Source organism: Puma concolor, chromosome A3, assembly GCF_028749965.1.
Source record: "Puma concolor isolate L17-30 chromosome A3, mPumCon1.1.hap2, whole genome shotgun sequence".
Classification (NCBI taxonomy): Eukaryota; Metazoa; Chordata; class Mammalia; order Carnivora; family Felidae; genus Puma; species Puma concolor.
Genome location: NC_141669.1, coordinates 81,865,507 through 82,410,156, shown reverse-complemented (window position 1 = coordinate 82,410,156; position 544,650 = coordinate 81,865,507). Strand labels below are relative to the sequence as shown.

At 43.0% G+C, this 544,650-nt stretch overlaps 3 protein-coding genes, 2 long non-coding RNA genes and 2 pseudogenes across 10 annotated transcripts; 3 read left to right on the top strand and 4 right to left on the bottom strand.

Annotated features, from left to right (window-relative positions):
• Positions 1-61,326: 61,326 nt before the first annotated feature.
• TBC1D8 (TBC1 domain family member 8) lies at positions 61,327-174,142 on the top strand. Of its 5 annotated transcripts, none has more exons than XM_086701349.1 (20): positions 61,327-61,602; positions 103,137-103,247; positions 121,977-122,095; positions 126,450-126,678; positions 129,343-129,583; positions 140,563-140,770; positions 142,391-142,585; positions 143,531-143,707; positions 145,099-145,249; positions 148,037-148,251; positions 149,169-149,286; positions 151,639-151,924; positions 152,672-152,801; positions 152,963-153,061; positions 153,757-153,825; positions 158,740-158,980; positions 159,526-159,591; positions 171,193-171,282; positions 171,673-171,770; positions 173,054-174,142. In XM_086701349.1, exons 1-20 carry the CDS (start codon positions 61,476-61,478, stop codon positions 173,513-173,515), a joined length of 3,432 nt encoding a protein of 1,143 aa, XP_086557475.1. In that variant the 5' UTR covers positions 61,327-61,475; the 3' UTR covers positions 173,516-174,142. The 5 variants fall into 5 exon arrangements, with proteins under 5 accessions (XP_086557475.1, XP_086557474.1, XP_086557473.1 ...); XM_086701348.1 differs by having other exon boundaries at positions 143,528-143,707; XM_086701347.1 differs by having other exon boundaries at positions 103,137-103,292.
• Positions 158,125-165,399, bottom strand: LOC147582566 (chromobox protein homolog 3 pseudogene; annotated as a pseudogene).
• On the top strand, positions 165,641-171,186 carry LOC147582565 (ubiquitin carboxyl-terminal hydrolase 15 pseudogene; annotated as a pseudogene).
• A 1,184-nt stretch (positions 174,143-175,326) lies between the features above and the next one.
• Positions 175,327-184,623, bottom strand: RPL31 (ribosomal protein L31). Its single transcript, XM_086701352.1, has 5 exons — positions 184,514-184,623; positions 183,993-184,099; positions 177,159-177,284; positions 175,716-175,828; positions 175,327-175,391 (listed from the first exon to the last, which is right to left on the bottom strand). The coding sequence occupies exons 2-5, from the start codon at positions 184,097-184,099 to the stop codon at positions 175,360-175,362; spliced, it is 378 nt and encodes a 125-aa protein (XP_086557478.1). The 5' UTR covers positions 184,514-184,623; the 3' UTR covers positions 175,327-175,359.
• Positions 184,624-188,808: 4,185 nt separating this feature from the next.
• NPAS2 (neuronal PAS domain protein 2) lies at positions 188,809-352,011 on the bottom strand. Its single transcript, XM_086701345.1, has 21 exons — positions 351,977-352,011; positions 273,656-273,709; positions 253,179-253,327; positions 246,391-246,482; positions 241,704-241,793; positions 231,493-231,613; positions 230,354-230,467; positions 219,243-219,361; positions 218,468-218,550; positions 217,596-217,702; positions 215,028-215,175; positions 212,714-212,798; positions 209,846-209,987; positions 209,210-209,319; positions 206,926-207,015; positions 203,007-203,153; positions 197,287-197,484; positions 195,102-195,292; positions 194,725-194,817; positions 192,124-192,304; positions 188,809-190,227 (listed from the first exon to the last, which is right to left on the bottom strand). Exons 1-21 carry the CDS (start codon positions 351,994-351,996, stop codon positions 190,057-190,059), a joined length of 2,505 nt encoding a protein of 834 aa, XP_086557471.1. The 5' UTR covers positions 351,997-352,011; the 3' UTR covers positions 188,809-190,056.
• On the top strand, positions 307,384-333,224 carry LOC147582564 (uncharacterized). Its single transcript, XR_015249286.1, has 3 exons — positions 307,384-307,551; positions 323,979-324,130; positions 331,817-333,224. It is a non-coding gene; the product is annotated as an uncharacterized LOC147582564 (long non-coding RNA).
• Positions 352,012-376,618: 24,607 nt separating the features above from the next.
• Positions 376,619-543,360, bottom strand: LOC147582563 (uncharacterized). Of its 2 annotated transcripts, none has more exons than XR_015248746.1 (4): positions 543,130-543,360; positions 384,236-384,435; positions 380,348-380,421; positions 376,619-377,233 (listed from the first exon to the last, which is right to left on the bottom strand). It is a non-coding gene; the product is annotated as an uncharacterized LOC147582563 (long non-coding RNA). The 2 variants fall into 2 exon arrangements; XR_015248747.1 differs by having other exon boundaries at positions 384,236-384,432.
• Between the last annotated feature and the right edge of the window lie 1,290 nt (positions 543,361-544,650).

The following is a 544,650-nucleotide window of genomic DNA, read 5'->3' as shown; positions in this document are numbered from 1 at the left end:
GCCATCAGCTCCAAACCCCACCATCACCCCAAAACCCCATCAGGATCATTTTCAAAATTAAGATGATATCCAGAGTTTCCTACATGTTCCCTGAAAACAGTTCTCAGGTCCTGAATTAGTTTCCTGGCAACAAATAATGACAAACTGGGTGGTTTAACACAATAAAAATTTGTTTCCTCACCGTCCTGGAGGCTAAAAGTTCAAAATAAAAGTGTGGGTTGGCAAGGCTGTGCTCCCTCTGAAGGCTCTAGGGAAGAATCCTTGTCTCCGAGCTTCTGGTGGTTACCGGCATCCTTTGCCTTATAGCTGCCCCATCCCCATCTTTGCCTCTGTAGACACATAGCCTTCTTCCCGGTGCGTCTGTGTGTCACATGGCTTTCTTCTGGGGACACCAGTCATTGGATTTAGGGTCGACCCTAATCCAGTAGGACCTCACCTTCACTGATTATGTTGTCAAAAACAACCTCTCTGCTTCCGGGCCAGAAGACAATGCGAACAGAGTTTGGGGTAAAGAGGAACAATAGCTTTGGGGTGCCTGGATCGCTCAGTTGGTTAAGCGTCCAACTTCGGCTCAGGTCATGATCTCATGGTTCATGGGTTCCAGCCCCGCATCAGGTTCTGTGCTGACAGCTCAGAAAGAGCCTGCTTTCTATTTTGTGTCTCCCTCTCTCTCTTCTCCTCCCCCGCTTGTATTCAGTCTCTCTCTGTCTCAAAAATTAACATTAAAAAACAATTTTTTTTAAGAGAGGAACAATAGCTTTATTGCTTTGCCTGGCAAAGGAGGCTGCAGCAGGCAGCCCTTGAAAAAATGCAAGCCTGACCCATTCCCCCTCCCTGAAGGAAAGGGCGGGGAAGGGAGTTATTGGGAAATAAATACAGGGCCTGGCCAGTTTCAACAGGAATTGTGTAGGTGCTGCCAACCTCCAGAGTAGTTTTCAGGGTGGTACCAAGTTCCTGATACAAAAGGCTAAGAAGGGAGGAGGGGAGGTGTGTGGAAGAGAGGAAAATGGTTGCTTTAAAATCGACCTTTGCTGAAGCATTAGTGCAGCCATTTTGATTTTTGTGCAACTTTATGCTTTTACGCGGTTTCACTTACATCTACAAAGATTCCATTTCCAAATGAAATAACGATCTGAGGTTCCAGGTGGACATGAATTTTAGGGAGACACCATTCAACCTACAAGACGCTGAGGGGAGGATTGCTGGCCCAAAGTTCTTCAAGCTGGACTAATAATTAAATTTACCTGAGACAGGTTAACAGTAGGGAAAAAGCCCCAGAGTTTTATTACATGGGCACGGAGGTCCACTAATGAAATTGAAACCTAAAAAAATGATCAAGGCAGTTTTCATACTTTTTAGACAAAGAGACAATATATCTATGAGGCATTGACAAGACAAGAAAACAACTTTGGGAACTTCAATTGTTGCAGGCTTTTTTTTTTTTTTTTTTAACCTCAATACCTGTAGTTCGTTGTCTTGCTTCTTCAAAGAATGAAGAGGTGATGGGGCGCCTGGGTGCCTCAGTCGGTTGGGCATCCGACTTTGGCTCGGGTCATGATCTTGCGGTCCGTGGGTTCGAGCCCCACATCGGGCTCTGTGCTGACAGCTCAGAGCCTGGAGCCTGTTTCAGATTCTGTGTCTCCCTCTTTCTCTGACCCTCCCCTGTTCATGCTCTCTCTCTCTCTCTCTCTCTCTGTCTCAAAAATAAATGTTAAAAAAAAAATTAAAAAAAAAAAGAATGAACAGGTGAGCACCACAAAGAATGAGCAGCAGGCAAAAATTCATTAGAGTATAAGAAAGTAAGAATAGAATGAAAGCTCTCTTTACAGAGAGAGGGCATTTTGTTTTATAGGGTTTGGGTCGGCCCATTTCCTTCCCTCTTGCGTCTTCTCAGGTTCTACTCTTATTGACTAGGTAACTCTAAATGCCTACTCATTCCTTTTTGATTCGCTTGTTTCTATTGTATGAGGGGTGGCCTATGGCTATACCATTCCCATATATTTTATGATCTACTTATTTAAGTATTTTGATTGTCAGATTCCTGAGGGGAACCTGAGGGGGAGTAGGTGGTGTCTGTTACATTCTTAAGAGGAAACTTACGGCCCAAAGAGGTTTGCTGTGGTCAGCCGCTCCCAGCATTGTTCCAAAATATGTGTTTTTCCCCACCCAGGGAGGGACCTCAGGTCCTAACCTTTCCCTCTCTGCCTATTTTATCCTCTCTTTTCCTATTATACAATTAGTAAGGAATTCCACACAGAATTTGGGCTGGGGTAGTACAGTAGTAAAAAGTAACAAGTGTTGTTGGTACAGCCTTCATCCCTCTAAATTTCCCATCTCTGATGATAAGGGTGGCACAGGAAGGTACTTCTAAGGACGATTTCAGGGGGACAGAGGAGGTCTAAGTGTCCTACACAGGCTGTGTCTAAGTAAATTTTATTTTAAATAATCAATAGGCCAATTTTGAGTGGCCTACCCTTGGCCTCCTCAAGGCCCTAAGTTCTCCTGAGCTTGTGTCTCGATAGTTGCTCTCCTTCACACCCACCTCACCGCTGCCCTTAAACTTGACACCAGCATTTGGGGATTTAACAAACACTGTTTTGAGCTCCTAATATGTGCCAGACAGTAATATTAGGCACTGTTGAAACGTAGTGAATGAGAGATCAAGCCCTGCTCTCATAATGCTTAGGGGAGCTTGGTGACCTCTTGGTTAGCCTCACAGTAACTATCTGTGCAGTCTAGAACCCCCCACTGGAGAATCACCTCATCCTTTATGATAATTGACTTTACCAGATAGTCAAACACCCCACTGAAACTGATTTAAATTCTTTCTAAAATGGATCACATGTTACCCTCTCTTCAAATGGAGTATGTAGACACAATTTAACCCTGCTCCGATCATGCTCTGATACACTAATGACAAGGGCCAATTAGGCATAAAGAACTATTTGCTGTATTCAAAGTGTCCTCCAGTGGCTATACTTTTTTAAATTCTTGGGTCTGTCTTCTATAGTTTTTCTATTTCTCTCATCCCTGTTGGATTGTTGTTATTCTCCCGCAAGAGTGAAATGAGCCTTGCAGTTGGGGTTCAAATATGAGTGATACAGTGAGAGGGTGTGTAGTTGCTGGAAGTTTGATTCTGTGACACTGTTTAGAAACTTTTCAGAACATTCACTGCTTCCTTGCTGTGCTTCAGGTAGCTGAGGTCGATGGACATTTGGCTTTCATATCTGAGCTAAAATCTTGCCAGATGTTTACTTCTGTTTTCATCCTTTTGTAGAAATCCTCATGCTGTTTTTCCACTGCTCCCTATTCTGGGAAAGGCATTTCCCTTTCAAAGGCAGCTGGAAATGTGTAGGAGTTTGCTCAGGCTGCCATAACAAAGTACCACAGACTGGGCGGCTTAAACAACAGAAATTTATTTCTGGCAGTTCAGGAGGCTAGAAGTCCAAGATCAAGGTTGTCAGTAGGGTCAATTTCTTCTCAGACGTCTCTCCTTGGCTTATAGATGGCCATCTTCTCTTTGTATCTTCATATGGTCTTCTGTCTGTGTTCTAATCTCCTTTTCTTATAAAGACACCAATCACAGTGGATTAAGGCCCACCCTAATGACATTTTAATTCAATTACTCTTTAAAGACCCTCTACAAATATAGTCACATTCTAACAGGGGGTTAGAACTCAACAGCACGAATTTGGGAGAGATGGACCCCAACTCAACCCATAACAAAGAGTGAACTTGACTTTGGTATGAGGCAAGGAAATGTTTCATTGTCTCTCAATTGGCTGCAAGAATCCCAGGAAACTCTAAACAAAAGGGAGATGACTGAAGAGCTCATACCAAAGTTATACTCAGGGAGAAGACTTACACATTTGGAGTGCAGAGCATTTTGTGGGTAGCAAGTAAAGGAACAAGTTTTTCCTCACATCAACAATCAATGCTTTCTTGTTTCTTTTCAGCCTTTCCACTGGGTGTCTAGTGTCTAGTGGTTTTGCATTGTGCTCTTAATTTCCACTTTCCTGATGTCTAAAAGAAGTTCACATGTTATTGGACATTTGTGTTCTCTTGTGCAGAATTCCTATTCAATCTTTTGCCCATTTTTGTATTCAGCTGTTTGATGTTTTCGTATTGATTTGTAGAAATTCTTTATGTAGTCTAGATATGAGTCCTCTGTCAGATATAGGTATTGTGGATATATTCTCCCATTCTGCAATTGCTTTTCACTCTATCGGTGGGTTCCTGTGCCTATGTTCCTGATTTCTCACTGCCACTTTTGTTGTACCAACACCTAGAGGACTTTGTAAGATGTTTGTAACATGGTTAAAAACCCAGCCACTTCAGAGGGACTGGGTCCACCTCAGTCCTGAGTGTAGGTACAAACAAAGCTGAGCATATGTGATTGCTGCCTTCTGCAGCTACATACCTTAACATCAGGGGAGATGAGGTCAAGGTATCTGCGTATGTTAGTGGACTCATCTTTCCTGGTTGTAACCTTTGCTCACTGCATGTTGCAGTAGCTTCCATGAGTTAAATCACAAACTGTAACTCCTCAGTTCCAATTTCCCCATTTTAGATCCAACTGGATCTCTTAGGCTTACAAGAAGATGCCCAACTCTGGTGAGAACCACTATCTTCGTCACGCAGTCTGGTTGGGGACAAGGACTTAGTTTGCCAGGTTCTCTGGCAAATTCCACTTCTGAAAGTCTATCTTAAAGAAATAAGAATCAGGAGACCCTTTTTGGACAAGACATTCAACAGCATTTATTTTTATCACTAACACCTAAAAGTCTAACAATAAGGGAAATCCATAGCATCTCTACCAGAGGGAATGTTATGCAGTCATTATAAATGTTGTTTACCAACCATTGAAAATTATATGGTAAATCTATACATGGAATACTACTAAGCAATTAAAAATGAATGAATCTATTGATATATGTAACAACATGGATGTATCTCAAGAGAATTATGCTAGGTAAAAAAAAAAAAAAACAATCTCAAAAGGTCACATACTTATGATTCCATTTATATAACTTTCTTGAGATAATAAAATTCTAGAGCTGAAAAGTAGATCAATGGTTTCCAGAGATTAGGGGTGGTGGTAGAGATGGAGGGGCAGAGAGGTGGATGGGACTCTGAAAAGGCAGCACAAGTAAGTTTTGTGGTGATGGAACAGTTCTGTGTGGTAATTGTGATGGTAGCTACACAGGTGTACATGTGTGATACAATTTCATAACACTCTACACACACATTGCAATTGCTTGTTTCCTAACTGTGATTGTGTTTTATAGTTACACAAGATGTTACCACTAAGGGAAACTGGGTGAAGAGTACACAGGAACTCTCCCTACATGTTTTTTGTGATTTCCTGTGAATCTGCAATTATTTCAAAATCAAAAGTTAAAAAATACATAACAGCATCCTATACTATAATGCTATAATGCCAAAAGCAAAATAAAGGTGATATTTATAGTCGTGTGTATGTATATATATTACATACATACATATTTAAAGTTGTAAACCGTGTTTGTCTTCAGATGGATACTTGTTTTTCTTTTTACATTCATGTGACTTCCAAACAAACATGCATTAATTTTAAGACTGAAAAAAATTTTTTTAAAAATGTTTGTTTATTTTTGAGAGAGAGAGAGAGAGAGAGAGAGAGAGCATGGGCGTGAGTGGGACCGGGGGTGCAGAGAGGTAGGAAGCGAGAGAATCCCAAGCAGGCTCCGTGCTGTCAGCGTAGAGCCTGATGCAGGCAGGGCTCAATCTCCTAACCCTGAGATCATGACCTGAGCTGAAATCAAGAGTCTTTCACTCAACTGACTGAGCCACCCGGGCACCCCAAGATGAGAAAAATGTCACTGAAAGACAGAAAACATCTCTTGTAAGTGTATGATTGGGATTTGTTCTTTTTCACTCAAACACCTGCCTATGTGTTCTTCCTGGAGTCTCCCCCATGTCCCAAACTGAAAGGAGTGCCAGACGTTCCTTCTCCTTTGTTCTGCCTCCTGAAACTCTGACAGCTCCATTCTTGGTGTTGAGAGCAGCTGCAATCCACTCTCCGTGTGGACCACTATGAAACACAAGGCAAAACAGTTTAACTCTCCCTGTGGTGCTGTGTAATAGGTCTTGGGGTTAGTTTTTCTTATCCCTTCCATGTGGTTCCTTCAGAAAAACTGAGCGAGGCAAGAAAGGGTCAGCTTTGGTGGGAACATTTGGTTTTCTGCCCATCAGCTGAATAGTCGCCTCCGGTGAATAGGTGAGCATCAGAAGGCTCTTTCCATTTTTCTGATTCTCCCTCAAAGCCCTTCCTTATTCTGCATGTGGTGATAAATCTGGTTTCTTTTCAAGTCAGGGCATTCAAACCACTTGACCCACAACGTCAGAGTAGTAGGAAGCCAGGGAGGTGAGTGCGAGCTTCACCATCAGGCTCACCAGGCATGCTGCTGGGGTGCAGCTCAGCGGACACCTGTCAGGACCCATTTGCCAAGCCCATTTGCGTGCCTGCTTGGCCCAGGTGGGACAACAGTGTGAGTGACACCCGGTCCCTACCTTGAGGAGACTTCAGGCTAGATGAGGAGAAGCTTAGTCTTTCCTCTACTTTATAACTTTAGGCAGGCTCTTGACCCCTCTGAGCCTCAGTTTCCTCTTCTGGGTAACAAAGAAAATCCACAGGGAAGGAAGCCATTCCCTGGGGCTCCCCGTGCATCCCCTTACCTATCTTGAGAAAGAAGAGAAAAAAGTTGAGTTTATTTTGAAAGAACTAATCTTTCTTTGTAGATTTTTAAGCATAAAACTGGCTTCACTGTTCACCTCCAATAAAACTTTTAATTTAGCCTTTCGTTGACCTCAGCACAACACATCTGACATGAAATTGATTTCGAGCATTTCTAAATCCTTCCAATGAAAAAGACCAAACCTATGAATGTAGATATTTTGGAACACCCCTTTTGTTTATTCAGCGATAAATGATCCTGCTGAAGAGAATTGGCAATGCCATTCATTAATGACAATCATAGAATTGAAAACAGCTACAAATTGTAAATTGTGAGTTAAGAACTCAGAAGAGGGGCACCTGGGAGGCTCAGTCAATTAAGCGTCTGACTCAATTTCAGCTCAGGTCATGATCTCACAGTTTGCGAGTTAGAGTCCCACATCAGGCTTCTCACTGTCACTGCTTGGGATTCTCTCTCTCTCCCTCTCTCTCTCTTCCCCTCCCCTCCCCACCTCAAAGCAAAACAAAACAAAACAAAACAAACCTTAGAAACAAAACTCAGAGGGGAAATGAATGAAAAACTAAGTGGTTATTGTTCTCATTTCCCTGTTGCAGATAATTTCCAATGCTTTGTTTTTGTTTGCATAAAATTGTACATGAACTTATTATGCATGTCCAAAGATAATTTAGTAAGAGCTACAGTGCAGGTCCCTTGGCATTTGGAGGGTGATAGGGAGACAGGATTTTCATGAACCATTTCAGTTTATTGGGAAAGGAACATAAAGAAACAGCCTTGTCCAGAGTAGCATGGAGTCACAGTTAAGAACATGGGACCCAGCTGACCGGGCTTGAGTCCCCACCCCAGTTACCAGCTTTGTGAACTGAAATTTGAGTCTCAGTTTCCTCACTGGTAAGCGACAGGTCAACAGTATGAACTTTCAGAGGGTGCTTGCAAATGACGATAAAGGCTTGGCACAGCACCTAGCACACAAAGCCTGGCTGCCGTGATAGTCAAAATCATATCCATCCAGGGCTTGGACTCTGTAGACTGACCAGCTTTCCATCTCCTGAATGCTGCCTCACCACCCAACGGCATCCAGGTCTCCCTATCACAGATGAGCAGTCCTCGGATTTAAAGGACTCAGAAACCCTTTATTCTTAGGGCACTGTGTGGCTCAGTCAGTTCAGCGTATGACCCTTGATTTAGACTCAGATCATGATCTCGTGGTTTGTGAGATTGAGCCCCTTATTGGTCTTTGCACTGACAGAGTAGAGCCTGCTTGGGCAGGCTGGCAGGTGTCCACAGAGCCTGGGTGGCTCAGTTGGTTAGGTGTCTGACTTTGGCTCAGGTCATGATCTCACAAGTCATGAGTTCAAGACCCATGTTGGGCTCTGGGCTGACAGCTCTTCTTTTTTTAAATAGTTAATCGTGGCTTTATTTTATTTTTTTAATATATGAAATTTATTGTCAAATTGGTTTCCATGCAACACCCAGTGCTCATCCCAAAAGGTGCCCTCCTCAATACCTATCACCTACCCTCTCCTCCCTCCCACCCCCCATCAACCTTCAGTTTGTTCTCAGTTTTTAAGAGTCTCTTATGCTTTGGCTCTCTCCCACTCTAACCTCTTTTTTTTTTCCCTTCCCCTCCCCCATGGGTTTCTGTTAAGTTTCTCAGGATCCACATAAGAGTGAAACCATATGGTATCTGTCTTTCTCTGTATGGCTTATTTCACTTAGCATCACACTCTCCAGTTCCATCCACGTTGCTACAAAGGGCCATATTTCATTCTCTCTCATTGCCACGTAGTACTCCATTGTGTATATAAACCACAATTTCTTTATCCATTCATCAGTTGATGGACATTTAGGCTCTTTCCATAATTTGGCTATTGTTGAGAGTGCTGCTATAAACACTGGGGTACAGGTGCCCCTATGCATCAGTACTCCTGTATCCCTTGGGTAAATTCCTAGCAGTGCTATTGCTGGGTCATAGGGTAGGTCTATTTTTAATTTTTTGAGGAACCTCCACACTGCTTTCCAGAGCGGCTGCACCAATTTGCATTCCCACCAACAGTGCAAGAGGGTTCCCGTTTCTCCACATCCTCTCCAGCATCTATAGTCTCCTGATTTGTTCATTTTGGCCACTCTGACTGGCGTGAGGTGATATCTGAGTGTGGTTTTGATTTGTATTTCCCTGATGAGGAGCGATGGTGAGCATCTTTTCATGTGCCTGTTGGCCATCCAGATATCTTCTTTAGAGAAGTGTCTATTCATGTTTTCTGCCCATTTCTTCACTGGGTTATTGGTTTTTAGGATGTGGAATTTGGTGAGCTCTTTATAGATTCTGGATACTAGCCCTTTGTCCGATATATCATTTGCAAATATCTTTTCCCATTCCGTTGGTTGCCTTTTAGTTTTGTTGGTTGTTTCCTTTGCTGTATAGAAGCTTTTTATCTTCATAAGGTCCCAGTAATTCATTTTTGCTTTTAATTCCCTTGCCTTTGGGGATGTGTTGAGTAAGAGATTGCTACGGCTGAGGTCAGAGAGGTCTTTTCCTGCTTTCTCCTCTAGGGTTTTGATGGTTTCCTGTCTCACATTCAGGTCCTTTATCCATTTTGAGTTTATTTTTGTGAATGGTGTGAGAAAGTGGTCTAGTTTCAATCTTCTGCATGTTGCTGTCCAGTTCTCCCAGCATCATTTGTTAAAGAGACTGTCTTTTTTCCATTGGATGTTCTTTCCTGCTTTGTCAAAGATGAGTTGGCCATACATTTGTGGGTCTAGTTCTGGGGTTTCTATTCTATTCCATTGGTCTATGTGTCTGTTTTTGTGCCAATACCATGCTGTCTTGATGATTACAGCTTTGTAGTAGAGGCTAAAGTCTGGGATTGTGATGCCTCCTGCTTTGGTCTTCTTCAAAATTACTTTGGGGGGCGCCTGGGTGGCGCAGTCGGTTAAGCGTCCGACTTCAGCCAGGTCACGATCTCGCGGTCCGTGAGTTCGAGCCCCGCGTCAGGCTCTGGGCTGATGGCTCAGAGCCTGGAGCCTGTTTCTGATTCTGTGTCTCCCTCTCTCTCTGCCCCTCCCCCGTTCATGCTCTGTCTCTCTCTGTCCCAAAAATAAATAAAAAAAAAAAATAAATAAATAAAACACTGAGGCTCTTTAAAAAAAAAAAATTACTTTGGCTATTCGGGGCCTTTTGTGGTTCCATATCAATTTTAGGATTGATTGTTCTAGCTTCGAGAAGAATGCTGGTGCAATTTTGATTGGGATTGCATTGAATGTGTAGATAGCTTTGGGTAGTATTGACATTTTGACAATATTTATTCTTCCAATCCATGAGCACGGAATGTTTTTCCATTTTTTATGTCTTCTTCAATTTCCTTCATAAGCTTTCTATGGTTTTCAGCAACCAGATCTTTTACATCTTTGGTTAGATTTACCCCTTGGGCTGACAGCTTAGAGCCTGGAGCCTGCTTTGGATTCTGTGCCTCCTTCTCTCTGCCCCTCCACTGCTCACACTCTGTCTCTCTCTCAGAAATAAACATTAAAAAATTAAAAAAAAAAGAACAATGAAAATAAGAAAACACCTATCATGAGAAGAGTCACATTACAATCTTTAATGTCTGACTTAATGGAAAAGTGCTCAATTTTCATATCCGCTTCTATATTTGATCTGTTGGAATATTTTTTGGTTGATGTATATGAAGACAACCCAGCCTCAGATATTTAGTTGAAAAGGGAGCAGCTCAATACGCTTTTTACATAATTCTGGCTATCCTTTGATAAACACCAAAAGTTACAGTTTCTTAAAGGCTCTTTATAAACCATATCAATATCTGAAACCATGTCAATGAATTTTCATAGTCGGTTATGTTAAAGTCTGTTGGTCTAGTTTGCACACTGTGGAGATCTTTCACCATGGATGATTTTTGGATTATCATACATTAGTCATCTGGAAAATACTGTTCATTGCGATACGCAGATCTTCTATATGTTGATGCATTTCATTACACAATATTTAAAACTCACATTTATTGGGCACCTGGGTGGCTCAGTCGGTTGAGTCCTACTTCAGCTCAGGTCATGATCTCACACTCCATGAGTTCAAGCCCCACGTCGGGCTCTGTGCTGACAGCTCAGATCCTGGAGCCTGCTTCAGATTCTGTGTCTCCCTCTCTCTCTACCCCTCCGCTGCTCATGCTCTGTCTCAAAAATAAATAAAAACATTAACATTTAAAAATAAAATAAAACTCACATTTATTAGCATCATCACTGATATCAGAAAAGTATTTTAAGTATTGGGAAGCTCTGAAGCTCACAGTGTGCAGACACAAGTTTTCCAAAACTCTAATTTTCACGCGAATGCTCAAATGTTATCATTGGCAACAAATACTCCCAGTTTTCCCTGATGTGACAGGTTCACTTTGTGCATTTTCAAGAAAACATTTGCCAAGTACCTTGCACTGAATAGCCATCATTTGCTCATCAGGCTTGAGAGTAAAAATGGTGCTCCATGAAAAAAAATGGTTAATTCAGCTCTAAATTCAAGCAAAGTGCCAAAGTGCTTTTCTTTGAAACGAACATGGATGTAGCAGAAATGCTTCATATGTACTTCCTGTTTTGTGAGATAGAATATTAAAAAGGCATGTGCTTAAGGGATGAGATTTAATACAATTAATAATGTTTACTGTTTTATCAAGGACATTTTTTTATCTGAAATATATATTTAAAAAAATTTTAGCATATATTTTTTTATATACGTTTGCCTTTAGAGAGAAAGAGAGCATGAGTGGGGGAGAGGAGAGAGAGAATGTTAAGCAGGCTCCGCAGTCAGCACTGGGGCCTGATGTGGGGCTTGATCCCACAGCCTTAGGTTCATGGCCTGAGCTGACATCAAGAGTCAGATCCTCTACTGACTGAGCCACTCAGGCATCCCTCATCAAGGGTATTCTTAAGTGAAGCTGGCTTTTATTCCTTTTTTACCATGAGCACGTTCACAGCAGTGAACACTACAGTTGCCAGAATGACGTGGTGCTGGGGGCTCGATTGGTGCAGAAGTACCCTGCAATTTTACCCAGCATTGCGACTGCACTGTCAGTGCAAATGTCAGTGCAGTAAAAAAGGCAAATGATGTCTTGTTTTTATTATGAAAATAATTTTGACCTTCCTGACATCCTGAAAAGTTCTCAGGCTTCCATGGACCGCACTCTGAGAACTGCTGCCTTAGACCAGGGATCAGCCAGCTTTTTCTGTGAAGATCCAGATAGTAAATATTTTGGGCTCTGTGAACTGTATCATCTCTTACAACAACTACTCAACTCTGCTGTTATAGTGCAAACACAGGTTTGGGTAGTATGTAAATAAAGGAGCGTGGCTGTGTCCCAATAAAGCTTTATTTACAAAACAGGCAGATTTGACCCAGATGGTAATTTGCTGACTCCTGCTTTAGACAATCTAAACTGTTAATGGACTTCTAAACCACAAGATGATTGCCTATTAATGTCACATCAGGCAATCGAGTCAAAACACAACAAAATTTACTCCACCCTGCCTCTTTCACACAACCTCTTCCCCACCCTGGTAACAAGATACACTGTCCTCAGTGCTAGGCTCTGTGCTTGTCCTGACATTGCACTTGTCAGAGATGCCTGGGTCAAGATCCCAACAGGAAACAGGTGTCATGTTCAAATTATATAACTCTAGGGGAGTTGGAGGAGGAGGGTGTGGGGGGTCACAAGGAATAGGGCAATCACCCAGGGGTGGGGAGTTACCATCTCCAGGCCCAAAGAAACAAGTGGACAGAAGGACTGTCAGAACCTAGAAGGAAAGCGTCTATTAGGATTGGTGAAGTTCCTATGTCCTAGGGAAATAAATACCCTAAATATTCTACTCTTCTGTCCACTCAGATCTGCTGGAGCAAACCCAACCAGAAACCAGAGGCTTAGGGGAGCTGTTGATGTGATCCACAACCTCCTGCACTACATGGCAGGGTATAGACACGTGGACACGGGCTCTAGGAGAGGCAGATGAAGATACGTGGCATGACAATGTCCTATAATTGCCTGTATCTTCAAGTAGACACCCGATGTGAAGTCAGATGCATGCCCTTCTTCACCACTGGATACACAGTTCTCAACACGTGGCCCCCTGTGAGGTTTGCTGACAAAGAATGCGTGAGAGTCCAGCTATTGTGGCCAGGAGGCCCTACGGAGCCATAATAAGCCCTCACTCACCTGTAATCCGACCATTTGAACCAGCCGACCCAGGAGACCACCAGCACCCGAACGTCCAGCACCTGAGCTGCTGCTGCTGCTGGGCCAGTGCTTCTTGAAATCTAGCACTGGCTGTCAAAATAAAGAGCTCAGTGCCTAGAGATGCGCTGAGCTGAGCTGTTTAGGAATTTGAGTCCAGAATCCTTCCTCAGGCACAGGATCACTGCAGAAGTGGACTCCGGTAGTAGCTTTCTGAGTTTTACCAGCAGAGGTCGCCCCTCTCCTAAGAAATCTCATAGAGAACACCACTATGCAAACCAGACTAAAGGAGAGCCCTTCTGGTTGAACTGAGGACTCGCAGGGCCCCACTCACTTTGAGTCCCCTGGACTAACCCTCGAGGTGGCCTGGAGGTGCTGTCATATTCCCACAGGCTCTAGGAAAACAAGTTGAAACCCAGTGCCTTTTGCAAAAAATGAAGGGCCCGATGTTGCACATGAACCTAGGAAAAACCTCACGGGTTTTTCACGTCCATAAAAATAACATTTAAAAATAGCACTCAAATTAAAACAACCCAAGACCTTTTCCATCACATAAATACTACTTGTGGGGCACCTGGGTGGCTCAGTCGGTTAAGTGTCCGACTTTAGCTCAGGTCATGATCTCGCAGTTCGTGGGTTTGAGCCCCACATCAGGCTCTGGGCTCTCTGCTGTCAGCCTGTCAGTGCAGAGCCTACTTTGGACCCTCTGTCCCCCTCTCTCTACCCCTCCCCCACTTGCACTCTCCCAAAAATAAAATAAATATTTAAAAAGAAATACCACTTGGTTTCATTTGTCACTGTTCCCTTCCTAGAACATTTTCAGGGTATCTTGTATCTTCCAAACTTTCTTAAGTTTTCTAAAACGTTAAAAAATAGTTTCCTTTTGCCTTCCTTTTATGATTTTTCAAAACATGACTAAGTTTTCACCACTGTCTTTTTAATTTCTTAACACACAAATTGACTTTTATTTTACCAAATTGATAGTTGCAAACGAGACGGAATAGTTCCAACAGCTCATCATGAAGAAACAGCAGTTTCCTGGCCTTTTCCCCCCGTGTTATTCTTCTTCAAGGAGACAACCTTTTTCAACTCTTTCAGCTGTCTTCTTCTGGAATTTAGTAACCTCATGTCTTACCTACATAACACATTTATAATGCCCTTTTTTGATGAATTACTTTTGATAATAAGAGGTGCCTGGTTGGCAATATAGTGTGTGCTCCCACACGCCGTTACTGGGAGGAACAGGTGGTCCATACACGTGTGACGGGAGAGACAGGTGGAATCTTGCAACTGCTGTCTCCTGGACACGGCCCTGTGAGCCCCTTTCCTCTGCTGACTTTCATCTGTATCGTTTTGTGTGTAACAAACCATAACTGTGAGGATAACCACTTTTCTGAACTCTGTGAGTCCTTCTAGCAAATCATTGAACCTGGGAGTGGTGCTGGAGACCTCTGAATTGCAACTTTAGTTAAAATGTAATAGAATACCCAACTTAAAAAAAAAATTAACATATATCCACCCACTGCTTACAGAAACAATCTTGAATATGATAACCTATAGAGAAATCTGATGAAAAGCCTCAATTTTAAGACATGTGAAAGCAAGTTCTTAGTATTTTAGGCTTACAGCTCATTTACTACTTTGCTGAACAACCCAGTGGCTTTTTGGCGCAGCTGGAATAAAACCCTAATTCCTTTCTCTAATTTGCAAACAGCAAGTCTTTGATCTTATGTGGCAATGCTTGTCCCCCTTCATCTGTGCTTTGTTCACATTGGCCGTCCTTCTGTCCTGTAGACAGGCCAACTCATTGCAACCTCAGGACCTTTGCACTTGCTCTTTTCTCTACCCAAAGAGCTGGCTCCTTCCTGTCTTCTCATCCTCAGCTTCTCCTCAGAGACTTCTCTGATCCTGAGGGAAGTAGTCACCCACAAGTCTCCACACCATCACTCCCCTTCAATCTCTGCAAAGTACTCATTATTGCTTGGTAGTGTTCTTGATGTTATTTATTGATTCATGTCTTTCTTTTCTCAATGGAACACATGTTCCACAAGAACAGGGATCTTTTGTTTGATTTATTTTGTTCTGAGAGAGAGAGCACAAGGTGGGACGGGGACAGGGAAAGAGAGAATCTTAAGCAGGCCCCATGCCCACACTGGAGCCTGATGCTAGGCTCGATCTCACCACCCTGGGATCATGACATGAGCTGAAATCAAGAGTTGGATGCTTAACCGACTGAGCCACTTAGGCACCAGGAGAACAGGGATTTTAAGTGTGTTAGTTACTCTCCTAGGACTTGGAAGAGTGCCTGGCACAAAATATGTGCTCAATAAATATTTGCTGAGCAAATGAAGGAATGAATGAATGATTGGTCATTACTGTACATTAGGAGTAAAACATTTATCTCATTCATCTCAATCTTCGGTTTGCATTTAAAATGACCCGAGTAGCTTTTTAAAAAGCCCTGATACCAGGCTGTACCCAAGACAAATTAAGTCAGAATCTCTGGGTGTTGGGACCAAGATGTTGGTTTTTTTTGTTTTTGTTTTTTTGTTTTAAAGCTCCTGAATATTTCCAAGTCTGAGTCTGAGAAGCTGATCTCAAAGATTGTGTATGTCATTACCACTAAATGGCATTAGAAACTGGTCAGATGTCACCAACCAAAGCCTTAAAGCCCACGCCCTTAGGGAACCATGAAACCAATACTAATCTACCTTTCTTTTCTTTTAAGTGCTTATTTATTTTTGAGAGAGACAGTGCATGTGGGAAAGGGGCAGAAAGAGAGGGAGACAGAGAATCTGAAGCAGGCTTTGCACTGACACCAAAGAGCCTGATGCGGGGCTGGAACCCACAAACCACGAGATCATGACCTGAGCCAAGTCGGATACTTAACTGATTGAGCCACCCAGGAGCCCCACTACCTTTTATTTTAAAATTAAGCAAAAACGGAAGATCGGTTGTAGTTAAAAGTTACATAATTCCAATATAAACACCAACCCAAATCTGATGAAAGAAATACAAATCTACAGAATGTGAAATTATTTTTCTGGATTTTAGTTATTTCTAATCACTTTCCCTTCAAAAACAAAACACGTTAGGCACACAGTACATTACAATAATAAGGACTACTTGCCTGTCACCCAGGCTAAGAAATAAAAAAAATATAAATACAACTGTAATCCCCTGAGTAAGTTTCTCCTCTCCCTACCCCTCCTATTCTGAAAGGTCTGAATCTATGAATATGCTCCTGCCTCCTTAGAATCTTTCTACAGACACCATAGATACACCAAAAACATGTAAGCCTATGTCTGGGTTTTAAAACAGTCTCTCTTCTTTTTTTACTAACCTAAGTTGGTTTGAAATCCTTTTTTAAAAAAGTATTTATTTTTCTTATTTTAGAGAGAGAGAGTGAGAGGTGGGGAGATGGGCAGAGGGAGGGAGAGAGAGAATGCCAAGCAGGCTCCATGCTCAGTGTGGAGCCCAATGCAGGACTTGATCCCATGACCCAGGGATCATGACCCAAGCCGAAATCAAGAGTATTATGCTCAACTGAGTACTTGAGCCACCTAGGTGCCCCCAAATCTTTTTTTTAAATAACTGTTTTATGGAAATATAATTTATATACCATATAATTTACCCATTTCAAGTGTGTAACTCAGTGGTTTTGAGTATGGAATCCTTCTCTTTTACAGTCTACTTTTTTTAATGTTTATTTATTTTTGAGAGAGAGCAAAAGTGGGGAGGGCGGGGGGGGGGTGCACAGAGGATCTGAAGTAGGCTTGGTCCTGACAACAGAGAGCCCGATGAGGGGCTTGAACTCATGAACTGTGAAATCATGACCTGAGCCAAAGTTGGTTATTCAACCAACTGAGCCATTCAGGTGCCTCTACGGTCTACCTTCTAAGATGGGCTCTGGATTCTTCAGAAATGTTCTCTGACCACCCTCTCCCCGCCCCCCCCCCCCAACTGATCATGCATGAAGTTCCCACCTGCTTCCATGGCTTCCCTATGGAGCCATCAATATCATCTCTTATATACATATCTTCCCCATCCCCAGTTTGGCAAAGAAAAAGGCCTGATGGGACACCCAGCAAACCAAGGGGTGCTGGGGAGAATTCAGCAGGTGCATTCGATAAGCCTGTGTGTTGTTTGAAAGTTTAACAGGTGGCATGTCTACTATTTTAATTTAAAAAAACTTTTTTTCAGAGAGAGAGAATGTGAGCAGGGGAGAGGGGAAGAGAGAGGGAGAGATAATCCCAAGCAGGTTCCATGTTCAGTGTAGAGCCTGATGCAGGGTTTGATCCCACAACCCTGGGATCATGACCTGAGATGAAATCAAGAGTCAGATGTTCAACCAGCTGAGCCACCCAGGAGCCCTTCTACTATTTCAATTTTTTTTAAATTTCTTTTCAGTCTTATTTCTCCCCAGCATTTGTCTAGTTCTAACCTTTCTAACTGGAAAACGCCAGAAGGAACCAGAGGAAGGCAGAATATCTCCTTACTTCCCAGAGACCAAGCTCTATGTCTCTTGTTCTCCTGATTTCCATCTCACTGATGATAAATGACCTCCACACACTGATTCATTTGCAAGCAATGACAAGAGACACAGCCTTCAGGTAGAGAACATTCCAAGTCACAGAATTCCTTTTAGTAGAAAAATGTAGCAAATGTAATAGAGACAGTCCACTGGCCTTTGAAATAGAGTAAACTAAAGCATAAGAAGTGTTAACTTCCATTGACATTCCTACTGGCAACTCAGGGTGTGAGCACTGCACTGTCGTGTTGGCTCAGCTCATCACTGACTTCATGCCCAGCCATGACTGTGCTCTGGGATCAGAATAAGGGAAACCTCCAATACACCCTTTCCAAGCTGGAGAGCCTGGCGAATGGTAAACTGTGCTTACTGGAGTTTCCCTGGAAGTTCATCACCCAGGGTGGACAAGGGGAGTCCTGGATCAGAGATGAAGGATGGTTTATTGTTCACATGTTGGCTCACAGTCCTCTTGGAGTTCCCTGGGTGTAATCTGAAATCGGTCCCTATATAGGGAGGGCAGGGAGAGATCAAAGAAAGGCAAGCCACTCTAGGTTGGTAGATGACAGTTTTAGTAAAAAAGGGAACCTCCATATAAGGCTTGTCTTGGGTGATATAGCAAGATGAATGGATCCTCACATCTGCCCACTGAATCTTAAAAGTTTATAGAGGCCTTAACTGGGTTCAGTCACAGATACTATGTGGGTGTTTTCAAAACCACATGACCATCTCAAGGCTGTGTCCTTGGAGCAGGGAAGACAAGCAGAACCCACATTCGAAGGACAGGGGAGGGGGTAAGGAGCCTCCAAGCGCTGGGATCCAGCTCACAGGTCAACTGGTGGGCATGTCTTTTTGACGACCTTTCCCAGCACTCACAGCAATCGCATCAGCCAGACCAGCTGCATTCATGCCAGTTCCCAGAGCCCCAGCTCCCAGGACAACACAGGCACGACCAGGTGACACCTGCACCACAGTGGGTTAGGAGTCAGAGCTTGTAGAACCCACATCTTTTATAATGGACAGCAGACATGTTACAAAGAAGGACACCTTTAGTTGCACCTACCCTTTGCCCAGGCTGTTTGCTATATTCACATCCTTAAAAAGATGATCCAAAACAAAGGCAGTCTATGCCTTGCTGTACAAGATCCAAGGAGTGTCATCTCCCAGCATACTTTAGTTGCTGTACAAAATTACGCACCATTATTAGTTCTGAATTACATGCATTTTAAAATAAATGGAGTCTTTAAGAAAATGTATCTTACATAAAATTCAACTCTGGTATTTCCTTACCAGGCTACTGAGAGTCAAAGCAAAGCAAAAACTAAATTTCACTTTAGACATTCTGAGAGTGTTTCTCCAGGCTGAGAAGTTATGAGAGAGAAGTAGTCAGTTAATTACATTTCCCTAACCAGACAGATTTTCATTTCTTGCTACTTTGCCACTAGAAAGGAGAAAAAAGAAATCTTAGGAAATGTGCATAATATAAAAACTATTAAAGATGAATTTATATTTACCTTGTGACAAGGAAAATATTACTCCTTGATTAATTTCTCCTTTTCTGCCTTCCTATAGGTGGAGCCTGAGGTGGAAGGTTTGTTTTTCTCAGCAGTGCTGTGGATGGGGGTGCAAATGAGTAGAGGTGTAAGGGGGCAGGGAGGGAAGCAAAGCGTGTGCAGAAAGGGAGAGGAAGAGGGGCGCCTGGGTGACTCAGTCAGTTGGGCATCTGACTTTGACTCAGGTCATGATCTCACGGCTTGTGGGTTCGAGCCCCGCAATGGGCTCTGTGCTGACAGCTCAGATCCTGGAACCTGCTTTGGATTCTGTCTCTCTCTCTCTCTCTCTCTCTCTGTGTCTCCCCCACTCATGGTCTCTCTTTGTCTCTCTCAAAAATAAATAAAGCTTAAAAATTAAAAAAAAAAAAAAAAAAAGAAAGGGAGAGGAAGGCTGAAGGGTGGGAGAGGGGAGAGGCACCAAAGGCAGGGCTGGACAAGAAGACATACAGGACCACCTTAGGAAGGCAGCTGAGAGAGGTTATGGTGGATTCTTCCTTCCTTCCTTCTTTCTTTTTCTTTCTTTCTTTCTTTCTTTCTTTCTTTCTTTCTTTCTCTCTCTCTCTCTCTCTTTCTTTCTTTCTTTCTTTCTTTCTCTCTAATTTTATTTAAATCCAAGTTAGTTAACATATAGCGTAATAATGGTTTCAGGACTAGAATTTAGTGATTCATCACTTACATATAACACCAGTGCTCATCCCAACAAAGGCTCATCTCTCTTTAATGCCCATCACCCATTTAGCCCATCTCCCCACCCAACACCCTGCCAGCAACCCTCAGTCTGTTCTCTGTATTTAATGGTCTCATATGGTTTGCCTCCCTCTCTGTTTTTATCTTATTTTTCCTTCCCTTCTTCTATGTTCACTGTTTTGTTCCCTAAATTCCACATATGAGTGAATCATATGATATTTATCTTTCTCTGACTGAATTATTTTGCTTAGCATAATATACTCTGGTTCCATCCACATTATTGTAAATGGCAAGACTTCATCCTTTTTGATCGTTGAGTAATATTCCAGTGTGTGTGTGTGTGTGTGTGTGTGTGTGTGTGTGTGTGTGTGTGTACTACATCTTCTTTATTCATTCATCAGTCAATGGACATTTGGGCTTCCTCCATAATTTGGCTATCGTTGATAGTGCTGCTATAAACATTGGGGTGTGTGTGCCCCTTCAAATCGGCATTTTTGTATCCTTTGGGTAAATACCTAGCAGTACAGTTGCTGGGTCGTAGGGTAGCTCTATTTTTAATTTTTTTGAGGAAACTCCATACTGTTTTCCAGAGTGGCTGCACCAGTTTGCATTCTCACCAGCAGTTATGATGGATTTTTTTAAATGTCTGTGGGTGTGATGTCAGTGGAACCTTTTCCTTCTTCTCTCCCTGAAACTTTATCCACATTATTTAGGGGATGCTTTTCAGTGGGTTTGGGGTTTTTTAAAAGGTATGGCTACATAACCTTGGGCTTGAGGTGTGGGATGACAGCAGAACCAGCCTGGGGAGCCCAGTCAGATTTCAGTTACAATATTACTTTTACCCCCCAAACACATCCTACTGGTTTACCTGTGCAGTGACAGGGAAATGCCAGGTCTCTAGACAGACACTCTGAAAAGGATTACTCAGCTTCAGGCAAGGAACATAATCATCTGCAATGAATGAGGGGCTATTTGGGAAATATTTGTAAGAGAAGAGAGAAGCTTCTGGAAGGCCCATCTTCTTCTCTCCCCACAGCTGCCCTCTGCTGGAGAGAAAGCATGCCACCTGCACTGACCATGTGGTCCGTGTCCGTTCTCAGTGCTCATTTTTCTCTCCTCTGTCACGACATTGAACACACTCAGTACCCATCACCACCCCTTTGAAACTCCCTCGTGTATTAGCTCAGGAACCCGCTCACATCAGTAGTGGAATAACAACCGTGAGTATTCCATGAGTGTCTGCTTGTGTCCAGCAGTGTGTCCATACTTTACACACATTACCATGCTGAATCTTCACAACCGCTCAAGCAGACGGCAGATGACATGTTCCTCACGTTCAGCGGAATGGGCTGAGCCTTAGCAAGCTCCTCAAGAGACTGCTGCAGCCGCTCAGAGGTGGAGCCAGGAGAGAAACAGCGTGGTCTCTGGCTTCAGGCTGGAGTGGTGGGTGCAGGGAACAGCAGAGAGGAATGGGGGTGCTGGGAGAGAAAAAGAAATACGGGCAGACAGATAGCAACAGGGTGGCTGCCATCCTGGGACGCCCACTGTGCGTCAGGGCTTGACGGTACTACTTCCAGGCCTGACTATAATTCTGAGTCTGAGGAGGAAGCAGGCCCTGCAGGGGGGTAAGTGACCTAAACAGGGTCACAGAGGTGGCAGAGCCAGGTTTTGGCTCCAAAGTGGGTGCTCTTTGCCTGTTATCACCCTGTGGCCAAAAGGAGCTTTGCCTCCCATCTGGGTTCTGACAGGTAGCTCTGCCTCGTCCCCTGCCCCCCCACAGCCACCTTTGTCGCGTGGGCCCTGCACTGGTCTTGGCGGTAGCTCAGGGCACTGGGCACTGACCCACCTTGGATGGACTGTGCCAGGCCTCCTCTCCACCGAGGAGACCCTCCCAAGAACCTCACATTCCAGTCACCCACAGCACCTTTCCTAACCCTTTTCATTCCTCACTTTCTTTTTCACTGCCACATGCTCAGTAGCTCTCATTCTCCTTTGCAACACCACTTGATGTTGAAAGGCTTTAAATACACACTAATGGGGCACAATAACATCATCTGCCCTTAGTGAGGAATTATTGATTGTTTTGTGTAAAATATTAACGTGTCTTTCAGACCATTTATGTCAGACTACAGAGCTCACGATGCCTTCCTGATGCACCAACCACACTAAGACCTAGTTTAGTTTCTGGGAAAACATTGAGTATTTACCATGAACATTACCTTTTTTCCCTTCTCTCTTCATTTCTGTGACATGACCAGACACTAAGGAATAATGGCTATGGGTTGGCCATGTTCATGCATTGGCTATTTTTTCAGGATTCTGCCTGGTCTGTTCATATACACAGCCACATTCTCCCATTAGTATCCCACTGGCCTGATTTTCAGTTGAGCAATTTAAATTCACTGACTCAATTGCTCCTGTCAAATTTTGTCTCTGATGAAATAAAAATGTACAAAGTTTTTGGCATGTGATCTTCCAAATGTTCCCGTTTTTTTTGTGGAAATGCGCACAATTGGTGGCAATGTAAGTGCAGGGTCAGAACAGTGTGTTCCCTGGTTCCACACTGAGGGCCGGGCTCTGAGGCAAGATGGAGCCTCACCATTGGGAGGTGGTCCAGGAGCAGAGGCCACAGTGCTTGCTCTCAGGGGCTTCTTCATATGCCATCAATCAGTCAATCAACATGGGTGACCATTCTGAAGCCATGTAAGTAGTTGAGCAGTGCTCCCCAAAGTGTGTGTGGTGCATAGAGTTGATATTATATGTCATTAAGCCTTTTCTTCCTAAGCACACAGAGAGACCACGCTGTATCTTGACAGATGAGACTACTGTGGCCAGGGCAGTATGGGGAACATCTAGGTCCAGCCCATAGAAAACTACCAACCAAGCTCCCCCATTCTCTCTCTCACTCCCCTAGCTATTTTGAAGACCACATGTTCCAGATGGTGAGGCTATAGGAGGGAGGAGGGCACTGGGACTCACGCTGTACCCTGACATGAATGTTAACATTTTCATTGCATTAGGTCACTATTTCCCTAAGATAGCCAATCCTTTCCTGACTGTTCAGTTGTGTGCTATTTCAAACACTTATTAAGTTCCTTGTTTGTAATTGTTTCTTGCTCAAATAATTTGAGAAACTTTAGTTTAGACTTGTCTATTGAAGAACTTCTTAGAGACTTCATTATTCTAACATGGGTTGTGAATCTTCTACAGAGCTTTGACATGTTGACACTCCCTTATTTGACAATAGAGCCTTTTTTCTGCAGGTATCTCATGGGAAAGAACATTCTGAAAAATATACTTGGGGGTAAATACTGCATTATAGAATTGAACATGGTAAAAGTCTTTTAAAATTTAGAACAGAAAGAGGCACCACTCTGCCCCATGATGTGTCTTTGGATATGTCTGAGACAGTGCTCAGGGGTTTGGACTCTGCCATCTAATTACCATCTTTGGGGAGAAAGACAAAGACTGTAATTACAGAAATATACATTTCATAATGTATTTTCCAAAGTTTTCAAGTCCCTAGCTTGGCGCAGATCAAGAGAATGCCAATCAGCTGGTTGCCTTGGGCAGGAATGTCTACGTGGCACTAAATCATCATTAGAAGCACAGACAACGAAAGAAAAAAATAGACAAACTGAACTTCATCAATATTAAAAACTTTAGTACTTAAAGAACACTATCAAGAAAGTGAAAAGTGAAAATGTTTACAAATTAGGTATATTAAGGAACTAGTACCCAGTATACATAAAGAACTTATGTACTTACAACTCAGCAATAAAAAGACAAATGAACTAAGAAATGAGAATTATCTTTCCACAAAGAAGATACACAAATGGCCAACAAACACAGGAAAAGATGTTCAAGTCTTTAGTCATTAGGGAAATCAAAACCACAATGAAATTCCACTTCACACCCAGTAGGATGGCTATACTAAAAAAGATGGACAATAAAAAAGATGGACAATAACAATAACAGTAAAAAATAAAAAAGATGGACAATAACAAGTATCAGCAAGGATGTGGAGAAATTGGAACTCTCATACACTGCTATTGGGAATGTAAAACAGTGGTGTAGCTGCTTTGGAAAACAGTTTGGCAGTTACTCAGAAAGCTAAACATAGTATTACCATATGACTCAGCAATTCTACTCCTAGGTACATATCCCAGAGAAATGAAAACATATCTATGCAATAACTTGTATGGAAATGTTCATAACAGTATTTTATTCATAATAGCTAAAAAGTGGAAACAACCCAAATGTCCATCAACTGACGAATGGATAAACAGAATGTGGTATATTCATACAATGGAATAGGCTTTGGCAATGAAAAGAATTGAAGTACTGCTACATGTTACAACAGGTATAAACCTTGAAACATGCTAAGTGAAATAAACCAAATACACACAAAAAGAAGCCATATTTATATGACTCCGTTTTTATGAAATGTCCAGAATAGGCAAATCTACTGACACAGAAAATAGGTTAATCATTACCAGCAGCTGCGGAGAGAGGCAGCAAGGTGCTAAAAAGGAAACCAGTCCAAAGTGGAGTCATTTGCCCCCTATGATAGCAAACCAAGATTTAATTACAGTTTCAATCTCCCCTAGGAATGTAGTCTTATCTGGTCAGTCAGGAACTTTCTGGCCAGTACCAATGAGGTAATCTATCACATGGGCCCTCTCCACTTCCCCCACCAAGGAAGATGAGGTAATCTGCATGATGAGACCCCATGTTCTTTCCCCCAAGGGAAAGTGACCTCACCTGAAATAATCTTTTCTTTTGCTAATACCTTTTGCCACACCCTCCTTCCTATAAAAACAGTCCATTTTGTACAACTCCTCAGAGCTCCAACCTATTTGGTAGATGGGATGCCACCCAATTCCTGAGTCACTTAATAAAGCCAGTTAGATCCTCAGATTTACTCAGTTCCATTGTTGTTCTTTAACAAGGGAATGGAGAATGGTTACTAATGGGTATGAATGTCTTTTAGAAGTGATAAAAATTATGGAATTAGATGGTAGTGGTGGTTGTACAACCTTCTGAATATACTAAAAACCACTGAATCATCTACTTTAAAAGGGTGAATTTTATGGTTCATGAATTATAGCTCAATAATAATTTTAAAAATCATTAGAATAAATGAGAAGCAGGGTGCCCACATGGGACTCCTCACATAATTGGCAAAATGTAAAATGCCCTTGGGGGGAGAACCCACCCCCCACATTAATCAGTGTACCATTCCTCAGAAGCACCAACACATCACTATGGAGCACTTCTGCACTGTGCATGTGGATAACTGTCTTGTGCAGACCCAGCTCTGAATTTGAGATTAAACATCTGACAAGATAATGCCAGGTAAAACAATGCCCAGATTAGTGCTGATAACTGGAGATGAGTGATTTATTACCTAAATTATAAACTCTTCAATATTTTTACCATTGAAATTGCCAGATTCAGAATATATAACAACAACAAAAACAACTGGAGAACGAGAACTACAGAAAAGCAGGAAAGTGTTTGCCACACACAAGCCAGAAGACAGAGCATGTAAACATAATCTGAACAGAACTGTGTGAGTGGGAATGATTTATGCTCTGCAGTAATGAATAACAGAAAAGCGGGGACATGAAAGACAGTTATTATTTTTTTTTAATTATTTCAGAGAGAGAAAGAGACAGCGTGTGTGAGCACTCACAAGAGAGAGGGGCAGAGGGAGAGACAGAATCTGAAGCAAACTCCATGCTGAGCATGGAGCCCAATACGGGGCTCGATCCCACGACCCTGGGATCATCACCTGAACCGAAATCAAGGGTCGGACTGGTGGCCGACTAAGCCACCCAGGCACCCCAAAAGATAATTATTAAAAAATTCAAATATTGCCAATGAGGGTATGACAATATAGAACTTGACCTGAGTGCTGTCCTCCTGGAAAACACCTATGGTTAAGAAGATTCCCTACCCTTTTGTGTTCTGAGAAACAGCTAACCTTTGATGGGGAGCAAGAATTCCTGTCTCCTTCAAGGTCCTTTTAGCAGGACTAAGAATTGAATTGACATGAAACAGATTCACAGGGGAAGATTTAATTTAACTGTGTATGTACAGGAAATCCACACAGATGTGGAAATTCCAAAAATAGGTATAATGAGGTATAGATGTCATTCTGAATTAAGGGGAAGGGGAGAGGGGTCTGGGACTTCAAAGGGAAGGAGTGCAATTCACAGGACGATGAAACAGAGTAAATGTTTGTTAAACACATGTCTGCTGGGCCACTCAGAAACAAGGGGACACAGAGGACTTTGATCAAAGTGGCCTTGCTAGGTTCCTCCTCCCTGCCTACCACACCTAGTTCATAGTATGATGGAGTTATCTATGGTGATAGCTCCTTTCCTGAAGCAGGTCCTCTATCTAAATTCTTTTTAGGCAATTGAGGGGGAGGTAAAGAGCTTTTCCTGAATTTGCTGGGTTTTGGTTGTTTTTAATTTAAAATAATCTTCAAAGTGGCCCATCTTGGGGTGGCCCGCCCTTGGCTACTACACCCTTATCACAAAGAACTACTCCTTTACATTAGAATTAGATAAGACTTGCTGTCCACTCTTTCTCTTGATGCCATAGGCCTGGTGGGTGATTCCCTGGTCTCCGTGCCTCCATAAAGCCCACGGCTCTCTCCTGTATGCAGAGGCATTCCTCACCAACGAATGTTCTCCCTGTTGCTATAGCCTAAATAAAATCATCTCCTTACTTATCTGGCTCATTTTTGTCCTTCACGAGCATATAATAAATCCTTTATTATCAACATAAAGAAAGAGGTACACAGTTTTTATTAGTAGACAATCTGTTCTTTCTGCCCCCACTAAGAAAATGTTGAAAAAAACATTTAAAGAATGTCAGTTTGAAGGGATGCCAAATTATTCGCCAACCGAGGGTACCCACAGCTAGAGTTTGTCTTCACCAGCCAGCTCTGATAACAAAGACTGTGGAGCAGACTCCTTTGAAAAAAAAATTCACCCCTCTGTGATGACAAATCAAGGGAGCTTTTGTTTTTTTAAAGCAAACCTCTCCAAGCACACCAGCTTAACATTTCTAGAGTAATCATCTACATTCCAGTATCTAGGGATACTTTTTCTCCCATCCCAGAGCTCTCCAAATGCCAAGTATCTAGATTTTCCTAGTTTTTTGGATACAAAGGAAAAAAAATGTATATTTAGAACAAATTTTATGCCAGATGATCAGATTTTTTATCTTATTGCTATATCTTATTTTCTAACTTCTTTTCATACCTTGACTACCATATGTATGTTGTATGCTCAGAGCCTTATAAATTATGGATGACAGATAAAATGGAAATACTCTGAGATAATCACAGTTCAGTAGTACCTTGAACTTTTGCACAGGGGCATTGGTGAACAGGTTCACTCTGGTCCGTAAATGAGGGATATCACTGAATTGTCCTGATATTTTCACCAAGCTCTTCCATTCCTGATTCTTCCCAGGGATCTGCTGGGCAGCCTCAAAGCTGGACACACACCACCATCATGTCTTGGATTTATCTGGATTTTCCCCATGCTAAACCACAGGGGTTTCAGGCAACAACAAAAATGCTGCACTATTGAATATTCATGATCATTTCTTCTGTTACCTGTCAGAAGGGGCTCTGATTTTGTCCTGGGCAAGATCTTGCTAGCTGGGGTAAAGCACTTTTGGAGGTTGATCAATCAAAGAAGCTGTTGACTCTGGAAAATCAGGGCTCAAAAAAAGTGTGACTTATCTTGGAAACTTCCTGGGGTGCCCCCTCTTCTCGGGTACAGGATACAGCTTCAGGCTAGTCCAATAACACCTGTTGTAATGATCAGAATGGGAGGAAAACTGACTGCTACAGTCCTTGGGTCTGTGGCTTTTGTGTTGCTGATGTACGGGGACAGGAAAGCCGAACCCTCTACCATCTCGTTACTGCCTGCCTGCTGTAGCTGTGTTTGTGTAGTCAGGTAGCAGAGGAAAAAGCAGTCCCCGGCCCAGCGTCTCACCCACAGGTACGAAGAATGAGAGGTTGTGTGCTGTAGCAGAAAGATACTGAGCTGGGAGACCCAAGCTCTGGTCCGGGGCTGTTACTTTTGGGCTGTAAGACTTTGGGCAAGTCATTTCTGTTCCTTGGGCCTATTTCCCCTCATCTATAAAAAGAAGGGATCTGATTCAAATAATCGAATGACCCTCTTCTAAATCTAGCTTTTGCTCATCAATCACTTTGGAAGTAATGTAAAAAGTTTAATTGACTTAAGAGGGTTCTTCTTCTTTTTCTTTTTGGAAGATTTTTATTTTTTAAGTAAACTCAACACTCAATGTAGGGGGCTTGAACTCACAACCCCAAGTTCAAGAGTCACATGTTCCAGTGACTGAGCTAGTCCAGCACACCAAGAGGGTTATTTCTTTTTTTTTTTTTTTAATGTTTATTTATTTTTGAGAGAGAAGGGGAGTGGAAGGGCACAGAGAGAGGGAGAGAGAGGATCCCAAGCAGGCTCTGTGCTGACAGTGTGAACACAGTTCGAACTTACAAACCATGAAATCATGACCTGCACTGAAATTAAGCACCAGACATTTAACTGACTGAGCCACCTAGGCGCCTGGGGGTTATTTCTAATAGTAGGAGTATGGTTAGGCCTGGGTATTTCCTTTTTTTTTTAATGTTTATTTATTTATTTTGAGAGAGAGAGAGAGAGAGAGAGAGAGAGCATGTGTGTGAGCAGGGTAGGGGCAGAAAGAGAGGGAGAAAGAGAATCCCAAGCAGGCTCTGCACTGTCAGCATGGAGCCCAACATGGGGCTCGATCCCACGAACCAAGAGATCATGACCTGACCCAAAATCAAGAGTCAGACGCTTAACCAACTGAGCCACCCAGGCCTGGGTATTTCTAGCAGGATTGTGCTTATCATTCTTCCAAGACATATTTATTGAGTACCCATTGGGCACTTGATAAAAAAATGATGAAAACAAAGATTCCCACCTTGCATGAAATTTACATCCTAGCAGAAAGAGACAGATCCTAAATAGTAAACATAGCAAATACAAAGTTATAATTATAAAACAACAACACATTATTTATGTGGATAATTCCAGCAAAAGCACATCCAAGTACACACCCCAAACCAGCCTCCTGTGGAGAAAGCTGGTTTGAAAGCTTTAATAGTTACTGCTTTCTTTAACCAACTCACAATAGATAGTCCCCAACTTACGAAGGTTCAATTTAGGATTTTTTGACTTTATGATGGTGTGAAAAATATATGCATCAGCAGAAACATATTTCAAAATTTTACTTTTGATCTTTTCCACGCTAGCCTTCTGCAGTATATTACTTTCATGATGCTGAGCAGGCAGCCAGCAGCAGCTCCCAGGCAGCCCCACGATCATGAGGGTAAACAACAAATACCCTATGATGTTCAGTAGGTCAAGTGCGTTACATACATTTTCGACTTAGGATATTTTCAACTTTGGATAGGTTTATCTGGATGTCACCCTCTTACAAGTCAAGGAAGATCTGTAGATTGCCCTCCTGTGGAAAGCGGGGAGAGGGGGTGGCCAAGTGGCTCTGGATCCTTGCCCTAAGAGGTTTTTTAAATTTTTATTTATTTTTATTTTTTGACATTTATTTATTATTGAGAGACAGAGAGAGACAGAGCATGAGCATGGGAGGGGCAGAGAGAGGGGAGAATCCGAAGCAGTCTCCAGGCTCTGAGCTGTCAGCACAAAGCCTGATCCGGGGCTGGAACTCAAACTGCGAGATCATGACCTGAGCTGAAGTCAGACGCTTAATCGACTGAGCCACCCAGGCGCCCCCTTAAGAGTTTTGTTTACAAGTAACAAAACCAATTTAAGCTGGATTATGTGAAAAGGGAGAATTTATGCTAAGGATCCAGAGATGTGTCATAGAACCCAAAGCTGGCCCCGGGACAGAGACAAGTTGCCTGGGGTGCACACTTGTAGGAGGTACTCAAGGTGCTTGCAAGGTCAGGGTGACACCTGAGAGAAGGACCTCAGTCAAGTGTTTGCATCCTGGGTTCTTCGCCCGACAGCAGCCCTGGTCACCTCCTGTGGCCTGGGTGTCTTCTTGCTGCCACACCACATTAGACATATTTAGGTAGCTGATATTCCACAATAAATGCATGCTGCTATCAAAAATGTTAAAGATTTTATAATTTGGTGTTAGAAATAAACATTATTTGACTTTGTTATTTTCTTTTCATATTTTGGAGGCTATAACATTTCTTTCCAGGACTGAAACGTTTTTGAGGGGCCTTGAGACCCTGTGCAGGCTCAGGGCCCAGTGCAGCTGCCCCTCTCAGCTCACCTTAAACTCTCAGCCAACCCGTTCTGATTGCTTCTTCTGCCAAAGGGCCCCAAGTGAAATCAATCTGATGGTATCTGATGGCCAGATTTGATAAAGGGGCCAGGTAAGAACCGGAGCCGCCTTGGGGACGGTTGGGAATCTCAAAGCAGACACACATTCTCCATTAGCTGCATCCGAGGAGACTAATTTCAGCAGGATCATTAAATGTTGATGATTCTGCAAATGTCTTTTTGTCTGTGTGTTGTGTGTGGTGGGGGATGTAGGGAAGGCTAGTTTTCCTCTGAAACAGAATTAAGCACTAACCAAAGGAAGGCGGTAAGATAATCCTGCATATAACCTTAAAATGACCATGAAATACAACATTTAAGACTTTTAAAAGAGATTCAGGGGGAAAGGAGAGCTCGGGGGAACCAATGAAATACTTGAAGGTCAGGAGACAGAAAAGAGGTCAAGGAATGATTTCACAATAAATCAGAGAGGCGCAAAGACCAAGGCTTAGCATTATGTCTCCTCCAAAGAATTTAACCATCTCACCATGTGGGCTTTGCCCACTTATGTTAAGACATTGGACAACATCACCAAGTGTCAGGGCATCCTTCTGTATCCAGTCCCCAACCGGGCTTAGTCCTGCATCTCCTGCAACATAGTCTGCAGAATGCACAGGGTCCTGGTTAAACAGAGAAGCAAACACCCTGACGGAGAGGCTATAAGCCCCTTCATTCTTTTTTGCTTGTTTGTTTGTTTATTTTGAGAGAGAGAGAGCATGGGAGCAAGCAGAGGAGGGGAAGAGAGAGGGTAAGAGAGAGAATCCCAGGCTCTGCACTATCAGCGCAGAGCCCGATGCATGGCTTAAACCCACGAACCCATGAGATCATTACCTGAGCCAAAACCAAGAGTCAGAGGCTTAACCGACAGAGCCACCCAGGCTCCCCAAGGCTATAAGCCCCTTGTAATCAGAATGAGTGGCAGACCTGAGCTGAGCTGCAGCCCATGATTCCCAATTGCCAGCCCTGAGCATCACCCTTACCACCCACTATGCAGACATAAGTTGATTCGTTTGGGAAAACTATAGGTCATTTCTACCTTCTGAATAATACTTGGAAATGATCTGCTAACACTATTACTTTAGAACGAAGTATTTCAATTTTGCTATGTTTCTTTTCTATAAATGTAGAGTTTATGTTCAGTGAGTTTTGTTTGTTGAACTACTTCCTTATGCTTTGTCACAGACCCGCAAGTGATCAACAATAACCCCAGATCTGGGGAAAATGGATTATGGGCAGTTTCGTATCATAACAACTTCTTGCTAATACTGAATAGAAAAAAAAAAATGCCCATGAGCTCAAAGAAGGAGGGGGCCCTTGATGAATCGGAGGGGGCGTGTTCTCAGATTTAGGTCAGCCATAGGAAAGGTTCACTGTCTCGATTTCTCTTCATTGCTTTCCTGAGCAGTTCAGACCATGGCATGTCTTATGTCAGAGGAGGCGCTGCTGATCATCCCTGAGAGAAGAGCCTCCAGGGGTCAGGAGTTTCCCAGCTCAATGTGGGGGATGTTATCAGAATAAGGTCGTTCTTGTCCTTCCTCAAGCCTGGAGCAGCCTGTCATCACGGCTTCCTCCCTTGTGGAGTGAAAGTACTGCATGTGCCACAGTGAGGACCCTGCGGGGGACAGGGGTTTCAGTTCCACTGTGCTCACCACAGAACTGCCCCTTAAATACTTTCTGTAGGAGCTGGAGGCAGAGGAAAAGGGTAGGATATAGGAGGGAAGCCTGAAGGTTGACAGCTTCCTGCACAGGGAGGCAACCACCCCTGACAGGAAACCATCCCTGATTGGAAAACCCTATGTTTTGGACCTTCTGTGAAGTCAGACTGCCTTTTCATCCAATCCTATTTCTCTAAGTGAAGAGGAGTGAGGGAAATGAGACCGGAGGGGGAGTAAGGATGACCCTGAAGGGGGAGATGTCAATGGCTTAACGGCTGTGCACATGAAGCTCTCCTAATCTGTTTATCACTTGTACCTTGAATGTTTGTGTACTTGAAGTGGCAGAAGAAACTTACGGCACTGGAGGGAAAACAGGAGCAGGGGCCAAAGCCTGAGGGATAGGCTTTGATGAGACAGCCCCGACTTTTCAGATGGTAGCATCAAATGGGGGAGAGGGGAACTCTAGGGTGCTGAGAAACTGTCACTCACCCACTGATTCATTTATTAAACACCTGAAGTGGGTAGCCACCGGGCTAAGCACTGGGGAGAGAAGTGACGAGAACCCAGACCGGCCTCTAGGAGCTGACAGGACAACAACCACGACATGATAGAGTCATAGGGTATCAGGGAAGGGATCCCATGAAGCTAGGGGTGAGGAGGAGCTTGCCAGATGGAGAGGACATAAAAGGGGGGCGGGGAGAGAGTGGGCATTTCCTGCTGAGGGAACAGTAGTGTGAAGGTAATGAGCTAGAGAGGGCCCAGCCTGCATCTCAATGTTTCCCAGTTAGGGGCTGTTGTCATAGTCCAGATAAGAGGTGATGAGGGCCTCAAAAGGCAGTGGCAGTGGAGGTAGAGAGGGGAGGAGGTTAAGAGATAGTAAGGAGGGTCAACAACCAAAGTTAGTCACGAGTAGGATGTCGTTGACTTGAGGAAAAGTCTAAACTTCTGTGACTAAGAGGCCCTCGCTTACAATGGCTCAAAGCAGAAACATATTTTTCTCGCTAACAACCCACATAGGGGTCAGCTGGAGGTCTGCTCCACAAGGTTACTCAGGGGGCTCGGCTGATGATCACTTTGTCATTCCCCACACCTGCTTTCCAAAGAGGCCCTGATTGGTACCATTCAGCTAGAAGGGGCAAAGGGAGTGGCTTTACAGACCAGGCCTGGAACTGGCCTCCATGACTTCTACTCGCTTCCCCTGGTGCGCACTTCGTCTCATGGCCGCACCAGACCACAAGGGAGTCTGAGAAATGTACTCTAGCCTTGAGTCCAGGGAGAAGAGAAGACTGGGTTTTGGTGGACAGCCAGCAGTCTCTGTCCTGGTCGCTAATGACAGCTTTAATCAGAATGGGGACATCTGAAAAGAAAACTAGGTCCTTGAGTTCAGCTCACCCCACGCACATCCAGGACCCTTCAGAATTCCCAAGCATCTCTAGGGGGCCAGCTTTTCACTCTGCAGACTGCCTCTTCCTCATCTTGCAGGGATAAGAGAGCAGTGAATCAGAAGCCCTGGGACCAAGTTTGAAGTTTATTTCTTTGGATGAAGCGTGGCTCTTTTTAAAGCCATGTACTTCTTCTGTGAGGGAATTGGGATCAATTGTGCTAGGTGTCCAGTTAAAGAGAGTATATTCAAGAAATAGCCTGCCCATTAGTAATATGAAGATGTTGTTTGTGATTTTCAAAGAAGATAAAGCCCAGTATCCCAGTAATAAAAACTACAAGTGTGCTCACTGAAAGAGAGTTCTTAGGAACATCCTGGACAGGACATTGCCTTAGACAACTTTGGTGGACAAAACCTCACATGTATCTCATCTAAGTCAACCCTGGGGAAAAAATCTTGAAGATCATGCCTATAGCAATTTTTTAATTTTTATTTTTTAATGTTTATTTATTTTTGAGAGAGAGAGAGAGGTGGAGGAGGGGCAGAGAGAGAGGGAGATACAGAATCTGAAGCAGGCTCCAGGCTCTGGGATGTCAGCACAGAGCTCAATGCAGGGCTCAAACCCACAAGCTGTGAGATCGTGACCTGAGCCAATGTCAGTTGTTTAACCAACTGAGCTACCCAGGCACCCCAAGCCTACAGCATTTTTTTTCGGGGTTTCTGCTTTTCCCTTTCCCACAAGCTGACCTGGCCTATTCCTGAAGTTGTATTCATGGTTAGAGATGAACTTTGAGTGTTGGAATTTTGGTGAATATAGACGAATGACACCTTGGACTGTTCATGGTGAGATACCTCCTGTGCTCTTTACGTCAGCAGGTCTAGAGTCCTGATCTGAGAGGTAAATACATCCAGCAATAAAACACTTCTAAAGGTTTACTAAATAACCCAGCCCAGAGATAGCAGATTTTTAACTTTAATGTTTCAAGCCAAAGGAATCAACCTCTAATTCCAGAAGTTGGGGTTGATACACAGCAAGCTCTATCAAAGAAAGGGTATAAATTACAGAGCAGGGAGTTCCTTACATCCATGAAAATGGGCTATGTGGATGGAAGCCTTCTCTCCTATGTGCAAAGTTAGCCTCAACCATAATTAATAATCACCAGTACAATCCAGCATTGAGGCAAATCCCAGAAAGTCCTTGACTTCTATAAGCATGTTTCTCCATATGGGCAATTTTGTTCCATGATTTTTTTTTTTCAAGGAAGAAGCTTGGGATATAATATCAGAGATGGTGCCATTTGCGTGAACAATGTTAGGGGGAAAAGCTTCCCTTGACAGCTGTTGAGCAAACAGAAACAGTTGATCTCCTTGCTTCTTTATTCCACTTACCTTTTCTTTTGTTCACCTTAGGGAGGCTAGTTAGAGCTTGTTTGCACATGTCTTAGGTGAATGCATTCAGGCGAAGGAGTGGGAGGAAAGGAAAATGAGAGCAAAGTGACAAAGAGCTAATAGGGAGACTTTGTAGGGAAGTTTTAATGATCGCCACTATCAGGAAACCATTTTTTCTCTCTTAAAACTGTAACTCCATATCCTATAAACATTCAGCAGTATGTTCATGCAAATTCCATTTAGAATGGCATCTAAAGCAATAAAACACTTAGGAATAAGTTTAACAAAAGAAGTGCATAATCTGTTTACTGAAAACTACAAATATTGTTGAAAGAAATTAAAGAGGACTGAAATAAGTGCAAAGACATCTCATGTTTATGGACTTTTAATCTTAATACTATTAAGATGGCAAGAATACCTAAAGTGATCTGCTGATTCAATGCAATTCCTATCAGAAGTCCAGCTGTCTTTTTTTGCAGAGATTGACAAGCTGATCTCAAATGCCTATGGAAATGCAAGAGCCTCAAAGTAGCAAAAACAATCTTGAAGAAGAGAAAAGCAAAATTGGAGAACTCATACTTTCTGATTTCAAGACTTACTACATAGCTACAAAAATCAAGACTGTGTAGAACTGGTATAGGCATAAACATATAAATCAATGAAACAGAACTGAAAGTCCAGAAATAAACTCTTACCTTGATGGTCAACTGATTTTCAACTAGTGTGCCAAGATAGTTTAATAGGGAAAGAAGAGTCTTATCAACCAATGGTTCTGGGACAATTGGATACCTGACGTAAAGAATGAAATCAGACCCTTACCTCACACCATATACAAAAATTAACTCAAAATGGGTCAAAAACATAAACCTAAAGGTTAAAACTATAAAATTCTTAGAACACTGATAGTTATAAATCTTTGTGACCTTCAATTAAATAATGATTTCTTACATATGGCAGCAACAGTATAAGCAACAAAAAAGAAAAAAAATAAACCGGACATCATAAAAATGAAAAACTTTTGTGCTTCAAAGGATATTATCAAAAAAGTGAAAAGATACTCACAATGGGAGACAACTTTTACAAATCATACATCAGATAAGGGACTTTGTTGTGGGCTAATTGTGTTTTCCCCAAATTCATATTTTGAAGCCCTAACTCCCATGTGACTATATTTGAGAAAAGGTCTTTAAAGAGATAATTAAGGTCAAATGAGATCATAAAGGTGGGCCCTAATCCAATATGATTGATGTCCTTATAAGAAGAGGAAGAGAGGGGCGCCTGGGTGGCTTGGTCGGTTAAGCATCTGACTTTGGCTCAGGTCATGATCTCACGGTCCGTGAGTTCAAGCCCCGCATCGGGCTCTATGCTGACCGCTCGGAGCCTGGAGCCTGTTTCGGATTCTGTGTCTCCCTCTCTCTCTGCCCCTCCTCTGTTCATTCTCTGTCTCTCTCGGTCTCAAAAATAAATAAACAGTAAAAAAAATTAAAAAAAAAAAAAAAGAAGAGGAAGAGACACCAGGGATGTGGGCACACAGAGGAAAAAGACCATGTGATGACACTGTCTGCAAGCCAAGGAGAGAGGTCTCACCAGAAACCAACACTGCTGGCACCTTGATCTTGGACTTCCACCCTCCAGAACCATCAGAAAATACATTTCTGTTGTTTAAGCCACCTGTTCTGTGGTATTTTGCTTTGACAGCCCAAGCCAACCAATACAGACTTTATCTTGAATATGCAAAGAACTATTATAAGTCAAAAACAGGAAGGCAGTACAATTTAAAAATAGACAGTGGATCTTAACAGTTTTCTAAAGAAAATATACAAATGACCAATAAGCACGTGAAAAGATGCTCAACATCATTGGCAATTAGGAAAATGCAAATCATGGGGTGCCTGGGTGGTTCAGTTGGTTGAGCGACCAACTCTTGAGTTAGGTTCAGGTCATAATTCCAGAGTCATTGGATCGTGCCCCACGTTGGGTTCCATGCTAAGTATGGAGACTGTTTAAGGTTCTCTCTTTCTTGAATTACAGACCAATTTCCCTGATGAACATGGATGCAAAAATTGTCAAGCTACTAGTAAAGTGAATCTAACAATACATTAAAAGAATTATCCAGCACAATCAAGTAGGATTTATTCCTGGGCTGCAAGGATGGTTCAATATCTGCAAACCAATCAACGTGATGCACCACAGTAATAAAAGAAAGGATAAGAACAACATGATCATCTCAACAGATGCAGAAAAAGCATATGACAAAATACAGCACCCCTTCTTGATAAAAAAAACCCTCAAGAAACTAGGGATAGAAGGAACATACCTCAGGGTGCCTGGGTGGCTGAGTAGTTTTAGCATCTGACTCTTCATTTCAGCCCAGGTCATGATCTCACAGTTCATGGGTTCAAGCCGTGAGTCAGGCTGTGCACAGATAGCATAGAGCCTGCTTGGGATTCTCTGTCTCTCTGTCTCTCCCTGTCTCTCTCTCTTTGACCCTCCCCTGCTCACACACATGCACTATCTCAAAATAAATAAATAAACATTAAAAAAAAAAAGAAGAAACATATGTCAACATCATAAAGGCCATATACAAAAGATCCACAGCTAGTACCATCCTCAATGGGGAAAAACTGGGAGCTTTCCCCCCAAGGTCAGGAACATGACAGGGATGTTCAATCTCACAACTGTTGTTCACATAGTACTGGAAGTCCTAGCCTCAGCAATCAGACAACAACAACAACAAAAACAACAACAACAAAAGTAAAAGGCATACAGATTGGTAAGGAAGAAGTCAAACTTTTACTCTTTGCAGATGATATGATACTCTATGTGGAGAATCCAGAAGTTTCCACCAAAAAATTGCTAGAACTGAGACATGAATTCAGCAAAGTCACAGGATATAAAGTCAACATACAGAAATATGTTGAAAAAAGAGAAATCTGTTGCATTTCCATACACCAATAATGAAGCAGCAGAAAGAGAAATCAAGGAATTGATCCCATTTATAATTAATTGCACTTAAAAAATAAGGTACCTAGGAATAAACCTTATAAAAGATCTGTGTGCTGAAAACTATAGAACACTTACGAAAGAAATTGAAGAAGACACAAAGAAATGGAAGAACCTTCCATGCTCCTGGATAGGAAGAACAAATATTGTTAAAATGTCTATACTACCCAAAGCAATCTACGCATTCAACGCAATCCCTATCAAAATAACACCAGCATTCTTCACAGAGCTAAAACAAATAATTCTAAAACTTATATGAAACCAGAAAAGACCCCAAAGAGCCAAAGCAATGTTGATAAAGAAAGCCAGGGGCACCTGGCTGGCTCAGTTGGTTAAGCATCCAACTCTTGGTTTAGGCTCAAGTTATGACCTCATGGCTTGTGGGGTCAAACTCTGTGTCAAGCTCCATGCTGACAGCACAGAGCATCCTTGGGATTCTCTCTCTCCCTCTCTCTCTCTTTGCCCTTTCCCCACTCTCTCTCTCAAAATAAATAAACTTTAAAAAAAGAAGAAAAAGAAAACCAAATCTAGAGGCATCACAATTTTGGACTTCAAACTATATTATAAAGCTGTAATCATCAAGACAGTATGTTATTAGAACAAAAACAGACACATAGATCAATGGAAAAGAATAGAGAACCCAGAAATGGACCCATAAATGTATGGTCAACTAATCTGAGACAAAGCAGGAAACAGTATCCAACAGAAAAAAAGGCTCCTTAGCAAATGGTGCTAGTTAAACTAGACAGCAACATACAGAAGAATGAAACTGGACCACTGACACCAGACACAAAAATAAACTAAAAATGGATGAAAGACCTAAATGTAAGAAAGGAAACCATCAAAATCCTAGAGAAGAAAACACGTAGCAACCTCTTTGACCTCAGCCACAGCAACTTCTTACTAGCCATATCTCTAGAGGCAAGGGAAACAAAATAGAAAATGAACTACTGAGACCTCATCAAGATAAAAAGATTCTGCACAGTGAAGAAAACAGTCAACAAAACTAAAAGGAAACCGATGAAATGGGAAAGATATTTGCAAATGAAATATCACATAAAGGGTTAGTATCCAAAATCTATAAAGAACTTATCAAACTCAACACCCAAAAAACAAATAATCCAGTGAATAAATGGGCAGAAGACACAAATAGATACTTTTCCAAAGAAGACATCCAGATGGCTAACAGTCATATGAAAAAATGCTCCACATCACTCATCATCAGGGAAATACAAATCAAAACCACAATGAAATACCACCTCACACCTGTCAGAACGTCTAAAATTAACAACTCAGGCAACAACAGATGTTGGGGAGGATGCGGAGAAAGATAATCTCTTTTGCACTGCCGGTGGGAGTGTAAACTGGTGCACCCACTCTGGAAAACAGTATGGAGGTTCCTCAAAAAGTTGAAAATAGAACCACCCTATGACCTAGAAATAGCAATTGCATCGAATAAAAAATGCTGATTCGAAGGGGCACATGCACCTCAATGTTTGCAGGAGTGTTGTCAACAATAGCCAAATATGGAAAGACCCCAAATGTCCACTGACTGATGAATGGATAAGAAAGATGTGGTATATATACAATGGAATATTACTTGGCAATCACAAAGAATGAAATCTTACCACTTGCAACAATGGGATAGAACTAGAGTGTATTATGCTAAGCAAAATAAGTCAGAGATAGACAAGATCATATGATTTCACTTTTATGTGGAATTTAAGAAACAAAACAGATAAACATAGGGGGAGGGAAGGAAAAATAAAACAAGATAAAAACAGAGAGGGAGGCAAACCATAAGAGACTCTTAAATACAGAGAACAGAACTCTTAAATACAACTGAGGGTTGACGGAGGGAAGTTGGGTGGGGGGAAGAGCTAAATGGGTGATGGGCATTAAGGAGGGCACTTGTTCGTGTTACATGTAAGTGATGAATCACTAAATTCTACTCCTGAAACCAATACTATACTATATGTTAACTAATTTAAGTCTAAAAAAAACAAACAAACAAAAAACACAAAACCTCTCTCTCCTCGGCACCTGCTCGCACACATGCTCTCTCTCTCTTTCTCAAATAAAAAAGAAAAAGAAAAATGTAAATCAAAACCATAATGCTGGGGCTCCTGGGTGGCTCAGTCAGTTAAGCATCCGACTTTGGCTCAATTAATGATCACACAATTTGTGAGTTTGAGCCCTGCGTCAGGCTCTGTGCTGATAGCTCAGCACAGATTCTGTATCTCCTTCTCTCTCTGCCCCTCATCTCCCCCTGCTCATGTTCTGTCTCTCTCTTTCTCGAAAACAAATAAACATTAAAAAAAAAAAACATGAGATACCACTTCACATTGACTATCACGCTGCAGTATCACTATCACATTCACATTGGCCATAATCAAAAAAGACAGAGACAAGCGTTAGGAAGGTGTGGAGACATTGGAACCCTCACACGTTGCTGGAAGAGATGCAGCTTTACATGGAAAATAGTTTGGCGGTTCCTCAGAAAGGTAAACAGAGTTGCCATTCGACCCAGCAATTGCACCCCTAGGTATCCAACCTGAAAGAACTGAAAACCTGTGCGGACAAAATACTTGTACGTGAATGTCCACAGCAGCATTATCCATAAGGGCTAAAAGACGGAAACAACCCAAATACCCATCAACTGATGAATGGATGAACAAAATGTGGTGCGTTCACAGGGTGGGATAATATTCATAAAAAGGAATGAAGTATTGATACAGGCTGCAATGTGGATGAGTCTTGAAAACACTATGCTAACTGAAAGAAGCCAGACACATATTGTATTATTTCATTTATATAAACTGACCAGAATAGGCAACTCTATAGATTGGCATTGGCCAGGGGCTGGGAGAAATGGGGAATGGAAATGACTCTAGTGTGCACAGGGATTCTTTTAGAAAATGTGATGAAAATGTTCTGGAATTGGATAGTAGGGATGGTTGTACAACCTTGTGAATGCACTAAAAACCACTGCATTTTGTAATTTAAACAGGTACATTTTATGATATGTGAGTTATATATTTTTGAAAAAATGTTTATTTATTTATTTATTTTTCTAAGTTTATTTTTATTTATTTTGAGAGGGATAGAGAGCAAGTGGTGGAGGGGCAGAGACAGAGGGAAACAGAATCCCAAGCAGGCTCCACACTGTCAGTGCAGAGCTCGATGCGGGGCTTGAACTCATGAATTCTGAGATCATGACCTGAGCTGAAGTCATGAGTCAGACACTTAACCACCTGACCTACCCAGGTGTGCCTATTTATTTATTTTTGAGAAACAAAGAGAAAAGAGAGAGGCATAGACAGAGGGAGAGAGAGAGAAGCCCAAGCAGGGTTCGCACTGTCAGCACAGAGCCCGATGCAGGACTCAGTCCCACTAATCATGAGATCATGACCTGAGTGGAAATCAATAGTTGGTCTCTCGACCAACTGAGCCACCCAGGTGCCTTGTGAATTATATCTTATAAAGTTGTTATCTAAAAAAAACTAAAAAAGTTTATGCACATATACAATTTAAAGGAATTTTCAAAATGTAAGTACAGTAGCCACCATATTATTTTGTGCACTAGGTTAAAATACTTTAGGAAATCTCCAGGCCACTATTTGTTTATCTTTTGCTTCCCTGACCTTTCTCCCCTTTCACTGTATGATATGTTTGATCTGATGATGGTTCCTTCCCATTTTACCTCTCTGTCTAGAGCCACACCCAGAAGGTGAGTTCTCAGCAAATGTAAGGCTCTCCTCTTACCTGTCCCTGTGCATTTGGAGGAGGGCAGAGGTCAGGGCAGTGCTGGCCTGTAAGGTCTGGTGCTCACCACCCTTTGCAGGCCTGAGCAAGTGTCCTACCTCTCCTTTTTGTAAAGATTACACCACATAGTCTCAACCTTCAAAGAACTTTTATTTATTTATTTATTTATTTATTTATTTATTTATTTAGGGAGGAGGGAGGGAGGGAGAGAGAGAGAGAGAGAGAGAGAGAGAGAGAGAGAGAATTCCAGGCAGGCTCCACACTGCCAGCACAGAGTGCAACGTGCAGTTCAAACCCACAAACCATGAGACCATGAGCTGAAGCCAGATGCTTAACTGTCTGAGCCACCCAGGTGCCCCTCAAAGAACTTTTAACAGAGGCATATAAAATGTGGATGATAATGTGTGTTTGAGGACATATGACTGAAGGCAGGGTGGATGAAAGATGGTTTTCAAAGTGCATCATTTTGTACTGTTCGAGTTTTTACCATGGGTTATGGATGGAATTGTGTCCCCTACCCCAAATTCATTATGTTGAAGTCCTCACCCCTAGTACACTTCAGAATGTGATTGTATTTGGAGACAGGACTTTTATTTTTTTTTTTAATTTTTTTTTCAACGTTTTATTTATTTTTGGGACAGAGAGAGACAGAGCATGAACGGGGGAGGGGCAGAGAGAGAGGGAGACACAGAATCGGAAACAGGCTCCAGGCTCTGAGCCATCAGCCCAGAGCCCGACGCGGGGCTCGAACTCACGGACCGCGAGATCGTGACCTGGCTGAAGTCGGACGCTTAACCGACTGTGCCACCCAGGCGCCCCGAGACAGGACTTTTAAAGAGGTATTAAGGTTAAATGATGCCATATGGCTGGGCCCAAACCCAATACGATTGGCATCCTTATCAGAAGAGGAAGAGACACCAGGGAGGTGTGAAGAAAGGTCATGTGAGGACACAGTGGGAAGGTGGCCATCTGCAAATCAGAGAGAAACCTCATCAGAAACCAACCTCCTCAGCACCTTGACCTTGGACTTCTAGCCTCCTGAACTGTGAGAAAAAAATTTCTGTTTAAGATACAAGTCTGTGTTATCTTGTTTTGGCAACCCTAGCACAGTAATATACTACATGAATACGTTTTTTTGTTTTTGTTTTTGTTTTTCTCATAGGTATAATTAAAGCAATGCAAAAGAACTTACAACTAATTTAAAAACACAATGCTATAGATTGAATGTTTTTGTTCCCCTCACCCCTGAAATGCATATGTTAAAACCTAATCCCCAATGTGATGTTGTATTAGGTGGTGGGGCCTTTGGGAGGTGATTAGGTCATGAGCTTCATATAGGATGGGTGCCAGTATAAGAGGCCCAGGAAAACTCCCTCGCCCTTTCTGCCAAGTGAGGACCCAGTGAAAGATTGCTGTCTGTGAACTAAACACCCAATCTTCCAGCACCTTAATCATGGACTTCCCAGCCTACAGACTATGTGAAATAAATCTCTGCTGTTTATAAGCCATTCAGCCTGTGGTAGGTATTCTTGTTACTGCAGGCTAAAAGGACTAAGATACATACAGAGATCATGAATGAATGCAGTGAGGTAATACATTGTTGTCAAATGAACAGGATGGAGAGTGTAGCAGTCTCTTTTTATATATATATATATTTTTATTTATTTTTGAGACAGAGAGAGACAGAGCATGAGCAGGGGAAGGGCAGAAAGGAGGGAGACACAGAATCTGAAGCAGGCTCCAGGCTCTGAGCTGTCAGCACAGAGCCCGATACGGGGCTCGTGAGATCTCACAGACTGTGAGATCATGACCTGAGCTGAAGTCAGACGCTTAACCAACAGAGCCATCCAGGCACCCCAAGAGAGTAGCAGTCTCTTTATTCCTGCTCTCAAGCTGTCCAGCTTCCCACAGGCCTGCCCCAGCTAAACCTCCTAGTCTGTGCTCACTGTGTGCCCTCCTTTTTTTCCCTTGTTCCACCTTTGAAGCCCCAACTCCAGCTGACACCTGCTTGGGAAAGAAGCCTTCCCATTAACCTAGAGCATGATCTTATCTTCTTCTAGACTCTAAGGGGAATCTTCTTCTGCCTCCAAGCTTCATTGTTAAGATTTGGTCTTGTTCCTATTTATTTTGTAATGTCTGTGAGGCCTGGGTCCATCCTATGAGCCTGGAAGATTCTCCCTGAAAACATTTTGCTTGATTGACTAAGTCCAACAGGTACCTCCAACCAGAACAGGAAAGAGAATAAAACCCAGTTTCTTCTACATTACTTTGGTTTAAAAAATGTGTTAATTTCTATAACAATGTGTTTTAAAGGCTAATTCTAGGAATAGGAGTTTTAATTTTTTTGTTTATTTATTTATTTTGATGGGGGGGGAGGGGCAGAGAAAGAGAGAGAGAATCCCAAGCAGGCTCCACACTGTCAATGCAGAGTCCGATGTGGGGCTTGAACTCACAAATCGCAACATCATGACCTAAGCCAAAATCAAGAATTGTATGCTTAACCGACTGAGCCACCCAGGTGCCCCAGAATAGGAGTTTTAAATGTTTATATAGATGTCATTTTAGTCTTTGCTAAAATACAGTCTTTATAAAGGTAACATCATACTGTAATGCAAATATACAATGAAAATGTCAAAGATTTATGCAACTCATTAATTAATGAGGGAACAATTAAGATGCTGTGACTAATAAGATACTATAAGCATTTGCGAAACTTAGGTATACATCACCAATTTAATACATCGCTGGTTATATACAGAACTGGATAATGTCCAACATGGCCATAAGCTCTAACCTTTGAGGTTATCTTTTCCATGGGATGGAAATTAATTTGCATTAAACTCGACAAAAATCTACAAGTTAACCTTTGTCCCTATAGACTTGTAAAACATATGCTGATGTTAAGGAACACCTGGTAATCTCTTTTGCTCATTTCCAAGCAACTAAAACAATGCTCAGTTCCTTAGAGTGGGGATTTATGGGTATACCAAACTGAGAAATGGGAGTTAGTGCTACTAGAGGCCCAAACCTTTCCTTGTAGGTATTAGGTGATGGGGAGGAATCTGTGAATTTTTGTTACTTATCATTCCATGTCCCCAGCAACCAAAATAGATATTTTAAAGTTGGCCATTGGTTTTCTTACAGGTAAAGAGAGGAAATCATAGGCCTCAGCCATCTGGAATTCAATTAATCATTTTAATCTTTAAATGTGAGTTTTCTGGGGCGCCTGGGTGGCGCAGTCGGTTAAGCGTCCGACTTCAGCCAGGTCACGATCTCGCGGTCCGTGAGTTCGAGCCCCGCGTCAGGCTCTGGGCTGATGGCTCAGAGCCTGGAGCCTGTTTCCGATTCTGTGTCTCCCTCTCTCTCTGCCCCTCCCCCGTTCATGCTCTGTCTCTCTCTGTCCCCAAAATAAATAAACGTTGAAAAAAAAAAATTAAAAAAAAAAAAAATAAATGTGAGTTTTCTAAACTCATTCTACTCATTTTTCAAATTCCTGCTCACTCTTCAAAATGAAAAACAAAAGTATACTTATCAATGTACATATTTTTACAAGATACATCTTTCTCAGACCTAAATATGAGACCTGAAACTGTAAAAATCTTAGAAGAAAGCACAGGCAGCAATTTCTCTGACATGCGTCATAGCAACATTTTTCTAGATCTGACTCCTAAGGCAAAGAAAATAAAAGGAAAAATAAGCTATTGGGACTATATCAAAATAGTCCTTCACAATGAAGGAAACAATCAACAAAATTAAAGACAATCTACTGAATGGGAGAAGATATTTGCAAATGAAATATTCAATAAACGGTTAGTATCCAAAATATATAAAGAACTTCTACAACTTAACACCTCCCCCCACTGAGTATTTACCCAAAGAATATAAAAACACTACTGTCCTACACCCCCCTACTGGGTATTTACCCAAAGAATATAAAAACACTAATTTGAAATGATACATGCACCCCTATGTTTATTGCAGGATCATTTATAATAGCCAAATTATGGAAAAAGCCCAAGTATCCATCAATAGATGAATGAATAAAGATGTGGTGTGTATGTATGTGTATATACATGTATATATACACGTAGTGGAATATTACTCAGCCCTAAAAAAGAATGAAATCTTGCCATTTACAACAACATGATAGAGCTAGAAAGTATAATGCTAAGTGAAAATAAGTCAGAGAAACACAAATACCATATGATTTCACTCATATGTGGAATTTAAGAAACAAAACAAATGAACAAAGGAAAAAAAAGAGACAAACCAAGAAATAGATTCTTTTTAAAATTAAAAAAAATTTTTTTTTTAATTTCCATCTAAGTTAGTTAGCATATAGTACAATAATGATTTCAGGAGTAGAATCCAGTGATTCATTCCCTACATTTAACACCCAATGATCATCCCAAGTGTTGGGATTGGGAGGACATCCCAGGTGTTCTCCTTAATGCCCCTTGCCCATTTAGCCCATCCACCTACCCACAACCCCTCCAGCAACCCTGTTTGTTCTCTGTATTTAAGAGTCTCTTCTGTTTTGTCCCCCTCCCTGTTTTTATATTATTTTTGCTTTCTTTCCCTTATATTCATCTGTTTTGTATCTTAAAGTCCTCGTATGAGTGAAGTCATATGATACTCGTCTTTCTCTAATTTTGCTTAGCTAATATTCTATAGTTCCATCCACATAGTTGCAACTGGCAAGATTTCATTCTTTTTGATTGCCAAGTAATATTCCATTGTATATATATACCACATCTTCTTTATCCATTCATCTGTCAATGGACATTTGGGCTCTTTCCATACTTTGGCTATTGTTGATAGTACTGCTATAAACATTGGGGTGCAAGTGTCCCTTTGAAACAGCACACCTGTATCCTTTGGATAAATACCTAGTAGTGCAATTGCCAGGTTGTAGGGTAACTTTATTTTTAATTTTTTGAGGAACCTCCATACTGTTTTCCAGAGTGGCTGCACCAGTTTGCATTTTCAACAGTAATGCAAAAGAGATCCCCTTTCTCCACATCCTTGCCAATATGTGTTGTTGCCTGAGTTGTTAATTTTAGCCATTCTGATAGGTGTGAGGTGGTATCTCATTGTGATTTTGATTTGTATTTCCCTGATGATGAGTGATGTTGAGCATTTTTTCATATTCCTGTTACCCATCTGGATGTCTTTGGAAAATATCTATTCATGTCTTCTGCCCATTTCTTCACTGGATTATTTGTTTTTTGGGGTGTTGTGTTTGATAAGTTCTTTATAGATTTTGAATACTAACCCTTTATCTGATATGTCATTTTCAAATATCTTCTCCCACTCCATTGGTTGCCTTTTAGTTTTGCTGTTTCCTTTGCTGTGCAGAAGCTTTTTATCTTGATGAGGTCCTAATAGTTCATTTTTACTTTTGTTTTCCTTGCCTTCACAGTTATGTTGAGTAAGAGGTTGCTGTGGCCGAGGTCAGAGAGGTTTTTGCCTGCTTTCTCCTCCAGCATTTTGATGGCTTCCTGTCTTACATTTAGGTCTTTCATCCATTTTGAGGGTTTTTTTGTGTATGGTGTAAGAAAGTGGTCCAGATTCATTCTTCTGCATGTTGCTGTCCAGTTTTCCCAACACCATTTGCTAAAAAGAATATCCATTGGATATTCTTTACTGCTTTGTCAAATATTATTTGGCCATATGTTTGTGGGTCCATTTCTGGGTTCTCCATTCTGTTCCATTGATCTATGTGTCTGTTTTTGTGCTAGTACCATACTGTTTTGATTATTACAGCTTTGTAACACATCTTGAAGTCCAGAATTGTGATGCCTCCAGCTTTGGTTTTATTTTTCAGGATTGCTTTGGCTATTTGGGTCTTTTCTGGTTCCATACAAATTTTAGGATTGTTCATTCTAGCTCTGTGAAGAATGCTGGTGTTATCTGAACAGACTCTTAACTACAGAGAACAAACTGGTGGTTGCCAGAGGGGATGTGGAGGTGTGTGTGGGTAAAATAGGTAATAGGGATTAAAGAGTATACTTATCATGATGAGCACTGAGTAATGTATAAAATTGTTGAATCACTAAATTGTACACCTGAAACTAATACAACACTGTATGTTAACTATACTGAATTAAAATAAAAACAGAATAAAATTTTAAAAAGATATATTTCTTTAAACTTAAAACAGCCTCCTGTTCATACCCTTCCTCACCCCTCATGTCCACTCCCTACAAACTTCTTCAACTCTTTTTGCTCTTTCTTCTGCTATTTGCTTCCCTATTTCTAAACCAAATGCTTATACTAATTCTTGATTTTCAACAGAAGATATTATCAATTAATTTCCTTTTACAAATGATGAGAATTTCATTTTTCTACCCTTCACTTTTCCCCAATACATAGCCCATTCTTCCACCATAATTAAAACCCACATTCAGTGGTTATGTTATTTTGATTAAATTAATGCTGTTCAGGGGCTCCTGGGTAGCTCAATCCAGTTAAGTGTAGTTAAGTGTCCAACTTCGGCTCAGGCCATGATCTTTCAATTCATGGGTTTGAGCCCTGTGTCATGCTCTGTGTTGACAGGTCAGAGCCTGGAGCCTACTCCAGATTCTGTGTCTCCCTCTCTCTCTGCCCCTTTCCCCCTTGCACTCTCTCTCTCTCTCTCAAAAATAAACATTAAAAAAATTAATACTGTTCACAGCCAAGTTCTGTTTATGTATGATTACATTTCTCTCCATGTACATCTTCATTCCCCTTGCATTAAACATTTCCTCATTTAAAAAATTTGTTTATTTTTCTGTGTATTCAACACAAATTTGCTCTCAAACTCTCCACCAGAGCTCTCAAGCTCCTCACAACCTACTTGTTCTCAAGCAGGTTAATTCCTCAGGTACCAAACTTTCCACTGCTGTTGGGTTGCTTTCACCACATACGACTGTTGTGTGGGGTCTCACCTTGACCCTTGGAGCGTGAGCTCCCTTTGACTCTCCTGTGTTGAGTCCTCTACTTCCTGGCTCCCATTTCTTCCCCTTTTCCTTGATTTCCTCCCTCTTTTCATATTCTTCAGTATTTCTTGAGAATGTATATTCAGCAAGTAAAGTTTTTGAAGTATCTGAAAATGTCGTCACTTGGTTAACAAATTGTACTTGATTAATAGTTTGGCTGGGTATATAATCCCTAATTTAAAACGATTCTCCCTTAGAATTTTGAAGGTTTTATTCCACTGTCTTCTACTTTCCAGTATTATTGTGGAGAAGTGTCGTATTGTTCTGATTCCTAATCTTTTGTTTGTGATCTGGTTTTTTTTTTCTTTCTTTTCTTTGGAAGATTTTAGGATTTTCTTTCATTGGCACTCTGAAATAGCATGAGGATGTGCCTCAGGATAGGTCCTTTTTTGCTGGGCTATCTCTTTTGAACTGGGTCCTTAGATTTTATCTTTCATTCAAAAGTGAGCCCTTGTTAACGTCAATATATGTGAAAAAGTGAAAAAGGGAGGTTCACAATATATTCTAGTGAGTAAAATTAGAAATCATACCAGGATAAGAGTACTTCACTCTTATTGGTGATGGCTGAATATGCAAAAACAAACAAACAAACAAACAAAAACCATTTTAGGTTAAATCCTGGATCCTCCAAAAAAATAATATAACTTCTCTCTTGGGAAGATTCTAATTTACAAAGATCCTTTTAATTTATCAAAATCTTCTATTTAAGAAGCTTATTATTGAAAGAGAATTCAGATTATGTATCATCTATTGATCAGCAATCTTTCAGCACTAATAGAAAGTGTTTCAAAATTTATCTTTTGATTTAATATTATCATGAGGTAAATTAAAGGATGATCTATTTTGTGGTGGTTATTAATACAGGTTCTCTATCTGGTAAAGAAATGAAACAAATTGGTTGTAAAATAGGGAAAGAATTTGGGACAGGACATGGCTCATTTGTACACTTCCTAATTGTGTAATTTTCCTTGGCACATGTACAGACTCATAAGCATTGCCATTTAATATGATTTCTCAGATTATATCTCTTTTTTGAGATTGAAAAAGAGCTAAGAATAAAAATACAAGAATAATTATTCCTCCCTAGTTCTCCTGTCTCTTTTGGCCTCATTTTTGTGCATTGTTTCTCCAGGGAGAAGAGCCTGATCTGTTTGAGCCTGCACAGACCCTGGGAAGGGGATTTCTAAAGAGCTGAACAATAACTGTATTTTGTTGGACTCTTTCCAAACATGTTAATGTTCTTTATGTAAGTACAGGCATGGGAAAAAATGCAAGCAGAGGTTAGATGAACTGCCCTAGATTACAGAAGGATCGGTGCACTGTCCTTACAAAAGGGAATGCCAAGGACTTTCCTGCTGCACAAATCCTCAAAGAGAGTGCTTATAATGACTGTATTCTAAGCCACAGAGCCACCACGACTCCTGGAGCACAGATGACAGTTGTGGTACTGGCAGGAATTTACTTTAAAATACTTTACATTGGGTTATAAAGTGACATAGATGTATGTATGAGTTGGCTTTAATCCACACTCTGGAGCCAGCATCAGACACTTTAGTTCTAAACGTGAATAGATATTGTAGAGGTAGTTGGGGAGCATATAATCAAATGCCCGCACTCCAGCTGTCTTTCTTTCCAAGCAGCAAACAGAAAATTTGTTAATCAACCCAATGGATATTAGAAAAGTGATTTTAGGCATCTGGGTGGCTCATTTGGTTAAGCGTCTGACTTTGGCTCAGGTCATGATCTCACTGTTTGTGGGTTCAAGCCCCACATCGGGCTCTGTGCTCACAGCTCAAAGCCTGGAGCCTTTTTTGAATTCTGTGTCTCCCTCTCTCCCTTCCCCTCCCCTGCTCATGCTCTGTCTCTCTCTCTCTCTCAAAAATAAATAAACATTAAAAAATTAAAAAAAAAAAAAAGAAGTGATTTTAGGGAGGCAAACCATAAGAGACTCTTAAATACAGAGAACAAATTGAGGGCTGATGGGGGGGGTGGGGGAGAGGGGAAAATGGGTGATGGGCATTGAGGAGGGCACTTGTTGGGATGAGCACTGGGTGTTGTATGTAAGCAACAAATCATGGGAATCTACTCCCAAAGCCAAGAGCACACTGTATACACTGTATGTTAGCTAACTTGACAATAAATTATTTAAAAAAGAAAAGTAAAGTGATTTTATCGGTGAAATTTGTTTTGTTTGATTTCTTTTTTTTTTAATGTTTTTATGTATTTTTGAGAGAAAAAGAGCAGGAGTGACTGGGGGAGGGGCAAAGAGAGAGTGGGACAGAGGATTCGAAGCTATCAGCACAGAGCCTGATGTGAGACTCACAAATGTGAGACTCACAAACTCACAAATGGTGGGATCATGACCTGAGCTGAAGTTGGACGCTTAACCAACTGAGCCACCCAGGTGCCCCAACATTTGTTTTGTTTGAGAAGGTGAGTTGAGTAAAATGTAGTGAGCCCTTCACCTCTCACTCTCTAGAATGGTATGTATGGCTTAAACTAAACATTCCTATGTCCAATTTCCGACACAAGGATTCTGATTGCCTGATATCAACCACAAAATTACTTCTGGGATATGATTGTGATTTTGTCTTGAGTTAACATTTAATGCCAGGTGTAGTCAGAGCTCTGAGACTTCAAGAGCTTATAGAACAGGGTGTAGGACTATATGGACTTTCTTTAATTAAATGAAAATTTAATTTAATTAAAAATTAATTTTTTAAACTTAAATTTAAAAATTTAATTTAATCTAAGTTTTTGTATTTAATTTAAATCCAAGTTAGTTAACATATAGTGTAATAATAATTTCAGCTATAGAATTTTGTGATTCATCACTTACATATAATACCCAGTGCTCATCCCAACAAGGGTCCTCCATATTGCCCCTCACCCCTGAGCTTTATTTCTAATAAATGTTCAATATATGTTTGAATATGCTCCAAAATTTGGTCTGTGACTTGCTTCCATTTTAATAAATTACCTTTCTTTTCTGTTTTTAAGTTTATTTATTTTGACAGAGACAGAAACAGAGTGCATGAGTGGGGGAGGGGCAGAGAGACAGGGAGAGAGAGAATCTCAAGCAGGCTTTCCCCTGTCAGCATGGAGCCAGGGCTGGATCTCACAAACCATGCGATCGTGACCCGAGCCAAAATCAAGATTCAGATGCTTAACCGACTGAGCCACTGGCTCAGGCACCCATGGAAAGAAGAATTTTGAATGGAGGTCTGCCTCCTTAAAGCCCATGTAATTTGGGTGATGACTCTAATCTTCAATGAAAGTAATGTTAAGGGAAAAAAAAGTGATGTTACTCTGCTTCTGTGAACAATACCGAAATCAACTCAGATTGTGCGTTAATGGAAAAAGCATTGCTTTGGGATTCAGAAAAGAATAGCAACAAATCCTGGTTCTGCTACCTATCAGATATGTGATATTGGCAAGTTACTAAAATTTTTGTGGGCCTCAATTTTCTCATCTGTAAAATGGGACTAATTTTATTTTTCTTTTAGCTTTATTGTGAGAAAAGTGAGATACCTTTCAGAAATACAGCAAGCACAGTGCTTAGGACATAAGAGTCTTTTTGCAGTGTTCCTCTTCCTTTGGGGGAATATTCCCTTGCTAAGATCTGAAATCAGATCTGGGATTTACTCCTCTTTTCATCCCTGGAATTTCAAATAGTGCTAGCTAGTTGAACCGGATCAATGGATGTTTTTTGACTTAACTAATCTCCTAAAACTTGTTTTGGGACTGGTTTTGAGCAGGGTTTTGAGCCCATTAGAAAAAAGGTACTGTAACAAGGATGTGTGAGTACAAAGAAGATATTTTCCCGTACATTACATTCAAATGGACTATCATTAATAGACCAAGAAACTATGCCGTAGGTTACAGGTTTACATTCACAGAATTCATGTTATAAGAGGAAACACAAAGTCATGGGTAGGAGAAACCAAGTTGAAAATGTGGGCCAAAAGTCAAGTAGCAGAATCTGTAAGCAGGGCTCAAACGAAAATCAGTAATGTCAAAAACACATATTGCTTCCAGGATTAAAGAAATTAAATCAAAGAAAAACTGAAAATTATTACGTTTAGTAACTAACTGGCAACTAATGGATGCTTATAGAAAACACAAATGACAACTCTATTACGAATTAAAGAACATTAACTGTGAACAGAAATCAAAGAGTTCTCTTACGAATTCTTTCTGGCATCAGGTGTAAGCAGGAGAATATTCAGCTTTCCTTTCCTGTTTAAAAAAATTTTTTTTAAGATTAATTTTATTGTTGAGAGACTGAGCACGGCAGGGGAGGGGCAGAGAGACAGGGAGACACCGAATCTGAAGCAAGCTCCAGGCTCTGACCTGTCAGCACAGAGCCCGACACGGTGCTCAAACCCACAAACCACGACATCATGACCTGAGCTGAAGTTGGACCTACTGAGCCACCTAGGTGCACCTTACATTTCCCGATTTAAATGCCTTTTCATTATTTTGAAATTGCATGTGTGAAAAAAAGCTTATGGGAAGGAACTGATGGCCAGGAGAGGATGCAACTGATAAGGTGGACAGATGTGGACAGAACATAAAAGTCAGGGCACGGAGTACCGGGGCAGGATCCTGGATCACTACCACCCTAAGGTGTAGGCAACTCATGAGGAAAGACTCATATGTGAAGTTTTCCACTTCTAATGTAAAGACTTTTGGTGTTACTAAACCCATGACACTTTGGCCAATTACCTGACAGCTGGTCTCTAATCCTAACCATAAAACTAACCCTGACCCTAACCTAACCCTGTCCTAACCCTATCCTAACTCTAACCATTACCCTGACCACAAGCAAATAGTGTTACTCAAGTTTTGAATTGAAGGTATACTTTCATCTCTGAACACTTACCATCCTAGGGCATGTGTCTGTGCCTGTGTCCCCATGTTCTTTCTCAGACTGCAGTCAGAGTAAAAGCAGATGGCCACTGGGGTTCAAGTGCTCTCAGGGGAGAGACCTGTCCTGGAGACCAGGCCTATTTCTTCAGATGTGCTTTGCCAAAGATTTTAGACTAAGTGGCATCTTTTTGGCATCACAAGGTATATTTAGTGAGGGTATTTGTATTCTCTGTAAGGGAACAAAAGTATCTTTGAAGGTTAACTTCTCTCTCCATTCCCCATCTTTCTACTTTAATGAAATAATTTCAGCATCCTGCTAGGCATCGTCTCCCTTCTTCTTACTGCTAAAGTACAATTTTCAAAAAGTTAAAAGCACGACTCTCATGGCAGCCATAAAATGAACATGAAGTAACAGTTTTATTCAATTCAGTAATTAATGAGGGAACCAGTAAGATGTTAAGACTAGTTCAAAGGAGAATCTTAAGAACAGATAAATAGGTACAGATTAAGATATTGGTCAGAAATATTGAAGTGATTTTGCTAATAGATGTAAAATAGGTTAATATCCAGTGGGGGTATCTCTATGGACCAGAGTTTATTTGTACTGCTTTGGACACCATTTTCTACAAGTTACCTTTCAAAGTGTACAATTCTGGGGTTTTCAGTATGTTCACAATGTTGTGCAAGCATCACTGCGTTTTCCAAAACATGTTTATCACTCCAAAGGAAAACCTGTGCCCATTAAACAGTTACTCTCCATTTCTCCCACTCTTCTCTTTCCCCTAGCCCATGACAAACACTAACCTATTTTCTATCTCTACAGATTTGCCTATGTATTTCATACATATGGAATCATATAATATATGGCTCTTTGTGTCTAGATTCTTCCATTTACCATAGTGGCTTTCAAGATTCAATCAAGTTGTATTGTAGCATGTGCCAATACTTCATTCCTTTTTACGGACGAATAATATTCCACGGTATGGATATACCACATTTGGTTTGCCCATTCATCAGATGATGGACATATGGATGTTTCCACTTTTTAACTATTATGAATAATGCTGTTCCTGAACATTCATGTAAAGTTTTTTTTTGTGTGTGAATACAGATTTTTCAGTTCTCTTGGGTACATACCTAGGAACAGAATGGCTGGGTCATATAGTAACTTTATGTTGAACTTTTTGAGAACATTTCAAACTCTTCTCCAAAGCAACTACACCATTTAAATTCTCATCAGAAAGGTATGGAAGTTCTAATTTCACCAATGCTTATTATTGTCTATTTCTTGTCTTTTAATTGAAGCCATCCTAGAGAGTGCAGTGTGGTATCTCATGGTACGTTTTTTTTTTCCTTTTTTCTTTAATGTTTATTTAGTTTTGAGAGAGAGAGTGCAAGCTGGGAGAGAGTGTGAGTGGGGAAGGGACAGAGAGAGGGAGACACAGAATCCAAAGCAGGCCCCAGGCTCCGAGCCATCAGCACAGAGCCCGATGCAGGGCTCATACCCACGAACCATGAGATCATGACCTGTGCCAAAGTTGGACACCCAACTGACTAAGCCACCCAGGAGCCCCATAGGTTTTTTTTTTTTTTAACTTTAGAGAGAGAGAGAGGCTGAGTGGGGGAGAGGGGCAGAGGGAGAGAGAGAGAATCTCAAGCAGATTCCATGCTCAGTACAGAGCCCAATACAGGGATCGATCCCACGACCCTGGGATCATGACCTGAGCTGAAATCAAGAGTTAGAGAAGCTCAACCGACTGAGCCACCCAGGTGCCTCTCATCATAGTTTTGATGTGCATTTCCCTCATGGCTAATGATGTAGAGTATTTTTTCATGTGCTTATTGACTATCTACATATCTTCTTGGGAGAAATATCTGGCTATTTTAATTAATCCTCTACTTCACTAATGTTCTAATTTTGTGTAGTCTACTTTTATACCCATCTATGGAGTTCTTTCTTAAAAAAAATTTTTTTTTTAACATTTAATCATTTTTGAGAGACAGAGAGAGACAGAGCATGAGCAGGGAAGGGGCAGAGAGAGGGAGACACAGAATCTGACACAGGCTCCAGGCTCTGAGCTGTCAGCACACAGCCCAGTGCGGGGCTCGAACTCACAAACCGTGAGCTCCTGACCTGAGCTGAAGTCACATGCTCAACCGATTGATCCACCCAGGTGCCCCTGGAGTTCTTTCAAAGTTTTTTTTTTTTTTTTTTTTTTTTTAATTTAAGAGAGAGCAGGGGGGAAGGGCAGAGAGAGAGAGAGAGGGAGAGAGAGAGAATCCCAAGTAGGCTCTGCTCTGCCAGTACAGAACCTGATGTGGGGCTTGAGTTCAGGAACCCTGAGCTCATGACCTGAGCCAAAACCAAGAATCAGACACTTAACCAACTGAGCCACCGGGCACCCCCATCTATGGAGTTCTTAATTTCAAGTATTGTGGTTTTTTTCCTAAGATTCCATTAGATCTTTTAAAAAATGTATATTTTTTCTAGTTCTTTGCTAAAATTCTCTATATTTTCATCTCAATCCTTGAACTTATCATTTATATATAATCCCATTCTCTATATTTTCATCTCAATCCTTGAACTTATCATTTATATATAATCCCATTCTGCATCTGGCAATTCCATCCAATATCTGTCTACTTTGTGACTTTCTTACTAATAGATTTTGATTTTTTTCTCTTTTTAGTCATATGGTCTTGTTTCCTATTATGCCTGGTAATATATTGACGCTGATATGGTATATGAAAGATCAAAGAAAAAAACTGAGGCTCTGGATGGTGTTATCATCTGTTGGGAGGATATATTTTTGCTCCTGGAAGGTAATTATGGTTGGGGGAGATCTTATTTTAGTTAGGCATTGAGATGCTTGTGGGCTGGGCAGGTCTAATCTTTGGGAAGTCTTGTCTTTTTCTGGTTCCTGTCTACACTGGGAGTTGTAACACTTTGAGGATCCCAACTCCAATTTTTGTCCCTCTGGGCCTGTAAACTTCTAGAAGATATGCTTGGCTTCTTGGTCTCTGAGCTGCAACTTGGGAATCAGCACATACTTTGAAGGGAAGAACTTGATTATATGTCAGTTTCACCTCTCCCAGGTACATATCCCTTCAAGTCCTTGCTGCCATAGCAGTTCTTTCATGACTTGAAACAGATTTGTTCTTATACTTTATCCAGTTTTTATGATTGTTTTCAGCAGGAAGATTGGTCTTTAACTGCCATTAGTAGAAGAAATTCCCTACATCTTTTAATGTCTTGATGAAGATGCATGATATGGTTGTGGGTTGGTGGCCAAGTAGGTTGCATATAACATATCCACTCAAACATTCCTATCTCCAGAATCTTCAGACTCTTTTCTCAATCTATAATATGCCAGGGAAATTTTGGCATCTCAGCCTCATTGACTATAGGCCATTGTTAAATCTAGGCTTCAATAAACTAAGGAATCAAACCTTTGAGCCACTCACAGGTGCTGAATATGACATATTTTATCAAGAATCCTGAGTACAAAATTTATTCATAAATTCTGCTGAATCCAACCTTATATTTTATACTTCTTGGTTTAACACTTTAATTTTTTTAAGTTTATTTATTAAGAGAGAGACAGCATGGATGGGAGCAGGGAAAGGACAGAGAGAGAGGGAGAGAAAGAGAATCCTAAGCAGGCTCCACACTGTCAGTGTAGAGCCCGATGCAGGGTTCAAACTCATGAACCATGAGATCATGACCTGAGCCTCCCAGGGGCCCATTGGTTTAACACTTCTTTTTTTTTTTTTTTTTTTTTTTTTTTTTTAACTTTTTAATGTTTATTTTTGAGAGAGAGAGAGAGAGACAGAGCATGACCAGGGGAGGGGAAGAGAGAGAAGGAGACACAGAAGCTGAATCAGGTCCAGGCTGTCAGCACAGAGCCCGACTCGGGGCTTGAACCCACAAACTGTGAGATCCTGACCTGAGCTGAAGTCAGATGCTTAACTGACTGAGCCACCCAGGTGCCTCAGTTTAACACTTTATGTTCCATGCCCATATATGACTGTCAGCTTTCTCCCAATACATATTGGCAAGATATTCTAACTCCCTCGGTGTATAAATCTATTTCCATCCCTGCCCCAGGAGACCGTGCAATCATCTTCCTGGGCTATGCTGGGAGTTACTCTTACTATGGGCCCTGGAGCTGGTGAGGTGCCATGTGGGCAGGTTTTGAGGAGAATAGGCAAAGGCCTCAGATGAAGTCTTGAAAGCTCTTCCAATTAGTGAATGATAGTTTTCTCATATAGAGAAATGCTACTTCTGTTGGCAAGGGAAGCTTGGGATTTGGGAACTCAGCTTTTTAAAGTATTATTAATAATACATTAGTATTGTTTGTTCAGTAACTCTAGGATCTGTGATGATTTCTATTTTTTTGCATTATGAAGCTCTATTTTGAATCTTCCCTCTTTTTCTTTCTGTTGATCAATTTTTCTAGAGCCTGTATTAATTTTTCAGTATCTGACTTTTGGATTTACCTATTTTTCTCAGTTACACGTTTGTTTTGATACATCTTTTGATAGCCTTTGGGGATAATTTTGTCAATTTCTATTCTAATTCTGTTATTCTCTGTCTCTTATTTCTTTCAAGTTTCTGCATCCGACTTGCTTTTTAAAAAATTGAGATATAATTGGGGCTCCTGGCTGGCTCAGTCAGGAGCATGCAACTCTCGATCTTGGGTTAAGAGTATGAGCCTCACGTTGGGTGTAGAGGTTACTTAAAAATAAAATCTTAAAAAAAATGAGATACAGTATAATTGACATATAACATTGTGTAAGTTTAAGGTGTAGTCCCCCTTAACCTGCAGACCTCAGTGGATGCCTGAAATCATGAATAGTACTGAACCCTATATATACAATGTTTTTCCTATATAAATACCTATTATTAAGCTTAGTTTATAGATTAGGCGGTAAGAGATTAACAATTATAGCTAATAATAGCTAATAATAATAGCTAATGATAACACCATGCAATAAAAGTTATGTGAATGTAGTCTCTCTCTCAAAGCATTTCATTGTACTGTATCACGCTTCTTCCTCTTGTGATGATGTGAGATAATAAGATGCTCATGTGATGAGATGAAGTGAGGTGAATAATGGTGTTGTGATATAGAATCAGGCTACCCTTGGCCTTCTGTCCATAGATCAGAGGAAGATCATCTATTTCCAGACGGCGGTTAACAGCAGGTAACTGAAATGGAGGATAAAGGAAGACTACTATATAGATTTGACATTTATATTGCAATATGATTACCATTGTAGCTTTAGCTAACACCTTTATTGTGTCACATAATTATTACTTTGTCTGCATCCCTTCAAATATTCCCATCACAAGTCTATGGTTCTACTTCCCAATCACGTGTCCTAATTGCAGGAAGAGAATTTGCTCAAGTTGAACACTTAACCTTTGCAACAATTTGTAACCGGAACTACTGTATTTGAAATCAGAATATGACCCCTGTCTGTTCTATGTCTATACCAGATAAAGGATTCTTTCAATTTCACCATATCTATACCTTGAGATGGGAATTTAATACTTCACGCTTATCTTTAAACAAACAAATAAACTCTCTAGGGCAGTCAGGAACAGCCATCTCGCTCTACGATCTTTGTAGTTATCAGGGTTGCTATAGCAATCAAGTGCAGCAGCAGCAGCAAGAGCCCCAAAAGCCTTGTCCTCCATCAGCCCCTCATACTAACCAACAGTGCTAATTTGAGTATCTTGCTGGCTCTGTGTGCCACAGATTACTACATCTCTTTTGCTCCCTGTGCATGCACAAATAGGTGAGGAGCCAGCCAGAATTCCCTATTGAGGAAACGGGTTTCCTGGGGTCCTGGCAGGGAACAGAATTCAACCCAGAATGGCTAGAGAGACTTGCTACTTAACAGGTATGGACAGGTTTAGGGAGCCAGTTGTATTTGTTTGAATAGCCATAATGAAGTACCACAAACTATGCAGCTTAAAACAACAGAAATCGTCTCACAGTTCTAGAGGCTAGAAGTCTGAGACCCAGGTGTCTGTAGGATTGGTTCCTTCTGAGGGCATTAGGGAAGGATCTGTTCTAGGACTTTCTCCTAGCTTCTGGTAGTTCCTTGGCTTGTGACAGCATAACTCCAAAATTTACAAGGTGCTCTTCCTGTGTGTGTGTGTCCATGTCCAACCTTCCCTCTTAAAAGGACACCAGTCAAAATGCATCGAAGTCCACCCTAACGACCTTACTGTAACTTAACTAACTATATCTGCGATGACTCTATTTCCAAATAAAGTCACATTCTGAGGTACTGGGGATTAGGACTTTAACATATGAATTTTGGGGGACCCAATTCAAACCATAATACCAAAAAGAGGTGAGGAGTACCCAGAGATGAGGAAGAGTAGAAAGTTGTCACCATCGTGTGACATATTCTCCACTGGCCCCTCCAGATCCCCTCTCCAACCTTCTTCACTTTGCTCTGTGCCCAGGAGGCTGACTTCTGTCGGCTGCATCCCCTATGCCCTAAACAACGTCATACATGCTGATCCATTTACCGGACATGACTCTCTACTTGACCGGGTGGCAAACACATATTCACTTCCCAAGCCCCAGTCAAGCAACAGCTGCTCTGTGGGGCTTTCTCAGTCCCCTCCCTGAGGAACCCAACCTTAATTCTGTGCATCCCCACTGTCTCCACCCTGACTCCCACTACCCTTTGTACCTATTTGCTTACCTGTGAGTTCATCAGGGCAGGGCCCATCTCCCATTCTTCTCTGCAATTCCAGGGTCTGGCAGCATGTCTGAGAGGGAGAGGTTCCAGTGAATATTTCTGGAAGGAGTATTTTCTTGCCATCCCTGGCCCCTGCTCCACTGCATCCAAATCTCCCTGATTACAGCGCTCTTCCTCTTCCTCAGTTTTACTCAGAGGATCTTTGTCAGTGGCCTCCCAGTTCTCAACCACAGAGGTCCCTCCTCTCTGGGAGGTCAATTCTGGTTGCTCTTCCCACAGGGCTCTTCTCTTCATGTGGCTTCTAACCTGCCCAGTTAGGTCCAGGCTTCTGAGCTGACCCCTTCTGATCCTCTGCAGATTTCTTGGTTTCCAGTGAGAAATATCACTCAGTTCCCACATGTTCTGTAGGGGATTTACTTCTACTTTTCAGTTCTGTCCTAATTAACAGTCACATTTTGTCAGGGACTACTTTGTCAAAACCTGAGGGTCATTTTGATGGGGGTTTTCCTTTACTTCTCTTTTGGGTGTTGGATTTAACTGCCTCTCTGAGGACATTGCTAGGAGGACCATGAGCTTGTGCAAGGCCAGCTACCATGTGTCTAGTTCTACAACAGCTTTGAGGAAATACAAATTTTAAAAGCCCTACCTCCACATTCTCTATAGCTTTTCTTTAGTATCACGTACTCCGTGTTTCCCAGCCTTTCAATTCTCTTAGAACAAATGTGACTGGGTTGATTGCCGTGTAGGGGACTCGCAGGGGAGCCCTAATATCGCTGTCTTCTATACTCACGAGGACGTCCAGATTGAGTTTGATCTGATGCCTTGACTCAGGGTCGTACAATATCGCTGCTGCCTCTTCAGCAGCTCTGTCGGATCCCTTGTGAGAGCATGGAAAACGTGGGCCAATTTTTTAAAATCGGAAAGTAATTGCTTTTAATTTTTAATGCTATTTTTTGTTATCCGTAAAAGTGTTCCTTGTTGTGTTAAATGCTATGTTATTCCAAACACACCTGGGTTTTCTGGCGTGCACTCTGCTCCCCAACAGACAAATAAATGCCCTCGGTTGGGCAACCTGCAGCTGTGAGAACAAGATGTCTTTTTCCCTCACTCCTCCCCCTCTCAGAGTGAGGGGTGGGGAGTCAAGTCCTGCGGTCCCGAGCTGCCTCCCAGGAGGGGCGGAGGAAGAAGAGTCTAGGCACTCCTCGCAAGCGCAACGGAGAGAGGAGGGGGGAACCTGGCAGCTGGGATGGGACTTCCTCCCTCCACTCCGGAACTGTGCGCTGGAGCGGCCGGGACTCGGAAACCCAGGCGGCGCCGCGGGAGCGGACGGGGTGGCGGTGGGGGCCCGGGGGCGGGCCTGGGGCGGGGCCGCGGGCGGAGCCGGGACGGGGGCGGGGCCTGCGCGGCTGCGCGGGCTGCGAGCCTGGAGCTGCGCCGGCCGCGCTCCCGGGACTCTGAGAGCGCAGGAAGCCGGCTGGCTGCGGTCCTCGCCGCCGCCGCCTCCTCCCGAGCGGGCTCGGCCCGGCGCGGCAGGCGGCCGGGGCGATGTAAGCCGGGGCCCGCGGGCGCGGTCGGACCGCTGCGATGTGGCTCAAGCCCGAGGAGGTGCTGCTGAAGAACGCCCTGAAGCTCTGGGTGACTCAGAAGAGCAGCTGCTACTTCATCCTGCAGCGGCGCCGCGGGCACGGCGAGGGGGGTGGCCGCCTCACGGGTAAGGGGCGCGCCGGGGCGGGCGGGCGCGGCGGGCCGGGCCCCGGACCTCGCTCCCTGCCGGGCCCGCGGCCCCCAGCCCGGGGTGCATCGCAGGTGGCGATTTCGTGGGAGACGCCGGGCCGGGACGGCCCTGCCTCGGGCTTGTTTTCCTTTCTTCTGTATTTCTTTTGCAAGCCCCCGTCGAGGTTGTGGCAGAAGGGACTTGCGGGCTCGTGCGTTCTTGCGGGAGAGGCAGGTGCCTTCGCCTCTTGGCCCAGTGACCGCCTGGAGGCCAGATTCGGCTCAGGAATCGAAAGGGAAGCGCCGGCTGGAGCTGGAGCCGAGGGAGCTAGGGCCGCCCCGGGAGGAGCGCAGGCCGCTGTGCGGGGCCAGGTGACAGCGGGGTGCGGCCCCGACTCGGCCATCTGGATGCGCCCCGACGTTCCAGGTGGTGTCTCGGCTGGGGACACACGGGCGGCCCACCGCCACCGACCCTGGCAATCCCCGGCTGTCGGGCGTGTGGGCAGGGCGGGCTGGGGACCGTTTGCGCGCCCGGAGGAGAAGCCGAGGCAGTGCGAATCCCAAGCTTACGATCTTAGTAGCAAAATTGAGCGGGTCAGTTACCCCCTCCCCCACTTGTTTCTTCCAATCAATGATAGGAGGAAAAAACTCAGGCTTGTAAAATTTATGAAAAAACAAAGCAATTTTTCTAAAAGTTACTATCCAAGGCTCCGTGAAGATCAAGCATTTGGAAAAATTGAGGCCAGCTTGCATAGTTGGGCCACCTGTTTAAATGGGTCAATGGAAGAACAGTTTATTAGACTTTTTCATTTGTGTCTAGGGGATCTATATGGAATTTCCGAATTTTGGAATCTGAAATAAAGGAGACCTCAGATCTTTTTCCCATCACATCCCTCCTTATACTGAGAATCAGACCACGGCTAGAGAGAGAGAGGTCAAGGGACTGAGCTTGGGTCCCTGGCCTCACTGTTGGTGACTCCACTGTCTGCTTATTCTGGGGGAAGCCCTCCTGGAGTAAAGTTTAATGGGGGAATGTGATCAACAGGCCCTGAAACAGAACCAGGTGCAAAGGGAATTACCCTTCCTGTACTTTAAACCCGGAAGGTGAGAAAGCTGGCAGTTGGATTCCTTAAGAGGATGGACTTCACTGAGCCTCAAGGAGTGGGTATGACTTGGTGGCATTCTGGACGAAAGAGTAGTGGGGTAGTTGAAGAATCTGTATGAAAGCGGTAGTGGGGTTACCTATGGTGGTGGTGAGTAGTGAGGACAGGTTGGGCAGCAGGTGGGCCTGCTCTGGGAGCAGTTTTAAGCTCTGAGGGAGGGAGTTAGTATAGGAGGCAGGAGTAAATGGTCTCCTTTAGTAGAAGGTAAGGACAGGGTTTGAAGGTTTGTGAAATGGGAAACATGGAACATCTGCCCAGAAAGTGTTTTCATCACTTAGTTCATGCTGACTGTGTGGGGTACTGTTGAGGCTGCTTTGGGAAAGACTTCGGGTTATTCGCCATCTAGCAAGGGAGACAGGTCCAGAGAAGCTGGACAAAGCCTCAGCTATGATGCTGATGGAGATTCAGGAGATTCCAGAGAGCCTGGCTTTGTTGTCCAGAGTCTATATCTGTGATGAACTCAAAATGATGCAGCCCACCTCCTTTTTGCATTCCAAAATCAAGCAGATCTTTTTTATTATTTTATTTATTTATTTAAAAAAATTTTTTTAACGTTTATTTATTTTTTTGAGACAGAGAGAGACAGAGCATGAACAGGGGAGGAGCAGAGAGAGAGGGAGACACAGAATCTGAAACAGGCTCCAGGCCCTGAGCCGCCAGCACAGAACCCGACACGGGGCTCGAACTCACGGACCGTGAGATCATGACCTGAGCCGAAGTCGGACGCCCAACTGACCAAGCCACCCAGGCGCCCCTATTTATTTATTTTTTAATTTTAGAGTTAGAGTGTCAGCTGGGGAGAGGAGCAGAGAGAATCCCAAGCAGGCTCCAAACTCAACAAGTAGCCCAGTGCTGGGTTTGATCCCATGACCCTGGGATCATGACCTGCGCCAAAATCAAGAGTCAGATGCTCAACCGACTGAGGCACCCAAGTGCACCAAGCAGGTCTCTTTTATCATACCTGTGGCTTTGGCCTTCCTTGGTGTATACTTCGGTTTGGGCTTACAGTGAATATGCACAATATTCTTAAAGGCAGTAACGATCAACCAAAAAAAAAAAAAAAAATACCCCATGAAAAGACAGATGACACTTTATTTCTCAGGGACTCTGAACCTCCTGTTGATTGTGAAAGCCTGACATTTCCTACGCTGCTTTACCTTCAGACATTTAGCTGGGTAGCAACTAACGTAGCTGTGCTGATTGAGCAACCCGGAGTTACCACATCCACCAATGAGCTGGTCCTAACCCAACCACTTATGAATGTTATAAAATCAAGACTGTGTGACACAGAGGGCAGCTTAATGTTGGTGGTGGTTTTCAGAATATGTAGAATTCTGATTTGGCAGATTTTGAGCAATTTAGAGTTTATGAAGATAATGAGAGCTAGCATGATGGGTATTCTGACTGGTTGTAGGCTTTTCTTTGGAGAGAAGCAAGTAGAGGTGGTTAAGAGGGGTTGGAAATAAAATGTAAGGGAGTGGTAACGAAGTCTTTTTTTTTTTTTAATTCTGATGCTGAATTTGTTATTCATAGGAGCTTAAACATATGAGGTCTCCATTGGCATTTAGTCTGACATGTTTAAAAATTGCCTACCCTCAGAAATATAAGGTTTCATTTCATTGAGGAATATAATCACTCTTCTGACTAATACTCACATTCCCTATATATATCTTCAGTTTTATTTTCTCCATAGCCCTTTCTCACTTTCTAATATACAATATCGTTGATCATTTTGTTCATTGTTTCTTCCTACTGATTGTCTGTTCTATGAGGGCAGGTATTTTACCTATGATGGTGCCTAGCACATAGTATGTGCTCATTAAACATTTGTAGGGTGACTACATGGAAGAACATATGCATGAATGATGGATTCTACTTTTCGTTAAAAGTTGGGTGAGAGTGGAGGCCCAGCTTTTCTGACTGAGGCTGAGCTGATCACATGGGATGGGAACATTCTCCTCTCTCCTCGGCTTCCTGTTTACCTGGCAGTCTGACCATTGTGGAAAGCTGGAGGGAATCAATGGGAAACAGAGACCTCCTCCTTCTGTCTTTTTTTTTTTTTTTTTTTTTTTTTTTTTTTTTTAAGTAGCTCCCTTTGAGAGGGAAGGATCATGGCACCAGCTTCTCAGGCGGCCTCTGTTACCACCCCTTGGGACCTGTTTGGAGAAGGAAATCCTGGGCTTGGGGACAGTAGTGGGAGGCAGCGACCTTATCCTCCAGTTAGAACATGGTGTGGCTGAATACAGCATTATAAAATGTTTCCAAAGCTCCTGGGACAGAAGTGATTTTGCTCTGGAAGGGAGGAATCAAGGTATAAAAGTATTCACTTGAATACAATCTCCAACCTGTGGGAATATTTTTTTATTATTTTTTTTTTATTTCAGTGTAGTTGACACACAATGTTACATTAGTTTCAGGTGTGTAGGAATGTTTGTTATGAAAGTTCAGTCAGCTCTGGGAGAACTGAGTGGGAGAAGTTAGCATTTGGGAGGTTCGGACAGAAGAACACATCATTGTTGCCCTCTCCTCCAATGCTCCCTGAAGCACTTAAAATGAGCAGCACAAATGTAGCTTTAAAGACCTAATGTCACCACCTGGATATGCCCCTCTAAAGGATTTTATTTTTCAGAGTTCTATTATGTGCGTTTCTGTATAACCTTGTAGTTCTTTTCCCAAAGAGCCTGGCAGTTAAAAAGTTGTAATTTGAAGAAAATATTGATGGCTTCTACTTTTCAGGATGTTTGCCTTCAGCCCCTGTTGCTGTCATTGCATTTCTAATAGTTAGGGGCTAACAATTTCCTAAGTAGCTAGGGTCACAGGGGGAAGTATGGTGTAGTGGAAAATAGCGACTTTGAGTCAAGATAAGTCTGTTACAAATCTGGACAGAGAGGCCTTGTGCTAGTTTATTTGGTTTATTTGAGTCTTGGTTGTAACAGCCTCAAGATAGGGACAATAAGGAAGCTTACTTTAGAGGGTTAGAAACTTTTCCACTGTGGCTGTACCATTTTACATTCCTACCAGCAATACACAAGGGTTCCAATTCAAACGAGGCTTAGGATTAGAACTATATGAAGGGCTTATCTGGGCTTGCCACCTAGTCTGTTTGGAAAAAAAGAAGGAACACTCAAAAAATTGACTAACAAGAGGGCTTCTTAGAATAAAAGTGTTGTAAAGAAGTTTGCATTAAAGTGAAGGATATAAAAAATACTTATTACTGCAGTATTTAATAAGTATAATTGGAAAGTTAAATATAAATTTTTTTTAGAGAGCATGCATGAGCAAGCAGGGAAGAGGCAGAGAGAGAGAACCTTTATTTTAATGTGTATTTATTTATTTTGAGACAGACAGAATGCATGCGCGAGCAAGCAGGGGGAGGGGCAGAGAGGAGAGAGAATCCCAAGCAGTCTCTGCACGGATAGCCCACGTGGGGCTCAGTCTCATTAACCACAAGATCATTACCTGAGTTGAAATCCAGAGTTGGACGCTTAACCGACTGAGCCACCCAGGTGTTCTGAGAGAGATAATCTTAAGCAGGCTCCAGGCTCATCATGGAGCCCAGTGTGGGGCTTGGTCTCATGACCCTGGGATCATGACCTGAACTGAAACCAAGAGATGGACGTTCAACCAGAATGTGACTGAGCCACCCAGGTGCCCCAGAAAGTTAAATATTAATTTTTATTTTTGTTTTATTTTTATTTTTATTTTTTTTTGAGAGAGAGAGAATGTAGGCAGGGGAGAGGGGCAGAGGGGGAGAGAGAGACAATCTTAAGCAGGCTCCATACTCAGTGCAGACCCGATCCAGTGACCCAGGGATCATGACCTGAGCTGAAATCATGAGTCAAATGCTCAATTGAATGAGCCACCCAGGTATCCCAGAAAGTTAAATATTTGTTTATATCTTAAACTATTTTTAAAAATTTATTTTCTTTGAGAGAGAGTGTGAGAGCAAGTGGGGAAAGGGCAGGGAAAGAGAAACTCCTAAGCAGGCTATATGCTGTCAGTGCAGAGCCTGAAGCAGGGCTTAATCCCACAAACCGTGAGATCATGAACTGAGCTGAGGTCAGGAGTCAGACGCTCAACCTACTGAGCCACCCAGGTGCCCCAGAAAGTTAAATATTTAAATAGCAGTTTGTGCTAGCAGGATTTGTTTTACAGAGCTTCTTTGAAATCCTTTGTTAAATCCTAGTAAATAAAGGGAACTTCACTTCGGTGTTGCAGGCGTTGAGTGACTGTGCTCAGAGTGAATTGTCTACTTTCTTTGGGACAGTGTGCCAAAGACGGGGGGATATGAAACTGACACCAGGGATTTGTGTGTGGTCACTAGCCTTGCTCAGAATGACTCTGTTGAAAAATTGGAAATTGGTGAAGCCCAGCTTGAGTGTTGACTTTCTTGGCTATAGTCTTGCTCAGGTAGCTGAATTTGTGGGTGGATTTTTGCCCTTTTTTTTCTTTGACTTTTTTTTAGTTTGTTTATTTATTTATTTATTTATTTATTTATTTATTTATTTATTTATGAGAGACAGAGAGAGAGAGAGAGAGAGAGAGAGAGAGAGAGAGAGAGAGAGAGAGAGAACAAACAGGGGAGGGGCAGAGAGAGAGGGAAAGAGAGAATCCCAAGCAGGCTCTGTAGTCAGTGCAGAGCCATGTGTAGGGCTTGAACTCAGGAACCATGAGATCATGACCTGAGCCGAAATCAAGAGTCGGACGCTTAACCAGCTGAGCCACCCAGGTGCCCCTTGACTTTATTTTAAGTAGGCTCCACTTGAGCGTGGGGCTTGAACCCAGGACCCTGAGATTAAGAGTTGCATGCTGTACTGATTGTGCCAGCCAGGTGCCCTTGAATTTGTTGGTGGATTTAGTCTTTACTACCAACAAAATTCTTCAGTTCAGTTGGGCAGCCTTTGCATTGTGTAGACTTCTCAGATATTGGCTCCAGAGTCTTACATGCTTTGGTCTTATTTTCCAAAAGCACATTAAAGAAGGTACACAAATAAAGGAAGTACTTTGATTTTAAGAGCATAAACTGGAAGATATCTTACAATACAGATATACAGGTAAAATAACTGATACGTTTTTAAGGGCTGATAAGCCATTAATAAAACGTTGGGGTTTCCAACAGTTGCATTTAATTAAGGCATAATAAGGGCACTGTAATTAGGTAATCAAACAAGGCAGAGACTGTGTCCCTCGAGGAATAATATGAGGTACAAATGTGTGGGTGGTGCAGTAGTGGAGGCTAGCCCTTTCAGCCTAATTGGAACTCTTTAGGAAGAGCTGAAAATGATTGAGAGGCTTGTAGCTTTTAAAGAATTCATTTATTAGCTGTGAAGGGATAGGATTTTATGATCTTGACTCTATATTCTGGCAGCATTGGATAGAGGAGGAATTTATTTTAAATGAAAGTAGTAAATCTGACCAAATTTCCAAGACAGATTTTCCCCCTAACTTAAAAAACTTTAATCATCTGTATTGAAAAGCAGCCCTGAGCATATTTTAACAGCTGTTTGGGTGTTGCAAGAGCTATTATTCCTCACGACCTCTCAGGCTCTTTCTCCTTCACCTTCTCCTGGTAAGGACAGCTTGTCAGGCACTTCCCAAGACCTTCACCTGCTGTCCCCTCGGCCTGGGGGTGCCCTCACCTCCCCGTCTGCCTGGCTAATTCTTCTCTCCGTTTGACACCCTTCAGATGTCAGCCTGAGCTCTGCTACCTGGCGATGGGGCACTGGACCTCTCCCTCCTCTGATCCTCTTACACCTTAGAGCACTCACCACTGTTTCCCATGATGTGGCCCTTTGTGGCTTTATCACTTTCTAGGGAACCAGACCATGATCTCCAGGATGGAGATCCCAGGTCTGTGTCCCTCACCACCATGCCTCCAGCACTGGAACAGTTTCTGTTGCTGCAACACTCAGTAAATATTTAGTGAGTACATGGATGTCCAAGCAGAATTGATGAGTGTGAGCCTCTGAGGCTGGGAAATGTTTTGTATCATCCTGGAAATGGGAATTATGCAAAAGGCAGGAGTAAATAATACAGAGTGTTGTCATTGCTATTTCTCACGCCTGCCCTGCGTGCCTGTAAGGACTAGCGGTAGTTTGTCAGCTGCGCCAGCCCAGCTGTTAGAACTGCCCGTTGGTAACCTTTATGTAAATGATCCTGTACAGACCCAGGAATGATTTCCCCAGTACATCACCAGCCAACTGACACAGCTCTGTGAAGTTGAGTCATTAATATTCTTGAACATTTGGTGGGTCTGTTGTTCCACCAGATTTTATTTTTCTGCTTCCTGCTTTTTACTTTAAAAAAAGGAAGGAAAAATCAGCAGCAAAATAAACAGCCACAAATAAGTTCTCCTTAAGAAAGGGCACTGTATTTTGTGGTTGGTTTTATTCTGAATAAGTAGTTACTGATGGAGAATGGACATTTAAAAATAATAAATAGGATGGTAGTTTGCCTAAAGTTTTAAAATATGAAATCTGTGTGCATAGGAGTACATAATGTAAATATAAAGTATAAGTAATACAATACCTATCACCTGTTACTAAAAAAAATAGAGTATTTCCAATGTTTAAGAAATCTCTTGTGTGTTTTCCTGATTATATTCCCCTCCCTAATCAATACATTGTTGAGTTTTGTGTGCTGTTTAAACTTTATACAAAGGAATAATAATTTACTTTGTTTTTTTCTTAAGCTTGTTTTCCACATCCCAGTTATATTTATGTTTATAGTTTTACATATATATGTGTATATATATATAGTTAATGTTTCCCTAACATTGAACCATGTTGATGCATATAGCCGCATTCATTCATTTTCATTGATGGGAATGACTCATTTATTCGTTCTTTTGTCAGCTCATATTTGGGTTTCTAGTTGTTTTTGTTATTACAAATAATACTGCTATGAACATTCTTGTATAACGTTCATATGTGTGAAAGCTTCTCTGGAGAATACACCTGTGAGTGATCTTGTTGGGTATATCAGCCATAATGGGTTAGGTTATGCTGTGGTAACAAACATCCCAAACATCTCTGTGGATCCACATTAGTTTATTTCTCCCTCATGTTATATATCCAATGTGGGTTCCCAAGGTTCTCTTGTAGGCATCCAAAGATGGGCTGATGGAGGCTCCATTCCTAATGCTTCCATGGTTACATGGTAAGGGGGAAAGGAATTTGGTGACTCTCATGTTGGGTTTTAGAACTTGTAGTTGGAAGTGACACCTATCCCTTCCATTCACTTTATTTAATGTTTATTTTTTTTCAGTCATCTGTACACCCAACATAGGGCTTAAACCCACAACCCTGAGATCAAGATTTGCACACTCTTCCCACTGAGCCAGCCAGGTTCCCCTGTATATTTTTTAAATAAGCTCTACTCCCAGTGTGGGGCTTGAACTCACGACCCTGAGATCAAGAGTCACATCCTCGACTGACTTAGCCAACCTGGAGCTCCTATTCAGTTTATATTGGCAAAAGCAAGTCACATGGCTCAGTAACCTGAAAGACATGAGGAAGTATGATTTTCTTAATTTAGGAGCTGTGTGTGTGTGTGTGTGTGTGTGTGTGTGTGTGTGTGTGTGTTTGTGTGTGTACATGCACATGTGTCTGTGTGTTCTGTATTTTTTAAGTATTAAAAATTTATCACTTTATGACTGGACTTTTTTAATTTTGGGTCTTTTGAAGAACTAACATTCTTAATTTTCATGCAGTCAGGTACAATCTTTTCCCCAAGAGTTTGTGCTTTTTGTTACTTGTTTAAAAACAAGTCCTTATAAGGGAATCTCCAGGATGATGGTGAAGGGAAATCGTAAAATGACAGCTCAGAGACCCCTCAGTCCAGATGAGAGCAGGGCAGAAGGCTGCAAGACAGCTCCTAGGGGAAGAGAGATTGGTAGAGCACCTCCCATCCTTGCACATGTTGAAGGAAGGTCTGTGCACTAGGAGAGGAATTGTGGGTAAATTATTGATAAAGCTAAATCAGCCAAGAATTCTTGGCAGTTGTTAACTGCAGGGAAAATAAAAAGTTGTGTAGGTTAGCCAAGTTTCATAGTTTTACTACAAAGCTCAGCTCTCTGTAAATTCAAGAACTAGTGATAGGGGTGCCTGGGTGCCTCAGTAGGTTGGGCATCCAATTTCGACTCAGGTCGTGATCTCACACTCATGAGTTTGAGCCCCGTGTGGGGCTCTCTGCTGACAGCTCAGAGCCTGGAGTCTTGCTTCGGATTCTGTGTCTCCCTCTCTCTCTCTGGCACCCTGCACTTGTAGTCTGTTTCTCTCTCCTCTCTCTCTCAAAATAAATAAACAATAATAATAAAAAAAAAAAAAGAACTAGTGATACAATCAGAGAAATGAAGGTAAATGCAAAAAGAATCCATTAAGGATCGAAGCTATTTCCTTCAGGGGCTGGGAAGTGAGAGTAGGGAAGGTCATGAGGGAGCTGTTGTGTTTCTCACCGAGCCTGGTAGAATTATTTGTTTTTTTACATGCACATGTAAATTGGATAAAATGTAGACTGAATCTAAAATTTGGGAGAGCTTGGCAGTTTTTCTGGTTACCAGCACCGTATGTGTAATGGGGATAAGGAGAGGCATTGAAGCAATGTTTCATTCTTGCCTCGTGGACCATGATTACTCTTGGATTACCCATGCTTCAGATATTTGTCCTCTCGGTAAACTATATTTAGCCTTCAAAATGTCTACCATGTGTGGGGTGTGTCAATTTCACTGAGGCTTAGGAACTATTTTCAGAAATGCATCTAATCTAGTCAGGTACTTTAATTTGAAATCAAAAGATAGCCTGGATTTTGTTTTCCCCCCTCTGGAGAAGAAATTGGTTTAGAGTTACAAGTTTATGATTTTTATCTCTTACCTAACCTCAGAGATGTGGTTCTGTGACTGACCCATTCCTTCTGGGGCTCAGTTTCTTAACCTGAAAAACAATTATTGTTGGTGTTATTTTAAGAGTTTTATAATAACAGTGGAAGATTTCATACTTCAGATTGTTATGTTTTCTAGATATGTTGTCAAAATCATTTGTTTTTTTTAATTTATTTTTATTTTTTTGAGAGAGAGAGCAAGCACATGCATGAGTGGGAGAGAGGCAGAGAGGGAGGGGAGAGAGAGAGAGAGAGAGAACGAGAATCTTAAACAGGCTCCATGCTCAGCTCAGAGCCCAATGTGGGGCTCGATCTCACAAGTGTGAAATCATGACCTGAGCTAAAATCAAGAGTTGGGCGTTTAACTAACTGAGCCACCCAGGCACCCCTGTTTAATTATTTGTATTTAAAGAAGAAAAAGCCAAAAGAATATTTCTTTCAACAGTGTCAGGCCCTGTGTTCTCATGCAGCTTATCATCTAAAGGGATGGAAAAAGCTAGTGGTAGTGATGGAGTGATTATTAAACCATGAAAGAATTATAAATGGTGGTAAGTTCAGGGAGGCGAGGGTGATGAGAAGGAATAATGGGGAAGCTAATTTAGGCTGGGAGTGTCAGGAAGGATTTCTCTGAGGATCTGTTGTGTCAGCTAAGACCTGCAGGGTGCTTAGAATGGTGTTAGCTGGGTAAAACAGGGAGGAAAGGGCCTTCTGAGCAAAGGAAAGCACATGTGAGAGCTCTGTGGCCTCTGAGAAGCTGTTCTGGACAAGTTCAGTTTGATGTGCTTGTGAGTTGTCTAGAAAGGCTTGTAGAGGAGGAAAACACAGAGGGGACAGAGGAGTGGTCAGGAGAACAGGAGGAAATGAGTAGAGTGTATTTCCCAGAGGCCAAGAGACAAGTATATTCAAGAAAGAGGGAGGGGAGAGGGATGGACTCTGCAGTATGGTATGGAAAAGGCTCCAGGGACATTGGCTGCCTCAGGGAGAGCAGTTCGGGAGTGGATGGGTGGAGAGGAAGTAGGCATGCACGTGAGCAGCTTTATCAAGGTGGGACTTGGTAGGTTTTTGGTTGTTATTATAAATTTATTATTTGTTGGGGCTCCAGGGTCACCCAGTCAGTTAAGTGTCTGACTCTTGGTTTCTGCTGAGGTCCTGAATCTCATGAGGTCCATGAATCTCATGATTCATGAGTTCAAGACCCACATTGGGCTCTGCGTTGACAGTGCGGAGCCTGCTTGGGATTTTCTCTCTCTGAAAATAAAGAAACTTAAAAAAAGAGAGGAAAAACCACAAATTTATTCTTTGTCAGGAAATGGAAGGTCTGTTGAATGCTGCATCTGTGGCTGCTGGGCCTTGAAGTGGTCATGGCTAGGCTTTGAATAGGTCAGTAAAGGAGGTAAGGCATCCAGGTGAGCAGGACCTCAGGAGACAATTCCCAAGGAATTTTGATTTGGGAATAAGGTTAAATACTGAGTACTGGGGACAAAAATTACCTCAAAGAATCTGTAACTGGTCACCAGAAGGATGAACTATTTTAATTTTTTTTTTTTTTCAACGTTTATTTATTTTTGGGACAGAGAGAGACAGAGCATGAACGGGGGAGGGGCAGAGAGAGAGGGAGACACAGAATCGAAAACAGGCAAGGATGAACTACTTTAAATGGATCCCAGGGATGCTGGGTCAGTACTGGACGGTAATTGTTTCACCAGGCAAAAGAAATTATTCGAGGAAACCATAGCAACTTAAAAATTCGTTGTTAATTGCTTGGCATTGGATGCCGCGTTGAGTTTCCTGTGTGTGTGGGTTATCATTTATTTACTATGTAAATAAAAAACTTTTGTTATCAGTAATGTTATTGGGATTCAAACAATAGGATTTATTTCTAGAAGGAAAATACAGATGAAATATCATTTTAGTAAATTACAAAGATTGACCAGAAAGTTTGGCTATCCTGAATTATTATTACTGTCCATTCAACAGAGTTTTATTTATTTTTATTTATTTTTTCAACCTTTATTTATTTTTGGGACAGAGAGAGAGCATGAACGGGGGAGGGGCAGAGATAGAGGGAGACACAGAATCGGAAGCAGGCTCCAGGCTCTGAGCCATCAGCCCAGAGCCTGACGTGGGGCTCGAACTCAGGTATCGCGAGATCGTGACCTGGCTGAAGTCAGATGCTCAACCGACTGCGCCACCCAGGCGCCCCTCAACAGAGTTTTAAATAAATTTGTGCACCAGTGTTTGTGATATAGGGATGTTTTCATAAGGAAATGTGTTAGCCTTCTAAAGTGGGATTGGCCTATGATGAAAGATTTGGAAGGCACTTGTGGAATTTTTCACTTGAGATGCAGTATTTGCATGATAGACACAGTTTTACAAGGGAGAAACAGCATATTTCAACCTCAGGTAGAGATTTGGATATTACACTTACCCTGGGAGCATAGTGAGCAAATTTGGATTTTGAGTTTCTGTTATATTGCTGTTATAATGAAAAGTAAATGTAAAATGTAAGCAAGGCATTAATATTGCTTTAGGAATGTATAGCTCATGATCTTCCATATGTTAAGGATTCAATCACAGCAAGGATTTGGGTGGAGAAATTAGGTTTTAATAAAACTAGTGTCCCAAAACTGTGTGTGTGTGCGCGCGCGCGCACGCGTGTGCGCACACCTGTGTGTTTTTGTTTTAACCTTTAGTTTCCTGTATGTTCTTGAGGTAGAGTTTGGACACTCATTTAGGGCTCAAAGTGGATACTGTTTAATCTCAGTATAATGGAGCTGCCTCTTAATGTGGGTATTAGGTTCCAAAATCAACATGAAGGACAAAAATTGCTTGAAAAATTACCCTTAAAATCAGCAGGGCCCCCTTCTTGGTAATCTGCTCATGTTACAAGGAGTTCCTGGAAAGTCGGGGCCTCTGTGGAGCCCAGAGCTTCTAGCTCCCCAGGGAGCTCACACCAGGGCCTGTGCTCCTTGATGGATGGGCAGTCCGTGTGAGTGGTTGTTTTCCCCTCTGCGTTTTGGCCAGGGCATATTGTTGAATTTGATAAGTTAAATATGAGATGTGTGTCTGCTGTACCGCCACTTGCTAGTTGAAGTAATGTACTTGAGTCAGCGTCATGGCCAGGTGAGGCTAAGAGTGATCACATTACACTTTGGTGTCTTAATTTGGGAATTGCTATTAGGTGAGGTCGATGGTAGCTGGAGCTACATTTCTGATGTCTACTGCTTAGGTGCTTGCAATGCAAAGGTCTGCACGAAGTGGATGTTGTTTTATCTTGCAGCCTTTTGCTTATCTTCATTTATCCAAATAAAACATTTAGGTGTGAATAAATGGGGTTGGAGAGCCTCTTGTGGAACTGGAAATTCTCTTTGATAGGATGTGTATCCCACTGTAAAAGTTGCTTTTCTTGTGTGATTTTTTTAACTTCCTGTACTACCTGGAAAGCTAGATTTGAGTACTCTATATTTCATAGCCAAAAGTTAAGTTAGAACCATGTAATAGTACACTTAGTTATTTCCTCTGAATTAAAATTTGCAGAAACCTTAACTATAGGCAAAGCCAGAAATGTGTTGATGGTGCCTGAAATCTTGGTAAGATTCAAGACCAGAGTTTCCATAGGCAAGCATCCATTTATACCAGAAGGATTATTAGAAAGTCTGTGTATGCATGGGAGGGAGGGTTGGGGGGGAGAGAGTAAAGCAGGGAGAGGGAGGGAAGGAGAATCTCAGAGAGAGAGAATTAAATGGCAGATTTACTCACACCAAAAGAGATCATAATTGCAGAAGCTTTGAGAACACATGCTCTAATATGCTATAGTTATAATATTGTTGTATACATTTCTGAAAAGTTATATTTAGAATCAGAATTGTATAAATTGGATGATTTTCCCATCACAACTTCAGAGAGGTAAATTTTAAGTACAGAGCAAATGATTAAAACTGTGTACAATCTATAAATTTGAATACATATTTCAGATGAAAATAGGGGTGCTTGGGTTCAGTTGGTTAAGCGTGGACTCTTTTTTTTTTTTTTTAATTTTTTTTTTTCAACGTTTATTTATTTTTGGGACAGAGAGAGACAGAGCATGAACGGGGGAGGGGCAGAGAGAGAGGGAGACACAGAATCGGAAACAGGCTCCAGGCTCTGAGCCATCAGCCCAGAGCCCGACGCGGGGCTCGAACTCACGGAGCGCAAGATAGTGACCTGGCTGAAGTCGGACGCTTAACCGACTGCGCCACCCAGGCGCCCCTAAGCGTGGACTCTTGATTTCCTCTCAGGTCACAATCTCACGGTTTGTGGGTTTGAGCCCTGCATTGGGCTCTCTGCTGACAGTGCGGAGCCTGCTTGGGATTCTCTCTGCCCCTCCACTGCTTGTGCTCAATCTCTCCCTCTCTCCCTCTCACAAGAAAAAAAGAAAAGAAAGAAAGAGAATAACTTGATCAAAACTGTCAAAAACAAAAAAAGGGGGATGGGGACCTTTGTCTTCATCAGTTGTAAAGACAAGGAAAGGCTGAGGATTAAAGGCAACTAGAGACATGACTAAATGCAATGCCCAACCCTAGAATGGGTCCTGAACTGGAAGGAGAAACATGCTGCAAAGGGCGTCCCTTGTTGGGTCAGTGACCAAACTGGAATACCAGTGGTAGATAAAAGTACCATGTGTGTTACATTTAGTGAGGTTGATAACGATGCTATTGTTGTGTAAGAAAATACCCCTATCCATGGAAATAGGTCTCCTTTTGAAATGATTCAGAAAAAAAAATATGTGTATGTAATTACGTCCTATCACATCATATCAAGAGAAAAAGAGCAGATAATACAGCAAATGAGGTACGCTGTTAACAGTAGGCAAATCTGATTCTTGGCAAATGGTATATGACTGTTCTTTGTCCTATTTTAATTCCTGAAGCTTTTCTTTAAACTTGAAGTTATTTCCAAATAAAAAGATAAATAAAAAAAGATAATTTTAAGTGTGAACCTGGAAGCACTTGTCCATTTTGATAGAGGTATTTTTAGCCTGTAATAAGAAAATATAAGATACACCTGTAATTTAACAACAAAAAACCCATTAGGAAATTTCTGCAGGAAAAATAACTTTATTGTGAGTCTGAACTAAGCACCTTCTGCTTTTGTCATGGAAACAGCCATTTTGGTAACATGCTTTCTAGAGTTGAGGTTTCTTGGGGGTCCCAGTTACTATGTGCAGCAGGGTGGGTGGCATATATAGATATTCCCCACCTGCCCCAAACTGTAAATGACTATGACATAAGACTTTTTAATATCATGTGAATATGTGACAGTGTTAGGTTAGGCCTTAGTTGTGGCCAATAAATAGCTGAATTTTAAAAGAGTAAAAATCATGGAAAAGATATTCATTCAGTAGGTACTTACTGTGTGCCTAGCTCTTCTCCAGGCAGTGAACAAAACAAAGTCCTGCCCTCAGGGAACTTACTCTACTATAATTAATCTAGAGTGATTTTATTCTTGTAATTGCTAACTCTGGTAATTAACCTAGGACTGGAATTCTCAGTGTGTGCCACAAATCCCCTTGACTATGTTAACCTCATCTTAAACTTCCTTCATTAAAACATTTTGTGGTTTTTTTTTGCCGCCACACTGTAAGAGGTTGGCTTTTGTTGTCCTTGCTTTTAAAAACTGAAATATTTAGTCAAATAAGTTAGGCCTTTGAGCCCTATCTTTTAGGTTCTTGCCAGCCTTAGGGATATTATCTCTTGAAGTCTTTCTGACCCCTCGTCCTCATCAGAGACAGAGGCTCGTGGAATACCTGTAAGCACAGCTTGGCTCTGGGCCCGTCTGTGCTCTGCTTTGGCCCTGGGTTATGGACACTCTCCAAGGGCTCAGCCCTCCTGTGCTCTGGAAGTGTTGGCACAGTGGGCTCCTGCGGCATTTCCCAGCACCCCTGCTCCCTTTCCCTTTTGTAGAAGCACTCTGCAGCCTTCTGTAGGTTACCGAAATGAAGTGGACTCCTTTTCCTATTTAAAAATAGCCTCAGCAGCTGTGGGTTCGAGTCTCCCAGTCATGAGGTTGACCTCCATGCCACTGGGATTCTTAGTTGTTAGGCCTCTGGGGGTCACAGCAGGGTGACTGATGGGGCTTAGATTTTGGAGACCACCAGCCATATTCCTTTGTGTACAGATGAGGAGCCGGACTGATCTGAGGCAGTGATTCTCTTGCTCTGTTTTCACTTGACTGCGCTTAGCCCTTTCCAGAAAGGTGAAGGGACTGCTGAGACAGGAGTCCCCATGCCTGCATCCTCCAGACCTGCTCCTTCTCATCTTGCGCTGGGCTGGCATCTGTTGAGACCCTGTTATATTTTATTAAAATGGCTTAGGTAACAAAGTTTTTAAAAATTGTAGTGAAATATACAGAACAGAAAACTTACCATTTTAACCATTTTTAAGTGTACAGTTCACTGGTATGTACATTCACATTGTCATGTAGCCATCACCACATCCATCTCCAGAACTTTTTCATCTTCCCAAGCTGAAACTCTGTGCCCATTAAGCGTGACCTCCCCATTCCTCCCTCCCTGCAATTCCTGGCAACCCGCATTCTACTTTCTATTCTAGGAGTTTGACTACCCTCATGTAAGTGGTTTCATACAGTATTTATCTTTGTGTCTGGCTTATTTCACTTAACTTAATGTTCTCAGGGTTCATCCATGTTGTAGCTTGTATCAGAATTTTCTTCTTTTTTAAGGCCGAGTAAGATTCCATTGCATGGATATATCACATTTTGCTTGATCAGTCATCTATTGATACACATGGAATTGCTTCTACCTTTTGGCTATTGTGCATAATGCAGCTATGAATGTAGATGTGCAAATATCTATTCGAGTCTCTGATTTCTGTTCTTTTGGATATATTCTCAGAAGTGAGATACTGGGATCACACAGTAATTCTGTATTTAACTGTTAAGGAAACTCTTGATTTTTACATGTGGTTCTCAGTTTCTTCTGGCTTCTGTAGACTTGAATGAATGGCTAGGACTGTACTTGGTTTGCTGGGACTGTAGCCCCTGGTCCTGAGTTCCCAGCTTCCCAAGCACCCTCAGTCTATCTCTTAAAACCCTTGTTTCTCTTCCCATTAGGGCTGAGTGGAGAATTGAAGGGAAGAACTGAAGCTTGTTTAGAGGTGCATTGCAATTCATTAAAAACAAACAAACAAACAAACCAGAATTTGAATTTGATTTAGGCATTTTCAAGTTTATAATTAAATTGTTTGTTTTGGATTTCATATGTATTTGTTTTTCAAAGCTAAGATACGGAGTAGAATGCTTAAGGTGAATTTGGTTTCGGTGGATTTTTCTACCATGATCTCAATCATATCCATATCTAATTTCTTTAAGCATTGTTGGGGCAAAGGATAGGACTATTAGGAGTTAGAAAAGGAGAGAAATCTTGTTCTTCCTGCTTGTATGACCTTTGGCCTTAGTTTCCTCTTCTGTAAAATGGAGCTAATACTACTAATATAAATTGTTGTAATTATGATAGTAAATGGCAAAAAAAAAAAACAAAAAACCAAAAAAACGGATCTGTAGTACTAGGACAGTGCTTGACAGCTGCAGTGCTTAGTTAATGTTAGTCACCTTCCCCCCATTATCCTGGAATAATTGTAAGTTGTAGGTGAGGGCGTGAGGTGGTCCTAACTTCTGAAGGGTGAACACCAAGCAGTAGGGAGAGCTGGGGCAGGACTCAGTCTCACAGGTGTAGTTAATTCCCAGTGCTGTGTGACCCCTGAGACATCTACCCAGCCTCCTGGAGGCTCAGATTCCTCACCTGTCAAATGAGGAGGCTGGTCCCTGTCACCTCTGTATTTCCTTGTAGCTCTAAAAGTTCAGCGATTTCAAAGAATAGTGTGTGTCTAGTCTTTTTTTTTTTTTTTAATTGAGATGGAATTGTTGTATAACATGATCTTAGTTTCAGTTATATAGCATAATGGCTTGATGTAGGTGTATGTTATGAAATGATCACCACAATAAGTCTAGTTAACATTGATCACTGTACATAGTTACAAGTTTATTTTTCTTGTGATGAGAACTTTTAAGAGTTACTCTTTGCAACTTTCAAATATACAATACAGTATTATAAACTATAGGCACTATGCTGTACATCACATCCTTAGGACTTATTTATTTTATAACTGGAAGTTTGTACCTTTCGACCCCCTTCATCCATTTGCCACTCCCCACTCTCCACCTCCTCCCTGCCTAGTCTTCTTCTGACTGCAGAGTTGATTCTTTTCTACATAGGCAAGCCTACTCTTCATAGGTGGTGGACATATCCCCTCCATGGTATGTGAAGTGAACTGAGAATTTCTGGCATTTGAAGATCTGCTTCTTTAGGGCCAGGTTAAGTCCAAGATTTATTTTACTGTTACCAGCTTGGGTGCTAAGTTTGTGGCTCTTGCCCCCAGTTCCAAATACCGGTGTCTCTGGGGCTAGGCACATATAGCAAGTGAATAGGGAGAGTCCTTCTAATCTGAGAGAGGAAAAGAAGTAAAGGGGAGGAGGAGGAAGTAGAAGGGGCTGTGGATATAATTTTGACTTGCTCAGAAATAGAGTAAAGCTGTCTTCAAAGAATTAGACAGGAAAGCTCTCTGACTCTGCCCACCTCAAGACTTGATCAATGTCTACAATTGACCTTGTCTGTCTTTATTATTGACAGTTTTCTGTCTTCGTTTTCGCCAGGAAAGAACAGCCAACTTAAAATGCCTTTTTCTTCCAAACTTCCTATTTTTTATAAATATTATTGCTTATTAGTCTGCAATAATAATACAGCATTTTTGCATATTGTATTGTACTTTTCATAGTGTTTTCATCTACTTTACCTCATTTAACCTACGTATGAAGATTTGTCTAGGCCACTGGGTATCTTCATTTGGCAAGATGAAGTTGGTATGGCCATCTGATTTGTCAAGCTATTGGTAGCAGAATCCTGGCACTTTGTCTTTCTCTAAAGCTGATCAGCCAGGAACATCAACAAGTATTTATGGAAAGTCCATATGTGCACAGCAGAGATGCTTGTGATAGAGAATTGTTATTCTTAAGACATTATAACCTAATAGGGTCTTAAGGGGAGGAGGATGGAGTTCAAGTTTTTTTTACCTGTAATTAATTATTACAATTAATTAATGCCAGGAATTAAAATGTCTGGATGAAGGAAGAGCTGTAAACACAAATGAGGTTTGGGACTGTCTCTGAATTTAATGTGTGCATATTGGTTACTCTGCCTGACTCTAGTGTTAGGGAAAGGTGACAGTTTTTATTTTATTAAAAGAAAAGTTTTTTTTAGGTGATAGTTTTTAAACAATGCGTTTATATATCTCTAAGCCTCTGGGCTCTATATCATAGTGCTACAATGTAAAACTGCTATACCTCATATCTGCAAACTAGTTCACACTATTATTAGGTGTAAAAAGACAGGAAACAGTGCCTAACATAATTTATTTCTGATATTGAGGGCTTGTGGTTTTGGTTGCTTTTTTTCAGAGGATTACTGGAAGTAAATGCAGGACTTTCTTTGAAACAAATAAAGATTTTTTAAAATAAATGAAATTTGAATAGATTAGAATCTGCCTCGCTTTGTGGAAATAAAACTTCTGCAAGGAAGCTTTTTTTTTTTTTTTTTTAATCTCTATATGTCTATTTTCTCAGGTTTCTGACTTTGCAGGAGCTTCATAAATCTGTAAAAATGCTGGTATTCAGGTCTGGATATATAAGACATGGAAATGGGCTATTTTCTACAATTTTTTTTAAACAGTTCATTTTGTCTACTCTTGGGAGGGAGTGGCTGTGAATAGCAGGTTCAGGAATGTGGGATTCTGTTTTCAGAATCTGAACCCTGGCCCCGGGCACCCCGTGGGCTCCAGAGGTGCTGGGTTGGCCAATGTACTTGTTGGCTGTTGGACAAAGGAGTGGCCGGAAGACCACTTGATTATTTGGATGATGAATGCATCTGTCATGGGAGACCACTTGTTTTTTAAGCAGGCATAAAAATACTTGCTCAAAGGAAATTAATCTGCACACAAATGTCATGAATGTATAGCTTGATGATCTGTATTGTTCATTTGTGAGATAGTTTGCATATTGAAGAGCTTAGTTCTAAGGCACTTGACAAGGTGAGGGCTCTGAGTCTCTGCTCACAAGCCCATTTAGGGGAGTACGGGTCCTGTTCTGTTGTGGGGAAGTCCTACAGTGTCTCTAAATGCTTTAATTTTGCCCAGTTGGCTTTTTGTGACTCTGTCGGATTTTTTTTTTTTTTTTTTCCCCACAGCTTCCTAAGTAATGATCTGCAAGTACTATTGGCAGCTGGTAGACCTGGGCTGTGTACCAAAAAAGACCACATCCTCAGGAAGATTGGAAGAAAAGGTTATATTGGGTCTGGTCCTCAAATTCAGTCTTGCTTTCAGTGAATTTCTTGGGGAATAACCCTTGCTCACCTTCTGTCAGCTGAGAGTTTTCTTAAAACCCTTGCCAAATCTGTTCACTCCCCTTCAGCCAACTGAATATATATCAAATTAACGTGAAGTTTTCCCTTAAATTTGTTTTTTTACTGTCAGTGTTTTGGATTGGGGGAATAGAAATATGGTAGGGTTTTTTTCTGTTTTGTTTTTTGTTTTTAATCTTGGTTAGCCTGCAAACAACCCTCATAGAACTCTGTAGCAATTATTTTTAGGAAATTTGAAAGCATTTCTCATAGAACCTTGGAATATCAAATGAACTTTTCTTAGACACACAGTACTTCTATGCTACATTTACATAATGATGAAAATACTTTGTTAAATGTATGTAAAGAAAGGAAAAAGGTTTGGGGCACCTGGTGGCTCAGTCAGCTAAGTGTCTGACTCTTAATTTTAGCTCAGGTCATAATCTCACTGTTTGAGTTTGAACCCTGACAGTGCGGAGCCTGCTTGGGATTCTCTCCCTCTCCGCCCCAACCCCACACCTCAAAATAAATAAACTTAAAAAAAAAAAAAGAGAGGAAAAAGGTTTGAGTTATCCCGTTGTTGGAGATTACAGTGAATCCTCTACCTCCTTCCTCCTGCTGTTTCTGGCAGCCTCTGGCCATATATTTGTAAGGTGCTAGGTGGAGACGTGGCCAGTAGCCGTGGGAGAAATGTGTTCTCTGGCTTGCGGAGAACTCTGTGAGCACCTTGCTGAATCTAAACAGCTAGCTGTCTATTATGGTAATGAATCTTCCTCTCTTTGGTAACATAGACCTGCAGCAGTGACCATGAAACACCACACAGGAAGAGTAAAATGGTCTGTCTTAGGAGTAGTGGTTAGAATCACAGAATGAAAAAAAGGCTCAAAAACACAAAGCTTTCACAGATTGTGAAGGCACAAGTTGAGAATGAGGTGTATACCTTACCCAGCGTTGTGCTCTATTTTGGGAGCATGCTTGAGATGCTTACTACATCTAGGGCAGTGGATCCCAACGTGGTTGGCGATCACATGTACTTTGGATACTGCTGGAATGTAGCTCAGCACCTTAGTAACAGTTACAGCCAGTTAGTGCTGTGGGGTCACACCATCTCTTGGCTCTCATGCCTTTTGCTGGTTTGTGCATTGTGTCTCTGTCCATCGCTGGGTCTCCTGCGCCGTCTTAGGTGTTCGCAAGACGTTGACCTTGTGTGTTCTGGTGAACATAGGTGCTGCCTTGACATTCTCCTGTGCCTCTCACCTTTCATTTGCTGCAGTTTATACACCCATGTTATGTGGCTGCTGGGCCTGATATTTTGTTCAACAGACACCACAGTGCAAGTCTATATTCCTGGCTGTGGCAAAACACATTTTACACTTCGACCAACATTTGGCCCCACTGCAAAGGCTTGCAGCATGCTGATGTGAGCTGTGCACTGGTGAGAACACAGGTGGACCAGTCTTCCAAATTTGGGAGCACTGTTTTGTTTTAAAAAGTTATTTTAAAAACCAGCTGGGATCTTGACTGGTCTGGAAGTACATCTTGGTTCCATGTACAATTTTATGTAATATGCAGCCACAAGAGCTGGCTATCCTTGGCACGTAGACTTAATAAGCAGTCAACGTAGTATAAAAAAGATAACTTCTGGTCATAATTTCATTCTTTAAATTAGAGAACAGAACATTAAAAACATCTTGTAGATTTTGTAGTGGGGCACCGGGGTGGCTCAGTCTGTTGAGTGTTCGACTCTTGGTTTTGGCTCAGGTCATTATCCCACCGTTTGTGGGTTTGAACCCTGGTCAGGCTACATGCTGGCAGCACAGAGAATCCCACTTGGGGTTCTCTCTTTCCTTCTCTCTCTGTCCCTCCCCCACGTGCATGTGCACGCTCCTGCCCAAAATAAATAAACTTAAAAAAAAAAAAACAGAACATTTTGTAGTGATGCTTTCTCCCATGATCTTGTAAATAAATGCTGCTTGTAAAAAATTGGAAAAAATACAGGAAAAAAACCCCCCAAATCCCAGTTAACTTTTTTGAGTTGATTTTCCAGCTTTATCCATTGTCTATATAATCAAGCTCATATGTATATGCACATACACCTTGTTCTTCACCTACCAGAATAATAGCACTGGAAAATGTGTCACAGCATATTTTGTGTGTTTGTATGATTTATGCTCCTCCCAGCAGAGTTGTGCATCGACACCTGCTTCCTGTGCATGCCCCGGACCTGCCATTCCACCCCAGCTGCCTGGGATGTGGACACAGTGGGCTCCCAGCAGCCTCATCGTTTTGAAGCATGTGCTCACCCTTCGTTCTCAGTTCAGGCCTGTCTGTGAATGGGACCCTCGTGTTTTGGAGGAGGAACTTGAGACTGGAGGGGTGACCTGTGTCACTCCTGGTATCTCAACCTCACTTGACACTTAGTACTAGACTGTGCCAAGCTGTTAAAACAATGACTTACTCACGGTCTCATAGTTAGTGAATAAATAACACTCCATTCTTCCATATCACGGCACTCTAACAGGATGGTTAAGAGGCTTGTGTAGAGTCCTCTTCCCAAGAGTCAGTGCTAAAAAAATATGGATGTATTGATGAATTGGGCCCCTTTGTAGTTGGCTGGCTCTCTGCACACATACTACCTGTCTTCCAGGATTGTTTTCTTCATCTTTTAGGATGTCAGTGATGTAGTTTGTAGCTTTTTGTTTTTTTTTTTTTAACTTTTGTGAATGTTTGTTTATTTTTGAGAGACAGAGCGCGAGTGGTGGAGGGGCAGAGAGAGGAGACACAGGATCTGAAGCTGGCTCCAGGCTCTGAGCTGTCAGTACAGAACCCGACTCAGGGCTTGAATTCACAAACCGTGAGATCATGCCTGAGCTGAAACTGACTGAGCCACCCAGGCACCCCTGTCGTTTGTAGCTTTTAATCATTCCCTTTAATCATCCCCTTGATAGTGACAGTCCTGAGTGGTCTTGAGAGCTCACTTTGCTACCAGTGACTGGATTTCATGTGTAGTCCTGCAAGAAGTATTATGCCTTATTAGGACAGAATTCATACTTACCCCATATTTTCTCTCTGTCTCTTGTTGTGAGATATGGAATTCACTCCTGAACAGACAACCCACATTTTGCTTAGTTGAATGAGAGTCAAGTAATTGCAGAATATTCAGCCTGGTTCCTCCTGGCCCAGGAGCATAGGGGACACATTGGTGGTAGGTGCCAGGAATGGACTTCTGTCAGACCCTTTTCTCCCTAGGGACCTGGAGTGTAGGCGAAGGTTGCCCAGGGACTGTCCCTGGGTTCAAGGATCTCTGTGATGGCATGGAGTATGTGTATGGGTGTTTCCTGAGGGAACTTCTTCCCCCTTGGGTGAAGTGACTGCCCCATGGCTGTGCCTGCCCAGCTTCCAAGGATTCCTCATTTAGTGAGTAGCCTGCTGGTGCCAGGGGCCCATGTTGCCACTCTGTTGTCCCTGCTCAGAATACAAGTTAGTTTGCTTAGAATCACAGGCTGCCAGTCTGAGCACGGGAGGTAACAGAGCCTAGTTTGGGGACATCTTCCCTGGATGTGAGTCCTGGCTCCTCCCCCACTCATTTGCTTTGTGACCTTGTACCAGCAACATAATCTCTCTGAGCCTCAGGAGTGAAACCATTTAGCATTGGAAGTCTTAAACCGAGGTAATGAGTGGCCAGAGCTTGTTGTCGTCCCTGGTACATGCTATGTGTGTGATAATGTGTTAGCTGATGACAGTAGTAACGATGTCCACAACATGGGGATGGGGGTGGGGGGACTGAAATGGCTTGTGTTCAGATAAGCTCAGCTGGTAACAGTGTTATAAAGGATAGAATACTGTATTGCTTTGTATTTTTTCAGTAAAGCTCTTTGGAATTGTTTTTCTCTGACTTTATTTTTCTTTCCTCTCAAAAGAGCCCCTTGGTGATTTGAGATGAATTCCATCAGGAGTGAGGGAGATTTGCTCTGTCATAGACTCCGTTAGGTGAGGCTGGTCAATGTTGTCATGTGACTTGTAAGTTCAATATTTCTGGTCTGCTAAATTTCATAAGGGCTAAGAAGTTAAAGAAATAAAATACACCCTTCAAGGGATTGCTGGCGTTTCACTATAATCATAGGGGCCAGCTTCTGAGTTTTAAGCATAACTGACCCTACTCAGAAGTTCTTCCAGGTGTATAAGTAGTATGTGTTCATGCCTTCTGAATGCCTTCTTTCCAAGACCATATGCCCTTAGCCCAGTATTAGGGTCACACATGAATCAGCTGCTCGGTTTGTCCCTGTGTCTGTCCAGAGCTTTCCTGGGATTATGTTTCTTATCCAGTTTCTGCTGCCAGATTGAACCTGAAATTGGCATTTCTTGCATGGGCCTTCTTGTGCTTACTTAGTTTTTTGTTTGTGTGTTTATTTATTGTACTTAGAGTGCGAGTGGGGTAGGGGCAGAAAGAGTGGCAGAGAGCAATTCCCAAGCAGGCTTCTGGATGTCAGCACAGAGCCCGGCGTGGATCCCAGGAACCGTGAGATCATGATTTGAGCTGAAATCAAGAGTCAGATGCTCAACTGACTCAGCCACCCAGGCATTCCCCCTTCTTGTACTTTTGCATTTAGTTATTTTACTATGGAGACTGAGAGGTGGTTTTCTCCTAAATGTGGGTTGATTTTTTCTTTTTTTTATTGAGATATAATTGACATATAACATTGTATAAGATGTATAAAGTGTTGATTTAATACATTTATAAATTACAGTATGATTACCACTGTGGTGTTAGCTAACACCTCTATCCTGTCACATAATTATTGTTTCTTTTTTGTGGTAGGAACTATTAAGATCTAGTCTCTTAGCAACTTTGAAGTTTATAATAGAGTATCGTTGACTATAATCACTACGCTGTGCATTAGCTCTCCAGAAATTATTTATTAGTTGCACGTGTGTACCCTAAAACATCTCCACAGTTTCACCACCCCCCCGCCAGCCCCTGGTAACCACCATTTTACTGTTTTTAGGAGCTTAGCGCTTTTAGCTTCCATATGTAAGTGATATCATACAGTTTTGTCTTTGTCTGTCTTGTTTCTGTTAGCATAATGCCCTCAAGGTCAATCCATACTGCAAATGGTAGGATTTCCTTCTTTCTCCTGGCTGAATAATATTCTAGTGTGTGTGTGTGTGTGTGTGTGTGTGTGTGTGTGTGTGTGTGTGTGTGTGAGATACCATGTCTTTCATCCATTCATCTATTGATGGACACTTAGGTTGTTCCCATGTCTTAGCTATCATGGATTGGTTTATTCTTACCTGTACTTTTTGTTCTCTTTAGCAGCTGTATCAGATAATGAAGGCCCCTGCTTACTGTGCAAATAATAGGCCAGAACCCGTGATTCAGGTTCCTGGAGAGCTTTCAGCAGCCCCCATCCCAGGCCATACCACACATCTCTGGATTTGGATTTGAAATCTCTCCAGGAAGTTCCAGGGCTCAGGCAGGATTCAGAACCTGTGGAGTGACCCATGGCTAATCTTGAGATGTGCGTGATGGGTGGACAGATGCAGATCAGAGCCCAGGAAGGGCGTGTGAGTGATGGTTTGCATTGAGAGCAGTGGCTGAGAAGGGTCAGGATGGCCCTCAGCATGTGTAGGTTTTCATGTCAGCCCTATCTGGTCTGAGGAGCTGGCTTTCAGATGATAGAGCATCACTGATGTTGGCCCCCTGCCCCTCCAATGGCAGGAGTCAGGGGCCCTTCCTGAACAGTGGGCACAAGCCCCCGGACAAAGATCAGGAGCAGCCAGGAGCATAGAGACCAGTATTCTACACCAATCCTTTTACTCACTTGGCTTATTTTGCCTGTTTTGTGGAGAGAGAAATCTTAGTATATGTCACCTTGTTTCATCTAGTCCTTACCATGACAAGTCAGGGTAGTTATCATCCTCATTTTACAGATAAGAAGACTAAGGCTTGAATGAGCCATGTGTCAAAGACACGGTTGTTGTCCTTGCAGGGACTCCTACAGAAGGATGGTCTGGATGGAGGCCAGATGGAATGGATGAAGAAGAAAGGGGGTGGCAAGTGTGTCCTACTTTTCTGCAACTTTCAAGGTGAAAGTAGTGAAACAAAAGAGCAGCTCAAGGGCAAAGTAGCAGGATGCAGAGCCTTAGGGATTCAGGAGAAAGAGATGCTGAGATGGCAGTTCTCTCAGTCTTGCTGCACAGCAAAGTCACAGAGTAACCTGTAAGAGTGCTGGTGCCCAGGCAGCATGCCAGACCAGTTACACCAGACTCTGGGGCAGGGCCCAGGCATCAGTATTTTGGAAGCTCCCCAGGCTACTCTGCGTTGAAGCCAAAGATTGGAGGGAACACCTGTTTTAGAGATTTAAAGGAGTCATTAATGCAACCAGGCCCAGAGGGAAGGTGTCAGGAACATGGATGGACAGGCTTGTGTCTCTTCTGAGACTGGCCGGAAAGGAGCAACATGGCAGGTGGAGGCAGGACATATTAGGGTGTAGAGGACATGTGGGCTCCTCAGTCAGCAGGGAGGTAGGGACCAGGTGACTGGTGTGAAGGAATCTGTGAGTAGAGTGGTTTGTATCCAATCTTTCTTGCTCCCCTGTCCCTTTGGGCCTGCCGGCTAGAGGGGCCTTCATGTGAGGGGGCCCCCAGGTTTGTGTGGAGTGGGAAGGATTTGGACCAGCTGCTGGTCTTCACCCCTCTGCACGGCAGACCCCCTGAGGGCACTTAGGAATGCCAAGTCCAGGCCCGGAGGCCCATAGGACTCGAGTCTCTGGGCAGAGCCTGGGGGCTTGGCCATGTATGTACCAGGAGCAGTGAGAGCCCCCTGCCCCCCACCTTGAAGTGGGCCTGGTCCTCACCTGAACATGATTCTGTGACTGATGGGAACTATGATAACTGTAACTTTGGCTATTTCAGGAAAAAAAATTTTTTTAAATTAATTTTGAGAGAGAGAGAATGAGGGAGCGGGAGAGAGAGGGAGACAGAGAATCCCAAGGCTTCTCACTGTCAGTGCAGAGCCCAACTTAGGGATGGAACTCACAAACTGCAAGATCATGACCTGAGCCAAAACCAAGAGTCGGACCCTCAAGTGAGTGAGCCACCCAGGCGCCCATATTTCAGGAACTTCTGCGAATAAGCTTTGTGTTCGTGTTGATCATGAGGAAGTTATCAAGAGCAGACTCTCCAACTTCCTTGCAGGGGGCTATCCCCACCCCCAACCCCCCTATAGGGAAATTGTAAGGCATTCACTCTTCTAAGGGCTTAAAAAATGTTTTCCCCTGTAAGCAACTGACAATGACTTTGAATGAATGTGTGCCTCTTCCCTGAATTTGTCTTTTTCTGTACTTAGATTATTGGCAAGCCAGGGCAGTAAGTAAAATTAATAATATAAACAATTAGCAAATAGAGCTTGGTTATGAAATCCACTTTGGGTACAGGAAGATGGTTGTACATTGCATGTTGGAAGCTCTCCCACTCTCCGTGTGCATGTACACGGACCAGTAGGAAGTCTTCCTGAGTTGGGCAATGCATTCATTTCCTAGGGCTGTTGTAACAAAGAACCACAAACTGGGTTGCTTAAAATAACAGAACAATAGTTCTGGGGCCGAGAAGTCTCAAATCAAGAAGTTCATGGGCCATGCTCCCCGACACCTGTAGGGGAATCCTTTCTTGCCTCTTCCTTGCTTCTCATGATGGCTGGAAATCTTTGGGATTCCCTGCAGCTGTGCAGCTCCAATCTGTGGCTTCAGTATCACATGGCGTTCTCCCTGTGTGTCTGTCTTCTCATGTGGACACCAGTCATATTAGATTACCCCAGTATGACCTTATTTCAACTAAGGACATCTACAGAGACTCTATTTCTAAGTCATGAGGAGCTGGAGGTTAGGATTTCAGCATCTTTTTTGGGAAGATACAAGTCAGTCTGTAACAGCTGTCTGGTCCAGGTACTCTGTACATGTTTCAAGATCCATGTGGACCTCACTGGACAGACGAGGGAGCAGAGACTGAGGGAGGTGAGGACGCTTATCTAAGCCACACGACTAATAAGGGACAGAGTCAGGATTTGAATCCAGGTCTTTGGCACTCCTGAATATATGACTTCCCTAGTTTAGACCAACTGAAGGGTGAGTAGTGGGCTACTACTTTGCCACTCTCTTCACCTTTCTGCATGAAATCAGTATCATCCTTTTGTTAGAAGGAAGCACAGAAATATGAAGTTGGTTTGATTTGTTGATCCGGTGGGATTCAGTGGGGATTTTTCATATATTTATTTTTATTTCCATTCTTACTGCTCTAACAACTTAAAATCCTCCTAAATGGTATAAAGAGAAGACTTTTAGATCTTGGCTACCCAACAGCCTGCTGAAAGTTGCTTGTCTCTTGGGATCTTCTTATGTCCTCAGCCTTATGTGATAAGGACTTAACCCAGTTTCTACTGGTGGCCAGGTTCTCTGGCACAAAAGTGCTCTGAATGGAAGAGCCAGGTCATGAGATGTCCTGGTTCCATCATTACTACGGGGTGTATGTCCGCAGAATAAATGTCAGAGTGTTTTGCCAACAACTGCTGGCTTGTTGCAAGGATCCAGGGTCTTGAAGGCTGCTGCAGCTTTTCCTAAGTGAGGAAGGCTTTGAACAGTCAGATTTCAAGATCAGAATTCCCGGTAGAAAACTCCTGTAATAAAACGTTGCCCATGAGTCTGAGAGAGTAAATTGCAGCTGCTAAGGCTTCTCTATTCCATCTTATTAAAATTTAATTTTATTTGATTTTTTTCCTAATTACTGGCTCCAACTTTGCTTTTCCCCACAGGTTCTCCGCCCATGGACATTGGTAGATGTGCGTCTTGGGTTCAGAAAGAAACGTTTTTTTAAAAGGGTTAGGTGACCACTGTTACTATGATGTGTGATGGCTGTAGAGACAGGGGCAAGCTGTCATTTTATTCGCTGTCGTTTTCTTCCCTGATTCTTCCTTGGACACTATCTTGACCCGCACTATGGCTAAGCCCTGGTCCAAAGCTTTCTTAGGACCTGAAGATGGCGACAGGTTCTGTGAGATGTGCTAACTGGCAGCTTGTTACAGACTGGGTCTATAGTAGTGTCACCTGATGGGGAAGGCAGGCCATGGGTCATAGGAGTAAATTCACTTCCTTATTTCCATGGGATGGAACACCTGTTCTTGGGGAGATAGGCTATTCTCCTTACTCTCTAGCTTGCCCTGTTGTCCTGTTTTTGTTTTTTTTTTTTCCCAGCCTTTCCTGAATTAATGGTTAAATTCCCATCTGTTTGACCCTATAGAAGGGAGGGCTAAGCAGGGTACATATTTAGTACAGGCTGGGACTTCTGTGCTGTGTGCTTTCTTCTAACAACAAAACACAACACAAAAATAAGAAAATCTACTTAATTCCTGAGATAAATTTAGTTACTGAAACACTTAACTCCTGCCTAGTCTGAGACAAGATTAGTGGAGTTCTGTAACAGAACCATGCAATTGTTGATATGTTGCAAGTCTCTGAAAGAGAATGACAGATGGCAGACTGAGTAATCGGATTTCAAGATCAAAATCCACAGGGAGCAAAACTCCAGCTACTTGTAGCTTATGGAAAACTAATTTCTTTCAAGTGAACTTAAGAACTGTGTTCTTTGGTTTTATTTTATTCAGAGGATTTGTTAAGCAAATATTTATTAAAGGCATACCAGGAGCCAGGTACACCAGGTGTTGGGAAGGGATAAAGGATCCCTGCCTTTCCCCTTGTAACCCTTTATACGTGCATTTAACCCTTGCATGCATTTAACCCTTATACATGCATTTAAAGTAAGAAACTTCTGGAGTGCCTGGGTGGCTCAATCAAGTGTCTGGCTCAGGTCTTGATTTCAGGGTCACGAGTTCAAGCCCTGCGTCGGGCTCTGCAGTTGGGCTCCATGTTGGACTCTGTGCTGATCGTGAAGCCTACTTAAAAAAAATGTGCGTGTTTATTTGTTTATTTATAAAGTGAGAAACTTCTGTAGGTGGTAAACATCTAACATTTAATTATAGCAAATTAGTTGTAATTTGATGCCTAAAAAGACTCTTTTGTTATCAAGGACAGAAATGTTGAAACCAAAGTCAGAAATATGGGCTTTATTGCAAAGGTAGTAAAGAGTATTGTAAACAATTGTGCCAAACACTGGCGTGCCAAGCTTGACCTCTTTTGGTATACCTGCACACTCTCAAGATGAATGGAACCCACTGTGGCTTCACTGGCTGCACTTTATTTTTTTTTTTTAATTTTTTTTTTCAACGTTTATTTATTTTTGGGACAGAGAGAGACAGAGCATGAACGGGGGAGGGGCAGAGAGAGAGGGAGACACAGAATCGGAAACAGGCTCCAGGCTCTGAGCCATCAGCCCAGAGCCCGACGTGGGGCTCAAACTCACGGACCGTGAGATCGTGACCTGGCTGAAGTCGGACGCTTAACCGACTGCGCCACCCAGGCGCCCCACTGGCTGCACTTTAGAAATGATGGCAATACCTCTGGGGAAGGATTAACCAAGCTAAAGTGTGTCGCACACATAGTAGGTGTTCACTAAAAGTGTCTCAACAATTGCACGTGAGTTGCTGTGTTGAAATACATGTAGCTTGGTAAGCTTGATGAAACAGGCAGACTCATCCCTTTTAAGACTGGTTTGCAGTTTTACAGGCTCCCAGGGGGCTCTTTCCATGTGAGGAGCTGGAATCCAGTGAAGTACTGTCTTTCATTTTGAACTTGAGTCTGTGGAAATGTCTTGCTTCACTGACCCTTTACTCTCACATTGATTTCCATTTTGCAAAGGAGGTACTATTGCCTTACCTTATTTATTTATTTTTCTGTGATCCTTGAATGCCTCTAAGCTCCATTTCCTGCCTTTAATTATGTACAGGGCCATTAAACAAAAGTGTGGTTGGCAAGGTGGTTGTAACTGTAACAGTATAAGGTGCTATCAGGCAGCAGGCTGCACTTAATGAAATTTGGCTGGTAAACTGGTTTGTGCACCACACATGAGTCTTGTTGAACAAGTTTAACAGGCTTTCTGCAACTGCCTCTGAGCAGGAAAGGACAATTCTTTGAACTTCATGCTCAGCCTTGTTTTTTACTTCCTTTCTTCAAAATCTTCAATGTGGGAATGGAATAGTCTTTATCTGTGACTAGTTAGAAAAAAGGCCTTAGGGACATGTACCAAGAGTTATTGTGAAGGGGCAAGATGTGAGGTAAATGTTCTTTGTGGTTTTATATATTTCCCAAAATGTCTTACAATAAGAATGTATTTATTTTGTAATCAAGAAAAAAAAAAAAAACCAAACTGCTTTAGAAGGGCAAATTGAGACCAAACTTCATTATTTTAGGAAAGATTTTGGGAAAAGATATTCTTCATAATTGGTTCCCTTAATGTGATTTTGGGAGTACAGGCAATACCCATTGGGCTTGTTAAACACGGGATGTCAAAAGTGATAAATTAGTAAGTCCCAAACAGGAAGTCTGCTGTTAAAGTCTGCAGGTACCCAAGTGCTCTAGGCTGTTTAAGGACTTTGGCCCAAGCAGATAGTTTCTCAACAAAATTGAGAGTTCAGAGATGTTTTGTCAAAGGATTTTGGTTCTTTTGAGGAAGGTGAAACAGGCAAGGGGATATAGTTTGCTTCTGTTACATTTGAATACACCAGGGTCAGTATAACTTAATTTTGTGACTTTTTTCTTTTTTAAGTTTATTTATTTATTTATCAATGCAGGGGGCAGAGAGAGAGGGAGAGAACCTCAAGCAGGCTGCACACTGTCAGTGCAAAGCCTGACTCGGGGTTCGATCTCATGAACTGTGAGATCATGACCTGAGCGAAAATCAAGTCGGATGCCCAACTGACTGAACCACCCAGGAGCTCCTGTGACTTGTTTTTCTAGGCTTCCTGGGTTAGGGGATGGTTCTAGTCTTTATTGGTTAGGGGTTCCTGGAATCTAAGGGAGGAAGTTTCAGGATTAAATGAGTACCTTGAAAGAGAAGGGAATCCTGCCATTTCAACAGTGTGGGTGACTTGAGGACATTTTGCGGAGTGAAATAAGCCAGTCACAGAAGGACAAATTCTACATAATACCACTTCTGTGATGAGTCTAAAATAGTGAAACGTATGGAAGCAGAGAATGGAATGGTGGTGCTAGGGGCTAGAGGGAGGAGAGAATGGGGAGGAACTAGTCAAAGGGTACAGAGTTTCAGTTACACAAGATGAGCATGTCCTAGAGGTCCAGTATATAACATAATGCCTGTACTTAACAATATTTATACTTAAATATTTGCTAAAAGGGTAGATCTTATGCTAAATGTTCTTATCACAATGTTATATATTAATAATTATAAGAGAGTGGGAGGAAGCTTTTGGAGGAGATGGATATGTTTATGGCATAGATTATGGTGATGGTTTCATGGGTGCATACTTCAAACTCATACATTAATTATGTATACCTTTTTGTAGGTAAAAAAAAAAAAAGGTGACAAGTATCTGGAAAGAGCTGAACAGAATGGGAAGGACAGGTTAGCACGGGGCTAGAACCATCAGGATGGTGAGCAGGTGGTCCTAGAGCACTTGAGTCCCATTTCATAGCCATTGGGAGTGGCCAAAAGTGACATATTAGTGTCCAGGGAAGAGCTATGGGCAATCCTGGATTGTGCTGGGCTTGGCAGTAGAGGTGGAACAGGTACCCATCCCCATCCATTCTGGATGCCCCTAGCAGCTGGCGTTTCATTTAGAGATGGTATCAGGCCTTCAGGTCAACTTCTTTGTTACTGTACCCCTTACCTCTTATTTTATAGCCTTGGATCATCCCTGTACTATAAGGATTTAATCCTAATTGCTTTACGTAATCATCATGCCAGAAGACCTGATAAATGGATGGTCAAGTGGATGGAAATGATGGAGAATTTTCAAGACAGTGTTCATTATATCCACGGCAACATGTGTCTGTTAAGGCAGGGAAGTCACTGTGTTTGGAACTGGCTGTCATGATGGTGTTTTGTGTAGGATTCTTGTTGTCAGGCACTTCGAGCATTACATCACCCTGTTTGGAGGTTCACTATGACAGGATCCTTATGTTTGGTCTGAGCCAAAGCAGGCAGCTTGGTTCCCATCCAAGGATTATTTATGGAGCCACTAGAAGAACGTGTCAGAGTTCAGCAGTGTGGACCCGGAGTGCATTTATGTTCACGTGCATTTATGATTTATCACTTGGGGAATGGAGTTAGGAAAATTGTTTTTATATTTACTTTAGGAGCCCCACTGTGGACATTTCTGATCATTAGAATTGTCGTGCTTTTTCTTTAAATTGTGGTAAAATACACGTAACATAAAATTGACCATCTGGACCATTTTTAAGCGTACAGCTCAGTGGTATTAATTGTACAGTTCACATTGTTATGCAACCATCACCACTGTCCATCCCCAGAACTCTCTTCATCTTGGAAAACAAACTCTGTTCCCACTGAAGAATTTTCACAGCTTTGGAGTGAAGGCAAAAAGGATTCTTTAAGAGTCCCTTAATTCCAGTGAGAACAGGACGGAATGGTCTGCACTTGTAACTCCTCTTGGTTGATCAGAGCTACCCACTGAAACAACCATCCTCTCTTGGTTTCCTGGGAAAGCCTAGGTTCGTTGTGTGGCTGTCCTTGTCCCCATGGGACTGGAATGCAGCGTGCAGGTGAGGGCATGGTGGCTGCCTGTCCTGTTCTCGAGAACTGGGACCAGAATCCCTCCCTTGTGGTGCCCTTGAAGCTCTCCTCCGGACCTGCACTTTCTCCGACTTGTGTTGTGGATTTGGCAGGCTCATCCTGTCACCACGATGGGCACGTGGCTGCTGTGTTAGGCACTTCGTTAAAAAGATGAGCTCATCAGGTGGCCGGCTCCCGAGCTTCCCGCGTGATTCAGTTACCCTGTGGCTTTGCCCACCAATTGACTGCACTCTGAAAATAGCACCATCATCTCTCGGTTTCGCGGAGATTTGTGGGAATCATAAGGGACTCACACTGAGAGGTATATTGAATTATATAAAATGCTTTGTAGAAAAAAGTCAGAGTCTGGTAATTTGGATTATGAATTTTACTTTGAATAGGTAGAGCTTTCTCATTGGGAATGCAAATATCCTCAACATTTATCTTCTTTTCAAGCCTAGTAGAAAGGACTTCACGTGATCTTTTACGTTATTTATTACTTTTCACAAATAAAAGTTTTTTTTCCTTTATTCTGGCTCTTTATTTGCCTTTTCCCCTAAGTCTCCAAAACAGCAATACCAGCCAAACCAAACAGCCCTAACGAAGACAGACCTTGAGACCAAATTAGTTTCCCAACTGTGGATTATGGTGTTGAGCTGTGGTGCACTGTGGGTGTGCCATCACATCGATGGCTTAGGTATAATGATGAGAAGCTTTTTACTGGAGTGAAAGAATTTTTTTTTTTTTTGTCATGGGGCTGCTGAGGTCTATTCTAAGCCCAAAGCCATTAGGGAGACCTGCTTTCTTCAGTGCAGGGGGTAAAAAATAGACTGTTTTCTGTTTTTTTGCTTTCCTTAAAATGCTTTCTGTGGGGGTTGGGTGTTGCTGTGTTTTAAATGGGTTTTACTATGCGAGGGTGTTGTTACTGGTGAGAGCAGAGCAGTTTGTCACTGCTGCCTGTGGTTAAGTCCCAGGCCCGACACAGAGGTTGTTATATAAACCAGGAGGCAGTGGGAAGGCTTCTCCAAGTGTCCTTGTTTGTTCCATGTCAGTAGCTGCGATTTCGTCTTAAACTCGGTACCACCCATGTGCATGAAATCCAGCCAGAATGAAAGATTTGCAGCATTATCACTTAGAAGCAAATTATTCTTAGGCCCCTTTTGGGCCCTAATTATAAAACTTGTCACTTGACATCTATCTCCGCCAGAGTTGTTATTCTAATAGCCTAAAAATAGGAGTGTTGCACTCACTGTGCCGCCAGGAGGGTTTTCCTGTAGAGCCAGACAAGCCATATGGAGCTGCCACAGAAGGCAGACCAGAATGCTCCATGCGAGCTGCCCTGCATTTGGGGGGATTTGTTCCTGGAGACAGAGCCAAGACTCAGCCAGTCGGGGCTTGGGAGAGCAAAGTCAGTCTGAATGTAGTTAGAAGTGTAGGTTTGTGGATGGCGGAGCATTTCTGAAAATAATTGTTACCCTGTCTTTAAATTTTTTTTAATGTTTATTTTTGAGAGAGAGAGAGAGAGCATGAGTGGGAGAGGGGCAGAGAAAGATGGGGACAAGAGGATCCCAAGCAGGCTCTGCGCTAACAGCAGAGAGCCAGATGTGGGGCTCAAACTCAGGAACCGCGAGATCATGACCTGAGCTGAAGTCTGACACTTAACCACTGAGCCACCCAGGCACCCCTGTCTTTAAACAGCCCTAGAGCTGGAGCTGGAGCTGGGGAGGGCCCAGTCCTTAGTGCTCAGAGCTTTAGCCACTTCATCCCTCCCTCCAAAGGTGGCCATGAGGATTAATGAGAAAACAGACTTCAGTATTTTTTCTTTTTAATGAGCCTGAGTCTGCCAAATAAATACTGCCTCAGAGCCATCCATGTGAGTTGTTGTCAGCTTCCTTATAAAAAGATAAGTAGGGCTGCATACCCTGTTAGGAGCTATGCGTAAACATTTTGCCATCTATTTACCTTATTGATATGTATGTGTGTATATATTTTTGTCTTTGACCCATTTGAAATTTGTGGACATCATACTCTATTTTCTAATGACTTTGAACGATTTCTTTGCCACGCTAACCATTTTCCTTCACCATTCAGCAGGGATTTAAGGATGCTTTTTTCTTCCAGATGTTTCGTTTCTCCTTTTGGTTTTCCTACTGAGGACTCTCACTGATCTGTCTCCCACTTGTGCATCTTCTCTGCCATATTGGACCCTGGTCTGCTGCTTTTGTGTTCATGCTTTGGTTGGTTCCACCCTGAGTGCTCTGGTTTACCCCAGATTCAGAGCCCCTGCCCGCTCCTGGGGATCCTGCAGGGGCAGTCGAAATTTGCGCAGATGTGGAGTGGAGGGCCCTTGTCTGCAGGCGGACACTGACTCACTCCCCTTGTCACTTTTTAAAAAAAACTAAACTTTATTTTTTAGAACAGTTTTAGATTTACAGAAACACTGTGAAGGTAGTGTAGGGAGTTCTCATATACCCCACACCCAGTTTCTCCTATTGACATATTAGCATGGTGTATTTGTTACAACGAATGAACCGGTACTGATGGATTATGGTGGTAGGCAGAATAATGCTGCAAGCCTGCGAATGTGTTAGGTTCCATGGCAAAGGGGAATTAAAGGATGTAGATAGAATTAATTGGGTTGCTAATCAGTGGACCTGAATATAGGGAGATGAGCTTGGATTATCTAGGGGGGCCCAATGTGATCACAAGGGTTTTTAAAACCGGAAGAGGAACTCATCCTGGTGTTGCTGGCTTTGAAGATGGAGGAGGGGACCGAGAACTAAGTGAGGGAGCTGCGGCCACTCAGAGCTGGAAAAGGCAAGGAAAAGGGTTCTCACCTTGAGGCTCCAGAAAGGAGGCTGTTGACACTTTGACTTTAGCTCAGTGAGATCTGTATCAAACTTCTGACCTACAGAACTATAAGGTAATAAATTTGCTTCTTTTAAGCTATTGTGTTTGTACTAACTTGTCACAGCAGTGGTAGAACATAAAGACAGTGATTGTTAACTAAAGTCGGTGTTTTTAAAAAAAATTTTTTTTAATGTTTATTTTTGAGACAGAGATGGAGCCTGAGTGGGGGAGGGGCAGAGAGAGAGGGACACAGAATCTGAAACAGACTCCAAGGTCAGAGCTGTCAGCACAGAGCCCGACGCGGGGCTCAAACTCACAGACCGTGAGATCATAACCTGAGCCGAACTCGGACGCTTAACTGACTTGGCCACCCAGGCACCCCCTAAAGTCTGTGTTTTATTCAGATTTTGCTGGCCTTTTAATTACCCAGGATCCCTCTCAGGATACACCTCACATTTAGTTGTCATCTTGGCTGTGACCGTTTCTTAGACCTCCCTGGTTTTTAGTGACTTTGATAGTTCTGATAGTACTGGTCAGGTATGTTTTCTGAGTCAGGCATGAGGCTCATTCTGATGTTTGCTTTGTCTCTTCAGACTGTGTTTTCTTGCCTTTCAGCATTCTTTGTCATTGTTTTTGAAAGCCAGGCATAATGTAAGGAGAAACAAGAACTGAAGAAATAGTTCTTTAGTGTGAGTTTTATGTTATTTTGTCTAGGACTTGGGCTGTTGGTTTGCTGTAGCCACAGATGCCCAAGGTTTTCAGATTCCTCAGGTGTCCTTGCCTTGGTCTCTCTCTCTGTCTTTGGGCTTCTTTTAAGAATGAGCTCCGGGGCGCCTGGCTGGCTCAGTTGGTAGAGCATGTGACTCTTGATCTCAGAGTCGTGAGTTCAAGGTGCACATTGGCCTTAGAGCTTGCTTAAAGACATTAAAAAAAATATAGAAACTTGAGCTCCTCACATGGAGTCTGAGAGTCTTCCAGTCCTTCCCAGTGTCATTATGCCAGAACCTGTTGATGTGGTGGTAAAGTATGGGGAGAAGAAGCACCCTGTAAGTCTTATCAAAGAATCTTGGTCTTTCAGTGGGTCTGTGTCCCTGGGATGTGCTCTGGACAGTGTTTCTTGGACGCCTCCCTTACCCTGACCCCTCCCCCTTCACCAGGTGAGACCAGAAGGCTGAAGGGGGCTGGAGTCCCAGAAACGCCCCTCCCCCAGCTGGGATAAGGTTCTGGAGAGTCTCCATCCCTGCCGGAGAGCAGGCCCCTGTTGTGGAGAATGTTCTGGGAGATCAGGAGAGGTTTTTCCTCGCTCTTCATAGCGAGAACCTGGTAGTAAAACCTGTACAGGTAAAACCTAAGACTGTGGCCATCAGGAGTCTCCTACTCTCCTGCTAGTCCACACACTCAGCCTCCCAGCAATTTGTCAAAACCTTATTAAAGTGTTCTATCAGTTGATGGCCCCAGCGGCTTCTGCTTCAGGTGAGTGATCTGGGCTGTGACTTTGGATTGTCCCCTCTCTCCAGATTTCTGGGTTATGATTTTGACCTGTGCCCTTGGGTCTCTGATGGGTCCCAGAAAAGCCGCAGATATTCAGTTTGCTCAGCTTCTTATCATTAGGATGGGAGTGAGGACTTCAAATTCTTTACGCGGGGGAGCTGAAACTAGAAGTCCCCTCTTTGCTTCTTTGTTGTCCTCCCCACCTTCCTACCAGGTTGGTTGTGTTGGTATAAAACATCCTGACCATTGCAAAAGCTCCTGAGTCTTGAAGAGAAAAAAAAAATCACTGTTTCCGATCAGAGAGACTGCTTCTGAGTTATGGTGACACCAAGTCATTGCCTACCCTTCTCACTTCCTCCTTTTGTTGCTCAGGTTTTACTTATTAGCAAACTAGATGGGTCTACAACAGATCTTTTAAATTGGGAAGTACTGGGTCTGCATGTGGGATGGGTGGGGTTTTTTTTTTTTTTAGCACCTTTCTACTTTCTTTCCATCTGCTTCCCTATCACTAACCCCCTCCAAGCTTTGACAGGCAAAAATGTTTTATCAATCTTACACAAATACGGCTTAATCTTTACCCTGTCCTGCCTTCCTGCCCGTGTTTTTTTTTAAGTTTCATTTTTTAATTTACATGTGAGAGAGAGTACAAGTGGGGAAGGGGCAGAGAGAGGGAGATCCAGAATCCCAAGCAGACTCATGCCCCCAGTGCAGAGCCCAATGTGGGACTCGAATTTACAAGCCATGAGATCATGACCTGAGCTGAGATCAAGAGTTGCTTAAGTGACTGAGCCACGCAGGTGCCCCCCACCTGTGCTTTTGATCACAGAGCTCCCCTAAGCAGCTGTGCAAGTTCTGTGTTAAAGTAGCAGCCCCTTTATTTAGCTGACAGCTTTCAGGCCCTCTCAATTACATGTAAGTCAAGAGGAAACCAGTGAGGGGCGCCTGGGTGGCTCAGTCCATTAGAGCATCTGACTCTTAATTTCAGCTCAGGTCATGATACCAGGGTCACAGGATCAAGCCCCACTCCGCACTGAGTGTGGAGGCTGCTTAAGATTCTCTCTCTCCTTCCGTCCCTCTCCCTGGCTCACGCATATGTGTGCTCTCTCTCTGTGCAAACAAACCAGTAAGACAAAAATTCTGAGCAGCCTAAGGAATAATTGCTATAAAAACTCAGGCACCCTTCCTTCTTTCCCTAAAGCTGTTAATAGGGACAGATCAAGGTAATTGTATGGGTGGGGTGGATGGTCAGTTGGAGCCTAGATAAGGTAAAGAGGGCATCTGTCAGAAAGGGGATAGAATTGATCAGATAAGTAAATATATTAAGAATAATGGAAGCCAGGTTCCTCATGTTGGAGAAGAGAGTTGCAAATATGGAAAGAAACTGGAATGACCCTGGTATTTGATCGCAGTGCTGGTATTGGATCATAATTGGAAGTTTTTATGTATAAAATCAGTATAAAAATGAAAATGTCAATGAGTATATGTGTGCATACATACATAAACATGTACCCATACATATGTACATACATGTACAGTCCAAGCTCTGTCCACTGAAAGGTTCCGGGAGCAAGCACCCCCACAGCAGTAAGTGTACTTGGCTCCCAGACCTTGGCTTTTAAATACCATTCTTCACTAAAGGAACCAGGCTTCTTGGAGAAATGGCTGATGCCAGGGCTAGAGCAGGAAGAATAAAGGGTGAACTTGGATTATTTGCCAGAAAGTAGAATAATGAATGGGGACACGTCCAAAGGACACAGAAGCCAGCTTGAAGGGGTACCTACTGGCCAAGTCAGAGACAACGTGAACATCAAAATAATCGTAATACTAGATTGGATAAGGTAGGGAAACATGAAACCATACTGCTAGAAATAAATAAGTTAAATTTAAGGAGGAATGCAGTTTCAAAGAACTTCACAGAATACTTGTTAATTACAAAGGGAAAAAGGAGTAACTCTACAGTGCAGAACCCTGGCAAACGAGTCATGGGACAATACGAAATTGTCTGCCACCTGGTGTGTGGGTGTGTGTGTGTGTTTGCTGTTGATTCATGATGATATTCATTACAACAGAGTGATAGACCTTTACTTTGTGTGCTTTATGGTCTGTGAAGGACTTCAATATTTTATTTGCTTCTCACGGTCCCCTTCTGGAGTGGGCAGGGATTATTTTTCTACCTTTGAGGATATGATATAATAACGGTAGTTTTTACAGCCAGGCAATAGTCTAAGAACTTTGAATGTTGCATACATTAATTCTCACAATTACCCTATAAGGTAGATATACTGTGATAATTCCCTTTTACAAATGAGACCAAGGCACAGAGAGGTTAAGTAACTTGCCCAGTGTCACACAGCTTAAAAGTTGGGAAACTGAGACTTGAGTCAGACATTTTTTTTTTTAATTTTTTTTTTTCAACGTTTATTTATTTTTGGGACAGAGAGAGACAGAGCATGAACAGGGGAGGGGCAGAGAGAGAGGGAGACACAGAATCGGAAACAGGCTCCAGGCTCTGAGCCATCAGCCCAGAGCCCGACGCGGGGCTCGAACTCACGGACCGCGAGATCGTGACCTGGCTGAAGTCGGACGCTTAACCGACTGCGCCACCCAGGCGCCCCTTGAGTCAGACATTTTGACTCCATATTTCCAGCTCTTATTTATAGAGTTGTGTTACCTCTGTAATTGAGATGCTGAGGAAAGGAAACACTTAGCTAGGTTAGGTGACTTGTTCAAGGCCCCTTGTTCCCGTGGTTGTTGGATTCTGCAAATCTGTACTGAGTGCCTGTTAATGTCAGGCCCTATTCCAGATGCTGGGTGAGTGGTACTAGGCAGCCAGAGCCCTGGGCCTCCTGGAGCTCAGGCTTTTGTGAGGTGAGTTGAAGAACTGGACGTGAGCCTGCTGCCTTCTGGTGTCAAGTCTAGACACAAAGCGAACTGCCTTGTTTTGCAGGGAGTGGGCAGCTGGTCAGTCTCTGTGCTCAGTGGTGCACTTTCTTTTTTCTTTTGAAGGTCGCCTGGTAGGTGCTCTGGATGCAGTGCTGGATTCCAATGCACGGGTCGCTCCATTTCGAATTCTGCTTCAAGTGCCTGGGTCCCAGGTTTATTCTCCCATAGCATGTGGTGAGTTACTGAGTGGATCAGACGTTTACTGGGCCATAGCCACTGGTGAGTTTTGTTCCAGTTGGAACATTCCAAACCTTAAGGTCTAAGCATGCTGAGTATCTGCATGTTGGTGAAGCTTGAAGGTAACTCCTTTTAGAAACTCATCTGCTTTTATGAGTTCTTTTTTTTTTTTTCTTTTCTTTTCTTTTTTTTCACCCATCAAAAGCACATAAAGGCTACAAGCTTGGGCACCTTAGCTTGGGCATGCCAGGCTTTTGCGTGGTGTGCTGTTCCAGGGTGCTGTATATTGTTGAGTATGAATGGAACCCTTTTTTCCTGAATCTTGTTTCTGACATAACGAATGCCTTCCTGGGCAAGTGCACCTATCGTAATGGTACAAGGCATGGGGGTGGGGGGGCGACTGAGGGCTGTGTCTGACTTAGGGTAGTCTTCACCCCCTTGTTCCACGTTTGTGCTGCATTACTGGACTGCTGCGCCCCACGGGAATTTTGCAATTTCCCCCCCCCCCCCCCCACCCCGTCCCCGTCCCTGTCCTCTTCTTCTGGGATTTCAGTCCTCCTGCACCGTCTAATGCTCTACTTGCCTCTCCAGCACCTCTGGGGCTGGGAATCAATCATTACATCTGAGAAGCCCCTTCTATTAAAAAACTAAAGCAAGATGTGTCTTTTTAACCACATGAGTCATAAACGTTCACCTTCTAGAAATTAAATTGGTAAGAGAGAAAGAAAAGGAAATCTTCTGTACCCCTTTATCAAAGTGCTGGTCTCTCTTCTGAGTACATGTGCTAATACACACAGAAGCTTCTAGTTTGGGTTTCAAATGGTAAACACGATGCATGTTCATATAATCCATTAACCTTTGACAAGTTCAAAGAAGAAAATGTCTCTTGCCTCACATCCTAGCCACCCAAAGCAACCTCTGGCCACACTGGGTTCACCTCATTGAGACCACTTTATACTGTATTTAGGACAGGTACAACAATAGTTTTGAAGATGGTCAGAAGTACCTTTGTAAAAATGCAATCTATCTGACAATGCTGTTTTATAATAAAAGTGTTATGTTTTTACTTGATTTCAATAAACAAGAAGCTGAAGTAAAACCAGAGAAACTTCAAAAATGTTTCCTTAACGTGAGAGCTTATTGTCTAAAAGGTTCATCTAAGACTAAGGGAAGAGATTTGTGAAAGTGTCACAGGGTTAGGATTGTGGCTTTTTAAAGCAGTGTTGCAACTCTGACCATGTGTGTTGACTCACCAGCCTGGAAGACAAGGATGCCAGCCTTCATATGCTCCAGCCTTCATATGCTCCCCCCTTTCTCTCCAGCCTTTCATTTAAAAACGTGTTACTGTTAACTTGACGTTGTAATTTTCATTCTGTCTGCCACCATACTGTCCACCGTTCTTTGGCTTTGTCCTGTATTTAAATTGATCTAATGCTTTTACTCAGGTAGGGCTTTCCTAATATCGAATCTTTAATTTTGGCTCATCTCTTGATTGGCTAGATTACAGTTTTCTTACCCCAATTATGTCTCACATTTGTAAGTATCTGTCCCTTGGCTTTGGACTTGAATGATACTTCAGCTGGGTATGATAGTCTCCAGCCATCTAGAGTATAGTGGCCATTGCTCCAGAGTCTTCCTGTATTTAAAGAGGCAATGGGAGAAATCTTAGGGTGGCCTTTTTTTTTCCTCTCCTTTTTGTCCCCTTGTGGGTGATGTGCTTTTTTGTGCCTGTAACTGTCTAACCCTTGAAGTTAAGTAGTTTAGTAACTTCCTTGGTTACTGCTTTGAGCACATTGTCAGGAACTTGATGTGCTCCTTTAGTATGTAGATTGAGGGGCACCTGGCTCAGTTGGTTAAGTGTCCAACTTGGCTCAGTTCGTGAGTTTGAGCCCTGTGTTGGGCTCTGTGCTGACAGCTCAGAGCCTAGAGCCTGCTTCAGATTCTGTGTCTCTGTCTCTCTTTTCCCCTCTCCCGCTCAAGCTCTTTCTCTCAAAAGTAAAAATAAAAACATTAAAAAAATATGTAGATTGAGGGGCGCCTGGGTGGCTCAGTCGGTTAAGCATCTGACTTCAGCTCAGGTCATGATCTCACGGTCTGTGAGTTTGAACCCCTCTCTGTGCTGACAGCTCTGTGCTGACAGCTCAGAGTCTGCAGCCTGCTTCAGATTCTGTGTCTCCCTCTCTTTGCCTCTCCCCAACTCATGCTGTCTCTCAAAACTAAATTAAAAACTTGAAAAAAAATTTAAAAAATATGTAGATTGATTTCTTTAATCACTTCAGGAAATTTTCTTCTGTATATGTATTTTTAAAAATGTATTTTATGTTCCATTTATTGGAATCCCTGCCTCAAAGATCCTTTATGTTGGAAAGCTATTGTCTACTTTTCATTCCTGTTTTTCTTGATTTGTCTTTTCAACTTGTATCCTCTGTGCTGTTCATAATCCTTTCCAACAAGTTCATAATTCTGTTTTCAGCCCTGGATCCCACACTTTGCTTAACTTCTTCCTCCTCTTGCTGTGTTTTTATTTATTTTTTATTTTTTTAGTGTTTATTTTTGAGAGAGAGAGAGAGAGAGAGAGAGAGAGAGAGAGAGAGAGAGAGCAAGCATGAATGGGGGAGGAGCAGAGAGAGAGGAAGACAGAATCTAAAGCAGGCTCCAGGCTCTGAGCTGTCCACATACAGCCCGACACAGGGCTCTAACCCACAAACTGTGAGATCATGACCTCAGCTGAAGTCGGATGCTTAGCTGACTAAGCCACTCAGGTGCCCCTTGCTATGTTGTTTTGATCATGATTTTCTTAGGTGTCTGCTAACCCTTTCATGTGTAATTTCATCATCTCATCTTCATGCTCTTGTTTTACTGAAGTCATGTTCTTAACTGTCTTGGACTATGAAGCATTTGTGAGAATTTCCCTTTCTTCTTTGAGGGTTCCGTGTTTTTTTTTTTTTTTTTTTTTTTTTTTTTTTTCCCTAGGGCACAGTCTCTGTCTTTTGAACACTTCCTGTTCATCTGTTGATGCTCTTTTGCTGTCAGATGTTGGCTTGGTTGCTGTGCTGTTCCTCTGCATCCCTGGACATGTTCATGCTTGGACATGGTTAGCTAAGACTGACACTGTTATTTGTACCAATGTTGTATGATTTTCTGACTGGTATTTAGGGGACAGAGCAGAGAGGACAGGTGTGCTGCTGGGCGGGATGTGGGATGTGAGGCCGCAGGATCCTCTGACTTTCTCCAGTTTCTTTTTGGTCTCTCTCTCCTCTCACTCTGCCCCAAGCCAAAGAGTTGGTCTTGCTCTGGATTTAGAGCTCTTGATGGGAACATCTGGAGTTTGGTCTCCTCACTAGGCTGGCTTCTGGGGAGTCTGTGGAGCAGGGACCCTGCTTAGATCCTGCATCTCTGTAGCCTGGGAGGTCTACAGTAGCCATCTGGGGCTCCCGGAGCACTTTCAGACCACAGTGAGTAGATGGTGGCACAGGACTCAGCCTTATGGCTGTGGCCTAATTTACTCATCCAGTCCTTTATTAGATACTTGATTGCTTCTGATGTTTCAGCATTTTCAAAACTTAAATGAACATCCATACACTTAAATATTTCAGGATGCTTCTTCATCCTCAAAGTCCATTCACGTGAAATGTTGGGTGACTGCCACGTACCAGACATGTGCTTGGTGTCAGGGTTCCTTGGTGAGTGTGTGAGGGGAGTTTTCCTCCACCTGGAGTTACAGGGCCCTGGGGGATACAAAGAGCAACCTGGAAGTGGCAGGTCCAGTGGGCCCGAGGATTAGGAAGGTGAGAGGTGGCAAGGCCCTTGACGAGCACATAGTAAGGAAGTTCTGTGTCAGGGCATGTACTTTCTAAGGCCATCTGTACATATATTTGCCAAACTGCATGCTATAAAGGTTGTAGCAGCTTAGCTTGCTTCCCCCACACCCCGTCTACCACCGGCAGTGTAGTTCTGAGCAGGTTGAATTCCTAGAACATTCTTTCTCTTGAGCCAGGATCTCAAGGATCTGCTTTTTTTAGTTTCCACTTGGCTGAGTATTTGCCTTGGACCTGACCCATGGCAGGTCTACAGATGCTTCATGTTCTTGTGCTGTATTGCCCACAGAAGGTCCCCTGTGTAAGCAGCGGTTCTTTCCAGTGCTGCTTTTCTTGGGTTAGGGAAGAGAGAACGGGGAGGGGCTTGGGCTTGTGGTATTGATTTAGATACTTAGGCCTCTTCTGGGAGTTATGTGGGCATCCTGCACTGTGATATTGACTCAACCATATTTAATATTTTATTGTGTCTTGAGCATTGAGAAAGGATCCCTGCCCAGGGTTTTAAGTCTCAGATAAAGCACAAACAAGAACTGTAGGAAGGGCCTGGACGGCACCAGGACGTGGGCAGGGACAGGAAGAGTGGCCTGCAAGAACGATTTATATCTTCATTTGATTTCGGCTGTTTGCACGGCAGGATGGGGAGATATAGGAGAGCTTTTGAGAATAATTTTTTTTTCTATTTGCTTTTAAGCAGAGGTAGAAGAGCTAGGTAGAGAATGCCATGGGTGAGCAATATTATTTGGCAGCAGATCTGTGGATGATTGTGGTTAAAAAAGATAAGCAATAAGTTGTTACTATTTTTTAACTGACATGCCATGAATTTCAAGGCTTTATGGACTTTACTGGCCTCACTGGATAAAAGACACATGATGAGAGTGCGACGAGCACTTGTTTAGAAGAGGGTGAGGAGGACTATGCCCTGTCTTTCAGGTTGGAGCTCAGATGCCCCCTCCAAGAGACCCCACACACACCCCCTGCCAACCGCTCCCCCCACTCTGCTGGTGGAACCCCTCCAGCACTTACCTGTGCTGTCACTCAACTTTCTTTGTTGTCTACCTCTCTAATGAAAATAAAAGTTTTCTTAGAGTCCTGCTCACTCACTGACACCTGCTCACTCACTGACACCCTCCAGTGTCCAGGGTAGATAGAGCCTGGTATTCAGCAAATAGTAGGTGTGCAAATAAGCGAAAGCAGTCAAGTAGGGACTCTGGCTTTAGGGATGAGTAAGTAGTCGGTTACTCAGAAAAGGTGATGGGTTCAGCACGTCAGTGTCCTGTATGTGAGGAGTGAGAGAGGGGGCACGAGGTCACAAACAAGACTTCTCGGCCTTTTCTGAGAAGCCACGGCAGGGAAATTCTATGGCTGGGTGAGGGCCTGGGTCAGGAGCTCTGTAATGAGCCACCAGCACCATTGACAGTAGAAAAACTTGTGAAGGAGGGATCTTGCTTTCTTTAAAAACAGAAGGAAAGAAAGAAAGAAAGAAAGAAAGAAAGAAAGAAAGAAAGAAAGAAAGAAAGAAAGAAAGAAGAGAAGAAAGAAGGCATTTTTCTTTTTTTTACTGTGGTAAAACATATATAACCTAAAATTTGCCATCTTCACCATTTTTAAGTGCACAGTTCAGTGGCATTAAGTACGTTCACATTGTTGTGCAACCATCTCCGCTGTCCATTTCCAGAAATTCTTCATCTTCCCAAGCTGAAACTCTGTCCATTAAGCACGACCTCCCCATTCCTCTCTCCCTGCCAGCCCCCTCCCCAATACACTATACTTTCTGTCTCTGTGAGTTTGACTACTCTAGGTCCCTCATATAAGTGGAATCATACAGTATTTGTGTTTTTGTAACTGGCTTATTTCGCTTAGCATAGTGTCCTCAGGGTTCATCCATGTTGCAGCAGGTGTCAGAATTTCCTTTTTCTTTTCTTTTTTTTTTTTTATGACCGAGTAACCTTCTATTGCATGTCTACTTTCCCTTTGATATTGGATATAATGATTGGTGCATGAGTAGAAAGCAAGGACGTGGTGTGGGGAACCAGGAGAGTCAATTCCCGGAGCCAATTCCCGGACCGGGTTGGCTCACTCACTGGTGAGCCAATTCCCGGACCGGAAGGAGGGAAGAGTAGGGGGAGGAGATGAGAGGTCTAGGGCTCCAGCCTGGGGTGGGCCAGCTTCTGACTGAATTGACACCTAAGCGTGAAGAGCTCATGGGGACCCTGGAAGAGCAAGGAGACTTTGTTGGGGTTTCTCATCTGATGTCTCAGCCTGTGCTTTATACTGCAGTTGAAAAGTCCAGGCCATGCCTGGCTGTGAGTTAGCGATTTATCATTTCGTGTTCCTGTTAGTAGGTGACTCTCTGTACTATTGCTGTGCCAAGTTTTCACCTTTCTAGTAAGGTCTAGGCCCATGGTTTTGAGGGAAAGGGAGAGCAGGAAAATGGGGGAAAGGTAAGCAGGTGGGCATGACGATGCCATGACACATTTCTTACACCAGTAGAGTACAGAGATTTTCAAGCAGACCAGGACGAGGTGCCCACCTGGGTGGGCAGAGGCGTACCTGCCTCTTGAGAGGGAGTAAGTGGGTAGTTTGAAAAAACTTAGTTAATATTTCAATTTGGAAAATGAAAAAAAAAAATACAAGACTTTGAAATTTCCAAGTTCCATTAAAGGAAGCTGTGGTAGTGTTGCTAACAAAATATGTGGCATAGGTTTTTAAAAATTGAGAATCACAGCAGTTAGGCTTTCCAGCTTAAAAAATACTTTCCTTTCACACACTTTCCTTATTTGTTCCTTTTAACAACGTATAGGTATGTATAATTGCTGACTTTGGAGAGGGAGGAAGCAAGGCCTAAGTTGCTTAGTAAGTTGCCAGGGCCACATCTTGCATCGAGTGCCTCACTGGGTAGCTCAGGCACAGGTCCTTCTAGAACGTTCTCTTCAAGTGTTCTTTCTGATGTTTCTTATCTCTGCCCTTGACCGTGGCTGGCGTTTTAGTTTCTTGTATTCTGCATCACTGTTTGCTTTGTCTTTGGAGAGAGAATTTTATTACAGGAGGAAATGTTCCAGGGTGGATCAGATTAGTGTCTTGGTGAACTTGGTGCCAGGGCAGCAAAGGAAGTGCCAGCCAGATCTTTTTTCAAGAACAGAACTCACTGTGCACTTCAAGGAAAAACTGGGAGGCAGCCCTGCAGGAGGAAAGTAAGAACTTTTTTCTGGGTGCACACTCTGAGGTCACTCAGTATGAGTTGTCACATTTGTTTTTAGTTGCTTGGGATTTCCTTCAATAATACTAACTGGCGTTTTCTGTGTAGGATTTACACTTGGAAATGGCTGAGACATGCCATGGCTAATGCTTCTTTTCATTTGAGGAGTTTCTGTCACCAGGCTCCTACTGGTTTAAATAATTTTGCTTATGCTCAAATAATTAAACTCACTGAAGATGTTTGTCCATGAGGGATGTTGCTTATAATTATTTTTAAAAGCAAGAAAATCCTGAGTGTAACTTTTAGACTTAGTAAATTGAAGGTCAAAAGTCCTATTTAAAAAACCCATGCTTTCAACCTGGGTAGACACTTGCAGACCACACTGTCTTGCGTTCTCCAGGTAGCCATGGCCCCCTGCCTCTCTTGCAACAGGCCCTGTTTCTTCCACTTGAAATAATTCTTCCCCATGAAGTCTCTCCTTACCTAAGTCCTGATTTGTTGCTGGACATACTTCAGAATAGATATGACCTGCATTGAATCTTAGAGTTGTGAAGCTGGGAATCAGACTTCTCTCTGGCATCTCACAGATTGTCTGACATCAGCACAGAGCATGACCTGTTGGACAAAAGAAACCACCTGGAGAGGATCTTCGCAGACATCTGGTTTCATCTCTTCCATTTTAGTAGATGTGAGGAGACTGACCGAGGCCGATGGGTTTCAAAATAAGATGACTTTTGTGAATGGCTTTTTATTAAATGATTCCTTAATGGTCAAAAACAAAGGCAGAGCTTGGGAGCAGAAGCCTCCAGACTCCCTGGGGTGCCCAGAGCTCTGCCTCTCCCTCAGGTCTTGCTGGTCTGGGTGTGTTGTCTGATTGGGGTCACCCTGGTCTCCATGCCATCGAAGCTGTTTGCAACCTGAGGGCTCACTTTAGGGCTTGCTGTTGCCCTGGCTTCTTGGACTTAACGCTGTGAACCTGATGTATCTGAGTGGCCTGGGCGTGGGAGTGATCCTGATTGAAAAAATAAGGAAATTCAGGGAGTGTGAAGTCCTCCACCCTGTTTTCTTGCTCTGTTTTCACTTCTGATTTTACAAAATACTCTTCCTCAGGTGTGGAGGTCAGTTTATCCAAGTTGATGACTTGTTTTTGATTTTAAAGTGTTTCTCATTGTGAGGATTTTCAAACATACCCCAGAGGAGTGAGGATATTATAATTACATCCTCCAGGCCCATGCGTGGGGATCAGAACACAGGTGCATTCGGGTCATGGTTTTCCCCACTTTGCTTTATTTCTTATTCTCTGCCTTCTCCTCACCCCTCTGATGTGTATTTTAAAGCAAATCCTAGAAATTGATATTTCACCTCTACATATTTTAGTAGAGATCTTTGAATCTATGGCCATTTTTTTGCCCCTACAATGGCATCGTTAAACTTGTGGAGTTAACTGGGACTCTCTGATGTCATGTGCACTCTCCATCCCAAGTCTGCATGTCTGCTTAAAGAGTCTTTCATAGGTCTGGATGGTTCTAATCCACATTCAAGAAGGACCACACACTTCATTGGGTGGTTGTGTCTCTTGTCTCCTTTAGTCGGGAAACCCTCCCCCACCCTGCTTTTTTCCCCCAAGTCATTGACTTAGTGAAGAAATTGAGTCAGTTTTTACATAGAATGTCATGTATGCTACGCTTCTGTTTGTAGGGCTCACCTCCTTGTATGTCCCCCAGACTGGGGGGTACTTGGAAACGTTCAGTTAAATTCAGGTTTAGTGTCTTTAAATTTTATTTATTATTATTATTTTATTTTGTTTTTTAAAGAGAAAGTGCGAGTGGGGGAGAGGGGCAGAGGGAGGGAGAGAGAGAATCTCAAGCAGGCTCCACACCCAGTTCAGAGCCGATGAGGGTCTCCATGTCACGACCATGAGATCACGACCTGAACTGAAATAGAGTTGGACTGATTAACCAGCTGGGCCATCCAGATGCCCCCAACAGTTTTAAAAAAAAAAGATACCTGATAGGAGGTTCCACATCTTTTATACCATGTCCTCTCAGCAGGCATGTATCCCCTGCGTGTCCTACTCTTAGTGATGCTTAGACCAGCTAATGAGTTCAGGTGCCCCTTTTCCTTGCCTTCTTCCCCTTCAGCCTTTCATCTAGTGGTTTCACCTATTGTAAACACCTGCCCAATTAACTTTTTCTCTACATGTCATAAAGTGGTGATTCCTACCCCCCTAATTCAATTTGTGCTTTCACAGCCCTGAGCTTCAGCTTGACTGTGTAGAAGAACTTTAATTCCTTAACTGGGTTTACTTGTTCACCCTGAGATGTGGTACATTCAGGAAAGAGGGGAGGAGAATGCTGATGTTGGTGCTTTACTTGCCTATTAGCGTGAGGATTGGGTGCCCTGGTGATTTGCAGTGGTGGCAGTGAATTGTTTCAGGTTTTTCCTTCTTCCCACCCTCTCCCTTTTTAGTATTGTTTTAAAGTTTAAAGTGCTCCTCACTCCCAATATTTTATCATGAAAATTTTCAAAGTACAGGAAGTTGGGAGGATTGTACAGTGCACAGTAGACGCCAGGAGTTTTTATACATCCAGTGTGCATCTGTTAATTGTAGTCCTTTGTCATTGTGCTTGTCAGGCTCATCTGCCCCTTGGAGCCCTTTCCTGTGGCTTCCGGCACGTGGTCCTGCTCCCAGTCACCTTTGAGTGCTTCTTTGTTTTCTGACCAGTGAGATGTTAAAGGTTCATCTTGTGCATTTTTCTGCCTCTTGTGTGGATCCGCCATTTTTCCAGTAGCCCTTGGTTCCTTTTAGTGGAGAACGGTATATAGGGGCCACAGTCTGGTGTAGGGTCCTTCATTGTTACTGGGTTGCCACTGCTTCTAAGGCTTTTCCAATAAGCATGAGCTAAGAAGTGTGTGTTATGAAAAAACATAAATCATGAGTTCATATTTTTAAAAAAATTTTTTAGGTTTATTTATTTTATAAGAGAGAAAGAGTGTGAGCAGGGAAGGGGCTGAGGGAGAAAGGGGGAGAGGGAGAATCCCAAACAGGCTCTACACTGTCATTGCAGACCCTGATGTGGGGTTCAAACCTACAAACTTGTGAGATCATGACCTGAGCCAAAATCAAGAGTTGGATGCTTAACCAGCTGAGCCACTCAGGCACCCCAATTATGAGTCCATATAAATTTTCTAATTCAACTGTAAAACTGCATAGTTATAACTTAGCTTTGATTTTATATTTTTCTCTTATACATTGAAAATCTTGATTTCTAACAATACATAATTTTCTGACTATCTCACATCTACATCCACATACATATTATTTCTAAATAATACCAATATTAACAGTAAGAGTGCCGGATGAAATTTAAGCTTTTGCAGCCCTGTTTGGCCTTAGAATATATTTAATTATGGATGTATAGTCAACATTGTTTAAAATACCTATTTTCTCTGTGTAATCATTTCAATAACCTGATAAGTCTATCCATTTACTTAAATTAGGGATTACTTTTTTCCTTTATTGGTTTAACCTTAAAAAAAAAAAGGAAAACTCTTTTTTGATTCCTTAATCAAACCTATAAAATCTGTAAACAAGATATGTGTAAAGGAGCCAGGCTTTCACTGCTGTCCCCTCCCTGCCTCCTTCCCTCTGCTATTAGGAAACCTGTCTTTTTCTGACTTAGGTTTCTACTGTTTTGTTTTACAAATATACGATACATTCTCCCACCCTGTTTTTACAAAGGTCACACATACTATGTTCTGTCCCTTGCCCTTGTTCATTTAGGGACATATCCTGGAAATCATTCCATATCAGAGAGCAGAGATTATCTTCTCCTTTGTTTTGTCTTTCATTTTGTAGGAGTACCATAGTTTATTCAGCCTGTTCCCTAATGAAGGCCATTTGTGGTGTTTTCATCCCTGGCCATGGCAACGTCTCAGTGAGTAACGTGGCAAATAGTTTTGTACCTTTACTGCTGAATCATTGGGCTAGATCACCCTTTCAATCTCGCAATCCCATCTCTAGTAAATGAATATGAAGCTTTGTTTAGATATTACTAAATTCCCCTCCCTCCCTTAGATTTGTGCATTGGAAAACATTACCATCAGCAATGGATGAAAGTACTTGCTTTCCCAGATTTCATCATTGGATCTCTTGTCAAACCTCTGGCTTTCTGTCAGCTTCATAGGTGTTTCTGCATATTTCTCATTTGCTGTCCTTTTATTATGAGGACGTTGAGTGCTTTTCATGTTTAGGGCTGTTTTCAGAAACTCCTTGTTCTTATCCTCTGCTTTTTTCTATTAGGTGGTTCTTTTCTTCCCCTTAATTTTTAGGCATTGTCTCTGTATTAGGAATATTAGTCCTTTACCTGGGAAATGAAATTACAAAAATCTTTTTCCAGTTTGTCATATCCTTTAGTGGCTTTGCATTTGATGTGTTTTACCTCCTAGAGGTTTTTTTAATGTAGTGGGATTTAGAATGCCCTTCTTTTATACTTTGTGATTTTGAGGCATGGTTAGGAAGGTTTTATTATTCCCAAGTTATACATGAATTCACTAATTTTTTTAAAGTACTTGTAAATTAACTTTTTTTTTAAATTAATACTTTTAAAGCTGTTCTTCTATGTCTTCTGGCTTGCGTTGTTTCTGACAAATCTACTGTCATTCTTTGTTGCTCTATAATTATTGTCTTTTTTTCTTCTTTATCACTGGCTTTCAGCAGTTGCAATAGATATGCATTTACGTGATTTTTCTGGATGCTTTTTCTGCTTCGGGTTTGTTGAGATACTTGGATCTATGTGTTTATAGTGTTCATCAAATTGGAAAAGAATTTTAGCTGTTTTTTCCAATATATACATATTTTTCTGTTCTCTGGCCTCTGTTCTCCCCCCCCCCCACCCCCCCTGGGGCTCCAATTAGTAGACTGCTTGCTGCTGTTCCACAGCTCACTGATGCTCTGTTATTTCTCTTGTTAATCCCTTTCCTTCTGCTTTTCATTTTAGTTTTTAATCACTATGTCCTAGTTCCCTACTCTTTTTTTTTTTTCCTGTAATGTGTAGTTTACTTTTAATCCCATTCGTGTATTTCTGATTTTAGACACTGTTTTTCCATCCCTAAAAGTTTGATTTGGTTCTTTCTCTATATCTTTCATGTGGTCTCTCACCATCCTCATGTGTTCCTCTGCTTTTTGAATATTTGGAGTATATTTATAATGGCTGTTTCTGTCCTTGTCTACAGATTATTTTATCTATGTCCTTTCTGGTTCCATTTCTATTGATTTTTTTTTCCTTTGGTTAATGATCAAATTTTCTTACTCCTTTGCTTCTAATTCTGAGAAGTGTTTCTTTTTTTTTTTTTTTTAATTTTTTTTTCAACGTTTTTTATTTATTTTTGGGACAGAGAGAGACAGAGCATGAACGGGGGAGGGGCAGAGAGAGAGGGAGACACAGAATCGGAAACAGGCTCCAGGCTCCGAGCCATCAGCCCAGAGCCCGACGCGGGGCTGGAACTCACGGAGCGCGAGATAGTGACCTGGCTGAAGTCGGACGCTTAACCGACTGCGCCACCCAGGCGCCCCAACTGAGAAGTGTTTCTAATGGCACTAATACAAGGACATTTTAATGACTGTTTCAATTGCAAATTAAAAATATTTTACTTTCAGTTTCAGGGAGGTTGGTCTTTTCACTTATTGCAAATACTTTTAGGGACTTAATATGAAGGCAGAAAAGGTCAAGGAAATTACGTAAAAGTATTTAAAACTTATTTTCTTAAGCCATAGATGTGTATGTGTGAAAATACTGTCAGTCATGATGACGTGATGTTGATATTGGGCTTTCACAGGTTTCTGTAAAGATGCTGCTTCAGGCGTGGATTAGATGTTAGAATATCCACTTGAAGAATGTGAGGTTTCTGTAAATTAAAGGCTTTGGTTCAATCCTCTCCCCTGCTCATTTGTGATTTTTACTCAAATGCTGTTTCTGAGTTACTCTGTATACGATGTGTTAAATGAAATTGAGAAATGGTAGTGTTGCTTTTAATTAGCCCCTTTATGGTCCATATGGCTTTTAGTCCAGGCATTTGACGGTAGACATTTAGTGTTTGGACAATAGAGAAATGTACTATTTCAAAGGAATAGATCTGAGCTATGCACATGGAATGCCCATTCATTGTAAATTAGGATTTAGATGGCCACGAAAGACCCTTAATTCATTTGGGTAGTTATTAAGCAGAGAGAAACAGTTGCGTTTTAAAACTGAAGCTTGGGTCATGTTATTTATGGCTGTGTTTGTGCAGAAGCTGTAGGTATAGACAATGAGATGCTTGTTTTATTTCCTGAAAACCTCCCTGGAGGAAACCTAGGCGAATAAATACTGTGTGTGAGTTTGAAAGTGACTCAGCTCTTGGGAACTGCCCACCTAGCTCCCCAGGCTCCCATCTCCACTGTGTGTTACGATAGTGTGAGGCCTTAGGAGCCCCGAGACGTGCCTTGAGCTTGGCTCTTCTCTGCCCTGAGTTTTCTTACCCAGAAAATAATACCACCTACCTTGTGCTATTTTTATTAAGATAAACAATGTCAAGTGTATGACATATCTACAAAATGCCTGGGAACATGCTAAGAATTCAGAAAATGTCCTGTGTCTACCACCTACGGCTGTTCTGCCTTAGAGTTGGTAATTTATAAATCATCATGGTTGTTTGATCTGTGCCTAATTGGGGCTTCTAATCCTGGATTTTAGTTTTGCATCGGCATTTATAAATCTGATTTGAGTTCTTGTGTGGGTAATGTTTACGATCCTCTGAACTTTAATTTTCTTGGGAAATAGAAGTCTTATTTTGTCTTAATAAAACAGGGTATAATTTTACCATTTGGACTTCTGTTAAAATCCACAGTATTCCTATAAAGTGTGGTTTTAAACAGCTATATTGGCCTCCTAGGGCTGCCACAGACTGGGTGGCTTAAACACCAATATTTATTGGTTCTCAGTGCTGGAGGCTGGAGGTCCATGATCCAGGAGCTGGCGGGATTGGTTGTTCCTGAAGCCCTTCCCCTTGGCTTGCAGATGGCTGCCTTCTCCCTATATCCTCACATGGTCATTCCTGGTGTCTCCTTCTCTTCTTTTTTTTCTTTTTTTTTTTTTAAAGTGGACTTTTTTTTTTAAGTTTGTTTATTTACTTGGCAGGGGGAGGGGCAGAGAGAGGAGATAAAGAATCCCAAAGCAGGCTCCATGCTGACAGCGGGGCTGACAATGCTGGGCTCAAACTCACGAAACCATGAGATCATGACCTGAACCGAAATCAAGAGTTGGACGTTTAACCAACTGAGCCGCCCAGGTGCCCCCCTTCCTCTTCTTAAAAGGTCACTGAGTTCTCTCCAACCCAGGCGCCACCCTTATGACCTCACTTAACCTTAATGACCTCCTTCAAGTCCCTGTCTGCAAATATGGTCATTTTAGGGGGTTAGGGCTTCAGCATATGCATTTGTCTGGGGCAAGGGATACACTTCAATCCAGAACAACTCTCCTCCGTCTTGGTTTTGGAAGACCTGTAGCAGAAGCAGTGGGAATATTGCTATGTTGTTCATTTGTAGACTTTTTATCATTCTGCCTCTTCAGTGGTGACACTTTCTCATGTTCTTATTTTTCTCTTTACACTTCCTGCCACTCGTATGTCTGTGGTGTGGTGGCTTTCCAACTTTTTTTTTTTTTTTTAATGTTTACTTATCCTTGAGGGGGCAGAGGTTCCGAAGCGGGCTCTGCACTGACAGCAGAGAGCCTGATGCCGGGCTCAAACTCACAAACCGTGAAATCGTGACCTGAGCCGTAGTCGGATGCTTATTAGCCACCTAGGTGCCCCTCCAACATTTTTTGAGCATGACTCACAGACAGAAAAATATTTATGTATGTGTGCTTACCTCTAAAAAATACTTTACAATCAGTGGTTGCCCTTATAAAGTGACACGTATTCTCTTTTTCATTTTTTCAAAAGCTATTTTCTGTTGGGTTACTTTGTGTAATTTGGGAAGCCTGGCTACAGCATCGATTCAGAACTTTGGTGTGTGAGCTCTGTTAGTGACTTTCCTTTTTAGTCCTTTGGGGCCGAGGACATGCAGTTGGTTTGCACTGATTTATAGTATTTTGGAAGCCTATCATAAGACTTCTCTGCAGAGGAAATTATAGTTTGGAAAATTTCCCTGCCATTTGGCAACTTTTGTAGGAAATGGAAGACAGTAGGGTGGAAAAGTTTCATCATATTGATTGTCTTGGCCAGGAGAGACATACAGCTATGTCTTCTATTCAACAACAGGGCAGATTGTAATGAAATCTAACTGTGGCTCAGTGATAGATTTTTGTATTTTTATGTGCCTATTTTCTCTTTCAAGGTGTAGGCTTGGTTTTATTTTAGAATTATCTTTCCCTGTCATAAGCTTCTCCCCGTAGGTAGAAGAATCTTTTAAAGAATAGAGGCATACATTTTTGATGACTTTGTCTCAATTCTTAATTCCATGTGCTACACTGTTGGGGCTTGATTATAGTTTTATTCATGGTGTCTGCGGTTATCAGTTGAGGACAACCTCCCTGTTTAGCTGTTAACAATTAACTGTGCTGGACCTGTGAGCTTAATGGGATAAATGAAAACCTGTTTCATGTCATCCAGGAAGGAAGATGCATTCAGGAAATTGGAAAGACTCTTAAGTACAAACACAAAATGTTTTTTTTTTGTTTTGTTTTGTTTTTTTTAAGTGTCAGTCCAGAGGAAGTAATGGACCTAAAGATTATGTAAATGTTACTTTGAAATTGATGGGTTGCTTGGGTGGCTCAGTCAGTTAAGCATTCAACTTCCGCTCAGGTCATGATCTCGTGGTTTGTGCGTTCAAGCCCCGTGTCGGGCTCTGTGCTGACAGCTCAGAGCCTGGAGCCTGCTTTGGATTCTGTGTCTCCCTCTCTCTCTGCCCCTCCCCACTCTTACTTTGTCTCTCTCGCTCTCTCTCTCAAAAATAAACATTAAGAAAATTAAAAAAAAAAAAAGAGATTGAAATGTAGCTTGTTAGGGGAGGGCCCCAGAGTACTTCAGGGTTGTAGAGAATGAGTTCATACCCTGCTCTTGCCTTTCATTCTATATATTTGACCTCGGAGAGGTACTTGAGCCACCATTTCCTCATCCAGTCTTCATTACACAGCAGTGACCTAGTCCCTGGAACAGAAAGGTTGCAAAGGTGAGTCTTCTCCTTTCTCTTGTTCTTCCTCATTCTGCCAAGGTCGGTCTTTTCTTTTCTTTTCTTTTCTTTTCTTTCTTTTCTTTCTTTCTTTTTCCAAGAAAGAAGGTCTCATACTCAAAAGATTGGTGACCAGTAAAGATAATTTTTCTCATTTATTCTTTGCTTTTATTAAAAATACCCTCACCAGGGCGCCTGGGTGGCTCAGTCAGTCAAGCATCCAACTCTTGATTTCAGCTAAGGTCATGAGTTCGAGCCCCACATCAGGCTCTGTGCTGACAGTGCAGAGCCTGCTTGGGATTCTCTCTGACTTCCTTTCTCTCTGTCCCTCCCCTGCTCTCTCTCAAAAATAAATAAGCTTTAAAGAAAAAATATTATGACCAGTTGGTTTTATTATAATAGATAATAAAGGACAAAGACGTAGAAAGAGTAAACCTTAAAGAGAAGGGCAGAGGCCCAGGCATCCCCAAGGCACCTGTGCAAGTTTATTGGCTTCAGTGAAGACCCAAGGACTCTCTCGAAATGGTGTGATGTACTGTCTGCCAGCTAGGAAGATGCCATTGCTGACCCACAGATTTAGGAGATGTTTTTTGTGACTAACACCTACACGGTTGCCATTGGAGGATGCTAAATGACAGATACTGAAGCCAAAGGTGGGCAAAACTGACGTCTGCCTGAGGCGCCTCAGTACTGAATGTGAGGAACCACACAGATAGTGTGGGGCCGGAGTTCAGGTACACAACATTTAGAAGCTTCACGAGAGTCATGCTGTGAAACGTGGGACCGCTTGGTTTGATTTTGTTTTAAAAGGATCTTTCCCCCTTGTAAGAGGAATGGAGAGCCTGAGGGGCCAGGGATTCCTGCCACAAGGGCCCCCTGGATGGGAGGGGGTTGGAGAGTGAGAGGATCCTGACCATGCCTGCCCAGAGCTGGCTCTCCTAAACCCCACCTTAAAGAGCAAGACTGGGTTGGTGGCGGGGGGCTGATGGAAGGCTGGGCAGATCACTGGTTGGTATGCCCTTGATGATGTCTCCCTCCCCCATGTTCATACATTGAAGCCTCAGCCGCCAATGTGATAGTATTTGGAGGTTGGACCTCAGGAGCTAATTAGGTTTAGAGAAGGTCCGCAGGGTGGGGCCCCCATGATGGGATTCCTTATAGGAAGAGGAAGAGAGACCAGAGTGCTCTCTCTTTTCCTTATGAAGAATTCTCTTTGATTGCTCTGATGACTCCTTCCCAAGGAGACATCCTAACACAGATGTTCTTGATACTCACTGACCCCAAGTGCACAAGTCTGGAGTGAGTTCTCTGGCATTCTATGCCTGAGGTTTTCTTAAGATCCCTACATGCATCTATAACTCTACAGCGAGGAAGGCTGCAAACAGCATTCACAAAGTTTGGTGTCAACAAAATGCCTATCTGGCTTTTGTGAAGTGGCATGTGGCTCTTTTGACCACTGTGCCTCACACATCGGCAAGCTTATTCTGCACTGGTGTTTGGTAGCCCTTAACCTTTGAAGTTAGAGTATCTCCTGCTTCCCATTTGGGAAATCTGATCCTCTTTAGCTGGGCGTTGTATCTGTTTCCGTTCTACACACACCTGATGCACATGTGCCTTTTCTTGTCCAGGACCATGCTTGCTTCAAGTCAGGGGACTTTTTGGAGCACGTGCTGTGTGCCAGGTCCTTCACTAGGAGCTGACAAGGTCACCGTACCAAGAGTACTAGGAGGCTCCTTGAGAGGAAATACTAAAATAACTAAGCTTTTTGGTAACAGTGTTGCCTAATGCTTCAGTAATGGAGTGTTTTTTTTTTTTTAATTGGCTTTGTAAGAAATTAACTTGCTATATAGGACTTAACTTTCTGTGTTTTTTAGCATGCATTATAAAACCTCTTTTTATGAATGTTCTTAAGGGATATGGTTGTGAATGATACGAAGTATAGATGGGTAAACCTGGAGATTTCCTAGGTTGTTGCTGTATTTAATGGTGCCTGTTGCAAAGTGGCGACACCCTTGGGCAACCTGCAGCGCTTTCTCAAGAGGCTCTTTCCTCTGTGAACCTGGGCTGAGGTCCCTCTTGAGGGATCCCTGTTCACACAAGGTAAATAAACCATGTGAGACTGTTGAGAATTGGCCAGCTTCCTGGGGCTTGTTTCCCCCAGAATAGCTGCGTAATTATAAATGTTTCCATCCCTTGAGTGGATGTGGTAGGAAGTCCATGCATCAGTGAGGCTGGCAGGAATGTCTGCACAGCAATCCCAAGAGTGACCTGATTGGTCACCTGGCTCATCCATGTGGCAGTGGACAGGTGTTTGCAAATCCCAGTGCTGTGGTGAGGGAGACCGTGTCTCCGAAGGAGGGGGCCTTCCAAGTCTGCTGTGGCCCAGGATGTGAGAAACCAAAGTGTTTTAATAACAAACACAGCATTCATAATATTTGGCAAATGAGTTCATGTGCTAGGAGTTACTTTTAACCTCGGCATCTTTCTCTGTTCTAATCCAGGTGCAACATTAGAGGAAATAAACCAGCACTGGGACTGGCTGGAGCAAAATCTCCTCCATACTTTGTCGGTCTTTGATAATAAAGATGACATTGCCAGCTTTGTCAAAGGGAAGGTAAAGGTAGGTCCTTTGATTGAAATGCTTCTCCTCATTTCCCCGTCTTTCTTACAGACTTCCATATAATGTTTTGGCCATTGCAGCGTTTTTGACCAGGTTTGAAGTTTTCTCCACTGTAACTGAACATCTTAGCTTTTAATATACAGTCAAAGGAGTTAGACTTGTCACCTGTCAAACTTTGCAGACAGTTGGGCAAAATACACCTGAAATTTAAAGATCCACACATCATTCTCAGGCCCAAGTTTTTGTTAACCTTTACAAAAGTGAAGGTCCTCTTTTGTCTCAGGAAAAAGAAATGTTATGATTTATGTATTTGCAGAGCAAAAAATGTTATTTGACTCCTTTTGTTTTAATTAAAAAAAATTTTTTTTAATGTTTATTGTTGAGAGACAGATAGAGTGTGAGCAGGAGAGGGGTGGAGAGAGAGGGAGACACAGAATCTGAAGCAGGCTCCAGGCTCTGAGCTGTCAGCAGAGAGCCTGATGTGGGGCTCAAACCCTCAAACCAAGAGATCATGACCTGAGCTGAAGTCGGATACTTAATTGACTGAGCCACCCAAATGCCCCTGTTATTTGACTCCTTAAATTAGCTGTTCCCTCCTTTTTGCAGTTGTGACAGCTTGTCACTGTATTTTGTTGGACCTGGCACTTTCCTCTTCCTCAAAGTGGCTGTTTGTTTTTGAAATATGTTAATTAAATGGAATTAAAACCAATTATATTTTGAGAAGCAAGAGAGGAATATTTTGGAAGGTATCTGTTAATATCTCCTGTAAGTTATATTTTCTATAACTGTCATTGCAATACCATGATTGGTAACCAATGTTTTAAAAGCCCTATCATGCAGGGTTGCCTGAGTGGCTTAGTGGGTTAATTGTCTAACTTTGGCTTAGATCATGATCTCACAGTTCGTGAGTTCAAGCCCCACATCAGGCTCTGTGCTGACAGCTCAGAGCCTGGAGCCTGCTTCAGATTCTGTGTCTCCCTCTCTCCCTGCCCCTCCCCTCCTCCACTCACACTCTGTCTCTCTCTCAAAAATAAACATTAAAAAATATATAAATAAAAGCCCTCTCAGGCAGGGAGAGACTGTTTCTCATTCTGAGGTTATCTCTTATTAAACATTTTAACATGTTAGCCTGTAATACAGTTTTCCTCCTTGAGGGTAAAATATGATTTTGTTTTGTTTTGTTTTGTTTCCTCTTCAAAAGTTTGTCTTTTTAACACCCTGAGTGCTTCAGCTTTTACTAAAGGGCATCAAAGTGAATTCTTGATTTTAAAGGGACAAAAACAGAAGTATTCTTTTCCTCTGGGCATCAGGAACACTTGTGGGGCCAAGTGGAAACCAAAGGTCTCCTGAATCCAGGCAGGTATCCTCTTAGTGTCACCTTTGGCCTGTGCGGTTGGCAGGTGGACCCAGGCTGTGGTGGGGACATATATAGCCCATGGGTTACCATCTTTGCTTCGTTCAGCTGAGTAGCTTGGTTCCCTGGGTCAGCTCACACTGGGGCTTAGCTACAGAAATGCCCATTTCATGGTTATTTTTTTACACTTATCTCCCTTCTCCTTAGTCTAACGTAGCTTGTGGTGGTTCTTTGATTTAGGGTTTCTCCTTTTAATTTGAAGGAAGGAAATTTCATTTCTGCTACAGTGGCTTTAGGAAAGCTTCTGTAGAGGAGGAAGCAACCTTCCCTCTACTGTCCTAGGTTCTCCTCCCATGGCCTGGAGATTAAACCGACAAAAGTCAAATTAATGAGAAAACCAGTTTATCAACACGTGCAGTATGCATACACAGGGGAAACTCAGTGATGAGTAACTCAAAAGGGTAGTTAGAATGTAGGGCTTATACAGCATCTTAACAAAGAGCCATATGTTTGTAGAGAAGTGACAGGACAAAGAAGAATTTGGCTTCCAGGGGTGGCACACTGTGGGAAGGTAAATTAAATGTGTAGGGGGAAATGAAAGGAAGAGAAGGGCTATTTTTGTGAGGTTTGTTACCCTCTCAGCACTGGTCAGAGTCTAGAGTTACCCTCCTCTTCCTGGCACAGGAGAGGGAGATACCTTCACAAATGGGAATTGATATCCTTGTTTTAGACAAATAGTGGAGGAGGGCAGAGAGCCTTTTTGGTGTCTGCTGTTTCTCAGTTGTTTTCAGAATAATTCTTATGCCAAAGAGGTGTATTTTGGGATGGTGTAGTCTGATCCCCTGCACATCAAAGCTAAAAGTCCTTAAAAAAGCAAAAACCAAACCAAAACATAAACAGTCCGAGGGAGGCTGCTGGTCTGGATCAGGGGCTGGGGATGGAGGGGTTCTTGTGGCCTGAGATGGGGTTATACCTTTAAGGCCACCGCATGTAGTGGTGGTTCTCCATTTCCTCTGGGAAGATCCAAAAGAATTAGAAACTGAGGCTTTCCCACTCCTATCCTGAACAGTTGGCTACTCTCTGAAGCTTTCAAGAAATCCCTGTGGTTTGAGCTGTGCTGGTTACCAGACACTGCAATAATCCACAGAAGTCAGGAGTCTGTACAGCCACCATTGTGGCTGCCTCTGGAGCCAGTGGATCCATGACTCTTTGCTGTAGAGCCTTCCTAAAATCCCCTTCATACCTCACGGTCCAGAGCTTTACATATTAGATACACTTTTAAACAAATGTTTATTTATTTTGAGAGTGGGGGCAGAGAGAATGGGAGAGTGGGACAATCCCAAGCACTCTCCACACTGTCAGCACTGAGCCTGATGTAGGGCTCGATCCCACAAACCAGGAGATCATGACCTGAGCTGAAATCAAGAATCAGATGCTCAACCAACTGAGCCACCCAGGTGCCCCTATATTACATATGCTTCTTTTTTTTTTAACTTTTTTTTTTTAAGTTTATTGATTTTGAGAGAGGGACAGAGAGAGCAAGTGAGTGGGGAAGGGACAGAGAGAGAGAATCCCAAGCAGGCTCCACACTGCCAGCATGGAGCCCAACGTGGGGCTCAAATTCCTCAACAGCAAGATCATGACCTGATCCAAAATGAAGAGTTGGATGATTGACTGAGCCACCCAGGTGCCCCATTCATATGCCTTTAAAATTATTCATAGTTCTTATAACTTTTCTATTTTATAATGTCTGGTTAAATAAAATTTGGGAAAGAAGAAAAACATAATGAAGGAAATGAAAAGCACTTGAAATTTTATCAACCTTCAGATTCATTTTAAAAATAATTCTTACTTTAATAGAAACTCTCAGGTTTTCTAAATAATTTTCTAAAATCTCTTATAAAGTCTAGGGTATGGTAGCTTTGCCCTAAAAGTGGCTTTGTCTTAAGGGACCTAGCCCTTCATGAAATACAAGAACGTGGGGAATCAGAATTCTGATCTTGTCAGCGAGTTGTCACCCCTCAGGAACAGGCCACAAGCTTATGTTCTAGACACTTCTATAGCCTTACCCCAGACTTAGAAAGGATCCTTGCCGTTACTTGTTGTTGGCAAAGCTGTTGTACATTTAGATGTTTTCTTTTCTGTCTTGCCTCTTTGTGCACCTGAGTTCTTTGGAGGTGTTTACAACCTTGGCCAACATAACTTCTTTTCTACCTTAGAAGACTGTAGAATATTTAGTGGTAGTGAAAGGTGTCAGATGTCACACAGATAGGCACCTGTTGGCTTTGTACTAAAATTTTTGAATCTAAGGAGGAAGACATTTATTAGCTATTTTTTTAATGTTTATTTTTGAGAGAGAGAGAGACAGAGACAGAGTATGAGCAGGGAAGGGGCAGAGAGAGAGGGAGACACAGTATCTGAAGCAGGCTCCAGGCTCTGAGCTGGCAGCACAGAGCCCGATGTGGGGCTCAAACTCACACACTGTGAGATCATGACCTGAGCTGAAGTCAGATGTTTAACCGACTGAGCCACCCAGGCGCCCCGACATTCATTAGCCTTTTAAAAACAACTAACTTATAACTCAAACTTGGGTGGTTCGTTAAAGTTGATGCACTGAGTTCATGCTGGAGCCAATAATTTGATCATCCTGTCCCTGTAGGTAGAACAGGGAGGTATAAAGTAGTAATTTGTTAGAAAACTCAGGCTTAGAAGTCAGTGATTTGTCCAAAGCCTCAGGCTGGTAAGTGGCCAAGTGAGAGACTTGTTCTTGGGTTTTCTACCTCCCAGCTCATTCCCCTCCCCCCCACCCCCCTGAGTGTGGCCATGTTTCTGGGTGGTGGACAGACAGTGTGATGAACTTCTCTCCTCCACCCTGCATGTCTGTTGTTGAGCAGTGCAGACTCCTTAGGTGCCTGTGCTCAGCTGTCCCTTCCTGCTTCTGCCTGTCCCTCCCCTCATCCCTTATACTGATGAGGGGACCTGTATCTTTCTGTGTGGCAGGCTCTGATTGCTGAGGAGACAAGTAGCAGGCTTGCTGAGCAGGAAGAAGAGCCGGAGAAGTTCCGAGAGGCCTTGGTAAAGTTCGAAGCCAGGTTCAACTTCCCAGAGGCGGAGAAGCTGGTCACCTATTACTCCTGCTGCTGCTGGAAGGGCAGGGTTCCCCGCCAAGGCTGGCTGTACCTCAGCATCAACCACCTCTGCTTCTACTCCTTCTTCCTGGGCAAGGAACGTAAGTGAGGCATTTGGAGCGATTTGGGTGTTCACAGATGAAGTTGACCCTCGGGATGCTTGTGCTGTCCTGAGACAAGATGAAGAGTTAGAGAACAAAAGATTTAAATGAGTAGTTGAGATGATAATAAGTGATACTTGATTAACTTCCAAATGACTTGTGCAGACAATTATATTGATATATACTGCTACCCTTAAGGGGCTTTGATTTTGTGAGAATTCATTTTTTCTATTGCCTTAAACATTTCTGTGTAGCTCACTTCATATAGCTCCTGAAGGTTTTTTACTTTATCTTATTCTGAAAACACGTTGTTAAAACTGATGGCCCCAGTACTTCTAAAGGAGTGGAACATGTTATTTCTTAAGATGAACGGGGGCTGGTGGGGGGGGTGGGGAGCATGTAAAAAATTCCCAGCCCTGGGGAGACTGGGTGGCTCAGTTGGTTAAGCCTCTGACTTTGGCTCCGGTCATGATCTCATGGTTTGTGAGTTCAAGCCCCACATCGGACTCTGTGCTGACAGCTCAGAGCCTGGAGCTACTTTGGATTCTGTGTCTCCCTCTCTCTCTGCCCCTCACCCACTAGCACTTTGTCTCTCTCTCTCTCTCAAAAATAAATAAAAACATTTAAAAAAAATTAAAAATTCCCAGCCCTGAAGGTTATGACTGCTCCCAGAAGAGTAAGTAGCAGGATATACAGTTGTTCCTTGGAACAGGAAGGAATTCTTCACCTGGGTCCACTTGAGATTCAGGTAGTAATTAACTTTTTGCACATTTATCCACTGACCATTGCCGTGCTAGATGATGGAATTACCAGGTAAGAAAAGAAAAGCCACAAGTGTCAATTGTATATTGAATTTTAAAAAAGTCATTCCCACTGAAACTTCTTTTGGAACCAAATACTGTTTCAAGCACCCATGCAGGATAGAAGCTGTGTGTATATAAACTGAGTGTGTGTGTGTGTGTATGTATATATGTGTGTGTGTGTGTGTGTGTGTGTGTGTGTGTGTGTGTGTGTTTATATACAGAATTTTTTTTTCTTCCTGCATTTAAGTTTACATTTCAAGTTTAACCGGTGGGAAGGGCTCCTCTTGAATTTTGCTGAACCAGCTTCCTGCACAGGATCATCACTTCTCTTTCTCACGCTGCCAGCCTCAGTTCTGATGCTCCAGTACATACACTCTGCGTACATAGCCTTTCCCCACCCTCGTGTACTCTGACCTAATCTTGATGATCCTTATTCTTGTAATTTCTAAAATACTTCTCAAAAAATTTTTTAAATTTTATTTAGAGAGAGAACATGAGAAGGGGAGAGGAACAGAAGGAGAGAGAGAGAGAGAGAGAGAGAGAGAGAGAGAGAGAGGGAGAAAATCTTAAGCAGGCTCCACACACAGTGCAGAGCCCAACTTGGGCCCATGACCCTGGGATCGTGACCTGAGCCAAAATCAAGATTCCAGTGCTCAACCGACAGAGCCACCCAGGCGCCCCTTGAAATGCTTCTCAAAATTAATTTCTTTCTCTTCCCCGTTCTTGTGCCTGTTTGGAAATTCCTGTTCACCCCTCAAAATCAGTTCAGATTTTATCACCTCCAGGGACTTTCCCAAAACCATGTTTGTGTTTCTGTTTGATTTTGTCAAATTAGTGGTTGCTTATTTTACATGTCTGTTTTCTCTATTTGAGCTTTTTTCTAAGTGCAGGGCTTTCACAGAGTAGATGCTTAATGAAGTGAAAGTTGATGATTATAGAGTGTCTATGTGTGTTTGTGTAAGAGACTTATGTAAAAGCAACTAGAAGTAGCTGAAGCAGTTTCTTCTCAAGCCTGAGAAGATCTGTGGCCTTTTAAGTTATTGAAGCACTGAAAACATTATTGCAGAATAAGCAGAAAGAAATGTTAGAAATAGAAACACTTAATGATCCCCTCCTTGATTTGAAAAAGAAAACGAGTTATCTTCTGACGCTGATCGATCATGGTCACTAAGCCAAATTTTGTTAGGGTAAGTTTGGAAAAAAAAAAAGAAATGATTTCTATATTTGATAACATTTATCATTTCAAGTTGTTGCATTGTCCCTTCTCCATTTGCATTAGCAAGCTAGCCTGGCTACCCACTGTATTGGAAACATTTCCCAGAATAGAGTACTTGTTTATAAAATGTACTGTTTGTACTGTATTACTTTAAAAAGAATTCCATAAAAATTTGTACTGTGTCTCCTAAGACTCTGTCATTTGACACAGTCTAAATGTTAAGCCTGTTTCTGTATCCGAGATCATGAATAATCCTCTTTTGCACTTCTTTTTTTTCATAGCTTACGCCATGAATGCTGCCTTTGAAACCAGAAATTATGTAGATTGAGAAACTTTTGCATATTTTTCAAATATTTAAGTTTAAATATTTTTGAAGTTTTCATGTTTTCAGAACAGTGTCCCCTCTATGTGTGCGGTAGCCAGCAACTTAGAAAATTTTACTTAAATCTTTAAGAAAACCATTAAACATGAATTGGGTTCTGACACACAGCTGTCAACCAGTTTTGTGCTTCCTCTTTACTGCTCTGGTTTAAAAGGTGTTTGCATTTCAGATTAAAGAAAGCCTTGGACTCTTGTTTGTTGATACACTTAAGTATGGCTCAAATGTTAGGTTAAAATCTGTATTTGCCTTTTTTTCCCTTCTAGTTAAACTTATAGTCCCTTGGGTTGATATCCAGAAATTAGAAAGAACGTCCAACGTCTTTCTGACGGACACCATCCGAATCACCACACAGAATAAGGAGCGTGATTTCTCCATGTTCCTGAACCTTGATGAGGTGTTCAAGATCATGGAGCAGCTGGCCGATGTGACACTCCGAAGGCTGCTGGACAATGAGGTCTTTGACCTGGACCCAGACCTGCAGGAGCCAAGCCAGATCACCAAGAGGTAAGAGCTTCTGTTTTCAGTTGTTTCTCACCTGGGGGACTGTGGCTTCATTTACATGGGCTTTGTTAGTCTTAGTTGTACTAGATTTAAGTTTCCCTTTGGCAAAATGCAGATTTTCCTATGTTGTTAATCATGATTGTGACATAATAATTGGCTGAGATTGTTAATTTTTTTTTTTTTATGCAGTAGTCTTTGATTTCTGGATCCAATTCTGCTTTTTTTTCCCTGATATTTTGAAACTGATTTTTATAAAAAACTACTTCTAGGCAATGTAATATGAATAGCTTCATGGTAGAATTCCATTCAACACTGTGTTTTATCAGTGAACATTAAGAAATGTTATATTTCCATATGAAATCGCTTTGTAGAAATAAGTGTTCAGGACAATGAGATTTATTTTTGTTACTGGTTTGTCATTAGAAATGTGCGTTAGGGGCGCCTAAGTGGCTCAGTTGGTTGAGCGTCCGACTTCGGCTCAGGTCATGATCTCACAGCTCGTGAGTTCGAGTCCCGGGTCAGGCTTTGTGCTGACAGCTCGGAGCCTGGAGCCTGCTTCAGATTCTGTGCCTCCCTCTCTCTCTGCCCCAACCCACTTTCATTCTGTCTCTGTCTCTCTCAAAAATAAATAAACATTTTAAAAAAAACAAAAAAAAAAACAACAAAGAAATATGCCTTAGTAATACTGTAAGGTAGCATTCTTTATTATTGGTTTGCCCCAAATTGATGCTAGTTATGGAGATGTCTGAGACAGTTGCTTGAATTATTAGTCACTTTATTTATTTATTCATTTATTTATTATTTGTTTATTTATTTATTTACTGAGAGAGAGAGAGAGAGAGAGAGAGAGAGAAGGAGGGCGGGCGGGTGGGCATGCAAGTGGGGGAGAGAGGCAGAGGGAAAGGGAGAGAGAGAATCCCAAGCAGAGTCTATATCCAGCATGGACCCCGACATGGGGCTCAATCTCTCACAACTGTGAGATCATGACTTGAGCTGAAACTGAGAGTCGGACACTCAACTGACTAAGCCACCCAGGTGCCCCTGAATATTAGTCTTTTAAAGAAGTTCAGCTTTATTATCTAAAATTTAAACAGTGGTGTTCGAGCTTGACTGTGATTTCTGACTTGGTGGGTCAGACCAGGTAACTACAGAGTTGATACCAAGATACCCTTTGAGGAATAAGCCTTCTGTCAAATGCTGTCCTGGATGGATATATTTGATATCATTATAGAATCACCACTGCTATTTGAATACTATTAGTCATTAAACAAGTTTTTTTTTTTACATGATACAATACACATAACCTAAAATTTGTTGCCTTAATACCACTGAACCGTATGCTTGAGAAATGGTTAAGTATATTCACATTGTTATGCAGCCATCCCCACCATCCAACCCTGGGACTCTTCATCTTGCAAAACTGAAACTTCGTCCCCATTAAGCAATAACTCCCCATTCCCTCCTCCCCCAACCCCTGGCAGCCACCGTTCTACTTTCTCTCTCTGAGTTTGACTTCTTGTGCTTCCTCATATAAGTAGGCTCCTACAGTATTTGTTTTTTTGTGACTGGCTTTAGGTGTAATTCCTTAAGGTTCATCCATGTTGTAGCCTGTGTCAGAATTATTTTCCTTTCTAAGGCTAGGTAATACTCCATTGTATGTATATACCACATTTTGTTTGTCCATTCACGTATCGATGGACACAAAGTTGTTTCTACCTTTTAGCTATCGTATATGATGCTGCTATGAGCAGGTATGCGCAAATATCTGTTCGAGTTCCTGCTTTCATGACTTTTGGGCATATACCCAGAAGTGGAATTATGAGATCATAGGGTAGTTCTGTGTCATTCTGTGTCCAGTCATTAAAAAAGCCTTTAATGGATAAAGAAATTGTGGTTTATATACACAATGGAGTACTACGTGGCAAGGAGAAAGAATGAAATATGGCCCTTTGTAGCAACATGGATGGAACTGGAGAGTGTTATGCTAAGTGAAATAAGCCATACAGAGAAAGACAGATACCATATGTGTTCTTTCTTATGTGGATCCTGAGAAACTTAACAGGAACCTATGGGGGAGGGGAAGGGAAAAAAAGAAAAAAAAGAGGTTAGAGTGGGAGAGAGCCAAAGCATAAGAGACTCTTAAAAACTGAGAACAAACAGGGTTGATGGGGGGTGGGAGGGAGGGGAGGGTGGGTGATGGGTACTGAGGGGGCATCTTTTGGGATGAGCACTGGCTGTTGTATGGAAACCAACTTGACAATAAATTTCGTATATTAAGAAAAATTAAAAAATGAAACCTTTAAAAAAATTTTTTTAAACTGTTTATTTTTGAGAGAGACAGTATGAGTGGGGGAGGGGCAGAGAGGGGGCGGGGGGTGGGGCGGCGGACCCAGGATCTGAGGCGGGCTCTGTGCTGACAGCAGAGAGTCCGATGTGGGGCTCAAACTCACAAACCGTGAGATCATGACCTGAGCTGAAGTCAGATGCTCAACCAACTGAGCCACCCAAGCGCTCCCCCAAAATCTTTTTTTTAATCCACTGTAACATTCCTGTTACTCTTTAGACACATTTACTGTTTTCTCTGAACATCTGGGAGAACATGGGTCTAATTAGTAGTCTCTAAATGGTGGTGTGTTTGTAGTTTACATGTACTCAGCAAGAATTCAGAGCCCCTGCTATGTGCATATGTTATAAATTGATCATGTATAGTCACAAAATAAGGCAAAAATCAAAAAGTGCAATCAAAAAAAGTTTTTGGTAAAACTCCAATGAATTTAATTTCACTTGGTTTTGTGTCCTCTCTGATAATCTGACACTTCCTTTGCAAGAGGGGATGCTGCTGCTTGTCACTCCCTTACAAAAAGGGAACCTTGGGTTGCTGCCCTTGGGTCTTCTGACTCCTAGCCCTGAGCTCCTCCCTGTGCCTCCTGCGGGTTTCACATTATATCTCTGGCTCTGTTTCTGGTCCAGAGAAGACAGTCCAGCACAGTGGTCACCCCGCTCTCCCATATTTCTTTTTATATTTTTTAATTAAAAAAAAAATTTTTTTTTTAATGTTTATTTTTGAGAGAGAGTGAGAGAGACAGAGCATGAGCGTGGGAGGAGCAGAGAGAGGGAGACACAGAATCTGAAGCAGGCTCCAGGCACTGAACTGTCAGCACAGAGCCTGACGTGGGGCTTGAACGCATGAACCATGAGATCACGACCTGAGCCAAAGTCAGACTTAGCTTAACCAGCTGAACCACTCAGGTGCCCCTATATGGATTTTTTTTTTAATGTTTATTTTTGAGAGAAAGAGCGTGAGCAGGGGAGGGACAGAGAGAGAGGGAGAGAGACACAGAATCCAAAGTAGGCTCCAGGCTCCGAGCTGTCAGCACAGAGCCTGATGTGGGGCCTGGACTCACCAACCGCGAGATCATGACCTGAGCAGAAGTCAGACACTCAACCGACTGAGCCACCTAGGCGTCCCTCCTATATTTCTTTAAGTATCTCTATAGTAGTTTGGTATCTGAGTCTTTTTAGTCCAACAAAGATCAGTTACTACAACTCAGTTGTAGGAGTTGTTAAAGGGCTCCTATAAATCACCCATTAGAACTTAACACCTCCCCTGTGGGTTTTGCACACAGATGTGTACGTGTGTGAATTGCAGCTGGGTTTTAGGAATAGGAGGCCAGCTAATAGCCTTGTGTGTTCTGGTCAGCTCCATGAGCATTGGGATCTCAGGTGACTGCTCACAAATTTCCTGATGTTCCTTCATGGCTCCACTTCTAGATGTAACATTTTGGCTTGGGGCAGAAATAGGGAAAGAAGAGGCAGATGGCAGGTTTGTAGCGCTTCAGACCCTTTGGTATACTCATTCATTTTGGAAGAGAATTCATCAGTACAGACAGTTTTCATTCACATTCCAGAACTCAGGTGCATTATACACAGCTCTCCTTCCTCTACTTTCTGTCCTAGAAACAAGTAGAAAGGAGAAGAGAGAGAAAAGGACAAAAGGGGGCCCTGGCAGTGGCTGGTGGTGGAGCTGCTGGGGACCCATGGGTGCCTAGGGCTGGCCCCAGTGTAGACGGCAGGATTCTGGTCTGTGGTGTGTTTTGCTGGTCACTGCACTTTGAGTGACTTCTTCCAAAAGTGAAAGGCATGTCCTTGCATACCAGTTGCTTGCTGGGTCTCGTGTAGCTTTCTGTCATGGAGACATAGGCCTGTGGACATAAACAGGTAATGACTCAGTCAGCTTGACATCCTGCCAAGAGAGCCCAGGTTTTCAACATTTATTTATTTTTGGGACAGAGAGAGACAGAGCATGAACGGGGGAGGGGCAGAGAGAGAGGGAGACACAGAATCGGAAACAGGCTCCAGGCTCTGAGCCATCAGCCCAGAGCCTGATGCGGGGCTCGAACTCCCGGACCGCGAGATCGTGACCTGGCTGAAGTCGGACGCTTAACCGACTGCGCCACCCAGGCGCCCCGAGCCCAGGTTTTCAAGTTGAGGAAAACAGTCTCTTGATGCTAAGGGCACAATCAGAAGTGCTGGAATGCTCCTCAGGCTCCCTTTTGTTGATGTATTTTCACTTCCCTTCCCAGATAAGGGCTTTAGAAAGGTGCCCTTGGGGTCACGAATGTGGTGAGTCATCTGATTATGGATTAGTCATGTTCACTGCTTGTGCTTACTCCCATGGGACTTGGGGACAGAGCAGAGTGGGGCTGGAACTCCAGTGGGAGCCAGGAGGGTGGGATGGTACATCATACAACAGAACCAGTCAGATAAGTTAGAGCCAGCAGAACTGGAGAGTCCCCTAGCCCAGCCCTCACACTGCACAGAGGAGGGCCTGGATCAGGGATTCTGGTGTATAGTAACAGAATCTGGGGCGGGGGGGGTGACTGAGGCTGGGGAAGGGGCTTTCAGGAGTTGGGCAGAACAAATGCATTGATTGGTCCTGAAATTTACAACATAAAATAACCAGACTGAAGTTGTGAGTGATAGGTTGAGAACAGTATGGCCAGCTATTTTGGGGGTGGGATATTGGTGAGGTGATGGGTTTCAATAAATCAGAATTAGTATCTTCATTAAAATCTGTATTGACTGGCTGGAAAGTACTGGAGGGAAGCTCAGTTAATGCACTGTAGTAAATGGAGATTCATTCTAAGCTATTGTAAGATTTATTGTAAGGTATTTCTGCGATTTCCAGAGGTGAACAGTGGCTGCCAGGGGGCTGATGTCTTCAGTAATAAGCCCTCATCCTCATGGGGTGCCTGGGTGGCTCAGTTGGTTAAGCTCTGGATTTCGGCTCAGGTCATGATCTCACGGTTCATGAGTTGCCCCTCATTGGACTCTGCAGTGTGGAATCTTCTTGGGATTCTCTCCCTCTTTCTGTCCCTCCCCAGTTCCCTCCTCCCCAAGTAAATAATAATAATAATAATAATAATAATAATAATAATAATAATATAATAATAACAACAACAACAATAACAAAAAACCTTAAAAATTAAAAAAAAAAAAAAAAAAAGCCCTCATCCCCTGTTGCCTGGCTGATTCTCAGCTCCCCAGCCTGGCTTGTCAGACCTTTGGCCTTTCCTGCCTAGATTCACTCCCTTTTCTGCTCTTCTCCTGTGTCCCTATTCAGAATTCCCAGGCTCACTCTGTAATTTATTCAACTTTCAGCCCTTGTGATTCTAGTTCAGAGTTGACATCTCTTGGGGCTCATGCAGTCCCAAACAGCTTCCACCTCACCAGAGAAGGCTGCGTCTCCCGACCCTGCAGAGCCCTAGCTGCCCTGAGCTTGTGCAGGTCATTTAGGTGGCTCTCTCTGGGGCGGGACAAAGGCAGGAGCCCTGAGTGTGAAAAAGCCTTCTGGATGCCGGTGTCGTTGAGGCCTTGGTCTGTCGGGGCTCTGTTGGCTGGATTTTCAGAGAAACGGGGCACTGAAGGCACCAGCTGAGTCCACCTCCACACTGCTGGTTGTTGTCTGAGGGCCGATCATGCCGCCACTGTGCCCAGGGGAGCCAGCGTAAGATGTTGCAGGGCAATGTTGTCCTTCTGTTTCCGGAGTGCTCTTGGGGTAAGGCTGAGGAAAGGTGTTTTAAGTAAACACACATTAGAGAAACACAGTGTTTTATGTGCATACTAGGGCTTTGAGGAGACATAGTGTATCTGGCCTTTCTGCCTTGTTTCTACATTATTGGTTCTTGGTATATTCCAGAGTTTCAGAGGAGCTGGGCGTGGGTCTGTGGGCAAGTATGTTAACTAAGAGCCTCCAGAAATCGTTGTATGTGTTTTTCTGGGGCTGACTGGCTGCAGAGGACTGAGATATTCCAGCAGGGCTGGGATGGTGCTTGAGGCCTCCTGTTGAGGACACAGATAGGAAGTCCTCACACCCTGAGCTAGCCCATCTGCCCCAGCCTGACACACAGACTGAGTTTGGGGAAGCATTTGACCTTGAGAAGCTCTGAGCTGCTGACACACAGTAGGTTTGTATATGTGCATGAGTGATAAATGAGGGAGGGAGAGTTTGTGTATAAGGCCTAATACAGGTTTTCCCTAAAGCATTCTAAAAGGTTGATGGGTAAGAGAGAGGGGAAACCTATTTTTGATACCTGTATCTAAACTAGGAGGGGAAAATCTAATTCTAGGTTTGCAGAGAAACAAAAGAACTACCTACCCCTTCATTTCTTGGGTCTGAGGTCTAAGAAATTAAGTCTAGATTTTTTTTTAAGTTTATTTATTTATTTTTAAGCGGGAGTGGAGGAGAAGCAGACAGGAGCAGAGAGAGAATCCCAAGTAGGCTCTGTGCTGTCAGTGCAGAGCCTGATGTGGGGCTCAAGCCTGTGAATCATGAGACCATGACCTGAGCCAAAATCAAGAATCAGATGCTTAACCGACTGAGCCATCCAGGCACCCAAGTCTGGATTTTTAAATTGTCTGCATATAGTCTAGAATTTTCTGCATGGTTGTCATGCAGAATTGCACATATTGATTTCAGCTTTAACAGCAAGCTTGGTGTTGCTCCATATTCTGATGAACCCCTGTTGATTTCCAGGTGATTCCGGGCTCATACAATGACATGTGTTAAGACAGGATGATTTGTGGCACCTTCCCCCTCTCTTCTCCACTGTAGCTTTCTCTTGGAGCAGTTGCTTTGGCCGGCACATACCAGCACCGTGGACAAGAGCTGGTGAATACTGTCAGGGTTGCTGGGCTAGTTTCCATCTTTCTGGGGGCACTTCTGCTGTGGCTTTCAGGCCCGAGCTTAGCTAGTGCTTTCTGAATGGTAGGTTATGACCCATGTCTGTTGGTCATCTCTATGGAGGAAAAGTGGGAACATTTAGTAAGTGCTAGAAGGTCTGAAAGGCAAATTGTGGCCAGCAGGCTTTGTTTTTGGTGCTCTTCAGAAAGACGAGCTGGCATTTTTAGCATCACAACTATCACCTGCTTGGAAACAGACCCAAGGGATGAGGCCGTCTTACTCTGAGCTTCATAAAGGGCTTGTGCTACTCATCTCTCAAGCTGCTGGTCTTCATCTCAGTTATGTCGGAAAGTTAAATACCACATATATACATGTAATGCATATTTAGAAGTAGAATTGGAAGAGAACTTTCTAAGGAAGGAAGATGACTTCAGAAGTCCCTCCTGCTGCTTTCTCTCTTGTAATGCTAGGTCACTGGTCTCTGGCTGCTGAATGTGTGAGAGATGGACCCTTGGAGTGACAGGGAACAGCCCAGAAAGGAGAATGGAGATGGTGTGTAGTATGGAGAAGGGGGCTGAACTGAGCTGCTGGCTGACGCAGCGGGTGTACTGAATAGAAACATCAGATAACTGAGCACCTTAACTCTTAAATTGAAGAGCTGGATGCAAAGTAAATACAAAAAGTCTTTCCATCCCCTCTCTCTGTGCTTCTAGGGAAGAGTAGCCAACAGGTGAATTCAGTGGTGGCTGGAGCCACATCTGTAAGATAAGTACAGACAGGCTGCACTGGCTTCACTTTCACCACAGCCAGCCTGGCCAGCATGCTTTGGGGACAAGGATGTAAGTCTTCCAGCGTAAATGTGTTGAATGTATGTGTCTCCTCCCTGCTTTCAGGGAACTGGGGTGATCTTGAGGGGCCTTGCCTTCCATCCTGTAGTACATGAATTTCTAGAGCATTCATGGTGCTTTCCCATGTTCTCCCGGCTCCTCTGTGGAGCAAGTGTAGGCTCCTTTGGAAACAGCCATCTGTGGAATATCAGCACTGCAGGGTAAGGAACTGTAGCTTTGGCCTGCAGTAACTGGACCCATCTTGATCTTGGAATTTATATAGTTTCTTTCTGTACCTAGAGAACTTTCTGGATATGTAAGTATCTTTTCTTTGTGAGGGTTTGATAATAAATTCCAAGCACTCGCCCATCTCTGGGGTGGGGGGGAGGGGTGTCTCTGGGAAGACAGTTGTGTGATGGTGTGAAAACAAGGACTGGGTTGGGAACGAGAACAGGGGCAGAAAGGGCATCTGTGTGCAAGCATGGCCCTGGTGAGGGGGGCACGTGTCTAAAAGATCACTCAGGCTGCAGAGTTTCATACTTTTCTTTTATGCAATATTTAAAAAATTTCTCTTTTCCTAAAAGAAAATGGAATAATTTTTTAAAAAGCTAACAATACGTGGTCAGGTAGAAAGTTTAAGCAGAATAAAATGAAAAGTGGAAATCCTACAGTGAAGAGTCAACTGCTATTAACATTTTAGGCAAAGTCTTTTTACACATCACTTTCTGCAAATTATATAGAATCTATGTAAATGGGGTCATACTGTAGATGCTGTTTATTTTTTTAATTATTTTTTTTATTTTTATTTTTTGAAAGAGGGAGAGCACAAGCATGAGCAGGGGAGAGGCATAGAGAGAGGGAGAGAGAGGATCCCCAGCAGGCTCCAAGCTGTCAGTGCAGAGCCCAGCACAGGGCTCGATCCCATGAACCATGAGATCATGACCTGAATGGAAACCAAGAGTCTGATGCCCAACCAACTGAGCCACCCAGGCACCCCTGTAGATACTGTTTCTAACCTGCTTTCTCAATATTGTGGACATCATTTTATGTTTGCAGGGGTCCCTTGAAGCAGAAAGGTTAGGTATTGTTTCCATTTTACAGATGTCAGGATGTGATATGGAGGAGTGTGTCTAAGGTCACACAGCTAATAAGCCAAGAGTTCATATTCCTTACTTTGAGCATAGTGCTAATTATATCAGACAAAGTTAAAGAACTCTTATTTAATGTGGCAAGGAAAAAAAATTTTTTTGAGAGAGAAAACATGAGTGGGAGAGGGGCAGAGTGGAGGAGAGAGAGAATCCCAAGCCAGCTCCAAGCTAAGCACAGAACCCAATGTGGGGCTTGATCTCATGACTGTGAGATCATGACCTGAGTCAAAATCGAGTCAGATGCTTAACTGACTGAACCACCCAGGCGCCCCACAAATAAAATTTTTTATCTTTGTACAGTGGAATTTCCCTTCTACTAGAATTTTGGGGTATGACATACATTCATCAGTATTTTTAAACGTTGTGATTTGGCTGCCTTCTTGCTTTACTGGATGTTACAGCCAAGAATCGGGGTTTGGTGGGGGTTCCCTGGGGTAGGATCTCTCCCCTAGCTCACCACCATTCTCTGCTGTCTGTACTGATGTGACACTGATGTGCTTCTCTCTGGCAATACTTTACTTAGATTTTTTTTATTTAGAAGGATTTTTTTTTTTTAATTTAAGAGAGAGAGAGTGTGCATGAGAGGGGGAAGGGCACAGGGAGAGGGAGAGAGCATTCCAAGCAGGTTCCACACTGTCACTGTGAGCCCAATGCAGGGCTTGATCCCATGAACTGTAAGATCATGACTTGAGTTGAAACCAAGAGTTGGACACTTAACTGACTGAGTCACCCAGGTGCCCCTGGATTTGTTTTTTAAAGGTAATAATAGTTAATGATTATTCAGCACTTACTATATGCCCCTACAGATCTAAATTTTTTTAAAGCTTTTTTGAGCTATAATTCATACATTTAATTCATACACATAATTCATACAATTCACCCTGTTAAAGTGTCCATTCAGTGGTTTTTTAGTCTATTCACAGAGCTGTGCAACCATCACCACAATTGATTTAGAACATTTTCTTCACCCCAAGAAGAAACCCTGTACTCCGGAGTAGTCACTCCCCACTTCTCCCTTTATCCCCAGCCCTAAGCAATCACTAATCTATTTTCTGTGGTTATGAGTTTTGCCCATTCTGGAAATTCCATATAAATGCAATCAGGCAGTGTGTAGTCTTTTGTATCTGTAAGGTTTTCAGGGTTCACCCGTGTTGTAGCATGTGTCTGTACTTTGTTGCTCGGCAGTGTGGCCGAGTAATATTCCATGGTGTGGCCCTGTCATGTTGTGTTTATCCGTTTATCAGTTGATGGACATTTGGGTTGTTGCCAGTTCTTGGCTATTATGAATAATGCTGCTGTGAACACGCGTGTACAGGGTTTTCAGCAGATGTACATTTTCAGTTCTCTTGGGTGTATACCTAGGCGGGGAATTGCAGGGTCTTATGGTAACTCCATGTTGAGCCTTTTGAGAAACAGCCAGACTGTTGCCCAAAGTGGCTGCACATTCTCACCAGCAGTGTGCGAAGGTGTCAGTTTCTCCACATCCTTGTCAACCTTGTTGTTATCTGACTTTTGGATACTGGATTCTTCATTGTTTTATGGTAATTCACAATGTTACTCAAACCAGGAAGGAAGGTCTGTGAGTTTGTCATAATACTTTTGCTCAGGGGCAGCCCCTTCTGCCTTGAGTACACGTTCCAAAGATTGGCTGTGAAGTGGGGTGCACGCTAATGACCCACGCAGGACCTGGAGGGGCTCCAGCACCTTTTGGCATCCACTTCAATATCCGGCTATGCCAGTGAGTGGTTTCACAGGGTTTTTCTTTGTACTCCAGTGTGTTCAGTCACCATTCCTGCCTCTTCTTCTCTGTCCCTCCTTCGCCAGGGACCTTGAAGCCAGAGCACAGAATGAGTTCTTCCGGGCTTTCTTCAGGCTGCCGAGGCAAGAGAAGCTGCACGCAGTCGTGGACTGTTCGCTGTGGACGCCGTTCAGTCGCTGTCACACCGTCGGGCGGATGTTCACATCTGACCGTTACATCTGCTTCGCCAGCAAGGAGGACGGCTGCTGTAATGTCATCCTCCCGCTCAGAGAGGTAGCCGCCCTGGCAGGAGCTTCCCAAGCCCACCTTTCATCCTTTAGCCCGTGGTCACTGTGAGACCTGGCACAGGCAGGGGTGCTCAGCCAGCAGGGTTTGGCCAGCTAAACACGGGCCTCTGGAGGGAAGCACGGCCTGAATTTGACCAGTACTGATTTGGTTGTTGTTTTTTCTGTCGTTGCTACAGCACCTGAAATTTGCATAGAAGTGATTGGTGAGAATAAAACACTCTCACCTCAGGATTTTTGATAAAGTTCTCATTAGAAAGTACATGCCTAGCAATTAAAGCTTTTCCAACAGCCCTTAGGAATGAATCCACCCCTTTCACTCACAAAAATGGGGAAAGCAAAAAAACAACTGACAAAAAAGCATCACCTTTTGAAAATGTCAGATTGCTTGGCTTTTATACCCTCCTGGGACTTGAGTTAAACATTTAAAAAATGTTTCCTTTAACATGGATTAGGTCCCTTCCTCCTAGAAAATTGTGCAGTTGTGTTCCCAGAAATGCAAGGCAACCTGCGGCCACTCTGGATCTGATAAGCCCAGTCCTTCGGTTTCAAGGCATGTCTGTTGGGACAGTAACAGCAACTCTTGTTTCACACCAGGACCTCCAAATTCTAAGCACTGCTCTTTGGAAAAACTCAAATTTTTTTCATTTGTGTGATCTCCCTCCATGTCATTTTCTAGCTGTTTTCATTTTGCAAATATTCTTACTTTGGAGTGGAGCAAGAAATCCAAGGGTTGTCTTACGTACATACTTGTTTTATTGTTGTAACATATATATGACATTGCATTTAGCACTTCACCCATTTTTTAAAGAAAAATTTTTAATGTTTATTTTTGAGAGAGAGAGAGAGAGAGAGAGACAAGAGAGACTATGAGCAGGGGAGGGACAGAGAGGGAGGGAGATACAGAATTCGAAGCAGGCTCCAGGCTCTGAGCTGTCAGCACAGAGCCCAACATGGGGCTCAAACCCATGAACCACGAGATCATGACCTGAGCCGAAGTCGGACGCTTAACCAACTGAGCCACCCAGGTGCCCCTCACTTCACCCATGTTTAAGTGTTACGGTGCAGTGGCATTAAATACATCACATTATTGTGTACCCGTTACCAGAACTTCTTCATTTTCCCAAACTGAAACTCTGTCTCCATTATGCACTAACTCCCCATCCTCCCTCCCACAGCCCCAGGCAACCACCACTCTACTTTCTTTTTCTGAATGTGATAGCTCTAGTTCCCTCTTGTAAGTGGAATCATACAACACTTGCCTGTTTGTGTCTGGCTTATTTCACTTAGCATAATGTCCTCAAGGTTCATTCCGTGTTGTAGCAGGTGTCAGAATTTCTCTCCTATTTAAGGCTGAGTAATATTCCTTTGTGTGGATAGAGTACATTTTGTTTCTGCGTTCACCTGCTGATGGATACTTGGGTTATTTTGACCTTTTGGCTCTTGTGAATATGCTTGCTGCCTTACCACTTTTTAACCTTTGTATCAGTTCCTTATTGAAGTCACTTGGTTTTACTTTCTAGCACATGATATTTTCTAAATATGTAACTGAAATGCGTGCCCTCCTTTTTCTCTTGCTGCACCTTTGTGTATAATTTTTTTGCAATAGGTGGTGAGCATTGAGAAGATGGAGGACACAAGTCTGCTACCTAATCCCGTCATTGTCAGCATCAGGAGCAAGATGGCCTTCCAGTTCATTGAGCTAAAGGACAGAGATAGCTTGGTGGGGAGCCTGCTCGTGAGGCTGCAGCGGGTGCACGCCAACCACCCCGTGCATTATGACACCTCCCAAGATGAAGACATGGTATGATCCTTAGAAACAGTGGGATCCTATAAAATGAGGGTCTCTTTCCTCACCACCTCCAGGGCAGTGATCTCTAAAGGGTGTGCACGTGACACTAATCTACTTGAGTATGAGAGAAGTGTGTAAGAGATGACTGGACCTGTGTACCAGACACTGTATCGCTTCTGATACTCGAGGGATCCTGAGTGGGTGCTACACAGGTCCGAGGGTGCCCCATGCAGATGAGCGGTTGGAGGGGCTAACGGGGCCCCCTGTTCACAGGTTACAGGGGTTCATAGGGCACCCCTCAGCAGAGGTGAGTGGATCTGATGGGCACCCCTCCGTATGTTAGGTTGGTGGGAGACACCCATATGGCAAAGGGATTGACAGGGCACCACTCACAGGTTGGAGGGTTTGATTGGGGAATTGACCCGCAGGTTAGTGAACAAACCCCTCACAGGTTGGAAGGGTCAGTGCCCCCCACCTGACTTTGGATGTTATTTGGGGGCGGATGTAACTTGTTAAAAGAGAAGTTACATTGTCCTTAAGGTTGGACAGCTGTAAAACAGACCCGGATCTGCTGGGGCCTTGTCTCCTGTTGTTACACGCCTGTCCCTCTCTTGCTTGACTGCTTCTTACCCACGCAGTGAGAGGGAGGAAAGGAGATAGTCTCTCCGTACCGTAGAGTTGTTTTTTGAAGATTGACATCCTCAGTTCTGGAAGCATACAAGAAGTGGTGCTTGGCTGGCTCCCTGTTGGACCCATGCTGGGTGTGTGTGAACAGCCTTACTGGGAAAGCACAATGAGGATCAAATCTGTTGGGTCTAATGTTAGTCTGTTTCCCTTGAGTCATTAATAGGCATGTTTAAGTATGTTATCTTCATGCCTCCAAAGGCAAAACAAAGACTCTTCCGTAGGTAAAGCGGTGACTTTCTTTTGGCTCCCCTCCTTTTTTCTTTCCAGCAGACTTCACCTATGTTTCATTCAACAAGCATGTGCGGTGACCACAAGTTTGGAGATCTTGAAATGGTGTCCTCTCAAAATAGTGAGGAAAGTGAAAAAGAGAAGAGCCCGCGCCTGCACCCCGAGGCCCTGATATCTGTCTTCCAGCAGTCGGGCAGCCAGAGCCCCGACTTGCGAATGGTGGGTGGCATGGCTCTGCCTTCTTGAGCCCCAACCCCGCAGGCCTCGGGAGAGCAGGTGTGGTGCGGGTGGCCGTGCAGCCCCAGCGGCTAGCGCCCCTCCCTCTTCCTCTTTGGCAGTAGTGGGAGGGGGTCAGCTGATTCCAGTTGCCTGGGCACATCTGGATACATGGAGGATGTGGTCAAATGACCAAGGGCAATGACTTTCCTACCTGCCCTATTAAGTGGCTCTTTGACGAAACTCTTGGCCATGTGACCTGTAGAGCCATCAGTGCTGTCCTCTGTGGGTTCTTGCAGATACAGAACGAGTGTTTCTCTTCTTACCCAGTGGTGTCTGTGTGGGTTCCTTTTACAACGTTTCTTGTTTCTCTCCTGGAACAAAAGGTCTCCTATACTGTAGTTTTACTGGACTGAAGATATTTCTATTACATTTATTTATACTCATCCTCTTTGTAGGGAGAATGTAAGGGCAAGGTTACATACAATAGGGTGAATGGGCTAGAAATTGTACTCTTAAAAGATATGATGGCTAGAAGGAAGCTGCGTTGGGACCCATGTGCCAGGGGTATCTATGGAAGTCTTGCTTAAAAGGCCATCTAGGGATAATTTTTTTTTAAGTTTATTTATTTTGAGAGAGAGTGTGAGTGCGACAGAGCACGTACGTGCAAGCAGGGTTGGGGCAGAGAGAGAGAGGGGGAGAGAGAGAATCCCAAGCAGGCTCCACACTGTCTGCACAGAGCCTGACAAGGGGCTCAAACCACAAAGCATGAGATCATGACCTGAGCTGAAATCAAGAGTCAGATGCTCATCGGATGGAGCTACCCAGACACCCCCATCTACAGATGATTTTAAAGGATTTTTAGTTGCTTAGAGAAATGGTATCTTTCTTGTTTCTGATGAGAACAATGTAATTTTTTTAGGTTTCAGTTTTTCTTCTGGTTGTGGCAGAGTTCAGGGTAAATTAGGATCCCCACCCACCTCTTGCCCTCATTTGCCCTCTGAGCTGACCTGTGTTTCAGCAGCTGGCTTGCTGTCAACATCCTGAGAAGCTTCCCTAACGTCCCCCACTCCCACCCCTCCCTCCTATCTGCTTTGGGCGACTTGAGTGTTTGTACAAACATATTCTTACGATCAACTTTGCCAAGAAAATGGCATTTTATTTGTGTAAACCCTCCTGCTGGGCTCTGAACTCCACAAGGGCTGGTACTCTGTTATTCATCTTTACATCCTCTGTGCCTGGAAGTGTTTCAAAAATATTTGCTGACCCAGTTGCCCATTACTGTTGGTTCCTCTGTTAACAGAGGCAACATCCCTCTGCTATGCATTCTGGATGGGCTGTAGTGGAAGATATGGACGGGCTTCTTTGTACATTAACAAAGTTTCCATTTGCAGTCCAGGGAGCAGATAAAAATAAGCCTGTGGAATGACCACTTTGTGGAATATGGCAGAACCGTGTGTATGTTTCGCACAGAGAAGATCCGGAAGCTTGTAGCCATGGGGATCCCTGAGTCTTTACGTGGCAAACTCTGGCTGCTTTTCTCAGGTAAGTGTTTCTGGTATTTTGAGGCCAAAAGTTCTTTCTGGAGCAGAACAGGAACAGAGGCCCAGATCTGAACAATGTGTGTGTGCAGGCAAGTCATCCATCTTTAGATTCTTTCTGTGATGTTCCCAGCCCAGAACTTCAGCACTCTTACTGTGTTACTTGTGGGACCTGGGTCAAGTTGCCTGAGACCCCTGGGCTGCGATGTTCTCCTTGGTCAATGTGAGATCTGGCTGAAGTGACCTCCTTTCTTTTAAAAGTAATGTTGAGTCTATACCTAGTCCTGAGAATTCTGTAAAGAACCTTCTAGAAGGGAAGTATCTCTCTAGGGCATGCATTCTGAAATACACTAAACAAACAAAAATCTGTGTATGTTGTTCACTTGCAGTGGCATTCAAATAAATCCCCCAGCATACTTTTTTTTTTTTTATTTTTTCTTTAACATTTATTTATTTTTGAGACAGAGAGAGACACAGCATGAACGGGGGAGGGGCAGAGAGAGAGGGAAACACAGAATCGGAAGCAGGCCCCAGGCTCCGAGCCATCAGCCCAGAGCCCGACACGGGGCTCGAACTCACGGACCGTGAGATCGTGACCTGAGGTGAGATCGTGACCTGAGCTGAAGTCGGACGCTTAACCGACTGAGCCACCCAGGCGCGCCCCCCCCCCCCCCCCAACCGCCAGCATACTTTCTATTGGTCCCTTGTCTGTTGAAGACACACAGGGTCCCTAAGAGGTACAATTGTGGACATTTTTTCTTCTGCCCACGTCTTCCTCTTATACCACTTGACCCATTCAGTGATGGCCTTGTCTGGCCTCAGGCCCCAGGTGCTGTTTGGTGACACTCACTGATGGGTGCGCAGAGACAGGGACCAACTTCTCCAGAGACAGGCTGAGCAGGCGTTTGTCTTTCTCTGCATTGAGTGTGGCTGTTTCATCTGGCTCGATAGAGGAGGTGGGGCCCTGCGGGCAGGAAGGGAAGGCCCTATTGTCCAGGGGTGTGACTTAGCTGCTCCTTTCAGGGTGCAGTGGGAGGCATGGTGAGGAGGTCCCCTTTCCTTCAGTGGCCTTGCTGCTCTCAGGTCAGCATGGGCCTCCCAGAGGCCGAGCCTGGGCACCTGTACTTTCCCTGTACACTTTTTTTGTTGTTGTTACAAGTTTATTTTTTTTATTTTGAGAGAGAGAGAGAGAGAGGGAGGGAGGGAGGGAGGGGCAGAGAGAGATTGAGTTGCGGGCGGAGAGAATCCCAAACAGGCCCCGCACTGTCAGTGCAGAGCTTGATGTGGGGCTCAAACTCACAAACTGAGATCATGACCTGAAGTCGGGAGCTTAACCGACTGAGCCACCCTGGAGCCCCTCCCTGCACATTTCTTATATTCTTCCCTCATGTCAGCTTCATGCTGACTCTCACCCCACCTTACTGTCTTCCTTCTTCCCAGTCTCTCCCCCAAATAACCAAGCCCATCCCCTCTCCAGCCCTGGGTGCCCAGATGCACATTTCCTGCTTTCTGACCTACTTGCTGGCATTTATTGATAGGTCTGCTACCACTGCTTACCTTGTCTCACATTCTGAGCCCCCCCACCTGTTGCCTTGTTTCTGCAGCTGCCCACCAAAGACAGGCCTTTTTAAAATTAAAAAATGCCTTCTCTATTTTTGTATCTAATAAAAACAACCCCTACTCAGAGTTGGAAAGAAAATAGAGAGGAACGAGCAAAGAAAGTAACATGACTCATAATCTTACCACCCAATGAGTGACACCTGTTAATGCCACCGGCTTATCGTCTGCCTCTTTAATGAAAATACACACACGTTTTATTAAAAAAAAAAAAAAGGCTAGTTCATAAAGGGCTGTCTTTCCTTTCAAGCAGTAGTGTTGACAAAAAGATTGCTGTGGTGTTTAGGCTGTTGCGTAATGAGTGACAGCTGTTAGTATTAAGCATTGATGACAGGGGAGTGCCGTAATGGTTGTTTATCAGATGTGATGGGAATCACAGCAGATGGGAGAGTTGAGGAGCATAGTATACTAAACCCAGTCAGAAGTAAAAAACCTTACCTAGCATTTAAAGGCAGAACTGGGCCCTTTCTGCTTGCCCTGCTCTCCTGGGACCTCCCTGTGTGGGGCTGGTCTCAGGACTGGAGCCCCACCTGCCGCTAGCGCCCAAGCAGGACCATTGGCTGGAAGCACAGGTGCCCTGGTGCTGGCTGATAAGGGAATGGGATCCTCATGTGTTATGGATGCCTCACCCCTGATGTCATCTGCCTGTCAGAGGCTTGGGTGGGAGCTCAGCAGTAGGTGGGCTATGCTTGGTCGACCTGCACATCATGATCCCGGCCTCAGACTTTCTTGTTGTTGGCTTGTTGGCTCCTTGATAATTGTGTGATTACTTAAGCATAATTGTACATGTTTCACACATACATGCTCAGTAATTTATTGTTGAGTTAACATATGAAAATTGTGTGTACATCTGTATGTATGAATACACCCACATATCCACTCTTCCTGTTACGAGAGAATACAACTTATTAAAAACATATTAATACAGTTATTTCTAGTATGAGCTGTTTCCCTCTATGTAAGGTTATTCTTAGAAAAGCCACATTATTTCATTTTCTTTCTTTCTTTGTTTTTGGCAGAAATGAAGTCCTTTTGGTTGTGTGTGGTCTCAAAATATTTTATGTCCCTCAAGTAATGAGACCCCATTGAGGTCTTCCGGCAGGACAAGCCCCCTCCCCATGTTGATTCTATCCTGGTAATCCACCCCCTTGAAAAATTACTTTTAAATCGTCAGATGCCGTAACTGATCTCGCCTCGCATCCTGGTTACTATGGTAATCTGGTGGAGGAGTCCATGGGAAAATGTTGCCTGGTGACGGAGGAGATAGAACGGGACCTGCACCGTTCCTTACCAGAGCACCCCGCCTTCCAAAATGAAACCGGAATTGCTGCTTTGAGGAGAGTCCTGACGGCTTATGCCCACCGGAACCCTAAAATTGGGTACTGCCAGGTGAGGCGTGCAGTGAGGAGCAGTCTTGTGTTGAGTCCATGTCTTGTGTTGATCTGCTGGGCTTCAGCTCCTGGTGTTCTTGGCTGTCTGGTACTGACTGTTCTGTGAGGGCTCTGTGCTTCGTCCCTTCCCTGAAAGAATGTATCAAATAAGGCTGAAGGAATCATCTTCATATAGTCAAACAGGCTGATTACTTGAAATTAGAAACTTTGCTTGGAGCAAAGAGCAGTGCACATGCTGAGTTGCTGTCCACGGTAGGACAGATTGTCTCCACCACCCCTCCAGGCCTCCGCTGTAGGACGGCACTGATAACCCTTCTGTGGAGCTTTATTTTTCTAGATCTCTACAGAAGTTGTGGGGATTATTTAAAAAAATATCAGTGCCATTTGGGGAGGAAAAAGATGTTTGGGGTCAGTCCCTTTCCTTCAGGAAGCACAAGTGGAGGTAAGACGTCCTCGGAGCAGTTGCTGAGTTTGCTCGGGAAGTTTACTCAGGGATGTGGTAAAGAAGCACAAAATAAAACTCAGTAAATTAAAACACCCTCCCTCCGGCCCCAGCATGAGATGGGGTTAGAGGCGTTTCTGATATTTGAAAATAGAAGACTTTAAACTTTGTTTTCCTGTAAATAAGCAAAATCAGTGTGTGAATGTCTTGTGTGTGTTTGAACATACAGAATGGTTGGATTTGACCTGAGCCTGAGGCTCAGCATTACTAGATGGGGACAGTAACGGGACGATGGCTGGTCACTCAGCCTGGTGTGTCTTGTGGGGACCATGTTGATAATGTGATCATTCCACCTCATGAGTGTCAGTGTGGTTGGGCTGCCCTGGGTCTCTCATCTGCAGTCTGACTTGTGTGGTTTTTAGTATCTGTGTGGCCTGGTCACTAACCGTCCCCTCCTCTGTGAACCCGAGCAGTCCATGAACATCCTGACCTCCGTTTTGCTGCTGTATGCCAAGGAGGAGGAGGCCTTCTGGCTGCTGGTTGCTGTGTGTGAGCGGATGCTCCCCGACTACTTCAACCACCGAGTCATTGGTAATGTGCCTCCTTCCCCTTCCTCCTCGTCCTCTGTGCTTGGGGAGTAGGGACAGAGCCTGGGCCAAGACATGTGTCATCAGTTCTCAGTAAAAAATCCCCTGTGCTGCTCAGCTGGTCTCTGTACAAACCCTGCTTGGCTCTTGAATTTGCACAACTAACCGGTGTAATTCTCTGCACTATTCTAGCAAAATGGTGTAGTGAGGTAACCTGAAAAGAAAATTTCTTAGGCTCAGGAAACAAGTTGAAGAGTGAAAACCAGAGAGGTTTTTCCTTGTGGCCTGGAAGCGGAGGGTGGTCTTCCTCTCAGTATCCAAGGAGCTCATGCAGACAGACGACCCCTTTCGCCCCGAGGAGAGGAGGCACATGGAGCAGTGCTGGCGACCCTCGAGGCTGGACCTGAAGGGCACACTTGGAAACGCCCCCGTACCCCCACCACTTGCATATGCTGATAGTGAGAAGGTCCATTTGTTGCTGCTGGGCTCTGGGCAGACCCGTGACCCCACAGCTCTCAGGCACACACTTGATACCTTCTTTTCTTCTTATGGCTGATTTGAACTTGCATTATTTTGTGGTCCAGCACCTCCTAGTGGACAAGTGACAGAAAAATTGCCTCTGCTTGGTGATACTCTTAGATACCCTTTCTGGAGGTGGCCTAATATTAGGGTGGCAGCTGTGAGAACAGAAACAAAAGAACGAATTTGAGACAGAATTTGGCAAAGGACTGGATGTAGGAGCAAGGCAGGAAGAAGATGCTTTCTGAAGACTGGTATCCAAAGACCTGAGGGAATGTGATGACCACTGAGAGTAAAGGGGGGGGTTAGCTGGGAAGGAGGTGACCACTTGGTGCCTTTTAGTGGTCTTTCGGTACACTTTAGACCGTCTTTCCTGGTTCCCTTCATGTGCCTGAGTGCTCCCCTTTGTACTTTATGTTGTGGGAGGCAGTTTAACCTTGTACATGGTAGTACAGATTCATCAGACCTCAGGGACATCGGGAGGCAAGTTGCCAAAGCGGTCATCTGTTGATGGTGTTGCAATGGCACAGTTCATACTCCTCGGTGACCAGCAGACTGTCAGTGATAATGTGCACACTGTGTGACCACCACCCAGTGCAGGGTGGAGTATTTCCATAACCCACAAAGTTCCCTTCTGCCCCTTCCCCACCTGTGGCAGGATACTGATTTCCATCACCACGGATTAGTTCAACCCATTCTTGAACTTGGTATAAATGTAATGACAGAGAATGTAATCTCTTTTGTGTCTGGCTTCCTTTGTATAACATGAGGTTGTTGGTGCATCAGTAATTTGTTCCTTCCTATTGCCGAGTAGCCCTTCACTGTACATTTATACCATGATTTGTTTATCCAGTCATCTGTTAGTAGAGATTTGAGTTGCTTCCAGGTTTTTTATTGTAAGTAAAGTTGCAATACACATTCCTGTAGAAGTCTCTTTGTGAATAAAGTTTGTCTGTTTTCTGGAGTATTTACCTAGGAGTAGAATTGCTAGGTCCCAGGTTAGATGTATTTTTAATTTTGTAAGAAACTGTTTTTCAAAGCAAGATATTCTGTAGTCACACATCTCACACCAGCAATGTAGAAGTTCTAGCTGCTCCACATCCCTGTTAGTCCTTGGAATTGTCTTTTTAATTTTTGCCATTCTAGTGGGTAAGAAGGGATCTGTCATGGAGGCTTTAATTTGCCTTTCTTTGATTAAGGATCTTCAACATATTTTTCTGTGCTTCCTGGCCATTTGTTTATTGTCTCCTTACATCTTTTGCCTATTTAAAGAAAAATTGGTTATTGATGACTAAGTTGCAAGAGTTGTTGTTTTGAATACAAGACCTTTGTCAGGTATTACAAATATTTACATGTATTACAAATATTTTCTGAGTTCACAGTTTGTATTATTATTTTATTGTTTTTTGAAGAACACCAGTCTTTAATTTTCATGAAGTCCAATTTATAACTTTTTCTGTGGCTAGTGCTTTTTTGTGTCCTAAGAAATTTTGCCTTTTTCCTCTATTTTCCTTGAGAAGCTTTATAGTATTAGCTCTTATATTTAGGTCTGTGACACATTTCAGATGTATTTTCTTGTATGATGTGAAGTAGAACTCGAGGTTCCCACCCCCTTCCTCCCTCCCCCACACAGGTATCCTCTGATTGAGCGTTATTTTGTGAAAATACTATCCCCAATGAATTACCCTAGTCAATGTCAAAAATCAGGTGTGAGTCCTTTTCTGGACTCCAGTTTGGTTTCATTGTTCTGATCATCTCAGATTAGTTTCAGTTTCAGGCTAACTTTAGAAAGTGTGACTCCCTGCCCAACCAAGTCTCCATGGCCTGCCTTTTCCAGGGGCCCAGGTAGACCAGTCAGTCTTTGAGGAGCTCATCAAGGAGCACCTCCCCGAGCTGGCGGAGCACATGAACGACCTCTCAGCCCTAGCGTCCATCTCTCTCTCGTGGTTCCTGACTCTGTTCCTCAGCATTATGCCTCTGGAGAGCGCAGTGAGCGTTGTGGATTGCTTCTTCTACGATGGGATCAAAGCCATTTTCCAGCTGGGGCTGGCCGTGCTGGAAGCCAACGCTGAGGGCCTGTGCAGCAGCAAGGACGATGGCCAGGCCCTCATGGTCCTCAGCAGGTGGGCTCATGGGGGGTGAGGCAGGCAGCCGAGGGCTCTGCCAGACAGATGATGGGTAAAGGCAGCAGCAGGTGCCCAGCAGGGCCGTCATTGTGGAATTTTTCCTTCCACTCTGCCACTTGTCATCCTATCAGGTGGCACTGTTGGCTGTGTGTGGTGAAAAGCGCCATCTTCCCCACTCCTCTCCAGCTAGTGAGAGGGTACAGGAGGAGAGTGGGCTCTCAGCGCTTTTCTCTGAGGAGATACACACTCAGAGTGGCCTTGAATGGGGCAGGTGGGCACTAGGAAATGGTGGTCTCACGCAGCTAGCTGGAGGTTTCAGACATTTGATGTGCAGGGGCTGGTGTGTTACAGTGAAAGAAAAGCCCCATGAGGCTGACGACTGGAATCTGGGTTTCTTGGAGCTGAGGGCAAGGTGAAAGACAGATGAGAGTTTCCCTTTCGGAACGCTGTGGAAGCTTGCAATTGCATGTATGCACAGAACTTTGTATTGACTTCCAGAGAGTTCCCGATCTCTGCAAACCCACCCATGGAGCCCAGATCAACAAGTCTGGCATTAGGGATGTCTCCTTTTCTCTAAAGGAGCACAGTGGTTGCTACCTTGCCCTCCTCCCAGTGTTTGAAGACAAATGAACTCTGTTTGAAAGTGCTCTGAGATGTCTCACGGCCCCTGTGAAGGTAGTGGGTGTGGTGTGGTGCTCAGGTGAGAGGGGAAACCAGTGCTTCAAAGGTGGGTTGTGTGCTCAGGTTTCTAGATCACATTAAGAATGAGGACAGCCCTGGACCCTCAGTCGGCAGCCACCATGCCTTTTTCTCTGATGACCAGGAGCCCTACCCTGTGACTGACATTGCCGACCTGATCCGGGACTCCTATGAGGTAACTGGACCTGGCCCCATCCCCACCCTCGCCCTCTTGGAAACTTGCTCAAGTGGGTTGCTCAGGTGGGTTTTGAGGGAGGTTCCCTGACTACTACTACTTTCCTCTGTTTGTATGCAAAAAGGGATTCTGTGCATGAGTGACTCTCTGTTTCTCTGCAGAAATTTGGAGACCAGTCTGTGGAGCAGATTGAGCACCTGCGCTGTAAGCACAGGATCAGGGTTCTCCAAGGCCATGAAGATACCACAAAGCAGAATGTGGTGAGTCAAGGGTTATCAGAATGGCAGTCAGGCACTAACCTGGGCTCTGGTCTCCTGTTGGTCTCATAAGAATGCCAGCTTTTGGGGTGCCTGCCTGGCTCAGTGAGAAGAGCCTGCAACTCTTGATCTCAGGGTCATGAGTTCAAGCCCCACATTAGGTGTAGAGATTACTAAAAAGAAATACATAAACTTAATGCCAGCTTTGTACCCACCCCCCATTGAATTAGAATGACCTGGTATAGAAACAGCAGAGGTTCTCAAGTCAGACTGTGAGCAGTTTAACCACCGTGAGCCCCAGCTTACCCGGTTGTAAAATGAGGATACTAATACCCAGCATCTGGGATTAAATGAAGTCTGATATATAAAATGCCTAGCACAGAAGGCCTGCAGTGTTTGTTGTTATTCAGGCGGAACTTCCTGCCCAAGCCCCGTCTTTGCTAGAGTTTGACTTCTGTCAGAACCTACACATTTGTCCTGAGGCACTGATGTGTGAATTGGAAAGGTTGAGGGTAAACACCTTGAGAAAGTTACCATATGGTGATCTTTGCGTCAGAGAGGAACAGGCTGCTCTGGTAGACAGGACTGGCGCCTGGCGTCCCCTCGCCCCCCTACGAGCAAGAAGAGCCCCCTGTGCCTCCGATCCTCCTAGGTGCTGGCACAGAACTCACTCCATTGCTGTTCATTCTTCTTTCAAGCTCCGCGTTGTTACCCCAGAAGTCTCCATTCTTCCTGAAGACCTGGAAGAACTCTATGACTTATTCAAGGTAGGAAACTCTGGGCAAATGGGGGAGTGAAAGGCCAAGCCCATGTTGTTGGCCTGCCGGGGTGGGTGGGTGAGCACGTGGAAGCTGCGGAGTCTGCCACGCGCCTGTTCAGTGGCAGCAGAGGCCGGAGCTGCCCCACTTGCTGGCTCCATCTTCTCCTCGCCTGCCTGCGGCTCACACACGAGAGCTGTGCTCTGCCGAGGGCCTTGGGTGCCGGTAACCCATTCTTCACGGTTCTCCATGGAGTTCCCAGGCCTGAGTACGTGGAACAGTGACCATTACTATCATCACCACCTCCTATGCTTTGTAATGACTCCTACTCCCATCCGTAATACATGTTGACATATTTTGATATTTGGCTTTAAGAGCACGTTACTTTATACTTGACTTGCCCTTGATACTCTTACTAGCACTTTTCCATGTTGCCACATAGTCTTACTCATTTTAAAATGACCTTAGAGTCTATCATTGACGATACTAAATATACTAAACCGTATTTCTAATATTTGGATATTGAGGTAGATATCCAGATCTTGCTACTTAAATCACGCAGCAGAGAAAATTTTCCATAACCCTGCTAGAACTGTCCTTGCTTGAAACAGCAGATGAAAATGGGGAAGACAGGCAGGATTTAGGTGACCCACACCTGACACTATGGCAGTGAAGGGGGAGAAAGGACAGTTGGAGGAAGCAAGTCTGGAGTCTGGCTTCCAGAACCCTTCCTGGTGGGGACTCTGAGCTGCTGTCCTTCCTGAACTCAGATTGTCAAACTGATGGAAATAGTACTAAGCTACACGTCAGGTGCTTCTAAGCAGAGCAGTAGAGGTGGTCTGAACCTTGTGCACATCTGTCGTGGCATATTTGCCTGCAGTCACTGAAATGGCTGTTGGCCTAGAGTCCTGGCACCCTCGTTCCTAGTGAGCAGGATGTATAGGGAGGACTTCTCAGATCCGTGTCTTCTATGAACATCCCCTGTCTTCAAGTTTGATAGTTTCCTCTGTTGAGAAGAGAAAATATGAAGTCAAAGGTTACTGGTGTCCCAAGCCCCCACCTCTCTTCGACTTTCGAGGAGGAAAAATAGGGAATACTAGAAACATAAAGACAGGTAGACAAGTGTGTTGTTTAGCGTGAAAGTATTTCGTTTATTTAAGGCTAACTGTTCTCAGTCTAAGACCTGACACAAATCTGAATTTATAGAATTTAAAAGACTGGTTTAAATGAGTAAAAGTCATTAAATACTAGCCATGTTCATCTTTAATACAAAGAGTATTTAAAGAAGGTAGAGCTGTTTTCCTATTTCTGTCTTTCCTGTGAACGATGTGTTTGGTACTTAATGAAATTTTATTTGTAGTTAGCTTTCCAACTCTTAGGACTAACTACAAATAGAAACTTAAGAACTATAAATACAAAATATTTTTTAAGATACACTTCCAAAGGAAATTGCAGGAAAATAGCATGATAATCATGGTGTCTGATTGCGTTGTACAGCACTTTTATGTACTCGCTCCAGTGCTTCTGGGCCCAGAGTCTGCATGTGCCCCACCACATAAGAGCCCTGTCAGACTGTCCTTTCTCTCCATGCTTCTGGCCTTCTCTGAATTCCCTTGGCTTTCATAGCCCGACGTCATGTGTCATAATACTTGCCTAAGTACTGTGTGGGGTATAATGTTCTCTAGTTGGGTTTTACATACACCTCTGGTCTTTTCAGTCAGAATTTCATTTTCTCAGGGAAAGGTTCACCTAGAGATACCCTTCCATTGCTTTATAAATACATGATAGGTTATTAATAAGGAGTCTGTTCCATAACTTCACTGCATCCTTCCCTAAGCCTGGAATGAATGGGCATGATCCTTCTGTGTTAACAAGCAGTAGCTCTGACTGTCTTCATTACATACTCTTTCCTATTCAAGATGAACCATGTGGTTGATACTTAATGAAATCTATTTTTATTGGTAATTTAAAGCAGTTTTTTAAGGTTTGAATGCAGTTTTTTTCTTTTAGTTTTATTGATATGACCAGCATCCAGCACTGTAAGTTTAAAGCATGCAGCATGACGACTTGACTTACGTATATTGTCAGGTGATTACTACAGTAAGCTTAAGAATTATTTTTCCTTATGATGAGAACTTTGGGATCCACTCTCTTAGCAACTTTCAAGTATACTATATAGCCCTTAACTATAGTCGTCACGTCATACATTACATCCCTAGTGCTTCTTATAACTGGAAATTTGTACCTTCTGGCCACTTCACCCAGTTCCCCCACTCCTCACCCCAGCCTCGGAGAACCACAAGTCTGATTTCTTTTTTCGAGTTTGGCATTTTGTTTTTAGATTCCACATAAGATTGAGATCAATACAATATTTTTCTTTTTTTTCCTGCCTGATTTATTTCACTTCGCATCATGCCTTCATGGTCCATCCGTGTTGTAAAGCAGTCTTTCAAATTATATAAATTCAGATTTGTGATGTCTGTCTCCTATTCTCTCAAATTGAGAACAGTATCATTAATCTTACCCCAGTAAGATGTGAACAATATAATACAAACTTGGTGTCACAGAATATTTCTGGAAACACCAAAGACCTGAAAAACAGTTATTTATGTATTCCATAAACCTGCTCTTATTAATGATCTGTTAAATTCATTCACTCTTGAATGAATTATCAGGCTGTTTAATAATATTTGGGAGCCAAAATTTAATTTTGGCTCAGGTCATGATCTCCTGATTTGTGGGTTTGAGCCCCATAGTGGGCTCTGCACTGGCAGCATAGAGTCTGCTTGAGATTCTCCCTCCCTCCCTCTCTCTCTCTCTCTCTCTCTCTCTCTCTCTCTCTCTCTGCCCACCCCCTTGCTCTTGCTCTTTCTTACTCAAAATAAATAAACTTTTAAAAGTTTATTTGGTCTCTTTAATATTTTGCTTGCTCCCATATTCTGGTTAAGACTTATTTTCAACTTTTAATTAAAAATCACAAAACAAAGAAAATAAAATTATACCTATTCTTCCCATAAAAAAAAAAAAAAAAAAGAAGAAACTTTTAAGCAAAAATGAAAGGGTCTCATCCTGTCTCCACCTGCAGTCCTACCCTTGTACAGGTAATTCCTATTAACAAATTGGTGAGTATCTTTCCTGATTTTTTTTCCCTTTTATACTATGTCTCTGTCTCTCTCTCTCTCTCTCTCTCTCTCTCTCTCTCTCTCTCTCTCTCTCACACACACACACACACACACACACACACACATTTTTTCCCACACATAACAGATTATGCTACATGTTAGCCTGCAGTTTTTTTATCATGGATATTTTTATAGATAATATACAGATCTTTTCTCATGTAAAAAATAGCTGTATAGTTGTGGAGCACATGGGTGGCTCAGTTTAGCATCCCACCAGCTCAGGTCATGATCTCACAGTTCGTGAGTGCGAGCCTCACATTGGGCTCTCTGTGCTGACAGCTCAGAGTCTGGAACCTGTTTTGGAGTCTGTGTCTCCCTCTTTCCCCCTCCCCCACTCACACTGTCTCTGTCTCTCTCAAACATAAATAAAAACATTAAAAAATTTTTTAAAATAGCTGTACAGTTTCACCGTAGGGTTGAACCATAATTTACTTAACCATTTACCTATCGAGAGGCATTGAAGTTTCCAGTTTTTTGCTGCTTTATAAACTGCTGCCCTGAGCTCTCTGTGCCTTTATCTGGACACCGGTGCTGCAGTTTCTGTAGGATGAGTTCGTCAGGGATACACAAACCAAACTGTAGCCTGTATTGCTAAAGTGTTTTTGATTTTTTCAAAATTCAGTTCCACTAATGAGGTCCAACAGTGCCAAGTCCTTGGTTTGCTTATTGTAATTGTTTTCTTGGCAGGATTCTGTGGGTGTTTAGCATCACAGGATGCACAAATGTACATGGAATTTCATAGTATGTCTGGGGCTTTTAGGAATGGAAATTCATTAGACCTTTGTTTCACACTGAAAAGTTCCTGTGGCATCTTTCACAATTCTACAAAGACTATTTGAAGAATTCGGCTGCCAACCAACACAACAGTAAAATTAGAAATGGCATTTTGGTTTTCATCCAAGGATATGTGCTTGCGTACTACAGCATCCACACTTGTGTCTGTGCCACTCTTACAGGTGGAGGGCAGTGAAATTGTGAAGAACCCTGCAGTTACTGGGAGCCATTTCTATGAGTCGAGATGCCCCAGGAGGTGATTTCATATGGGTGTAAAAGATGGTCCTAAAGAGGCGAGCCTCAGGGACAGGGCCAGTTTTGATTGCTGTAGTTGTTGGTATAGTCCTAAGACTTTGAGTCCCTTTTTTTTTTTTCTGGTTTTTTTGAATTGTTAATATAGTCATTTGGTTCAAAATTCAAAACCTGTAAGCAAGTATGCAGTAAAAGGACTTGGTTCTACATTGGGGTCCCCACCCGTTTTCCCTCCTGACAGGCAACCCATGCTACTGGTTTCTGCTGTATTCTGTAGACTTGTTTAGTTAGCGCTTTGTCATTTCCAGGTGTGATTTTATGAGACAATAGAATAAAAATTAGGTCTCCTAGAATTAACACTATGGCAGCTAAAGTACACACTGAAAAAATGGTTAAAATGGTTAAAACGGTAAATTTTGTTAGGTGTAGTTTGCCATCATGAAAAAAGTAACCTTAGAAAAAGAGGTCAAAATTACATATTCATGTGGGTAAGAAGTACAAGAAGGTAACAAGGGAAATGTTTTACATGTCTGGTTAGAGTAATGAGATTGCAAGTGCTTTAATTTTTTCACTTGTGTTATAATATTGCTTATTCAATACATATTTTCCAAGGCCAGGTGAGTCCTGAGAGAGGGCTGTGTGGACCGTGGCTTGTAAGCGTGCGGGCTCCTCCAGGGACCACCATCTCTCAAAGATCCCTCTCTCTTGTTTTAAGAGAGAACACATGATGAGCTGCTACTGGGAGCAGCCCAGGCCGGTGGCCCCACGCCATGACCCCAGCAGGCCCTATGCAGAGCAGTACCGCATAGACGTCCGGCAGTTTACACACCTGTTTCAGCTTGTCTCGCCCTGGACCTGTGGGGCCCACACGGAGATCCTCGCTGAAAGGACTTTCAGGCTCCTGGATGACAACATGGATCATCTGATCGAATTCAGAGCATTTGTGAGCTGTCTCGGTAGGACTCTGTGGGTCTTCACCGTGGCAAGTTAATTTGGGACGGGAGTCCATGAACACAAGACAAGGTGGACTGTGGAGCAGGCAGACCCACACGATGAAATGTATTTGGGCACGGGCCTGACATGATTTTGTGATTTTAGAAACCACTCTGCAGGCTCCTCTCATGTCTAATTTTATGCTTCCTTAAGGAGGGTGAGAAGGGCCCACACTGTCAACATACAAGGTCATTGCCCTTGTTCTCCTCCGGTACCCAGGGTGTGGTGGTGGCTTGTTAGGAGCCACGTTCCTAAGCCTTGCACAAAAAATTAAAATCTTTCAGACTGTGTGAGGCCAGAGTTCACGAGGTTATCTTGCCGGTCAATAGTGACCAATTGCTACCTTTTACATTTTCATTTCAAACATAGTGTGTCTGGGGATAGCGGCAACGAGGTATTGGGTCAATAAGTATTGACCTTACTAAGTTCTCTCCCCACAGTGAGTTTGTGTCATGACAAATGTACTTTAACCATTTGCATATACTCAGTCTCTTTTCTGTTTTTGCAGATGTTATGTATAATGGAGAAATGAATGAGAAAATTAAGCTGTTATATAGACTTCATATCCCTCCAGGTAAGAAATACTAAGGAAAAAATTTAGGCTCTGTTCTGCTTTGACACAGAGAAGCTTTGGGCATGACTCTGAAGTTCTCATTTAAAATTTCATTTAGACTTGAGTCCACAGATGTTTCTGGTTTGGGGTTACTGGTAACAGATTTTCAGTACTGTACTGTATGGCCTATGGTAGTGGTTCCCAAACTTCAGCATGCATCAGAATCAGCTGGAGGGCTTGTTAAAACACTGGTTCCTGGGCCCCACTCCAGAGTTTCCGACTCACTAGTTCTGAAGACAACATGCTGGGAACTGCTGGTCTGTGGAATGTGTGGGGCAGCAGACCCTGGTTGCCTTAATAGATGGTTATTTTAGCCTACTCTTTTGAAGGACTGTATCATTTTTCCAGCAGGTAAGACCCCGCTTCTCTCAAGTTTAAGCAGTGGTAACCAGTAACAAAGAAATCAGTTTTGATACCTATGGGGTATTACGTGGCTTTAACCGTAACGTATTCCTTGGATTTTTGAAACTCATAGAGGTGGGTTAGTAATGCCAAGATGGTTTCTGGACCCAGGGCCATATGGTTCTGGTGTTGGATGGGGCTCTGACAGGACATCCCAACGAGGGAGACTAGGAAGGGTGTTTTTAGGGCCATGAGATCCTGGTGCCTTTTACAACTAACACCTCTACAAAAGTTGGAAATGTGGGTGGACATAATTTGTGGGGTTTTTGGGTACACTTCCTGAAGTGAGCCATTACTGAACTGGCATATAATATATGCTCTACAGTATCCCCAGGGAACATTCTGTAGCAGCCACCCAGCTCCTCCTCCACCTCCCCACAGGCTCATTATTATTTTACTGCAAATGGCTTAGCATCAGTGAAGTTTTTTGCCTTTTATGCCAGTATAAGTTAGTGACTTTTGTTCTTGAATTTGCCTTTATTTTTCACAAATGTATTCCTACTAACATAGAAGACATGCATAATTATTCCCTTATTATCATTGCTGTCACTCTTTTCACAATCATCTGTATCTAGTATTGCTAAATAGGACATGTGATTGATTGTATTTCATTATTTCATCTTAATTTTTAAATAAGCATTTTATTTTGGGATAATTTTAAATTTACAGAAAAGTTGCAAAGATAGTCATGATGGAGTTCTCATTTTTTAAATATCTTTTAAGTGTTTTAAAGTTGTTTTATTTTTATTGCAGTATAGTTAACATAGGGTTTTTAGTTTCAGGTGTACAATATAGTGATTCAACACTTCTATACATTACTCAGTGCTCATCACAACAAGTGCACTCCTTAATCCCCATCACAGATTTCACCCATCTCCCTCCCCCACTCCTGGCACCCATGAGTTTGTTCTCTATAGTTAAGAGTCTGTCTATTGGTTTTCTCTTTTTTTCCCCCTTTGCTTGTTTGTTTTGTTTCTTAAATTCCACATATGCGTGAAATCATATGGTACTTGTCTTTCTCTGACAGACTTATTTCACTTAGTATTATACTCTCTAACTCCATCCATGTTGTTGAAATGGCAAGATTTCATTCTTTCTTATAGCTGAGTAATATTCCATTGTGTGTGTGTGTGTGTATATATATATCACATCTTTATCCATTCATCAGTCAGGGGACATTTGGGTTGCTTCCATAATTTGGTTGTTGTCGATAATGCTACTATACCATAGGGGTGCATGTATCCCTTTGAATTAGTGTTGCTGTATTTTCAGGGTACATGCCCAGCAGTGCGATTACTGGATCATACTTCTATTTTTAATTTTTTGACGAACCACCATACTGTTTTCCACAGTGGCTGCACCAGTTTGCATTCCCACCAACAGTGCACAAGGGTTCCTTTTTCTTCACATCCTCATCAACACTTGTTTCTTGTGTTGTCGATTTTAGCCATTCTGACAGATGTGAGGTGGTAGCTCATTATAGGTTTGATTTGTATTTCCCTGATGATGATGATGATGTTGAGCACCTTTTGATGTGCCTGTTTGCCATCTGGATGTCTTCATTGGAGAAATTTCTGTTCATTTATTATGCTCATTTTTAATGGATTATTTGTTTTTTGGGTGTTGTGTAAGTTCTTTATATATTTTGGATACTTACCCTTTATCAGCTACATCATTTGCAAATATCTTCTCCCATTCCAGAAGTTGCCTTTTGTTTTGTTGTTTTTGCTGATTGTTTCTCCTTTGCTGTACAGAAGCTTTTTATTTTGATGTAGTCTAACAGTTTATTTCTGCTTTTGTTTCCCTTGCCTGAGGATACATATCTAGAAAAATGTTTCTATGGCTGACGTCAGAGAAATTATTGCCTGTGCTATCTTCAAGGACTTTTATGGTTTCATGTCTCACTTGTAGGTCTTTAATCCATTTTGAGTTTATTTTTGTGTATGGTGAAAGAAAATACTCCAGTTTTCCCAACACCATTTGTTGAAGAGACTGTCTTTTTCCCATTGGATATTCTTTCCTCGTTTGTTGAAGATTAATCGACCATATAATTGTGGGTTTATTTCTGGGTTTTCTATTCTGTCCATTGACCTATGGGTCTGTTTTTGTGCCAGTACCATACTATTTTGATTACTATAGCTTTGTACTATAACTTGAAATCTGCAATTGGGTACCTCCAGTTTTTCTTTTTCAAGATTGCTTTAGTTGTTCAGGGTCATTTATGGTTCCATACACATTTTAAGATTGTTTGTTCCAGTTCTGTGAAAAACGCTTTGGTATTTTGATAGGGATTGCATTAAATCTGTAGATTGCTTTGGGTAGTATGGACATTTTAACAATATTTGTTCTTCTAGCCTATGAGCATGGAATGTCTTTCCATTTCTTTGTGTTGTCTTAAATTTTTTTCATCAATGTTTTATAGTTTTCAGAGTACCAGTCTTTCACCTCCTTGGTTAAATTTATTCCTAGGTATCTTTTTATTTTTGATGCAATTGTAAATGAGATTGTTTTCCTTTTTTTTTTTTAAGGCATATAAAACTATTGACCACTGTTTACCAGTATTTACAATAAAGTAAACAATATACAGTTGGATAACATTCTGACTACAAAGGTACTGCTTCTCCTGGTTTCTGCTGAACCAGTAACTCAAATACTGAGAAGATTAAGCTTACATGTAAGGAATGAGTTGGGGTAAAGACGAACACAAAGGTCAAGAATTTAGATTACAGACGTTTGTCCCCCCCATTTATTCCAGAAGGTGCTAAATTGCCAACATCTCTAACCATCTGATTATGATTAGGTTTCCATGAACGAAGTGTTAAAGATTCCATGAATCATGACCACTTAGTACAGCACAGGGATTTCAATTTCTTGAAAAGGAAAAGGTCACTAGAAGGAAGCTTTAAATGTCCACTTAACTAAGTTTAGCTTAATTAATTAAAACACACCAGGACTTGTCTAGTTTTCTCATTGGGTGGGGAACTGTTGGTAGTGATAAAATTTTCCTTTCAGGGATCATGCAAATAAACTTGCATTTGTACGAATGTAGATATGAATTCTGATATGGCTTTTCAAATTGTCCCATTTAAATTGCTTACATTTTTTTTAAAACAGCACAGTTAATTACAAAATTTGAAAGGTTAAGGCTTCAGGAAAAATGTCAATTTAAACAATTTATTTCTTAGGTTGCTAAAAATGATGGCATCTCAGAAACATGAGCTTATCCATGGTTATAAAATGCTGTTTTTATTTTGGGGAATGTTAAAAAAAGGAAGGGAAAAAAAACCCATTTACATATGTATTTTAAGTATACACACAAAAAAAACCCAAATAAACAAAAAAAACCCAGAGTGGTACTTAGGCATATAGGAGTTAACAAAAAGTTCTGATTGAGTAACAACTATGAAGATTTCCCCCAACATTTAGAAAATGTGTTGTCTAAAGCAGGGGAATAATATACCATATTCTTAAATATTCCTTTCTGATAAAGGAAGCTTTCATTTGCCCAGAATACCCAGTGGTATAGATGGAAAACCCCCAACAACTCCCCCCAATACTACTTCAAAACAAACATGTGAAACTTGATTTTCATTAGAATGTTATTTCTTCACACTAATAAATCAAAAAACCAAGACCCGGATTTTACATATGTATAAATGTATATAAAAAACAATGCAAACAGTTACTGAGCTTATCTCCTGGACAAGAATGCCAAGTTAGTCTGTCTTCATAAAAAGCAATTACAATCTGAGGACACTTCATATTTGCCTCTTGATTTGCCAGCACCAAGCCTGCCTCATCTGAATCTTTCCATTTCATGAGAAACATGAAATCTCCACTGCCGTCTGTGGCACCAATTATTCATTTGGGATCAAGACCTTTGGCAAAAGCATCTCTTTTCTTCTTTGACTTGCTATCATCAGATTCACTGTCAGATAAAGATTTTCTTTTTGTGCCATCTTTTTCTTTACCAGCTTTTGAGAATTAAGAAATGCTTCAGTTAACTCTGGACAATCTAAATTTTCTGCAGGTTCCCAAGTATTGTCAGCATCTGTAAATCCCTTCCCCTTCAGGAAGTACTCCACTTTCCTGTTCACTACACGTCGGTCCAGTACTATTCTCATCACAAATTCTTCAGGCCCTGCCTCTTCTTTTTTACTCTTTCCGTTCTGTTTCTTTCTCATTTTTTGCAATGTAGTTTTATTGGAGGCCATTTTTTATTGCAGACTTGAAGAGCTATTGTTTACCACCTGTGAGCTGCTCTGGGTCCCGGGTCTGGGGATTGTTTTCTTAATTTCACTTTCTGCTGCTTTATTATCAATGTATAGGAATGCAGATTTCTGTATACTGATTTTGTATCCTGTGACTTTACCGAATTCATTTATCAGTTCTAGTAGTTTTTTGGTGGCCTTTGGGGTTTTCTCTATATAGTATGATATCGTCTAAACATAGTGAAAATTTGTATTCATCCTTACTGATTTGGATGCCTTTTATTTCTTTTTGTTTTTGATTGCTGTGGCTAGAACTTCCAGTACTATGTTGTAAAAGTGGTGAGAGTGGACATCCTTGTTTTTTCCCTGACCTTGGGGGAAAAGCTCTGTGTTTCCCCAGAGTATGATGTTAGCTGTGGGTTTTTCATATTTTCATAAGGCCTTTATTATGTTGAAGTATGTTCCCTCTAGACCTACTTTAGGTCTAGTTGAGAGTTCTTATTATGAATGGATATTGTACTCTGTCAAATGCTTTTTCTGCAACTATTGAAATTATCATATGGTTTTTATACTTTCTCTTTTTGATAGGATGTATCACGTTGATTTGGGAACATTAAGCTGCCCTTGCATCCTGGGAATAAATCCCATTTGATCGTAGTGTAATATATCTTTAAACTTACTGGTTTTTGATATTATCATTTGAGGCTGATATTTGATTCTTGATCTAGCTTCATATTGAAGTTGTTTCAAAATTATAAGTTTATTTCTAAAAGCCATGTTTTAATTATTAGTTCATTAAAAGACATTTGTAGACCTTCATGGCTTTTGAAAATCAATTTTTCAAAAACTTTTTGAATGTATGGGATTGTAACATTTATATTATATGACTCCAAATTTAAAATTTTTAATTAAGTGCAAATTGAGATTTGATGTATGTTATTTCGCTTACCTATATTTAACATTGGAATTTTTGACACAAAGAAAGAAAAGTCTTAATAATGCACACAACCTAAAACCTATTTAGGTATCAATTTGTTAAGGCCATAAAGATCCACAATACATTTAGGTATTTTTAATTTAAATTTAATTTTAACACATAACTCATAACTTTTTGAGTAAAGGTGGAACACACACACTAGGGAGGTAAAAGAAGAGTCTTGTTGGGGCGCCTGGGTGGCGCAGTCGGTTAAGCGTCCGACTTCAGCCAGGTCACGATCTCGCGGTCTGTGAGTTCGAGCCCCGCGTCAGGCTCTGGGCTGATGGCTCGGAGCCTGGAGCCTGTTTCCGATTCTGTGTCTCCCTCTCTCTCTGCCCCTCCCCCGTTCATGCTCTGTCTCTCTCTGTCCCAAAAATAAAAATAAAAACGTTGAAGAAAAAAAAAATTAAAAAAAAAAAGAAGAGTCTTGTTAATTAGGAGGAGGTATACTGAGGATTGCAAGTTTGAATTTGTACCCTCAGAGAGTAAGGCCTCATTTGCCAGATGAGGGAGGCATGGCACCAAACAAACCACAACAGCCCCTGGGCCCAACACACCCACCTTGTGCAGAGCTCTTGCTTGTAACTTTGCAAGGGTATTATGGGAGGCAAAGGGATTTTGTGAGCTCGCTTACAAAGGTATCTGATGCAACTCAGGAAGCAAGAAAGTGCTAAGCCCAGGGTCTCAGTTCCAGAAGAGCTCCCTTTATTGGCTCCATAGTGATTACAACACTGTTTGTTTAGCAGAGGAAATAGAAGAGAAATAGTCCAGATGATTTGATGCCTTATCAGGTGACGTACAGATGAACAGTATTCCAGAAGATTATTAAATTGGGAGTTTTCATTGCAGACTGATAAATCTACAGATATTGGTCATTTTGCTCAGTGAATTATACTAATTGGACTTCCAGAAGACCATTTTCTGGAACATCAGATTCATTAGAAGCATCAAAGCAAGCTACCAAGAATGCTCTATTGGAAATGGTAAATGAGCACAAACAAATGAGACACTGGAGGCTTTCTGTAAAGGAGCAAACTGAGGGGGCAGCTTATGCCCCCAGCTCCTAGAGATGCCAAGATTCAGGGAATACGTTATGTTTGCAGAGCAGCTCTCCCCTGGGGGTCCTGCTGGTCTGGATCCACATTAAATGATCTTAAAGTGTTAAATCCAATAGAATTTGAGCTGCTCCAGTCTTGTGTTCAGCTTTACGTGAAGAAATAGGCTTCTTTTTGAGGCCTTATACACACAAAAGTGAATTTGCTGTCCAAAGAAAGGGTTTTGTAAAGAAGTGGAGTTAAAAGGAAAAATCCTACAGATAATTCCAATTTGCCATTTGGTTAAAGATGGTTATTTTAAAAAGGTTTCAAGTTGAAGACCTGAATGAACTTAATTGAAAATTGAAAGCACACTTGAAAATATATTAACATGTAGCAACAAAGTATGGATCCAAAGCAAAAATTCAACCAAGAATGATGTTAGAAATGCTTCATCAGTGATATTTAGTGTTAGAATTTGAAATCTGAAACCTAACTGTAGACAAATATAGCAGTATCTGTGTACAAAAGAGGAAAAGCTTTGTTATTTTAGAATATTTGATATAAAAAAATGTTAAAAGGGGTCAAAATCCAGTCATATTAGCCAAAAAAATTCAGTAATACATTTGTCAGTAAGGGTGAAGCTGTGTGATGTTTCATGCTTTACATAAAAAACACTTGAACATTCAAATTCTCAGTAATGACACTTGCTTCCACCTTTTGTTCAGTTTTCAGTAATAGTGGCAGCCTGTTTTGAAGAGATCATTATTTAAAAGTCCTAATCAGGAATTGCATGTAACCATTTCAATATAAATAGTGGTATGATAACTAATATTAAGAAGTCCTGGGGCGCCTGAGTGGCTCAGTTGGTTGGGCCTCCGACTTCGGCTCAGGTCATGATCTCGTAGTCTGTGAGTTCGAGCCACGCGTTGGGCTCTGTGCTGACAGCTCAGAGCCTGGAGCCTGCTTCCGATTGTGTCCCCCTGTCTCTGGCCCTCCCACACTCACGCTCTGTCTCTCTGTCTCTCTGTCTCAAAAATAAATAAACGTTAAAAAAAAAAATCCTAAGTATTCTAACATTTCAGTACCATTAGATCCATTTTGTTACTTGACAAAATATTTTATTTCATCACTTATGGTAAAAGAATGTATCTTTGAAGTTTGTTTACTTAGAATGGATCCCCTTTCTAAACCTATGCAGTACAATTAGAAATACACAAGATCTTTGTATGACATTGTCTGCTTTGTCAAGAGTATTGGCAGATCAGATGATAGGAATGGACATATACAATCATAGATTTCATACTGTAGTCACTGTGGATAAAAACCTTAGCAGTATTGTGAAATGGATGTTATGTGTGTGAAATTAACATCAACAGGACCAAAGACAATGGAACAGGTGACGACCATGGTTTGCCTAAGATAAAAGTCTGGCACCCAAGTTACACTCACCATATTGGTTCTCCACTTTTTGCTTAGCCTTTTTTTATGGTTATACTAAGAAACAATACTGATGATAAACTCTATATAAATCTACTGCTTTTGAGAATGTGTTAATATGTCAAAGGATCTATTAAAATCCAAGGAACTGAAAGACACACTGCCTTAAGGACCAAATTATTAATGGAAATGGCTCAAATGGCACACATGAAGAGGATTCACCAAATGAAGTGGAAACAGATGAGCTAATTGATGAATCCAGCTAAGATCAGGAAGTTCTCTCAGAGAATGGATATAGTCTCTTTGAGATGATTCTGATAATGGATGACACACCAAGCAAACTTACAAAGGTCAGCTTTTCACAGGACACACAAAAATGATAAGATTACATTCTAGTTTAACAACTTAAGCAGCATTGATAACATCAGAAATTATACCATGCACATTCATTTTGGTGATAGCTTAAGCTAGACGAAAGATCTGTTCTTTTGACTGGAGTTTAAAATACCAAAAGAGGATTTTGAAAAATATGAAAAATGTAGTGTACACACCTCCGAAAACATCTTTTGTGAAATTGTAATATTGCATTGAACCTTTTAGAAGAGCTGGGTACTGAAGATCCTTGGTATTACCCAAATTGTCAAGCCACTAGGAAAATGGATTTGATCATAGCATCCAGTACTTGTTTACATCATGTGTTTTTCTTTTAATTTCATTAAAAAATTTTTTTTAATGTTTATTAATTTTTGAGAGAGAGAGGATGAGCAGGGGAGGAACAGAGGGAGAGGGGGACAGAGGATCTGAAGTGGGCTGTGTGTTGGCAGCAGAGAGCCTGATGCGGAGCTCAGACTCACGGAACCATATGATGATGATCAGAACCGAAGCCGGCTGCTTAACCGACTGAGCCACCCAGGTGCCCCTTCAGTGATTTTCTTAGGTATCTGAGACCCAAGTTGGATACTTTACTTAGCTTTCCTATCAAAGACTTGGTTGGATATATTGGAATTCCTAATTAATTGCAAGTCCTAGCTGCTATAATTTGCTGTTTTAAACCACTGTGGAGGGCTAGGAAGGCACTATTCTGTTTTTGCAAGAAAAAATATGAGAATGGTATTATTTTGATGACTGTAGTGTCTCAACTGCATCTGAAAACCACACTGTATTGAAAGCAGTGTGTGTACTCTTCCACCAGAGCTAAGATACAATAGAACTAGCTTTTCCCCTCCACAAGAATCCCATTTAGAAAGTGACAAAGATAGCAGTGGTGATGACGATGAAGTCCTTGAAGCCAGAGAACAGACTTTCCTGCTGGTGGCATTTATTGAAGTCATGAAGGTATCTACCACGTTAAGATAAAAGTTTGAGATAGACTGCAAATGTAAATCCTTCAAGATATTTTAACTTGTGCTATACTTGAAGCGAGACACAATGAAAACTTTAATAGAAATGTCTCATTTCATTTATAGTCTTGAATTACAAGTTACACATCAGAATGTAAAAATGTTTATGAAACATTTATGAAAGTTCAGATACCTCATTTAAGAAGGTGGTAAGTACATTTAAAGATTGTAAACAACTTTTACTACTTTCCCTTAATGCATTGTATACTTCGGAGCATAGGTAACAATGAGTTTTTTCATTGATTCTTTACCTGTCTCCTTTCTAGACACTCGCCCTCTTGAATTAACCATTCCTCTCTATGCTCCCATATTTGTGTATTATTCTTCTGTTAGAGCATTTTTTTAGTGACTTGTGTACACATTTCACCTCTTAGAGGCCCAATATCCTCTTGACATCTTCTAGCAGCTATTACCTAAAAAAAATCTTTCCATCATGACTGCCCTAAGTACCATCCAGGGTTTATGATTTTCCTCCTATTCAGTGAGTGGATGCTCGCATGTGCCACTGTGTAGAATTTTTGGGCAAGCCTGGAAAAATAACATCTGTTACAATAAAACCCCCAAACCTAAAACAACCCCAAACAATTCCCACCCCCCCAAACCCCAGAAACATGTCTCCCAAGTAGGAAGGAGAGTACCTTATCAAGGCTTTGGTGCCATCTTGGGGATATTTGTTGGATTACAACTGAATTTTGCCTTTTATTCTCAGTGAGTGGCTTACTAGTAAATATAAGGATCCTGCTGTGTCCATTCATTCTTTATAATTTTTTTATTTATTTTGAGAGAGTGAGTGCACTTAGATGCGGGAGAGGCAGAAAGGAGAGAGAGAGAGAGAGAAAATGAGAATCCCAAGTAGGCTCTGTGCTGTCAGCACAGAGCCGGATGCGGGGCTCAATCTCACAAACTGAGATCATGACCTGGGCTGAAATTAAGTCAGAGGCTTAACCCACGGAGCCACCAGGCGCCCCTAGAATTGTTTTTTATAAGAGCTTTTTGATCTGTGGTTCCCATACCATATAGTGCATTCATTTAAAGTTACAAAACCCATTTTTTAGTATCTTTAAACAACCATCATCACAATTTTAGGAATTTTCATCACCCTAAAAAGGACCATACTCTCGCTGTTGCTCCCAGCCCATCCATTTTGCTTTGCTTTGTCTTTATAGAATCCTGTTTTAGGTATTTCCTATAAATGGGAATAATGCAATTTGCCATTTTGTGTGTGGCTTTTACTCAGTTTTCAAGGTTCATCCATGTTATAGCCTGTCTCTGTGCTTATTCATGACTGAATTTGATACTCCATTTGATAATTATGTCCTAATCCCGTCATTAATTGAACACTTGGGTTTATTGCCACTTCTTGGCTCTTGTGAACAATGCTCCTGTAACTTGTGTACAAGTTTCTAAGTGGGTAGGTTTTCATTTCTCTTTGGTATATACATAAGGGTAGAATTTCTGGGTCAAATGGTAGTTCTGTGTTTACCTTTTTGATGAACTGCCAGGTGGTTTTTCAAAATGGCTGTGCCATTTCCTATTTTCAGTAGTATAATGAAGATTCTGGTAGGAGTATTTTTGTATATTTCAAGAAAACTTGCAATGATAAAATGCTTTGTATTCAGCAATTTTTCAGTTTTTGTTAGAAACTTAGTATATGCTCACTATGAAAACAGATGCCATGAAGTTTAAAACGCTAATCCCACCATCCAGAAATTTGTGTATTTATTTCTAGAATTTCTGTGTATGTATATACGTACATATATTTTGGGTTTTAGAAAATAGGATTTTACTACATACATTTTTCCAGGGCAGTATCAGCAGTGTCCTATGAATTTGTATTTCATTAATTAAAATCTTGTCTACGTAAATCGAGAAAAAGGCTTTATGTGGTCTGTTGTTTTCTTTACTCTGTGTATCCAGACGGTGCTTGGTGTACTAGGGAGTTCAGAGTCCCTGCAAAGACTGCAGCCCACAGGGTGCAGGGGTGGGGAGGGGTTGCTATTGGCTTAGCCTTTAGTTCTTAATTACATAAAAAGCTGAATTACGGCCAGTTTTGCTTAACATGCAGTAATTTGTTCAATGTAATTTTTTTTTGTTTTAAGCACTCACTGAAAATGATCGAGACAGCCAGTCCCCATTAAAGAATCCTCTGTTGTCGACGTCAAGACCACTGGTTTTTGGGAAGTCAAATGGTATGTACTTCTTTTCATTAATTCCCCTGCAGGCACACACTGCAATTGTTAGAAGAAACTTCACAGCTCTTCTTAGAAGTGGACTTATGTAGTCCCTTCATACTGTGAATCAACAGCCCACTGCTTTCAGAAGCCAGAAATCTTTCAAGTGGCAGTGTATTGAGGGACTGCCCCTCAGCCCAACCACCACGTTTATTCCTCTTGCCTAAGGTTTGAGGGGTTATCATGCAGCTACCACACTCCATTCATGGTCAGTTGTAGAACAGACTCTCTAATCTGTTTTCAGTTTGTGTATACTTAGTGGAATTCTGCCCTCACTGCCCCATTCTACATGTTCCTTTTTGCTTTCACTGAGTTTTAAAATATATATTGTATTTTCTGTGTCTCAAGGTGATGCAATTGATTGTCAGAAACAGCTGAAGCAGATGATTAAAGATTTAGCCAAAGAAAAAGATAAAACTGAGAAAGAGTTGCCCAAAATGAGCCAGGTATGAACCTTATTCTATGCAGAGAATTAACCACTTTGCCAGTTCAGAGGTAAGCTTGAAAGTTGAGCTGGGGCCTACTTCCAAAACCATAATCAAAGGATCAGAGCTGAACACTGGTGACTAAAAGGGAAATGTTTAAAGGATTCCTCCCAAAGTTTGGGAAATGTAGGCTCAAGTTGGAAATGTTCCTTTATTATAGGATTATCAGTCTTTTTGGTGCTAATGTGGACTGTGAGCCTTCAAGAAGGAATTCAGCATGCAGTGTTTCTTGGTCTCTTTTGACCACAGAACACATGGCATTCATATATCCTGGAATACTTCAGAAGGGTTGCTCTACTCTGTTGGGGAGTTGCTTTCAAATTTTCATTCTCTCTTGGATATAGTCACATTTCAATGCTGTAGGTCAACTCTACCTCACTTTTTAAAAAGCCAGTTAAATCCCATCACCCAGAGCTACCGGTACTAACATTCTGATATACAGGATGTCAACTTCTAACTATAAACAAAAGTAGGCTGTTTTAATACCTTGCTTCTATTTACTTCAAAATCATGAGTAGCTCTCCCAAATTATTTTTAAAAATTTTGGGAGTGAGCAGGGGAGCAGAGGAGAAAGGATCCCAAGCAGGCTCTGATGTGGGGCTCTATCTCACAAACTATGAAATCAACAGTCGGATGCTTAACTGAGCCACCCAGGTGTCCCTCTCCCAAATTATTAAGTTAGGTCTCAACCATGTTCCTATTCCTAGAGTAAATGTATAGCTAAATCCCACTAGAAGTGCCTTTCATCACATTAGATTCTCCATTTGAGCAGCAATGTGTATATACTTTGAAAAAGCATCAGGCATCACTGTTTTACTTCATTTCACATCTATTAAGTTTATGCCTGGTATCCTATCAGATGAATAAGCCATTATTTTGTTTAGTCATAACATTTAAGCAGTCTCCAACTTTTTCTCTGTTGTAAATCCTAGATTTAAACATCATTATAAACAAATCTCTATAGCTTTTGGATCCATTTCTACAAGTTGATTTGGATTAAAGGGTGCACATGTCCTCTGGAATGCACAGATTTTTTCTTAATAGTTACTGTATAGACAAAGAGCACATTTCTCTGTGGTCAAATTCCCTGGAGTCACTGGTAGTACTTTCTGAGTAGAAAGGCAAACTATCTTATCATTTGCTTCAAAGACTGCTATGTGGTTTTCTCTAAGAACTTTTAAGTTAAAAAATATATACATTATATTTCTATCCTGGTTATGTTGCTGTGTATTTTTTAATTCCAGAGAGAATTTATCCAGTTCTGTAAAACTTTGTACAGTATGTTCCATGAAGATCCAGAAGAAAACGAGTTGTATCAAGCCATTGCCACAGTAACCACTCTGCTGCTGCAGATTGGGGAAGTGGGGCAGAGAAGTAGCAGCTCTGGAAGCTGCTCCCAGGAAGGTGGGGAGGAGCTGCGGGCTTCAGCTCTTTCTCCAGACCAGGACTCGGTTTTTGCAGACAACAACGCTGGGAAGACTCCCCAGGACTCCCGGACATTTACTGAAGAGGTAGAAGGGGACTGGACTGTCTCCCTTGAACATATTTTAGCTTCACTTCTGACTGAACAGTCATTAGTAAACTTTTTTGAAAAGCCACTGGACATTAAATCGAAACTTGAAAACGCCAAGATCAATCAGTACAGTCTCAAAACTTTTGAAATGAGCCGCCAATCACAGCCTGAACTCAAGCTGAATAACGTGTAGCAAGATAGCAGTTTACTGAGAGGAGTCAGCCATACCAAAGCCTTGGACCTGTTTTGTAGGGGTCAGCCCCTCAATCTTCATTTCAGCCTAATTCATTTTGAGTGTATTTTGCAAGCTGGGTATCTGGATGAGCAACCGGACAGCCAAAACTGTGGCCAGGGGAACTGATGCAACCCTCAGGCATTTCTATTTATTAAGAGAATTATGAGTTGGATCCCATCAGTGCTATAGGGAATCCATACATTAGTTCCCTTGATGCTGTAACTTGCTGTTTCACTTTCATCAGATTGGCTGAAATGGGCACTTCTGCTGTGACGCTAGTATGATTTCGTTCTCAGATGCAACAGAAGAGTTGGATGTATCATACTAACCCAGAGACAAAAGCCCAAGCTCTCATTCTTCACTTGGATAATGGGAGAGGTTACAAATCAAGTTCACTTTCAAGATCCAAGAGCCACTATCTGTGCAATTGTATTTGGCTTTCTTTTGCACTAATTTTGTTTCAATGCTGGTAATTGAAACCATTTTAATATATTTGGTTGTACTCTGTCCTTCCAAAAATGTTGTGTACAAACCATGCTTTCAATGTTGGCCTCTAAGTTTTTTAATAAGAAACTTTTGTATTGACTTGGTCCTTGTTTATAACTTATTTGTGTCTAGAGGTATCTCCACCATTATCCCCACCCAGTCTGTGTTCTCAGTAAATAGTGTAGGTGTTCAACTCCCCACAGTGGTTACGTATAGTACCATCACCCCTGGGGCTCAAAAATGAAGCACCTATTTACAATAGCATTCGATAATACCAGGGGTGTAAACACTGATGAAATAGAATTCCTCCAACACAATGCTTTCAGGCTGAATTTAGTGGATTTTATTATTGTAACCATAAACTTTACCTCTGAGCTTTGGTTCCACATAAATGGGGATTAAAAATACTTCAGGGGGCCATTGCAAACAAGTGAGCTGTACATATAACATGATCCGTATATAAAAGCCTTAATCTGGCTTAATCCATCAAAAATCAATTACTATTCTATACCTTTTGAAGGTATACTCAATACAAACAGCTTAATTATATTAAAAAATAGTTTAAGAAGCTATCAAATATATTGTCTTAAGATATTTCCATCATTTAAAGATGTTAAAATATGTAAAGTGGCCAATGGCGATTGAGTTCTACATGGCAGTCTCTAGAAAAATCTTTCCTAGAATTACGTATACCCCCAATGTCCCAGATAACCTAAAAAGGTTTTCCCAGGCCACGATGCACTTCAGAATCACTTTTAAAACCTGCTTAGGCTCTACTCTACCCAGATACTCAGACCCCAGGTGTTGGGGAGAAGGGGCACAGGCATACCCTATAGGAAAAGCTCTCCAAGCAATCCTATGTAATTGGCAACTGCATAAAGATATTTCAGTTGACTCTTGAACAGCATAGGTCCGTTTATATGTGGATTTCTTCTTTTAATGTTTATTTTTGAGAGTTTGAGGGGGGAGGGGCAGAGAGAGAGGGAAACACAGCACAGAGCCCGACGCAGGACTTGAACCCACCAAACCGCGAGATCATGACCTGAGCTGAAGTCAGACACTTAACCTACTAAGCCACCCAGCACCCCTACATGTGGACTTTTTTGACAGAGCACTGTAAATTTATTTTCTCTTGATTTGGTTCAACATTTTTCCTTCTAGCTTACTTCATTGGTAAGTCTATTAAGTTTTGGGTACTTGACTGTGGGAACTGGCACCCCTAACTCCACACTGTTCAAGAGTCAACTGTACATGGCAACTAGAAAGGGAAAACCAAACAGAAAGGCAGTTTTATACCTTTATTTGATAATCAGCAATTAGTTCTCATCCACATTAACAGTCTGTAGATCTGCAAAAGAAGTGAGAGTCAGTCAATTTCCATCCTCACACCTCACACTTTAACATTCCAAAACCTTCTCTTGAAGGGTGGAGGCCAGTATTACATGACCTTTTTACAACCCAGCTATGGACCTGTTTTGTATCTTCCTGCAATTTCCCACACCATGACACAAAGGTTTACAGTGACTATTATGCCTGTTACCCATTTCCCTATAAGAAGGATGCAGGGCACATAGGTGCATAATTAAGTATCTGTTGGGACAGATGAATTCAGGTTCTAAAAGGGCTAAGACTGCTTTTCTAATTCCAGCAGCTTTATGGGATTTCAACTTACTTTTAAAAGTGGTGACAGGTACATAGGTAACCAATGTATAGAGCTTGTTTGGTGAATCCTCATCCTCGTTACGTTTTCTGGACAGCCGCACACGGATACGGTATGGAACATTCCTAATAAAGATATAAACATGCTAAGTCAATGCCTCCTATCAAGAAAATAACTGCCACTGGTACTAACACCTCCTATCCCCTCATCTGTGTTCTATCCTTTATCTGAATCTGATCAGGCACTACAAGTAGACAGTAGTTCCCTGGAAAAGAAATACCCACAAGGTGGACATTAAATGCTATGGTCTCAGGATATACATCTGTCTCAGCAGGCAGCAACCACTGACACTCAACCTACGCTGAAACATGGATCCAAACATGCTAGGTCTTTTCCCTCTTACCAACACCCAAATCTTAATTATTATAGGATTCATCTATGTTCAATGTAAATTTGGAGAAACACCACACACTGATGGACACATTCAACACAGAAGACTAGTGACTGTTCAGTTTCTCTACCTTATGCACACAACCCTCTCCTCTCACCCAACCTTAGCAGCATTACAGCAGACTATCTCCTTTTACTGGTCTGAGGACATGAAACATTCTGAAGCAATCCAAACCTCAGGACTCTTCTTGGCTTTTGTGCTCCCCTCCCCCCATCATCTCAATGAACCTCTTTGGACACTCCCTTTTTTAGACATATCTTCTCTACCAGAATGCTCAATGACAGCAACTGCAGGGCTGAATCTCAGGTCCCTCTGTCATTCCCCTAACACCAGATGCAGACAGCTCCCTCCCCCTGCTCTAGTCTTAATAATCACCTAGATCCACACCAGCACCATTCCCTTTAGCTGGTCTACTCCAGCACCTTATATCATCCTCCACAGCAAAAACCACTGTCCTGCTTATAAGGAGGGCTTGGCACTATTGACAATTGGGCTGGATAATTGTGGGGGTGCTGCCTTGTGCACTGTGGGATATTTAGCAGAGCCCTTGACCTGTGGCAACCTCTAGTAGTGACACCAGAACTGCCTACTGCTGAAAACCACTGTACCATAGGTTTCCCATTATGTCTACTAGAACCAAACTCTTTGCCATGAACAACAAAATGTCACATAGTCTGTTCCCTTCCTAACTCTCCATCTTCACTCACTGTTCAAGTCACTTCACCATCTGTACTCCCATCTTCACCAACCTGTTCCAGCTCACACCAAGCAAGTGTGCTCTTTGTGCAATGCTCTTACTTGACCCCAACACTGCTGGCTCTTTCATCATCTAGGTCTCAGTTCGAATACCACATCAAAGGACTTCCTTGCAGATGCCACCCCACCCTTTGAGTCATCATCAAATTTTAAGGAAATATTTCCACTGAACTTACATAGACTATGCAGAGTTGGTTAACCTAGTGTAATTGTAAAAGTTCATCTTATAACATAGATAACTGTAGCACCTTATTCCTTTGGCCCAGACAGCTTTGTTGAGCCTGGTGTCGATGCGCACATCTGGGGTTCCCATCTCCTTCATAGCAAATTTCCGGATCTCTTTGAGTGCCCGAGGGGCACGCTTCTTGAAACCCCTGAGATTCAAAGAAAATAAGTAGAAAATTAAATGAAATATGTAACATATGATGTCCCGTTTTCACGAAACAAATCTAAACCAAAGCCTTAAGGCAATAATAATCCTTTCCCCCCAGTGTGCAATGCCCAAAAACTAGTGTTATACATGGGAAACAGAAAATGCACAATCTACTTTCAATGATGTGGGATAAGAGCTCTGCATATGATCCTAAGAAATGCTAACACACACACAATTCTTTCCTGATAAAACACCCTATGCTCTAATACCATCTGCCCAGCAAAATCAAAGAACAGGATATACTTGGAACATAAAATACATGGATTATAAAACTAAAAGTGTTCTCAGATCAAAGTATACATTATTTGTCATATCTTAAGACATGGCATGTTTTTGGAAACTAAACATTTCCTCTCAAGAGATATGAAAACCACAGTCAATTCTTGGAGCTCTTAGCATGTGTCAGGCATGGTCATTAACTCATGTCTGTTTCAACGGAGTTAGATATCATTAACCTGTTGTTTATATGAGGACACACAAATTCATCTGAATTTCATGCTTTTAAATAAAAAAGTGTTGAAAAAGCAAAACTTTACTACACACTGAAATGGCCAAGCATTTGGACAAGTGAAGGCCATTTCAAACGGGAGCAGAGACCCAAGTCTAAAAAGGTGCCCCACCACCTACGACTGAAGCTCAGAGAAGGGGCCATGTCAACCATTCACCTCTATAACCCAATGCAGGCCCTGGCGCATTAATAGGCACTTCACTTGTTAGATGGAAGTGAATTTTATGAAATCCAATATAACATACAGAGCATGGTAGATTGACCTAATTCTGCTCTAAAACCTTCAGTGATTTTCCATACTTACAAAAGATGACCCTCGTGCCTCTTACCATCTCCCCTGCTCCCTTTGCTCCACCCTCACTTAGCTTCCTTGCTATTTCTAGAACCCATCAAGCAAGTTCAGTTCATTCATGTAAACACCTGACCATCTAGAAATAAAAGGTGCCTGAAATAACAGCAGTAGGTACAACTGCTATATGTAGGTGAAATATGGAGTAAAAGAGATGGTATCAAGTACCACAGAGAAAAAATTAACCAGGGAAAAAAGAGGGAACATTAGGGAAAGGGAATGCAGGTTTAAATAAGATGGCCAAGAAGATACTAGAGTCTAGATCTGCAGATCATGAGAACAGCAATTTAGGTATCTGTGAGAAAAATATTCAGGCAGAAGGAAAAAAAAGCCACACACACACACACACACACACACCCACCCACCCACCCACCCAGCTACTGGTATGATTAAGAAAGTAAGTGGCCAACTCATGTGGAATCTGAGCAAGGCTAACTGTAACCATTTAAGTGAGAGAAATGGTTGTGGGACGAGGGCAACTGGTCCCAATGTGGCAGGCAGGACCAACAGGACATGCTCACCTGACAATGACTGAAAGGGGGAAAAGCTTCGAGAGGAATGGGAAAGTTAGGCGTGAAGATGAACGCTAGGAGCTTGGTTTGGGACATGTGAATAAATACCCAAGCCAATAGTAATTGGATATATGTGGCCCTGAGACCAGTTACTATTACCCAGCATAGATAGAAGACAGACAGAGTCCTGGGGCTCTTCAACATTAAGAGGATGATGAAAGGAGGATTAAGAGGATGTGAGGAGGTACCACAAGGTTAGCAGCTAGAGGAGAAATAAGAAAAGAACAAGACTGTGGAATCTTTGGATGTAAAAAAATAATAAAGCATTCCCACAGAAGAATGAACAATGTACTGTTAAATGTTACTTATCAAGCAGGCACTGAGAAATGAATAAGGATTCAGGTCTTCACTTGGGGGTTTTAGAACAAAGCATAAATTGCCTGAAGAACTTGTTTCACACCTACACTTTTCAAATGTTCCATCATCTGTGTGGCCTTTAAAACAGCACGCACTTTCACAGATGACTGACTTTTCACCAGGCGCTTTTTACCATTTTGAATCTTAATTTCTTACTAAAGTAAACTAGAAGGACAGGGTCTTTGCTTTCCCAATGAATCTGCAGAGCCCAGGACTGTGCCTAATATAGTCAAGTGCTTGATATTCTCCCAAACAAATGTATGAATGTCCCAAATAAAGGGGTGAGGGGAAGGAAATGCGGTTATTCCCAAGAAGCATCAATACAAAAAGGCACTGGATTTCAGGGCACTTGGGTGGCTCAGTTGGTTAAGTGTCTGACTGGCTCAGGTCATCTCAAGGTTTGAGTTTGAGCCCCACGTCAGGCTCTGTGCTGACAGCTCAAGAGCCTGGAGCCTGCTTCGGATTCTGTGTCTCCCTCTCTCTCTGCCCCTACCCCACTCACACTCTGCTTTCTCAAAAATGAATGTTGGAAAAAAAAAAAATTAAAAAGCAACAAAAAACCCCAGTGCCTTCAACAAATCTCAGAGATTGCCCCAATGGCACTGTGGAATACAGGAGAAATGTAGGTGTGGCAATAATCCCACTTATGCACAATCTTTCTGTGATGGCTCCTGTTATTAATTATGGAATGGTGACTATCCCAGGCATCCAGAGTTACAGTAGATGAAAAAACCAAGTAGTACTATATTCCACTTGTTAAACCAAACATACTTCTCCATCAGGCATTTTTAATATTAATGTGACTACATCACATTACAGTGAAAGAGCCTACTTTAGGCAAACAATAAAGGAATATTCCAAGACAGGTCTGTTGGCCTCAACTAAAGTATAATCATCTCCCTCAATTAAGAACCTTGGAAGGTGTGGTTCAGAATTCCAGCCTAATAAGGAAAAAGAACAAAAATCCTTCAGACTCTTCAAATTCCTTCTCTGGCCTCTACTGACTTGTGTGCCCCCAGTATAGCATTACAGCCGGTATCAGGATGTCCACCATCAGACGATTCGGAGGCTGATCTGCTTTGAATGGAACACCAGCACTGAGAGTTACTTTGGTTCTGATCTGGATGCTCCTCATGAACTGAGAGGGCATCTTCCTGCAACAAAAGTGCTGGTATCCTAAGAGGACAGATTTGTAGTTTTGGTCATTTACTTCTGCACTGCCTGCATTTTCTGAGAAAGACCTTACAGGAGAAAAAAAAAAGATTTCTAAGCATTTCAAAGGAAGACTGAACAAGTACCCCACCCCAACTATTATCTCATCACCTTGCAAGTCCACTGCTATTTCAAGATCTATCCAAAGAACAGTGATATGGTATTCCTTACATGAATGTGTTTACTATTAGTTTGTGTGTTTAAAGTATCTAAGATTAAAGGTGACTTTAAAAAGGGAGACAGAAACACGAACTTTGATGTCTGATCACTGTATTAGGGGAATCTGGCCTCTGTGCTGATCTTCTAAGAACCACACTAAGTCAATTTCTCAAAGAAACCTGTTAAAATGACTTAGTATGACTCTGGCATTAGGTAGTCCTCTGAATTAAGATTCTGGTGCTGATGTTCCTGTGTGCAGGCAAAGGAGGACTGGAAGAATGGTCAAGGAGAATTTTGTAGGTATACCCCAGAGTACCGTGCTTCTCAGTGAATAAAGACGTATATACATACCTACAAAATTAGGACATGGGAAGCAGGGCTATCAATTTGACTAGGACTCACTACTTTTCTCTGGACCAACTACTATTGAATTCTCTAGCCGAAAGAGGCTTTGGGGACAGAATGTCTGTTTCGGACCTCACTTCTATTTACGGATAGTTTGAAGTCGATATTACAACACACACGTTCTGGTCTTGTTTCTGCACACACTTAGGCCTTCCCAAAAGCTCTTCACCAACAATGCAAATCTCCTTACAGCCACCTTTTCTCATGCCCTGGTCCACAACTTTCAGCCAAAATGGCTCCAGGTTTCTGGTTTCTAGGTTGTCAGTCATACTCCACCATTTTAGAGAATGGTTAAGGGGACCAGAATTTGTACGGGTCTTTGCCTTAAACCAGTTAACAAGGTGTTGGTTTTTCCAAAAGGCACAGACTAAAAACCATACAGACAAAAAAAATCCCAAGAACTAGAGCATTCAAAATCATTCTCAATATTCTTGTATGTCACAAGTCCACAACAGCCATGTGTCCTTTGCCCCAAGAATTTAGCTACCACTTTGCTCTATTGCTCTGAGGAGCTTAATACTGAAACTTTAGAATGACCTCAAAGGATCAGGACGTTCAGGAGGCAAAGTAAGGGACTCCAATGTAGAAGTTTATAGGCAGTCCAATTAAAATTTGGTCTTCATTTTGGAACTCTATTTTTAATCTGACCAGGTGTTTAGCTAGACTGCTATAGCTAACATGCCAATCAAAATTAGTGTTTAGGCATTAACAGGCTCCACACACATTAGAATGTTGTTTTATTTTTACTGAGAAATACTGCCAACAGACTACAGAATGGAAAGCAGATAATACTTAAAGCCAAGAAACTTTCCAGCTTGTATCAACGTTATTTCTAAAATACTTTTTTTTTTTAATGTTCATTTGTTTTTGAGAAAGTGTGAGCGGGGGAGGGGGAGGGAGGGAGGGAGGGAGGGAGGGAGGGAGGGAGGGAGAGAGAGAGAGAGAGAGAGAGAGAGAGAGAGAGAGAGAGAGAGAGAGAGAGGCACACAGACAGAGACAGAGACTCGGAAGCAGGCTCCAGGCTCTGAACTGTCAGCAGAGTCCCATTTGGGGCTCGAACTCAAACCATTATAGATTGAGCCACCCAGGTGTCCCATATCAACGTTATTGCTAATTTGTGTGTGTGTGTGTGTGTTTTTGAGAGAGCATAAGCAAAGGAGGGGCAAAGAGAGAGGGAGACAGAATCCAAAGCAGGCTCCAGGCTCTGAGCTGTCAGCAAGGAGCCTGATGCAGGGCTCAAGCTCCCTGAAAGCTCATGAACCACAAGATCATGACCAGAGCTGAAGTCAGATGCTTGACCGACCAAGCCACCCAGGCACGCCTCAGTGTTATCTATATTTAAAGATCAGTGTGAAAATCTCTTCAATGCCTGAACCTAGGATCAATCATCTTCTCATTTCTGTATTTGCTTTTGGTGTCTTTTGCGTATAGAAACATTTTGTGAACTTCAGAATTCAGGAAAGATTATTTACTGTAAGTCCAAGTTGAGCCTTAAGGATCATATCTGGTTAAACCTTGGCAGAACTACTTGAAAAGTTTTTGCAAACTGGGGCTATGGATACTGAACCAAAATAATTTTTTTTCTTCAATTTAAGGTTACTTTGTCTCTCCTTACAAGGATATGATTAAGCCAAATAGAAAATATGCATACATACTAGTGGGGGGGGGGGAATGCGCTTGTTTGTGGATGTTTTAAAATTAACAAATATCGTTTCTTCAAAAAATACTCCAAATAACAGTATTCAATAAGGGGTTGGGTCTCCATTCTTAGCAGTAAACTTAAGAACTTAAAACCATACAGACAAAAAGTCCCAAGAACTACAACATTCAAAATCATTCTCAATATTCTTGTACATCACAAATCCACAACAGCCATGTGTCCTTTGCACACATATTGCCCTAATACTCTATTGACACATTCTTTTCTTGTCTAACAGTCTCATTTCTGGTATTACAACTCAACCAGGATGTTAATACATATTTGTGTCAGGAACTAAAAGAATCCCCTCTAAATGTCCACATCCCAGGAGAAACGGGAACCCTCTTGCACTGTTGGTGGGAATGCAAATTGGTGCAGCCGCTCTGGAAAGCAGTGTGGAGGTTCCTCAGAAAATTAAAAATAGACCTACCCTATGACCCAGCAATAGCACTGCTAGGAATTTATCCAAGGGACACAGGAGTACTGATGCATAGGGGCACTTGTACCCCAATGTTTATAGCAGCACTCTCAACAATAGCCAAATTATGGAAAGAGCCTAAATGTCCATCAACTGATGAATGGATAAAGAAATTGTGGTTTATATACACAATGGAATACTACGTGGCAATGAGAAAAAATGAAATATGGCCTTTTGTAGCAACGTGGATGGAACTGGAGAGTGTGATGCTAAGTGAAATAAGCCATACAGAGAAAGACAGATACCATATGGTTTTGCTCTTATGTGGATCCTGAGAAACTTAACAGGAACCCATGGGGGAGGGGAAGGGAAAAAAAAAAAAGAGGTTAGAGTGGGAAAGAGCCAAAGCATAAGAGACTGTTAAAAACTGAGAACAAACTGAGGGTTGATGGGGGGTGGGAGGGAGGGGAGAGTGGGTGATGGGTATTGAGGAGGGCACCTTTTGGGATGAGCACTGGGTGTTGTATGGAAACCAACTTGACAATAAATTTCATATATTAAAAAAAAATAAAATAAAATAAATGTCCACATCCTGGATTGAATACTCCTTTTCCAGTTAATTGCTTAGCTTTACGGGGGTCTAGAGACATTTAAAAGTTTGCCTTCCTATATGCATCTTTTACCCTTTAGCCTGCCCAAGTTTATTCAGTTACAAAGCACCCAGTGAAATCATTTTATCATCACCAAGTTCCCCCAACTGGTTCTCCCAGAAACTACAATTCAATCTTGTGTTTCCAATCACGAACCTCCGAGGATTACGCTTTAAACCCTATAAACCTTAAACAGGGGACATGGAACAGAGATCCGAATTTTTAGCTTTTAACTAGACAGACCTCAGAGTGACAGCCAGACGCGTGAGTTCAGAAGCCCCCAACCAGCAAGGCATCGGGCCGACTGCAGACATACTCACACTCCATGGATGCGCTTGTGAATGTTGATGGTGTATTCTCTGGTCACTACCTCGTTGATGGCAGAACGGCCCTTCTTCTTCTCGCCACCCTTCTTTGCGGGAGCCATCTAAACCCAAGCGACAAGGAAGTTCAGACCAGAATGGGACCAGCACAAACCAAAGTCCTCCCTCCCTCCCGAGCCCGGCCTCACGCTGCCACCCTCAGGGCGCTGCCGGTGCAAAAGGTCGTGGCAAGCCCGAAACCCCAGGTATTGGCAAAGCCAAGTCGGCTTCCCCGCGGTCAAAGCGCCGTGCCCCTCAGATGCTCCCGGAGCCCCAGAAACCCCTGCAGGCTCGGCTCCCGTAAACCTGGCCACTCTCCTTCCCAGGCTACGGAAACCCACTAAACAGCGCGGGTTCGCGTCCCCGAGAAAAGCGGAGTCCTGGACCGGCTTAGAAGAAATCTCGCGGTCCCGGTCAGCACAATCCCCAGCGAGGATGGAAGCAGATTATCGAAGCCGAGACCCAGCACCCACACTCACCCTGCCAGACCCGGGTTGGAAAGGAAGACCGCGAGGTATTGTGGGAGAGGGAAAGCAGCGTCACACGTACAACTTCCGGGTCGCCTGGAGGTGGGTGGAAGAGGGAGGCGAGGCTGTGACGTAAGCGGCGCGCGTCCGGGGAAAAGCAAGCACACTTTGGGGGCGGAGCCGGGGAGGGCTGAGACTGCGCGTTCCTGCCGCGCGCTCTCGGCGTCTGCCTTCTAGTAGCCTAGTTACCTCCACCGCGCTGTGGAGGTGCGGCAGGGTCTCTCGCCTCTGCCCCTAAATCTTCAGAGGAAATAAAGCCCAGGCCCACAGCTGGATGGGACCTGGGGCGGGAAAAAAAAGACTCTAATTTGTTTTTCCCATTCTCTCATTGATTCGGCCGACGTTTGATGAACCTGAGTGTGGCGCCGCGCCTGGCTGCCCTGGCGGCGCCCTCGTCGAGCAAGGACACTCCTGAATGGGAGTGCTTACTTACTGTCCTGGACTGTGGAGCCACCCGAGGGTCGTGTCCGGCCCGATGCATGGGTGGGCCGGGGGTGCAGAAAGCAGGGAGGCTAGTGCTGCGCTGAAAGGATGGGCAGGAGGTAGACCGGCAGAGAAGTGGAGCGTGGCAGGTGCACCGTCTGAAGCAATAGGGCTTCCTAGACTCTAGGCGGAGAGATGAGGTAGTGTGGGGCCTTACTCAAGAGTTTTACAAGTAATGCATCATTGAAGTTATCAGGAGGGCAGTGCCATGGTCAGATTTGTTTTAGAATTAATTCAGTTACATTGTGAAGAATAGATTGGGAGCAGGTGGGCAAGATCGTAGCAAGAAAACTAGTAGGAACAAGTTATTTACATAAGAGACAAGTAAGGAGTTCTGAACTAAGGCAGTTGCAGTGGGATTGGAAAGAAGCAGACTGATTTTATAGATACAAATAGGTAAAACCAAGAGGATTTGGAGAGAGAAAACCGGTGTAGACTCACTACATTTAAGAGATGGGGGCTGAAGAAATTAGGAACAAGTCATTGGAGCAGTAGGAAAAGATTTAGTTGAACATGTTCTAAGTCAAAAGGAAGCCAAAGTGGTCAACACGTTCTAAATGCTAGAGTTTAAGGAAGGCAAAAACATGTACCCACTAGATTCTCCAAACAGGAGAGTATCAGTGATTTTAGCAAGTTTCACTACTGGAGCAACGGGGAGTGGGAAAGAGCCAGATGAGGACAGAGTAAGGACTGAGTATGGGGCTGGGTTGCTTTCTACCTGTGTTGTCCCTTGGGGCACAAAGGCTAGGAGAGAAGACATACTGAGGAAGGGGGATCAAAAGGCAGGGGAACTGGGGAAGCAGTAAGCAGTCCAGCTGAACAAGTGGATTAGATATGATGTGAGAGACGATAGGGAGCTCTGAGGAGATGCCCAGAGGGATGATTCTAGAGCTTCCCAGAGGCTTAGGAACTGGGTATCACCAATCTGGGGATTCTAAGACAATCAGTTTGATCCATGGATCCGTGCTTTCCTTATTGTAAATGAACTCCCTTTTTTCACAGGAGCACACCATTTAATGGCTTCTTAAGACAGGGAGGATGGGAGCTAAAGTTGTTGAGCCCTCACATACCTGAAGGTTTTTATTCAACCCTCAAATTTATTAATGTTTTGGCTTGTATGGAATTTCAGGTTGAAAATAACTTCTCCCTACTGTTTTGAAGGTATTCTCCATTGTCTTCTTTCAGAGTGGTTGTTGAGAAGTCATGTGGCCTCCTTGGTGATCTGTTTTATTTTCTCTGAAACATTGTAGGATCTTCTTGTATCTCTAAAGTTGTGAAATTTCAAGCAAATAGACCCCACCAGTGGAAATCTACGAAATGGCCCTCTCAGATGTCAACTGTGCTGCTTTAAGTCAAAGTTGAACAGACATAATAAAAACCATTTGGTCTGAAGGACTGATAATCATTAGCCTGGCTGGGGGGGGGGGCTCTCCTGTTTCAGTTTAGCCCTGCAGGCTCTTCCACCTTCTTCTCTCTCAAGCCTCAGGGGTCAGGCCAGTCACTGCTGGCCTCCCAGAGACCAAAACCTTTAAGATGAACGTTTTTAGCTGGGTTTCTCTCCCATGTCTTTTTACTTTTAGTGATTACCAGGGAATCCTTAAAATGAGACAGGATTCGAATGCTTCCCTGTAGGGGCAGCAAGGAAGAAGATGCCAGTCTCGAGGGGGCAACAAACCCGAAAATGCTGAAGGGTCTTTTTGGGTAGATTGTGCTTAGGAAGGTCCAATGGGATTTCCTAAGAAAAGCCACTGAAAGATTGTTAAGATGAAAGGGGTGTGGTGGTGCAGAAGGAAGGCACTAAAGGAAGATCTGTCCAGTAGTAGCATTCCAAAGCTTGCGTATTCCAGAGTTACATTTCAACCGCTTCTTACGAGCCAAGGCTTTACAGTTTTCCGAAGAGAAAGGTCATGATTTTTTCTGGAAACAAGACAGGGTTACAAAGCCACCTTTTAAAGAGCGGAATTAAATGAATCAAAATCTTAGGGATTGAACTTCCACTGATGTTATGTGCGTTTATTTATTTATTTTGCTTTTTTTGATGTTATGTGGGTTTAAAGAAATGTTGCACAATAAGAGTTTTCTGAGTTTATCCAGATTCTGAACATGTATGAAATTTAAGCAATGCTAAACTAAATTAGTAACATGGTTTGTACTCTGCCATCTTTCAATGGCTTCCAGCTTGAAAATCCTAGTACAATAAGTATGCTGCTTCCATTAAAAATCTTGATTTATTTAGGATTCTGACGGCCAATTAAAATACAAATACAGAAAAATCAGATGTATAATAAACCTTCGAATTTACAGAACAGTTCAATTGCCAAATAGTTCATCTAGTTTCACACAGACTTTTTTGTGGTGTCTAAATGTGGTGTCTTTCCTGATTGGATTATGCAGGGCTGGCAGTGTGGGTGGTAAAAGAATTTACCCAAGGCAGAAAGGTGATAGAAGTTTACTGAATACACCACAAGGGAGCTGCAAGCAGGACAGCAAAAGAGAGGCTGTCTGCAACAAGATGGTGGGGGCTGTTTTAAAAGAGGGAAGGTGAGGAGGTATGGTGAGGTATGGAATGACCCCTTTTTTGGTAACTGAGCCTGGTTGTATGTAGCCCTTTGGTTAATTGCAGCCTATGGATATTTTGAGGTGGGTCACTTGATGGGCTTGTCTGTAGTCAGCCATGGGGCCACTGTCTGCCTTTTCTATATATTCCATTGCTCGAGCCTGTTTGCCTTAAAAGCAGCCTCTACATTTTTCTTTTATTATTAAGTAGGCTCCACGCCTAACATGGAGCTCGAACTCATGACCCTGAGATCAAGAGTCACATGCTCCACTGACTGAGCCAGCCAGGCAACCCCTAGACTTCTCATTTTAGAAAGAGGGTTCACTTCTGATTCCTTTAAAGAGTAGTAAATGATCCTAAAGCATGCAGAACATTGAGACTTACCTTTTTTTGGGAATACAGCAATTGTGTGAACAATAGAACTCCTTTTTTGGTGACTTTATTTGCATAGCCTCTTGTGCCAGCCAAAAGTGATCTTTGCCATGGAACAGAGGAGCTACCCCTACTTCACAGGGAGGCAGGTAGAAGCACAGAACTATAGCAATGGAACAAGGAAAGAAAGTTCTCTTGGGCCAATGTTTACGGAAAGGGCTGTGCTGAGCAGTGCCATCTCCGTGATTCTCAATCATGGTGTGCCAGGGCACCCTTATGTCAGCGTGATGAGGCCTCATGGGGGGGGGGAAATCTGTAGTTGGCAGAAGTCTCCTAGATGCTGCTGTTATATCTCCCCCCACCAACAAAACGTGTGTACACACCTCTCACACACAGACACAGAAACCCCATGCACATCACTGATAGATCTAAGTGTTGGCAGTTGGAGCCCATGAAGTCCAGCCCAGGTGAGTTTAATTATGAGTCGTGACTGCTTTGATGCAGATTGTCTCCGTCAGATCCACAGATTCCCTATGTCTAGAAGGCTGAGATGTTTCCAGGGGCTTTTGCTGTTTCTGTTTGTTGTGCTGTCATCTTTATACCGTTGTCGTTTTTTTTTTTTTTTTGGCACAACCTTTAATTATGAAGGTCAGAAGCCTGATGGGCTGGTGCATATGTTGCAGCTCAAAAAACCTGATTTATTCATTGCTTGCTTTCACCTTTTTGATATCTTCGATTATCCTTAGAAATGTCTTGAAATTAAAAAAAAAAATGTTAATGAAGAAAAGATGTATGCATGCATGTATACCAAGGGACAGAAACTGCCTCCAGAGGAAATTGTACAAATTCGTTAATTTATTACAAAATTTCCACTCACAGAAAAACACAGGAAAACTTTTATACTTTTATATTTGGGAAAGGAACTGGCGTCTCAGATACAAAATAATTTACACATAATCCATACAATTTTATTTTATATAGAAATAGGTCATTATTACAACAGCTGTACAGTTCACTACACTTCGTCTTTTAATTACATAAAACCTTTTTCTTTAGAAACATCTCAACATAACAAAACATACAAAAAAAGCAAAGTGCATTTTGAAAAGGAGAATCCAATCCTCGGTCTTATCATGAAAGATCTGTAGAAAGATGCAGCATTCTGACTCAAGGGGCCGGTGCGTGGTGGGGTCTCCTCGGGGACCTGGGGCTCCACAGGCCTGTCTGGCTTGTGGAACCTCTTCCTCCAAAGTCTCATAGTTCCCGACAGAATTCCGGAACATCAGCTGCATGATTGTGCTTTGCTTTGAGTCGGCCTTTGTAGTTGCAATCAACCAAGTAAACAGGAACAGTCCAGTGTTATATTTAGGGGAAACAATAATCACCAGAACGGGCATGGGGTGAAGAACCTCCTTCCATTAGGTTTTAGGCCAGAGGGTGTGGGTCTGCAGCCTGGTGAAGAATGACCAGCTCTGCCATCTGATTGGTGGGCTGGTTTTGTTACTGCGGTCTCCAAATGAAGTCAGGAGACCTTATTATTTTTAAAACCTGAAAGTGCCTAAGTTATCTCCTCTGTGCAGCTGTGCAAATTAAAACAAAAACAACCATTTAAAAATAATGAAAAATAATCTCTTTATTCTCTCTCTTCAACAGATCTCTGACCCAGTGCTTCTCGAATGCAAAGAAAAGAGGGTCAAGAGAGTGAAGGCCAGCTAGCAAGCGTGGACAGACCACAGCCGGCTAGAGGGACCAGTGCGCTCTCTCAGGAGGACGCAGCGAGCCGTGCCACCTGCTAAGTCAACTGAGTAACGACACTTACGCGGGGGCACTCGGTTCCCATCCGAGTATGGCTGTAGAGTGTGCCCGAGAAACACACAGGCAAGGGAAATACGGCCAGTACTCTGATCATGTGTCACATGCCAGCTGCTGTGCTCCGGAGAAGGTTACCATCCAGGAGTTCTGAAATGTATGCAGTGTGCATAAAAGCCAAGGGTTTAAAACTCCTCTCCCCCACTCCTGTGGCCACTCCCATTGTCCGTCCATTGGTTAAAGCTGATTGTGACCCGACTGAGGTGCCAGGGCACTACCGGGGCGGCTGCTGGAGGCCCGAGGACTCAGACAGGCTGCTGACCCTTCGGGGTGGGCGTGGGGGCTGGGGTGGGGGTGGGTAGCCCAGGGTCCCTGGCGGTTGCGAGTAGGTGGAGAGAAGTAGGGAGTCCTGCTGCTCACTGTGCAAAGAGGTCGGTGCCTGTACCTGCGAAGAAGAGACAAAGGGCTCCAGAGGTGCCTCTGTGCTTTGGCAACTCCTCCGCTGAGATGCTGGGGCGGCAATGCCGGTGTGGTCAGACTACAGGCCTCACCTCCATGGCTGGGAGGGGGGCGGGTGGGATCTTGTGGTGGCAGGACCTTGGGGGTAGGGTGGGTGGGGAAGAAAGGAGCCTGAGGCTCCCCCAGGTGGGTGTGAATTCGGAAGCCGAGCACTAGGGGTTCCTTTGGGCCAGTGGGCCAGGGACTAGGCTTTGGGGAATGGTTTCCTGAACATGTGGCCTATATGTTTTGGGATGTTGGAACCTGAGACCACATGCAGATAACTGACAGAGCAGAATCCAAACACACGTGCAGTCGGCATACTTTTCACCACGGTCCCTGATTCGGTAACTACTTCCAAATACTGCCATTCGCCAGCATCTACTGGGCAACATCCTCATTTGAAGCTCAGAAACTTCAACTGGTCAAACCCTAACTTTGGAACCGTCAGCCCCATCTCCCACTATTCTCGTCTATGAAATCTCCCCCATCCAAACAACCCAGGACACCACAGGCACACCTGCCCCTCCACTTTTGCTCAGGCTGTCTCTCTTGTTGGAACACTGTCCCTTCCTGTCTTTTCACTCCATCCACACCTCAGCTCTGCAGCAGGTGCCGCCCTGCCCCCCCCGCCCCCCCCACCCCGGCCTCGAGTACTTCCTCCACGAAGGCCTCCAGGCACAGTGCTCTTACCTGGCACTAACCCAGAATCTGACAGCTCTCTGTGACATCCCCTCTCCCCACAATGCACCCTGAGGCCCCTGAGGGCAGCAAACAGGCCCAAGTGCTCTGTGTATTCTTAGCACCACATCTTGAAGTTACAGGTGTCTGTGAACATGTGTGTTGCCAAGGCTGAAGAAAGACACAGGAGGCCTCTAACTCTGCCCAGACCATCCCTGTCTTCTCACTTCACCTGAACCCATCCAAAAATTGCTTCTGTGTCCTGCAAGATGACAAGACATGCCACACTGAAGTCTAGAGTTGGATCCCACTATGCTTGAGGTCAGAGAACTTTGAAAGGTATATCACAAATGGTTTAGCATCTTTGGAATTAAATTGTATTCAAGACCTTCAAGGGTGACTCCTTTCATCTTTATCCCTCTATCCTTAAAATGTCTCAGTCACCACACTCTCCTGTGGCTTTGAAGGTGCCCAAGCACGGTAGGCAGAGTGACAGAAAAGCTATGCCCTGCCCTGTGGTGGGGGCTGGAGGCCAGGAAGGATGTACACAGGACAGGGTCAGGGCTGGGGCAGGAAGGTGCTCTGGGCATATGTCAGAGGGAAGGCCAGAGCCCAATCAGACACTTCTGTCCCATCTGAACTCCAATTACTGGCTCTCAGGCTCCAGTGATTTGGCACTTGCTTGAAGTAAGTGGTGACCACATGTAAATGTGCCCCACATTTCCCTGGAAAGCCCCAAATTCATGCCACATTATTGTATTTATCAGGCAAGTTTGATGTATCTTTAAACATGGTTTAATTTTATATTTGTATCAGACTTTGTGTATAAACACACTAACAAGTCTGACAAACACAGTAGTCAGTGTCTGATTTTTGCTTTAAAAGTAGAGCAAAAAAAAAAAAATATGGACACTATAATAAAAATACGGATCTATGGGGCATAATGGCTGAGTCTAAGTTCTCATACTAAAGATGCACGGATTTTATAAACTTTAAGTATTATAAACTTCATAGACTGCAAAGATTCAAATGCAAATCTATGTGGGGCTTATTTCGGAACTGAGGACTAGAACCACCCTGAAAGCAAGGGAGGGAAAGCCTGCCAGGCCTCTGCCTTGGAGCCGGGCCCTGTGCCCTCACGCATGAGTGCGGCGGTGCCCACCTGCAGGAAGTGCTGTGCCTGCTGCGGGGCCTGTGCGGGCTGCAGGGGTGACTGCCTGGAGGCGGCGGCGGGGAAGCTGGGCTGAGGCACCGCCTGTCCCATCAGCAGGACGGGGGGCGAGGTGCTGCTGCTGGTGGTGTGCATGTCTGCATTTTGAAACACGGCCTGGCTCTGCGGATACCTGTTGGGTCACACGTGGGAAGGAGAAAACAGACTTTTGAGAAAGAGGTGTTCATGTGACACCAACAGCACAGGCAACGACAAAAGGACACTCAGACTGGACTTCATCAGAATTGAAAACTTTGATGCCTCAAAGGACGTTATCCATGGATTGAGAAGGCCACCAATGAAAAATATTTGCGAATCATATATCTAATGAAGGACTGATGCCCAGGTTATTAAAAAAAATCCTACAACTCAACAACAATAAAACAGCCTGACTAAAAATATAGGCAAAGGGCTTGAACAACATTGCTCTTAAAAAGGATACCAAAAGGATAGCCAATCAGCACAAGAAGAAATGCTTAACATCCTTAGTCATTAGGGAATACAAATCAAAATCGAAATGAGAGACCACTTCACAGCCATCATAATGGCTATTATGGAAAAAAAAACCCCACCAGAATAATAAGTGATGACGAGGACATGGAGAATTTGCAACCTTTGTGCACTGATAGAAATGTAAAATGGTGCAGCCACTCTGGAGAACAAGACGGCAGTTCCTCAAAAAAGCTTAGAATTACCACACAATCCAGCAATGTCACTTCGGGAAATGTACCCAAGAGAAGACGAAAGGCGGAACTCAGGCAGATATTTGTACACTCATGTTTGTAGCAACAATATTCACAATAGCCAAAGAGTAGAAGCAAGCCTAGTAGCCATCGATGGGTGAATGGATAAGCAAAATGTGGTATATAAATATAAGGGAATATTATTCAGCTTCAAAAAGGAAGTAAATTCTCACACATCCAGAGCACATGAAGTAATACTAAAGGAAGTAAGCCAGTTGCGAAAGGACAAATACTGTGTGACTCCACTTAGATGAGATTCCTAGAGGACTCAGATTCATAAGAGACAGAAAGTAGACCAGTAGGGATGGAGGGTACAGGGAGTGGGGAGCTAATGTGTAATGGGGTTCAGAGTTTTAGTTTGGGAAGATGAAGAAGTTCTGGAGATGGATGGTGGTGATGGTGAATGCCACTGAACTGTCCACTTAAAGATAGTAAAAATGGTGAATTTTATGTTGTATATATATTCTACCACAATTTAAAAAATTAGAAAAGGAAAAGGTGTTGATGATAATGGTCCATGAACAAGAGGCAGAAGAAGGCCATTTAGGGAAAGCTCTGGAGGAGCACAGACCAGGAACAGGTGTTTAAAGACACCACAGAGAAGTTCATTTTGTATTATATATTCTGGAAATGTGATTTCTTTCTATGAGGTCATTTGTAACAAGGTGGAGCATTAGGTCATATCTGGAAGAGACGGTAGAGGATATGGGGAGGGTGGCAATCATTGGGTTGACGGAAAATGGCAGAGTTCTGGAGGAAAGAATGCCCATTTTTGCCTAGTTCACTGCATTTTAAGCATCTCTGGAACGCGATGTAACAAGAGTCTTTGTTTTGTCTAATTGAGAGCACCATCAGAGAATTGAAAGGCAGCTCCTGAAGTGCACATTCCCCATCTCTCTCCATCACGGGGTTTTTATCAGGATAAAATGAAACAATACAGGTACCAGCCCCTGCCTCTCAGAAATGTTCAGAAAACATCCACTGTTACTACTATAACTGGCTGAAGGAGGACATGGGAGGAAGGGCTTCTGGGAGCTGGTCTTAGGGGATGGCTCTAAGGATGGCCAGGCCTAATTAGCTAGCCCTGTCCTAGTAAACTTCAGACACACACTCAACCAATGTTTATGCAAAAAAGACGTCTGTGAGATAGTTCTGCCTCGTGTCAAGAGCTAGGAACTGTTTTCCAGTAGCTTTCCGAGTATCCATTCCTAGGTCTCCAGTGACCTTTGTCCCCGGTAATTAATGCAATAGTAGAGCAAAGCTGCTTCTGGACGTGGGGGCTGCAAGTGGTGAAGAGTCTGTGGAAGGAGACACAGAAGGTTGCGTGTCTGGGAAGGAAGGAGAGCCCACATCTGCAGGGTTTCACAGTCCCGTGGCTCAGCACCAGAACCACAGAGCTGGAGAGCTCCAAGTGTCCAAGTATGCCTGTGGAATGTGCCAGCATCTGCTGGTCAGATGGAGCCATGGGAACGCCCTGGGGAAGGGGATCAGGCTGCATTTACCTGGGATGTTACTGAGGGCAAAGGACCCATAAAGATATCTGAAGATGATGACAGACAGGGGATATAATTAATTGTTTTGTTCAGGTCCTGTTTTAAGCATGGAATGCTGACACACAGTTTGATCTTCTTCAATGGGAAATGGAAGAAGAGCTAAGGGGGTCTCCTTGCAAAGGGTGTGGGCACACTTTGACCTTGCCTTTCGTGTGAGACGCACAGGAGCGCTGCTGGTCCAGGCCGATGAGAGCCCTGCCAGCCTGAGACCACTCAGTGCAGTTCTCTGCCTCCTCCCTCCACCCGGGGCCACCTACTTGACTTGCCGTCCAGTCCTGCTGACCTCTGAGGGCTGCCTCGCATCACAGGACCCAGGCATCATGGGCTGGATGGGCTGGCTCAGCAATAGCCTTGGAGCAGAGGAGGAGATAAATGGGAAACTTGAATCAGCACCCAAACTGTAGACCCGCTGGCTGACGGCAGCACCTGCCCAGCCTGGCTGGGCCCTGTCTGGCTGCCCCTGACACCCACTGTGCCCACTCTGCTCTCAGAGGAAGATGAGCGCAGCCATCCGAGACCCCAGCCCTCTCTTGCCACTTTGTTAGCTGAGACTGGGAGGCAGCAGAAGGGAGGCTGAAGTGGTTACTGTAAAGCTGCACCTGAGCTATCTTTTAAACGAGGGCGATCTCAGTACCTGAGCTGCCGATCATGACCAAAGTCTGGGCTGGGCTGGCACTGGCTGCCATCCTGGGAGGCAGAAGCAAGCGTGGTCAGGCTCAGAGCTGGTGGGAGCACAGCCGTGGTGCTGCTGAACTGGGGCGTCAAGCTGCTCACTGAGTGGCCACTTCCCTGCATCATCTGTGAGCTTCTCATTGGCCGTGGACCCTGGAGCCATCATGTTAATGAGAGAGGTAAGACTTAGACTCAACTCAGGTGTCATCTCTCCAGGAATCCTCCCCAGAACCTCTTTCTTCTACCTACCCTGGCCCTTCCTCTTAGGACCCACTACTTTTCTTTGTTGTGGTTTTGTTTGTTTGTTTGTTTTAAGTTTATATATTTTGAGAGAGAGAGACAGACAGACAGACAGAGAGAGAGAGAGAGACAGAGAGAGAGAGAGAGAATATATCCCAAGCAGGCTCCATGCTGTCAGCATGAAGCCAATGCAGGACTCAAACCCAGAAACCATGAGATGATGACCTGAGCTGAAATCAAGAGTTGGATGCTTAACCAACTGAACCCCCTAGGCACCCCTAGGACCCACTAGTTTTTGAAGTATTTTGATCCTGGGACTGTCCTCCCCATTGGATTATAAACACCTCAGGGATTCTTTAAATCCCTTGGGCCTAGAACAGTGTTGGGCACTCAGCAAATAAGGAAACTGTGCATGGAACTACCTTACGCTTCACAAATTCTACTCCAGACACATGGACCTCCTTACTGTTTCTAACTCATCAGGCCTCAAGGCCTTTGCACTGGCTGATTCCCCCATGGAGAACGCTCTTCCTCCTAATACTGGTATGGTTCATTCTCTCATTCCATCAGGTCTCTTTGATTGAATATTTTCTACTCTAAGAAAAGGCTACCTATTGAAAACTCCAGCCCAGTGCCCAACCTTCACCTGTGTTCTTGCCCACACCCCCCAGCCTTCACCTGCGTTCTTGCATAACCATTTGACATGCTGTCATCTTTACTCGTTTGCATCTCTCTCCTGACTTGTGTCAGAGATGCTGTTTCCTTTTTTGTTCACTGCTTTCCCTCAGTGCTTAGCACACAGTGAGCACTTAATAAATACTTGTTGACTGAAATCTTAAATGAATGATGGAATGGGCTTGGATTTGCTTTTTTGTTTTTCGGGTTTTCCAGTTTTGACTGACTGTCCATTCATATGATGGCACCACAGTGTTTTAACTCTTGAGGCATCTTTGAAAATTTTCAATATTGGATAGTGTAGGCCCTTCCTCAGTTTTTCTTTTCCAAATTCTTCTTGGCTATTCTCATTAATTTTTCTGTTGACCTTTAGAACCAGAAGGCTGCATTTTAAAGGAAAACCCTCAAATCTGGGTGAAGATGGGCCAAACTATTAAATGTGGACTTTTCCACATTTTATTGTACATTTATCTGTACGTTATCTGTTTACATTCCCAGAGGCCCCATGGGACTAGAAGCTCCTTGGAGTCAAGATAAGTCTTATTCACCTCTGTTCCCCTGGGAGATGGTGAATAAGAGGAGCTCAGCAGATCTACTGAACAGGTGCCAATATGAGACTTGAGGAGAGACTGTATCTTGCCTTCCAATCTTTGATCTTCCAGAAGCAGGGGCTTAGGTCCTCTCAATTTCATTCAATTTAAGTGCCATTTATTGCTGGCTGACTGTCAGATTGCAAAGTCATTGATGGCTTGTAGTAGGTGGTAATGACAATGAGGGAAGGGCTTGGTGGGGAATCTGGAGGAAGGAGGGGGAGCACGGTGGCCCAGGGGAAAGGGACAATGAACAGAAGTGGATAACCCGTGTTCTCACACTGATAATGGCTATAACCAGACTAGATGAAGAGGACTGAGGACACACACACGGGGACATATGGCTGTCAATGTGAGTGTCTGGGTATCCATATCTACCTCCAACCCAGGTCAGGATCAATGCTGATACCATTGAGGTATTTTAATATATTAATAAAACACAGAAGGAAACTAGTACAACTTGGGGCTTCAGAATGACTTAGAATAAGGAAAACCTCCTCGTGCCCCCCCCCCCAAAACATACTCTAGCCCTGGTCACAGAGGAAAGGTTCAGTAGGTTTCTAGTTCGGGATACTGCAGGAATCAAGCATGCCCTGGTCTGCTTCGGTGGCAAGGACTGAGTATGAAGACAAGCACGTTTACCTGGGTTGATATCACACTTGATTCTCTGAGCAGGTGCTGGTTTGCCACCTGGGCAGAGGCAATCTGCCCTGGGAGTTGAGGGCTGGCCACAAGCTGGGGCTGGGAGGCTGGGGCTGACCTCTGCTGGAGTTGCTGCTGAGACTCAGGCCGCGTTGCGCTGCTGAAGCTCAGGGAAACAGCTGGCTGCTGCAGGAACATCTGGAAGCAGAACAGTGTACCTTTAAGTTTGGGATCACATGTGCCTCCACTTTCAGGGCTCTGCCTCCACACACCAAGGTGTCTGCACCTTCTCTGTATTCCCTATCCATGGCTTTCTTGCTCTCTCTGACTTGCTTGGGAAGGATTCATTCACTCAACGTGGGGACATTGGGTGCTGTGATGCCACAAGCACAGTGCAAGGGTCCTGGAGGTGGAGCAGTGGATCGGAGGGATGCTGACCTTGCCTTATAGAAGGCTATGGTCTAGCGATGGAGGTCTATCAGTGTGAAAGATGCTTAGATCCAGATGGTCTATAAATAACTCGATGTACTTGCATAGAGACTGCATTGGCTTACCAGTTTCTTATTAGAAGAGAGAAATATCTTGTTAATGGGATGAATGGTGGCAGAGGGTAGGCTAACCTGTGCCATAAGGCTGCACCATCCTGGCAGTAGGACCAGGTCCTGTGCCAGGACTTACATCTCTGACCACTGGCCTGGGTGTGTACCCACATTGCGGTCGGGCATCTTACCCAGCAATCCGCTCCCATTAGCTAGGTGACTCCGCATTCCCAGGGAGGCAAATGTGGTACATTGGCCTGGAAGTTTTAATTTGAAAGGTTTAAGAGAATTTGATAAGTTTGTAGAATGTTTAAGTGTTTATGAGAACCTCGATCTACTTCATTTTTGATGTGTTTGATTTAAAAGAATTGCTTAAGGGCTTAGAAAGATTTTACTTCTAAGTTGACAGGTCTGCCTTGTTCAGCACATGAAACGTTTGGAAGATTTAGACATATTGAACTTGTAGACTAATGGCTTTGGCAGAGAATGTTGGTTATTTATGATTTGTTACATTTATAAACTAGCTGAAAAAATAAAAACAAGTAAAAGCATTGCTATTTTTAGACCAAGTTAGATTTGTAAATAAAATATAATCTGTAAATTGACTCTAAAGCCTTAAGAAAAACAACTTTAATACTTTTAATAATAATTTAAACCTAAGACCTGTAACCAGCTCTTTGAATCAAAGGTCCTTGTGGGCATTGAAAACTGGTATTATTGAATATATTGGATTCTTTCTTTCCTTCTTTCTTTTTCTTTCTTTCTTTCTGTCTTTCTCTCTCTCTCTCTCTCTCTCTCTCTCTCTCTCTTTCTTTCTTTCCTTATAAATGTTTATTTATTTTTGAGAAAGAGAGATAGCAAGCAGGGGAGGGGAAGAGAGAGAGGGAGACAGAACCCCAGGCAGGCTCTGCGCCATCACCAAGAACCCGATGCGGGGCTCGAACCCACGAACTGTGAGATCATGACCTGAGCTGAAACCAAGAGTCAGATGCTCAACTGACTGAGCCACCCAGGTGCTCCCAAATATACTGGATTCTTGACAGGCAGTGCTCCCCTCCCTTTAAGGGCTATAGCTTTGAGTTCTTGAGGAGCAAGTCCCTCTTCCTTCTAGCATCTGGAGTTTTAATCCTCCATTCCTGTACTCAGGTCAGTACAACCTCAACCCAGTACAGAACCGACATGCCAACATTTGCTGAGTGACAGAGTGATTATGGAAAGGCAGAGGTAGAACCATGCCAAGTAGATACTAGCAGGAGCAGAGTAGTTATTTCAAGTTTACGCCTCATGGGCAGGGGTTGAGCTGGCTCCCAGAGGCCTGAGGCAGGTGGGTGGCTGAGCTGAGTGGACCAGGTTCCCATCTGGTGCCCTTTCCACCACCCCACCTGATCTCCCTGCTTTCCACTCACATCTCCACCCCACCAGAGAGGTTTTCAATGAGAGCTCTTTGTCACTTAAGAAGTTAAGAAGAATTTTCTGGGTATCAATCATCTCAGATTCAGTTTGGGGATTATTACTTATAGCATTTACGGTGACCTACGCTTCATCACTTTAGCAAAAACACAATACTCAAACTACATAACATACATTTTTCCAGTAGGGAACAATTTACCTTCTGGTTAGATTTCAAAAAAAATGTAACCTTTATTTAGTATATTGTGGCTTAAATCACATACCTAGGTTCAGATTCCAACCCCAACATGTATTACTGGTATGACCTTAGGCAGTTTTCATGACTTTCCAAAGCTTTAGTTTCTTCATTAATAAAACAGTGACATTAACATCATATATCTCATAAAGGATTAAATAAAATTTATGCTTAGACATAGTAAGGGCTCAATCAACGTTAGATAGTAACAACAGTATTTAAAATGAAAAAAGGAACTTTTGTTCCTTTGCCTCTTTGGGCATTCAAAAACTATCTGAAAAATGAGTGATTGAATAAATAAATGAATGAATAAACAAATAAATGAGGCTTTTGCTCAGAGAAGGGCAAACTATTTCTGCTTGTGTTATGTCAGAGACTGCTGGGTCTGCTACTCTGTCCCACTGATGTGTGCCTTCTAAGGGTAAAAACCCTGTCCTGTGTATCTCTGTTTTTGCACAGTGCCTAACCAAGTGCTTGATACATAATGGGTGTCTGCCAGATGGAAGGATAGATGGATGGATAGATGGATCGATAGGTGTATGGAGGGTGGATGGATGGAAGGAATGATGGATGGATGCATAAGTGGATGGAGGGAATGAAGGAAGGGATGATGGATGAATAGATGGATGAATGGGTGGATGGAAGAAAGGAAAGAAAGATAGATGAGTGATTGAAAAGAACCATCAAGGAACATGTTTGCCATTGCTACAGATGCCCTTCCTGGCATTTCTTTGAGTAGCCAGCAGAGGGCGTGCATACTCTCAAAAAGAGAACAAGAGGCATCCTTCTCTGGACTGCAGGGGGTGACACAACCTTTCATGGGAACAGCTCTCCCCAAGTAGCATCCTTCATGGCTCCCATCTAGGTGCAGACACAAACACTTCAGAGGACCTTTCCCTCATAACCCAGTTGTGTGTGTGTGTGTGTGTGTGTGTGTGTGTGTGTGTGTGTGTGGGTTACTGTGTGTGTTTTAATTGTACTCAGTAAGCATCACATGCACACATAGTCTCAATGAAAGCTCAGGGGCACTGAAGTAAAGTAGGAAAGTCCACTGACATTCTGGTAAAGGCTTTTGTAGGGGACAATCCTAATTCACTGTGCACATCCATGCCTCTGTTTTACCCACAAAAAAGAATTTTATGGTTTAGGAGGATGACTTCTTAAAAGGCACAGGGGGTCAACTTTATAGGAAGTATGAGAAAAATAGTTCCTTCATTCAAATAGAAAAAGCTATCAGAGAAAAAAAAGCTTCTAATTTTTAAGAATAAACCAATCGTATGCTCACATGTGGTTTTTCATTATTCTAATCTGCTTCCTTTTACAATACTTATTATTACAGAGCATCTTAGAAATACACAAAATAGAGGTATAATGAAACCCCATGTATCATGTTTAGGCTTCAACAATGATCAACTCTTCATCAATAGTTTGATATATCAATAGTTGATATTCTATCAAATATCAATTATTCTTATTTAATCTCTCTTCCCCACTCTTACCTTTTTAGGGAAGGGGTGGAGTAATTTTTACTTGCTTTTTCTTTATGCTTGAACCACGCAGGTTTTTGGTTTTGTTTTTAAGGAATATCACATTTTGGTTGTACATTTTGGAATGTATTTCTTTAAATCTGTAAACTTGTAAAACTACAAGAAGTCAGGCTGCTTGAGGAAATATTCTCTGGTTGGACAATCTGTGGATTTCCATGTTCTTTGGAAAATTCCACTGCAAAGATAAGGTCACAAGTATGAAAACGGGGAAGGAACACACTGCAGGGCCTGATTTCCACCTCAACCCTCACAAAACTCAGGTGCTCTGTTGGTATGGATACTTTGGGGGGGGGGGTGTGCAACAAAAGTCATTGGTCAGGAGGAAGAAAAATAAGACTTCTTCATAACAAGGAGTGAAAGAGATAACCTTGCGTCGCCTGTTATTTTAGAATTCAGCTTGAATGTGGAAAAGGCAGGAAATAGAAAGGCCCGGGCTCTGAGGAGGATGTTCATACGCCTACCTTGCTTTTAGCAGTTTCTGGCTCAATTTTCCCCTTCCTGTTAGTGTAAAAATTCCATTCAAGTAATTGGAGTCAGGCAAGTTCTGCCAATCGGGCCTTGGATCAGTGAGAAAATATTACAGCTGGGAAGGAATAAGCAAAAAGGGACTTTGACACCTCCATGACTGCATTTCTTTTCCTGTAAACACTGTGGTCTTCTCCCGGGCCCGTTTTGGGGAGTGGTAGAGGAGGCGGGGCAGCTAAAGGGCTTTGGGTGTGGCAGAGCTCTCCGCCCCCGGACCCCCGGGGCGGGAAGTGCGCGTCCCGCTGGGCTCTGTCCTCCGGGTGGTGGGGCAGGGGGAAGGGAGAGCCCAGGCTGAGAGTCTGTGCGGGTGGGGGTGGGGGCAGGGGCAGTTAGGCTCTGGAAAGCAAGCCAGGAGCGCCTCTGAGGAGCCCAGGGAGGCAGGAAGGCCGGCAGCAGGTGTCTCCCGCTACCCAGCATCGCCGATCCTTCACGCGTTATCTCACCGCGCAGGGTTAGGGCGCTGCGCTCGCATAGAACCTGTTGGTCCCCCCGGAAGGGTCTGTGTGGACCGTGACCGGGAAGCGGCAGGGCCAGGGTTCCAACCATTTTCTCCAAGGGTGTCTCCTGCTTCCTTCCGCCTCTTCTAAGGGGCGTGGGGGGAGGAGTGCAAATGCTTAGAGCTCTCAAGGCAGACTCCAAGGTGAGCTAGAATTACGTTCACAATTAGAGGCTGGGTCAAAAGAATGCACTTGGGAAGAAACATAGTCTTCACCTGATACAAGTAAAACTTGGTAAAAATCACTTATCCTTGTAAGAAATCTAATATATACAGCTTTCACTCCAAAAGCAATCTCTCCAAAGGATTTAAAGAAGCGACATCTGGCGGGGGTGGGGGGCAGTGTCATGGTTGAAAGCTGCTGTTGTCAGAACTGCAGCATGCCGCAATGGGCATGCCACAAATGGGGTGGCCTGGAGACGCCAGGGTGCTGACCTCCAGTCCCCAGCTCTCTCTCCCATCCCCCCTCTGTGCAGGGTGCAGATCTCATCATTTCCCAGATCTCCCTTCATGGCCCCTTTGGGTGAGAGGCTACAGTAGAGCTGCCTCCATTTCCCCCACGGGTAGCCAGTAGCCGCCCGGTGCTATGAAAGCAGTTACACAGGTGCCGGGAGTTTACACCCCCACAGGAGGGAGGGAGGCAGGCATCAATGCAGGGCGAACAACCACCACTCATGAATGAAAATGCAGGTGATATACAGACATTATGTGCCCAACAGAGCAAGGGGTCAACAGGGAGGGTGTCATGTGAAATTCGTGTTTGGCCTGGAGTTGGGGATGGAGGAGGGGGGATTTGTTCCTTGTACTTGGTATTGGAGGTTGCAATATGCTTAGTAAGCAGGACTCATTAGGGCAGTACAGAGGCACTTTGGTGGGAGTCCTGCCCACCCCGAAACAGTGGATAAATATGGCAGGGAGGCAGGGAGGACAGAGACCGTGGCGGATGCTGGCCCAGGAAGAGGCCTCACCTGGATATTGGAGTCCTGGACCAGGCAGAGCTGCTCCTGGATCTTGTGGAGCTCCTCCTGCTGCCACCGGATGTTAGCTTGCAGGATCCGTGTCCGCTGCTCCAGCTGGTCTTTGATGGTCTGGAACATGCTGAACTGTGCTGAGAACTTGAAGGTGGAGTCAAAACACAAGACCAGATGAAAGAGTTATTTCAGCCTTGCAGACAGATGTTGCTGCTGTTCTGAGCAGCCCTGCCCACTTTCATTTCCGGTCCCTTATCCACCCTTTTTGGTATCCCTCCTGAGTGACTCACTGCTGGGGCGCTCCGCAGGGCACAGGGTCTTTGGATGAGCACTGGGAGGCCCAGTGGTCCCCACATGAGCTTTTCTCAGGCCTACCAGAACCTGCAGGTCTAATGTATTGCACTGCAGCTTGGGAGGGCCACAGAATTGGGACACAATTTTGTGAGCAGTGCTCACAAACTGACATTCCAAATTTGGTTAGACAGACAAATGGTTTTGGGGATGAATGTCAAAAGCAGTGCATCAGAGAGCGTGTGACAGCTTCACAGGCAATCTGGGGTCCTATCGTTATCCTAAATCTGATCCTGGCATACAGGGCTCTTCTGTAACAATTCACAAATGAGCTTGATAGCTACAATTTGTGGGAGCCCTGCTCTCCAAACCAGCCTGAGGCCATGGGGAGGCCTTACCACCCTCCCTCACTTCCCCCAGGTTCATTTGCTGCTCTGCACTTAGAGATCTGTGCACCAAAAGACTAAGGAAAAGAATAGTACAATCATCTGACATTTATCCTGAGGGTAACACTGGCAGAGAGTGCCCTTATAGGAGGGACACTGATATCTGCTTTGCACATAAGCTCCAAGTTTCCCCTCCGTTCCACCTCTTACTCCTTTTCCTGGGATGGAGGTTGGTTTTAGAAAGATTCTACAGGTGATCTCTGGGACATAGGTCCTACCTTGACATAGGGTGTTTCCTTGCAAGGAAACACGAGGAAAGTAGGGGATCGTGGCAAGGGAGGCTGGCACTCCTGGGGTGGCTACCCTGCTCTGGGCTCTCTGGAGCACTCAATAATTCCTGTTTCTTGAGGAACATGTGTTTGCTGGCCTGGGACTTCCCCTCCCCTCCTCCCTCCCTTCCTCCTCCTTCCCTTCCTCTCCCTTTCTCCTTATCTTTTCCTTCCCTTCCTCCTCTTTTTTTTTTTTTTTTAAAAACAATGACTTAACCTCCATTCCCTCAATCTCTATCCCAACATTCTCCCTAGTCTGATTCTTGCCCATAGTCTTTTGCAAACACCTCCAGAGACTCTTCCTCTGCCCTTTGACCTTTCTTACATGGAAAAGCAAGGAGGCCGGGGAGACTGTAGAACACAGGATACACTGAAGGATTGAATAACTGACTGCAGTTTTTGGAGCAGCAAAATGATTAAAAAAACCCACTATATGCTGCCACTTGCGGAGACCCACACTGGCCGGTCGTTTAATTCTTTACATCATACCCCCATGTCAAGCAGAGGTTGTGGCTTGCTTGAGATCGCACAGCTAGCTGGTGGCCCGGGCCAAAATGTGAATTCTGAGTCTCAGGAGCTGGGTGAGGCCGAGCGGTTTTGCCAGCAACACCTCCCCCGCCTCCCAAATGCACCTCAATCAGAGCGGCTTTGCCTTCAGATTTCATTTAACAGAAAAAGTCTCTTGCTAAACATGAGTTCTCTGTGCTAAACCAGACTGTATCACAAAAATCTTCATCAGAATGTAAGTAATCAAAACACACAGCTGGGAATTTGAAAGAGAATTCTGTTAAGAAAGCGACCTCTACCAGGTAGCAAATTAAACACACACACACACACACACACACACCACACACACACCCACACACCCACAACACAAAAGCTTCCAGGGGTTCTACAAAGTCAGGAAACATTGGGGGCTACGCCTAGCATGTCCAGTGGAGAGGACACTCTGGGTTGCCCAGTTGGCTCCAAAGGGAAATAGGAGGGGGCAGGGCAGTCAGGGAGGGGCCAGCACTGTGCTTCATAAGTGATAGTGACTTCTAATATTATTCTGATTTTCTCAAGGGATTCCAAGACACCCAGGCATTAGTCTCTTGTTATATTCTTGATCATGGCCTCTTTGAGAAAGACATTTATTCTAACTTAGAGACATTTTAGAAACACATCTTGAAGCCAAACCACCAGCTAGTTACCCAGAAAACCCTTTGTCAGACTTTGGGTTTTATTCCCCCCGCCCCTTTCCACGATAGGGTGCTAGAGTGATAGATAGCTTCAGAGAATGGAAAGAGAGAAAACTGTAGAATGCACTGTTTTACATGGAGCTGGTATGCAAAGAACTGTCTGACTTGAAAGGTCAGCATTATGCAAGAATGTCTTAAAGAATATGGTTATTATTAAGTATAACATGCCTAAGAGACTAAGAACTGTTTCTGTTAATTAAAATGACGTTTAATACATGAAACATTAGAATTTGAAGAAGGCCTTAATCACATCATTATGCATAAAAAAGAAATTCCTTTAGGATGCAAGACCCAGAAGTTACAGGAACTCTCATTTCATGTGCCTTTGGATTGAAAAACTTACTAATTTCATACCAAATGTGCCTTGGAAATTCGAAGAGAAAAAAATTTTTTTTTTCCGAATGAGGATGAACACAGACTATTTTAATTAGTTGACTCTGGATGAGTAGCTTTGACATCCTTCCAGCCTCTGTCGAGGGGCATGTGCTAGCAGGTGTCTTTCTGATTCCAGGAAAGCATCTGAGACGGCTGTTAATGGGACATGTGTTGTAAAAGAGTTTTCATCGGTGGTGATGGATTTGCCCCAAGAGAGAAGTCCACACTTTGGCAGGAGTGCGGCCAGGAGTACTTGTCAGTGAACTGTGACCTCGGATCCCCTTGTAGCCAGACAGTGGCACAAAGCTAGATATCCCATAAAGAAACTGAAAGTGGAGCCTGGCCTCAGTGCAGTGTATGCTAATCAGCTCAAAGGCCCTACGCGGCCACAGAATGAATGACCACTATTTCATTCAGCCTCTCGCCAGGCCTCGAGCACATCCTGCCGGGCCCAGCTCAGGGGTCACCTCCTCGGTAGGCTGTTTTCTTACCGGTTGTGTAAACACACACACCCTGCCATGGAGGTTGGTCTGTTGGTATGCCCACCTCTCCCTTCAACTCTGAGTGCTAAAAGCTAGGGCTGTGCCCCTCACACCGGCTCATGGACTGACCCAAATAGTAACTCACTGAATGTTGCTAAAACAAGGAAGGAATTACTCAGCAAAGCCACGGTCCTTAAAAAACAAAACAAAACAAAACAGGGGCGCCTGGGTGGCACAGTCGGTTAAGCGTCCGACTTCAGCCAGGTCACGATCTCGCGGTCCGTGAGTTCGAGCCCCGCGTCAGGCTCTGGGTTGATGGCTCACAGCCTGGAGCCTGTTTCCGATTCTGTGTCTCCCTCTCTCTCTGCCCCTCCCCCATTCATGCTCTGTCTCTCTCTGTCCCAAAAATAAATAAACGTTGAAAAAAAAATTAAAACAAAACAAAACAACCAACAAATGTGGTATTTATAGTACCGGACTCACAGCTTCCTATGACATTTGGCCTAATTCAAACTTTTCCTGAAATAACATAACCAATTTGGAGTCATAAAAAGTAAGAGGAACATGGAGAAGTGGCTGAGGGATGAACAAAGATTAAGAAAAGGATGATGGCCAGAGGGGACAGGGAGAGGACAAAGTTCATAGCTCGAGGTGCCCCACCTGCGCGTCAGGAGAAACATCCCCCGGTTTGGGATCTTGCTTTGGTACCTATACATTGGCACCGATGCATCTACATGCCCAAGAGGATAGCAAGCATTCTGTCCTGGGGAGCGCCACCACCATGCTCCCCTTTCCCTGAGCCCCAGACTCACCTGTGTCATGGGGGCAGGTGGGTTCTGCAAAATGGTCTGAGGCAGGAGCTGCTGTGTGAGGTCACAGGATGACGGGGCAGGCAGGGGAGCCTGGGGAAGAGAGGGGGCCCTTGTTAACAAACACCACTTCTGGGCCATTACAGAGGCACATGGATGCTCTCGCTCTCAGCTGGGTTCTCTGGCCTAGAGGAGGCCCTTCTGCACTGGAGTGAAGAGCTTACATGTAGAAGGTAGGCTGTGCTGCCGTCCTTGCAAGACACAGAGTCAGAGCCGACACATGGCTGATGGAGGGTGCAGGGTGCCCTTGAGCAAGATCCTGGAGTCACTCAGGGTCTGGGATGCCTTCCCACCATGGTGTGCCCTGCAAAGCCGCTATGACGTGCCAGAGCTTGGCAGCTCCTCTCGCTCCCCCTTCCTTGCCTCTGTTCTAGACTCCATTCTTGCTGGATTTGGTTGCTTCTTCTCCCAAATTGATAAATTCTTAGCAGTGTCATCGAGCAATATGAATGGGGTTGTGCTAATAACCAGCGCTGGCTTTGCATGTGGCCCTTATCCTTCCTGCTCAACATGAATGCAGCGGACAGATGTGCCATGTGTTTCTATATCCATTCATTCATCCAGGCAGTGAATACTGGTGCAATTTCACCAGGCTCTGCCTGGAATCTGTTCAAGAGACTCCTGGGCAGTCAGCTGAGTCACAGACCTTGTTTCCTGATCCCTCGGGGCAGGGCAGGAGGACAGTGGGGGCAATACGTAGCAATGTGTAGAAACAAGAAATGAAATCCTCAGCTTTGTGGGCTATTGAGAGTTTTTAAAAGAAAAGTAAAAGGATTCTTCTGAAGTTACTCCCAAACTGTCCCTCAGGCCCTAGAGACCATAAAGAGAAGCCCAAATGGGAAGTGTCACGCATTGGGAGGAAGTGACCACAGGAGACCTTGTTTTGAGTGAGGAATCCCCAGCACAGGGCTGCCTGGGGTTCTCCTCGGATCGCATCCCTCACACAGTGGAGAGGAACCAGAACTGCACCCCCATCAGTGGCAGAAAGTAGTTCTACTGGACTGCCAAGTATCGGAAGAATGGCATTCATGGCTTGGAAGCATTTTTGGAAGGTGGCTGGAGAAAAAGAAAGTGGTCTTTGTCTTGTGCGATTTGAAAATAAAACACGTCACTCCAGCTTTTCAAGGAGGGCCTGCATGATTTTCCTGGAGACCGCAAGCAGGAAGCTGGCACGTTCACTCCCATCTCCAAAATGTCAGCGAGGGTTGGGTAGGGGGTTTCTGGCAACTACCTGGATGTGGCCCCTGACATTCTTGGACACTTCTCCCATCCTGAGGTGGAGTCTATGTCGATCTCTGTGGGTGAGCTGGGGCTGCTCTGATCAAGAAGGATGTCAGAGGTGACACTGTGGGACTTCCAAGGCTAGCTCACAGAAAGCCATGTAGCTTCTGCCTGGCTCTCACAGAAAGCTCCATCTCCAGATATTTCTTCTTGGAACCCAGTTGCCATGCTGGGAGAAGCCTAAGGCAAGTTGGGCCCAGGCAAGAAGGGGCCCAGGCAAGTGGAGGGTGGATGGTCTCAGGGTAGCCTGGCCCACCCCACGTACCAGACATGAGCGCAGACACCCCTGGGGTGTGGATTCCCCAGGTCCAGTCGGTGAGGCCTCTGACACGAGGCAGCAGAGAGGAGTCAGCCCTGCTGTGCCCTTCCTGAATCCCGCGAATGTGAGAAATGACTGTTGCTTTACGTCGCTAAGTTTGGTGTGACCCCTTACGAGGCAGGAGATAACTGGAGTATTGTGTGCATCAGTGATTTTGCATACAGCCAGTGTGCTTTCTAAAAGGCCACTCAATCCCTGACCTTCTGGGGAGGTCTGGTGTGTATCAGGGACACTGCCTGATGTATGCAGAGATAGATTTTTGTTGGCACTGACTTCTTGAACATTTTCCCTGGAGTGAAACGGGACCTCAGATGGAAGGATCCTGTGTACCCTCAGAGACTCTGGGGATGTGACCCCCAGTTTGAGGTTTTTCAGCTTAATCTTTAAAATTCATTTGCATTTTGCATTCCTTGAATACACATCCATGTTAATTTTGGAATAAAAATGTTTCAGATTACTTGCCAATTCAATTACCTAGCTTCCCACCCCTGTCTGCCATGCCATACTCTTAATCTCCAAGTACAACTGCTTCTCTGGGAAGATGCAGTAATGCTGTCCTATGGTGTTGTCAGCCCTGCCACGCTGTGGCACTTCTGGTCGAGAAGGAGTTTAAGGTCACATACATACCGGCATTGTGGCTGCCTGGCTGAGCCCTGGCACGGGGAGCTCTTGGGGCAGGGTGGCTGGTCTCGGCAAAGCCGTGGTGCTGGCCTCTGCCATCAGCTTGCTTGGGGCAGCTGTAAGAAAGCAACCGATCACCTTCCTGATTCATGCATCCTTAACAACTTTCTTATCAAAAGAGGGGAGCAACGACTGTAGTATGCCTGAAACAAGGGCTTGGGTGGAATGTCTGATAAAAAAAAAAGTCCAGCATGAATGGAAGCTGTTGCAAGAGCCACAGCTTCGGGTTCTGCCAGCACCCGACCCCCACTGGGAGCAAAGCATTCCCGAGCTTCATGTCCACCACCTGGTTCAACCATCTGCCTGATCCTACATCTTACCAGGGTCACCAAAACCTGGCCAGACTATCCGGCCTGCGTGTCACCTGCTTTATGTCTGTTCTGGAGTGTGGAGAGGTGGAGGGAAGAAAGCCGGAGGGAAAGGAAGCAAGAAATAGTGTGAACCGGAAGGCGGCTTCCACTTGGCAGGCAGAGACTGCCCTGATTCTGCTCAGGCCTGGGACCCTTTGTGGGACTCTATACTCCCACCACCCTGGCCCCACATGGGCGCCCACCCCCTCACCATCTGTGGCAGCACACTCACAGGCGGGTTCTGACATGGCCGTGTGTGAGGATTTGTGGGAGCTTCTGGAGGACACTGATGGTGAATGACTGGTGTTAAGGCCCAAGGTGCCTGCGTCAAGTGCGTTAAAGTGCTGCTGAGGGTCCAGGCTGGAGCCCTTGTCCTGAAACACACACAGAGTCCACACTGCAGTATCGAGATGACAGGAATGTGACTTTAGTTCTCCTCTAACTATGTGGAAAATTTTGGAGGGTGTAGGGAGAAAGACTGAAACAATTTGGAGATCATTCCAGACACATTCAGGTACAATATTTGTACATGTATTTAATCCAGACATCTTTGAGAGGCTTGTGGCCTTATATAAGCAGTATCTATTACACTTGCTCACCTTGGATTTTGATTTTTTAGATATTCATAGCTGATGTTGCATTTTCTTTTTTTTCTTAAAATTGTCACCTCACTGCCCAGATTCTTGGCTTTCCCAGAAGTGGGGGCAGGGGGAGAGGCAGGTTCTAGAAATGAAGTTGGTGGTGGTACCGGATTGTTAACATGCCATTGAAACAAATGCCTTTGGAGCCTTCAGAATGTGCCCCACACAGTCTCCCCACTGCCTCTCCTCTGCAGTCTCAGGGCCCCGGAGTGAAGAACAGGCAAAAGGCCAAAGGTCTCCTATCCTTTGGCTCCTGGATCCTAACCAGTCCTGGATCCCAGGATGCCCCTGCTTCAAGTGTGATGTGATGAGAAAGCAACTGTGACCTTCCAACCCTCAGGAGCCATCTTTCCATCCTGCACGGCTTCATGTCATAAGCATGAGAAAACAGGGGGTAGGATAATTTTTAAGCTAAAGAAGAAACATAATGCTTACTCTCCTGAGCCATGCTCCTGCCCAGGCAGAGGAGGACAGTGACACTCCTGGCATCCACTAGGCTGTCTGCACAGGCCGTTCTATGTCCTACGGTCTTGGGTCTTAAATCTCTGGGTGCAAGTCTATGTGGCTATTCTGTCTTTTGAGTCATGGCTCCAGTGAGGGTGGATTCTGTGTATGTGCCCAAGAAGGGCTGAAATGACTGATATTGGCCTACAGTCCTTTGTGCAAACTCAAATTACAGGATGTGCCTGGATTTGCTGTGCTAAAATGTCAGCTTTGGGACTCTGCTCCTTAGTCACAGAGTCTCCCCAGATACACCCCTTAGAGAGAGGTCCCTGGCCCGGGGCTGTTGGCAAATCGTGTGGTCCTGGTCAGCAGAGAAATAAGTATAGGAAATGAGAAGAAGCACCAAAAGACTTTTATAGCCATTTGACATATCTGCACATCACATCCAAGCATGGGAATTAGCGTTTTACAAAAGCGGTCAGTGACCGATTTGAAATTAAAAAAACAATAGTTCATTACCACTGATAGTTTGAAAAGCATTGTCCAGGAGCTTTTCCTTGAAAAGAGGCAGCCCGAGATTGTATTGGTGTGCTTATACATACGTGCATGTTTATGAGAAGTTCCACTGGGTTCTAGGAGTCCCAAAGGATCTGAAACTTCAATAATGAATTTCCGAGCGGATGATACATATTATGCCCATTTGTGAGCTGTGATATATGGGGTGTCTAACACCTGCCTATGAGCAGCTTAATTCTGTTCTTGGACATGATACATGATGCATTATATGACAGAGCGGGATAATAAACATTTCCACAAACAATGGCAGGTGTGTTGTATCAGTGTGCTGGTGATGAATCACCATACAATATATCACCATGCAGCGTGCCAGCAGGGGAGGCTCGCTGAAGACACTGACTGCTCTCTGGTCTTTAAAGGTTATTCCTCCTTCCTCCCAACTCAGCTCTCGTGGACCAGAGATGCTTTCATTGTACCATTGCTGCCACAGCAGCTTCTGGCCGAAGTCTCTGGATTCTAGGTCACTGGGCAGCCTGAAACTTGAACCACATTTCACCAATTCTTAAGAGACACTTTCCCCCCTACATTTTGACATTTCTAAAATTGGGATGTGTCTTTCAACTGATGAAAAGAAATCCTTGTTTCACAGATTGACTGGTGGCAGCATTTTCTCTTTCTTAGCGGGAGATAAATAATGGTGGATCTTACAATGGTTAGCTTCTTGGCTTTGATGAAATACAATGCTCCCTCCCTTCCTTGCCTTCTCTCTTTTTTCCCCAACATTTGTGTCTGTTTGAAGGTTGACGTTTGAGGAGCAGGGCTCTGGTCTGCTTGCACATTTCCCTAGTTGTTTGACACAGGGGGAAAGCCTGGTTGGGGGGGGGGGACCTAAAAGCTGAGTGTGGAGCAGGGAAGGAGATAAGACTTTGTGAAGGGAAATACACAAGCAGAGCTCCCTGACATGAAGCTGGCTCCAACATGGCTGTTAACCAAGACCTTCAGATGCAGAAGTAGAAAGTGCACCTTGCCGCCGACGACACGGACAGTATCTGTGAGGGGCACTTGTGGAGGACCCGGCACTTAGGCTGAGGGAAGGACAGGGGCACTTAAATTACTCCATACCTCAATGGGATGATGGAATAAGCCCCCAGCTTTTTATCTGTGGGAGAGATACAAAGTGGACTTATCGTAGCCACTCCTGTAAGGATGGGAAGTCACCAAATCATGCTTTGAGTCCAGAAGGTATGTTTTATACGGCTCTGTGAGTTAGCTAAATTTTGTGTGTTGTGTGTTTCTGGGCCTCATCTGTAGGACGAGGGCAGTAACAGTGCCTGCTTCACAGGAACGTCATGATGGTAAACAAGAGAATACCTGAGAAACGTGTTGGATAGTACTGGGAACATAGCAAATAAAACTATTACTCTTTCTATTATAACATCTCATGGGAATGCTTACTTAGGCAAACTTGGCCTTTAGATATCTGGTGGGGATCAGCATACCTTGAGTGCTGAAGGGTGGATGGCCTCGGGTGGTGGGTCTTCTAAAGCCAGCTCCTGCCTCCTTTCTACCCGGACATCCGCGTAACTGATCAGGAAATCAAGAGACCACAGCAGGAGGTAGGACATTTCAGATGGCAACAGCAGAGAGGGCTTGTGTGGTACATCGAGGCACCCTACATGACACCCACCCCACAATCATCGCCACGAAAGAGGCTGGTCTTGTCACTTGTTTGAGGAAGGAGTTTCATTCTGTGCCTGAATTCCACCAGAGCGACTAATGTGACATTCAAAATATTTTCCTTCCCAGGATGTTTTTACTCCCTTCTCTTTTACTTACCTTCTCCCCATGCCCTGAAACTTCCAAATATCATTGTCTTTAGAAACATATTTTCATCTACAGGATAAGACTTGGCCTTTGAATAATCAGAAGCCTTTCCTAAAAACCTACTCAGTCTGGACTGTGCATACAGAGAAGGGACACATGACTTTTTAAATAATTACAACCTTTGAAAGTTTTCTCTCAAACAAATCTAGATCTAGATGCAGAGCACTGATTAATTAATCTGTGGACCCACTTTTAAAATAGTGTGGGTAAGAGGCGCCTATGTGGCTCAGTTGGCTGAGTGTCAGACTTTGGCTCAGGTCATGATCTCATGGTTCCTGAGTTCAAACCTTGCATCGAGTTTGCTTCTATCACTACAGAGTCTGTTTTGAACCCTCTGTCCCCTTCTCTCTCTGCCCCTCCCCCCCGGTTCATGTTCTCTCTCAAAATAAATAAATAAACTATAAAATAAAATAAAATAAAATAAAATAAAATAAAATAAAATAAAATAATAAAATAAAATAAAATAAAAAAATAAAATAAAATAAAATAAAATAAAATAAAATAAAATAAAATAAAATAAAATATAAAATAAAATAGCGTGGGCTAATCAATTCAATATGGTGAAGGCCAAAGTGACCCAGCCATGGCTTCTGCTTCATGTGTGGAGGTGCAGGCTGGGCAAGGGGACTTGGGCAGTGACAGTGGCTCTTGGGCTTCTGGAATGTTGTTACCTTATTTACTCACTAGTTCACTCCCTACTCTCTGTGAGGGTTACTTTCCAAGATTTGGGAGGTGGAGGATGGAGAGGAAGAGCAGGGTCAAGGGCAGAGTCTGAAGACCAAGATGCTGCTGGTGGGGGCAAAATGGCCCTCTGATGAAGGCCCAGGCTGGGTGGTGGTGGGTGGGACTGGCCTGTAACGGGAAATCACTGGCTGCTGAAGTGCCCAAGGGTGGGCTGGGAAGCCAAGATCAAGTTCCTAAGAGTGGCATGCAGTGTGATGGTCAGGGTCACTGGCAAGAAAGACCAACATTTCTCCTCTTTCCTCACGTGCTAAAAGAAGGGCGATTTACTTGTTAACTGTATATATGCACGTGTGTGCATGTACGTATGCATGGTATCTATCCATTTTATCTATCAATCATTTATCTCTTATGTATATATATAAATGCAGTATGTATGTATCTATATGTATGCGTACATATGTATCTCTCTATATATATCCATTATCTACCTATCGCGTATACGTGCATACAGACATACAATACATATAACCTTTCTTTCTTTGCTCTGCTCAAATGCTCTTCTCCAGACCAGTTTAAAACTGACTTATGTCCTTAAAATTTCTGTAGTCAGGGAAAAAAACCCCACAAATGACATTTCTCCTTCACCTTTGGGAATTATGACCCTACACAGCCTGCGTCTAGGAAATACTGGATATGCTGCCTCCCTTGAAAGCTCTCCTCACCCACACTGGGCCGGGGGTTCCCTGAGGCCACCAGGAACCACCAGGAACCCCCTCCCACCGGCAGCCGGGCTCTATTCCCAACACTGCCTCAGTTGCCAGCAGGGTTTTTTTTTTTTTTTTTTTAAATGCATTAACAATAAAGGGGACTATGTCTGTGAGTTATTTAGAGGCAAAATTTTAATTTTCTTCCCAAAACGGTGACAAGGGAAGGCTGGGGGATGGATGGAGATGAGGGGAAAATATGCAAGTAGGTCAGTGAAGCAGTAAGTCAGTAAGTAACATCCTGGCAGCCTGAACGAGCGTGTGAGGCTTGCGGAGGGGCTTAACTGAACCTTCAGCGTCGAGGGAAAGAGTGGGATGTGTACCTGGAGACTCTTCTGTGAACTGCAGAGCACAGCCTGGCCCCAACTGAGGAATTCAAGCCCGGGGCTTGCTGGCTCTCCAGAAGCTGGGACTTCTGAGGCGGCAGGAGCTCTGTGTGAGCTGTGAGGGGCTCGCCCGCCCTCCCAGCCCCAGCCCTCACCTGACGACCGAGTGCGTGCACACGATGAACTCGGGCTTAGAGTTCCACTGGTGGTAAGTGATGTAGTAATGCGTCTGCAGCCAAATCCACTGCTGGCCTTTGGTGAGGAACCGGTAGCAACAGGACTTCCCTTTACCAAACTGCATCACTGTTAGGAGAAAATGGGGTCTGCGGGTAGCAAACGTTAATACAAAAATGATCTCTTCCCCAGAAGTTACTGTTAAAAATACAAGCTTCCAGAAAGTGCCAAACACGGTTTATTTCCCCAGGTGCGGTGTATTTTAAGTGACTCTCAAGATAATGGTAAGCGATAATGAATTCTTAAATAATGGAAGAACAATCTGCAGGCTTCCCCAGATGCTCAAAGGCTTGAGAGAGCCTCAGATAAGGGCAGATTCCCAAACTGGAGTTTAATTAAAAAGAGGCACAGGTTTTCCTGCTGGAGGTGGAACTGTCTTTGGAGCTGCAGGAGCTGAGTACAGAAGAGACGATCCAGACACGGGGGGATCTGGGCCCCAAACAGACCTGACAGCAACCTCTGGCTGGATTCTGTGGCTGTCAGTCAGCAGTTCACGCTTAGTCTACACGGTCCTAAATTAGAGAGTCAGCTACAGATGACTTCCACCTCAGGCCCCAGTGCTGCAGGGCTGCGTGGATTCCCCTGCGGTCAAGTCTGTTGGTGGGCTTCCCTGGGGGTGTCAAGAACAGAATGGATGCTGTTGGAATATTAGACTGCACAGGGCAGAAGGCTGGACTGTGGGTCTAGGGAAGAAGAACAATCTGGACTTTATTGCCTCAGTGGCTGGAATTTAGCACGTCTTTTGGCAAACAGTTAATAGATATCACAACCAGGAAACCAAAGCTATAAAGGGAGCCACTGCCTTGGAAAATGTGATCTCCAAAGACGTAGGAAGCCCAGCTGAGTAAGGGCATGGGCTGGACAGAGTGAGAACATCTTGCCTGAGCCCTGGGGCAATTCCTTCAGATGATGAAGGTAATCCTACAACCAGGGTGGCCTTGCTCCATTAGAAGAGTCAGAAGCAGCCAAGGCTTGAGGTAACCCTGCTTCTCAAACTTTCACGTGCCCATGAATCACTTGGGGATCTTGTAAAAATGGACGTTCTGATTCCGCAGGCCTGGTGGGGATGCCTGAGAGTCTACAAGGCTAGCCAACTCCGTGTGATGTCCTTGCTGCTGTTTGAGGACCACACTTTGAGGAGCAAAGGGTTAACGTTTTAAAGATTAGCCTTAGGGGCACCTGGGTGGTTCAGTTGTTTTTGGCTCAGGTCACGTCTCAAGGTTCATGAGTTCAAGCCCTGCATCAGGCTCGCTGCTGCCAGCCTGTCAGCTCAGAGCCCATTTTGGATCTGCTGTTCCCCTCTCTCTGCCCCTCCTCCGGCTTGTGCTCTCCCAATAAATAAATAGATATTAAAAAAAAAAGATCAGCCTTAGGTTCTGAGGATCCTGATGGAACTTAAGCCTATTCTTTTGACAAGAACAGCAGAGAAGGGAAAGTTACAATGGATACTACAGACAGGACATCTATCAAAATACAGTGTTGGTGGTCAATTTATGTGTCAGGATCCGTTATGATTAAACATTTTCCTGTTTAAAGCTAGAACTTGGCACTGAAAATATGGCTTTAAATGGTTAATTCTTGACTCCTCTTGCTAAGTGAGAACCCAGATATACTTGTAATTCTCCCTCTATCCCCTGCCCACCCCACAACATGGGGTACCTCCCCTACCTCCCAGCTTGTGGCCCTCTTCTGTGGCAGAGAGCCTTCCCAATCCCCTCCCCTAGCTGGGTGAGGAATCCTTCTCTGAGCACCCCCAGTATCCTCAACACGTTCCATCCAATGCAGTGACAGCATCCTATAAGCATCCATTAGACCTTGCTCCTGCAGAGCAGCAAGGAGATTCTGATCATCCTTATGTGCTTGGTCTAGCTCAGTATCTGGCCTGTAGCTTGTGACCAATATATGTCTGCTTACAATGAGCAGTGATGTGAGTTCAATAGTTTGTCTTTGAAATGTATTGCATAGGGCACCTGGGTGGCTCAGTCTGTTAAGCGTCCGACTTAGGCTCAGGTCATAATCTCACGGTTCGTGGGTTCAAACCCCGTGTCGGTCTCTTTGCTGTGAGCGTAGAGCCTGCTTCGATCCTCTGTCCCCCACCTCTCTCTCTGCCCCTCCCCTACTTGCACTCTCTCTCTGTCTCTCTCAAAATAAATAAATAAACTTAAAATAACGTACTGCATAACTTAGAAAAAATGGCCATCATCACTTACCTTGTTTTCTTAGGTAAGATTCAACAGCTTACCTATCTAAAGGATACTGGGAAGGTGCTGGGGGGTGGGAGGAGGAGGAACAAAGTCAATTCCAGGTAAAAACTCAAACCACAGGGACCTCTGCCACACTGGGACATCATTTTCGAGAAAACAAAGTGTTCCTCCTCAAAAAGAAACCAAGTAATGAGTGGACTTCCAGGGCCCAAGAATCCTGCTGCCGGGGCTCTGTGGAGGGTGCTGGGGGCCATCAGGCGCTGGGGCAGGGTGTGCAATACTCACAGTGCTGATGGCACCTGGCCAGGAGCTCCAGATCGTCAATGTGGTAGTAGTCATAGCCTGAGGTCCCCAAAACTTCAAAAGGCAGGTATCCTATGATCGGAGGGGCTCTGCCAAGCAACGGGGATAATTCGTCAGAAAGCAGGTCCCCCTACCAGACTCACCGCGGTGGCACCTCAACACAGAGGATACAGTCTGCATGTTTCATGATCAACACAGAGACCTCATTTCTCAAGAACGATGGCAGGATAGTAATTTTGCAATGGTTAAAACCAGACAGGCTGTGTTTCCCAAAGCGCTCAACCCTTTTGGCATTTATATATTCAGTCTGCTTAGCGTAACCTGCATTAAATAATAATACATTTTATCATTACCGAATAATTAAAAACAGCTATCAATTGGGGCAGTCCAGTCCCAAAGCTTAACAAAAACTTAAAGGGTGGGGAGGGGAGAGTTCTCATCCTTCAACTGTGAAAAATGTTACAGAAGAAAGAAAGAAGGTGAAGTTAAAGGGACAAAAGGGTGTTGAGAAAATTAAGACGAGGAGGTTCTCTCCCATCTGCCCCTGCCTTCCGGGGAACTGGAGAGGGTCCCGAGTGGGATGGGGGTGAGGGTATCCCAAAGATGTCCCTGGGATGTGGCACCTGTCTCTCCTGAGATGCTCTGGCCCAAACACGGATCATACCCATAGATGGGGCACTTGCAGTTGAAGGGAGGCCGCCTGGCTCTTGGCCGGGAACGATTTTTCCCTGCTGCCAGAAAGCCCTTCTCCTTGAAGGGACAAGGCCCGACTTTTCTCTCCCAAGGAGAGCCTGGCTCATGCAAACAAACACTTGAAAAGGACCCAACCCAAATATGTTTTTCTTTTCACAAACCTGTGATCCAGAAATAAAAATTTCCATTCCAAGCTATGCCTTGAAGTGAATTCCTCTAAAGGTTCGTCAACTATGCACATTTCCTGTATTAGAAGGGAAAAAAATATTGCTTGGGGTGCCAGATGCTCACCCTAGGTTGGTTCAAGAACGCATGGTGGGTAACAGAAGTTAAAATCATTTAGAGCAAGTCTCCAAGTTGTGTTGGGCTGAAACTCATCATCTGTAGCTAATTTCAGTATTAGCTGATACTAAATTTATTTCACAAGCTGGGGAAAAATACCTAAGAGCCAAAATGCCACACCACTCCCTTCCCATTATCTGGAAGGGTGGTAAACATGTGGAAAATGGCTTTTCATCTGAATTTGGATGACTAATTTAACTCCGCATTCATGCCACGGATGTTAAAGCAATCACGGGTGAGAGAATACAGACAAGCCCTGGGTTTTGACACTTGGCCCTCACCTCGGCCTGCCCTGAGTGGTAGTAACGTTGGCATGAAAGGGAGGAGGATCTACAGAGTTGCCAATGAGCATCTCTGCAGGACGAAGGGCAGCTGATGCTGCCTTCCAGCAAAAGAGCTCCTGGGAAACCAGAGTTAGGGCAAGGGGCATGCGGCGCAGTTCACAGGTGCAGAAAGCAGACATTTCAACTTTTCAAAGTCCGTGGCAACTTCACTGCCATCTTATTCTTTCCCATAAAGATGGTTAGTGAGCTGTAACTAAACATGACTCAGTTGTACTAGTTTCACACAACACGAGCTCTCCCAGGTACTTGCCTTTAAGAACTGTGGGGTTGCCAGACGAACTGTGGCGATGAAGCAGACCTCCTTTCCCAGCGGCAGCCGGCAGGGCCTTGAAAGGGTGCCGTCAAAGCCATTACAAGAGGGGCTAGGCACTGGGGCGGGAGGAGACAGGCAGATGGGTTAGCCCTGTGTGGCACAGCAGCCGACCCCGACCTGGCATCACTTCAGTCAGGGCTTCACGTACATTCACTCTCTTCATTCGTACAACAGACACCTCCATGAGGTAGGGGCTACTATTATCCGCCCTGCACAGGAAACAGGAGGCGTGGCCTGTGAGGTAACCTGCTCACAGCCCAATAGAGTTGGAATCCAAGTACCAGCAGACTACCCTGCCTCCTGCTCCCAGTGGTCCTACAGGCACACAGACTGTTGTGCTGGGAAAAACATTTGACAAAAGGAGAAGAGAGCTTCGCTTTGCAGTATGGGCCCGCGTTCTCACTTCGGGGTGTGTTCCCTAGTCAGACATGGTTTCTGATACGATGGGCCCCCAGCATTTGTTGACCCCCCCTTTCTACCCCTGGTTCTGGCACAGCACACCTGGGATCCAAGGGCTTTCCGCCCTGAAACTCCACATCGGGAGCCAGGCTGATGCTGGGTTTGGCCAGTGCTACTGAGGAGATGGCCTCAGGATCCAGGGTGATCCCCAGGGGTACACAGTGTCCCCCACAAACTCACTAGTTCTGTAGCTCTGCACAGGTGACAAACCTATTCATGAGTATCTCATATTCTCACAAGTCTGGGAAGGTGTGACCTTCCTCATTCTACAGATGAGGCAGCTGAGGCCCAGAAAGGTTATATGTATTAACCAAGATGGCTCAGAATCGAAATAACAGAGCAGGGACTCTAACCAGGTCTTCCGTCACCAAGCCTCAAGTTCTTACAGGGCAGACGGGTGATTGCTCAGGGCTTGTGCCCACTACAGGGCTGAGAACAGGCCCCCGCACACCCTCCGGGGAGGTGCCAGCTGGTGCCAGCTGCCATCTTCCCTGGGAGCTACAGAGATGACTTCACAGTGACTGGGGAGAACTGCTTTACCTTTTGGGCCAGGGAACAATTCTGCTATTTCAGGTGGAGTATGCTGGGTGGGAAAAAGAACCCTGTTAAGTACGAGAAAAGTCAATGGACTATGTATATGGAATTCTTGAACTCAGCTACACATCGGATTCCTTGGGACCTTTTACATGGCCTCCCAGATGCCCAGACGCCATTCTCAGATCAGCTGATCCAGGGACTCTGGCTGTGAAGCCCAGGCACTGGAGGTTTTAAAAGCTCCCCACACTTACTACCATGTAGTTAGGGTTTTGGATCATTATGCTAGATAATCTATACTACCTCTCTCTTTTTCAAATGTAGTTGATTATATCCTGAACTAGATCCTGAATTCTAACTACATTTCTGAACTTGTAGACTTAAACATAGTTGTGTTTTCCAATTTGAGAACATATAAAGCAACAGAAAATGAAATGCGTTCTAAAATGAAATCTGCAAGACTTTCTTTGGATTTTAGCTTTCCAATAATTTTTGTTTTATATGTTCGTAGGTTTCTAAGTGATTCTATAATGTGGTCTTCTATCCACTAACATGAATAAATTCATTTTACCAAACATATTCTCTGAATTGATTCACATAAATATTAATATAAATGTTTCCAAACATGAATATAAAGGGGCAAAGTAGAAAACAGTGGTCCCTGAGGAGTTTACAGCTGTCATTAGTTGGCTTAGTCCATTGTAGATTAATGTGGAGGGTGAGCCAAGGGACTCACTGAGGGGAGAGAAAGCAATCCCATAAGGGAAGGGTCTGCAGATGTGAACATCTGCATAATAAAAAAAGACATGAAAAAATCTCCCAGATGTGAAATATCCCCTCTGCTTGAATCTAAGAGACATCGACTGCCAAATAAAGACCTAATAAAATTCTCCCTACTCTTTCAGAAAACCTAGGCCTTCGAAGCAAACTTCCAAAAGGACTTCCTGGAAATTTCTAGAGAAAGTCTCTCTCATTTGTCTCTAAACCATGCGCCTTGCTGGAATGATCCTTCTGGCTACCAAATTAATGTATTCTGTCAGTAAGTGCCTTCCTTGGTGATTTACCATGAGGAAGACAGGGAGACAGAAGGAGCGTGGGGGAGTGAAACACCAGCCCCTAATAATTTCTTCAAGGGGCAGAGACCACGGAAATTATGTGAATGTTCCGCAGAGCTTACTGCTGGCCTGGCTGCCTCCCAATGCAGTTGTGTATCACTCCTTTTATAACTTCTAAGGTTTTAAAGATGAAAATGCACCCCACAGGGGAAATTTCATTATTGCTTATAGCCTGCACTTGATAAGCTAGATACTTTACAGAGGGGCCCAGAACCAAGCAAACTCCTCTTCTAAACGAGCTTTCTCCCCCAAAACCTTAAGCAGCTGAGGGCTTGATCAAAGGTGATGGTGAATCAAGGATGAAAGTTGTAACAGAGGCCAAGGGGATAACCTTGGGGGAAGTCAAGGGGAAGAAGATACTTTAAACATTTTGCCAACCGCGATTCAAATGACTTTTATTCACAGCATGAGCCTCCTCACAGATTCCAGAGTCAACACATGAGCAAACTGCTCCCTGGGACTTCAGAGTAATATTTAGCACTTAGAATAACTTCTCTGGCACTTCTTATCCCAAGGTAGTTAAAAAACATTAATTAAGGATTTAATTAGTTGTTTCAATTTAAGTAATAGAAAAAACATATCTAATTACAACTGGCTTCCTGAGCCTCTCGGAAGAATTAACCAGTTGATGCAGACGCAGCCCTATTTATCAGATCTCTGCCTGCTTTCCCACTTCTTTCTTCCACCACTACAACACGCACACACGCACAGCATTCATGCCACAGATAAAAGCAATGATTTCTTGCTACATTTTTTGCCCTGAGGGTCATCTTACTTGAAATTGATCTTACTCTTGCCCAAAGCTAAAGAGACAGGTTTCCCCGTGGTAGGAACTGGATCTGGTAGTTCCCTGTTTCCCACACTGAGCAGGCGTCTTGTACACAGCAGGCGCTCAACATGTGTTTACTGAATGTGTCTCTGATGAGAGGACCTTCCATCTCACCCCTAAAACTACAGCTTAAGATCTAGCTGGGGAAGAGACCTTCTGATCCCAGCCTGCAACAAACACACAGGCCTCGAGACCCCACCGGGGGCTCCCCTTCTGCAGCCCAGCCTGGTGCTGCTGGGGGCTGGGTTGCTGTGGGAGGGTGCCTACAGAGCATGGTCCAGGGTCCCACCGGCACTTGGGCTGGCTCACTGCCCTACTGGTGCATTTACACTGGTCAGAAGGACCTGGGCAAGGTCTGCTGCAAATCAGTATATTGCAGTTGCCACTCGGTGAAAACAACACAAGTGCCCATATGGGTCTCAAGCTCGGAAACATGCAAGATGGTGCTCTGTGTTTAGCCTTCCTATTAAAACAGTCCATGGGGGTGATCAAGCCCTTCTTTGCTCCTGAACCTTTCATCACAATTTCAAATTTTAGAGACCCTGGAAGAATTCTGCCTTGGGCTTGCACTCTAGGGATTCTGAACACAAGAGAGCCCTGAGGTTCTCCAGAGAATAAGAGTGATTAAAGTCTGTCTCTCCTGGTGTCTGGGGTTGGCTTCCATCTCAAAGGTGACCTCTCAAGTCAGTCATGGAAAGAAGACAAGGATGTCTGAAAGGGCAGGGAAGTCTCCAGTGGCGTGAGACATGTTTGCAAAGGGTTTGGAAAGAATGAGGAAGAAGCAGAGGTGGGGATAGTGAACATTAGCTAATAGCAAAGGAGTAGAAAGAAATGGAAAAAGAGGTACCTATGGTTCCTCAGTACTGGTTCAGTCATCAGGCCTAAACAATTAAGTATTCTGATCAGAGATGGCCTGCTTATGATAAATTAGTTGCAACAGCTGTAGGAAAGCACACTAATAGTCTGCAAGGAGAGTGACAAATAGCTTTCTCAGCACTTCTTGGAACAAACAAAAATCAAAGCCGAAAGGTGTTCAGGAAGACATGAAACAATCAGTGAGGAGGCTTGCTGAGAGAAGAAAAACGTTCTCAAATCTCATTTATGATAACTGTCCAAAACGTCTGGGTTACAGTGTCAGAATGTTAAGGAAAAAGTGATTTCCTGAACATTCACGAGAAATCCTCTCCCTCTAATTAAGCACTATTTTCAGAGGCTTCCTTTTTCTCTTAGCAGTACGGTATGCTTTACCCGATGTGTTCTGAATAGCCAGGTTACTCGGTTCTTAGGACAGCAGCAGCAAAATAATCCTGCCCGGGTTTCTGGCTCAGAGCACCACCTAACTAGCTGGGGTAAGGCGTGGTTCTTTGCTTTCTTTCTGCCAGTTCTGTTTGGCATAAGAATGAACGAGGCTGGAGACAGGCTGAGAGCCACACAAGAAGGCTAAGGGTTTGCAATTTGCGAGATTGAAAAAATTACTCAGATGGGAAAATATACGTCTCAGTTAAATATTTCTTCTTTTCCTTGGTGTTTGCTAATAAAAATGAGTATTTGGGGGGGCAGGAGGTTGTAATGGCATTGATAAGATATCCACCAGACAGTTGTTGTGGACAGGGCCAGCTGATTTTCCCCCTAAGGAAAGTGGACTTCGTACAGGATGTTGCCCCCTGTCCTCCATCTGGATGTCTTGTGCACATTTTTTGTCACAATTCCTGGACAACCTCTACGGAAGTGCCCTGCTCCCAGGCTGGAACAAGCAGGAAGATGTGTTTGTGTGACCATTCCTCACTGCTCCATTTTAACATGGGCTCTAGATGCTCAAGCAAGACAATGACTTTGGGTAACACCTTGTTCTTTATTGCATTCTTATTTCCTCCACAATCTAATCTGGCAGTAACGGCCTCTGCTGGAGAAATATGTGGTACTTCCATGTTGGCGGGGGGGGGGGGGGGGGGGGACACTCTGCTTCTTGCTCTTGGGGGCCTGTGACAGATAGATGAGACATTCCTTCCCCGAGGCTGTCCTTCCTGTGCTAAACTCACATCTCCATTCTCAGTGAGATCTGGTGGGAGTGGATTTGTTCCCCTAACTGAGAAATCTCAATTCAGTTCAGGAAAACAAAAAACAAAACCCCTAAAGCCATAAAATGAGGCAACCTACAGAAATCCCACGGAACATACGGAATCAAGTGTTGTAAGCTAAAAAGCCTCCATTTCTGCCAGTATTTCAAATCTGGTTGTGTGGTTAGAGGCGAATAGGTAAAATGAGGGCAGGGAAACTTTTATACTCTGGTGTGTGGTTTCTGGAAAGCCCAGAGTGGAATGTTTGCTGAGGGTGACCTATTTGGAACCACACCAACAACTTTTGAAATACTGCTTTCTGGATTTCAGTCAGATGCACATTTAAATCCAAGTCTGGGGGAGGAGCAAGGGCTTAAATAGAGGATTGCCTTCTTCCTGGCATGAACTTATCTTTCAGGAACTGGAACCTGTTTACTAGGACCCCTGAAAGCAAAGACTGTTCATTACGTCTTTTAAAATCACGTGGCTGATTCCTCTCCAGTAAGAGTGGTGGGCAGAGCTGTGGGACTTGGGTGGGGGGTTGGGAGAGGCCCCAGGGGCTCCTCTATTTAACTGGACAAGGAAAAAAGATGGAAGGGTGTATTTGTTGGAGGTATTTTTAAACATCTGTTATGGGACAAACATAGCCCCGAATAAAGTAATTTCATTTCACCCCTCTTCTGGAAATGATGTGCAGAGCAGAGGTAGACCAGGGACTGTTGCCATCAGTGGTGATTTCTGGTGCTCCTGGCCACATGGCCAAGATCAGACAGTAGGCTTTTTATGGGAAGAGGAGGAGACATGTGGTTCCGTATTCCAGCTCAGATTCCCTCAGGAAGCTCTTCACAGACTTGGTTAGAAACTGTCCTGAAGTGAAACAGTTCTAGGAAAGCTACTTTCTTGTTCCATTTCCTGACACATACTTCTTCACGTTTATTAAAAATCTAGGTTAAAGATGTGAAGTCCCATCTTCACCTCCTCCCCACCCCAACCCCAGAACATCTGTACCAAACGATGAAGTCCGAAGGAGTGACCGAGATGTGCAAATACTGAAGCAGAGGAAAATTCCATTTGGTGGAAGTATTTAGGCGATGGTTGCTGTGTCTGTGCAGCCATGGTGCATGGAGGGGGGTACAGAGGTAAAGGGGTAAGATGGCACAATCAGCTGCTGAATCCGGAAATGTCCCAATGGAGGGTTTAATCTCATTAACAAGGGCAAAGGGGCTTTTGTGCCTCCCCACACCCCAAATTCCTAACTTGACCTACTTATACTGGTGACAGAGCCAGATAAAGTTATCTGAGTTAGCAGGCAAGCAGATGAGGGTCTTCATCTATGGGATTTAAAGGTCACCAAAAGCCCTCTCTGGATCAATGTCACCTGTCTTCCATGCCCTGAAGCCTACATGTTCCTCTTTGGGCCCTTTGGCTTAAGGCCCAAGGGTACCTACAGATGTGAGTTTTGAGTCACAGCCTGCACCTCTATCAGGCTCAAGGCAAATTGGTTGATCAGATGAACAGGAGGCAGGGAAGAGAGTGTGTCAGAAACACTACTGGCAGGGGTACCTGGGTGAGGGGCCTGGATAAGGACATCAGGGAGCACCCAGGGAGTCCAGGTGGGGAAAGAACTTGATGGGGGTGGGGGACACAGAATGGGGAGAGAATGGAGGCCAAAGATGACCATACACTGACCATGCACTGGTCAGTGACCTTCCAGTGCACACAATTCACAAATCACCATAAGTTATACATGTGCCAGTCTACCCAGCACATACCACAGTGGATTTAATCTTTGCATCAGATTAAAGGCCAAAGAAGTAGTGGGAACCCTCCTGGAAGCCACCCCTCCATCTCTGGGGTGGGCTTTGGGGTCAGTGAAGGAGAGCTCTATTATTAGCTCTCAGTTTTGGAAAAGCCTCATTTCCCTGTGAGTCAAAAGTCAGGTCTGAGCTGGACCTCTGTCCCCTACCACCTGTACATCCAGGGCTAAGATCTCTGAGCCTCAGTCTAGGCCAACGTACTTTTGTTGAGCCTTACTTATATACCAGGCATGGATTGCATAGGCCCAGGAAGGGGTGCAAAGAGCTCACAGATCAGTAAATGTCACCATCCTTTCCACTCCATTATTGATAAAAACGAGAGCCTTGTATTTTCCTGACAGGTATCAAAAGAGAATGTGCCAGGGGTGCCTGGGTGGCGCAGTCGGTTAAGCGTCCGACTTCAGCCAGGTCACGATCTCGCGGTCCGTGGGTTCGAGCCCCACGTCGGGCTCTGGGCTGATGGCTCGGAGCCTGGAGCCTGTTTCCGATTCTGTGTCTCCCTCTCTCTCTGCCCCTCCCCCGTTCATGCTCTGTCTCTCTCTGTCCCAAAAATAAATAAAAAACGTTGAAAAAAAAAAAATTAAAAAAAAAAATTAAAAAAAAAAAAAAGAGAATGTGCCAGGCAATGCTCCATAAACTCAGCAGCCCTACAGAAATGATAGGACTTTTCCTGATAACAGACCAGGGTAGGGTTTCCTACATAGTTCTTTGAAGTGCGCACAGGGATTTTATTAAAATAAAAGCAATGTTCATAGTCATTTTTCTTCTACACATATTGCTTTGAAAGGTGTGCCATGCCTGGGGACTCAGGGAAGTTGCATGGGGTGGCTTGTGTACAAACCACATTTTGTACTCTCTGTATTTGGTGCTTTGACATTTGGGGCCTTGCTGACCTTGGAGAAACTGCTGCTTTCAGGGTTGGTCAATTCCTAGAAATAGGGTACGACTCACCTTCCAGTGCACCTTTCATAGGCAAACCAATCAATCTAGAGCTCACAGCCCAACCATATCCTTTATGGGGCTCTGACACTCTGGGCTACTATCCACTTGCCCTAATCACTCAGGTCCCTGAGAACTAGAGACAAACCCCTCTACCCAAGAGCCTACTAAAATTATTCAAACCCACCAAACTGAAGTCTGTTTATGCTGCCTCACTCAATCTTTTCTACAGAAACCACACTAGGAGGCTCCTGCCCACATCTCCTACTCGCCCTGCCTCTTGACCTACCCTGGTGCTTCCCCGTGTGGCCTCCACAGTGTCTTGTGCCCATTTTTAGAGATCTGTGAGCATAAACCCATTTGTTTTCAAACAAATCTTGGGTATCCTTAAAACAGCGTGGTTCACGGGTGCGGGACATCTGATGTGCATAGGGACGGACATCATGTCCCAACAGCATGCCCAGTGGCAGGGACAGGCCTGTGTGCTGCATCTACATGTTTAATTTCAACATAGATTTGCTTTGCAACATAGCAAAGCACTGGGGTTAAGGGTAGGAGTTCAGGGTTAGAATGTGCACTTCTGATTCTTATGTGCATCAGTTTCCTTCTCTGTTAAGATGCGACGATGCCAATGGTACCACTTATAAGGTTGGCGAGAGGATTCAATGAGATTATCAATGCAAAGACTGGGCCCAGGACCTGGGAGTTAGGAAGCACTCCTAAGGTGAGATATTTTGATTAACCCATTGTCCAATGTTTATTAAGAAGTAAACCTACAAAATCAAATTTGAAGTATTTCTTACAGTATGTTAAACTCTGTTTTATAGGTAAAAAATAATTGAATGTTGGTGATTTCATAGGGTTCCATCTTAGAAATTCATTTCCCTCTGACATTTGTTGTGGTCTATTTTCATCCAAGTGAGAATGATATTTCAGGTTTTCCACAATTACATTTGGAGACTCTTGCCTCAGGAAAGCCCCCCTAACTCTGGTTTGCTCAACAGGCTCTGGAAAGACACTCTGGCACTCTTGGCTTTAAATTTTCCACTTTTCGATACTGTGTGTTTATAGCAGTAACAGTTTCCAAAAAAAAAGAAAAAAAATCACACATAATTTCCACATATTCTTTCAGGCAAACAAACACTGTCTCAACGTGAAGTGAAAATAAAGCTTTGCTGGTTAGGAAAAAAAAACCCAGGTATTCGCAATGAAGTCTGCCTCTTTCCTTGAAACCCTTTAAAATGTGATAAGCGACAGGAAGCTTCAAAGTGATATTCAGCAGCATAGTAAGGGAGAGTTGTGGAAATGTAAATGAACAAAGGATGGGACTGCTGCTCGGCAGCCAATCACAGGTCGGTTCCTTAATTAAGCGGTGCGCCGTTGTCATGGAGACACGCGGGAGCAGCATCCCAGAATTTCCACAGTCTTGGCACTCCGGGGGGCCAGGGTGCCTTCCCCTTGTGTCTGCACGCAGACACATGGGATATTCTGCTATTCCAGCAGCTGGCATGATGGCCACAGCACACATTTTAAGCAAATTGCAAACCAGTGCTTATATTAATTCAAGAATAAAGCTGTAGGAAGGAGCACCATTAACGTGAGGAGTACCATTACGATTCCTATGGAATGGCACTTAGTATCACAATAGGGTAGTGTTTCTCAAAGTCCATGACCCCTTTCATCAGAGCCCCAAGGTTCTTTCCAGTTGTACAATCCCAGCCCCACCCTCAGATCTCCTGAACTAGAACCTTCATTTTAACAAGGTGCCTCACCCAGTGAACTCTGCACCAGGGCTGGCATCATGCTGGGTGTTCTACCAGGCGTCTCATAGGTCAATTTCTTGAGCTAGGCAGCCCAACCAGCTACCATTTACTTGTGTGGTTCATAAAACATTCATCTCTTGAGGTTTAGGAAAGCCTTTCAGATGAGTCGGGTTAGGCATGGTCAGGCTTTGGCTTTATCCTGTTTGACCCAGATTTAGGGCCCCACTTGTGAAAGCTGACCTGTCTTCACTTCCAACCACTTAGGAACCCTGTTTGGGTAGGTTCCCAAAGGGCCCCAAGTTAGCCAAGGAGCCCATCATCCAGGCACGGGCCCTGAACGTTAGGCTTGAAAATCACTTTGGCAGGACCAAAGTGTTTAGCATCTAGTTCAGGCTTTTAGACAAAGTATGTATATTTATGCAAACAACATACAACAGAGGATTGTTTGAGGGGGAAGGAAAGATCCTGGTTAGCTTCAGCATTAGGACTCGGGGCCATTATGTTGGCAGATTCTAACGGAAACTCTGGGTCTAATTTGGTGGGTAAATGGACTCCATCATGGGTCCAGAGGCTGCCCAAGCAGGGGAGCCATCAACTCCCTGGTGTCTCCACCTGCCCACCCATCATTTCTGTGCCTCATCTTCCTGTCTCTTTTCCTTTGGTATTTTTCTCCTTTCCTTCCCTCTCTCTCTCCCATCCCTGTCAACTCTTCCTTCTGTTTTTCCCATCTTTGTGGTTTTATGAAATGTCAGATCATTCAAAGTGGTTTGTTTTGTGTTGAGGTTTGAGGAGTGAAGCAAACAAAAGGCAGGCCTTTTTGTGCTGGGCTCCACAGTGGGGCTGTGGGCTGGGGACTGTACTTCGGAATTTCCACCACCAGGCCTGCCTTCCCATTTTCCCAGGGTCAAAAGGGAAACTGAGGGTGTCAGTCTAGTTTAGAGGTACAACCAGAGCTTGGACCATTAGTTATCTAGATAATTTCAGAGAGTAAGATTTTACACTTGGCTAATCTGCTTCATAATCCATCCAAATGTGGATTTTTCTGGCTCCTCATAAAACGGCCACTTTCCGTGCATTAGGGTCAGAGTGAGCAGAAGACCTATGTGCCAGACCCATGAGAACATGCTCACAGCAGGTTCTGGAAAAAGGAGACTAAAGATGCAAAAACCAAGGTTATGGATCTTCATGTCACAGTGAAGCCCTGTTTGGCTGTGTGTAGGCTGAGCCTGTTCTTTATTAACTAGAAGCTGTTTCCCACAGTACAGAACTATTCCATCAGCCTGAAAATAAATACATGAATAAAGTGCATTTCAGTGGGACTTTGTGCACCGGCATAAACAAGTGTGGGAGTACGTTCTTCTCAAACGGGAGACAGCATTTACGAGCACAAAATGCATCTTGGGAACATGAAAATCCAAATGCAAATATGAAAAGCACGTATTCTCACTCCTCCTCCCTCAGAGATTCTTATGCCCCCGTGTGCACGTTTGCATGATAAAAGACACTGTCGCAATTATATGACAATTAAAGCTTACCATTGTTGTAAGAGCGAAAATTTCCTACAAATTTTATGTATTCATAAGTTGGAAATTCCTTTGGGTTCAAGCTGCCTCTGAGAAGATGGCAATAAAACTCTAAATCGTTGTCAGCTGGGCCGTTAAAGGAAAAAAAGAAAAAGGAACATGAATATGACACAGATTCTAGACTAAACAAGTTTATCTTTGTGTAACTCATGGGCTTTAGTCTACACATGGCCAGGACATTTCTCTCATTATGACTGACTTTTGGACATGGTTTTATAACCTTTGCAGAATAGGGGGTTTTCCTCCATAGTCTATATGGATATTTTTGCATTCCGTACTTCAGCCCAATTAGTCTTAATTTGCTCCCAGATGTCTGTGGTTGCTTATGTCGGCATTGATTAGTTCTGGTTGTTTTCATATGGTGTATTAAAATAAAGCTGCTCATATAGAGCTGCTCTCTTTAATTTAATCTTTTCACAATGCTTTGAAGTAAAATCAGATATACAACAGGACAAATTATTCATGGAAAATGGACTAAGGCTTGAACAAGCACGAGGCACTTGCGTTACCTCCATCAACGTACATGGTTCAGCAGGCACCGAGGCCGCCCTTTCCATCCAGGTTGCCAATTTTGAGAAAAACTTTAAAATTCCATAAAAACTGGAAACGTATAGAAATAACCAGATGACAGCCTCGGGAGAGGAGAATTTGGCGTTTTGACCTAATTATTCAGTTTTCAGTTGGATACTTGGTTATTATATACATCTAGCTTTACAGTGCCCTCTAAAATAAGCAAGTCGACTGTTCCCTGATTTTTTGCAGTGTTGATTACCAAAAGACTCTCATGTTAAAAAAAAAAAAGAACTTGTATTACAGGCAAAATGAATTCTTATTCTTAAGCACCATGCTTTCAAATTTTCCACAGAGAAGCTAAATGTCATATGATTCTACTACATACTACTACTACATAAAACTCTAGTTTTAGCTTTAAATTTCAAATAAAATATACCTCTAAGGACTTTGGAAATACTCTGAGTCACAAGGAAAGCTGTTCTTAAAATTAGTTCTCCCTCTCTTAATTCATGCTAACCTCCTTTCCAAAGTAAAATTCTTATCTTTGTATCTTGTAAAACCAGTAAAGGTAAACTTACATTTTAAGTATTCTGGGGAGGGGGAATCTGTCACAAGCATATGGGAAGAGAGCATTTTATAAACTTCTGAATGTTCTTGTTCTGGAAGAAAATTTAACAAATTCTGATCCATGACATCTGACTGAAAAAGAAAATAAAGAACAAAGGTACACACTCAACGAAGATGAAAAACAAAAGCAAAACCAAAACCTGGACATTCGGGACCATTTAGAACTGATCTCTGAAATGAAAAGTCCAAGATCTGATTTTCCACAAAGACTCTCAGTTCCATCACTCTGTAATCCTGGATTATAATCTAGAACGTGTCACTTGTTCCAATGCAAATGTGCTATGGTATTGCCCAAGGGCCCACGAGAAAAGTAAGAGTTAAATTAGACAAATATGCAGACAGTCCCACTCTTCCTGGAGGAGCCCCACCTACCAGCACTCCTGTGTTCTGGCTGGGGCCCCCGTGTGAGCCCTGTCACTCGTGTGAAGGGTTGTAAAGAATGTGTGGGGTTCCTTTTCTGACCCCCATTTCCGAATGCCTGCTTACTTCTTAAGATCCCTCCAATCGAAGGAACTGCACTTTTTTTCTGAGTGCTTGGGCACTGTGCATACAAAATGAATAAGATGTAGAATCTAGATATAGCATTGTCCAATACAACTGTCTGTGAAGATGGAAATGGTCTATAATGTGCGCTGTCCCTTACAAGAGCCACCAGCTACGTGGCTATGAACACTGAAATGTGGCTGGTAGGACTGAAGACTGAATTTTTAATTGTATTTAATTTTAATGATTTTAATTGGAATTTAAATAGCCACAGGTGGCTAGTGGTTCCCATAGTGGCTAGTGCAGGTGGAAGCTCACAGAGGAGAAAGAGAGAGAAGACAGGCACGTCTCTTGCTGCCTTAGTCTCCCTTGATAAACTCATGCTTTCATACATTTTTGAAACACGACCTGCAAACACTCTTAAATTCGTATATCCAGGCAACTCTCTGTTGTGTGCCCCTGAGAAGCTGAGATTCACATGCATACCTAATGTCCTCATTCTTTTGCACCCATATCTCCTCTTCCCTCGAGCTCAATGTCCCGATGCCCGGTATTGCCAATTGGTCACTTGCCCATCCCAGACACCCTGGTGGCATTCTCAACGTCTCCCCTTCTCACCCTCATCTTCACATCCAAATGATGTTCAAGTGCTGTGAGACGTTCCTCCCTCAAATTCTCTCAGATCTCCTCACTTCTCTTTATTTCCATGGCCTCAACCCCCAGTCTAGATCACCATCATCTCTTATCTGGGGGAATGAACTGACCAAACTGGTCTTCCCACATCAACTTTTGTTCCTGTCCAACTTATTCTCCATCAGCAGCCAGAAGGAGCCTTGTATCATCAGATCAGGTCACCCCCTTGCTTAAATCTATCTAGCGGCAGGGCACCTGGCTGGCTCAAGCCGTACAGCATGTGACTCTTGATCTCAGGGCTGTGAGTTTGAGCCCCATGTTGGGTGCAGAGCTTACTTAAAGACAAAACAAAACAATACAAAACAAATCAAATACTGTCAGTCAGCTTCCAAATGCTCCCATGACAAAGTCTGAACCTCCCCATTCACTTCTGAGGCTGCGTATTACCCACCCTCTAAACTTCCTTCTTTCCAGTCTACCAGGTTTGCTCTTCCCCATGCTGCACCCTGAGGCTGGGACATCGTGCACTGCTCCTTTTGTCTGGCTAACTTTTGTGCATCCTTTAGGTCCCTGCTTTGAAGGCACTGCTTCTGAGAATGCATGCATAAATGCCACCCTGACTGCTGTGGCTCTGGCCTCTGAAGCCCCTTACTGTGCGCCATATTGAAACCGCTGGTGAAGGGCAAGTCTGCCTAGACCACACTGGCCTGTGTCACGACAAGGTGGGGAGAACCCTAGAGGTTGGGACTGAAAGCTGGCCCTACCCCCTCAGGGCTGCGCTTTGCTCAACCAAAAGAGAAGGAAGCCAGGAGCTACTGGTCAAAGGGCACAGAGCAATCACTCAATGGATGCTCAGTGTGATTAAGTGTTTAATAACCCTTTACGAAAGTTCTTGAAGTTTTCTTGTTCATTCACATGCTGATGTGTATCCTCTGCCTGCCCCATCCAACAGGAGCCCCAGGAGAGTAGGGGTCCTGTCTGCCTTCGTCTTGATATGCCTGACATCTAATGGTGCTTGGCCTTAGAAAAAAAAATGCATTAACTAGCTGAAAGAAGTAAAAGGAGTAAAAACAAGACACCCCTAGAACACTGAGCATGGTGTGCTGAATCCAATCACAAGGACCGAGAGGCTTTCAGGGAACAATTCCCACAGGCAGGGATCCTTGAGTGGGATCTGGGGGACAAGATGGCAGCCAGGGTGCTCTAGGCAGGGGGCACAGCATGCCCAGAAACATCACAGGGGAGGGAGGAGAGCAATGGAGGCAGGGGTTGCAAAGGGAAGTGAGGCCAGAGCAAAGAAGGTTGCAGAAGAGAGAGTGCCCTGTCCTGTGTGCCTGGGATGGGGAGATGGAACCCACTGAGGGCCTAGAGGAAGGCACTGTACCAGTGCTTTAAAGAAATCCCTTAAGGTTTCTAGTCTGAGGAGGGAGGGAGCACAGGAAACCAGGCTAGAGATGGTCAGAGTCTGAGTAGGCACAGGGAATGGGGAGATGTAATGCACAGGAGAAGGGAGAGTCCAAACAGGTCATTCAACAGCATAATCCACCCAACACTGAGGGCTACTGTGTGCCTGCCAGCCACTGCCTTTGGCACTGGGAAGAAACACAACAAAGGCAAGCCCCTTCCCTCTTGCAGCCAGCATTCTAGAGGCTGTGAGGAAGGGAGATACCAAGTTGGTGGCTGATGAAGGACAGGAGGAGGAAAGGGACTCCCAGCTCCATTGCACCCTGGCTTGGCTTGATCTCTATTGGCAAAGACTCTGCAAACCCTTCACTAGCCTGTGCTATCATTTTCTCATTCAGGCTTTCTCCAAGTTCCTTCTGATGTTCTTGATTTTATTGTAAGCGCATTCCCTTTAGTTTTTTAGATGCTGACTAATGCTCAAAGACAACAGTATTCTTTCTTCTTAAAGACATTTCAGATACAAGAAAATGATGACGAAGTCACTCCATGGCCTTTTCTTGGAGAGCCAGGTGGAAACCCCTTCCCCTGATGTATGACAGAGAGCAGGGTTACAGGGCTACCTGACCTTGTTGCTCCTGTGGAAGGCAGTTGGCAGGTCACAGGGCTGTGGGGGCACCTCAGGCTACAAGTTCTGCATAGAATAAAGGTGAACCCTGGATGGAGATTGGTGGGAGGGGGGAGGCTGTGAGGATTATGAGTCAGTACACGCACGTAAAGGGCTCAGAGCTGTGCTTGGCACAGAGCAAGCTCTTTCTCTCTTCACTGTTATATTACTATTATGCCATTTCAACATGACAACCAACACAAACAATGATAATTTGAAAATTTAAACCCTAACGCTTACCGGAGAGTAAATTATATATGCAATTGAACTGTCCCTTGAATGAGCTGAGCTCTGCTTATTAAAATGATAGCAATTACAGAGACAAGGGAGGGCATTTGCCATCTGCAGCTATCTTCATAGCTGAATCACAGTGTCTAGAACATCATTTACCTGTTGGAGGTGGAAGGTTCTCATTCTCAACTTACTGGGATGTCCTTGGCTGCTTTATCAAGAATCTTTACCAAGAATACTTTCAATACGAATGCCTATTCCTAAATTCCAAATTGCATATCTCCCATGTTTCTTCTTGGGGCCCCATGGGGGCCTGGGGATGATCTGGAAGCGCTTCGGGAGGCAGTGAGGCATTTTCCTCTCTCCCTACAAACCAGCAGCACCAGATTAGTCCTACCCAGCAAAGTTAAGTGAGAGCCTGCACAGGGAGCACACAGAGGGTGGCCAGCTGAGTTGGAAATGAGCTGGGTGGACACTCTGTCCAGCAATGTCCCAAACGGGCCCTGGCAGTTCTGGCTGGAGACGTGTTGGCCACAATTGCAAAGGGCAATTGTGGGAAGTCCTGGAGAAGCTTCATACTGCGAAGAGGCAGGAATGAGCTCAGGGAAGCAGTCAGGCCCTTGATCTCCCTAAGGGGCCAGGAAGCTGGAAGCATAGTCGATATGCTTTGATGCAATTTAGATTCGGAATCAAACTGATGGCCAAACAGTAATGCTTTCAGAAGACAGCACTGCAAGTGGCTTTGACCTTAGAGTAGTGAAGAATTAATTAGGGTATAAAAAGGTACCAATTATGAAGAATCTCTATTCATGAAAAGAACTGAGAGAGGGAAAGGTAAGCCACAAAATGAGAGAATATGTTTGCAACACACACACCATGGTGTTAAGTCCTAAAATTAAGGTTCAGTGTTAACTGCCGCCTCGTCACCTGGCAAAATCGGGGGGGCCTCGATTTTGCACAACTGAAAGTTCTCCTTCACACTCTGGCTCCATGGATAAGGTCCCCTAGCTAAACAGTGCTCCTTATCAAGGGGGACAGGCACAGTTCCTGCTCATCCCTGACTAGAGGGTTTAGTTCCCTGCCAGCCTGTGGAATTATTCAAACAAGCCAGTCTCACTCCTGTGGGGATCAGGGAGTACCTCACCCCCTTGTTACTATGAAGCCTGCTTCTCACAGCCCCTGCTGGTTCACTGCTCCAGAGCGCGGCCCCGTGTGGCCGTGCGTCCTCGCCCTCCAGGTTGTAAACATATGTGACTTAAACAGCTATTGAGCTCACGTGTCCAGTATTGGGTGTTGTGTGTTCCACCGAACCTGTATCCCTACGGCAGAGTGAGTAGGAGGCAATTCAAATGACCCCTGACACAGGACGAGTATTGAGAACATGGAAAGAATGCTTACAAATCATTACAAGAAACAAACTAGACAATCCAGTAGGAAAATGGCAAAATACCTGAACAAGCACCGTGTTCACAAAAGAGGAAATCCAAACGGCTAACAAACATATGCAAAGATGCTCCATCTCATTAGCAATGGGGGAGAGACACAAATCAAAACTCCATGAGATGCCCTCATGCATTAGGTTGGCAAACAGTAGGAAGCACGACAATCCAAGTTCTGTGGCATGGAGCACTTGGAACTCAACTCTGCGGGTGGAGGGTTGATGGGTGCAACCACTGTTAGCGACCTGGTGTTACCTAGTAGCGGTGAGGGTGTACCTACTCTATAATCCAGCAATTCTACACATAGTCCCTATAGGGTGCTTGCAGATGTCCATCAGGAAACACACGCAGCGTGTTCACAAAAAGCCCTTTCTAAGACTTCCAAGCTGGAACAGATGCAGAAATTTTAGCCCATTCCTCCAGTGGAATACTGGGCAGCAGTGAAAATAAACCCATGACAGCCACTACTAACGGTGTGGGATGGATGGATCTCATAAACCACGTTGAGCAAAAGGAGTACATTTCCTATGGCTCTATTCTACATGAAGTTAAACAAAAGGTAGTACTGAATTACAGTGTTCAGTGACAGAACTGAACTACCACAAGTTGGTAGAACTGCAAAGAAAAACAAGAAAGCAATGATCTCAAAAGCCAGGAAGATGGTCACCTCTGGCTGGAAGGTGGGGGTATGATGGGAAAAGAACAGACAGGAGCTTCCACGGTCCTGGCTATATTCTGTTTCTTCACCTCAGTGACAGCTACCTGTATGTTCCTGTTCACTTTATCGTCAATTTAAAAACTGAATCGGGTATGTTTTATACATACTTTTGCATGTATGCTTTATAAAAATCAAAAGGCACATTAAAATAAAAACAATCTAACTGGTGACCTGGACTCTTTCAACCTGTGACCAACTCTGAGCTGCATGTAGCCACACCTGCCACACCCCTCCTAGACAGAGGGACCCCCAGCTTGGCCCCCACCAAGAGCTACCTTTGACCAGGTGACTGGGATCAGGTAGGTTCTTCCAGCAGGTGAGGGCAGGTGGAGGGGGAAGGGAGGGCAGGGCAGAGCGATGTTTCCTGGAAGGTGTTTCACGGACTTGCTGCTACATTGTGTGGTAACACAGCCCAGAGCTCTGTCTTTCCTATTCGTGACCTCCTCTCCCTGCTGTGACCCTCACCACGGGAATTTGTTCCCTTATTCCACTTTGATCTTGCACTGCTTGCTGGAGCTTAGGAGAACCAGCATTCCACAGAAGTAATTTTTGGTCTGTAGATTTCTCCAACTTTATAATCACTCATGCCCTAGATTATCTCCCACGGGGGAAGTGGTGTTGTCCACGCCCATGTTTCTCACTTCTGAGGCACTTCCCAGAGCTGTTTGCAATTGCTCCTGAGGTAGCAGCCCCATTTAAGACCTCAGCCCATCACCCAGTGAACACTTAGCCACATGGGGTCTGTGCTCAGGGCTGGAGACAGGACTTCTGCTTTATGGGCCTAGCATGATCCCCCCCATTCAGCAAACATTGCAATCATTAACAAATCAAAACAACAACCTGGGAAGATTTTTTAGAAACTCAAACAAAAGTCCAAACAGGAAACACAGATTATGCCTACTTTGAGTCTCTCATTTGGTTCTGCCTCAGCCATATGATTCTTTCCCAAGTCTGTCAGAGGCATGTGACTTAGAGTCCCTTAGATCTTTCCTGGAAAGTTTTCATTTCAGAAGCTCCCTCTAGCCCTTGGTCTTCCATGTGCACACTCATCCGCCATGCCCATGTTTCTTCTTTGACCACCTGTGTTCGTTAATTCTAGATACTGAAATGTACTGGTGTCGCCACCACAGGAAAGTTTTGACTTTGTCTTAACATCATTTTCTTCTTTGAGCTATTTTCTTCTTTTTTTCTCTATCAAGTTGGGAGAGAAAGTTCTAGCATGTTTCAGCAGAAGATTGCTATACAGAAATCTATCACGGGAGTTTTTGCCATGTCTGAGTTTCTGGTAGTAGGAAGGGGACAGAGAGACTATAAACCTGACAGTCTCAAAATAGAAAGGAATTCTTGCTGCTTTTTGTCCCCCAACCTTCCCAATCATGGATGGGCCTCCAATCCCAGGCCACGCAAGCGATAGTGGGACCTAACCCCTGGTGTGCCAGCCTTTGATACCGATGGGGCCCTGCTGCCGGGGCCCACAGCCTCCTGCTCCCTGCCCACACTGCGTCTCTGTTGGACGTGCCCTCCCTCAATGGCCACCTCTCCCACGAAGACTGACCACTACCTTTCAGTTCCCCATCCTCTCTTCTTAACCAGTCTCCCTACCCTGAGAGTACACTGAACTTTACTCTGTCTTATATAGAATTCTGAGTAGTGGTTAAGCAACCAATCCTAGAGTCAAAATGCCTGAGTTCAAATTCCAGCCCCACCACTTACTGGCTATAGAACCTGAACCTCTGTGTGCCTTAGCTTCCTCATCTTTGAACTGGAGTAAGTACCTATCTCACAGAGTCATTGTAAGAATTATAAGGGTAAGGAGAGCGAATGTGATATAGCTCTAGCTCTGTGCCAGGTACTAAGTGCTTTACACATATTCACTCACGGGAGGCACTCTTAGTGGTGCCTGGCACATAGTAAGTGCTCAATACTTGTTGGCTATTTTCCGATTAGTCCCTAATGGTTTTACAGGTGAAATCTCTCAACAAAACTGCAAACCCTTAAGGGAAAATAATCTCATGTGGGCCTTTCGAAAGGCTGCATTGTCTGTGGACAAGCTGTGGACAAGTCCTCGGCTCATGCTGAGTAGTAACAAAGTCAGACTCAAAGTGAATTAAACCAAAAGCAGAATTCCCAAATGACAACTCCAACCCTTGGCATCAGGAATAACACCGGAGCCGAGTAGTGATGAGCTTGGGCTCTGCAGGCAGTCATGTCTGGGTTAGGCCCTGCCCTACACTTCACTGGCCAGGCCACCTTGGGTTTCCTTCTTTGTAAAATAGAGGGGATAGAGGTATTCTTGGATGGGCTCCTCTGCTGAACCAGCCGGTGACTGATTGGCACCTGGGAAGCATCCATCCTTAATCTCCCTTGTCCACCCACGAGAACAAAGATGCAAGCAAAAAAAAAAAAAAGAAGAAGGTGATGCTCTGGATAAAAACTGGATAATGTAAGTTAAATAGAAGTTAAGTTTGGGGATTGCCCATCCTGAGCTCACCTCCCCTGGCGAGATTTTAAGGGCTGACTCTGTGTGTCTGGGTGTGGTCTGTGTATTGACAGATGCTCATGATTCATATGAGTCTCTAGCATTGATAAGCCAGAGACAGGGTCATTTCTGATCCTTCCAGAGTTACAGAATCATTCACATAGGTGGTCCTAAAATGCTCCGTAATTTCAAATCAGAATTCCAGACTTACTTTCTGACTCCCCTCTGTCATGTATAGCAACTGGGTCATTAGATAATTACTAAAGCATAAAGCAGAACAGAACAAATCCTATTTGCCCAAACATCTCTGGGCTCCTGCATCTCATTCCTGGGTCATTAAGGAGGCTCCATGTCATTGCTTTCAATCGGTGCCTGTCATGACCCCAGTCCATCCCTTCAAGACAAAACACAGACTCCTCCGAAGAAGCACCCCATCACTTCTTTTTCCTCAGCCACCTCAGGTCAGCCCAAAGAAGCTGGGCTGATTTGGTGGGATCACTTCTGTGTTCCTCGTATCGGCCTCATCACTATTCTAGCCTCAGATAAAACCAGGGTGAAACTGTGCTTTCGTCTCCTTGGGACTAAATGAGAACCAGCCTCTCTGACAGCTATCAAAAGGAGATAGCCCCACCCCCCCGCCACCCCCACCTAATTCACTTGGAGATGGTGCAGGGAGTGGGCCAAAACACAAAGGTTAGACAGATTATGGGGTAATTCAAAGGCATCTGCCTAGCAAGGTAAAAACTGCTTTTCTGGGCTATGTCACACAATGACCAAGCAAAGGAAAAATGTGGACAGTGGCTTTGATCTCCACACAGTGTCATTTGCAGAAATGATGCAATGGGGAGTGGCTTCCGAGGACAAGTGTAACCCAGGACAGCATGGAATCCTGGGCCAGTAGCAAAGCTGGGTTCATCACCCCAAGGAAGCAGAGCTGCTCACAGAGCAAGGCCACGCTGCTCTCTGTCAGGTGCAGCTAAGGAGAAGCGGCCATGGTCCTCCAGTGTCTTCCTAGCCCAGGATTTCCTTTGTACAGGAACTAGGGGAAGCAGTTACCCTCCTTATCACATCTGCTGGCCACCCACCCACCCATGTGCGGGGAGTGGGAAGTGGTGGGGTTAGGTGGTCTGGCAGGGCTTGTTGGGAGGAGAGAGAAGAGAGGTTTTTATCTCATTTGGGATGCTCCTGGTAGAGCTGTCATTCAAGATCACACTCTGTAGGAATAAATAATGGTGTGGCAGGAAGTGGAAGGCCGGCCAAACGCCTTTGAGAGATCCCCAGAGGTGGACCCTCCACAGGGTAGGTGCCGCTTGGTGAGTGGGGGTTAGCAGGGTGCCAGGAGGACTTATGTAGAGAGGAGGAGGAGACGGAGAAAGGAGGAGAGGCAAAGAGGCAAGAAGGTAGCAAAAGAAGGAGGAAGAAGGGGAGGGAAGAGCATCTAGGATGGTTTTTGTCAAGCAGCACCCACCCCCACTCTGAGCCTCCACCTGGCTCCCCTGGACAGCAGGGCTTGTCCTGCTGTCCACACTCTTCTCATTCCCCAAGGCCTCCCTGGTCCAACTACATCCTCTCAGAATAGTTCAACTCTCCCCCCACCCTCCATCCCCCCATCACAGATCCCTTACTACCATTAAGTGTCACCACCCACTTGTGATCTCAGACATGTCCTCAGTGATCCCCAAACCACGCCCCATCACCATCCATCTGTTGTACATTCCTCCACCAGCTCTGCTTTGACCCAGGAAGTTGGCTTTTCCCTTGGAGGGACACCCATCAGCCTCGGTACAGGCTCTAAGATCTGCTAACTGTGCTGGGACTCTCTCATCGGTTCAGCTGCTGCATGGTTTCTGGGCTACAGAGGGTGAGGACCTGCTCCCATGTCCCCCTGACAGGTCGGGGTTTGCCAAGATCTTGGTGCCTCGCTTGTTCCAGAATGGCACATGCCTGCGTCTGCCCTTCCTCTAGAAGGGAAGTTCCTGCTGAGAACACCATTAGCTTTTCTTAACGCACACACCCCCTCATACCTACGTCACCCCTGATCTGAGATCTGAATGGTTCTCAAGGTAAGATGATAATGTGTACTGGCAAAGGTCAGCAGAGCAGACACTTACCGGTAAATGCCCCAGGAGAGGCGTGATACTGTCTGAAACATAGAGGATGCTGCCATCCGTGGTCACTGCGATGATGAAGCCGTCTAACGCCTGCGGAAAATGCAACAGTGGAAGGCTCCTTAGCCGTGCTTTTATGGAGGAGGATGTCACTGAAGCAAAGGACCCCCTGTCACGACACTGACTTTGTGGTGTAACTCTTAGAATATTTCCACAAATAACCTCGCCGCACTTTTCAGCCTCGCACAGGAGGATTTCGTACGCGGATTCGTCTAGCCTAGGCAAAGTGCTTGCCAAAGCAGTAAAGGACTCCCTGGAATCCTACCTGTTGATATCATGAGACAAAATTTAGCCATGAAAACTACCTAAGTAGTGTTTAATGATAAGCATCCCATTGGGCTAAATCAGAAACACCTCAATTACCATTAAAAGATGTCAGTGATATTGTATGGTTCCCATCCCTCTACCCTCAATATGGCTTTGAGTTCAGCAGGAAACATTTACCGGAAGATACTGGACCTAACAGATGCATTAACAACTGTCAGTCAGGGTCAACCTCTGCCTTCATTCATTGCCATAGGAGGAATACCTCCTGGAGGAACTGTTTGTAAAGAACATTCACATTACTTACTGAGTGTCTACTGTATGTGAGGCATGCTGCTGTAGATGCTTCTGATAGGAAAGAAGGGGTGGAGGCTGCCAATGTTTTTCTTTCTTTCTTTCTTTCTTTGAGAGAAAGCGCAAGTGGCGGAGGGGCAGAGAGAGGGGGACAGAGGATCCAAAGCAGGCTCTGAGCTGACAGCAGTGAGCCCGAAGCAGGGCTTGAACTCACAAACTGTAAGATCATAACCTGAGCCGACGCTGGAGGCTCAACCACCTGAGCCACCCAGGCACCCCAGCCGTCAACATTTTCTTACAGACACCTTTGCGGTTTTGTTTTTAGATTCTTTACTGGATTCTCATGATGCTTTCATAAGATATGCAAGGTGATTTCTAAAATTCAGACTATGTAATTCTGAATGGGGTCCTCTTGGCTACGGGCTATATAGGTGCCCAGAATAGATGGAAAAGATTAAAACAAAGCCCATCTCACCAGAAAACAAATCTCTGAGGGAGTAAAAGGCTCAGGTGGATACTTACTGTAAACCTATCACTGTTGCTTTATTGACAGTATCTTTGAAGTAAAATCTTCTCTGAATGTGAGGATTTTTCTGCTTTAAAGGGGGAAAAAAGCCACACCGAAATATGTGCTTAGAAAGTTTTGGAAACGTTTTGTATGCATTCAGCTAGTTCCTCCCGGGTGTTACTGGAGGTCTGCACTGCCAAAAGGGCATGCATTGTCTGTTAGGTGGGTGCAGCTAAGTGCACTGCAGCAGGAATCAGAAACAGTCCGCTAACTGCACACAAGAGGCACTGTGCCAAAATGGGAGGGAGTTCTCTTCACCAGGAAAATGCACACTAGGGTCATGTGTTATTTTATACTTACATATGGCAGTATATAAGACTGAAAACTAATATAAAGCATGTTTCTTAAGGACCTCATCCTTTTGGATTACATCAGTGTTTTTCCATGAGGGGCAAAGCGACCCCTCCCCCCTGCCCCCATTAGGGACATCTAGCACTGTCAGCAGACATCACTACTGGGGTGGGTGCTGCTGGCATCTAGTGGGTAGAGGCTGAGGATGCTTTGAAACATCCGACGATGCACAGGATGCTCCCCCCCAACAAAGAATGATGAGGTCTGAGATGTCCATAGGGCGGAGATTAAAAAACCCCCAATAAAATTTATGGGTCATGGTGAACACAGAGGTACATCCTGGTACCTTTTGTTTCTTTTCCTAATTGGTTTTTTTTTCCAGTCATATTTTCAGCCCTCCTGGCGGTGAATTTTACAAGGTGGGGCCACTGTTGAGGATGTCAGCTGGACCTTTTAGGAAAAAGTGGGGCAGAGTACTGGGAAAATAGAAACAGTACAAATGATCTTGCACAGTGAGCCCAAGCCCCTCTTGGATTTGTAAAGCATGTGGGTGTTAAAGAGCTGAAGGTATTTATAGATGGAAGATAACTTTCATCAGCTTATTGGCGTTTCCCATCCAATGCGCAAGACGTGCGCTGAGTCACTGCTTGGAAAATGCTTGTTGTGGTGTTAGAAGGTCCCCTCAGTACCATCTGAGTGACTCAACACTCTGTGACTGGGAAGTCATGCGTCCCTCTCAAAGTAAAGTTGACTGTGAGAACAGCTTCGGGGACACCCAAAACGCCATAATGGCCCAAATTTTATACCTGCCACATGCCAGAAAGACATGAAAACACCCCTTTATGTCAATTCCTGTGTCTGATGCTTCTTGTGTTCCCTGGGACAACCTCTGGGCTATGAGAAAAGATCACTATAGCTTTTCTGAATAAAATTCAGAAGAAGTACTACAAATTCCTTAATTGCCAATCAACAAGAGCTTTCCCTTCTTTCCTTCCCTTCCTCCTTTTCTTTCCTTTCTTTCTTTCTTTCTTTCTTTCTTTCTTTCTTTCTTTCTTTCTTTCATTCATTCAGAGTGCAAGTGGGGGAGGGGCAGAAACAGAGAGGAACCTCATGGTCATCAAGACATGGCATCTGAATCCGTCACATTCCCTGAAACGGCTCTGGAAAAGGAGAGGGCTGTGCAGCTAGAAAGAGACACAAACTAGTTAGAAATTGCCTAGTGGCAAATGGTGACAACATCATCCTGTGGGGGCCACTCCAGGGCCCAGGCCATCTGGGAGAATATACTGGAGGTACAGTTACTCATCACCAGGTCTGTGTCTACTGAGGAGCAACAGGTTGGAATAAAAGTCTAAAACAAAGATCAATCAGAAGTACTAGTTGGTGGGTTTCCCAGACTCCTCAAAGCTGCAATGTGTCCGGAAGACCTGCTTGTTGTACAGTCTTAATTTCAGGCTTAATTCACTCACCTAGCATGATTCCTTTAGATCCACTTCAAGAAGTCTATACTGGGAGCAGGGGAAAGTGCATAAAGAATATACATACAGGGGCACCTGGGTGGCTCAGTCGTTTAAGCATCTGACTTCAGTGCAGGTCATGATCTCACAGTTGGTGGGTTTGAGCCCCACATCGAGCTCTCTGCTGTCAGCACAGAGTCTGCTTAGGATCCTCTGCCCCTCTCTTCTCTCTTTGCCCCTCCCCTGCTCGTGTGCTTTCTCTCTCTTTCTCTCTCAAAACAAAATTTTTAAAAATCTTTAAAGAATATACATACAAATCTAAAAATCTTTTTCTAGAAATTCCAGTCTACTGAATCTCAGTCCTGCCTTTCAGCCCAAATATGTATCCATTTTTAACTTTATAAAAGTCTTGTTTCCTCAAACACTTTTGATTTCTTGAAACTCAGTGGGAAAGAGAGAAGGCTGTGCTACACATTCTGAAAAAGAGGCTGGGTACTATAGGGTTATGCGTTTTAACTACTGTTCCCTAAGAATTAAAAGATAAAATGGTTTATGTAAAGTAGCATAATGATACATTAATTCAACATTATATTTCGCAAGCTGGTCTAAATTTAACATACTTAAAATGCATTGCTTCTGGAGAAAGTTCTGTATTTTCTTTAAATATAGTTCACATGCAGATTTAAGTATCTTTCATTTTATGCAAATGTTCATTAATGCGCTTATATTTCATAATATTTGGACATCTTCGTTCTGGCACTTTCTTACTCCAGTACTTTCTGTTTTCTGCATAGTTAATCTATGTAAATTAAAGTTTACATCAGTCTTGTACAGGCACCTAAGAGGAGATACAGAAAGAAGCCACTCTCCAAAAACCCTGCCAGGAACCACGGACATGCAGCCAGTGCCTAACTTCCTTTCGCTGAACTCATTTGTCCTGTTGCCTCTTCTAAGTCAAGGGCCCAGACGTGCCAGGTCTGGAGCCTTCTCTCCCTCCACTATCACGTCCATGCGCTCCCAGACTAACGCCCAGTTTGGAAGTCAGAACACCCAGCCACACGTTTCCGTAGAGACTCATCCTCATCTGTGCAGTTTCACCCAAATGTAGACACAGGACATTGAAGAAGCCCACTGGCCCGGATCAGCCAGATTTCCACAAATACAACCCTGGAGATGGGCGTGGGCACCTAACTTTCTGGAGGAAGACACATGAGCATCTTTCTCAGCCCAGAAAGGGCAGGGAGGCACAGGGTCACTTACAGTTGACACCCACATGCCATGTTGATGTAACAGAACTCAAGTTCAAAGCCTAACTTGAAAAGAATTTTGTTTTCAAAACGTGTTCTACTAAGGGAAACATAATCGCTGCATTCTAAGGAGGAGGCTCTCTGAGCCAAAAGTCAGTGCAGAGACTAATTCTTCCTCCCCCTTCCCCTCTGTCTACCTACCTGCACCCTTGCCCTTCCCAGCTCCAAGATTGGGTGTCCCTCTGACTGGGAGCCCAAGAGTGGGGTTCTCCTTGCAGTCACGGATGCCCCAGCACACACTCACATTCAGTTTGGGAATTCTTGCTTCTACTGCCAAACTCAGTAGCCAAAATATAAGCAATAGCATGCAGAGCTCCAAGGGGTATCTGTTTCAAGACCTCTTTCCAGAGTCAAGAATGGTTGTTCACTTTGGGCACAGGGTCTTATCTGGAACAAGCAGCTACATTTTGATTTGCAACCAATGAAGCTAATTTGAAAGTGCATTTCACCTCCAACATCAGCTGGGTGAATTCTTCATTACTGAGGAATGAAGGCTTCCAGTCTTGCTGAATATCACAGATTTCCGTTTGCGCTGAGACTTCTAAAATAAAACACAAACTTTTATGTTAAAAGTCACCTTGGAATTAGAATTAACAAACAAAGCATGCTTATTTCTGTGTAATTTTTGTGTAAACTTCTGTGTCATGTAAAGAAGCCAGTATAAAGAAATATGTTACCCTGATTTCTAAGGACTAGGGACTTTGGATGTAATAGACTTAAAAAGGTCTCTGGATGTTTTCACACCCTTTTAATGAGGTTCAGGAGAAGAGCGCTCTACTCTCTGCATGGCTGGAGTGCCTGCCAGTAGCAAGCAGCACAAAGCCCTTGAATTTCTACAGGACAAAGCCCACCATCAGCAGTTGGGGGTTAGGTAGTTGTCACCTATGAAGGTAATGGAAACATCGACTGGGATGGTAGGACGAGTTCCTTAGCTGCCTCTTTATGGTCAAGGCAAAGCAAAACACTTTGGAGATCTGGGGTTTTCAAAATTCCAGAAACATCTTAGACTTGTAGTAAATGACCTACTGTGTCTATGCAGGATGTAGTGTAGTTTTCAGCATTTCCAGGTACTGAAGTTCAAAATGTTAGACAAATATATGTTACTTAGTGGCTTTTACAGCCAGAATTTATTCTTGTCAAACTTTTTCTAGATTTATCTATAATTTTCTTGTTATGGTGACTACCTTGTACTGAAGATGTTACTCACATTTGTAAATTTAGTAGTCATTGGAATACACAAAACTCCTTATGTGCCCTAGTTCTCTTGCATTTTTGAAAGTGTATTTTTTATTACTAAAATGTTCCTAATAATATTATTACAGAGAGATCAAATGCCATATCAGATATATTTGTTTTTCCTGCAGTTTATCCTCCATCTTAACCAGCATTTTGCTCCACTTTATGTAGTACGAGGTTTCTTTAGGGATTATTTTCTTGGTGCTCCCAAGATGGTTTCTTCTTTCAAGATTCTAAATGAACAAGCTATTTCTGCCACTGTGGCCAGAGGCTGCACAAGGTGAAATGCATCCTGGGAAGCAGAGGCAGTGTGCTACACGCAATTCTGGGCCAGTGTTCATTCCAGGGTGCCAGCCGAGGCAAGGAAGAGAGGGTGAAACTCTCATTTCCTCAAATGGTTGCCACAGTTTGACCACTTAGGAAAGAAATCTACCAAAGCCATGTTAATAAATAAATGCCATAAAGGTCTCCCCCTTTCCCTAACACATAAACTCATCTGTAAAGTTCTTTTGACCATTAGGATCAAGTTGTAGATTAACTGTCCAGGAGAAGAGTCTTTCCAGGAGTCCAAAGTTGATTTAGACAATGGTTCATTCAACTTAGCAATAAAGGAAAATGAAAGACCCATTTCTTTTCTGTAAGTAACTTTTAGATCATTCAGTATGGCTTAGATACTTTCCAAACACCAGCATAAGAATACTGAGAGCAGCCATTTTATTCACTTTGTATTTCAACAATTTGATTGTAATCCTTAGAAGTTAAGGCTCAATTCACAGCATATTAACTTTTTAAAATGTTTTCTTTTGAGAGAGAGACAGAGACCGAGACAGAGAGAGAATGAGTGGGGGAAGGGCAGAGAGAGAGGGAGACACAGAATCTGATCCAGGCTCTGAGCTGTCAGCACAGAGCCTAATGCAGGGCTCGAACCCACGAACCATGAGATCATGCTCTGAGCCGAAGTCGGATGCTTAACCAACTGAGCCATTCAGGTGCCCCATCAATTCACAGCATATTAAAAATGCGTGTGTGTGTGTGTGTGGGGGGGTGTCTATGTTAGATAAAATGTCTCAAGGCAAATAGAAAAATGTTAAACTGGGAAATAAAGTTCAGTGTTATAATCATGTCTCCATTGGCATTTGAGGTTCCAATATTAGAAGCTATAGGTGACAGGCAGGGTTAGCAAAGAGGTGTGGTCAAAGTAATTTCTAAATAGCAAGGGAAACAAAACCACCTGGGAGCATTTTGTTTTCAGGAAAACATTGCAATGAATATTTAAACCCCAAAATTCTACTATAGTATAAGTTGTAGTTGTGCCCTAGAGTGCTCGCCTTCTAATTGTTCCTGTTATTCATGAAATAGGAGAAGTATGTCTTTGAGATATATGTAGTCAAAGCAAAGTCTTGGAAATGGGGTAAAAACTCTCTACTAAGCTGGGTTAACATTACCCTGTCCAACAAAGATGTTTCTCTTTTTTCTGCAGCTTCTTCACACAACCTCATTCCTTCTCCACTAAGGCAGACAAATTGAAGGGGCATGAATGAGGAACAGGATTTGATGTTGGAAGAAAATCCCTAAATCAGCTTGAGATTCACACAAGAAAAGGAAAGCATGCAGGTCAGTCTGGCCCTGTAGAAGCAACATTTAGATGGGCATGGATAAGGCCGTGTGATACACTGCTATTTACATAATTTAGGGACTTATCTCTTAAAACAGATACTGATGATACAAAATTTATCTACAAAGAAACATGGTCAGGTTCTCAGTTTGATCTGGATTACTTCAAAGAGAATACATATGGATCAAGATTTATCTCCCAAGCTGAGAAAATGGGGATGCTTGAAAGATTATTGAGGAAAGAGTCATTATAAGTAATTATAACGACTACCTGGACCTAATCATCTTTTCTTACTTATCATGTGGTCTTGCTTTATCATGAAAGCAGAAAGCATGTCTAAATCCACGGTTCTTAACTCTGGCTGCACACTGGAATCACCTGAGGAGCTTTAAAAATACACATGCTTGTGCCTTACCCAGTAGTGTGCTAGTAAAAGGCTCTCCATCCCTACAAATTAAAAAAAAAGCCCTCTGCCATATCTGTGGTGTAAATACTCCCATGGTGGCTGATTCTAAGCTGTCAACTAGCTTGTAAAACTCCTGAAAATTTAATAATCATCTTTTGCAAGCCAGGATGAGCCAGCTCTAGCTCACCACTGGGGTTCCACCCTAGATGTTCTGATGTATTGGTCTCTGAGGTGAGACCTGGTTACATGTATTTTAAAAGCTCCTCAGGAGATTCTAATGGGCAGCCAAGGTTGAGAACCAGTAGTCTAAATGGCTGTGCTAATGGACAGCTATAGCACAGCTATGATACAAATATCTGTAAGAGCCCCATGAACTATGCCTTGTTGAAAAACAGTATGGTATAGTATTAAAAACTTGGGCTCTGGAGGCAGACTGCCTCATATAGATTCCCCATTATCATGGCTGGCTGACTCAGGTGACTGACCTAACGTCTCTGTGCCTCAGCTGTCTCATTTGTGAAATGATACTAACTTAGGGGAGCTGCTATGAAGCTCATTTGTATAACTATACAAGAATCCTTACAACAATGCCTGCCTGGCTCATGGTGAGGACTGAGTAAAGGCTGACCATGTTATTCTCTACCCTATTGCAGATGCCTGCGGAGTTCATGTCCATTTGGATTATAAGTGAAGTTATTGTTTGTTTTTGTTTTTGATTTAATCCAAATTTTGGTCCAACCACTGAATTCCTCCATAAAATCTACTATGGATTTTTTGGGGTTTTTTTGGAATATAGTATCACAAAGGATAAGTAAGATCCCAAGGTGATCCTGGTTGCATTTAAGGGGGCTGTACAAACCAGTCTTTAGTCTTATAAAAAAGGTGAGATGGATATGGGTGCTCCTGGTGTTAGGAGGCTGCATTTCTGTTGACTGATCTTTTCCAGATCCCAACTTGACAATTCTGTAATTCTGCAGCAGACAGAGCCCAGCATAAATGTCACACTGATGAACTTGATCCCAGCTGTCCTATTTAACAGCTGTCCTGCTTCTCAGTGGCACTGACCTAGTTTGAGTAATTTGCGCAAAATATCTCAGTAATCAAACCAACCTGCTATTTCACTTAGCTAAATCATTATTTAGGAAACATAACCATTCTGATTAAATTATTGGGGCAATCGAATACTGCTGCAACACTTTATTCCAATCCTGCTTGATTGTTCTTCCCTGGCTTTTAGCAAAAGCAATTAACATACTCTTTACACTCCCCTGGGCAGCTTTGGAAAAAAAAGAAGGAGGATGTATCATTACTGTCATATTTTTAATAGGTATATACAATTATTAAAGAAATAATAAAAGAACAGCAAGTATAATGAAACTTTCTAATGTCCTAGCTGTGCCCTCTTCCATGAAATCATCTTGTCTAGGAAAATGTTCAGTGAAAGAGAAGCATCACTGTAAGCACAGAAGAACTGTAATTATCTCCTCAATAACCTGACATTTCTGACTTTATTATTTTTGGTGTCATGGTTAAGGAAAAAAAGAATTCTGCTCTTTTTGCTTGTTAATATCTACTGAACCCTCTTAACTCCTCCAATTTTTTGGTACCATCCATAGGTGAGCAGCAGGGCAGGGTGGTCAGTACTAAGAGGTAAAATGGTTTAAAGGAAAAAGGTAAAAGGGAGAGAAGGCTATTTGAGAAAGACATAAGGTCAAGGACAGATTCAAGTGGTAACTTCATATAATAGAATAGTATATACCAATGAAAACGAACCAGTCAGAACATTGGAAGAACACAGATTAACCTCATAAACATCATGTTCATAATGTATGATTCCATCTGAATAAGGTCCCAACAGCCAATCTCTAGTATTAGAAGTCAGAACAGAGATTACCTCTGGGGAAAGCAGAGGTAGATAGGAAGGAAGGGCCATCTTTTGGGGAAGCTTGTATTTACTGACCTGGGTTCCTAGTTGTGTTCACTAATAAGCAGTGTGATAAGTAATTCAATTGTACAGTTATGATTTGTATATTTTCTGTGTTAAAATTTTTTTTAAAAAGAAAGGAACGCTGGGATAACTGGATATCTACATGCAAAAGGATGAATTTCAACACCCTATCTTATTCCATATACAAAAAATAACTCAAAATGAATCAAATACTTAAATGCTCACCCTGTAGCTTGTATACTTGAGGCTTTATCTATGGTTTAAAACTATAAACTCTTAGGAGAAAACATTGGTGGTGTAAATGTTCATATCCTTAGACAATGATTTCTTAGGACACCTAAGGCACACAAAACCAACAACAACAAAAAGATAACTAGACTTCAAACTTAGAAACTTTTGTAAAAGGACATCTGTAAGAAAGTGAAAGGCAACCCATGGAATGGGAAAAATGTTTGCAAATTATATACATCTGATGAGGGTCTAGTATCCAAAATATATGAAGAACTCTTACAACCCAACAAAAAAAGATAAATACTCCAATTACAAAAGGTAAGTAGGGGCGCCTGGGTGGCTCAGTTGGTTAAGTGTCTGACTTTGGCTCAGGTCATGATCTCACAGTTCATGAGTTCGAGCCCCACGTTGGGCTCTGTGCTGACAGCTCAGAGCCTGGAGCTGCTTCAGATTCTGTGTCTCCCTCTTTCTCTGCCCCTCCCCTGCTCATGCTCTGCCCCTCACTCTCAAAAATAAATAATAAAACATTAAAAAAAAGATAAGTAATCAACAAAGGATTTGAATAGACATTTCTCTAAAGAAGGATCTATAAATGGCCAATAAGTTCATGAAAAGCTGAACATCATTAATCTTTAGGGAAATGCGAACCAAAACCATAATGAGATATTGCTTCATACTCACTAGGAAGGCTATAATAAACACACCACACCACACCCACACCCACACCCACAACCAGACAATATCGTGTTGGTGAGGATGTGGAGAAACTGACACCCTCACACACTGCTGCTGAGAGTATGAAATTATTGCAGAAAACAGTTTGGCAGTTCCCTGAGTTACCACTGGACCCAACAATTCTAATTCTGGATATATATCCAAGACAACTGAAAACATATATCCACACAAAAATTTGTACACGAAGGTCCACAGATAGCAGCATTGTTCGTAACAGCCAAAGAGTGGAAACAACACAAAACCCTCAACTGATAAATGGATAAGCAAAATGTGGTATATCCATACAATTGGTATTGTTTGGCCATAAAGTGGAGTGAAATTACTGACACTTGCTAAACTATGGATGCTAAGTCAAAGAAGCCAGAAACAAAAGACCACATATTGGAGGATTCCATCTGTACGAAATACCTAGAATATATAGAGACAAAGTAGGTTAGTGGTTGTCAGGACTTGGAGGGAGGGGAGATGGGGAGTGGCTGCTTTATGGGATGACAAAATTAGTGTTAATGGTTGCACAGCCCTTTGAATAGACTAAAGCCAGTGAATTATAAACTTTAAAATGGTGACTTTTATGGCACATGAATTATATTTTTTAAAAAAAGTATTTGACTGTAAGTAAATTACTATTTTTTTCATGGTGTAGCTCAGAAGGCCAAAGAGTTCAGGGCCATGGCAGAGGTTGTTGGAGAAACCAGTACATTCCCGTCCAGTGGAAAATGAATTCTTGGGCATTGCATCTCTTCAGGGCTGAATGAAAAATGCTTGCTGCAGCCATTTTTAAATCAAGACATTCCACTGTTAACACCACTCCACTTGGGCTGGGTGCTACCTGTGAGGCGGCTCTGGGTTCTCTCCTCTGGCTAGTAAAGCAATTTGGGAGGTAAGTGTCCTCTCCCAAACCTGCTGGAGGTGGGATATTAAAGAAGGTGGAGTGCCTTTGCAAGAAGAAGCCTGTGACTGATGAGATCGGGCTTTGCCGGAACCAAGCAGAAGACCAGCTTGATGAAGTCATCGTCAAATGAAAGGACAGGAATGGGATAAAAATGGAGAGAGGCGTAATCTTTACCATTGTGTTTCTGTAAAAATCCAATGACCTTTTCCAGCACGGTGGTTTTGTCCATTTTCCGCGTGTTGCCAGGGAGCATGGAGCTAAGCTCTTTGATGAGAACATTGAACTGGTCCCGACGCTTCTTCTCAGACTTGTTTCGAGAAGCTCTGTAAGCACAGAACACACAGGTTACTAGAACATTCCACATCATAAAGGCTTTATTATGAAATAGAAGTATTTTCTATCAGAGTGTGTTCTGTTGTGATCATCTGATCAGAAACCTTTCAGGGAAAGTAACATTTGCCACATTTTGGCGTTGACTAATGGGGACAGAAAAATGTTTTGCTAGACTCTTGGCCACAAAGACAGACAGTGTTAATAAGTAAGTTCTGACTCAGATGCGAAATCTTACACAGATTAGCTCTGTTGCCAGATGCTGCTCACTCTGACTTCATGGAGCTTTAACCTTCAGAGAGCAAATGACATGCTGTGTACATGGCTGCAGCCCAGAGGGTTTTGCTCTGATAGCCCTTCCTTAGGCTTTAAGTATAGCCCCTCCAACCCAGAGCACCCAGCCCTTGGCACTGAGTTCCAAGGGCAAACCAAATTCCCTGAGTGTCTGGCAGGGAGCCAGTGCCACACAGGGCATATGTCCTGGCCTCTGCCCCAGAACTCGTCATCCTGTTGGGGAGACGAAGCATAACCGTCTGCAAGCCATGCTCGACCCAGGGCCAACGTGTGACAGAGAACGCATATGGCTGTCAAGCTGCTAAGAGCAGATGAACCCTTTTAAAGATGACATAGAGGAGCCTTAAATGAATATCACTAAGTGGAAGAAGCCAATCTGAAAAGGCTACATACTGTATGATTCCAACTATATGACATTCTGGAAAAGGCAAAACTATGGAGACAGTAAAAAGATCAGTGGCTGCCAGGGGTTGAGGTGGGGATGGATGAATAGGTGGAGCACAGAGGACCTTAGGGCAGCAAAACTACTCTGTATGATATTATAATGGTGGATCCTCATCATTATACATTTGTCCAAACCCACAGAACGTACAACACCAAGAGCGCTAATGTAATCTGTGGACTCTGGGTGATAATGATGTGTCGACGTAAGGTTCATCCATTGGAACAAATGTAGCACTCTGGTGGGGGATGCTGATTACAGGGAAGCTGCCCATATGTAGGGACGGGGGATATATGGGAAACCTCTGTATCTTCTGCTCTATTTTTCTCCACTCTTTCTGTGAACAACTACTCCAAAAACAATAAAGTATATTTAAAAAATGACATGCTACACTGCACAATCTATACAGAGAACAAAGTAGAGTCCTTTGGCTTGAGAGGAGGGGACCTCTGAGGAGGCCTGGGAATCTCAGGAACTGGAAGAGGAAAACATGGCTCTAGGGGCCACTCTCCTAGATGGCTAAATAAGGAGCACGTGCCACAGGAAGCCTGCCCTTACCCTGAGGAGGTCTGGGAAGCAGCACTGCTCTAGAAGACTTGATCTTTAATGACATGCCACAGACCCAGGGGCTGGATCTCAGCCCCACGGGACTAGCTCCTCATCAACAGTCACCTTAGTCAAAGGTGAGCCAGAGCTGGGAGAGCTGACCAACCTTCTTCAACTCACCCAGGGTGGGCTTGTTCCACAAAGTCGGCTCCCTGAGAGAGCAGGAGCCACAGTGGCAGGGCCCGTTAAACATGGTCTACTTGCTCTACATACCCTGGGGTCTGGCATCAAGGTGCCCAGGACGGCTGATCACTTATCAGGAGGCTGTTGGCCAGCATGAAGTTAGGACTGGGTGCTGGTAGCTTGTGACAATTCAGCAAGTTCCCATCAGGGGAACTGGCCTCCCTTGGGGTAGGTATCCACATCTACAGGTATCAATGTCAATAATGATTCTGCCTTCCCAAACAGCCCTTGTAAACACAGGGACATGATGAAAATATCCTTTTCTTAGATGCCACGATGGCCATAACCACTCTGCTTGCCTCTGCCTGAGGACACATGACCTGCCTTCAACACACCTGTTTACAAACCATCCTTTGCTGATAATATCTTGGTTTGGGCTCCTTTCTGATAACACCTGAGGCAATTCTTTAAAGCTCACTTCTCAAGTGTGTGGTCACTACCCATATGTAAGGATCTCTTCCTTTTCCTGACTTTTCCTTCATTCCTATCCTTGGATAGGGGTTTCTACAAAGGCCTCATTCCTAACCAAGTAACTGCCCTCACATGTGTTCTCAGAGTTGCAGACTGAATGTAGGTGTCCAAGGAAGACCCTAAGGTGCCTTTTGCTAGTCTAGGGTAAAAAGCCTAATGTTCAAACACATGGGAGAGAAGAAAGGAACCTTTCAACTTTCTGAGTGACTGTCTATGCATTATAAATAATTTTTTGGCCTAGATTTTAAGAGTGACATGCAGCCTCCTTAGCCAAAAAAAGCTCTGTTCCTGTCCTAGTTTGCCCATTATAAATTATTTGTGAGCCGATAACACCCAGCTCATTATTACTCTGTTCTCTTCTTCAATGGGTGTAATGACAACCAACATGGCCTGGCAGAGAATACGATGAAGGCTTATATCATTAGTGACAGAAACACAAGCTTGTTTCCGTCAGCCTCCGCCTGGGACACACTATGGTGCCCACTGGAAATCGGTCAATGTCAGCTGGATCTGCAGCTCTGAGGCAAGAGAAAGAAAATGAGCCTCGAATGACCTTATTTCCAATAAGGAAGTCAGCTTGGCAGGCCCCGAGACACCACACATAAGGCACTGGCGCAACCAGCTGAAAGACACTTAATCAGCCTCTGGGTTTGTTTTTTCTTTTTTACATCATTATTTACATTCAACAAAATTCACCCATTTTAAGTGTCTGGTTTTTTTTTTTTTTTTTCAACGTTTTTTATTTTTTTTTATTTTTGGGACAGAGAGAGACAGAGCATGAATCGGGGAGGGGCAGAGAGAGAGGGAGACACAGAATCGGAAACAGGCTCCAGGCTCTGAGCCATCAGCCCAGAGCCTGACGCGGGGCTCGAACTCACGGACCGTGAGATCGTGACCTGGTTGAAGTCGGACGCTTAACCGACTGCGCCACCCAGGCGCCCCTTAAGTGTCTGGTTTGATGAAGTTTGGTAATTGTGTAACCACCACCGAAACCCAGAGACAGAATGGTTCCCTCATCCTGAAAGGTATTCTCCTCCAACTTGCTGATGTCCTCCTTGATGACAGCCACAGGAAGCCACTGCTGTTGTCAGTTTAGTTTTGCCATGTTTAGAATTTCATACAAATAGAATCAGACAGCATATAGTCTCTAACGTACATGGAGCATTAAGTTTTTGAGATCCATCCATGTTGTTGCATACATTAATATTTCATTCCTTTTGATGGCTGACTAGTATTCCATTGGTTGTTTCCAGTTCGGGGGTATTGAGAAGAATGCTGCTGTGAGCAGTCACATCCATGTCTTTGTGTAGACATAGGCACACATTTCTCTTGGGTAAATACATAGGTGTGAAATTGCTAATTCCTATTGTAAGTATATATATGTTTACCGGTTCACTGTTATAAGATACCGCCATATTGTTATGCCAAGTGGCTGTACTGTGCCTGCATTTCCACCAGCAATTTATGCTTCACATGCCTGTCAACATGTGGTATTGTCTGTCTCTTCTTCCTTTAGGCATTGTAATGTTTCCCCATTGTGGTTTCAGGTTGCATTTTTCTGATGACTAATGATGTTGGACACCCTTTCACATGCTTACTGTTGTTTCATATATTTTCTTTTGTAAAATGTCTGTTCAAATCTTCTGCCCATTTTTCAGTTGGGGTGTTTCTCTTCATATTGGATTTAAGAGAGAGGAGAGGGAGAGAAAGAGAGACAGAGAGAGGGGGAGAGAGAAAGGCTGGAAGGGAAGGGGTGTGTGTGTGTGTGTGTGTGTGTGTGTGTGTGTGTGTGTTAAATATACATTGATACAAACCTGACCCTTTGGTTTGAATGAAGGGCTCAAAAAGCCCCCAAGTTATATTTCCTAGTGTCCCTCAAGGGATATTGGTTACACAGATAACCTTTGCTGGGTACTTACTATGTAACAGGCACTATTTTAAGTGCTTCACATATATTAATCCTCATGATGACCCTTTAAGATAGATACTATTATCCCCATTTCACAGATGAAGCAGCTGAGGCACTGAGAGGTTGTGTGACTCACTGAAGTCACATGAGTAGGCAGTGGTGGAGCAGGCTGGCTTGGATGCCCATGCCGTGAAGCGCTGCACTCTCCTGTTCCCTTCCACAACTCCCTCCAGAACCACCGTGAAGGTATGTGTTATGGAGCTTTGTACCAGTGCTCTGGAAGCACAGGACTAAGAGTGATGAATTCTGGCTTCTTGAGGTTATAGCACAGAAACAAAACACATTCTGCAGAAAAATGGCATTTCATGCTAATAGGATAATGGTATTTGTGTTCAGGGAAGAATGCTGCAGAAAAACAACTAAAAACAGCCAACTAAAAGAAGCTTAGAGTCTAGAGGAAGAGATGGATTTCACACATCAGGTACAACATGATAAGGGCTAGATGACAAGTTTAGACAAATTGCCAAGGGAGTTCACAAAGGAAGGAGATCAGCCATGTGAGGTGGTGAGGGGAGCCCTCAGGGAGGGGGCTGCATGCAAGGTGGCCTTGAGGGGTGGGCAGGCAGGTGGTGGGAGGACAGCACAGGAAGAGCTGACTGGTCAGGTTTAACAGGACAGTTGGGGATATGTGAGAAAGTAAAGTGAGAGAGAGGACAAGAAGAGTGAGGTCAACCATAGTCTCAAATGCCAGTACAGGCAATCTGGTCTTGGCTTTTGGATGAATCCAGGACAGGGTGCTGATGGACAGTCTGGGGGAGGGAAATGGTTAAGAAACCGAGGAAAGGGGGAAAGGGACCCCAGCTCAGGGGGAAGTGAGCAGAGACAGGAAGGAGAGGTGAGGCTGGTCAGCCACAGTACTGTGCCTTACATGGCTAGGGACTCTGCTCCCTGAATTGAGCACTAACCAGACCCACGATGTGGAGCATGGGGGAGAATGTGGGGGTCAGAGGCAAAGGAATTTCACCCGAATTTCATTTGTCTATGAGAAAGTAACACTGATGATGCATATCTTTAAGATTATTACTCTTAAAATGAACATACGGTAAACAACATTTTCTTTTGGGCACAGTTCTATAAATTTTTGCATGTGTATAAATTCATGTAACCATCATCATGACCCAGAGACAGAAGAGTGCCCTCTAAAGCTCCTTCATTCTCTCCATGCCTGTTAACCAATGGCAAGCCTTGTTCTGTGTTCCATCACTATGCTCCCTTGTGGAAAATGTCATAGAGATACAATCATACAGCATGTAACCCCTGAGCCTGGCTTCTTCTACCCACAGAATGCCTTTGAGATTCATTCAAGTCATGGTGCCTATCAGTACCTTGCCCCTTCTTAGTGCTGAGCAGTTTTTTTTTTATTGTATGGATGTCCCACAGCTGGTTTATCCATTTACCTGCAAAGGAAATTCAGGTTGTTTCCCACTTTTGGTGATTATGAAGAGAGCTGTTGTATGCATTTGTGTACAGGTTTTTGTGTGAACACAAGGTTTTAGCCCTCTGAAGTAAGTAACCTGGAACATATGGAAATTGTATGTGCAACTTCATAAACTGCCAAACTGTTTTCCAGAGTGGCCCTACCATCCTACCTTCTCACCAGTCCTATAGGAGTGAACCAGATGTTCTATGTCCTTAAGGGGAGTTAGTATTGTCAGTACTTTAAAATTTACCTAATCTAAGACATGTGCAGTATTATCTCACTGGGGCTTAAATTTGCATTTATCTAATGGCTAATGATGTTCTACATCTTTTCATGTACATTTTTTTTGCCATCTTATATCTTCTTTGGTGAAGCATTTGTTCATGTCTTTTGCCAATTTTTAAAATTTTTTAATGTTTATTTATTTTTGAGAGAGAGAGAGAGAGAGAGAGAGGGCAGGGGAGGGGCAGAGAGTGAGGGAGACAGAAGATCCAAAGAGGGCTCTGCACTGACAGCAGAGAGCCTGATGTGGGGCTTGAACTCATGAACCATGAGATCATGACCTGAGTTGAAGTCAGAAGCTTAACCGACTGACCACCCAGACATTCTGCTCATTTTTAAACTGGGCCTTTTATATCCTTACTGTTGAGTGTTAAGCATCCTTTATATATTCCGACACAAGTCCTTTGTCCGACATATGATTTGTCCGTATTTTCTCACTGCTCACCTTTTTATTTTCTTAATGGTGTCTTTCACAAAGTTTCTCATTTTGATGAAGTCCAAGTTAGCAATTCTTTTCCTTTTGTGGACTGTGCTTTTGTTGTCAGGTCTGGGAACCCTCTGCCCAACCTCAGACCAGAAATTTACTCCTGTGTTTTTTTTTTTTCCAGGAGTTTTACACATTCCACATTTCACAATCCATTTTGAGTTAGTTATTTTTATAACCTATAAGGTTTAGGTTGAAGTTTATTTGTTGTATATGGATGTCCAATAGTTCCAGCACCATTGAAGACAAGACATTCCTACATGGGATTATTGTTGCACCTTTGTAAAAAAAATCAGTTGGTCATATTTATGTAGGTCAATTTCTGGGTTCTCTATACTCTCTATTCTGTCTCACTGACTATGGATCTATTCCTCCACCAATGCCATGCTGTCTCAATTACTGTAGTTTTATAATAAGCCTTAAAATTGGATCATGTGATTCCTCCTTTATTCTTCTTTTTCAAAATTATTTTGACTATTCTAGTTTCTCTGTCTTTCCATTGTAATTTATAATCAACGTGTCTATATCTACAGAGTTCTACCAGGATTTTGATTGAAATTGCTTTCAATTTTTTTAATGTTTACTTATTTTTGAGAGAGACAGACAGAGCACGAATGTGGGAGGGGCAGAGAGGGAGGGAGACACAGAATCTGAAGCAGGCTCCAGGCTCTGAGCTGTCAGCACAGAGCCCGACGCGGGGCTCGAACTCACAAACTGCGAGATCATGACCTGAGCCGAAGTCAGACGCCCAACTGACTGAGCCACACAGGCACCCCTTGATTGAAATTGCCTTAAATCTATGGACCAATTTGTGGAAATTTTGCATTTTTACTCTTTTGAGTCTTCTAGTCATAAACAGAATATATTTTTCTATTTATTTAGGTTTTCCCTGATTTCTATCATGAGCATTTTGCAATTTTCACACATATATCCCATATATAAATTTATACCTAACTATTTCATTCTTTTGGATTGATTACAAGTGGCATGGTATTTTTGATATTAGTTTCTAATAGTTCAGTGCTAGCTGACAGAAAGATGATTTGTGTGCTGACCTTGTGTATCCTGTCACCTTACTAAATTTGTTTATTAATTATAGGAGTTTTATATTTCTTTGTTTTGATAAATCTCTTGGGATGTTCTATATATACAAACATGGTATCTGTGAATAGGTTAGTATTATTTCCTTTTCTCCAATCAACATGACTTTGCTTTCTTTTTCTGTCCTACTGCTCTATGATATTGAATAGGAGTGATGACAGCAGATACCTTTGTCTTATTCCCCACCTTAGGGGGAATATGTTCAGTTTTTTGCCAATAAGTATATTAGCTAATGGTTTTATGCAAATGCCCTTTATCCAGTTTAGGGAAATTCTCTCCTATTCCTAGTTCGCTGAGTTTATATCATAAATAAAAGTTGAATTCTGTCAAACCCCTGTCAAAACCCTGTATTCATGTAATATGATCATGTGGTTTTGGTTTTTCTTCTTTAGCTTGCTAACTTGGTAGACTATAATGACTGGTTTTTGAATACTGAACAGCCTTGCAATCCTTGGATAAAATTCCACTTGATCATGATGTAGTTTATATATATGTGTACATGATGTATATATCACACATACACATATACAACTTGCTAAAGTTTTATTGAGGATTTTTACATCTGTGTTTATGAAGGATATTGGTCTGTAGTTTTCTTTTCTTGTACTGTTTTTTTTCTGGGTAACGCTTGTCTCATAAATAAGTTGGGAAGTATTTCCTTCTCTTAACTTTTTGGAAGGGACTGTGTAGAATTGGTGATATTTTTTCTTTTAATGTTTGGCAGAAGTTATCAGTGGAAGCATCTGGGTCTGAAATTCCTTTTTTCAGAAGACTTTTAACTACACATTCAATTTCTTTATTAATTATAGGACACTTCAAGATTTCTATTTCATCTTGTAGGAGTTTTGATAGCTTCTGGTTTTTGAGTAATTGGTACCTCTCTTCTAATTTGTCAAATTTACATGGATACAGTTGTTTATAGTATTCTCTTATGGTCTTTTAATGACTTTTTAAATGTCTGAAGGGTGTGTAATAATATCTCCTTTTTTAGTCCTGCTATTGGTAATTTGTGGCTTTTTTTTTTTTTTTTTGGTCATATTTGCAAAAGGCTTACCAATTTAATTGATTTTTTTAAAATTACTTTTTGGGTTTTCTCTATTTCTGCTTTCAATCTTATTGATTTCTGCTCTCACATCTATAATTTCCATTCTTCTTTTTGCTTTGAATTTATTTTGCTCTACTGTTTATAGTTTCATAAGGTGGAAGCTTAGTTATTGATTTGAGACTTTTCTCTTTCCTATTATCATTTAATGCTATAGATTTCCCTCTAAGCACTGCTTTCACTGAAACCCACAAGTTTTGGTATGTTGTATTTTTAATTTTTGTTCAGTTCTAAAATTCTTTGAGACTTCCCTTTAACCTTTGAATTACTTAGGAGACAAACTGTTTAACTTCCAAGTTTTAGAGATATTGTTCCCGCCACCTTTCGGTTTGCAATTTACTTTTGGTTCATTTAGACTTGTTTACATTTATTTTATAAAGCAGAATTTGTTAGGGAATGTTCAATGGGTACTTGAAAACAGTGTGTATTCTGCTATTGGTAGGTGGAGTATTCTATAAATGTCAATGGTGTTTTGGTGTTTTTAAATTCTTCTATACCCTTGCTGACTTTCTCTCTACTAGTTCTACTCCTGAGATAAGCATATTAAAGACTCAGTAAACTTCTTTAGGTTGTGCTTCATGTATTTTGAAGCTCAGTTGTTAGGTGTATACACATTTAGAATTGCTATGTGTTCTTGGTAAATTGACTAGTATTATGTACTGTCACTATTCCTGGAAATTTTCTTTGCTTTGCAATCTACTTTATTTTATATTAATATAGTCACTCTGGCTTTCTTGTTATTAATGTTTTGTGGTATATCATTTTCCACAGTTTTACTTTGAACCTACTTATATCATCATATTTGAAGTGAATACCTTGTGGACAGCATATAGTTAAGTCATTAAAAAAATTCATTCTGACAATCTCTCTTAGTTGGCATGTTTAGACCATTTACATTTAATATAATTATAAATTTGGATTTAGGTATATCATTTTGCCATCTGTTTTCTGTTGTTGTTTTTTTTTCATTTTTTGTTGTTGTTGTTCCTATTTCTTCTATCCTGTTTTCTTTTGGGTTGTTTAAACATTTTTAATATTTCATTTTAATTTATTATATTTTTATTTACTATAGTTCCTTGTATAGTGCTCAGTAATTACTCTTTGGATTATAATATAAAAATTATCTTTTCAGAACCTACTTATAATATTTTACCATTTAAAGTGGAATGTAGAAACTTTTTTCCATATAGTTCTCTATATCCTCCCTTCCTTTATGATGTAGTCATCTTGTGCCCTACATCTACATACAGTGAATCAGATCAGATTATGTTATTTTTCCCCAAATGTCAGACTATTTATTCTATGTAGCCAGATATTTACCGTTTCTCTTCTTCCTTTATATCTCATATTCCAAGTTTCTGTCTGGTATCATTTCCTTTCTGTTATAACAACTTCCTTTAGCAATTCTTTCAGAGAAGGTCTGTTGATAAGAAACTTTCTTAGTTTTTTTTGTCTTGTTTTGTTTTGCTGTTTTTAACTTGAGAATGTCTTCACTTACCTTCATCTCTGAAGGATATTTTTATTGGACATAGAATTCTGGGCTAATGGTTCTTCTCTTTCAACTTTTAATTTTTTTTTTTTCAACGTTTTTATTTATTTTTGGGACAGAGAGAGACAGAGCATGAACGGGGGAGGGGCAGAGAGAGAGGGAGACACAGAATCGGAAACAGGCTCCAGGCTCCGAGCCATCAGCCCAGAGCCTGACGCAGGGCTCGAACTCACGGACCGCGAGATCGTGACCTGGCTGAAGTCGGACGCTTAACCGACTGCGCCACCCAGGCGCCCCATCTTTCAACTTTTAAAAAACATTGTGTCACTACTAGATAGATGGCTTCCATAGTTTCTGATAAGAAATTCATGGTGCTATCTAGATTTATCCCATGTGGCTGGTCTTGGATGTCGGGTGGTGGTCTATCCCGCGGTTCAGTCTGAAAGTCTACGGTATACTACTTAAGGTCAGACCCGTGCATATTCAGATTGGTGGGGAGCTCAGGATCTCATAACCTTCTTTATATGTTCACTTTCCTGAGCTCCTTCCTCTCATATCTCTGCCCAGTACTTTTTGGTTCCCAAGGCTCCCTTTTAGTTCCTCTGGCCAAAAAGCTGGTTCTTTGCTTTATTCTGCTTTGCCTCACACTTCCCACATGTGCACCTTCATTTGGGGCCATGCAGTAGGAAAATAGAAAAGAAGAAAAAAACAACAGGGTTTCATCCCACCCTCTTAGAATATAGTTCCTCTGCTCAGAGAGATAGATTCCTTTCCCTCGACATTTTAAATTTCCTATGGGCCCATGTTGTTGTTGCTGCTGCTACTGTTGCTGCTGCTATCACAGGATTGCTAACAGGGTACAAGGATATGGAGAAAAAAACAAAAGAGGGCAGATTTCCCCTCACTCAATCTGAGCTTAGAGACCCTGGATCCTGTCCTGCATGTAGAGGGCTTCTCTGTGTCCTCTCTTTGTCAGCACAGATGCCCACTTCTGGGTTTTGGCTGCATTGAGTCTAGGCTAGGGGGTACTAGAGGGAAGAAAATGCCAGTTCAGTAGTACTTCAAATTTTGATACTTTTCCAATCTGCCTCCTACTACATACTTTCAGGGTCCTCAATTAGCTGTTACATACATTTTGCCAAAGTTTTAGAACTGTATTCAGTGTGGTGGACAGGATGGAGTAGGCTGACTCCATCTTACCCAGTTCAGAATGTCCATATATCTTTTCATACTCTTTAGTGAGTATGTAAAAGATCCATAGAAATCAAAAGGTGGGAACATAGAATCTGAAGTCCTGATGGCAGGATCTGTAAAGAATATTCTTTTGCAGGAAAGTATATAGGGGAGAGCTGGACAATAGTAATAATAGACTCTTAAGGGAACATATTTCTGGGTGGCTTTTGGAAAACAAGGAGGATTACAGATTAATTGGGTAGGTCCTTCCCTTGGCATGAGTGTATCACTTTGATGTGATCTAGAATTTTAAAAATATCAAAAGGAAACTATACTGCATATCAACATGGAGTTTATTAAGCTAATAAAACTACTCTCCCTACTGACTGAGGATAAATTTGGGCACCCATACTGGTCTAGCTAGGGCACATGGGGTGAGAGGCAGAGGTGTAGGCTCCCAGACCTCTGGAATTCCACAGGAGGGTTGTACTTGCATTTCAGGATCTAAGTGAGATTTAACACAGCCACTGGCATTCTTATAAGATGACAGTGCTTATGGTATTGCAGGGGGACTCAAGGAAGGAGAGGCATTATACAAAGGGAGGTGGGATAGGACCATGGTTCCAAGGTCAAGTGTTGTGGAGGGGGGTTGAGCATATATGCACATGTACACACACAAACACACCCCTCTTGTATTTCTCCAATAAGTGGTACCTTGAATGCCCTTTTATTGGGGGATTTCATGAAATAGATGAATATTATATAAACCATACTCAATGCTTCTCTCCTTTTCTTCTTGGTGAGGAGATGATCACAGGGTGTGCACACTGGGTGAGCAAGACTGGGCTTTACACTCAACTACTCAAGAGGCATAGCTATAGCTGAGATGGGGATCAGGTCCTTCTGAGAAACCTGTGGCATAGACCAAGAAGAAAGATGCTCATCTCCCATCCTTCTAGGAGAGGCTCCCATGGCAGGAATGGGGAGTTTGAGCATGTAGGTGAATGTGTCCTCAGTCCTCTCTAAATTCACAAGGGCACATGACAGTGATGCAGGTGCATTTTATATGTCACCAAAAATCCTGTGTTTCCCTAAGGGGAAGAAATTAAAAATCACTGTATCAGAACTCCTGATTGGTGAGCTAGATCAGGAACAAAGATCAAATCAGTGGAAAAGGGGGAAAAAAGTACTATAATGAGGGGACTCTTCCTTTTAATCTACTTCATGTGCAGACAGGTCTGGCTGGTGGCATCTGCTGCTTACACCTCTCCAGCATCCAGTGAGAAACTATCCTTAACACCTGACATACTTCCATACTAGGATCCCTTCCTGATGTTTAATCCCAAGGTATCCATCTTTTAAATTAGCCCCAATAAGTCTAGTTTTATTAACTGAGTAGATAGAACATGCTGATGAGGGAAAATCGAAGATGCTCTTTGAATCACATGCAGTTGGCCACATGAAATAAAAACTGAAAAAATCAAACGCTACCCAATACAGTTGGACAGCAGTGGCCAGAACTGGTGACGGAAGCACCAGTGGGCTTCCCCTGCTGGAACTCCATGAAGTTCCATGAAGTATGCAGTAAGTCTGGAAGTATGTAGTTCCATGAAGAACGGCTTTTTCCCATAGGGGGTCTCCATGGTGAGGAGCTAAAGACATTTTATGAAGCATATTGTTTTCACACTTACAGCTACCCCTGGAAGTTGAAGAGTGGTTGGGGCAGCAGAGAACCGGGATGATACAGCTTAGCCGGAGGAACCTTAGACCAGTTACCAGAAGTTATGAGTCCTCATCCTGGTTCTGCTACCTATGCCATGAGAGAGAGTGGGCAAGGGATTTCCACCTCCATGGACCTTGGCTTCCTCTTACAGAATAGTGAGGACACTGATAAGGTGATTTCAAGCTGGAGAATTAAAAATTGTCTGAAACTCACTCCCCCCATTAAAAGGTGAGTTCTAATTCCCCTCCCGCTGAGTGTGGGCTGGCTGGCCTCAGTGACTTGTGTCTAAGGGAACAGAATGTAGCACAAGGGAACTGCCTGACTTCCAAGGTCAGGGAGTAAGAGGACACACAGCTCCCCACTGACTCTCTTGTCCATGACGCTCACCCTGGAACCCAGTCACGTGTTGTGAGGAAGCCGCTACATCTCCGTACGGAAAGCCACAGTCCCAGCTGACAGCCTACATCAACCACTAGCCATGGGAATGAGTGTGTCTTCAGGTGGTGCCAGCCCATCATCTCAGCTCTAGCTGAGACCACATGGGACAGAGACAAGCATTCCCTTCTAGGCCATACCCATATTGAAGATCCACAGGCAAATAAATGCTGTCGCTTTAATCCTGTACATTTTGGAGCGGTACATTTACACGGTAACAGATACTCAGGAGAGTTAATGCCTAAAGAAAGACTCAGTGATGCCCAAGGTTCCTTCCAGACCAGGAATTCTGGCATATCTACACTGAGCTAACTAGTTCCACATTATAGTATGAGACAGGAACTGACAAGCGTGCAGATGAGCCCTCTCAGACTTGAGTATTATACACAGAGCAAAATGAACCTGTTTGAGAAGGCTATCCTTATTGGAATTAGGTCTTATGCTTCTTTTGAAGTCTCTACAAGTCTTTGGAGTACCTGAAACGAGGGAGTGGTTGAGGAATGAACTCACAGTTTCTTGTAGAATTGAAATAAATCAAGTAGGTGCTCACTGTCAACATCCGGAGAGGCAAATGGAACAATGCAATGCTCACAGGCATGACATAAATTTAAGTATGCTCCACATTAAGACAGTCCTATCCATGAAAGGTCAAGTTTCATGAAGAATAAATTAGAGTCTCATCAGCCACATTAACAAAAACCTTGTAAGAGTATTCCCGTTAAAATTTGATGGACATGTAGGAAAACGAGACAGGAAATATGTCAAAATGTTAACGGTGTCTATCTCTAGGTAGTATGATTATAAATGAGATTTATTTACTTCTTTAAACATTTTACTATTTTTCAAATGTTGTTTTGGTGTATTTTCATATGTAAGAAAATGTGCTAAAATGATGGGAATAAAGTTGATTTAAGACAGTGTTGGGTAAAAGGGCTTCCATGGAAAATCATGAAGAATTATTTTGAGAAAAAGGACTATGGTCAGAGAAGTTTATTTTGTTGTTACCAATTTTTGTTTTTTTCCTCCAGATAATTTTTTAAATTCACAGTTACATAAAATGGAACAGATTTTGGTTTATTTTCTAATTGCAGTCTTAGCACTTTCAATGTGCTAAGGAGCCCTGAAACTCTCCAAAAGGGAGAAAAAGTAAACAGCATGGCCCAAACTTGTTTTGGGGGGGCATTTCCTGAGGTTACTGTTGTTCAGAATACATTCCAGGGAACTCTGACATAAAGCAAGGTCCATTTAAAGCCAGTGCAGTCCCTTCCTGTGCCCAGGCCTGGGTCCTCGGGACAGGTGCACACCTCCTCATGACCATAAGTCAGACAGCCTCCCTGCACGCCCAGACAGTGGGGGCTGGGGACACCACTGAGCTCAGGAGCCTTTAGCAGCTTGGTTCCAGGAAAGAATGTCATCTGGGTGTGTGGAGAGAAAAGTCACCCCATGTGGAGCTAGATGGGTCAGGATGATGCCTCCCTCACCTCATGGAGAATTCTGGAGACTCAATTTGTTTTCTACCGCAGACATTTGGTGAAGTGTTTGTGGGATGACTGTGCTCAGCTTGTGCTATTCTTTCTTCCTGAGATGTAATCGGAACATCTTTACTTTTACCTAGAGGTATCAGGAAATGTTGGGGCCCAAATGAGAAGCTGGCCTAATTTTCCAGTGATTCTTACTTAACAGTCACACAGGGAGAGTTTCACGGGAGCACAATCTTTAGCAACTTGTCACTGAAATTCTCAAAGGAATATTTAGCTTTTTCTGCAGAAAAGAAACATTTTCAAAATGGCGGACTTCTGCCCATCCCTTTTTCAATTTAAAATTTATTGAAATTATTGAAAGAGTTTTTAGTGAATTCTTCTCTACCTCAGATGCTCCCAGAGAATTTCTGGGTGTCCCTGAGCTAAGACTTTCCCAAGTTTTTAAGCCTAACGGGCATACAATTCTCTTTCTGACAATGCTTCTTAGCTGACCAAAGTACCCCACTAGGGTAGAAGCCAAGAGCCCCAAATAGAGGGAGGCCCCTTTTCCATTCTGCTGTTTACTGGGCCACAGTAAGAATTAGCATTCTGCCTGCGAGTACAGTTCTACTTTTTCCCTTTGTTTGGAATACAGAATCACTCATCTGGAAATTACAGGGTAATATAAATGAATCGTGTGTCCTGATACGTCTATATTCTTGCAATGCCTGCTGCTGCCTTAATCACCAAATAAAACAAACAGAAAGGAAGTCTCAAAAATGTTTTTACTATCATTTTTTTCCCTGTGTCGGGGCTTATGATGATATGCGTAACTCCCAGTCAAGAGCCTATGAAAGAAAATCACAGCAAAATTAGCAAGATAGGCTCCAGCTGGAAACATCAACATATACTGCACAGGGTCAGGATTTTCATTCTGCACTGAGCCTGTACACAGGGGCATCAGTGAGTGCGCCCGGAGCTGGAGTCCTCCAAGTGGGCTACAACCTTCATGGATCAGACTAGCCTTTCCTTTCAGACCTACAGAATTTACATCTAGAGAAATGAAACAATAAAATGAGGCCAGTCTTTCCTCTTAACCATATTACTCTCCACGAAAGAGCACTTGGCTGAGAAACAGAGCTTATGAATTGTGACCATCATCCTGGCTTAGCTCAACACAGACCCTGCAAGATATGATTTCTCCTTTATGCTTGTTTTCAAGAATGCCTCCCTAACTTGCCCCAAAATCCTTTGAGGGCAGGGTGATGCTGTGTATCCTCCTCTTTATCTTCCTGCTGCTTAGTACATTTCTTAGTTAACCAACACTGATGGAAGGGTGTCCGAATGGTCTCAGTCATTGGTCCATGTCGACAAACTACCCTGGGGGGAGCCAGGAGGAATGCTAAGGCTAAAGCTTTTCTTTTTGCAACACTTGCTTCTGCAAAAGTGCATGGATGAGTGTCTCGGTTGCAGCGATGTTATCTCCCTCTTGCCTGGCCATTTTATCAGTGTTAAGACTGTAAGGATGAGGGTCAAAGAATAATAAAATTGTTTAGCTTGTGTTTGCAAACCAGCATCCTTTACTGAGAACCCCAAGCTATTTTGCCTGACCTTCTTCATTCTTATTAACAAAAGGCAGCGATAGCTCTCAACTCACCACCCATCTTCCCTCCTGCTACGAAAATGCACACAATTAGGGAAACAAAACTTCCCAGCTGGTAGGAGTTAATGTAACTTTAACGAATAGCTGATGAATTACTCATTCAATATTGGACAGAAGGAAGAGGCCACCATGAAAGAATTTCCTCTCTCAAGAAATGGAGTAAGTTGTACTTTACAATACTGCAAAGTTATAGAAACTGGCTTTCTTTGGAAAGTGAGGATTCATACAACACTTTCTGTCCCTACCCCCTGGGCACATGGTCGACCAAAGGGAGCAGCTTCCACTTACTGTCAGGAGAGGTCGTTAGGAGCCCAGAACTCGAAATCATACCTTGGTTTGAATCCCTGCCTGCCACTTACTGGCTGTGTGATTCCAGGCCCTGGCTTTCTCAACTGTAAAATGAGGCTGGTAAAAGCCTATGTGGAGGGGGGGGTGTTGTGAGGATGAGAGAGCTTACGCATGTCAGCTGCTGCAGGCACACACTGAGTGCTCCATACATCTTAGCATTTCTTATTAGCACTGTGTTCCCTGCAGTGTGTGAGGAGGCACTTACACGCAGCTGCATTTAGTTCCTCAGTAACAGAAGTTGAGTAACTCATCCAAGGACAGAAAGTAAAAGCGTCAGAAGTCAAAGCCAGGCCTGTCTCATTCCTAACTAAGCTGTGCACTTCCTGCCCCACTGCGCCACTTCCTGGATGACTCCCCCCTCCGCCACACACACAGACACACGTCCCGCAAAACTATTAGAAAGGCATGTGCATCACTGGACCACAAAATGGTAAACTGTGCACCTCATTATCTAGGGATTCCAAATGTCTCTCAATCAGACTGTTTCCTTTTTGAGTTCATGGACCCTGTTTTTGGATTGTCCCTAAGGAAAAATAGCAAATAGTTCTGACACACAATAGGCACTCAGTACTCGCTGGTTTTACACGGAAATTCGCAGAAGAAAAGTGGAACTGTATCCCGGTTCAGAATACTTGATCAAACAATCCGAACAAACCATGAATTGCCCAAAGCTTTGGAAACCTTGCCCAACATAGCGTGTCTTTTCTGGAGACAATGAGGGTTTTGATCTGAAGCTAAGCATTTCTAATCTTGTCAAAAAAAACTGTGTGAGTGAAAACTACTCCTCTCAGGCCTCCAGGTGGGATTAGGGGAAGGGCCTCCCGATGCTGCTGCTACAAAACCTGCACAACCAGAGGCTTTGAGACGGATATAATCTTAGGATTATGGTTATTTCCTCATGGGTTCTCCCAAGTGTTATGAGGGATCCTGCATTATTACTGCTATTCTGGCAAACAGATCTGGGTATTGCCAAGCGTTCTAGACCTGTTTCCCCATCCGAGGTCGAGAGGGGGTGAGGGCCAGCCAGCAACCTCACTACCCCAGACGTGTGCCTGGAGACTCCCAAAGGGGCAGTGTGAGAGCATGCGTGCCCACTTCCTCAAAGCCCCGGGGGGTGGGGGGTGGGGTGGTGGGAGTGAATGGAAAGAAACTGCATACGACCTGATTTATTTCTAAGGACTTTTAGCCAAGATTTTCTTGGAATGTCTCCATCGGTGACCCCTGAGAATGGTAGCATTTCATCTCCTCTGCATTTTGAGGTAAGCAGTGCAGTAGAGGGAGGGCTGAGGTGGGGGGGCCTGGGAGGTGACATTAACATGAGGATGGCAGAAGCAAACTCCCACGGACTCCGAAGTTACACCACGACACAGCTCTCAGTGTGGGCCTGCCAGACAGACTGGGTTAGTCCCTACATGAAGGGATTTTCTTGTAGTCAGGGGAATAGGACCAGAATCTGAGGTTAGGAAGCCTGTTTAACTTTAACGTCTGCCATTTGTGAGAGCTTTATGATGTTTGCCACGTTACTGAGCCTTCGTTTCCTCCTCTGTAGAATGGGGATAACAATGAAACACACCTCAGAGAACACTGAGATGACATGAGCTAACGCATAGAAAAGTACTTAGTGTAGAGGATTAGGACACACAAGAAGCACTCGGTGACTGCTGGCCACCCCTACCCATCTTTTCATGCTGCTAACCAAGGAGAATACCTTGTAAATGTATGAGAGTGTCCTGTATTTTCACACGTGTGTAACGATTAACACACATACACACACACGAAAGAGCTTCTTTGGGTATTTTGTGGCTGCCTCCCCAAATAACCCTGTCGCTGCAGGACAGAAATGATTGCCTAGTGTTGCAGGTGAGGAAGTAGAAGCGGGGAGAGGTGAGGGTTTGTTGGAATTCATCATCTGGGACAGCGCTGCTGTCTGCCTCTGCACACAATCCACAGCTACCTCAGAGGAAACCAAGAGGTCAAACACACAGAGGAAAGAACCGGAAGCCAGTCTGTCTGTGAGAGAGGGCAGGAAGATTCTATTCTTGTCTGGTCTGGGTTAGTCTATTCATCCACTTGTTACTTGGGACCACAGGGATTTTGTGACCCTTGAAGGCTGTGGCCTAAGGTTTGAGAAGCACGGCTGTGGGGAGTCCTGTTTCCCAATGCCAAGGGAAGGGCATGTTCCTTCAGAATAAACTGAGGTATTATTTGAATTGTTGTCTATTCAAATTTTTATCAGAGAAAATTTTGAAACATGGAAAAGTATAGAGATAAGAGTATGATGAATCCCCCGTGCTGACCATCCAGTTTCGACAATCCTCACTCCATGCCAACCCCGTTTGGCCTACAACTCTGGCCATTTCCCCTGCTCCCTGATTTTTCTTTAAGGAAATATTTGGGGGAATTGACAACCAATACAGACTCCCTCTGTGTTCTGCAGATTCAGGTCTAGCAGGTCTGGAGTGGCTGGGGATTTGTTGTCTTCATGCCCACCACCCTTTCCGCCCCCAACTGGTGACACGGGAAAGACAGATGCCCCTCTCCCTGGAGATGCCGAACTGGGGGATCTCTGAAGACTGCAACATTTGCAAGTGGAGGATTCTGTAAGTGACAACCAGGCAGTGGGTTCTGTGAGGGGAAGTGGGCAATCCCTTCAGCCATGCAACTGTTCAAGAGCCTGTCACAGGGGACTGAAGGACCCGTCCCCTCTTCCTCCCCCCGCTCCCAGGTACACACACAACTGTGGGAACAGAAGGAGATGAGACTGGAGGGAGAAGGCTTGTCCTCGGGCCTGAGTGAAGACTTTCCCAGGAGAACACACTCCATTGCTGGGCCTGTCACTTGCAGCTTGATCATCTGTAGTCACCTACCAACCACCTCCATTCACCTGTGTCCTCCTCGTATCATCTTTATTTCCCTGAAGCCTGACATAGTAACTGCCCACGGGGGCAAACTGTGCGATGTTGGTAACATTTGACAGGTCTTTACCTTCAAAATATCAGCTTTATGACTCCATTTTACCCACAGTAGGTAGTCAATCAATGCCCAGTGAAGGAATAAGCAAGAATAGGGTTTTAAGAGCTCTGACATGCCAGCAAATGAACTAGGATTTCTGGCCAATACCACAGCGGTGCAAGGTGGCTACGATATCTCCAGGTGCAGGTGAGAAAACTGAGATAGGGTATATGGAAGCACGTAGCACATGAGGATGATTACTACGTGGTCAACATCTGGGAATGATTATTACTATTATTGTCCAAAGCCAGGCAACTCCCCACAGCGGAGCAGGGATTTGAACTCAGGTCTGCCTGGCTCTCCGGTCATGCTGCCTTGCTAAGCAGTGTCTGTGCTGGAAAAGCAAGAGCCAGCAGCCTCTCAAAGGAGACCCAAGTCACCAGGGTTAAGACATGAACATGTGGAAAATATAAACCACCTGGCAAGTCCCAGACAATGAGGAATTTCAGGATAAGGAACAAAATTGGGGGAGCTGGTCTACATTTTTTTAGTAGAGCACTACAATATTTCAAGGAGAGTAGGTACCAAGAACATGTCCCTAGTGGCCTGTCCCGCTGCATAGGACATGCACAGGATAGCTCATCTATGCTGGAAGAGGACAAGCATGTTTGAGCCTCGTAGATGGCACAGAACAGACCAAGGCAGGGAAGATGCTCCTTCTTACCTCTTTGCCCTGTCTTTCTCATCTTCATCCATTAGATTTTCTACGCAGTTTTTCCTGCAAAAAAAGAACAGATGATTACTGTCTGCTTCTAGTCCTTTCTTCTAGGTCTTTCCTGGGGTCGTTGTTTTGCTCTGATCTAACCCACAAGTCTTAGCCCAGAGGTTCACAAACTTTTTGGTTCCAGCAAAACCCTTTACACTCTCAAAAATGACTGAGGATCCAAAGAGCTCTTGTATATGTATGTGGGTTCAAATTGAAAAATCTTAAATCCCCAAGCACTCATTCTAGATGTCAGAGCCATGCAGTCATAGCTTTCAAGGAGCTTCTAGAAAGGTTCACTGTATATTCATGAGCGTCAAAAAGGCAAATAATGTGTTTGTATTAGGAAAGCTGTTTTGACCTCCCGGACCCACCAGGGGTCCCCCAGACTGCACTTTGACAACTGTTGTCTACACCCGGCTCAAGGAAGTATCTGTTTATCTCAAACCTTAAACCTGCAAGGTGCCCATGACATTGTAAAGAACAGCATTTATCTATCTGGTCATTCAAATACACAGAGCCCTCTTACATGCAGCTGGGAAGAAATTGGGGCCCCAAAGGACTATAATCTGTAGTCCTTCCAGGCATTTACACTTCCCTAGACAGTCAAGGCACACAGATGTGAAAAATTAAGTAACAATCCAGGAATGTTCTTGTAGCCCAAAGTCATCAGAGACTAGCTCACCGCCCAGAACCTGTACTCTCCTAGGCAGCCGGCTGGATTTCTTGCTGCCCCACAGATCTGGGTCCCTCTGTCACATGCAGGCATGCTCGGACTCTTTATTTCATTCATATGTTTCCCAGGGTCCTGTTTGGGGAACCCCCTCCAGCCAGCCCTCAGAGCAGAAACACTCTCAGGGTGTCCACGAGGCCACAGCCTGCAGGGAGAACTGTAGGAGAATTATGCGGTAGCATAGAGGGCAGAGTGGCTGAGATACGGGTGTGGACCCCAGGGAAGCTGAATCGCCACTGCCCACACGCTTCTGTTGTAAGAGGGTCTGAAGTCAGAACTCCAAAACCAACACTTTGCAAATGCACTAACACTCTCGAAACTTAAAGTTTTAGATAACCTTTTCCTGGGGCAAATGAATATTTCTAAGATAATTTGGTTTTGTGATCTGGGTCTGACAAGTGCATAGGGATGGGTGTGAGCTGGAAGAGGAGGAGGAATTCTAGCTACAGCCCTTGTTTACACACATGCCCCATTCAGTAAACGGAAAGGCATATTTTGGTGATAGACTTGCAAGACATGCCATTCGGCAGTTAAGGCTTGTATCGTAATTAAAATGGGGTTAACACATCTGCAAACAGGCATGTGCTTAATGTCTCCCAGATGGAATCTGTTCAAAGTTTTAAGATGTGAAAAATGCGGCATCAACTCATTTAGTGATGCACTACCCCAGGTCCCTGCTCTGAAGAAAGTGCTGGCTGCCCATGCGTCCAGGTCACGAGCAAGGACCCAGCCAAGCCAAGCCCTTCACCCAGTGCCCCTGGACAGAGCATGTTCTCAGGAGGGATGTGGGCTTCACACTGCTTTCCTGAGGTTCCGGAATCCTGTTTGGATTACTGGGATTGCTTAGTCATAAATGAAACATTTAGGAGTGACTAATAGCTATTCTTTATTGACCACATCTTCTCTGTTTTATATTTGTTTGTCCTTAAACATTTCCTGAATCCATGAAGCTGTGATGACCTATACCTCCTTCCTCTTCTTCCCCATCCCTCCTGTTGCCTTGACTGATTCCTGTCATCTGTCCCTTGTCTGTGCTACTCTGCTCAACTGTACCTGGTGAGACAGGGCCCCTAAGCCAAATTCCTCAGTAGCACCTGCCACAGGAGCCCCACACTGAAGTCCTCACTGTCTTGTCACTGAGCCCATTGTGTCCCATGCCCTCCCCAGGTTTTTTTTTTTTTAATTAAATACACATGACATAAAATTGATCACTCTTACGTGTATAGTTCAGTGGGATTAAGTGCATTCATACTGCTGTCCAGCCATCACCACCATCTCCAGAAAGTCTTTGCATCTTATAAAATTGCAACTCTGTGTCCATTAAACACTAACTCCCCATTCCCTCTCTCCCCAGACCCTGGCAACCACCATTCCTCCATTCCTTTCTTTTTTTTAAATCAATTTTTTTAATGTTTATTTATTTTTGAGAGAGAGAGCACGTGCGTGCAAGTGGGAGAGGGGCAGAGAGAGAGGGAGACACAGAATCTGAAGCAGGCTCCAGCCTTGAGCTGTCAGCACAGAGCCTGACACGGGGCTTGAACTCACAGACCATGAGATTATGATCTGAGCTGAAGTAGGTTGCTTAACCGACTGAGCCACCCAGGTGCTCCCATTCCTTCCTTTTTAGGGCTGAATAATATTCTATTGTGTGCTTATACCACCTTTTGTTCATCCAGTCATCCATCCATGGACACTGGGTGGCTTCCACCTGTTGACTGTTATGAGTAGTGCTGCTATGAACAGGGCTATGTTCCTCCTGCCTCATGTTTTTGAGCCATTCTTTTACTTCATGATGTGCAGAAGCTAGACAGGGTCCAAAGGCACACAAGAAAAGGGGGAGGGTCAAAGGCAAGTAAAGGAAGAGTAGAGAAGTTTAAGAGGTGATGACTACTCTTCCCAGTTGCATAAAGAGTTTCCAATGAAAAGGATTTTGAGCAGTTTGTTTTGTTTTTTTACGCCCACACAGAGCCAGGGAAGAGAAAATGAGCTTAAGTGAAGGCAGAGGAGAGTCTGTCTGGAGCTGAGAAAATAACTATTGTTGTGATTAACCCCAAGAGTGAACAAGGGAGGGAAGCTATAGAATCTTTACTCTTGATAAATATATATTCTAAGTATGTTAGATGTTTATGAGATTTATTAGCCAGAATCCCAACAGGAAACAGGACTTCATTACCAAGCTGTGGGTGGGGTCTAGGGGAACCAAGAGGGATGGTATGGTTACCTAGGGTTGGTATCAGATGAGCTGTTACCAGCTCTGAGGGTGAAGGGACCAGAGGCAAATAGTTTGCCAAACCTGGAAGGAGGGTGTCATATAGGGGAGGCAGCATTTGGTGGAAGGATACAGCCATCATGAAGAAACCTTTTGAGAGGGGAGTCAAGGGAATAAATACCTCCCTTCACTCTCCACCCATCCCATCGCCTGTTTGTGTCTCTTATTAGCTATACCACCCAGAAGGCTGAGGCAGGGAGGCCATGATATCATCCACGTGGGGAAGCCCCCAGTGCAGAGTGAAGGGTGGAGAGGTGTGAAGGGGAACAGGAAGGACACCCAGCATGCCACTAATGTTCATCTCTGAGGAGCTCTTCCAGTTCTGGATATGTCTGGATTTTTCTGGAACACAAACTATTTGGAGTCTTTTAAAAACCTTTTACAACTGTCCAAATTTGAAGTATAGGCATCTACATGTAGAAATAATAACACTCAAGAAATAATAATACAATAATGATGAGAGGCTGAGGAAGGAGAGCCTGGCAGAGAAGGGTCTTGTAACTATTTAAGCCACAAAATCAGTAACGATAGATTGTAACCCACAGAAGAAACTATTCAGGCGTCTATACTGCTACAAAGAAAGAAAGAAACAGGGGCAGGGGGACAGATCTCCCTTACAGAAGAATTCCAATTAATAAATGTAGAAAGAATATGGAAATAGAAAATCACCATCAGTACCCCATAGTAATAATTGTTGCAGGCAAGATCCACTGATGGATGCTTAAGTTAACAAGCAAAAGTTTGAAAAGACTCAGGATATCTGCATAGTTTAAAGCATCTCCCTCAAGGGTTGTCTGGGTGGCTCAGTCGGTTAAGCATCTGACTCTTAGTTTCAGCTCAGGTCACAATCTCATGGTTTGTGGGTTCAAGCCCCACATCAGGCTCCATGCTGACAGTGAAGGGCCTATTGGGTTCTCTCTCTCCCTTTGCCCCTCCCCCACTTATGCTCTCTCTCTCTCACTCTCTCAAAATAAACTTTAAAAAAAGTATTTCCCTCAATATATTTATTAATTACAAAGGAAAATGGTAACTTTATAAGTGGAGAAGGTTGGCAGATACTGCCTTCCCTACGGGTCACCAGTGTAAGTTACACCCACGTCTTTTGGTGGAAATAAGTGCTCATTCTCTTGGGTGTTTATGCCTAGGAGTGTAAGTGCTGTATCATATGGTAGCCATATGCTTAGTTTATTAAAAACTGCCAACTGTTTTCCATAGTACTGTACAATTTTACATTTGCACCAGGAACATATGAGAGTTCCAGCAGCTCCACATTCTTGCCAACACTTGGTACTGGTTTCTTACATTTGGTCATTCTAGTGGGTGTGTTGTGGGATCTCACTGGGATTTGAATTTGCATTTCCCTCATGATTGATGATACTGAGTATCTTTTCATGTGCTTTTTGACCACCGATAGCTTCTTTTGTGAGGTGTCGGTTCAAGTTTTTTGCCCATTTCCTTTTTCTTTTCTTTCTTCTTAAAAATTGGGCTTCTAGGGGCGCCTGGGTGGCGCAGTCGGTTAAGCGTCCGACTTCAGCCAGGTCACGATCTCGCGGTCCGTGAGTTCGAGCCCCGCGTCAGGCTCTGGGCTGATGGCTCAGAGCCTGGAGCCTGTTTCCGATTCTGTGTCTCCCTCTCTCTGTCCCTCCCCCGTTCATGCTCTGTCTCTCTCTGTCCCAAAAATAAATAAACGTTGAAAAAAAAATTTAAAAAAAATTGGGCTTCTTTTTGTCTTCCCTGTACTGATTTATACGTTTCTCTCTTCTGCATACACTACTTTGTCAGATCTAGAGATCAATTTGTGAACATCTCCCAGTCTGTGGCTGGCCTTTTTTCACTTTCTTGACGGCATCTTTTGGTGAACAGTTTTTAAATTTGATGAAGTCCAATTTATAACTTTTTAATTTCAAGGTTAGTGATTTTTGTGTCCTCAGAAATCTTTGTCACCTCAGTGTCATGAAGAAGTATCCTGTTTTCTTCTAGAAGCTTTATCATTTTAGCTTTCACATTTAGATCTACAGTCCACTGCAAATTAAATTTTATGTGTGGGGTAAAAGCAGTCAAGGATCATCTTTTAATTTTTTCCTCCAATCTGGACATTCAGTTACTCCAGGGTGATTTCTTGAAAAGACATTTCTTTTCCTATTGAATTGCACTGGCATTTTTGTCAAATGTCTTGTGTGATCCTATACATATATTAACAGAATCTCTATTCAGGTCCATTTATATACCAAGTCACTGTAGCAGACACAGGATAAACATTTTTTTTTTAAATAAACTCTGTTTGGGGGCACCTGGGTGACTCAGTCGGTGAGCATCTGACTTCAGCTCAGGTTATGATCTCACGGTTCACGGATTGGAGCCCTGCATCAGGCTCTGTGCTGGCAGCTCAGAGCCTGGAGCTTACTTCCGATTCTGTGTCTCCCTCTCTCTCTTCGCCTCCCCCACTCATGTTCTCCCTCTCCCTCTCTCAAAAAATAAACATTAAAAAAATTAGAAAAATAAAATTTATTTTTTAGAACTATTTTGCATTTACAGAAAATACAAAGGCATTATAGAGAGTTCCTTTATATCCTGTTCCCAGTACCTGCTATTATGAACACCTTATATTAGTATGGTACATTTAGCACAATTAATGAACCATCACTGATGCATTATTATTAAACAAAGTCCATACTTTATTAATATCTTCTTAGTTTTTACCTAATGTCCCTTTTCTGTCCCAAGATCTCATCTGGAACACCACATTACACCTAGTCATCATGCCTCCTTAGTTTCTCAGACTCTGCTTGTTTTGGATGACCTTGACAATTTCGAGGAGTATTTGTAGAATGTCCCTCAATTTGAGTTTGTCCGATGTTTTTTTCTCATGGTCAGACTGGACATGTGGGTTTTTAGGAGGACATTCACAGGGGTAAAGTGCCATTCTTATCACTTCATGTCAAGGGTATTAACAGCATGTATCACTGTGGCTCTGGCCTTAATCACCCAGCTGAGGTAGCGATAAACTTATTTTTAAACTGCATGTTAGTTACATTTACACATAGAATACACAGTGTTTTTCTTCAGCTTTCAGATACCCCTTTTCCAGATGAAGAATCTCTAAATTTAAAGTGGTAGATCCAATTATGAACCTCAAAGAAGTACAACGAATATACTATCTTCTCTGTTTTTAGACTTTGAGACATACTTATTGAACTTTCATCAGATTGACAATTGGACCCATTGCTTTAAACTTAGAGGCACTTCACCTGGAAACATATTGAGCATATTATTTGAAGACAGCGAACCTTCTGTGTAGGGAAACTTCTTCTGTTTCCCGACTCTGTGGCATCCTGTATTTGTCTATCTTTATGCCAGTTCTGCACTAGCTTAACTCCTCTGGTTTTACAGGGACTTCTGGTAGCAATGTAGTGTGAGCTTTCCAATTTTGTTCTTCTTATTTAAGATTCTTGGCTATTCTAAGTCTCTGCATTTCCTTGCAGATTTTAGAATTTACATTGTCAATTTCTATAAAATGCCTGCTGCAACCTTGATTGGGAGTGTGTTGAATCTAGAGAACAATTTGGGAAAAGCTGAATCTTAGCGACCTCGAGGCCTCTGATCCATGTACATGGCATCTCTCTGTGAAGGGGTAACGGAGTGCGTTCACTGAAGCAGGAACATGGTGTTCATGTGTGAGGGTGGGTTATTCCACAGGCATTCCCTGAGTGCCAGGGCACCTTGCGAAGTTCCTGCTCTTGTGGCTCTTAGATGGTGGGGGGCAGGCAGGAGAGTGGGGGCAAGCCACAAGCAAGTAAATAAGTAAATATCGTCACCTGCTTGTAACTGCTGTGGAGAAAAATACTGGAGACTCAGGTGGGGGAGGGGCGGCTAGGGAGCGCTATAGTGAGCTGGAGTCTTGCTCTGGGAGCTTTCAGAAGTCAATGGAAGTCCTTGCTAATAAGACCATATTTGACCATGACTTGAGGGAAGTGGGCCATAGGGATGCACACCAGGGACACTGGACCAAGTTTGGCTTTTGCTCTGAGTGAAAGGGAGGACCCTGGAGGTTCTGATCCGAGGGGTGCGAGAGAACTCCCTCAGAGGACAGCTGTGATTCTGGAAAGAATTAAGTTTACACATGTGACAGTACCCAGCACAAGCCTGGCCCACAGCAGACACTCAAAAAAAATCAGGTTATCTTTTTTTGACAGCAAGGACCAGGCATCACCCATCTTTACACATGCCATGATGTCTGGACTTGCTCCTTACCCACATGGAGTGCTCAATAAGTATCTGAGGAATGAAGGAGAGAAGGAAGGGAGGGCGAGACAGGCAGAGAGGGAGGAAAGGAAGGTCAGAGCCAGAGCCAAACCCTATCTGAATTCTGATGTGATTGCCTAACACTGACTCCCACAAATTTCTCAATGATCATGGGTAATCCAGAATAACAGTACTCACGAAGTACATTTAAAGGTACAGCTATGTCCTAAAGACTAAAAATTAAGACAAAAACTGTCGTGTGTGCAGGAGCTATTAACTAAAGCGCTATCGGACTCTTTGGGAAGGGCCTCTGGCTCCCTGACCAATCTCAGCCACAGCAAACTTCTGAAAAACTATAATCTCATGTTATGTCCATCCAGTTCTATGGATGGAATGAGCTGGCTCTGGTTACCTCCCCTTACAAATCAGGAGGCACCACCCAGAAGGGCTGAGTGACCTGACCATGGACACAAGGACTGCAGGCGGAGCCCCCCCTTGCCCCCCACCCCCACCCCGCGTCTCCTTGGAGCTGACTCAGGCATTTCACCCCCAGCCTACTGAGAATGTGTGGATCTCTAACTTCAGGGTCAGGCTGATTTAAATTTCAATTCCAACCCACTTGCTCTATGACCTTGAGCAAGTCCCTTAAACTTCATGAGTTTCTGTTTCCCTTACTCCTAAAGTGAAGCTGACACCCACCAGGCAGAGAGCTCATGAGCCATAAATGAGAAGTATCTCTGCACGCATGCATACAATAAAGGGCCAGCGTGATGCCTGCAGCACAGGCCTCAAAGTGAGTCCTGTCCATCCCATGCCTGCTTCGCATAACTGTCCTAACCTTTATGTTCCCACTGTGGTGGTCCTGAGCCCCTGCTAAGGCAGGTAACTCCAGTATCATCCTTTCTTCTTATCTTCACTTGAATTTCAATAAACATACTCTGTGCACAGCAGGAAGGTCACTGCAGAGTGAATGGAGTCACACAGACCTAACATTTCCTAGAGATGCTCCTGACCAGAGAAAGGAAGGACTATATTGGCAGCAAGAGGTACCCACAGATGGATGCTCCTGTTCCACCTCCAGAGACCACCTGTGGCTGCCAGCAAGCAGGGTTGTGGAGACCACCCAGCAGGATGGGGTGCATAAAGCAAGTTGGTTCGGGCCCAGGAAGGAAGCAGACCAGTTGGAGAATCTAACCAAGCAAGGCCAGTGAGCACTGGCTGGACTCAGGAAGTCCCCAGGAATTTATCAGAGAGCCACACCCACCGCAATAGGAGGCAGAGCTAGTGGGGCACACTGGGTCTCTGAGCTCCTGGGTCTGGCATCCACCTCTGGGAGGGGGAAAAGGCCCTGGTGGCCCGGAGTTGCCAGAAACCCTGCTTCCTCGGTAGCTCTTTGTGACCTCGGGCAAGTATGTGTGCTTCCAGGGTCCTAGTGCCCTTCTGGTGAGGTGGAGACAACAGCAGGGCCTCCTTGGTTGTGGGGTTGTAAGAAGAAAATGAGAGAATCAGTGAGAAACCCCCAGCACAGTCCCTGGCACATATAAGTCCTCAAAAATTTCTAGCTACTATTAAGCACGATATCGGTAATGATAATAAGTTAAAAGCTAGCAGTAGGAACTGGTACCTCAGTCTATACAATGTCTTTGAGCAGAGTGAGATTATTGTTCCTGTCTCCCAGTCAGTGTTGAAAACTGTGTGTGTAGGGGTGTGTGTGTGTGTGTGTGTGTGTGTGTGTGTGTGTGGAAGCAGGCATGGCAGAAAGACAGACAGACATGCACACAGACTGCCCATGGTGTCCAGTGATAACCCAGCAGAAATCTAGGTCATGAGGCTGGGGGTGGGGGGAGAAGGGAATGGAGCAAACACAGAATGACTGAGGATGTCCTCAAGAAATAGCTATTGCCTTTAATTGACCTGAAGAACACAAGTGAGTTCTGTAAGTGACATTTTCATTACCCAGGTGAAATTTCTACCCTAAGAGTTCTGGAGCATTCTTTCTCACAGCTACTTACTGCTATATAACTGATTGGAACTCTGGCCCCTGGTGAGCAAGGACCAGCAAATGGCAGTGTAACTCTTTTCTCATGGCACATCTGTCCTGGGTCCCATAGTGTGTCAGCAGCGAGATAGGAGACTAATGAATCATACAGGTGACAGGGACATACTTGGGGACTGGCAGCTCATTTCTGGGTCTCCAGAGAAGCCTACATGCAACATAAATGAAAATTATGTTATTCTACTAACGCAGGGGTTGGTTGGCAATCCTTTTCTATAAAGGGCTACCTAGTAAATATTTTAAATGCAGACCTTACGGTCTCGGTCTCTGCTGCAACTACTCAGCTATGCTGTTGTAGTGCAAAAGAAGCCATAGACAGTATGCAAATGAATGAGTGTGGCTGTGTTCCAATAAAACTTTATTTACAAAAGTAGGCTGGGGGCCAGACAGAGTCACTAGAATTACTACTCAGCCTTACTCTTCAGGGTCTTTAATTTCTAACTTTTTGTACAGCCACTATAGGCTCAGTGGGTCATTCCGTATCGCCTTGAATTTTCCTCCAACTGACTATTATAAAGCCTGTTGTGTTAAAAGGTCAATGATTTTTACAAAATAAAAGCATGACATTTCCCAACTGGCTGAGAAATGGTTTGAATTATAGACCCCAAGTTAGCTGGAAAATCCTAATATTCCTCCCCACCATACCAACCAAACCTGGTAAATATAGTTCCTTAAAAAGAAAAAATATTAAACGCAAGAATGGGTTGAAATCAAAAGGGGCAATACCAAGCACATGCATCTCCCCCACTGACTGCAGCTTATTTACTGTGGATAGGGAGGGTGCCTTCTGTCCTCCCAGTCAGCCCCTGATGAGGGGACCTCATGTCGTTTTGGATTAACATCTTTGTCTTCCACGTGGGAACTTGATAATGATTTTTTCTCATTATATTTAAGAAATAAAAATACTTTGAAAAACAGTCACTGATGAACTGCAATGCTCACTCGTCTCCCTTTGTCCTCTGGGGGAGGCTAGAAAATAACTTCCACATTTTAATTCTTCCTCTCCAGGGAATGTTGTTTTGGTTGCAATGATTCATTTTCTGGGGGAAAAAATAGCTTTTCTAAAGGAAATGGGCAGTGGAAACCTGAGCGCTGCCTGCTCCTGCAATCCCAATTCCCCTCCGACTGAGAAATGCTCGCTACACTCTGGCACATCCCTCGACCTGGGAAATGCAAGGTGGACACGTCTATCCTTAACCCCAGCCACTCTGGCAATCCCCCCAGGTAGCGTGCTTCCCGAGCCTTGCCAGCGGCCTCACTGAGCCCAGTTCCCAGAAAAAACCCAGATGAGACCCCACCCCTGCCCCGACCTCAGCGAGCTTCCATGAACACATGAAAATTATACCACAAGCTTCTCCACGGTCAACGCCGAGGTTTTATCTGCCTGGTACCATCATGAGTCCCCCATGCAATGGTCTGATGATTCATTATTCAGGGAAACAGTGACATAGCAATGAAGGAATGGAGAGAGAAAGAAACTTAGTTATTGAATAAATTCACAATGACATCGTGTGGCCAGCAAAGAACTTCCAAAATAAGAATCATCTAGATATCTGGATGTTTAGGGTCACCCTAACATGAAATATTATTCTTGCAACCTTTGGAACTTAGGTTCCAATCACTTAAGACTCCTTTCAGAGGGCCCTTTATAAAGTGTAAACCTGAGTCAACTAGAGATTCCGATGGGTGACAGTGTGTGGTCAGGGTGTGGACAATAGATGTCTATAAAAATCAGCAAAAAGGGGAAAAGGAGATTTATGAGTCATGTTCAGAGCTGAGTCAGTGAAAGCCTTTGTTGGGAACCACTCGTCAGCTGCCACAGACAAACTGAAAGGAGTCCATAAAACCCTGCTCCAGCCAGCAGCTCCCCTCCACATAACCGTGGGTCCTAAAGCTCCTTCTGGCCCAGGAAACACTCATCCAAATTGTGCCCAAGTTTGTAAGAAGAAGAGCAGAAAAAGAAGCCCATGAGAGGGGAAGTCAAGCTTGTTTTGGATACCCAGGCTGTGGACTTTTGGGCTTCCTATCAGAGCTTCAAATAATGTTTAATAAAAATGTGGGATGTTTCAATGTGAACTGCTAACTGTGGGAGGCAACGAAATTACTTTGGGAGCTAACAGGATCTAGGTACGAATGTCCTCCGCCTTCTTCCCGTCACTTAGCGTGGTGGCCTAGACACAGACTCAGGAACAGCTAGCTCACCGCGAATGTGGGATGATGCCCACTTTCCCCCACCCATACGAGACCCAGGAGGGCAGCTCGCCCATGTAGAGCACTTAGCTGGGGAGAGCTGGGCAAGAAAGGTGAATTGCCTCCTTTTTCACAGTGCAGTGGTCAGAAATCATGACTTTGTGATGAGAGCGGGCCGGACCTCCAGAGCTGCACACCAAATGCCTCCCACCTCACTGGTACAAATGGCTTTACTTTGCATGGTCTTCTCTTTCCTCTCGTTGAAAGATTTTTCTTTTCTTTACAGTTTAAATGAAGAATGTTCTCCGTGGAAAGCCAGGGAGCGCGTGCCCACCACTTATGCTAGGACAGCTGGGCCTAGCCAAGCTCATGGGCTGCAAAGAGCCCACGGGAGCACTCTTCATGACGTGAGACCCTATGGTGACTTACTGTATTTAATGTGTTCACTTGCACGGGTATCCATAAAGTTAGATCCTCTGATGCTTCTGCTGTTGGCTCTATGGTACAATTCAGCTGAGATTCATTCCCCCAGGGGAAATGGGTGCTGGCCTGCGGGGCCTTCCTCTGGGGTGGGGAATCCTGACAGGTCATCTGAGCCACCTGGACAGCCCTCCCCTCCTGACATGACTCTGGTTGTATCTGGTGCCTCTGGTTGGGAAATGGGCCTTGATGGCTAACATCCAGACGTGTCTAAGCAAGCAGAGGGTGGTCTTGTGCCTTGGGCAGTGTCTGTCTCTCTGTCTGCTCAAAGTCACTACTCCTCTTGTGGGTGCAACATCTTGCATGTGCCTCTGTGGGCAGTGTGGAGACTGAGCCACAATCACCAATGTCACAAGGGGCCTGGTGAGGGGGCACCCCAAGGAGAGGTCCAGCCCACCAACAGAAAGCAGCCCCTGACTAGGGAGGGCAGAAGGAAAAGGGGTGCCCCACCTCCCCAATGGACAAGTGGCATTCATGAGATGTAAGGTAGCCACGACAGGAATGTTCTGTAGAAACAATCCCATGTCTGGATGCCCCACCAGCTTTGGCTGGAGGACGATTTCCAACACAGACTAATGTCCTTCACTCTCTCGCTGGATGCCTGCCTTCCATTTTCTCTTCCAGAAACACACAGCCCCTTCCACACACGGAGTCTGAAGAAAGTCCTGCCCTATGGACGCAATAATACACATGGGAAGATGAGATGCAAAAACAGACCTAGGAAGCCCCCAGTCCACCCAAGAGAAGGGGCTCGAAGCACTTCCACCAGGAAGACGTTGGCCAACAGTATGGATGATCACTGCCTGAGACAGTCTTGCTCATCAGACAAGCAAAGAGTGTGAGCAGGTCCAAAAAGGCCTGGCTTCTACACCATTTAAAGGCCATTTGGGTTTTTCCCTGGCAGGACTAGAAACCTCCAGTTTTCTCATTTTGTACATTCAGATATTCATGCTATAAATTAAAGGCATTTTTGATCTCTCTCCTTCCATCTGGCCAGATAACAGTGAAGAAACTGCAAGAGAAAGTATGAGAAGTCTATTTTTTATTTTTTTCAAACAGAGTTTGAATCCTCTCCTCTTATAAATGTCTAATGAAGCGACCCCAGGAAATGCACAATGTACCCGATGGTCTGACTCTCCCCTGGGGGCAGTGGCTTCAATGTGTCCAGGAGAGTTCCAGACACAAGCCCCACTGTGAGGACGGTTCAGTCAGACAGGGCTTTGCAATTAGAAAGGGCAGGCCCAGGACATCTTCCATAAGGCATTTTGCGATGCACAATATACAGGAGGAATTAGTGAAAAACCGTAAATCGCTAGCTTCTGGCTTTCTCATATGTCAGCTTATTTAATCATGACTCTCTGATCCTACGATTTTCTTCCCTGAACAACTCTAACAGACACTATCCTACGCCCACAAGCAGCAATGCAGCAATATCTCAGCAAAGAATAAAGGCAGTAAATACATGTGTGTGTTTGGGGGGCATATATACACCTGCTAGTGCATACTCCCCTCTGCTCAGAAGATCTACTCCATGTTCCTGAGCATGGCATCCCCAGCTTTGGATGACAAACTGCCATCCACGGTCAACTGTCCCCTCCTCCGTCCCTGTCCCCTGACACCTACACTGGCAACACCAGCCTCTTCGTCCCTCCAGCCTTATCCATCCAAGGTCAGGGAAGCACCCCTACCCTGCCCCACCTCATTATAATCTCTATTTGTTTCTGCGGTGCCTTGGCCTTACCCAGTCAATCCCTGCACCAGCCACCTCTTGCCACACACACACACACACACACACACACACACACACACACACTCACATGAGAAGGAAGTCCCCTCAAGGGAGGACAAACACAGTTCCCAACTTCTCTGCATCTCAGCAAGCAGAGGTTCCTGGGGCTCAGTATAGGTTCTCGCTACAGAAGATATGGTCGAAGGGCTTCCATTCAGAAATCTGTTTTTAAAGTTTGGAAGGAAGCCTTGGTTCCCAGCAATAATTCACCATAATGCAGGATCTCCAGGAGACAGGCTGAATCAGGATGCAGGATGCCTTGCGCTCAGACCCTGTCCCCACGTCACCTTGGGTGCTGGGGCCTAACCCTTTAGACTAATGGAAAACAGGGCAAACAGATTAAACCACGTTCACCCAGAAGACTGCCATCTGTACGACTCGGAAAGCTCCTTGCTCTGCCCAGCCCCTCTGGACAACGCTAAACAGGCTTAGCCTGCTGTGGGCAAACAGGAAAAGTAGGTCAGCTCAGCAGCACCGTGCACTGTGTTGAACTACTGATGTGCTGCGTCCTCGGGGAGAGGGGTGTGCCGGCTCACAGCCCAGCCTGGGTGGCCCGGGCCGGCCTCCAGGGGGCAGCCAGGGGACCCAGGTAATGGGGAAAATTCAAAGAAAGCTTGAGAGATGGTTCTTTAAAAAAAAAAAAAAGCCAAGACAAACAAAACTGCATAAAAAGAACAGCGTGGACTGACACCCACTACCATTTCCCTGCCTTCAGAGACAAATCGATTCGTGTTTTTCTTCAGTGAAATCAGCTGCTTCACCTGCAGAGGTGCACAGCCCTGACAATTTGCAAGAACACTGAGGCCAATGGTGGTGGTGCTGAGGCCACCCTGCTTGGGGGCGTCCTCCACCTGACGCTTCTCCCCCCAACTCCCCCATGAATCCTGGTGATCACCGGACACTTGCTGGGGGCAAGGACAGACTTGAGCCAGCGGCGCCAGAACCCTATGCTGGAGAGGCGGTCCTGCCGCTGTTCCCATGTTCCCCGTGTTTGGTTCAGCCTGCAGCTGTGCAGACGAAAAACCACCGTCCGGGCTTCTTGGGCTCAGGAGCTAGACAAAGCACCAGACACGCTGGGGGAAATTCCCCTGAGGCCCAGGTGATCTAACCTACTTCCAGGAGCCTGAAATCTGGTTTTCTCAGGAGGGCCCAGCTCAAACCTGGAGACTGATGCTGGGGTCCCCAGAGGGCCAGGTCCTATTCCCCAGGACTCCCAGGAGGGACAGGACCCTAGTTCAACCCTGAAATAGCTCCCTGGTGCCCCCAGAGCAGGAACAAACAAAAGTTAGTCTGGGGGGGGGGGGGTTGTCTCAGAGAAGTTTCTCCACAGAGCAGCGGTCGTGTATCCCAAGCCAGGCTGTGGTGACATAATCTGTAAATGCAGATATATATAATTTTTAGAGGGCCTTCTTCTAAAATGCTAAGCATTGTTTCCTCTTTATTTCATTTCTGTGACAAAGGTATTACAAGGTTTTATCAATAAACCTTTTAGAAACATTCAGATCTCTGGGGTGCCTGGGTGGCTCAGTAGGTTGAGTGTCTGACTTTGGCTCAGGTCATGATCTCACAGTTTGTGGGTTCAAGCCCTACATCAGTCTCTGTGCTGACAGCTCAGGGTCTAGAGCCTGCTTTGGATTCTGTCTCCCTCTCCCCTGCTCACACTCTGTCTCTCTGTCTCTCTCAAAAATAAATAAACATTAAAAAAATTAGAAACATCCCAACCTAAAAACCCACAACTTTGAGAATGTTCGCCCACCCTCTTTCAGAAACAACGTTATGGGAAAACTTCTCTTTCACATTTTCAGAACAAAAGGGCAGAAAGAGTGTCCTTTGGCCTTTGCAAATCATCCCTTCCTTCCTTCTTCCTCCTGGCCCTTGAACATTTGTTCGCTACTTACTCAGCACATAGCTGTGCCCTGGGAGCCCCGCCAAAATCGAAGAGATGAAGATCCGCTGGCAAAGAGGCAACAGGGCAGGAGGATCCTGTGTTCAAAATCCACCTTCACAGAGCAGTTGAGACAAGGACACAATAGCTGTAAACCGCCTAGAATGTGAGCCCGATGAATGTTAGCTCAGGTGGTAGTTCTTGTTACATCAACCCTAGGAGCCATTCAAAAGGTGCTATTCCACATTTAAATAACAGATACTAATCATGGACATCAATTAGTCTTATTTTTCAATTGCAGCTACCAGGAAACCAACACAGCAAGTCCTTTTAAAGGTCCCTCGCAATCCCAAAGGTTCCTGTACTAGGAGACTTCAGCTTGCATAACAGTATTTTCCTGAAGAGCTGGTGATAAACAACATTTCTGCGAACTGAATCATACTCTAAATGTGTGAGTGGCTCAGGGCCCACGCGCTGTAGGAGTGCAGAATCCCACCCTCACTAATGACCCTTCTGCAGGTGCAAGGCTCATCACCACCAATTAGTCTGCTTAACAAAGTATCATACACTTGCTTTCCATTAGGCCACAACTAACTACATTTTTTTTTAACTCTGTAATTCAGGGTAAAGTTGGGGGAAGTTTGGATTCCTTTTATGGTTTTAAATAATTAATTTTACACTTTTAGCCAAATTTAACACAGTTGAAAGTGAAACGCTGTTAAAATACACTGAGTACACATTAGTCGAATCTACTCTTCAATGCATTTATTATTATTTATTCAATGCAGCCGCAGCCTCTCAAAATATGTTTGATTTACTTGCTTAGTTAACTAAGTAATTCAGTATATTTAATGGTGTTACATTCTTATCTTTACCTATATTAAGTCATGTGGTTTTCAACCCCTAGAAGATGCTAAATTCTCGAGTCTATGAAAAAACTATCAGATTCTTTTTTTTAAATAAAGTTTATTTATTTTGAGAGAGGGAGAGAAGGAGAGGGAAAAAGAGAAAGAGAATGAGAGCTGGTGAGGAGCAAAGAGAGAGGGAGAGAATCCCAAGCCGTCTCCACAATGTCAGTGGTTTAACTGGTTCAACACTATTTTTTTTAAGTTCGTTCATTCATTCATTCATTCATTCATTCATTCATTTAGAGAGCATGTGAGCAGGGGAGGGCCAAAGAGACAGGGAGAGAGAGAGAATCCCAAGCAGGCTCCACATTGTCAGTGCAGAGCCAAATGTGGAGCTCGAACTCACAAGCTGTGAGACCATGACCTGAGTTAAAACCAAGAGTTGGATGCTTAACCGACTGAGCCACCCAGGTGCCCCAAAACGATCAGATTCTTTAGAACAACAGAACTGAATAATTATTGCAAGGTCACACTAACATTTTTGGAGATTTTAAATGTAAACAAATAAATTTCATTTTTGTAAGCTTATTTGAAGGAGAAGAAAGTCAACTGACAAAACAAAAGGAGATGTCTGGTTTGAATGAAAACATTTACAAATTTTCCCATTGTTTTCTGAGGGAGAAGCAATGTATATTCATTGCAATTCATCCCTTCTTTCATTAAGAATAAAAAGGTAAAGGATCTTAGACAAGTTTTCATTAAAGTCAAGCTCTCTATTATATGTATATGTGTGTATATACATAAAATTAAATATATTTAATTACAAAAATAAAATGGCAATAAGTATTAAGTCCTTCCTCCTTCTCCTAGAAATATTTCTTCTTCTTAACCTATACTCTCATTTGAGATTCCTTCCTCCTTCACGTGGTTGAAAGTGTTTATTGTGCCTTGCTCCAGAGTAAGAAGCCTAATTCACAGCTATGTCAGAATGATACCAGGCCAGCTCCCTCTGGGGGGGGTGGTCTGTCTCTGGCTATACACTGGCAAACACTTTGAGGTTTTAAAAAAATTATATTAACAACTACATAGCCTTTCTTAGCCATCATCACAAGTGAGGATTTAACAACGTATGGGTGTGTGCGCGCGCGCGCGCGCGCACATGCGGTGTTCCCATATGTTGTTGCATGGCGACACAGTAAGATTTACACCACTGTGAGGCCAAGCATCCCAGGGGTGGGAAGAGCACGTCCACATCAGAGATGGGATTGTGGTGAGTTGTCTGAAGCATATGCTTTCCTCTTTCTGTGGTCTCTTGGTTTGCTTTCTGATAAGTTCCTAAGTGCTGTACAGCCACAAGGAGAAGATTGAGAGTGTGACTTGAGTATAGACAAAGAGGAAAGAAGTGACTTCAGGAAGAACCGCTTCATAGAAACTTTAAAATGATGAAAACTATAGTGGTTTCATGCGTAAGCAAGCAGTGTGAATAATGACCCATGGAGCTGTAGCCACAGATCTGGGTTTGGAAACCAGAATTCAGAACCAGGGTCAAGTTCTGTCAAGCACTTGCTCTGCCCTTGGGGGACTTTTAAGGAGCGGGATGAGGAGAAAGGAGGCCAGAGCTGGGCTCCCCATGGAAGGAGCTGCTCTTCTTTCTGCAAATTCACAAAATGCCTCAGGGCTGCACACCACCCTCTAAGGGGGGACCGGAAGGCTGCTCTGTGTGATGGGGCCTAATCAGTGGGAGGGTATAATCAGAAGATGTGGACTGTGTGGGGTTGGCTCCGTCATTGACCAGCTGGGGGACCTTGAGAATCAGGTGATTCCTTTTTTGGACTGGTTTCTTCCTTTGGTTAAAATAAGAAATAACTTTGTGAACTATGAAATGTCATATAAAAATGAGATCTTCCAACTATTTGAATATTGTCATTTAGCCCATGTTCTATTATGGGGAGGTGTCCATACAGATGACAAAGAGGCAGGGTGAGGAAGGGGGATAAGAACCCATGAGAGTAGACACCCTGGTTACAAGACAGCATTGTCCATCCATGACTGTGCCATGGTGACGAATCAAGGCTATGTATACTCTCTTAACCACGGGTACCTAACTGCTTAATATCGTGAAGCATGTGGCTACCTGAAGTTCAGGTTTATGCTGCTACTGTGTGTGGCTCTGACATGCCTCTCTGCAAATGAATAAGACGTAGGTCAAAGACCCATAACACTGTCAGGTGCCGATGTTCTCAGCTGGGAACGACTAGAGTATGAATCTATTCTGATCCTGTAGGGCCTTGCTTGCACCACCTGTGACCGAGTTTGCTGATGGCTTGGCATAAGCACAATTACTCATGACAACATCCAGCCCCGGTGGATCCCAGCAAGTCCTTTGTTTCTTGGATTAGGGTCAGTTAAAAAAATTAACCTTCTATGGGGCGCCTGGGTGGCGCAGTCGGTTAAGCGTCCGACTTCAGCCAGGTCACGATCTCGCGGTCCGGGAGTTCGAGCCCCGCGTCAGGCTCTGGGCTGATGGCTCAGAGCCTGGAGCCTGTTTCCGATTCTGTGTCTCCCTCTCTCTCTGCCCCTCCCCCGTTCATGCTCTGTCTCTCTCTGTCGCAAAAATAAATAAATGTTGAAAAAAAAATTAAAAAAAAGAAATTAACCTTCTATCTGAAAGTTAGTATTAAAGAAGGAAAATGGCAATACTTGTGGGTTGTCTATGCTGTGGTTTCTGGATGCAAATTCTTCCTCCAGTTGTTTTGATTCCAGTCCACTGTAGACTCGGGTGTCCTGTAGGATGCATATCTATGTTTGCAAGTTTAGGGCACACATGACTCCAAGTGATTTCCCATTGGTTAGGCTGATTTCCTTCTCTTACAGATGAAAGCAACTTCTACTTCCAAGACCGTCTGACTTCACACTGACTTCTCCTCTAAAAAGGAATTCAGATAAACAGAACAGGCTCCTCCCCCTTCCCAGCCCAGGAAGGAATAGGCCACCGGAACAGTCTGCTAAACACTTCCAAGTTTCCACAGAGAAAGAATGAGAGTGCGTGTACATGTGTATATGTGACTTCATACGGGCAAGACAGAGGGTCGCTGTACCACACAGCTCTAGAATATAATGCGAACCATGCCTCCTCCATTTGAGATGCACGGTAGCCCCTTCCTGCTATCAGGATAGCTCCAAGAAATCAGCCTTTACGGAGTTTGTGAGATGCCACAGCTGTTTCTTTAAAAAATCAAGGGAACAGGTGATGGTGGTCACAAAAAGCTACACATGTGGTAAAATGACAGCACGATTCACACACATTATACCGGTATCAGTTTCTTGGAGGTAAGACGTAGCCACTGGAACGGGCTGGGTGATGGGTACATGGAACCCGGACTGTTTGCAACTTCCTTTGAGTCTATGATTATTGCAAAATAAAATTTTTAAAAGGCAAGGGACCAGCAAATGACAGCAAGAGCATTGAGCAGTGAGGAACTACCCAGCATCAAGCCCCAAGGCTGGGGATGGGTCCTCCACTCTCTCCAGGCCCTGCCTCCAGTTAGTTCAGCCTGGGGAAGTGCCCTGCACCAACACCTCCGAGGTGTGGAGAAATGGGACTCCCTAATCTGTCTCTCTGCGTATTTATGCTGGATGCTACCAATACGAGGACAAGAAAGCCATTATTCAGAGATTTCAGATGTTACCTGTTTTGCTTATACTATTTAAAAAAAAAATGTTTGTTTAGTTATTTATTTAGGGAGACAAAGAGGATTCCAAGCAGGCTCCATGCCATTAGTGCAGAGCCTGATGTGGGGCTCGAACTCAAGAACTGTGAGATCATGTCCTGAGCCAGAATCAAAAGTCAGACGCTTAACCGATTGAGCCACCCAGGCGCCCCTATTATTTATTCTATTGTTTGATCTTCCAGCTCCTGGTTTTACCAAGCATTGCAACACCTGGAGCCTGTAGACTTTCAAAGGGTAACTCGGCAATAAGCCTTGCTGCAAATTCATGTGTTTAGGACAAAGCACTTTAAGTGTAAAGAGTTCCCACGAGAAGCATGGTGACCCTGGGTGGCCAGTGTGGCTTTCTCCCGGACCTTCCCTCTAGCAGCCACACTTCCATTTCTCATCACACTGAGGTGTGGCCCTGTAGGGTCACTGAGATTCTTCAGTGTGCCCCTGCAGTAAAGAGAACTGGGGCCTTCAGCTGGCCCGTCACCCAGGCCATGGGACACTTCTTCCCTTCCATCTTGGGCTCCACAGGGCTGCTCCCCACTTCACTAGTGAGGAATCCAGAGCAGAGAAGGGGTAAGAAGTTCATGCAGCCTGCAAGTATCTCACTGATGTTAGCTAGTCGTGCTAGTAACAATACTTCCCAAACCAGGAATATTAGTACTTGGAAGGGGGCTTGCTGGCCCCACCCTTCTGCTCCCCAGCAGAAGGGTGGTGCCTCCACCCTTCCCCACCTCTGGGGGAGGCACAATGTATATTCATCCTTGTCCCCACCCTCACCAGAACCTTCTTCAGCGTGGCCCCCTCATCACAACATAGAATATCACATGAAGTCGTGAACTGAGACTGGGAAACATAAGCGTGCCCGGGGAAGCTCCGGTGCATTTGGCACCTGAGAGTTTGATTCGGCAAAAGGGGCCCTGCGTTTCCTCCATCTTTTGTGTCTTCCTCCTCAGCACATCAAACATTGACTCAGCCTGGGCTGCGGGCAAGGCCTCATGGGCAGCTGGAGGGAGGTGTGCAGGCAGCCAGGGATGAAGGACACAGGCCCTGGGGGGCCTGGTGGAGGGCGCCCTTGATTAGGCACCAGGAGACTAGCACTGCCAGCAACACCTGGAGGGAGTGAAACCTTCTGGGCCTCAACTTCCTCATCCAGCAAACAGCAGTGCGTCACCTGCCCTGGTGGCTACTCTTGATGGTTCAGGAGATAAAATGAAAAAAGCAGTTCAAAGTGTTTTGTAAATCAAGGTCTACAGCAGCTTAGCAAACTCAAATGTACATATGAATCACGCTGGAGTTTGATTAAAGGGCAGATTCTGATCCCGCAGAGGGTCTGGGGAGGGGCTGAAATTCTGCATTCCTAACCAGCACCCTGGAGCTGCTGAAGCTGCCCATGGAGTGTTCACACTGTGCAGTGAGGACCGCCAGGCATGCGAGGCGACAGTGTCCTGAAGACAAAAGTACCTGTTGGGATGGAGGGATGGCGGGAGGGATACCAGTGGTCACCTCTTCCACCTAAGGCAGAAGGACACCCGGGAGCCTCTGTCTGATGCACCCAGGGTGGAGAAGCACTGCCATAGGCTTGCATGCCATCCATAGCACCCGGGGGAGTGCTGGTTAAGTCTTCTTCATGGAGAGGGGGGAGGGGACTTGCTACTGTCTCTAGCAGCCTCTTCTACTTCCTGTTAATTGAACTCATCAGAAATTCTTCCTATTGAGCCAAAATACCACTGCCCCCCATCTCCTCCCCATCCCGGGGCTTCTATTCATTTCTTCTTGCTACATGTCCAGGGGCTACACAGAGAATAGCAGCACTCAGATTAGATCACTATTTTTAAAAATTGAAGTGCAGTTCACTTAGCATGTACTTAACCATTTTCTTTTTCTTTTGTTTAAGTTTGTTTATTTTGAGAGAGAGCGCGTGCATGCACATGTGTGAGCACAAGTGGGGGAGGGGGAGGGAGAGAGAGAGAGAGACGGAGACAGAGAATCCCAAGCAGGTTCCCTACTGCCAGCATGGAGCCAGATGTAGGGCTCGACCCTGGGCTCAAACCCACGAACTGCGAGATCATGACCTGAGCCAAAGTTGGACGCTTAACCGACTGAGCCACCCAGGCGCCCCTGTAATTAACCATTTGAAAGTGTACGATTCAGCGGCACTTACTGCATTCACAAGGTCGTGCAACCACCACTCGTCTCTAGAGTCAAAACCTTTTCATCACCTCAGAGAAACACCCTGGACTCAGTAAGTCACTGCCCTTCGTTCCCCTTCAATCCCTTTTCCGTCAGTTCTGGATATATGGATATAAAAGGAATCATGCAACATGTGACCTTTTGTCTTGGGCTTCTCCCATAAGTGAAATGTTTTCAAGGTTCATTCACGTGGGTGCATGTTTCAGAACTCCCTTCATTTGTAAGGGCTCACACGATCCATTACATGTTGATACCACATTTCATTTCTTCATTCATCTATTCATAGACACTTGGGTTGCTTCCACCTTTTGGCTGTTCTGCATATGCTGCTGTGAACATGGGTGTAAGTTTTTGTGTGGATCACATGTTCTCATCTGCTTGGTCATATGGTAACTCCACGTCTAACTGTCTGAGGAACCACCAAACTTTTCCACAGCAGCTATACTAGTTTACAACAACATACAAGGGTTCCAATCTCTCCATAGCCTCACCAACACTTGTCATTTTCCATTGAAAGTGTTTTCTTTTTATTAAAGCCATCAGCTCTCAAGTATCAGAGAAAGGTAATCTTGTCCCCCCAGAGACCTCTTTTCCAGGCCAAATATCCTCAGGTGCCCCCTCTTCCCTGAAATGCTATCTTTGGAAGTGAGTGGTACGTGCCTTTGGTGGCCAGACTAGATCTGGTGAGCACAGGTAGCCAGCACCTCCCCGACCAAAGCTAGCTCACTCAGGCATAGAATCAGTGGCCTCTCTCCTTAAGCTGCTGTAGCACACACCTTGTTCCATATTTACGATTGTTTTTAACTTAAAAAATGTGAAAGCCTTTTGCAAAGAGCACCCTCTACCACTTTACACATGAAGCACAATATCCCTGTCCTGATTCTCTTGGCCTCTGCATTTCTAGAGACAGGTGCTCACTGTAGCCAGGCCCTACTGAATTTGGGAGAGGGGAGTCAGGGAAAGCTGATTCCAAGGACATAATTATGACCTTGGATTTGCAGTCAACTCCCTTCCAATGGGCCACCTCCAAATCTCAGAGATTTAGAAGAGAAAATGTCTTGAATATTTAAATATTATGTGAAGCAAATTATTCATGTCTACCAATATGTGCTCCAGAGATGTTTTCTACTGCACTTTCACAAAAAGATTTAGAAGGCATTTGGTCCTAAATAATTCACAGACACCTTACAAAAATCAGTGGTAACATTTAAAGCCCAGGTTGTATTATTTGAACTGGGATAAATTTCAAACAAGTAAACATCACTCCCCTATAGTTGGGTATCAATGAGAATCTACAAAATCAACACCAACAAAATCAGCAACCTTTTCTTGCAAACAAAACAGGGAGGTGACCTTGATTTGACTGGCAGATAAACCAGGGTGTATATTCTTATTGAGCCTAATGACTACACAAGGCCATTGCAGATGAGGGCTAAAGCCAGGCATTCATTTTAAAGAACAAACAAAGCAGCCAAATCTTCTTCCTTCAGTGCTATAGGTAGCTGTTTTTCTCTAGCTTGTGGAATTTTCTCATGCTTTCACCCAATGTTGGAAAGATGAAAGGCTGGCTTTCCAGGTTCTCAGCTGTTCCAAAGCATGCCTATTTTGTTAGGGGTGATCCTGTCTCCTCTTGGCCTGCAGCCATCTTGATTAGACACAGATATCAGGGAATGCTGTCTCCCTTGGTTCTCTCTCCTTACTGAGCTCCTGGGACACTCCTCCAGACTCTTCTTCCTCCTGCCTGGCCTTCCCTAGAGGTTGGAGCCAGGTGGCCACTGACCCTTGCCTGGCTACACGCACTGACCAGGTTCCTGGAGGCGGTCAGCTGCCACAGGCAGCCCAGCTAAGCTGCTGCCAAAAAAACCTTCCACAGGCATTGGGTAACTCTGACTTCTCATCACTTTTTGCAATTAATGTAGGAGTCCAGACGGCCCACAAACACAGAGCATTCTTGGTTTGGCTATGGTGCAAGTAATGAACAAATCCCAAAGTCGTCAAACTATATAAGAGTTTTGTTTTTGTTTTTAATAATTGTTTATTTTAGGGAGAGTGCAAGCAGGGGAGGGGCAGAGAGAGGGGGACAGAGGATCCAAAGCGGGCTCTGTGCTGACAGGCTGATGGCAGCAAGCCTGATGTGGGGCTCGAACTCACAAACCACACGATCATGACCTGAGCTGAAGTTGGACATTCGACTGACTGAGCCACCCAGGTGCCCCAGCCTGTAAGTTTTTAACATGTTCCACTTAGTTTCAGCCATGTATATGAATTTCATTTTTCTGGGTCCATGGTATTGTATGGTTCTTACAAGGTAGTTCATGGAATGAAATCAAAAGAGCTCATCAACTGAAGATAAAGCTGCATAATAGCGAAATGAGGGGGCTTCCTAAGAAGAGTCAGGATGAGCTGCTTGACTCAAGATTCGTGTCATATTTAATTTGCCACTGAAGGTTGGAATGATAACTCCAGAATGCGAAAGAATCAGAAATTGTGTGGGGGGGGGCTACATAAAATGGGTGTGACGATATTCATAGTCTCAAATGAAAGAATCCCCATGAAAGCCTGGAGGGCTGCAGAGCCCATCTAAGGAGGAGGAGGCTCGTGAATACCAGCCATGTTGTTGGGCCAGACCTCGAGCAGCTTAGCTCTGTGGGAAAACACATTGTTCTAAGAAACAAACTGTTCCAGAAAGCTTTCTTATTTTATCCACTTTGGATGGAACAATTCCTATATGGATCTCGCACCTCCCTGCTGACCTCAACAGAGTGAAGTGAACGTGACTATCACCTCTTCTGGGTGGCTCAGACTCACTCTGATGAGCATGATCAGTGAGGTTTAGGGAGGACTCCTGATGAGTGGACTGTGTACAAAGTCAAGTGCTCCTGGAACACCAGACCTCTTTGGTTCTTCTACTGGCTTTCTCTCCCTTGTCTGTCCTTTCTCTGGTCACCAGGGCCACCCGCCTCTTCTGGCTGCTGCAGTTTTGCTCTTCACATCACTCCTTCCCTGAGAAGGAGATGGCCACCTCCACCTGTGCATCTGAGGTAAGAGTCAGGGAAGGCAGAGGGACCCAACAGGCTCTCTGCCCTCTTTAGGAGCTCAGCATGCAATGCCCTGTGGCTGCGTTTACCAGGCGGCTGAGATGGCCAAAGAAACAGATTTTAGCGAGGTGCAGCTTTCCTAAGGGACCAGAGCTACTGGTGCCAGGGCACATACTGACAGTCATAGCATATGACTACCACTGACAGTCATAGCAGTTGGCCTCAAGCAACTTCCTTCTCCTCTCACCATGCACCCGGGTCACACTGGAACTTGCTGTCCGCTACCACTGGTGGAAAGTAGCCGGTTAAGGCCACGCTTCTCAAGTCTGGCTGGGCAGCAGAATTACTTGGGAGAGCCACTAAAATACAGACTCCTGGGCCCCTCACAGATTCTGATGCACAGCCTTGCTGGGAAGGCCAGGTCTGGAAGCAAGAGTCTGACACCTGATTTCGAGTTCTTGGGGTGAGGGGGGGGGGGAGCTAGCAGAAGTGAGGGCGGCATGGGAACCGCACTGAATGAGTGGAAGGTGCCCCGCCCCCCCCCGTGGCAGTTTTCATTCCCAGGCCTGGGGGTGGGGGGTGACCCATGGCCGTACCTGCTCCAGGCAACACATTCTGGTCCCACAAAATGGTACCGGCCAAGTGCTTTGGTTGAAAATATTTGGTTGTCCTGTCTACCCTGGAGAAATACTAAAAAGTGCATTTACAATTCCAGTGTGTCACTCAAGTGCCAGGTCCGCGGAAGGTATAACAGAAGCAGGGGGCCCCCCCATTTCCCCCCAGAGGAGGGCTCTCCACTGATGCTGGCTGCCCTGGCAGGCAGGCCTGCTCTGATTTACTCAAACACAACAATTAGCAGTGGTAAATGTGGAGAAAGGCAAATAATTTGATTCGCGGGAATGTAATGGTGTAACAGGACTCACAGCATTTTTGATACTAAAAATAGGGTTAAGAGCCCTCACTTCAGAACTCTCTGCACTTCACCCAGTTTTCACCCAACTCCCATTTCCCTCTGCACTCACAACATGCGGTTTGAGATTTGCTTCCTGTGGTATTTGATTCCATGTGGGAGTTTCCCCCCATCCATCCTCCCTTTTGTTACTCCAGGGGAAAAGCAGCCCCAGGAAGGCTTTTCTGCCATCCTCTATTGTTCTGCATTTAGGTAAAAAAAAAAAAAGTACTTGCTGCTTAATCCGAGCCTTAAGACCAGCCCAACCGGCAAACTTCGTAAGCTTTAATGTTCAAAATACCAAAGTAAACGACCTCCAGTCTGCAAAACCAACAGAACACGGCCCTGTCCCTTTCCTTCAAGTCTCCACAAGCTGTCTGCTTTCAGAACCCACCAGGGTCTGAGCCTATTGGACCTCAGGAAAGGGGCTGTCCTGAGAGCCCGCCCACTGCAGCTTTTCAATCACATCTGCGTGATCCCTTAGTGTCAGGTGTACGCTTAACCTTTTTTTTGTTTGTTTGTTTAACTGTGGTAAAATATATATTACCACCAAAAAGTTTTTACCATCTTAATCATTTTTAGTAGACAGTTCAGTGGCAGTAAGCACGTTTGCAGTGTTCTGCAACCACCACCACCAATCGTTTCCAGAACTTTTTCATCTTCCCAACCTGAAACTCTATGCCCATTAAATACTACCTTCTCATCCGCCCTCCACCCAGCCCCTGGAAACCACTGTTCTACTTTCTGTCTCTGAATATGACCACTTTAGAAACCTCATGTAAGTAGAAATCATGCAATATTTGTCCTTTTGTGTCTGGCTTTTTTACTTAGCATAGTATCTTCAGCGTTCATCCATGGTACAGCCTGTGTCAGAATTTCCTTCCTATTTATGGCTGAGTAATATTCCAATGTATGTAGACAACACAAGTCCTTGAGCTTTTGATTCTAAAAACGATGAAAAAAATTCTCCTCAACCTGCTAAAAGGGCCAGGATTCCATCCCCATTTTCAATAGATGCAAATGTGAAAGACAAATTATCCATCAAGAGGCCCACGACATGGGCCTTAAGGACAGATAATGGCTTCACCATTATCCATCCTTCTTGGGGTTGTGGCTTGGAACCTGGCATCATAGTACCCCAAACTGGAGGACAGGAGAAAGCCAGTGGTGAAGAGCACCAGATTTCCAGACGTTTCCTGCCCTGACCATGGTGCAGGGCTGTGAGAAAGCCTGCAGAAAACCCATGTCTTACTTTTTGTTTTTATCTTTGAAAATCATAATTACTATACAAGAATTCCCAGTTTCTTCCCTGAAGCAGAAATCATACCTCTGGCCCATGTGAGGCATTGGAGGTTGCTCAGTCCATGACAAATTCAAACATAATTAATCTTTGTTAATCCCAACGTGTGGGTCTTATTCACTACTCCTCTCTACTTCCTCATCAATCAAGAGTCGATTACATATTTAAAGCTGTCCTCTGAGGGGAGCCTGGGTGGCTAAGTCAGTTAAGCACTCGACTTATGATTTCGGCTCGGGTCATAATCTCTCAGTCCTGAGATCGAGGTCCACACTAAGCATGGAGCCTGTTTGGGATTTTCTCTCACCCCCCTCCTGCCTCCCCCCCCGCCCCCAGCTCGTGCCCACGTTTGCGTGTTCTCTCCCTCTCAAAATAAACAAATAAACATTAAAAAAAAACTGTCCTCTGAAAAAAAGCCTCTGGAAGCCATTCCTATTTTTCAGGTTCGTTGAAATGTGAAGCCATTATCTGTCCTTAAGGCCTTATTAAGCCCCATAACGCTATAGCTATAGATAGTTTCAGTGATGAGGAACGGAGCAGGTGCAACATATATAAGGGATGCTGGGACGGGGACTGGGGGAGGGTTCTGAGCTCACTTGCAATCCACTGTATAGATCTGGCAGTCCTGCTTATTGTGTAAACCAAGTCCACTCATCAAACACATCCCCACTGAATTATTGCAAAATTAAATATCTTATAATATCATAATTCTAAAATATTTTTAGAGATGGCATTAAAAAGATGGTGTTTGAACAAAATGTAAAGAATAGGAGAAGACAGAGTTCTTAAAGGACACTATAGCTGGGTTGGCATTATTTGCAGGTGTTATTTTGTGCACATATTTTCATTAACTCTGCAATTTGGATACATATTTTAAAGAGAGGGGGTATATATTTGTGCGGTACTCTTATGAGATTTAATATTGTGTTGAGAAAATGAACCATACTGCAAAATTCTTAAGATCGATATCTTCATTGTAGCTCTTGAGGTCTTAACTGACATCTGTTTATTCATTATTTTTATCTCTTAAGTAGGCTCCACACCCAGCGTGGAGCCCAGTGTGGGGCCTGAACTCATGACCCTGAGACCCACAGTTGGACATTTAACCAACCAAGCTACCCAAGTGCCTCTCTTCATTAATTTATTTTATGTACTGAACCAGTAGGTCTTTGGTACCTCCTGGAATGTAGTCTGTCAGTCACAACAGATATGCAGATGAATAACTCCATCCCTTTCCCTATATGGACAGATAAAGTCGTTACATGAATCCACAGAAGCACCAAGGAGATTAGGGATCAGGTAAGGCTTCCTGGAAGTGGTGGCTGAGTACGGGAGTAAGAAGAGTTGGTAGACAAGAGAACACTCACAAATCTCACTGGACTTCTCATCTAGTGTTTAGCAACAGAATGAGCCTAAAGCAGTCATTGAAAGCCCACCATCCTGAGGATGGCCACTAGCTTCTAGATGTTTCCAGCAACCATTTCTTTTAAAAAAGGAATTCATAGAAAACCTCATTGGGGAAAGGGAAATCTGGAACAAATATTAGTAAAACCCCAGAAAATGGCATCTCTCTACCATTTATTTGGCTCCTACAGTGTCCTGTTTTGGTACTTTAAATCCATCGTGGTTACTCCCCAAACAAAATAAAAGTTTGTTGCTTTGATTTCCACTTTACAGATGAGGAAAGAAGAAAGATTAAATAACATGAAGGCTTCTTAGGCTCCAGGCACCGTTCTAGGTACTTTAAAATATTTTATCTCATTGGATCTTGTTGGTAACCCTACGGCCCCTTTATCCACATGAGGAAACTGAGGCATGGAGAAACTAAGTATCTTTCCCATGATCACCACTTAGTTAATGGCAGAGTGGGGAAAGCCACCTAAGCAGTCTGGATCCATAGTCCACACTCCTGATCACAAGACTGTGTTCTTTCAGTCAGAGAAAGCATATTGATGTGCCTCTTCTGAGAGACAGACATGCTTGATTGTGGCTGTTTTCAGTAGAAATTAACTCTTCACTCTTAAAGATACTGCTTTAAAAGGAGAGCTCCTCTGATGCCATTAAGTGCTATTTAACTTCACTAAAATGTTTATTGTTTTATAAACAATGTTTATTGTTTTAACTTCACTAAAATGTTTATTGTTTATTTATTTTCAAGTCTGCCTCTTGAAATGTGTATTTGCCATGAACATGTCAAGATACCTGTCTTTACCCAAAAAGTCTGGCATTGAAGACCTACTCCAGGGTGGAGGAAGGTTCCTAATGGATCAGGGACACTATAAGTGTCTAACTTAATTAACTGAGGGCTTCCTAGGGCAAGTTATTAATTGCCTTTTAACATGCAGAGATGCATTTCTATGCTTCAAAGGTCAAATGCTGACCAGGCTGAGGTAAGGAGAGAGCTGCCAGTGGCACAAGGCTGGAGCTGTCAAGGTTATGAGTGTGGGTAATGAGGAGGAAATGTGTGGATACAGGATGCTGTAGGGAAGAGCTAAAGGAGGGGTGAGCAGCCTAGTATAGGGCCACAGAGCAGAGCTGGCAAACTCTTTCCGTAAAGGGACAGATAGTAAATACTTTCAGTTTTGCTAATGGGTTATTGTGGTATGAAAGCAGTCAAAGAAATACAAATGGGCATGGCTGTGTTCCAATAAAACTTTATTTACAAAATCAGGCATGGGTGAGATGCAACCCACAGGCTGTAGTTTGCTGGTCCCTTCCTTAGGGCATGGGGTTGAAAGAAGGCAACAGGATGCCTGGGGCAGTGGACATCCGGACTCACCAGGGAGAACGCTGCCAAAATAGCAGTGACAAAGAGGTCGAGAGTCATTGATCTCGGGCCTAAATGATACAGGACTTGGTTCTTCCAAAGTCCAAGGTGCCACTAAAGGCCACACAGCTCAACTCAGAGGCAAAAATGGGAAGGGCCAACTCCTCACAAGAATCATCATGTGGAAGGATCTGAAGCATCAGCATTTGCTATAACCACACTTGTTGGTATGTGCATAGCTCCTCTCACTAAAGTGCTAGTTGGGGGTGTTTGTTGAACTAGAAAGGACAAAGAAGAAGAATGGGGCCTATCCAATGCCATCCGTCGTTGAGGAGCTGAACAGAGAGGGTGGCATCGCTAGAACCAAGATGGGGTCTCTTGACCTTCAAATGTTCTAGCCTACGGACTATTTATTAACTAATTAAGCATGTGGTTCTACTTCCAGATACCCTGGACAACCTCCTAATCAAGTCAACTAAAAATGAAAGATAAAAGAATAGAAACCATCTGAATTGTTGCTGAGCTGATAAGTGTGTACAGGCCAAACACAGAGTGGAAGTAGGGGTCCTGGGAGTAAGTGAGCTAAAGTTAGGTTTTCCCAGGAGGCAGACCCTGGTGACCGTAAACTTTGATAGGATGTTGTATGGCAAGAGGCAGAAAGAAGAGATAAACCCTATCCATGGTGGAGAATCACATATGAGACCCTTGCATAAAGCCTGGATCTCAGAGGAGGGTTATGTTCAGCATAAATGGGAATAAGAAGCAAACCTGCTCACACAGAAGAGACAGGAAGGAATTTGACTTTTCAACCTCAAGGAGAAAAATAGTCTCCCTCAAATAGTCAAAACCACAAGATGGTCTTTACACAGGTTTCAGGCCCAAATTCTACCCGTGTGGTTTGAAAATCCATATGAGAGAATTTAAAATGACTTCAGGTTGAAAGTACTCAGGTACATAGCAGAAAAAATGCAAAGCCTCTTTAGAGGAAAATAACCTTAACCTAGGTGTCAAAAATTTTTACAGATCAAGTTCCTAGTTATAGAAATCCAGTCAGAATTCACAAAATGTGCAAAAAGAACACTACGAACAAGATCCTGCAGGAACAATAGAGAGAGAAATCAGGTCCACAGTGATTTTAGATATTGGAAAGATCATAGATAAATCATAAAATAAGTATGTTTTATATGTTTAAAGATATAAACAGGAAGCTTAGAAATAAAAGAAATGAGAAATTGTTTTCTGTTTAAAGACCAAGTAAGTCTGAAATTTTGACAAAGGAAAAAAAAGAATAAGAATAAAATAAAATAAATTAAATCTCAATAGACTTGTTAAAATTAAGGTGAGACATAAGTAAGCAAGAATCAGTAAAGTTTAAGACAGATCTGAAGAAATTGCCAGATTGCAAAATAGAGACAAAAAGATGGAAAATATAAGAGGGAATCTGAGAGACAGAAGACAGAGTGCAATCTAACAGAGATATAATACATATCAAACTGGAGTTCTAGTAAGAGATATTGGAGAGAATGGGGAACAGGAAATATTCAAAAGAAAAATTTCCAAAGTTTATGAGAAACATGACTCTGTAGATTCAGGACACCCAATAACCCTAAGCAGAACAAATATAAATGTATCTACTCCTACGGACAATTGCCATGAAATTGGAGATTACCAAAGACAAAGAGATGATCTTAAATGCAGCCAGACAGAAAAAATATCGACCACCTAAAGAAGGAATAGCAACTGGATTGGCTCCAGACTTTGCAAACATAACATAGAAGCCAGATGACAGGAAAATAATAATTTCAAAGTCCTGAGGGAACTTGATCATCATCCTAGAACCATATACCCCATAAAAATATTTTTTAAGATTTAAGATAAAATAGAGATATTTCAGGTGAAGGAATTTCCATTAGCAAACTCCCACTAAACTAAATTCTAAATGACTTCATTCAGAAAAAAAGTAAATTATTTCAGATGGGAATTCTGAGAGGCAAGAAGAAATGGTAGAAAAGATACTGTGCTTTATCAAACAACTATAATAGTGACTAATTGAGGGTACCAAAAAGATGGAACTAAAATGCTGGATAACAATAGCACTTAAGTAATAAATCAATCTAAGTTTCCTGTGTTTTGTGAGAAGAAGAAAAATATTATTAACATAGAACTCTGTTAAGTATTCATGTTAAAATACTAGGGTAATGAAGGTCATAAATATTATAAATTCCAGGGTGCCTGGCTGCCTCAGCTGGTAGAGTGTGCAATTCTTGATCTTGGGGTTGTTAGTTCAAGTCCCACATTGAGTGTAGAGATTACTTAAAAACAAAATCTTTGAAAAAAAAAGATTGTAAATTCAGATTAGGGGGGAAATGCAATAAACAGAAAAAGAAAAATCAAAAAAAGGCAGGAAAACACAAAAAGCTAGGACAAATGCCAAATATAATATAAAATGGTTTAAAATAGAATATTTTAACATTATATTTATATTATATAAATATCTATTAATTATATTAATATATTTATATTAATCATAATAAATGTATGAACTATATCCCTAATTTAAAAATATGATCATACGTAATTTTAAAGATTGAGCAAATTATGTTTATAAGAAACACATCTAAAAGGTAAGAACAGAAAACTTAAAAGTAAAAGGAGGAAAAACAAATACAAGGTAAATGCTAAAAAAAGAAATCCAGTGTACCTCTATTAATACCAGATGGATAGATTTTAAGGCAATAAGCATAACTAGAAATAAGAAAGGGTCACAAAATGTGTATAAAAGTTATAGTTCACCTGGAAGGAAAAATAATTCTAAACTTGTATGCACCTAACAATACAGTCTCAAAATATATAGAGCAAAACCATAAGGAGAAACTGACAACTCCTCTATCACAGTCAGAAACTTCTGACAAATCTTATTTCATAAATGAAATATTAAGCAACACAACAATGAGTTATGATATATAAAATTGGGCAGCACAGATGTAATGGACATATATGGAATACTGCACCCAATAATGCAAGAATAAGCAGTATTTTCAAGCACACAGCAAATATTGACTATCTAGGAAGTTGTTTTTTTAGGTCAGAGTACACTATTTTTCAGTGCTCCTAACAAAAGATCGGAACAACCATTTCAAATCTGGCAAGTTGTTGAGTGACCAGATATTACATTGGTTACCAAATAAATTAGTTAATCTGTAAATGATTTCCTTTTAGACTAGTATGTCTTATGTCACTGAAAAGAACAAGCACTGTTTTCCTCACTCACCTCAGCTTCTTGGACACCTACCCAACAGCAAACAAGAAACTACATCAACCAATATGACCACTGGGAATCTAGGGAAAAGATTTATTTCATCCAAAATTTTGGACAAATGATGAGTGGTTACTGGCTAGAATGTAAGTACAATGACAGTAAGAATCTTTTGTTTTGTTGTGTTTTGTTTACAGATGTATCAATGTCTGGCACATAACAGCACTCAAAAAATATTTGTAAATGATTGGATGCATAAATGAAAAAGATCATATACTACTATGTCTTCTTGTCTTTACTTGTGGCATTGTAATAATTCTGGATATTTTGTAGTGTGTATTCTATTTGGTAGAGTAACCTAATCGTCCTGCATTCAGATTTCAGCATAATATTTCAGAAAGAAAGCACACAGCATCTGTGTTAACCTTGACATGTCAGGTTAACTCTATCTGAGGCTGCTGACAAAGAGATACCTTGATGGAAATATCTGGGCCTGCTGATAGGGATAAAGCCTGCTGGGAAAAGCAGAAGGGGGCCAGATTAAAGGAAAATTAACTCAGCTCTACTTCCCTCATAGTTTCCTTAAAGGGAGGGGAATGAAATCCCACAGTAAACAAGTGACTCATGAGTAGACTGCTCTTCACAAACTGTGTCAGGAGTGTTCAAGAAGAAAAGCAGAAGATGGACAGGAATCCTTTGTACTGATTGATCATTCTCCTCTCCTCTCTCTGGTCTCAACCCCTTTGTCACACTGCACTGCTTACTCCAGTTCCAATGGTTCAGCCCTAACTGATGGTATAGGTAGGTTCCAGGTGAATTTGTGGTTACACAGCAGGGATCAATGCCAGGCAATGAGGAAGGAAACTGTTCATTCATAAGGGGAAGAGTTTAATATGAACACTGATGAGGGGGTGGAGGGCCATGTGGGGGAGTCAGGCTGGGGGTTGTGTCACAGGCTGGAGTCAGTAAAGAGGCAGGAATAAGCAGGTATCACAGTCAACGTGTAGGCAAGTGCTTAGGATGTTAACAGTTTTAACTAGAGGCAGCTCAAGGTCTCCCTCTGTAGCACTGCTCCAGGTCCGGTCTTCTAGAACTTACATAGTCTTGGTCTAAACAGGAGACTCTTTGTCCCCAAAGTTGGCAGTTGTCCTTCCCAGACAGAGCACCTTCAGTTTGTAAGCCTAGTGGAAACTTGCCCTCGTGCATGTGGGTTGAGGATTCAGTCAACAGCACAAAGCACTTGGAACTTCCCCTTTTCTAAATTCTTCTCTAACGGTCAAAGTATTGGGTCTTCCTAGGGTTCTGTTTGTTCAAGAGCTCACCTTCTTATTTTAGTGCATGGTGGTGAACAGTATACCAGGTTCCCTAGGTTGAGCAAAGGTGTCACACAAAGCAGAATATGTCGGTAGTCACTGGTAAGGGAACTAGGTGAATCATGGGAGCTTTCCAAAACACAGCAATGGGAGGAAAGTATAGAAGAAAGTGTGCGAAGAAGACGAGAGCGGGTAAGTAGAGGCTTTGCACCACCTTAAGCAGACAGGAGGCCAGGTTTTGTCCCTTATACAGAGAGAAGGCTGAAAGTCTGTCCAAAGGATCCCATCAGCTTGGTTAGGCAGAACAAGACACTTTCTCACCACAGACTGCCAACACCTTGGCACAGAGAACAGATTCTTAGTTGGATTCAGCGTTTTTATGTCCAAGAATATCCTGATTCAACTAATTACTTTGTATTCAACTAATTACTCAGTTTTCAAAATGTGGGCAGATGACCCCTAGGTTGCTCATAGGCTTTGCAACAAGGCCCACAGAATCAAAACCATTTTCATAATAATACTAAGACATTATTCATCTTTATGAATCTCATTTTCTCAAGAGTCCACAGTGGAGTTTTCCTAGATGATACTGATATGTTTTATCTGCCTTCTATTAAGGCAGACATTAGAGAGATATGCCAAAAGTCAAACAATGCCACTCTTCTTACTAAATTCTATTGTTTAGGGGAAACATAGTTATTATTTTTAGGTTACAATGCAGTGCATTTATTATTGTTATTTCCAAGTGAACTAATAATGACTTTAAATTTTCCTTGGTTTCAATTTCTAAGATGGCAAATATTCATAAATATAAGCCATGTCAGAAAATATTCTGTGATTCTCCCTGGTTTTTAAGAATGTAAAGGGATCCTGAGATGAGTAAGTTTGAAAACTATTGCTTTGTATTTTCACCATAAATCCATGGTGACAAGCGCTGAAACATGTAGTAGTTAAAAAATAAGGGAGTGTTGTGTTGCAATTTTTGGCTGTACAGATATACAAACAATACAAATGACTTGGCAACCATTTTTCAATGTCATTTTCCTTATGCCTAGAAATGGCTCTATAATTCTAAAGCCAGACAATTCATACACATGTTCTAAAGCTGGCTTCTCCTGGAGTTATTTATTCCTGGGAGTTATTTGGCTGATCAGAGGGCAACTTAAGTCTCAACTCATCACCATTTTATGCTGTAGAGGCCTTATTTATATATTTTTAGGAAGCAGAGAATCTTATTATATCACAATATTTTAGAAGATATCAAGGAAATTTATAAGTTGTTTCGATATACTCCTAATATTTTACCTCAATGGGCTACTGGGTCTAGCATTTTAAGGTAATGTAATAGTTCCTAAAACAATAACCATAAAATGTTGAGCTGACATTCAGATGAGCTCTCTGTCCTCTTTTTCATATTTTATTAAGCACAATAACCACACGCAAATCAACAACCCAGAGAAGATAAAAGGTATCCCCTATGTGCTCTGAATTATTCATAACTTCCAACGGAATATAATGTTAAATCGTAATACTCCAAGTCAACCAAATTCCCACTGAGCATCTAGCTTCCGATATTTCAGGTGCAATACATATCCCTTCTTGACAACATCTCAGCATAGCATTTTCACAAGTAGACCAGTCTTGATGTAGTAGGAATGTTTTTGTTCATTCATTTCAGGCAATTCCTCAGTGCTGAACTGTGTTCAGCTCAGCTTAGGCAGTGTGACAAATTAAGATGTGCTTTAGCTCCCAAGCTGGCCTTCAGGGAGGGTATAGTGTATGAGAGAGAAATGTACAGCAATAATCACACTCCAAAGTGGAATCCAGGGACCTCTATATGAATTATATACATAATAGGAGCTATTAGAGCTCACAGATGGAAGAGCTAAAATAAAAATGGTCAAAATGGCAAAGATATAAAACATGACACAAAAAACCATTTCTTCACCATTGTGCAAAAATAGTCCAGCTGTATTTAAATATGCAACCCTTTGGTGTCCACAATTTCCCATTCCTGTGTTTAGACTAGAAGGAGGAAAGAGAAGCTATTTAAAGTCCTTCACGTGCAATTCTGACCCATGAGATATACTTCCCCCATCCAAAGCTAGTGCTTGGCTTCACATCCCTTGAGGATATTGACAAAGGCAAACAACCCACTGAACATAGGCTATGGATGTGTGGGCCCATGGGCAGCACAGCATTGATACGAGCTTCTGTCTACCTGCCAGAGTCTCTCCCTCTGAGACACAATCAGTAACCCAGGCAGGGGTTGGTGGGTAACCACATGGGGCTCCCATCCAACCACCAACCAACCAACCAACCAACCAACCAACCAACCAACCAAATGTGGAAAAGAGCACAATCTGGCAGCTGGTCCCCTCCCGCTTGTATAAAACTAGTCTGACTGACCAGCAAAGTTGCATTACCTACGTGTGGCACTCAAACACTTGGGATAAATGTTCTCTGTGGTGAGTGTTTATTAGCTACAAGCTGGCCCTTTTCCTCTCTCTCTCTTGTTTTGGGGGGACATTTTTTCAAGGTAGGCTTTCAGAGGCATCGGAATAACTGGACAGAACAGTAGCTGCTATTTTTACTCTGTTCTGTATGAGCTATGGTTCCTGATAGAGAAGTGAATACACATTCTTCTTTATTGGAGATGATGCCATCCCAAAACAAGTTGTTTCATAACAACTCTACAAACAGCTGTTATTAATGCTGCTAAAAGGTAATGTAAGGAGAGCTAAGTGAGTCCCATACAGCTGCCATCTCTAGTATGGTGAGGACACAAAATGGGACCTGTACATGTGTATGCCCTATAAAGGGAGACTCACATTAAGTGTAGTATCAAAAAGACAAGAAACAACGATGGTCAGGAAGGATGTGGAGAAAAGAGAACCCTCATGCGTTGTTGGTGGGGATATAAATTGGTGCAGCCACTGTGGAAAACAGTACGGAGTTTCCTCAAAAACTTAAAAATAGAACTACCATATGATCCAGTAATTCTATTACTGGGTATTTGCCCACGGAAAACAAAAACACTCATTCAAAAAGCTACACACACCACTATGTCTACTGCATTATTTACAAGTAGACAAGATACAGAAGCAGCCCAGTGTCTGTTGATAGATGAATGGATAAAGAAGATGTGGTGTGTGTGTACACACACACACACACACACACACACACACACAAACACACAATGGAATATTACTTTGCCATAAAAAGAATGAGATCCTGACATCTGTGACAACATGGATGGACCTAGAGGGTATTATGCTAAGTGAAGTAAGTCAGACATCTTAAAGATGAGTGCAATATTTCACTTACATAGGGAATCTAAAAAACAAAACAAACAAAAAACAAAGAGAATCATAAATACAGAGAACAAAATAGTGGTTGCCAGAAGGGAGGCGTTAGGGGAATGGACAAAATACATGAAGGGGATTAAGATGTACAAATTTTCAGTTCTAAAATGAATAAGTCATGGAGATGAAAACTAAAAAAGGTAAAGCACAGGGACTATAGTCAATAATATTGTAATAACGTTGTATGGTGACAGATGGTAACTACACTATCATGGTGAACACCAAGTCATGTACAGAATTGTCCAATCACTATGTTGTACACCCCAAACTAATATAACACTGTATGTCAATTCTACCTCAATAAAAACAACAACAGAGCTGAACACTGTCTGTACTTTTCTCCATAGATCTTCCAGCCAAACTGACTATATAGAAACCAGACCCTATATACCCTTATGAAAAAGGAGTAGGGGGTATGCTGACCTGATGAAAAAATATGCCTCTGGGAAATGTAAAAAAAAAATCAGGGCAAAAGGGGACCCAAAGACCTCCTCTTCTAGTCTACCAAGGATCCAAGAAGGTTGCAATAAGGGAGGCAGTAGTTGCTGGGGCGACCACTGCATCACTATGGCCCTCCACCACCACGTGTTCCACACAACGGTACTGCCCGGCATGGCCTTTGCTGTCTGGCTGGCCTCCCACATTGCCAGGTTACTGTCAGTGCCAGTCCTAGATGTAAAACCAAAATTAATGTAAGAGGTATGGAGAGTTCCCGACATAGCTTTTCAGACAAAAGCAAAAGTTAAAAAAGCAGCCCCATGAACATCAGTAAAACCAGCTGTTTCTGATTTAGAGGCAAAAATAACTCCATAAACATTAGCAAAAATGCCAAAACAAATGACATCCATATCTACTAAGAGGACTGAACTTCATGCATGAAAGCCAGATCCCTTGTTTATGGTCCGAGGAGCAAATTTTGGGTGATAAAAGCATTGAGTTATTTGTGAGCAAGCATCTACTTGGAAGCAGTTCTGACTCTGGCTGTCCTTGGTTGGTATGTGTTCTTCTAATCTGCTCCTTTTACCCATCTGATGGGCCGTGGCAATGCCAGGATTATGTTCCCCTTATCATGGATTCTTTTTTTTTTAATGTTTTTAATGTTTATTTATTTTTGAGAGAGAGAGAGAGAGAGAGAGACAGAGCATGAGCAGGGGAGGAGCACAGAGAGAGGGAGACACAGAATCTGAAGCAGGCTCCAGGCTCCAAACTATCAGCACAGAGCCCCACACAGGGCTCAAACCCACAAACTATGAAATCCTGACCTGAGCAGAAGTCAGTCATTTAACTGACTGAGCCACCTGGGTGCCCCTCGTGGATTCTTTATCTATGTTCTGTTTTCAAAAATCCCTTGTCAATCTTAATTTTGTGAAAATGTATTTTTCGAAACCAAACATTTTAATATGTACACACACGTATATGTATATGTAAAGACACACACATATTCTTTCTTCTTTTCTTAACATATTCACAGTTCAGTACAGATCCCTTAACATAAAAAATGTGTGGCAATTACTGTTGACACCGCCTCCAGTCTACTGGGGCTGGGTGGTCATGGGGTACTGCAGAGAGGAAATCTGTTTATACTCCTCCTTCTTGAAAAATGGATCAAGGGCCAGTTCAGAAAACTTGCCCCGAAGCTTTGAAATATGTGTGAAAAATGCCAAGCGCTTGCCAAGAGCTGCAAAAAGAAAACAAGGCAGGGGCGCCTGGGTGGCGCAGTCGGTTAAGCGTCCGACTTCAGCCAGGTCACGATCTCGCGGTCCGTGAGTTCGAGCCCCGCGTCGGGCTCTGGGCTGATGGCTCAGAGCCTGGAGCCTGTTTCCGATTCTGTGTCTCCCTCTCTCTCTGCCCCTCCCCCGTTCATGCTCTGTCTCTCTCTGTCCCAAAAATAAAAAAAGAAAAAAAAAAAAAAAAAAAAGAAAACAAGGCAGAATGCAAGTGAGCAGGACAACTGTGCTGGTCAGTATGACTCGATGCAAAACTTGGAGAAGTGGGGTACCTAGGTGGCTCAGTCTGTTAAGCGTCCGACTCTTGATTTTGGCTCAGGTTATGATTTCACAATTGTGAGACTAAGCCCCCAATCAGGCCCCAAGTTGGGCTTTGTGTTGTGCTCCTTGCTGGGCATGGAGTGTCTCTGTCTCTCTCTGTCTCTGTCTCTCAAAAAAAAAAAAAATTATAGAAGAGGCCCTCAAGAATGTGGTGGAACCTCACAATACTCAGGTATGTGTGTCCAGCCAGGCCTCTGTCCTGAGCTCCGGACTCCTGTGTCTACCTGTGCCCTCCACTTTGGCGCTACTTTAGAGCTCCTGTTCCACAGGCCCAAACTGGAACTTGTGATCTTCCTGCCAAAAGCTGTCATCCCCTTCCTTGCCTTTCTTATTTCAGGAAAGGACACTTCCATTTTTCCCTCTGTCCCCCTCACATCCCACCATTACACTCTGTCAGTTCTAGCTTCAAAATCTACCTTGGATCCACCCCCGTTTCCCATCTGCACGGTCACTACCTAGCCCAAGCTAACAGACCAAGTGATAGCTGGGAGTTCTATGAATGGACTCTCTGATTCGGCTCTTGCCTCTCCCTTCAGTGTCCTCAAGGGCAGCCACATAATATTTTTTAAATGCCAATCAGATCAGGCCACTCTCCAACTCAGAGCCCTTCAATGTACTGCTTATTCCAGGGCTGGAGCAGGGAAAGGACAGGATGAGCCTGGACCATCTTACTGTGCCAGAAGGTACCACATGCTCAAAGAAGGATGAGGACATGTCAAAAGCCAGCTCAAGGGGGCTCTTGCTGACAAAACCTGTGATAGTCTGAGTGCCACAAATGTAATTATAACCCATGGAATAAATCAAGAATCTATGAACTCATACTGATCCAAATGAATGAATGAATGAATGAATGAGAGAGAAAGAAATCTCCTCCTTCAAGTAGATTGCCAACTAATACACGTAGATGGGATGAAGGAGTTCCAAGCTTAGCATTTGCCTACCACCATAGTAAAGATTATTTCAAGTATGAAGCACCTAGCAAGTGAGCATCTACTAGTGAGTGAATGCTTGATGAGAAACAATATATTCATCTAGCCTCAAAATATCTTTTAATACTTATTAACAGGAAAAAATAGTTCAGTGGAGAAAGCTGGTAACACTACCTTAATCATGTGATCAAAGTTAACATCACTTGTGGGGCGCCTGGGTGGCGCAGTCAGTTAAGCGTCCGACTTCAGCCAGGTCACGATCTCGCGGTCCGTGAGTTCGAGCCCTGCGTCGGGCTCTGGGCTGATGGCTCAGAGCCTGGAGCCTGTTTCTGATTCTGTGTCTCCCTCTCTCTCTGCTCCTCCCCCGTTCATGCTCTGTCTCTCTCTGTCCCAAAAATAAAAATAAACGTTGAAAAAAAAAATTAAAAAAAAAAAAAGTTAACATCACTTGTAATGGGACTAGTCAACAATATTGTCTTTTTTCAAATATTTATTTCACTTTTTTTTTTTCAACGTTTATTTATTTTTGGGACAGAGAGAGACAGAGCATGAACGGGGGAGGGGCAGAGAGAGAGGGAGACACAGAATCGGAAACAGGCTCCAGGCTCTGAGCCATCAGCCCAGAGCCCGACGCGGGGCTCGAACTCACGGACCGCGAGATCGTGACCTGGCTGAAGTCGGACGCTTAACCGACTGCGCCACCCAGGCGCCCCATTATTTCACTTTTTAAAAATGTTTATTTATTTTTGAGAGAGAGAAAGAGAGAGATAGAAGGAGGGGAAGAGAGAGAGGGAGACAGAGAATCTCAAGCAGGCTCCATCCACACTGTTAGCGCAGAGTCCGATATGGGGCTCAAACTCACGAACTGTGAAATCACGACCTGAGCTGAAATCAAGAGTCAGACACTTAACTGACTGAGTTACCCAGGCACCTCAAGAGCATGATCTTCTGATATGCTGCATCACAGTGTGTTTCTGCAAAAACACACAATCTAATCATTAGTACACATCAGACAAACCCAAATGGAGGGTTATTCTATAAAGTAAATGACATGTGATCTTCCACAATGTGTAGGTCACAAAAAAAAAGAGTAACTGTCTCAGATGGAAGAGACAACTGGACTCTAGACCCACCAGGCACATTAAAGGGACAATGTGCAGAATTCTAACGGGCCTGAGGATTAGAAAGGCCTGCATCAAGGTTAACTGCCTTATCTTGATGACTGCACTATGGACTTACAGGAAAGGGTCCTTTAGCATTATATCAGCAACTTATCTTTAAATGGTTTAGTAAAAAATAATAATATGTATATAAATACAGTGTGTGATCAGGCAAGTATGATAAAATGTTTACAGGAATTCTTAGTGAAAGGTATAGGAAAGCTGGCTAGTGTACTGTTCTTGCAACTTTTCTCTAAGTTTGAAATTATTCAAAATAAAAAGTTAAACACACCTTTATTGTTTTCTCATTACACTCAGGACAAATGCTAAAAAAGCAACATCAGGTCCTTGGTGACCTGGTCCCAGCATAACTGTCAATTATTTTACTCCAACATCTTATTTCCTTGAGACTTTGATTTTGCCAGCCTTAGTTTTTCCAAACATGTTACCATGTAGGAAAACTGTCCCAAGGGGTGAAGGGGCTGCTATATTTAAATCCACGTATGTAGAGCTGAATGAGTACACTGACACATAAAATAATGACCCGTAATGACTTAAAACTACTGATGTCAGTAATTAGGACTATTTTCATAGTACCAAGAAGGTGATTAAAAAAATTAAATAAGTACTAATTAATTTCACATAATAGTCACCCTGGGACCTTCTGTAAGATCTGCTGTTAATGATGTATTTTTCTGTAATTAATTTTTATGTGTAGTCCTGGGGGCTCCCCACCACCTTCTGAATTGCACCTTGACAGCACACTTGACTCTTCCAGCCTCCCTACAATCCAGCCTTCTCTGTAAAGAAAGGGGAAACACAGAGAACCGGAAATGCAGCAAAACTTTCATTTGGCAATGCTTTCTTGGCTCTGAGAGGGAATTAAAGTAATTAATACAAGCAAGAGAGTATTATGGGAGAATGTGTTTTCTCTCTGCAGTTTTTAAAGGTACAAAGCAGAGAACAAAAAGGAGAAAGACCATATTCAATAAAGAGAAGATCCAAGTTCAAGTCTAACCACTACCACCACTTAATAGCCTGGCAAATCACATTCTTTCTCTAGGTCTCACTTTCCCTGGGTTACAATTTTTAAATGTGGACAGGACCTTGAACCCCAGATGGCAGAGGCCAAGTCAGAAGACCTGTGGCTTTTATGGTGACAAGTAATGTCAGTTGCAGCACAAGTCTTGATAGGAAGAAAGTGGGGGTGACTTAACCCTCATCTCTTTTCTAGGCCCACTATGCCAACATATTGGTTAACACTGAACAAATCACATGTTCTTAAAAATGGCATAATTTTGGAGTACCTGAGTGGCTCAGTCAGTTAAGTGTCCGACTCTTAATATCTATGCTGATAGTGAGGAGCCTGCTTGGGATTCTCTCTCTCTCTCTCTCTCTCTCTCTCTCTCTCTCCCTCTCTGCCCCTCCCCACTTGCTCGCTCTCTCTCTCTCTCTCAAAATGAATAAACATTAAAAAAATAGTATCATTTCCTCCTTTGAGTACCAATTTTTCTTCCAGATTCCTAAAGAATGTTCCAGAACCAGCTTTCCAGCTCACCTGTAACAGATAATGGCTAAATAGACAAGCTTGTTCTTCAGTGCAGACAGGAAGGCAGCTTGAGTTCTCAAAAAAAGATGTAAGGGAGACCACATATTATACATAAGAAGATATGCATGAGTGGTTGTTTCAGTGGTACAAGGCAGAGAACTCTGGAAGACACTGAAGGAAAACCAAACCACGGAGTGAAGAGTGGTCTGCCTGTAGCAGACACCGGGTGTACAGAAACACTCGCGTGGCCTCCAGACCAGGCACTCAAGAGCACATGATCATACTTACTTGGCCAGCTTCCACTGGGGAAGCAGTGGCCCCTCAATATTAGAACTCTCCCTGAAACTAAAGCCCAGTAACCTCTGCCTGCACTTCAGCAACTTCGCACAGTGGCCTGCTCCGGCCTGTCCTGCCTTGACAAACGTGGGCGCCCGAAGCCCAGCAGCCATATCCAAGGGCAGCTGTCACACTGAGTGATGGTCCCCTGGCTGCCTTTCCCATTAGCCAGTTCCTTGAGAAGAGAGACTGGGCTTTTTATCTCTATGTCTCTGCCACTTAGTCCACAGTCAGGCTTCGCAATGTCTCCGGTGAGTGAAAGCTCAAGGGGATTTCAGGGAACAACAGGATCTTAAGCTGGTGCTTGGACACACTGTCCTTTCTACCCCAGGTCATCCTAATTCCAGCAATAATGCACCCCACCACTCTCCAGCACTTGCTCTGCTCATCTCCTCACCACCCACTCCTACACGTTTACATGACACAACCAAAACAAAAAGGGGTAAGTAGGCAGCAGTCCGAATGCTGACCAGAACATCTTCCTCTCCTTATGGCTCTGTTCTCCCCGGACCACATGGATGCTTCTTTTCGACTCATATTAATTATGATTCTGAACATCCCTCCTCACACACACATATATACAAGTTTTCTCTTTGTAGCTTCTAATTTCCTAGTTGTTAAGCAACTAGGAAACACACTGAGTTGTACTCAGAGTGTGCTAAGTGGTTTTAATTCTGCTGAGCGTTATTATTTTCAGTGTTCTCCCCCTTAAAAACAATGAATTTTAAAAAATCAGCTTCAGATGATCTCCTTCAAAGGAGTAGAAAGGGGAAAGGTTTTCTTTTTTTCTCTTACACTTCAAATCTTCACTAATTTAGTTCCACTAAGGTCTAAATGGGATGCATTTAAATACTCATCAAAGAATGTTCCTTCTGGCAGGTAAAATGGGTGCCTTGTAACTGGATCAGCACAGCTCATGAAAAAGAAGGGTAACAGCGACAGCATTGGGAGCTTTTGCTCGGGAAAGTGGGCAATGGCTTAATGAAACAGTTCTCATCACCCAACCAAATGAACTAATTTGCAGTCTTGCCTGATTTTCACTGGGTATTTACATGTCAGGGGGAGAATTACCTGAAATCTAATGCCTGTCCTAGAGAAAACATTCCTAAGGAGCCAGACAGAGCTGGATCCATTTTTTGTTTTCTTTTGGTTTGTTTTTGGATGTATTTCTCTCAATATGTCAATTTCAGGAAAAGCTCCTTAATTTTGCTTGATCAAGTGGGGATCTTAGCTCTAATCCAGCTAATCAAAATGTATTACCGGAGACATAATAACTAAAACATGTTTGGAGAGAGAAAGGTGATTTAAACAAGGGTTTTCAGAGGAGCCCTTTAAGAGGGGAGAGTCACGGGGTCCCCACCTGTGTCCTCATTGGCTCCATTCAAGCTGAACTATCCGGAGTCTCTCCATACTAGGCATTGTACTTTTCCTGCAAGAGTTTTGGGGAAAATTGGTTTAGAGCCACTGATTCACCAGACGTGAAAGCAAGCGAAAGCTGGTGCTACAGACTGCCAGATCCACCAGCTTGGGGAATGGCCTGGCTGGCTCGCTGCTTCATTCCCAGGACCCATACGAGGCCTCACACATACCAGAGGCTGTAACCACTTGTTGAATGAAGGAATGTTAGGATGGATGAATGGAGGGAGGCAACAGTGAGACCTAAAAGTGGGCAGAGAGCTCCCATTTTGATTAAGCTCTGAAACATTTTCTCACATCCGATTGCAGACTAAATGCATGGTGAGTCAACAAAGGAGGCACAAAAATAATTTGCAAGAGCTAAAACAAAGTAGCTCAGAATGCTGGTGGTTTTAACGGAGACGTGCAAACCTTCACTGACAGGATCTAAGAATGAGATTCTATACCTAAACTGTGACATCTGTCAGTCACCGTTATCCCCCTGAATCTGATGTGGTTTTAGCTTGGTAAGTCTGGGCCACAGTCTCTGGGTCTTGGTAAGACAGACTGGGCCTTTCTAGAAAGAATAGACTTCTGTCTCAGAATTATGAGGGGCAACTTACTCACTGAAATCCCCTAACATTCAAACAAGGAATACACACTGAAGTTATAGGAGACAGTTTCAAGGAAAATAAAAGTACATGGCCCAGTGGATAGTAAACTTAAGGATAAACTGGTATTTTGTTACTTGAATACCCCCAAGATAGAAATATGAACTCAGTCTGTCACCGTGCCATCAAGAGAAATAAAATGTGAGCCATATATGTAATTTTAAATGTTTAGTAGCCACAATAAAAAACGTAAGACAATGAAGGTAATTTTGACAATATATGTTGTCGAACCTGATGTATACAAAATACTATCTTTTGACATGTGATACATTTTTCAAAATTATTCATAGGGTAATTTACATTCTCTCTTTCCTATTAAATCTTGAAATCCAGTTTGTAGTTTAGTTACAGCACATCACAGTTTGGGCTTACCATGTTTCAGGTGCTCAACAGCCACAGGTGGCTAACGGCCTCACCATGTCAGCACAGGTCTGGTGCTGACAGTCTGGTAAGACTGATGAATGGACATATTCACAATGAGCATCATCAAAAAAGCAGCAGGTCTGGAGTGTACCTCTTTGTGGGCTCCAGTTATTCCAGCCCACTCTTACTTCCTTTAGGTTCTTGTCACATTGTTTTAACACAGCTGTCACTCATAGAACCTATCACCAGACTCCAAGCGTGAGCACGACCCGGGCCTTTACGGTCATGACTTAGGCCACTGCAGCAGCCCAAGAAGAGAAAATGTGACCAAGCAGAGCCAATCAGAATCTGGCCCTAGGACTGGACTATAGAAGCCAGGGGAAAAGGCTTTCTCTTTCCCCTCTGGGTGTTAGGGTGTGATTTGGGGGCTTTTCCCATCATAGGGAGAGCCTGTCTTAGGATGGGGCCTTGATGCAGCAAAGGAAAACCCTAGTCCATTTGTTGGCCCTGGTATGATCTTCCCTCCATGGATTCTGCACCTACTCTGTATCCTCCCGGCACGTTCTCTCGTTTGCTTAGGCTAATTTGAAGTGTGTTTCATCCACTCTCATTAGACAGAGTCATGATTTGGCCCAAGCCACAGGCCTGGCCAGTTGCCACGATCTCCCACAACATGCCTCGGTGCTGTCTCTGAGACAACATACCAGGCCACAGAGGGCCCACCGGCCACCCTCAAATGGCAGGGCTTACAGCTTTTAAATTTCTTCAGTGCTGTGTTAGTTCTTGTTCCCTCCCCGGGTCACCACTTGCCTTGCAGACCTTGGCCCTTACACCTCCATCTGGTGGACAGATGTGCCAGAAAGGTGAGCTGCTCCACCTTGCTGCTAGAGCCTGTGGTTCCCCCTTGTTCTCCCCACGTGTCTGCTGTCTTATTTTATTTCCCCTTTCATGCATCCTGCCTTGAGAAGCAGAATGGTACCACGAGTTTGTCTTGGCACTACAGGGTCTCACTGGCCTCCTTCTGAAATGTATGAAAGACCTATTCTGAAGCACTGACCTTTTAGAAGCAAGTGAACACAAAAGGACACTGTTCCTGGCCTGAGGTTATAAACGCAAAAATGACAACCACGTCCTCTGCATTTGCATGGGATCCACACTGATATCCCCAGCATGACTGCAAATACGTTCACCCAGGACATAGCTACCAACGGCCCTGGTGAGCAACCCCTTGGAGGACTGTGGAGATAAAACCCAACCTGTCCTACACTCCATCATAGAGGATTGACTGACTGAGAGAGAATTCTGAGAAATGTCCATTTAAATTTACATATTATGCTATTTTTTGAGAAACAAATCGAAGATTCGTCACTAAGTGAAGTAGTTATCACTTCTGCCTCTAGCTTCAGTCTTGGTCTCGCCTGAGCAAGTTCCAGACAGATGCTGACAGCGTTCCCTTCAGGTGCCTGTGATCAATATATTCCCACAACAACACTTTACTGACTGTAGTTCTAATGGAGAGTCTTATGAAATCTGAAGGAGTCCCCTTGAAAGTCTATGGGGAAGTAGACAGGCCTTCTTTACCTCGAAGGAGTTTACAAGATAGGTAATTAAAATTCACAGTTCCAATTATTCTTGCTCCTCTCAGGAAGTTCAGCACGCTAATTAATGCTTCAGTGTGCTTAATGTTTTAAGTGATCTGGAAAAATGATGAGCGAAATTCATATGGAGACTTTAGCAGGCTTTTTTTTTCTTCCCACTGAACTAACTCCCTTGCCAGGGAACTAGTGCGAACCGACCAGGTCTGATGCTTCTGGAGACTGCAGGTCGTAGAGGTTTGCTCTTTTATTTTGCGCATTCTCTTCCTTCAGCTGTGAAGAGTGAGGTGCTCACAAGCAGGGAGCAGCCCCGCCCATCTCTCTGCAGCTACACCAGTTTGGGTGCCTTCCCCAAACTGCCCCATCACACATTCCCTTCTTCCCTACCTCAGCAAGAGGACAGGTTTGTGGGTCTGAACGGGTCACCCTGAGTCTGCTGAAGATGTAAACATCTGTCAAATTAGGACCAGCTCTAAGACTGGTAGGTTGAGTCCCACGGGGAAAATTCTTACCTCAAAATGGCCACAGTATCCATCCCTGGAGTTTCCAAAAACTTTTTTTTCAATGGTTATTTATTTTTAAGAGAGCACAAGTGGGGGAGGGGAAGTGAGAGGGGGGCAGAGGATCTGAAACAGGCTTTGGGCTCCCAGCAGTGAGCCCAACGTGGGGCTTGAACTCACAACTGCAAGATCATGACCTGAGCTGAAGTTGGATGCTCAACCGACTGAGCCATCCAGGCGCCCCTCCAAAAACTCTTACTTACTAAGGAATCCAAGTCAAGTTATCTACCCTACCCAAGCCTCAGTGCCTTATCTTCAAAATGGGAGCACAACAACACCTACCTAGCCAGCACCACCTGAGGTAATGCAGGACTCTCTGAGCCTCCTCCCCCAGAGCCTACCTGTAGCAGGACATCACTTTCTTTTCTTCTCCTTCACTGAAGATCACCTTTGAGTGTATTCCCACCTCCCCTCATGTATTTATTTTATTTATTATTTTATTTTTTAAGAGAGAGAGTGAAAGCACAAGCAAGGGAGAAGGGCAGAGGGAGACACAGAAAGAATACCAAACAGGCTCCACGCTCAGCACAGAGCCTGACATAGGGCTCGATCCCATGACCCTGAGATCATGACCTGAGCCAAAATCAAGAGTCGGACGCTCAACAGACTAAGCCAAGTGGGCACCCCCTTCCCTTCATATACATTAAAATACTTAGTCATTCAAAAACATGGAGGACCCAGAAAAGAAAGAAAGTAAGTAAATAAATAAATAAATAAACAAACAAATAAATAAATGCCTTTAAAATCTTCCATGGACTCATGACCCAAGGCAACCACCACTAACATTTTGCATTTCCTTTCCTAAGTACAGGTGCATTTTATGTAGTTGAGATCATGCTATAGACACAACTTTGATCCTTCTTCCACTTAACATTATACGCATTTTCCTGTGTTACTCTGTATAGTCTCCAGAAATAATACTTTCAATAGTTGTAGACTATTCCAGCCAGTGACTGCTCAAGGTTTATTCAACCACACCAAGCTTTTCAGATATCACTGTGTCCAACTTTTTGCCAATACAAACAGCACTGTGGTTAGCATTCCCTTAGGAGAGGTCCCGAAGGTAGAATTCTGGGGCTCTTGACACATGCTGCAGTTGGCTTTCCTTATACACACCGCCACAAGCAATGCCGTGGAAAGCACGCTTCACATCTCTAGGAATTACCACTTAAGATTTTTTTTAATAACTTGATTGATGAAAAATGATCTTATTTACACTTCCTCAACTTCTCAAGAGACCAACCATTTTCGTGTTAACCATATGTCATTCCTCTTTTGTGCCTTCACAGGAAGGAAGGCTCTCTCTGCCAGAGTGGGGCAATGGATCCCAACCTTCAGCATGCTGAAGAACTGGTGGGAAAGTTCAGCGGAGGATGGGGATCTACCTTTTTAACTAATTCTAATGCAAGTGATTCTTGGGGCAGAATTGGAGAAATTCTGGGTAAGAGTGTTAGTTATAAGACCTGTTTCTAGAGTTTTCCTTACATTGAAGATTTCATTCTTTTCAGCAAATATCCTCTCCAGTGAACAATCCTCACATTTGGATTACCTTTTTTTTCTTTTAATTTTTTTTAACATTTATTTATTTTTGAGACAGAGAGAGACAGAGCATGAACAGGGGAGGGTCAGAGACAGAAGGACACACAGAATCTGAAACAGGCTCCAGGCTCTGAGCTGTCAGCACAGAGCCTGACGCGGGGCTCGAACTCATGGATCGCGAGATCATGACCTGAGCCGAAGTCAGATGTTCAACCGACTGAGCCACCCAGGCGCCCCTGGATTGCCTTTTTATGAAGCACAGGAACTTAAGTCAAATCTGCCAATATTTTCTTTTGCAACTTCTTTTCATTCTTCTACAGAAAATTTTTTACTTAAGGGTAAAGCTTTACAAATGTTGCTTTTTTAATTTTCTCCTTCTTTAAAAACAAAAATCACTGCTAAATCTATCTGGAATTTAAGTTGGCTATCTGGCATAAAGTAAAGATGTAAAATTTTAGATTTTGTTTTTCAAAATGACTAACCACCTTCCACCAACCATTACAATGCAATTTCTCCCTCCGTCACCAACTCTTGCTGCCTCTTTTAGCTTACATCGAATACTTACAGATGGTGGGGCCTCTGATGGACAGAACCTTGCCATGTCCTCTCTCCAGTTTTTCAAAACCTTTTCCTCACAAACTTTAGCCTTGAGAAAACTCCTGGTCCCTGAAACCTTCCACGGTGTGGCTTTAGGCAAAGTTAAGAATTCAACAGTTTTAATTTCTTCCTAAAGATGACTAGGAAAAGCATTATAGCTTTTTGTAAATACGATAAATTCATGTTTATAGGAATTTTACAATAATGTTGTGACTCAAATATCGTCGAGGCAGAAATTTTAAAGCTGAAGAGACTCTAAGGAACAGTTACCTCTAGTTCAGTCCTGTGAAGAAACAAACTGAAACAGAGAGTCCTAAAACCGGGTGCCCAAATTTCTGCAGCTAATGGGCAACAGGGCTAGAATTCATGGTGTGTATCTGCTGGAAACTCCAAAGTGCTTTGGCCACCATCCTCTCTAGGATTTATTGGTGGTCATAATTAAGCAGGGAGGTGACAGTTGACTTAAAGACCCCATTTAGGGTCTGTTAAATACGTTCGTTCTTACACCCAACGACCATCCAAACCAGAGAAAGGAAGCTGACTTTAGGCCGATGTGCCACATAGGCTAAAATAAATACTTCCAGAGGATTGTTTGGAAGAAGTGCATCTTGCTCATGGAACAGCACTTAGGGGAGAAAATGGACTATCTTTCTCTCCCCACTGAGTCTCTAAACTCAGGTTACACCTAGATTCAAACGTAAGGGGAATCCCATACTCCTGAGACTGACATGCGGACGATGTTGTCAGTGACCCGCCACAGCGGGCCCCGGGTACTGACGTGTGCCAGTCACACACTGGCTATACCTCAGTGCAGGAGACTGGGGGCTCCTGGTGAAGCGGCTCAAAGCAGAGAGCAGGTGTCAGGGCAATTCAGGACAAACAACAACAACAAGCCTTTCTCCCAAATAGAATTATTTTTGCCAGTCTGAAGTTAAATAGAAAGCCTTGTTGGACATATGGGAAAGTTTCTTGACAACGTAAATGTCAAATCTAAAATAATTTCCAGCTCTAGATTTATGTATTCTCCGACTAGAGGGAAATGTGCTCTTTAGGTATCTCCAGCCCTAGGTTTTCTGGTCATGCAGGTAATGCTCTTAAACACCCACACATTTAAGCAAAAGATTGTTTTTTCCACCTTGTGATGGCATGTGTCTATTCCCATCATTCAGTGGGATGCTTCTGAGAAAGAGTGTATGCTTTAGGTGTGGAGGTGACCATTTTAAGGTGGCCTGGCTTAGCTCTATGCCAAATTGTGCAGGACATTTGAGGCTCTGTGAATTCTCTCTTGACTATCCATCTCTTCCTTCTTTAAATCCTTTATGAGTGAGCCCAGAGTGGCAAAACTCAAGCTCTGATCCAGATCTTGACCTGCCCCTGTACCTATAAGAACTTTTCAGGGCATCACCCTCCCAAGTATGATGCAGGTATTTCTTCTAGAACATAAGACCCTCAAAAATTGCACCCTATAAATCACAGCTTATGGAAAACAGGGATGGAACAGACCACCAAGAACCCATGGAACTTTGTAATCAAGATTCTCGCAAAACCTGTAACAACCCTCCTAAAATCATGAACATGGCTGAATCTTCCCTGGCCTAGCCACACACCCTGGCATCAGTGCCACACAGCCTCCTTCCCTGGGCTTGTGCTTCCTCCTTGCAGAGAAAAGTCCTTGAAGACATTCACTTCTAAAAGAGACTAGATCCATCAAACTTAAACATATGTGCCAGGGACCCCCTTCTTCATTAATTCTTTGTTTTCTTCTCTCAAGCACAGGAAGGCCTGTCTTCACAGTGTCTTTATCTGCACTTGTCACTCCCCAAACACAGCAGGAACTGAAGTGGTTCTTGAAATCACTAAATCAGCCACTTTTTGCACCAAAAGGAGGCACTTCTACACTATTTTTGGCTTCTTTCTGAAGGTCTTCATATCCTGCTGAGGCTTTCTGGTTCCTTGTGAGATCAATGTTAATATGTCAGGGAAAGGCTCACTCCGTTCCAGCCAATGCAACCCATGCATCCCACAGACATCACACCTTGCTGAAGAGCTGACCGTCAGCTCACTGGATTTTTAAATTTTTGTCTTCTTGTGATTGACTGATTGGTAAAATATGTATAACATCAGGCTGACTGTTTTAACCATCCTTAAGTGGAGAGTTCAGTGGTACTAAATATTTTACTGCAATTAAAAAAAAGGGGGGGGGGTTCTAAAAACCTATTTAACCAAAAGATAAAATAACAAGATCAGAAGATAATCAGAAATTACTTTTACCAGCACCCTCCTCCTTGTTTTTCCACTTGTCTTTTCTTGAGGTATCACTATGGATAGCAAGCCAGCAGTGGCAGCCATATCTGCAACAGCTTAGGCCAAATTCTAGGGAAGAGCATAATGATCATCATTACTTCTTGGACAGCAAAGGTCTGAAGGGTTCTGAGACAAAAGCATGTACAGCAAATGTTTATTTTTCTTTCCAAGTTTATGTTTTGGGAGGAAATAAGAGAGAAACTAAATTCCTCAACAGCATGCACGTGGAACCTTTTAGAGTCAATGCAGACATAAGGTGGATGTCTGATGGCCCACGTCCAAATCGTGCCAATATGTGACCTTGGGCAAATGACTGAACCTTTCTGGGCCTCAATTTGCAAGCTATAAAGCGAGGATAATGTGAAAAGTAGTCGGGTTAATATAATTACAGCATTCCTAACAGGGTAAGGCACATAAAAGTCCTCACTAAATGTTAGTTACTATTATTGAAAGGCCAAGATCACCAACTGAAATATTTCAGGTGGAGGGCCTACTAATAAAGCATTTTTATTTTGTGTGGTTGAACTTCAAAATGGCTTATTCTTAGAATTCATAAAAAATACCTTAAATAACTTAAGGACATGAATAATTGTTCTTTCAGCGACAAAAATACTCTTTTTTAGCTTAAAAAAATGCTCATTGTTATTCTTGGTAGTCAATGGCACAAGGGTTGTTATTAGAATGGAAAAAAAATCTTTTGACAGCTTTGACTTAACTCCTACGCTCAGAGGATGTCATTTAATGTAAAAGCGCAAACACACACAAAGGCAAGAGAAGAAATGCCTGCTTAAAACCATCCCCTCTTCAAAACTTGCAGATGTCTTTCAAAAACCCTACATAATGTTTTTAGAGTTTATTTATAAACTTAGATACTTTAGACACATTTTGTGTAGAACTTACTGTTTTAAACTCTGAAAACTTTTTTTTTTCTTGAATTCTAGAAAAGTGAAGGTTTCCAGTGTCTCCTTTGACTATCAGTGATGTTAAACACACAATAAAAACACAAACAATAAACTAGGGGGCAGGGGGACCGCCTTTAGAAGGACCCCAGGGGCCTGTCAGGACCACAGGGATGGGCACCACGGTCTGGCACAAACACCACCAAGCCATCTGGCTGCGGCCTCCATTGGCCTCAGGCCAGACGCCGTGCCCTGGGTAGGAAGGTCATGACATCGATCTTCCAGGGGTGTTGAGAAACTGACTGAAGAAGGAGATTACCACAGAAATTTCAGAGCCATGTGGAAGACTCCATTCCTGGCCAGAAAATCCTCTGCCATGTCAAGGCTAAGAGCAGAGGTGAGACGAAGAAGGCAGACGAGAATCTTCCACTGTCAAGGAGTCCTCAGATGATGAAGACAGTCAGTCACTACCAAAAATGGACTAAAAACCAGGCTGGGGCTTCCCTGACCAATAAAACAGTATGTCCCTCAGGGAAGTAGTTCACTAACGTGAAGTCCAAGTTGAAGGAAGGCAGTCGGAAGCTCCCTGCACACAAACACTACGGTGTCTATGAGCCTCATGACCAAATGCACAGCTGATCTCAGATGGTCACGGGTGGGCCCTGCCGGTGACCACCAGAGCACTCTCAGTGCCCACTACCTGACTGGGAGCTAAACAGCCTGAGTAGCTCCCAGGCTAATGGGTGCTGGCCCTCTTGTTTACTCTCGGACAGCACTATGTTGGTACTATGGTACTAAGCCTACAAACAAACAACGGCCGGACAGTATGTAAAAGCAGAACTCTGACCCACAACCTGCAGCAACCTGGCCAGGAGACCAAGCATTTATCTACAGCAACCAGCCCGGGTAGCCAGCCTGCTATCTTTACATCATGCTTGTAAACAGTCAGGCCACTGCCTCTAGCAATAATCCAAAATGCCAACCAATAACTTCTGCAGTGATCAGCTACAAATGGCCAGGACTTGATTAAAAATTGAGAACTTCCCTAATTTCCAACACCTCCCACTTACAACTGAGGAACTACTAGAGAAAGCCAAACACGCACCTTTAAACGATCACAGATGCCCACCTTCCTGAGCCCACCTCCAGCTTCCCCACGCCAATGGCCTCCCATCAGGGCACACCAGGAACCTTCTCTGCTCCCACGTACAGCTCTCTCCCTCCTCTGCCTGCCTCTGAGTCTCTGCCGAAATGCAAGAGATGGTGGCTGACTCCCTTGCTATATAGTCAGTTCTGCATAAATAGCCTTTGCTGGTTCTCTTCTGGCTGGTCTCCATTTATTTCCTCAGCCCTGCGTTGCTCAGGCCTCCCTTATCCTTGCCTCTCTCTCTCCTTCCCAAACCAAAGTAGCATGAAGAAAATGAATTTCAATGAGAGAGTCAACCATTGCTCTGGGAAAAGGTAGACCTACATAGGACCAATACGTACAATCATGAAACATTCTTCTTATGTTCAATTGGCATAAGTGACTTATCTGGATAGCATCAAGAGTGAATACTCACTGATCCAGAACTGGAACAACAGAAAGTTCCCCTACACTCATCAAATATAATAAATCAATAGAAAGGCAATATGTTATTAAGGATTTGTTGCAAAATGCACCCTTGGACCTATGCATGTCAGCCTTGTACCCTAAATCTTCTATACCCGTAGAGCCAATGGGAATCATGTGGAAACCAGTTCATAATCATGGGCTCCTCAGCATTGCTTGAGACTGAATAAGCAACGAAAGGTGAATTTTCCAGTAGAGTTTATGTATTATTTCTTCTAATTCTCTGGAAATTGGTGCTCTGAGTACGAAATACATGGTTAAAGAGAATCATCAAAATGCTCATTGATGTGAGCCCCTGGTCTCCAAATATCCTGGGTAAAAGTCTTCAGGGCCCTTTCAAGCACCAAACTCCATCCCCCTCCACTGGCATGGGATCCTTAGCGACAGCCCCGCACACTGGGGCTGGAATTCCTTAGTTCTGGCTTGGGATCTCACACACCATCTTCCCATCTTCCAACCCATCTGAACAATTCATTGATAGGTAAGGTGAAGGAAGTCCTGTGTAGGGTTCCCGTGTGCACGAGTCCTTTACAAGCCTCACCCACTCTCCTTTATAAAGGGATCCTTCAGTCACCTTCAAAAATATCATCTACTTTCTTAAAGGAAATGGAAACTTTTTTTTTAATCAAAAAGAAGTGAAAGTTCATACTGGAGTCTGGAAAGCATTTGAATTTATTTTTCTTCTTTTGCTCAGCAGAAATGTTAAAAAATAACAGAAAACATGGGCCACGGCCCTTTCAACAATTCACATATAGAATTCAGCATACAGAATAAAATATTCCCAACATTCTGGAAACATTAACTTTTACCTGAGATTGCCAAAACATCTGCCCATAATGAAGGTACTGATTGCCTATTTATCTGGATGTGTACTCCCTACCCAACCCCCCCAACCCTCAAAACTAAATCACTGTTTGCCTGTAACCTGATTTGAATGTGTGTGTGTGTGTGTGTGTGTGTGTGTGTGTGTGTGTGTGTGTGAGAGAGAGAGAGAGAGAGAGAGAGAGAGAGAGAGAGAGAGAGACAGAGAGAGAGAGAGAGACAGAGAGAGAGAGAGAGAGAGAAATAGCAGGGAGTCTTTACAGCCAACGATTAAAGCTGGAGCAAAACAGAGACTTTGGACTTTGATCAGAAAATGGATTAAATTCCCAGATGAGGCTGATCAGACACAGAAATGCCAGGAGACGCCAGCATTCTCTACTTCTTTCAGGAACAGCTTGGGACAGAGCCCTTTCATTAGGACTGTACTCTTCTGTAAAAGAATCCAGCAACAATTTGTAAAAATTGGCTGCTTATTCATGTACAGGGTGGCTCTTCTAAAAGAAGGAGTACTGGTGAGGCCACCTGGAGCTTCCTGGTCCTGCCCATGTCCCCAGTGGGCTGTGCTGACCTAGTTCCCTCATTCCTTAAATGTGTCCCAGAGAGAGGACATGAATTTCTCTGGGTCAGTGGTGTGCCCAGTGCCCAGTTATATGGCCTGTTTGTCAAACTGGTGCAGGGTCTGAGATGTTACCCGCTTGCACGGTTATATACTTTATATATGTGAATGTTGCATAAACACAAGACAGCTCTTTCCTGACACTCATGTCTAGACCAATAGCTAGTGATGCTACAGCATCAGCCCCCACACCTTGACCCCAGGCAAGGTGATGAGAGACTATGGGGACATTCTGCATAGGTACAGATTACATGCCAGAGATGAGGGATGGAATACAAAAGGATTTCTCTGCTTACATACGGGAAAGAAGTAACTGCCCCTCTCTCTGTCAAGAAAGGAGGAAGAGAAACCTTTGCTCCTTGGAGATGAGATGGAAAGGGCCCTGGATTCTTACCTTGACCTTTGTGGATATGAAATCACTCGAGGGGTCAGAGAGTCCCATGTGTCTGGGCTTCTATAACCCAGAGATGTCTCCAAGGTCTGGGATTTATCCCTTTGGACAGTAAATACTTAGGGAGACAGCACTCTAGTCTTTCTGGCACCTGGGGCTTAACTGTGTGTGTGTCTTTCTGCAGGATCACTCTGGCTATGGAACGTTCCAACCCTTAGTCAATGGACACAGCAGCCCATCCTGGCCATTCCCCTACCCAGTCCTCCAGCAAGATCCCAGCCACACAGATAGGGATCTGTTTGCTTTCTTTCTCTTAACTTTTAACACTTTCTCCACAATTTTCTTAGGTACAATTGGCATGAACATAAATGTTCACTGAAGAAAACTTAATAGTGACAACTAATAGGTACTGCCTACTTACTGAATATCAGGCGCAATCCTAGATGATATACCATCTCAGGGAATCCTCAGATCAACACCATGAAGCTGGCACTATCACACCCCTATTTGACAGGGGAAGAAATGGAGGTACCATGTTCCAGCAACTTTCCAAAGCTGCAGAGCTGGACGGAGTAGAGCAGGGGCCTGACCCCAAGCCCCTGAATTGTAACAGATAGCTTAGTCCTTCCATTTATCCATTTTTGTAATTAAAATGGAATCAGGCTGTCATTTGTCACGTGTTCTTTTCACTTATCACATGTGACCTTCTTTGATGGACATGGTTGACAGTGTTCTGTGCCCCACCACTATGGGACATGTGCTTTCACAGGCATCCAATGTTCTCTGAGATATCATATCTGGGATGCCAGATTCTAAACCCCAAAGCCTTAGGAACATCAGGCTGTAGCAGCTTAAGATGAGAAGACAGCAAGGTGTGTGGGTTGGTTAAGAGTCTGACTCTTGATTTCGCCTGATGTCATGATCTCACGGTTAGTGAGATCAAGCCCCGTGTAGGGCTCTGCACTGACGGCATAGAGCCTGCTTGCGATTCTCTCTCCCCCTTCCCTGCTTATTCTCTCTCTCTCTCTCTCTCTCTCAAAACAAATAAACATTTTAAAAAAAAAAGGACAAGAAGAGAGGCCATCGAGAGAAGGTTGTCTGGGGTATGAAGCAGCCACCAGCAGGAAGCATTAGAAGGTTTTGAGGACCCAGGGCCTCTGAACACAAGAATTAGCCCTTGGTCGAGAAGAGAACTTTAATACACTGGAATATCTCAAGAACATAAAAGCAACTGAATGATGCAACTTTTTAAAAGTTGGTCTTGGTTCAAATGACAGAGGCTTCCTGTCCTTTGGTTCAGTTCAATGAACGCTGATGGAGGATGTCTCTTATACAGCAGCTCTTAAAAGACAAAACAAACAAGATTTGATCTCCACTCCCGGGAACCTGACAAGTGGGGAGTAAGCCGCAGAAGCTGGTAACTTTGAAACTTTAAGGTGCTGCCGTGAGAACACAAGACATTATATGGGACCCCAGAGGACAGACATCAGGCTCTTAGAAACCAGAGCTGAGTCTTAAAGCGTGAACCAGAGTCAGCAGGTGAGGAGGACAGAGTGTTCCAGACAGAGGTAACAGCATGGGTAAAGAGCCAGGATATACTCCCAGGATATAGATGAAACCAGTTTTCATTAATATACTCTATAGCTACCAAGCATGACTTTTTAATCAATCCTTAATTTGGCCCCAAAGCAAAAAAGTGGTAAGTATATATTCCTTTAACTACTGTTCAAAGATTGTTTACAGTCAAGCACAAACATTCTTTTTTTTTTTTTTTAATTTTTTTTTTCAACGTTTATTCATTTTTGGGACAGAGAGAGACAGAGCATGAACGGGTGAGGGGCAGAGAGAGAGGGAGACACAGAATCGGAAACAGGCTCCAGGCTCTGAGCCATCAGCCCAGAGCCCGACGCGGGGCTCGAACTCACGGACCGCGAGATCGTGACCTGGCTGAAGTCGGACGCTTAACCGACTGCGCCACCCAGGCGCCCCTCAAGCACAAACATTCTTAAAGGATATAAAACAAAAGTTCTAGACACACTTGGTGTCGATCTTGGATAAAAGGAAATGGAAGGAGATCTCTGTTATTGGAAGGACCATAAAAATAATCTGCATTAAACCACAAAAACAAATCTAAAACTTAATTTTTTTTTTTTTGCATATTAAAAAATAACATCTCCAAAGCAGTGGATAGAGGCATCCCTTACATTTCTCAGGCACTAACTATTTTTAGAATGTGTTCACCCTTGGGGTGCCTGGGTGGCTCAGTTGGTTCATGGGTTCATGGTTTCAAGCCCCGCATGGGACTGTGCTGACAGCTCAGAGCCTGGAGCCTGCTTCAGATTCTGTCTCTCTCTCTCTCTGCCCCTCCTCTACTTATGCTCTTTCTCTCTCTCTCTCAAAAATAAATAAATATTAAAAAAAAAAAAGAATGTGTTCACCATCAATTGATTCATTTGATCACCACACAAATGCTTTTTGGAAGATGGGCCTCATATTCTCAACTTCTCAGAAATGAAGTACTCCCCCATGGCTGCAAGGGGCTAGAGCAGGGGTCTCCTGGCCCTGCACTGGTCTGTCCATCTCAACCCACTGACTATGCAAATTCATCTTCAAGGCAAAGAAGTGAAATCAGTGCATACAACCATGAAAAGCAAATTTTAAATGTTTACCATTACAACTTATGGGAATCATAATAATAAGGTAAGCCAATGGTGGCATTCTGGGGACTTGAAATATACTGTATATTTGTCTTTTATTTCACTACAATCCTGTTCCTATTTGTAAAATGGTCAGCACCTGCATGGAAAGACTGGTAAAGTGAGGCATGGGATAGGGTGGATGATGACCTTGTGCCAGGAGGCTGAAGACCTATTTCTGTGCTGGGCTCTGCCATCACCAAACCCCAGCCTCAGTTTCCCCTTCTCTAAAATGATGGTCCTGGTGGCCTGACCTCTGAGCTCTCTTTCAGCTCCACAACCCTGACTCTCCTCTTGGGGAGACTGCCATAAGATTCAAAGCTGGGGATAAGACTGTTCTAGCAGATTAGAAGCTAACCCCACAGATTTCCCAGAAGTTTCCTGATAGTTACGGAAAGAGGAAATTGCAAAAGCAAAATGCAAATTGTTTATATTAAGGCTGGAAACCTGTGGTTAGGTATAATATAGAGAATAGGACATTGGGGTAAATATGGCATTTTACAGCCTAACTTTTAGACAGAATATAAAATAGATCCAGTATGGGCCCCAAGGTATTGGAATCAATTATCTCCTCTGCCTGAATTCAGGTGAATTCATGCTTCTACTTTGGGTGGAAAGAATCTCCTTGGGATACGAGGTTTGCCCTAGAACACTAATAACTTCTGGAAGGATGAGGGGGGCCTAGCCAAATGACTCAGGTGTCTGTGAGCATCATAATTTACTAGAATTAGCAATACAAGTGCTGCCACCAGTTAAGCTATACTAAAATGCTCAAAGGTACTGTTGTTTTTAATTGGAAAATTAAAAATCTGAAAAATCTGCCCCAGAACTAAGAGGAATACCACATTTCAGAATTTACAGACCTCACCTCATATTCTTTCTAAAGTTCTTCCATAGTTCCAACCCCACTCTCCCCCATCTGAGAAAGATGGAAAGAACTATTCCTCCCAAACCCCATACCTCTCTTTCTTCTGACACTGCTCTTGTGGCCTGGGGACGTGACTTCATGTTAGGAGCAAAAGGAAACACCGAAGAACCAGAGAAATGTTGAAACCGAGACACCAAAATTCTGCATATGTGGAATGGATGAAGGAGGAAATTGACCTGTACAACCTACCTGTGTGATCAGAATTCAAGTGCCCCTTCAATAAGAGTTAACTCCCACTCATATAAATTCACGGCCAGACATGAAAAGAAGCAATCCCAACCCCTCCATCCCCGGTCGTCATCATCCAAGGCACAAATTTAACTCTCCATAACTGAAAAACCATCCTAAATCAGTTTGTTTTAGAGCTCTCTGAAATAATACGCAGCCCAGAATAAATCAGATAGATGTTATGAAAGGATTCTGGTGACAAAAGAAACATTTATCACATCAGCATAATAACACTCATTGCGAGAAGGTCCTGGATGGCTAATCCTGCCTCTTTGGTGTGGGTGTGGTACAAACAGGGACTAGAATGAATCTGATTTCGTGTGTGTGCCCACGTATGCCAATCATGGGATAGACTGAATGACCTTACTGATGTTCATTTGGGCTTCTGCTTCTGATTCTATCGGTGGTGGGAGCAGCAAGACAGAGACCCAAGTGATCTGACAGGGCTCCTCGAGGCTCCACCCCCAAGACGAGCCCAACACCTGGGCCCACAGCCACCCAAAGCTGGCAGAGGGAGGGGAGCCGCTTCACAGATGCCCCCGCCAGGAGTTAAACCCTGTTATTCAAAACTCTTCAATACCTTGGGGGTGTCTGGGTGGCTCAGTTAAGCAGCTGACTCTAGATTTGGGCTCAGGTCAGGATCTCACAGTTCAAGAGTTCAAGCCCCAGATTGGGCTCTGTGCTAACAGCGTGGAGCCTGCCTCCGATACTCCCTCTCTCTGCCCCTTCCCCACTCGTTCTCTCTCACTCTCTCTCTCTTTCAAAAATAAATAAATGTTAAAAATTAAAAAAAAAAAAAAAAACTCTTCAATACCTTGCCTGCATGTATTTTCCTTCACATTCACTGAGTGCTGAGGTTCACACTTCCATGTGGAGGGGAAGCATGTGGGAAAACACACTCTGGGTGAACCCTGGGTGATTTGGGGGAGGCTTCTCCACCAACCAGTCAGCTGCTGGTTCTCTAGGCCCCGGGGTTGATGAGACTCAGGTGAAATGATGTTTCACAAAAGTGCTAGCTGGCCCTGACCTTTTCATGCTGACTTCTCTGTTGCTCTCAGCTAAAGAAAGACATACCTGACTCCAGAGAAAATGAGGAAAGACACAAGGAGTGTCCTGATTTAACAGTACTTATTACAGCTAAAGAAATAATTTTGAAAAGCAGGTTAGCTACTAAAAGATGGCAAAGAACAGAATAACGATTTTGCCCTAAAAACGCTTTTCCTGCCAGCTTTCCTTCTTTATGGCCTTTGACACGCAGTCTCCTCTTCCTGAGGGCCGGGTTGAACTCGGACAACAAATCGGAGTTGTTGTCAAACCACAGGGTGAACCCAGCCACCGCACAACAACCTCACGCTCAGGACAGCCGCGTAAGCTACAGAAGTCATGTTCAAGATGCTCGCTTTGTTTTAGACACATCCTATCTTCTTAGAAGTGGCGTTTCAGAAAAAGTAAACAAAAACTGGACGTTCTATTTTTGGTCCTTCTTTAAAGGGCTACATTCAAGTGCTTGCTCTGAATGGCCCCGAGCACATCACTTAACATCTCTGTGCCTTGGTATCATAGTTGTAAAATGGGAATAAAATAGTGCTCCCTCCAGAGACGGTTGTCGAATCAAAGGAGCTAATGTGTGGGACGGTGACAGTTGGGTGTAGCCCCTCCCTAACCCCTAGGCCTAATGATAGTTTATGCTGCCTAATTTATTATGGAAAAAATGACAATGAGATGCCCATGGGGTGGCAGTGACAAAGCTTTGGGATACAAAATGTGCAGGGGGAAGCTCCTACTGTTGACCCTGCGCCCCCATGCATGAGAAGCACTATCAGAAGTTGTTCAAGGGGCATCTCATTCTTCATCACAGACACCAGTGAGCTTTGTGCTTTTATTCTGCTTATCTGGAAGGAAGTTGGATGTCAGTGCCTACAAGAGTGAGTGGGTTCCAGAAGGCAAAGTGGACAGTCTGTGTCCAGCCTTGTGTTTGTTTCTCCCTGTTCCAGGCTGCCCCAGGACGCTGGCTTCCTTATCTTATTGTGCTCATGTCAGAGAGCGGGCTGCACAGCACACAGGGAGAGATAAGACAATGGTTGGGGGGAAGCCGGCTGGTCATTTGGACTACCATGTTCCCTCCCAGGATTTCAGGGCGGTGAGTGCACTGGCTGAGGCCAGGGGGAGCCTCATTCTTGCTGACTGACTGGATTTCAGCCAGAGAGGCATCATGCTCAGGCCTCAGCAGAGAAAGGGAAGCACTGAACCTTCTGGAATGGGTCAGCAGGCCTGCCTGGCTGCAGGACCTGCGAGTTCTGGGAGCAGGGAAAGGACCCTTGGCTTTTGCAACCTCTCATTTTCATCTGGAAAACATGAGGATCGCTGAGGTCCTGTCTTAGTCTATTCTGGCTACTGTAACAAATTACCATATACTGAGTGGCTTAAACAACAGACATTTATTTCCCACAGTTCTGGAGGCTGCAAGTCCAAGATCAGGATGCCAGGACAGTCAGTTCTGGTGAGAATCTTCTTCCTGGTTGCAGATGGGGGCCTTTTCTTGTCTCCTCACACGGCATGGCCAGGGCTAGCTAGCTCTCCAGCCTCTTCTTATAAGGACGTGACTCTCATCCATGAGGACTCCACCCTCATGACCTAATCACCTTCCAAAGGCCCCACCTCCTAATACCGTCACACTGGGACTTGGGGTTCAACATATGAATTTTAGGGGGACACAAACATTCAGTCCATTGTAGGTCCTCTCCTTCCATTGCAAAAGCAGCTTATTAACCAAAATCAGGGTGTGTATGTATCTTTGTGTGTGTCTGTGCGTCCAATCCAAAGAGTAAACTCCCATTTGCATTGAAAATCAGGTGGTTTCTTGCTCCTTAGGGGATTGTGACATAGGAGAAAAGTAACGGGATCCTTCCAGGTGGTCAGAGCTAAGCCCTACGGCTGCAGGCCAACCCTCTTTAGAAAAAACAGGAGGTCAGAAGAAACAGCACATGTCACATTTATCATGGTGAGATGCCCCATACATCCCATAAGATCTTAGAATCCACGGGAATCCACAGAGTCTATTTGACTTAGACCAAATTTTCAGACACAAAAGGTTATCAGGCTACTTTGTTCTTAGAAACGGGAAAAGCTTTTGAAAGCAAAGTGTGCAACCCCAAGCATCTGCCAAGACACTGTGTTTGGCTTCTATAGTTTGAGTATTTCATTTTTTCCCATGACATTAGCTTTTAAGAGAACACTGGGATATACTGTGTCTTTAATTGCTAGCGTGTACCTTGTCTGAAAAAAGCAAGGACTTCGTTCATTAAGAAATTACCTTGAGGCTGGCATTTACTGGGGGCAGTGGTGGTGTGTGGGCAGTCTGAGGGATGAGCTGGTCCCAGCAGGGAGTGATAAAAAGATGACTACTACTTCTCATTGTTATGGACATCTCTCCTCTTGATATCGACTGTTTAGTATGAATACCTCCTTTTTATGGATGAAGAGGCTCTGTTTTGGGGTGTCTGTGACTTGCCAAGTTCACTTGGCCACAGTGACCATGTCAGGCTGCCAAGGCTTCCTGCTACGGGCCACAAGCTGCATTCATCAAACCATTTAAAATGCTGCCCGCCTCCATGGCGATGGCCACTCACATGCTCTGATTTAAAGTCAGGTCATAGGTCAACACTGCCATAGCCAAGGAAAAGGCTGAATGTTTTTATAGGTATCTCCTATAAACAGGCTGCAATACACACAAGAGCTGTCAAACCCAAGCTGCCAGAAAACACAAACACAGCCTCAAGTAGGTTCATCCTAATGATACTACCCCAAGTGGCACAAACTAGGAAATGAGACTCTGGTGCTTAATAGAGCTACATACATACTTAGACACACAGCAAAAAGGAAACAGGAGATTTTGTACACAGGGGTTAAACAGCTGGCCACTGGGAACAGCCAACTCATGCCAACACAGTACAACTTCACAGAAACGGGGAACACAAAAGGAACTATTCTTCTTTTAAAAATTTAAGCAAGGGTGGGGCACCTGGGTGGCTCAGTCGGTTGAGCCTCCGACTTCAGCTCAGGCCATGATCTCGAGGTCATGAGTTCGAGCCCCGCATTGGGCTCACTGCTTTCAGCGCAGGGGCCACTTCAGATCCTCTGTCCCTCTCTCTTTCTGCCCCTCTCCCCAACCCACCCCCACTTAAACTCTCTCAAAAATAAATAGACATTAAAAAAAATCTGAAGCATGATGTCTTTTTCGTTAGGCACCCCCACTATTTTCCAGGTCTTAGCCAGTAAGGGGCCAGTGCAGGTCTCTGGAGCAGGTTAGCTGGAACAGTCTCATCACGTGCTTAGAGAATGCCACTAGCCCAGCCATGGAGAGACAAAAGAGAGAAGAAACCCACCGTACAGTGGGAAGAGTAACAGACTCTTCCCACCTCGTAACTCCACATACACCAAACAGCAGGAATCCAAACAAATGTGGCGCACACTGGGGCCACACTGGCTGCTAAGCATGGCTATTTTCACGGCACAAGGGAGAATGAATGGTGCCCCTGAAGTTGTGTGGCCAGCGCAACAGGCCCTGGCCAAGCAAGAGCAAACAAGTGCCAGGGCAGGAACAGCCAGGAAACTGCCCCGGTGAGTGTGTGGAGCAGGTTTCCAAAGAACTCAGGGGCCAGGGTGACTGAGGAGTTGCCCCCAGGTGGGGAGGCAGACATGGATTGCTCTGAGGCCCCATGGAAGGAGCAGGGCGCTGTCATGTTTCCTTAGACGCTGTTGAGTGGGTCACATCTGTCGTGTGTGGCAGTCAGGAGCCAGTACAGGTTCTTCCCTCACCCTGTCCACAGCACACTTTGCACACCTACCCACCCTCCTCCTATGAGGTGCTAGGCATCCTGGGGGGCTCACGAACCCAGCCTGAGCCCAGGCCCAGGATGACACACACACGTATGGACAGGGGTGGTGATGTTGGTGGCTGTGTCCAAGACCGGACTGACACAGAGTAGCAGCTGGGGGCCCTGCCAGGGAGTACCCCATGGCTCACTAGAGAGTGAGTGAGGGACAAGGGGGGCCAGGAGCTAAGAGTCTGCTTGCTTGGGGAAGGGGGTGGGGCATGGGGAGAGTGGTGAATGACAGCAAAGAAGGTGGAAGTTGAGAATGGGATGTGTAATTCAGGGGAGGGCACTGTTTCCATCGAGGCCGTGTATAACGCTAAATCGAGGGGTACTGGGCTTCTTCAGACACAATCTCAAGCAGTGCCTTTCTTGATCAGATATAAGTACAGAAGACAGTCCAAGGGTAGAGGTCTTTTATGAGCTGTGTCCCCCACCGTCACCCCAGCTCCACTTAGTAAACCCGGTGTGTGCTAAGCGAACCATCAATTCCGGAAGTGCTTCCATAACAAGTGTGGCAAGTGCTCCCATGATCCCAGGACCACATGGTATGAGACCACCCGGCCATCCAGGATAGGGAACTGAGAGACAGAGGCCAAGAGTGGAAGCATTGAGGGAAAGCCCCAGAAGCAGCTCCAACGCAAGAAGCTTCCTTACCTCACATGAAATCAGTTTGTCCTGAGCCAGAAATCCTAGAGATTATTACCAGCCAAGGACTGCATTATGATTGGAAATAGAAACAAGTTCTCTAACTCGAGAGATCATAAAACCTCTTCAAAACTGCCACGCAAATCTGCTGTGAATGCATCTCTCTCTCCAACAACCGCTGTGAAGGGGAAGGGAGGCGAAGCCATAAAAATAAAATCCTCCCCGACCATTAAAGCCTTGGCGAGCTCAGCAACGATCTCTGTTTTGGGTCTTAAGATGAACGGATATTCCAGAGCTATACAGCAATCGTTCTTGGTACCATTCCACCTAACATGCCTGCCCCCACTCCAACCACAAACACACACCAAAACTGGGATTTTAAAGTTTTCCTCAGTTTTATTAGATCACCATCTGCAGAAAATCAGGCATCTCATGTAGTGAGTGATGACTGAACTGCAGGCTGTGTCTTTCATTGACGGCATGAAGGGAAGCGCTGATGCGGCAAACACCCCATTTGGATGGGCTCCTCCCTGCCCCGCAAACCCACATCCTCCAAAACTCTTCTCCCGCTACAAAGCAATGCCCACCCACCTCCCTCACAGCATCAGCAGGCAGGCTGAACACTCACACTGCACTGTGTACATCTATCCTGCTGCCTATTTCCAAATAGGCCTTAATCTTGTGAAACGGAACAGTGGAAAATTGAAGCTATCTAGTTCTGAAATTGAAAAAATACTGGACTTTTCTAAGCACTAAAGACAAATCTGAACTGCTCCCCAAAGCACTGTAGGCCTACAAAGAGGACCAAGACTGGAAATGCAATTGTCCTATCCCCAGGAACTTCCTGGAAACATTAGATTTTCCTCTCTGAATTAAGAAGAGGAAAAAACATGATGAACATCTTTTATGAATTTCATCTATCCCATTTGCTTTCCTGTCTTCCCTGGCAGAAGAGGAAAATTTCAAAGACTACAACAAACTCACATTTCAGCTATGCGTCAGGCACAAAGTATTTGTTTAAGTGACTCCTGTACATTCAGAGAAAGAATGTCGGTCAGGGTGTAAACCCTTTGATCCCAGAAACAGTAAAGCTTCTTAGAAATGCTTGAGGCAGCCTGCTGTCTTATGGAAAGCCATCTCCTCAAGAGTTTTCTTGGAAACAGATCACTGAAGGGGTATGTCTCCTAATACCATTTTCAGGGCTCTTTTGAGATGACTGCAAGGTTGATCAGGTCTCCTTATTTTTTATGGAAAGCCTCAACTTCCACTATTCTCTTTTGTGTCCTCACAAACCACTGGAATACTTCAAAAATGACTATCATGAACTATCATGCAGCCATTAAAATTATATTTGCATGGAATATTTAATGACATGGGGAAATGCCTATGCTCAGATTAAGGCAAGCAACCAGAATAGAAAACCAGCATTACGTCAAGCATGGGAAAATGCATAAAAGAAATTCAAGAGACTGGTAATGTGTGGTGTTGGTTAAGACATGGGTGGGTGGGTGGGAAAGGGCATGGATACAGCTATTTGAGTCATCCACTTGGCAGCATCTATCCATATTTCCAACAGATGCGCCCCTCTACTCAGGAATCCCCTCCTAGTAACCCCTTGACTTAGAAAAACTTGAAATGTACCCAAAGATATACAGATAAGGAAGTTAAGACAACATGGAATGTAATAGTAAAGAGGTGGAAACAAAGCACAGTAAGTGTTTAACAACGAGTTAAATTATGTGTCGGCCGTACTCCTCGGTATGACTATGTAGCCTTTAAAAAGAATGAAGTAGATATAAGAAATGACCCAAAAAATTCTCATGCCAAAAAAAGTCGCTACATAAAAGTCATGGGATAAGTTCTGTTTAAAAAGAAGACATACATATATGGGTATATATGTAAATGCACCGGAAAATGACTAGCAGACTACACCCCCAAGTTCATCTCCTGAGAAGGGTGGAGAGGTATGTGGTGCATCGGTTATGATGCTTCTGGCTACAACTAACAAAAACCTAACTTGACCTGCTTTACGTGGTCAGGACAGTTTCAGGATCTCCCAAACATCGCAAAGCAGAGACTCCTCGTTGGGTAATTCAGAAGGCTAAGGGCACTATGGAGTCCAATTCTTCACCTTTGCATTCTTTGGCAGGTCAGCTGGGACCTGGCCTAGCCTGCTCTGGGGGCTGATGGTTGCCCCACTTACAGGCATTGCATATCCAGAAGAAAAGGGCTGCTTCCCTCCTTGCCTGATTTGAAGGCCCAGTAGCCCACCCTCACGCTTCATTGGCCAGGACAAAGTCCACATGCTTGTGCTGAGCCAATCACTGGCAAGAATGGTAGGCTCACTTGGGTAGCTTTGGCCAATCAGGATTTACTCCTGAGACATATGGACCAGGGAGGGTAGACTCAGGAGCAAAACCAGGTTTCTGCTAGGCAGAAAAAGGGGAATGACACTTACATAGGACACAGACTGTGAAGGTCATCTTTTTACTAGAAATGGTCCTGGATTATTTGAAATTTTTATGAGATTATTCATACATATTTTTAAAATATCTAACTTTAAAAAAATTTAATGTGTAGAAAAAAAAGACTGAAAGGAAATACACCTTGAGGTTGCAGGTAATCTCCATCTTCTTCACTCTTTGCTAGGCTTTCCAAAAATTAAATATACTTTTATGACATAAAAATGATAATTTAAACACATTCTCCTCCATATCTTGATGATCAAGGGGCACAAATATTCTTCATGAAATTGTGCACTACCATTTTTGGTTCAGAAGAGGCTGGAAGAATAATGCTGCTTAGCTCTGTCATTCACCTTCCTTTTCTTTTCTTAAAGTTTCTTTACTTATTTTTAATGTTTATTTTTGAGAGAGAGAGACAGAGAGAGACAAAGACACAGAATCCGAAGCAGGTTCCAGTCTCCAAGTTGTCAGCACACAGCCCTACGTGGGGCTCAAACTCACAAACTGTGAGATCATGACCTGAGCCAAAGTTGGACACTTAACCAACTGAGCCATGCAGGCACCCCTAAAGTTTATTTATTTTGAGAGAGAGAGCAGACATGCAAGGGGCAGAGAAGCAGAGACAGCAAGAGAGAGGATTCCCAAGCAGGCTCAGCACTGTCAGTGCAGAGCCTGATGCAGGACTTGAATCCACAAACTGTGAAATCATGACCTGAGTGGAAATCAGGAGTCCAATGGTTAACCAAATGAGCCACCCAGGCACCCCTTACCTTCCTTTAGATGGGCTTGTGTCTACTGGAAGCCTGGATGATTTTCAAAGACCCAGGGGCATAATCCTCCACAGCTTTCTGCACAGCAGCAGAGTCTACAAAGTTGGGTCCCTGGCTCCTACCTCCCACCCTCTGCCCCTGCCACTGCTCTAACCTCCATTCTGGGTGCTCAGATGCTTGCTGCCCTCCTTTCCCTCCTTGTTACCCCTCTACCCCACCCCCAGGACTGCCTTGGCTCCAGTCATTCCTCTGCTTTTCCTCCCCCCACACATCAAAAGGCCATTGGCATTCTCTTACAACTTGGTTTTCAAGGTTTATTTTAGGTGGGGAGGCACGGAGCTGGAATGATAGCAGTAAAATCTCCTTTGCAAATAATAAATGGAACTCTAATACATATACTACATATATCTTATATATTATATATATCTTACATAGTATATATCTTACATATTATATATATCTTATATATTATATATATATAAAAGTAGAGCAATGTTGAAGTATTTTGAGGGCCACCCAGATTACCCCTCCTAAAATCAGAGTGATAGAGATCACTGCCTTGGAATATCCATCTTCCCTGGATGTCAAGAGGAAACAATCATCTCATAGCCTAAAGTATAAAACATCTGCCTGATGAACTCGGACACACCCTGCACTAATTTCAGCTAACTCAGCTAGATGGGAAAGGTCTCTCCCTCTCCCTCCCTCTCTCTCCCTCTCATTCTCTCCTCTCTCTCCCCCCCCCCACCCCCCGCAAGTCTGCTCATGGCTTAATCCTTCCTTAAAAGTGCTTTGCCAGGGAATGCACCAGTGCCCCTCAAAGAGGGGAGGCACTTGCCCTTCCCTCTGAATCAGATTTTTAAAGGAGTGCCTGACTGTACAAACACCAGTTGGTCTTGATCACTGGAACCTAAAGGCTAGGCTCCAGGAACACCCTCAGGTAAATATATTGCTAGCAGGGTGTCACCAAGGCTAACCAGAAGCCAGGGCACTGCAGGAGAAGAGTGGAGATGTGCGTGCTCCTGATAATTCCGTTTTGCCTCTGATTAACTTCCACAGCTGCCCACCCTCCAGCCCTAGCCTGGTTCTCTACTGCTTGCCTGGGGTTTGCTGGTTGACCAAATCGAATTTCTAATTGGTGAACTACATAGAAAAATATTTTAGGAACCTCTCCTTTCTCTTGCCTACCAGCCCCCCCTTTCCCACTGACAGTAATGAAAGCAATCATTCTGGTAATCCTAGCAACCTGACCAGTGAAGCATTATTCCCACCCTTTTTCTGACCAGGACACTGAGGCTCAAAGAGGTTAAAAAAAGGTTGCTCCAGGTCACACGATAGCTGAGCAGGGAGGCTATCCCAGGTCTGTCTGATTTCAACATTTGCAGGTTATTTTCTGCCAGATCACAAAGCTTTCCATTCCAAGAAGACTAGATAGAGGTCAAGGTCAGCAAAGTAGAAGCCCTATCAGAAAACCCCCTTTTCTGGGCCCATTCTCTGGTCCAGGACCTCATTTTTGGTCTAGAAAGAATCCTTCTCTCTTCCTCATCTAGTCAGCTGCTTGATGAGAGGGGAGAGAGGACCCACGTTCTTTATTTTTCCATTGCCTGGACCTACCATGTAGTAGATGTTCAGTAAACATATGCTGAACTGAATTAAGTATATTCCAGAACTTTGCTGGTGTTTCAACAGCATCAAGAGTGCATGGTAGCTTGTGAGAAATGCAGCATCTTGGGTCCCGACCCAGATGTGCTGGGTTAGCATGTACTAACAAGGTCCCCAGGAAACTGCACGCACTATGAAGTTTGAGGCGTGATCCTTGACACCTCCCACCCTCTTTAATACACTGTTTTTCTCACACCAGTGTAGAAGTTAAGCTCTCTCCTTTCTATTCTGAATCATCAAATGGAAACCACACATTGTTTTAGGACCCGCAGAAGTTCAAGTGATCTTTGGGGGAACTTTACCTAAGAGATTACTTTGTTTGCAATGCCAAGTGGTCCCCATTGCCAGAGAATTCAAAAAAAATTCCCCTTTTAAAACAAGTGTTCACATTTAGCAAGTGTTTATTCAGTGCTCTCAGGTACTACTGATCATCATCAGATTTAAACTAGAGTTACTGCTAGTTAAGTATCCTATTAGCACTCACAAATTTCTAACCTTTGGATAACTCTCATCAGTGGTTCAGCTCATTTCCTACACCTCTTTATTGAGCATCTATTATGAACAAGGCCTCATAGGGATGAGATGCTGCAGGGAATATGAATGAGCAGTCCCTGACCTCCCATCTTTGCTACAAATAGAATGAAGATCAGGAGCATGCTAATTAAACATTTGTGTAAGCAAACAATGCATCAAGTATCATTGCCACTATTTAAATGTGAAACTCAATTAGATGCTTCTCTGATGCAGCCAATTAAACCGTTGGTGTGCAGCAGCCAAGAATACTGAGTCACTGGGCTATTTTCAACACCTTGTAATTTGACCTCTCTTGGGAAAGAGATGTCACCGCTTACATGGGACCAGCATGGGACAATCAGTGTCCAGATCACAATGGAAAAACTGACTTTTCACGTGAAGAACAAGATAGCTACTTGTTTTAAAAAGGAAGAAAAAAGGGGCGCCTGGGTGGCGCAGTCGGTTAAGCGTCCAACTTCAGCCATGTCACGGATCTCGCGGTCTGTGAGTTCGAGCCCCGCGTCAGGCTCTGGGCTGATGGCTCAGAGCCTGGAGCCTGTTTCCGATTCTGTGTCTCCCTCTCTCTCTGACCCTCCCCCGTTCATGCTCTGTCTCTCTCTGTCCCAAAAATAAATAAACGTTGAAAAAAAAATTTAAAAAGGAAGAAAAAGGACTTAGCCCTTTCGGTCCTTCAGGCTCAAGAGCAAGACTTTGAAAAAGTTAACATATACAGATGGCGATATGAAATGTGTATGCAGGCATTATTATTGTCATCTGAACAAATCATTAATTTTGAATTTACAATCTGAAAACAAGTGGCAGGGTTAAGAGCCACCTATAAAGATCACCAAGAATTAAGAAAGATTGTTTAAAAACTGGGATAAATTCAACTTCATAATGATATACATCAGATGATGTAATTTCTTTTTTTTTTTTTTTACCATTTTTGTTATCTTTAGAGTTTTCATTATTAAACATCCAGAAACACTAAAAAGGACCCAAACTCCAAAAAGGACCAAAGAAGCTCAAAAACAATTGTTATTTGCTACATAAAGATGAAGTTTTTAGTCACCATCTGAACACTGTCATCATATCAGGGAATTTTTTTCATCACACTAATTAGTAAAACCTCACTTGGTTCTTTTCTTGGCATGGTTAACTCTTTGGGGGGTAACGTTTTATTAATAACATATTTCCTCTAGAATGTAGTCCCTTCTCTCACCTCCGCAGGAGTCACTCTGGGGAATAGTAGGAATAAAACCAATTCTATGACCATGCACAGTGGGACAGATCAGCAAATAAATAGAGGCATCGATTTCCAAGAAGAATATGGCTAAAAGCAGCACATTTACGATTGTTTTAAGCCACACTCCGCATCTCTCTGGGAGATGGAAGACAATTATTGAATGTCTTTATGTTGCACACTTTATTTTTAACTAAATCTTTAAGTAGACTGCTGAGAAATGCCAATACTTCTATGGGTCCTGGGCTAGCTGTGTAATGAAACAGATTTTTTTTTTCTCTTTTGCAAAATAGTGGCCCTGGTCAGAATAATGCTTTTAAACATTTCATTTATTCGATGGTTATTTTAAAAGACATTTTGGGATTATTTTTGCCAAACACTCCCGTTAAGGAAATCTTTGTGATAGAAAGAGCTAGAACTTGCCCTTGAATTTTGAACCGGCGCCTCCCACCCAAGAAGGGCAGTTGTGCTTTAATGCAAGCCATAATTAGTCAGTCAATTCACTGGTCAGGTACTAAGTTAGTGTTAGAGGTTCGTGGACAGAGTGTACCTTGCCAGGAACTGCTTTAAAGCTAATTATCTGGCAAGTCCAAACGGGGAGAACCCTCCTATTAAGGAAAAGAAGGTTTGGGTTCTAAATGATCATAAATGATGAGTTCATCTTTGCTATTTAAGTTAATAACTACTCAATACCTGTAAAGAATCAAGCCAACAAATTCAACGAATTTGGGGCACGATACCAAAGGAGCATGTACTAAAGACAAACACGCAGAGCTCTCCCCTCTCGGACCCCTTCTGAACACCTGTTGAGTCCCGAGGCTTTTAACTTCCTGAACTAAAGACTCCCGGATACAACCTTGGGAGTTTTTAGACTTTCTGGAAGTGCGTATGTATTTTTAAGGTTTCCATCTTGCTTAATCTACGAAACTGGTTACTAATTATTTATGAATCACAAGGCTGAAAACAAACTTTCTTACCTTGAGCAGTTAAAGAGTGGCAGGCAGAGGAGCGGGTTAGTTTTTAATTTAGCACCTTGGCACCTGTCCCTACCCTCTGGTTAACGACCCTGCGCAGCTCTATAGAAAGGTCAAAGGTGTGCCTTCCTCCTCGGCCCGGGGAGGGGGCACACCTATCAAATCAACTCGACGGCATCTAACCTGGGAAGCAGTGGCAAGGCTACGCTCTCTAAACACGCTGGGTCAGACTAGGTACCCAATCGGGCCCGGAAACAATTCCGACCTAGGGACCCAGAGAGATCGCGAGCCCGGGACGCGCACGCCGCACCCTCCAGGGCTACCCGGCTCCCCACTCTTCGCGAAGGCGCGCAGTGGGGCCCAGAGAGGCCACTGGGCAAGCCTCCAGGCTGCTACCTGGGCACGGCTTCTACCCACCCTGACAGTATCCTCTGAGCTCCCCCAAATCCTGAGGTTCGGGGTGCCTCGTCCTCTGCTTCCTATGGCGAGAGGCACACGGAGCACACCAGCCCGGCCGCCGCTGCAGTCCTGCAAGACGCGGTGTCCCGGGCGGCGGGACCCGGGGTGGGGGTGGGGCCCCAACATTCTACGCCCCTGACCCCCGCGCCGCGCAGCCCCGTGTCGGAGCGCCCCTCCCCGCCCCGCGCGTTCACCGCGCCGACTAGCAGGTGACCGAGTCCCGCGACCCCGCGCTCACGGACTTCCAACCCGGGTTCCCCGCGTCCCCGGGCGCGGCCCCTTACCTCGGAGCTGGCCGGGGCGACCCCGCGGGGCCGGGCGCGGACTGGGCCGGGGAGACGCACCTCCCGCCGCCGCCGCCGCCGCCGCCGCCGCCGCTGGGAGCCGAGGCGGCGAGCGGGCGCGGCGAGCTCCTCCCGGGCGGCGGCGGGAGGCGCTGCTCTCGCTGCCGCCGCCGCCGCCGCCACCGCGGCTGCGGGTCTCCGAGCTACGCGGCCGCTGCTCCCTGGCCGCCGTCGCGCGGGTCCCTCGGCTCCTGCAGGAGGCCGGCTGCTCGCGCGGCAAACTCTTCCGCACGTAGAGCCGGTGGGGAGAGCTGCCGTCGCCTCTTCCTCCTCCCCCTCCCTTCTCCCTCCTCCCTCCTCCTCTCTCCTCCTCCTCCACCCTCGCCTCCTCCTCCTTCCCTCCGCTCCTGCTGCCGGGTCTCTTCTGGCCGCACGCCGGGCCTTGGCCCCGACCCAGCCTGGGATACGCATCCTGCGACCCCCGGACCCCCAGCTCCTCTGGGCGGCCTAGACACCCGCGCGCCCGAGACCGCCCCCGCCCCTTCTGGGCTGCCAGGGACGCGCGGCGAAGTCCGGCCTGGGGCGCGGGGTCGGAACTGAGCGCGCGGTGGGGGTGTGTGTGCTTAGAAGTGAACTGGTCGAGAGGGGAGATAGGCGGACGCGGGGCTGCCAGCTGAAGTCCCGTTAAAGTTGTCGCTGGGGGTGGCAAGCAATCTTCCCTTCCTGCCTAGTGTAGACCCTCGCCAAGCCCGCTGCCACCCCGCTGTCCCGTGCGTTGGGGGGAAAGGGGGACGAGCACACGACTGTCGTCCCCTCCACACCGTCCTTGCGGGGCAGGTCTGAGCGCGGAGCCAGAGCCCGGGCACAGGGCGCGTCTCCGCGAGCGGACCACTGCGATTTCTCAATGAGCGTTGGCGGCGGGGCGGGGAGGGAGGGGGCAGTTGGACACTGGGGTTGGGGGAGAAGCTGGAGAGTGCTGTTCTAGGGAGGACTGCAGCGCCTGCTGGGGAGAAATAATCGGTGTCGCTTCCAAGGCTAACATAGCCGGTCTGGAAAATGGGTCAAGGATGGAAAGGAACGGCTAATTGCAGCACCCCCCCCCCCCCCCCCCGCAGAGGCACGTGGGGTAGGGGGCTGTGGCCAGGAGCGCGCCCTCGGAGCTCCGCTCTGCCTCTCCCTCCCCTCCCTCCCTGCCCTCCTCTCCTTTTGCACCAGTGCAGGAAATGTTCCACTGACCTACATATTTTTCCAAACATACGTGACCTTTTTTTTTTCCCTCTGTGGGAGGAGACAGGCGAGAATCCAAGAAAAGGAGAAGCTGGAGCGGCGCGCGCGCGAGAAAACAGGGAGGCTTTCACCGAGGCTCCCGCAGCAAACGCCCAATAGAGACAGATGCACATAAATAGTCCCCGGAGCCAGGAGCTGTGGTTTGATACGCTGCGGGGCCCCGAGACAGCGTTGGGTGAAAAGGGGAGATCCTGTGCCTCGATGAGGCCTGGAACAGTGACCAGGTTCCTCTGGGCTCGCAGACCTCCCTCCACGGCGTGGTATAGACGCCCCCGGGGGGAGAAACCAAAGGAGGGGAGAGGCCCACTAGCCCCGGGAAGTCACCTCTTCCCCTAACATCACCGAAGTACAGCGCCTGGCGCGGTGCTGTGCACCCAGCAGGCTTTTTCAGATGTCCCTCGGTCCCTCGCATATTCCAGCAAGTAGCCCTTGAAAAGAAAGGCGCCCCCACCGGTCCTTTTCTATCATACTTGGTTTTGTGGCCAGAAGGAATCTCCTAGGGAACTTCCTCTGAACACCAGTCGGTCCAGTGTACTGGGGTTCCCTGCCCACCAGTTCCAGGGCCCTTGTTTTATCCTCTCCTAGGCTCGAGTTTGAGATAGGCCCTCTCCCGCGCAGACTCGACCAACAGCGCCTTATTTGGGCATGCAACCCCACACCGTCAATTAGATCAAAACGCTCACACAGAGCTCCTTTTTCCCCCCTGTAAAGTAGGTCACTCTCTTTATTTCCCACTTGTATTATTTTTGTCTAATTCTCCTCCTGAAAAATAATCAGCTGCAAGGAACTTTGAGCATCCTAAGAGAAGCCGTTTTTCTTAGGCTTGCTTCTAACTTGGAGGGCTTTTCAAGAAGGAGGAGGAGGCATTTGGCACATTACGGTTTTGAAAAAAGAAAACAATTTTTTTGATTGATTGATTGATTGATTGATTTGCTTTTTTTTCTTCTTCACGCAAGTAGGTTTTGCCCTGCCTTTAAAGCATGGGCCTGACTAATATCTACTAAAGGATAAAGTTATGTGCTTTTAAGCTGATTCAATGCAGACTTTAAAGCCACCTCCCTTCCTTTCTTGCTTTGAAAGAGATTCCAACTCCCTCCTCCTCCCTTTTGGGAACTAGTTGAACAATCCTTAAATGATCTTTTAGGAAACAAATGAACTACAGTAATAATGCATCAAATAATTCTGCAGTGCAACAAATGTGTTTGCTATGGTCTGTTTTTACCTGTTGCCCAGTAAGGTATCCTACCAAATGTGTGGTTTCTGCCTTTTAATTGTGGAGATGATGTGTATGTAGTTGTTGCACTCATTCCAGACTCCATCTCATCTCCTAGTATTAATCCGACTGGTTAGGACATCTGTCTGACCATAATGGGAAGTGGAGTCTGCAGCACAGAACCCAATCAGGACTAGAGCACAGTGTCCTCAGAAGAATGTGCCCTTCCCCCAAAACATAGAGAATCAAAGAGGAAAGTTTACCTGCAATTCATTCTATGCATTTGACTGTTCAGTGCCTTTTATCGGCATTTGTTGACAGCTTGCATGAATCAGGCTGGACTTGGCCTGTGAGGGATCAAGGGAAACTTTACAGCAGTTTCTGTACAAGAAGTATTTACAGGGTAGAGGCCAGGATAAAGATGAGGCCAGGGGCGCCTGGGTGCCTCAATCAGTTAGGCATTCGACTTAAGCTTAGGTCATGACCTTGCAGTTAGTGAGTTTGAGCCCTGTGTCAGGGGCTAGAGACTGCTACACATTCTGTGTCTCCCTCCCTCCGCCCCTCCCCCATTTGCACTCTGTCTCTCTCTGTCTCTGTCTCTCTCTCTCAAAAATAAATAAACATTAAAAAAAAAAAAAAAAGATGAGGCCAAATAAGGCTAATGGCAGAAGACAAAATGCCCTGTGTATTCAAAGGAAGGAATCAGGATGGGCTTCTTAGAGGAGATGACACTGATACCAGGACTTTCCATCAACTAGATATCAAGTCAAACTAGATCATAATCTATACATTGTTAAGAGGGGCAGCGTGGAGTAAAAGAACCACTCAAAACTGCATTGCCAATTTGGGGAAATTCTCAAGTCTGATGTAGTTAGTTCTTTAAAAGAACATGGCTTTCTTCATTGAATGTTGCAATAGTGTATCCAGGAACCTCAGATAAGTCTCAAAGAATCAAACTTTATGGGGAGGGGATCAAATTTTTAAATTGCAATTATATCAATCTTTGAAGATCAGCGAAACAATTCAGTTTTTGCAATCTAATTGGATGTTCTTTTCCATCATGGAAGTTGAATCTGGGGCCTACCCTAATTTAAAACATTTATCCAATTAAATTCTCAAAATATGTACACTATAGGTGTCCATATGTGCTGCTACATACAGGCAAGAATGCGTGGGCTATTACAATAATAATAGCACCAGCTCAAGGCTTGGGGCCCACGTTAGGTATGGATAGTCAGTAAATTCAACAGAAACTTTAGGGTAGACAATAAGGCCAGAGTTCTATGCCAGATGACATCACCACAGTTTTTCTGAATAATCATGATAGAGGGCCTTCTTTTTTAAATGGGTGTCCAGAAGTCCCTTTATGGATTCTTATCTCTGAGTAGCAGATTTCACTCTACAATTAAAAAGAAAAAGAAAACACAATACTATGTGGCATTATGTAGAATCACATCATGCTGAGGGAAGGAAACGGAAGCAGCCAAGGCAGAAGGGAAAGTGAGGTCAGTGTAAAGATGAAGAGGCCTCAGAGCCCAATCATCAGAGACTCAATGATGGGCACCCATAGCAGAAAGATTCAAGAATATACACTTTGCAATGGAAATGTCAGGGTTAGAATTCGAACACTTTGGTTTGCAGAAGCTTCACAGCAATAGAAAAGTGCAGAGTGGTGATTCATTCACTGCAGCAGGCTCTCTTGTGGGCCTGAGGATGCTACCAGGAGACAATCAAGGCCTTGTGCAGCCCGCCTGGTAGAGTGAAGACTTGGCACCTGTGCCTATTAGATCATGTGGTTGGCAAACTCAAGAATGAAGTAAGATTTCCTTACAAAACTGGTGTGGAGGACCCAGGGAGGAAATCTGGGCTGGAGGAGTCTGGAGGTGACAAAGCTCCAAAGCTTCAGCCAATTGCCGCCAGTTAATTGCATTGCCTCTGAGGACCACGGGAGGAAATCATACATGTGTATGTGCATGCATGCAAACACGCAAAACACACACACACACACACACACACACACACACACACACACACACATCCCAAGAAGAGATGGTAAGATTACTGGTGATATGGGCACTTGAGCATGATCTTTCCTTATAGTTAAGTCCCTAGAGGAAGTCCCTTCATGTGCATTTTCTCTAATAATAAATTTTGATTTTAGATCCTATTCATTTCTCTTCTAAAGAGAATCTTTAAAAAAATAGTCTTTATTTTTTAGAGAAGTTTTAGGTTCACAACAAAATTCATCAGTAAGTACTAAGTTCCCATATATTCCCTGACTCCCTCTCTCCAGCCTCCCCCACTATCAACATCCCCTATCAGAGTGGGACATTTGTCCCAATTAGTGAACCTACACTGACCTGTCATTATCACCCAAAGTCCATAGTTTACATTAGGGCTCACGCTTGGTGTTGAACCCTCAGTAGGTTTGGACAAATGTATAGTGATATGCATCTTCCATTATGGTATCATACAGCATTTTTCACTGCCCTAAATATCCTCTGCACTCCACCTATTCATCCTTCCATCCCCACTAAACCCTGTCAATCACTGATCTTTTTACTGTCTCCACAGTTTTGCCTTTTGAAGAATGTCATAGACTCACATAGTAGGTGGGCTTTCAGATTGGCTTCTTTCACTTAGTAAAATGCAGTTAAATTTTCTCCATGTCTTTTCATGGTTTAGGAGCTCATTTCCTTTTAGCCCTGGATAATATTCCATTGTCTGGATAAGAGATTGTTGTTTTTTTTTAATGATATTTTAGTAAATCATGTTTGCAAGTACTAAAAGGTAACATTTATCTAATGCTTACGTGCCAGGTATTTGCATTACCTCATTTCATCTTCATAAGGCCCTGTAAAAAAAAAAAAGTGATTTATGATTTCCAGGTAACAGATAAAGAATCTGACCGAGAGAGGCTCAAGGTGCCCTCAGTCACTTGGCAAATACGTGGCAGGCAGGGTCTGATCCTGGCTCGAAGACTGCCAGGCCCCCACTCCCTCCCACCCAATCCAGCACTCAGCTGTGTGGGATGCCAACACAAAGCTTATCAGAGGCATCATTCACTGTCCGTGAGCTCTTGCTGGATAACGATGCTGAAGCAGCATGTGCTGCTAACATCACCGAATACTTCTTGTCTCCATTTTCTCTGGTCCTCTCAGGACATCGGTTATTAATATCTTTATTCCACTCTTGAGGCGGCTATCTTCCAAGTGTTTGAAACAGCACTTCAGGATGCAGGGTTAGAGTTGGCAAAAGAGCAACACTTGGTCCTGATGATTCATAGAAGGAGATAAAGTCAGTGGGTCACTACGTGTGTTATTGGCATATTGGCACCTCTCCCAGGGCTCTGTTTGGACTTTGGTGATAGCGGGACGGGCATGTCCTTTTGTAAACATATGTTATGTTCAGACCAGCTCTAGGCTGCAGGTTGGGAAAGGGAGACAGTTCCTGTGGGGAAAGGAAAGTTTGGGTGCTGGTCAAGCCTCCCTCTCTTGGCCTGTGAGAGTAGGACTGGTGAAGGTTTGCCCAGGGAAGAAGCTCATACCTCTGGTCACCCTTCTGGTTAATGTAGTGGCTGGGGGTATTAGCCTTTCTCACTGGAACCAGATTGTCTTCTTGGGGAAATACTCAGCTCAAATGGTGAGTGTTTCAAAGAGGTATTTAAACCACTTCACCTTAAATAAACAGCCATCTCGGGTGAGCCTGTGCAACATGGAAGAAACACTGGCCCTGAAATAAGTAGAAAATTGGAATGGAAGAGAAGTCTTTTGTGTACAGGGTTCTGGGAGCAGGGGAAGGAAGGTTCCAGGGATGCAAATGTGGGTGAGCTGTAAATGTGCCAGAAGGATGGGAGGGGTTTTTCAGCTCCTGCAATTAGCTGAGAGGATTTCAGAGCAACTGTAGAGTCAGGGCTAAAGCACATACAAGGGTGGAAGAAATCACATCAGCTCTGTAAGGTGTTTGCTCTCAGCCTCATTCATGAAGGCACACAGGCAAGCTGTGGAGACACGCGTTTCTCCAACAAGTGTGAGGAATACACTTTAAGCACAGGGCAGAAACACAGCCGGATTGACACAGAAGTGACCATTGTCTTTGGCTGTTCTCAGCTCATGTCCCATGTAAGAATGAAGAAGAGGCAATTTACTGCGTTTACATGTGTCTGTTTGTAAGAGCACATCAACCTTATGTGGGCATTTTCAGTTTGTTTTCCAGAGTGGTTTCCATTTCTGTCTCATTTTTTTGAAATCTCTGACTTCCTGCTCAGTGCTGTTTGAATAGTTGTTTCTATACTAACAAATACATAACCTACCATGTCCTTTGCCCAGGAAGAACATTTAGTGATATGAAATTTATTACACCTAGTTCACTTGAAGTGAAAAGCTAATTATGGAAAAATGTTCTACAAGGAGCTATTTATAGCCCCTCCCAAGAAGGCAACAGATTATGAATTTCCTCGTATGGGCAAGCATTATTTTATTAGTATGCTTTCCTGTGAGGGTTTGGTGATAAAGAAGCTTTTCTCAGTGACTCCAGCGTAACACTGGCATTGACGGTGAACATGATTCTGTAATACGGACAACCTCACTTGATGTTTTTAGCATGCATGTGCTACTACATATCACTCTAGATTTCTTTGTTTTGAAGCAAGTGAGGGGTTACCTTAAGGTGAAAGATGCTTTCATAATGGTGACTGGGCTGGATTGTATTTTACATTCCAGAAATTTATAATTAAAGTCACTTTTCTTTTTGATGATATTAGTGAGGTTCAAATGGTGCACAGTGTCTATGTTGGGGATGACTGAGTCACAGAGCCTTTATTTGAAGGCTTTTCACTTGAGAATTTAAGATGACAATGGGTGACATTTTGTTTTCTTGACCCTTAAAAATTCGGACAAGTGATTCTCAATATGGGTTCCCCTGACCTACAGAGCCAGGATGGAGACATGAGTCTCTCTGCTGCCCAAACCTACACTTTGGCCACTCTGCACTTATGCTGGCTTATGGGCACACTCAACCAAGTGATTGCTAAGATTTTTAATAAGCTCCCTTCCTCAATTCTTCACCCCATTGTACTTTCCTTTATTCCTTCCCTTTCTCTCAGCACCTTCTAGTCCTTTCTGCTCTCTCCTGTCTCCTTCTCTCCTTTCCCACTTGCCCTGCTCCATGGAAAATGAGCTGCTGTAAAATATTATCCTCCTATCTTTTACCTAGTTCTCATTTAGCTCTTCATGAGTCCAGTTTGGCCAAGTGTAAGTCATAGTGCTGAGCCAAAACCTGGTGACTTCAGTTTGTGGGGAGCCAGTATGCTTAAGTGTGGCCTTCAGATAAGAGGAAGCTGGCAGGGAGGGACATTAAGTTAAAAGGCCACTGTACGAGGTTGGTAGGCATTGTTTGGATGCAGGGTAGCTAGTTGTCTAAGGGAAATGACACTGGCCCGGGTCAACAAGTCAAGAAGAAGACATTTATACTTTAACATAAAAATAAAAATATTAGGGGCACCCAGGTAGCTCAGTTAGTTAAGCATCTGACTCGACTTCAGCTCAGGTCATGGTCTCACATTTCATGAGTTTGAACCCTGAATCGGGCTCCATGCTGACAGTGCAGAGCCTGCTTGGGATTCTCTCTCTCCCTGTCTCTCTGCCCCTCCCCTGCTTGCTTGTGCACATGCTCTATCTCTCTCTCTCTCTCAAAAATAAATAAACTTTAAAAATAAATAAACAAGCATTTAAACAAATAAATACAAATATTTGAATAGTGCATGGATGGCAAGCATTAAGAAAACAGAATTGAGAGCTTATAAATAAACCCTCAAATTTATGGCCAATTGATTTGGAGGAGGATACCCAAGACAATTCAATGGGAAAGAACAGACTTCAGCTGATGGTACTGGGACAATGGGATATCAACACACATGATGGTAAAATTGGACCCCTACCTCACACTATATAAAATATTAATTCAAAATGGATCAAATGCATGAACATAAAAATTAAAACTAAAAAACTCGGGGTGCCTGGGTGGCTCAGTCAGTTAAGTGTCCAACTTTGGCCCAGGTCACGATCTCACGGTTTATGAGTTCGAGCACCATGTCAGGCTCTGTGTTGACAGCTCGGAGCCTGGAGCTTGCTTCGGATTCTATGTCTTCCTCTCTCTCTGCCTCATCCTCTCTCTCTCTCTCTCTCTCTCTCTCTCTCTCAAAAACAAATAAACATTAATTTAAAAAAAACTATAAAATTCTTAGAAGAAAGCATAGGGGTAAATCTTCATGACATTGGATTTGGCAAAGGATTCTTAAATATGACACCAAAAGGGCAAACAATGAAAAGGGAAAAATAGATAAACTGGACTTTATCAAAAGTAAAAACTTGCTATGACACCATCAAGAAAGTGAAAAGACAACCCACAGAATGGGAGAAGATATTTGCAAGTCTTATATTTGGTAAGGGCCTTATATCCGGAATACACAAAGAATTCTTACAACTCAATTAGAAAAGACAAGTAACACAATTTAAAAAACAGTCAAAGGATCTGAATAGATTCTTCTCTGAATAAGATGTATGCATGGCCAATAAATACATGAAAAGATACTCAACATAAGGAGTCATTAAGAAAATGCAAATTAGAGCCACAATGAGATACCTCATCACATTCACTAGGTTGGCTATTATTAAAAAAAAAAAATAAAAGCCAAACCAAAAAAAAAAAAAAAATAACAAGTGTTGGTGAGGATGTGGAAAAATTAGAACCCTCATACACTGGGGGTGGGTGGGAATATAAAATGGTGCAATCATTTTGAAAAACAGACTAGCAGTTCCTTAAAAAAGTTAAAAATAGTGTTACCATTCAATCCAGCAATTTCACTGCTAAGTATATACCCAAGAGAAATGAAAACAAATGTGCACACGAAAACTTGTACATGAATGTTTATAGTAGCATGATTCATAAGAGCCAAAATTGGGAACAACACAAATGTCCATCAACTGATGAATGAACTACACAAAAATGTGGCATATGCATACAATGGAATATTATTTGGCCACAACAAGGCATGAACTATTAGTAAATGCTACAACATGGTTGGACTTTGAAAACATTATGCTAATGCAAGAAGGCAGTTAGAAAAGACCAATAACTGAGATTTCATTTATATGAAAGTCCAGAGGAGGTAAATCTATAGAGACAGAAAGTAGATTATAGTTGCCTACAATAAGGGGCATGGCAGTTTGAGATATGATAGATAAATAGTATAGGGTTTTTTGGAGTGATGAAATGCTCTAAAATTGGTTGTGGTGATGACTATATAACTCTGTCAATATACTAGAAACCATTGAATTGTGTACTACCAATGGGTTAATTATATGTGAGTTACATCTGAATAAATTTTTTTTTTAAGTGGGGAAAAAAGCCCATTACTGTATCTGTCCAGTTCTTCCCTCTTGGTGCCTCATTCATTCATTCATTTCATTTGTTCATTCAGCATCATGCTTCTTTCATGCCAAGGCCCTGACCTACCTTCCCTCCACACCATGCCCTTCCTCCTTCCATCTTCCTTCATTTCTTCCTGCTGCCACCCGGTAAGCAAGCAGGTCCCCAAGTTTCTATCTTGAGCTTCTTGCTCATCTCCTTCTTTCTGCACAATTTCAGTCCTGTGGTTCTCAGTGTAACGTCTTTCAAATCTTTATCTCTGGTTCTGACAGCTCCTCCCGGCTGTCTTCCACATTCCCAACTGCCTGCTGATATTTCCATTTGGAGTCCTCCAACTTAACTTGTTTAAAATGAATTTGATTTTTCCTTTTCCTTTCCCTCCACCCCAGCTCATTCTCCCATCTTTCCTAGTGCTATTAATGCTGCTACTTTTTTTTCCAGTTACCTGAGCTTAATAGCTGAACTCTGCCTTGAAATGCTCTCTCTCTCTCTCTCTCTCTCTCTCTCCCCCCCCCCACTCTCTCTCTCTCACTTCCGTCTTCCCTTGCCATTCAGTAACTGAATCCTATTGGATCCTTGCTTCCTAATGTTGCTTTCACTCATCTCTTCCTTCCCATTCCATGGTCTCTCTCTTCTGTAGTTCAGCCCTAACTAGGAATGGTCACCAGCATTCTAACTGACCATACACAATCCCAGGATATGAACTGTGGAACAAAAAGAAGGCAGTGTTGCAGCCTAAGGAAGGACTTCACAACTCCCTGCTATGAAGTTCATTAAAGAGATTTCACAAAAGAGTTGTACAAAAGAAGATGAAACCCAAGGACCTGGAAATTTCATTCATTAATGAAACAGGTCATCTTGACCATATGAAACATATGCCAAAGGGAGTGGGTTTAGAGAGCCCACTGACAGGCCCAGTATTGAGCCAGCGAACACTGGTACAGCTAGACCAGTGATTGATGTACTAAAATATTTCTATGCTAATTGGTAAACAGCCACTGTCCTCAGCCCCTCAAACGCCCCTCACCTCCTTGCTGCTCCCCCATGACTCCTTGAAAGTGATTAGAAACCCTGCCAGGAGCTGTGCTATCATATGGCTCTGACTCTATAACCACCCTGGTCTCAACATAGGAGTTTTTCCAGTGGTTGCCAAACCAAATCCACACTCCTTGGCATCCTCAGGATCCTTCTTAATCTGACCATAACCTAGCTTTCTGGTCTATTTTCCATTACTCCTACAGTGCATTCCTTGTATGTGACTTATGCTATCCCAACATCAGTTTTTTGCTTTTGCTTTTCTCTTCCTGCTCTGTCTGCTCAAATTCTTCTGGTCCCCCAAGGCCTTGCTCATCTGCTACCACTTCCAAGAAGTTGCCTCTGCACCCTTCTGCCAGAAGTGATCTTTCCATCCTCACTGTTCTTTGTTGTCTATGTCTCTCTTCCTTTCTCTCTCTCCCTTTCCTATCTATCATCTGTCTATCTATCTATCTATCTATCTATCTATCTATCTATCTATCTAATCTAATCTAATCTATCATCTATCATCTATATCTACCCACACATATATGTATCTGTATATGCTTATGTATATTTTATGGACATATTATTTTATACATATAATTGAATATATTCTTATTTCAATTTTTATGGACTAGTATTTTAAAGTTGTTGTATCAACTTAAGATTATTTTGGGAAGTAGGAAAAAAAACCAACTCTGCTTGGACAGCTGGGGTCTCATGTCTCCCCTCTGACTACCACACAGCCTCATGGCTCTGAGTCCCATCCTCCCCATCGACCAATGACTGGCTAGCTCCAGCCTTATATACCCCATTTGCCTACTTGGCAAAGGGAACTTCCTGCATCCTTAACTTAAGCAGTGAGAGAATGGCATCCAACACATGCAAAATTCACAGCCTTTCCCTGCTGCACCTTATACTTAAATGTCTTGCCTTAAATTAAACCTCATGTGCTTTGGGTTGTAAGCTATACTGTGTCCTGGAGTGAAGTATTTTACTTAACAACTTCCTTTAAAAAAATAAGTACTGACTGTTCTAGCTTTCATGAACCAGTTAGCAGAAAGGACATTTTGTGTATAAGTCAATGCCATGTTGGAAGAAGAGTGAAAAAAAAAATCAATGTCCTCTCGGGGGCTTCTGAGTGGACCAGAGCTTACATTTTGTATCCCAGATACCGAGCTGAGGTTTCTGGAGTTTGTTCAGTTTCAACACCCTCTTCTAGCATTCTCAGGGGCAGATGTGTCATGGGCTGTACTCCCTCTGTAGCACAGTAGTCGGTACTCAGCCTTGAATACTACTCACATGATTATTGGTTGTATGAAGGAGACCTGGAGCTCATTTTAAGAACTACAGAGTTCTCACTATGTGCCAGAGTTATATTCTCATGGAATGCTCATTGAACAACCTCCTGAGGCACCTATTGCCCCGTTGTGTTGATGAGGGAAGTGGCTCAGGGAGGCTAAGTGATATTCCCAGTGTATGCAGTCAACCAGAAGGTGTCAAGAGATGTACATGGCTTAGCCTCCCCCCACCATGTTCTGGTCCCCGATTGCCTCAGGGACAACTTCCCACCGTAGACTCCTCATTCCATTCTCCTTCTCTTGCCCCTGTGGTTGGGGGGTTTGGTAGCATCAGCCCACATGATCCTCCCAGCCCATGAACCTCCACAGGCACCTGTCCCCTTTGTCTCCAGGGAAGTTCATTTTTCTTTTAAGAGGAGCTGTGGTCCAGCCATGTCCCCTTCATGTCTGGTTCCATGGAGGTCACCACTAGGATCATTTGGCATCATAGAGGCTGTATACGTGCAGATTTGGTAACGTTAGGACTTTGGGAGAGGCATCCTGTGAACTTTTGGAAATTGTGTTGAAATCAAATGAATGAACTGAGAAATCCCTGAAGCAGCAATTAAATTCTGTATTTATTATTGAGCAAATGAAAAGCAAGTGGAAGGTGCAGGTAGGGCAAAGGGGCCACTCAGGGCATTTCATGTCAAATATAAATGAGGTGTGGATGCCAGGGAGCATTCCATTACTGAACAGCACATCTGTGTAGACACACACAGTGGCATTGCTTGTTTCGGCATCTTCTCAAACCTTCCTCCTGACCTTTGTCACCCAATCCTGTCTGTCATATGTCTTAGCCACTTAAAACAGGACCTGTTTTCTACCAGAGAAGTATCTGCAGTAAAGGAATCCTGTTAATATGTTAGTGAACTATTGTATTACCTTTCTTTAAGTAACATAAAATGTTAACGAGAGCTCTGGCATTCAGCTGTGCAGGTTGTGTACTGCACAATGTGGGGCCTGTAGTCACACAGACTACTGATCCACTTGAACTCAGGAATCCCTTAGGGGGATGATGCAGATGGTGGGGAGTGGATACCTTTTGCAAGAAGATTCAAAAGGGGCTGATATATTTTGCAGGAGGGGACAAGTATAGCTTGTGGCAGGATCAAGAGCTTCAGAAGCAGGCCAACCTGGCCTCAGGTCCTATAGTCACCATATCACTACTTAGTTCCTAGCTCACATGGGCAGGTGACTTAACTTCTCTGAGTCTGTAAAAAGGAGGATGGAGAGGCTCTCTTCCTTTACTCTCTGTGCGGGGGCAGGCGGCGGTCCTTGGACTGGTTGTCAGGCTTCTGGCTTCCTGTATTCTTCCATTCCTCCTGGTCAGTGACCCAGCTAAAGATTTCCTACTGCCCAAATCCAAATGCAAAGGGCTTAAGGCAGTTGCATACATACATATATGTACCATTTAACCATCTTTAAGTATACAGTTCACCATCAGCACCATCCATCTCCAGAACTTTTTCCATCTTCCCAAATTGAACAGCTCCTCATTCATCCCTGCCCCCAGGCCCTGGCACCCTCCAGTCTACTTTCTGTCTCTATGAATCTGACAATTCTAGCTATCTCATATCTCACAGTATTTGTCCTTTTATGACTAGTTTATTTCACTTAATGTAATGTCTTCATGGTTCATCCAAGTTGCAGCACGTGTCAGAAATGCATTATTTTTTAGAGCTGAATAATATTCCAGTGTATGGTTAGACCATATTGTATTTATCCATTCATCCATCGATGGACACGGGTTGCTTTCACCTTTTGGCTGTTGTGAATAATGCTACTATGAACACGGATGTACAAGTCTCTCTTTGTGAATTTGTTTTCACTTCTTTTGAGTATATACCCAGAAATGTAATTGCTGGATCATATGGCAATTCTATGGTTAGTGTTTTGAGGAGCCTCCATACTGTTTTCCATTTTACATTCCCACCAGCAGCGCACAAGGGCTCTAATTTCTCCACATCCTCATCAACATTTATTATTTTCCGTTTTTTTTTTAAATAGCTATCCTAGTGGGTGTTGCACACGCGTTTTTAAAACTCATGCTGAACACCTTCTTTTAGTTTCCTTGAATTTTTTGTGGCAATCTCCTCAGATTGCTGTGGGCAGAAAGATGTGAATTCCTCCATCTGCTCAGAAGTGATGGGACCAGAGGAGTCACTGCTGGTCCACCACTGAGGTGCACAGGTGACTCAGCCTGTGGTAAGGCAGGGGACAGGTGCTGGTGGAGAGGGGGAGCAGGGAGTCGGCTTGGACGTTTCTCCTGAGTAAGGCATCAAGAAGAGCTCTGAGAAGGGCCTGGCTTCTGGCTCCGATCCCAGAAGACAGTGGTTTCATCTGGGGATGTGTGGTTTGTTTGTGTTTTTTTTTTTAAAGTTTATTTTATTCATTTTGACGGGGTTAGGGGGAAGAGCAGAGAGTGAGGGAGAGAGAGAATCCCAAACAGGCTCAGCACGGTCAGTATGGAGCCCGATGCAGGGCTCGAACTCAGAAACCAGGAGATCATGACCTGAGCTGAAATCAAGAGTCAGATACTTAACTGACTGAGCCACCCAGGAACCTGAGGGATGTGTGTTTAATATCCCCATAACAGCAACAAATGTTTTTTCTTCTTTCTTTTTGTTTTTTGTTTTTGTTGTTTTTGTTTTTGATGTAGGCACAGTTTTGATCCCCTGATCTCAAAAAACAAGATTGCTCTTTCATCTGAAGCAATCATGGGCAACCTAGTTCTGGGCATTTTCCTTCCCAACTGTCTCCTTCCTTTGCCTCTCCCTCCCCTTCCTTTTTTTTCATAAAATGGAATCTGAAGCCTCACCAGAAAGAAAGAAAGGGCAAAAAGCAGCCTGTATTCAGCTCAGAGAATCCTCAGTGCACTGTGACTAAGGAATCAATGACCTAGAACATCAGAGTTTTGTGTGGGCTGCAGGGAAGACAGGGGTTCCCGGCCCTGGGAAGAGGTGTTGTTGGTGAACTGCAGCTCAGGCTTTGTTCTGGGCTCCAAGCACAGCAGCCCCCAGCTGGTACCTATGGTTGGGACACTCACTGTTGGGACAGGACTACTTTGCCACCAGATGTCAGTTACCTTCTATCCATTTGGAGCTACCAGCTGGAGAGCTTTTCCACTTGGAACCCCACTATCACACCCTCCTGTCTCTGTCCCCGGATTTGCCCCACAACCCTCTCTCTGAGCCACCACCCTCCCCAGGCCCTGTGGGGTAAAGAACAGGGAAATTTTGCACACTTTCTTTTCAACAACTGAAATGTAGACTCATGCAAGGATCAAGAGGAGCAGAGCAGCTGCTGCTGGCCATCATGGCCACATCCCTGCCGAGAACCCGGAACACCCGCCTGTTCTCTGGGCACTGGATACTGGGTGGATGGTGGAGGTGGGGTGTGGACCTTCCTCACCTGGCCCGTCATCACAGCCAGCATCTGTCTTCTGACTGATGTCCCATGAAGCAATTAGTAACTATCACACCTGGACTCTCAACCTATGATAGTTGCAAAGATCGATGAAAGCAATCTTCAGTGTGCTGTAGTCATAGAAAGAGAAGAAAAGGCCAATTAAAAAAAAAAATAAAGTTTGACTTAAATCCCGACACACACCCCACAACTGCCTGCACCTCTTACTCCCTCACAGTCGGATCAAGGAGGAGGTTGCAGTAATGGCTGGAAAATAAGAGTTATCCAGACCCTTCATGTGTGGGGCCTTGGCTTCCTGCTAGGGCTTCCGGAAGAAAAAAGTACTGCTTCCATCTGAGTGCCTGAACCAAAGGAGCGGGCCCCTGTGAGGGTGTGGGAGCCGTGCCCGGGCTCTTGAGCAGAATTTATGTCCTTCATCTGCAATTAGCCCATTGCTACTTCTGAGAACATGAATAGTTCACTCTGCTGTTAATGGGAATGCTGTTCTCACCCCAAGGGGAGGAAAAATGCCCAGAAACATGTTTAATGGATTTTTTTTGATACTTAAAAACATTGCAGTGATTTTCTGCTTCCTTCCAAAGGACATGTTGATAACTTTTCCATATGGTAATTTTCTGTTATGATTGTTAGTGGTTTGGCAATTTTTAATATTAAAATTCCTAATGGTAAGCAGAATTTCATCCAGTTTTCAATCCATAAGACCAGTTTAAGTTTTCAGAGAGGAAGTCATTATTTCCTTTTTCTTCCTTCATATTGAAAAGACATGTCTCTTTCCCCAACCCCACGGTTTGCCTCATCTTTTGTACATGGCTTCGGGTTCACGAGGAACGTAGGGAATGGGTGCAAAGGCACCCTAATGAGCATGTCGTTCTCGTGGTTCAGACACGCCAGCACTGAGTTTCCCCAAGTTACCTTTTCCAATTCCAATAACATTCTGTGCGTCAGCGTTGCCAGGGTAGACGCAGCCAGGCCCGGGATAGAAACCCTGTTTTCCATGCAGAGATGACTCTCATGCAAACAGGCTCTCTTCCCTGCCCGACAACAGGCTGTCTCACACAACTTAAAAATTCAAAATGTCTTTTCCTAAAAATATCAGAGAAGAATCTTACCAAAAATTATTTAATATCACTTGTTTTTTCCCCCCACTGTGGGTGGTATTCACAGAAGTTATATTTATGAACCTAATAGAAATCATGTAGATGATCCTAAGAATGGTATTAGCTCTGGAAATAACCCAAATGCGGATGATGTTTGACACAAGAGAGTGAAATGATTTGCCACCTCCTCCCCATTAGAACTGTGAGTTTTCGTTCGTAAAAGGCAGTGAATGTATGCGTGCCAAGCCTGAATGACTACCTGAAGTAAGAGGTAAATGAAAACCAGCCTTTTCAGATGCCATTTTTGTGCAACCCTTCCCTTTGTTGATCTTTTTCTTTCCTACCTGCCTCTGTCAATTAAACTATGGAGGGCTTGAGGGCTGAGGCAAAATGATGCTTTCTTTTTTTTTTTTTTGGAGGCTTGGTTATATTTATTTACACTGGGCACTGGACATATCAGAATGTATCAACCTGCTGATGCCAGGTTATAAGAAAACTGCTTCACAGAAACATTCCTAGGGTACCTCTTTAAGCAAGAGCTTCCCTGGCACACCGAAGGGTGTGTTTTTCTCTCGGGGAATGGCAAAATGTAACTGACTGCGTTGGTCCAGGCTCTCAGTTGTAGACAACAGAATCTACTCTGTCTAAGCAGAATGATATTTCCATAGGGATGTAGCTTGCCTTCAGAATTCAGGGACAGACGAAGAAAGGCTATATAATAATCTCAGGAGAACAATGTCCAAAATCATCCCGCAGAGTCAGGCTGCTGAGGAGGCTGATGCCTTTCCCCTGACCAGGAAGATGCCACCTCAGTTAGGGTCATGGCACCTGGGCCTCGTGTGGCACTTTGCAGGTAGGCATACCCTTTCCCTGGGTAACTCCATTCAGAATCAGAGTCGTCAGTATCTCCATCTGATGTGTAGGTACCAAGTCTCACCCTGAAGCCGAGCTGCCAAGAAGTGTGGGACATGTCAACTGTGGTTTTCCAGCTCCTTCCCTGTGGGAAGACGCATCAGAATAGGGAGGACTGGAGGTTGAGGAAGTCAACCCATAATAACTACCACATGTGAAACAGACCAGCACACCATGGGGAGGGTGGGTGGGAAAGGGGGATGAGCCAAATGAAACAACTTTCCGCTGTTTGGCAGCACACAGACCCTGGTTTAGAGAGCTCAGTATGAACTGGTTGGTGGAGAAGGCGGGATCGGCCAGTGGTCATGGCATCCTGAAGGCGTCTAGCTAGCACAGCATCTACCTAGCCACCCAGCGTCCCTCATGAGCAGTGCTGGAGGGAGGTCAGAGGACAGCCTTGCCCGTAGGGTCTTCTGTCTGGAGAGGGCTCTTCTCCCCCTCTCAAGGGATCCAGAGGTTTCTGGAGTGCCTTTCTTTTCATCTTCTCCTCCTCCCCTGTTCCCAGGTCTTCTTCTGGGTGGCCTTGGCCCTGGGGAGGTAGCAGCTACTTCTATTCAAAGCTGGAGGCTCGTCTGAACCTCCTCAAGGTCTGAAGTAGGATGGAAAGACCATCTTGTTTATTTCCATGTGGAGCTTGAGAGAGCCATCTTGTGATGGCATAGCTATTTCTTTCGTAGTTTCTTTACTTACCTTATTTGGCTTTCATAACAATCACCAGGTTTTAAAAAAATCATCAGGTTTGAAGATAATTATAGATATGTTGAAAGAGGAAAATGATAGTGATGATTTATTTTTACTATGCTTCTGCATCTGTGATACATATATAACCATCCTGTGAGCTAGGTCTAATTACCATCAGTGTGTAGATGGACAGTCATAGATTTATAGATGGAATTTACAGGTGGAAACTGAAGTTCAGAGAGGTATAGTGACTTGTTTAAAGTAACACAGGAGCTTAGAGCCCAACTTTGGTCTTGTGACTGTTGAGTAGGAGGTTCTATTTCCACATATTGTATTCTCTTGGCATAAAGATGAACAAGAGTGGATGCAGGTGGGAGGTTTGATACTGAGGTAAGGGATGTGTGTGTGTGTGTGTGTGTGTGTGTGTGTGCGCGCATCTGTGTGTCTGTGTGTGTGTCTGTGTGTGTCTGTGTGTGTCTGTTCTGTGAAGGGATCATGCAGATTTTATTAATTTTTACATGAACATATATGTGTTAATTCAACTACAGTGCGTGTCTGGTAGGATGTTGCAGTTTTCAATTGAGATCTTACAAATCCGCATCGTTATCCCATTGTTCTTCCTTAACAAAGCCAGGGTAGCTGGAAGAATCAGGCCAGGATTGCACACATGCTTTTTATTTGCCACATGGGGCCAATTGGCAAGATGCCTGTAGGGAGTTGACGCTCCAGGGAACTAGAAAACACTGATTGGTCCACGACGAGGTCAGACACTACAAAGCATCTGTCTGGAAGAATGAATATCCCCTGACATTGCCTCCACCAGCCCTCACCCTGGGCTGGCATTTCTGTCTGTCTCTTCATGGAATGGGTGGATAAAATGAAGAAGGTGATGGTGTGGCTTGCCCAAGGTCCTTTAGTGAGCAGGTGGCCCCTGGTGGATCTACATCCCATGTTGCTGTCCTCAGATGGCCAGACTTCAGCCAGGGGCCAAGGTTCCTGAGAAGGGCTAGGTCCTGAGCAGAGGAGCCAAGGGCAGCAAGAGAAGATCCAGTTGGCAGGCATGGTGAGAGGCTGTGCAGTGGGAGTTCAGGAAGTTGATCCTTGAGAAAAATTCATTCATTTGTGCAGCAGCATCTTGTGTATTGAGTGCCAGCAACACGCAGAACACAGCACTGGCCCCTGCACCAAGCCCATTGCAAACTATTCCTGCCTTTGAGGAGCTTCTACTATTTAACGGATGGGCAACAATGATGATAACAGCTCACAACTAACCCTTGTATATCCTCCCACACCTACAAAGCACTTTTCACCTGCAGTGCCTGGTTTTGCCTGCACAGTTTCTGGAGGCACAAAGAGCAAGTCGATGATCATTTTCTAGTGAGAATGTCTAAAGCTCAGAGTAGTTAGACTTAAGCTCATTTTTTCTGCTCTGCATCCCAGCACTCTTTATTTCAATAATGATGGTTTCAGGCCAGAAGTAGATTGTATTAATGGGAGGGAGAGAAAAACAGTGCAAACAGTGTGAGATGCAGAGTCTTCTCCCCTACAATTACCAGGAGTTCACTGTTCCTCGGTCATCAGCCTGACATAGCACACAGCACCCCTTCCTGGCCCACTTCCTGCATGGCCTGCTGCACTCCTACATCCCTGCGTCCAGCGGCACCAGCTTCCCTGTGCCAACCTCCCCACCCCCGACCCTTCTGCAAGGATTCTCCCCTGGCTTCCACTCCACCCTGGTTCTCTGTGGACTTGTGACAAAGCCACTGCATTGTGCCATGGGAGTGAGGGACAATACAACCACAGGCTCTGAGGGCACCAGGGGGAAGCAGGTCAAAAGGAAGGGCCACCGTAAGGCCCCATGCCCTGTGCAAAATGCCACTTTCCTGGCCCTGGGGCATGGTCCCCGCCCCCTGATGGCGGTCAAAAGGAGGGTAAATCTCTCCCCACTGCCAAGAAAAGGCAGCACAAGCTTGAGATCACCATTCTCATCTATGTTTTAGGTATCTAGGGAATGATGCAAGCTGATGAATCCCTGCTTCTCCAGAATACAAGGCCAACTTGGACAACTGTCAGGAAAATGGTAGGTACTGTGCTGAGTCTGGAAAATCAGTCAGGATTTGGAGAGCTGGGGCAAGGTGTGGTCAAGTATTTGAGAACTCTTTGTATTGTACATTAGGTTAGTTTATTACTTAATAATTAGTTTCCTAGAGCTGTTATAGTAAGTTGCCACAAACTGGGGTGTCCTAAAGCCACAGAAATCTATTCTCTCAAAGTTCTGGAAGCACAAGGTCCAATCAAGGCGTCAGCAATGCTCCCTCTGATGGCTCTGGCAGAGAATCCCCCCCACCCTTGCTTCTTCCAGCTTCTGGTGGCAGCCAGCAATCACTGGAGCTTTTTTGTTTGTAGAAGCATCAGTCCAATTTCTGCCTCTGCTGTCGTCTGGCATTCCCCCCAATGTCTCTGTGTCCAAATAACTCTCTTCTCTTATAAAGACACCAGTTGCTGGATTAGGCCCATCCTAATCCAGCATGACCTCATTTTAACTTGATTACAACTGCAAAGACCCTCCTTCCAAATAAGGTCACATTCACAGGTACTGGGGGTTAGGGCTTCCACATATCTTTTTAGGGAAGGCCATCCAGCCCACAACAAAATAGCAGGAAGATTTTTTAAAAATGTTTATTTATTTTTGAGAGAGAGAGAGACAGAGAGCGCAGGAGAGAGGTGAAGAGAGAGGTAGACACAGAATCTAAAGCAGGCTCCAGGCTCTGAGCTGTTAGCAAAGAGCCTGACACGGGGCTTGAACTCACAGACCATGAGATCATGATCTGAGCTGAAGTCGGACGCTTAACTGATTGAGCCACCCAAGTGCCCCATGGAAAATTTTATTAGTGCTCAAGCATAGTGAAGAGAGCAAAGGGGGGGGGGGTGTCAAATGTTGGAAATCATACCAAAGATTTTAGTGAATAAAAGGATACAAGTATTAGCATACTCAAGAAAAAGAAAAATACGCAGGAGGTTTATTTTAAGTTCAGGTATAGGTGAAGAGAAGACAACTTAAAAATTAGTAAATTATCTTTTATGACTTTTTATAGTTATCTAAAGCATGTCTAATGAAACTTTACATCTGTGGCAATATGATTATTGATTCAGGCAGGTAAACATAGGCTCACAAAAAAACAATTTGCTAGTGAGACAGTCCTTATCACTTGACGTCGAATGGAGAGTGTTATGCTAAGTGAAATAAGTCATACAGAGAAAGACAGATACCATATGTTTTCACTCCTATGTGGATCCTGAGAAACTTACCAGAAGACCATGGGGGAGGGAAAGGAAAAAATAAGGTTAGAGAGGAGGGAGCCAAAACATAAGAGACTCTTAAAAACTGAGAACAAACTGGGGGTTGATGGGGGGTGGGTGATAGGTATTGAGGAGGGCACCTTTTGGGATGAGCACTGGGTGTTGTATGGAAACCAATTTGACAATAAATTTCATATTTAAAAAAATACAACAGAGGAAAATCTGTCACTTACAATGGTGACTACAGCATTTAATCTGATTTGAAGTCTTCTGTTTCAAACTACTTTACTTGGCTAAACAAAGCTCTCTAATTCAGTAGGTTGTATAGCCAGCTTCCTTAAAAATAGGGTAAAGAAATTTAAGAGCATAGCATCCAAATAAATAAGGTGCTTTTTGGTTTAAGTGACTTATCTCATAATTTCCTTTTAATTTCCTTCTTCAGTGGAAACTCATATTTCTGACTTCAGATTTTCATTTTTTGAAAGGGGGAGCCTAAATTATTTTGTTTGCTCATGTGGACAGCATTCCTTTGAAAAGAAAAGAATAATCAAAGATGAGGAGGTATATTCTGAAAACAGTGGCTGGATCCCGCAGGACTTGGTGGCTGACTAGTTGTGAGGATCAGGAGGGGGACCAAAGGGAGCTCCTCCCAGGTTTCACAGAACGTATAGATGTTGGGTGAATGAATGAACAGTAATGGAGACAATGTAGGAACCTTACTAGAAATGAAGGTGACAGGAGAAACTGAGTGGAGAAGAAACGGGGTGTAAGATGTGAACTTCATTTTGGAGATACTCATCTTCTGCCTCTAGAAAGATGGCTCCAGGAGGGAGAAAAGAAAAACTGGGGCTTAGCAGTGAGGTTAGAATGGAACACCAGTTTAGGAGACATTCACATGGAAATAATTGTTGAAATAAGGGGATCTGGTGAAATTTTTAGTGGAGACTCTACACAGAGAAAAGAGGTGGGCTTAGTATAGAACAAAACATGGAAACTGTGCACATTTAGGGGATGGCAGAGAAAGGAGGCCTGGAGGAGAAGAACAAGGTGGGGCAGTGTGAAGGTCAGTGTCAGTCAGGACCGAGCTTGGGGATAGACCCAGCTACAGAGATGGCAGGGAGGACAGGGACGGCAGAGCAGAAGATTCCCAATATTCTGCAGTTGTAAAAGAGCAGAGTTAGAGGAGTTGTTGCTACCCCAGGCATAGCTGCTGCTGAGAGGTGTGAACCAGATGTCTTGGGATGATATGGGGAGGTCTCATGCTGGAAAATGGTGAAAGAAATGCATGTTGTCAGTCTTGGGAGAAATTTGAGTCTCATGGCTTTAAGAACCTGGGCTCTAGAATCAGATATATGTTGCCAAACCTGTTCTGCTATGTTTGTGACCTTGGGCAATTTACTTAAGGAAACTGATATTTAGTTTCCACATTGGCAATGTGGTCATAAAATATGAACTGGCATTGATCATGACAATGTGTGAAAGAGCCTATTCCAATATCAAGGGCATAGTAGATGCTCAATGTTAGCTATTAGGAATAGCAGCAGCAATAGCATTGCATGGCTGGGAAGGTAAGAACTCAGGCTTGGAGGTTGTACCAGTCAGGTTAGACAATGATATGCTGCAGTAACAAACAACCCTAAACCTCAGGGCCTTACAATAACAAAGGTCTATTTTTCATCCAAGTGGCATGCCATCATGTGTTGGTGGTGGCTCTACCATGTCATTTTCACTTTGAGACCCAAGCAGAGGAAAAAGCGCACATGGCAAAGAGCTCACATTTCACTGGCCACTCTCACACAGCAGGGCCCAAGTTCAATAGAGCAGAGAAGTATAATCTTCTCCCAGGTAGGGACACTTAATGTTGGTAAACAGTAATTCAGTTGACTGCAGTGGAGCTAGTCAGTGGAACTATGGCATAAACGAGGAGGTTGGCCAGCTGTGTAAATCAGTAATTCAGTTTCAAAGCCTGGCACATAGAATCAAAGCAAGGTGAGGAGGGTTTTTCCTGAGCCTGGGATGGGTTAAGCACAGCATGGGACAGGCATGGGGAGATGTGGACAGCTCTCTTCAGGAATAAAGAAAACCATAATGAAGAAACCAATAATACCAAAACAGGAAGAGAGAGTTGCTAAAAGTTACACAATAACCTGACCTAAACCATGGCAGGCCCAACAATGTGTACACATTCACAGACAGGTGAGCACTGTGTTCCCCTGCAGGCCAGGTTCCAGGTGGAAGAGAACCATGGAAAGAAGTGAGGCTCAGACACCTGCTTCTGTTCTCAGACTCATCCTTGTGTCCTCAGGGAAGTTCCATTCTTTGCTGGCCTGCCTCAAGTCAATACGTTCACATTTTCTACCATAGAGTAATGAGTGAAAAAGAAAGAAATGGAATGAGCGAGACAACATCAACATAAAACACAGGCACACAAAACATACAAAACATGCCTGGCCTTCAGGTGCCCCTGCAAACAAAGTGCACTTATTTTTTTATAAAGATTTTATTATTTCCTGATTCGAAGGGGCACATGCACCCTGATATTTATAGCAGCATTATCAAAAATAACAAAATTATAAAGAGTCCAAATGTCCATTGACTGATGAATGGATAAAGAAGATGTGGTATATATATATGTATGTGTATATATATATGTATGTATATATATATGTATATATATACACACACACACATACACACACATATACATATGTACAATGGAGTACTGCTCAGTGATCATAAAGAATGAAATCTTGTCATTTGCAATGATGTGGGAGGAGCTAGAGTGTGTTATGCTAAGCAAAATAAGTCAGTCAGAGAAAGACAAATACCACATGATTTCACTCATATGTGGAATTTAAGAAACAAAACAGATGAACGTAGGGGAAGGGAAAAAAGAGAAGGAAGTGAACTATAATAGAATCTTAATTATAGAGAACAAACTGAGGGTTGATGGAGGGGAGGTGGGTGGGGAATGGGCTAAATGGGGGATGGGCATTAAGGAAGAAATTCTACTCCTGAACCAATATTAACATTAACATGTTAGTTAACTAACTAGAATTTTTTTTTTAATTTGAAAAAAAAAAAACATTATTTTTAAGTAATCTCTACACCCAACATGGGGCTTGTCACATGTGCCACTGCCTGAACAAGGCAGGTGCTCCACAAAGTGCACACATTTTAAATAGAATGGTCATACAAAGAGGAAGCAAAGGATAGCAGTAGAAAAATGATAAAAGAGAATTAATAAAATAAACAAGAGTGGCACCTGACTCAGGCCAGTGGTGACAATGCTCCATGAGCTGAGGAGTAGAATTAACTCAACCCTTTGCACCCGAACTCTAAAAATGAATGTATGGATGAATGTATGGATGAATGAATGAATGAATGAATGAATGAATATCTTTGTCTCCTACTCATGTCTTCCAAAGTATTTTGTTTCACCAAAAAGATCTTGTTAGAGCTTCAAAAACTTGTTGGGCTACTTTTTGCTTTATTTTGTGACTAGGCTGTGCATAGCTCTCATCCATAGTGTGTGCTTAGATGTTCTCAGGCATTCTCTGTGGGGACTGGACAGAATCTGGAGCAAGGACCCCCTCTAGGTATAGTTCTGGGCCCATCTGACAGTCACTGAGCTCTCCAGTATAACTTCCTGTGATGATGGAAATGTTCTCCAATCTGTGCTGTTCAATATGGTGACTACTGAAAACTTGAAATGTGGTGAGTGCGATTTAGGAACTGAATTTTAAATTTTATTTAAATTTAAATGCAAATAGCCATGTGGCTGCCATTTGGATCAGCAGAGGCTAGATTCTAGGTCCCAGAGTGGATGTGCCATGCAGTACCTACCTTTGGGATGGGGCTGGAACCCTACAGTCTTGTCTGGCTGTTGTTATGTTACACAGCCCACAGCAAGTCCTGGATCCTTCTTAGGAATAGAAGATATTTAATTATGTGGCATGGGCTCACTGCAGGGAGGTAGTAGAGTGTAGGGCATCCTTTTTAACCAAGTTCTACAAGAGAATTAAGCCCTACAGAGCATAAGGGGAATGCCTACTCCTTCAGTGTTCTCAAGAATAACACTTATCTAGGACCATTCTAGATGCATGGGGAGAAGGGAATTATTTATGTTCAATGGATGTCCCAGGACCTTAGGGCTTACTTTTCTTCTGGAAGTGGGATTTAAAAAAACTCGTCTAAAGTGGGGCTCTAAAGGTAAAAATAGTGCAGTAGACATTCCCTCCAAGAACATTTTTCTTGGACCTACAAAAATTCACAAGTATCATAATGCAGTGAGCCTATGGTATGTCCAAGGTCTTGCCTGATGATTCTCTGGTATATAAGCAACAGCCTTGGTTTTGTCATCGAAGGGAGAAGTTCTAGGCAACTTCCAAGCTGTGACCCAACCGCGTTTTCTTCTCCATCATCATCACCATCACCCCTCTCCACCACTGCCTCCAAAACACCAAAAAGGATCCGACTTCCTGGCCAATTGCGCAAGGCACCACATATGTGGATAAGAACAAACATAACCTTTTAAGAGCTTACAAGTACAGACAGATACACAGAATGTATATCATGCTTGGCACATAAAACCCATTCCCAAGAACTTAGGTATAAATCAACTCGCATCTTTAATACAAGAAATAGCTTACATTTCTAATAGAATACAGAAAAGCATAAGAAAGAAGTGTATATATATATAGTGTGTATATATTTATACATGTATATATATATACACACACATATATACACATAAACGCACATAATATATGTATTTATACATACATGAGATTAAAACAACATAGATATAGAAACTCATTAAGGTACAAATGGAAAGTGAAAGTGTCTTTTCCTTCTTCAAATCTCTCTTCAAAAAGGTAACTTGCATGAACTTTTCTTGATTCCTTCCATAAGTTACAAAACCACCTCTATGTAGAACTGTTCATGTCAATGCATACACACTCGTGCACATGCATAATTCAGAGAGGGATCAGAATATACTGACATAAAGATTGGTTTTTTCACAAAACATGCATGGAGATTTTTACTCTCAGAACGTGCAGGCATACCACCTTCTTTGTCCTGGCTGCATAGTATTCCATTGTGTGGACTTGTGGGTTGAATTATGTTCCACCTCAAAAATATGTTGGAGTCCTAACCCCTAACACTTATTGTGATCTTATTTGGAGACAAGGTCTTTATAGAGATAATGAAGTGAAAATGAGGTCATTGGGTTAAAAAAATGACTATTGTCCTGGTAAAAGGGAGAAATTTGAACACAGAGACAGACACATATGGAGGAAGGATGTTAGGAAGAGGTACAGGGAGAAGACCACCATTTACAAACCAAGAACAGAGGTCTGGAAGAGTTCTTTCCCTCATGGCTCTAGGAAAGAACCTGGCAATACCTTCATCTTGAACTTCTAGCCTCCAAAACTGTGAGACAATAAATTTCTATTATTTAAGAATACCTAGTCTATGGTATTTTGATGTTTTTTTAATTTTAATTTTTTTATTTTTGAGAGACAGAGACAGAGTGAGAGAAGGGGAGGTGCAGAGACAGAGGGAGACACAGAATCCGAAGCAGGCTCTAGGCTCTGAATGATCAGCACAGAGCCCGATGCAGGGCTCAAACTCATGAACCGTGAGATCATGACCTGAGCTGAAGTCAGATGCTTAACCGACTGAGCCACCCAGGGGCCCCAATATATCAAACTTTCTTAAAGGAGCCCACCGGTAAAGAAGATGCTGATCTAGGTAGACCGAGTGCAGTTACAGAGATCTCATACCTCACAGTGAGGTCATGAATGAAAGAGAGTCATGTGACATTCTTAGGACTCTTTTGGTTGCAAGTGACAGAAGTCCCACTTGAACTAGCCTAATAGCAAAGGAAATTAATTTTGAGGGTATTCTGGTGTCTTTCAGGATTTAAGGATAGCTGGGTTTCAGAAAAAATTGAGACCAGGGACCCAGATACCAACAGAGTCCTCTCCTTCTGACTTGCATCCTCCTCCTCTCCACAAATTTTATCAGTTCTCCCTGTCTTCTTGAGATGAGTTTCCCTGTTTATGTGGCTCACAAGACAGAAAGCCTGGCTTTGAAAGGTCTCTGATGGGCTCATCCTAGGTCAGGTCAGGTTGTCAGGCCAGGACCTAGCATCTCCCAAGGGCACAGTCACCATGTACTAATCTAACTGCAACCTCGGGAATCATTTGGATGTAGGGAGTAGCTTGGTGGGTGGGGGACTATTGCTGTTAGAAGGATGTTCCCAGAAGACAGCTGCCTGGGGTCTCCTAATTGTTTTGATGCAAGATTCCTGGAAGAGATGGAATGTCGCTGATGTCACCATTTGTAGAAAACCCAAGGCTTTGTAATGCCCACCCCAAGGACCCCAGGCTCTGGGCCACAGAGAAGACCCCCTACCCAAGCAGAGGTGCTTTTGACAGTTTGGAGCCCACCAAGTGCACCCCTCCCTGGATCTCTGCAACTGTGCAATCCTTCTAGGCAGAAGCAGAGAGCAGCATAAATGATTATCAAAACAAGGCCGGGCTCTGCCTGCAGGAAAATCCGGGCTGTGGCAGCAGCTCAGTGCCCGCCAAGCGAAATACCAGTTAGGAGATATCGCTGGCATGCAATTTAAAGAATAACTTGACTAGCACTTGAGGTTATTTAGAAAAATACCTTCGGTCACGTGCTTTGCAGAATGCTATGTACTTGAAATGAATCATCCGTACCCAGCCCAGAGCAGATTTAATTACAATCCCCTCCCGTGTTGCTTCTTTTAAAACTTGACCTTCTTTTCTGGTTTCTATTCAAATTCAGCAAAATATCAACTTGATTCTTTTTTTTTTTTTTTTTTTTTTGAAGCCGAGGAGGAATCTTTCTATAGCTGAACAGTTCCGGATAGGAAGAAGGGACCAAGCTCACAGGCAGGAGCCTTGCAATATAGTGATGACAGCAGATTACCTTTCATTACCAAGAAAATGTTATTTACCTGTGAGGGCCATAAAATAATTTGCCTTAATGACTATACACAGCTTGTAAGCAAAAACCAACATCAAGATGACACAAACAGATGGTTTCTGAGTGACTTGACAAGATTATGCCAGCTGAACACACTAGACCTCTGTATTTCTAAAGGGGTGTGTGTCACTATTCATACTCAACCCTGGGTTTCTGTGGATGTGATTAACCCACGGGCGGTGCATGTGATTTAATAGAGTGGCCTTTATCATGAGGCCAGTAGACAGGAAAGAGCAAGGATAAAAGGCCCTGAAGAAAGAACTCAGGCAGGTTCATAAACCCTTCAGAGCCTCAGTTTCCTCCTCTGTAAAGAAGCTTTGATAATTCTCCTATCACAAGGTTTTGTGCAATGCAGGGAAAACAGATATAAAGTGACTGGCACATGATGGAAGGCTTAGTGACACTGGCTATTACTGTTCTTTTTCAGCCCATTTTTCAGTGTCTGGTAGTCATACCATTTGCACCTCTGAATGTTAAGCAAACATTGCCCGGCTCAATACAAAGTTGGACATTTTCTCGTTTTCGTTGTGTTCCAAATTAGTCATTAGATCTGATGAGAGGCTGACCCCAGAGGACCACACTGGTAGATGTCAGTTGGTGGCTGATCAAAACCTATTGTCCTCAGGGTTAGGTAAGTCAGAGGGTATGGCTGGCCTGACCTTCACAATGAGGGTAAACAGCTTCATGGCAGCACAAGAGAGAATGATAGTGAACAGGTGCCCAGCTCTGCCAGAAATCACATCTCCCCAGAGAGCTGCCATGGGCTTCTTGTGATCCAGACCCTTCCATCCTTTCCTGGGCCTACATCCTGGACCCTTTCTCATCAGGATGCCAGCTTCTCTCCCTCCCTCCCTTCCTTCCTTCCTCCCTTGCTCTCTCCAAGAATGGCGCCTATGAGGGTACACATGCTCACCTGGGGGTATATTTTTGGCTAAAGGACTGAAAGCTATTTAGGAAGTTGAGACAGGCTATGTGGAGAAACCAGATCATGAAGTCAGATGGACAAATCACGAGGGGGTCTGTTGGGTAGTGAGTGATTTTTACAGTCACAACCGAGGCAGGTCAATGACCACCAGCCCCACAGCCTCCCAACCGCTCCCTCTGCCTCTTGTCTCTCAGTTCAAACTTCCTTTCCACCAGCCCACCCCTGGGGGCAGAGGAAGAGCTCCCCAAGATGGTCTTAGCTGTCCTCCACCACCTACCCCTAAACTCCTTGAACACATGTAATTTTATTTCACACAATTCGTTAAAAATGAAGAAAGAGGGGAGGCTGATCAGGGAAGTCCTCTTTGAGGAGGTTATGTCTCTGTAAAGACCAAGTGGTGCGAATAAAGATGTGAGGGGTGCAGCCTCCAGGAAAAGGAGACAGACATGAGAGCGGACTACAGTGGGAGGGGCAGGTGGGACCATGCTTGGCAAAGCAGGCAGACTGCCAACACAGGCCCTCCAGGCTTTGGTTTTGCTCAAGGATTTTATTTCAGTTTTGATGAATGCATTTGGAGAGTTTATAAAATGTACTGTTTTAGTCATTTTTTAAGTATATAGTTCAATGGTATTAAGTGCATTCACATTGTTGGGCAGCCATCACAACATCCATCTCCAGAACCGTCTCATCTTGCAAAACTATAACTGTACTCATTGCACACTGAGTCCCACTCCCCCTCCCCCAGCCTGTGGCAACCACCATTCTGCTGTCTCTATGAATCTGACTACTCTAGCCAGGTTCCTCACACTCTAAGTCCATAAGTAGGTCCTAGAGTATCTGTCCATTTGTGACTGGCTTATTCCACTTAGCCATAATGTCCTCAAGATTCATCCATGTTGTAAGCAGAATATCCTCCCTTTTTAAGGCTGAATGATATTCCATTGTATGTATATACCACCTTTTGTTTATCTACTCATCCACTGATGGGCACTTGGATTGACTCCATCTCTTGGCTATTATGAATAATGCTGGAATGAACATGGGTGTGCAAATGTCTCTTCAAGATACTGCTTCCAGTTCTTTGGGGTGTATACCCAGAAGTGGCATTGCTGGATCATAAGGTAATTCTATATTATAATTTTTTGAGGAAACTCCATGCTGTTTTCCATAGCAGCAACACCATTTAATATTCTTACCAACAATGCACAAGTTTCTCAATTTTTCCACATACTCACCAACACTTATTATTTCCCTTTTTTTTTTTAATAGTAACCACCCTAATGGGTGTGTTTTGGGGGTTCTGAGCAGGGAGGGTGGCATGACCTGTTTGTGTTTTTAAAGGATCCCCCTGGCTGTTATGTGGGAAATGAAGTTTAAATTACCAGGGTAATTTTGAGGATGAAGAGGCTTCTGTGAGTAAGTATTCAGGGCCAGGGTACAAAGTATCATTGTCATAGTCAAACCAGACAGGAGTTTACCCACCTCTGTTTGGGAGGCAAGAGTAAAGCAACTCTGGATGCCAAGAGGAGGCAGAGGTGAGGGTGCATCTCATCCATCTGAAACAGAGAGGTATGAGGGCCCAGATTAATTATACTGGCAAAAAAGGAGAAGAGGCAAACAGGGTGGGGAGGTGGGAAGCCACTACCACTCCCACATGAGGAGGGGAAGTTGATGTCACTGAGTTCAGGGCCCCAGCAGGCCCATTCTCAGGATGCAAGAGGATGAGGGAGATTTGGCTACTGCCACTGACCCCAACTGTGCCCAAGACTTGTCACTGCTATCTCTACCCCATCTTCCACTGGCTGAGCCCATGTGGGAGATGAAGCCTGGAGCCCCCAAGCAGCCTGCAGGGCTCAGCCTCCTTCATTAGCAAGGAAAGTGGGGTGGGACCATGAGAATCTAACAGGCCCAGGCTTGGCTGCAGGGTCTGGGGGAGGGAGCAGAATGAAGAAAGAGGCCAGCATTTTTAGAGTTGTCCTTTCCTGAGGTGGGGAGATGGGAACGAAGCAGGGGGACGGTTGGTTGCAGGGGTTAATCCATTTAGCTGCACATTTGTTTTGTTTGTTTTTTTGTTTTTTGTTTGTTTTTGGTGTAACTCTTAATAATAAAATGGTTTAAGAAAAAGAAGGAAGAAAGAAAACTCTGGATACTTAAGGGGTCAAACGTTACATTTTTCTCCATGCTCCTTAGTGGATAAAAGAGAAATAAAAATCACTCCACTGAAGTTTCCCCTTCTTGGGAAAGGAGGGGCCCTGCCACTTTGACTCCCCTCTTTGTCTGGGACCTGGAGATAGGGGAGAGAGAGAAGACAGGAGCTTCGATACCCTGAGCTGAGGCAGACACAAAAAAGGCAAAAGGAGGCAAAAGAGAAGCCAGAAGCATTAGATTCAGCTAGATTTGGGGAAGAGGGAGACACTGGAGACCTGGCTGCAGGACCCAGTGGGATAAGGTGAGCGGGCTGGGTCAGCCAGGACTGGGGAAGCCGCCATATGGAAACCGCTCTGGTGGAGGTGGTCTGCTGTGGGCACTGCTGGTGGGCAGGGAACTGGCTGGTCCAGAGGGTCCTTGTATGAGGAAGATTTGTTTGTTTGTTTGTTTGTTTGTTTTTAGTAGAATTTATCACTAAGTCCTCACGTAAAGGGCATTGCATCATACACAGGACGCCCATCTAAATAAAGAGGTAAACTGAGGCAAGCTCAAAATTGTCAAAAAGATGAGTTTATTCAGAAATAGCAAAGGAATTGCAGTTTGGGACACACATGCTGTAGCGAGCCACAGGCGAGTCTGATGAAGGCTTAGGGTGGGCTCTGTTTGTTAGCACAAAATGTAAGGAGGGGTCTGTTAAAATAAAAAAACTGGAGATAAGCTTTGAAAACTCTCCAAGCAGACAAAACCATTGCAGACATACAAACAAAGCTCAATTCAGCTTATTTTGTGAGACCAGCCTGACCTGAGATGCTTCTGGGAACCATGCCTCTGAGAACCATAAGTAAAACTTCCCAAAGTTGATATGAGGCAATGCCTGACCAGTTCCTTATCATTTAAGAAAGTTCCAGTGTTATCAGTTTTCTGTATATCAGGCATTTTATGGGGACTATTGGTCTCTTAGTCCTTAAGTTTTGTTTTCCTGAGGGCATGTGCATAAACTTTTTCATTTTATATCCTCCGGTTCCATTTTAGATCAAAATTCTCTTACAAGGCAATCCCTTCCTCCCTCAGCAGTCCCGCAGAGGAACGTAAGGGTATTTAGTTTTATATTGTTTATTGTTTTCTTGTCTCCTCAACTAATAGTTCATATTTCTGTAGTACATAGCCCAGTGCTCAGTTCACCACTGACCTGCTGATGACTTGATTGATTATTTATTTATTTATTTATTTATATCGAAGTACAGTTGACACAGAATGTTGCATTATTAGTTTCAGGTCTACAACATAGTGGACTGACAATTCTATGTATGATGCAATGCTCACCACAGTAAATGTCATCATCTGTCCCCATACAAGGTTATCACGGTATCGATTATATTCCCTACGCTCTACTTTTCATTCCCATGACTTATTTATTTTATAACTGGAAGTTTGTACCTGGAAGTAATTCCCTTCACTTATTTTGCCCATCCCTACACCTTCTTATTTTTTTAAGTTTATTTATTTTGTGAGAGAGAGAGAGAGAGAGAGAGAGAGAGAGAGAGAGAGAGAAAGCACGAGCAGGGGAGGGGCAGAGACAGAGGGAGAGAGAGAATCCCAACCTCACAGCACAGAGCCCAACACGGGGCTCCATCTCACAAACTGTGAGATCATGATCTGAGCCAAAATCAAGAGTCTGATGCTTAACTGACTGAGCCACCCAGGTGCCCCTTCCACCCACCTTTTTAAACTTTTTACTTAGGATAATGACATTGCACTTGAGAAGATTGAAGCTCCCAAGATATGCTTCGTTTGGGGAGCAGGTACTCCCTGTATGGGAAGCTATTTTCTAATCCCCTGAAAGCAATCTATTTATACCCTGAAATCTGAGTTTTTAAGGAAATGTATCATTATTATAGCTTGCATAACTCCAGCTATGTCAAAGAACTATTTCTACTGCCCTAGAATCATTGCAGCTGTGTTCTGAGAGCTCCGTGAGAGGTAGAGTCGGGTACACTGTATTCTCTCCTCATTGCTGTGCACTGGCTTCCCTGTAATTCTGCAAGTGACCTCTTTGTTCTAGGATGGTGCACCTGGATAACAATGGGGAGTGATTACTGCTTGCTTTACCATCAAAAGATTGGGAATACTGCTTTTAAGCCTTGAAGTCATTTCCTCTCCTGGCTTTAACTGAGGGCAAGTCAACAACGACCTGGACAGAGAAGGATGGAGCCAGGACAAAGGTGTCCATGCCGGCCATGTTGCTGTCTGCCCTGCCAGTCCTGGGAGGCCCTGTGCTCACATTGAAGACAATGTAGAGACTGGTCAGTCCCAGCCTGTAGGAGTAGAGGGTTCTGAGCAGGTAGAAATTCAGGACAAGTTAAATTTGCCCAATGGGAGGAATAGGGCATCTGTCAGAGGAAGAAGTTAGGACAGAGAGAATGCTGAGGGCTGAGGCAACCTGGGAAAGAGGGGCTGGTGGGAAGGCCTTGGGAAGCAGGAGCAGAGGGTAGGGGAGTGGGGAGACAGAGCCGGAAGGTAAGGTGGGTGCGGGCAAGGTTGTGGAGAGCCCCATGCAGGGCTGAGTTTGGACATGGCCCCCAGTGGTCACCAGAGACTTTTCTGGATTTCACACACCATTTATTTTTCTTAAAGCATGGAAGATGGGAAGGAATGAAAGCAGGTTACCAACTTTGTCATGGAAGGACACACACACACACACACACACACACACACACAAACACACACAAATTCCTTCCCATCAATTATTCTAGTACTTTCATAAATGAAAAGATACTATAACACCCTTACGAAAAAAAATAGAACAAAGTGTCAAAATAAATACTCCTGAGAAGTGACAGCCAGCAAACTTATATCACAGGTTTGCCAAAGACTGGGAATATCATTGCAGGCTGGCAGGGTACACAGGCCTGCCCTGTCACCCCCAGTGGAAAGCCGTGGGGATTGTCTGGGAAGGGGGACTCAGCATGAGGTCTCAGGCAAGCCGGGAGCTGGACTGGGCTGAGCACTGGGTATCAGGGAGACAGCTAGCAGGCCACTGTCAGAAGCCATTGTCATAAAATGTCCTCTGAGCCCATTTTCTATCCATAGCTACCAGTCACCCTGTCTCACCTGGACCATGAATGGCCTCCCCACTGCTCTCCCTGCTTCCACTTTCATAATCTACTCTCCACATGGCAGCCAGAGTTATCTTTGAAAAAGTGACCTGATCATGTTTCTCACCTGCTACCATCCTTTAATAGTCTGCTAGCAGGCCTAGCATGGAGTCAAGTCTCCCTTGAGCAGTCTTTGTCTGTGGCTCTGACCCACCAGCCCTCCTGGTTTGCAGGGGTGCAGCCACAGTGGACCTTGTTCAATCCTTCCTCCTCTGTCTGGAACACGTTCTTCCTGCCCTTCACCTCCTTAACTCCATCAGGTCTCTGCTGAAAGAGAACATCCACAGGGGGTTTTTCCAACTGGGCTCCTGCTGTCTCCCATGTCACCTGTGTTGTTCTGTCTTCATAGCAGGTGTGTGCATAGTGTGTGTGTTGACTGCTCCTGCATTTGGAGATTTGCTAGAAGAACCCACGGGACCCACCATGTAGTTGTGCCCATGGCTAAGATTTGTAACAGTGACATAGTAAGGATACACACCTAGATCATCAGGGAAAAGACACAAGTGGAATCTGGAAGAATCTGTGTGTAGGCTTCCTCATGCTCTCTCTCTCCAGTGAGGGTCATGCAGAGCACTTCCTCTCCTAACAGCAAAAATGCAGCAATATGTGTGTAATGTTTCTGCCCAGGGAAGCCCGTTACAGACTCAGCACCTAGGATTTGTACTGGGGGCTGACTACATGCACACCCTCTGCCTAGCACATACCAAAATTCTAGACCTCTTGGAGGAAAGCAGGTGCATAAACCGCATCATGTGCACAAACACAGGAAGCACAGGGAGCCACCTTTAGCAGTTAACTATTGATCAGGGACACTTTGGAAGCCAGTTCTCAAAGGTCAGCCAAGGCCCAACACTGCAAGCTGGCTTTCTATGCAAAGGAGCCTCAGGCCTGCTTGGTTAACCCCTTTTCCACACAAGTTGTAGGTAAAACTTTATCTTTGTGTCTTTTTCAATGGGGACAAGACCCTGTCTACCATGTCCCCCACTATACCCAGCACTTGGCGTATCGTAGGCTCTCGGCTGAGTGTTTAAGAGCATAGAAGTGTCTGTTGGAAGCCCTGGTCTACTGCTTCTTAGCTGTGACTTGGACAAGGTCCTTCACTTCTCATGGCCTCAGTTTTCTCATCTATAATAAGGGGGCTCGAACAGTCCTTCCTCACAGAGTGGTTGCAGCGGTGCTATTCTGTGTTCAATGAATGTAACTTGAGGTACAGACCTGGATTTGCAACCAAGTGTGGACACCAGAGATATCTATTCGAGAGACTTGAAAAATAAACGTGATTAGCCTTGGAGGCCCAGGAAGACAGAGACTTGCAGTTGTAAGTCTAATTGGAAGAAAAGATGTAACAGAATGAGGTTGCTGTGTTTGGTGTATGGACTAGTGATAGATCTTCCTCAATAGCCGTGTTCCTAACCCTCTGTCACCCTGTCATCAATAGATCATGTAGTTTCTCAGTCTCCACGTCTTCTTGAGGAGGAGCCTGGATCCAGTAAGTGGGTCCTGATGAGGAATGCTCTGCCCTTCAGGTGTGCTCTAGAGACGCTGATCTTTGCTTGCCCTGCCCACTCTCTCCTTCTGGGGGCATCTGCCCTGCCCCACTGTAGCTGCTTGGGTGGCTCTGTTCTGCTCCACAGGGCCCTGCCTCGGCCTCACTGACTGGACTGGACCAGTTGCCACAAGGGCGATTAGCACTGGCTGGCCAGGGGCTTCTGACCTGTGAGCTTGGCTTGAGAGGATGAGATAAGCCGGACCTAGAAGATTCTTTTCACAGGAATTTGGAATCAGTTCCTGAGATACATGGCTGGCTAGCAATGGGGCTCCAATGATTTTGGGCCAGGGCGGGCTGGATCACTTGTGAAAGTGATGAAGGAGCAGAATTGCTAATGTACAGGGTGAGGACCGGATAGAAATGGAAAGGCCATGAGAAAGACATCCCTTAGCACTGCGTTGGGCCTGGGGAGCTTTCTTGTTCCAGATCCAGGGCACGTGCATCTGATAATTTGAGGCAATTTAACCAAGAGTTTGGGCTCCACACTTGGATCTGCATATAGACACTGCCTCGTGCAAACTGTATGACTAGTCCCTTAACCTCTCTGAACTTCCATCTCCCTAGTTATGTGATAAGGAGAGTAATATTGTCAACTGCATAGTGTCAATGTGAAGCCTACGTGATATCATACGGGGCTTTGCACAGTTTCTGGCATATGGTAAGCACCTAAAAATGTTAGATAGTATTATGATATTTTCATAACTCCTCTATTTCTCAAGGTCCTTCTGATGGCTCTCTGTTTCTGACCATCACAAATAAAAACATGTTATAATAAACGATCTTTTCCTCTTTGGAAGGATTCTTATAGAGAAATCATAGTTCCTAATGCTTTGTCTTCCAGTGTCCTGCAATCTCATCTGGAAAGAAAGAACATAGTTATTTTGCAGTATTTTTTTTTTTTCTGACAGCTGATTGCCTTTTTCAAAGCATTCAGAACTCCACCTCTGGGTTTAACTACAGGTAGAATGCTTCTGTTAATTCCCATAGGGCCCCATCAGTGAATTTACAATTCTCTGGAAGTAGGACTTTAATAAAAGATGACAATGTCTTTTTTATTTTGACCCCAACACTATCTTTTTGACCAATGGAAGTTTATTAATTCTCACGATGCTACTTAATATATATGACAAGTGTCCATGATTGATTTGGCATTTAGAAAATGTTAAAGAAATGAAGCCATTCAATAGGAACAACACAAACCATAGTCTTCTAGAGCCATCGGGCCTGCGGAAATTCATACTCACCCCCTTAATCACAGATACCAAGTCTCCTTCATCCGTTTGTCTAAGCATCTCCCTGCCTCTAAGATGAGCCTTTCCATTAAAGCAGTGATGAAAATGACATTTCTTTCCATCACAGAATTTAAACTTCTTTTAATGATAGAAATTTTAAATGTAACCAATGAAATATGACTCAGGGGATTTGGAGAAGTGCCTTCTCTCTCAGCTCATTATATTCCTATTACAGCTTCCACTCTCAAATCTTTTTATCAGAGGAATGATGCACTCTTTGGGTAACAGAATTGAACACCACCTTTTGACAGCCAGGACCACAGTCTTTTAGATTATACATGGATGCCTGTATTAAAAGAATGAATTTTTTTCTCATGCTGCCTTCTCATTAAGACCGACCAGCCACTTTCTCTCTCCTGGGCTATTACATCTGGCTTCTAGCAAGACTTTCTTAATCCTGTCTCTTCCCTCCTCCTCCACCCTTCCACTTTATCAGCTACTCTGAAGCCCAGATGAGCTTTCAAAAACCAGATCTGATGCTCTTGTTAAGAACTAGTGCTGACTGCTCTGAAACCAGGATAAAACTGAGCCTCCTCAGCACATCTCAGGACAACTCAGGGCTCCTCTCATATATATTACATTTTTATGTATTTTAAGCTCATCAACACAGTTTTGTAATTATTGTTTTATGGAGTTGTTTTTAAGTCAGGTAAGAGGAGAAAAAAGATACAAAATACTTTATTATCTATTATATATTTACCTTGCAGTTACCCTTACCAGTGCTTTTTATTTCTTTGCATAGATTCAAATAACCAATTATTATCCTTTATTTAAGCCTAAAGAACTCCCTTTACTGTTTCTTATAAGGCAGATCTGTCAACAGTGAATTTCTGTTTTTGCTTCTGTTAGAATTTCTTAATTTCTTTTTTATTTTTAAAGGCTAGTTTTGCTAGATACAGATTTCTTGACTCACAGTTCTCCTCCTTCCTTCCCACTGCCAGTATTTTGAATATGTCATCTCACTGCTTTAGGCTTCCATGGGCTCCAATGAGAAGTTGAGTTTTAATCTTATCGAGGAGCTCTTGTTCTCATGATTAAACATTTCTCTCTTGCTATTTTCAAGATTCTCTCTTTGTCTTTCAACAGTATGATTATGATGTGACTAGGCATGGATCTTTTTGAGTTTGTTTTATAGGAGTTCATTGAGTTTCTTGGATGAACAGATTCATGTCTTTCATCATATTTTGGAAGTTTTAGGCCATTATTTCTTTAAATATTCTTTCCATCTCTTTTTCTCTCTCTCTCCTGGGTGTTTCATTATACATATGCAAGAACACTTGGTGGTATCCCATACATTTTTGAGGCTCTGCTCATTTGTCTTTATTCTTTTTTCTTTCTGATTGGGTAATTTCAGTTGAACTTTATTCAAGTTCACTAAATCTTTCTTCCGTCAACTCAAATGTGTTGTTGAGCACCTCTAGTGAATTAACCATTTCCAGTTCTTATACTTTTAAACTCCAAAATTAGGTAGGATAATTTCTATCTCTTTATTGCTATTCTCAATTTGGTAAAACATCATTGTCTTACTTTCCTTTAATGCTTTAGACATGGTTTCATTTAGTTCTTTGGACATATTTATAATAGCTGATTTAAAGACTTTGACTAGTAGGTATAACACTGGGGCCTCCTCAGGGTCCATTTCTATTAACTGCTTCCACCCTCTCCCCACTCCTCACCCCACTTCCCACCCCATTCACGATCCATACTCTCTTATCTCCTGTGTTTTATAATCTTTCATTGAAAACTGTACATTTTAGGAAATATAATGTGGCAACATTGCCATTTCCCTACTTAATGACAATGTTTGAAGGCTAAAATAATTTCTAAATCATAATTTTATCTTCTCTATTTGGTCCAGTATGGGCATATAGCAGGTGTTCAATAAATGCTTGTTAAATAATAGTGGAGAAAATTCTTAAAAAGTACAGGTCCATTCAAAGCCTACATAGAGTTCCTTCACTAAGACCCAGAAGAATGGAGGCAAAATGAAACAGGTAAAGCTGATCTTTGATGTGGTGATAGCAAAAATCCAAGACATCTATTGGAAATTAATTACAAGAATTATAGAGTGCTATCAAATCTTACTTCAGGGTACTACCCACCAGCAGCATGTAAACTTCTTTTTGGCCCAACATAGAATTTTACATGACTAATGACACTTTAAAGATAACATTGTGCAACATATCCTATTTCAAATGAGAACTCAAGGTAACAGGAAATTAATGTGCTCAGAGTAAGACAGTTAATTTGATGGAGGGCCCAACTTTCATATCCTGTAGTTTAGTATTCTTCCCCAACTTCCTACTGTTCTTCAAGGTGGAAGACATGGGAACCCAACATGTGAATCTCCACTGGTGGTGGAATACCAAGAATAGAGGTGAATAAGCATGGGGCTTGGGTTTGGAAGATGAAAGTTCAAATCTGATTCTGCATTAATAATTGTGTGTTTTGTTCAAATACCTTCACTTGTTTGAGACTTGGCTTAGTGCAAAATATTAATGATAACAACTGGGCTATTGGGAGGATTAAGTGAAATGATATAAGTGAATCTTATGCTCTTAAAAGTTACAAGAGTGGGGGGAAAAACTTATAGAAGAAAATGACCCTTCTGGGTTCTCTCTCTTTCTCTCTCTCTCTTCTCTTTCTCCCTTTCTTTCTCCCTCCCTCCTTCCTTCTTTTTTTCCTTCCTTCATTGTTTTCTTTTTTCTTTTCTCTTTTCTTTTCTATTCTTTCCCTTTCCTTTCCTTTCCTTTCTTTTCTTTTCTGTCCGTAAAAACTAACCTCATATGTGGGGTGCCTGGGTGGCTCAGTTGGTTAAGCATCCGACTTTAGCTCAGGTCATGATCTCATGGTCCGTGAGTTCGAGCTCTGGGTGAAGCTCTGTGCTGATAGGTCAGAGCCTGGAGCCTGCTTCAGATTCTGTGTCTCCCTCTCTCTCTACCCCTCTCCCGCTCGCACTCTCTCTCTCAAAAATAAATAAACATTAAAAAAATTTAAAAAGACATTAATGTCATGTAAGAAGAAAATGTCTTTGAATGTACATATGAAAAGAGTAAAATATTCCCTCAAACTAAAAAAAGAGCTAGTATGTTTTAGTTCTGGACAAGTAAGTCACTGCTCATCTTCATAACTGGGGATAAAGTTAGGTGCTGAATTAGAAAATAAATACATGGAATTTTAACCACCTTCCTCTTTTAGTCTTTGAAGGCTGGAACAGACTGATAAAGTGTATTTGTTCTGTGCACTTAATTTCTTTCCCACTTTACTTCTCCTTTTTGTTACCAATTAAGTGTCAAACACTGTGGTGAGATCTGAGTAGCCAAGAGTGACATAAGCAACAGCCTCAGCTCTCAGGTATTCTAGATCTGCAGTTGACATCACTAAAAAGAAATGTATGCCTCTGTTAAAACAAAAACAAACAAACAAACTGACAGGTATAGTAGTATGGTCTCATAGATCCTTGTTAAGGGCTGAATTGTGTCCTCCCCTCAAATTCATATGGTGAATTGCTAATCCCTACTACCTCAGAATGTGACTATTTGGAGATAGGGTCTTTAAAAATGTAGGGGCGCCTGGGGGCGCAGTCGGTTAAGCATCCGACTTCAGCCAGGTCACGATCTCGCGGTCCAGGAGTTCGAGCCCCGCGTCAGGCTCTGGGCTGATGGCTCAGAGCCTGGAGCCTGTTTCTGATTCTGTGTCTCCCTCTCTCTCTGCCCCTCCCCCGTTCATGCTCTGTCTCTCTCTGTCGCAAAAATAAATTAAAAAAAAAGTTGAAAAAAAAAATTTAAAAAAAAATGTAATTAAGTTAATATCATGAGGGTGGACCTTAATCCAATACGACTGCTTTTGTTTTTTTGTTTTTTTAATAAGAAAAGGATATTAGGATACAGACACATCCAGAAGAAAAACCATGTGAAGACACAGAGAAGATGGCCATCTATAAGCCAAAGGGAGAGGCCCCAGGAGCAACCAAACCTACTGACACCTTGATCTTGGACTTCTAGCCTCCAGAACTGTGAGGAAACAAATTTCTGTTGTTTCAAGTCACCCAGTTTGTGGTACTTTGTTATGGTAGTCAGAGCTAATCAATATAATCCTCCACTGGGATTGAAAACTTTGGACATTAGTACTGGCACAGTTGGTTCAAAACAGTGTCAGCATGTATAATTTAACTCATATGTTGAGATGTTAATAAGTGAATTATGGTTCTGAGAACTTTAAGGATAAGATTTTATTAATATAGTTTTATTTTACCTACCCCCACCACCACACACGTATCTGGAGGATGGAGCTGGACTGCCTATTCATCTCTGAAGGAAAGATGAGGTCTTGATGCAGGATAGAACAGACACCACTAACTCCTGAGTTATGAGATAAGATGTGAAGCACAGTACTAACATGGAAAAATGCTTATTCTATAAGGTTAGAAGAAAAGAGGAAGATGATAAATCTTATATTTAACGTAATTCTTATGTAAAAACAATAGAAGTTGTCAATTATAAGAATGGAAAACATATTGGCAGGAAATACATCATAACATTTATAGTAATTGTTTTGGAAATTAGTACAAAAATTTATTTTTTCTTCTTTTCTATTGCCTACTTATCCGAGTTTCCCACATTTTCTGTAGTGGGCCTATTTCCTGTTCTTATGAAAAGAAAATCATTAAGGTATGTATTGTAAAAAGATCCCAAATTTGATGGTGATTTCTGGAGTGTATGGCTGTCCCTTCTCTGCTTCAAAATGTTTTCTCACATACAAACCAGGTAAAATAGGAATCTAACACATTTCTATTATTTAGACCCAGATGATGTGAACTTTTGATAATTCATCATACTTTTTATGAAGGGATAGATTTAATAAAGTAAATTTATACTCAAACCAGTTCAATGAATATTCTATTTTAAAAATAAAGTTGTTTCTAAAACCTTAAAAAAAAAAAAACTACGACTCCAATATAGGACTGTCATGTCTGCATATGAAAAAAGACCTTTCTTTGAGGTCTTCATTAAAAGAGGCTCTCAGAACACCCCTTCTTAGCAAATACCTGGTTATCTTAGGTTCTGTTCCTGTATACATAGAATACTAGCAAATACATACATGGTTTACTGGCAGCATTCTAACAGCTTCACATATATTAACTCAAGAAGTCCCCACAATAATCTTATGAAGGATACCATTACTGTCCTAATTTTTCCAAGGAAGAAACTGAATTACAAAGAGGTGAGTAATTTTCCCAGGGCCATACAGTAAGTGGTGGAGCTGGGATTTGAACCCTGTCAGTCTGGCTCTGGGGCTTCTGCTCTTAACTGCTTTTCTCTGTGGAGGAGATGTGACACAACAGCTCTGGTCTTAAGACATCATTGACAATGTGGCTTGACATCGATTCGGCCAGGACTTTACCTTCTCCTTTTCTCCTTACATGTGAATTAGTGAAGTTGACTGTCTGCCTGGTGGGGTATTATAGTAAGGAGGAATCTGTTTACTAATTGCATGTCCCTGAAGACAAAAACAAACAAACAAACAAACAAACAAAGAAAAACCACTCTGTTGGCAGCAGTATCATCTCATGCTCCATCTCCACTGTTCATTTATTCTTTTTTTTTTTTTTAAATTCTGGTGGACTTTATTATAAGTTTCCAATAATTCAAATGAACTCTGTTCACAGAGTGTGATCACATGCTTCTCTCTTCTATTCATTTTTAACAACTTTCTCAAGTTAGAGATGCCCAATTTAACAGAGAATAAATTAGTAGCCCTGTAATATATCTTGGGAAAGTGTAGAGAAAATACTCCCTTGCTGCATTTGGCAAATCAAATAAGCAAACTAGCGCATGTTCTTAGAAGAGACTCAATTCTTAGAAACTCTCCCCATCACAGAGCTGTGAGGACAATTGCAGATTAATTAATTTAAGTGAATTGGAAGTGATAAATACAAGAGAACATTTTCTGAAGATGGCTTTGTCTGTGTTTTAAATTGAAACTCCACAGATGGAAAAACCTATTTAAGTGACCAGTTCACTGAGCAGACTTCTTATTTGTATGCATGGAAAATCCAAGAGACCCATCCACAGTGCTGGCCAAGAGTCTGCCCATGGGAGACGTTCGTCACTGTTTGCTCTTTCTCTTCTGGCAGATGTCTGCACCACAAAGACAAGGTTCCTTGTTATTTACCTTTGATGAAGCTGGTTTCCATTTTCAGAAAAGTTCCCAGTTTAGTGTGAGGGTCAGTCAATTTTAGCCAAGAAAGATATCCAGGCAGCTGACTCTGGTGTCTCCAACTGTGGGCAGTTGTGGCTGCAGTCAGGTAGGCAGGGTTTCAGGGTCCTCACTGAGCTTTGTGGTGGAGGGTCTTTTGATTTTTCTATGCAGGGAAGTCAGAGGTTGGATTCAGGGACAGCATGTTAAAATGGGATAAGGTAAAAAAGCCAAAGAATGAACCGCCTTTGGAAAGAGAGGGAATAGGAAGCCAGGTTCAGGGTTGTCCTCCTTCCGCCTTGCCTGTGGCTAGTTTTTCTAGGGGAGCTGCCTGAATTGATCCCAGAGCATGGCCTGAAGTAAAAGGCCTCCTCCTGCCCATTGCTCTCTAGCCATAATGTGTTGGGGCCCAAATGTCAGCCTCTTCTGAAGCTCTCTCTCCTAAAGGAACCCAGTGTTGGAGCTTTGGTTGTGACTTAATTGTTTTATTATTTCCTTTTCATTCTCCTCTGTCTTCCAGCATCCACTGACTAGCAATGGAGAAAGGATTTCCTATGGGATCACAAGGTCTTCTTTTGTTTACTTTTTTATGTGTTTCCTTCAAACTTTAAAAGTTAGAAAGTGCTGAATCAATAGCAATCCGGGAGCTGTGGGCCAGAGATATGGACTGCAGCTCCCTGGTCATTGAAGAACTCTGTGGCTCCTTAGAGAACTCAGGGGACAAGGCTGACAGACACAGAGGCAGGAGGTTTACTATTATCCATTTAAACTTCTTGATGGTTAGTTTTGTTAGCTACAAAATGGAGACGAAATACATAGCCCACAGCTTTATTGAGTGGAATACAAAGATATAACAATTTTGTTTTTTTTAAACAATTTTGTTACATTTATTTATTTTTGAGAGAGAGAGAAAGTGGGAGAGGGACAGAGAAACAGGGAGACACAGAATCTGAAGCAGGCTCCAGGCTCCAAGCTGTCAGTACAGAGCCCGATGCAGGGCTCGACTCCACAAACCATGAGATCATGACCTGAGCCGAAGTCAGATGCTTAACCAACTGAACCACCCAGGTGCCCCAAGATATGACATATTTTAAAGCCTCTTTGAAACTATAGCCATTCAAATATAAGCAAGAGCTCACTGGAGCTGAAGACTGCTACCACCATATAACAAAGATGATGTAGTCCCTGTGTGTGGAAATCTGATTATTAAACCCGTTTCTTGAATTGTCATCATTCTCTGACAAGGCTCAGGATTTTACCCAGCCTATATTATACAGACTAAGAAATAATGCATCACGTGCCATATCATAGCACTTAAATGGTCACTTCCTTCCTTCTGTAATTGATGGAAAGTTGTATCCAGGGAATGTCATTCCTACCTTGACTCATTCCATAAATATTATGAATCACTTGCTCCGTGGCCCCATTAAATTTGATTTACAAAGTGAGCAGGTTCATTGAGCTCTCTGTCAGACTTCTAGTGGGGGATATGCAGGGAGGCTCTGTGGTGTCATTCTTTTGGCATATCCAGCACCCAGCACGCCTGTCTGACAAATAGCACATGCCAAGGGATCTGACAGATGAAAGGACAAATCAAACAGCAAGCAACTGTTGCTCTTTGTCTTTGCTAATGCTTACAAAGTCTTTTACATCCTTTTTGCTAAAGAGCCAGCAGAGTTCAAAGAGCTTTTAGAGAGGACTCCCAACACTGCCAAGGATATCTCGGTATGTTCACTTGGTACGTTTGCAGAATTTAATAGGCCAAATAATTTATATTCTGTTCCAATAACTTGAGAAGTGATAAATTGAAAAGGGTATTTTTTAGAGGGGGAGGGTGTAGAAAAAGTGAATTATACAACAGACTTGACTGTGGTATTATTTACATATTGGTTTTTTTATTTTCTTCAGTAATATGTAATTCAGTCTTGCAGCTACTCAAACAGAAGTTAGGAAGGTAGCACTGCACTTAAATGTTGACAAAATGATTGATTGCTCTTTAGGTCAGTGGAGAGAACAGAGTGCCGTGTTTATGGAATTTTGCCTCTCTTATTGTCATGGAGATGGGATGCCATATTAAAGTGAGTATGCCAGCACTATAATTTAGAGCCAGATTTGAAAGGAAGAGGGAACTGAATTCAAGTGTTGTTTTTGTTTTTTGGGTTTTTGTTTTTGCTACTGTCATGCTGATTTTTAAGTATAAAATGAGTTCAATGTCCATAATTGATATTACTAAAACTGAACTTGGGAGACCTTCATAGCTCCATGGCTCTGATTCCATAAATTGGCTGCAAAAGTTCAGTTTTACCACAGGTAGGTCATAGATGAGACTACTGATTGGAACAAGACAAATAAGAGCAGAAATGGGTTTGATGAGGAAGATAGTGTGGACTTGGATAAGAGATGTTAGTGGGGATCCATCCCATGGAAAGGTCCAGCAGTCAACTGAAATATGAGTCTGGAGAGCATGAGTAAAGACCAGTGAGCAAAGTGGATCTGGACATTGTTCAGAGTCTAGAGCATGTGTTGCCAAGGTTTTTCAGTAAAGGACCAGAGAGTAAATATTTTAGGCTTGTGAACCATAGGGTCACTGTAGCAGCTCTGTCATTGTAATGAAGAAGCAGCCTAAACAATATGTAAATGAGTCAGATATGTCTATGTCCCAATAAAACTTTATTTAAAAAACTAGAGTTGGAGTGGGAGTTGAGGGAAGGGCAAGAGAAGATGAAATTTGGCCAGAGGGATGGAGGCTCCTGACCTCTGCTCTAGACTATGAAATGAGTATGGGGGCGGGGGGAGGGGAAGATAAACAATGTCCAAAAGAGAACCTGAGAAATGCCTATGTCCTAGGCAAAAGCAGAGAAGGAGCCAGGGAAGGAGAAAGAAGCATTTCCAGAGGAAGGAGGGGAATCCAGAGAGCCAAGTGCTTCAGAGACAAAGAGCTGGAGCTTTAAGGAGGAGGAGTATTCAATGATGTTAAAATAACACCAGGGGGTTCAGTGGGAAGAGTACTGTGCAGAGATGATTGGAAAAAGTTTGTAGAATATGTCTGATTTTTGAGAATGCAGTCAGGGGAGAGATGGGCACTTAAGGCCATTAAATGCAGGTGGTTGTCAAGGTGATAAGGTGACAGTTTTAAAGATATGGATGTCTTTTGAGGTAGAAGGGGAGGAAGCTGAGAGTCTGTGGCAGAGGGCCTCAATCTTCTCAGGATTAAGGGAATGTTAGGATATTCACAGCCAGGGAGAATACTCACCTGCTGTATGCACAGTTGCTAAAGTAAAAGACCATGTCTGCCTTCAAGGAGTTCAAAGATAGTGCGGGGATTGTGACAGTGTTCAATAATTATAACACTATAAAGACTGCTATAGTAGAGTCTCTAGAATGATAGAACAGCATCCCATCCCCCATTCCCCACGCCACCTTCCAGCCTTTACTTCCCTTTGGAATTGTATTACACCAACAACTGTGACCACAATGCCCTAAGTTAAAACAAACACCACTGTTAGCTGGTTGATTTGGTCAGTGTTGAGACATGAGCTGGCCTGAAGTCAGGTCCAAACTGATGATCTTACTTTGAAATCACACTGAGCAAGTTAATGTGCACTTTACTTTGTAGGGGGCAGACACTACTCAGCACAGTCATTATTTTAACCTAGAGAAGAAAGAGGTGGGTTGTGAAGGGGCTCAGAAGAGGGTAAGATAGGAGACAAGGGGGTTGGACAAGGGGGTTGCTAAGTGCCACACGACCTCTTGAAGGAAGAGTAGTTTTTAAAAGCTTGTTTTTCAAAGAAACGGTATTGCAAGTGGCTGACCTCAAAATGGGTCCCAGTTCTCTGGGTTATGGCCTTTAAGTGCTTGAGTTTTATTCAACATTTATAGGAGAATGAACTTGTAAGTTTTCTGAGAGGTGAGGAGACTCATCTCAGTACGACGTCTCATTTAATAGATTATTGTTGATGGCATATTTAATTTAACCTCCCAGTTCATTTACTCAGCGGCAGGGGTTTGTGGCTATGTCAACATCTTGCTAAACAAATGACTGAAAAATGAAAACATTGAACCAGTGAGCTGAGTCTTGTTAGTGGTGTTTGTTTATATGCATGGCTGAAATAATAGGCTGCTTTTTGAGTCAATGACTCATTGTGTTAGAGGTGGACACAATCTAGGAAAGCTGGGAAGGGCAGTTGGAGCACAGTTACGTTCTCATATTTTGCATATTTTAGAAGGGAATGATGGCAATGTAGAGCCAACAAAGTGGGGAGAAAGCAAAGGTTTCTGGAGACAGGTGAAGATACTTGATACTCAGAGTAAATGATGCAGAAAATTCTCTTGATGGAGTTAAAAGTCTTACCTTTTAACAGTGGCTTTCAGTTCTCCCCCCCCCCCCCACACACACACCCAAACCTACAATAAGATAAACATTTTACAAAACAATCCAATTACAAGACACACACACACGCACACGAACACACAAATAAGGCAAGTTTCATCAAATGGTTACATCACTGTATGCCCTGATGCTTTCCTTCTATTTTCTTCCATTTCACTAAAAGAAATGGTGTAATCACTTACTCATGGGTTGGTACTCATGATTCGAAGACCACAGATTTAAAATCTCAAAATTGTCAATCTGTGCTACCACAGAGGATTCCAAGGGTCGTAGAGAAGGTGTAGCTTGCACATTGCCATTCTCAGTCAGAACCCATGAGACTGAATGAGTGATACTTTTTCTCCAGGCTTTTATCAGTGTTCATCATACAGGTAGAAATCATACAGGTAGAAAGTCATACAGGTAGAAATGGCCATCCAGGAACTGCCTAACCTACAGGGAGAAACTAACAGATACTGTATTTCTCTGAAGGAAGCCTGGAGATAGATTTGCAATGCTTGGAATTTAAATACTTCTGAAATAAATTTAAGAAACAAAATTCAGAATCCATATACAGCTTGGATAAAATTCTTCTCTCTGAACCTTTTCAACATCTTTTCTTCCTTGTGGACTTCAGGAAAAATAGCCAACTGCAGACAAAGGGTCAGATGGAGTTCTATGGTGACACGAACTAGGTTCTAGTAATAAGATGCATATGTTACATCTTTCCTTTCTACTACACAAAGAGATTTATTTTGCAATTAGTCAACAGGGCCACAAAGAATAAGGACTGCCAAGGCAAAATCTTGAAATGCTGACTTCTAGCTGATAAAGTTTATTTTATGGATGCTGCACCGGAGACAGCTAAAGAGCATGGAGTTTGATGACTGAAGACTTGGGTCTGAAGATTAGGGTTCACCTCCTAGCTCTGTAGTTTATGAACATTGTCATAGGTTGGCTTCCCTGGAAAGCAGACACTGAGATCAGGGTTTGAGTGCAATACTTTATGTGGGAAATGAGTGAACTAGGGAAGGCAGCTAATACAAAGTATATTTTTCCCTTGTTTTTTTTTTATTGTAAAATGTACCTAACATAAAATTTACCATTTTAACTCTTTTTGAGTGTACAATTCAGGGGTGGTAAGTGTATTCACATTGTTGTGAATTCATCACCACTATCCACAACATCTTCTATGTCCTGACATGAAACTCCGTACCTAGTTAAACAATATTGTTTAACCTAAACAATAACGCCCCCTCCCACCTCAGCGCCACTATTCTTTTTGTCTCCATGATTTTGATTATTCTAGGTTCCTCATGTAAGTGGAACCATACAGCATCCGTCATTTTGCATTTGATTTATTTCTCTTAGCATAATATCTACAATTCTCATCCAAGTTGTAGCGTGTGTCAGAATTTCTTTCCTTTTTAAGGCTGCATAATACTCCATTGTATGTATACGCCACATTTTGTCCATCCATTTGCCCGGTGAAGGACATTTGGATTGCTTCCATGCCTTAGCTGGAATAATGCTGCTATGAATATGGGTGTATAGGTATCTTTTGGGGCCTTTGCTTTTCACTTCTTTTGGGTACAAACCCAGAAGTGGGACTGCTGAATCACTTGATAACTATATGCTTAACTTATTGAGGAGCTGCCATACTGTGTTCCACCCTGGCTACACAATTTTACATTCCCACCAGCCATGCACAAGTGTCCCAATTTCTCTATACCCTTGCCAACACTTATTTTTTGTGTTTGTTTTTGTTTTTAATCAAGACAAGGTGTTTTGATTAGCAATTCACACTGTGGGGGAACTGGATTTCAGTCTACCTGGAGCCTCTGGGAGGCAGTACAGAGCACACTTTGGAATTGTCCCCATTTGGAAGCTGGGAGTATTCTTTTTTTTTTTTTTTTTTTAATAGTATCTTCACGAAATTATTATGCCATTTCTTTTTTTTAAAAAATATAATTTATTGTTAAATTGGTTTCCATACAATACCCAGTGCTTATCCCAACAAGTGCTCTCCTCAAGCTGGAGGCACTTGCATCAACTCCTATCCTATTGGCTGAGGGAGGCCTGGGGTAGTCCTCAGGCAGACAGCTAGAGACTCTCGCAGTAGAAGGCCTGGCCATGTGTGGGAGAACTTGGCCGGGATGAGGTGAATGTGAGAGGGCACTGACAATGCCTCCTGATGCCTCCTCAGTCCAGGTCAGTAAGCTTGCTTTGACTAGGTTTCCTCATCTGTAGCACAGGGGTGAAAACACCACGTTCATATCATAGGATGGCCATGAAAATACTTGTGGGGGCTTTGTGAACTGGAAAGTTCTAGCCACATGGGAAATAATCTGCTTCTGAGGAGGACTTCTGTGGAATTGATACATTTCCGAGATTGCTAGTAACTACAAGAAACTATAGATAGTCCCTTTAAATCTAAAATGGAAGCAAACCACTGTGGTCTTCACTGGACCAGCAATTCAATGCAGTATTCCTATGCTGGCTCTGTGGCCTGGATGGCTAAAGCTAGTTTTCCCATTAAGTAAGTATAACAACTACAACCTATTATTTATTCCTTATTCATTCAATTCATTGAAAATATTTCTTGTGTATCTATCATGTGACACACACTGTTCTTCCCCCTGGCTCTCATGTGGTTTATCATCTAGTAGAGAAGAAAGGCGTTGTAGTCATAACTATCTATAATTTAGAGTGGCCATATATCTCTGTTTGGGATAGTCCTGGTTTACTGATGTGGCCTGATATGAAGAGATCTTCCTTTCACTCTTGAATAACTACGTTTGAACAGGAAAGTGTATGGCCCCTCCACCCATATATCATCAGCAAGTCATCTTATTAACAAATTCTAGAGAGAGTTTCCACATGTCTCCAAAATACATGTACATGTGAGCAATAAGGAGGCAGTGGCCATGCCAAGATCTGGGGGAGCACGTTCTAAGTGGGGCCATGAAGACTACAAAGGCCCTGAGATGAAAGTGCAGAGAGGTCAGTGTGGCTAGAGCCTAGTGACTGATGAGAACAGTGGCCAGAAATGAGGTCAGAGCATCACCAGAGACCAGATGAACCCAGAAGGTCATCTTGAGATGGCTTGCTTTTTTCAATGCTTGCAATGGAAGTTATTGGAGGACTTCACACAGGACACTTTCTGACTGCTGATGGAGAATCGACTGTAGGAGTGAGGGTGGATGCATTGAGACCTGTTAAGAGCTAATGTGGTTGTTCTGGTGACAGTTGGTGGATGGATCAGGAGAGCAGCAATATTGGTTCTCTTTAGTTTAAATAGCTTTTTGTTAGCCCAAATACTGGCTTTTCATCTTCCCAGCCCAATCCCCAATGTGAAAGCCACAGAAATTAATTTTCTTGTATTAGTCAGAGTCTCTACTTAACCAAGAGTGTCAAGGAGGGTCAGGAAAAATCCAATAGAAGGTTCTTTCTCATAGAATCAAAAGCAGAGTGTCTGAGGCACAAAGAGCAGTGGAATATCATGGGTGACATCAATCTTGGCTTCGGATATTAGACACTGTTTCCTATGGCTCCCTTTGCAATAAAATGGTAAATTGTAGTCTGAATAACAGTACAGGTAAGTGGATTCATTGCTGGTGGACCACTCCACTGGAGAGTGTTGATTTATGGCTCTATGACATCTAGAGGGGCTTGCTGCAGATCTGTCCTAGTCAACGTTCTCCTCAGGGACTTGAGAGAAGGTGTGAAAGTTTGTTTATCCTTTTTGCAAATGCCATAAGCCAGGAAAGATGAGTCATGATTGGAAGACAGACTCACTATTCAAAGAGTCCCAGAAGTTTCAGTCCTCTCTTTGTGCCTCCCTATTCATGCAATATCTTAGTAGGTGTTCAGCATAATGTCCATGAGAATCAACCAGAATACTGTTTTAAATGATGCTGTTTAGATTCAACTCCTAGTACATTGGGGAAGGCAGGATTCCATGCTTTTAACAAGTGCCCATAGGATTCTGAGGTAGGCATTCTGGAGTCCATGCTTTGTGTAACCCTGCTTCATATCATAGCATTGTCACACTAGGTTTGTAATTACTTGTCCATGTGTCCATATCCCCAGTAGGATGTGAGCTCCTTAGTCATCTGTCTATCCCTAGTGCCTACTATAATACCTGTATACAATGGAGAGTTAATAAATGGTTGTTGAAAGATCAGGATGGAATGTTGTACTGAAACCAACAATACTACATTTATGGAGAGAGAAGTAAAGATGATTCAAGATAAACAAAAAAAAAGAGGCCTCAGTTGCATAAATACAGTATGGGGAATTCTTGGCTTAGAAACCATCCCTATGAAAAAGAGCCAGGGTTTTGGCTCAACACCAATGGGTGTTAAATAATGGAATGTGGTAGCCTCAGGAGGTTGAGAGGTCTCTATCTCTGGGGACAACCAAGCAGAGAATATCATAAATCCAGGGATCATATGTCATACAACAACAATAGGACTTTCCCAATTCTATAGAAGTGATCTCAGATTAAGCAATTATTCCTAGCTAGAATGGTGTCATAGCCTTCCAGCTGGTCTTATGCTTCAGATTCCTCCCTTATGGAACATGTATTAGGCCCCATTTATTGTCTCACCAGCATCCATCCCTCCCTTCTTCCATATTTACAGATTCCTAATTTTTTTGGAGAGTCACCTTTCATCATTTCTCAGGGGGATTTTTTTTTAAAAATTTTGTTTTATTTATTTTTGAGAGAGAGAGAGAAAGACAGACTGTGAGCTGAAAAGGTACAGAGAGAGAGGGAGACATAGGATCTGAAGCAGGCTCCAGGCTCTGAGCTGTCAGCACAGAGCCCGACGTGGGGCTCGAACCCACAAACTGGGAGATCATGACCTGAATCGAAGATGGATGGTTAACCAGCTGGGCCACCCAGGTGTTCCTCTCAGGGGGATTTAATAATTGGGTAAAGCCAGTCATGGTGGTCCCATTTTCCTTATCAGGAGATGTAAGAGAAAGACTTCTGCAAGTTCCGTCTTTCCTGAGAAGGACGGCAAGAAGGGATTGTCTCTTCTTCTTCTGGATGTTATTGTATATGATTGCAAACTGCAGAAGCCACTTTCTCAAGGGGAGCCCCACTGAGTACAATGTTGATATCCTGAGAATGGCAGGGAAGCAGGTTGGAAAGCTGCTGCTGAAATAACCAACCCTGGAACAACCCAACTTTCCAGGCATCTTTTAAATGACATAATAAATTTTCCTGTTGACAGGCCATATTGAGTTTGGTTTTCTATTGCTTGCACACCAAGAATTATCCACAAAGCATCCTACTATATGCACTGCCAGTTTAGTCTTTATAAGAGGCAATTTTGATCATGCCACAGCTGATCAAAAATCTTCATTTTTTTCTCAATTCTATAAACCAAAAATAAGCTCTTCAGTTCAAGATCAAGCCTTGCTTTACAAGGTAATTTGTTTCCTATCCTCTAACCAAATTTAACTTCTGATGTTTTGTCCACATGGCCTGTGGTTTACTGCTCCAGCACAGGGCTCCAATCCTGGGATCCACCTCCTTCCACCCATCCTTACTTATTGAAATGTCATCTCCAAGGTACCTTGCCAGAGCCCAACCTTTTATGGTCAACATTTCTTTCTTCTTTTTCTTTTTCTTTTCTTTCTTTTTTTTTTTTTGAACACTCCCCTAATGATTTTGTGTACTTCTCTCTTGACACTCACCATATTCTATTATATGGTATTGTTATTTGTATACCTTTCTCCTTCCTATCTGGCTGTGAGTCCTAGTGGTAGAAGCTACATCTTACTCATCATGGTATATCTAACAGCTCCCAATATGGCAGTTCACACAGGGTGCATGCTCTAAACCAATTGTTTGAATGCTGTAGGTGGAATATGAAAAATCCTTCCCAACTCTAAAGTTCTGTGGGGTTTGTGCCGTGAGCTTTCCACCTGGTGAGTACCTAACTTTCTCTTAATTATCAAAAACATTGTAACCCCCAAGTGGGAATATGAAATGGTTTCAACTGAGTTTGAATTCATTGGGAGAACAATTCTTGAATACTGGGTCTATTATATTCTATGTATGGATAATCAGGCAAAGGATTTGAAATTCCTAGGCTTCAGTTTCCTATCTCTAAAATGGGGATGACAATAGCTATCTCATAGGATTGTTGTGGGGACTAAGTGAAATAGGTTGTGTAGCAGTCCTTTCTGATTGTTCATTCACATCCATTTCCTTTCCTCCTGGTTTAGCTGAGAATCTTTTGCTGTTAGGAGGCTAGAACCATCCCAAACCTAAGTAGCTAGTCCCACTCCTCTTGCTGGTGGTGGGTTTAGGTTTGGAAGTGAATTGTGGCCAAATGTAATATGAGGGAATATTTCCTTAGAATATTGTTGGAGAGGTTTCCTTGTTTATAGGAATAGCTTCAGAGGAAGAATCAATCTCTTCTTCTATTGGGTGTTGTCCTCTTGAGAATAAGCCAGTTATATTATGACTGCAAGGGGTGGAGGATGGCAAAGAGGGAGGATGTCATTGATGTCATTGAGTCCCTGAATTGGCCAACTTGGAGTTACCCTACCTTAGGACTTCCAAGATTCAGGATAGTAAACTTTCTTTATTGTTTATGCCATTTAGAGTTGAGTTTTTTATTATTGCAATTGAAAGCATCTTTATTGCTACAGTGAGTGACTAGCACATGGTATGTACTCACAAATATAAAATTGTACTCCATTTAGTCCTTTCTTATAATTCCTAGATGAGAATATCTGAGAAAACTGGAAAGGATGATACTTAACTAAATTGAAATAGACTTGAGTAAAACAACTTTTATAACTTGACAATTTTTTCTTTCAGAGCTTGCTGATTATGAATTAAAAATTCAGTCAGAGACAACAGACAGAATAGGTAATAAATGCAGCCCATATGGTGCTATAAGAGATATGAAGAAAATCAAGAGAAATACAAAGAAATATGAAGTATAACTTCGCACCAATATTATATACTGGAAACTGATATCTTGTTAAAATTCCAGCATGTTTTATTTTCACAGGGCATAGTAAAAATAGAAAAAGCATAAAACCAGAACAAGAAAAATAAATGGAGGCTACTCTTGGGAATGAAGACTGGGGATTACTGAATGTTAACAAACTAGGTTTTATTTTTTGTTTGTTTTGTTTTAAAATCAATTGACAACCTTTGAATAAAAGTGGCTGCCAAACTATCTCTGGAGAAATCCCTAGGGTCAGTAGAGGAGACTCTCCTCCTCTTCAGCTTCTTGACAAACAGAAAATAGAAAATCCCTAGGGTCAGTAGAGGAAACTCTCCTCCTCTTCAGCTTCTTGACAAACAGAAAATAGAAGCAAATATGGTAGAATTGCTAAGCAAATCTACTGACATTGGAATCATGCCACAAAAATCATACACCAAATATCTGAAAGGCTGCCTTTTCATTTCAAAGGACCCTAAAAGTTGATTACAAGCTAGGCATAAACAGGTTTTTCCACAACACAAGCTTCCCTCTCTCTTTTGGCCTTAAATAAGTCTTGGAGGCAGCCCTCCTTCGTCTGGACCATGTAACACGTGGGCATTAAAACTCACTAATTTATCCCAAGGACTTGCAAATGGAAAGTCATGAGCCTCGTGGCTCTTTCTCTGGGGGAAATTGATGACTGTTTCTGATTCTTTACCTAAACACCAACAGATAATGCCTGAAGGATCCAAGAGGACCCAGAAGCCCAGCAAAGGACCCTCTGTACTTTGTATAAACCATGATAAAAACTTTATTTTGAGCAGTTCCTGGTTCAAGTCTGGGGGCAGAGGTCCAGGCACAGGTCATTTAACTGGTCTTAGGCAAGCTCTCCTCAACTACAAATGAGGATAACCCTTTTCTCACTGCCTTGGAGCACTAGTAGGCATAATAAAGACAAGATGCTCTTCAGACTTGCTCAGGAGTATGGGCCACTCTCCGTATCCTTCCTTCCTGCTAGACACACTTGTCCCTGGGGGAGGAACTGGTATCCTAGGTAACCATCTTTAAAGGGTTGGGAACATCTGGGAATCCTAAGGAGCAAAGCTTTTCTCTTGTGCCAAGCTTATTTGTAACTGGTTTGAGGGAAGAGTGTTTTGATCTGACATTATCTAAAACACAGAACAGCAACAGATCCAGTTTTGGCTCCTTTGGCACCATGGCCATGTCTCTGTTCTAACACTTACCATGCCATGAGTGTTGGAAAGAACTTAGGCTTTGTAGGTATGCCAATCTGTGCTTGAATTCTGACATTCACCAGCTGGGTAATTTTAGATGAGTTTCCTACCCTGTCTTAGCCTTGATTTCCTCAAGTCTAATACCTCAAGTCTAATCATAACTCCCACTAATGGGGGTATGTTAAAGATGAAATGAGATAAAGTACGTAAAATGGCTCACCTAGAGCTGGTGTATAATAGATCTGGAGAAATGAATGAATATTATGTCTTCCCCTTAATCATATTGTCTGTGCCTTGGTTATACACCATCTGCAGATGGTGTATATTTATTTTTGAGAGAGAGACAGAGGCAGAGACAGAGACAGAGTGTGAGCAGAGGAGGGGCAGGGAGAGAGAGGGAGACACTGACCGAAGCAGACTCCAGGCCCTGAGCTGTCAGCACAGAGCCCAGTGTGGGGCTCAAACTCATGGACTGTGAGATCATCACATGAGCTGAAGTCAGACGCTTAACTGACTGAGCCACCCAGGTGCCCCGAACAGGAGCTATATCTTATTTATCTTTCTATTTCTTGTATCTACACTTGGATTTGACTCACAAGTGTTGCATAAGAAATACTTTTTGAATGAAAGAAGAAAAAAAGTTCACAAATCTGAAACCTCCAATCTTCCAAATATAGACAGTTGAGAAATTGTGGTGTTTTTGCTTTTGTTGCTGCTGTTTTTAGCAGACATACAAATTCTCTTTCAGTTTTTTCATTCAAGCTGTAATTTAAATTATATGCCATCTTCAAACAGTATAATAACCACACAGTGAAGTGAAATGTCTGCACTAAGGTCTTGGCCTATCTCTATATTTATTGTTTCTGTATCAGTCAGGATAGGCAAAGTTATGTTGTGATCACATCTCAGTGACATGTCACATTTACTTCTCACTTGTGTTACATGTCCAGTGATGATCAGAGGTGTAGGTGTGGATGACATAGACTCCATCAGGACATGTAGAGGGAAAGGCACATGGTGAACTCTGCAGTTCCTCTTAGAGCTTCTTGGAATGTTCATATACCCTTTCCCTCACATTTGAATGGGCAACACAAATTGCATGGCCATGCAATACTTCCTTGAGCCCAGAAGGAAGAAATACAGAAACGTTTAGTGAATGGAACCAGTAAGTCCACAGGTCAGGAAAGCAGAAGCCACAGATGCAAAATGATGAGTTTTAACACAGAACTGGGGCTTTTACAATCACTGTAAAAGTTAGAAGAGCAAAGGACAGTGAAACCACTCTTATAAAGGTCTCAGACTGCACCTCTGCAGCCAGAGCCTCTTAGGAGCTCAAGTGGAAGTTTCTAAGTGTCCCCCAAAAACCCCAGAAAGTTCCTGACAACCTTCTTAGCCACCTACTAGGTCTACTGCCTACACTTTTAGGCATGTGATATTCACCTGGAAGCTTCTGTGGACCTCACACTCGCTGGCTGCCTACCACTTCCTCCTGAGAATGCCTCTTTCACCTCTATTTCATCTCATTGGCAAGACTCCACCTGTAGCTACAGGAAGGACAGTTCCAGGAAATCAGAGTCCCACATCTCCTCTGCAACCCAGAGACTATAGAGGGCTGGTGGTGACACCATGTTGACATCACACAATGAGGCAGAAAGATGGTCAGCTGTTTCAATTTGAAGCCTGTCACATGAGGACTGTCACCCTTGAAGTGGTCTAAGGGATTACAGGGGCAGAGTTATGGACTGAGGAAGGGTGTGGATCCAACACGGCAGTATGATACCAGTGAGAAAAATATTTCTAGGAAGGAATACTCCAGGATGATCCTAGGGAGCTGCAGCCAAGTCATTCAGTGTGACATTCGTCTACTTCAATTCTCATTAAAGGTAAAGGACCACTCCCACCGCCTACCTGACATGCCATGAGAAGTGTGCCTCAAGAATAAAGACAAGAGGGACAACTAGGTGAACTGAGCAGGGACTCTGAGCTTGGGGCAGGGGGGCAGGGGCAACAGAGACCTAGATCCTAGTCCCTCCTCTGCCACCAACTGGTTCTGTGACTCAAAGCAAGTCCCTTCCACACTCTCAACTTTGTTTCCTCCTACAATGAATTTAAAGTAAGTTTCTTGTCAGCTGTATATACTTGGGTCATGACTTTTTATTCACTTTGCCAATCTATTTTCATTGGTGCATTTAGATTATTTACATTTAAAGTAATCATTGACATGTTAGCACTTAAATCTGCCATTTTATTATTTGTTATCTGTTTTCTGTGGTTCTTGTTTCTGTTTTCCCTTTCTTTCTTCCCTGTGATTACTTGAATTTTTTACATATTCCATGTTTATTTGGTTTTATTGTGTTTTTGAGTGTGTCTTTTTGTATTGTTCTCACAGTGACCACTGTGGTTATTATCACAGATTACTATACCAAAATCTTCCCATTTCACTTGATATTAGAGAACTTTCAGGTGTTTCTGATCTAAGGGGAGGAATGAGCCTACCTGGACTGCCTTTTGTTGTTAGGTTAGACTTATGTCTCCAAGAAGACTTTCTGATCCACTCTCCTCACCCTATCAGCTTCCCTAGTGCACTCCTCCTGCTTCACAGGGGCTACTATTGCTTATTTTCTTGCCTCTACCTCCTTTCCTACTATAAGTTCCTTGGATCAGAGGCAGAACCTCAACCACTTCTATGTTGCAGTGTCCAGAAAAATGTCCATCACCAAGGGAAGCAAGATAAATATGACTGGATAAGAATAATAGAAAAAAAATCAATGTTTTAACAGAGCTTTTTGTAGATAAAAGATTGAGAGCAGGGATTTAAGATACTTGAGAAACTGATAGAAGGAATATTTTCAAGAAGCTGGCCTCTTGTAGCCCCTGTAATCTAGCCGAGTTTGTGACTGCCAGCTCCAGGACACTTAGGTTAGGGGGGCCAGCTCATCACAGGCTTTTACGTATGCCTAATAGAGGTAGTAGGCGGCCAGAATTGGTCTTTGTAAGGAAACTGGCTTTCACTTCATTTAATTAAAAGTAACTTTTTTTCAGCTTGCTCTGTATTCAGCCTCTCTGGCAAGCGTACAGCATGTCTCTGCCTAGGAACCATGTGCTTCAGAGGAGCTTGGAGCTGGAGAGGACTTCCAGAGGTCTGCTTCTAGCCAATCCTGTTGTTTCATATGTGAGGGGAAGGAATTTGCCTAGATTCCCAGCCAGCTGGAGGTGGAGCAGGGACCAGGACTAAGGTACCCTTCCCCAGCTCAAGATTTCAGCTCAAGATTCTACCCACCTTATCATTTTAGCATGAATGTAGCCAGAAGCTATTTATTGTAGAAAACAGAAAACACAGAAAAGCACTAAAAGAAAAAAGTTTCTTGTAACTCTGCCACCCAGAGATAACCATTGTTGGTTGCCATATACATTACCCTAGTTCTAAAAGCTACATTTTAGAACTTAAAATTAGTGCTATGTTCAACATATGCTTTTGTATCCCGTTTTAGAAAAATTAATTATATATTTGTGAAAATTTTATCTCATTAAACTTTTACAATATGACTTTAAATGGTAGGAAAATAATCATAGAGCTAACCTGTATCAAAAGTCCATATTCCTCATTTTATCCCCACTTTACAGATGAGGATATAGAGGCACAGAAATGTTAATTGCTTGTTCAGGATTGCATAGCTCGTAAGTGGCAGGACAGAAGGGAATCTGGCTTCAGGACCTGTGTTCTCAGTCACTCTGCTATATAGCTCCTCTTCCTGGGCTTTTATTTAACCACCAGTCCCTATGGATAGTTAGGCTATTTATAATTCTCACTCTGATTAGCAACAGACACTGTTATTAACAACCTGTGATTAAAACTTGTGTAAATGTTTGTATAAATCTCTGATAATTTCCTTAGCATAAATTCCTAGAAATGCAACTGTTGAATTGGCTATTTTGAAGGGCTTTGTTATACATGTTCCAAATTGCTCTTTACTTTTAGATATAGGGAGCATCAGAATGTCCTTGTTAGCTCATCCCTCTGAGCTGAAAGGGCACAACCAGTCACTTCTACAGTTTCCCTAAATTGCCAAGAGAATGCTCTCAATGACCAATTCTAGAAGCAGTCAAACCCTCATCTTTCTAGTACACTTCATTCATTCAACAAACATCTCAGTGCCAGGCACTAGGAATATAAGAACCAAAGAATAAAGGCTTGTAAACAAATGGATATACTAGAGTGTTTACATCAGTTAAGGGTTTACCTGTGTCACTCTCTATGCAGATGTGTTGTCTTACATGTTAGGGAGATATTATAATTCCCATTGTCAAGATGAGGAAATTGAGGCTTGAAGAGTCTAATTTGCCCAACTGCCCACTGGAAAGAAACAATATAGAAAACTCCATGTATCTGACTCCCACACCCTGTGCTCTTAACCGCTGACCCTTAGCACCTCCCAGGGCATGGTGGACACAGTGATGGAGGCAGAGGTAGAGGGAAAGGTGGGGACAGAAACAAAGTGGATGTCTGAAGAAGAGTTGGCAGGACAGGCAGAGGATGCCATATAAGCAAATCTCTGGAGGTCCAGAATGATCTGGCTCTGGGACTAAAATGTGGGTGTGGAAGGTAGAGTGACAGTAACACTAAGGGGAATTGGGGGTGGAGATATGTAGCTCAGGCCACCAGGACAGACTGTGTGCTAGACCTGTTGTGAGAAAGTGATCGTTCTACAGCTACCACCAGGAGCCTATTTTATCTGGACAAATAAAATTTATGAAATTGCACTCCATTGTGTTTGTGTGTGAACACAGGTATTGTGGGAGGAAAGCCATGCCTGTGTGAGTTGTAAGGTAGTCCAGGTGAGAAACTGCTTTGAGTTTTTACTTCTACTTTCCTTCTTTACAAGGTGATGTTTCATTTTGAAGAAGGGTGATCAACTCAGCCTGGTTTGCCCTGACATTCTGCTTTTAGCACTACAAGTCTTGCATCCTGGGAAACCTCTCAGTACTGTACTACATGGAGGACAACCATTTGGGGGGTCAGGGAACAGAGCAGCCTGTTTCAGAGGCATGTGGGTCTGGGTTGTAACCAAGAACAAAAGGGTTAGTCTTGATTCAGTCAAATTTGAATTGAATGGGTGTGGGAGTGGGTAGAGTTTGACTTTGAAATCCCATTGTTAAGCTTCCTGAGGGCAGGACTGGGTCTGTCTGTCCTATGCAGTCTCAGCAGTGCTTGGCATAGTGCCTGGCACAGACTAGTTGCCTGACAAATGTGGAGGCTGAAAGAAAAAAGAGATCATTGCGTTCCAGTTGACGCTGATTTTGACAGCTGCTTAACCATCTGCTTGTTGGGTCTAGAGAATCCCAGGAAAGGGTTTTCAGTTTTCAGTGGCTGTTGTGGTGCCTTAAGTGACTCCCTCCTTTGCCCTGAGTTCTACAAAGGTATAACGTGTCTTGCAGCAGATTAAGGGAGTCAAGTAGCAAGTCAACAGAAAAGCACATTTTTGGCCAGTCTGGTGCCCTTATGGTAGATGGGAACACACACATCCTAACCTGAATTGAGCTCTGGGAGAGATGTGCAGAATTTATTAAAATTGTGTGAGGCATGACTGGATCCAGTGTTGTTGTTTGCATGTACCAAGGCTGTCCTGGTTGATGACCCAAGGAAGGAAAAAGGATCGACAGCAGTATTTGTTCCTGCGCCCCCGCCCCCAATCTTCACATCCTCACTAAGCTGCTTTGTCACTCCCAGACAAGAGCCACACAGACCTGTGGCATCCCCAAAGCAGCTCCTATTCTTACTGTGCTCTAAAATCACAGAAGAAGAAAATATATGGATGTCTCTGAAAGAAAAATAACATTTCATCTCAGAATGGAGGAAGGGGCCAGACCAGCCATGTGGTGCTGTTGTTCAGGGATCAGAAGAAAATGGGGAAGATGGAAATCTTATTTAACCATTTAAAACACAAAAGTGATTGACATTTACATTGGTTTTAAACTTTCATATTGTGTTGAAAATAAAACATTAGATTGTTAATTCTTGCTTCTCCATTCACCTGTAACTTTAGGGTCTGTGGATGAATGGACATTCAGACTTTCACACCTGCTCTTCTGTATGCAGAAATACCTGGAGAAAGCCTGACAATGTGCTGCTCCCTTATTTGGCCAATGTGTGAACAGTAAGAAGCTGGGGGAGTGGAAAAGCAGTTAGCTTTTCTTTATTTTGCCACACTTGGATTTCCCAGGAAAGCATGGACTGGTAGAAATATGTGAATGGGTTTATTTTATGTACCATTTTTATAAGCCTGCTTATGTGGGCTGTTCATAAAACTCCTTCCAACCAAGACATACTGTGTGGGGCTGAGCTGCCAGTAATCCCTCAGTCTTCCTTTTATCCTTCTATTTTAGTAGAACCCCTGATTTGTGTCTGGATATACAGCTGCTCAAAAAAGAGATTCACTTCCCAGCCTCCTTTGCAGCTGGGGACGGCCATGTGACCAGGTTCTAGCCAATGGGATGTGAGCAGAGGTAGTGTGTGCATTCTGCAGGGAGTGCCGCCTGCCCCACCCTCTTCTTCTTTCCAAGGTCTGAGTTGGTGGTGAGTCCTCTCTGACCCTTGCAGGGAGGGCAATGCTCTAGGAATGGCAGAAAAACAAGGTAGGAGGAGGCTGGGTCCCTAATGCCTCCGCAGAGTACAACCATCATATCAATTCAGAATTCTTTAGGCCACTGGTATTTGGGGTCTGTTACATACTGCTGAACCTTTAACTCAACTAATAGACTATGTGAAGCTATAGGTTCTAAATGAAACTTTGTGTACCTCAGAGTCCTCTGTGTATTTTGTCCCCTTGGTGGTGCTACTTCCCCTTAGATAACCAAGGTTCTCACATTCTATCTATCCCACACTCCTTAAAAACTGGTCTCAGAAAACAATATTATAAATGGATTATTACTGACATTTAAATAACTTAAGACAGTCCAAAGAACTATATAGGCTAGTATCTAAGTACCACTAGGTGTTACAAAATGGTTTATACAAATTAGACCTAAAAGAAATAGCTCCATTTTGGCACATAATACTTTTTTTGAGATATAGAAAAGGATGTGTTAAAACAGCAAGCCAAGTAGGGATGAGCGAAAGCAGAGCAACAGCTGCTCCAGGGAGAAGGCTTTTCATGTTCAGTCTTGCTCAATCAATCAACAAGTGGCCAACAAATAGTCATGTGCACTGTTTCAAGTTCTGGGATACAGTGACAAATAGAGTAAATAAAGTGACTTGTCAAATGTCCTTTCAGTTGGTGTGAGTGGCAGAGACAATAAATAAATACATAAATGAGAAAATATCATGCAGGGCTATTTTACACATCAAGAAAGCCCTTGGTGGGAGGGTGACATGTAAACCTGAAGCCTGAGCTACAAGGGGGAGCCAGTCACATGAAGATCTGAGGGAAGAGCATTCCAGGCTACGGGATATCCAGTGCAAAATCCCTGAGGTGGAAATGGGTTTAAAGCATTGTGCATGAGAGAGAGAAAGAGAGAGAGCGAGCGAGAGAGAGCGCGCGCGCGAGAGTACGCATGCAAGGGAGTCAGTGTGGCTGGAGCTATGTGAACAAGGGGAGGATGTTGGAAAAAGGCAGAGTGCTGATCATGCAGAGCTTTGTGGTTCTGGTGAAGGATGGTGTCCTAAGTATAGCAGGATGACATTTACAGCAACAGTTAGATGTCAACCTGTCATAATGTATGTCTCTCTTTTCTCCTCTGCCATCTACAGAATTTTTTTCCTCATTTGCACACACTTCAGGTTGCAGAGCACCTTCCAGACTTGAGTGGAAGTCTCTGTAATTGCATTAACTTAAAAACTTACAATTCTTAGGTCAAAGAGGAAAGGTCTAAAGGTGGAATTCAAGCATTACTACTGGCTGAGTGTTGTCCTTTTAGAAACCCAAAATAACAACGGCTATAACAATTACAGAAGTTTATTTTCATCTAATATGAATAAAGTATGGACATGGCATGTCCAAGGCTGTCAAGAAAGTTACACTAAGTCCTCAGAAACCAGGCTCCTTCCAGATCACCAGTCTACTATTTCCAAAGTTTGACTTCCTCATGGTCCAGAAAGGCTGCTAGAATTCCAATGATCATATCTTTACTCCAGGTAGTAGCTGGGTAAGAGTGAAGAAGGGAATGCTCATTCCCTTTAAAGAGATCTTGAAATTTTTTTTATCACTATACTTTACAAATTTAATTACCATATGTCTTGGTGTAAGTCTGTTTTTGTTGATTTTGATGGGAGTTCTCTGTGCCTCCTGGATCTGGATATCTGTTTTCTTCCCCAACTTAGGGAAGTTTTCAGCTATAGTTTCTTCAAATAAATTTTCTGCCCAAGTGTCCATCAATTGATGAATGGATGAAGAAGATGTGATACACACACACACACACACACACACACACACACACACACACACACACGAATATTATTCAGCCAGAAAGAAGAGTGAAATCTTGTCATTTGCAACAACATGGATGAAGCTAGAGAGTATTATGCTAAGTGAAATAAGTCAGACAGAGAAAGACAAATACTATATGATGGTATGGAATTCCATGTGGAATTTGAGAAAGAAAACAAGCAAAGAAAAAAAATAAGAGAGAGAGAGAGAAATCAATGGTTATCAGAGAACGAATAGATGGTTATCAGAGGGGAGGTGGGTGAAAGGATCAGTTTAATAGGTGATGAGGGGCATCTGGGTGGCTCAGTTGGTTGAGCATCTGACTCTGATTTCGACTCAGGTCATGATTTCACAGTTTGTGGGATTGAGCACTGTGTCAGGCTCTGTGCAGACAGTGCGGAGCCTGCTTGGGATTCTCTCTCTCCCTCTCTCTCTGCCTCACCCCTGTGCACATGTGCACACCTTAAATAAATAAATAAATAAATAAATAAATAAATAAATAAATAGTAAACATTAAAAAAATTTTAAATAGGTGATAGGGATTAAGTAGTGCACTTGTGATGAGCACAGGGTGATGTATTGAAGTGTTGAATTACTATATTGTACACCTGAAACTAATATAACACTGTATGTTAACTAACTGGAATTCAAAATAAAAACTTTAAAAAAAGAAAATCAACATAAATAGGGAAAAAATAAATAAATGGACATAGAATTTTTGTTTACATTTCATTTGCCAATATAATCACACGGCTACATGTAGCTTCAAGAGTCTGGGGAAAAACAGTCTTTCAGATAGGTGGCAATGTGCCCTAGTAAAAATCCAGGTTCCATTATTAAGGAAGAAGGAGAGGAAGATTTTCAGAAAGGAGTTTGTTGTTTCTGCTACAGGGTCTTCTTTTTCATTCTTTAAAAATCACTGCATTATATTTAGTTGTAAGGTCACCTTGGGCAGACCGGGAGAGACTGTTGTTCTGAAAGGTACCAACCTTGATTTCCAATGGACTGGGGAATACTACCAACAGAGACACAGAGACTAATAGCAGCACATGTTTATTGAAGGTCCACTATGTGATCAATAAACTATACTAGGCATGTCTCTAGCTCAATCCAAGACACTCAGCAGATACTCAGAAATGTTGAAATGAATGAAAAAATGGGTACTAAAATGATGGATTTGACTCTCCCTTTACAGAGATCAGGCTTGACTAGAGAGTCAGATACACAAGCAATAATGACAATCAAATAGTCTGAATGTTCGAACAGAAGTAAGAACAAAGAGCTCTGGGGGGGGGGACGGTTGTGAGGGGGGAGGGTTGGGGTGATGGTGATCACACAAGAAGAGATTACCAATCCTTCCTGCAACAACTGGTAAGAACCTTCCTCAATTCCCTAAAACTGGAAAATGTGCAAAGAAGCTCAGTCCAGCTGTTCTTAATCAGGGCTGAGAGTTGTCAAGTGTGATGAGTAGCCTGCCCCAACAGAAGTGAGCTGGGGATATGGTTTTCTTAATTTAGTTTAACCCACTTCTGGCATCACAATTTTATCACAGCTGTCCAAGAAACCTGCCTGTGGACAACTCAGAGTGGAATGTAGTCTTTAATGGAGAATTTTATGAAGACCACACAATGGCTTGGTACAGACTGTCTGACCCTACACGATGACAGAAGAACTTAAGACAGTTTCAATTAATTCCACAAAATTTTATAAAAATTGTTATACTTATTCCACAACTATCTGTTCTGGGCTAGGCACTGTGTAAGTACCAAGGAGGTCTGTGCTTAGAGAGCTTATATTATAGACAGGAAGACCCACAGTTGAACAATCCATGACACAAGTGTATGAAAAGTGCTGTGGAAAGGGAAATCCAGGGTCCCAGGGTTGTGCAGCCAAGGTGCACCTACTGAGTCTAGGTTCAGGAGTAGATACAGCTTGGGCAAATTGTCTGTTTGAAGATGTATTTTTCTCTCTCTCTTTTAAATTAAGTTTTTTTATGTTGAGAGAGCGAGAGAGATGGAGAGTGCAAGTGGGGGAGGGGAAGAGAGAGAGGAGAGAGAGAGGAGAGAGAGAGAGAGAGAGAGAGAGAGAGAGAGAGAGAGAGAGAGAGAGAGAGAAATCCCTAGCAGGCTCTACATTGTTAGCACAAGCCTGATGCGGGGCTAAAACCCACAAGATCATGACCTGAGCCAAAGTTGGATGCTTAACTGATTGAGCCGCCCAGGCACCCAGAAGATCTATTTTTTTTTTAAAAATTGTGGTAAGAACAATTAACATAAAGTCCACTCTCTTAAAATTTTTCTTGAGGGTACAATATTGTTAAATATAGGAACAATGTTATACAGTAGACTTCTAGAATTTATTCATCTTGCATAACTGAAACTTTAAAACTGTTGATTATCAACTCCCCATTTCCCCTTCCTACCTAAGCCCCTGGCAATCACCATTTTATTCTTTGCTTCTATGAGTTTGACTACTTTAGATACCTCATATAAGTGGAATCATGCAGTATTTTTGTCTTTCTGTGACTAGCTTATTTCACTTAGCACAATATTACCTCACCGTTTATGCATTTTGTAGCAGAAGATCAAATTTCCTTTTTTTCCCCCTAAAGGTTGTTTCCCCCTAAAGGTTGAATAATACTCTCATGTGTGTGTGTGTGTGTGTGTGTGTGTGTATATATATATATATATATATATATATATATATATATATATATATCACCTGTCCATGGACATTTAGGTTGTTTCCACATCTTGGATATTGTGAATAAGGCTGCAATGAACAAGGGAGTGCAAATATCTCTTCAAGATTCCTGATTTCAATTCTCTTGGAAAAACACCCAGATGTGGGATTGTTGGATCATATGGTATTACTATTTTTAAATTTTGGGGAAACCTCCATACTGTTTTCCATAGTGGCTGTACCATCTACATCCTCACCAACAGCATACAAGAATTCCAATTTCTCCACAGACTCATGAATACTTACCATTTGTTTGTTTTCTGTTTTTTTCTTTTTCTTTTCTTTTTTTTAATAATATCCATCCTAACAGGTGTTTGAAGATTATTGGTGTTGAGCAACTTTTTATGTACCTGTTGGCAATTTGTATGTTGTCTTTGGAGAAATGTCTATTTAAACCCTTTCTGCATTTTATTTTTTTTTAAGTTTGTTTGTTTGTTTGTTTATAGTGCATGCAAGTGAGGGAGGGGCAGAGAGAGAGGGAGAGACAGAATCCCAAGCAGGCTCCACACTGTCAATGTAGAGCCTGACACAGGGATCAACCTCACAAATTTCAAGATCATGACCTGAGCCAAAATCAAGAGATGGATGCTTAACCGACTTTGCCACCCAGATGCCCCTTTGTCCTATTATGTCCTATTTTGAAAACTGGTTTGTCCTATTTTGAAAACTGGTTTATTTGGTTGTTTTGCTATTACATTGTAGGAGTTTTTTATTCTGGGTATCAACCCTTTATCAGATACATGGTTCACGTATATATTTTCTCCCATTCTGGACGTTGCTTTTTCATTGTTAATTATTCATTTTGCTGTGTAGAAACTTCTCAGTTTGATGCAGTCCCATCTGCCTATTTTTGCTTTTTTTGCCTGTGCTTTTGGTGTCATATCCAAGAAATCATTGCCAAGACCAATGTCATGGAGCTTTGACCCTCTGCTTTCTTCTAGGAGTTTTACAGTTTCAGGTCTGATGTTTCAGTCTTTAATCCATTTTGAGTTATATTTCTTTAAAAACCAACTTTATCAAGGAATAGTTTATATACAAATCATGTGCCAATTTTAAGTGAACAGCTCAATGAATTATGACAACTCATTGTAACTACTGTTGTACCAAGATCTAGAATATGGCAACAGCCCTAAAAGTCAGTCTTGCAAGCTTTTGCTATCCTAACTGCACACCTCTAGGTGTAGATAACCACTGATCTGTTTCTATTGTCATAAATTAGATTTGTGCTTTCTAGAATTAATATAAATGGCATCATATATAATATATTCTTTTATGTCTAGTCTCTTTCTCTGAACATGATATGTTGAGATTCATCAACATTTTTACATATATTAATCAGTTCATTCTCCTTTACTGCTGAGTATTATTCCATTGTATGGATATTCCATACTTTATTCATTCATCTATGGATTGGCATTCAGGTTGTTTCTACTTGTGGGCTATTATGTGTAAAGCTGCTAGGAATATTCATGTATGAATCTTTGTTTGGACATATACTTTTATTTTTCATGGGTAAATACCTAGAGTGCAATTGCTGGGTCTTAGGGTAAGTTCGGTGCATGTTTATCTTTATAAGAAATTGCCAAACGGTTTTACAAGATGGTTATGCCACCATAAATGTAGGACAGTTCCAGTTGTTCCATCTATTAATTATCTACTGATGCATACAAAACTACTACAAATGTAGAGGGTTAAAACAACCCATATTTATTATCACACAGTTGATGCAGGTCAGGAATTTGGGCAGTGTTTAGCTGGGTCCTTTGTTTCATGGTCTCTCAAGAGGCTGCAATCAAGGTCTTTTCAGGGCTGTGGCTCATACAAGGCTCAACTGGGTAAGGATCCATTTCCAAGTTCATGTGGTTGTTGGCAGGATTCATTTCCATGTGGGCTGTTAGGCTGCAGCAACTTGTTGGATGTTGGCCAGTGGCCACACTCAGTTCTTTGCCCCATGGGCTTCTTCACATGGCAGCTTACTTCATCAAATATAGCAAGGGAGATAGCCATTAGAGACGGTTGGCTAGCAAGATAGAAGCTGTAATCTTATGTAAACACAGAAGTGACATTCCATCACTTTTGCCATGTTCTGTTGGCTCACCCACATAAGTCTCCCCCACATTCAAGGAAGGGATTACATAAGGGCATGAACATCAAGAAGCAGGGGTCATTGGGAGCCATGTTAGAGTCTGTCTGCCACACTCCACATCCTTGTCAACATTTGGTATTAATCTTTTTTATTTTAGCCTTTCTAGTGTATGTATACTGCTATATCATTGTGATATTAATTCACATTTCTCTGATTACTGAAATGTTGAACATCTTTTCATAAACTTACCTGCCATTTGTGTATCTTTTTTGATAAAATGTGTGTTCATATCTTTTGCTTCCACCATTTAAAACGGAGTTCTTTTTTATTTCTGAATTGCAGAATTTTTTATTTATTTTGGATATAAGCCCTTTGTCAGATAAAGGTTAAGATTTTATCATAATCTGTGGTTTGCCTATTTATTTTCTTCATGGTGACTTGGTGAAAAATTTTAGATTTTGATTAAGTGTAATGTATAATTTTTCCCTATTTGGTTATTTATTTCTATGTTCTAAGAAATCACTGTCTTCTCTCAAATGACTAAGATATGCTGCAATATTTTCTTCTAAAGACTCTATGATTTTAGTTTTTATATTTAGGTCTGTGATACACCTTGAGTTTTAATTTACTTGTTTATGCTAGAAGGAAGGTAATGAGTTTCCTTCCCGCCCCCTCCCCCCCAATATGAATATCCAGTTGTTCTAGTACCATATGTTAGAAAAATTCTTTTGGGGCACCTGGGTGGCTCAGTCGGTTAAGCGTCCGACTTCGGCTCAGGTCACGATCTCGCGGTCCGTGAGTTCGAGCCCCGCGTCGGGCTCTGGGCTGATGGCCCAGAGGCTGGAGCCAGCTTCCGATTCTGTGTCTCCCTCTCTCTCTGCCCCTCCCCCGTTCATGCTCTGTCTCTCTCTGTCTCAAAAGTAAATAAACGTTAAAAAAAAAAAGAAAAAAAAAAAAGAAAAATTCTTTGTCCTATTAAATTACTCTGGACTCTTTGTTAAAAATCCATTGCTATATGGGTCTATATCTACTCATGTTTTGATTCTATTGGCCTATATAGTTATTCTTGCACCAATACCCACATTGTCTTGATCACTGTAAATTTTATGGTAAGTCTTTAAATCAGGTAATATAAGTATTTTAACTTTGGCATTCTTTTTCAAAATTCTTGGGGTAATCTAGATTCTTTAAATTTCTATATAAATTTCAGAATTCTCTAATTTTTACAGAAGTAGTCTGTTGAGAATTTGATTTGGATTGCATTAGGTCTATCCATCAATTTGAGAATTGCCGTTGTAATAATATTGAGTCTTTTTTAGGCTCCTGGGTGGCTCAGTCAATTGAGCCTCTGACTCTTGATTTTGGCTCAGGTCATGATCACAGGGTCATGGGATCGAGCCCCACAAGGGGCTTCACGCTGCGCATGGACCCTGCTTGGAATTTTTTTCCCTCTCTCTCTCAAATAAAATGAATAAATAAAAATATTGAGTCTTTTGGGGTGCATGGGTGGTTCAGTCAGTTAAGCATTGGACTTCAGCTCAGGTCATGATCTGACAGTTCACGGGTTCGAGCCCCCATCCGGTTCTGTGCTGACAGCTCAGATTCTGCGTCTCCCTCTCTCTCTGCAACTCCCCTGCTCACACACTGTCTCTTACTGTCTGTCAAAAATAAATGAACACTAAAATTTTTTTTTAAATATTGAGACTTTTTTCTCATGGATATGGTACAACTGTCCATTTATTTAGGTGTTGTTTAATTTCTGTCAGCAATGTTTTATAATGTACACTGTATGTTTCTTTGACATATTTTCCTTAAATTTATCCCTAACTGTGTCTGTTTTTTGGTGATACTGTAAATGGTATTGTTTTAAAATTTCAGTTTCCAATTGTTTGTTGTTAGTATATGTTTTTTTTTGACCTGTGAATCAGTTACTCAGTTCCAATAACTATTTTTTTTGCAGATTCTAATGATTTTCTCTGTATACAAATATATTGTCTCCAAATAATGAGAATTATATTTCTTCTTTTCCAATATGTATGTCTTTTGTATCTTTTTTTCTTTGCCTTATTACATTGACTATGACCTCCAGTATGATGTTGAATAAAAGCAGTGAACTAGGATACATTATCCTATTCCTGAATTTAGGAATGAAACATACTCTTTACCTGTCACTACTCTAAAGATATTAGTTGTAAGTTTTTCATAGATGCATTTTACCAAGTTTAGGAAATTCTCTTCTATTTCTAGCTCGCTGAGAGATTTTTCATAAGTGGATTTTCAATTTTGTCAAATGATTTTCCTAAATCTGTTTTTCATTAATTTTTAATTTGTTGATATAGTGAGTTACATTAATAGATTTTCCAATGTTAAATGAAACTTGCTTTCATGATGTGTTCCTATTTTTATATATTGCTGGAATTGATTTTCTAAGATTCTTTAACGATTTTTGAATCCATGTTCATGAATGATGTTGGTCTGCAATTTTCTTTTCTTGTAATGTCTTTGACTGGCCCCATGAAATAAGTTGGAAAGTGTCTCCTCTTCTAATTTCTGGGGGAAAAAAATTGAATAGTATTGGTATATTTCTTCCTTAAATGTTTCAGAAAGTTTGCCAATGAAGTCATCTGTGCCTATAATTTTCTTTGTGAGCATACTGCAATTATGCAATTGCAATTACTTAAATACATATACAATTCTTCAGTTGTCTATTTCTTCTTGAGACAGTTTTGGTATTTGTGTTTTTCAAGGAATTTTTCCATTTTATCTATGTTGTTTGAATATATTGGCATAAAATTGCTCAGATATGTCCTTATCTTTTTTAAAGGGGCTTTATTGAACTATAATTAACATGCAGCAATTGTGCATATTTAAGTTACAGTTTTTAAAGTTTTGACATATGTGTAGCTCTGTGATCTCTGGAATTCTCTCTTCATACAACTCTCTCTTCTCTGGCATTCTGTCCTATAATCTCTAGCTGCTTTCATCTCCCTCAATCATCAGCTCTGTGTCTTCCATTCAGCAAGCCACCAAGCTCCACTTGTGCTCCCCAGCCCTGCATCAGTGCCTGTAGATGAAACAATTACAGGGTTCACCCTCTTTGTTTCCTGTCTCTAAGGGAACCACCATTCTTTGTTGCCTGCTAATTCCTTGAAGACCATTGTTTCACATATTTTATCCAACTTTTCATATTGTTTCATGCAGGAAGGTATATGCAGTGCAATTTTGAATCTCTTACTGGATACAAACATGTTTAGTATTGTTAAATCTTCTTAGTATTAAAGGTTGTTAAATAGAATGAATCATTTGTCATTTTGAAATGTTCTCTTCCATCCTTGGTTGTGTGATTTTTCAGAAGTCTGCTTTGTGTAACATTAATAGAACCACTCCAAATTTCTTATAATTAGTGTTTGCATGGTATATTTTTTTCCATCCTTTAACTTTTGACCCTCCCCATCTTTATGCTTGTGTGCACATGTGTTTTATTTTGGGTGATACATCTTGCTTTCTTTATTCAGTTTCATAATTTTGCTTTTAATTGGAATATTTATACCAGTTTTCCAATAGACCTTTCTCTGATGATGGAAATGTTATAGATTATCTATTTAATATGCTAGCCACTAATTAGGTGGCTACTGAGCACTTGAAATATTGCTAGTGTGACTGAGGAGCTGAATAGTTTATCTTAGTAAATTTTTAATTAATTTAAAGAGCTCCATGTGGCCAATGGTTAGTGTATTGGATAGCATATGTTTAAACCATTTGCATTTAAGGTAATTACTGATATATTTGGGCTTAAGTTTACCAACTTGTATTTGTTTTCTATATTTTGTATTTTCTATTTCTCCTTTGTTCCTTTTTTTTTTATCTTTCCCTCCTCATTTTTTATTGAATACATTTTATTTTTCCCTTTTTGTTACCTCCACCATTGGCTTATTATTCTTATTTTGTTTTAATGTGTATGTTTGTTCTAGAGTTTATCATATTCATCTCTAATGATCAAAATCTATCTTCAGATGATATATTTCCTCACACATAAGAACAATCAAATATACTTTGAATTCTTCCTTCCATCTTTTGTGCTACTGTTATGTATTTTATTTCTAGTTATATTACAAACTGTGCTGTATGTTGTCATTATGTCTGCTTTAAACAGTTAACTATCTTCTAAGGAGTTTATTTTTTTAAATAATAAAAAGTATGTAAGGGGCGCCTGGGTGGCGCAGTCGGTTAAGCGTCCGACTGCAGCCAGGTCACTATCTCGCGCTCCGTGAGTTCGAGCCCCGCGTCGGGCTCTGGGCTGATGGCTCAGAGCCTGGAGCCTGCTTCCGATTCTGTGTCTCCCTCTCTCTCTGCCCCTCCCCCGTTCATGCTCTGTCTCTCTCTGTCCCAAAAATAAATAAACGTTGGAAAAAAAAAAAAGTATTTAAAAGAAATTTTTGAGTGTTTATTTTTGAGAGAGCAAGAGAGACAGGGCGTGAGCCAGGGAGGGGCAGAGAGAGAGGGAGACACAGAATCTGAAGCAGGCTCCAGGCTCTGAGCTGCCAGCACAGATCCTGGTGCAGGGCTTAAACCCAAGAACTGTGAGATCATGACCTGAGCCAAAGTCGGATCCCTTAAACGACTGATCCACCCAGGCATCCCAAGAAAAAAATATTTTATAGTTACCCAGATATTTAAAATCTCTGTTGCTTCTCATTTCTTTGTGGAGATCTGAGTTCCCATCTGGAATCATGTTCCTTCACCTTTACCACTTCTCATAATACAAGTCTGCTTATGAAGAATTATCTTAGCTTTTTTTTATTTGTCTGGAAAGTCTCCAATTTTTCTTCATTTTAATGATATTTACTTGGTATTCAATTCTAGGATGGCCCTTTTTTATTTTGCTATGTTAAACATTTTGTTGCATTCTCTTATGGTTTTTTTTTTTTATAATTTCTTACAAGAAATCTACAGTCATTCTTGGTTTCTTTGTACATGAAGCATCATTTTTGTCCAGCTTTTAAGACAATCTTTTTATGACTGGGGTTCAGGAATTTAATTATGGTGTGATTTGGTGTGGCTCACTTTGTATTTATCTTCCTTAGGGTTTCTAATCTTTATGGATCTCTGGGTTTATAAAGCTTTTATAAAATTTGGAAAATAAGTATTTCTTCATATATATTTTTTCATCTCCCCTTTCCCCCTTTTCTGGGAGTTCCAACTGCATGTAAGTTAGACTGCCTGATTTGTCCTACAAGTCACTGATGTTTGATTCACTTTTTAAAGTTTTCCCCTCTCTGTTCTACATTTGGGTAATTTATTTTGCTATGCCTTCATCTCCCAGTTCATACATCTTTTCTTCTGCAGTGCCTAATCCATGGCTATTCCCATCTGGGTGTAGGGGAGAGACTGCAAAGGCACAGAGGTGTGAGGTAGCTGTGGGGGGGCTTTGGCAACTGTAGGGGTCCAGTGTGGTCTTGCCATGCTCAGTTTCAGCTCAGCCCTTGGAGAAAAGAAGGCCTATATTTTGGTCCACTGCGTGGATCCTTTGCAGGAACCTGAGTGAAGATGCAGCCATGTCCAATACACTGTGAAATCTCTCCTCCAGAGGGCCAAATTCTCTTCCCTTTCACAGTGTAAACGGAGTAGTCATCTTCCTATCTCTCTTGGAGGCAGCCTCCCACTCTTGTCTAATTGGAAAGATCTCCAGATCCACACAATGCTGCAGCTGGCAGCCCACCAGTTCCCTATAAGCAGTAGAGCTGCTAAACATGACTGCTGTGAATGATGAAGAAATCTGAGCTGTGTGAGAGGAGAATCGCAAATGTCCCTTGCCAAATCTATTGTGTTGGTGTCTTTGGGATTTGAATGAAATTAACTGAGTCCTGATCATTTCTTTCAATGCACTTTAAAGAGATGGGTCCTAAAAATTCATCTGAGGATGAGACAAAAGGCAATGCTTTTTATTCAATGTACACATCATCTGAATATATCTTCCAGATGACTCTGTACTTCAATTAATCATTTGTAATTTTCCCACAAGAGAATGTGATGTTGATGGGGCTGATGACCTTCCAGAAAAAAGTGCCATGTTGCTACCTTGAGACCTTTTAGTACCTATATTAAACAAATGCCCACGCACTAACCTGTGTGGGGAAAAATGTGACCCCATGAAGGGCGATGTTACAGATAAAACAGCACCTAAACCCTCATGATTCCTGAAACTCCTGTGATCACAGCAAACCAACAGGGAAAGAGCAACTCAGCCCAGCCCACGTCCATGTTTGGCTCTCTAAATTAGAACTTAGAACTAAAGCTAGAAATATGTGCTTATTCTATGCAACCAATTTTTTTCCAGAAAATGAATTTCAATTTTGTTTTTGTAAATAGTATCATTTTCAATTAGGTGCAAGGTGAACAATATATATGTTTAACAAATTCAATCAAATTGGGATACCTGGGTGGCTCAGTCAGTCAAGCATCCAACTCTTGATTTCGGTTCAGGTCATGATTTTGCCATTCGTATGTTCGAGTCCCACCCCAGGCTCTGTGCTGACAGCATGCAGTCTGCTTGGGATCCTCTCTCTCTCTCCCTCTCTCTCTGCCATTCCCCTGCTTGTTCTCTCTCTCAAAAATAAATAAATTTCAAAAAAAAATTCATTAAAATTGGTACTATCATGAATGAACCATTTTAACACAACAGAGAAGGAAAAAAATGTAATTTTTAGGATCGAGTACTTGGGAAGATTAAACTAACCACACTGACAGCTGTAGAAATGAAATGGTCAGGTACCAGGACACTGCAGAAGGCAATCTGCCAGGTAGGGTAGGAATTGAGAGCACTTTGGAGGAAGGAGACCTGGTCTCTAGACCTGTTGGTTACAGGTTAAGGGGTCTTTGCACATCATTCAATATCCTAAATTTGTGGCTTCTCCTTTTGTAACATGGCTATAATAATATTTGTCTCATAGGGTGCTGAAAATATTAAACGACATAATATATGCAATGGTACTTTATAAATTGCAAAACCCTGTTACTACTCATGGACAGATTTTTTTAAAAAGCAGAGGCTCTCATGGGCTGTTGTCACCAGAGAGGAGGTTTGGAAGTATAAAGTCTGCAGGTTATTAGAACTAGAGAAGCCATGAAGAGTAGAAGAGCAAGTGTTCTAGGCTAGAAGGATAAGCATGACCAGTGAACTCTGCACCACTGGGAAGGAGACTGCTTCTTCTGTGGGAATGTTCTAGTTCCCATTCTAGTTCCTATTCTAGTTCTAGTCCTTTCTCCATCGTTGTCACCCTTCTCTAAACTCCAGGGACAGAAGTGATAAGCTGGCCTTACAAAGGCACAGCATCTAGACCATTCCTGCCTGGAGGCAAGAAGTGGTCTGTGATTTGGTTTGAGGATGGAAGTTCTATCTAGAGCCAGTGGTTTTGAACACTGAGGGCACACCTAAATCACTTAGGAACAAGAGTGCCTGGTCCCCATCCCTGAGTTGCATTGAAACAGACTTTCTGGGAATGTGAGGGCTTGGGTGTTTTTGTTTGTTTGTTTGTTTTTAATCTAGAAGGGATTCTGATGAACAGCAGAGTTAAGAACCGCTGTTTAGCTTTTGATCCATGGACAAGGAAATTCTTTCTCAATAGAAACAACCTGCCATCCATTAGGTTGGAAAATTTAACTCTATTTGCTAGTGGCCCCAGCTACCTGTGCTCTCCCAAGAGAAGGCCAGAAGATCCGAAGCCTTGTTGGTGTGCTAGAGACTTCTGTCTCCTACCCATATCCTTAGAACTCCAGGCTCATCTTTCTGCCCTGTAACTGCTCTGACAGTGAAAGCTCAGCCATGCTCAGCAGTGGAGAACACTTCACACAGAGAGCAGGGTGACTTCTGTGGCCCACAAAGTTATGCACTGCATGAGCTCTTCCATGTATATCTTTTAATGCCCTCACTGTTCAGCTCACCCTGACCAGCTTTTTGTGCCTTCACCCTGCCCCACTTTCTACACAGACCCCACAGAACTGAGGGAAGAAACTGGAGCCAAATATCCCCACACATGTCCGAGCTATTAGCATTACTAACAATAAGTCACTCTATCTTAATTTCATCAGATCTATTGTTACTTAAAAAATAATTTATTTATTCTCTGTCTCCGTCACTAGAAGGTAAGATTCAAGAAAGCAAGAATCTTTTTTTGTGTCACTCACTGCTATCTCCCCAGTGCCTAGAAATGTGCCTGGCATGTTGTAGGTCCTCAACATGTGGTATATGAATAATCAAATAGCACCCCATTTCTGAGAACTTATTATGTGCTAGGCCTATGCTATACCTTTCTGTCTACTATCACATTTAATTCTCACAACAACCCCATACGGGAGGTGCCATTATACATTCCCATCTTAGAGCAGAGGAAACTGAAGTTCTGAGAAGTTAAGACATCTGCTGAAGGTTACACAGGCAAAAAAGAAATGGAACTAGGCCTTAAGCCCATGGCTTTCCAGCTCCAAAGACCAACTTCTTAAGGATATGGTACTAATTCCTCTCACTCCAGACGCTACAGGAGCATGTCCTCCACAAGAACTGGTTACAAACCTGGTTTCCCTCTGGCCCTGAGTGGTAGTGTGTTAGTGGTCTCCAGAGAGTGGTATTTCCTGGGAAGGGGTTGGGTGGGTGGGTATTGCAATCTAAGGAGGAATTCTATTCCTATATCCCACCCAAATCGAGGATTCTTTCAGAAATCTACACAACACCAGATAAGTTCATACTTTTTGGAAGATTTCTTTTTTTTAATGTTACCCTACTAGCATATTGAAAGGGCCAAGGTGAGATTAAAGTCTGTCTCTCTTGGATGGAGAGACTCTGGATAACTTTTATTTCACCCTTTCTATTTTTGTACAATGAATATGTATACAATTCTTATGGTAAGGATTAGGCTGGTGTAACAAAGAGACTGCAAAATGCATTAGCCTACATATAAGTTCAAAGTTTCTTTTTCTTCACCTACCAGTCCAGGGCAGAAAGTTGGGCTCTGCTCTGAGGTTCCCCAGGTTCCCAGCTGGCTGGGAACTAAGGCATCTTGGTCTAAGATGCCTTCTCCAGTTATTCTGTTCCTTGTAGTTGAGAGTAGCTCATCAGCACCATCTCCAGGAGAAGAGGAAGAAGTATAGGGAGGGTATACATAGCCTCTTTTTCAAGGTGGTACTCCTATCTCACTAGCCAAAATCTAGTTACATGACTACATCTAGCTGCAAGGGAGGCTGGGAAACCAGTCCCTGGTTGGGCATGTGTCCTACCAACACTCACACAGAGTGAATCCCATTATTAAAAGGAAGAAAGGGAAAATGGATATTAAGGGGGACAATAAGGGTTACTATAATGTGTATTTTTTTTCTGATTAATTTTTAAATTAATTTTTAAAATTAATATACATAAAAATTAGCTTTTTTTTTTGGTATGGGTAGTTCCATGAGTTTAAACACACTGATGGATTAGTGTAACCTCCACCACAATCAAAATACAGAACAGTTCCATCATCCAAAAAGCTCTCTTATACTGCCTTGCTCTAGTCACACCCTCTTCCCTACTCCTGACCCCTGACAAACACTTTTTTGCTGTCACTCTACTACTACCTTTTTGAGAATCTCATATAAATGGAATCATATAGTATGTAACCTTTCCAGACTGGCTCCTTTCACTCAACATGCTTTTGAAATTCATCCCACTGTTACGTGTATCAATAGTTTCTTGCTTTTTAATGTAGAGATGCCCCATTTTGTTTATCCACCTACCCACTGAAGGACAGAAATTGTTTCCAGTTTTTGGTAGTTACTTATAGAAAAGCTTTAAACAGTTCTGGACAGGGTTTTGAATGAATGTACATTGTCATTTCTCCAGGGCAAATACCTAGAAATGGGTTTGCTGGGTAAGATGACATGTGAATATTTATTTTTGTAAGAAACTGCCAAACTGTTCTGGAGTGGCTGCACCAATTTACATTTCCCTTAGCAATGTACACAAGAGTTCCATACTGCTGAATCCTCACCAGGTCCTGGTACTGTCCTTCTGCCAATACCACACAGCCTTGATTATTTTAAACTAAATCTTAAGGTTGAATAATGGAATACTTCTGAGGTCAATATTCTTCCACTATTCTAGTTTCTTTTCCTTTCATATTGACCTTAGAATCAGCTTATCAAATATTTATAGAAATTCTGGTAGGATTTTGATTGAAATTGCATCCAATCATCCCATAGGTCAATTTGGGGGAAAATTGACTTTTTTTTACCTATGTTGAATCTTCCAATCCATGAGCATGGTATGACTTTACATATATTTAGGTATTCTCTGATTTCTTTCATCAGCATTTCAGTTTCAGAAGATAGATTCTATGTATATGTAGTTAGAATTATACCAACATATTTCCTTTTGAGGGAAATTCTTGTATGTGGTACCTTTTTTGTTTTCAATTCTTCAATACTAGTATTTAGAAATATGACAGATTTTTGTGTTTTGATCTTGTATTCTAGAATGTGACTAAGCTCATTGTTATGGACTGAATTCTATCCCTTCAAAATTCCTATGCTGAAGCCCTAAGCCCCAGTGTGACTGTATTTGGAGATAGGGCCTCTTAGACAGTAATTAAGGTTAAATGAGGTCATAAGAGTAGAGCCCTAATGCAGTAAGAATGGTATCCTTATAAGAAAGGGAAGAGAAAGGCACACAGGAACATATACACAGAGGAAAGGCCATGTGAGGACATAGTGAGGCAGACAGTCTGCAACCCAAGGAAGAGAGGCCTTACCAGAAATCAAATTTCTCAGCATTAAGATCTTGGAATTCTAGCCTCCAGAACTTTGAGAAAATAAATTTCTGTTGTTTAAGCCACCCAGACTGTGGTATTTTGTTATGGCAGCACTAGTAGACTAATGCACTCACTTATTATTTATAGGAATTTTTGGTAGATTACTTGGGATGTTCCATGTAGACAATCATGTTATCTGCAAATAGGGAACGTTTTATGTCTTCCTTTCTAATATGTATGCTTTTTATTTTTATTTCTCATCTTACTGAAGAGCCTAGAACTTCCAGTAGTATGTTGAATAAGTGTGGTGAAAGTAGACATTGTTGCCTTGACTTGTTCCCAATTTTAGGGCATTCAGTCTTTCCCTGTTAAGTATGATGTTACCTGAAAGCTTTGCTGATGCTCTTTATCAGGTTGAAGTGATTCCTTTCTATTCCTAACCTGCTGAAAGTTTTTTTCATGAACTGGGTTTTGAGTATGTCAAATGCTTTTTCTATTTCAATTTACATAATCATAGATTTCTTTTAATTTACTGATATAGTAGATACATTTAAATTATTTTTCTGAATGATAAACCAGCCTTTATATCTAGTATAAATCCCACTTGGTCATGGTGTATGATTCCTTTTGATATTCCTGATCCAATTTACTAATATTTTGATTGAGTATTTCGGCATCTAAATCCATGAGAGATATTTGTCTATAGTTTCAATCTTTTGTACTCTTTGTCTGATTTTGATATCAAGGTAAATATGACCTCATAAAACTAGTTATGATATTTTCCTTCCTCTTCTATATTCTGGAAGAGATTGCGTATATTTTACTTTATTATATGTTTGGTAGGATTTGCCAGTAAATCTATCTTGGCCTGAAGATTTCTTTTGCAGAAAGTTTTCACTATACATTAACTGGGTTTTATAGTTACAGGACTACTCAGATAACTATTTCATCTTGGGTGAGTTAGATTCTTCATGTATTTCAAAGGATTGGCCCATTCCACCTATTGTTGAACTTATGTATGTGGATTTGTTCATAGTATTTCTTTATTATCCTTTCAATGACTCTGGGGTCTGTAGTTGATTCTTTTTTAAACACATTCCACAAGGAGGCATGTTATATTGATGCTTACAATTTCTCAATTTGCTAATAACATTCTTTTATGGTCTTTGGATTTTGCATGTCTTTAGGGATTGTAAAATGCATTTGCAACAGGAATATCTTTAGTCTATATATCAAACATAAGGTGATGGTTGATTTCTTTGGTACGTGAGCTTTTTGCTGCTGTCAGGCCTCCATTCCCCAGCCTTCTATTAGCTAGCTCCCAGGAAAAGATTGATATAAGCTCAACCACCTATTTTCAGTTCTTCCTCCAGTCCTTCCTCTTTTTTGAACCTCCCCCTCCTACCACAGGAAAGAGATGCAAGCACAATACTTCTCTCTTAGAAAATCTTCAACCCTGCCTTAACAATGTTTTCAAGTCCTCATTTAGTAATTTAGAGAGAAGCTTGGAAGAAATTAGTAACTTGGTTATCTGCTGGTTATCTGGAGTTGATTATCAGAGTAGTTAAGCCCACTTCCTACAGTGAGGAAAGGCCTCAGGGATTGCCTTCCTGTTACAGATCAAGAAGATGTGCTCCCTGTTGGTGGGAATGCAAACTGGTGCAGCCACTCTGGAAAACAGTGTGGAGGTTCCTCAAAAAATTAAAGATAGATCTACCCTATGACCCAGCAATAGCACTGCTAGGAATTTACCCAAGGGATACAGGTTTGCTGGCGCATAGGGGCATTTGTACCCCAATGTTTATAGCAGCACTTTCAACAAGAGCCAAATTATGGAAAGAGCCTAAATGTCCATCAATTGACAAATGGATAAAGAAGATGTGGCAATGAGAAAGAATGAAATCTGGACATTTGCAGCAACGTGGATGGAACTGGAAGGTATTATGCTAAGCGAAATAAGTCAGTCAGAGAAAGACAGATACCATATGTTTGCACTCATTAGGTGGATCTTGAGAAACTTGACAGAAGACCATGGGGGAGGGGAAGGGGAAAAAAACATTACAGAGAGGGAGGGAGGGGGCAAACCATAAGAGACTCTTGGATACTAAGAACAAACTGAAGGTTGATGGGGGGTGGGGGAGAGGGGAAAGTGGGTGATGGGCATTGAGGAGAGCACTTTTTGGGATGAGCACTGGGTGTTATATGGAAACCAATTTGTCAATAAATTATATTAAAAAAATAAAAAATAAAAAATAAAGAAACTGTGCTCCTTTAAAGTAGGAATTATTTATAAATAATGTACAATATACCTGGCTGTTACAGACATTATCTTTATCAGTAATAATATCAGGATGGAGTTGATTATATTCATGTCATAGACAAAAACAACAAGGCTAAGAAATGTTCAGTTCCAGAATGTTTCATGTTTCTGGCTGGCTGCCTGACACTGAGTAAGTTGCTTAATTAGTAATTAAGCCTCAGTTTCTTTGTTTGTAACTCATAGTATTGGTTGAAGATTAAGTATATCTGGAATATACTAAGCATTCAACAAATTTTGTCATCCTTGCTGTTATCACTATACCATATAGTATTTCTTTGAAGCTTTTCTATAAAAAACTATGTACTGAATTTGTACTAAGTATTCTTTAAAATTTATAACATTAAATTAAAATAATAAAGTTAATTGGTATTCAATTATGAAAATCTTGACTAACCAGATCATGCAAATTATTCCCTAAGTTAACTATTTTTTTTTCTGCCTTCAGATCAGGTTCATAAGAAATGAGCATGTTATATTTGAAATAACAGCCTCAGAATTCTGTGGAGAAACAGCCATCTCTGTGCCTGCTTACATTCTTGGTCCTGGAGAGACCCAGGCTGATCAGAGCATTCAGCATCCCAGACAGCCTTACACGGGTTCATTAGGTTTACCAAGGCAGGAAAATGGGCTAATGTATTGTGCAAAATTGGATTTCTGTTCTCATTTCTTCCCCCTGGCTTCTTTTGCCATGTGACCTTGCATTGCTTCTCAATAAAGTAGGTGGAAGATACTTCCTCACCTACCTGGACTTGGCCATGTGACTTGCTTCAGCCAATAAAAGGTGAGCAAATGTGATGCTAAGCAGAGGCTTTATATGTCTGCACGGTTTGGCTTGGATGCTTTGTTCCTGCCATCTGCCATCTGCAATGAGAGTAATGTGTATTGGGGAGCTGCTGGTACTGCAATGAGGAGACACGTGGAACAGACGTAAGCTCACACTGTGGCTTGGGGTCAAGTCCAACTGATTCCTGCAGAGCCACAGAGAGCCTAAGGTCCATGAGCAGGGAAAAGAACATTTGTTATAAGCCACTAAGATTTTGAGTTTGTTATACAGCAAAAGCTGACTAATTATACATATTTTGGTGACTTTTCAATAATAAGAATTAATAGATATTGTGTGTAGTGATGATAGGAAGTAGGTATTTCAGACACAGCTTGTCAGGAAATCCATTTAACCAGATAAAGGACATAAATTTCCTCCACAGCACTCAGGTGAAAGATATATTTGGTTGCTTTATTTGTTATACGTTTTGAATTTAATAGTTACTTGGGGAATAACTTTGCAAGCATGTATTTGCAGTGCCTATTCTTATATATCTCATTTTTTCCAATGACCTTACAACATTTTTCAAATATTGGTTTAAGCACCTAACTCATGAATAAGGTAAAATATCCTTCTGCCAAGTCAATGTGACTGGTTTGCATGAGAATCCCAAGAAGGTAGCAGCCTTATTTTACCAAAACATTACAGAGAATTTATCTTGGTGGGATGGTGAGGCTGCTAAGTCCTAGACCCATGGAGGAGACCCAGTGGTGGTCTCTCAAAGGGGGTAGGAAGTGTTGTGGAGATATCAAGAGATGTCAGATGATCAGGCTAAAGTACAGACCCTCAAATAGCAAAGGTACCCTTTGTCTCTTTTATGCCTCTTTCCTTTTTTTTTTTTTTTTTTTTTTGTCTTCTGTTGGCTCCCCTTGAGAGCAGATTTTCAAAGACCCAAGGCTGCTCACTGGGGCTCCAGATGGGGGGCAGTGAGCTGAGTGCTACAACAAATCATCTGAGCATAAGAAGGCTATTCTGTGAAAGTGGCCTCTTTAGTCTGGAAAGGGGTGGGAGGTGAGGAGTGCAATGGGGAAGTTGGAGATTACAGGCCTCAGTGGACATTATGGGAACTCCATCAGTGTTGTATAACCCCCCGTTCCAATTTGCCTGCGGTGAACCCCCAAAAAGGTGTTCTTGTGCCTGAAGGAATGTGTGGCAGAGAAGTAACATATTGGGGTGATACTTTGGACATATCCAGGCTTGGGGAGATGAAGGAAGAAGCCAGGGAGTCCAGGGTGTGGTGGAGAAGCTGAGGGAAGATATGAAAGCTTGGAGCAGGAGGCAGAGGGTCACAGGAAGCTGGCTGGGCCTGATCAAGGTTTCTGGGGCTGAGAAGTAGAAAGGCCAGTGTCTTCAACCCACAGCTTCTCAGCCCAGAGTCTGTGCTCACAAGAAGTTTTCATGGGCAAAAACTCACCCTGCCTGTTAGCTCTCTGCTAACCAACTTGCCTCATGTTAGTCAAGCCAGGACATGAGTCAGTGTGTTCTAGACACATGAGTGTGGGGGGCTGGTAGCCATTCTTTAGTACACCTTCACTTGTTGGGGAGGAAACTGAAGCCCACTGGAAGTTCTCTTTGCATTTACTGAGCTCTGACACATTCTAGGTACCAGGGTTACAGAGGGGAATTAGGCACCAACTCAGCCACAGAGTGTTCAGTCTAATGGCTTAGTTTATGTAACTTACTCTGAGTCACACAATAGTGAGTGAGGAGGGTTAACCCAGAGGGTCTGGTTTCAGTCTCATGGCCTTTCCAACCCCTACACTTCTACTTCTAAAGAGTATTTGTGCCACTCCTCTTAGCAAATTCTCTGTGTTTTAGCAGGGGAAGTAACCCAGTGCTTCTCAAAGCTCATTTTGCATGTGGATCACCTAGAAACTTGTAAAAATGCAGATTCTGATTTGGTAGCTCTGGAGTGAGGCTGATGCTCTGTATTGCTAACCAACTCCAGGGTGATGTCACTGCTGCTGTTTCACAGATCACTCTTTGATGTCCAATACCTTAACTGTCTGTAATCAATTGGTAGAGCTCTTGGTTGAAAAGGATTCGGAACCAGTTCCTTCTTAGCAGTGATGGGAATAGAGAAAAGTGGAGCAAAGGATCTGGGAAGAATCAGCCTACTTGCAGAGGTGTGGGAGGGAAATGCATGGTAGAGTGCTGTGTGTTTGCCATTTCATAAGAAGATGGTCTCCAAGTTCCCTTCCATGTCAAGGACTGTAAGAATGTAGCCAGACTCTAAGGTGGTATGGTGGGTGAATTATTATGCAATTTGAGCCTATTAGGTAAGCAGCTGAGCTGATGGCCTACGTGGTATGAACTAAGGAGAACCAAGAATGTTTTCCTTTAATTCCTAATTTTAAGTCACCCTCTTATGCCCTCCGTGGCTAGTGGTTGACAGTTTCCTTTCTCAGTAAAACTTGAGTTACTCCAGGATGGCAGGATTAAACTATTATCAGTCACTAACAATACAATGTGAATGGATCAGCTCTTCTCCACAAGGAGAACTTGTAGTGAACCTAGGAGTGAGGTCATCTGAGTTCTAATCCTAGCTGTGCCACCAACAGTGGTGCAACCTTACATAATTTATAGAGCTTCCTTGGGCCTCAGCTTTCTCTCATGTACAATGAAGGGAGTAGACCTGGTGAGCACTAAGGTCCTCTGGGCTTAAAGAACTCAGTATTTTGTCAGAAACAGCAAGAAGGGAACTAACATGGGCCTCTGAGGTAGACAGAGGTGTGAATCACTAGCTTGCATGTCCCTTCTCCAGGCCTGTAGAGTGGGACTCTTCATTCCTAAATGAGATGATAGATGTTAAGCCCTCAGGAGAGCACCAGACACATGGTAAAAGCACAATGACTGTTGGATATCATCACCTCGCAGTATCATGGTAAGGAGAGTATCATGGTAAGGAATAATACATGAGCAACCCCTGCCCACAGCAGGTCCTCAATGAGGGGGCGTGGGGCACCCAGTGGGAAGGTCAGCTGCAGACAGTGGCTCTGAGCACAGGGGCTGGTGGAGAAGGTCAGAGAAAGACAGATGCCTGAGAGGAGCTGCCAACTTCCAGTGTTGCCTCAGGCCAGTCCGGCTGTCTAGAATTCCTACTCCAGGTTTTTACTTTTCTCTCTTTTCCAATCACATTTTACCTCAGGTTAGAGCTACTCAAACAAGTTATTCAGATAATTGAGGCTAAAAATATACAACTTTCACCAGGAACATCCAGATAATAACAGTCTAGCACCTCCACGTTGGCCCCAGTTAAGTGGCCACCTTCACATGGCCCTAATCACCAGGGCTCTGAATGTCACATCTCCAGCTCATTCTCTCTCCTATTCTTCCTGAGACCAGAACCAGAATTTACTGCTGCTGTGGGTCATCACCTTCTCTCCCCTCCTCCTCTATAGCTCCTCCCCCTTCCTCACCAACCCCCCTCTTTCCCTCTCCCCAGACTTGTGGGCAATGAGTCTTCTCCCAAACCTTTGTCTCCTCCATGGTTCCCCAAACCCCTTTGGGTCTTTGCGATGGAAGCTCATTAGAGAAGAACAAAGAGGCCACTTTTCTACTTTACACAGTGCTCTAACATTTCCCATGGTTTCAAAGTGCCTGACTTGCCTGTTGGACTTGTCCCAGCTCTTCTGTCACACTCCTAGGACCAGGGCCCTAGGGGATCAGGTTGGCTGAATGCACAACCATTAAAGTGCAGACCAATACAGAACTCGGGTCACTCCAAGGCTCCTTGTGGGTCTCTTTGGGAGTCAATGTGTGTTCACCTGTGTGCTGGCAGTGTTACTGGGAGGATGGGGTGTGTGGTGTTTGGGGCAGGGTGTGCTTTATGGAGTAACACAGCTGTCAGCAGGGCCACCTCCTCTCATATCTGCAGCAAAAACCCAGTTTGCTCAAACACAGTTGGAAGGAATCAGGGCTCTCCCCAGGAAACCACACCAGTTATTGATCCTGACTCTGCCAGAGGCCAGAAGCAAGAGTACTATGGCTGTACCACTGTGCTGTTTTCGTCACATCAAGTCCAGCTCAGCAACAAACCTGTTTGTAAACACAGATCCCCACCCCCACCTCTGGATACTTCCCTGCCCAGCTGTGACAGTTAATTTTATGTGTCAACTTGGCTAGGACATGGTACCCAATTTTTAGACAAACATGAGACTAGATGTGCTTGTGAAGGCATTTTTAGATGAGATTAACATTCACATCGGTAGACTTTGAGTAAAGCAGATTACCTTCCATAATGGGTGTGGACCTCATCCAGTCCTGTATGTCCTGGAGGTCCTCCAGGAAGAGGAAATTCTGCCAGCTGACTGCCTTCAGAATCAAACTGCAACATTGGCTCTTCCATGGGTCTCCAGCCAGCCGGCGTGCCTTGCTGAATTTGGACTTGTCAGACCCCACAATTGTGTGAGCCAATCTCTTAAATCTCTCTCTCTCTCTCTCTCTCTCTGTTTCTCTCTCTCCCCCTACCTACCTACCTACCTACCCACCCACCTACCTGCCCGCCCATCCATCCATCCATCTATCATCTATAGAGAGACAATAATACACACACACATCCTATTGGTTCTGTTTCTCTTGACAACCTGATAGGCCATCTGAAGTGACCACAGAGTCCTGAGGAACAACCCCACACATAGGGCCAATGACAAACTGATGAGGATTATTCTCTTCATCAGTCTGAAGTGTGACTGGATTCTGGCATTGAAAATTCTGAACAGACTGGCACAGGGTGCATCCTTGTTGTCCTAATAGCATTTTTCTGCATCTGAAAGTGGTCAGGGTGGGGACTGTACCCTCACAAATTCCTAGCTGGGTGTATGTCCTGGGTGTCATTTTTCATGTCAAGGTTAAAGACTTAGTTTATCTTTTTTTTTTTTTAATTTTTTTTTAACGTTTATTTATTTTTGAGACAGAGAGAGACAGAGCATGAACGGGGGAGGGGCAGAGAGAGAGGGAGACACAGAATGTGAAGCAGGCTCCAGGCTCTGAGCCATCAGCCCAGAGCCCGACGCGGGGCTCGAACTCACGGACCGCGAGATCGTGACCTGAGCTGAAGTCCGACGCTTAACCGACTGAGCCACCCAGGCGCCCCAAGACTTAGTTTATCTTAAAAGTGAGGTAATTTCTTACTTTTCCTTCAGAGGAGACCATCAATATCTTTTCCAGGGTTCTAAAGAATCACACCAAATCAAAGCAATCTGGGAACTGCTCTTTGTTAAATGGCCATTTTCCAAGAGGAGGCCCAAAGGGACAGGATATAGGTCTCCATTAGGAGGTATGGGTAAGCCTCTGTGAGTCTTTGTTTCTCCAACTGTAAAATGGGCACAGTGATGGCTCCCATCATCACCATCATCATTATCCACTAGGCTACTAGGAAGCACCTATGGAGAGAGCGAAATGACCATAGAAATGTTCTCCTTCCTCCTTATTCTTTATCCTTTCTTGCTGTCTTTTCATTGCTTGCTTCTCAAGGGATGGATAAAGCTCTCCCAGGACTAAGCCCTCCCAGGACTAAGCCAGATGTCAACAACCAATACAATACATCAATTTAAGCTACAGTGTGAGGCTTTTAGGCCAGCAGGTTTTAACATGTTTGTCCCCATTCCCCATGTCCCCATCCTCACCAGTGCCTGAGTAATTCTAGCCCTCTTACAAAGTTTAGAAGAAGCGGAGTGATCTTGCTGATACTGCAGAGGAAACCAAGAATGATTGACGGGAGGTTCAGGTACTGCAGCAAGCCCCAGGAGGGTGGTTTCTAAAGGGAGTGGGGGCTCTCTGCACCTCTCAAACCACACCTCAAAGGTCAAGGGCCAAGAGACTTGGGCACTAATCTCAGCCTTGCAATTAATCTTCTGTGTGAACTTGGACAGGCCACTAAACATTTCTAAGGCTTAGAGCTTACTTTCTTTTTGTAAAATAGAAACGATACTACTGCTTTACACACAGACACATACATGTACACACAATTTTTTGATACCAGCATTAAAAAATCTTTTCCAGTTTTAGTAAGAAATATCTTATGTACATCACTGTATAAGCTTAAGGCCTATAGCCTGATGGTTTGATATACATATGTGAGATGATTATCACAATAGGTTCAGCTACCATCCATCTTCTCATATAGCCTCAATAAAAAGAAAGGAAAGAATTAAAGAAAAAAAAAATTTCTCCTTGTGGTGAGAACTCTTAGGAGCTATCCTCTTAACAACTTTATCATATATCATACAGCAGTGTTAGCTGCAGTCATCACGTTGTGCATTGCATCCCGATTTTTGTTTGTCTTATAACCAGACATTTGAACCTTTTGCCCACCTTCCTACAATCCCCCCTCCCCCTGGGATCCCACCTCCAGTAACCACAAGTCCTCTTTTCCTACAAGTTTGATTTTTTTATGGTATTTTGTTTTATATTCCAGATATAAGTAAGATTATATAATATTTGCCTTTTTCTGTCTGACATATTTCACTTAGCATAATGCCCTCAAGCTCCATCCATGTTGTCGCAAATATAGGATTTCCTTTTTTTTAATGGCTGAACAATATTCCATTCTGTGTGTACACACATATATATATATATATATGTACACACACACATATATATATACACATATATACATATATATACATATATACACACACATATGGATATAGAAGCTATATATATATATATATATATATATATATACACACACACATATATGTATATGTATATATAGAGAGAGAGAGTGAGATCGATCACATCTTCTTTATTCATTGACCCATTGATGGACACGTAGGTTGTTTCCATGTCTTAGCTGTTGTAAATAATGCTGCAGTGAACATGGGACACCAGCATTTTTCAAAGTGAGGTTGTTGGAATCACCTGCACCAAATCCCCTAGGGAGCTTGCTAGCATGCAGACTCTTGGACCTTACTTTGAGCTTTACTGAATTAGATTTTCTGGGGCCAGGAATCTGCATTTTAACAAGTGTACTAGGTAATACCTGTGCCATATTTTGTCCCAATTGTTCATGTTTATGTTATTCCACTGAGATCATGGAATTCCATCCAATTCTAGCCTTATTAGAATAGTTGAACTGTCCACAAACAGGCCACCTTTTCTTTTTCTTTTTTTAATTTAAAATATACATATCTTTATTATGTAAATGGAGAAAAATGTGTTTTAGATCATTTACTCTTTTGAGCAAACAAATATTGTGGTAGAGGGACTAGGAAGTGTCTGTATTTCTCCACCATTCTTTGTATCCACATCACTTGCAATGTGACATCGCCATACTTTATATTAAAAGGTAGAGTTTATTTCTTTGCCCCCATGAACCTGGGCTGCTCTGCGACTTGCTTCAGTCAACAGGGTGCAAGGAAAGTGATGTGTGTCCATTCTATTGGAGGCCTGAAGAGGTCCCGCCCACTTCTACTCTCCTAGATCCCTACCACTACCCTGTGACAAGCCCAGGCCAGCTTGCTGGTGAGTGAGAGACCACAGGAGAGGAGAGGCTGCCCAGTCATGGACATCCTAGAAGTTTATAGCCATAAAGCAGCTACCACCAAACAAATAAGGCAGCACACTGAAGACTGACAGAGCTGCCTACTAGACTGATAGCTGACCACGGATGTCCTAAGTCCAGAAGAGCTGCCTGGCTGACCTGTAGACTATAATTTTTAGACACAGGTTTTATGGGGTGCCTGGGTGGCTCAGTCGGTAAGTGTCTCACTTCTGCTCAGGTCACAATCTCACGATTCATGAGTTCGAGCCCCGCGTCAGGCTCTGTGCTGACATTTGGAGCCAGGAGCCTGCTTTGAATTCTGTATCTCCCTTTCTCTCTGCTTCTGCTCCCCCACTCTCAAAAATAAGTAGCCATGAAAAAAAATTTTTTTAAGATACACGTTTTATTAAAATTAGAGTATGGTAAGGACAAGAGATCAGGAGATGACTGCCACTGAAAAGATAGTTTATTCTACCAAACATTTAACGAAGAGTTAACACCTATTCTCTTGAAGCTGTACCAAAAATAGAAATGGAAGGAAAACTTCCAAACTCTTTCTATGAAGCCAGCATTACCTTGATTCCAAAACCAGACGAAGACCCCACTAAAAAGGTAAACTATAGACCAATTTCCCTGATGAGCATGGAAGCAAAAATCCTCAACAAGATATTAGTCAACCAGATACAACAATACATTAAAAAAAGTATTCACCATGACCAAGTGGGATTTATACCTGGGAGGCAGGGCTGGTTCAATATCTGGAAACAATCAATGTGATTTAACACATCAATAAAAGAAAGGACAAGAACCACATGATCCTCTCAATAGACACAGAGAAAGCATTTGACAAAATACAGCATCCTTTCTTGATAAAAACTCTCAAGAAAGTAGGGATAGAAGGATCAGACCTCGAGATCATAAAAGCCATATATGAAAGACCCAATGCTAATATCATCCTCAATGGGGAAAAACTAAGAGCTTTACCCCTAAGGTCAGGAACAAGACAGGGATGTCCACTCTTGCCACTGTTATTCAACATAATATTGGAAGTCTTAGACTCTGCAATCAGACAACACAAAGAAATAAAAGGCATCTAAATTGGCCAGGAGGAGGTAAAAATTTCCACTCTTCGCACATGACATGATACTTTATATGGAAAACCCAAAAGATTCCACCAAAAAACTGCTAGAACTGATTCATGAATTCAGCAAAGTTGCAGGATGTAAAATCAATGCACAGAAATCTGTTGCACTCCTATACACCAATAATGAAGCAACAGAAAGAGAAATCAAGGAACTGATCCCATTTATAAATGCACCAAAAACCATAAAATACCTACGAATAAATCTAATCAAAGAGGTGAAAAATCCATATGCTGAAAACTATAGAAAGCTTATGAAAGAAATTGAAGAAGACACCAAAAAAATGGAAAAAGATTCCATGCTCCTGGATAAGAAGAACAAATATTGTTAAAATGTCAATACTACCCAAAGCAATCTACATATTAAATGCAATCCCTATCAAAACCACACCATCATTCTTCATAGACCAGAACAATCTTAAAATTTATATGGTACCAGAAAAGACCCCAAATAGCCAAAGCAATCTTGAAAAAGAAAACCAAAGCAGGAGGCATCACAACCCTGGACTTCAAGTTGTATTACAAAGCTATAATCATCAAGACAGTATGGTACTGGCACAAAAACAGACACTCAGATCAATGGAACAGAATAGAGAACCCAGAAATGAACTCACAAACATATGACCAACTAATCTTTGACAAAGCAGGAAAGAATATCCAATGGAATAAAGACAGTCTCTTTAGCAAGTGGTGCTGGGAAAGCTGGACACCGACATGCAGAAGAATGAACCTGGACCACTTTCTTACACCATACTCAAAAATAAACTCAAAATGGATGAGACCTAAGTGTAAGGAAGCCATCAAAATCCTTGAGGTGAAATCAGGCAAAAACCTCTTTGACGTTGGCTGCAGCAACTTCTTACTCAACACATCTCTGGAGGCAAGGGAAACAAAACCAAAAATGAACTATTGGGACCTCATCAAAATAAAAACTTCTGCATGGTGAAGGAAACAATCAGTAAAACTAAAAGGCAACCAACAGAATGGGAGAAGATATTTGCAAATGACATATCAGATAAAGGGTTAGTATCCAAAATCTATAAAGAACTTATCAAACTCAGCACCCAAAAAACAAATAATCCAGTGAAGAAATGGGCAGAAGACATTAATAGACACCCTTCCAAAGAAGACATTCAGATGGCCAACAGACACATGAAAAGATGCTCAACATCACTCATCATCCAGGAAATATAAATCAAACCACAATGAGATACCACCTGACACCTGTCAGAATGGCTAACATTAACAACTCAGGCAACAACAGATGTTGGCGAGGATGCGGAGGAAGAGGATCTCTTTTGCCCTGCTGGTGGGAATGCAAACTGGTGCAGCCACTCTGGAAAACAGTATGGATGTTTCTGAAAAAATTAAAAATAGAACTGCCCTATGAGCCAGCAATTGTACTAGTAGGTATTTTTCCAAGGGATACAGGGATGCTGTTTTGAAGGGGCATGTGCACCCCAATGTTTATAGCAGCACTATCAACAATAGCAAAAGTATGGCAAGAGCCCAAGTGTCCATCAATGGATGAATGGATAAAGAAGAGGTGGTATATATAGACAACGGAGTATTACTCAGCAATCAAAAAGGATGAAATCTTGCCATTTGCAACTACATGGATAGAACTAGATGGTATTATGCTAAGTGAAATTAGTCAGAGAAAGACAAATATATGACTTCACTCATATGAGGACTTTAAGATACAAAGCAGATGAACATAAGGGAAGGGAAGCAAAAATAATATAAAAACAGGCAGGGGGACAAAACATAAGAGACTCTTAAATATGGAGGGTTATGGAGGGGTTGTGGGAGGGGGGATGGGCTAAATGGATAAGGGGCATTAAGGAATCTACTCCTGAAATCATTGTTGCACTATATAATAACTAACTTGAATGTAAATTAAAAAAAATAAATTAAATAATTTAAATTACATAAATTAAAAAAAAAAAAGAAAAGATAGTTTGTTATTCTTACAGACCCCAAGAGAAGGGGGCACACCACACCACACCACACCACACCATAGAGGGCCTCCTGGGGAAGACCAGGGTCAGTCAGGAGACAGAGGGAGAGGAGAGAAAAGTGAGCAAGAGCCTCTATTGTGATTTCCATTTGGCTGAGGCAGGGTAAGTAGGCTTAAAGTAGGGTAGTTTGAAATTTGGTAATTTCGGCAGGCTTTGGGTTATAAGGACTGCCTCTAGTTATTTGATCCTGGCCCTGGGGTGGTTAGGACCAGTGGGAAGTGGCTCAAGTGAAAAACCCAGAGAGGTAAGCCAGGAGGAGGTTAAGGTGTGAACTCTGGAGTAGTTAGTTTGCATATGAAAGGTGTGATCCTAGGTGAGTCACTTACTCTCTCTAGGAAATAGATGACCTTGGGAGGAGCAGTCCCTCCAGGATCAGCAAGGCCCCACAATGTCAAGACATCAGAAAAGAAAAGGCATGGCTAGTTCAACTGTGAGTAATAGTAAATAGATATTGTTTTAAGCCACTGAGTTTTGAGGTAGTTAGTGATGCAGCAACAGCTGATTCTTGCAAATGTCAATGACAACATGGACAATGAAAAGGTTGCTACTAAAACATCAACATCTGGGCATATTTTCTGAAATTGAAACCCAGGTGGCAGGAAGCAGTCAGGCTGGCTTCAGTGGCTCTGGCCATGTGTAACTCGCTTCTGTTCTAATATACCTAATTTGCTGATGATTTTCCCAACTTGATTGTTCCAGTCAATTCCGGGTGGAGCTGTCATGGCTACTTCCCCATGTGCAACCCTACTACCTCCTCAACCTCTTTTCTCCCTGCAGAACGTGGAGCTAGTTAAGGCTTAAGTGTTTGCAAAACCAACAGTAAAAACACTAAGCACTTCACTCTCAGGAAGTTATTTCTTAGAACAATGATTCTCTAGAAGGTGGGGGCTACCCAAATATTTCACTTCCAATCAAGGACACTTAAGGAGCCACACGTGGTACAAAAAAAAAAGCATATTCAACTATTCAACATTACAAAAACATTTGGTATTATAAAGTGAAAAAAAGCTATTAGTTTTTTGCAGTACCCAAAGTTCAACAGAATTTTTTTTGGGCAAAGGAAATATGCAAAAGATATAGAGATTTTCAACTGGGGATGTTTTAGGATTTGAGGTTGAGGTGAGAACAGTGTAAGATTAGTGCATTCACAAGAAGGGGCTTGGGTAATAAAAGTTTAGATGCTCTGTCTTAGAGGAGTCAACAGTACCCTGTATCTCTTCACAGTAAAGTCTGAGTGCTCTCCCAATGAGGACACTGAGTGGGATCTTAATAATGGAAATAACTGCTTCATATAGAGCATGTGGTTTCTGTGAATCAAAGCTCTTGCCTGAATAATATCCATGAAATGCACTGAAATCCATTAAAAATCCCTTCTGCAGATTCCTAACTAAGAACATTTATTTCAAGGCATGAGATTTAATGGAACTTAAAGCAAATACCAAACTTGGTCAAAATTAATCAAGTCCTCTGAATGTTACTGGCAGTTCTCTGTGAAATGAATACATCATGCAAATGACAAATGAATCTATAAAGGAAAAACTCAGTTCAGTCTCCCAAGTAGGGAAAAATCCAGTCCTCCACCTCCTTCTGTGTTTCTCTTTCCTGTGTGTCTCCTTTACTACTCACACAAAACGCTCACAATACTTCTGACACCAGATTTGCGGGGTTTTCCTGCACACCAAACAACTCTCTTTGACACCAGCTGGGTATCCTACAATGTAACTGACATAATTCTGATGCCATTTACCTGGAGATAGCATCACATCCCAAAGGTTAAGAGCTCAGTCCCATAAGACTGTTCCCACCACATTTCAGATGCCAATTGCAAGTAGTATATCCCCAGGTTACCCACAACTCCTGTCCTATTGGCTACAAATCAGGGGTTCCCATGGACCCTCCTCAGGTTCAAGTAATTTGCTAAAGCAGCTCACAGAGCTCAGGGAAAAACACTTACTTATATTTACCAGTTTATTAAAGGTTAGAATAAAGGATACAGGTGTACAGCCTGATAAAGAGATCCATAGGGTCAGGTCTGAAAGTGTCCCAAGTGCAAGAGCTAATGTCCACATGGAAACGGGTGCGTCACCCTCCTGGTGTGGATGTGTACATCCACCTGGATGCCTCTGAACCTCCTATTGTGATTTTACAGAGACTTCCTCATATAGGCATGATCAGTATTAACTCCATTTCTAGATCCTGTCCCCTCTCTGAAAGGGTGGGGGTAGAGCTGCAAAGTCCAAGCTTCTAATCATGGCTTGATCTTTCTGGTAACCAGTCCCCATCCAGGAGCCCACCCAGAGTGCAGAGTTGTCTCAATAGAACAAGAGTTCCTCCTACCGTTCCTATCACTTAGGAATTTACAAGTGTTTGGGGAGCTTTGTGCTGGGGGCCCAGGGCAGGACCAGTATATGTTTTCTATTATCTAACAGCATCTCACCCAGAGTTAACACTGCTTCCCTGGGGACTGTAGTGGCTCAGGCAGTAAAAAGTTTGTCTCTGGTTTTCCACAACTAGTTGGGAAGCAACTCCCTGTACCTGCAGAGTTTCATATTATATACCAAAGGTATATAATCCATCCCATGAACCACTTCTTAACAAGTAGCAAGGAAGTGACTAGGACTGCGTCAGGGGAGGGAAAAGTGATTGCTGGAGCACAGAAGGGAAGTGTAAATGAGTCAAACTGCTCCAAGAGGGTGAGAGCAAGGAGGGCAGATATCCCCCAGCTGTGCTTCCTGGTGGGTGTTTCCACCAGCAAAAATGCCAGATGCCCAAATGATGCAGCTGCTAGGCTGAGGGGGCAGGGGGCAGAATGTGATGGTAGGGATGGGGCTGCTGAAGGACAGAAGATACCATATGCCACTGAGGATCTTCATGTTAATCAGATGATCTTAGGGTATCAGGGTTCTTTGGGGCCTGTGTTGCTATATTCTGGGGAAAAAATCCAATTCCACGGCAATGCCTAGGGACAAAGAAGCTATGTTCTACACCAATGGTCCTGGGTCCCCTCCCTTCTTCCTTACCTGTGTGTGAGACAGTACACAGCACCTCCTTTCCCTGGATTTAGTCAATTCAACCCTACAGTGCCTTCAGTGACATTCAAGTGGTCCATTTGCAGAAGCAATGAATGAGAATTTGAGGGTCATAAGAAAGCGAGTATGTGAAAGTAAAAAACACATGGTGTGGTCCACTCCCAATGACTTACCAGAGGTTAGATGCAGACAATCTCCCCCTATAGCACTTTCTAGACCACTTGCCCTCTATGATGATTTCACTGTAAAAGTGACTTATCTTCCTAACTAAATCCACATTGTTCAGGCTGTTTCTAATATCTGCCAATGTCCCTAGAGTAAACCTGATACAGTTGTTTTTCTAGTAGAGGGAAGAGTTGGGAAGGTTATCCAGTCGTTCCCATTAGTCCTCCCTAAGGTTGTTGACAGCCTTCTGGTGGGTGGAAAAGTTGGGAGGAAATGTATATGGAAACTATATGGGAACAAATCTGACCTTTTGGGGTCAGCTTTTCAAAGAGTCAATTACAGTTGAAATTAGGAGACGGGAAGGAAGTTAAAGACTGGAAGCAATAGCAAGGCATGAGATTCATCCAGCCTCCAGATATATACTGAGCACCAACCCGAGCCAAGCACTATTCTAGGTCTCGAGATTACAGAATCTAAATTGGAATCTGAAACTGGATTCAAATGTACATAAAAACGGGCCAACGTAGATAATTGGTGAAGGGACTAAAGATATTTCTGCAGACTTTGAAGACCCCACTGTGGGTGGGGGCAGTCATGAAGGTGGGTGTGGCAGTCCTTAATATGGATGTTGCCTTGGTCACTGGGAATGCCCTAAGTGCCCTTGTCCTGAAGCGCCCAGAGAAAGACCTGTACCATCTATTTTCAGATCACGAGGACATTTGGTGGGCTGCTCTGACGAATTTCCTCTGCTGTAGAAGGAGAGGGGCTGTTTATGGATTTCTGGAGGAGGGACTGCTGCCTGATTCTCTTTGCTTGCCCTACTCAGAAAAATGTTCAGATTTCTTTTTAAGGCGATGCATGCAGGATCATTCTATTGCAAGCTATGCATATGTATCTGTTTAATTTTAACTCAAGCTCTTTACCAAAAAGCAAGTTCATTTACTCAGAGCCTAGACAGAAGGCTTTCCCAGTCCTGACACCTTGCTTATTTGCTACTTAAAGTCTTTTGGAAGAAAAGAACAGATTTTTGCATTTTGTTCCCTTTCTTACTTCAGAAAAAAAATTTTTTTTAAAAAAACCCACACAACTGTCCTAATTGGAAAGGATTCTTGATCTATTTCATTGCAGTCTGTTTATTTCTGGTAAGTGTCCAGAACACTTGGCCCCTACCCCTGCCAAGGCTGCTCTCCAACAACATTTCAACTTTGTTCCAGAGCACTTGGAGTTTCACAGCAGCCCAGAAATCTCCGCACAGAGCCCCAGGTGACATGCTGGGGTATAGGTCTCCCCTCCCGGGACTATCTTCAGCTACTTTTTAGGCCCACCCAAGTTGCTCACTCACAATGGCACTCCTGTCTTCTCCTTTCTGCTCACCTCTCCACACAGGGCTGCCCCACCCAGCTGTTGCCACACTCTGTGCGCAGGAATGGGAATAGGGAGGTTGTAGGGATCAAAATCTAATTCTGGAATCAACTAGAGTCCCTTGTGTATTGCATGAGCCCAGGACAATTCCAGCCTCCACAGAGCTGTGTTGGGTTAAGGCCTTGCATGGTAGGAAGGTACCTGTTAAAAGCAAAGAGATCAGATTGCAACAGGCCAAGGTGGGGTTGTAAGATACAGGAAAAAAAAAAAAAAAAACAAGGCTTCTCCATAAACACATTGTGATACAGATGAAGTCAGCATGAAGAACAGCCTTAGGGATTGGTGGAGGGTTGGAAAAGCCACCAAGAAAATAGGCAGTCATAGTGAGGATCCTTACCACAGGGGCCAGAGAAGGACCCTGGAGATGATCTAGAATGGAGGTGGTGCACCAGAGACCTGCAGATACATTCTATTTTGCCCACACAGTGTGTATTTATATATGTGCGTGTGTGTGTGTGTGTGTGTGTGTGTGTGTGTGTGTGTGTGTGTGTTTTCCCCTTAGTTGACATAGAATGCTTTTAGATGACACATGTACTCCCTACCTTGCTTCACTAATATGTATTACCACATTACCTGCTGGGCCAGAGAGAGGGGTGGAAGTTTATGAAAGAAGAACATACCTCCATCATGCCTCAAATTGCACCTGCTGAATGCTTTTCAAAGGAGAGCATACAAGCTTAGTATTGACTCCCCCAAATTTTCAGACTTGTAAGTGAGTGTGGTGGTAGTGCTTCCTTCTCCTCATGGAAATCATCCACAGCTTCAAAGAGTTTCATTTGCTATACAGATTCCAAAACATGTGTAGGGGCTATCAGGAGCAGATATCTCAAGGGAAAAGGTGCAGGAGGGTCTAGGGGCCAGTGGCAGCCAGGGTTTAGAAAGCACAAACAAAACTACACTTCCTGAAGGTGAGTTGCTCATCTGCCCCTTGTTGCACTGCTGGTGAAGGAACTAGAGGGTCTAGAACTGGTAGCAGAAGCCCTTTGGACCCAATTTGATTCAGAGAAGCTGAGGAGGCAGAGCTCTACAAAGAATCATGCAGTGATTTTGGGAAGCAGTCCGTCTCTGTGGAAACAGAGAAAGAGAGGTCCTTTGGGATCAAGAATTCTAGAAGCCTGCTCTTCCACCCCTACTTCAAGCCTTCTGCAGGGAGCTTTATTTAGGAAAAGTCCAATCCATACACTCTATAAGTAATGAAAAAGAAAATAAGATAGCTTTGATGCAAGCACACTTGAAGACGCAAAGAGCAGCAAGTCATGTCAACAGAAGAGCACACACCAGAAAAATATGGCCTGGAAGAGGTGAAATTATGATCAAACATTCCTCCATGAATTAAAAACAAAGCACAACCAAAAATACCTTAGTAAAACAATTTGATCTCTAGAGGGAAACCACAGAGCACAAATGTAAGAACTCAAATACAAGATGACAAGACAATGAGAGGTGATGAGATAGGACAAGAAGACTCAGGAAAGATAGGAAAAAAACAAAGCCATCATCACACAGGCGAAGACAAAATCAGATGGAGAATAAAAGGAGAAAAGTTGCTCCATCAAATACTGTACTGGAAGCCAAGGGTAGAAATATGAATTGTGAACTAAATGAAATAGAGATAGGAGTTTAAAATGACTGATAGGGAAATGACAGGGTTAGCAGAAAGTAAAAAGAAAGCCAACATATGCAAAATTGGGGTCCCAGAAGAAACCAGACAATAGAAAGTAACAAATATTTTTAAATATAATTCAAAGCATTTCCTAAAATGAAACGAGAGTTGAATCTACTTATTGGATGTTCACACCACCTCCCAGGGAAACGTGCTCCAGGACAGTCACTGTAGGAATCATGGCCTAGTCCAGTTATGGACTTAAAGAGAGTATCCATTGCGCAGTAAAGCATTAAAAAATCAAATTACTTACAAAGAGAAAAAAAAAAAAAAAATCAGATTGAACTCAGACTTCACCCAACAGCGTCTAACATTAGAAGAGAATGGAGAAACACTTAGAAGATATTTAAGGAAAGTGCAAACCAAGAAGTTTATATCATCCAAGCTGTTCGACAATTATAACGCCTATTGCAAACCATTTAAATATGCAGGAACTCAGAAAGTATTGTTTCCACGAACCTTTCTTGAGGAAACAACCAGAAAATGAACTTCGTCCAACTGAGACTCAACTGTGGAGACTTTAGCCAAGAGTGTGACTGTAAGCCTTGATTATATTTAGGTTTGGATCTAAAAGTAAACGTGAAGTGGGGATTGGAGTAACAAAATAGAATGTAAGTGTCTTATGCTCTGACAATGTAGAAATAATACAACTGGCAAATACTGGGGTGGGAAAGGGTAAAGATGGCAGGAAGCTCAGTGATGGCCTTATCTATAGAATTAGGGACACAGGGGAAAGAATTTAAAGACTCAAATAGTAGACATACATTTTTAAGAGTTCAAAGTAAAAACTAATCAAGATAATATTATTGACTAAAGTAGGAAGCGGAGGAGAGGTAGGAGAAAGCAAAGAACATACATATGAATTTTATTTTTGCTTAAAATGATTTAAAAAGCAGATGACTGAGGATTTTGTATAATAATTATAAAGATAATTATTAAAATATTACAATTCCTCTTAAGTATCAGAAACTGTTTCTCGTCTTTTCTCTTGAAACTTTTCTCCTCTCTTCTCTTTCCCTCCCTTCCTTTCTCTCTATTTTTCACTCTATGCCATCCACCCAAGAAAACAAAGCAAACAGACCCAATATTGAAAGATTTAAAACACTGTATTCAGAGGGGCACCTGGGTGGCTTAGTTGTTTAAATGTCCAACTGCAGCTCAGGTCATGATCTCACAGTCTGTGGGTTTGAGCCTGTGTTGGGCTCTGTGCTGACAGCTCAGAGCCTGCTTCAGATTCTGTGTCTCCCTCTGTCTTTGCCCCTCCCCTGCTTGCTCTCTCTCTCAAGAATAAACATTAAATTTTTTTTAAAAAAAAACACTGTATTCAGAGAACAAAATACAGATCTTCCAACAAATATTGTTAAATGTCTATACTACCCAAAGCGATCTACACATTTATTGCAATTCCTATTAAAGTACCAACAGCATTTATCACAGAACTGGAACAGACAATCCTAATATTCATATGGAACAATAAAAGACACTGAGTAGCCAAAGCCATCTTGAAAAAGCAAAGCAAAGATGGAGGTATCACAATTCCAGACTTCAAGTTATATTACAAAGCTGTAGTGATCAAAACAGTTCAGTACTGGCATAGTACATTTATACAGTACAGTGTATATACAGTACAGTATAAATGGACACATAGATCAATGGAACAGAATAGAAAACCCATAAATGAACCCACAATTATATGGTTAATTAATCTTCGACAAAGCAGAAAAGAATATGCATTGGGAAAAAGAATGTCTCTTCAACAATTGTGTTGGGAAAACTAGACAGCTACATGGAGAAGAATGAAACTGGACCACTTTCTTATACCATACACAAAAATAAATTCAAAATGGATTAAAGACCTAAATGTGAGACCTGAAACCATAAAATTCCTAGAAAAGAATGCAGAAAAGAATGACCTCAGCTATAGCAACTTCTTTCTAGATATGTCTCCTGAGACAAGGGAAACGAAATAAAAAATAAACTACTGGGATTACCTCAAAATAAAAAACTTTGGCACAGTGAAGAAAACAATAAACAAAACTAAAAGGCAACCTCTGGAATGGGAGAAGATGTTTGCAAATTGTATATCTGATAAATATATCAAGAACCGATAAAACTCATCACCCAAAGGAACAAATAATCCAATTAAAAAATGGGCAGAAGACATGAATAGGCATTTTTCCAAATGAGACATACAGATGGCCAAGAGACACATGAAAAGATGCTCAACATCACTCAGCAACAGGGAAATATAAATCAAAGCTGCAGTGAGATATTACCTCAAACCTTTCAGAATGACTAAAATCAACTACACAAGAAACAACAGGTGTTGGCCAGCATGTGCAGAAAGTGGAACTCTCTTGCACTGTTGGTAGGAAGGCAAACTAGTGTAGCCACTCTGGAAAACAGTATGGAGGTTCCTTAAAAGGTTAAAAATAGAACTATCCTATGATCCAGCAATTGCACTACTAGGTATTTACCCAAAGAATACAAAAATACTAATTCAAAGGCACACATGCACCCTGGTGTTTATAGCAGAATTATCTACAATGGCCAACTTATGGAAACAGCCCAAGTGTCCATCAACTGATGAATGGATAAAGAAGATGTGGTATATATATATAATGGAACATTACTCAGCCATGAAAAAGAATGAAATCTTTCCATTTGCAACAATATGATGAAGCTAGAGAGTATAATGCTAAGCAAAATAAGCCACAGAAAGACAAATACCATATGATTTCACTAATATGTGGAATTTAAGAAACAAATGATCAAGTGAGGGTGGAGAGAGAGAGAGAGAGAGAGAGAGAGAGAGCACGCCAAACCAAGAAACAGACTCTTAACCATAGAGAACAAAGAGATGGTTACCAGAGGGAGGGAAGGGGATGGGTTAAATATGTAAATGGGAATAAAGAGTGCACTTGTGATGAGTGATGAATGGAAGTGTTGAATCACTATATTGTACACCTGAAACTAATATTACACTGTATGTCAACTAACTGTAATTTAAATAAAAACTATTAAAAATACAGATCTTCCTTGACTTACTACAGGGCTATGTCCCAATAAATCCATTATAAATTGAAAATAATGAAAGTTGAAAATGCATTGAAGGCACCTACCCTCCCAAACATCACAGCTTAGCCCAGCCTACCTTAAATGTGCTAAGAACACTTATGCCTCCTAGAGTTGGGAAAAATAACCTATTTTATAAGAAAGTGCTGAATAACTCATGTAATTTGTAGAATCCTATACTGAAAGTACATGGTCTTATGGGTACAGAATGGTTGTAAGTGTGTTGTTTGTTGACCTCATGATCATGATGCTGACCCAGATCTGGGGCTCAGTGCCCCTGCCCAGCATTGAGAGAGGATCGGACCACAAATCACTAGCTCAGACACGATTCGAATTCAAAGTTTGAAGCATGGTTTCTACTGAATGTGTATAACTTTTGCAACATCTTAAAGCAAAAAAATCACTAAGTGTAAGCATTGTAAGTCAAAGACCATCTGTAATGTGACAGATCTAAGATCAAACACATAAAAAAATATAAATGTGGGGGGCACCTGGGTGGCTCAGTCAGTTAAGTGTCCGACTTCGGCTCAGGTCATGATCTTGTGGTTCATGGGTTCAAGCCCCGCATCAGGCTCTGTGCTGACAGCTCAGAGCCTGGAAACTGCTTCAGATTCTGTGTCTTCCTCTCTCTCTGTCCCTCCCCCACTTATGCTCTGTCTCTCTCTCTCTCCCTCTCTCTCTCAATAAATGAATAAACATTAAAAAAATTTTAATATAAATGGGATTCACTCAACTATTAAAATAAATGATTTTCACATTATATCATAAAGCACAACCAAATGTTTTGCTGTTTAAAAGCAACATATCTCAGGCAGTTAATCAAAGGTTGGCAATGGAAATGATGGACAAGGGGTACCAGACAAGCACAACCCAAAGAAAACAAGTGTTGCCAGTTTACCTTCAAAGAAGAGGAAATTCAGGACAAAAACTATTAAATAAGACAAAGAAGGCGATGCTATAATGCTAGAGAATACATTGTACAATGAAGACAGAATAGTTAATGAATATCTACACATAAAATCACATGACAGCAATATTCACAAGGAAGAAATTAGAGAAGATATAAGGAGAAATAGAAACATGCTTAAAGGAAACTTTTCAATTCTATTAATTCCTTTTAAGATTAATGTCAAATAACAAAAAGAAGTAAAACTTAAGAAAGTTGATCTGATTAATATATGTCAAAATCTATATACTGAAAATGGAGAATTTACGTTCTTTTCAAGGGGCAAGGAAACACACATGAAAACTGACTGCCTGATAGACCACAATGAACATCTCAACCAATCCCCAAAAGTAGAAATAGTACAGGCAAAATCCTCTGATCATAAAATGGCTAACCTAGACACTGATAACAGAATAGAGAAACAGAAAAAGATTCTTCTATCTGAAATTGTTAAAAAGATAAACAACTCTTTCCTAAATGTCTCTTAGGCCAAAAGAGACATGTATATTGGATTGTAGAGATTTTAGGAAATAACAATTGAAAACACTACATAACACAACCTGTGAGTCATAGCTGAAGCAGTGCATATCCTTAAAAATTTGTGTCAATAAAAACAGAAAGAATAAAATTATTTGAACATATAATTCAACTTTTAAAACCCTCACTGTTTTTAAACCCAATCTTCAACCTTAATGTGTTGTTAAAGTAGACTTACAGATAATTAATGTACCATAAACTGTGTATTTAAACTGTGTAATTTGGTGAATTGTGACCTACATATCCACCTGTGAAATCATCACCACAATCAAGATAATGAACCTATTACCCCCAAATGTCTGATGTTCTTTTGTGATTCAATTTTTTGTTTCTCCTACAACAGCCCCAATCACTGATTTAATTTCGGTCAATATAGATTCACTTGCACATTCTAAAATTTTTTAAAAATAGAATTATAAAGTATTATGTAGCTCCTTTCACTCAGCATAATTATTTTTAGATTCACTGAAATATTTACATGTAAGGATATGATGCCTGGGATATGCCTCAAAATTACCTGGCAGTGGGTGGGGGCAGTGGGTAGAGGTGAAAATGAACTAAGACTGGCTATAAGTGGATAATTACTGAAGCTGAATCATGGACACCAGAGAGTTCATTTTACTATTCTGGCTACTTACATAAATGTTTCAAACTTTCTGTAAGAAAACGTTTTTAAAAATTACTTCTTCCGCTCCACCTTGCTATTCTTGTGCTATTTAATGTTACTGCATATTTTGAATCCTTGTCTATTATTGTCATTCAAAATAACTGTTCTTGAATCTACTTTTTGAGGTTTGAAAATCCAAACTTTATATCTGCAGGACTCCAGAACAGTGAATGAGTTTTATTTAAAAACAAAACAAAACAAATCTTCCACTGATTTTTTTTAAATGCCAGCTACTAGACATCATGAATACTCATGTCCAAGGGGAGGGAACATTTGAGCCCACTGGATGTTTCGTGTCTTGTAGACATAGCAGGTGAGATCAGCATCTGATGGCCAAGATTTCTCTGAGGAAAGATATATTTGCAGGTTTGGGGAATTTGCCAGCAAATACAGTGTTCTGGTTTCTCAGGAGGGAAAGCATGAGTGAAGATTGTGGGCCAGAGGTGATGTAATTAGTTATTATCAATCAAATCCAGGGATCTGAAAAATGTAAACAATGAAACATGACGTGCACTATTATTTTTTTCAATTAAAATATTATCTTTAGGGGTACCTCGGTGGCTCAGTCGGTTAAGCGTCCAACTTAAGCTCAGGTCATGATCTCAGGGTTCGCAGATTTGAGCCCTGAGTCAGGCTCTGTGCTGACAGCTCAGAGCCTGGAGCCTGCTTCAGATTCTGTGTCTCCCTCTCTCTCTGCCCCTCCCCCGCTCGTGCTCTGTTTCTCTCTCTCTCTCTCTTTCAAAAATAAACATTAAAAAATTTTTTTAAAAATTATCTTTAAAAGTTAGGGGCGCCTGGGTGGCGCAGTCGGTTGGGCGTCCGACTTCAGCCAGGTCACGATCTCGCGGTCCGTGGGTTCGAGCCCCGCGTCGGGCTCTGGGCTGATGGCTCAGAGCCTGGAGCCTGTTTCCGATTCTGTGTCTCCCTCTCTCTCTGCCCCTCCCCCGTTCATGCTCTGTCTCTCTCTGTCCCAAAAATAAATGAACGTTGAAAAAAAAAAATTATCTTTAAAAGTTAGTAAAATGAAAATGGCAAAAAGAAACAGACCAAAACAGTGCTCCAACTTTCTCTGGCATTAACGAGAATTTGCCTGTTAAGTAGAGCTGGCTAGTCTTCCTCTTTTTCTGAAAGGCTCTATGTCTGCTCCAGTTTCCTGTCTGAGAAAAGCAAATACCACAATTTGCTTATGGCGTTTAATGTGTGTCAGACTCAGTTATCCCCAAGTGAGTTGCATTTGTGAAATTATTGGTGTGGTAGACTGTTAAACATTTGTAGCTCCCAAGGAGCCCTGCCTTCCAGTGTTGTTCACAGTGTCTCTGGGCTTGGCCATACGATGGCTTGGGGCAAATGGTTGTTAGCAAGAGGGGTGCAAGCAGAGGTTTGATCCTTGCTTGCACAGTGGGGCTTATCCTCTTGGTGTGCTCACTCTTGGAGCCAGCTGCCATGCTGTAACTCAGCTCGAGCTAGCCTTGTGGAAAGACCATGTGGATTGAACAAGAGGGCCCAGTCTTCCAGATGATCCCATCACGGCACCAGACATGTGAGCAGAGAACCATCCTCGATGTCCCAGCCATCTGATGGTAGGCCCAGTCAACCCAATGAATCATGAGAAATAATAAAATGGTTATTTAAGCCAGTAACTCTGAGTGGTTTCTTACACAGTAGTAGACAACTGAGTCAGTATTTACACAATTGTGTGTGTTTCTGGAAAGTTGATGAAAATGTGCACACATGAGCCACAGGTTAAGAGAATTAGTCATGAAAACAAAACTCGTACCACTCCTAAGACAATTATTTGTTTTCAGCACACGGCAAAATGTAGAAAATCCCCCTCACGCATAACTTTCCTGGAACACACCTATTGTGTGCTAGCAGCTACCTAAGAGATCACATACTCAGAGATGCCCAGAGCAGGTGATGCTGGAAAGGTCTCTGGATAATGGGCATTAACCCAGGTTAACACAGCTGACCACAGCTCCTGGGCATAATAAAACGTCACGGTGGAGTTGGTCTTATCCTGCTTAGCCCATTTCACAGAGCAGCTATGAGTTGCTCAGGGCAGTACCGCAGAGAAAAAAAACCAGGTCCAGATGAGCAAGCCCGTCGTGGCACTGGGATGTGCTGGCTTCCAGACACCAGGTTAGGGAATCGAGCCAATGACTGTTGGGGTGTTTCACATGAGTGGAGGCCAGAAACCCCTAATCTGTGGACCTGTGCCACTGCACTGGCAACAGCCACAGCATGGCCCCCATCATAGAAGGAAAAGCCAAAGAGAATGAAATCATTCCATGAGAGCCTTGCCCTCGCCTGCGTTGCTTTCATCTCCCATATATATTCCTTACAAAGTGAGTGAAATTGTTCTAGTTCACTGCAGTGGGTGAAAACAGACCCCACCCACCATTTCCTGGGTGTGGGTGCTGTGGGCAGATGCCAGGAGGAATTTGAAAGGAGTCATGCTATTTCAGGTATTATAATTTGCCATAATGCCAAAGCAGTAATACATCTGCCCGTGTGAAATTCCCACTCTTTAGACACCAAGCTTCAACCAGTGTTCACATTGTTCTAGCACACTCCTTTGTGAAGTCGCTCTGCGGCCTTCTCCCTTACAATTCCCATTTCAGCACTGGGACTTGTGCTCTGACCCCAGAGCAGCCTCCTGCCTTGCCCATCTACATTCAGATCTCCAAGTGCTTTTACCCAGTTGGCTAATGTGAGGGGTGGGCAGGACTGAGGTGGTATCATCACAGCTGCTAGCAAGTCTGAAGTTGGCCAAGAAGGTTCCAGATCAATTGGCACCAACCCCAAGGGTGACTGGATCGTGAATCAAAAGAGAAAACCCAAGAAGTGTGGCTTAAGGGGTCAGGCCAGGCCAGCCCTGCCCTGACCAGTGCAAATCAGGAAAAAGAGGTCATTCAGCAAAGAAGGGAAGGCTATTTTGGGGAAATAAAAGGCAAAACGGATGTCAGTAGATGACAGGACAGACCTCCAGTAATAGGTGTATATATATATTTCATTTTGGAGAATTTTGCGGAGCTTGGAGGCAGAGCCCTATTTTTAGTGTCTATTGTGTGAGGCTTTGGCAGGGATGTGCATAGCTGCAGTTTTCTTCTGACAATGATTACATTTTAAATAGAGAAAGAAGGTAATGAGGGCAAAAATAATAACTATTTTCAGGCCTCAAAATTCAGGGTGTTTGAAACAGGGTTTTCTAAAATGCCAGCCTTGGGAGAAGAACCATTTTTCCTTCTTGCCTTTTATCCAAGGCCTCTTAATAGATGATGTGCAGGGGGAGGCAAAGCAGTGTTCTTGTGCCCCCCTCCCCCACCATGTCCCGCTCAGGCCCAGTTGTCTGATTACCACTGTTTAACAAGGGAGCAGAGAAAGAGGAGGCAGGGATCCACCCACCATGGAGATTCCTCAACTTTGTGCCTCAGAGTGCCTGGAGGCTGCCAGAAGTGCAGATTCCTGGCCCTAGCTCCACTAGGGGATGATTCCACTGGTCTGGGAAAGGACTTGGAAACTGAATCTGCCCCCCACCCTGGCACACCCCTCCCAACTGGGTGTCTCCAGGGGACTGGGTGTGGATAGTCCTGGACCCCATTTTGAGAAAACTGCCCTTGCAGCCAGTACCCTGTAAATGGTACTCATGAGTTCATGAACTTGAAGGAGTCTGAGATGTTCAGAAGAAGGCACTGACCATAGAATTCGATGAGAATGAGAGATGGTGTGGTCAAGACCATTGTGATGTTGTGATTTATAATAAGAAATATATATTTGGTCTTTGTCCCCATTTCTGAACCAAGCTCCTAAGATGCTTGAAATTTCCTAAGTGAAAAGAGCCATAAACATGTCTTTTGTTATATTAATGAGGTGACTTTTGGAAGCACTTAAGGTTGGGGTCTGGTTGCCAGTGGAGACAAACCTGAGATCAGAGGGTTGGGCTTTCCAATCCCAACCCTGGACCACCAGGGAGGAAAGGGGCTGGAGACTGAGTTGAAACATCAACGGCCAATGATTTCATCAACCATGCCTGTGTAATGAGACCCCCATAAAAACCTAAAAGGACTAGCTGGGAGAGCTTCCAGATTAGTGAATTTGGAGACTCAGGGACAGTGGTGCACTCAGAGTGCACAGAAGCTCCATGCCTCTTCCCAAATATCTTGTCCTATGTATCTCTTCCACCTAGCTGTTCCTGAATTATGTCCTTTGTAATGAACTGGTAATCTAGTAAGTAAAATGTTTCTTTTGAGTTCTGTGAGTTGCTCTAGCAAATTAATTGAACCCAAGGAGGGAACCTTAGAACCTCCAATCTATAGCTGGACTGTCAGAAGTACAGGGACATACCTGAAATGGGGTGGGGAGGCAGTCTTAAGGGACTGAGCTCTTAACCTGTGGGATCTGATGCTATCTCCAGGTGATGTCAAAATTGGGTTAAATTGTAAGACATCCAGCTGGTGTGAGAAAATTGCTTGATGTGGAGGATGGAACCCCACACAGTGGAATTGGATGCAGAGTTATAATCATGGGTTCCAGAGTCCAGCTGATCTGGTTAGAATCTGGATAGCCGAGGCCACTATTCAGAGCACCAGCTAGTCAAAACAGGCCTGAACTGAAACAGTATACTGAGTCACAGAAAAGAGGACTTCCCTTCTTTCTCCTTCAAACATGGGAACAGTCTTGGCTAAACAAAGATGCTGTTGGAGTGCCCTTTGAAGAAGAGAGGAGCCCAGGTAGGGGTTGGGAAAAGTCTCCACTGGATGGAGGAAGGCAATTGGTTTAGTACGGGTTGGTCAATCTCTTCCAGTGGCTGAGTGTGGGAGCTCACAAAAAAGAACTGCCTGAAATTCTTGATATCTTTGTGGGGTGACCACATCAGTGGGAGAAAGTCACGACTGTCGCACTCAGCATGAACCTGAATTAAAGGTTGATGGAAATGGTTTCATAGTATTAAAATGCTATAAAGGAGCCTGGGTAGTTCAATCAGTGAAGCGTCCAGCTCTTGGTTTTGACTAAGTCATGATCTCATGGTTCATGGGTTTGAGCCCCACATGGGCTCCTTGCTGACAGTGTGGGGTGTGCTTTGGATTCTCTCTCCCTTTATTTGCCCCTCTCCTGGGCACACACACTCCCTGTCTCTCACTCTCAAAATAAATAAAAAAATAATATAATAAGATATCTGTTTACATCAAATGGAAGGTCATGATTATTACAAAAAGAGCCCAATTCTCACCAAATAAAACAAAGGTGATCTCTGACCACTTTACAGGACTCTGGGTGACATTCCTTATTCTGATGTCAGCCTGATAGCACCAAGCTTGAGGTACCTAGTTCCTCATTTCTTTAGTAAAACAGAAGGATGCCCAGACCCCCTCCAGTTGTATTGAATCAGAATCTCTGGGGATGATGGGATCTAGATTCTGTATTGTTTTAAAAGCCTTGTAGCTGATTTTGATGCACAATCAGTATTGACAACCAGTCATGTCATTGTCAGGTGCCCTTATTCGTGTTTTCCACCCTAAGTAGGAGGATGGTATGCACTTAATCAGGGCTTTTTAGTGGCAAAAGAGAGAAAACCAATGTAAGTAGCTTATGCCAAAAGGAAGGTCTAGTGGCTCCCATAATTGGAGTGTTTCAGTGGGTGGTGCTTGGCTAGATCCCAGGGTTCTAGAGGGGCCTTCCAGATTGTTTCCCTCCATCTTTCAGCTCTCATTTCTCCCTATTGTCTTCATCCTCAGACCAACTGTTTTAGGGAGAGGTAGAAATGACCCCTCAACATCATGTTACAGAGGATGATTCCAGAAACACACACACAAAAAAAAAAAAAACACTAAAGAGGGCTCTCATTGGCACATGTGACCCATGCCTGTGTTGCTAGAGAAGGAATGGGCTGATTGGCTAGAGTGGTCAGGTGTCAGATCTGAGTGGGTAACAGAGAGTCATTCACTCAAAGAAAAAGATCTGGAAAGGAAAAGAAGCAGAGACTAGGAACTGGTAGTATCTATCAGAGACCAGAAAGATCATGATAATGGCCATCTTTTTTCTGAGCACTGTGTATGTATATCAGACACGTTGAGATAAGCACTTTACACACTCTATGCTTTAAAATGCTATCAAAAATATCACAAGATGTATCCCTTGTCCTTTAAAAAAATTTAAATATTTATTTTTGAGAGAGGGAGTGTGATCAGGGGAGGGGCAGAGAGAGAGGGAGACACAGAATTCGAAGCAGGCTCCAGGCTCCAAGATGTCAGCACAGAGCCCAATGTGGGGCTCAAACTCAGGAACTGTGAGATCATGACCTGAGCCAAAGTCAGGCGCTTAACTGACTGAGCCACCCTTGTCATTTTCATTTTCTAGAGGAGAGGAGAAAGGCTTAGAGAGGTTATGTGCCTACACAGGCTTGCCAACTAGTTGTTGGCAGAGCTGGAGACTCAGCTCAGGACTGTCTGATGTCAGAATCAAGCAGTGACCAGAACGGTTCTCAGCCTCCAGGACCAGCATGAGCACATGGCTTCCCCTCTTCCCCTGGCTCATCCATGGGAATGTGGCTGATCCCTACCCCTTTCTTATTCTTTTGATTTAAATGATGCCCTCTCCCTCATTTTGAAGCATCCAGAAGAGTAATTATTGTTCTGCTGACAGCTTCTAGTGGTTCCTGAATTTGATGAACCACTGCACTGAAGAGTGCTCTCTCTCTCCAGTAGGTCCTGGTGGTTAGCCAGCTGTGGGCCCAGCACTGGATCTGTTCACAAACCTGAGGGTAGCAGAGGGCTACAGGCACTACCATGTCTACTCACAGACAAAATATCTCTGAAAAAATTGTTATAGGAGGCTTAAAAATTCTCTTTTCATTACAAACCCTATTTTACAGAAAAGGAAAGAGAATCAGTAGATCCAGTGAGAAATCAAGGGGGCTACAAGTTTAGAGACAGTCCCTCTCTGTCCCAATTCCTGATTTCCCCCTCTGGCACCCCTGCCAACCCTGGCATCCTTCTCTCCCCAACCCCCAATTCTTCCTTCATTCCCCGTGCAGCAGCTCTATTATTTCTAAAGTACATTATATACTTTTATGATTTGGTCTTCCTGCTGTGACATCAAGACTGAACTTTAATAGGGGTGTAAACACCACTTTAAAATTCTTTTGCAGGCTTTCACTTTTTATATTCTACTGGGTGCTTGTGTCTCCATGAATAAACAAATCATGCACCAACATGTAGGGTGAGAAAATGCATTTCCTTTGTTGTTACAGCAGTTCTTGCCAGAGGCACTGTGACTTGTAACACAGATATATTTCTACCTTCCTTCCCTCTCTGACACCAACAAGAAAACAAGAGCCTAATCCCAGCCATTCCTTTCTCCACAAGGATGCAGGACAGTAATGTCACCCATGCTGAAGCCTACCCATAATCTATCTGTGACTGACACTCTGGTCCATAAACCCCAAATCAAGTAACTGGGTTCTCCTCTGTGCTATCCATCAACAGTATCAGACAGGGAGAAGCAATGTGCCTGAAGTGTTTATATGGGCAAGTTGTTGTTGAACGTGGAAGAAGAGGGTTGTACAACATGGAGCTGGCATGCAACAGAGGCAACATTGCATCTAATCAATCCATCAGTTTTATAACTGGGATGTTATTTAGTGTTAATATAATATGTAGTTACCTAAAGAATGGACTAGTTTGAAAGCCTTTATCCACGGTATTTTTTTTCCATAAAAGCTAGCCGAATTCTGATCTTGTTTTGGCTGATCTGCATTGTGGCTCAACCCATCTGTGGTTAGGAAGCAGTACTGGTGCCCCAAACTGCACACTGGAGAGTCCCAGCCTCCAGAGAGACTGGGATGTCCAGTGGGTCCAGTGGGTAGTTGGAAATCTCGTGTCCAGAGCTCATCTGCATTTGAGAATGGAGATTCTGACTGTACTTCAAGCTGGAAGAGGGAAGAAACGTTCTCAAGTAGAGGTTGTAGGGAAAGAAGATGAGAGATTTTGTATGGAGTTTGGTGAGGGTAGTGTCATTTTCAGACCAGGCAGAAGAAGAACAAAAAAGGTAAAAAAAAAAAAAAAAAGAGGATCTAAATGAGGTGCCCTGGGGGAACAAAGGAGAGCAGAGTTGCAAGGAGTGGTCAGTCAAGTGCTGCTGAGGATTTGATTATAGTAAAAGCCCTGGAAAGAAGCCTGCATCCAAGAGTTCGGAGCTGGCTGTGATTTTGTTGAGGGTGTGTTACAGGGGGTGTGGTGTGGTCTGAGGTCAAAACCCAGACTGCAGCGGTTGGAGATGAGGAGAGAAGAAGTGCAGAAAACTTACAGGAAACATGTAGTGAAGAGAAGAGGGACAGCCAGTAGTTCATTGGAAAGGCAAAATGACAGGTGATTGCGACTGGATGGGAGTGCCTGGACTATGTGTACAGAAGAGACAACATAGCAGGGAGTGGGAAAGTCTAGAGGTACAAGAAGAGGCTGGCCACTGAGGGCACAGGGCATGTGTGAGATGTAGTGTGTACACGTGTATATTGGGGTGTGTGTGTGTGTGTGTGTGTGTGTGTGTGTAAAGTTTAAACATGGACAAAAGTGAAGGAAGCTGAGTGAGAATAAAGCGATGAAGCCTCTGCAGTGCTGGCAGCATCTACCTTCCTCCCAGACTCTAGTTCCTGTGGGTGTGTTTGCATCTCTCCAGCTGCTTGGGTAAGCCCCGCCAAGGCCAAGCCTGCCAGTGCCCTGCATGAAAATGCAGCATCACGATGACAATAATGTCCCCTGATGCTCCCAGAGCCTCCTATCCTCAGGTCCTCCTGGCATAAGGGCAGAAGGGGAGAGAATGGCCCTCTCTCCAAATCCATACCTCACTTTATTGCTGGCTTAGACCCCTTTGAAAACAATTTTTTTAAGTTTATTTATTTATTTTGAGAGAGAGCAAATGAGCATGAGTGAGGGAGGGCAGAGAGAGAGGGAGAGAGAGAATCCCAAGCAGGCTCTGAGCTGTAAGCACAGAGCCCAACGTGGGGCTCGATCTCATGAACTGTGAGATCATGACCTGAACTGAGATCAAGAGTCGGACGGTTAACTGACTGAACCACCCAGGTGCCCCAGAAAACAATTCTGATATTCACTGTGAACAATGCTAATAGAAATCTACATGCATTTCTTCCTCCTGACAGCAGGAGCCCATCTGCCACACCAAATCCCTTCTCGAGAAATTGTAGTCTTCAGAGATGTCTGTTGCTGGCCTCTGAGCCTACCTTTCATCTGCTCACCAGGCTTTACTGTCTCTGTTCTTCATGTGAAGGCTTAAATTCTTAGGCCAAAGTCCTAAGGCAGAGTTTAAGCTCAAGGCTTCTGGGCTCCCTCTCCCTGTAGCAGGGACTGTGAAAGTGAAACCCCCTTCCACCCCAATGCCTGCCTGGGAACGGAAACTCCTGCCAAAACTCAGGAAACTCCTGTGTGTCACACAGACACACAGGGGTTCCCACTCTCACAAATGCATAAGAGACAGCTACACATTTTCCCTGGTTTTATAGTAAGGGCTGCTATCTTCTGTGAGAGAGGGGTGTGTTAAGGGTTGGAGCAGTAGTTGGGAGGAAGGGGAAAGCAAGACAATTAAAGATGGTGTGGGAAGTAACGTAATGAGAACCTGCTAAGGGAGCTACAAATGAGAGGTTAAGGGATTAGGGTCCTTGGGACACAGAAGAGTAGGTTTTGCTTGATTCCACCCTGCAGGAGAGGCCAGCCATGCAGACCATCAGGGCTGGGCTGGGGCCAAATGGGAAAGCTTGCTAATGAGTGGGATGTGGGCATGAACAGAGCCTGAGGATGCATGCAAAAAAAAAAACCATATGGGTTTAAAGGATCAAAGGCAAGCCAAAAGAAAAAAGAGAGAGAGAGAAAATCTGTGTTCTTATTCAAGAGTGAGGGACAGTCAAGACTGAGGTGAGAAACCAAGTGGACATTAGGATGAAGTGGTGGATATGAAGTAATGTCTGGCAAGGAAAGTAGGATAAAGAATTGTAAAGTGGACTTCAAATTCTCAGAGCTTCTTCTCCTAATATAATCATGTTAATAGTTTACTAGTATTTAGGAGGGCTAAAGGTAGTAAGGTAGACAGGTTCAGTGGGACTTGGAGGAAGAAGGCAAAGAGGTTGTGGTTACAGAAGAAATGCCAGAAGAGGGTAGCTCCTGGTGAACAAAGCTCCAGGGTATGACCATACTTATGGGAGCTGAAGTCAGGGGAATGAATTTTGGAGTCAAGATCTCAAGGCATTATCAGCCTCGGTGTTGGAGGGACCATGGGTGTGGACACTAATTATATAAAGAAGAAGACTTGGAACCAAGGACAAAAACCTTAAGGAACATGATGTAGTGGCATAGAGATGGTTAGGTGATGGGAATGAAACTGGAAAGGGACTGGATGCCAGAATGGGGCTGGTTTGAAGAAGAGATAGTTGAAGAAAAGAGAGTAGAGGAGAGATTGCCTGAATGGGGTTTCAAGGTGCCTGTCCATTGTGACCTCATTTTTATCTTTTATCATTGCCCACCTAATCACCTTTAAGGGTGTTCTTTGGGGTATGTGCGTGTGTGTGTGTGCGTGCGCACATGTGTGTGTGTGTGCATGTGTGAATTTGAATTACTGTATGGCATCACTTGCTTTCAGCCTAAGGAACTTCTTTAGTATTTCTTGTAGCATAGATTTGCTAGAAATGAATTTTCTGTTTTTACCTGGGAAAATGTCTTAATTTGCCTTCATTTTTGAAAAATAGTTTTGCTGGTTATAAGACTCCTGGTCAATGCTTTTCTTTTTCTTTTTGTATACTACCATCCGGACCTCAGTGGTTTCTGATAAGAAGTCAGATGTTAAGCTTACTGAAGATCCCTTGTATGTGATGAATCATTGTCCTCTTGCTGCCTTGAATACTTTTTATCTTTGGCTTTCAATAATTTGACTATCATGTGTCTGGGTGTGAATTTCTGCTTATTCTACTTACAGTTTGTTGAGATTTGTGCATGTGTACATTAGTGGTCTTAATCAAATTGGACATGTTTTTAGTAGCTGTTTTTCACAGTTAATAATCTCTATTAGTCTGTTCCCTATTTGTTGATTCTTTCTTCTTTCATCTCAAAATACTATTGAGCCTCCCCACCACTGAATTTTTCATTTCCATTATTGTACTTCTCAACTCCAGAATTTCCATAAAAAATAATTTCCATCTCTTTATGATAATCTCTTTTTGGTGAGACATTGTTGTCAAATTCTCCTTTAATATGTTAGACATGATTTACTTTCTTTCTTAGAAACAATATAATATTTTTCTTAGAAACATATTTATAATAGCTCATTTAAAATCTTTGTCTAGTAAGTTCAAATATGGGTCCTCTCAGTTTTATTGACTTGTAACTTTTTACAAGCCTCATAATTTTTTGTTGAAAACTTGGTATTTCAGATAATGTATTGTAGTGACTCTGGATACCAACTCCCTGTCACCTCTCCCTCCCTGGAGCTGAAGTTGTCATTGTTTGCTTGGTCATTTTTTCATTTGTTTAGGCACTTGGCTGAATTAACTTTGTGACATCTCTTTTCTATACACTAGGAAGCCTCTAGTGTCCCTGCTCTAACTTTTTGCCTTGCTTTTATCTCTTTAGCTTACCTGTCTAGGGGTTGCTCTGGGTCATCACAAAACATTTTATTGGTCAAAGACTGTGCTTAAGTTCTCTTTTATCTATTTTTTAATTCTTTACTATGTGTGTAGCATGGAGACTGCTATCACAGTTCAAGGAGTTTGTGGGTTTGCCCCTTGTTCAGCCAAAAAGTAGCAGCTTGGATGGTCCTTCCAAATCACAGCTGAGAGGGCAGATAGTCTTCTAGACTGCCAGAGGTATGTGTGATTTTATTTTATCTGACTTTCTAAACATTGCCCCTAGATCACAGAAGTTTGCTGTCCAGTCAATGTTTAGTTAGCAGCTGTGATCAAGCTTCTTGTGATGCTTGCACACTGGTTGGTTTATTGGCCACAGCTACCAGGAATAGAGCTGTTCCAACATGGGACTGGAGGAGATGAGAAATGAGAATGGTTTGTCCTACTCCCTGCCCGGGTAAGACTATAGCCCCAGACTGGGGATCTGGGGAGAGAAGACGCCTCCATCTCCTTGGTTGTGATGGTCTGGGTAGAGCATCTAAGAGGTAACTGGAGAGAGGATGGGGGAGGAGCAGGTAATGGCTCAAGTGCCATAGACTCTTACTTATTCTTGGGATTTAGTAGATTTTTTGAATGTTTTTTTTTTTTTTTCATTTTCTGTATGTCCTTTTGACAGTTTTCAGAGACTTTTAGGTAGCTGTTAAGGTTGTTTTAAAAGATTCTCCAGTTAGGGGCACATGGGTGGCTCAGTTAGTTAAGCATCCATCTTCAGCTCAGGTCATGATCTCACAGTTGGTAAGTTTAAGCCCCGCATGGGGCTCTGTGCTGACAGCTAGGAGCCTAGAGCCTGCTTCACATTCAGTGTGTGTGTGTCCCTCTCTCTGCCCCTTCCCTGCTTGCACTCTTTCTCCCTCTCAAAAAATAATAAGCATTGAAAAACATTTTTTTAAGTCTCTAGTTAAATGATGGCCTTGTTGGGAAGAGGGCTCAATGAGCTCCTCATTCTGCCATTCTGCCATTGCAAGTTCCTAGCTCATGCCTTTTGTATTATTTTCTTATTCAGACAATTTTCTCCCAGTTGGAACACAACCCTGTTCCCATGTAAAGGGCCCTCCTTAGGGTCAGGGCTGGGATAAATCAAATAACTCCTCTACAAGGGCCATATTGTCACATTCTGGAGCTGACACATTTACTGTCCTGTCTCCTTATATTTGCTTTGCTAATGAGACAAAAGAAAGGTCTGTGTGGCTCAGATTTTAGAGACAGATTTCTTATTTCCTTTTAAGTTCTCATAATAGTGAAGTGGTTAAGAGTAACTATTCAAGCCAGCTTGACAGGGTCCAATCCCTGGCTCTCCCATAGGCTCTCCGGGCCTTCATGTCCTTGCAATAAACATGTGAGGAGGGCAGAGCTAGATCCGAATTCATGCCTCTTTAATTCCAAAGCCTCCCGTGTTCAAACACCTCCCCTGAAGGAGGCTATTTCACAACTTTTCTCTACAGTGTCCTTTAATGGCTACAGTTCTCTCTTTCTAAGAACCTGGGGGTAATTGTTGGTCAAAGAAAACAAATGAAGTGGATTTTTTTAAATCAGAAACTATGCTTTTTCCTATGTTTATGTTTTAAATATGCTTCCTAACAGCATTTTTCATGATGTAAGGCTTTTAAAAATCAATGGGACTCGAAGTAGAGTAGTTTTACAAGATTTCCTGCCCTCAGTCCTAAGCAGTTGGATATCTGTAAAGGATCAAGTTCTGCTGAAGATCTCCCCTCCCTAACTTAAAATAATGAGCATAGGGTAAAAATGAAAGGGATGGCTGGTTGATTTTAGTAGGCATGCATAAGCAAAAAGAGATGCTAATGCAAAGCTAAGACTTAAAACAAAATGCTTGCCAGGTTAGGAAACTGGCTTTTGACAAGACTAAAAGTCTAACAAGGAGAATTCTCATGGGCTGAGACTGCTAACACCCTTTAGCCCTTGGGTATCCAGCTCTGCTCCTCTAAGCAGAGTTGCTTCCACAGTGGACTCTCTCATGGTAGTGCCTATCAGGCAGCATTCACACTGCCTGCACCACTAACCCACCCTACCCCTTTCCTCAGCAAGTGCTCTTACCTAGTGCTTCCTTAATTACAGAACAGAGACTAAAGGAGCTGGTAATTCATAACTTCATTGCTGACTTACATTTTAGTGAGATAAGGGGAAAAAATAACATAGCTAGAGGAAGGAAAGGTATTTATAGAACTGCATAGTGATTCAGAGATATTAATAACACCTGGGACTCACCAAGGGCTGTTGCCTCAAAATGCTTTCATAAACAAAACAACTCAGGCTTGCCATGTGCATGGAAAGAGATAGAACAGCGTTTGTTAGTTGCCAACCCCCAATTTACAGAATCTAATTGGGTTGGCTCACACAGAGCATGTCTCCATGCCAGACACAGTGCTGAGCTCTGAACATTTGATTACTGTACATCCCTCAAAAAGGTGAGTGGTTTTTGTCTTCTTCATATAGATAAGGAAATAAGGGATGGATGTGAAGACCTTTGGCTAAGGTCAATCAGTTTTTACATGGAAAATCTGATTGCAATCCAGGCCTACCAGATCTATAGCCTACCTGGTACACTTGGCCATCCAGTCTCCAAAAGACTGAAGCACTAGCACAGTACATACTAGGCACAATAACAGGGGCTTCCACGGCCTGAACTGATATGTTCCAATATAAGGTGAAATGTAGTAAAGAGATTTAAAAATAGAGGTAGAAATCAGGGATCTTGTAAGGATTCTGACACTTGCAGCTTGAGTGACCTTCATTGGGTAAATACATATGCAGCTTATTAGTGTGTATGCTCCCATCTGTAAAATGGGGACTAGTGGAGGCTTCTGGTTCAAGCCATGATGCAATTTTTGGTATCAGACTTATTTTCTTACCATAAGCCCTATGAAATCTGGGAAAAAAAAATGAAACAACTGCTTTCAGCCATTGGACAACAAATAGTGCAGAGCTGTAGCCCTTGAGAGAAAAAGAACATGTAACTTCACATTTATGCTAGTCTTCTGCCTGAGAACACTTTGTAAATCATGGCACGGAAATGGAACTGAAATAGAGAGTAGTGTTCTCATTGGATAGAGGAAGAAGATAAGAGTTCGGTGTTGATGAGGCAGATGGAATTTGAGAGATAGGATACCACGAAGAGGAAGCTATGCAGAAAAAAAAATTCCAGAAATCTGAATGATAGACCTCTTGAGTGCATGGACAAATGCTACCTATACACAGACCAGACTCCACAAGGTCTGGCAGAGAACAACTACTGGGGGTTGGGAACTTAGTGGAGATTTTAGAGATGGCACAGTGCTGGTAAATGCTGGAACTCCAACTTGCCAGAGGGGAGAAACTGCACTGAGTATCCTATGCATTCAGTTAAGATCCCAGAGAAGGCATGCCCTAAATTAAGAGCTACTCATTCTTATCCTACCAACTCTTAGTTTGTCATACCAAAGTCTAAAACTGAGCCATGCTGTTAGTAAATTAACTGCCTGACAAAAAAAACAAACAAACAAAACAACCCGCAACACACCTTAAAGAAAGAAAATATAATTTGGGCTCTCAGTAATATTGTATACATTTAATGTACAGCATGCAATCAAAAATCACTAGACAAATAAATAATAAATATGTCCTAATACTAGGAGAATAATATTCAATAGAAGCAAACATAGAGATGACACAGATAATGGGATTAGCAGACAAGAAATTTAACTGTTAAATATTTGTTCAAAGATTTGTAAGGAAAATGTAGATATAATAAGCAAACAGATGGGGCTTTCAACAAAGAAATGACATACATTTCCAACATACATAACTATAAACAGAGAAGGAGAGGCAGGAGATATTAGAGTCCCCAAAATGGAAAACACATAATCAGAAAACTTTCCAAATCTGATGAGATATATCATTTTATACATATGTATATATATACATGAAATATATCAACCCAACAGGTTCAAATTCAACAAGCTCAACAAATCCTGAGTATTATAAATAAAAAGAAGACTACATCATGGTGTAAGTTATTAAAACTTCTGAACACCAATGATAGAAAATTTTAAAACCAAGCAGATAAAAAAGACGCACTGACACAGAACAATAACTATAAATATAATGGCGTCTTTAAAATGCTGAAGAAAAATTGCCAACCTAGAATTCTATTTCTAGTAAATATAGCCTAAAAACAGTAAAACTGTTACATTTTCAAACTAAACAGAGACTGAAAGAATTCATTAACACAGTGCACCACCAGAAATGTTAAAGGAAGTTCATCTGATTAAAGGTAAATGAAAGCAGATGAGAATCCAAAATCTACACAAAATAATGAAAAGAAATGGTAAACGTAATTTTTTGTTTCTTAATTTCTTTGAAGAAAATGACTTTTGAAAACAAAAATATTAAGAATACATTATGGGGCATATAACATATTTAAAATTAAAATGTAGGGGTGCCTGGGTGCTCAGTGGGTTAAGTGTCTGACTTCGGCTCAGGTCATGATCTCACAGCTTATGAGTTTGAGCCCCGTGTCAGGCTCTGTGCTGATAGCTCAGAGCCTGAACAGCCTGCCTTAGATTGTGTCCTCCTCTCTCTCTGCCCCTCCTCTGCTTGAATGCGTGCGCTCTCTTTCTCTCAAAGAAATAAACATTAATTTTTTTAAATTAAATTAAATTAAATTAAATTAAATTAAATTAAAATCTAGTAGAAATAGCACAAGGGTGGAACAGAAATAAGGGAATATTACTGTAGGATTTTTATATATTACGTGAAGTCATATAATATTAACAAGATAGACTATGATGAATGAAGAACGCGTATTTTAATCACTAGAGTAACCACTACAAAACCCAAAGTCAATAGAGGAGATATATTAGTATACTAAAAATTGTTCAATTAATTAAAAAGAAAAGAATAAAGAACAAATGACCAGGGAACAGATAGGACAAATAGAAACCAAAAGCAAAGTTGGTTAAACATTTCAGTTAATACATAGAGCCTGTCAGACTAGCTAAAAATACAGAATTCAACTCTACGCTATTTATAAGATACACACTTTTAAAATAAAGACACAGAGGGGCACCTGAGTGGCTCAGTCAGTTAAGCATCTGACTTCAGCTCGGGTCATGATCTCACAGCCTGTGAGTTCCAGCCCCGTATCGGGGCTCTGTGCTGACAGCTCGGAGCCTGGAGCCTGCTTCGGATTCTGTGTCTCCCTCTCTCTCTCTCTCTCTCTCTCAAAAAATAAACATTAAAAAAATTTAAAAAAGACATAGAGAAGTTACAAGAAAGGGAAAGATATGCAAACGCTAACTATAAGAAAGCTTGAGTAGCTGTGTTAATGAGTCAAGATAGGTTTCAAGGGATATGACCACAGAGAATAAGGGACATTTCATAACGATAAAAGGTCAATTCATCAAGAAGATATAACAACTCATGTGCTTTTACTAAAAGAGCTTCAAAACATGTTCAGAGACCACACCAGTGACAGTGGCTAAAATGAACAAATCAGGAAACTACAGATGCTGGTGAGGATGTGGAGAAGTGGGAAACCTCTTGCACTGTTGGTGGAAATGCAACCTGGTGCAGCCGCTCTGGAAAACAGTGTAGAGGTTCCTCAAAAAATTAAAAATAGAGCTACCCTATGACCCAGAAACAGCACTAGTAGGAATTTACCCAAGGGATACAGGAGTGCTGATGCATATCTCTAAATATTTAGAAATCAGCTATACATTTCTAAGTATGCTATGAGTCAGAGAAGAAATCACAGAAAAAAATAAGAAATATTTTTAAGTGAATGACAAGAAACACTACATATTAAAATTCGTTAAATGCAACCAAAGGAGTGGTTAGAGGGAAATATATAGCTTTAAGTGATTATATAAGAAAAGAAGATTTAAAACTAATGATGTAAGATACTACCCTAAGGAGTTAAGAGGGGAAAAAACAAACTGACAGAGACAAAGTAGAAAGAAAAAGATAAGAAAGATAGAGGAAAATAATGAAAGAGAAAACAAACAATAGAGGAGATCAATGAAACCAAACATTATTTTTTAAAAAAATATTGATAAAATTGATAATTCTACTTCCATACTAAATAGAGAGGGAGAAATTGCAAATCTCAGAAATATAAGTGGAACTGTCACTACAAACATTACAGATAGTAATAACATTCTAATATAGGAATATCATGAAAATTTTATACCAATAAATTCAACAGCTTATATAAAATTAATAAATTCCTTGAAAGATATATTAAACTGAACAAAGAAGAAATAGAAAAATCTAAATTTTCCCTTATTTGCTAAAAAATTAAACTTATAACTAAAAACTTTCCTTCAAAGAACACTGGTAAACTATATGAAACATCTGAGGATACAATAATACCATTCTTACACAAGTTTTTTATTCCATAAAATAAAGGAGTAAACACTTCCTAGGTCAAATTATGTAGATACTAAAGCCTGACAAATATGCTACATAAATGGAAATTCCCAGAGAATGTTATTTGTACACATAGAAACAAAAATCCCTAAGAAAATATGAGCAAATAGAATTCAGCAATACACAAAATGATAATACATCATGACCAAGTGGGTTTTATCTGAGAAATTCAAGGTTAATTTGAACGTACTTCAACACATTAACACATTAACAGAAAAACAAACTCACTGAATAAATGCAGAAAAAGCACTTGACAATATTCAACATCCATTAATGATAAAAAAAAAAAAAAGAAAACTTTGAGCAAATTAGGAATAGAAGGGAACTTCTTAGCCTGATAAAAAGCATCTGTGGGAAACCTCTGGTTAACATCATACTTAATGGTGAAAGATTAAACACTTTCTCTAAAACCGGGAACAAGAAAAAATATGTGCTCTCCCTGTTTCTATTCAAACTTGCATTGGAAGGGATCTTTTAGCTAACAGAATGAAGCAAACAAACAAAAAAAGACAAAAATTGAAAGAGAAGAACTTAAGTTTGAACCGTCTTTATTTTGTGGATAGCATGATTATGTACATGGAAAATACAAAGAAATATTCAGAAAAGCTACCAGAATAAGTGTTTTTAGTGAGATCACAGGATAAACAGTCAATATATAAAAAACTATATTTATTTTTATGTACTAACAAACAATTGGAAAATGAAATTTAAATAAATTCATTTAACAATAGCATAAGAAATAAAAGTGCTTCAGCGTAAATTGAACAAAATATGCACAAGACCTCCACAATGAAATCTTCAAACATTACTGAGACAAATTAAAGTGGACCTAAATAGTGGGGTAAAATAACATGCTCATGGATAGGAAGACTCAAAAATATTGAGATGTCAATTATTCCTAATCCAGCAAGCTTTTGAGGTGGGGGGATGTAGAAACTGATAAACTAGTTCTATAATTTATACGGAAATAAGAAGGGCCTAAAATAGTCAAAGCAATTTTTAGAAAGAACAAGATGCAAGATGTGCATTACCTGATTTCAGTACATACTGTAAAGCTACAGAATCATAATGGTATGATATTTACATACAAATTGGCAAACATGTGAATGAGACAGAAATATAATCCAGATACTGACAGACACATATTTAGTTAACTGATTTGTAACAAAAGAACTAAAGCAACTCAATGAGGAAAGGAATTTTTTTTAATTAATGGTGCTGAAATTGAATATTCACACAGAAAAAAATAACCTTCATTCCTACCCCTATTGTATGCAAAAATAAATTCAAAATGGATTGCAGATCTAAAACTTCCAGAATAAAACATGGAAGAGCATCATCATGACCATGGGAGTAGACAAAAATATTTTTAAATTGAATTTCGTCAAAATCAAAAACTTCTCCTCCAAAAGTACCATAGATTAGAGAAAATATTCCCAATACTTATATCTGACAAAAGTGCTGTGTATATATTATATATACATATTAAAATTTTCTTATGACTCAGTATTTTTTTAAAAATGAACTCAGTTTAAAAAAAACAAGCAAAAGACTGAATACTTTACGAAGAAAGATATACAAATGGTCAACAATCACATGAAAAACTGTTCAACATCCTAAGTAATCACAGAAATGCAAATTAAACCATAGTGAGATACCACTACTACTCACTACAATGACTATAATGTTAAAAGTCTGACAATAATAAATATTTAGAGAGAATATAGTGAGAATATGGAGCAAATATGGTAGAATGTGGAGCAACCGGAACTTTCATTCGTAACTGGTAGAAGTGTAAAACAATAAAGCCCCTTTGGAAAATTCTTTGGCAGTTTCTTATAAAAATTAAGCATGTGTTTCTCTTATAACCCAGCATATTTCATTCCTAGGTATTATGTCAAGAGAAATAAAAAACATAGGTCCACAAAAAATACCTGCACAGAATGTTCATAATAGTTTTATTCATTATAGGCAAAAACTAGAAACAATTGAGATATCCATCTAATGGGTAAACAAATTATAGAATATCCATACAAAGAACACAACTCAGCATAAAAAGAAAAACTAGTCCACTTAGCAACAAGCATGAATTTCAAAAACATTATGCCAAACAAAAGAAGCCAAGCACAAAAGAGTACATCTTGTACGATTACATTTATATGAAGTTCTTGAACGAGCAAAACTAAAGTGCAGGGGTAAATGGTGCTGTTCCTTGTGGGTGGGGAAATGCATACTTGACTACAAAGACAAACCCAACGTTACTTAGGAGTGTAGTTACAGAATTATATGCTTCAAGTCATCTAACTGTGCACTTCAGATCTGTACATTTCATAGGAGATGAATTTAAAGTAACACAAATTGAATAAATAAGACTAAAAAAAATAGTAATTCCTTGTCTATCTTACATGAGAATGCATGTGAACACACTCTATTACTTATGAAGTATGGTACAAATGCACCTCCCTGCATAGTAATTTTGGTATCTAGGAAGAGGTTTGTGCTTTCAGAGGATTTTGAAACCATTTACGGCAATGTAACACTTAGAATTATTGTACATTTTTGAGACTCTGGTAGAAGATGGAACAGCTAAAGAGCACTGAGGTGTCAAAGTGATTACATGCAGAGGTGGGCATTTTGATGGCAGTTCTAGAAGCAACTCTCATCTTGCCCTGCCAGGTTGGTGACCCTGGCTCCACATATCACCACCCAACCCCCTTCTAATCTTCTTTGGTAAGCTTCAAGAGATGAACACAACAGCCTTCTAATCTTGGGAGGGGGGAATCACTTCATTTTATTGGAACTTCACAGAGGAAGTGAACCAGACGGTGTTTGGATTGTGTGGCTTTTGTCCTCCAATCAGAAAGTTGATATATCCTGCTTGAGCTCCATTCAGTGCATGAGGGCCAAGTTCTTGAACCCATGAAGGTCTGGCCCAATCACCTAAAGTAAATATTTAATGGCCTCCTCTTTCTAAGACTCCTTCCAATAAATACAGTTATATTGAAGTAATCTCACGTTCCCCTCTATCTTCATATGTTGTAACTAGGAGAAGCAGAAACACATACATGGCTATGACTTAGGGTAAGGATGATCCTAACAGATGTTAATGTTAAAGGTTTTTGGACGTGCATTCTTTTTTTCTGTTTTTGTTTTTTTTTTGGATGTGCATTCCTAAATGTACCCACCGTTCCTCTATTCCAAACATCCTACCCCCAAACTTCACTTAGACACACTTGCACAGGAAATGTGTATGGGGCACTAAATAAAATACAGTTCTCTTTTTTTTTTGCAGGGGGGTGGGGAGGGTCTAGGTTGACCAGCTGTTGTTCATAGCTAGAATTACTTATCTACAGGAGACATCATGCCTGATGCAAAAAAAAAAAAGTTTTTGCATTCAGGTCTGCAATGAAAGATCTCAGCCACCCTGGCTCATGCCCATCTCCCCACTCATCCAAAAGTGCCAGTGTATTAATTTCCTAGGGTTGTCATAACAAAGTGCCACAATCTGGTCACTTAAGCCTATAGAAATCTATTCTCTCACAGTTCAGGTGGCCACAGCTCCATAATAAAGGTGTCCACTGGCCAGCTCTTTCTTGTGGTCTAAAAGGAATATCTGCTCTGTGCCTCTCTGCTAGTATCTGGTGGTTGCAGGCAATCCCTAGTGCTCCTTGGCTTTCCATCTTTATCACTCCAATCCCTGCCTCCATAGCCACATGGCATTTTCTTCATAAGCCCTCACATCATCTTTTCTCTGTGTGTGTATGTCTCTGTGTCTCCCTCCTTTTCTTATAAGGACACCAGTCAAATTGCACTAAGGGCCCATCCTACTCCAGTATGACCTCATCTTAACTAATTATATCAACTATGACATCATCAGCAATGAGGATCTGGGAAGGACAAGAATTCTTAAGGGACCCTATTCAATCCAGTATGGCTAGTAATTTTGTTTTCCTATTCTGAGCCCATGGCCCACCAACCTCCCTGATAATGCAACCAGTGGCAATGGGCTAATGGAGACTCTTGGCAGAAGCGAGATGTGCATTTCAAAGTCATCTTCTGAGGCCTCCCCTCACCCTGGTTAGACTGAAATTTAAAGTTACAAATGTTGGAAAGCTCAGATCTTGGGAATTATTTAGGGGAAGGAGTTGAATGTGCACCCAGGTGACCACCCACTGAACCTGCTGATCTCAAAGGTGGAGGCAAAGCCCCTTCAGGCTGGAATTCACTCCCAGGAAATGCTGCAGAGTAGGCTTCTGCTGGAGCAGCAAGAAAAGCATAGTAATCAGCTGTCAGAGGATGAAAGACAAGCTGGAAGGGGCTTGTAGGGGATGAGATGCAGACCAATGGGTCAGGGCATGGGAGGAAGGCACTCAGCATTCTGGAGAAGGAGGGCTTCTAGCAAGAAAGTCTGATCAGCTGAGCAGACCACACACTCCTCTGCTAATTCTAAGAAAAAGCACAAGCCCATATCTTCAGGAGAGACAAATGAGTAGAATGTATCTGCAGGAACAGAGCTCTATAAAATAGGATTTACTCACCTATAACTCACAGAGCAGCCAAGTGCAAGGAAAGTGGCTAAAAGCTGAGAACCAGTGATGAAAAATTTATTGGAGTGCTTGTAAGACTATCTCAGGATACAAACCCATTTATTTTCCAATTTGTAAATCACAAATATTCTAGGTCAGGTAGGAGAGCTAAATCTGATGCTAAGGGCAGCACAGTATATAAATCAAGACAAAGTTTGCTGTCAGAAATGTAGAAAGCTCAAGTAGAAACTCAGTTCATTCCCTATTTCCTCCAACATTAAGGAACCTCCTCTCATGGCTTCCATGGCTCTGTTGCTCTGGGGATGGTCCCCACCAAGAGCCAACAGGGCCTCTGAGCTCTGGGTTGTTGCAAGTGTCCTAGTTTCTGTTCTGGGTTAGGAGAAACAGGCTACACGGTTGTCATTACAGATCCAGAGAAGGCTGAATCTATAGGATTTTTCCTACCCAGGGCTACTAGGGCTGGACCTGCTCAGATGAAGGCCACTGATTATCCCCCACAGGCTTCAGCCTAAGGAAGTTAATGGAAAGGAGAGGAAAAAGTGAAGGTTGGCAGCAACAACCACAGCAAAACCATAATACCATTAAAAACAGCAGCAATAATAATAGCATTTATCAGGCCCTTACTATCTGCCTGGCTCTCTTCTAAGCACTTCACATGTGTTAACTCATTTAATCTATAAAGCGACTCTTTGCAAGAGGCACTATTAGTCTTTTTTTTTTTTTTTTTTTTTTTACAGATGAGGAAACTAAACCACAGGGAGGAAAAGTCCAAAGGAATCCTCTCATTAATTCTGGGATCCCTCTCGAAGCCTTGGTCTTTGGGGGTTCCTTCTCCTTCATCAGACCCCAGTCTTGAGTCATTAGGCAACCTCAGAGCCAGGCCTAGGGAGGAGATAGGCTGAATTCAACTGGGTGTCTTGTGAATAACTACAGGAGGTATGCCCTGCCAGATCCATGGGTTTCTTTGATGTTCAGCTGCAACGACCATTTAAGAGCCACTTGCCACTGGAGTCCCCTCTGGTTGTAGATCCTCCAATAATTTAAGTAGGTCAGGCCCATGACCAAGCATGGGGACCCATGGCATTTGCTGTGGTTTCTCTCTCTCTCTCTCTCTCTCTCTCTCTCTCTCTCTCACACACACACACACACACACACACACACACACACACACACACACGCACACGCACACATACCTTAGAATGCCCCCTGACAGCTTCTTGAATGGATGCCTACAAGCCTCTCCTCTTAGACAGGAAGCTCTCTGAAGATGCTTTTCAAAGATAAAAATGCAGACAACCTGCCTGCAAGGAATGTGCAAATGAGGGAAGTCCTGACCTACACAGCCCACTTAGGAAAGTGCCAACTGGGCCTGCTACATCACATGGAACATCATTTATCCGTAATAAATAAAAATCCTTTGCTTTGTTGGCAACAGAAAACTCAGACACTTGAAAGCTTTGCCAGGAGTGGAATGTAAACCTCACTGGTGGGGCTGTTGAGACTGCTCTGTGTGAGCTCTGTACTTCTCTGAAGACAAGAGACCCCAGCTGGGCCCAGAACTGCTGAGGACCACCATCCTCCTTCCTCTCTGTGAACATACACCCAGTGCCTGGTTCTGCCTGCGTGGTGCTGTGTGCTTCTAGTCCCCACCTCTCCAAGGGCCCAGACTTGTCTTTCCCACCTCCCCTCAAACATCTGTGTCTCAGGGAGGCCTGTGCTGGGCTCCAGCCTGGGAAGGAAGTCGCACAGTATCCAACATTTTCCCTCTCATCACACTCACCATACTTGTATCTCACTTACTGAATGTCAGTGTTTCCCACCTGCCTTTCTAGCTGCTTTCCATGAGAGCATAGATCATGTCTGTCCTGACCCTTTCTGAATCTCCTGTGCTCTGACACAGCTCATGACACACAGTAGGTGCACAATATATGATTGCTGAATTGACCTCAACTAATCAGACGAGCTTACTTTCACTGGGCACATACTATATGCCAAACACTGTACTATCTCCATGTTGCAAGTTGCTGTTGATGCCAGCAGACTGGGTCTGGGAGAGCCAAAGGGGGTCCCCCAGGACCAGCCAAGATGGTCCTTGGCTTCATGTAGGATGGAAATCAAACATGAGCCAGCAGGCGGTGAGGTAAGAGTTTACTGAAGATCTATAGAGAGCAGATACAGATGGAGTGTCTGGGAGACTCAGAAAGGAAAGAAGCACGAGTCTTGTCTTTGTTTTGGAGTCTGGGGTTTTTATTGAGGATAGCGATATGGTGTATGTGTCCCCTCAGGCATCCAGGTTAGAACACAGACAAGGGCCCAGGTGTTATTCCTTAGAGCCAGGGGGTCTGGCGTTGAGATGTCTAGCATCTGTGGTCTGGAATACGCATATGATGGTCATCTCACCTGGTCCTTCCTTAGATGTTATCTATTCTTGAGAAATCATTAATTCCTGTCCCTTACATGGAGGACATACTCCATTTGCATTACAAGGTATGTGTAAAGTGGGGATACAGGTCCTAGCAAGGACAAAAACAGGAAAAGGAGCAAAAAGCAGATCTTTATGGAGTCATTCAGTTTCCCTGTCTCAATGTGAGGCACAGAAAGACCCAGTAATTTGTTTAAAATCACATAGCTGGAAAGGAGAAGAGGTGCAAGGAGGATGTAAATTCAACCAGTCTGAAACCAGAGCCCAAGAGCTAGACCATGACATTATACAGCCTCCCGTACCTCCTTGGCTATTAACTCAGGCCCTCCCCTTCCCAATAAAAGAAGACCTGTCCTAAGAAGGACTGCACATTCCAGCAGCATGTCCAGACTCATAGCCCCTCAGGCCTGGGAGACAATGCTCTTTTAATAGAGAATACCACACTCTGCCATCACAGGACCTGGCCTTGGACTGGCTCCAGCACCAGCTGCCTCAGGGTCTTCCACACAGAACCAGTACCTTCTCAGGGCATTCTTCAGAAGACCCAGCTGGATTCAGGCTCCACACGACTGGACTTAAATTCTCCCACACCACATACTAGCTCTGTGACTCTGAGGAGAGGCAAATGATATTTTGAGCCTCCACTCCATTAATGACTGAAACCTCAAATCTCTAGCTAAGCCCAGTTCAAAAGTTTTCATGAATTCAAAATGCTGCCTTTAAAATTGATATTTTTTCAACTAGAGTTGACCAATTTTGTTCTTGATACCTGTATAAATTTCCAGAGAGATAGATATGTACTTTTGAATGAAAGAAACATGACTATAATAGGAACAATAGCAACAAGACAACAGCAACACTAGCAAATAAAGAGCCTGCGGGAAAAGGATTGAAATGAAACCACCCCTCTCCCCTCCACCTCTCAGCCCCAATTTCTCACCCTGTAGGTGAAGTTCACTGGCATCTCTGTTCAAAAGACTGGGTAACTGACAAGATCAGTGCATTCTACCTATGATTTTAAGTTGTGGGAATTTCTTTACAACACAAATACATTTGCTAATTTTCTAACTGGGGTTTGATTTTTTCTGATTCTTACTGATTGAACCTTTTGGGCCAACTTATATTTTATTTCCTGAGGCAAGGTTCACTTGGTTATACTTTATGTCTTAATTCTCATCATATCTTAGATACAGATTTTAGTTTTATATTTGGAACCAGGGGAAAGGAGCTAACATTTATTGTGGACCTACCCTTTGCCCACACGTTACGTAAGTCATCTTATGTTCAGTGGCCATGTGAGGTAGACAGTCCTCATTTGATGGATGAGAAAACTGAGGTCCAGAGAGATTAATTAGCTAATATAAAGCAATGCTGGGATGAATATAGAATCTTTTCAGTTCTATGTGTCAGAAACCCAAGTAAGACTGGCTTAGCAAGGAAGTGGCTTTTTGATTTCCACCACTGAATGACACATGGTAGATTCACACACAGCTGGATCCAGACACACTGTTCTTAGGACTCAGTCCCGGCTCTGTCTCATGAGCAAACAATCTGGCCCTCACCTTGTGGAGTCAAGATGGCTGCCAGCATTCCAAATTTCCGCCTGATATTCTCAGCTATCCCAGCAGGAAGAACACTTCTGTTTTTAATCAATCCACAAAGGTCCAGAACTGAATCTCACTGGCCTGGCTCAGATACAATACTCACCTCTGGACAAATCTCATGGCCATGTCTAGGTCAAGTTCTTGCTTCCAGGGGGTCAGGAAGGAGGGTGGGTAACACATGTGAGCCACATGGCCTGAATAGGGAAGGGGTGTGTCTTCGAAGTAAAGCTGGGGGGTTATTTTCAATTCAAGGGGAATAGATGCTAGGAAGGCAGAAACACATTTGGTGCTCAGCCAAATACCCACAGCTATCTGTCCCTTGGTGTCCCCTGAAGGGAGAGATGCATGGTACTGGCCTCAGCAATCACTCTACCCAGGAGGCAAGAAAGATGGGGTTTTCAACCAAACAGCTCTTTCTCTGCCCTAAATCCTTAAGCTTTCCAAGTTATCAGGTGGGAAGAACAGAAAGCAGACTGTATTTCCTCCATGCCTACTCCTGTAGTAGAACTACAGCTCCAGAACTTCTCCCCTTTCTAGGATATGCTATGAAACCCTTGTTCAACTGCTGACCCAGAGGCTCTGACTCCAGATCAAGCTCCTCCTCTGAGGAAGTGAATTATGCAGCACACTGTTAGATCTCACCATCAGCACTGAGGACCTTTCTCTTAGTCCCTCACATACTCTAGGTCACTCATATTTTACCCAGGCTGTTGTAGACAAAGCCCTCAGGCTCTGGAGCAGGGTTATCTGGGTGAATGTCCAAACCCTTCACCTTCCTTGACCCCAGGCAAATTACTTAACCTCTCTGTGCCTCAGAGCTTGCCTCTTCTATAAATAAATCAATGCAGATAAAATGCTTAGCACAGTGCCTACAGCATACCCAGTGCTAATTAAGCATTAGCTATTATTATAATTATTACCTCACTCAGGTGTTGTAAAAATTAAATGGGTTAACACACGTGAACAGTGAAAGGCACAGAGTAAATGCTTAATAAATGTTTGTTGTTATTGTTACTTAGAGACCAGTAGGACATAGGGACCCTTACTTTGTGGCCAGTCTCACAACTTCAGCTAGCTATTAAGTCACTTTGAGAAGCTTTTAAAATGCCCATGTTTGAGATCTGAAAGCCTTCTGAGGTTCAGCTTTGGCTGCTATGAAACCACCTGGAGGAGCTTTAATAGCTAGAAGCCTGAGCACTACCCCAGACACTCTGATGTAAACAGTCTATAGTATGCTGGGCATTGAGACATTTCACAGCTTCCCAGGTGATTCCAATAGGTGGCCAGAGCCAAGAACTACTGCCTTTGAGGGACCTGATAGAGAGGACATCATAGGTAACACAATAGAGACAGAGTAGGTGAGAGAGGAAATGCCCAGTGGCTCTGGAGCTGCAGGACTGCAAGAAACTCTGAGAATCCTGAATATGGTCCCCTCAAGGACTTCCAGTGGGTGTCAAGCCAAGAAGCAACCAGTGGTGATCACAAACTCCAGTCAAAGGCTTGGCACCAGGGGTGCCTGGGTGGCTCAGTCAGACGTCCGACTTCAGCTCAGGTCACGATCTCGCGGTCCGTGAGTTCGAGCCCCGCGTCAGGCTCTGGGCTGATGGCTCAGAGCCTGGAGCCTGCTTCTGATTCTGTGTCTCCCTCTCTCTCTGCCCCTCCCCTGTTCATGCTCTGTCTCTCTCTGTCTCAAAAATAAATAAAAAACGTTAAATAAAAAACAAAATTAAAAAAAAAAAAGGCTTGGCACCTCAGTGAATAGGGCTCTGCTCAGCTGCCTCATGCAAACATCAGCCTTTCAAGGGAGGAAGAAGGTACTGTTCCAACCAACTGGCCTGCCTGATTGGGGAATCTAGAAATCCTACATCTGACTCTGGCCAAGATGAAAGTCTTCAAGGTTACTAGATGTTATTTCTTTGGTGAGAACTGTGTCTCTCATTCACTGATTTGCACCTACAAAATAATAATCAAGTGGTGGGTTTGTGCTGGGTGAACAAAATAAACATGGTCTTTGCCCTCTTCACAGCTTAGAGAGGGATGTGAGGTGGAAACAAGAAGGTCTCATAGAAGTGCCTTGTTTACATGGTGTAAATGCTGTTTGCTGAGACAGGGAGCAAAGCCAAAAAAATCACAGGTTTGGAAGAGGGTGTGTCTGGGGGGTGGGAATTTGAAGTACAAAGTCATTCATCTTTGCATCTAACATAATAGCTGTCATCCTTATCTACACATGCAAAACTTCCAGGGCCTTTACAAATGTCTGCAGTCCAATCCCTGCCCCTAGACATACTGCTTTACAGTTGATACTTGAACAACATGGGTTTGAAGAGCATGGGGTCCACTTATATGCAGATTTTTTGGATACAGTACAGTATTATATGTGTATTTTCTCTTCCTTATGACTTCTTGAATAACATTTTCTTTATTCTAGCTTCCTTTATTATAAGAATACATTATATAATACATATTACACAACATATGTGTTCACTGACTTTATGGTATCAGTAAGGCTTCCAGTGAACAATAGGCTATTAGTAGTTAAGTTTTAGGGGAGTCAAAAGTTATACACAGATTTTTGAATGCATGCATGAGGGGAGGGGTGTCAATGCCCCTAACCCCCAGGTTGTTCAAGGGCCCATCTATTTGGTCTGAGGGTGAGGCCTGGCCCTGAGAATTTAAACTCCTTGGCCAAACTTAAAACAACTGCTCAAATCCTTAATATAGAACACAATGGAAGGACTGGGTGTGGCAAGTGGCCTGACAGGGGGTCCTTGTTATGGGGAAATTCAGGGGCACAGGACGAGTCCCTCTGGCCTTTTGGGAACTTCCTGAAGGGCTCTGCTCTGGTGTTAAGTGCTGTGGGGAGGAGGGGAGGACACCTAAGGGCGGAGTTTGGAGCAGGAGGAAGGGCTCCTATTTTTGTGGGGTTGTGCATTTTGAACATATTTGCCAGGTGGGGTTCTGAACTCTTAGGTGAGAAAGGAAGAGAAGGACTAGAATCAGATGATATCTTCTACTATGAGCTCAGCTGGTGCTGCAGTTGCTGACCTAAGGATCCTGCACCAAATGACCCTCCCCTACAAACTATCCAAGGGCCCCCAAAGTGTCCTGACCCTTAGAAATAAAAGGCTGGTCTTGAGGGCCAGGGAAGATCCTGGATGAATAACTATGCAAATGGGCTCAGTCCTCAGGGGAAGGCAGGGCTGGGCAGAAGCTACAGGCTGCAGATGCATTTTTCCTGAAGCACCTCTCTGAAGATGCAGGCTGTTCCCATGGTAATTTGAGTCAAATCATGGGGGAAGTAGCTCATCAGTGCACGGTCAGTTCGACATAAAATGTGATTTTAAATAATTTTCTTTGACTGCATCTGTTATCAAAAATCATCCACCTCTGGAGTTTGCATTGCTATGTTTTAAAGAGAAAACTATGGAAAAGTGCATCCTTATCAAAACACCCCCCCCAACTTTCTATTCTGTTTCTCCCTCTCTCTCTCTTTCTTTCTCTCTCTCTCTGCTTTGAAGCCATCAAATTGATTCAGCTCAAGGCTAAATATAGGGATGACTAACAATGATTTCCACAAGAGCCTTAGAAATTGCTTGTAAGTGAGCAAACGGAAAATAGATTATCCAGCAACCACATCAACGAGCGTTTGAGACAACAGCCTAAATCCAGTCACTGAAGTGAAATGAGAAGTAATGCTCTTTCCTTAGACGGCCCATCAGCTGCATCGCCTGAGGAGGAAGAAGGGAATACATGGATGGTGTGCAATGCCCTCAAGACTGGGTCTGGCTTTTGTGATAGCTACTGGTTGGAGCTGTCCCCTGGGAGGGGGTGGGAGCTTGAGGGGAGTGTCCAGTTCTGCTCTTGGCACCACAGTGATTTTTTTAGAAATTAGGTAGTTTATGAAATGTGGCTATATTTGTCAGAAAGAAAGAGACCCTGTACGCTTTTCACATCCCTAAAGAGGCTTCGAATACTGAAAATACAGCAGATCAGAGAGGGCAAAGGTAAGTAGTGAGGGACGGTGTGAGGTTCAAGATGATGCCACTGAAGAGGCCTGGTCCAAATTGGGATCAAAATAACTCTTGTTGACTGTGGAAGCTTCCCTTAAACAACTTAGCTCATTAACCTGTGACTGCTCATACCTGGCAGGCTGCTTATTGCCACCTGGATACCTGGATAAGAGGGGTCCAGGATAAGAGGGGCTCCTGCCCTCAGCAGGAGGCCCTTGAGGGCCCTACTCTGCACCCCACAAGTAAGATGTCTGGGGCTCAATAGGATATGTCAACTTGGAGACCCCACCTCACTTCTCTAAAAAACAGTGCTCTCTAAAAGACTCTCTGAAAACAATGGTTTGCAAACTACAACTGTGGACCAAGTCACTTGTTTTCATACAATTCATGAGCTAAGAATGGTTTTCATATTTTTAAATGGTTGGAAAATAACCAAAAGAATAACATAAAATCACATAAGATTCAAATTTCAGTGTCCAGAGGTAACGTTTTATTGGAAAATAGTCATGTTCTTTCATCAACATAGTAGCTATGGCTGTTCTCACCCACAAAGGCAGATGTAAGTAGTAATGACAGAGACTGCATGGCCCACAAAGCCCAAAATATTTACTATGTGCCCATTTACAGAAAATTTTGCAAACCCTGAGTCTACACCATGCTCAGTGTACCTGGGACCCAACACTACCTGTCCATAGGGCCCTTAAGACTCTTCTGTCTACAGATGGAGCCTCTTCTTTGGGTTTTCTTCTTGAGGGTGGACCAGGCCTCCTGAGGGTGGCCAAGGGGTGATTCTTTGCAGAGAGCATAGATGGAGCTTAGCGCCATCAGTGCCAGGCTGCCTTGGCATGTAAGAAGCAGGGGTGGGAAGATAAAACCAGCAAATGGGGAATGGGGACCTCAAACTGGCCCTCTCTGGGTACAGTGTTCCAGGATTTGATACTAAAACTTGTCCTTTGGGTTTGTCAGGACAGAAGGACTATGTTCTATGTTAGAGTTAGCTTGATTTGTAACTTTTAAACGTTTAGCAGTATGGCATGTGGGCCTCCATTTGTGCTCACACCCTGGGTTCAGTGTTAGTCACACAGTGGTAGGGAGTGGAGGTCTCCAGACTACTCCTTTCTGTTCCCACCAGTGGGAGTCCTCTTCGTCCAGAGCCACAGGGATTCTTCCCAATCCCATTCTGGCTGGATGTACTTGCTATCGCATTTACATAATTTCTGGCAGTACTTACAAATTAATGAAACATGAGTATGAAAATCAAGAGCTTTGTTGTTGACGCAAGAAAGGCAAATTTCTAAAAAACAATGGTATTGAAATAAGTGCAGGCAAGACAAGCACACATGATTGGGAAAAAATTAAGTATTCAAAGGATTCTGCACTTTATTTGCTTCTTATATGCCTATAAATCTTTGCTCCATTTTTAGAACCCAAACTGAAAAGGACAGCCTATTTATTACACTTGTGATTTATAGAAGGGAGAGAATATGAAGTTCCAGTCAAAAGGACAAGACACAAGGCCAGGGCCTTGACCCTACATCAAAAGACAGGCAAATTAGTGCACATTGATGTGCTTTACATGAAATGAGTTTCATATTTTATCACTGCTTGCAATTCCCCACTTAACATTTTTGATTAACACTTCAGTGAACAAGTCCACATAAGATGCCACCTTGTACTATAATACTGGACACAAAACAGTATTGTATGGGGCATTGTACTAAAAGGTACTAAATGCTTTACAAGCATCATTTCATTTAATTCCCACAAAAGTCCAGTGTGACAGGTCACAGAAAGTGCACCAAAACTCGAGAGGGTGAGTCACTTGCCCAAAGTCATACAGCTAGTGAGGAGAGATTTGAACTCAAGTCCACCTGACTCACAGCTCAAGAACTCATGTTCTACACCATCACCCAATGGATGTGCAGTCTGTACAAACGGATGAATGATGAGCTGCAAGCCTGAAGCTCCCACTAACTGAGCACTGGTGCTTTGGGGAAGCCAGGGTGCCAGGCAGAAGCGCAAAACAGCCCACAGGCAATACATGGCACGGTAGCCTGGACCATCAATTCTACTTGATAGTGAACAATGGAAAACTTTAAAAAATGTTTAAGTGAATTTGTAAATAGTATAGAATGATGCAAAATACTGAATCACTTCCAAATGTAAAAGAGGGCCTTCAGAGAGCTCTGAGGCTCTGGGCTGTTTTGGCCTACACCCCCACACCCTGTGGGGTCCACATTGTTATGGGCTCTCAGGTGGAAATTGGAGGAAGCACAGTCCTGTAAAGTATTATAGAAAATTGCCTCCGGGTCAGGGAGGAGGAGCAAGCAAGAAGGCTTGCTTGAGCTTTGTCTAGCAAGGCCAGGCTTTATTGTGAAGGGACAGAGGGCTTGTGGAAGGGCGTGCTGAACTGCACCACCCCCAGGCCCCAGCATGGGCTCACAGTGAAACCTGGGGCATTCACAGTATATAGGAGGTTAAGAGGCCAGGGATGGCCAGAGCCCACAAGGAGCTAGAGAGAAAGAAAGGCTGCTGAGGCACAGACCTTCAGAGGCTGCTTCATGATTATGCTGAATGTGAAGTGTTCTCTGGCTAAGCTAACACCAACCACTTAAAGAAGTGAAATTAGGGGAAAGATGACTTTGAGACATGCCTGCCCAGTGTGAATCTCATTCTGCAAGGGCAGGCCATAAAATTCAGGATGCCTACGGCAGCCTTCCCCTTAGCCCCAGTCAGGGGTCAGAGTTCCCATGCTTCCCTCTAAAGCTCCACATCTACCTGGGTTATCATGAGGCTTTGGGGCAATTGGAAGTCCTGAAATTGTGCACTGTTCTAGGGAGTCAGTGCATCGGGGCACATGTTTCCCCAAAAGGTGAAGAGCCAGTGCCTTAAAGAGCCTTGGGGTGGAAAAGCCAGGCATGGGGGTTTTAGGCAAACCACACCAACAGCCAGGGTCCACTGTGTCCTGAACCTGCTGGGCCTATAGAAACCTTTCTAGAAATTTCTCTGATCTTCACATAGCATTGGCTCCAGTCTCTCCCACTGACAGAAGCTGTTGGATTTATGACTTATGTAAGTGTCCTGACCTCTGTCTCATTTAGTAGGCCCTGGCAATGCATGTCTGATGAATTGATCAAGGCAAAGGGGCACTGAGGAATGAAAGCTGAGCTGATCCTGGAAATGCGCCAGGAATAGTGATGTCTTCTACTTCTGTGCAGCTGTGGAATGCGTTAAATTATTCAGTGCATATCACAACATTGTGAAGTCTTGCATAAAGAGCCTGGGGCTCTGAGAACTTAGCTGTCCTGCCCAGAATCCTAGAACTGATGACCTCACACTCAAGCCACTTTCTAGCTAGGTGACCTTGGACAAGTCGGATTGTCTCCAGGCCTCAGTTTCCTCATTTATAGAATAGGATTAACAGGGCTGTTAGGAAGATTCCATAACACAGTGTGAAGAGTCAATGATACAAGGTGTGTAAAGTGCTTCCAGCATGAACAGGGACATCACTGCTTGATAGCTGTTGGTTATTATTACACAACTAATAGCTGCTCTCTTTATTAAATGCTTCTGAGAGAGGCGGCTGGGGTAAGGAGGAGATATACAGTACTACTGGATCTAATCCTACAAGGTGATTTGTAACATGGGTCTGACCATACTCAGTAGAGTTACTGACCAAAAGGATAACAATAATAATTCTACACAGAACTACCCAGTGCCACCCCTGACGTGCATTCATGGAATATTCCTCTTAATATCCCATCCTGTGAGAGAGGGCTGGGACTCAGAGAAATGAAGTAATTTTCCTAAAACTCATCAGCTTGAAAGAGTGGAGGTAGGACCATAAACTGCCTCTGTAAGGCTCTGGGCTCCACTGTGGGGGCAGTACTGGGTGGGCCTGGAGAGCACTGAGGGGTGGCCTAGGGCCACCAAGGATAAGCCAGCACCTGCCCACAGCCAACAACAACTGGAGGTGTGTCAAGTGAGGGACTCTGGGTATGGCAGGGATAGGGCCCACATCGCCAGACTCAATTTCCAAGTCCCCCCACCTTGTTCTTCATTTCAGTAGAAGCTTCCTCTAAAATCATGCACCTTTGCCAAGATGCAGGGCTAGAAAGTTCATAAATCAGAGAATTGCTGAGTGGCAAACAAGCTCATTTCAGAACTGCCAGAAAGGAAGTGACACTTCCCCAAGGGCTGCAAAAATGCTGTTTGTGAGAGAGAAGTGAGAGGACCTGGCATCATGCCTGTGAAGAGACAGGTACTTCTACAGAGGAGCCTGTGTCCCAGCCTAAGTCTGCAAGCATCTTAATCATCCACAGCTCCATGAGCCTCCACTTTGGCCCCCATGTCCACTCCTTACCAGCCACCTGGCCATATATCACATCCTGCTTTTGTCTACTCACCCCTGTCACACAGAGGATAAGTTAACACTTTGTGTCCACACTGCCCTCTCCCCCCTGCCTCTTCTCCAGCCACGCTGGCTTCCACACTTGCCTGGGAAATCCCAGGCTTGCTCCTGCCTCAAGGCTCTTCCCTGGTTGTTCACTCTGTCCATATCTCTCTTCCCCTACCTCTACAAATAGCTGATTCCTTTTGCTGTTCAGGTTTCAGTTCAACTGTTACCTCTTCAGAGAGTTCTTCCCTGACCTCTCAATTTAAATTACACTCTGCGGTTAATCACCATTTAAAATCTTCATGAAGCCTTCAAAATCACCACCTAAAATGATTTTATTTCTTCCTTTCTCTCTCTGAGGCAAAGGCCTTGCCTGTCCTCTTCACCGTGTGCTCCAGAGTTAGAAGAGTGCCTGGGACAGAGTAAGCACTCAATGAATCCTTGCTGAATCAGCAAACAAATCAGCACAGGAATTAAAGCTTCTTGTGCCAGCAGTGAGTGCACCTTGCTGGTGGGTGCCACATGGCTCTGAGTAGCTCTCATGGTTCTGGTTCATGCCCAAGGCATCCCATAGGATTACTGCTGGGGGCTGTAGGAAGATGGAATAAATGGGTAGGTGGGAGAGGACATCAGTGTTCCTTGTGCTTTGATATATTTTTAATTCTGAGGGACTAGATATTATCATTTTTAATTAACTGTGTATAACCAGTAGCCCGAATCCTAACCTTAACCTATTAGTCATGTGAGATGGGAAGTTATGCAGAATGGAAGGACAGTTGGCTTAAGAGCCAGTAGACCTGAGTCCATCCAGGTTCCAGATCCATCTTTAACGTGCTGGGTGACACCAAGTAACCACAGAGCATCTGGATCTCTTCTCTAGAAAACGTGGTTGAGGGTATGAATTTAGAAGTCTGTCCCATATGGCCTTAGGTCTGAATTTGAATTAGGCCACTTAATAAGTGAGTTAGGCAGGTTACTTAACCTATCTTTGTCCCAGTTTCCTTATCTATGACATGGAAATCTTAAAACCTCAGAGTGGGGGCATCAAGATTAAATAAGTTGGTGCTTGTAAAATGCACTGTTCTGTGACTGGCACATACTGCCTTCACTGCTGTGACCTCTGGATACCAAACAGAGGATGTGGCTGTCATCTCCTGAGCTGACAAGTAAACCCTCACTATTTACATAATCCTTTATCTGAGTAGTTCTCAAAGTGTAGTCTCTGGAGCAGCAGTATCAGTATCACCTGGGAACTTGATAGAAAAGCAAATTCTCAGGCCCCGTCCCAACCTAATGAACTAGAAACTCTGGGGGTGGTACCCAACAATCTGGGTTTTAACAAGCCCTTCCACATGATTCTGATACCCAAGCAAGCTGAAAACCACAGTTTCAGCCCCAATCTTAGAATCATCTGGTGTAGTTTAAGAACATGTACTGCCTGCCCCCACATGCAGTGATTCCTATTCAGTTGGTCTGGGAAAGGGCCTGGGCATTCGTATTTCTGAAAGCACCCTGAGTGATTCATAGGCAGCTGGGCCTGAACACCCCACCTGTCCCCCACCCAGTGGAGAAATGGAGCTTGTTCCCATCCCTGGAGGCAGATCGCTCTGTAACCACTGGAATTCCTTATGATGACAGACATCCAAATCTTTCAGCAAGAACTGGTTAATTCATACTATGAAAAATTATATGCCAACAAACTGCACAATGCAGAAAAAATGGATAAATTCCTGGAAACACATAACCTTCCAAAACTGAATCAGAATGATATAGAAAATTTGAACAGACCGATTACCAGCAATAAAATTGAATCTAACAAAAAAACTCCCAACAAACAAAATTCCAGGACTAAATGGCTTCACAGGTGAATTCTACCAAATAGTTTCTTCTGAAACTATTCCAAAAAACAGAATAGGTAGGAAAGCTTCCAAATGCATTCTATGAGGCCAGAATTACTCTGATACCAAGGCCAAAGACCCAACAAAAAAAAAAAGAAAACTAGAAACCACCTATCTCTGATGAACATAGATACAAAACTCCTCAATATTAGCACACCAAAATGCAACAATATATTTAAAAAATAATTCACCATGATCAAGTGGGATTTATTCCAGAGATGCAAGCATGGTTCAATATTCACAAATCAATGTGATACAGCCACAAACAAGAGAAAGGATAAAAACCACATAATCATCTCAATAGATGCAGAAAAAGCAAATGACGAAGTATAATATCCATTCATGATAAAAACTCCCAACAAAGTAGGTTTATAGGAAACCTACCTCAACATGATAAAGACCATATATGAAAAACCCACAGCTAACATCATACTCTATGGTGAAAAACCAAGAATGTTTCCTCTAAGATCAGGAACAACACAAGGATGTCCACTCTTGCCACTTTTATTCAATATAGAACTGGAAGTCCTAGCTAAGAGGCATCCTTACCAAATTGGTAAGGAAGAAGTACAACTTTCACTATTTCCAGATAACAAAATACTACATAGAGAAAGTTCTAAAGACTCCACCAAAAAACAACTAGAACTGATAAATAAATTCAGTAAAGTCACAGGATGCAAAATTAATACACAGAAATCTGTTGCACTTCTATGCACTTATAATGAAGTAGCAGAAAGAGAAATTAAGAAAACTATCCCAATTTCAATTGCACCAAAAAGAATAAAATACCTAGGAATAAACTTAACCAAGGAGGTGAAAGACCTGTACTCTGAAAACTATAAAACATTGATGAAAAAAATTGAAGTGACACAAACAAATGGAAAGATACTCCATGCTCATGGAATGGAAGAATATTGTTAAAATGTCCATATTACCCAAACCAATCTACAGATTTAATGCAATCTCTATCAAAATACCAACAATATTTTTCACAGAACTAGAAAAATCATAAAATTTGTATGGAACCACAAAAGACCCCAAATAGACAAAGCAATCTTGAGAAAGAAGAATAAACCTGGAAGTTTCATAATCGCAGATTTCAAGATACACTAGAAAGCTGTAGTGATCAAAACAGTATGGGTACTGGGACAAAAACAGGCACATAGATCTATAGAACAAAACAGAAAACCCAGAAATAAACCCATGATTATATGGTTAATTCATGTATGACAAAGGAAGTAAGAATATACAATGGGAAAAGACAGTCTCTTCAACAAATGCTACTGGGAAAACTGGACAGCTACATGCAAAAGAATAAAACTGGACCACTTTCTTATACCATTCACAAAAATAAATTCAAAATGAATTAAAGACCTAAACATGAGACATGAAATCATAAAACTCCTAGAAGAACACATAGGCAATAATTTCTTTGACACTGGCCATAGAAACATTTTTCTAGATATATCTCTCCAGGTAAGAGAAACAAAAGCAAAATTAAACTATCTGGACTATACCAAAGTGAAAAGCTCTTGCATAACAAAGGAAACCATCAACAAAACAAAAAGGCAGCCTATTGAATGGAAGAAGATACCTGCAAAAGATACATTCAATAAGAGGTAAATCTCCAAAATATATAAAGAATTTATGCAACTCAACACCAAAAACAACAACAAATAATCGAATTAAAAAGAGGCAGAAGACATGAATTGACATTTTCCCAAAGACGACACACACAGATAGCCAACAGACATGAAAAGATGATCAGCGTCGCTAATCATCAGGGAAATGCAAATCAAAACTACAATGAAGTATCACATTCTACCTGTCAGAATGGCTAAAATCAAAAACACAGGAAATAACAAGTGTTGACAAGGATATGGAGAAAAAGGAATCCTCATGCACTGTTGGTGGGAATGCAAACTGGTGTGGCCACGTGGAAAACAGTATGGAAGTTCCTCAAAAACTTAAAAACAGAATTACCATATGATCCAGTAATTCCAATACTAGGTATTTACCCACCCCCCCAAAAAACCCCAAAACAGTAACAAACACTAATTTGAAAAGACACACGCACCCCTATGTTTACTGCAGCATTATTTACAATAGCCAAGATACAGAAGCAGCCCAAGTGTCCATCCATAGATGAATGGATAAAGAAGATGTGCTACACACACACACACACACACACACACACACACTATGAAATATTACTCAGCCTTAAAAAAATGAATGATATCTTGCCATACACAACATGGATGAACCTAGAGGGTATGATGTTAAGTCAGACAGAGAAAAGAAGTATGACGTATTCACTCATATGTTGAATTTAAGAAACAAAACAAATGAACAAACAAACAAACAAAAAGAGATAAACAAAAACACTCTTAAATACAGAGAACAATATGGTGGTTGCCAGAGAGGAGGTGGGTTGGGGGAGGGTTAAACAACAAACAAAAAAAAACTGGTTAATTTAACTAATATTAATACAGGGCCCCTGACCCCAGAATTCTCCTGGATCTTGGAGGCATAGAAGATACTACCAGTTCTTTTAAGAACTATGTGATTTAGGTGTTCAATCAGAGAATAAAGAACTAACAGTAAAGAGTGATAATACTGCCCTTTCTGTTGTGCCCATGATTAACTGGGTAACCTAAAGCAGTTCACATGAGCTCCCTGGATCTGCACTGGGGATAGTCACACTGTACCCACTTCCTAAGGAAAGTGAAAGTATAGAATGAGAAAATGTTTGTGAAAAATACAAAGCATAGCATACATATAAGATAATACTATTATTTATTATTTACTGGCTTTATTTTTCTCTTCATAATCCTGAGCACTGACTACAGACAGCTAGTTAGAAACTCATGGCACTAGCTGGGGATTCATCTATATTCCAATCACTTTCTTTTACAGATAAGGAAATGAAGGCTCAGAGGGAGCATTTGCTTTGCCAGGGATACATACAGTGATTCACAGGGCCAAGGCATGAACCTCTGGCCAGAAGTTCTAAGTCTCCAAATAAATCACTACCAAGAGAGATCTATGAGAAGGATACTGATGAACTGAAGCCCACCAGACCCTGAATTCGTATGCCATCTGGAGGACTGCTGCAGGGAGAAGGCTCTGGATGCACAGTGTTTTAATATTTGAGGAACTGGCCTGAGGAAGAGAACAGAGATTGTTCTGCAGGACCCCAGAAAGTAGCAGAGTAGAAGAGATAGCTACAGGGACACAAGTACAACTCAACCTACAGAAGGCAACCAAAAATAGAACACGACTACCTTGGGGACTAGTGAGTTTCCTGGGAGAGGAGGTATTCCTATATGCTAGGCAACAAGCTCAGAAATTCTGTAATCTGAATCTCTTAAGGCACACCATAGCAAGCGGAAAGGTTAGACTGCACCAGTGCTTTTCAATCATGGCTGTCTATTAAAATCACCTGGGGAGCTTTTCAAACATAGGTGTCCAGGCCCCAACTGTGGTCATTTAAAAACAATTTCTGGGGTGGGGAACAGACATTGATATTTTTCACTGGTTCCCCCAAACGATCCTAATGTACGGCTGGAGTATAGAACAACTAGACTAGATGGTCTTGAAAGTAACTTCCAAATTTGAGATTCTATGATTCTAAGAAATTACCTTTAGACATAAAGGGAACACCACCACCCCCAACCAATATGTCATTTCCTTCAGTGGCTTTGATCTGGTGCTAAGAAATTCTTTTTTTCAGAGGACCAAAAAGGCCACTCATGCAGACAACCTGAGCTGGAAAAGATGGGTTTCACTTCCTAGCATGATGGTGATCTAGTCTATTCCTAAAATAGAATATTACGGAAATTCAGGGTCTTTGTCTTTAAACTTAAATCAAAGTCTGACTTCTCTGGAAATGTTATATGTAAAGGCTTACTGGGATTTCTTATGGAAACATTTTTGCAGACAAGCTTTCATCAAATCTAACCCACATCTACATCTAGATTGCTTGTTAAGAGGGGTCCCATGCTCAGCACATTCAACCCTATGCCTTTACTCCCCATATCCAGCCCAGTGACATCAAGGCTCACCTTCTCAATCATTCTATCATGTTCTGTAGCATCAGACCAGCACATTTCCCCTAAGTGTTTCCCATGCTCTTTGGTCTTTCTGCCATTCTCAACGTAAGAGAAAGAAGTTTCAGGGTATTTGTCTTGACTTTGGTACTTTTTAGGTGAGGAAACCCTGATGGCCATACCAATCTCTTTCTCACTGAAGATGAGTGCCTCTGCTTTACAAAATAAAACTCCCTCATTTCCTAGGGAGAAAATGCCTACAAAATAAGAGGCCTGTGGATAATGCTGCTGAAGGAGAGAAGGCTTGCTTCAGGGTAACCAAACATAAGGGTGTGCCAGAGGAGGCCTGGGTTTCAAAACAGGGGTGTTCACTCTGATCCTGGAACCCCTTCTCATGGCCCTTTGGAGTCTGAGGGTGAAGAGAGAACTCTCTTAGGAGATTAAACAGATGTAAGCTGGTATGTTAGAGTTCTCCAGAGAAACAGAACCAATAGGATGTGTATGTATATATATGTATACACACATATACATGCAATATATACATTTATACGTCTCCCATGACCACATGGAGTTTTTTCCACATATACAAGGCTGTTTCAATATTGGATAATCAGTCAATGTAATACATCATATCAACAGGCCAAAGAAGACAAATATGATCATATCAATTGACACAGGAAAACATTTGACATACCTCAACATCCACGCATGAAAAAAACTCCCAGTATATTGGGAATAAAAGGGAACTTCCTCAGTCTCATAGAACCATCTACAAAAAACCTAGAACTTACATCATACTTAATGGTGAAAGGCTGAATGCTTTCTCTCTGAGGTTGGGAATAAGGCAAGGATGTCTTCTTTCACCACTCTTACTCAAAACAGTACTGGAAGTTCTACCCATTGCAATAAGGCAAGAAAAAGAAATAAAAGGTAGGGGCACCTGGGTGGCTCAGTTGGTTAGGCATCCTGCTTCAACTCAGCTCATGATTTTACAGTCTGTGAGTTCGAGCCCCATGTCGGGCTCTGGGCTGACAACTCAGAGCCTGGAGCCTACTTCAGATTCTGTGTCTCCCTCTCTTTCTGCCCTCCCCCCATCACATATTCTCTCTCTCTTTCTCAAAATAAACATTAAAAATGAAAAAAAAGAAAGAAAATGCATTCTGAGTGGAAAAAAGAAATACAAGTGTCTTTATTTGCAGAAAACATGATTGTCTAGTGAGAAAATCCCAAGGAATTTACAAAAAAAAAATCTAGAACTAATAAGGGAGTTCAGTAAAGACACAGGATATAAGATCGACATAAAATATCAATTGCATTTCTACATACTGATAATGAACAAGTGGAAACCAAAATTTAAACAAATGAGGCACAACTCATAGTCCTTCAAATAAAATGAAATACTTATAAATCTAACAAGACATGTATAGGATAATTACATTTAAATTATGAAATAAAATGAAAGAAATCAAAGAAGACCTAAATACTTGGATAAATACACTGTATTCATGGACTGCAACACTCAACATAGCAAAGATGTCAACTCTCCCTAAACTGATCTATAGGTTTCATGCATTTGTTATCAAAATCCCAGTGACGTTTTCCAGCAAGATAAATGAGATAACATTAAGAGAGTCTTATTCTAAAATTTCTATGATAAAGTACAGGCCCTAGAATAGCTAAAACAATCCAGACAAAGAAGAATAAAGTGGCAGGAGTCATTCTACCCATTATTAAGGCCTGTGTATATAGTAATCAAAATAGCATGGCAGTGCCAGAGGGCTAGCCATATAGACCAATGAAACAATAGCAAATTCAGAAACAGACCCTCATAAACACGCCAGTTAATTTTTGACAAGATGCAAAGGCAATTCAATAATATTTAAACAAATAATGTTGGAGCAATTAGACATATGCAATTAAAAAAAAAAAAAAGAACCAGGAGATAAACCTCACATCTTACACAAAATTAACTCAAAATGGATCATGGATGTAAAAGTAAAACACAAAACTATAAACTTTTAGGAAAAAATGTAGGAAAAAAATCTTCAGGAACCAGAACTATGCAAACAGTTCTTAGACTTGACAGAAAAAGTGTGATGCATAGAAAGAAAAATCAACAAGTTGGACCTCATCAAAATTAAATACCTTTGCTCTGTGAGAGCTCATGTTCAAAGGATGAAAAACAAAGCTGCAGACTAAGAGGAAATATTTGCAAATCACAAATTTGACTAAAGATGAGTATCTAGAATATATAACAACTTTCAAAACTCAGCAATCCAATTATAAAATGGGCAGAAGACATGCACAGACATTTTACTGAAGAGAATATACAGATGGTAAATAAGCACATGAAAAATATTTAATTTTAAATATATCACCTGGAGAAGGCAATTAAAGTGAAAACCACTAACTAGTGGTGTTCCTGGGAACAGACAAAAGCACACACAGGAAATGGGATGGGTCTCTAGTACCTCCTCTGCATAAACAGAGCCATCCTCCCTAGCTCTTCAAGGAAAGCAGGCTCTAGAGGGCCACCAAGAAGGGCACCATGATTCTCCCACCTGACTCCTCTGTTCAAATAAATAAGGAGGAAACTGAGCAAACAGAAAGCATGCCATAATGGACCCCACAAGGACTCCTGGGTGAACTGGAGGTCTTCCTACAGAGGGGCTGGATAAAGAGTAGCACAACTTTCCTTGGACATTGGCCCCCTCTCCTGCTGACATTCCCTCCTCACACCCTTCTTACCACTTTTGCAGGAACTGAAGGGCTCTCTCTAAGCACACAGCAATCTGAGGATGGTACCAGGGGCTGGACTTCTAAGCTTCTCTAGAAAACCAACGAGCAGTCTTTGCCTGAAAACACCATACCCTTGCCTGCTTTCAAGGGTAGTAAGAAGACAAACGAGTTAATAAAGGCAAAGAGCTTTGCAACTTGCCTATAGATGACTGTATGTGATCATTAAGTGGCTCATGCTCCCCTTACTGTTATCTATGCCTCCCAAGGCCACTTAGGTGATACCAAGAGCCTTCAGTATTTCATCTCCAGTTTCTGCTATATCAGAGCAAACTCCTAATCACTGTAGAGTAATTGCCAGTTGACCAGACAGCATCAGACCTTGTCATGCAAGGAGCCCCTAATCCATGGCCCTCCAGAGCCTGTTCTCCTCACAGAGAGCAGCTCTGTTTCTGCAGAGGGCAGCTTTGTTTTTGCAGAGGAGCTACTGGGGACCCATCCCATTTCTTGTGTGTGCTTTTGTCTGTTTCCAGGAACACTACTCGTTAGTGATTCTCACTTTAATCACCTCCAGGTGACATATTTAAGATTAATGAGGAATTTGTTCTCATCCAACTAGTTAGGGCAACAGGCCTATTTTCCCCCTTCAAATGAATCTTGTAGGTAAAATAATGAAAAAAAAAAACCCCATGTTTTCCTCTCCCACCTTGGCTCCACTTTGAATGTTCTTAGGAGCTCTCAGCAGAGCCAATACGTGAAAATCAGATTCTTTATTGCTCATTAATTTGCCCATACTAGCCCTGGCAGATGGAGTCTGCTGGTGAAGAGAAGGGATGGGCATGGGAAGGATGCCCGGGGATGTGGTAGGTGCTTGTGTGTAATGAGCATGTGAACAAACAGCTTCTTGTGTTGGGTTTCCATGGCCAAGAGATGCCCCTGGGTAAGCTGGGCTGTTATTCTTGAAAATGTGGCCTTTTGAAAAAAGTATTTTCCCACAATCTCATGGCTTGAAATGACAGGTATTGACTGCTTCTTGGGGTCTGTGTCAGGGGAGATCTCACTCTCTGAGGCAGTGTGGAAAGCCCAGATGTATGTCCATAACCCACTGTCTGGGGCTCCCACAGTGCTTTGCACATATTGCTCTGGTAGCACACACCTCACAGGGCTGAAATGTCTTCTTTATTTGTCTCTGTCCCACAAGAGAATGTAGATTCCTTAAAGACAGAACATGCCTCTTTCTCAGCCTTATAGCGTGTGCCTAGCATTATACTTGGCATATAGCCAATGCTCAATAAAGAAGCTTTGAACTGATGCGGAGTGGATATTCAGATAATACATGATCATATGGACACTGCTCACATACAAGGCCAGGTGATCCTTGGGACAGGTATGCCTTCTGTGAGAGGTGAGGGGATAAACCGGAGGATCCCGCACCCTCTTTATCTGGAGCTGATGCATCTTGACCTGGTTTGGGAGGCTTCTGGACACTTGTACTTCTAGTGAGCCATGATAGGCTCCCAAGTGGGTCTCACTGTCCTCTCTCCTCCCTCCTTCATTTATGCTAACTCCTCCATTCTTCAAAGCCTGGTGCTCTATTGGTGGTTAAAGAGCCCATTTTCAAAAGGACTGTCCTAGTCTGGCTGATCTTCACCCAGTAGGGCCTGCAACTGGTAACCACTAGGGCCTGCATCTCCTCCACCTACCAGATGGAGTACACCAGGCCAGAGGGTTAATGTGTTTCACCTTGCCCATCTCACTCTGGCCTGGGAGGGATATGTACCCACAGGGGTCAATGGACAAACCTCTGATGGAAGCAAACACTACCTCCCAACCTCTGAAGGATAGAGAACAACTGATCTGAGCCCAAAGCTGACGCTGAGCCATGAGGATGAGGGAGGCAAGTAACAGTAGCAATTCTGAGGCTAAAGAAGACCAGTATGTGGAAGACACAAGCAATTAATCCTTTTAATTCTTGAAATGCACCAGCACCCCATTGCCCTACTTTCAGCAGAGGGAAAGCCAATCACATCCTGCTCTTCACAGAAATGAAATAAAGGGCTCCGCTGGTTAAAACTGCAGAGAGAAGCCCTCTAAGATGGGGTTGCCAGATTGAGCAAATAAAACACAGGAAACCCAGTTAAATTTGAATTTCAGATAAATGAGGACATTTTTTAGAATAAGTATGTCCTGTGAAATATTTTGGATATATTTATACTAAAAACCACTGCTTATTTATCCGGAATTCACATGTAACTTGGTGTCCCAGCAACTCTCTCTGAGAGGTACAGGCCACTACTCAATGTCCACAGTGTGTTCTGTTCACATGCATGTGGTAGCCCCTTGGAGGAGGATGTAGAGGTGGTGGATCTACCCCCAGTGGTGACCCAGAGAGGCTACAGAGAGTCCGGAGGGAAGGCCACTTCCATCATAGGAATGATCAGGGAGTCAACCACTGTGGAGGAGTGGGAAGGATCAGCAGAACACAATGTAAGCACAGACGTGTTCCTGTCCAAAATACTGAAAGCTCAGGAACAACATAAATGTTTCCCATTAGGAAAATGGTTTTTAAAAGATTATATTCATATGGTGGGAATCAGACAGACACTAGACAACATGTTTGGAAGGAGATTTTTACAACTTCAGAAAAAGGCCCACTGTCTCTGATTCTGAGAAGCCCCGAGCTTCTGCAGCGCAGGCCTCACGACTGCTTGGGAGCCACACTGCTGCATGATGAGGGCTTTTTGCTCCTGCAGTTACCCCTGAACTCCTCAGGCCCAAATCTCATCTCTGAGCCTTCCTATAATATGATTGGTGCTCATAGTGTATTCGAGAGAAAGAAGTCCCAGCTCTCTGACACCTCACCAGAGATGTCACTGAGAGCCTTTTCTAGCATAGCAAGGGGGGGAAATACACCAGCACTGCCAAGCACAGACTTCTAAAACTCACCCAAAGTTGCACTCCTCACGGTGCGTGCTCTCTCTCCACTCCCCACTTCTCCACTCCACTTACCCTTCCCCTGCCTTCAAGAATACTGTCTTCTTCCTGAGATCTCTGTGCCCTTTGCTCTGTAGATCAATGCAACCTGACATTCAGGCCTTTCTGAGTCTCTGCCCCACCCTCTTCTCTGTGCAGCACATTAGTGGTGTGAGGTAGGTTGGCAGAATTACACATCATAATAACATTGTTTTCCTGATAAACAACCATGCCATAGGTTGATGTGATGATTAAAGAAACCACAGATGCAAAACCACTAACAATAAGCTTAAAGCATGGAGCAAACTCAATAAATGTTAGTTTCCTTCCCCCTGCTTGAGACGCAAAGATCAAATGGGTCTGCAAGCATTTTCAAAGTAGAGCGCACGATAGGACTGTCTTCTGATGAAATCACTGTTCTGATGCTAAGATAAAAGGGGGCAAAGAAATGGTCTAACCCAGTTGGGTACGGGGGTCAACAGTCCTTACATGGGCTGACTTCCATCGTGGGATGGGGCCCACCCTGGAAGGGGAGGTCACCCCAAAGTAGAGGTGGTGGGGGGGGGAGCAGGGATGTTTTCAGGCTAAAAGGGTGAAAAATAGAAACTGTGTCTTGGTGGATAGGAGTGCAGACACTGATCTGTGGGCCAAAGAAATCCTTCTAGAAGAGTGGGTTAACAGGGCATTATCTTCATCTGTAACCGGAAAACATAATGGTTGGGACTGTTTCTTTGAAGTCTATTAAACAAACATATATATGACTCACTCTTTCTAGTGTTTGCGCTAATGATACAACTTAGAAGGAATGAAAAAAGGCAGCACTTTTGGGGCGCCAGGGTGGATCAGTAGGTTGAGCTTCCGACTTCAGCTCAGGTCATGATCTCACACTTCGTGAGTTTGAGCCCCGCATCAGGTTCTTTGCTGTCAGCACAGAGCCTGCTTCAGATCCTCTGTACCCCCTCTCTTTCTGCCTCTCCGCCACTCGTGCTTGCTCATGCTTTCTCTCCCTCTCTCTCAAAAATGAACAAACACACACACACAAAAGACAGCGTTTTCTTTCTAGAATGCCTGGATTCCCTCTCATGAAGAAAATGAAATCATGGAGCCCCCTGGGGTCTCAATCAGTGTTCTTGTTGTAGGCTGAGTTGTCCCCCTCTGAAATTCACATGGCCATGATGGTATCTTGCTCTGCTTGGATGAGACCTGCTATGCTTGCTTGGCCAGAACAGAGGCAGCAACTTCATTGTGTTTTCAGACAGTTGAAACCTGGAAAGCGGTCATTTTCCTTGAACTAGCTGTGACAAGCTGAGGACCACATAAGCCTCACTGCTGTGGACAAGACAGGAGCCCTGGGTCAGGAAGAGAACCTGGTCCCTTATGGAGGCTCAGGCTATAGAAGGAAGGTCTACTTCAGTGTTTCTAAAGCAAGTGAAATCTGGCTCAGAGGCCCCATCCTGCTGAGCAGGCCTAAAATCTACCTACCATCAATGGAACCACACCCCCACCCCCACCAGGGTTACACAAGAACCAGGAACCTTGTGGACTGCCAGGACACTGGGTGGGGGAGGGGCCTCATCCTTTCAACCCCAGGACAGCCCTGCTGTGCACATTATCCCATGTACGGTCCCTTGAAGGGGGCTCCACTGCTCCCTTGTCACATAGGATGAGTTAATGCTGAGAGCTGTGGGGCCTGCGGTCAATCCCCTGCAGGACACCACATTCTTTCTCCTCAGAGGTCCTGCCCTCCTGTCAGAGCATTTCCAAGGAGCAGGGCCTAGTCACCACTGATGAGAACCTTCCCAGACTTGGGACTTCCCAGACTTCCCAGACTTCCTTCCCAGACTTGGGAGTTAGTTCACATGCTTTTTCTCTCCCTCTCTATTCCCTTTGTCTCCAACTCTGCTCTCTCTCTCTTTCTCTCAGTTTGTTCTCTCTCTCCTTTCATCCCTCCATCTGTCTCTGTCTCTGCTGCTCCCTCCCTCCTCTTTCTTTCCCCTTTGGAAAAGCTCAGGATTCCAGAAAAACAAAAGCCAGGAGAGTAAGGTAAAGTCAAGTAGGCTGTCTGCTGGAAGGCAGGGGCGCAGGTGGGTAGTAAGAAAGTGGGGACAAAATGCAAATACAGACTCTAACAATCATCCCACCACATCTGCTACATTCAGCTTTGCTTCCTGGCCCTGGGATTGAGTCAAGAAAGCCTCAGGGTCCAATCAGGCCCAGCAGTCTTGCAGCTGCACTCAAAGTCACTGAACTGCATCTCCCTCCATGCATGGCCCATCTTACTCATTGTGACAGCCACTGTTTACTGAAGGCATTCCCTGTGCCGAGTGGTTTTCAATCAATTGTCTTTAACCCTAATGACATTTGAAAGTAGGTGTTATCATCTTTTAACAGATGGGAAAGTTGATTCGCAGGCAGGTGATGCCTTGAGGACCTCACAGGAGATAGCTGCCAGAAGTGGATTTGAAACCGGGTCTGAGTGGCTCTAAAGCTGCCCCTCTCAGCACCCAGCCCAGTGCCTGCTTCCGAAAGGTGCCCAGCAAATGCAGCTCCATACAATTTCTCCATGGGGGAAAATGCTGGGAAGGCAGGAGTCAGGACCAATACCACACAATGCCTCCCTCCTTGGTCTTCTTAGCTGAAGAAGTCCTGCTAAGAACAGGGATGAATGGTGTAGGGAGAAGAGAAGCTTATTCACATAATTTTCATGAACCCCCATCTCCTGTTAAATGGGCCCCTCCTTCCACTTCCAGGTCAAAGGTAGTGGCACGTGCTCACCGCCCGAAGCAGCAATGGCTTTCACTGAACACAGGCTGAGAGCACTGTGTGAGTGAATTCTAGGGGTGCTTCTCTCCTACTCCAAATCTTCTGGGGTTCAGCTTTATGGCTCCAGAGGTGGGGAAGTGTCCTTATTCTCTTTCTGCACAGATCACATTATGAATGGAATCTGTTTTATTTATTTTTTAATATACTTTATCGTCAAATTGGCTAACATACAATGTGTAAAGTGTGCTCTTGGTTTGGGGGATAGATTCCAGTGATTCATCACTTACATGCAACACCCAGTGCTCATCCCAACAAGTGCCCTCCTCAATGCCCATCACCCATTTTCCCCTCTCCCCCGCCCCCGCCCCCATCAACCCTCAGTTTGTTCTCTGTATTTAAAAGTCGTTTATGGTTTGTCTCCCTCCCTCTCTGTTTGTAACTATTTTTCCCCTTCCCTTCCCCCATGGACTTCTGTTAAGTTTCTTAAGATTCACATATGAGTGAAAACATATATCTGTCTTTCTCTGACTGACTTATTTCACTTAGCATAATACCTTCCAGTTCCATCCAAGTTGCTGCAAATGGCATGATTTCATTCTTTAGAAGAACATTTCTAGACATTAGTTGATATTTCAGACCCTGAAGCATTCTCCTTCTAGCACCGTATAGCTTGGGTGGCGGGGGTTGGATCTGTGAATGTGTATGTATGGGAGCATGTGTGTGAGAGAGACAGAAAGAGAGTTTATGCGTGTGTATGTCAGCCCCTCTGCCTGGCTCCACCATTAGCTACCTCTGCAATATCAAGACTATTTAACAGGGACACAGTCCAGCCATAGGAATCTTCAGCAAACCTGCCATTCACATGGACACCTTCATTTCTGCCCTAACAACAAAGCCCGTTGAGTTGGAGGGATCCAGAGCCATTCTCTTTAGGCATTCCTTCAACTTTGTTTCCTCTGGTGCTACCCTCTCTGAAGTCATTACTCATTAGGTATATTGCACACAGAGAAAAAGTAGGTCAAAGATTAAAAAGAAGGAAGGAAGGAAGGAAGGAAGGAAGGAAGGAAGGAAGGAAGGAAGGAAAAGAAAGAAAGAGAAAGAAAGAAAGAAAGAAAGAAAGAAAGAAAGAAAGAAAGTAAGAAAGAAAGAAAAAGAAAGGAAGAAAGAAAGAAATCACCTTCAGGAGAAGCGCTCATATTGTAAAAGCTATTTTGAACTTACATGAAATTTTTTCAAGGGAGAAATACTTTGCATAGGGATGGCTGCTGTTAAGGCTGACTTATGAATGAATGAGTGCCCCTCCAGAGCCTTTCATATGTTAAACATGTGATCTCAGAATTCTGTTTTTAAAAGATAATTCTGCCCAGTGGGATGAGCAACCTCTAAATCTAGGTTCTGAATGATATAGGCTACCTTGAGGATCCCCATCTAACAGAAAGAAGGGAATCCTGGGAACTCCTCCTTATAAGTGGACAAAAAGAATGAGAGAGAAAAATATGAGTCTGACCCACTGGACACATGCTGCTTGGGGTCTAAGTGAGGCCATTGGGCAGACTAGGCCCAGGGGAGCCTTAGAAAGTCAGAAGCTTTGGAAGGAAACATCCCAGATCATTCTGCTTTGCCATACACTTGCTCCTGCTGGAAGTTTTGCTGCTAAAATGGGTATATTTAGGAGGAATAAAAAGTGCTTTAGGATCAAGGTGACAGGTTGCCAAGTGTCTATAATCAAAGTTTCCTGGGTATGATGGTTAATTTTGTTAATTTGTTAATTTGATGGTTAATTTGGCTGGGCCATGGTGCTTAGCTATGTAGTAAAACATTCTGGTTGTTTCTGTGAAGGTGGTTTTAGATAAAATTAACATTTAAGTCAGTGGACTCTGAATAGAGCAGATTGCCCTCCGTAATGTAGAGGGGCCTCATCCAACTAGTGGAGGGCCTAAATGAAACAAAAACCTGACTTCCCCGAGAAGAAGGGAATGCTAAGGGCAGATAGCCTTCAGACCTGAACTGCAACACTGGCTCTTCTCTGGTCCAGCCCGCGAGCCTACCCTGCAGATTTTGGACTTGCCAGCCTCTATAATCATATAGATAATATAGTAGATATAATCTCTCTGCAGATAGATAGATAGATAAGTAGATAATGATATATAGCTCTCTGGAGAGCTCTCGCTCTCTCTGTAGTAAGAGAGACAAACAGACAGACAGACAGACAGACAGACAGACAGACAGACAGACATCCTATTGGTTCTGTTTTCCTCGAGAATCCTGACTAATACATTGGAGGAAGAGGGCCTTGACCTAGGACTTAATGGAAGGAGGAATGCAGTAGGGAGTGGGGAACAGCCATAGCATCTGGGTATGAATGTGAGACCCGGCCCTAGGCTGCCCTGAGTGGGGGTGTGCTCCACATGCCCAGGCTGCTGTGGCTCCTTGCTACTCTTGCTTTCCAGGGCATAACCCTGCTGGGCTGCCTTTCCATGCTGGGCTATTAAGATGGTCTACAGGCAGCATCCATAGGCATTATCTCATGCAATCTTGTTTTTCTCTCTTCCACAAAGGGAGTAAGGGAGAGAGGGAGGGAAGGAGCAAGAAAGCTGGACTAGCATTTAGCTCTGTTAAATGGTTCTTGCCTAGTTATGCTCCCCTGGAAAGGAGCCCATGGTGTTCTGCACATCCTTCACTCATAACCAGGTACTCCCATTGGGAACGCATAATCTGTAGTAGGCCATCACTGAGCCAGTTGGCTAAGAAAAGCACTCTTGCTTTTCTAGAAATATCCATACAATATAATTCTCTCTATATATAATTCTCAATATAATTGTTAAAGCATTAAACAATTGTGGGTTGTGACTCTGATCAAGAAGCATCTGATAAAACAGTAGCATGTGGTTAAAGGCAAAGACATACCAAATCTTTAATTATTTTAAATAGTGAAAATGTGTGAAAAGCCTTATAATATTAGAGATAAAATATACCACTAGGGAGAATTTAATCTATTTTTTTCAAATGAAGACCAGATTCAGCTAATTATGTGAAATATTTACAACCCATCTCGTTGGGCTGATCTGAGAATAGAACCTACATTTCCAAATAAACACACTTCATTTACCACACTTTAAGAAGGTCCTTGAAAAAGGATATTTGTACACTGTCTACAAGTTTGTGGTAATGGCTATATAGTCTTCAACCTGCATAAAATAAAAGTCTATTCTACTCATGTTGTTCTCACTAAAATCAATGTGTTCACTGTAAAATCCACTAATTGTAAAAACAATGATTGCCATTCTTTCTTAGTTTACCTGGGCTTTGGAGAGACAGTTTGGGTAGCCAATCTCTTAAAATTTCTGTCTAGGGGACACCTAATTGGTGACTTCTTTTTCTCTCAACAGAAGTTCCTATAATAGGCAGTGACCTTTAAAGTCATTCTGGAAAGGATTCCTTTCTAAAAGTAGCTATTATATTCTGTATTAACTGTATAAACTGATTGGTAAAATGGAAAATCAGTTAACTGTATTAACTGATTGGTAAAATGGAAACTTGACAGTTCAGGGGGGAAGGCAACCTAGAGAATGGAACAATATATGATCGAGTGGCAAATCCAGGGGCAGAGGGTGTAAGGGCTGTGGGGATGCCAGAAACGTGAAGACAACAGCAAGGGGTAGGGGAGGGTCGTCTCTGAGAACTGGAGAATGGAGTCAGGGCAGGGCCTGCAAAGATGACTGTAGAGGACTCTGGGGACTGGAGAGCATGCATATGTTAACTTTAATGCAAATGGATGCAGTCTCTTATTGTTCCTTTTCTCCTACAGTTGCATCAGCACTTCTTCCTATCTTCATGCAAAGAATTAACTCTGATTTCCAAGCATCATTCTCTTCTCACTTTCCATGCTGGAAGCCTTGCAATGCTACTGTGGCAACCTTAACTAGATGGAACATCAAAATCTTCAAACTCCTTTATTCTGGCCTCTACCTCATCACTCCATCCAAATTGCCCTAGCCAGTGACTGCCATTATATCTATACAGCCCAACCCAGTGAAAACTTTTCAGTATTCATTCTATATGACTTTTCAACAGCCTTTAGTATAGCTTGGTCACTCTCTCAATGAAACACTTTCCTCTCTTGTTTCTGGGATACTGGACTCCCAGCACTTCTATTCTATCCTTCCTTCTCCATTGCCAGAAGCTCTTCCACTACACAATATTTACATGTTGGGGTTCCTCAGGGCTTGGTCTGGGTAATCTTCCCTTTTCCCCACTCTCTTGCTCTCTAAGAGAAATACCTGCCCTGCGCAAAAATACCAGGGTATCTAGGAAGTACTTGTAGGCAGAACCCTCTCCATTAAAAGAAACCCAACATCCAGGCCTGGAAAAAGGCTTCCTACCCCCTTAGGCAGCAGAAGTAGCAGCAGGGACCAACTGGAGCCTGACAGCACCAGATAAGCCAGGCAAACCAAAGACTCAGAAAATTAAATTGTTATTGTAAGCAGAGCCTACAAAAGTAAGGCAAGACACACATACTAAACCTAAACAGGGTATCTTTCACTACTAACATGAAAGATAATAAAACCCAGTCTCCTAAAATAATAGACAAAGTTTCCAGGATAGAATAAAATAAAAATCTGCTGTCAGACCAAGAACAACAACAACAAGAAAAAATCACACCTTGAATGAAGAAACACAAGGAACTAACACCCACACTGAGATAAATCAGGTATTATTGCAATTACTGATAAGAGTTTTACACATGAAAAAATGCTCAACGTCACTCCTCATCAGGGAAACACAAATCAAAACCACACTGAGATACCACCTCACCCTGGTCAGAGTGGCTAAAATGAACAAATCAAGAGATTATAGATGCTGGCAAGGATGTGGAGAAACAGGAACACTCTTGCACTGTTGGTGGGAATGCAAACTGGTGCAGCTGCTCTGGAAAACAGTGTGGAGGTTCCTCACAAAATTAAAAATAGAGCTACCCTATGACCCAGCAATAGCACTGCTAGGAATTTACCCAAGGGATACAGGAGTGCTGATGCATAGGGGCACTTGTACCCTAATGTTTATAGCAGCACTTTCAACAAGAGCCAAATTATGGAAAGAGCCTAAATGTCCATCAACTGATAAATGGATAAAGAAATTGTGGTTTATATATACAATGGAATACTACCTGGCAATGAGAAAGAATGAAATCTGGCCATTTGCAGCAACGTGGATGGAAGTGGAGAGTGTTATGCTAAGTGAAATAAGTCAGGCAGAGAAAGACAGATACCATATGTTTTCACTCATAGGTGGATCTTGAGAAACTTAACAGAACACCATGGGGGAGGGGAAGGGGGAAAAAAGTTACAGAGAGGAAGGGAGGCAAACCATAAGAGACTCTTAAATACTGAGAACAAACTGAGGGTTGATGGGGGTGAGGGGAGAGGGGAAAGTGGGTGATGGGCATTGAGGAGGGCACCTGTTAGGATGAGCACTGAGTGTTGTATGGAAACCAATTTGACAATACATTATATTTAATATGAAAAAAATAAAAATAAATAAAATTAATTAAATAAAAAATAAAAAAGGAATTATTAATAAGAGTTTTAAAGTAGCTATCATAAAAATGCTTCAATAATCAATTATAAATTCTCTTGAAATAAATGAAAAATCTGAGTAAAGAAACAGAAGTTATAAAAAAAGAACAACATGACAATTACAGAACTGAAAACACAATGACAGAAGTTAGAAAAACCTTATTGGATGGGCTCAACAGCTGAATGGAGATGAAAAAAGAATCAGTTCACTTACAGAGAGACAAGTTATCCAATTTCAAAAACAGAGAAAGTAAACTGAAAATAAATGATGAGAGATTCAGAGAACTGGAAAATGACAAGAGAAGGCCCAACATTTATATCTTTGGAGTCCCAGAAGGAGAGAAGAAAGAGAGTACTGAAAGAGTATTTGAAGAAATGATTACTGAAAATGTCTTGAATTTAGCAAAATATAAACACCTACAGATCCAAGAAGCTACATGAACCCTAAACAGTATTAGCCCAAGCAATCCACATCAAAACACATCGTAATTTAAATGCTTAAAACTAAAATCAGAGAAAAACCTTGAAACCAGTCAAACAGAAACAATACCTTACCTACAAGGGAATGGCAATTTGAATTTTGATTTCTCATATGAAATCATGAAAGCCAGAAGAAAGTGGCACATTTTTCAAGTGCTAAGAGAGAAGAATTTCCAGCTGCCTATTCTGCACCTGGCAAAATTCTCTTTCAGGAGTAAAGAAGAAATAAAAAACATTCTCAAACAAAGGAAAACTAAAGGAGTTCATTGCTAGCAGACCTACACTGAAAGATTGGCTAAAGGAAGTTCTGCAAACAGAAAGGAAATAAGTAATCTTAGAGTACTGGGGAGAAAAAGAGAACAATGAAAAGATCAGAAATAAGGATCCTATAGACTGTCTTTTTCTTCATAAGCTTTTAGAAATCATAATTTGGTTATTGAAACAAAAACTGTAACACCATCTGAAGTGCAAGACAATGATACTTAAAAGTGAGGAAGGTAAAAAGACCTAATGGAACTGAGATTTCCATACCTCAATTAAAGGCAAAATATTGACATCAGTATACTGTAATAAGTCACATGTGTATATTGTGATACCCAGAGTAACCACTACAAAAACTATACAAAGAGATATATTCAAAAACACTATAAATAAGTCACTATAGAATCTTAAAATTATTCAAGTAACCTGCAAGAGTCAAGAAATGTGAAAACAGAGGAAAGAGAAGCAAAAGAAACAAACAGAAACCAAATAACAAAATGGCAGATTTAAGTACTAACATACAAATAATTACCTTAAATATAAATGGTTTAAATATTCCAAATGGCAGACTGGATTTAAAAAGAAAACAACCCAACTATTTACAAAAAACAATAACAACAACAACAACAACAACAACAACAACAACAAAAACTCATCTTAAATTCAGTGACACAGGTAGGTTAAAGTTAAAAGTAAAAGATGAGAAAAATAAACCATGGAAACATTAATTTTTTAAAAAATCAGGACCAGCAATATTAATATCTGATAAAATAAACTTCAGAGCAAAGAAAATCACTAGAGATGAAGAGGAACATAAATAAAGGTAAAAGGATCAGTCCATACAGATGATAGAACAGTCCTACATGTGAATGCACCAAACAACCTTGTCTCAAAATACATGGAGCAAAAACTGATAGAGCTAATAGGAAAAATAGAAAAATCCACAATTATAGCCAAAGACTTCAACACTCCCCTCTCAGCAAACAAAATAAACTGCTAGATGGAAAATCAGCAATGATACAGAAGATCCAAATAACACAATCAAACAGTAGGATCTACTTGACATATACAGTACACTCCACCAAACAGCATTAAACGAAACATTTTTTTTTCTAGTGCCCATGGAACATTCACCAAGATAGACTATATCATGAGCCATAAAACAAATCTCAACAAGTTTTAAAGAACTGAAATCACAGAGTGTGGTCTCTGGCCATAACGGAATCAAACAAGAAATCAACAACAGAAAAATAATAAAGCAAGTGGAAACTGAACAACACAATTATAAACAATTCATGGGTCAAAGAAACCTAAAAGGAAAAATTTTTTTAAATACGTAGAACTGAATGAAAACAAAATTATAGCATATCAAAGTTTGTGGGATGCAGCTAAAGGAATAATAAGAGGAAATTTATGGCCCTAAATGCTCAGATTAGGGAAGAGGAATATCTAAAATCAATAATCTAAGTTCCTACCTCAAGAAACTAACAGAGAAGAGCAAAATAAACCCAAAACAGGCAAAAGAAAGGAAGGAGTAGAGATTAATGAAAGTTAAAATGGGAAAAGAATAGAGAAAATTGATAAGAAAATAAAAACCAGTTTTTCAAAAGCAACCAATACAATTGATAAATCTCTAATGAGACTGACAAAAATAAAATTAAAGACATATCATCAATATTAGAAATGAAATGGGGAGAGGGACGCCTGGGTGGCTCAGTCAGTTAAGTGTCCAACTTCGGCTCAGGTCATGATCTCACAGTTCGTGAGTTGGAGCCCCACACCAGGCTCTGTGCTGACAGCTCAGGGCCTGGAGCCTGATTCGGATTCTGTGTCTCCCTCTCTCTCTGCCCCTACCCCACTCATGCTCTGTCTCTCTCTCTCTCTCTCTCAAAAATAAACATAAAAAAAAAGAGATTAAAAGAGGTATATCACTATAAATCCTGCATCCATTGAAAAGATAATAAGGGAATATTATGAATAACATTAAGCACATGTATTTGACAACTTCAAAGAAATGAACTAATTCCTCAAAAACCACAAACTAACACATCAACCAAGATGTAGTAATCAGAATAACTCTATAATTATTAAAGAAATAAAGTTAATAACTGAAAGTTTCTACAAAAGATCTCTAGGCCCACGTTTCCCTACAGAATTCTTTCAAACATTTAAAGAATTAACACCAACTTTACACAATCTCCTTCAGTAAACAGAACAAAGAGGATCGTGTCCCAGCTCATTTTTATGGGCCCAACATTACCTTACACTAAAATCAGAAAAAAACAACAACAACAAAAAAAAAACAGTACAAAGAAAACAACTGACCAAAAAGCGTCATGAAATTAGATGTTAAAATCCTCAACAAAATAGTCACAAACCACATCCAATAATGTATGAAAAGAATTATATACCACCACAACAAGTGGGATTTCTTTCAGGTGTGCAAATTTGGTTCAACATTCAAAAAAATCATTCAATGTTAGGCTTTGTATCAATAAGCTAATGTAGAAATATCATATAATGATGTCAGTTGGCACAAAAAAAAGCATTTGATAAAATCCAACACCATTCATAACAAAAATTTCAGCAAGTTAGGAATTGAAAGAAATCACCTCAACTTGAAAAGAATTTCTACAAAAAAAATACAACTAATATTATACTTAATAAGGAATGACTGAATGCTTTCCCTAGGAATTTATGAAAAACCTTCTAGAACTAGTAAGTGATCTCAGTGAGCTCACAAGTTACAAAATCAACAAAGAAAATGAATTGCATTTTTATATACTAATATGAACATGTGGAAACAAATAAAAAATATAATACCATTTATAATCACTCCAAAGAAAATGAAATACTTAGATGTACACATAACAAAACAGGTATAGGATCTCTATGCTGAAAATTGTAAAATGTCATAAAAGAAATAAAGAACTAAATATATGACAAGCCATACTGTGTTCATGGATTGGAACACTCAACATAGTAAAGATGTCAATTCTCCCTAAATTGATCTATGGGTTTAACTCAATTGCTTACAAAATCCAAGCAAGGTTTTCTGTAGGCATAGACAATCTTATTCTAAAATTTATATGGTAAAGCCCAGGCCCTAGAACAGCTAAAACAATCCTGACGAAGAAGCATAAAGTGGGAGGAATCAGTGACAGAGGACTGAACACATAGATCAATGGAAAAATAGCAAACTTAGAGCACCTGGGTGGCTCAGTCAGTTAAATATCTGACTCTTGATTTTGGTTCAGGTCATGATCCCAGAGTTGTGGGATCAAGCCCTGCATCCAGCTCTGCGCTGAGCATGGAGCCTGCTTAAGATTCTCTCTCTCTTTCCCTCCGTCCCTCTCCCTCAATCCCTCTCCCTTGCTTGTGTTCTCTATAAAATATATATATATATATATATATACATATATATATATATATATACACATATATATATATACACATACATACATATATATATATATACACACACACATATATAAATACATTTTGATAAGATGGAAAGGCAACTCCATAGAGAAAGGATAGCCATTTTTAAAATTAATTAATTAATTTTTTAAATTTACATCCAAGTTAGTTGGCATATAGTGCAACAATGATTTCAGGAGTAGATTCCTTAATGCCTCTTACCCATTTAGCCCATCCCCCCTCTGACACCCCCTCCAGTAACCTTCTGTTTGTTCTCCATATTTAAGAGTCTCTTATGTTTTGTCCCTCTCCCTGTTTTTATGTTATTTTTGCTTCCCTTCCCTTATGTTCATCTGTTTTGTATCTTAAAGTCCTCATACGAGTGAAGTCATATGATATTTGTCTTTCTCTGACTAATTTTGCTTAGGATAATACCCTCTAGTTCCATCCATGTAGTTGCGAATGGCAAGATTTCATTCTTTTTGATTGGTGAGTAATACTCCATTGTGTATGTATATATATATATATATACACATATATATATATACACACACACACATATATATATATATACATACACCACCTCTTCTCTATCCATTCATCCATTGATGGACATTTGGGCTCTTTCCATACTTCAGCTATTGTTGATTGTGCTACTATAACATGGAGGTGCATGTGTCCCTTCAAAACAGCATCTCTGTATCCCTTGGATAAATACCTACTAGTGCAATTGCTGGGTCATAGGGTAGTTCTATTTTTAATTTTTTTCAGAAACCTCCATACTGTTTTCCAGAGTGGCTGCACCAGTTTGCACTCCCACCAGCAATGCAAAAGAGATCCTCTTTCTCTGCATCCTCACCAACATCTATCGTTGCCTGAGTTAGTGTTAGCCATTCTGACAGGTGTCAGGTGGGATCTCATTGTGGTTTTGATTTGTATTTCCCTGATGATGAGTGCTGTTGAGCATGTTTTCATGTATCGGTTGGCCATCTGGATGTCTTCTTTGGACAAATGTCTACTCATGTCTTTTGCCCATTTCTTCACTGGGTTATTTGTTTTTGGGTGTTGAGTTTGATAAGTTCTTTACAAATTTTGGATACTAACCCTTTATCTGATATGTCATTTGCAAATATCTTCTCCCATTCTGTCGGTTGCCTTTTAGTTTTACTGATTGTTTCCTTCACTGTGAATAAGGTTTTTATTTTGATGAGGCCCCAATAGTTCATTTTTGGTTTTGTTTCCCTTGCCTCCAGAGATGTGTTGAGTAAGAAGTTGCTGCAGCCAACGTCAAAGAGGTTTTTGCCTGATTTTGCCTCGAGGATTTTGATGGCTTCCTTACACTTAGGTCTCATCCATTTTGAATTTATTTTTGTGTATGGTGTAAGAAAGTGGTCCAGGTTCATTTTTCTGCATGTTGCTGTCCAGTTTTCCCAGCACCACTTGCTAAAAAGACTGTCTTTATTCCATTGGATATTCTTTCCTGCTTTGTCAAAGATTAGTTGGCCATACGTTTGTGGGTCCATTTCTGGGTTCTCTATTCTGTTCCATTGATCTGAGTGTCTGTTTTTGTGCCAGTACCATACTGTCTTGATGATTACAGCTTTGTAATACAGCTTGAAGTCCAGGATTGTGATGCCTCCTGCTTTGGTTTACTTTTTCAAGATTGCTTTGGCTATTTGGGGTCTTTTCTAGTTCCATACAAATTTTAGGATTGTTTGTTCTAGCTCTGTGAAGAATGCTGGTGTTATTTTGATAGGGATTGCATTGAATATGTAGATTGCTATGGGTAGTATTGACATTTTAACAATATTTGTTCTTCTTATCCAGGAGCATGGAATCTTTTTCCATTTTTTGGTGTCTTCTTCAATTTCTTTCATAAGCTTTCTATAGTTTTCAGCATATAGATTTTTCACCTCTTTGGTTAGATATATTCCTAGGTATTTTATGGGTTTTTGTGCAATTGTAAATGGGATCGATTCCATGATTTCTCTTTGTTGCTTCATTATTGGTGTATAGGAATGCAACAGATTTCTGTGCATTGATTTTACATCCTGCAACTTTGCTGAATTCATGAATCAGTTCTAGCAGTTTTTTGGTGGAATCTTTTGGGTTTTCCATATAGAGTACCATGTCATCTGCGAAAAGTGAAAGTTTTACCTCCTCCTGGCCAATTTGGATGCCTTTTATTTCTTTGTGTTGTCTGATTGCAGAGGCTAAGACTTCCCATACTATGTTGAATAACAGTGGCGAGAGTGGACACCCCTGTCTTGTTCCTGACCTTAGAGGGAAAGCTCTCAGTTTTTCCCCATTGAGGATGATATTAGCATTGGGTCTTTCATATATAGCCTTTTTAATAAATGGTGTTGGAGCAACTGGACATTTGTAGGCCAAAAATATAAACCACGAGATAAACCTCATACCTTACACAAAATTAATTCAAAATGGATTATGGATTTAGAAGGTAAAATGCAAAACTATAAACTTTTAGAAAAAAAACTGTAGGAGAAAGTTTTCAGGAGCCAGAACTATGCAAACAGTTCTTAGACTTGACACCAAAAAAGTAATGTATAAAAGGCAAAATTGACAAGTTGGACCTCATCAAAATTAAACACCTTTACTCTGTGAGAGCTCATGCTCAAAGGATGAAAAGACAAGCTACAAACTGGAAGAAAATATTTACAGATCACAGATTTGACAAAAGACTATTACCTAGAATATAATAAAGATACATTATAAAGGAGTAGTATCTAGAATATAATAAAGATATATATCAATAGCAAATACCAACAAACCCAATTACAAAATGGGCAAGAGATATGCATGGACATATCACCAAAGAGGACTAAAGATAGTAAATAGGCACATGAAAAGATGTGCAACATCATTAGCCAGCAGGACAATGCCAATAAAAAACAAAATAAGATACCACTACACACGTATCATAATGACTGAAATAAAAAATAGTGACAATACCAAAAACAGGAAAGGATGAGGAAAAACTGGATCTCATATGCATTGCTTGTGGTAATGTCAAATGGTACAGCCATTCTGGAAAACAGTTTGACAGTTTCTTGTAAAACTAAACCTGCAACTACCATATGACTCAGCAATCAACACTCTTATCTTTTATGCCTGAGAAATGAAAACTTGTATCTGCACAAAAACCTGTTTATGAGTGTTCACAGCAGCTTTATTTGTTATGGCCCAGACTGAAATTCACCCCAATATCCTCTCATAGGTGAATGGTTAAACAAACTAGTACATCCATACCATAGAACACTACTCAGCAATATACAGGAATGAACTATTAGCACACTCAATAACTTAGGTGAATCACCGGTGATTCATGTTGAGTATAAAGAAGCCAATCTCAAAAAGTTACATTCAGTATGATTTCACTTACATAATAACATTTTTGAAATGACTAGTGGCTGCCAAGGATTAAGGATGGGATTGGGGGTAAATAGAGGAAGGTACGGTTGTACAAGGGCAACAAGAGGGATCCTTATGATGTTGAAACTATTTAACATCTTGACTGTGTGGTACATACATGAACCCACTCAGGCGATAAAACCGTGTAACTCCCAACACCCACACACACAAACACAGACACAAAGGCATACATACAAATACAAGGAACATTTTGGAAATCTGAATCAGCCAGTAGAGTAGAGCAGTGTCCATTCCTTGGTTGTGATATTATACTGTAGTTTTACAAAATGTTACTACTGGAAAAACTGGGAAATATACACAAAGGATCTATTCTCTGGATCAGAGTTCTCAACAGAACTAAAATTTTTCTCAATACCAAGGATATCTTCCCTGGCTTTTTGTTTCTCACACAACACTTAGCACTGAGCCCACCACATAGTAGCTTCTCAATAAAGCCTGAGAATTCCCTTATAATTGATTATCTCATCTGATGAAGTAGGGATGAAAGACTATCAATATATTTATCAACAGATACTTGGAAAAGTTTCAGGTGTGGATATTTACCTTTCCCAAAGACAATGTTACACATGAAGACCACTGGCATACGCTGTGCATTTGCTACTCCTGCACATTACATGCATGACTGCAAAGACTAGTATGACAGGACTCCCCAGCAGTGGTTCTCATAGCAACCAGCAAAGAGCCACTTCATGTGTGTACTTGTAAAATCACTGGACATGACTCATACTTGCAATCCAGCTTCTGCTAGGAGTATTTCTTTCTCGGTTTCACATTTTACTATGCTTATTATCAAGCACATTGTGGTTACAGATTTAATATTCAGTGATGTTCAGTCTCAAGGGGCTCTATACTGGGCCCATCTATAACCTTAGATGAGAGATGATTACATTCAATTCAATTAAACAATTGAGCATTTTCTATGTACAAGGCACAAACCTGGGATCTCTAGGGGCAACAGAGATGAATAAACAATGGTTTCTGTTCTCAGGCAGCTGACAGGTCACATGGAGGGTCTCTACCAATGCTGTCAGAAAAGATTGGGTTTGGTATGAGCTGTCAGTCAGTACTGATATGAGGACCTTGGAAGTGATGACTTCCTCCTGGACAGTGTGGGTGCACTGGAAACAGGCACAGGTTTACTGAAAGAGCTGTGGTCTACAATGGTTAGGAGCCTGCTTGCCAAATCAGCCTATCTAATCTGAATCCTTACATATCACTTACCAGCAGGTAATCTGAGGCCCATTCCCCATCTTTAGAATCAGGAAAATATTATCAACCACCTAGAGTTGGTGTGGGAAGTAAAAGAAATGCATGTGACCTACTTAGCACAGAGCCTGGCATAAAGTAAGTACTTCCTAAATGTTGTCTATTATTATTTAGCTGGTAGGGAAAAGAGATGAATAAGACATAAGTCTTCTTGAGCTGCTTTCCATCCAGTGGTGTGCTAGACATGCATACAGAGAGATTACAGGACAATAGGATCCATATTATTACAGACCAGAAAAGATGAGTGTGCCTCTCACTCAGGAGGCCAACAGATGGTTCATGGTCATCATGGTGCCATTCACAGCTGCCTAAAGCAAGTTTCATTTATACTCTGCCACCAGCTTTAGCACTCGCCATTTTGCAAGGACAAATAACGTGGGCTGAGCACACTGATTGCCTCTGCCCCCTCACCGTGTTCATCTCCTTGTTGCTAGATCACCACTGCACTTAGCTGTTTGCAACGCTGCAGAAGGAGAAGTGTTTTCTGTGGGTTCTCCTGTAGGATATTTCTCTCCTCAGTTCCCCAGGATACACATGGCCCCAAAAGAGAGAAGTACTGAGGACTCATCATTACTACATCCCCTTCAAGCACAGGCACATCCAGCTTGCTTATAGCTCACCACTTTTGGTGTGAGAACAGTATCAAAGCAGTCACTGTCCATTTCTTGAGGGGTGGCAGGAAGGTCAGGGTGGCAGAGAGATTGCATCTTGCAGCTCAAAGCATCTTTCTCCTCCTTGCTCTGAGTCAGTTTTTTGATACAGACTGTGCCTTCATGGACTCACTGTCCTGTGGTCCAAACCGCTTCAAGGTACAAATTCTCTCCATGCTCAGTAGCCCTATCTTACATCCTGGAACATGGCAGAGCTGGGCATATTCACTTCTAGTGTCCATCAGACACTGATTCATAGTCCTCTGTACAGAGAACTGTACAGAAATAGAGAATCGACCAGTCATAGTTTACGATCTGAGGTGGGAACTTTTAGAACTGTCAGTTTGAAGTCCTAGTAAATTTTGTCTGAACGTAGTGATAAAGAGTTCTTGTTTTAGAAGGAATAATAACAGAGTAGAAATGTGTGCCATTTATTTGCTTTCTTGATGAATATCAGTGTACAGGAAACCTGGGGGAGTCTGAGGCCTCCACACAGCCTGCCTATCCCTGGAGTTGTGGGCAGTAACTGCAGGTAAAACAGTCATGGGAAAATTGCAGCTTAAGGTTTGCAAGCTGAAATCTAGAAAAAGGGCAGAAACTGTGAAAGTGATCATTCAGAAAAGGATCATTATCAAGGGGAATCTGTTTGACAACCTGCCAAAGAAACACAAAGGTCAGAGTTTGAGTAACCACGGTGGGCACCAACGGCCCATAGTGCACGGGCCTGTGGACCAAATAGAGGCACTTCTGTGATCTCACAGAAAACTCCAGCATGTGATGGTGGGGTCCAGTGTGCTTAGACCAGGAACTGTGGGGTCCTTTTCTCTGAACTGGGGGCATGCAGGAGGTGAGCCCAGGGTCCCATCCTGCCCCATGCCACTAACATGGAGAGTACATTCTCATGAGGTCCCAGGATTTGAGACCCAGATATTTTCTCCAGGTGTAAAGGATGATTCCTGGTTTAGAGAGAACAGCTCCATTTTTCCCTTTAGCCAAAGTCCCCAGGTCTAGAAATTCTGTTGCTGATCAAAAAGTAGCCCTAAGGAGGATCAAAGTAGAGATCAAGGTTACAGCCTTCACACATGTAAGGTCTCCCTGCCCCTAAACAGCCTCTGGGGCCCAGGGTTGTTCCAGCCCTCCTGTGTCTTTCCACTGGTGTTGGCACCCAGGAGACCATCCTCCTCCTCTGAGCTCCTGGGACTCTGCCAGGCTTTCTCAATCTGTCCTGAAGAATCACCAAAACTGCTTACGTGTTTTAATTCAAACCCCATCCTGGAGCTTTAAATGTTCCCAATTTGTTTTATAAAATAAATATCCATGCTGCTAGGATTGAATAAATACTGATTATGTAAGGACAATGCTTCTGGGTCCTTTGGATGCACAAGGAACACTTGAAGAACTAAAAGGAGGCACAAACAGACCAGAAGGTGACCAGGATGGTGAAGGTGCTAGAAGCCATGTACAGGAGAAGCCACCAATGTTATTGAACAAGGGAAAAACCAAGGGGCATGTGGCAGGTAGACTTGGGATTGTCAGGTGGGAGGGGAAGGATACCAGTTCTTGTAGTTCCAAAGGCCAAAGCAGGACTAACAGGTGGCCATTTGGAGGGTGGAAGACAGATCTCAATGTCCCTAAGTGGGCCTTGAGCCCCTGCTGCTGGTTTCTAGAGGGGATGTCTATATGGAAAAGTTGTGCATGAGGCTGCAGCATGGAAGGCTCATGCAGAAAATGTGAGAAAGGAAGGGGGCATGAGCACCATCCACTCTGCAAGTGGGCAGACCCTGCAAGCCCCACCCACCTCAAACCATCAGCATGATAGAACCCACATACCCCTGAGCACCCATTAATCATTGAGTTTGGTGGAGCTGGATGTTCAGGTCCTCTGCTGGGGGTTCTGGGGAATGAATTCCTGCTCTGGGTGGGAGGTTGAGTTAAATAAACCCTAAAGCTCCCTTACAGCTCTGAAAGGCTGCATTAAATCATGATTCATCTCATTGTTCTTCAGTAAGCTCCAAGCAATGCACCTGGAGTCTAGATCTGTACAGGAAGGAGTGAGTCCTCCAAATTCGGGCACCCCACTATTCTGGGCACCAAACATACATGGCACTCTTTTCTTTTCTGTGCCTTAGATGTCTGGATTCTTTTAGCCCCATCTTTCACTCTCTCTGCATCTCTACCTAAACACTAGTTTTATTCTAGTTTTTCCTAGGGTATTCTTGCTCCCTGGGATGCAGCTGTCTTGTATCCAGCCCCCTTGATCCAGGGTTTCCAGCAGCTGCTGCCTGGGCTCTGGGAGCACTGGGCCTCACGAAGGTCAGACAAACTTTCCTTCTGTTCAGGTTTGCACAGGTGACCCACTGACCTACTTTTCTGTACTGCTTGGCATAACTCAGCATCCTTGCAATCAAAGGGCCCCTCCTCCACGGATTTGTGATGTTTAGATTCTATGACAGGAAACATGAGGGTAACGACCCTGCAGATAAAAATGTAATGCATTGAGGTGTTCACGGCCTCCAGGCTGGCTCTGTTTAATTGCACAAACATCATTTATCACGAGACACGTGACAAATTCATCTGCATTTTTTTCCAGCTTATAGCTCTGCATTCTCTCATGCATGTCCATTAGGTTTGCTTCTCCTACTTACATATTTAAATGAAAACAAATTGGCTCATTTACTCTGAGATGCTCAGCTTGACAGAGATTGAAAGTGTGTGTGTGTGTGTGTGTGTGTGTGTGTGTGTGTGTGTGTGTGTGTATGTCTGTGTGTACGCACACACATGTGTGTATGTTGTATTTGTTTTGCCTCAAAGGGTTGGGATGTCTGGGTGGAATGGATCATTCAAAAACGAAGAAATTTCCAGAATGTCTTCAATCATCTGCACAAAACAGAGTCTGAAATTGCTTAGGAAAAAGCTCATTGATAAAACCACAGCCACAGACAAAAGCAAATCAATGTGGCAGTCTGTTGCAAATGTCCCAGCGTCACGTATCATTTATACCTTCACAGAGAACCGCAACCAATTGTGGAATGACATTTTCCTGCCTGTGTGAACTGGTTTGGAAGAAGACAGCTGCCAGGGGAGCAAAGCCCAATACAATGCAGAACGGGGATGTGCTGAAACACAGAGTCAGCCCCAGGTCAAGGAGGAGGAGGGACGGCTGCCTGAAAATGGAAGGCAAGCTCTCCCACAGTGAGGGGAGAAAGTCAGACTGGGCACCTGGAGTCCTCCTTATAGAAGAGATGTACGAGGCAGGAGGCCCAAGCAGGAAGAGACCCTCTCCACTGGAGACATTCCCCCCCTTTTAGATGTATTGTTCTTTTTGAATGACACGAGTAATGGACAGACACCTGACAGAGGAGTGTGAAGAAATTCCCTTTACTTCCTCCTCCAATCCCAATCCTTAACTCTTTATCGTGTATTCTTCAGGAACTCTCCATGCGTTTAAATGTCTGGTGTTGAATATATATACATAAGATTATATGGATATAATCTTACATAGGTGGCATCAGCTGCATTTAGAATTGGTCACTCCCTCCTTTTTTAAGCTCTTTCTCCCCTTGGTTTCCAGGGCTTGACCTCTTCAGGCTCTCCTCCTACCTCACTGCTCACTCTTTGGTTCTTCTCCACCTCTCATGCTGGGTCTTCCTCACATGAGTGACCTCCTAATAAGGGAGGTCCCAGACAGAGTCAGGGACCACTTCTCTACCTCTTGGGTTTCTCCTAGTCCTATAGCACTGCATAGTGCTTACAAGATGATAGCTCTCAAGTATGTTTCTCCAGCCTGAAACTAGACCACCACCTGCCACACCTGACATCCCAGCTGGGACCTCTAATAGGCCCTGCAAACCAGTCCAAGGCAGAGCCCTTGATTTTGTCCTTCCTGAACCTGCTCCTCTCCCAGTCTACCCACCATTTACTGGCCACACACTGGGAATCCTCCTTGGTTCCTCTTTTCTTTCCGTAATCCAAACTGTCAACAAATCCCAGGGCCACTACCATTCAGGACCTGCTCACTTCTCACCCTGCCCCCACCACCATGGTAGGTCCACAACTGTACTTCACCTGAACTACTGCAGTGGCCTCCTAACCTGCTCTCCCTGCTTCAACCACCTCCAGAAGCAATGCTTTTCACAGTAGATAGACTGAGCTTTTAAAATGTAAAGGCAGAGGTGCCTGAGTGGCTCAATCAGTTGAGCATCTGACTTTGGCTGAAGTCATGATCTCACAGTTTGTGAGTTCGAGTCCCACGTTGGGCTCTCTGCTATCAGCACAGAACCTGCTTCAGATCCCCCCCACACACCTCCCCCGCTCATGCTCGCTGTCTCTCAAAAATAACCACTAAAAAAAAAAGGTAAAAGCAATAATGTCATGTCCCTGCTCAAAATACCCCCTGCCATCCTCAGAACTGAACCCAAAGGCCCTGTGTGGCTCATCCACTGCCATCTCTGGTCCAGTTTCCTACCATGGCTCCAGTGGTTTGGTTTTGTTCATTACTACAGCTCTGGCACATAGCAGATTCTCAATATATGTATTTTAATTAAATGAACTAATTTTTGTTTTCCTTTTCAAACTTGACTACCTTGGAAATTTTTCTACTTACTTCTGAATTTGCCCTGATTTACTTAACTATTCTCTTACTGATAACAATTTGAATTGACTCAATTTTATAGGTTCCATTTTCATGGAAAAATCTGGGAGAGGAGTCCCAGTCCTTACAGGGAACCCATGGATGGGTTGCAATGGGTCTAGGAATTTCCAAGAGTATATGTGGGACTCCCTAGGTATGTGAGTATGTAAGTCCTTGGATCAGCAGGAATATGGTTTCTTAATACAGGATGGATCAGGATATTTGATTAAACTAACCCAGGCAATCCACTATGCTGGCCCTGCCAACCCCTAGCAGGGGAAATTAAGCAACTTAGAAGAATGCTGTGGTCAGTCCTGAGACGTTGAGGCAGTGTGTTCTGGATGAAGGGGAAGAGTTGGGAAGGGTAGACCTGCCACTACTCCCTGGAGATCTATGGCTGCCTCTACACTTCCACCGACCTCCTCACACTCTTCTGACCATGGGCCTAATGAAATCTTCCTGCCTTCAGGTAGCACACAGGAAATGCCTTTATAACTATAAAATGCCGTTTTGCTTTTCTGACTTCCGAATTTCTCCATCTCCTAATTCTGTACCACTGATGGTGGACAAAGGTGAGAAAGAGAAATATAAAACAAAACCACAATGAGATGAAGTTGGTGAGTGTACCCATGAGCTCTTTAAGATGCAAAGAGTCTCTGAAAATTCTACCTAGGAGAGCGTTGCCTCCAGACCCCTGCCTTGCTGAAGGATTTGTTAATCATGCAGCTTTGGGCTGCTGTGGGTTCCTCTGTGCCCCTCAGCAGTTTCTGCTGCGGCAATGAAGTCACTTACTTAAAGCAACAGGAAGGAGTGCTGCTGGCCAGAGTTGAGGGAGAAGGAAGGGATGTTCCCTACAAAGCCTTGAGCAGCAGGCTCCCTCCCAGCTCTAGAGAAGCAAGTCTTGCCCACCTGCCAGTCTCTCAGGAGACCCTTGTCTATCTGCTCCCTATAGGCTCCTTAAGGCTCTGGATGCCACATCCTGGCTCTCGCTCTGGACTCAAGAGTATGGGTGATACATAGTTCTCCAATTCAATGTCAGATATCTCAAGGTACCTTCCTGACAAACGAGTGGCTTTGATGCCTTAGGGTAGAAGAATATAGTGAGGAGTTAAATTTGAAGACCTGTACTTTTAAAACTAATACTGTATTATAAATCTAATGTAGCATAATAATTAAAAGTATGGAATAAAAGACAGACAACCCAAGTATGAATCCCAGCTCCATACTGATTGTGCTCTCAGGAGGGTTTCTTCATTGTTCTGCCCCTCAGTTTCCTCTTCTGTAAAACGTCAACAAGATAGCAGTTCTCTGTGGTGGAAATCCTTGGCTACTCTCCCTTTGCTATAACAGCAGAATTGTGGAGTGGCAGGTGCTGGTGGATTCTACCACATTTCCCAGCCTCCCCTGCAGCGTGGCCATGTGAGTTCATCTCCCACTGAGTAAGTGGAAATGACTTGTGCTATTTCCAAGTTGGGCCTTAGAAGAGCAGGTGTCTGCCTCTTCACCCTTGTTCTCTGCTTCTGATGGCTCAAGTAGCAGTGACCAGAGCAACTTTAGAAGGCACATGGAGACAATGGTAGAGGAGCCATTAGCCTGACCATGTTGCCTTCCAATTTGGAATGCATGGTGTCACAAGAGGGAGAGATAATCTTCAAGCTGGGTAGAGCCACTTCATTTTTGTATCTCTTTCTTAAAGCAGCTATTGTTATCCACACTAAAGGCCTACTTCACAGAGGTGTTGGGAGCATTCAATATGTTAATAAATGCAAAGGAATAGGAGTCAGTGGTGTATATGTGTTAGCTAATAGTACTGGTGATGAAAATAATAATAAAACATCATCATGTAATTAGGAAGGAGTAGCATATGTAAAAATTATGTGGTGTATTTCAATGCTGTGTATCAATGAGACATGTCTGATGTAGAGTTTTCTACTGTCCGGCCCATAGATAGCTCAGCACCACTGCTCAGACAACCCACAATTGATTGGTAACACAAAACAGTAAAGCACGTGATATTCTGGATTATTTCTTTGTTTACAAAAGGTCTTTATGATAACTAAAATAGTGTACCCTTCTTAGAAAGTTCCCACGAAGAGTAATTAAAAACTTGTGCCAGGAAGAGGGGGACAGAGTGATACGGATCCTGCTGGATGGCTTTCAATTACTTAGGAATATAAATGCGAAGAAAACTGATACACCACCCCTTTTCTAAATCTGTGCTATTTCTTTGTGCCTTCTTTCCCGCTTGTCCACTCTTACGTGGGCACTTTGGGTAGGTGCATTTCCAGAAAAGGTAGGGTGTTCATAACCACTAACTATAGAGCTCACAGCCCCTACAGTGGTTGCCCTGGGACGCATGCTCCCCTGGTTGCCTGGTTACTAGTGGAGAGGAGAGCTGCAAACTGAGAGGAGCTGGGAGCAGGCTGTCCAGAGGAAAAGCAGACGGGCTGCAGAACTGTGGGGTTGCCAGGAGGCTTTTGTTCTGATAAGTGCATGGAGTTGCTGCAGCTTTACCGCATGGTGGTCCAGGCAGAGACAGCTGCCCCTGCTGCCAGTCAGTGTTAACATACACTCAGCGCCCACAGGGGGCCACTGTGTCAACTGTGTTGATCCCTGCTTTGGACAAGAATGAGAAACGCCTGAACTATTTCCAGCTCCCCTGGATGACAATGTTGACAAGGACCTCCCACTCCCCAGCCCCAGAACTGAGCTGGAGATGGATGGCACCCAGACGGAACCCAAGGAGGCAGGAAGGCTGCCGTGCCACAGTCACATCCTGCAGCCCAAGACCAGAGTACTTCTCACATCACAACGGCATTTGTGAATTAGCTCTGGAGGTCCATATAGAGCTAGATAAACAAAGGATACCGAGAGCTGTCTGACTCCCAGCCTGTCAAGGGATCCCAGATTTCTCCATTACCCACATAGCCCCTATACCCAGCCAAGTGTCTGTGTAATGTGGCTACTCCACACATTTGATACACCTGAGTGAAAGACTAAGTGAGCAGAAGGTAGGTCAGCAGGTGGTCACAGGCCCAGGCTCTGACTGCACATAGCCTGGTTCTGCCACTTACAGGTGATACAACATTGGCCTAGGTCATTTCCCCTCTCAGGTCTCAGTATTCTGATCCCTACAATGGCAACAGATAGAATTGCCTAACAAAACACTGGACAGATTCAACATAAGGAAGGCAAAGTGCTTAGCACAGAGTCTTTCAAATAGTATTTGTTCAATAAATGGAGTGACAGTCTCAGTTGTACCTTTCTGTTGTCCTGGAGTAATTATCAACAGCATCTGCTTTCACATTTAAAACTGTCCCAGTTTGAGTGATGAATGATATGTTCTATCAACAGATGATGATGATGTTGATGATGATGATGACAATGACTAACTGGGGCAGGAGGCCAGTCAGGGACTGAGAGGGGTCCCTGCACGCAAACCTGAGCTATGTGGCTTTCAGCCAACAACCAAGGCGTCTTCCCTCTCAGCTCCATTCGCCTGCACCATGCATAAGTGAAGTTATGTGGGTCATCACACATAGAGCAGATCAAATCAGAGACCACATATGGGATGTTTTGTTTGAAAGGTACCCTGATCTCAAGGAGCCACCAGCCCTACTGGACAAGGGCAGTGAGGAAAAAATAAGGCAGCCAAGAGTGGACATGAGCAGGACAGTGAGCAGAAAGAAGAGTGTGGTGAGTCCCCTGGGTGGGGAAGCTAGTGTGCTTGCTCACACAGATGCAGAAAGACTCCTGAGAGCTCAAGGTGGGACAGGGCTATGGAAAACCCTCCAAAGATAATTCCATGACTTTCTTCCTGATATTGGTTTCTCTCCAGGACTTCCCTTTGTTTTCTCCTCACAAGGAGCTTTACAGAGATCTTGCAGGTGACAACAATTACAAGCATGTGTAAGGCAAAGCCCCTGAATAACACAGAAGCAACAGCCATCAGTTGTGGAGTTGGAATTCAGCACTGCCCATGTTGCCAGTCATTTCTTTACAATTTCTTTACCTCAGCAATCAAAAAGACTAGTGCTGTTATCACCCTTTAAAGATGGGGGAATGGAACTTGGAAGATGAAGCCATTCCTCCAAGTTATCCCTGCTGGAAGGGGTGGGACTGGGATTTGAACTGGGTTTCTCCAGCTCCAGGGCTGTTCGGCCTACCAGCTCCCTGGACATTGAGAGTTATGTACCATGACACAGTCAGAATGGGAAGACTCCCTGCAATCCAGGCTGGCTGCTGCCCCTGGCAGTCCCCACAGCCATGGAATAAGCCAGAAAGTGAGGACTGAAAAGACCAGGAATGTCCCATGGATGGAAGTCTTGCCTTCAAAGTACAGCCCACAGAGATAGCACACGTGGAGTGTCAGCTTTGTGGGAGTGGCAATCTGAGTCTCACCCAAGTCCCCTCAGGGAAGTGGGTATTTACCTTAAGGATAATAATAGCAATATTCAACATTACCTGAGCACATATGATGTGCCAAGCTCTAGGCTTGATGCCCCCACTTGAGTTATTTCTTTTAATATTCACAGGGACCCCACGAGGTAAGTGTATGTAAGAATGGGTACAAACCCCCATCAACACCAGTCCTGGCTAGCTCTATTTCATAGACAGAAACCCAGTGCCCAGAAGTTTCTGGAAGGGAGAATGTTCTCTACTCAGGGCAACAATTTAACCCCCTCTGAACATGAAATGGGACAAGTTCCCATCTATGGGCCAGTGGGCCATGGGTGGTGGCAGGTGTGAATCCTGAGCAAGTATGAACCTTTCTGGTCAGTTGGCTTCCTGGCTCCATCACAAATTTTGTGTGTGTGTGTGTGTGTGTGTGTGTGTGTGCGCGCGCGCGCGCATGCGTGTGCCTGATGAACACTGAATTCTATCAAAGGAAATCACAAAATGTGAAAATTAATTTTTCTCTCCAGGAGAGAAACATCAGGGACTACAAAGTACATTAAAAGTATAATATGCAGAAAGGAGGTCAGGCTTTGACCTTGGCCAGCAAACTCTGGCCTTGGATCTTAGGAAGAAGCTGTAAGAATATACTGTGTCAGAACATCAATGTGTCATTGGGGTGAAAGACAAGGCCCCAAATGCAGAGGTATAGGAGTGGGCCTCCAGTTCCTGGGACCTGGGGCAGGAGGCATAGGCAAGGGCAGGGCCAGGAAAGTCTGGGGGAACAGATAGATTATCCAGGCAGGGGTTCAAGCACAAAGACTCAGTTACCCACTTGGCAGCAAGGTGGGGACTTAACAGGAGAAAGTTAGGAGCCCTGTTGCTAGGACTGGGCTCTGAGAGAAGAGCAAGATGAATTGGACACTGAATCCCATTTCCTTATGAGGAGTGTCCCTGGACTCAAGGTAAAAGAGCTAAGGGCTGCATTATAGGTGCAGGTCAGGTGTGGAGAAGTATGAGAACAGGGCTGGGAGAAGAGTGACCTGGTAGGTCGGTCCCACATGAGACCTCCAATGTTGGTCTGGACACTGTGCAGGCATAACCTGGCAAACAGTACAGCTGGACATGACTTTTCATGCACTGCTTTTCAGAGGGGCCCCCAGAGCACCTGGCTTCCAGCATGCTTCTGACAGCATGCTGTGTGAAACCTTTGGAAGCAGTTCCCTTGTTGGCACTTCCAATAAGAACTGGGTTCCCCAAAAGTAGGTCAGGAGCTCCCGGGAAACTTATGGATTCTGACTTTGATTTTTCCATCTTGAAGTTCAAAGAGCATGAGTAAGTTCACTGGAAGAAAAACAAATGCCTTTTTTTGAAATCCAAAACATGCTTGGCACGAAGGGAACTAAAAACTCAAAGAGTCAGGAAAATCCTAGTTGTGGCCTAGCAAATACTCACCCACTGTCTGACCCCAGTCTGTGGTCATGGCTGGTCCCCACTGAGGTGGGGCGGGTACAGCTCCGGATACAGAGAACATGACGCTGGATGACCCAGTATGTTCTTTGTGCTGCCACCCTCTGCCCAGTCCCGCTCATAGTGACCACAGAGTACACTGCCACTGACTCTCTTTCCACATGAGCCCTAAGGATGATTGGCCTCAGTGAACATCTGAAGCCTTTTGTATAGTGAACAGGTTTCTTTATCCCTCTTTGCTAGAAAGGGGAAATGGGGGGATCCCAGCAAGAGGAAGGGCATCATTTCACCCTTGGCTCATGGCTCATGATATGAATAGAAGTATGAGCCATACAAAGAACCCAGATCTTTAAGAACCAGGACCACATGCTGTTTATTTTGTATCCACAGCAGTATTTAGCCAGGATCTTGTCCAGAGTCAGTTCTCGATGAATAAATGAGCAAGGAGCAAAGCTTGTGTCCTCAGAGTCTGGCATAACAGTATCTACCTACTGGAAGATGGGCTTAACAGTAAGGCACAGGCAGTGAATCCTGCTCTGCCTCTTGCCAACTCCAGTGGGCTTCTATTGATTTGGCCTGACCAGCATCCCCTCCACCTTCTTCAGGTAATAAAATCCTGATTTTCCAGTGATACGCCATCTCTTCTCCATTCTCGATTCAATTAATCCAATTTGGGTGGACAGGACTACCCTAGGCTCTGGTGGCCATGTGACCTAACCCAGAAAATCACAGAAGCAAGTGAAGAATTTATAAATGATTTCAATTTTTGAAGGCAAATAACTCCTACATTAGAAAATGATTTTATTGGGGGGCACCTGGGTGGCTCAGTCGGTTAAGGTCCGACTTCAGCTCAGGTCATGATCTCACTGTTTGTGAGTTCAAGCCCCGTGTCAGGCTCTGTGCTGACAGCTCAGAGCCTGGAGCCTGTTTCAGATTCTGCATCTCCCTCTGTCTCTCTCTGCCCCTCTCCCACTCATACTTTGTCTCTCTCTCTCAAATATAAACAACCATTAAAAAAAATTTTTTTTAATGATTTTATCTAAGTAAGTCCAGATGGCAATATTCATAAATAAGCTGCTTTCAATGGCCCTGGCCTCTTGCCCTTGAAAACGTTAGATGACTATAGCAGTAGATACAGGTTACTTTGTCCTCAGACAGCAGAGAACATTTATACAAATGAATAAGTGGGAACAAATCAGATTTAATCTCATGTTGATAAAACTTCAACAGGAACAAGCACCCCTTGATCTAGTTGTTAGAGCCAGCTCAGCTACAACGAGATGTGTTTCAAAGTTTGTACAGAAATCAGGGTGGAATTTTTAATGCATCTTAAAGATTGTATTCTTCAAACACATATATTAATACAAAACAAAGAAAAAAAGCAGTCTCATTCACAGCTTGGTCAATTTGCTGACTTTGGAATGAGGGTTACAGAAAGTCTGTGATTTCCTCACCTGTGATCTTTTCATTTCTGGTCAGGTCCTAAGCTTTTTGGTTGGGGTGCTGCTAATAGTTCATTTCAATTCCTTCCCAACTGGACATGGTGTCTGTTGTCTTCACAGTCGAGAAGGCCCTGATCCATGACCATGAGGTGGTGTCATCATCTGCAATTGTCTATGAGGACATGCAATGTTGGCCACTCTTCGGTGGCAAGCCAAACACCAAACTCAGGGCCATCAGATTCTCAGTTTGGTCTATTAAGAGTCACTTTGTTCCAGGGCAAATGGCACTTGAGTAGTTCTTTTAATGGGCTGGGTGAAACAACGCCTGGTTTCAACAACAGCTTATGTGATTCATTAGGCCAACCCAAGGATCATGTAGGCTTTTCACATAACTACTAGAGAAGGGCGGCCTAACTCTGGGCTGGGACCCAAGGTCTGGGCTGTGCAGTGTCAGGATATAGGCACCTCAAGAGGGAGAGGGTCCCCAAAATGCCTACCAAACTGGAGCCTCCACAGAGAGGATTCCATGCAAAGGGGCTTCAGATAGCAGAAGACATAATAAAAGTCATCCTAATCCCTTGGAAATGTTCCAAAAATAAATATGGAGGCAGTATTAGGTTCCATCCTTCTCACTGGAGAACCAGTCCTTTGGATTTGCCAAACTTAGTTTCCAGGTGAAAGGTTGCCAGTTTTGGGACTTATTACTATTTATCCAAACCAAAAAATAACATAATTGGGGATTTGCCCTAGTATATTTTTTTCCTTCTATTATCACTCCAGTATTTTTTTAAATACTAATGTTAGTCATTCTCTAAACTGAAAATGGGGGATAATGGTGCCAGAATCACATTGCTTAACTATTGACAAAGCAGAGGACCAGAACTCATGGGAATTCTGACTTTCGGGCCGTCTGGATTTACCAGGGACACAGCCCACCTCGTGAACATACTACGTGTGCTCAGTAGAGATTTGAGTGGAAGGATGATGACAGGACTATCCCCTTTGCAGAGAGAAGAGTCTGAATGCTGCATGACTACGGCTATAGCTCTGGAGTTCATGAAGTTTACATCCTCTCTCCATTCATCCAAAACATCCCTTTCCAAAAGGAATTCCTTCTCTATGAAGCCTTTTTAACAAGTCCAATGCTCAGTTCAGGAGACTCTCCCAGAATTTACTGACTTGAAACTACAATTTTAGTCAAGGGACTCATAAGAACTAATCAACTCCAGTATGTGTGTGTCCCCTTCATTATAATCTTGTTTCTTTCCTCCCTGCTTTATTTTCAAAAGGTATTTGAAGCATCTTCCACCATTAGTTCCTTTCTATCTTGTGCTTGGATCTACATGGTTTGAGTTCCGCAGTGATTGATGGCCCGGCACAAAGTGCTTGTGAGAGCGACAGCAGGAGAGGAGGCACAGTGTTTGCAGTTTGGGTGTGGGTGACCTGCCTGGGGAAGAGTAGAGAGAGACCTGGGTGACCAGCAGAAGCCAGGAGTGTGAACACACAGTGGACAAGCTGCTAGCTGGTCTCATGGAGTCTGCTTCTTTCCATGCTTCTGCATTTACAGCATTTAAGTGCACACATCCCACCTAACTTTCTCTGACTCTATATTCAAAACTGTGTGAGGGCTCCTGCCTGCCTTCCCCTTCCAGGGAGAGTGAACCCCCTCAGTGAAGAGGCTGAGGGTACTCAGACACTACCCCATGCCAAGACCAACATGGCAATGACACATTCATCAGCACAGGAAGCATGGTGCCTGAGGCCTTCAATCCTGTGAGGAGCTCATGTAAATGTTTTAATTTATTTTAAAGTCAGAAGGAAAAATTAGTACAATGGATATAAGATGATGAATCCAGTCTGGATTATATTCATCTTTATATAATGCAGTCATAAAATATAATTTTTAATATTTCTTTTATAGAGGAAGGAGCCCACAAAGGCAAAAGTGCCCAGGGCGTATGAAGCCCTATGTGGCCTGAAATCTTCTGACTAGAGGAAATACTAAGGAAACTGGAAAGCTAGGGCACAGCAATGTCTGTTTCCTTCCTTCTTTCAATCATTTGACCCTTTCTTTTTCTTGCTTCCTTTTTTCCTCTCTCCTTCCTTCTATGTGCCCAAGAGGAAAAAAAAAAAAAAATGTGTGCTTGAAACAGTGGCCAGACAGCCTGCTCTGTCAGGGAAGACTCTGAGGGAGACATGCTACCCATATCAAACAACAAAGAAGCCTGTGGGACACAGTAGACAATGCTTGGCCTTCTACTGCAACAGCCCCCAAGGCCAGGCCTTACCCCAGGTCCTCATGCTAGTTCTGTCACTCCTCTGGGTGTTGAGCAACCTCCCCATGCCTGGCACAAGGATGAGAAGGGCCAGGCCCTCCCTGTTGGGAAGGGACACAGAACAAATGGGCAATGACAGAGCAGTGTGACACACACAGTACATGATGCCGTGGTCAGATGGGCTGGGCTGCAGAGGCAGTGCTGTTTTCCAGAGAGGAGCTCCTGGACCCCAGTGCCAAAAGGTGTGGAAGGCCGGAGTATGAGAGCAACGCAGTTGGGTTTGTATGTTAAAACACTCAACTCTGTGGCCTGTGGAGAATTGATTGCAAGGAGACAAAACTGGAAGCAGGAAGGCAGTTAGGGAAATGGAAGTCAACCAGAAAAGAAGGATATGGATCTGAATGAATTTGTAGGTGTCAGGATGTAGAGGAACCAAGCAAACGTGAGAGACTATGGAGTGAGATCTCTGAAATCAGAGGCGGGTGGGGTGGCTCAAACCTATTGGGTCATGGGGAGGATGTGGCATCTCCTGGGAAAGGAATAGAAAGGAGGCTGGGAGGCTGGGTTTGGAGTGTGTTGATTTTGAGAAGTATCTAGATAGGCTTCAGTGGGCACATGGAAACCTGGCAGACAGTCTAAGCCAGAGATAAGCAGTTTTCTCAAATGAAGGAAGGCTCTGGTTTGGATGAGCATATCTGTTCCTGTGGTTGCCTAGGGCAACCACCATGGATACTCTAAGCTCTAGGAATTGATGGCTTTTTACCATGTCAAGAGAGAGTTTGCACAAAATGCCTTCCTGGGTCCCGACAGAGAGTCTGTGGCTCTGAGGACCACTGGGAAACAGCAGTGGGCTGCTGCCCACAGGATGGCCATCTCCCCGTCTACTCAGTTGCCGCCTGGCCCTAGCACTTCAGGCCTCAGCCCCCACACCTACTGCCTGCTCTTTGCAGCCATCTGCTCCCATGCTGAAAAGTACTGAGCTCTGAGCTTAGTACCCACAGAGGCAACAGAGCATGAGGAGGGTGGGTGAGAAAGGCAGGGTGGGGTGAGGTGGGCAGTAGGAAGGGGAGTGGATAGGAAGTCAAGGAGACTTGATTTCTGGTGTTATAACCTTGGGTGACCTTGGACAAGTCACTACCCCTTTCTGAACCTCTGTCCTCAAGCATTAGAGGTTAGATTGCTCTATTGATTTCCACAGTGGTCTGCAGTTCCAGGGTACTGCAAGTCCAGGAACTCATGGATCTGGAGAGCCTGGGCTGTGAGCACTCACTGGCTCTCACATCTGTTATCTGTGTCTTCCCATACAGGATACGGTGTGATCAGAGCTTCCTGGCTGTGGGGTGAAAGGTTCCTTCCCTAACCATTCTCACCCTTTTCCTAGCCAGCTAGTCCAACAGAGAGAGCAGCTTAACTGCTCTCAGCTTCAGCCACACCCTCCCTTTGCCTGGTGGGGCAGCCCTGGAGTGCCCATAGAGTCCCTACTGGCCCAGAGAGGCAGGTGGACCCTACAGCTCAGTATCTCCTAACTGCCTGCCCTGGACCACCTTTCCCAGCCCATCAAGGGTTTCTGTCTTCCAGGAGCCTCTGTAGAGCTGAGGGGAGCATCCTCCAAACTCATGAGCCTGTATTACTGTCTAAATAAGACCCCAATCCTTATAGTGTGAGCCTCAGCCTGGGTCCTCCTCCTTGGGGTGCAGGGGTGTGACACACAGGGGTGGGCCTCCTGCTTCACTCCACATGCAGAGGTAACAAGGCTTAGAGTTCATAATGGCAGTCAGGAGAAATAAAGTCCTCCCATGCCAGCGATGGCCACCGAGATGTTGCCATGGTAAAGGGGAATCAGCAGACCAGCTGGTGCTGGAAGAACTGTCAGCACTTTGACAGTGATACTAAGGCCAGTGGAGTGCACAGGACAAAGCTTTGTTCTGCTCCAACAGCATAAGGGAAGAAAGGCCCTTTGACTCCTGACTAGGTTTTACCATAGCCTTGGTTCTAAGTTCAACACTAAGGATTCTTAGAGTCTACTGCTTATTTGTGAGCTTAGAAGACAGGATAAGAAACAAACAACACCTAGTGCTTGACAACCACACCCTACTATGTGAAATCATGTTCCCAAGCCCCAAGGAAGCAGAGAAGGGAAAGGCAGAGCTCCTCATTTCTAGGTATTTATTACCCGCTTGGGAGACAATGACAAAGAGATTTCAACGCCATGTGCCAGAAGAAGATGTGAGCAGTACAGCTATGGATGATGAGTCCCAGGTCCTCCTGGTGTCCACACCTGTGGTTTAGTTCTCTCCACCTGCTCTGTGCAGGGACAGAGTTGGGCTGATGTTGCCTCCCCAAACCTCAAAGCAGGCTCTGATCAGTAGGGGCTGGACAGCCCACCCGTTGACCACTCTATTGAGCATAACCCCCTCCAGGGTAGGCTTATCATCCCCATTTTCCATCAGGGGAGATGGAAGCTTGGAGAAGTCAGGCAACCCACACAGTTAAAGGGTAGGACCCAGATTCACAAGTAGGTTCCTCAGATTCCTAAACCCATGAGGGATGGGAGAGAAGAAACTGGCCTAAAAGATGTGGGCTCTGAGCAGGCAGAAGTTAGTGGACAAATGGGAGAGGAATATTCCAAGAAAGGGAACAGAGCAAAGAAAAAAATTAAAGGATTAAATTCAACATGAGAAACATTTTGCCATTTGTTTGAGTCAAGTAATTTATGCTCTAGACTTGCTATTGCTTAACTCCATGGAATGCTTAATCTTTCTGAAATTTAATTCCCTTTCTTGCAAAATGGGGTATACTTACAGGGTTGTAGGGATGCTGTGTTAAATGTAGGTGCTTTTAGATGGTTAGGCAGTGTATAAGTGCAGTGTTGTTAAATACATTCCATTTATAGGTGACCACCAAGTTAAGGGCAATATGTGTGAAAAAAGCCATGGGGTATCAAGAACTGCCAGGAAAGGATGCAAGCAGAAGCCTCTCACGATGCTGCCCCCTACTTCTGGTGTATCCCAAGTTTCTGTGAAGCTCTTCACTGCCCCCTTCTTCCACAAGATGAGTGGCTATAAGAGGAAACATCCCAGTGAGGAGGCAGGGGTAGTGTGCTGGTGGAGCTCACCTTCACTGGCCACCCTGCATGACAGTTCTGCCTGGGGTCTGGGCTGTGAGTGCAGAAAATGCAGTTCAGAACTGGTGCAGGGAACCCCCTGGTGAGCGATCCTAAGACTCAGTGATCCTGAGGCTCTACAAGCCAATGCCCACTGTCCCTGCTCCCCACGGCCACGTCCAAATCATGCCTATCCTAGACTCCCTTGACTGTGGGTCCCCAGGCCTCTCAGACTTGGCTGTTCCAGCTGCCTTGGCCTCCACAAGGAAAAGCCTTTTTTATTTCTATCTCTGTGTGTGTGTTTACTAAATTTAACCTTATTTCTGTAAAACTATTCAAAAAATAGGAAAAAAAAATAGAAAGTTGCAATCACCCCAGAGCCCACCACCTAAAAATAACTTAAAAATTTTGTGTGTGTATGAATGTTATTCCAGAATTTACCCAAACCTATATGCAGAAGAACAGATTTATGGAAATAATTATGTAAAATGGCATTTTAATACACAGCTTTTTTTTAAGAAGCAAAGGCATTAAATTCAGTTTTCACTGAATTTATCATGAAAAAAATGAAAAAGACTAGCAAATTTCAGCTGAATTTTTCTTTTGTTTGAGGCAGATAATTTGTACTCTATTATTTCAAAATATTATTTTCAAAACATATGGAAAAGTAGAGTGAACAATAAAATGACCTTACTGTCCACTTTTAACAAATCTGGACACGCGCCTAGGTTAAGAAGTTCTTCTTTCTTCTTTTCTTTTTCAATGAAAATGTTAATGTAAAAAGAATTCATTAACAGAAATATACCTATAAGCATGATTTCCCAACCAGTCAAATTCTGTTCCTGGATGCTGGACACTGGGTACTCAACACCTACCCACCCACCCCCACCCCCAACACCTCTGTAGTCAAACCAGTGCTTAAGTCAGACACCAGGCCCTGCAAGCATTTTACATTCATTGTCTTGTATGCTCACCCTTATCTAGAAAGTCTGCCCTGTTATTATCCCTGCTCTGGGCAAATGAGAGCTCAGAGGGCAAAGCAACCAGTTCAGGTCTAAATGACAGAGCTGGGATACAAATTCAGGTCTGTCAGACATCAGAGCCTGGTGCTAGAGATAATTTTTAAAGGATTTTGGACTCCATGTAAGCTGCTCAGGTACTTAAGCTGACAAGGAACAAAAATTCTGGATGAAAAAAGATTTCAAGAGCAGCCGGTAACATCAGAGCTCCACTACTCTAAGCAAAGTGAGAGGAAATTTCTGTCCAGAACATCATCTCCCTGGACTTCCTATAAGAAAAGTTTGTTTTGGAGTCCTCTCTTCTCCCTACTGTGTCAGGCAGTGAGACTGAGTAGAGCAGCATTCAAAAGATGATGGAACCTGAGCATGACAGGGCCACCCTTGCCGATGCTTCCTGAATTCAACCAATTGATCAAAATCCAGTGAGCTGTGACTCTCAGATATTAGCTACAGATGAAGCTATTTTTAAAAGTTCAAAATTCGGGGCGCCTGGGTGGCGCAGTCGGTTAGGCGTCCGACTTCAGCCAGGTCACGATCTCGCGGTCTGTGGGTTCGAGCCCCGCGTCAGGCTCTGGGCTGATGGCTCAGAGCCTGGAGCCTGTTTCCGATTCTGTGTCTCCCTCTCTCTCTGACCCTCCCCCGTTCATGCTCTGTCTCTCTCTGTCCCAAAAATAAAGAAAGGGTGAAAAAAAAAAAAAAAAATTAAAAAAAAAAAAAAAAGTTCAAAATTCAAAAATGATCACTTTTGGGGGGATCATTTTGCAATAATGACCGAGGCTTAAAAAAAAAACAAACAGTAAAAATGTATCTCTTGAGAACTTTGGAGCTCAAAGCCAGCCTGATGTGCCAGCCACCAGCTCCAAGGGCACAGAGACAGTGAGACGAGCCAGTCTGACACCATGTACACTGGGGCCACCGCAGCCGCCACCTCCAGCTGCAGTTTCAGTTCCTCAGTCCTGCCTAATCAACAGGGCACCAAAGGACCTATGTATGAACTGCACCAGTCAGGGTGCATACAGGAGGCCGAAATCACACCAGTAATTTGAACAGGAAAAAATGTAACATAGAAGTGTACTAAGTAGTAACAAGAGATTCACTACTGAGAGGAGATAAAAGAGCTCTAAGAAATACTGTAGGGCTAAGGGGGAGCTCCAAGGAAGTCTCAGCCAACTTGGCTGAGACTCAGACCTCAGGGAGAGGGTGTTCATGGGGTTTTCGGAGCCACCTCTGGTCTGTACCCAGGGCCCAGACTGGTGATCAGGGAGCCTCTCCAGGGTATTAGCAAATCTCAGTGGAAGGTGAAAGCCCCTGGGTGTCACACATACCACTGGCAACCATGCCATAAGAACCAGAAAGGGGAAACACCTGCAACCAAGCAAGAGGAGAAGCGCTTTCCTTCTGCAATGTCTTTCCAGAACCTCCTAGTGACAAATCTAACAACAACAACAAAATGTTTACGGGGTCCGGCTCCAGCATCACAAAGCAGGGCAGAGAAGCTTGATTTGGAGTTCAGAAGCAATAAATGAGTATCTAGCTGCAGCACTGTTTGCAACAGCCCCAAACTAGAAATAACCCACATGCTCATCTATAAAAAAGGATAAGTGGGGCGCCTGGGTGGCGCAGTCGGTTAAGCGTCCGACTTCAGCCAGGTCACGATCTCGCGGTCCGTGAGTTCGAGCCCCGCGTCAGGCTCTGGGCTGATGGCTCGGAGCCTGGAGCCTGTTTCCGATTCTGTGTCTCCCTCTCTCTCTGCCCCTCCCCCGTTCATGCTCTGTCTCTCTCTGTCCCAAAAATAAATAAATGTTAAATAAATAAATAAATAAATAAATAAATAAATAAATAAATAAAAAAGGATAAGTAAGCAAAATGTGGTAGAAACATACAAAGGAATAGGACATTGCAGTAAAAATGAGTGAATTCTAGCCACACACAATTACATGGCTGAACCTTAGAAACATAAAGTTGAGTGGGTAAAGAAGCTGCAAAAGACAACATACTTATAAAGCTTAAAAACCAAAGAGGTTAGAGTGGGAGAGAGCCAAAGCATAAGAGACTCTTAAAAACTGAGAACAGGGGCGCCTGGGTGGCGCAGTCGGTTAAGCGTCCGACTTCAGCCAGGTCACGATCTCGCGGTCCGTGAGTTCGAGCCCCGCGTCAGGCTCTGGGCTGATGGCTTGGAGCCTGGAGCCTGTTTCCGATTCTGTGTCTCCCTCTCTCTCTGCCCCTCCCCCGTTCATGCTCTGTCTGTCCCATAAATAAATAAAAACGTTGAAAAAAAAAATTAAAAAAAAAAAAAAAAAAACTGAGAACAAACTGAGGGTTGATGGGGGGTGGGAGGGAGGGAGGGGAGGGTGGGTGATGGGTATTGAGGAGGGCACCTTTTGGGATGAGCACTGGGTGTTATATGGAAACCAATTTGACAATAAATTTCATATATTGAAAAAAAATAAAATAAAAATTTAAAAAAAAACAATAAAATGACTGACATGTAATTTAGCTATACATATAGACATAGAGGAAGCTATTTTTAAATGAGCAAAATAGAGGCACCTGGGTGGCTCAGTCAAGTGTCCAACTTTGGCTCAGGTCATGATCCTGTGGTTTGTGGGTTCGAGCCCCGCATTGGGCTCTGTGCTGACACCCCAGAGCCTGGAGCCTGCTTCAGATTCTGTGTCTCCATCTCTCTCTACCCCTCCCCCCTCTCTTAAAAATGAATAAAAATTTTTAAAAAAATTTTTAAAAAAATTTTTAATGAGCAAAATAATGAAAAAAATATCCAGAGGAGTGATTACCTCTAGGAGCGAGATGGATATAGGACTAGGGAGAAGCACATGGTAGTTTCAAATATATTAGTAATATTCTAGTTCTTATATTGATGGCAAGTTCATGAGCATTTAGTCACTATGCCTCATAATTTACATGAATATAACACTTGTTACACATATACTTCTGTACACGTCAAATACTGCTTAATAAAGTAAAAGGAATCAAATCGTATGAGGTGAGTTGGGAGTTACCTGGTCTAACAACAGCTCCTGTTCAAAAAGCCTGGATATCTTAATTGATACAGCTCCATATAAACCAGCACGTGCCAGACTATTGGCAAAACAAATGCAAGCCTTGCAGAAACATAAGCAAAGTGCCCAGGACAAAGGAAGCTGTGGTCCCTGCTCTATCACTCTGTGAGGATCAGATTACATTGGGCTATCTGTCCCCAGTCCTGAGGGACCTTCCAGGAACACAGACCATCTGGAGCACTTTCCAGTAACACACAAATGGCTTTCTTGTAGAATGAAGACCAGATTTAGCCCAGGTAGTTCACAACCTGGAACAATAGTAGGAGAAGTTGGAGGGAATTGGATCTTGGCTCAATTAAAAGAACCATGTGTAAAACTGAATATGACAAGTGTTGGTGAAGATATGAAGAAAAAATGTAATCCTTGTTTCTTGCTGATGGAGATGTAAAATGGTACAACCATTGTGGAAAATGGTATGGCATTTCTTCAGAAAATTAGACATTACAATGTAATCCAGCAATTCTACTTCTGGGTATCTATCCAAAAGAATTGAAAACAGAGACCCAAACAGATAATGTTCGTGACAGCATTATTCCCAGCAGCCAAACATGAAAGCAACCCAAGTACCTATTGACAAATGAATGGATACAGAAAATGTGGTCTGTACGTACAGTGAAATATTATTCAATCTTAAAAAGTAAGGAAATCCTGTCACATGCTACAACATGGATGAACCTTGAGGACATTACGCTAAGTGAAATAAGCCAGGCACAAAAGAACAAAACTCTGTAGGATTCTACTTACACGGGGTACTAGAAGAGTCAAACGCATAGAGACAAGAAGCAGAATGGTGGTTACCAGGAGCTACGTGGAGGGGCTGGGGGAGGTAGTGGTTAATGGACACAGAGTTCTAATTTGGGAAAACAAAAAAGTTCTGGAGATGGATGGTGGGGATGCTTGCACAACAATGAGAATGTACTTAATGCCACTAAACTGTGCACTTAAAAAATAGTAAATTTTAGGGGTGCCTGGGTGGCTCAGTCGGTTAAGTGTCTGACTCTTGACTTTGGCTCAGGTCATGATCTCATGGTTTGTGAGTTCAAGCCCCAAGTCATCCCTGTGCTGACAGCATGGAGCCTGCTCAAGATTCTCTCTCTCTCCTCCTGTTTCTGCCCCTCACTCCCTCTCAAAATAAATAAACATTTTTTTAAATAGTAAATTTTATGTTATGTATATCTTACCACAATTTTAAAAAAAGAACCATGTGTATTGGCTAGAATGGGCTGTCTTGGCAAGTTCCCTGTTACTGAGAAGGTTCACACAGAGCCTGGTGACCATCTTGTTGGGAATCGTCTAGCTTTGGAGCTGTCAGGGCTCTCGTCAAAGGCTCTGCCTGCAGGAACCCTGTGTGGAGTTGCAGGGCATGGAACAAAAGCAGGCTCCCTCCATTGCAAAGGGCTCAGCCTCCACCTAGTTAAGGTAGATAGATGGGTCTCGCCAGTAGACTGAGCTATACCCCATCACAGACATGTGGGCCGATGAGAAGGCGCTGCCTCAGGAGGCTTGAGATCCACCTGGAGGAAGGTGGGTCTGAGGAGACCCATGGGATCTGTCTCCCCAGGAGTGAACCTGACTGCTTTGGGGTTCAGGCCCAAGCCTCAGGCCCTCAGTGTTACCAAGCACCCTCTGCATCCATCACAGTGTTGATCTCCAGCAGGACCAAGCCCCTGGGTAAATCCCACTGCAGGTTACCTGGTATTGGCCCCTGACCAGGATTCTGGCCTAGCCCAGCACTGACCACCAGGTTCTAACCTGAGCCAGGGCCCAATAAAGGGAACTTCAAGGTAGTCTTACTGATAGTATGAAAACTTAAAAGTCTAAACTTTGAACTGCAACATACATCCAGACAGGAAAAAAGAAACTAGAAGCAATCTCTGTCAAAACCTCTGTCAAAAACAGGTTTAAAAGCTCAGCCCTCAACAAGAATAAAACCTGGACCAGCTTTTAGGTCACTCTTCTGCCCTGACTTCCCCAAGAGAAAGTGTTTTTGAAATAATGAATCAAACTTCTTACCTGACCTTATCCTTCAAGACTCATTTTCAAAGGCACCTCTCTCAGAAGCCACTCATTTCACTCAACCATAATCAGGCGTTTGTCCTGTGTGTCTTCATAGGGCTTTTGCCCCCGTCTTCACACCTGCTGTGGTTTTCTTGCCAACTAGGTCCAGAAGCTCAGTGAGAGCATGATTTTGGATACCCAGCACAGTGCCTGGCATGCAGCAGACACTCAACACATGGTTGCTGGAAAAGTGAATGCACGCATGCATAAAAATGAACACAGTGAAAGCATAATTTTTAGCTAAGAGCCCAAATTTTGCTTGACTCATTATGACACCTAGTGGTGATTAATCTCCATTGCAGACCCCCCCAAAATCCACATAATTACCCTAGGCGCATTTCCCTTTGTTCCAGCAAAAGCCCTCTGAGTGCCAGCTATGTGGCAGGGACCATGTGAGTGCAGGGGACATTTAGATGAGTTGGTCAGTACCTATTCTCGAGGGGTTTTAGGCTAGAAGCACCGAGTGCTGCTCACCACCACAGAGAGTCAGTACTGGCATTAATGTTATATCATTGTAGGGAGAAATGAAGGACAAGAAGGCTCCAATGGGCATGATCTCACTGTGGAGAAGGGCAGCTTCCGAGGGAAGTGGAAACCCTATTACCTGAGCTACCTCATAACATCATCCTGTTTATCGTTCCCTTTAAAGCTAAGCTGGGTTCCAAGTTTTGAGGTATTATCCCAATATTGCTTCTAGCTTCTGCCAACATTCCTGGAAATGTAATGCCTAAAGCCACCCTGGTTTCCCTTATTCCTCCTCCTATGGAGAAAGGATGCTGGGGAAGGAGACTAAGAAAGAGAACCCAATCCTGCCTTTTAGTCTGTATTTTCTCCAGCCCTTTATTCCTCTACTTCTCCAACCAAGCTTTAAAAAATAAATCCCAACTGGATGACCATTTTGGAAGCAAAATTAGAGTTGGGCCTCTTATTCTAAAATATATATTTTAATACATTTTATTTATAATTTAATATATTTTTATATACGTACATATTATATACTCACACAAAATTGAAATCATTTGTCTTTCAATTATGTGAAGAAATATTTTTTAGCTATGGCCAAAATAATACTTGGCTCATTAAGACACCTAGGTGTCTTCATTAAATAAATAAGTTATGGTATACTGATGCTATGGAATACCAGTTAGCCACCAGTTTTCAAATGTAATGCTGTATTATCATTAAAATATGTTCAGGATATATTGCTAAGCTTTAACAACATCAACAAAAATTCTAGAGCTATCTCTAAATCCATAAAAACACTGTCACGTGAAAGGATGTTCATCAAAATGTTAACAGTGCCTTATCTATGTGTATTTAGGCTCACTTACTTTCTTTGTATATTTTTAATATTTTTATATGGCAAGAATGCATTGTTTTAAAATCAGAAAAACAAGAGCTATTTCCATGAGCAAACAATGAATCCCTGCCTTTCGCATTACTATACTTGGCTGCTGAGGCAGGAGATAGATAGAT

Coding starts and splice junctions, on each gene's coding strand:
- TBC1D8 (XM_086701346.1), top strand. CDS start 61,476: ATGTGGCTCAAGCCCGAGGAGGTGCTGCTGAAGAACGCCCTGAAGCTC. Junction 122,096..126,449: donor TTGTCAAAGGGAAGGTAAAG/GTAGGTCCTTTG, acceptor TCTGTGTGGCAG/GCTCTGATTGCTGAGGAGAC. Junction 153,062..153,756: donor ATACCACAAAGCAGAATGTG/GTGAGTCAAGGG, acceptor TCTTCTTTCAAG/CTCCGCGTTGTTACCCCAGA.
- NPAS2 (XM_086701345.1), bottom strand. CDS start 351,996: ATGCATAGAATGAATTGCAG. Junction 246,483..253,178: donor ATTTTTACAGAAACACAATG/GTAAAGATTACG, acceptor GTTTTATTTTAG/AAGTCTCAGCGCAAACGGAA. Junction 218,551..219,242: donor CAACCCCACAGTTCTTAAAG/GCAAGTACCTGG, acceptor CTTCTAATACAG/GAAATGTGCATAGTTGACGA.
- RPL31 (XM_086701352.1), bottom strand. CDS start 184,099: ATGGCTCCCGCAAAGAAGGGTGGCGAGAAGAAGAAGGGCCGTTCTGCC. Junction 177,285..183,992: donor CACAAGCGCATCCATGGAGT/GTGAGTATGTCT, acceptor TTTGAATCTCAG/GGGTTTCAAGAAGCGTGCCC. Junction 175,829..177,158: donor GTCTGGGCCAAAGGAATAAG/GTGCTACAGTTA, acceptor TATCTTTATTAG/GAATGTTCCATACCGTATCC.